The sequence below is a fragment of the Caloenas nicobarica genome, chromosome 18 (genome assembly GCF_036013445.1).
Source record: "Caloenas nicobarica isolate bCalNic1 chromosome 18, bCalNic1.hap1, whole genome shotgun sequence".
NCBI lineage: Eukaryota > Metazoa > Chordata > Aves > Columbiformes > Columbidae > Caloenas > Caloenas nicobarica.
The window spans coordinates 5,082,661-5,510,104 of NC_088262.1; the positions used below are offsets into that span (position 1 = coordinate 5,082,661).

Below are 427,444 nucleotides of genomic sequence, written 5' to 3' on the forward strand. Positions count from 1 at the left end.
CTGACAATGAGTCTTCTCCACAAGGCTCTTCTTGAGTTTTCTCATGGGGAAGTTTAGAGGTTGCAATGAAATCCATGAAAGATCATATATCTGTCTATATATCTGATGATAAATCTGTCTATTCAACAGCATTCTCGTCATGATGTTGTGGGAATGTTCTAATATTTTATAGTGTTTGCAGGAAGTTATGGCCCTTTTAGGTATTAACTTGTTAGCAGAGCTCGCTTTTTGGTGATAGCTTTGTAATAGTTAATTCAAGAAGTGATTATGATGCCTGTGCCTGCTGGATCTGGAAATTCTGTAACTTCGTGGCAAAATGATGGGTCTGTGCGTTTAGCTGATGGACAATGATCTGTTTGACTTGGGTCACAATTTTAACATCTTTGATATTTACATCAATTACATCTAATGGAGATAGAAGAAAAATAATTATTTTTGCAGTTGTTTTAGACTCTGTAGCTGAAGAATGTAATCTGTCATATGCCATTGCTTTAATTCTAGGGAATTCTACTGCTAAGCAGATTATTTCTTATTCTGGTATGTATCTTGTAGACTTCTGTGGTATATTGCAAGGTTGGAATTCCCTCTTGTGAACAAATGTTTTCATATCCAAACCCCCAGAGGCCTGGAAAAAACTTCCTTGAAATAAAGGGTGTGGAGGAAATATATTTCAACACCTTTCAGAGGTTTGCCATTGGAATATGTTCCTCTTTGGCTTGAGAATCTCTGGCTTTGCACCTGGCCAGACTTCTGATAACAGCGTATAAAATTCTTTCAACTTGACGTCATGCCAAGACTTCTCCTAGGAGAAAGTTGTCTTTATCTGGTTTGGCCAAAAAAGATGTTTGGACTTGCTTTAGTTTCTGAAGAAAGGGTGAGGTCTCCTTAAATATGTTTTGGTGGGGTTCTTTTTTCAGCCCAGCTTAAGACTGAAGTACAAAACTCCCTGCTTTGCCTTGCCTGCTATTTTTTCTTTCCTGAGGCAATGTAGGACAAGTGACAGGTACTGAACAGCAGGCTTTTGAAAACAATGTCTTAATTTCCTGAATTAAGTAGAGTGCTTACTTCATCCATCATGAACTTATGTGCAGGATTCACCTAAATTTCTCCATTTCTCACACCTTTTTGCTATTCACCTGACTGTGCTCCTCATATTTCTGAAATAACTCCTCTAACAGTGCTGAATGGTGTTTATGTGAGTTAGTGACTGCAGTCAAAAACCAATGAAATGGCCTTTTCTGAGAGGGCTTTCCTTGATTAAATAAAAATCAAGAAACTGTCTCAAAGAACCTAAGTGACTTAGTTCCTCAAGAACCTCCAACATTTAATTTCTATTAGTGTCGCAAACTGTTAACTGGGCTGGCACGTTCTGATACATGTTTGTGTATGCAGCAATACAGAAATGACTTTGGTTTTAATTTTTTTTTTAACTCTTCTTGCATGGTCTTTCAAATATTGATATTAATAGCTCCCCTTATGACAGAACCTGTTGCTTGTCAGTACAGCTCCTCTTGCTTTGAGAATTTACCTGTTGATTCCTGTTTGCTGGGACCCGAGTGGTTTTGCTGTGACTACGGCTTCACTAAGAAAGCTGCTGCTGGGGCGATGATTCAGAAATGGTCTGAAATACAGGGATATAAATTATTTGGATCAAATTATTTGAAGTTCACTTAGCTGTTTGGCCTGGCTTGATTTATATCGGTGCTCATGTTTATGCTGGTAGCCTAAAGGACCACTAGAAGTCCACGTGTTGGAGGATAAAGGAAAACTGGGCAAAGAGGTCTTGTCACACTAGTTGGGAGGTAAGTTTTTCATGTTTATTAAACAGCTGGGATCCTTCAGGAGCCTGGGCAAATTGTATTATTACCTACAATTTTCAAATAATGTATTCTAAAGTGATTGCCATGCAATTTAGTTAATATTCCTCTCATGGTTTTTAAATGAAAAAGAATGGAGTAAGTCGTAATTGGATACAATACTCTAGCGAGTTCTTGTGGCTAAGACCTTGCCTGTAGCTTGTGCTGGGGCTTCAGTCCCTCAAACAGTTTCAGTTTTAGCTGTGGAAAAAAGAAGGAACCAAAATTGTATCAGGCACTGAAAGTTAGAGGCATTTGTATTCCTGCCCGGGGGTAGATAATGACAGATTGAAAGCACAGCTGGTTTTGGTGGGACCTTTAGTTAACACCTGAAAATCAATGCCTTCGTTTATCTTCACAATGGGGGTAATACCCATTTAATAGCGCTCTTGGGAGATCAATCTTAAGCGGCCTGAGGTGCTGGTTCAAAAGGGGTTCTCAGAGCGCAAAGCTGTTCGGAAATGGAATATGCAAAACTGCCAAGAATGTAAGGAAATACTCCAAGTGGTAACGTGAGAGATTTGTGTACGGGCATATGGAGGTGTTCTCAACAAAAGAAAAATCCCTGAAGTAGTGCAAAGATAATTGCTGCTGCGAGGTAACTACAATATCAAAACAGAGCATCTCTGCAGGTTATAGCCAAGATTATTTTCTCACAATAATATTTCTTTCTAGGACCTTCATTACTTCTGAGTCAGACAATGTAACATAAGTGCTGTTGTTTGTGTGTTGGATCCTGGTTCTATTGTGACCGTTACTGCAACATTAATGAAAAGGTATAACGTGACTGGCTCACAGAAATAATACTTTCTGTGCTTCAGCCAGTTGGAAAGAATTTAATTTCTAAGGAACAGCAATTTTGTTTTCAAAGCTAAAAATGGAAAACTGGATGCTTCCTTGACCATCATCTATTAAATTGAAAGTGAACAATACATTGAAATATTTTTATTAGAGTTTTAGATTGTGGCCACTTCTCAGTAAGCTTGTTATCAGCTGGTGTGGACTGTTGTGGACTAATGAGGCAATCTAAAAGCATTTAAATAACTTGAATTATTCTTAATTACGTTATCACTGTAATCTAATACATTTTATTTTCTGGATTATTGAGGGTTGTTAATTCTGGCTGTTAACCGGTTGCCAAACTGAATGTGTTCGGATAGTGAATAATTTAATCCTCTTAATTGATTTTGCTTTTTTGTACTTAATGTCAGAATGAATTGGTGGTACAGCACTTCTCCGTGGTGGTTAGGGTGTAAGAGAAACGGGAGATGGAAGGCTGGATTTTGAACCCTGTTGGCAGTTTTTGGTTGGCTTTCAAGATGCTTCATGACAGGTTTCCTGGTTTCTTCAATAGCACTGTGGCCTTGCTCTGACATGGAGATGCTGGGAGGACCTCCTGGTTTATGAAGTGGTTTTAGTCCCCTTGGGAAGTTTTCCTCTGTCCCCAAGGAATTTCAGTTCACGTGAGAGGGATGAGGTAGGGCTGGTGGTGCTGTCATGAAGCAGGTGGCTCTCAGCCGAGATTCTGGAAGCAATGAGAGTCAGTAGAAAGGTGACAGAAGTGTACGAGTTGGCAAGGACCTGCAGTGGGAATGGGGACTGTGGGAAGAGTTGTAGATTTTAGCAATTAATCCTGATATGAGGATGACTTTGGAGCACCGGGGAAAGAGTAAGCTTGTGGAACACCAAATAAATAGTAAATTGTTTCTTCTTTGGAAAAGAATATTCTCCAGGGGAACATGAACACAAGGGACACTGTGATTAATTTTGTGCTGGTTTTGGTGGCTTAGATCCCCCCTTTTGGCATGCAGTTGTAGATCTCATTAAAGCACATGCGATGCCCTGCAAGGGCTCTTGAAGAATTGCTTGATTAAGAAAACAGTTTAAGAAAACTTGGACAAGAAAAGTGGAATGAACGAAGCTTGGTGAGGACTCTGTCAGGACTCTGACTTTCCCTTCCAGTGATGCTTGGCTTTTTTTTCCACCAAGGAGCAATGTTTTGGAGTATGCTGATGATGCTGGATGCCCAGAGAAGAACAGCAGCATAAATTGACCACTCTGCTTTTTATGTTGTTCAGAACTACATTTCTGCAGCTTTGAGTCTGGACGTCATGATTCAAACCTTCTTCCCAAATGGGAACTTCCCCTGAAGATGCAGAGAGGCACCAAAGCAACTTTCCCAGCTCTCGCAACACACAGCATCTGCTTGGTAGGACAAACCAGTGAATCTGTAGGATTCCATCTTCCACTGAACTTCCACTGTGCATCCCTTCACATGCCAAAGTCTTTGACAGCAGCAAATCCAGCTGTAACAAGGATTATTTATTAGCTACTGCTTTTTACCTTCAGCTGTGAATGAATTGGGAGAAGAAGAAAAGACAAGACTGAGTCAAAACCTCTTTTTTTGTATGATGTGCTTGGAATAAACAAAGTGCTTTGTGACTGCCATAAATAGCAGAGATCAGCATGAAGAAGAAACCCTTGGTCACGGGAGGATGACCAAGCTGAGGCTTTTCTCAAACCAATGGTATCTCCTTGCCTAACCCTTGCATTTCCCGCAGTCTTGTTCAGACTTCCAGATGCTTTTTGCATTCATTGCCGGATGAATTTCAACAACAGGTGGAATCGTTTGGTGTCTTGAGTTTTTCAAACAGCTGTTGAGAATTGTTGTGGTCAGATGTCATCATCCTGGGAAGGATCGTAAGCCCAGTTTCTGTAGCCGTCTTCATAAACCGCTTCGTCTTGTTATGGGTAAATAATCAACAAAGCGGCTTTTATTTAACGACTGTCTCGCAGTGAGGACTTTCTGAGAGATCGGTGGGGTCCCTTGGAAATACGGAAGATTTAGAATTTAAAAGCTGCGTGTTAAAACTAGCTTTGTCAGAGGGAACGGGTTTTTCTTCATCTTGTCTTTAAAATGGCTCTGTATGTCTCAGGGGTGCGAATTTAAGAGTCAAATCCTGTGGGTTTGAATAAAGAACATTTAGATGACAGAATACTTTTGAAAGCTCCCGCGAGAGCAGACACTTACCTGTATGCAAATAGGTATCATTTGACTTCTTTATGCCCAGGCCTAAGGGATAACAGAATTAAAACAACTGTGTTGTGTTACTTAAAATTTCCTTTTAATCTACCTCTAGAAAGATGCGATGCGACAGAGAATTCCCTGGGGACCTAAATAGTGGTTGGGGCTTATATTTTAACAATTTTTAATAGATCCTAGGTTAGAAAAACTAAAATACTGTGGTCCTGCTCGTGTAGTTTCAGCAGTTCGGCTCTTTCCTGAGCTGTGCTAGTGCTGAGGCTGGTGATAATTCCAACACTTGACCTCATGTTCTATATAAAGTGAAGCAGCACAAACAAAGCTCACATTTTGCAGACCGAAAAGAAATATTTTTCTAGAGAAAAGTGTTCTGGAGGTGTTAAGGGCTGTTATTAGTGCAAACTAGGAGGGATGGATAAAACAGAGGTCTTGTTTTCTCCTTCCCTCTTTTATGCAAGTACTAATTAAAATAACATTTGCAGTGAAAGTCATGGTGATCAGGGAAGCATCGGTGTGTCTGAAACTTGCAGGGAGTTGAGGAAGCTCCCAGTCACCAAATCAAAGGTGGATTTGACAGGTCGACAGCCAACATTTAGAAATTTAAATTGTGCTGTGTGAGTTTTTTGCTGGCGTTTGGTAAAAGATACACAACACAAGCTTCAGCCTCATCCTTTTAAGACACGGGTGGGCAGCGTCGCTGGGCGTTGTTCTCCACCTACTGTAGATGTTCTGGTCCTTGCATGGAATAATCCACTGCTCCAAAATTGTCTGATACTGCAGGTTATTTTATTGTTCTGCTCCGAGGTGTTTCACGCCGTCCCTGCTGCAGCAGCCCCTGTGTCTCTGCAGGCCATGGGATGTTTCTGTGTCCTCGTTGGAGCCTCTAACATTGCAGTGGCCTTGTGCAAATGCCTCCCATGCCTATTTATTGTTCAACTATGTATTTTGGAGTTGCGCCATGACGCGTTCTGAGGCAACTTCAAGGTGGGTATGGGCCGGGCCACCCCCCATCATGGCGATAAGTGTGAGGGAGCTGGGCCTCAGGGATGGCCAAGTGGGGTGCCTGGGCTTGGTGGTTTGATGGTACTTGAGGTGATGTCCATAGAGGTGTTATGGGGGGCACATGAATGCCACCAAGGGGTGTTTGTCGAGGTAGGGCCTCCCGCCTCGCCCGGATTCCCCTCACAGTGGGTCCTGCCACCCCGGGGGGTGTCTCAACCCCTCACAAGGGAAACGGCACCGAGACTTTTGTCTCGCCTCATGTGTGACTAAGCCAATCACAGCTCATCGGATATGAGCGACAGGCCTCCCGCCAATCACCAACAAAGGGCGCCGCCACCTCGGTACAGCAAATCACCGCAGAGCAGACGTATTGCTCCACCAATGAGCTTTTACGGCGCCTCAGAATAGGCGGTGAGGCGGGCCAAAGGGCAGAGTGGCAGGGCGCTGTCGAATAGAAGCTCGGGATTGGTTTTGAACCATCCAATTAAAAGGCCGCTAGGGGGCGGGCCTTAAGTTGGGTATAAAAGGGGCGACCGGTGCGGGCGGTGGCTGCAGTTGTCACCGGCAGCAGCAGGGAGAGGCAGGGAGGGAGAGGGAGCTCCGATCGCGGGACCGTCACTCCCCGTTGGCCTCTCAACGGAGCCCTTTCACCTTCGTCCACCTCCTCCTTCCCTGCCGCCATGACCACCACAACCACCTTTTCGGGCATGGACCCCAGTGGCAGGAACAGCTCCAGGTCCGGTGGGGAGCGGCGGCTCGGGGGCCGTTGGGACCATCAGGGTGGTGGCGCTGAGGGCGTTCGCGGTGGGGCTGTCGCTCCCATTCGCCTCAGGGCCCGAGGACCCGGCCGGGGCTCCCCGGAGCGGCTCTGAAGGTGGGGTGGCGGGACGCGAGGCGCGGCGCCAGGGTGAAGCCGCGGGCGCCGGCCGGTTGTGTGGTTGCTTTTCGCCGTTTCCCGGGTGGGTCGGCAGGAGGCGGCGGTGGCGGCCGCACCCACCCGGGGGCAGCGGGCTGGCTGTCGGCTCGTCAGCTGCGCTGCCGGCGGGGAGTGGTGGTGAGGGGGCGGCCGGGGGGGCCAGGCCGTGGCCGTGCCGTGCCGCAGCTGCCCAGGGGAGGGGGGCGTGGGAGCTGCAGGGGTGGGAGCTGGCGAGACCCACCCCGGGCTGCTCGGGTGTGCGTGTGCGTCCCTGCCTCCTCCGAACAAAGAAGGGAGGCGACTCGCTACGCGGCCACGCAGCCACATCGCGGGTGGGGAGGGGGCGACACCGCACCCCTGCTGCCCTCCTCTCCCCGCGGCTGCTCACACCGCCTTTGCCCCTTGGCCCGGCGGAGCAGCGCGGGGGGCTGCCGCGTTCTGGGTGGGGCTGAGCGAGCTCTATTGTCTGCTCTCCCCGGCCTCCCCACCTGCCCGCTCGGGCCGTTCCCCGCTGGCTGGTCGGGCCCCGCACGCCGCTGCGCTCGGCGGCCGCCGGCCCCTCGCCCTGCCCGGGGCGGCCGGTTCGGTGACCAGCGGCTGGCGGGGAGCGCGCTGGCGGGGCGGGGGCGGCCCTTCCCCCGGCTCCGACCCTGCGGCGGGGCCTCGGCCGGGCTCCCGGGGGGCGAACGGGGCTGGGAAGGGTGGAGTGGGGGAGGAAGACGCAGCCTGTCTCGAAACAAAGAAAACTTGGCAGGTACGTCTGGGAGAGATGCACCACGGCACTTCGTTGGGCAGCCACGTTTCTGCAGGAGTAACAACTGGCGTGGAGAGAATCGTGTCGTTTTTCTTTTTTTCAAGCTGTCGTGTCCTTTTTCTGTAAGGTTTGGGCCTGACAAAGCAGATGCTTCCTGCTTGATTTTGGCTTTTCGAGGTGCGTTTTCAAACAAAGCAAAAAAAACCCACCCAAAACCCGTACCATTTATAAGAGTGCTTCCTGGATGGAGCCGTGCCTGAATTTTCAGTATGCATCACTGGGTATTGGATGCAATTTTTAAGAGAGTTCATTGCTTGAAATGTTAAATGTGGCTTTGATAACCATGTTGCAACATCTTGGGGCTGTGAGAGGCATCTAATAAAATCTGTCAACCTCGAGCTAAGGTTGACAAGAGGGAATTTTAACAGTGGCTTTTTTCCTTCAGTTATCTCTTCTGTTAATTTCATTAAGACTGTCAGTGGAAACTGGAGTACTGGTTTCAGTGCTCTGGTGAAATAAAGGTGATCTAAGATGTGGGAGCAAGTGTTCCTTTGAACAGAGTGTTCTTCAGATTAGTAAGTGCAACAGATGTAACTAAGAAAATAAACCTCCTATTCCAGGATGTTTCCTCTGGAAAAAAAAGATAATGAAATTATCGAAGACCATTGTACCATATCTCTTAATTCAGAAAGGAGTCAAAGCAAGTCATAAAAATGTCCTTGGATTCTTAAAACATACAATCTACTGGGATCCTCCCATTAGCAGCTGCACATTAGTAATTAGAACTTCGGAGAAGAATTTTGTAAGGAAAAGTAGTATGCTAGTGAAGTAACACTAAATATCCATACCAAACACCTTTACGAATTTTTCTTGCTGTTGCTTGAGCTCTGTACACTGGAGTTCTGTATTGCATCTGGAATGTAACAGGCACGAAGTCTCCAAAGATCTCAATGCTATTGCCGATGGTGAGGACATTATAAAATCAGACGTGTTCTTTGTGTTGAATCCCTAGGTTTGGTGTGTTTAACAAACTGTGCACTGTTTTCTGTTGTGAAACTCTAATTTATTAAATCTTTTGAAAAGCAGATAAAGTGTGCATCTTTCCTAGCTTTTTCTGGTCTTCAGAGTGCTGGATGTCTTGAAAACCCAGTTCTCTGGTGGTACTTGCATCTCTCTGGGTGTTGTTGCAGTTCTCATATGACCATTTTTACTCTTCTAGCTTTTGTTGGGTTCCTCCAGCTAACACATCAGCCTTGAAAAGATCTCACGCTTAAGAAAATAAGATCTGGAGGAATTTGCATTTCGAGATTTATTTTGCTGCTGTTAATTTTGGTTGATTTCTGCAAGCTGGAAAGCAGATTATAGTGTAGCTCATGAAGTACCAGGCAGGCATCTTTTGTGTCTGTCTAATACAAGGTGGTTAGATTCAAGTTATACATCTGGAGCTTTGTACGTGTGTGTCTCCTAATAACAGTCTAACTTAAAACCATTTCATTGCATCTTTTAAGCCCAGTTCAGTACCATGCTGCAGGCTTGAGCATTTTTTCACTGAAGCAAATCTAGATAAAAGCTGCAGCCCCCAGTCATCAGTGACGCAACTGGTACTTTGGCTTATATGCCAAACTTTAGTCTTCGTTGTGCTCCTAGTTTGAAGATTAATGTTTGCCTTCACAAGGTTCTCTTAAAAAAGCTGAAATTTGACATGTCCACATCACTTTAGTTTGTGACTCAGACTGAAGACTGGTAGCAGCAGCTCTTGCTGACACAGAGTGAAGCCAGGGCACAAGTAGAGAGCAGGAGCATTTTATTTTTGTAAGTGTCGCTGAAGAGGAGATATGGTGCCTGGACTGAGTGCTGGCAGGCAGCTTACGTGTCTAGTTCAAATTATGTGCTGAAGACATGACAGTCTGTGCTGTTTGTTAAAAGCCTATGTATAATACAGTCATCTTGCATAGTTTCTGTTTGGACAGAGTTTAGGTTGTGTGACTGCCCATTGCAAGAGCCAACAATGATCTCTGCACTTATTAGTCTTGTTTTGTATGTTGGAGCACAGCTTAGTAATAGTACATGCAAGGTTGTAAAACTGACTCTCTTTCCTTCCAGAGTGCTGCGTCCTCCTGGTGGCGGGTCCAACTTTTCCTTGGGCTTTGACGAACCAAAAGAACAACCTGTGCGAAGGAACAAAATGGCATCCAGCATCTTTGGAACTCCTGAAGAAAACCCACCTTCCTGGGCTAAATCATCGGGTAAGAATGTAGTGCTCTGTTTCCAGATCTGCTGACATGCGTTAATGCATTTTTTCTATAATATCAGCCTGCAGCTGCTGGTCTTGGATGTGTTGCAACCAGATAGCTAAGAGAATTCCATTTTGGATGCTATTTCTCCAAGTTAATCGAGCCAGAGTAAGGCAAACTTGTGTCTTAGTATTTGTAGCAGCATTGATTGGTCTGGATAATTCCAAGGAAGTTTAGCTTTGTGTTGTACTCGCAGCTGGAATTAAGCTTCCATTTCTGTGAAGGAGTGCCAGTGTGGATGGCCTTGGGACCCTTGTTTCCATCTGTTTAAATGACACCCTCAGCTGCATGAGAAGCTGTTATAAGACAGTAACTTGTGAGTTTTTATCTAAAAGACCAGGACTTCTTAGAATGGTAAAGCTTTAATTAAAAACAAACCGACCAACCAACCGAACAAATAAACAAAAAGACGCCACCACACACAGCCCCAAAAAAACCCAAACCAAAATACCCAAACTCCCCCAAATCCCTGACTACTTATGATCTGTTTTCCCAGTAAGTTTGTCTTGCAACCTGATTAGAATCAACCTGTGCTTGTAGGGACTAAGAAGCCTGGTGAAATCAGAGACGGCTGCGAGACGTCTGGACCACAAAGAAGAAACTCAGCTGATGCAAACTGTGGAGACTTTGTAGATCCCAAGGTCAGTACATTAACTATTATGAAGAGGCAGATAATGGGACAATTCACGCTTTGCCTGTGGCTGCTTTATATCACTCATATTTCCACAGTTGGAAGCATTGTAGGTTTTGAAACCTCATTCTCAAATCTGTTCCTTCCTGAAGTTCCTTTTTCCGTGTGATAGTCTTACAGCATGTTGATGAAGGGCTGGAGTTTTCTAAAAGCACCACTTTCTAGAGCTCTTAACTCTTCTTATTGACGAGATAGTAATGAAGTGGTGTGAAATCTGCATACAATTGCACACATGGCTGAATGTTTTAAGAGATTTTACAAAATAGTTACCTACAACAAACTGTGTGGATCTCACAAAGGACTTGGTTTCACATCCCAACAAGTTACTTACCCCAGTAGCACAAATGTTTGTTTTATTTCTGTTACTGTTTTTAATAATGCCACCAGGTGTGTTACTTTCTATATAAACTATCTACTTGGAAGCAATATGGAGCGTGATTTGTAGCGTTAGTGGGATTTGCTAGATGTATGATTACATTTAAAAACAGGATGAAGGGCAGTAATTCCTCTGAACTTTGAAAAAGAGGAACCTGGGGTAGACTTCACTTTCATAAATAAATTCTAGAGGGGAAAAAAGAAACCTTGTTCTTTAAAGCTCTCCAGCTTTAGGTTTTCTGAAAAGAACTGGGTAGGTAAATTGTTGATCTTCTGCCTCGTGGGTTATAAACAGCAAGTTTTATTTTTGTAATTGTCATCAAACATCACAACCCATTTTTGTTATTTATAGGCGTTTCAAGCCACAAAACTGTTCTTTGCAGAAAATATCTTGTTCCGATTTAGCAAATATAAGCGAGATTAAATTTATAGCTGCTACTACAGAAAACTGCTTACTCTAATTCTATTTTCTACTTAATTGTATTAAATACTGTGGTTCCTAACTTTGCAAACAGATTCTTCCAATGGGGAATACTTAAATTTTACGCAGTAGTTAGAACTGCAAACAGCAGGAGGAGGAGCTAGTGTACTGTAGCCCAGGCTGAGATTCTAGGTGATATATTTGTGTGAGTTTCTGTGCATTTATATCCTGATGACTGCAGTTTCACTATATAATCAACAATGTTAAATCTATGAAAGCTGATAAAACCTCATGCCATTGAGGAGCCTTGGCTGCTGCTGGAAGACTTTCTATGTCTTTGTGTCAAGTTGCAGCCTGTGAATAGATTCAGTATGAAAAGAATGTTTAGCCGTTTATGTAGTGAAGGAAATTTTATCAGTAACATTGAAAAAAACCTGATCTGTGTTTCACAAGTGCAGTTAAATATCTTGGATAGAACAAATGCACTTGGCCTTTCTAACAGATAAATATTTTGTGTCAGAAAGAGTGGCTTAGTAGAAAGGAGGGGACACTGAACTATTGCTAATTGTTTACAGTACAGCTTTCTTGTCACTACTGCTCGGCACTGACAATGTTCTGGTTACTGTCAGTGCTGCCTGGTGTAGGATGCTGTATGTGATAAAGTGGTCTTGCCCACCCACCTCCTTCACAGTGCGGGAATAACAAATATGCCGCATGTTACATGTCATCAGGATTCCTTCGGTAATATCTGTCTGTTTAAACTTTTAGAAGTATGTTAGGTAAATAAACAGTTGATGAAATTGTATTAGTCACTCTGTAAGAATTTGTGCTTACAAACCCACAATATTAATCTGCAGAAATATGTCTGAGAACCCATCACGGCACTCTGAAATCTGCCCTAAGAGCCTGTTGCTGGTCTGAAAGTGCTTTGTTGGGTTTGCCACTCAGAAAGTGTTGCTAGATGGAGCGTTGTGCCCAACTGCCATGGTCATATGTGGGGCGTTGGGTACCCTCTCGATGGAGGGGGAAAATACATTGGGAAGTGTGAGACATAATGTGTTTCTCTCTCTTCTAGGGAGGAGATGGTGGTGGTGAAACCTCTGGTGAGTAACTCCTTCAGACTCTTCTAGTAAAAGCCTTTTGCAGTTGGGTTCTTGAAATGGGAGAAGATGTAGGATCTGTAAATGGCCGTGTATTAGAAGAGAGCTTGGGATTGTCCCTTGAATCCATCAAATCAATAATGTGACCTGACTTCTTCAGTGGAAGTGTGGATATGGCATGAAATGGCGGAGTGCCTTTTAGTCATCAGGTTAAAAATGAGAACAGTCCTTCTCATTTATTTTGCCAGCAGCAGTTGGTGTCAAGATTTGTTTAAGTACTTGAAGGCGAGGTGGATACAGCGATCGAAAGACTATACTGCTGTTATAGTAGCTTATAATTAAATAGTACAGTCAACTTGATTTTAGTTTAGCTATTTACTTCTTTCCTATTGTCTTCTCATACAGCAAACACAGAAAAATCAAAACCAGCTACTGCATCAGCAGGTGTCTGCATTAACTCGCTTTTAAGTTCCTGTTGCTTTTTAAATGCTGATTTTTTGCCAAGGAAGTTCATCTGCATACTGCAAATTTGATGTAAACAGAGGCATTTCCTCCAGCAGCATGCATGCTAACCTTGAAGTGTTTTTTCTAGCTCTGAGGCTGGAAATCTCTCCTTTGTGAGATTCCCCTTAAGAATAGCTTCCTTCCTGATGAGAGGAATGTGTATGTTGACTGGGTGCTTTCTAAGTGCTGCTTTCAACACCTGAGAGTTGTGGGAGATCACTGAAGCCATTAGCAGTTCCATGGCCTGAAAAGACCTCTGCTGGGAGGGTGAGAGTTTTTCCAGAATGTTTTTAACTACCTCTAACTGGTATCTGTTCAGAAAATAAGTCTCGCTTCTTTAGCAGGTTGCTTCTAATCAAACTATACAGGCTTCTTCAGTATTTCTTTCCCATGCCTGTCTGATCTTAATTAGCGCTGTAGGCATTTAGAGTTTATGCCTTGAGTAGGAGGATGTGGTTTGATAACACAAGTAAACGGATCTGAGGGCTCTGCTGCTTCTCCTGGTACTTGTTTAAACCAGCTCAGCATGGGCTCAGCTGAGAGCCGGCAACAAGAGATGGGATGAGAGGAAGCAGAAACAGGGCCGCCTGAAAAGTACAAAATGATATTCCTGACTTAGAACAAGTTCCCGTTTTCACAGATGTCAGATTTGTTGGCTTTTGGTTTGTTTCTGGTAGGTGACAGTGAAGGAAGTTCTTATCAAGTACCAAGTAAATGTGTGCTGGGAGTTGGTTTAAAAAACCAAAGTGTTACTGGAAGGTAACTGGGGTTGTTTACTGTTGCAGCCATGACTCAATTAAATTTTTTGAGATAGTCAAGCTGAAATAGAAATGACAGGCAAATATTTGAACGTTAAGTTTCCACTGATGGTGCTCAGGGAGTAGAAAGTTAATGCTTCTTGGAAATGGTGTCTGTGAGAGATACCTGAGAATCTTGATGGATTGTTAAATTACTTTCTACTGTTGATAGCTTTGGGGTATCATAGCTTAATGGAGCACGGAGTCGTGTTGAGCTGGCCGTGTCCCTGCTGCACTAGATATTCCTGCTGTGTGAGGTGGCAGACATGAGCTGGTGAACACCCCACATGTGCTTTTGTACTTGATGTTGTGGGGCTTGAAAGGGACTGAATGAATACACCTCCAAGTGAAAACGGTCTGCTTATGAGTGCACAGCATAACTCGATTCTTAAATGTTTATTCTTTTTAATTTGGAAATTATTTTCTGTATGTAACTGATTATAAAAACCCAAGTCAGTGTCAGTTGGGGTATGCATGTTTATTTAATCATGCCTGTCTAGGGGAAGAAAACTTGTTCCTTTTGCAGCAGTGTTCTCCTGTCCTGTTTGGAAGCTGTAGTTCCTTTCTGTGCATCCAAGTCTCCAATGGTTTGCAGTGTACTCAGTTGAAAATGGTTTCAGAGACTATACCCTTTCTGATAAAAGGAAGACTAACGTTTGATCTGATCCTGTTGCATTTACCACTTTAGGTTAGCAAATTTATCTATACCTTGATTATGTGGGAATTCCTAATGTGTGTATCAGCTGCCTACATGAGCATCTAAATGCTGTAGAAACTTCCCCAAAGGAAGGTGGAGTCTGGTGTTTGGTGGATAGATCGTGGCCCTGAGCACCGCGCAGCGCTGGGGCTCAGACAATGGAGCATTCAGCGTGGTCCGAACAGCAGGCACGGCTGCGGTTTTCGGCGTGCTGAGTAAGCAGGCGCTGGTACAACGAGCTACAGAAACTTCAAGCTTCAAACTTTGTAGTAACTTTTGTTTGGATGTGCCTGGGGGTTGATGGATCTATTATGGATTATTTCTGATTGCATGGAGAATGTACAAAGCTACTGGAGTTCTTTGAGATTATTACAAGCATGGATAACAGGGGGTTCGGTGGACACGGTCGGGTTTTCAGTGTTTCTGATAAAATTCTGCATCAAAGGTTATTTAAAAAAATAAACGAGTTGCCACAGGACTGGAGCAAAGCTGCTCCTGTGGATAGGAAGCTAGCTGAAGAATAGGAGGCAAAAGGGTAGGGGTTAGTGATTGCTTTTCAGGTTGGAAAAATGAGCCATGGTAAGTGATGCTGTGACTACTTCTATTCAATACCCTCATCCGTGACCTGGAAAAAGTAATGAATGGTGGAGTTTTCAATTTTGTTGGTGATATTAGCTCTTTCAAGTAGCCAAATGTGCTGATGCTGAGAAAATCTGTCAGAAGGACTCAAACAAGATAGGCAGGTAAAAAGATGGCGGAATAATCTTTATGTAAGTATAACATAATGCATCCGGGGAAAAAAAAAACCCCACCACCTAACCCATGCCAGTCTCGTTCAGCTCTGCACAGCAAATAATTTCCAAAATCTGCCTTGAGTCTTACTACTGAAAGTTGTCTGAAATGTTGGGAGGTGCCAGCAAAATGTTAAATATCATCAGGGAGAGAATGGGAAACAAGACCTTTTTTTTTTCTTTTTTTTTCCCCCTCTCTGTAAACAATTATACACCCTCATCTTGAATCGTGTATACGGTCCTTGAAATGGAAAGAGCAGAAGGTTGTAGTGGAGGTAGACATACATTAATTATTTGCTGCAGTATCTAAAGTGCTTCCTGTGAAGAACTCCTTGTGTGTCCTGTCTTCACTTCAGAAGTATTTAAAATAGATTAAACTGTCCTGTGCTTTCCAGGGAATGTACAATCGGAGCCTACCCATGCATGGCTGTTCCCTAAGTCTTCTCTGTGAAGCCTCAGAAGTGTCTGTCAGATCCTTTTCCCTCTAGTTAAGAAATTGGAAATGTAGTTTAAATCTGAGTTCTTGCTTACAAGCGCTGGTGCTTCTGTGATTTGGTTTCCAGCACCTGCTCCGACTTGAGCTTAAATTGTCATAGTCATACGCTGACTAATAATGTGTACCAGACTTAAGCTGCTTGTCATTAACACAAAAAAAAAATTGCTGGGGTCCACTAATAGCAGCTGAGTGAATGTGGCTCCGGAGTGCCTGGAACTGAGCTGCACAAGGCATCAGAGTTCATCTGAAAAACACTTCTGAGGGCTGCAGTCTGTCCTGCCTGGGGAAAATGGACAGGAGCTGAGCTGCTGTCTGAGCCAGCGAAACATCTGGCTTTCATCATCCACTTCAAACACTTTAAAAGCTTCTTTTTTTCTAGAAAACACTGAGGCTGATGTAGAAGCTGCCCCAGGTCAGAATGAAGAAAAATCCCTGCCTGCTGCACCTGTTCCCAGCCCAGTAGCACCAGCACCTGCACCATCCAGGAGAAATCCACCCGGTGGCAAGTCCAGCCTAGTCCTCGGTTAAACCTTTCCCTTCCTGACTGTTCCGAACTCGTGTCTGTTTCTTTCCCCCATGCTTGTGAACTGCACAACTTGAGCCTGACTGTACATCTCGAATTTCTTTCATTAAAGAAGCACTTTATGTACTCCATCTTTTTTTGAAATCAAGGGTTTTCTTCCACTTCTGTCCTGTGTTTCCCCCAGATCTACTGGAAGTGACATGAGTGTTTTCTAGTGATAGACTTGAGGGAAAGCTTTATGAAGTATAGTAATGTAATTCAAAGAAGAGTAGATTGGTTCTAAGTGTGCTTAGAGGGTTTTTGTACTGAGACTCTTTTTTTTTTTTTTTTTTTTTTTTTTTTTTTTTTTAGAACCCCTTAGCTTTACAAGGGTCTAGAATCCTGGTTAAACTGGCCAGCAAACAATCAGCAAGAGCAGTCCCTTCCTCCACATGTGGGATTTGGGGATCTAAAAGGCTTCATTGACTGCATGTGGTAAATGCCTTGAGCCCTGCTGTGCCATATAAATCATAAAGTGGTTAGTGTACACCATGCTGCCTTTAAAACAAAAAAAATAAATCCTGATACTGGACTACTATGAAGCAGGGTATGTGCCAAATAGAGGGCTGATGACCAGAGCCGCCTGGCCTAATGCTAGGAGGGGATTTATTGAGACTTTATTCTGTAAAGGTGGAGTGGATCATATAAATAAATAACAATTACAGGGCATTTTTTTACAACTGACTCAATGCTGTGCATGATCATGCTGGTGCTTGACCATGAGGTGAAAATCTCATCCTTTAAAGTGTGTGTTGTAATTTCACAAAGCTGGACTGTTGCTTAAAAGTAAATAATATAGAAATTTTGAAGCAGTGTTTCCTGTGTGGGTTTCATTTCATGGGTTTGGGTTTGCATTGTTCGCAGTTGTCTTTGTCTCAGCCAACCTGCCCTGTTCTCACAGAGGTGGAATGCAGCGGAGCAGGAGAGTTTATACCTGACTTGAGGTCACAATCATGTGCCATCTTCTTCTGAAGAAAGTGACTTAGCTCTTCATTTTTATCTTCTAGATCAGAGAAGTTTAGAATATGTTTTGATATATATAATCTGTTCTATCCAAAGTATGTTGTTCTCTCAAGAAAATTGAGTAAATCAAAGTTTATTCTCAAAAAAAAAAAAAAAAATCTAGACCCTAACAAGGGAGGGAGTGGGAGACCAAACTGTAAAGTTTTCCTGTCCTGGAGAAGATCTGCTGCATGGTTTGTGCAGAACTGGTGTGTCTGCTGGAGAGCGTGTGCCTTTCCACCCTCCTCCTGGAAGAACCGGTGGCTAAAAATACCCTCGTTTTCCAGATAAGTTTTGGGGAAGCCCTGGCCTTAGGTTCTTAACCTATAAAACCAGATCTGCTCTAACATGTTCCTCCTCTCCTACATCTGGCAATGGTGTTCCTTAGAGCTGATAGGAATTGCCGTAAGGCTACCTGCTGCGTGGAAATCACGCCTGCCTCTCTGCTGGCCTGTGAGGAGGAAAATAATAAAATTATATTTCCTTTGCAAGCCCCAGAACCTGTGGAACTTGGTAATTTATGGTTGCTGAGACTTTGGCTGCATGAAGCTGCCTTCCCATCCGCCCTTCTCTTTGCCTTGGAGCGCGGCAGCCGCAGCCACCGTTCACTCTGGAGGCGCCCAGAAGCGTGAAGAGGCTCTAGCTTGTCTTCCCACCCTTTCCCAGTAAGCCCAGCTGCTGGTGGTGTGTCGGGCGACAGGATCTCCACCGAGCAGTGGAGCGCCACCCACACTCACGCATATCGGTGCCGCGCAGGTCCGCCCCGCTCTCGTGTGTGTGATGGAGCTGTCGGGCGCAGGCAGCGGTGCAGGCAGGGCGGGCAGCCCGCTGCGGGTGCTGGTGGACATGGACGGCGTTCTGGCCGACTTCGAGGCCGCGGTGCTGCGGGGCTTCCGCTCCCGCTTCCCCGGGGAGCCGCGGGTGGAGCTGGCGGCGCGCAGCGGCTTCTCGGTGCGGGAGCAGTACGGCCGCCTGCGGGAGGACCTGGGGGTGAGCAGGGGGCGAACAGGGGGGTTTGCAGCCGGCGGGGAGCGCTGCAGAGGGGCTGGAAAATGGAGAGGTTGTGACTTGTTGACAAAACTTCCTCCCTCCCTCTTTATACACTGCTGGGAGCGATGGAAACCTCATCAACCGACTTGCAAAGCACAGGGGGGCTTAGTGGTTTTGTTGTTTTATTTATTTACTTTTTTTTTTTCAATTTTTATTTTTTAAGGGGGTTCTACAAAGTTTTATTTCATGCAACCAGCATTAATTTGTGTATTGATATAATAATTAGTGACCTTCTTGGGACTGCTGGCCCTTTACGCAGAGGTGTGCGTGCAGGAATTGGCATTGAGTGATTCTATCATAAAAATAGCTGGAAAAAATTTGTTGGCTCAACCATCTTCAGCTTGTTCTTTACCTACTCCTGAACTTGGCGTGCAGCAGTGGTGATAACGTAACCCTAAAACTCTCTGCAGGTGTTAATGTACCTCTGTAGCGCGATAAGAAATATAAATGTTATATATGGGGTTTGTGCAGCTAATAAAATGCTGTATCTGTATAATTCCCTCTGCATGCTCTGACAAGCAAAGTGCATGGTAGGTAAGCTGGTGGTACATCCTACATCTGTGCAAATTGTTGCTATTTTTAATGTTTGCTAATGACTGAATATCAGAGACTTTTGCAAGGCAAAATTAAAAATACAGTGAATCCAGACTTCACGCTTCCTTCTGGTTGCCACAGGACAGTCAAGGACTCTGTCAGAAAACGGAGTGGATGCTGATCCAGGCTGTGCCGTGCGCTTCCCCTGAGAAGTTCATTGCTAATTTCAAGATTAATGAGAACTCACATTCAGTTCCCTCCTGTTCCATAACGAGGTACAGGTGTCTGCAGCAGCCTGACAGATGGGAGAGCTGCGTCCGGGCAGCATTTCCACAGGCTCCAAACTGACCGACCTCTATGACTATTGATGCTCAAAACTTCCCACAGCTCGTAACTTATAGGCAATATGCATTATTTGGTTATGGTTTTATATAAATGACCGTGATTTATTGCTTAAGTGAGTATCCTTTAAATGAATTTCATTTAGGTATACTGGGACAAAAAAAATTGCGGGTAATTTAAGGCGTTGTAGCTTTTATTTGTTCTTATTTAGCAGGTCTGATCTGTCCTGAAAGTTGTGTTCTGTTCTATTTCTGGCATTCCCATTCCCTAATTTGGTTCATGCTCATCCTGTTCCTTAGGTGTGTCAGTGAAAGAACCAGATAACTGCTTTGAATCCCACCCAGATCAGCAGCGGCAGAAACCTCTTACCTTACTGTTCGTTATTAGCCTGGCTTCCTAAGGAAATTAGGTTTATGTTGTCATGTTGTGTGTCTGTCTCCTTCAGTAGCCTCTGGATCTCTGGGTTGTTTTAGGTGCATTTGGCAGAACAATAAAGTTTTAAAAATTTGAAGCTCCTTCAGGTTTTATGTAAATACCACAGCTGGTTAAGAATAAGAGACCTTGTTAGTTCTGCCACGGGTGGTACAGGGTGTCTGGGATGCAGAATTCCCGCAGGAGAAGGTTTTTCCTTGTCCCCAGCTGCAGGAAAAGCTTCTTCAGGAACTGGCAGCCCAGACACTGATAATTTCTGCATTGGCCTCTTACTAAGTGTTGATGTTTGTTAGTGCTCAGCAGGTGCCTCTTGAAACTCGAACCATTACTTTGCTTTTTCTTTCTTTTTTTGATTGTAAGTTGATAATTAATTCACATTGTAAAACCATTTCATTTACAAAGTATTTTGCCCAAGACTTTCTTTACTGTACTTGTCTATCTGGTCCTCAGCAATTTTGCTGATGGGGATTTATCTCCCAAGAGTTTAGGATGTGTTACCTGGCCCCAGACAGTTTCAAAGAAGGATTCAACATCTCCAGTGGCGGCAAGAATTTCTAGAATTATTTTAAGGATTGCAAATAGGAAAGCTTAGGGATAGATGTAATTATTCCAGTTTCGAATCTAAGTTGTTACCTTGCTAGTGGAAGTTAGAAATGTTCAGCAACGATGGGATGAGAGTGAGGAAAGAAAATTGGTTTACTTTCTTTTTCTAGCAACTTTTTTTTTTTTTTTTTTTGGACAAATGGCTTTTGCTTTAGAGAGTCATCAAATTTCTTTTCCCAGCAAAGCCAGACTATTTTGTGACGTGGTGGAAACCTGCCAGTTTCTGGTGTCTTGCTGTCGGCTAAAAGGGCTTTCAGACACAAACCCTGGTTCTGTAATTCAGTCTCCTTGGGAAGAGCTCCAGGGAATTGTTGGTGGGATCAGTGAGGCTTTGCATGGAAACAGAGATCCGGGCAGATCTGATCTGGACTCCTTAACCTCTTCTGATTTGTATGTGAAATCAGGCAGCGCTTCCAAATTTCTGGCTGCTGATTTATGAGCATTTGTCAGTTATGATAGCTGAGCGAGCGCCGTGATCCGGGAGACTTGTTTAATGCCGACTCCTCCTCATTGCTGCTTAATTGAAATGGTTTTTACGTTGATGTTCCGCTGGTGATATAGAGCAAGGAGACTATCAGCCGGACTTTAAAGCAATCTTGTACAGTTTCTAAGCAAAGGCTGCCAGCTTGCCTTTGAAGAATACTGACCAAGAGCCAAGTTTTCCAAATTGTTCAGTGGCATGGTAACGTACAGCTTTATTGCTTGTGGAGAAATGCCAGCTCGGCACCTCTGAACTTCACTGTGTGACCCCGAGGAAGGTAAGATTTGTATGTCTTAGGGTAGAAGAGATATTGGAAGCTTAACTTCTCTGCCTGAGAAGGAAATTTAAGCTGTTTCAGCTCCGTTCTGATTGAGTTTCATTCGAGAGTTCCGTTAGTTCAGTCCTTTGCGGTTTTGCCTTTTTGCAGTTGGCCTCTGGGCCTTTCTGTCTTTTTTTCGTCTTTTTTTGCTCTCTGCCTGGGATCGCCTGTTTGGAACCAGAGTGCTCTCCTGTCTGGGACTGGCTGGTCAGCGCGGATGGAGTTTGTGAGGAATTGCATTGAGTATCACTTACTTTATATTTTATAGATTTAGTATTCTTATATCATTATTATTACTAATATTTATTTATTACTATTCTGATATTTTATTAAACTTTTTCTCTCAATCCACAAGTTTCTCCCTTACCTTTTGATTCTCTCCCCTGCTTTGGGAGGTGGAGGGGTTTGCTACCTGGGGTTAAACCACAGAGCTCTCTGAACCCTTTGCCGGCGCCTACCCGCGGGGTAACAGGACAACTTGTCGTGCACGGAGCTGGGATAAAAGCCCGGGCGTTGCTAACATTCCTCCTGTCTCTTGCAGGATAAGGTCGCCAGTGTCTATGAATCGCCTGGCTTCTTTCTAGGGTTGGATCCCATTCCAGGAGCCCTGGAAGCCATGCAGGAGATGATCCACATGCAGGAGTAAGGACACTTTGCACTCAACAGCCCTTTTCCATTGTCTTATGTGCTTTCCCAGCTGCTAATGAAAGCTGTTTCATTCCAGCACCGAAGTCTTTATTTGCACAAGTCCTCTCCGGAAATATGAGCACTGCATCGTGGAAAAGGTGGGTGAGAATTTATTTTACTGGTTTTAATGCTGTTTTTGCAAGGTATTTCTTACCACCCACGTCAGAGTCATTAATTTATAAAGATTCTGTCTAAATCCAGAGCCTGAGATGTTCTGAACGAGGCCAATGCTGAGTTACGAGGAGGCTGTAGCCTTGGAATTAGCCCCATTTGCCACTGACACAAGAACAGAGGGGAACTTTAATCACTGGAATGACTTAGATGAGCACAGTCCAAGTGTTTTGGGCGAGCAGCCAGCGCCGCTCGCAAACTGACAGCAATGAAGCACGGTGAACGCGGCACTGACTGACGGCCGTGGCAAGTACAGGTTAAATCAGCCTCCTGGGCCATAGCCAGTCTCTGCAGTGGGGATTTGTAGACACAGATGGAGATTTATGGGAGAAAAATTGCTGTACTGACTTGAGCAATGTGCACACTGAGCACAGCAGAATTTTCTCTTCTTTCTTGCCTTTGCAGTATAAGTGGGTAGAGAAACATTTGGGACCCGAGTTTGTGGAGCGGATTATACTAACCCGGGATAAAACCATCGTATCTGCTGACTTGCTGTTTGACGACAAGGATACCATTAGAGGTTTGAAAAGCCTTTGCATCGCTCGCTGTTAGCTGGGGAGGAAAGCCTCTGGCTGACCCCGGCTTTCCTCCCTTCCCTCCCCAGGCGCGGAGCAGAACCCGAGCTGGGAACACGTCCTGTTCACCTGCTGCCACAACCGGCACCTCCAGCTGCAGGCGCCGCGCCGGCGGCTGCTCTCCTGGGCGGACGACTGGAAGGGCATCCTGGAAAGCAAACGCAGGCAGTAATGCAAAAAAGAAGAGGGGAGGCTGTGCTGTTCCCACTGCTGTGGGAACAAGCAGCTCATCTTGGCAGGGAAACCCCTTCCCAGGGCTCCCTCACCCAGGCAGGGGCACCACAGGGGTCGGTTATAATAAGAAACGAGCTGCCTGTGACATGCTGCAGAGCTGACTCCTCTGCAGCTTTCTGGAAGTTTGCTCCACATTCAGTCAGTTAATCTCTGTACAGAGTCGTTTGGGATGTTTGCCGTTGGTGAAATGATAAAATACAAGCAGTTGTGGGTTGGTTTTGTGTGTTTCTAACCTCACTCCTGTTTGTTTTGGGCTGACTGGGGTTGATGGGGAGAAAAAAAAAACAAAGAGGAAGAAGTAAAGCTCTGAAACTTGAGCAGACACAGCGCGTGGGTGTCTGTCAGGAAGCACTGTGCTCAACGGCCAAACCCATTTACATTTTATGTATTTAGCCACCCTGGCTTTGGGGTTGCCTTTTGCATCGTTGGCTGATAATGAAAGGAGACCAGGCTGGCTTCAATTTCTGCCCCCTGTGCATGAGTAAGAGTGAGCGAAGGCTGCACTGCAAGTTCTGTAGAGAAATATTTATGAGCTTACACAAAACTGTTTACACAGCATTTAAGTTAATGTTTTATTAAGGGAAGGTTTTACAAGACAGCCGTTCTCGTGAACCAGAGTGCCACGAGCCCTTTTTTTAAATTTTCACCTTCCTCACCAGTGGTAATGAAAGAAAAACAACTTTGCACTTTCCGATTTATAGGACAGCTACAACCTGCCCTGTGTAGTGATTTACTAGCTGGGTGCCTATGCCATGATGATAGGATGACATATTTAGTACCAAAGGGAATGCAGCAAGATTGCAAACTGCCAGGGCAGGGTAACACCTTCGTTCTTCTGCAAGAGCAATAAAGTTTATGTGACATTTCAAAATAGGGAAGATGAGAACTGCAGCAAAACCAGCCAGGAGCTGGAGGGGGATATAAGCTGCCCAATAACCCAAGTAGAAAAAAAGTAGAAAAAAGACCCCTAATTGCTGCGAAAGGTTATTTGTGCAAACTGGGTGCTGTGCTGCACTTGGCAACCTGCTCTCAACAGCCATGACCTCTTTTATTTTAAATATTTGCCTGCAGTTTCAGCTGCATGGTTGATGTGGTAGTGCTGTACCATCCTCTATTACCTAAAATCCAGTGCTGGAATGACCAATTTCCCTCTTTAATGTTGTTCTTGACGCACTCTTGACCTGCTGAGCAGAACATGGAGGCTTGGGAAAAGAGGGGCATCTCCCTCCCGACAGCTCTGCGCTGCTCTGACAACTTCAGTCCTTGGGGAGAGGAATCCCCACTGCTGTGTGTTTGCTCAGGTTCCTGGCCTCTTCCACTTGCCGCGGCATGCAGTAATCCTCCAGGAAGACGGTTGCCAGGTTGCTGAGCCTTCTGCTCGCGGAGAGGGAGAAGCGCAGCATGCACTCCACCACGGGCAGAGCCGTGGTCTGCTGGCGCGACTGCGGCGTCGTCAGGTACATCAGTGTCGTGACCGCTGACATGACCGTCTCCTCGTTGGAGCTGGAGAGGCAGTTGATTATGGGCTCCACCCCATTTGCTTCCAAGATGTAGTCTTTGTTAGCTTTGTCCAGGCACAGGTTACAAAGACCGCCTGAAAAGGCAAAAGAAAATGTCTGACGTGTGCAAGACAAACTTCTCTTCACACCCTCATCTTTTTCATGCTAAGATTCAGTTCACTCCTGATCCCTTTTTTTTCCTAATACAGAAATAAGCATCCAGATTGTCTGTGACATTTGGATGGAAAATTCTTAATGGCTTCTGGGGCAATGTTTTCTTGATTCTGTCCAGAGGTTTTTCCACCAGAACATTCCTCCTCCCGTATGTCATTAGAGGGCACTGTCCTGCTGGACATAACAATGAAGAATTCCAGAATCACTTAACCCTAACAGAGGCTACAAGCCGGCAGTTTATTGCAGGTGTTTTAGAAGAACAGAGATAACAGTACTAGTCAAGATGCACAGAATGTTTGTACTTGAAGCCTTTAAGATGCAGCCATACCCTGCTGTAGCTCAGCCACAAAGCTTAAAAATGTATTTATTATAATCTCATGGAATCAGTCACAATTAGGATCTGACCCCTTAGCTTATGTTCAGACTGTGGGGAATCACCATAAGGCAGTTCCTCAGAGGACTATCTGAAAAATTTCAAGTATTAAAAAGACTGGTTGTCAATACTAGAATGATAACGTTGGACCTGTCCGTTATACAGGGCAACAATTAATGTATTAATGAGTGCTCCTCTATAGGAGAGGTTTTGTTAAAGTCATTCATCTAGTGTTTATTTACAGTCTTTAAAAATAAATCCTTTCCAGAAAGCATCATTTTTAAGCACAGCAGCTCTACTGGGATGAAGGGGAGACACCTGCCTCTCACCCCATTTCCCCTATTTTCCACAAAATGAGGCCTCATCAGCATCGCCTGGATCTGTTCTTGCGGCACAACCTACCTGCCTCTCAGGGGGGAAGATTAACCACCAAATAAATACAAACCCCGTCCGAGGGTGCTGAGGTGCGGCCCTTACCCATGGCAAACTCCACGAGGGGCTCGCTCTCCTCAGCGAGCATGTCGAGGAACAGATCCAGCACCTGCAGCTGCCGCAGGTACTCGTAGTTTTTGGGGTCGTAGGCGAAGTTGGCCAGGTTGGCCAGTACCTGCTCCTTGGCCTCTGCAATAGAGAAACATCAGGAAATGTGGAAACACGCTCGGCATGAGGAGAATTAGCCAGCAGTGGTGCCTGAGCATTACCTGAGCTGTCTGTCGCCTGGAACTCGGTGACGAGCGCCTGCAGGTACTCCAGCCTCCCCAGCTCCATCCCGATGCCCCCAGCTCAGCCACTAAGCGGCCGGTTCCCTGTGAAACCCCCCGCAACCTCCTCCGCCTTCCTCACAAACAGCTCCGCCGCCGCCATCTTGTGGGCGTGACGCGGCGGGAAGGGGCGGTGGCCGCCATCTTGTGGGAGTGGCGGCGGGAAGGGGCGGTGGCCGCCATCTTGTGGGAGTGGCGGCGGGAAGGGGCGGTGGCCGCCATCTTGTGGGCGTGGGGCGGCGGCGCCGCGGTCCCGTCAGCGGGGATGGCGGGACGGGCCCGGTGCTGCCCGGGGGTTACGGGTCCCTGGTGGGATGCGGGGCGGCCTTGCCGGGGTGTTTCCTTCCCTGTGGACCGTGTAACCTGTTACCAGTTAAATAAATGATAAATAAATAAATTATGTGCTCCGGTCTGTGTTTTGGTGTGTGGCGAAGCTTTGGCATTTAAACGCGTAGCTCCTTGCCTTTTACTCACAGAATTTTCGTGTAAGTGGTTTTTTTCCCCGCTCAATTTGGGGCGGTAGGGAGAGACACTGGAGAAAATGAAGGTTTAGTTAGTGTTAATACAGGGTTGCAACTCATAGGCTAAAGAAGGACAACAGAGAAAGATTTTTTTGCCTTCTGAAAAAGGCAAAAGGTTTAGAAGCTGAGGGAAAAGGTAAAGCAAGGGGACAATACATGTAAGATAAATTACCTGAAGGTGGGGGGGGAAGAGAAGCCAAGGAGGACGGAATTAACAAAGTGGTAATTCCACCCAGATTGTACAATGGCCTAAAAACAAAGCGGAGCAATTACAGATTCCGGATGAGAGCGGTTCCCGTGAAACCATTGTGGCTAAAAGTGCTGCAAGTGGCTTCAAATGCAGTTCATGTCAGGTAAATGTATAAGGTAAATGTCCATAAACCTCATAAACTGGGGGTGAACTCCGCAGAAATTTGCGTTGCTTTTATTGAAGCAATTGAATGCCCGCAAGTTCTATAGACTGGGGAACAGGTTGTGAACAGGTGTTGCCATTTATATTATCACAAATGCAGCTGATTTTCATATAAAGCAAGTTAAACATGGACCGATCTGCCCAGTACATCGGTGACAAGTGTGGGGCTGATAATCCTGTTTCCCTGAAAATAAGCCCTACCGCAAAAATAAGCCTTAGCATGATTTTTCAGACTGCTTGAAGTATAAGCCTGACTCCAAAAATAAGCCCTAGTTGCAGTTCCTTTAAAAAGTCAATTTAAATAGTGTCCAGGCAGCTATACATGTAAAAAAGTAATACATTTTGGAGCAAAAATTAATGTAAGACCCTGTCTTTTTTGGGGGGAGATAGGGTCTCTCCTACCACACAGCCGAGTGTAGTGAAATACCTGCCTGTGACCACATTAAACAGCAGGATGAGCAAAGAAGCTGCACCGAATATCGTAATGCTAGATCTTTTAATGTTGCGGTGGTGTGGGAAGATGGACTGTGGAAGTGGAGGTATTTATTTATTTCTACCTCGTATAAAAGTGTAAGCCAGGCCTGTGGTAGCAACTTCATCTCGTATCATAATTATCAGCTGGAGTCGGTGTGTACATGTGTGTATGAAAATGATCAACAAAGGTGCTACAGGCCTCTTCTGTAGTAGAATGTTTATTATTAGAATGTGTGTTAACAAATCTCTTTTAATGTATGCCTTTGTGAGTGGTAAGTGTTGACACACTAAAGCCACATCTGTCATTACACAGAAAGTCAATGACAAATGTGAGAAAGCAGAGGAGAAAGCAAACAGAGCTAGTCAATGCAGAGAGAGGCAATTAAGGATGTTGGGATTGACTAAATAGAGGTGAAAAACAGTATTTAAAGAAGAAAACTGTGATTACTTCTGCTTGTAAGCACTAGGTCTGTGGTCAGTCGGTGTAATTTTGCAGGCACAGAAAGACCTTTGTCCCCCGGAGCGGTGCTTGGGAAGGCCGGTGTCTGCTGGCCGAGTTTCGGGTCACGCGTCTGCAGGTCGCACCATCCAGCGTGTCACCAGGAGGAGAAACGCCTGGACGTGTCCTCCTGGCCCTGCCAGCCGTGCCCCTTCCCGCGCTTGTCTTGCCTCAAGTTTAACCGCGGCTGGTTGAGAGATGTGCAAAATATTTTACACTGGATTTGCTGTGTTGGAGCTGCCTGCTGGAGCAGTTTGCTCACAAACGCCCTCTGGTTCTGCGCTCCTCAGAGGTTTTCTAGAGTTGCAGGCCGTGCCAGCACTGCCTACGCGACCTGTTTTGTAACCAGCTCTGTGCTTGTTGTCTTCAAGCTGGCTTAATGTGGTGAGTTTGTCCCGATCGTCCAGATCCCTTGGCAGGAGGCAGAGTTGCCTGGGGTATGTAACCCTCTTACTCAGGCTGTTTGCTCACCCAGTATTTGCTGTATTGTTTAATTGTCTGAATGCTCCAAGCACTTGCTGGTTGCCAGAACAGTTAGCACAGAACGGGCCGGTCCAGCTGGGGTATTCGCAGCTCCAGGGGCCGGGATAGTGGCATTGATATCATGCCAAAGTTAGAATTCTGTGAATTTTCCTCTCTCGTAGTTACCTTTCTTTTCTTGTAGACCTTGCCAGGCCTGCAAACAGAATGCCAAGCTCTTATTTTAAGTGATTTTGCACTTCTGAGGTGTTTTGGATTGTATAGGTTTATTGTGACCTTTCTTCAGGTTTTTATTAAACTCTTCCAAGAATTACATTGGCAGAGTATCTAAGGCTTTTTTTTTTTTTTAAAGGATCACAATCTTGCAATATTTCAGCATGAACTTCCTGGTGAATGTTTCACTGCAGTAAGGAAAGGTGCTTGTTGCAAAAATGCTTATCTTGCGAGGTTAATGATACTTTGAATGATAAAGGGAGCATGAAGGGGCAAGTGGGGACAAGAGGAGTGATGAACATTTATTTCTGGCATTTTTTGCTTGCTCTGCTCCTTCTCAGAGATTTGTAACCTGGCTGAGGTGTTGGTGTTTGTCCATGGTTAAAGCCAGGGTTAATTTACTGCCCATAGGTGTTAAAAAAACCTGCACCACCGAGAGGGTGGTGGTAATTAAGCTGTGGTTGCCTTGTATAATGGGATGACCTTAAGCTAATGAAAATAACTTTTATTCCTTTATTTTTCTTCTGGGCCTCAAGATTCTTAAGGACTGCTCTGTACAGTAGCTCGGGGAGGATATTATACTGTAGAAGGCTTGGTACGCACAGTCCCTTCAGCTGGGTTTTATAAAGCTCCTGCTCAAGGCAACTTGGAGTTCGGGTTGAAAGAGAGGTAGGAGGGCTGTGGAACAGGAAGGAGGGAGGTAGTTTTTGCTATTATGGGGGCTCTGACATCTTAATTACCTGTGGAAACACAGCCTAAAATGTTACCTCTCCTCTCTGACATTTCTTTCCAGCCTCGTGGATCACTTCTAAAGGGTCTGTGGAAAGGAACCAGGGGAGATAACGCTGTTTTCAGGCAGTTTAGATTCTGTAAGGCTGCTAGGAAGTTTTTAGTCAACAGGTTGAGAAACATTGAAAACAATGGATTTGTGAATTCATTGTTTTTCTTCCCACAAACCTCCCTCTGCCTCTGCTCATGAGTCCCAGTGCCCTGGCGTTGAGTCTGGGAGTATCAAAGAGCAGTTCTACAAAGCTCTCTCCTAACTTCCTGTCAATTACCTTGCACTGCTGTGCCCAGATAAGAAATGGTAAAAATGGAGATTTCTTTTCCATGGCGTAGGAGGAGCCGATCTCTGTGTCAGCTGCAGTCAGTGAGAACCTTATTTACCCCCCTGTATCTTGCAAGTGAACGTTAGCCTGTACATTTGGTTGCTTATGAGCCAGCTGGAGCTAAATCACGGCAGATAGAGCAGTTTGCTCCACATAGGAGATGAATTATTCTATTGCTCCTTCAGTTAACCTTTGTTTTCCTGTGATAAATTCTGATGGGTTGTGGCTTACACCATATCTTGCCTGTTTTGTCCAGGGTGTTTGTATCAGTGGGAGGATTTGGGACAACATGACCCTGTATTTCTGGAAGAAAACAGAAAAGGAATGTAGAAAGGTGAACAAAATTTAAAATTTTAGAATTACACACAGAAAAAAAATGGCAATTTGTTCAGCTGCTTAGCTGGTTTATTTGCAATACCTAGAAGAGGTTTGGGGCTTGTTCCCTTGTCCTTGTTGGTTTTTTTTTTTGGCAGGGGGAAAGCCTCATCTTTTTCCTAGGAGCATATAGCAGTCATTGTTTCGGTAAGCTGAGAAGGACCAGTCCCTGTTTACTTCATAGTTAGGGACTATGTAAGCATTGCACAGGTTAATAAACACCTGTGATGAGAGATTAGATATGTATGCCTCCCCGTAGTCATCTTATTTAACTATATGTTTGATGAGGAAATGCAAACCCGACTGGTTCTGTAATCTTGGAGCAGCACTGAAATACAGGGATGCGGATCCTGCCGAGTGGCGGGAGCAGGAGCCCTCTGATGGGCTGCTCCACGTCAAACCCGCTGCAAAGTCATCATTGTGTCTGAAGACCTGAAGTTTTCTGGTAGTTTCATCAAGTTTGGGTTTTCTTGGTTGGTTTTGTGCAGGGAGCCCACAACTCTAACGAAAACTGTGGTTTCGTAGCCAGGAATTTGACGCAACGGTTCTCAAGATAAGCGCTGCGGCTCAGTTGGATAATGTTGCTGCTTCCATTTCGCTCCCGTTTTTTGCTTCTGGCTCTCTGACAGCTGAGTAATCTTCACCTCCAGTGCTTTGTGAGTCTCTGTTTCTGTCAGATCAGGAGCGATACAGAATATAAGCGATTTGCAGCTAGAGCTGATGCTGCGGGAGGCTGGAGGTTGCTGCAGCTCTCAGTACCTACGAGCGCGACTCCCAGGAGTGCAGCAAGAAAAGCCACTTACAGTCATGGCTCTACAGATACAAGAGTCAATAACATTGACTCTTCTCTGTGTATTTTTTTCCCCACATATTTATTTGTAAGTCATGCTTGTGCAAACTTCTCCATAATGAGAATGCTGGTGTAAGTAAGTCTGAGAATCTAAGACTAAAGAGCTAAATTCATTTACACAAGGGGGAACTTTGAATTTAACCCTGTATAGGGCTGCATACAGTTATTCTCAGGTCTAGTAGCACCTTCCCTGCCCCCACCCCCCCCCCAAAAAAAATCCTATTGAAGGAAAAGGTGTATACAGGAAGCTGTGTCTACATCCTGAGCATCTGGGTGCCATTACAAGAAACCACTACAAGGACAAATAACAGAGGACTCAGGGGCAATTGTTGCTGTACTGGGGACCAACTGGTAATGTATTTGTTTTCCTTACCAGGATGGCTAGCCAGCCTCCTCCAATATTTGTTAATAACTGTAATTGTTGTAATTTGCACTATTCTATTTATCAGTAGGTTGATTTGTAATGATAATGATAAGATGACACACAAGGTATGGTGATCCACAGTGGGCATTAAAACTCACCAACAGAGTGCCCCCTTTTGACTTTGGAGGCAAGAGGTGACTGCACCACCACTCCAGAGTGGTCTGTCAGATCATGACTGTGGTCACCGGGTGGATTGTGTAGCCGTTGCACATCCCCCCTGAGAACTGGGGCCTTCAATGGGGCAGTTAATGGCTCTTTGTGGGGACCCAGAGTCGGCTGACCAGGGTTGTTAGCAGAGGGGCCCAGAGAAGCTGAGAAGCTTCTGGACCATGTTGTAATGCCCACAGCCAGATCTGATCAGACTATAAACGGGGCTCCCGCCGAAGACTCCCTTTGTGTGGTCTCCTCGGAGCTGCGGGTCTGCAGAGCCCTCTGGAGCCCTCCCCTTAGACAGAGACGCCGTCTAAGGAAACTTCCCGGGATTGGGAGTGCCTCACCTCCTCGTTTGGGTGAGTGATAAATTACTGAGTATATCCTTGAATAAATCCTTGCCACAACAGGCGAGTGTAAAGTCCTTGCTGAAACAGGCGAGTGTAAAGTCCTTGCCACAACAGGCGAGTGTTTATCTCTTGTGGGCAAAATGGGGCAGAGGGTTCTGGTTTTGTTTCTTGTGAGTGCGTGTATGCGCGCTGTGGATCCTCATTATTCTTATTTTACTTCACCCCAATAATCTCCTCAACTTGATATCCGAACCTGTATCGTATGTTATCGGAGTGCTAATTAATTGTATAAACCCTGTTTCTAGTCGGTTTATTGGCTGTACTTTTCTGGCCAGAATAAAGTTTGTTTTGGACCTTGTTGTCCGCCTAAACCGATTTTGGGGTGCCTCTGCAACAAGAACTCATATATATATATATATATATATATATGCATATACCTTTTAGGAGAAAATATTTGATCTTACTAGAGACTTGGCTGAGTTCTGCATGCAGCAGCCTCCAAATAATATTTAGAGATGTAGAAAATAATAACACATTTCCTGTGGAAAGTGTTTTTCTTGCAACCCCCAACATGGGAAGCGGCCAGGAGACTTCATACAAATCTGCACCAAAATCGCATGTTCAGACAAGGCAATAACAATTTTTTTTGTGGAAGAATTACCATTGTGCATGGCCATTAATATGTCCAGTGCTACCGACCAAAATGTGCATGTGAAATTCCAGTGACTTCTTAAAGGCGCTGAGTTAACCCGATGGAACCGACACAGGTTTTGTCTCTCGGCGCTGGTTCCTTGGCCGTTATCCCGTGGTTTGCTTTGGGAAAGCGCAGTTGGTTCTCTTAGTCCTTCGGCTCTTTGGCTGGTGTTGGGCTCTGGGCTCAGCCTAAGGTCCAGATCACTCCCGTGGAGTCTGACACTGCCCCACGGAGTGGAGATGCAGGGCTGACACCAGTTTTAGAAAGCAGATGCTTGTTTTCTCTTCTGCCATCAGCGCTGACCCTTGTGCAGCTTTGTACAGGTCATGTAATTGTTCATGTTCCTCTTTTTTTTTGCTGCTTTTCTTTCTTTTCATATGCTCGTGACGACTGCTGGAGGGGATTGACTCTCAGACCGTGGTTCCGTTGGTATTTCGTTGTATTGGTATTTGGAGGGATTATCCAAAGGTACTTTGGAAGCGTCTTTCGATTTGTTTTTTTTTTCCAGAGTGCAGAAGCTGAGCCCCATGAATAATGCGGCTGATATCAGGAAGAAACTGGAGGCGTAGAAGACATAGAGGAAATTGCTAGTGATGTCCACCAGGAGACCTGAAGTAGAAGCCACAGCTTAGTCAAAGAGAACATGCACGCTAGCAGCAAATGGATGATATTTACATAAATGTTAAACCTAAATCATTCAGCAAACTGCCATATACAAAAGATAAGCATTCACAGATGAGGTAAGTTCTCTTCTCTAGATACTAGGGTTTGTTTTTTCTGTAGTCACTGCTCAGGTGATGTTTCTGCTTCTGTATGAAGTATTTCTCAATAAACAGAAAAATCAGGAAAGAAAGGAAATTGTAACTTTTTCCCAACATGCTGATTCATTTTGTTTACTTGGCAGAACCCCCCCTGTGCTACTGCCAGTCACTGGATTTTGAAATGAGTGACCTGGTTACACCCCAGGCTAGAAAATAGAACAAATAAATAGAGAAATCTCTCAAAAAGCAGCATGTTTGGCTCTCTAAACTGAAAACTTGCCTCTAATAGCATGTAATCAGGGCAAGGAAAATACACAGCGCAGCAAGCGTTATGACTAACATTAAGTTGCCTCAGTATAAAACATTAAGAAATACAGCATATCAAACGAGTAATTTAACACTAATGTTAGAAACGGAAAGGCAATACTCAGGTCAAATATGTGATGCCTTCTCTATAGACTGCTTATTTGTGTGGTAATACTGGGATAATGTTTGTTTGCTTGTATTCTTCAGTAAAGATCAGTGATGTTTCTTTTCATAGTGCACTATTCTTAAGCAGATTTTAGGACTACAAATAGAAATCGAGCTGCTTGTACTGAATGTTGTTTCACCCATCTGCTACTCCTATCAGATGGGCAAGGAAAGACTTTTTTTTGCACTTTGAGAAAAGTGACTCACACACTAATGCCAGGGAATACCATGAAATACAGTGCGTGTTATCATCCCATTCTTAGAACAGACATTCTGTTGTTAGTCTTTTGAATCTGCTGCTGTGCTGCAGGAGCAGGTGCGTCTCAGACAGGTCACTTAGTGGCATTTGCAGTGAGCTGTGAAATCTGTGAATAATTTATTTCATTGGGGGCCGTAACTAGCTCCTTTCTTGACTCCGGAGAAAAATGAATATGCTCTAGAACTCAGAAAGAGGAATGAACAGAAGCTTTTACTATAAGGCTTTTGAATAATGTAGAGCTGTTAATAATCCTGATTACAGTTAATTTGTCTAATGGGATGTTTGCAATTCCTTGAGACTCCATAGAGAAAACAATGCAAACTAGCAAAGCAGTGAAATGGTTCATAGACAGCAAGATCCTACCACAGTAATTCCTCTCTGTGTCTTTGCCACTTGCTGCAAAAAAGCTCTCCTCACTCCCACGCCTACCAGAGCTGCCTGCCAAGTGGGTCACTTTGTCACCCGCTGCTGCGGTGACACTTGGGCAGCTGCAGAAATGACCCTCCTTCAGCTGTGGCAAGGGGCTGATCATTCCTTTCCAACTTTCCCTTTTTTATTGCTCCCTTTGCATAACTCACCTGTCTGCATGGGTTTGGAAACTCCCTCATTTCTCTTCTTTATGCTCCCAAATCCTTGTCACCAGTGGCTACATGACTGATTTTTTTTTTTTTCCCCAGCCTGCTTTAATAGCTTCTGTTACCTGTGAGAGGGGGTCCGATGAGGAGAGTGATGCTCTCCAGGATGGTGAAGAGCCCTAGAGCACTTGAGAACCTGTCCATCTCCACCACGTCCATCAGCACCTGGAAGAACAGCGCCCCAATGCCGCTTGCGGCGATGCTGAAGATGATGCAGTAGACGATGAGGACGCTGAACTCGGCCGAAATGACGCAAATGAAGTTGCTCAGCCCGCAGAGGAGCGCGGCCAGGCTGAACAGGTAGATGCGTCTCCCGGTGAAGATGCTGTGTCCTGAAAGCAGCCCTGTCAAAGGGCGCATGAAGATGTTGATGAACCCGGTGATGGAGACGAGGAGGGCCGCCCTACGTTCCTCCACCCCGTTCTGGATGGCGTAAGGCACAAGGTAGACGTGGGGTAACACAAACCCCATCATCATCCAGGTCACTCCAACAGCGTAAATCTGGTAACCTTTGTTTTGGCAGAAGATGTCAAAAGCCAGGTACTTTTGCAGCGTCTGGAAGCATGTGGTCCTTCTGCTCTGCTGCCGGAGCTCAGGGTGGGGAGAAGATGCTCCGTTAGACAGTTGTGCCCCTTCTGCTCTTCTCCCCGGCTCCTCTGCAGGAGGTGACTGTCGTGGTGACCCTGACACAAGCTGGACCGGTCTCATGATGGCTCCACAAACACAACCGTTCAACAGGATTCCTCCGAAGATCAGGAAAGTGTTCCTCCAGCCCATCTCATCCAGCAAGTACTGAGAAAGCAGCGGCCACAGCGTGAACCCCAGAGCGACGCCCGTGGATGCGATGGCGTTGGCCAGTGTTCGCCACCGCACAAAGTAGTAGCCCAGCACGGTCACTCCTGCCTGGAAGCTGAAACACGAGCCCAGACCTAAAGGTGAGAAAAAAGAGAAAATGACAGCGCATGATCCCTTTGCGTTGTCTTAAAGGGTGAAAAGAGCCCAAATCCAGGGTGTACCCACAGGTGACTTCACTTACAACTGTGGCATCTCCTCACCTGCCAGGCTACACAACCCCAAGTAATTAATAATCGGAAACCCCACACAAGGGATGAGGAAAGATGATGTGCATAAATTAAACGACTTGTTTTCTTTGCTATACTAAATGTACTTATCTAAGCTGAGAGTTGTCTGGCACTCGCTGCCATTCCTACAATTGTTATGGAATTGTTCATTAGAAACTCGTTTTTTATTATATACCGTATGCAACAAGCTGTGCTGTTTTCCTGACACTTTCACCAAGGCTCAGGGAGTTACTTATTGTTTTTCTCTCTATGCAGTGGACACAGCTTCAGCTTGCAAGATCCAACAGGACTGGTCCCAAAGTAAGCTGGCTGAAGAAATTAATTTATCTGTGCTAGAAAAGAGCACGAGTTGAACAACAGTCACACAGGATAAATATTTAGAAAGGAAAAGTTCCCATTTGTTACTTCTGTTCAAAACTAGCAAGTTCTTTTGTTAGAAAAAGATATCTCCACATTCGCCCAGATTGGGAGTGGTGAAATACAAGCCCAGGGAATTTGAGAAGGACGTTGTGCCAACACATTACGTTCCAAGATTGGAAAAAAAAAAACACCCTCCCTTATTAGGAGACAAAAGGCCAAGAAGCTACTAAAAAGACCAGGCATCCTTGCTCTCCATTTCGCCCTCTGGAGACTTGTGACTTTTTCCAGAGAGAAGCACTTTCCAGTGAGCTCAGTGGGATGAGGTATGTGTTAAAGGGCTGCGAAGGGCAAGTCCAGCTGCTGCAGGATTCCTGCTGTGCTCCGGGGCTTTTAATTTATCCCGTTTCACAGACGAATGGAAAAACGTGAGCACTTAGTCGGGGCTGTCGCCATTTCCCGTCTCTCAAGTCCAGCACAGCAGCTGTTTTTCCTGCTGTTTTTCAGTACGTACCGGTGATGAAGCCGGCTGTGAGGTAGAGCTGGCCGATGGACCTGCAGAAGGAGCTGGACACCATCCCCACGCTGCTGAGCAGCCCCCCCAGCATCACCACGAACCGGCAGCCAAAGCGCTTCACCAAGATGCTGCAGAGGGGCCCTGCAGGCAAAGAAGCCAAAGGGAAGCGGTTAGGGAGGAAAAAGATATTTTATACCTGCTGGACTGCTGCAGTTATCAGGTGATTTAGTCTAGAGACCCTGAGGATTGTCCCAGCAGCTCGATGTAGGAGGGGAGCCAGGAATAGAAAATACATTCCGAGATCCCCCCAAGTGCACAGTCAGCTTGTTGGCTGAGGCTCGTGTGATCTGCCTGGATCTTGGCCACCAAGTAGGATTCCTAAGCTTCCCTGTGATGGATTTTAGTCAAAACTCTTGGAAATTAAATGGAAGTAAGACCTTCAAGTCTAGTTCTGTTCTCACGTGATATAAATTCTGGGAATGATTTTAAAAAGCAGAGGACTTGTATTTCTATGCCTCTGAAGAGGAGATGCTAAGCGGGGTGACATTCCTGTTTGCGTATTTCCACTCTTATTTTACTGTGTTTTTCAAATATTCTGCTGCAAAATCTCCTAAACTGCCCTTGCTTTCCTGCTACCTAGGTGAAGCACCTTGCAGGAGAAGTCAGATTGACTCTGAAATATATCAAGAACAAGAGAAAAATAGATGTCGCTAGGGAGGATTATTTGAAAATGGCTGCAGAGGTACTTTCATGTCTGCATGGGAAGCAGTCTCAGCTGCAGGCAGCAGCATCCAAGCTGCAGTTTGTGGAGTCCTGCTGCTGTCCTGCAAGTCGTATTCCCTGGAAAATAATATGACGTTCTTGTCAGCACAGCTCTCTGCACATGCCTGTCCTGGCAGGACCGGGTGAGTTTATCTGTGTCCGCTTCCAATGGGACCCAGGGACAGACCGAGCGTGTCCCAGTTCCCACCCGCACAGCTCCAGGACAAACGGGAGCAAGACCCAGGTGCTTCTGATGGACAAAAACCTGGATTGTATTGTGTACATAACCTGGGTTTATTGTGTACATACATTGCTGGCACGGCTTTACTGGGAAAGAGTTATGTTATTTCATCAGAAAATGCAATGAATAGGCACGGAGGAGTGTATTTAAGGTCAGTTAATTCTTTGATTTTCATAGACTTTTGGTGTATTTGATGAGATTGAGTTAAATTACCAGTTTTTAATGCAATTTAGCATCCTTCTTCTTGGGGTAGGAAAAGATTAGTTCAGACCTGCAAACCATCGGTGGGAAATGTGCTTCTCTCTGCACACCCTGGCAAAGAGGATGGAAAGGTGCAGTTTCTTTTCTCATTCCTTTGAGGTTCCTCAACATTTTCCAGGGTTTTTTATTTGTTATCCTCTCTGAACACTTAAGGTGATACAAGCAAATGCAAAATAACTGTAAGGTTCAGGACTGGGAGTCAGTCAGTGTAGGGAAAAAATAACCTGTGGCATATTTGTGACCTAAATCAACATCTGGTTTGAAATAAAATCCAGATAGTCAAGTGAACAGTGGAACATTATTAAAATTAAGACTTCAGCTGTCTGTATTTTGATCTGCTTGGGAGATTTTCACCTCAGACTCCAACTGGCCTTTGAAAAAGTGTTCAGCAAGCTGGTGACTGGTTTATTTTTCCTCCTGCTGAAGACATTAAGGATGGTACTTCTGTTTAACCAACTCAAGTAGCCAGAAGTCATAAATCAAACACTCCAAAATAATGAGATTAGCTCTAAAACTTGTAAGGGTTTTTAATTATTTGTTCCTGTTAACTTGCTTTCTAGGTTTCAAATATTATTTCTTGCTTGCCTTTGCAAAAAAAAAAAAATTCCAACAAAGTGTGACTATCTGGAAGCAGGAACCTGTCAGAGCCTGAACTCTTGCATTTCCTATTTCGGAAACAGCCACTGGATATCGAGAACTCTTGAGTGATTCTTATAATGAAATAATCGTTAATTGCTTTTACCTGGGAGCACAGCATGGGTAATGAGATGTGTTTGGCTTAACGAGTTATGAGCTGTTGTTTGCGCTGTGCCCTTCCCTTTCCCCTGTGGAGCTGCCGTCACCTCTCCTGCCCGGCACCGCTCTGAGCATGGGCTGCTCTCCCCATCCCCTGTCCTGGTTAGCAATTTTTGCGATAAATATATATATATATATTTTTTTTTTTTTCCCCCCTTCAGCTCCTCTGAATTAGAAAGAGAGAAAAAAGAGAGCAGCACCTTTAAGAGACACTGGTGATACAGCAGAACGCAGTTTTGGGAAGGGTTTAAGTGTGGAGGTGATGGATGTAACTGGAGAACCCGAATCAAAGAGCCTGGCCCATGGCAAAGGAGATCAGAAGTTGCGGCAAAAGCCATACATGCTTGGCCTGAGAGGAAGGTGGGTTTTTTGTTTCTTTTTTTTTTTCTTTTTTTTTTCTTCTTTTTTTTTTTTTCTTTTTCTAGTTTCTATCTGTGTTACAAGCACTCCTCCACTGCAGCAGCCTGCAATAGGAGGTCTAACTGGCAGGCAAAGTAACAACTCTTGTTAATTCACTGGTTATGCCCTAATGTATTTTGTTAGTGAATATAATTAACATGAGGCTATTCTTTCCTTGTCTAATTTATAACTTTTTGATCTATTTATTGGCTGTCTTTATATTACCTTTTACTGTGGTTCTCAGCCTCCTACGAAACAATTACTGCATTCAAGATAGGATAATAGGTATTTTTTTGTGGGTACTGCCAGGCTTGTCCTTCCTGGACGTGTCAGGACTAAGCTGCTCCTGAGACCATGTCCCGGAGCCAGCAGGTCCCGCCTGGCTCTTCCCGCTAACCACAGCAGCCGCAGGGGATGGAAGGCGCCGCAGGGAATGCCCAGCAGCTTCCAAATTCCAAGCCCCGAGGACACTGCCCCATTTCTACTGAGCTGCAGTGATAATTCCTCCCCTCCTAACTTCCCCCGAGGTCTGTCTCTCCATCCACACCTTGCAATTCTGGACCAAACTGCTTCTGCTAAGGTGCAAACTCTTCTGTCCCATGTCTGCTGGCTGTCAGCCGGGTCCTGCGCAGAAGGGATGGAACCTGCCACAGCCTTCACATCAGCATGACTCAGGCCTCTGCTTTATTTATTTTTTTTTTCCTTTATACTATAGTGTGAACTTTCACCAGTATTGGAAGGGGCAGGTATGAACTTGGGGAGCAGCCCAAACACACGAGTGTCACTGGATACTTTGCTTCTTTTGCCTGGTGGGTTCTGGGTTGTCTGTTTATCAAATAAACGGAGGAGTTGGATGTGGAGGGGTCAGCAGTGACACGGGGGCCGCTTATTGGGAAGCCCTTGAGCTGCTGTGGAAATATCCATCTGGGGACCCTGTCCTGTGCAGCTCCTACTTTTTCTTTGGGGGGTAAACCAGTGATTCTCTCCGCTATCTGTAAAGCGCAACCCTCCTTCTATCTCCCTTCTCCTGGAGGTGCTGCCTGACCCACGTTCTGCATTAATCCAGCTGTGCTCATGTCCACCCCAATGCCTGCTTGGGTGTGTGCTCTGTGCCACCACCAAGGACTTGCTTTTAATGCTCTGCTCCAGCTTGCAACCTGAAGGAGTTTGGCTTTTACCATCTTTTCAGCCATGAAGAACGCAGTCGTCATGTGGCACATGGAACAAGGTGCGCTCTCATGGACAGAAGATGAATCAAGAAAGCACCTGAGCTCCAGTGCTACCTGCCAGCTTATTGAAAGAGATGCTCTGATTTAAGTTTTTGCTGTTCTGGAGAAGTTGGGCAGAGAAAGAGATTCACCTCCTTTGACCAGGGCTCTTGGTTGTCTCTTGGTTGTGGCAAAAGGGAGCTTGATGTCTGTGGACATTCAGCTTTGGACTGTGTGACCCAAGTGGCTGGGAGATGCTGGAACACCAGGGCAGTGCTGGAGTCACCATCCCTGGAGGGGTTTAAAAGACATGTAGATGAGATTCTTAAGGACATGGTTTAGTGCTAGAGTTAGGTTATGGTTGGACTCGATCTTAAGGTTCTCTTCCAACCAAAATGATTCTATGATTCTATGGTTCTATGCTCTGCACTGCTGACCAGCCGGTCTGCTCAGACCTCCCAGTCGCTTCCACCATGTGCCTTAACGAAATGCCAGAAGTGCCCTCGTTACGGCCCCTCATCAGTGACACAACCACAGGAGGTGGTGGGGGACGATACCTGCGGCTGTCACTTACCACCTCCATGCAGCACAGCCACCATGATGGATGGGAACCACGACGTCTCGCTGTTGCTGGCCTGGAACTCGCGCTGGAGGTCAGTGAAGAAGACCCCGATGCAGGAGGGGTAGCCCAGCGTCAGCCCCTGCAGCAGCACGGTGGCCAGCAGAACCATCCAAGCCCATCCCTGGTCCTGGGGCTTGGCAGCTCCACATCCTGCTATTCCTCCTGGGGACATGGTGGCGTCTTTCTCCTCCTGAGCCTGCAGAGGAAGGGAGCGCAGCTACCATGCGACCCTCAACCCAGCCAGGGGACCTCCAGAGAAGAGCTGACGGTGTTCCCGAGGCTCAGATGCACCTTTTGCAGCTGACACTCCAGACTTCTTGCTCTGCATTTCTTCTAGCACCTCCCTTCCTTCTTGCCGCGGGATCCTTGGCAGTAGATTGCTTGAGAAACAACGGCCTTTCCCCTTTTTATATTTCACAACGGCTGTGACTGTGGCCAGGTACGGAACAGGACCACACCTCCTCGGAGGTATGACTTGGCTTTACCGAGTTCCCGCCTGTATTTTCCCTTTCACCTGCTTTCATCAGATGGAGTCCCCTTGCTGGCAATTGCTAAGGTCACTCAGCCCCCGTGCTGAAAAGAAAAAACGCTGCTAATGCCAAGAAAAATAGAAACACATAAAGCTTGCACATTGCAGCAGAGCTCAGCGTGAACCTTTTAGGAAAACTGCACCTACCTACAAAGTGCTGGTGCTGAAAAGCACTGTTAAAGCTGTTAATTAATTAGGATCTGGTGATCGCAGAGAGGCTTTTGCTTTACCTCTGTTTAGATCCAGAGCTTCTTCTGAGAGATCCCAGTTTTGGTTTCTTTGAGACCGGCAGCATGAAACATACAGCAATAGCATTTCCCGTCCTCTTCATGTGAATAAACATGCATTTGAAAAAATTTTTTTTGGCAGCTGGATGAGCTCAAAAAAGTTCCCGTGAGGTCGCTGCGCAATTCAGTATTTATTTAACACTCAAATAGCGGGTTTTTTTTTCCTAAAGCAGTAGCTACAACGGAGTTTCGTATGCAGCTTTAAAAATGAATAATAGATCTTGCTCATTATTTCGAATTCGCCATGGCGGCACATTCAGAAAGTGAGTTCCATACCTCAGACTGAGACCAGAATTGGTCGAACAAAGGGCAGCAAGTCCAGGGCTGCGGCAGCTCATCCCCGGTGTGCGCAGCCCAGCCCCCGGTGAGATACTTCTGCTTCAGCAGCGACTAAAAGCTTTGATGAAGTCTTTTGCAATATTAACCTCAGCATCACTCCTGTAAACAGGGCTCTCATGCCGGCTGGCTCACCACCAAAACACACACACACACAAAAAAAAAAAAAAAAAAAGAGAGGGAAAAAAAAAAAGGCCGGGAGCAGAGGAGGCCCGTGGGAAGGGGCTCTGAGATGCAAATTGTGGCGGTGATGCTCAGCACGCTTTGGTCCTTTGTCCACTTCAGCTGGGCACAGATAATGCAACTAATTCAAGTGCTTGTCTCTCTGGTGTGAATTAGCTGGGTGACAGCCTAAAAACCTCTCCCCGGCAACAGCAAACCTGCAAAAAAAGGCAGGAGCACAGCTCCTCGCTGTTCCCAGCCACCCTGGCCAATGCTTGGGTTTGTCCAGCGGCAGATTTCTGGCTCCTCTCACATCTCACATCTCTCTTCTCGGTGACAACCAATGACAGGACAAGGGGCAATGGGTATAAACTGGGACACAGGAGGTTCCACTTAAATAGGAGAAGAAACTTCTTCATGGTAAGGGTGCCAGAGCCTGGACCAGGCTGCCCAGGGAGGTTGTGGAGTCTCCTTCTCTGCAGACATTCCAACCCGCCTGGACACCTTCCTGTGTAACCTCATCTGGGTGTTCCTGCTCCGGCGGGGGGATTGCACTGGATGAGCTTTCGAGGTCCCTTCTGATCCCTGACATTCTGTGATTCTGTGATGTCCCTGTGTCCCTGCTCTCCGGGGAGGACCGTCCGGTGGGGCTGCAGAGCCCGCCGCTCTCGTCCACCCTCTGGCTGCAGGACACCTTGTACCCCGCGCACTGTCGCTGCGAGGACCTGGAGATGTTCTGCCAAGCAGCACGTGGTTCCTCGCTGCCTCCTGCCCATGTGAAGGTAACAGAACGTGTTTGTTCCAGCACTGGCTGCACCAAATAGCAAGAGCGGAGCAAAAACCTTGGTAAAAAAAAAAACAACCTTCCCAGGGTAACCAGACGGGATGGATGGTGCCAAGGCTTTTGTGCTCAGTGTTCTCAGGTGATCTGCTCCTGGTGTCGAGCAGCAAACACGAGCAACTGGGGACATGGGTGGAATGCAGGCAGATTTTTGCACGCACGCGTTGGTCTCATGCTGACGGTGTTGGGAACAGGACTGAAGTTCACTGCAACAGCCACACCTGCAAACAGCTGCTTTTGTCGGGAGCAGGTGAACCTGTGCAAAGGTGCTTCCTGCTGCCAGCCCGGGCGACGCCGGCGGGGGACAGGTGTCCTGGGTGGGACAAGGGGGAACAAGCTGCTGGTTTCAGGGTTTCTTTCCAGCTGCTCTCTGCTGGTCACTGTCTGCCTCAGTGAGCTAATTCTCATTTGTTCAGGTCTGAATATTGTGTCTTCTTGTTCCAGCAGCCCCCAAGACACCAGCATTCCAGCCTTCTTGGATTCCCTAGCTGTGACAGAGCAGCCCTGGTCGTTGTTTATAGCAGCAGACCAGGAGTGCTCGCACGCTGATTCTCTCGGCTTTTTCCGTGCCTCAGTTTCCCTCAGCTGCGATGTGGGACAAGCAGCTGCTGGGACAAGGCTGCTCCCTGCAAGGGCAGGCAGCCCTTTATGCCAAGATACACAGAGCGTTTCTGTAGCTCACCTCCTAGGAAGAGCTTGGTATTTAGCCTGCAGAGCCGCTGCCCCCAGCAATGGGGCTTGGAGGGATATTGACAGCCTGTGGCCTGGGAGCAGGAGTGGAAATGAAGAAGGAAGTTTCTTGTTTGTGGGACATCAGGTCTCTGCATCCTGCTGCAGCATCCTCCCTCCTGCCGCCCCAGCCCAGCACTGGTGTGTGCTGGACACGCATTTTATGGGTGTGTAAAACAGGCTGCGTGGACAGAAGGGAGGTGTTTACTGCAAACCAAGTGGGGTGGTAAGCTGTTTTTCTTTTGAGTCATTCTGTGTCTGTTGGGGGTAGGAAAGCCAAGCACTTCTCTTGGTAAATACCTTTATAAGTGACTTTTTAAATACCTTTTCATCCCAAGATCTTGGCTGGCTTTGCTGTCCTCTCCCAGGTAGGTTGTGTTATACCCCAGCTGACTTTTGCAAGGTCACCCGGTAAGCTGACAGCAGAGAATCCAGATCTAGTTCCGACTAAGTTGTTGGCCCAAGTGGTGCAGCCTGGGTCAACGCTATGGACTCGTGTCTGCGGGATGTCACTTGCCAGCAGCCGCTTGCAGCCCTTAAGGGACAGGAGGGCGCCTGGGGCACAGCAGAGGTGGCTGCGAGTCCCCCAGTTGTCTATGTCCTCAGTGGGGACACTTAGGGCTCTGTAATCTCGACCCCAGCTCAGGAGCCTCAGCAGCAGATTTGGGGCAGATCATGCACCTGGAAACAAGGATTTTCATGGTGATGTACAGAGCAGCTGAGCTCTCAGATCACCGAGGAGCTGTGTGAGACCCATGAAGCTTGAGGACTCCTCACACTTCAGACTGATGGTGGTTTTGCTTCAGACTCCCAACTGTTGGAGTCTGGGGAAACCCTGGTAGGGATGGAGGCCTCTAATAGGGAATATTGCCCGAGGGTTAAATATCCATGCCTTTGCTCATCTGTTACACCACAATCTGAAGGCAATTGCTAGGGGATTGCTGCTCCTTCCTTACTCTGGTTTGGAGAAACCAACATCTTTCTCCAGCCCTGGAACACAGAGGGCAGGTGGGGACAATTTGCCCATATAAAAGTTGGGTTAAACCTTTAGTGACTGCCCCAAAACCAGATCTAGGTGGAAGGACATGGCGAAGTTCCTTGTTTCCCAAACAAGTTAGTAAGCTGGGGTGAAAATATCTGCAGGCTTTCTGTCTGCAAATAGATCTGGCTTGATTACTTCGTTCTGGGTGAGGGTGAGTGGGTTAGTGACAAACTGACCTTCGTCTTTACATGACTGCCTGAGGCAGAGCAGAGGAGTGTAGGTGTTGTGCAAGATATACTTACGGTTGTGGCCAGACCTCTGGGTTTTACCCTCCCAGATGTGTGCGGAGACAAGAAATGCAGCAGCAGTTTCCACCGCTTTGTGCTGGAGCCTCAGGCCAAGCAGTCAGATGCTGAGAGGTGCCTCGATGCTGCTGAAGCCCTTTCCTGTCTTTAAAGTCAATTTGGGTTTCCTCTTTGTGCACAGACATGAGCGGGCAAGCCAGAAAAACAAATGATTTATGCGTCAGGTAAAACTGTCAGGGAAAAGCCGAGCTGCCGGCTGGGTGACTAGTGGGAGGTTTGTGGCGAGGTGACCCAGCCCTGGGGAGCTGGGTGGCCCCCAGACATGGTGTGGTGGCCACGCAGGCTCAGCCCTGGCAGGAGCCTGAGCCTTTCCTTTCAGAGCAGGGATGTGGGACTATTCCTGTTATGCCGTTTGCAATGCAAAAAAAAAGGCTAATAAAGGGGTTTTAAAGTCCCTCTGCCGCAGGTTGGGTGCGCGTGCTGCTTATTGACTTTGTGACTATCAGAAAATCTCAGTGATGTTCTGTTACTCATCTTCTCAAGCACCTGGCAAAGCCACCTGGGGAATTTATTTTCCCCAGTTGGCTTTGGGGGTAGGAAGGTCCAAACGCTGCCCTGGGCAGGTAGTGAGTTCCTCGGGTGTTTTTGTGCTGCCTTGGTGGTGGCACAGCCCCGGGGACAGAGCCCTTCACCCGCGGCAGCTGCTTGTCCCTGGGGAGGTGCCTCCAGCGGGTACCCACATCTTCTTGGGGTGGCCTGGGGAGCTGTGACAAACCCAGCCAAGAGCCAGGGCCTGAACCCTCTGCTGAGGCCAGTTCTGCTGCAAACCGTCCCACTTTTTCCCTTCTCCTGCAACAGGTCTAGGGCAGCCTGGGTTTTGGCAAGAGGGAGGGCTGAGCTTTGGGCTGGCCCCCAGTGACAGCAGGACCTTCTTGGAAAGAGACGGTGTATAGGGTTCATTTGTAAAATTCTGGTTGTGCCCATCCAGCACAAACTCTCGCTCAGTAACGCTGAGGCATTGCCTGTGTTTGCTGCAGCAAGAAGTAGAGAGAGATTATTTCTCAGAGGAGTTAAGCAGGTGGCACAGCCTTGTATGGGAGAGTGAGGGATGGTACAAGGGCCTGGCATCTCCAGGTTGTGGTTTCTGCAGAAACCGCTGAATGATGCTTGTGTCTTCTGCAGGGTGATGTGTGTGAGAGGAACTGCCTGCCTGACAGACCCAGAGCTGCTGAAAGGTCCTGCACAAAGGCTTTTCCAGCCTACGTGGCATTTTAGGACAGTCCTAAAGTGGGAGAGCAGGGAGGTTATGGCCGCAGGTCTGAAATGCTGGCTGGAATTTGAATTTCTGCTGACAAGTTCTGCCTTGTGAACGTGATTGAATATGCATTTGGTGTTGGCAGTGCCAGCCCTGCGGTTTCCATCTCTGCCCAAGATGTTGCCAGCACTTGAGCCTGGCTTTGATTTGGGCAAGTTCACCGCCAGCCCAGGCCTGCAGTCAGGTCTGGCACAGGGATGCGTCAAGGAGGTTTTAAAAGTACCATCTTAAATCAACCCACGCTAGGTGGTGACCTGGCTCAGCTGTGGTTCCTGCCGCTCCCATGCTCAGGAGCTTCCCCTGTGTGACCCCATGGAGGAGAGAAAAATCTCATTGTGTTGGTGTTGACCCAGTTTGGGGATGTGCCAACTCCCTCCCTGCTTGGGGGCTTCGAGACTCCTGTCACAGCGCGGATGAAGGGCAGGCAGATATAGCGGTCACCAGCCACTTGTAGTCCAAAGTAAGACTAAATTAATCCAATTTTTTCCACTGTTCACTTATGTCTTTGCTTTTCCCCCTTCCCCTGAGTTGTCGATACTGTCTACCTTTCAGCACCACCAAAGCCTGAATATCTGGTTTGCCTCTTTGCCTCCCTGCTGCTCCTCCATCTGCTGGTACCTCTGCGTTTCCAGCTGAGTTGCAATGCTCTGTAAACAGGAAAGAACCTAAACCTCGGCTAAGCCGCCAGTCTCGCTGAAGACACCAACACAAGGAAGGCTGGCAGCTTTTGGAGAGGACGTAACAGAGCGACTATTTAAAAACTCCCTCCAGGGTTTCTGGGCCCACAGCTGCCTGGCAGCTGCAGGCTCAGAACACAGGGGGAAGGCAGCTGTAAGAAACTCCAATTATTTTTCTCATGTTCATTCCATTTGTCTTGGTGACAGCAAGAACCTTGCACCTTTGGTCTCGTGTGGAAAGCTGTTTGCAAGCTCCTGCCGACGTTCAGCGTGGCCTTTTGTGGCAGAGGAAGGGGCAAAGCTGCCCCGAACAGTCAGAGCTCTCTACCGTGTGCTGGCCCAGAGGCAAGTGGGGTTTAAGAGATGTAAGTTGACAAAAATCCCTTCCTTTCTTAGCAATTCATGTTTAATATCTGTATTAACTTTCTACTTGTTTGTGTCTGTGGAAACCGTAAAGCTAAATGTAGAAGTTTGGATTCTTTTGTATAACAGAAAATTGGAAACAGGCCTCACTTTGCCTTTTTCTCTGTTACTAACCTAGAAGGACTTCAAAATCTAATTATATATTCTCCTCTTGGCAAATCATTGTTATAAATTAACTGCAGCCAGGAGCAGGTGCCCAGTTTTCACCTTTCTTTCCCCGTAATGCAGTGTTTGTGTGGTAAGGTGGCAAATGGATGCAGAGAAAGCAGCAGGCTGCAGGCTTTGTTCAAACTTTTCAAACCCATTTCACAATCTTTATTGAAAAAAAAAAAAAAATCACAGCATCTCAACTGTTATTCAAACACATTTAATAAACAAAGAGAAACAGTAGCAAAGGGCACTGAGATGTGACAAACTGTACAAAACCTGTGGGTTTGCAGGCAAACCCGAGGGGAGGAGCCCCCGGCCCAGCGGCAGGACTGGGGGGCTGCTCCGTCCCACCGCCCGCAGCGAGCTGTGTCCCCCTCGCCTCAGCCCACTCAGTCACCCCTGAGAAAAATCCACTGTTTTTTTTTTAAAAATGTGCAGAAACAAAGACACTTTACGAAGTTATTTCCAGTCTTGCCATAATGGGACAATTTAGGCCACTGGGAAAGTTTAAAAAAACCCCGAACCTAAAGTGTCCTACTCTCCATCTCCAGGATTAACGCTTTAAAGTGAACCTTCCCAAGAGGCACAAGCACCCTTGGGTATCCAGTAATCTACCCCTGCTCACCATAGCACAATACCTTTTTTTACAGTGAATGGGACAAATTTCATCCTAATTCAGTGCTACTTTTGATATAGTTGTGACTGAGTGAAAGGCAATGGAAGGAAAAGCCCTGTCTTGAGCACAGAAGGGACACGACTGGTGCATAATGCTGACCAGTCCTTGGTCTCAGGGTAAAGTCAGGAAAGGAGAAATCCTCCCCAGGAATGTACCTGCTCCAGATGGGCTGCATGCCTGGTCCTAAACATCGTCCAAGAATCCAGTGTCCAGTACCAGTGACTGGTTTTCCACCACGAGCTTGTTCTGTTGAAGATCTTGCAATCAAACCCAAAGTTTTCAATCTCCTGGCACGTCCTTGTTGCAACGTGAAGGGGAAAACCAAGATGCAACTCTGAGAAGTCTTTCTTGCATGTGTGAGTTAAATAGCTGCTCTGCTCAACCAGCGATGGTAATTTTTAGGCTCTCTGTGGGTTGGGGAGGAGTGATGGCATCGCTCTTGCATCAGGCAATTCTCCAGTGGGCTGCACCACATATGGCATTTTTTGGTGATTCAGAAAAGCAACGAAGTATCTATCATCTTTATCTACTTGAGCTGTACTGACAGAAAATTTCCCTTTGCACCTGGTGTTGCTGTGAGCTCCACAGCCTGAACAGCGAAGTGCTCGCTGCCGTCCATGTGACAACAGCAGCTCGACCAGTTCCTGTTGCCTTTAGTTTGATATTTCTTGACCAGTTCCGAGAAACTCCCTCCTCTGAGGAAGGGAAAGACGACAGATGAGAGCATTAAGGGGCTTCTCATGCTGCTAACTTGTGTACATGCGCTTCTGGATTTCTTAGCTGTGAGCACAGATGGACAACAACCGAGGCTACAAGATAGTGACAGAGGAGAGAGATCTACACGCATCACAGTGTTATTTAGGCCCAGCCAAGGAGTATGGTCTGATCACACCGAAACCATCTCACCACATTGTAACAGGGAAGATGGAAGGAAGAGAAGAGCTGGGTTCTTCAGCAGGACGGCGAGCCAGCTGCATTTCTGTATTTCAACAGCCTGAACTGACACAACATGAATCCAAAGACATTTGGCACGGTCCGTTGCTACCAGGATTAAACTAGCGCAGATAATTAACCAGTCTCTCTTGAGAATGAGGCGAAGCCTCCACCGGAGGAGGTACGTTGGCAAAGCAGGGTGGGAGAGGACCAGCGACAGTCCGTACAGCAGCGAACGGAGGCAGAGTGCAGCGGCGTCCTGTTGCTCAGCGTCTTGTTTGCTGAGCCGGTTGTTGGACCGTGGGTAACGTTCTGCTATTGCAAGGCCCTGTCAGCAACAAGGGATAAGATGGGAAACCTGCCTAATTCTGTCTCAAGACTTCAGGGAGACTCCAGGTAGCTGAAGTCGTCCAGAAAGGAGCCCAAATCCTCAGTCCAGGTGAGGAATTTTCTGATCCCTTATTGAGAAATATCTGCTCTGAGCTCGTTAATGTCTGTGAATTCCAGCATCTCTGAAGCTTTGTGTTTAACGTCAGGTTTGGGACTTGACTCAAAAAAAGACCCAGGTGCCTGGACACATGGGCTACAAAGAACAAAGCCAGGATGAAAGGGGGAAAAAACATGCAGCAAATTCCTAAGAAATTCCATTTACCAGACTAGGAGGGACATGCCCGTGGTTAGGGATGGCACAGATGAACAGAGGGGAACCAGCCACTGCGGTTTGGCTAAGATTAGAATCCAAGAGAGGCACAAACAAACATTTTGCACATCCATCCAAGGCATTCCAAAAAAAAAAAAAAGTCACAAAAATTGACACATCACTTTGGACAAGAAACACTACACCAGTTTGGCAACTTTTCACCAAACCCCCCCACCCCAACTCTGTGATGTCCCTCTGTCATTTGAGGTGATCATGGGACATGCGGGGGGTGCAGATAAATCACTGCATGTAAATCAGGGATCTCCTCCGCAAAGGATCTCGGGGGTTCAAACAAACCTACCTGCTTGCTACAGTACAAAAGAAGTTCTGCCTGAAGTCTCCCCTTGGTGAGAAGGGAGGAGACAGAGCCCGCGCTGCTGGAGACAAACAAGGCAAAGCTGAACTTGGCAGCAACGAGTCCCCAACCTTGAGACTTTGCACCAGGCTCAGGTACGGCCATGGCAGGGATCTGGAGGGGGAGATGTCACCACTCTTCAGGAGGGAAGTGTCAGGGACAGAACGATCGCTCTGTTACTATTCTGGGTGAGCACAGGTCTCTCTGTTGATGCGTGTGGAGTAACAGGCTTTGGAAAACGCCAGGAGCCCGTATGTAACGGTGTTAACAGCAAGACCTGTGTTAGATGTACACACAACTCCTCTCCCTTTAGTATCTAAGCTCAGCTCTTAGGAATTGAACAAGGAACAAAGACAAAGCAAAAATGGAAAAGGTTTGTGGTTTGCTTTTTTTTTTTTTTTTTTTTACGAGTGGTTGTTTTGTTCCTCCTTTTAAAGCCCTGTTCTGATTTGGGGGGGCACCACAAGGTCCCTGCACTTCTTCTGGTGGCAGATGTGGGTGCAAGAAATGGGACAGCTCAAATCCCAAGATTCACACCTATGGAAAGTGGGACTGATTCCTGTGGACCTGAGCGACCTTTGCAAAGGCTCTGACTGGGAATCTGGCCCAGCCATAGCTGGAAAAATGCAATACAGTGCCGGCCAAAAAACCAAAACAAATACTTGCAGAAAGGACTATACAACTGGAAGAGCCTTTTCTTTCCTTGGTTTCCAGGGTCAGAGGGAAGCCTTTGCTTGTGACCAGAATTACTCGCCGTTGGCAGGACAGGCTCGGCTTTGCTTTGCGTTAGCTTGGTTACTGTACAAGGGCACGGCTGCACTGCGGAGAGGTGCTCTGCCCAGCCCGACTGTCCTTTGACATCTGGGAGTTTTAATGGAGTGGACACTTGGATTACATCCGGGATCCTCGCTCTTGAAGAATCTGAAAAAGGAAAGAGCTTCTATAAATACCTTGGACAAGTTGAGCTGCAAAAGTTTGTGTTCAGAGTCCTTGTTTTTTTACAGAAAAAGGAAAGATGGACTCAAGTCAGAGTAGCTTCTGGCTTTTATGCTACCACAACAAATGACAGGCTGGTTAAAGCTGACTGAGCCCCTTCTCTAGAAATCCTGCTTAGCTGCTTGCCAGGAGTTAAGAACATTGCCTTTTGTTGCTATCCTGGGGAAAAAAACAGAGTTGGAAGAAGAAAAAAAAGCTTGTCTCTTCAAGCACAAAATGTGACCAACTTCCAAGGTCCTTGCTATGCTGTCCTCCTTTTCCAAGTCTATCTCTTTCCTCCAATTTTTTTTGTCTTCATTTGAAACAGACAAAGAGCCTCAGCTCCTGTCCTGCAGTAACATGAGATCTTCCAAGAGGGGAAGATGATGTGTACAGGAGGTAATAGGAAAGCCAGTACGCGGAACTGCTACTGCAATGATGGATCCGCTGGTGTAAGAAGGACATTTTCTTTGCGTAGGGGAATTCAAGCCGATACACCTGAGCAGACACCTTACCTTTGCCTTCTCGCTGGGCTCCTTGACGATGCCATTGGTAGAATTGTTGAGCTCCCTGGACACAACGCAGAGGAATTCTGCCTGGTCTTCGTTTCCGTAGTTATAGGAAGATCCAATGCTGATCAGCTGTGTCACAGGAGACAGCCAAGGGAACTATCAGTTAGTCTGGAGTTTTTCTTTATTCCTACAGTTGCTGTGTGAGGTATAACTGTGCTGGGAGACCCATTCTGGAGCCAAAGTGTCTCCCCGCAGCCTCCTGTGTCACAGGCTTTCCTCTGTGTGTGTGTGTGTGAGGCAGGGACACAGGGACTCCGGAGCTCTCTACTGGCACCTGGAGCCCCAGGGAAAAATTCCAGCCTGAAGCTGTAATGCTGAACACAACAGAACGTTTTCCAGTTACCGAGGGCAGAAAACACGTCAGATTTTGCAATATCCAGCTAATTCGGATACAGGGCAGGCAACACAGTCTGCCTCGGCCAGACTACACTGAGCTGAGCTCTCAACTTGCCTTGTGACTTTGATGTGTAAAAGCTGGAAAGGCAATTCTTTACCACAGACAGATGTTAAATTAACTGGGGGACATGTGGCAAACTGGCACCATTCTTTATGCAGATGCTGTCAAGATGGAGTTGGATATCTGTATAAATGGGATTATATTCTGCTGCTGTTGTGATGAGGGTCTGGACTTGATCCAAGAAATACCATCTGTCTCATTTATCATTATTACATTAAAAGGACATCCTGGAGTGCAGAGCCAATTTGTCATTTACAACTCAGTTCTGCTTTCCAGATAATAAATCTAAGTAACCTGAAGAAAGCAATGTGAATCTTATAATCTGTGTATATCTAGGAAACTTTAATATGCAGCGTGCACCCTGACTTCTATGTGTTAAAGGACTTTAGAAGAGAGATCTCCGTATTTATGTATGAGACAGATGCAGTCAACAGCCCTCCTAGACGGACAATTATCTGTACGGTTAGAGTGCAGCTGCAGGAAGATGTGGGGGGGTGTTGCACTGACTCACCTCCCATACTGTTTTAAATAGGTTTTGATGTTTGTGCTGAGGCTGGCGGGGATCTCGGTGGTTTGTGCAAAGGTTGTGGATGGCGGAGGGAGGGAACAGGCAGGGAACACGCCAGCACCTGCTCGTAACCAGTATCTTGACCCTATTGTTATAGATTTGAAAAGCAGGACTAGGAAAGAGGCGAGGGTGCAGGTTCCTGTACAGGGCACTGCCTACAGCCTTTTGGTTTTGGGGCTGTTTATGTGCACGTGTGAAAGGCGACGTCTGTTAAGTAAATTTTTGGACAGCAACACCTGGGTGTTTGAGAACTGTGTTTCCATAAAGCTGCTACTGGCTCTTGGTCACAAGATTTTGCTGCCAGCTCACAGGGGCAAGAGCTTTTGCTGCCTCTCCACTATGCCATAGGAGTTTTCAGGCATTACAGAACAGATGTTATGAAGAAGTGATGCCAAGTGCTGCTGCTAATCCAGTGCCTCATTTCGTGTCAGCACATCTCCCACAACATCCCCTTGCACTGGAGGTGGACTAACTGGGAGGATGGCAGAGCTGTAATCCCGAGCCTACTCCGCACTTTCTTAATATAGCATTAACATGCAGGGCAGCTGGTTTCCAGGTCTCCGTCCTCCTAAATAAGAGGACTGCGTTTGGTTCCAGAAACCAAATCTGGAACTGATGCCACACGCAGCTTCAGTGACACAGAGTCCCGAAACTGGCTGCGTTACAAAGGCATCTGCAGGAAGTGGCTTTCTCATGTCACTCAGCACCTCTTTAGCAAATGCAGGAGTTGTGGCTTTGAGCTTGCAGAAAAATTGTGCTGTGGGTTTTTTTCATGGCTCTGAAAATTTTCCTGGATAAAACTGTTGTAGTGGAGCCTGGTATATTTGATGAAATGCAGAAGGGAAGAATTGTTCTGGGATTTGACAAGAGTACAAGAAGTCCTGAGAGAAAATTAAATCTCTCTTGGCAGTTTGAGTGAATTTTGCCTTTCCATGTCAGTTATTCTATATCAGTTGACTGCTGCTCAGCTCAGAGTGGTTATTCAGAAGAGCAGCATGAAGTGCAATTAAACAGCAAACTGCTGATTGCATGTGCAGCTTTCAAACAGACTCTGATGTTTTTTGATAATGGTACCTGTTCGAATTTCCACCCGTCAGACATTGTGGACACCATCTGTGTGAGCTCCTCCTCTTGGCACTGCAGGACCCTGTACACGTGCTTCACAGGTCCCTAATACGTGGAGAAGAAAAATACGTGCGAGTTTAGTAATTGTTATACTAGTATCAAGCTAGGAAATCAATTAATAAGCCTCTCCTGCTCGGTCATTTTGTTATTTGAGGAAGTCTGGGCCCCACAGGCTTTTTGAGGTTTCATCCTTCTGACCACCCAACCGATTCTAAACCAGGTACACACGACTGGCACGTGTCTCTCCACAGCATTCCAGGTGTCTGAGGGCCAGTGAAAGCAAAACTACTTTGGCTTTCAAAGCTGTTTAATGCTTTTTGAAAACATTTTTCTTCTGAAATTGAATCTGCTGAGTGTGTTAATATCAGCTGAGCAGCAATGGGAAAAAATGCCACAGAGACAGATCTAAAGGGAAGAAAATGGTTTAGAGTTTGAACTATTCTTTACACACCAAAGCAGTATGTTTTGCTTTATAACTACCCAGTTTTCTCCTGGCCCCTCTTGTTTAACTGTTCATTGTTTCCCTGCAGTGCTAACAAGATGACTCAGTGGTTTGTGCTTACAGAACCACAACGGATACTGTTTCCTAGCAGTGCCTTGGATCTACCTAAAAGCACAAATTGCACCTGTTAAAGACCACTAAACAAAAAAAATTGCTACTTGAAGCATTTACAGCCACGTGTCCTTCTGCTACACTACAGAAAACAACTGACTTCATAAAGGAAAAGTTCCTGGGCATTACCTGGGAGGTTCTGTTCTCGTTATCCCGTATCCGCTCCTTCACTAGCCGCACAAGAGATGCAATATTGTAAAACTCGGCTTCTTCAAGTACTCCTAGGAAAGGAACCAAAGCAGAGAGAAATTCTGTCACTTTGTACAGGGTAGAACGAAGATGATTTTGCTACAGGGATGCAACAGCTACTCCCGACTCCAAATCTAGCCCAGATGTGAGAAAATCCATGAATTCTGAATAGGCTGTGCCACTGATCTCATCTTCTCAGGCTGGAAGAAAATGACCAACGAGCTGTCCTCTCCTTCTGGGACTCAGAGGTTCTCTAAGGAACATTATTCCATTTTCCCTGAGATGAATCAGAAACCTTGTGGTACAATCTCTATTTTACTTGCACATCTCTACTAGGGGAAAGTCACCAAAGGTGCCTGCTTGTAGAGAACTGCTGCCTGTGGAGATGTGCTAATAGATCTTTTCCTCTGCCAGAAACCTTTGAGCTGATCAGATCAGTGTTGGGTTGTGTGTGAGCCTCAGGCCGCTGCTTCCTGGAAGATACAGAATCTAATGATTTAATCCCTGTTAATAAGCAGCCTTCTGAGAAACTAATGGTACTAACAACTCTGCTGGGAAACGCAGCTTGCTCACCTCCTTACACATTGCAATGTCAGGAGGTGCTGTGTGCTCAGGCAGGTTTTTGGCCACCAGCACCCTGGCTTGTACCAGCACTGCTGTGGCCAGCAGGACAGAGAAGTGATTGAGGCCAAACCTCAAATCCTCGGGTCAGTTGTGGGCTCCTCAAGATAAGAAAGCCCTTGAAGTGCTGGAGAGAGTTCAGAGAAGGGAATGGAGCTGGGGAAGGGGCTGGAGCACAAGTGTGATGGGAGCGGCTGAGGGACCTGGGGGGTTCAGCCTGGAGAACAGGAGCTGAGGGGAGACCTTCTGATCTCTGACCTGCCTGAAAGGAGCTTGGAGCCAGGGGGGGTCGGGCTCTGCTCCCCAGGAACAAGCGCCGGGATGAGAGGAAACGGCCTCAAGTTGCGCCAGGGAAGGTTTAGATTGGATATTGGGAACAATTTCTTCCCGGAAAGGGCTTTTGGGCATTGGAACAGGCTGCCCAGGGCAGTGGTGGAGGCACCATCCCTGGAGGGGTTGAACAGATGTGGAGATGAGGTTCTCAGGGACATGGGGTAGTGCTGGTGTTGGGTTAATGGTTGGACTCAGTGATCTTGAGGGTCTCTTCCAACCAAAATGATTCTGTGATTCTCTCGGATACAGCTCTCTAACAGCATTTGCAGCTCCTCCCCTGTGACTTTCTCTTACCTTCTTCTGCCAGCTCCTTGTTTATGATGAGCTTCCCATGTCGGAGGTAGTTCAGTATTGGACCAAAATACGTGGGGTCTCTATCGATGAGATACGCCCCGGTCTCATCCTGATGAGCGTGCATGGGAACGAAGCAGTGATGGTTAAGTGGTACCAGGAAAAAAATCATTTCAGTTGAAAACAATAAACTAAACAGTTTCTCTTTGAGAACCTGGATTAATTTGGCTGTGAAAGGTATAAAGACTCCACATCTAAACCAACAGCTTTTTTTTTTTTTTTTTTCAATATCTGAACTCAGCTACAAATGCTGCCGATGCTTCCAGTTAAACCCTTCTAGGAACAGAGTTTGTATACCCAGAGAGGAAAGCAGGGATTAGCGGTTTTTCCTCACTGCAATAATAAAAACCAAAAGCAGGCAGTTGTGTTCTGTCTAAATTTGTTTTCCACCCTAGTTTAACTGGGAGACACTGGAGGCAAATTGGGTCTCCAGTTCTAGCTGACAGCACATAATAACTAAAGTAGCTCTTTTTTCTTCCTACTGCTGAAAATGCACATTGCAGTGCACCAGCCGTCACTCTAGCAATCAAATAACTATTGTCATTAAATAACCAACGATTCACAACCAAAGCATCTCTTGAGGCAGCTTTGAAGTGCTGATGAATCCTGTGCTTTAGTCTGTCGTATCACTCCCTTAAATTAAAGCAACACTTGTCCTGTCGATCAATCTGCTCTAAAGCAATAAAAACTGTGATAAAAGCACTTTGAAACATCATCTCCTCTACCTGCTGATGCTGGTGCATGCTGTTTTGATCACAACCAGGATTTATATTTTGATTAAACTCAGAACAAAGCGGCAAGAGACCTGAATAATCTGAGTCTGACCTACCCACAAAATATTTACAACACTGTGCAGTGGCACCTACAGAAAACCCATGTTTACAAGAATAACTGTTTGCAAAATCCTTAAGATACACTGTAATGACTGCAAAACTATCCACCCATGTATGGAATGTGCTCTATGGTCTTTTATGAGAGTAAGGTGAGATTTTATATATAGAGAGAGATATAGATATATATATATACACACATGCTCAGAGTGAGAAATCATTAAAATTCCCATTTCTCAGAAAGTTTCCTTTCCGTTCCCTCCCTGCTGCACGAATGGGCTGGGGAAGGGGCTCCCTGAGGAGCTGCATCACGGCAGGAGGTGGAGAGGACCGAGGGGTTACAGACTCTCAGCCCCATTCCCAGGGATGTAATGGGAGCTGCGTGACACGAGGGACACAGAGCTGGTGTGGGTCAGAGCCACGTGTGTCCCTGGGGACTGTGGGAGTGGGGCTGCCATGGAGCTCAGCCCATCCACACCACGGGGGCAGGGGCTGCTGGCCCTGGGGACATCGGGAGCTGGGGTGTCACCCAGCCCATGCAGAGGGGCTGCTGGCCCTGGGGACATCAGGAGCTGAGGTGTCACCCAGCCCATACAGAGGGGCTGCTGGCTCTGGGGACACCGGGAGCTGGGGTGTCACCCTGCCCGTACAGAGGGGCTGCTGGCTCTGGGGACACCGGGAGCTGGGGTGTCACCCAGCCCATGCAGAGGGGCTGCTGGCCCTGGGGACATCAGGAGCTGAGGTGTCACCCTGCCCGTACAGAGGGGCTGCTGGCTCTGGGGACACCGGGAGCTGGGGTGTCACCCCGCCGTTGCAGCAAGTCGGGGCGCTGCCCCCGGTGACAGCGGCCGCCGCGGGGGCTCAGGCGGCCCGAGGAGGGGCGGTCGCCGCCCGGGTCCCGCCGGTCCCGGTCCCCGCGGGCCTCACCTTGTCGGAGCCGAGCTCGGGCCCGTCCTGGCAGCAGAGCCGGCACAGGAAGGACTTGGGCTCCCGGCACAGCGTCTGCCGGGTGCTCACGAAGTACGTGCCGCCCACGTTCAGCCGAACCCACTTGGAGGCCGCGGGCGGCCGGGCCGCGCCGGGCGGGGACTGAGCCCCACCGGGTCCCGCCGCCGCTCCGGCCGCGCGGGGGCTGGGCGGCCCCGGCGCTCCCCCGGGGCCCGGGCTGGGCGTGCGACCCCGCGGCGGCCCCTCCGTTGCCGCCAGCTCGGCCATGGCGGAACCGCTCAGCGCCCCCGCGCCGCCATCGTCCCCCGCGCCGCCGCCGCTTCCGGTGCGGAAAGCACTTCCGGGACAGCGGCGGAGGTCACCGGGAAGGCGGAGAGCGACACCTTCCGGCGGGGCTGCGCTCTGATTGGGCGGTGGGGCCGGGGGCGGGACTTCCGGCGCTGTGGCGGTGTCGGTCAGTGAAGGTGAGAGCGGGGCCGGGGCGGCCGGAGACCCGGGGAGGGGGACCCGGGGCTGTCGGGGCTGAGGGAGGGGACGGGCCGGGGCGTGAGCCGCGGCGGGGCTGGGCCCTGTGTCCTGTCAGGCCCCGCTCGGTGCCGGCGGTCCCGGTGTCTCCAGCCCCGAACCGCCCCCCCCTCCGGCCCCGAGCCTCCCCAGCCCCGCCGTCCCGGGCCCTGCCCGCCCCCCCAGCCTCACGCCGCGGTCTCTCTCTCTCTCTCCCAGGCAGGCGGGCAGCATGGCGGGCCGCAGAGCTGCCATCAAGGCCATCGACTGGGCGGCCTTCGCCGAGAGGGTGCCCCCCAACCAGAGGGCCATGTTCAACGCCCTGAAGACCCGCAGCGACGCGCTGTCCGCCCGGTGAGTGTCCGGCCAACCAGCAGCTGAACCGTTCGGCCTTTGCGGTGCTGCCCTGGGTGGGTGTCGGTAGCGCTGGTCTCGCAGGAGTGTCCTGGCGGGCATTGAGGCAGGTCACCCTTGAGACAGCTGGTGGCTTCTCCTTGGCAAATCTTCTTTACTTAATTCTCCCCAGAGTAAAACAATAGCTGCAATGTAAAAAAGCAGCTCTGTGAAAGCAGTTTGCTTTGGTGTGCGGCCTGAGAAGGGGCGGTCATCACCTCGGGTCCCGCAGGTCCCGGTTCCTGCCGGCCTCACCTCATCAGAGCCGAGCTCGGGCCCGTCCTGGCAGCAGAGCCGGCACAGGAAGGACTTAAATGCCGCACAAGCTCATGAGTCTTCTCAAATCCTTCAGCACCCACTGCTTGATACAAACATCGTTGGCTGTTGCAGTCACAGACTCACAGAATGTCAGGGATTGGAAGTGACCTCGAAAGCTCATCCAGTGCAATCCCCCCACCGGAGCAGGAACACCCAGATGAGGTTACACAGGAAGGTGTCCAGGCGGGTTGGAATGTCTGCAGAGAAGGAGACTCCACAACCTCCCTGGGCAGCCTGGTCCAGGCTCTGGCACCCTCACTGAGAAGAAGTTTCTTCTCCTATTTAAGTGGAACCTCCTGTGTTCCAGTTTGCAGTTAGTATTGCTGATTGCCGCTAGCCCAGCGTTGTGCAAACTGCCCGACCCTTCCTGACAGGGCTGCTCTGCAGCTGTTTGACGTGGAACAGGGCTGTGGGCAGAGCTCTGCTTGTCCATATAGACAAGTCTGTTCCAAGGGCAGAGAGGTTTGCAAAAATGATTAATTGCTGCTTGTTAATGACAGACCTGAAGATATTTAAACTAAATTTACCTGGCTCTGTTGACACTCTGGAAAGTAACCGTGGCAGAGAGCAAGTGACAGCTTAGGGTCACTCCTGGTGCTGGTTGTTACTGGTGTCCTCTGCCTCTCCAGGTTGGCTGCTCTGCCAGAGAAACCCCCGACCATCGACTGGGCTCACTACAAGGCCGCTGTTGCTAAATCCGGCATGGTGGATGAGTTTCAGAAGAAGGTCAGTGTCTGTGTCAGCTCTCTGGAGGTTTAAAAGGGGAATGTCTCTGGTGTTGGGAGGAACACACCAGAACTGGCAGAGGAGGCTGGTTTTGCCTGGCAGGTGCCCCAGCTTTACACCCTCTGGTGTCACCAACCTTGAGGTCACTTCAGCACCATCTTGCAGGAGGAAACATGTGGCACTGTACGGTGAGAAAGCTGGTGAAAGAAAACTTAGTAAATTGTTTTGGCTGTGGGAGTGTATTTGGGTAGTGCCTCTCCTGAAGCAAACATTCAAAGTGTTTCTCTGACTCACAGAAGGGGGTGGTGCGTGGCTCTGTGCCCTGTGAAATGTGTCCAGCTCACACATCCCTGCAGGGGTTGTTGTCCTCTTTGCAAGCAGGAGCTGACAAGCACAAGCGAGGCTTTTGCTGCAGGACATGTGTCACTGGCAGCAGGAAAATTGGCCTCCCAGGGCTGGGAGGAGCTGCTGATCTCAGATGGATCTGGGAGCATTGCCTTGGGGGAAATAAGTCTGTGATATGTTAAATCTTTGGGATTAGATGTCATTGCTTCCTCACAGCACTGTGCTTTGCTCTCTGCAGCGCTGTGATGAACGTGTGTAGTGTTATGTGTCCTGGGTGTTAAGCAGTGCAGAACAGGCTGCTTTCAGCTTGCAGGTGAGCAGTGCTGCTTGTGAAGGACACAGTCAAGCTGCAGTGACTGGTTTTAGAAAGCTCGTTAACTTACATGGTTATGAGCGTATCCCAGGAGGGAAGGAGGGAACGTGCTCCCGCTGCTGGGGAGAGTGACCTCGGTGTGAAGGAATATTTCAGCCAAGCAAACCATGTAAACATTTTCTCTTCTGATTTACAGTTCAGTGCACTAAAGGTTCCTGAGCCAGTGGATACACAAACTGCCAAAATCGATGCCCAAGAGCAGGAAGCTGTAAGTGTTTAAACTGTTCCCTCACGCCGAGGTTGTCTCTGACTTGTGCGAGGATGGGATGGGGTGAGAGGGAAGGGATGTTCTGCGCAGGCAGGGCAGAGCTGGAGGCTGTGGCCTTCGTACGTGCCTCTGTCTTTTGACTAAGCGAGAGGATCTCTGCACATGGAAGGGTTTGACTGTCTGGGATTTGAGCAAGATTCTGTCCACTTATCTACTGTAATGACAATGAATTTTAGTGCCAACTTAAAGCATGGGGTTACAGGTTCACTCTATGTCATTGTCGTAAAAATCTTCACCACGTCCTCTGCTTTCCCATAGGCGAAGAGCACTGCTGAGTACGTGCAGGCTTCCAAGGCTCGAATTGCCCAGTACGAGCAACAGGTAAGTCCAGACTTAGCCTGGTGAATATTCTCTTTAACCCAGCCTGGCACGTGTCAGGAAGCACCAGCTCCTTCTTGCTGACAAGTGCCATGTAACATGTTTGTCTCTGCTCCCACTTCCAGCTCCAGAAGCTCAAAAGCATGATTCCCTTTGAACAGATGACATTTGAAGACTTGAACGAAGCCTTCCCCGAAACCAAACTGGACAAGGAGAAATACCCGTACTGGCCCCACAAACCCATCGCTGATCTGTAAACTTGTCTGGAGGCAGTTTGTCTAACAACTGTCAGACTCAATGATCTTTTAAATAAAGTGCTTTCCCTCCTGTCTGTGGCTTAGATCTTAGACATGAGGTTGCACGGTTTTGAGACATGTGGAACAATACAGTAATGTGCAAACAGTTTTCCTGGTTTTTGTCTTTTCTACCTTGCTTTTCTAGCAAGGACCAAGGTCCCAGCTGGGCTTGTTGATCAAACCAGGTACTGTTGTGTCTTCTGTAATTCAAACAATTTGTCTGTTCATCTTTGTAACCCCCTCATGCAGGAAATGTGGTTCTTCTGCCACTGCAGGCAAATAGTTACTCGGAAGTTGAACGTGTTAAAGCCTTTGGAGATGCTGGAGTGTTTAGTTGTGATCTGTGGTGCCATGGGAGACAAGTCTCAGTGGTTCTACGGACAGAGATCTGGGGCTGGTTTCTAGGCTGGTTGTGATGGTTTAGGTGCAGCCAATTGCAAAAAGATTTGGACTGTGGATGTGTTGAGATACATAATTAAAAAAATATATATATTATTTTAAACATCACAAGTATCACCCTGTTAATCCTGGTGATCTTGTTATTCTTTCTGTCCTGGGTTTCTGAATGATACGGATCTCACTCAAACTCACAGAAACAATAGTACAAACACTTCAGACTTGCATTGTTTAATTATCTGAGCTGGACTTCTTACACCACCTTTCCTCATAATGGAAACATCTCCGTAAGAGAAAGACATTAACTGCCTTTTCTGTTGGCCATGTTTGTGGTAAGAATTAGAGACAGAATGAAGGCATCATCCCCAGATTTCACAATTATTTTATTAAAATACCTCGCTAACCCACAGAATACTTTAAGAACATACGTAGTTCTACTGAACTAGAGTACAAAGCACTAAGCATGTAGATCTCATGCCCTGTGGGTTCGTTTTTTAAATTTTATTTTATTTAGGCAACTTAACTGCACCTCTGTGTATCAAGCAGGAGAAAAATGACAGTGGAGGGGTGAGAAGCAGCACAATGGAGAACAACTGAACGAGCAGAGCTGGTCTCTAGCTGCTCCATTTTATAGAAATAATAGCAAAAAACACCAGGGACAGAAAGAAGTGAGTGTAGAGAAGCACCTTCTCCAGAACTAGCAGGAATGAGTCCTGCTCCGGCAGGTGCCTCTGGGGGTTGCCTGGTCTCCCTTTTTCCTGGTCCTTCTTGGGAAGGTTCAGCCGTTGGGTGCCTTCCTTGGCGGGACGTTCCGTGGGCAGCTTGTTGATGGTTCTTGTCACCAGCACCTCTGCAAAAACACGTCACTGTGGGGTTGGTGTGTGACCTGAGCAAACCCACCCTCCCTTGAAGGAACCTGCAGTAAAATGCACCAAACCTCCTTGTTCCAGAGGTTGTGGGTGGCTTTACCTTGCTGGAAGCTCCTGAGAGTCTTGTTGAAGCGCAGGGATTTGTGCTGCTGGTGCAAGAGGAAGAAGGTGTCCAACACGGCCATGATCATGAGCAGGAAGGTGCCTAAGAAGAACACAACTGTGGAGCAAGAAAACAAAGAAAACTCTTGATAATTTGCATTACTTTCTTGAAGGTAATCCCATCAGTGTTCAGCTGTCTGGTGGGGAAGGGGGGATATTTCTGACTCCAGCAAGCTGATAAATCTTATCTGTTCATTACATCAGTGCTCATAAATGTGTCCATAAACACCCAAAGACCTTCCTTAGGTTGGTACCTGTGTAAAAAAATCAATTTTTATTCAATAAAATGGGTACCTATTATGGGTGGTTTGTTGGAGGAGGTTGGGAGGATGTTGTTGAGGATCACGGCTAACATGGAGCTGCCGAGGATGATGGTAATCTGGAAACCGATTTTCTCCTCGAGAGAGCTGGGGCCAAACAGCACAGCCATGTCCAGCAGGTACAGGGCGCACGTTGGGAGGATCAGGTTCAAAACATACAGAATGGAGCGTCTGTCCATGGAGATCTGGTGAAGAAGACGAACAAAATTTAGGTCAGCAGGAAGGGACTTACTGTACTGGGAAAATACTTGTTCCCTAATGTAGGAAATTATCTTTTTGTGTGTATGTGGCAAATCAGTGCAATATAACATGAAAGTGCTGCCGTACCACGTAGGTGACCACAGAAAATTCTCCGTCATCCAGCGCGTCTATGTGTTCAATGATGCTCACGTTGGTGAACTTCCATTCTCCATCAGTTAGGAAGAAACTCTGGCTGTCTTTCATGATTTCCTCTGCTGTCCGTCTTGTCTTCATGACAAGGTCTGTTACTGCTTGGACAGGAGGAGGAGAGAAATTGCAGAATTCAGGTATTTATTAGAGGTCAGTTATTTCCTCTCCTGTTCCCTGCCTGCCAAGGGTGTGTGCAGATGGGGAGAGGCGACATTTCTGTCACTGCTGGGGTTTCTTAGCCCATCTGGGATAATTTAAAAAGGACTTTGGTGAAGAGACTTGGCTGGACCTATGGAAACGTGAATCAGAAGGGAAACCTCTGGTGAATCGGGGCAGTTGTCCTTTGCAGGTGGGAGCTGGAGGGTTTCGTGTCACCTCTGCTTGTTTTTCCACCCTTCCTGTTGGGATGAACTCTGACTGCACTTTGGATCCCTGAAACTGTCTTTAATTCCCTTGCATTTCCGTGGCTTTCAGGTACATTTAAAAAGCAGTCCTGCAAAATTGTATGCAGACAGGTAGCCTTGTTGCAGGAAGCCTCCCAGTCTTTTGGTGCATAGACACCAGTCCCGGGTGCCACAGAACATCCAGAGATGTTGCTGGGAAACAAGCCAAACCAGAACGACAGTGTTTGAGCTCGTTTTCCCTGGTGTTACATGACCCCAACCCAGTGTGAGCATGTGGTGCTGCCAAGGAACCCAGGAGTCAGCCAGGGCCTGTCTGATCTATTCCTCCTTTTGCAAATCGTGGTAATCTTGCCGTACCTGGGTGGAGATACGAAGCTATGCTCACGTTGCACATCTGCGTGTCAAAGGGAAACTTGAGGATCATCAAGCTGCAGGTTAAGGTGACCTGGAAGGTCTGGGTGGAGTTGAATCTGCCGTTGTGCATGACGGTCACGTAATCCAAATTGGAGTTTTGTCCGTTCACTCTGGAGGAAACAGAAGGGGAGAGTGACCGAGCGCCAGGATGCTCCTCAGTCCCCCAAAAGCCGGGGCTGTCAGCATCCTTTTGGGGGGGTTGTGCCGTCACCCAGCCCCGGGATGTGGCAGCGAGGAGGGGAAACCTTGCACAAGAACTGCTGGACTGAGGCTGGAGTAGCTCTGCACCCCCTAAAGTAACTCCGTCCTCTCTCCCGCGGGGCAGGGGCTCGTCTGGCTCTGCCGAGCTGCCTTTCCCCCCGCCCGCAGTGCCCGTCCCTCTGCCAGACCCGCCGTCCTGTGTCCCACAACAAACTGCTCAGGGTCATTTCATTCCACACCGTTGCTGGTCTCTGCTGCCTCCTTATCTCTAACTACAGCCCAGATGGGACGTTTCTGGAGATGTTACAGCATTACAGAGTTTTTTGTACAAACTGCGGTTGCTGTTAGGCTAAATTACAAGGTTCTTTGTTGCAGAGAGCTCATGGGAACAACTTTTAACCATACGAGTTGATCCCATTTCCTACAATAATACCAACAATTGGCATCCATTATATTTCTCTTCAGCCAGTGGATAAAAACGAACAGGGAACCTACCGCTCTAAAATGAAGATGGGAGGAGACCAATACATATCCATGGGCAGAACGACTTTGGAAATGTTGCAGAAATCCTGCGGGTCCCAGGTTGCAAAAGGGTTTTTCCACCTCTGGGGAAAGAAGGTGCAGAGAGAAATGAGCGCTGGGCTCGGCACCAGCCGTCATGCTGGGCATGACGGGAGAGAAATGCTCTCGAGGGACCTACCAGGTCCAACACGAAGTAAAAACTGACCGTCTGGAGCTTTTCGACCTGGAGAGACAAAATGGAAGATATTTAGCTGATTTTTTAAAGGTATATTCGATGCAGAGCCCAGCTTTCCCCTGTTGCTCTTGCCATGGACAGCACGGACGGCAGAAGCTCAGCTCAGGAGGAGAGCTCGAGGATCTCGGTCCTGCGGCTGAAAGGTGGGAGCGTATGGTCCCAGCGATGTGAAAAAACAATAGATTATTGTTGACATTTGCATGCCAGTGCCCTGCAAATGCATAGCTGAGTTCAGGTACCCCACAGGGTTGTTTTTAGAGCCTGCGATAAAGCGGTTGTTTGTCTGAACCTGCCTCGGAGCTTTTTCCTGGAAGTAGGTGGGAGAAAAGGCTCCATATCGTCCCCAAATACTTTAAAACGGCAGAAAGCTGAAGAAGCAGATTCTCATCCCCATGGCCTTGCTGGCCCAGCCGTGCCTGGCAGAAGACTCAGACCCTGACGTAGCAATCACCCGGTTTTCTGTATAAAGGAGGTTTGGGTCCTTACCACAGAGAGAATAGCCACCAGGAGAAAATCCATTGTCACTTCCATGGGCTCCTTCAGGTTTGTCTTGGGCAGGATGTGTGTGTGCAGCTTGCTGTGAGAGGAGATGTTCAGGTGCTCAACCACATCATAGTAGGTGCAGACGTACCTTGGAGCAGCCCCTGCTAGCGAAACCAACAACAACAAAAATCCACTTGAATCAGGAGAGGATCAGGTAAGATCTCAACCTGTGAGACAGAGTTGTACCAAAAGAGAAAGGGTATGGAGCTGTGGTTATGAAAAATGTCATTAACACAGGCAAATCCCTTCTCACACACATGAGAACAGAATTCCTCATGGTTTTTCTATCCCTCTTCAGCTTACCTGTCCCAAGAGAAAAGGTGAGGATGGCTATAAAAGCTCCCTGCATCGTCTCCTGCTTCCAAATAAGGAGGCAAATGGTCCTGTGTGTCTTATGAACAGTTCCAGGACACGTCATTTGTTATGTAGCAGTCGATTTGATATTAATGAGGGATGGATATTTTGTAAACAGAAGCTAGACTTTTTATGTCTTTATTTGCCTTGGAAGGAAGAACTTGCTAATGGTTTGATGCACTCAGCTGGCTCTTGGGAACAGTCTTTAGTTGTGGTAAGGGAAAAATAAGATAATTGAAAAAAAAAAAATCCAACAATTTGAGGGAGAGGAAAAGAAAGGCCCCATCTCCATAAAGAAAAGGTGAGGAGCCAGAGCCACTCAGAAGCAAATCCTGTCTCATTTACAGGCCCGAGAGTCTGCGGCAGCCCCACTGAAATGGAGTGGGAATTAGTGCTCGCGTGATGTGGGGGGAGGCGGAGGAGAAGCCGCTCTCCTGCCAGCCCGTCCTGCTCCACAGCGGCCAGGCTGCGGGCACTGGGGTACGTCCTCATTTCCCAAAGCACCGAGCCCTTCACACCCCCACTGATCTTCTCTTTCTCCCCCTTGCTGATCTCCCATGCTCTCGAGGTTCTTCTCCAAGACCTCATGGTTAAGATGGAACGCTTAGAGGCTTTTTTTTTCTTTTACATCTCTGTCTGTCTTTCCTGCAGCCATTTTCCTCTCACCTCCTCACTCTCTACAACTACTTGAAAGGAGGTTGTTCCATGGAGGGGGTGGTCTCTGCTCCCACGTAACAAGTGACAGGACGAGAGGAAACGGCCTCAAGTTGCACCAGGGGCGGTTGAGGTTGGATGTTGGGAACAATTTCTTCCCGTAAAGGGCTGTGGGGCATTGGAACAGGCTGCCCAGGGCAGTGCTGGAGTCACCATCCCTGCAGGGGTTGAGCAGATGCAGAGATGAGGTTCTTGGGGACATGGGTTAGAGGCGAACGTGGCAGCGTTGGGTTAATGGTTGGACTCCATGGTCTTGAGGGTCTCTTCCAGCCACAACGATCCCATGATGGGATGACTCGGATGTTCAGCAAGCGCCCACGCTGCGCAGCACCTGCCGCTGCCTCCCCCCAGCAAGACCCCGGCTGCAGGACAGTCCCCCCGCCCCAGCGCAGCGGTGGCAGCCGGCACGTCCCACGGCCGAGCCCCCGCGGAGCAGCCGTTCCAGCCCCGGCCGTGCTCCCGCGGCCCCGCCGTGCCCCACACCCGGGCTGTCCCGGCGCAGCCGCCGCCGGGGGCTCCGGTGGGACCGGGGGGGACCGGGGGTGATGCTGGGGGTTGGCAGCATCGCTGCGGGGCTGGCAGCACGGGTGACCGCGTGGCCTAATGGATAAGGCGTCTGACTTCGGATCAGAAGATTGAGGGTTCGAGTCCCTTCGTGGTCGTGCCTTTTTTCCCCACCCCTATTTTTAAGCCCGCTCCAGCCGTTCCCGCGTCGCGCCTCTTCCCCTTACGGGCGGGTGGAGGGAGAAAGAAACCGACCCGCGGGCCGGCCCCGCTCCCGCCGCTGCCGGTACCGCCTCCCCCGCCGCCCCTTCCCCGGCAGCCCCAGGGGGTCCCCCGGGGTCACGCGCGGGGTCACGTTCGCGCCCCCGCTGCACGAGGTCGCGCGGCGCGGGCCGTTCTCGCGGGCCGGGGCGCGCGTTTTTCGCAGCCCCAGTGGCCTAATGGATAAGGCACTGGCCTCCTAAGCCAGGGATTGTGGGTTCGAGTCCCATCTGGGGTGGGCGCCCTTTTACCAGCGCCTACCCCGTTTCTGTGCTCTTTCTCCCCGTTTTAGTGCCAGCAGCCCCGCGCGCCGCTGCCGGACCTCCTGCTGCTGCCCGGCGGGCGCTGGCTTTGGCTGCTTGCTGGGAAGACATTCCCCATCTCCTGTGGCAAATGTAAATTGAAGAGGTTAATGAACTGGGAGAACCCAAAGAGCAAATAAACCGGCTCTGCTGAACTTGTGTCTGAGCGCAACCGCTGGAGACAGAGCTTGCAGAGGAGAGACCGCAGAGGGAAGCTGGGGTGATCCACGACGTGGGGCACTGAGACCCCCACGGCGGCTCCAGCCTTGCTGGCTGTGCCACCGGCTGCTGTACACGGGCTGTGCATGGTCTGTACACGATGCTGTTGGGATGATGTGGTTCTCTGCTCCTGGCCAGCAGTCCCAATTTAGACCTGATGAAAAAAGGAAGAAACAGGGAGCAGCTACAAACCACCCCAGGCTTCGGTGCAAAGGCAGATGCTTTATCCAGCTGCTTGCATGGTCCTGTGTGCTGAGTGCTCAGGTGAGGCTGGCACTGAGGGAGTAGCAGCCAGCTTTTGCCTTGCGACCTGTTAATGAAAGGATGATTTTTGGAGGGGTGTTAACAAAAGGATGGTTTTTGGAGGGGAGCGCGCACACACCACAGGGTCTGCTCCATCCGCCTGGAGCATGGGGACCTTTCAAAGTGTCCCAGAAGGTGCAAAAGTAGAGCAGTTAAAACTGGTTTTTTAGCCTTCTCCAGGCAGAGATGGGTCTGTATTGGGTCAGGGCTGAACAGGGAATTTCAGCTGTGTTTTCAGCCCCTCCGGCTGCTCCCTGTATCATCAGCTTCATCTGACCCCCAACGAAAAGCCAACTGGTGCTGGGGGGGTGATGACCCTGCAGGTGTCATGCAAACCTCTTCCCGGAGCAGGACAAGCTCTAATGGGAAGAAAGCTTTACTCCTCTGCCAGAAACCACATCTCACCTGGTGGCTGGCGGTTACGCAGTTTGGCTGTGCTGCCCTGGGACCAGAGTCTTCCACGTAAATGAATTTGGTGTAGTGCCCTGTCAGGTTTGTTGCATTAACAAGCTGCTTGGAGGGTCTTTTTCTACGGAATTAATGGATTTTAAAAGGCAGCTGTGGTCAGAGTGATATCACACTGGTAAAACCTAAAGTGAAGTTTCTTTCTAAGTACTTTTTCTCTGTTAGGTGTGGGAAGAAATGACTCTGCTGCCTGGAAAGGAGCAAACCCGTCGACGCCTTGGTCGCTGGGCTGCTGGCAGCCCCAGGCAGCCGAGCTGCAGGTCCCTGCGCTGCTCAGCAAACCCTGTGCGATGTGGGGGCCAGGGAAGGAGCTAAAGGGGTTGTGTCACCTGGCGTCACCTGGGACCAGTTGACTTCCACCTTTTTGGGTCACCAGCTTCAGCGCTGTGGTTGAAAGCATGGCCAGAGCACTTTTGCATCCTTCTTACAACTCTGGATGGCATCAGGTGGGTTTTTTTGGGGGGTGGCGAGGGGGTTGATCACTTGGCGTCTTTTGGGCAACGTTTTCTTTGCATCTCCTGGAGATGCTGTACGTGGACTCCCACTTGGGATGTCCTGGTTGCAGCATCGCGAGGGGCCTGTGCCGGTTCATTGCTTGGTCTCAGGGACGTCCACCAGCAATGGCCTCGCTTGCGCAGCACCAGGTTTTGCTCCTGCTGTTTCTCTCCTCTCCTGCCCTCTGCAGCACTAAGTCTCAGCCAGCAGAAGGCAGAACCCTTTTTTTAGGGTTAGATGAGAAATGCACATTTTGGGGAGAAGCCGAGCTGCACCGGGAGGAGAACACAGGGGATATTATTGATAATGGACAGGAGCTTAATGAGGCCTGTGTTGTTTCTCCTTGTGTCACACTGTTATGCTATAGTGGTGCTATGTCACAGCGGGTGCTTGTCACTGGTGGCTCATTGGCACTGTGACCATCACACCGAATGCTGTCACGGGACAGGACGAGGTGTCTCCAGGGCCCTGGCTGTCCCTGTTCTTCTTCCCCTCATCCCTGGCCTTGAGAGATGGGAGTGTGGGTGATGCACAGGGGGTGTCAGGGCCACCCATGGGACTCTCCCCGGTGTGTGTCACTGTCCCCAAAACAAAGTTATGGGGGACCACGTGGCCTAATGGATAAGGCGTCTGACTTCGGATCAGAAGATTGAGGGTTCGAGTCCCTTCGTGGTTGTTTTAGAGCCATGGGAGATACTCGACTTGTTTAATTTCCATCGCCACTGGCTTGGGGGGACGGCAATTGATATGCCATGGGGTGAGAGCATCCCCGGGGGCTTAGGCCCCTCATGGATGTGGGGGGCAAAGCTTGAGGGAACGTGGCAGCTTCAGGGTGGGATCTGCCCTGAAAATCCCCAGGGATCTCGTGGGAGGATTTATGTCCCTGGGGCTCTTCCCCATGGTGGGGCAACAGTCCAGGGAGCCCTGTCCTGGGGTAGAGGCCAAATGAAGCTTGAAGCTCAGCTCTGGAGCCGGGGCTGAGCCCCAGCTGGGGCTGGTTACCGGGGGGAGGTAAAAGGGCAGGAGCAGCCCAGGCTGGGGAATTTTGCTGCTGCAGAGAGCACCTGGTGAGCTACCGCGGGGCTGGGGCGAGGCACAGGGTTTGTGTGTGTGTGTGCGGGGGGTGGTCCCCGCGTCACCCCTCCCTGCAGGGCACTGCTGCAAAGAGCCAGGGTGGGGAAAAAGCGGCTGCTACCCCAGGTGGGACTCGAACCCACAATCCCCGGCTTAGGAGGCCAGTGCCTTGTCCATTAGGCCACTGGGGCGGCGCAAAATCCGCCACCCCCCACCTCTGCCCCGCGCCCCCCCGCCGCGCCGCGGGGTCCGGAGCGAACGGCCCCGCTGCTCGGGGCGGCGGCTGATCGCACCGAGAGCCGGCGGCGGGCAGCGGCACCTCCCGCCCCGCCGCGGCGGGACAGCGGGGTGGGGGGTCCTCAGCCGCTCGCATTTGTTTGCCTGCCCCCGCCGGCGTTTCAGGGCTGCGCACAGAACCGGGGCTGCGCTGGGCGGTGGCGGGGCCGGTGCCGCATTTTCTGGGGACGGTCAGTTCCCATGAGCTGTGCAGGACGCCCCATCCCCACGTATTGGCGGCCACGCTCCCCTCTGGCCATCAGAGAGTTAAGTGACGGCACTAAAAATTTGCTCTCATGGAGCCCCAGTGGCCTAATGGATAAGGCACTGGCCTCCTAAGCCAGGGATTGTGGGTTCGAGTCCCATCTGGGGTGACTCTTTTCCACACCCCCAATACCAGGTCCTGGGGTTCCCTGGCTTGTGGGGGCTCGATTCACCCCTTTGTGGGGCACGCTCAGCGCACCCCCGTCCCCTGCTTGGGCATCCTGAGGTGCACAAGGTTGGCATAGCATTTTGGAACGTGTGTTTAATCTCTGAAATGTGCTGCTCCCTCAAATCCTGGTGTCCAGCTCTGGCTCCGAAGATTTAAGTAAAACGTTGCAAATTTTACTGTAAAATCTGAGGGAGGCCTGAGCAGCAGGTGATAATGTGGCAGGGGGTCTCCTGGTCAGAGGTCTCAGCTGAGGCTGTCACTGCCCCAGCTGATGTTCATGTGATGATTTCGAGGGTCAGAAATAACATCTGAAGCAGTGCCAACACCCTACTTGTGAGTCCTTCCCAAGTGCTGTGAGTGCCCCACACCCCTCGCTGTGCCCCAGATAAACCCCAGGGACCAGCCGAGAGCGCTTTCCACTCCATGTCGAGTTTCTGCCTAAAACAGAACCAACTCTCCTCACCCCAGGTGGGACTCGAACCCACAATCCCTGACTTAGAAGGCCAGTGCCTTATCCATTAGGCCACTGGGGCTGTATGAAAAGATGAAAAAAAGCGTAATTTTTGTATTTTTGAGACCCCTGAATGAACCAAACTGGCATTGATGATATCGACATTACACCTGTTTGAATAGGGTCCTCTGATCGGTGACTCCTGAAGCCCCAAAGACTCAGCCTGAGGATTTTTGGCGTTCCTCCCGTACTCACAGAGCAGTTTCTGCACAGGGAGCAACCGCCTCCTGACAAATTCCTGCCGTGGCTTTAGGTTAATTTAACAAAATGACATGCGCTTTCTTTGGTTAGAAAAAAACCCACCCAACTAAAATTTGAGAAAATAATTTAATTGAAGTAGTAAACACTCTATTTACTACTTAGCTATGCAGTTAGACTGCCTTTTCCTGCAATTTCCCCCCAAATCTGCTGTTGTTTGTGTTCAGCACCAGAGGGTGCTCTCACAGAGCAGATGACCCGATGAAGAGGACAAAGAATTTAAAAAAAAGTAGCTGACAAATCTGAATTTTTAGTTTCAAACATGAACAGTAATTTTTCTGCACAATGATTGACAGGCTGTCACAGTGTATCACGAGGTTCAAAAGGAGATGATAAATATTTTTATTTACACTTTTAGACCATTTTTTATTCAATATAGTTTGAGTTGAGCATTATCTCCAGCTGCCGACACCATTCCTTTAGAGAGATGGTATGCCACGGACTTTGATCTCTGCCGTTCAGTCAAAGTCTGCCTTCCTGCTCTGTTTTATATTTGAGTGTATCTTTTTCTGTCGTAGTCGTTCACGGTTCATTTTTTCCACCCTAAAACAAAATGAAAAGATGCTTTAGTGTACCAAGAAAACATTTAAATATTCAACTTTGAGTACAGTAATAATGTAGATTCAATGAGCTGACAAATGTCTGCAGACAGAAAAAAAGAGTCCTTGTTCTTGGGATGCTACCCAGGAGAGCAGTTACGGTCTAACGGACCAGTGAGATATATATATATATATACATATATTTTAAAAGAAAATCCAAATGAGTATGGAATCCAAATGAGTATGGAGAAGATTGTTTAAAGAGGCTGAAAACTAAATCACGGAACATGATAATCTGAATCCATCTCAATGAAAGGCTTTTTCAATGCAGATACCTCTCTATGAGTTTCTGTGTAGTCTCCTTAGACACCACCTTGGGTTTCTCAGTAGCCTCCGTGACCATGGTTCGTATTTTTTCTAGACAAATTGCCAGATTCCTCATTTGGTAGCGACTCTCTTCAGAGTTCACGATCAGCTCACCAGCTCGGTTTATCTTATTCCTGTGCTAAAGAGGGGAAACCATGATGTGGTCATCGAAATCTTGTTACACGTGTCACGTTCTGTCTGAAAATGTGAAATTCAAGCCATGGCTGGAAGGGGGAGGGCAGTTACCATCAATGCCATTTTTTCTCTTGCAGCCTCTGGAATCCAGTCTGCTGACGCCAGGTGGAACCGAACTTCTGCCTTGGTGTTCACTGGGAGGGAAAAAAAGGTCTTTTTTTCAATGTAAGTTTTAGGAGATAATTCAGTCTGTTCACTGATGGCTTTGAATACAGGATGATTTTAGAATTCATTTCCTGAAAGATCACTTTTTTTTTCCTTGCTGTATCTTCCCATATCACTCTACAAGACAAATTATACATTTTAATGGAGACTCAATCATAGCATTTGCCTTTCTAGACACTACAAGATTTATTGCTATTACCAGTCACTAACTACCTTATTTTTAATGGCAGTGGCAGGACAGGAAGTATTTTAATTTCTCTGAATTAAGCTGAGAACTTATTGCACTGTGAAGTTTCAGAATCCAGTTGGCTTGTTGTGTGTTTGATTACTGAGAACAGATTAGACACGAGTGGCGTTTTGTGCGATGTGTAGCCACAATGATCCCAGGAAGGGGTTTCTAGGAGAACCCAATACGGTACCACTGGTCTTAAGTGCTGTGAAGACTTAGTTGTATTAAAACACATGGTAATGATAATGAAAAATTAGCACTGGGCTGCACAGAGATGCTCTTTAACTTCAGTCTCCCAGTATTTCAGAAAGATGGACCCAATTTGAAATCGCTGTAACTCTGACATTGGGCCCACCTTTTTGAAACACCCTGTATAAAGAAACAACTTAGAGGTCAGGATTTTTTTCTTCCAAGTCTCTTCCTCACCTTTATTGACGTGCTGGCCCCCGGGGCCGCTGCTGTGGCTGTAGGACACGCTCAGACGAGCTGCAAGAGAAGACTCCGGGTTTAGCTCTGTGCATTAAGCGCAGGCTCCCTAGTGCCGGGTCTAACCAGGGTCTGCTTTGTGGGGAGACTCACCCAGGGGGATGTCGAGGGCGTTCGGCTGCGTCTCCTCCTGGAACACATGGTGGGATGACGGTGTCAGGGGCCGGCGGGGCCGCCCCACCGGCACGATCGCTCCGGCGGGGACGGACCCGGTCCGCGGCCCCGCCCCTCCGCGGCCCCGCCCCTCCGCGGCCCCGCCCCTCCGCGGCCCCGCCCCTCCGCGGCCCCGCCCCTCCGCGGCCCCGCCCCTCCGCGGCCCCGCCCCTCAGCAACGTCATCCTTTTAAGTCCCGCCCACCGACGACGGGACCAATTATGCCAAGCCCCGCCCACCCACGATGGCCCCGCCCTCTATCAGCCCCGCCCTCTATCAGCCCCGCCCTCTATCAGCCCCGCCCTCTATCAGCCCCGCCCTCTATCAGCCCCGCCCTCTATCAGCCCCGCCCTCTATCAGCCCCGCCCTCTATCAGCCCCGCCCTCTATCAGCCCCGCCCACCCGCACGGACGGCCCCTTGTGTTAAGCCCCGCCCAGTGGCTCCGCCCTTTGCTATAAACCCCGCCCACCAGCTGTCACTCAGGGGCTGAGCCACGCCCCTCCCTGGTGTTCTTCCCCCCGCCCCACTCACCGCAGCGCTGGCGGCGCCGTCCTGCCGCGGCGGGTACAGCTTGTCCAGGCTGTAGGCGCTCCGGTACTCGGTCCCGGCGGCGGCCCGCTGCGAGAACCGGGCGGCGAGAAGTCCCGGCCGCCAGCGGCACAGGCCCCGCAGCGTGTGCGCCGCCATCTTGGCTGCCGCCGTGCGCCTGCGCCGCGGGGTCCCCACGGAAACGGCGGCCGAGCGGAGCGTTCCGGGGCGGGGCGGCTGTGGGGCCGGGGAGTGGTGATGTGGGGGTATACGGGCTGTGTGGGGATGCATGGGATCTATGGGGTGCGTGGTGTCCGTGAGGTCTGGGGGGGTGTCTGTGTGTGCGGTATAGGGGGGCTGGGGGTTGTATGGGGATATAGGGGGTCTGGGGGGGTGTATGGGGGTTGTATGGGGATATAGGGGGTCTGGGGGTGTGTATGGGGGTTGTATGGGCATATAGGGGGTCTTGGGGGGTGTATGGGGGTTGTATGGGGATATAGGGGGTCTGGGGGGGTGTATGGGGATTGTATGGGGATATAGGGGGTCTGGGGAGGTGTATGGGGGTTGTATGGGGATATAGGGGGTCTGGGGGGTATTTGGTGGTTATATGGGGATATAGGGGGTCTGGGGGGTATTTGGGGGTTATATGGGGATATAGGGGGTCTTGGGGGGTATATGGGGATATAGGGGGTCTGGGGGTTGTATGGGGATATAGGGGGTCTGGGGGGTATATGGGGATATAGGGGGTCTGGGGGGTTATATGGGGATATAGGGGGTCTCGGGGGTATATGGGGATATAGGGGGTCTGGGGGGTTATATGGGGATATAGGGGGTCTGGGGGGTATATGGGCTCCTTGGGGGAGCTCTGGGGGGTGGGTTGATGGGTCGTTTCCAGCTGTTTGCAGTGCAGGCAGCGGTGCGGGGCAGCGCGCTCACACCTGCACCTTTGGAGCTGAGCGGCAAAAGTGAAAATAAATCCAGCGTTTTTAATGCACTGTCTAGTTTTTGTGCCTGGCATGCTTCAGCTTTCAGATTTTAATCTGCTCAAGAGTGCTAAAAAGTTATATATACATATAATTTTTATTTTTAATGCTGATGCAGCAGCACATACGTGTTTGCAGGTCTGTAGGAGAGATGCTGAGGTGGATGGAGGATGCAGGGGAGTAAAGCACTTGTAGAAATCCTCCGGCTCTTACTCCTGTTGGAGCTGTCAGGTCAGCTTGACAAGAGGGTGCGTGTTCGAGAGGGGCAGGGATTGCTATTTCTGGCAGCAGGAAAATGCACAGGCAGGGATGGGGCTGTCATTTGCTCTGGTGTTTTGACAGGAGCTGACGATCTTTTGTTTAAAACTGTGGGTGAAGTGAAAATGAGCATTTCAAAGCCGATATAAAAGACACTGTGTGACTGAGGATCTGAGCTGGGTCCCTTCTAGATAATCAGTGCAAAATCAGGAAATTCACTCCTTGGGAAAGGAGCGGGTCCTGAACATTGATGGTTGGTCTGCCCTGACTGTGGCTGAGCAGTGCTTGGGGGCCAAGGAGGGCTCCACGCTTTGTTTTAAAGAAACATCTGTGTCCTGGGGTTCTTCTGCTCTGCTTCCCCCGTCCAAACGCCGCTGAAATCGGAATGCTTTAAGGAAAAAACCCAGAACCGTCAGAGTCAACCCGTGCCATCTGGTGACCTTAATTTCTAATAGGGAACAGGTAAACGTTGGTGATTTGTGGCCAGAGGGATGGGTAAAATATCCAAAGCAGGATGACTCATTTTACCAACTGTTTTCAAACGTGTCCACATTGTTCGTGTGCTGGTAACACACGCCAAGGTCAGTGTCGTTGAACAGGGCACAGAAGGGCTGGGAACAGAGCCTGAAGGTCACACCGTTGAAGCCAGACCCATCTAAATGGACTTTTCTCTGGTTTTTGCTTCATTCTCACACTGCGTCGGTAGGTGCAGGTGTTCAAAGAGCAGAATGATCTCTGCTTGGATGGTTGGAAACAGCTCTCCCTGGCAGGCAGGGCTTAAAATGACAAGGCCTGACTTTGGCGTGACCCAAGGAGAGCTGAGCTTTTGACATTTAAGCTGGAGACATGAACAGCCTCGGTCCTAGTGCTGGCTTAGAAACCAAGCTGAGCCTGGTTAGTGATGGTGGTCAGTGGTGAGCAGGAGCTGTCAGGAGCCATCCCTGAAATATGATGGAAAAGCTGACGTGGCCAAGGAGATGGTCACTCCTGGTGACGCTGAGGGCACGAGCCACTGAGGCAGGAACGAGTCGGGACTTTGCGGGACCTTCCAGAAGGTCTCAGCTCCCATAGGGGAGGGAAGATGGCTGAACTAGGAAATCTCCTTCCCGGTGAGAGTCCGAGCTCTGTAAACCCCTTGAATTTGTGTTTCAAGCGGTCCATCCCTATTTGTGATGATGGGGCCTCTTCTGAGGGGTTATTTGAACTGGTGGTAAAGTAAGAGGCCAGACTAGATCTGATGGAAATGCATTTGTCTAACTGTCATCTTTCAAATTCAGCATAAAATGGAATTCTTGACAAGCCGTGCCCTTATCAATCTTAATAGTGTGAGCTGAACAGGGTCCCTCGTTTTGCCAAATTCTGAAATCATTATTTCCTATTATATCATACCTTTTCTCATCCATTCTAATTGCATGCAGTAGTTTTCTTTCTGTCCTGAACCACGGGGTGTGCTATCAAATAGCTGCTGCTCCCTATCAGACCGGTTTCTGTGGTGAGCAGTGTGGTTGCTTAATACTCCCTTCTTACCCCTTAATGGAGTTGTGGAGTTTTCCTTGGTCTTTTCAAAGCAATTTGAAAAGTTGAGATAGAAGGTGGGATAAAAGGCCAGAAGATGCTTACTTTTTCCTCCTTTGATCACTTAAAGCCTCACTTAAGAAAAAATCAAGTGACTCTGACTCACACAGTCATCAGGATGTATATATATATATATATGGCCACTAATATTTTTGGATGCCGAAAAAATGCCCTCGGCACTTTGCTGAACAAACTGCTGATGTACAGCAGCTGTTCCTTTGTTCAGCCAAATACTAATATCGTGTTACTTAACATCAATCATTTTTGGATGTGTGGTTTTCAAGAGAGACCAAAACAAAATTAGCATTTGAATTGCAAACTTAGAAACTGTGCGTCTTTACAGACTTCAGAGCTGACAAAAGAAGGGTTTTTATCGTGTGGCAAATGTTAGTAGTCCAAGTGCATAAAATGTATGTTATATAAATAATGCAGCAATATAGTTCAGCAAATTCTCTCTAAGTTCTGCAGAGGAGCCTGAAGCATTTCCTTGACCCAAATCATACATGAAAATCAAAGAAATAACTATTCTGCTGTTCTTAAAAGTAAAAAGAGCTGTAAAGAAAGTCTCGGCTTTGAGAATACCGGTGTTTCTTTTTATTCGAGAAGAGAATAAAGCATTTGAAAATACATTTAATCTGCTGTACACTTAACCGTGATGCTGTTTCACACAGGGAAGGTGAAGGTGATCCCTTCCCACACCTCTGCAGGAACCAGATGAGTAAATATCATCCGAGTTAAACTCACATTGCTCCAGCTATCCCCTGCTACAGATGTGGGAATAACAGAGTGGTGAACGCTCCAAGAAAACCGAGCACGATGCTTCTGTTGCTGTTTTTGTTCCTTTTTATTTATTTTATTTTATTAGACAACTGCTTTCCGTTATAAATAAATAAGGCATGAAGGTTCTCTATAGTGTTACAGAGCTGGTAGCCACAGTCGTGCGGATGGCTCCTCCTCGCGTTTCGTGAGTTTGGGGCCGTGGGGCACCTGGAGATGCGGAGCATGGGAGGGCGGCGCGGCCGGTGGTGGGTGGTTTGAGGGGAAGACCCCTGGAGCGGGGATGGTTTGGGCATTGCACTCCTGCCGACTTACCTGCGTGGTGCTCAGCTTAACGAAAGAGGGTATTTTGGAGGGTATTTTTGCATTAATTCCATGGTAAGTGAAAGAAAGGTAGCTCCTTGTAGTGTCCAGGCTTGGAGGATAATTACATTTCAAGTCTTCCCCCTCCAAAGCCAGATTCTCATTTATTTATCTCGATGTGGCAAAAATCCCAACCATTTCCTCAAGATTTTGGGATGTAAGCTGGTGAAATTAGAATCCAAATCTGGCCTGAAGTTGGTCTCCGGGCAGGTACAGAATAGGTAGCTTACACTGAACTGCTTGTTTCTTGTGGCTCAATGCTCAGGGTGTTGCCTAAGCTGTAATGAAATGCTGCTTCTCTGCCTAAAACACGTGTCTGACCGTATACAGTCAACATCTAGTTCATGAAAAATGGAAACTGGTGATTCCTGAGACTGCAGTGGCCTTTTGGCTGGGTGTTTGCATGTCTGTGGAAGCAAAAGCGAGGAGATTTCAGTGCTGGGGAGTGAACTGAGAGGAGACGACCTTTGGAGACGGTTTCTCAGCCAAGAAAGATGGTTTTCAGCAGAAGACTGAAATCTGTCCTCTCAGCTGGGGAGATGTTCAGAGCAAAAAGTGGAGGGCAACGCGTGATGAGTGCTACTGTACGAGTGCGATGCTTTATCCTTCTGCTTGTGCGCAAGTCCTTGGTACTCAGTTCTGCAAGCCCGGACAAGCTGTATTTGAGGAGTTTGTTACAATGGGGCGATGAGAAGCTCTTGAAGAGCACAGCACAGAGGGCTGGTACCCAGACCATGAGATGAAAACTCTGTCTCTGATACTGTAATAGCACTTCTCGTCTGGCTTATGGGAAAGCCCTGGTGACCGAGTTCCTGCCAGGCACAGCGCTTCACCTGGGCTGAAATGCTGGGGCAGATTTAAAGCGAGGAAATCCCGTATGCCTACAAAGTCTGGAGAAGATGGACCGAAATACTAAGCGACGCTGATGAAGATGGAACAATCAGTTTTACGTTTCTCTTCAAGTTTTTCCAGTTGCAATGAGTTTGCATTGTAAATAGCTGAAAAACCTGACTGGTAAGAGAATGGTTTAAATAGCAAGAACATACTGCCCTGTGGGGAAGGGGAAGGTGTCTTTTAGGTGCAAGCGTAGGTTCTTAGCCATAAAACCAAAGTGGAAGTTTGGGCTGGTGTACTGGAGCAGCTGCTGCGGTTCTGATGGCTTTTTGTTTTACTTTGAAACACCAAGCTCCAGCTGTGGTGGGATGCCGGAGGACATCCAGGCTTTTGCTTGCAGATAATCAGGCTGTAAGACAAGCTGAAAAGGGTGGAGGAGGTGTTCAGTTTTCTTTTTCCGTGGTGTGGTTTACGTCGCTGTTGTGATGTCTGGCAGCGGCAGCAACTCATGCGGAGATCTGTCAGACAGTTTGTGAAATCTTCTAACTACAATGTACAATTGTCCCAACGAGTTGTCCGGAGCCCAAGCTTAAAAAAGTGGGTTGAGTCTCCATGACATTTTCTTGCTTGTAGACCTCTTGAACCTTCAAAGCAGTGGGGCCACGTGGCGTTTCCTGGGGCTGAGGAGAAGACTTGGCGGTTGCGATTGCACGTGGGAGTTTGCAGAGAGGCAAGGCTCATTTGCTGCTCTTGTTTTTCACCTTTGTGGCGTTGATGTCTGCTTTTGTTTTCTGGATGCGGGAAAAGATCTCCTTAAAAAGAGCCTTGTACTCAGGCTGGCTCTGCTCCAGCCGCTTGTCCACCGCCTCCACGTGTTTGCTGATGGTCTTCTCCATGGTTTTCCGCTCTTCCAGCTCATGTCCCTCTCCTCGGAAGTCTCTGAAGGAGCTGTCGCGAGAGATGGGCCGGGACGTTTGGACCCCCGTGTGACGCACGCTGTCCTTGTGCTGCCGGCATTTGCTCAGGAGCTCCTCGTACTTCTCCAGCAAGGCGTGATACTGCTCGTCCACCTCCCTCAGGATGGACATGCCCCGTTTGCGCACGTTGTTCGCGTGCAGCGTGTAATTGCCCTCGTGCCGGCTCACAGCATCCTTGGTCACGATGGCGTTGAGGGCCGTGTCACTGCAGCTTTTCCGGACAGGGTGGTTTGGGGAAGGTGTCATTGATGGCCCGTGACTTTTTCCTCCCTCTTCCTCAGAGAGGTCGATGTAGTCGGCTTCTGGGGCGTTATTCAACGGCTCAAGAAGGGCCTCGGACAAGTTGTCTTCTCTGCTGAGCAAATACTTCTTGACTTGCTTCATCTGTTGCAGCTCCAGGAGCTCGGCTTCCAGCTCCTTGATGCGCAGTTTGCAATTCTCCATCTCGCACACCCGCTGCTCAAGGTCCGAGTACTCCTGGATGACGGAGGTGTACTCTCGCTCAACCCGCTCCTTCCGCTGCTTCTCCTGGTTGACTTGGGACCGCAAGGAGTTCACCATGGCTTGGAGACGCTCATTCTCCCTCTCCAGTGGCTTCTGGTTGAACTCTGTGGAAGAGCTGTGGACCTGGAACGCATCCTCATACCTGAAAGGGAAGGAAGACTCTTGAGAGAGTCTGACCGAGTGACAGGCCATGCAGCACGCAGATCGTGTCTTATTGGCATGTAACTAATTCCAGTGATGCCCAGAAAGGAGGTACCCTGAGCTCATGGAGCGAGATGTGCCTCCTCCCATGTGTCAGGAGACCAGAACATGTGGCTGCGGCTCTTCTGGACACAGAGGCTGGTTTCTGTCCTAGAGAACCTGCAGTGTCATTTGATAGCAGTGATGAAAGACAGGAGGGAAATTAAACCCTAAAAGGTAAAAGGCTCACCTGGTCAATGGACAAGCCACCAATGTTGTCATGAGGCAAGGATGAATGTTCAAGGGCTGCCAGCCTGAGCTGACAGTAGGCGGCTTTGGAGTTCACCAGCTCCTCACTGCATCTGCCAACAACCCCAAACCCCACCCAGCCAAAAACCAGCAGTAGAGGCTCTGCCATCCCGTGTCCCTGTGGCTGGGAGGTGCTCCTGAGAGAGTGGGAGAAGATTTCTGCAGCAAGGGAGGCAGACAGAGAGTTTTAACAGCATTGCCCCTTCTTCACTGCCTAGGAAGCCATAACGAGCACTTCCCCCTTCCCTCACGCTGCTGTTGTGAAATCAGTCTGAAGTGCCCGTGGCATCCTATCTGGTTAGAGCAGATTGGAAAAGAGCAACCACCGTGGCCTCCCCTGGGAGGCATGGCTGGGGCAGGGGGTATTGAACAGATTTCCCAGTTGCAGAAGGACAGCCTGACCTTCAGAGCCAACTGCAGAGCTGCAAACCCGACCGAGGACCCGAGGCACTGGGGGGGAGCGGGACTGGGGGGCTGGGGGGAAAAGCCACCGAGATGTTAAATGGATTTTGCTGGGGGTTGGGTTATGCCCTCGTAACATCCCCCTTGCTGCTGCAGTAAAAGTGTATTTTGTTCATATCCTCTGGCAGGGTATGCTTTCAGTAAAAAAGTTTATCGATTGCTTATCTATTTAAAGAAGCCTCTATTATGGACAAAGCTGAGGAAGAAATGTCCTCCTGAGGTCAGTGAATTAACACAGTGGCTGGGTTTTGAGGAGGATCAAGTGTGCAATAGTGCTGGAGGTGTTTGTACAGCACTTGACAGCATGTGGAGTAACTTGGTGTGTGACTGGTGCTCTGGGGGGGCACAGGGAAAAATGCCCCATCTCAGCTAGTTTCAGTGGGCCAGAGATGCTGGTCTTGTGCTGGGAGACGAGATCCAGGCTGGACATGAGGAAGGAATTTTTTACAGTGAGGGTGGTGAAACTCTGGCCAGAGAGGTGGTGGATGCCCCATCCCTGGAGACATCCCAGGCCAGGCTGGACGGGGCTCTGAGCAACCTGAGCTGGTGCAGATGTCCCTGCCCATGGCAGGGGTGGCACTGGATGAGCTTGGAAGGTCCCTTCAACCTAAACTATTTGATGATTCTAAGTCCTCCCTTCACCACCGGCACTGAGTTGCAGGCTCCGAGGCAGAGCCTAGATCTCTATAGAGGTGTATGTGGGGTTTTGTGCACCCCCAGAGGGGCTGACCCCCGGGCAGAGGAGGTGGGAAGAAGCCTGGAGGGGTTGCTAAGGGCAAAGCTCGGTACCTGGGGCTGGAGCACAGCTCCTTAAGGCAGGGGAAGGTGTGGATGGTTCGGCGTCGCTCCCTCTTCTCCCGCCGAATGCGGAGCTGCTCCAAGCTCCGCATTTCCTCCACCTGCTTCTGCAGCTCCTCCACTTGGTTCTGCAGCCCCTCGATTGTTTCCGTCAAGCTGCGGAGAGAGGAGGGGGCACGGCTGAGGGGTCAGGCACCACCGGTCCTAGAAAAGTGTTTTTTCCCTATAAAGAAAGCCAGTCTATGGAAGGTGCTTCCAGTTTCTAGCGTGTGCCCTGGGAGTGTGACAGCACTTGCTTTTCATGGCAATGGTTGGACTTTCTCCACATGCTCACTCTCAAAATGTAGAAGCGGGTGGGGGATTTGAGCTGTGGCAAGGGATTGTACTAATTTGAGACCCTCTGTCCTCAAATCAGTTGGCTAAAACGGTCACCTCTGGGACATATGCACTATCCCGGAGTATCTCTGCACTGAAAACAAGAAGGTGAGCTATTTATTCTCTTCCTCTTGTTTTACTTGTAGAGATAAACACAGGGAGACTGGGCAGAGATTTAGTTTTGTTCTGGCTGTGAATACAGTTTGTAGAACTCTCTGCTCCACAGCTCCTTCTCTGCACAGTTGTTTGCAAAAGATGCTGCATTGCAAGGACGTGGCTGAGCCTGTTCTTGCCAGGGACGACCTTGATCGTGAGCCTGTTTTAGGAGAGAAATAGTTATTGACAAATTGGTGTTTCAGCATGGACTAGCCAGGGTTTTGCTAAATGCTGGATCTGCGTCTGATGTTTCTGCTGTGCGCTGGGGACCTTCCTGATCTGATTATGTGCCTTTTTTTCAAAGAAACGCATCTGAGGAGGAGGAGAAGAGGCTGCCGTGCCTCTCGTGGCAGCTCCAGACCCTCCTTTATCCAGCCCTGGTCCCAGGGGTGTCTGTGCTGTGGCTGACCTCTGCTAACCAGCTTGTGTTGTAAATAGCTGCAAAACCTCGAGTGATAAGAGAATGGCTTAAATAGCAAAGACAGGCTGCACTTTGGGGCAGGGGAGAGGTGAAATGAAGGTCTGCTGGGTCCAGCATGGCTGCGGTGGGAGGAGGGGAGGCCGTACCACTGTATTTTCTGTTGGGATGTCTTGCTTTCCAGCACCAGCTTTTGGTTCGCGAGCTCCAGGTCCCGTGCTGTTAGGTCCAGCTGCTCATAGACTTTCGCATGCTGTTCGTTCATCTGCCGCAACATCTCTAGTTGCTTGGTCAGGTACTGCAAAAAAAAAAAGACAAAACACAAATACTCCACATCAGGTTGTTTCACAGGCAGGAATTCCTACAGCCTTTGCTTCCTCTGATATTGTGTTTTGTGGGTGATTTATCCTTGACCTGATTGAAGCCTCTTCCAACAGCTGAAATATCCATGGCCCTGCCCACTGTAAATACTTTTGCATTTAAAATATGATTGAACTTCCCATGCCCTCTGTGAAGGGCACAAACCTCAATCTCTCTCTATTCAGCTGCTTTTTTATTCCCAGTACCCAGCAAAAGCTGATATCCCTGGGACCGTGACCCTCCACCAAAGCTGACTGAAATTGGCCAGCCGGTTACTGGATCGTCTGACAGATCGATTGCAGAAGCTGTTTTTCCTTGGGAATTCAGGCTAAAACTCTGAGCCTGTGAAATGTGAGGAGACTCATGGTTTCTGAATGTTTGCAGACCCCTTTCTGTGAATCTGTCATTGCGGGATTTTATCATGCAAAGACTGTGAGAGGGGCATCTGCTCAGGTGCTCACTCTGACCTGGGACCAGATCCCAAATCCACGATAGACGTGCTCCTGAAGGACAGATAAATCCATCCACCAGCATCCTTGGACATCAGCTGTCAGATCCCTGCTGCTCTTGTGAACTCGCAACCCTGCTCTGCCCCGCGTCCTTTTAAATCAAGCTGTTTCCAATATTTTTTTTTTTTAAATTCACAGATCCCTAGAAGTTTTCCAGTGGATAAAAACCCTCCTGGCACAGCAGGTTTATGGCCTCTAAGCTCAGTTCTGTGAGCTCTTAGAAATACTGCCCTGACCCCAAAGGATGCTTGAAACAGTGGTTTAGATTGCAGCTCATGGAGAAAGAGCTATTTTATGCCTCTAACAAAGGGGGCTGTGTTATGGGGGTGCCGAGGGGCCAGCTGGGAACAAATGCGATTATGAACAACTGGAATCGAGGGAAAGCAGCAGCAGAGCAGAGAGAAGCGAGTGTGAAGGCTGGTGGATGGGCAGGGAAAGGCCAAACGTGCTCCAGATGCAAGCCGGTGCCAAAATCTGGTGTGCACATCTGGGCAGGGAGTGGGGATGCGAGAAGGGGGAAAATCCCAGTTAGTGGGGAAAGAGGATCCTCTCCAGGGCTGGGGTGGGTTTTAACTCCCATCCCCAAGGCGCATCCCTTCCTTTCTCCTGGATCTGAGCTGTTGGCATTGGTGGAACCGTCCCTTCCTCACCATCACCCTTAGGTGACAGCGGTGGCCGAGCAGCTGCCGTCCCCACTGTGTCCCTACCTCGATTTCCTGCACTTGCTCCTCGTTGGTGGCGTACATCTGCTGCAGGGAGTCCTCCAGCTCTTTGTTGCGCTCCAGCAGCGTCTTCCCCAGCTCCGCAGCCAAGTGCAAGTCTGAAAAGCAGATGGGACAAAGCTGCTGCAGTTCGCGCCGCTCCGCGGGTGGGTGCGGCGGGGTCCCCGAATGCCACCGCACCAAACGCGGTGGAACACTTTGCACGGCGCTGGTTTTATTGGCAGGTTTGGGGATGGATGTGTGCTTATGGGACGTACAGGATTTGGCCTCTTTTGTCCTGCTGGGCTGCAGGAGCAAGGGGAGGCCGTGCCTGGGACATCTGCAACTCTTCCGTGCAAGGATTCGGTGCCCGGCTGGCGTGTAACCCTCCTGCACTGCACTCACACACTGCATAGGCAGGATCAGACCCCAGGTGTGGCTGTGGCAGGCGCTCAGCACCTCCATCCCCATCACCGAGACCCACAGGGCTGAGAGGGGCTCAGCATCCCTCAGAATGAGAGTGAGGGTTGGCAAAGCCCTGCGGGGCTCTGTAAATTATATTATTATCTCTAACGAAGGGAGTGCCTTGCCTTCCCTGTCAGCCTCCATCCATCACCCGCTAACAGACTGACAGCAGTAATAAACCCACGTGTGGCCCGAGGGGGCTGGAAACATCTCCCGAATTCAACCCGCTGCCTCAGCCGGCTCTGCAGCGCTTTCCTTGGGGCAGCTCCGGGGTGAGGATGAACCGCTTTGTGTTCACTCTTTGCCACCTCTAAACGCCTTTAGGAAGCTACCAAAATAGTTGGACTTCAGGAGGAGTGAACTATAGGTGCTGACAGTGTGGTTGGCTTAAAACGCTGGGTTTGCTGCTCCTGGGTAAAGAAAAAGCCCCAGGACCCTGGGAATCCTATATTGGCCAAAGCTTGAGCACCTCAGGTGATGCTGTTTGTGGGCCTGGGTGGGGGGCACAGCTGGCTCTGATAACATCCCTTTGCTTTTGCAGAAATTGCTTGTCTTCTTAAAGCCTGGCCTCTTGTGAGCATGTGGGTTTCTATTTTTCCTGGTGGTTTTAGAGGTGAGTTTCTTAGGGTGGCAGACTGAAAATCTGACCTTAAACCTTTTAAGAGGTAAGGAAAGAGATCCTGATGTGTGTTATTGCTCTTTCTCTCTCTGGTATGGTTATCAGGCAGTTTGAGGTAATTAAGGACTGACGATCCTGCAGCATGCGAGGGGACCTGGGTCTCCTGCCCTGGCATTTTCTCAGCCCATCATAATGCTCCTCTCTAGTCTGCAGCTAATGATGCATTTTGCAAAGGCTCTGCCAGGGCTGGGAGCAGCTGTAATTTCTTCCAGTGGTTTATTTGGCCATGCCGTTGATTGGGAAAAAGAGATACTCGGTCACTAGGACAAGAAGAAGGGGAGTCAGGACACCTAGGATGTATTCTGAGCCTGGAAAAACCACTGATCTCTCACACTTCAAACAGCACATCACAAAACGAGCTCACGCTGACCCCTGGGACACGAGTGCTCGCGGGGACAAGTGCTGTTAGTGCGCGGGATGGGGCTTTGCTGATGGAAAACACCACGCTGTGTGAAGTGCTGATGTGTTATTAGTTTGGGCGATGGCCGTGTTTCTTTCCGTGCAGCTCCAGTGGTGCTGCTTCCCCAGATGTGGTCCAGCCAACAGCTGCTCGGTGTGTCCCTAAATCTCCCTTTTGCTGTGGGAATGTGCCCTCCAGCTGTGGTTTGTGTTGCAGGGTGTTATTCTAGGCTGTGACCTTTTTAACTATAATCCTAATCGTTGCACAGTGACCTGGTCTGAGGGCTGCAATCCCAGCTATCAGTGCAATCAAGATATTGGCACATTTCCCCATGGACAAACCTCCCCCACTTTTTTTTTTGTTTGTTTTTTGTTTTTTTTAATTTAAAGCACCAAATTTCTCCAATTTCCAGAGTCCCCTTGGGAGACTGAGTGTTTGCTGCACCAGCTGGGGACGGGGGGACAGCCAGATGCCAGCAGAGATGGAGGACAATTTGTGCCTTTAAGCTGCTTGGGGCTGTATTTAATGGCACCGTCACCTTGCCAAAGCTGATGCCGTTGCTGGAGATCGGCATCCCTTGCAGCAAGCGGGGTCTCAGCCCAGAGACGAGTAGCAAGAGGGCTCCGTGCTGCGCTCCAGGTAATGAGTCAAGTGTGTCCCCGTCCCTGCGGATTACGCCAGTGCTCCCCCACCATATGGCATCCAATTTAATCAGCTGGGGTTGAGTTAAGTGGATTAGGCAGCGCAAGATCCTGCATTGTAATTTAAAGGGCTCTGTCAGCAATAATTTAATGGGGGAAATGGGCGGCGTTTGGGGACGAGTGGGAAAAGGAAAGAACGGGGCTGAGCTCTAAGGAGGAAATTGATTCTTCAGTTCCATTTTGAGAGTAAGGGCCTGGGAGACTCTGGGCTTGAAGGACATGAGGGAGCTGGTTCTTTTAGTGTCCTTTAACAGCCTCAGTCGTTGTCACACGCACACACTCACTCTCTGCCTGCCAGCCAAAGCACCCTCGTTAATCCTGTCTCATCCCTCCTTGTCCCCACCTGTTGGTTGTCCCCAGGCTGTGGGACTGTGGGGAGGGAGGGGATGCTACGTGCTTTAACGTGGTCTTTAGACCAGATTCTCTTGATTTTTTTGCGCTAATTGTGGCTCTGCATGGGCTGGGGGAGTACACAGCTCCTCTCCTTTGAGACCTTGCAAACCTGAGGCTGAATGTGAAATTTCAGCAAGTCGGGGGCAAAAAAGAACTGTTTAGGAATTTGGCGATTCTTTCTGCATAGCACTGGTTTCCCCACAATTTTTTTATATTCCTCTTTGCTTCTCACTGTCAGATCAGCCAGCCAGTGCTGTATGACTTGCCCTAATTTAGCAGATATGCTGATGCCTCCCTTGCCCCTCCTCTCTTGACGCAGAAGAATTGAAGTGGTGGGGAGAGGCTGTGCTGCGTGTCGGCTCAATGTGCCCCATCCCTCCAGTGCCTGTGCTGAAGGCACCGCCGTGAAACGGCCACCATTCAACCTCACAAATGGGGGACTTGGTGTTGCCCAAGCCCTGTGTGGGAGAGGACTGTGGATGCAAATTGTCCTGGGCAGCACCAGCTCCGTGCCCCTCGGCTCTCAGCATCGTTAAGTGTTGGCGTGACCCTCCTAATTAACACAAACCATGGAGACACCCCACGTCCCCAAACAAAGAGCTGTGCCTGCGGAGTGAAGCGGAGGGAGGGACGGAGGCTGTGTCTCCCTGCAAGCTTCTGTGGGAAAGGTACCTGAGCAAGGAGGGAGGGGAAGGAGAAAAAGACCATTTGGTAGGAAGGGAGCAGGAGTTGAATAGGAGCAACGCTCAGTACTGGGGAGCACGGCAGGGCAGCACACTCAGGAGGCAGCTGTGCTGGAGCTGCAAAGATCAGCAGCAGCAGCCCAGCGATAATTCTGCTAGCTCTGTGTCACTGAGGATGCTTTGGAAAAAAGCCCAAAAATCCTGATCCAGAAGCTGTAGCAGATTGTCTTTAACTAAAAGAGGCTGAAGACCGAACCACAGGGTGGTCCCCCGCTGCAGCAGCCCGTGGCAAAGCCGGCACAGGCAGATGTGCACTGCACGGGGCTGCTGTGGAGCCGAGGGCTTCCCCAACCTTCGCAGCAGCATAAAGAGAGTTTGGAGCCGTTTCTGCCTTCCCAGTGCTGGCCTGCAGCTGTTTGTGTCTTTGCCGCAGCCCGTTCCCTGAAGGGTTTTCTCCCCCAGCATCTCTCAGTTTTGGCTTTAGGGGAGCATAAGCCTGGTGAGATGGGGAGGTTTCGGCTGCTCCCAGCGATCCCGTAGCTATTCAGACGGTCCATGAAAATACGGCTTTCTGGAGGAAGCCACCGTCTGGAGCAGCTGCTTTGGGCAGCTCTTGCATAGAGGGATTCACGTGTCTGGGCTGTGAGAGAACGTGCCCGCTGCTCTGAGCGCAGGTGGGAGATGCTTTGCTGTGCTCCTCACCTTTAAATAACCCAACCCTGTCCCCACCCCACAAGGCAGGCAGGCTTGGAGGGGGATGTTAGAAGTCTTTTGGCTCATAGAACTAAAAAGCAGGGCTGCAGGTTTTTGCAGGTTCTTTTCAGCTAAGCACCTATTAAGGAATTACTTGGCCTTTCCTAAATGTCTGGGGCTGCAGAAAGGGCTGCTCTGGTCCCCTCCTACTGCTGCAAACGCTGAATTCACCTGCTGAAGAGCAGGAGCAGCCAGCAGAGCTCTGGTGTGGGGGCTCCAGAGGAAGTTCGGGGTGCTTGTTAGCTGATGGATTGGGTAGGTTGAGAGTTAAGAACTGATGTTTAATGCTGTTGACGTTTAATTTAATTGCATTTGCTGTCTGCTCCATTACACACGGGTACTTAGAGTCAAGGGTAGGTGCAAATATTCCTTTCAGAATCTAAATAAATGATGCTGTGCTGGTTTACCCCAGGGTAGGGTGTACTTGCTGCTCATTTATTTTTTTTCTTTGTTGCAAGAGATTGTGCTGTCTGGGTGTATTACAATGAAGATCAGCTTTTGTGTATCACTTACTGCTGCTCCATGACAGGTGATTGAGGCAATTGGTGTCCTTAGCCCTTATAAGCCTTTGCAATGGAATGTGCTGGGGTGCAGAGAAGCAAGTGCCATCTCACAGCATCTCCCGAACAACCTGTAAAAGCCTTTTCGATGCGCCCATTCCACAGGTGACTCTTGTCCAGTCAGAGCTTTCAGAGAGCCGCCAGTGCTACTGCTGAGGGCTGGATTCTCCATCCCTTTTATGCTGGCATAACTCAGACTTCCCTACCCAATTCAGCTTTGCGCCTGCTGTTTTGTTGGTTTTGGTGTAATTTGGTGTAACATGAAGGCAGCGCAGCAGCATCCACCTTCTTCCCCTCCTCACTTCAAACTGTGGCTTTAGCCAGGCTGAGCTGATGTTGGGCACATGGGCATTTCTGTTAGCCTAATGAGATTTGCTGGATTTCCTGCTTTTTTTTTTTTTTTTTTCCTTTTCTTTCTCTTGCGTAATCTGTTACGTACCCCTGGGCTGCCTTTGGCTTCACAAGCTTCCCTGGTAGGGGAGAGCTTGGCTGGTGGCAGAGATGCGGTTTGCAGAGGGGAGAGGCAAGCACAGCACAATGAGAGCAGCTCCCTCCCTCCTGTCTCTAGTCCCCTGAGCAAAAGTGGCAGCACCAATGAGTGGAAAACCCCAAGAGGGAATTAGGGCAGGGACCTGTCCTGCTCCCTCTGGGTGGATCCCCCCACCCCAGGCAGGACGAGGGGCTCAGGGATGCGCTGTCTCTACCAGGCTGTGCTGCTGGGACCTCCTCCAGCCCCTGCTGCTCCCTTCCTCGCTTTCTGCATTTTTCAGTCCTATTTGGCATTTCCTTTCTATCAGCAATTCTTTTTTTATTCTTCTCAGATGCTCATCAGGCTTATTTATTTATTTATTTTATTGATGCTCATCTTTTTCTTTCTGCCCTCTATCATTCTGTGCCCCAAAGCCTCCTCTTTATATTAACACTTGAAACCAATGATGGTTACCTCTGCTTATAAGCTGTGTCTATACGAACACATACAGAGCAGTCCCATTGCCGTGCCCACAGCAATTGATGTGCATTTTGCCAAGTTGTTAGAGCATGATAACACAGAGTATGTTATTAGACCATGGCTGGGCCCCATCTGCATCTTTCCCTGCTGTTCTCTTATCTAAAGAGCCTCGGTGCCCGTGTTTGCCTTGTAGGCTAAAATGGTTTCAAAGAGCCTGGTGATTGGTGGCTCAGAGGCTCTGATAGTGCACCTGGATCAGAAAGTGTCCTAAATAAATACTGAAAAGTGGAGTTGTTGGGGAGAAGTGAAGGAAGAGGAGGGAGAAAGGCAGCCAGTGTTTTCCTGCATGCACCCCTCCTCTGGGCAGCAAAGCTTCAACTAATTAATTATGTTGAGACGCAGAGAACCATGAACAGAGGCTTTAACTCCTTTAAAGCTAAAGACACAGATGCATGGATTGATGCCATGTGGCAATCTCATGTCCCTGGCGTGTTTTGGGGGCAGGAGGCTGTGACTGACCCAGGACAGGCAAGGATGATGAGCACCCTCTCCAGCAACACCAAAGACCTGCTCTCCTCTTCTCTAGCAACCCTTCTCCTGGCTTCGGAGTGCGTCACCTTGTGCGCTGCTGCCCCAATACGGCTCCCTGCCCGTCCCCTGCTGGGAAATGCTCTCAGGTCCTGGTCCTCTGGGTGCTGAGCTCACATGCAGCCCTGCCGGCTTGTGCCTGGCTGTTGGTGCTGCCCGTGCCAGAAGAAGTCCTGATCTCGGATGAGTGACCGGTGCCATTTGTGGAGCCAGGCAGGAGGAACACGGTGCTGTAGCCTTCCAGCCTGAGTTTGCGAGGAAAGGGGGTTATGAAATAGCTTGATGTGCTCTCAAGATGGGGTTATTTATTTCCATCACTAATCCTGAGCAGGATGTGGGGCAATGCCTCTTTCAGGAGCTCAGCACCAAAACCAGTGTCCCTGAAGCATCTCTGCTGCAAGGACTGATGCTCGGGGGATGATATGCTGTGCTTGCTTTGCCTTCTCCCGCAGGGACCAGTGCTCAGCCACCACCTCCCAGTCCAGTGCACATTCCCAGGGCTCAACACCTTCTTGCAGGCCAAGAAAACTTGGAAGGCAGCACGATAATGTCCTGCCATGGCTGCAGCTGCATAACTGGAAGAGGTCAGTATGGACCTGGACACTGCCAACTCGAAGGACTGAGATATGCAGGGAAAAGAGAAGGTAACTGAGCGGTGCCAGGGCAGCTGCGCATGGGATAAACCAGAGTGACTTCCCAGAAGGCTGCAGAGGAACAGGCTGTTTAAACCATTAAAAGAACTGTAAGGGTTTGGAGGGAAGGTTTACAACTGTTTGTTACATATGCATGGAAAGAAACCAAAGAACAAACTCTAACACAAAATCACTTTAAAATTCCCAGCTGTGCAAAGTCTGTCAGTTGTGTAACATCTGGTCTCATTCCTCTGGGGAATTTTGTATCTGAGATATTTTCCTAAATTCTTGGCCCACGTATGTGTTTTTGAGCAGGTTAAGTAGAAGCTTTGGAAGCCATAATGATGCAATATACCACTGTGCTGCTCTGGGAAAGGCCTTTTAGCAGAGATGTGCGTGTGTGGGAGCGAGTGAGCCGTGCGTTAGCGCTGGCACTGCTGTTAGCAGGAGCAGGATGGGACCTGGGTGCTGTCACAGCTCCAAGTGGCTCCTGACTGTCACACTGAGTCAGTGCATCCACCCTGTCACCCGCCAGAGCTGGCTGGTACAGGAGGAAAGAACGAGGATTGGAAAACGGTGGGGGACAACCGCTGCGTATGGGGTGTTTGTGGCCGCTGGCTCGGCTGCCAGTCCCTGGGCTGTTGTGGGAGGAACGTCCTTCAGGGCTCGGACCGTAAATCCTTCACACGTGGCCTTGCCAAGGAGAAATGCCACTGTTAGCTGGTTGTTTCAGGAGGGGAGATATGGAAATCTCTGATTTCTTTCTTTTTTTTTTTTTTTTTTTTTCCCCCTCCCCTTTGCCTCTTCTTTCCTTTCCAGCAGTTCCTCTAATTCTGGTCCCTCACACAGCTGGAAGGATGTGCCTGGGGTTCAGATATAGGAAGGAATTCCCATGAGAGAACAGGAGGGAGATCCTGGAAGTTGCTGTGCGGGGGTCTTTCATGCTCCATTTTCTTCGTGCCTTCACGTAACAGGGGAATTTTTATTCTAGGAAAATACATCTATATATATTCTCTTTTTTTCCCCTCCCCAGATTTGAAGGCTCTCATCCCTTCCTCAGACTAACCTGTCATCTCATTTCCTTGTCTCTTGTGACTTTTCTAGTCCCCCTTGTCATTCCCAAGCAGCTCAGCAATTAGTCACTGAAAACTTTCCACTTCCACAAGCTACCTGCTGTACCGCATCGCTAAATAAGTAACTGGCTCAGCTACTGCAGGCAAAACCCCGTCCGTCCTTCTGGCTTGCCGCTGGGAAGGAAGGACGCCAAATTAACTGCCGTGCTCCTGGAGGACAGGCAAGCTGCCTGGCTTGTCCCCCAAGCTGGACCGCTGGGATAACGGCATCACAAGGGACAGAATTTGGGGTGCCATCTGCTCCCCACTACAGTGAATCCTTTGGGCAAGCTGAGGGTGAACTGCAGCGCTATGGACCACCCCACGCAGGCTGGGTGATGCAGAAAACGGGCAGGTGTGGGTGCTGGCACTGATACCCTGGGTTCATCCCAATGTCAGGAGCCGATCGCCAGAGCGCTGGTGACCCCGTTTCTGTACGCAGATGAGTTGGGAGTGGTGCAGGCTCAGCACCTTGTGTCATTTTCCTTCTTAGCATGCAAGCAATCAGATGCTTGGCAGGAGGAAGAGGAATTAAAATAAGATCCTTAAATCTGGAGACCTTTAGAGGTTATAGCCGTCAAGTCCTAAGCCTGCATTGCAGGTGGTTTGGCCCAAAAGTTGCTGTGGTTGCCCAGGAGGAGAGGGCTATCAGTCTCGCTGTGGCAATGAATTGATGTATTGGGTTTTGCATTATTTCTGGTCCTGCTGGCTAACTTGGAGCAGTGTGAAGCCGTTTTATTTACACGAGAGGAATCGCCCCAGCGCTTCGGCTGTATTGAGGCTCCAGGGACTGCAAAGGTGGCTTTGGGAGCCCTCCTTTTGGGCTGAGCTCTGCTCTTTGGCTTAGACCTGAGTGCTGGCGGGGCGACAGGGAGGCCGGGGAGATCAGGGAACGCAGCGGGGTGACTGCGAGGGGGCCTCAGGAGCTTGCTGCTGGGGAGATGAAGGCTGGAAGTGGCTGGCAGAGGGAGCTGCTGGGTCCGGTCTCCCCTCTGTTGGGATCCAGATGCGACTGAGTTGGCACACAGCCGTCCTGAACACAAATGCTTCTGATGAACAGAAGAGGTGTCCCTACTTATCCCCAGCTCAGAATCTCTAATTTTAGCTCATTCATTCTCTCGGGATCTGGCTGCACGTACACCCTGTGCGCTGGGTATGATGCAACTCTAGCCACATCATCAGTTCCCAATGGCTGGAGGAATGGCTGGATGGTTCACCGTCACCATATTCTAGTTTTAACGCTCAGAGGCACAGATTCCCCAGCCCATGGAAGGCTGTGGCTGAACAAAGCAGTGCTGACAGCTATTCATGCTTAGAAATCCTGGCAATAAGCAAAGCCACGCTACCAAGTAATCGAAGCTCCATTTTTATCACTTTCTTCAAATCGGAAAGCCTTCCCAGAGGAAACATCATAAGAATGAAAACACCTCAGAGGATGCCACTACTGTTTCCTTGCCATTAAGTCTCCTGGCTGGGGTTTGAGTCTCTGCTGCAATGTGTTAAGGCATTTTAGTACAACGCCTTGAACCACGCAGGCTTACGGCACGCCAGGGAGCAGGGAAAGGAATCTGAAAGGCACCAGCTTCATTTGCACGAGGCTGGAGGGGCCTCGAGGCCGGGGACCAGATCTTGCTGCCTCCAAGGCAGGTGGTCAATGAAGTGGGCACTTCAGGAGGAAAAAGAGCAATTGGGGTTTATTTTCTTGAAAAATGAGTTACTTCAGTAAGGCAAAGCTCTGTGAAGGATGGGGAGGAAAGTAACAGGTGCTCAGAGGTATGATTTGCGCTGTGGTGCTAAAATGGTTAATTAACATAATCATCACAGAGCTCCCAGTTAAGCCATCCGTTGCTTAGCAAACAGTTTTGGATGTAAATGTAATAAATATTTGATGCTGTGAAATGACAATAAAGGCCCAGGAAGCCACTGGTTCACAGAAAAACCTTCTCCACTCTCCTAGCTTAGGATGCTTCTCCTTTCTCCCACCCCTTGCTCCTCAGGAACAGGCTTTAAGCCCGTGCTTTTGTCCTCTGCCTTCCTGGTGCTGCTGCCAGGCGTGGGTTTCTGCGGACCCTGGGCTGTTGGCATGCCAATCCTCTTAGTAATGCTGGCCCACGACCGCCTCGTAGTCGTGCTATGCTGGACATCTTTCATCCCCCCATTTCCAAACCAACAGCTTCACGGCTGTTCCATCTCCAAAGACCTTTAGATGCTGCTCTGGCTGTAATGCACAGGCACAGCGTATGTGGACCATGTCTCGCACTGTCATTCGTGATGCTTTGTGCACCATCCAAATTAATTACGGTTGTAATTACCCCGTAGGACCTTTCCAGTTGGGTGATTTTAGTTAAAGCCTTCCCCATCTCTCCTTCTGAGTTTGTGCAAGCCTGTGCAGCCCCGGTTCGTACAGGAGGCTGCAAACCCCACAGCTGGGCTTTGTTTTGGGTCTGTGTTTCCCTCCAGTCCTGTATGTGCTCAAAGGTGGAGTCTATCCCCGGCATCAATCCATCATCTCGAGGCAGTTATTCTGCTTTTACACAGCTGGGACAGAGCTGGGAACCTGGCCTGCAGTGAGAAGGTGGTTTTATTGTTGTGAGCCAGTTGTACGGTGCCAGTGCTGACTCATGAACCTGACAACAGGGACAGCGATGGGCTAAAAATCAATTGATCCCGCGTTGTTCGACGCTCCCTATATTCGTCTGTAGTTCTGCTGTTCCTCAGCCTGCATCCTGCCCCTGGAGCAGTGCCCAAGCGCCTTGTGAGCCATGGGAAGACGTCACCCAGAAATGTGAATTTCTGAGCAGTCAAAGGCTGCACTGTTTATTCAGCCGATAGCTCCATCTCCATACTCTGCTCTGGCTTAATTTGAGCGTTGTTCCAAAGAACAGTGCCTACTATCCTGCTGTTGATACTTCCTATTAACTGAGAAATTTGGGTTAAAAACCAGCTGCAACAATCCCTGGGGAGCTGGTTGTCATTCCTTGCTGGGCCTCTGCCCTGCAGCTGAAGTTGTGTAAACTTTAAATCATGACATAATGTACTGGAGCTTCGGTGGGCAGAGGCATTGCAGCTGGACCGCACGTCCCTGCTGACAGTCAGCTGGCGAAAGCAAATATATAACTACCGTACCTATAGTGCAACATGTCGGACGGGTACTGTATTTAGTTAGGAATGATTTTTTTCGCTGTGCATTGACAAATCAGTTCAGTTCATTCCTGAGCCACTGGCCTGAATCAGGACTTCTCCCAGTTATTTACTTACTGTGTGTGAATTCAAAATATTAAGATAAGTAAAATAAATTAAAAAAAAAAAAAAAGAAGCCCCAAATACCCACAGCTATCAATCGTCCAGCCTTAGGATAGACATTACATAGAACTACTGCAAATGTAGGTTCAGTTACTTCAAAACAAACTACACAAGTGAATGTTTATCTTCTAGTAAGGCTACTTTTGCTGTTTGAAACTTGGCCTTGATTTTTTTTTTCCTCCTTCTCAATTCCTCCTGCTTTTATGGCTGATTGGAAAAATCTCAAGAAGTAACTAGGTGATTTAGAAGCTGAAAGTCCCTTTGGATTTGGGCTTGGACAGCAAAAGCTTTTGAGAGACACTTTCAACATCCTCAGCTTAGCCACATATTATTTCCAATGTATTAATTCCCAACTAGTGTGCCTGCTAACTCTGCCTGCAACTGCTTCGAGATGAAAGCAATGTCATAACTACCCATCTTTGGTTCTGCCCACAGCAAGTGTCTTGGGGAACCGGCTTCCTTGTGGATGTAACACTGGAAGTGTTTTACCCCCTGGTGCTCAGGACAGATCTGGGCTCCCTGCCTCCATCCATCGGGTTTAAACTTTCACGGCCAGGACGGTGGCTTGGAGCAGCGGAGCCGAGATTTCCAGAGATGCCACTGCAGGACGAGGCACCGGCTTTGCCAAGCAAATGTGAATCTTCGGAGAAGGTATCCTGCTCTCCTGTACCCGGGATTTGCGCCTCTTCTGCCCCCGCATCCCCCTGGCCCGCCATCCCCGGGGTGTCCCCATCCTTACCCTGCTCCAGGTCCTGCTGGTCGTACCAGGGCTCCTCTTCCTCGCTCTGAAACTCCTCCATCCTGTCGGCGTTCAGCATTTAGCACCAGCGGCCCGGGGAGACGCGCAGCATCCGCCAAAGGGGACCCGAAAACGCGGAGCGGGGATGGATGCGGGGATGCGGGCGGGGATGCGGCCTCGGTGCCCCGGGAATGGGGCGGGGAGGGTGGCACGACGTGGCACCCAGCGCTTCGCCGCTGCCCTGGCTCTGCCAACCCGGGGGGGCGGCTTTCTCCTGCCTTCAGGCCAGGGGGAGGCTCCGGGAAGCGGGGGATGAAGCGGAGACGTGGCGGCCGGGGCGGGGGGACACGGCTGCAGCCGGGCTGGGGGATGCACAAAGGAAGGAAGAAGGGCCCGGCGCAGGCACAGCCTCGCTCCGCAGCTCGGTGGAGACCTCTAGCATGGAAATGCTGCAAGGAAACCCGGCGAGAGGGAAGGGCGAGGCGAGACCGGCCTCCTCCTCCTCCTCCTTCATCTCCTCCTCCTCTCCGCCCAGCTGCGGGGAGCGGGGTGTGGGGTCGGCAAGGCGGCGGGTGCTGCCCCGCAGTCCCCACAACTGGGTCCCTGCACCCCCGGGGAGGTCAGCCAGAAACAGCGCTCCCTCCAGCGCTGCTTAGGATGAGGAGGGTGTCCTGGCCTTGCCAGGGGGTTCTCAGTGACTTTGGGCAAGTCTCGGGACCCTTTGGTGGGGATGTTGGTGCCCTCTTTGCCTGGGTGGGTTAGGATAGGTTGCTCTTCAAGGCAGGGGTGTTTCCAAGCTCCCTAGCTGGGGCTGTGAAAGGGGACACCCATACAGACACCCCCAGAGACACCCACCTTAGCGTTGTGTCTTCCCTAGTTCTTCCTCTACGTCAGGGGTGTCAAATTCATTTTCACCGGGAGCCACATCAGCCTCGCGGTTGCCTTCAAAGGGCCGAATGCAATTTTAGGACTGTATAAGTGTAGCTACTTCTACAACCGCGAGGCTGATGTGGCTGCCGGTGAAAATGAGTTTGACACCCATGCTTGATGTTCTTCCTATTTTGCACCCCAATGAGAAAACAGTGCTTCTGATGCACATTTCTCTCTTATTTTTAAGGACAAACTCTTGCATCTTTCTGAAGGATGAAAGGAGCTCAAAATTGAGGGAAATGAGAATCTGTAGAGCTCTGAGGAGGAGATGTGTCTGTTACATACAAGTAAGTTGAGAAAAGACTTGGGATTTTGGTACTTGCTTTTCAGTTTAAGGGAGTAAGGGCCAGAGAAGGTGGTCTTTCTCCTACTTGCTAGTGTGGAGTTTGTTCCAAGGGGGTTTATTTGTCCTTGTCAGCCCTGGAATCCATCAGAGACTCTAAGATCCAAATTAACTCATGCGACAGTTCGTTTAGATGATTATTTTTTTTTGCCTTCTGTGTGATGGAACTCCCTGGGTTTGTACTTTATTGCATTACCTTGCACTGACACCTACAGAAAAGGCAATATGAGATGTTTACGCAAGAGCAGCAGACTGTGCATCCAGAAAAGATGGGATCTGTGTCAGAAAACTCTGTCCAGTCCAGCAGCGACAGGCAGCTGAGAGCCCGCGGATGGTTAAAGTGATGGTGATGTACTCAGCTCTCCGCACAGCAGCAGAGGAGGGAGATAAAGCAGAAAATAAGAGAGAAATTGTAGACGATTCCTCTCCCCTTCTCTCCTCACAGTCCTCTCTATACACAGCTACATAATCCCAAAATTCAGTAACTGCCTGGAAAGTCTTCTGCCTTAATGCAGTTGTAGATGAGGATCGAGGAGTCTCTTTTAACCTGGCATTTGTAACTCGGCAGAGATAATCAAGCACTTTTGGTGTGCCCGGGAGAAAGTGATCTCTGAATGGCTCCTAGATCATTTTTCTAAGCAATTTTCCTATAAAAAAATGGGAGAATCTTAATTTTCTCATGCCTGTCAGTGTTGAAGAGGCATTTGGACAATACCTGTAATAAAATGCTTTAACTTTTGGTCAGCCCTAAAGTCATCAGACAGTTGGACTAGATGGTTATTGTACGTTCCTTGCAACTGAACTATTCTACTAATTGTGAAAAGTATTCTGTTCCTAACAGTAAATTATTATCATTTATCTGTATAGCGTAGTGATTCTGAGTGCTTGGATGCAAAGCTCTAGGCTGCTTGGCAGCAAAAGCCAGGTGACACGATTTTGTGAACATATTTTTTTTTCCTGTAGATTTTTACAAGAATGTGTCAGATCTGACCTGTCACTTGATATAATCAAACATCGGCGATTTCTGTATAGGTTATACACCAACAAATGAGAATTCCCACAGTCTGCCCCAGCTGGGGAGTCAGCACATCGCTTTCTTTTGCTAAAACGACTAGAATTACCTCATTTCCTCTGAAGAAAGGAGGTTTGTAGAGCTGAGCCTGTGAAATGTAACTCAGCGACACCAAAAAGACCTGCTTGCAGTTCATAGAGCTGCTCAGTGCAGAAAAGAGAGACGATCGCTTCAAAGGCAGCGCTGAATCGCTTCAAACAGCTGCTCTGAGGTGTTCGGTGAGGGACAAATCCTGAATCCCCAGTCCCTGGGGTTGTAAAATATCTTCTCCTTGCAGGTGGATATAATTTCATTAGGGTTAATGGGCCACCACATGCAACGAGCTTGTTATAAGGTGCTTGCACAGGGTATTTGTTACAAGCCTGCTTACTCCCAGCTCATTTTGACCCAGGACTGTGGAGGGGCTGGAGTTGCCTGGACCCCCTTGCACATCCCACCATGTGGGCTCGGGTGTCCAGTGGTGGCTACATGGAGCTGTTGTGGGGCTTGTGCCTGAGAGCAGCCGAGCAAAGGGGCTTTGGGGGAGAAGGGGGTGAGAAAGTTGGGGGGGGTGAGAAAGTTGGGGGAGGTGAGAAAGATGGGGGGGGTGAGAAAGATGGGGGAAGAAGGGGATGAGAAGGGGGCAAGACGGGGGCAGAGGAAGCGGGAGGAGAAGGCAGAGGTCCGGGAAGAAGAGAAGAAGGGAGCTGTTAGGGAAGGCAGAGAAGGCGAAGGGAGCCTGGGCCAGAGGGGGAGTGAAGAAGGGCTGGAGGAGGAGGGTGGGACGGGGCTCTGCCGTGGGCCCCCGCGGGGAAGGGAGGCGAGGGAGGGTGCAGGGGCCGTGGGGAGCGAAGCGTGGGAGGGAGGGGGTGAGGTGGGGAAGGGATGGCTGTCGGAGATGGGAAAGGAAAGGCGGGGACGTTGAGGCAGAAGGATGAGGAGAAAGCTGCCTGCGGGGAAGGTGGGCGGTGGGGCCGGAGGAGGAGCAGCCGCCGCCGTGGGCGGAGGAAGGGCTGCGGGAGGAGGGGAGAGAGGGCCGGGACCTGCGCGGCCGGGTTTGACAGCGGGGAGGGAGGCAGGGGGAGCTGCCGGCGTGGGGAAGGGGGATGGCGGCAGCCGCGGCCCGAGGAGGAGCGGCGGGATCGGCGGCGTGACGGACGGGCCGGCCCTGCCCTGGCAGCCGCGCCGAGCCGGACCGCACCATGGGCAGCGCCGACTCGAAGCTCAACTTCAGGAAGGCGGTGATCCAGCTCACCACCAAGACCCAGGTGAGGGCCGCCATGTCGGGCGGTGGGTGAGGTGCGGGGGGGGCGCCATGGCGGGAGCCGCCCGCCCGCCCTGAGGCGCGGCCTCCCCCGGCCGTCAGGTGGCCGGGGATGCTCGGGGGTTGCCGGGGAGGGCTGACAGGCCCTTCTCCCTCCCCGAGACACCCCCGGTGCTGAGGGACGGGGGCGGCCGGGCTCGGGGTGCGGGTGACAGCTCGGCCGGGGGCTGTGGCTCCGCTCCAGGCTCCCGCGGTGCGGCCTTGCCCCGAGGCGGGGGAGCCGGAGGGGGACGCGGTCCCCCCTGCCGTGTCGCTGGTCTCCAGAGGCCCGACGCGTTCCGGAGGGGAAGGCGGCGGGGCCGAGCTCAGCCTCGGGGCTCCGGCTGCTTCCCGGGGCAGTTCCCCGGTCTGTGTCACGGCCTCGGTGTCCGCCGCCTCTGACATCTTGAGCTTCGCTGAACAGCGTTGCCAGACCGAGCTGTTGCTGTCGTAAGGGATGTCCACAGCTCCTCGCGCGTTCAGCTGCAGGTTTACATCACCACAAGGTTTGGCAATGCCCCCTTTTCTGTATATGTATATATCTATATATATATATTTTTTTTTTCTTCCCCAAAATAACCAGTGGAGACTGAAAGGGCTTTTGGCCAACCATGCTGTTGGGGTGAGCTTGTTGCAGAAGAAGCAGCTTCCATCTGTGAAACACCGCTTTATTTCTGCAGGCTGAAGAGGAGAAGGAGTGAAGTGTATAGGGAGGGTGGTTGCTGGAGGTCTGACAGATGTTGCTCATGTCCTGGGAGCTGGTTTAGTTCTTGTCTTAAATTTGGAGCCCATCAGGAAATTAGGAGACTGTCCTTCTGTCTAAGGAGCAGAGGGATTTTGCTCTATTGAGAAATTGCGTCTCGGGTTCTTCCGAGCTGCGATGGAGAACTGCTGTTCCGAGCCGCCTTCAGTGGTGAGGTAATAACAGCTGCTAAGAAAACCTGGGGATGGTGGCAGAAAGATATTTAATGATGGGGAATGTATTCAGGAGAAAAGGGCATGGATGCAAAGGGCTAAAAAGTAATAGGAGAAAATCTGTGAAGACTCAAGAGATGAAGATTAGGAGTGGGAAATGAATCATAGAAAGTCAAGCTGGAAGAGCCTTTGAGAAATCCTGTTTATACCTTCAGTATCAGTTCTATCTGCATTGTTCAGGAATGGCCTTTGTGAACATGCTCTTAAAAACCTCTGGGTATGGATGTTCCACAACATCCCTGGGCAAAACCAGAAGTGGATGAATTAACGTTTGAAGGGATTCTTCCAAAGTCTTTTCTGGATGCCAAATAGTTCAGAGCGTCTTCACATTTCGACAGTCCTTCCTCTACTGGGAAGCGTGCTTATAAAGTGAGATTGGGGAAAAAATAAAATTAAACCCAGTTACTCAGTGCCTTTGTTAGCTATAGGGATCTTCTCAGTCTGCTGTTCACAAAGAAAATCCTGTATGAGGCAATCCTTCGTATCCCCAGCCAAGAAGAGAGCACTCCCCTCCCCTGGTTTATTGACGTGTGCAGTGAAAGAAGGTTCGCTGGGGCCCTGAATAAACGAAAAAGCTTCATTCTTGGCTGGATTCATTTCACATCTACGTGGTGTAGGTGAGACTAACTGCCATGTGGAAAAAGGGCGGGGTGTTGGCGCTCCCATATTTACATACCACAGAAGGGCACCCGTGTTTGCTTGTGCAGGGTGCATGACTGGGATCTCCTGGCACCTCGGACCAGCAGCGACCTCCCTGCAGCCTCCTGCTCCATGAGACCCTGCATTCAAAACCTGCCTGCAATAATGGAGTCAAATCCCCACTTTAAAGCTATTAGCTTAAAATACGCTTCGCTTTCTCAGCACCGTATTCCCTTTTTTACAGGCGTCCCCTTTGACATTAGGTAGCTGGACAAATGGATTTTTCGTCAAATCACCGGTAACATGAAACCGTGGGGTTAATAATGCACCGTGCCGTGTTTCCCAAGGCTCTGATGGAAGGAAGTGGTTGAGCAGAAAGTGCTGTTCGCTTACTGGTGGAGGCTCAGAGTTGCCACTGAAGTTATAAGGACTAATTTTTAAGAAAAATCTAATCTCCAGGCTTTCATTAATTGAAAAATGAGTGTGAACATTGAAAAAAAAAAGCAATTGTAAGGAACATAACACTCGAGTGCTTGTGCATTTGTGCACACATGGAACCCAGAACTTGAAAGTCAAACCAAGACTTGGACACAAATGAAATTGATTTAATTGATTTTTGAATTGCCAAAGAGAAACTCTTAGGATGTAAGAACATTAAAAAAGAAGAATTGCTTCTGAGTGATTCAAAAAGGGCAGTAGTACCAGAAAGAAGGAATTAGCTTATGCTACAGATGTATATTTATAAGCACACATGGAGAAATGGGCTTTAGGATTTTTATATGGTACATGTGTATTACATTACACTGCATGCCTCTAAATTGATAGGGCCAACCATTTTAATAATAAACCAGGTGTGCTTTATCATAGAAAATGTGTGAGCCCTCCCAAATTGCCCATAAAAATGCTGCCTACTGAACAGGTGAAGGGAAACATAGATTGTGAGTGTGACAACTGGTCTGTGGCAGAATAGGGAACTGAGGCTGGGAGTCGTCACTGCTGGAGAAACAGACATTTCTTTCTCAGCCAGTTGGCGATTAAATGGCTCCTGCAAGCAAGAAACTGGAAGATAAGAAATTTTGATCTTGCGAACCAGCTTGTTAGATTTTGGTGCTAGCTATGCCTCTGCTTTTAAAGGGATGGGAAGGATAAAACACTAGAGACAAACTCCAGTCCTTTCTCTATCCCGGATGTGGAAATGCAGTAGTATGACAGGCTGTTAATATGAGGCTCTTAAAAGTGCATCTTGTGCTTAAAGAATGATTAGTTTCTGGTAGCCTGTTTGAGATGGTATCCAAGTATTGAGCTCTCTCAGGTTGATCAAAAGCAAAGTTGTCTTAAAAGGGAAGCTGTAACTAACAGTTCACCAAGCTGACTTTTGTCCTAGGCTCTCCCTGCCAAACTTCCACAAATTCCATTTTCTAGTTTCCTTTGCTGTGGGAACAGAGAACTAGTGGTGGAGCCTTTCCTTGATTCTGTACTGCTGACCACATAGATCCTATAGAAAAATTCACTTCTGCTCTGAAATCTGTGTGGAGCTGCTGTCCAGAGATGAAATCTTGCTAGTTATTAATGTCTTGAAAAATCTGTCTTCAGGTTTTCCTTTTGCACAAGGGCTCACAGACAGGTGGTACAAAGGTGCCCGAATTGCCTCCAACTAATCTGCTGGCCCTGCGGGGTTGCCTGGTCTCCTGGAGCTCAGTCAAGTGCTGCATGAATGGCCGTGTGGTCATTACACCGCACAGTTTTGCATTGTTTGGGGTGGGAAGGAGCACGCTGCTGTTGCGTGTTACCTGAGCTTGTGTAGCACTGCCTAGAAACCCTGACCAGGGATGGGGGACCTGCTCTGCTGTTGAGTCACAGAAAAAGGAGAGTCCCTGCCCTAAATGCCTCGCTGCCTTGGCTGGAGGGATTCTTGTTGGCAAAGAACAAAAGGAGAATGCGGCAGGACTGGTGGCTGCTTGCTCCCTTGATTCTCTGCTGGCGATTTGCAGCGATCTCAGGATTGGTTTAAGGACAGTCCTCTGGTAGGGACCTGTTGAAGGAATTGCTGGGAATGGGCATTCGAAGCGAAGGTGTCGGTCAGAGAGCTCCTGGCTGGGAGGAGGGTGCAAACACTCACCCTACTCGAGTTTGTGGAGGGTCATATCCAAAAGAGAAGTGAAGGTGGTTCTAGTGTCAGGCTGAGGACAGTAGCGGCTCGGGGAGGCTGTGCCTTGGGACCTTTTCCTGTTTATAGGACATGGTCACCTCCGCTCTGTGTTCCTGTTTCCTGTGACGTGTCCCATTTGCCTGGGAACTGCCTGGTCAGGGCTGTGATTCTCTGTTCAGTAACTGGCAAGGTGCTTGCAAACCAAGTGTCTTCCTTTTCTGTGTGTGGGGTGCTTTAAGGAACCTGAAATCCAACATTTATAACTGTTGGGAAATAAAGACTAGAGATGTCCAGTACAACTGGTTCTGCCTTTGTGTGACCAGTGTGCAGGTGGGAGGCCTTCACACCTTGCCCAGGTGAACTGAAGGTAAAAGTCTTCTCCTTGCCCTCTCTCAGATGTCACATCACCTCATCTCTGCCCGCTGTGTTCTCAGCAACCACTCTGCACTACAGCCATCTCTTCCCTCTCATGTGGAGAGCTTGGTTCAGGCAGCAGCATCTCTGTCACTTCAGCAGCCTTTGTGGTGGAGTATGGGGGGAGTCAGAAGCTTCCTTTGCTCTCCAGATGTGCTGGTTGTGTCTCCAGAGTAGACTTGAGCTGCCAATGCCTTGATTCTTGCAGCAACGATGAAGATCTCCTTCTCGTTGTACCCCAGTGCAGAGTTGGTTGTCTGCACTGTGTTGGAGGAACATCAGGCTCTTCTTGCCTGTGTGCTGCAGCTCCCTTGCCAAGAGAGGACACGTCTCTGCTGATCTGGAGGATCCAAAGTGGCCCCAGCTCCTGATGAGGATTCAGCTCCTTGTGAGCCCTCCTGGTTAAAGCCCTATCAAGGCTCGCTGCAATGCTGGGGGATTTGTTGCTGCACATTGTGCATTGCCAGCACATGTAACTAAATTTTGATGTTTCCAAATGAAGATATCCATGGCTGGTGAACAAGACTGTTCTAGGTCTCTATATTTCCCTTCTCTGTGTGTTAGATACAGGCTGTTGGGTGAGCTCAGCGTGAGGAGATGGATATTGAGATCCCCAGAGATGCTGCGTGCAGAGTACAATCAGCTTAAAAACATCCAGTAATATTCTTTCAAGGAGTTGAATATTCTGTGGATTGAGTGGCTTTGTGATGCCAGACTGTTAATTAAAAGAGGGGTTGCTGCGGGGATGTGAGTGACTCGGTAGAGAATCCGTGTCCCAGGGTTGTACATGGGATACCATCTGTTGGATGAGGAGCTGACTGGCTGCAGCTATTAAAAATGAAAAGAAATGCTGTTTTAGCGTAATCTGCTTGCCAAGATGGCAGCCGTGACATTTGTGTGGCTGCAGCATCCAACGTTGCAGCATGGGTAATTGCTGCTGTGCTTCTTGCCGCCATGTAATTTTAGTCAGAGACCATGTTCTTCAATCCGTCTTGGCTGTTGTGTTACCATCTGTAAAATAGTGGCTGTGTTCTGCCTCTGAGGAGGCCTTGGGCTAGTGGGAGGTGAAGGGATCTATGTCTACTGGTGGGAAATGGTTTTCTGCTCCTTCTAGATGAGAGTGAAGCCCATTATTTATGCATGATCTCCAATTAGCAGCAATTGCTGCTCCCTGTTGTTGGGGGGAGCGGCTGTGGCAGGCAGCCAGGAGGTACGTGTGGCAATTATACATGTGGCTGTGGTACTTGGTTTGAAAGGGGGTGTAGGAAGTGTAGGATGGTTCATGCATTACATAGATCTGATTTCCAAATACTTGGCTCTTTTTGAGAAGTGTAATTACAGATCGGATTTGCAAAACAGCTTTGCTTCCATTTAAGCGTTACAAAGAGCCCAGCTCCTTTGCACACTCAGAAAGCTGGAAGTCAGGCTGTGAACACTTGGCTGTTCCTACGGATCCCCTCTGAGGAGCTGTGGTCTTGAACCGTTTGGAAAATGTTGCTCTTTCCTTGGAAGGGGGTTTGATGGGAACTTCCTTTGGTGTCCAGGTGATAAAACGAAGAATCTTTCAGCACTAGAGCAGAGTTTAAGAAGGTGCCTTAACACGTGTCGGTTTTGTTTTTAAAGACTGGAGAGTCACTTGGGCTGATTCGTTGCGTGGCTGGAAGGACCAGGACAAACATGAGGCAGCCTCGGTGGCACGGGAGCGATAAGGAAGAGAGCCGCAGGGTAGGAACCTGCTGTACCAGTTTGGGGACTCTCACTTTTCTGCCTTTGGGTGGTGGTGACACATCACCTGCCCGCAGACTGTGGCTGTTAGTTCTGGAGATGACAGCGAAGGGGAAATGCAGCACTTCTTGGTATCAGACCTGTGAATGAGCTGTTCTTCCCTGGGTCGTGTCTTGGCTGCGTTTAGAAATGGCACAGAGCTGGGCAAGTTTCTGCCTCCTACAGCAGAGCTGGGAGTGGGTGGGAATTGTTTAATTTAAACACACATTTATATTTGTACCCCTTTCCCGTCTGACATGGCAGACCCACCCACGGTGCTGGTTATCGCGGTGAGTGGGAGCTGCTGTTTGCTGTGGAGCCGCTGCAGGTTGCAGGCAGCAGGTTCCTCTCACCCTGAGCAGACGGCTCTTCTGACCCGCTGAGTGTGTTACTGTGCCTTGGCATGGCTGGGGAAACTCCTGAAAAACACTTCCCTTTTCCTGTTCTGACTGAAATCCTGGATCCATCTCTTTCACGCTGCTTGGCATAAACAGGCATGTATTTATGTAGCTGGATTCTTGGGCTGCATGAGCGCTCCTTGCTGTGTTTGGGCGATGCCTATATCTTGGCGAGTGTTAGTATTTAGATGGGAAGAGCTGTGTTCAGTTTTAGACTGACTGAAAAGTTAAGTCTTTCCTGATTATTCAGAGCTCCCAGGCTGTGAATACCTGAGATGTTGTGTAATGGAGATGTCTTCTTGTTCGGCAAACAGTGCTGGCATTTTCACCTTTCGGGGAGCAGCAGGTCATGGTTGTGCTTCCGCAGGGATGGAGGCACCACTGGCCTTGTGTGTCTGAGTGTCTGCTTCACCTTGAACGGCCAGTGCTCCTCTTAGGCTTTACAAAGCGATAAAGGGCAAAGCAAGGTCCAGTCTGCTTTGTTCAGCTGCATATAACCTGACACCCAGGTTGTCATCGTTGTTTTGATTTCTAACTAGATGCCCTGCTGTCAGGAAGAAGCTGGGGGAGATAACACTGGGACTCTGCAGCTGTCCAGAGCTGTCTGTCCAGCTGCAGCCGGGCAAACAGACTCTGTCCGTGGGCAGTGTTCCTGGCAGTGGGATTTCTGGGTGGGCTTGAGAATACTTGCTCTCTCGTTGTGAAAAGGGAACAACAGTTCTGGCAATAGGGGAGGTTGTCTGCACCTGCAGACCCAGAAAGTGTAATGGGGAGAGGTGAGTTCCCAGGCTATGGAAGCAGGCTTCTTGGAATACAGGTCTGAAATGGATTGCTTTTTTTGGTATATCAGTCTCCTCCTTCCATCTTCCTCTGTGAACTGCACACTTAGTGCTTTTTAAGAACAAAGCCTTGGCAGCGACCAGCTGCACTGAGTCCAGTTCCCTATAAATATTTGATTTAGAAAAATCAATTCTGTTGCATCCGTAAGTGCTTTGAAGTGAGTCTGTCGGTTCTGTGGGTCTGTTAGTGCCCTAATGTGAGATGCCCATCATTGCTTCCTCGAGACTTTGGTTGCAATAGAAGCAATTCCAGTGCACGCTCAGGGCATCCTTGGCTTGCACTGGAGCTGACAGTGCGTGAGAGCAGCCCGGCCCATATGCGTTGGTGAAGATCTTGTAATATAGGCCCTGGGTTGCAGACAAGCAGGAGGCCTCATGTTACGTTGTGACTCCACGAAGGACTTGAGGAGTCCCAGCCTGATGCCGTTGGTCACTTAAGTGTCTTGCTGCCCATGCTCTTGCTGAGGGAATGCTCTGTTTGGGACATCAAATCGGCCAAAGCCCTAGCGACAAAGAGGAGAAGGAGGTACAAAACCAGTGCCACTGTGTTTTGTTGAACCTCTTCTTTGTCTGGTCTCATCCCCAAGCCAGGCATAATCGCTGATGTTTGGACCTCATGGAACGGTGGTTCTGCATCTGTAACCGTGTTTGTCTCTCTGCAGCCTGTGGAGGCAACAGATGATGCTTTTTGGGACCAGTTCTGGGCAGACACAGCCACCTCAGTGCAGGATGTCTTTGCCCTTGTACCAGCTGCAGAGATCCGAGCAGTGAGAGAAGAATCGCCTTCAAACTTGGCAACTTTGTGTTATAAGGTAAGGTTGGTGCTGTCTTACTCCTTGGTTCTGTGCTAGTAGCAGGGGTGTCTCTGGATCAATACTGCTGTGGCTCCCAACAGGAGACATGTACCATGTTATTTCTTTGTACCACACGATGTTTGTGCTTGTCCCTGTCTCCTCCTGATGATAACTTGCAGCCTTTCCTCTCTTGGTTTTAGCATTTGCTCACTTTGGAGCCTTTTTCCTCTTGTCCCTCTCAGCCCTTTTGGGTCTTACCTGCTGTATAAAGTGCTTCCCGCTTAGGAGACTTTGTACCAAGGCTGCATGTTTGTGGCAAGGCTGAAGCATCCAATTCTGTCTGCACCTAATTGCTCCTCACTGTGCATCAATCTGGCTTCAAGCTCATAGATCCTAGAGGGTTGTGGAGTTTGTCACTGTAAAAGTGGTTGGACCAAGTTTGAGAGAGATCTTAAGACTGTTCTTCCTTCTGCTGTGACATCAGGACCTCCCTGATGCTGCTTTTGGTGTTGCCATGTCTTTGTGTGGAGCACAAGGGACATTGACATGTATTTCCTACCCTGCCAGGTTTGGCAAATTGTCAAACTGCTGAGCAACAGCCTGAAATTTATTCTGCCTGGGAAAGTGCAGGTGTTAATAATGCTCCTGATTGGTGCCATGCAAAGAGTAGCCTTGAATTTGCAGTATTGGAAACATTTGGAATGGCATTTTTCCCGGTTTTAAATGGTTGTTGCCATCCTGCTTTTCTTTCCTGCTGTACAAAATATGAATGAGACCTACTGAATCATACTGAAGGTACCTCTGACTGGGAATTGTGCCTCACACAGATGCCTGTAGTGGATACTTTAGAAAGAATACAAAAATGAGGAAGAATGGTGGAAAGGTTCTTGCCTGGTGCTGTCTCCTGGTTTGTGGCAATCAGCAGCTTGGAAAACCTGTACTGACCATGTAACCTCTTTGATTCTGTGTCCTCATTACCCCTAAACCAAGACTGAAATATGGGCTGTTCTCTCTACTGGAAACAAGATATGTTGGGAGACCTGGCAACTGCAGGGCTGTTTATCCAGAGGCTCTAAATCTTGGAATATCAGGGTCAGAGGAGCCTGCAGACTCCTGCAGTGCTTTCCCCAGGCTGATGGCCCTGACCTGCGCCAGGTGCCACGTGCCACTGGGCTTAGTAATGCTGCGTGTTCATGGAGAGCACGACAGCATGACTGAAATGTCATTTGCAGTCATGACTGGAGACTCAGACTCTACAGGGTCATAAATGTGCCTGAAAAAGTATTGAAGCTCAGTTGTAGTGTGTGGACAGACTGAGACTACACAAACATCATTTAAATACCCATTAAGGCAATGACGCAGGCTAGCAGAGTCAGCGACCCAGTCTGCTGTGAAAATAAGCAGGGACACATGACCTCATGAATTAAAAAGCAGCAAGAGCAAGGTGAATCCTTGGTAAATGCTTTGCCTTTCATTCCCCCTCTGTTTCCCCTTGGGATCAGGGAGTAAGAGCAAGTGGGTGCAGCTGCTGGGGGAAGGAGCTGCCTTTTTCTGTCTGTGGGTAAAACCTCCTGCCGCTGCCTCCTGGGGCTGTGGTTGCTGCCTGGCAAGACCCACATCCTATTCTGAAAAATCCAGTGTCTGTCTCCATTGGCAGTTTCAGCAGTGATCGGATAGGCTGCAGAGGTTCAGCCCAGAAGCTCTTTCACAAGCAGTAGCCCTGTTCACATGGTGAGTGGGGGAAACCTGGGCTACCACCCTCCTCTGCAGCAGGACCTCGACAGACTCTGCCAGAGGCCGAATCCAGACACTTCACAGTCACAGGCAGCAGCTCAGCTCCCACCTCCTGAGTCAGGAGCGGTCCCTGCTGTAATGGCAACAGCACATACAGACCTGTCAGACTTTGTTTCTGTGCAGTCTTCCCCTGCCAGCGCCTCGCACTGTGCAGCACAGTGCTGCTGCCGTGGTTCTGCCTGCGTCTCGCGTGCTTGATGTGGCTGATTAATCTGATCCGCTCTTTGCAGCGTGTGGCGTGATGTGGCAGCACTGGAAGGAGCCTGCTGGTGCTGTGGCTGGCTGTCTCATGTGGCACGACATGTGTGCTGCGTGGATTAGCCTCTGGCATGTGAGGTCTCTTGTAGTGGGACAGTAGAAATTCAAGGAGGTCTGTTTGGGATTGTTAACCCTATTTCTGCAGCGTTTCAAACAGCAACAGTGCAGGTACCATTGACCTCAGAGAAAATGGTCTCCCAGAGCTGCTTGTAACTGTATGTGTGGGTGTCACTAGCAGGACAGACCTGCCCAACTCTTGCAAATTTGTGTCCAGGCTAATGCTACCTGCCTTGGTTTTGTTTCCTTCAGGCTGTGGAGAAGCTGGTGCAGGGAGCAGAGAGCGGCTGCCACACAGAGAAGGAGAGGCAAATCGTCTTGAACTGCTGTCGGCTCCTCACCCGTATCCTGCCTTACATCTTCGAGGACCCAGACTGGAGAGGTTTCTTCTGGTCAACTGTCCCTGGGGCCGGCCGAGGAGGGGTCTGTCTCTTGGCATTTATTCTTCTTTCTAGAAGGTGCAGGGGACGTTAGGGAAGCTGGAGCCATGTCTAATTGGGGGGCAACAGCTTTGCTGTCTGAAGGCTGATTTATCCCTGGGAATGGAAGGGGAAGGTGATGGTATTCCTAGGCCATTAGTAAATGTCTGAGCGATTATCTTTAGCCTGCTTCATGATGCAGTGATGGATGACAGAGCTCATGGAGCATTGGTGCCTTCCTCCCATAAAGGAGTCTCAGTTGTGTAGAGGTCTGTTGGTTTGTGTGTCACCTGCTTTGGATGTGGTGGTACCCAGAGCCTGCAGGGACTTTCTCTGGCAGTTGAGGTGATGCTAGCAAAGATCATTCTTGGAAAAAAAATCTCCTTGTACCCTAATGCTCATCACTTCATCTCTGGCTGTGAGCTCAAATAAATGCATCTTTGCTGTGCTTGCTTCGTCCATCCTCTCAGGGTCTTTCCTTGCATCCAGGATCTGTTTGGTAGCGTTTCTGCTGTCACCGAGACAGGCGTCAGCCACACAGGCCATTATCTCTGTTAGCTGCCTGCTGCGACTGAAGAGCTGTGTGTTGTGCACAGGCTGACAGAGGCCTGGCTGAGGTAGATAAGCTGCTGCCATTCCTGCTCCCTGCCTTTCCCTCCAGCAGCAGCGTGTGGTGGGAAACAATCCCCATCCCCATCCGGGATGCTCTTTGACAGGCAGGATCTGCCAGGGTTTCCCGTGGCAACGGCTGCAGAGGAGTAGCCATGCGTGATTCAGGTGATTGCTTTGAATGCTGAAGACTGCAAAATCCGCTCTGCTGTCATGCTTACTCTGCTGCGTGCAGCTGGTTCTGTCACCTCCAGTTCTGGGCAGCCCGTGCAGGACTTTGAGAGGTTTTATACCTTGTCTCTGCTGGCTGGCTTCTTCCTATTGCTCTCTCTGTGTGCCATCCAAATCACCCTCCTTCATGACTGTAAACCCTTCATTGCTGTCGATGGTTTCCTTTCCTTTTGTCTTCAGTAAGTCAAACATCTCCATGTGGCAGGGTCCAGTGCTACTCTTCATTTCCCCAACAGCTCTAGGCCTTTGTCTGCTCCATTTGGTGTTATTAGAGAGCTTGTTCCTGTTTAGTCATCACCTTCCAGGGGGGAATTTCTTTCCTGGCTGAGTTTTGTGTGTTTCTCCCTCTTGTTCCTTGGTAACTTCTTACCTCCCTGTGTGTTCTTGGCGAGTGTATCTTCTCGTGCTGTGTTATACTAGTGTTACTGTATGCTCTTTGCTAACTCTGGGCTGACAATACTCTTTCATGTTTCTTGCTTTTAGGGAGATGAAGATGATGAAAATGCCCGGCCACTGGCTGAGTCGTTGCTCCTGGCAGTCGCTGATCTGCTCTTCTGTCCCGATTTCACTGTGCAGAGCCACCGGAGGAGCACGGTGGTAAGTTGAATAATGAGATTATCTGCATAGAGGTAGATCAGCTGCATGGTGGGGGATACCCTGGAAAACCTCAGCAGCTCCCTGCAAACCTGCAGGCGGGAAAATATGGAGTCACTGAGCTTGAACCCACAGTGACTAATATTTGTTGACATTTTGGGTTCACTGTGTGGTGTGTGTGCCTTCTAAAATAGATGTTTTGAGGCAGCTGGGTGAGTATTGGCTGGAGTGGCTGGCACTTAGCCCTGCACTACAGCTCGTCCCTCAGGAAAAAGTGGTTGTGCTGGCAAACATCTGCTCTTCTGTTGTTGCCAGTGGAGCAGAGACCTTTAGCACCTTGTTCTTTCACTGGAAATTTGGTGCAGTCTGGGGCAGGAAGCAGCTGTTTGCCTAATGGCAGGTGCTCTGGTCTGAATGAGTAAATGGCATCTGTTGTCTTTCCACCTCCTCTACCTCTTTGTATCATTGCGGCAAAGACAAATGTGTTCTGATCCTTATGGTGACTGCCTTTACTTCAGAGGAGTTCCCTGAAGCGGGGATCTCCTTACCATGTGTGCTAAGGACAAATTCTGGTGCATCTCCCTCCCTCTCTTTCTCTCACCCCACCAATGACTCTGTTGTGTTTCTTGCAGGTCCAGTCTATAAACAAAAGTGGGCAGCCTTTCTTTTTGGTATAGCTGTGAAATAAATTTAAAATGAACATGCCAAACCACTGTGTATGTGATAGCTGCAAAATTCCCTGATAAATCTGAGTACTAAATTGCTTGCTCGGAGTTTCTGAGTAGTAGAAAACAGGGCTAAAATCTGTCACTTGGGGATGGAGGGGTGAGGCCGGATCAGAGTCCTGTGGGTATGTGCCAAGACTAAGTGGCAGTGTGGCTGAAAGAGATGGACTTGTGCTGTCACTTGGGGTGGATTGCAGCAGGTGAGCTCCAGCCTATCTGTAGGAAGTGAGTAGCAAGGTGGGAGAAGCCCAGACTGTGGAGGAAGCTGCAGTTGCTTCTGTGTCAGCAGGAGCTGCTGCCAACGTGCTGGTTTTGTGGGAGTTGTGGTTGGGGTGGTAAGTACATCTTGGTTGCCCTCAAGCCCTGCTGTCCTGAGATCAGTACCTTTGTAGGAGAGAGGTTATGCAAGGGGAACGCAGAGCAATTAGAAATAGTCCTCTGATCTGCTTTCCCCAAATGCAGAGAGGGAAAGAAAGCATGTGGTAGAATTCGCTTAATTAAACTCCAGAAAAGAGACAGCCAAATGTGCCAAGTGCACTTGATGCAAACGTATTCATCTGGGCCCTTGCTCCTGGTCATAAATTTTTTTGGTCTTGCTGAAGAGGGTGGCTGAACTGCCTTGGATACCAACTAGTGCTGTCAAGTCTTGCTCTTGCCCTTTGTGGTTCAACCTCTTATTTCTCCCCACAGGACACAGCAGAAGATATCCACTCCATTGACAGCTGTGAGTACATCTGGGAGGCAGGAGTGGGCTTTGCTCACTCTCCACAGCCAAACTACATCCATGACTTGAATAGGTAAGAGGCTCTGCAAAGGCAGAATGGAAAGAAACTGGGCTCAGCAGAGGGAGATTTGGAGGAGATGGGATCTCTTTGCCACATTGGGTATCTGTAATTCCCAAGGGGCTTTCTACCTGCTCCTTTCTGAGCTAACAGGACTGGCGACACAGAAAAAACAGCTGACCCCTTGAATAGCTTTTTGTAGTATGATATGGGAGTCAGAGTGCCTGCAACAGGAACTGGCAAAACATTACTGCTTTGAAAGTGCCACAGAGCTCTGTACTGTATTTATTTTTCATAAGGCAGCAATTCTGCTGAGTTCCGTGACAGCAGAATTGTTTATAAAATGAAGTGGGCTTAGCTCTCTGTGGGGAGGACTTCTAGATGGGACTGAGCCTTTCTTATGTGTTGTTGTGGTAAGTGATTGTGCTTCCTCTGCTCCTGAGTAGCTCCAGGCCTTGGCTGCTTCTCTTCTTTCAGGACAGAGCTGCTTAAGCTGCTGCTGACCTGTTTTTCTGAGGCCATGTATCTGCCTCCCTCCTCGGACAGCAGCAACGCCAACCCCTGGGTGCAGTTCTTCTGCTCTACGGAGAACAGGTGAGGGTGAAGGACTGGGTGCCACGGGGAGAAACACCTTCAGATCTCTTCCATGGAGTGGGTTGGTAATGGGCGACCACAGGACTTCATACCTCCAACATCTAAGGGCTGTTGTCCTTTTTCTTTGTCCTTGTCTTACGTATGCCCTATTAGCACCTCTTCTTAGTGACAATTGTTCTTCAGCAGCTAAAGGAGGGACTGAGCGTGGTGCTCCCTGGAGTTTGATACGGGACTGATCCCTGTCCTGTGGGAAATGGCAGATCCTGTTCCCCCGTGGGGATGGTGATGTGGCGCTGCAGTGGGCAGTTTGTGGTGGCAGGTGAATGCTGCCCTCTAGTGACATTGTCCCCTCTGGGACTTGCAACCCTCTAGTGACATTGTCCCCTCTGGGACTTGCAGCTCCCCAGGTGACAGTTGCTCACCTGGGGGAGCACAGTCCAGGCTGAAGGCAGGTGGTTGCGTCTTTTCATAGTCTATAGAGCTTTGAGGTTTCATCCTCTTTTGACATTGCAGCACAGAATTCCTCTGGGAGGCCACGTGGCTTTTGTTACCTCCCCTTCCCTCTCAGCTGTAGTCCAGGAGACCAGCTGGGAGCTGGAGTGTCAGCTCTTGTCCTGAGTTGCTCCGCTATGGGCCACTGTCATAGCTTAGAGGAGATGACTGTGTTTTGTCATCAGCACAAACTCTTGGGGAGCGCAATGCCTGTCCCTCCCCAAAGCAGCACTTTTTCCTTCCTGCTTATGTGTTCTAAGAATGTTTTTTCCTCCCCAGACATGCACTCCCACTCTTCACCTCACTCCTGAACGTTGTCTGTGCCTACGACCCAGTGGGTTATGGGATTCCTTACAACCACCTGCTTTTCTCCGATTACCGTGAGCCCTTGGTGGAGGAGGCCGCCCAGGTGCTGATTGTCACTTTGGACTATGACAGCTCCACCAGTTCAAGTCCCTCTGTGGATGGCACAACCACTGGCACGGCCATGGATGATGTGGATGTGAGTGACCCTAGGATCTCTGTTTGCTGCTCTCCTGAACTCTGCAGTCCTCTTACACCAGCTTGCATTGGATGTTGACCTGTAGGGCCCAGCACCACCCCTCTCCTTGCAGTCTAGGGTCTCTGGCCCAGTCCTGTTTCTCTCCCGTAGGTCCCTAAACAGCTGTAGATGACCAAACCACCAGGTTTTGATCACTGACTTGAATCAGGAGCATATAAGTGAAAAGCCCTGACTTTACTGTTCCCTGAGGTGCCCTGTCTCCTAGAATTTAGAGCTGTGTCATTCAGGGAGGAAACCTGAAATGAGAGACACCAGCCCCTGGAGCCAGTGGTTACACTTTGACTTCCTGAGTAAACCTTGCTGCCAGTAAATGTTTCACTCCTTGTCTTCGATGCAGCCTCCTGGACCAGACAATCTGTTTGTGAATTACCTGTCAAGAATACACCGAGAGGAGGTAATGTGCTCCTATCCTGAGTTATTTCCTGTCTGATTTCATGCTGATTGCATTATCCTTGGGCCCACCACAGTCTCTTTCCTGGTCTGTTGGCAGGACTTCCAGTTCATCCTGAAAGGAGTGGCCCGCTTGTTATCCAACCCGCTGGTCCAGACCTACCTGCCAAACTCTGCCAAGAAGATCCAATTCCATCAGGAACTCCTCGTCCTCTTCTGGAAACTCTGTGACTTCAACAAGGTGTGGGTCTGCTTCTTGTTGAGCTTTGCCACACCTTGCTTGTTGCCCAGAGCCTGTTGTGGCTCTGGCTGGACCAAGCCCCAGTGAAGAGCTGTGTACAGGTGGTTGACAGTGACCCTGCGGTGCTCTGGTCACCAGCACTACTCCCTGCTGGGTGGGTTTGCGGGGGGGCTGGCTCCAGAGAGAGCTTGTGAGAGAGGCTGCAGCTCCTGAAGGTCATCACATGAGGTAAATGCCAGAGCATATCTACAAATATCACTGGAGTTAAAGAACTAGTGCATACGCCAGCCTTTCTAATGTTCTTGAGAGACTAATTAGTTTGAGGCTACCTGGCTTGAGGCCTGTGGATGATGCAGAAAACCAAACATGCTTTTGATTGTCTGAAATCCTCCCCTTTCTTCCAGAAATTCCTCTTCTTTGTGCTGAAGAGCAGTGATGTTCTGGACATCCTTGTCCCAATCTTGTATTTTCTCAATGATGCCAGAGCAGACCAGTGTAAGTCGATTATTTTCAATATTTGGGATCATCTATGCTTGACAGTTGAGCTAGAATGTTTTTAAGTGCTTCCTTCCTACCACTGATATGATTTAGCATCTCAAGTGCTTGTTCCTAATCTTCTGCAGGCATGGAGTAGAGTGGTTCAGCTGGCTGGGTGTTCATGGTAGTAACAGACTAGAAACAGGACATGGTCTATACCACAACATAGGAGAGGGAAATCCTTACCATGTGTTGACTTGTTTTGAGTCCTTTTGTCAAAAACTATGTCCCTGGTCCTATGAAGAAGGAGAAATGAGCAATCTGCTCTTGCTTTGGGTGTAAATCAGGCGTAAGTCCATCACTGGGTAGCAGAAAGAGGAAATCAGGCCTTTCCTACTATGGTGATGGGTTTACATGAAGAACATAATGAAGAAGATAATGATCTATCCAAGACTTAATGTTGTACTGAGCTCACAGATGGGCTCAGGAAGGATGGTGGTACTGGTAACGGAGGGAGCTCTGTGTTGGATGTCCCTTATCAGGGTAGTCTGGTCTGGGCAGTTTTTCATTCAGTTGCACAGTGTTTTTCCTCTCTCCTCGCTGCCCTTCTCTCTTCAGGAGTCCACTGGCCTCACTGTGATGTGGGGTTTTTTTTGGTGTGTTTTTTTTCTGCAGCGCGAGTGGGCTTGATGCACATTGGGGTTTTTATCCTCCTGCTTCTCAGTGGGGAGCGTAACTTTGGGGTTCGACTGAACAAGCCGTATTCTGTACGAGTGCCTATGGACATTCCTGTGTTCACAGGGACACATGCAGATCTGCTCATCATAGTGAGTACAGCTCCAGCAGTTCTTTTCTGTCCCTCCTAACTCCTGTTTCATACCTCCACAAATAACTGTCTTTCCTCTTTCAATGTACTCGTCCTTCCTAGATTTCCAGCCGTGTACTGGTTGTGAGGCAGTTGCATCTTTCCATGTCTGAGGGTATAGTTAAGAAAACTAGGACAAACAGCTGAGTTAGAAGTTTGCACTAAGATCAAATATGAAATGATTAGTTCTGTGGCATTTCAAGCAGCTCTTGTTAGGGTTCAGAGTCAAAATCCACTGGAGGTGAAGATGTTTCTTACTTCCTGGTGCTTTATTTTTGTCTCAGCCTGCTGGTGCGTTTTGGAACAGCTGACAGTCAGTTTCTGTTTGCAGTGTTCTAGAGTTCTAATCATGTCCCCAGAGGATTCCTTGTAAATGAAAGCTTGTAGTCCTGGAGCACAAGTCTGCAGCGAGAGCAGCCTTCCACACCTGTGTAATTGTGGAGTGTGCAGGGCCCTGCCTAGGAAGGAATGGTGTCAGAAAGCGATTAGTGTGGGGGTGGCGTTGGTTTTGGTTGAGAAGGTGCTTTCAGTACGGTACTACCTTGCTCAAGAACTCCTTCCCTACCATAGGTCTTTCACAAGATCATAACCAGCGGGCATCAGCGGCTGCAGCCTCTCTTTGACTGCCTACTCACCATTGTTGTGAACGGTAAGCACTGTCTGGTGTGAAACCACAGCCCGCAGAGGGGACAGCTCTGGCTGCACTATCCCCTCTTCCTGTGCCCCTTAACACTGACCAGTGTCACCAGCTGCTGCTGGAAACTGGGACCTGTTCTGGTCCGTGCTGGAGGTGGCAGCTGCAGATCAGACCTACCTGCAGGGTCATTGCCTGGGCTTCATGGGATGGGGCAGAGGGTGGGATGGCAGCGTCCCTGGAGCCCCTCTGGGGCGGCCAAAGGGCATTTGCCAGGAGGTGTGGAGAGCGTGGTGGCAGTGCTGTCCCTCCCCAGCAGGGAGTGCCACCTCCTCACAGTGGCGGTGGCTTCCCTTGGGTTTAGTGAGTGTCCAGGTGGCTCCAGTCGGGTTTTTCAAGAGGCATGCTAGAGATGGTGTTACTAGTATGAAACTACACCAGACCCTCTAGAAGCAGAAATGCCTACTTTTACTGGGCAATAGCTCTGTTTAACTTATTTTATACTTGGAAATGTTCTGTGGAACCCTGTTGGGCTCAGCTCTTCCCTGAGGCTTTCCCTGAGTGCAGGGTGGGAAGGTGGTAAGAGCCACATTTTTAACAGTGTATTTATGTGAATAAATACACCTTGGTTCTTTCTCCAGTTTTCACTTGCTTGCCTTCCACAGTGTCTCCGTACCTGAAGTCTCTCTCCATGGTGGCTGCTAACAAGTTACTGCATCTCCTGGAGGCTTTTTCCACCACCTGGTTCCTGTTCTCTGCTGTCCAGAACCACCATCTCGTTTTCTTCTTGCTGGAAGTTTTCAACAACATCATTCAGTACCAGTTTGATGGTAAGAGACTGACTGCTGGGTTTGCACTAGTTTAGTGTGAGAGAATGTGAGATGGAAGCTCAGAGAAAGTCCAGACAGATGAGAGAAGGGGAGAAGTGTAGAAACCAGCTACATGGAGACTGGGCTAAAATTGAGGAGTTGGGTTAGTTGGTAATCAGAGTTGGGTTCTGGCCCAGACAGATTGGGTTAGAGCAAAATGAGATGGCAATTAATTATCAGCATAACCTCAGCATCCTGCAGACCAGAAGATGAGATGGGTAGAGAAGAAGAAGAAGGGAGAGTGAGTGTAAGTTGTGAGTGGCTGGATGCTGCTGTGAAACTGCTCGTGTTGCTCAGCAATGTAGGTGAGGGGTTAAAACAACTTCCATCCCCTTAAACATTCAAAAGTGCCTCTCAGTTCTGCTCTGGCAGGTCACTGGAGCCAAAGACCAAACAGCCCCATCTGAACAAAGTTCTGGCACTTGCTGCCTTTCCAGGAATTGCCTTATGCTTTCCCTCTTAAAAGCATGACAGTCTTTTACCTTAAGGAAATAATAGAGTGAGATCCCTTAACCTGCTCAAAATCTAATGTTTTGCTTTAAAACTGCAAATGAAGAGTGGCTGTTCTGCTTCCCGAATGGAAATCTTGCAAGTGGTGGCTGCCAGATCCTAAAACAGCCTTTTGTGGCTGTGATTTGTGTTTTATTTTAGGGGATGGTTTCATTCTGTTCTCTGCCATCTTGCAGACAGGAAGAGTTCTGGCCTTTTGGCTTTGCTATTTCAAGCCTGTTTCTTCTCAAATGGAATGTCTCTGATCTGTTTTGTGAGTTCTTTTGAAGATGGAGAAATTTTGAATATTGGCTAACAACCTTTTCTTCGAAAATAGGTGTTAATATGTGATTTAAACTACCCTTTTTCTTCTCAGTTGTTTGAATGTCAGTCTCTAAGCCATTTCTTGTCAGCCTTCCAGCCAAGGAAGGATTTAACTGGATTTTCTGTACTGTTTTGTAATGGATAAGAGGATCTCTAGCTCTGCTCTTTCTTCCTTGTGCCGTTGCCTTTGTGGGTTGAAGGATGGTTCTCTGAGTTTGCAGGGTCTCCACAATCACGCTTCATGTAGGCAATGAACTGGGCTGTATTGACAGAGCTCTTTGAGTCTTACTTCTCTGCTCATTTCATTGCTGTGATTCCCAGGGAACTCCAATTTGGTCTATGCTGTTATCCGCAAGCGGAATGTGTTTCACCAGCTGGCCAACTTACCCACGGACTCGCAGTCCATCCAGAAGGGTCTGCAGCGCAAGAAGAAAACTCCTGAGCCTATTTCTCGCACCAACTCCCAGGACGGGGTCTCCATGGAAGGGTCACGTCCTGCTGCCCCTGCTGAACCAGGGACGCTGAAGACAAGTTTGGTGGCTACTCCAGGTGAGCTTTAGTTTACCTTTGTAACAGGAGAGAAGTTTGTTTTCTCTGTGAGATATGGTGTGGACTCACCCTTTCACTGGGTGTGGGAAAGATTAAGAGTTTACATCTGTGAATGACTTGCTGCCTTTCAGCCTGAGTTTCACATCAGTTTGCCGAGGCTGATCACAAACAAGTCAAAGTAAACTGCTGTGAGTTTCTTTCCTCTCAGACTTAGTGTCCACGTGGCCAGTTTGTCCTAATCTTGACCTTTTGCTTCAGTTTAACTATATCAGTGTGAACCTGTGTTCCTCATACATCAGGGAGCATTTTCCTAGTAACAAACGAACTCCTTTGGGGTGGTGAAATTAAGGTTGGATCTTGCTTCTGTTGAAAGGAGAGCTTTTCAGATGTCAGCAGACGTGTAGAGTGTCTGTCCATGGCAGGACAGAGAAGAACCCCCCGCTTGTAAGCGTATTTAATTCACTTGTGTTTCTGAGCTTTTTCTCCTTTGAACACAGGCATTGACAAACTCACAGAGAAGTCACAGGTGTCGGAGGATGGGACCATGCGTTCGCTGGAGCCCGAGTCTTCACAGCCTTCACTAGAGGGTAACCCCCCCTCGGCTGTGAGCGACGGGGAGCCCTGGAGCAGGGTAAGACCAGACACTGCTGTGTGGGGAAGGTCTAGGGCTTGGTTTGAAATGAACTAAAATTGGAGATTTTAGTTGGCCCTCTGAAAGGCATCATAGTAGAGGCAATATGCACACACGCTGTGCTGGAAAACATCGTGGTTTAGGAAGACTGTTGCGTCATTTTGGGTGTTTCATGTTTGCGGTAGTGACACAAGAGCTGGGACACCAGAGGAGTGAGCTTTCTCCACCTTGAAAGCCACTGATAGACCAGTAAGTGCGTAACTGCAAAGGAATGTATTCCTGATTCAGAGGCTTTTGACTCAGGTGCTGACAGCTGCTTTTTCTTCTCCTTTCTGGGATGGAGAGCTCTACCAGAACGTTCTGGCTGGCTGGTGTTGTGAACGATGTGTTCTTGTGAGGGCTTGGCTGAGGTGCTGCCCCCAAAGTGGTGGCTGTTGGTCATGGAGACAAGACAGAGGCTTTGCCATCTGTGAATCAAGGCTGTGCTGGCCTCCCAGGTCCTGGTGGCAATGTCAGCATTCTGGCCGTTGCTAGTTGTCCCCATCAAGAGCTATGACAGGCAATCTTCCAATTTCAGTGGAGCAGCAGTCTTTTAGTGGTCTCTGTTAACTCCTCAGTCTGTCTCCTTGCCTGTCCAGCATCAAAAACCTCTAGGCTGTCTTACAGGAAATGTACAGCATGTTTCACAAAGATGGACCCACTTTCAAAGCAGTATATTTCAGGATCACAACATGCTACAATTACACAAAAATTTGCAAACAGTTTACCATAAAAGGTAAGGAGTTACCTGCCCTTTCAAGTGGTAAGAGTTTCACTCATAGGTGGTTTGCAGTTGCAGAGAGAGAGCCATTTCAAATTGGGTCCCTCTTTTTGAAACACCCTGTATTACGAGGGCTGTCCTGCGCATCTTCTTCTCCTTCAGCAAGGCCACATTTATACACCAAGTGCTGCCTCTCGCCCTGCATGAGCATTCGCTGTCCACTGAGCCCTTTCACTGCAGTGAGAACGTCGCATCCGGTTGCACAGGGAGGCATGGCTGCCCTGTGGTGAAACACGTAACTTTCCCAGCTTTTCCTCTCTTAGTTTTCTCTGGAATGGCCAAACTGACAGACCAGCTCTCACCAGGTGTGCAGCAAACTGGGCAGGAGGTGTATCATGGGTTGCTGTGGGCTGTGGTGGTGCTACAAGAATTTTTCAGCTTGGTTTGCTCTCGACATGCTTTTAGCTGAGACAGGGCTGCAGAATTGGAGTCCAAGTGGGGGACGTTTGCAAAAGCATCACAATCTAGCAGAGCAGGCTGAAGACTCCTATCTTTTACCCTTATGTCCTGATCCTCTCTGCTTGTCTGTGTGCACATGTGGGCCTTTGGTCTCAGAGAGTTGCTCATTACCTGCCCTACCTGGCTCCAGCGCGTCTGAATGTTTGTGGGGCGGGGGCCAGACAGCAGATGGGAGGTGACGGGCAGTAAAGCAGTGGATGTGGGATGTGCTACAGGAGAATCGTCACTGCCAGCGCAGTCTGGGGCCCACACTGTCCGGTCTCCAGGGATTGTGGGCTCTCAGACTATTGGAACATTCTTTTTTCTGTGCTCCAACCTGGTTCCAGCCTACTGAGTTAACATAAATTACTAAGAGATACTGCATAGAGTTTAGGATACCCACCCTTATGACTGATTTAATTTCCTTCCTTTATCTGTTGTAATGTTTTCCCCTTATCGGTCATGACCATTTCAAAAGTGTCTCATGAAATGTTCAACAGCCTTCGTATTTCGGTGTAATTCCATCTTACCTCTCCTAAACCTGTCAGCTGGCTGCCAGCATTTGGGTGGCAGCTGCGAGGGAGTGAGGGCTGTGGGAGAGTGTGGAGGAAAGAGGAAGAGGGTGGGGCCATGTGAAGGAAATTGGACATTTTTATGTTTTTATTAATTTTATTTTTAGAAGCTTGATGAGGACATGGCACTGAAGCTGAACAGGCTAAACAATAAGATTGTAGCTGTGAACATTGCAAAATAATATTGCTGTTTAGGCTTCGAATAAACTGGAATGAACAGAATTCTGGTATATCCCAGCTCCAGTTTTACCCTTCCTGGCCTTCCCTGGTACTGGATGAAGGCCCATGGTCTGCAAGATGTCTGAAGCACACATTAATGTTGTCATTAAGTGAGATCTTAGCTGAGAACTTGGAGAAGAAAGTTTTTCTTCTTCCAGCAGCCCACGAAACATAATCATGGGTCATTACCTCTCTGTGTCCACCAGCTGACTTGAGTTGCGCTTAAATGTGATTTTTGTTTTTTTGTTTTAAAATAATATTTATTGATAGGAGGCATCACATCCCCGTCGGGATCGAAGGCGTCTCTCTAGTGCATCCTCCAGTGGACAGTGGACCCCAACTCCTGACTGGGTGAGAGAATATGGACAGAGGAAATAAATAATGAGGAAAAAAAAGTTACAGCAGAAATGCCACATACGCACACCCCACGCCCCGCTTGCCATGCCAGCAGTGACTCCCTCAGAGGAGCATTTCTTCACAGGGAATGTCTTTGACTTGTGGTCAAAGCTCCAGAAGTTTACTGCCATCTGTGAAATATTTTATTTTACCTATTTTAAACCAGTGTCCTGCTAGTTTCACTGAGTGGCTCATAATTCTAGTGCTCCAGGGTTTATTGTATTTCTGTTGTGCACTCAGTTCATCCATGTTCTTTGTGATTTTTGTAAACCTCATTTGTTGTAGAGATAGTGGACATAATTGCAGAATAACTACCAATGCGGTGCACTGATTTCTGTGTGGGCTTTCCTCCTTACAGGTGATGTCTTGGAAGTCAAAGCTTCCCCTGCAGACAATCATGCGACTCTTACAGGTGCTGGTTCCTCAGGTGGAGAAGATCTGCATTGACAAGTAAGTACATTTTTTGAGAGAAAGGGCTGTGCAGTGTGTACCAAGCCCTGTGAGGTTGGCAATTTGAGTTTGGAGGGTCTCTAGGGGAAACCTTGTAAAGTGTAATTGAATGCTTCATGGTCTCAGCAGACCAGACATTATTTTGATTGTCGAGCTTCTTGGTTTGTCTGGTCCCTTCTCAAGTCTCCTTGTCAGTGGAGAAAAGTGTGTGCTCTTGGTGGCCACAGTTGCCAGCTCTGTGTTTGTTTAGATTGATAATTGGTGCTGCAGCAGTTTTGGGGGTGTCTGTGGGACATGCTAAGGGTGTTACTGATCTGTTTCTTTGCAGGGGTCTCACTGATGAATCGGAGATCCTCAAGTTCTTGCAGCACGGCACACTGGTGGGGCTGCTCCCTGTCCCTCACCCCATCCTCATCCGCAAGTACCAGGCGAACTCGGGCACTGCCATGTGGTTCCGGACCTACATGTGGGGAGTTATTTATTTGAGGTAAACCAGCTGGGTGAGGTCTAACTTGGTCTTTTCCAAACTTCTGGGGAACCCATAGAGAGAATTGCATGTACTTGGCCAGCTCTGGATTGTGTCATATTTACAGGATAGAAAGATGTTGTTGCCTTGGGAGAGACTAGAGTGAGTCAGTTGCTCCAAACTTTGTTTGAGCAGGGGAGGTGAAGAAAGTTGTCCTGGGAGTACTGCTTGTTTGGGAACTGGCAGCAGCAGGGAATAGAAGAGCTGCCTAGAGGGGGATGGTGCAGAGATTTCATGCAAAGCTTTGGCTTTGTGCGTTGTTGTAGATACTGTCATCCCTTCAAGGTGCATTGTCTCTCAACCAGTGATTTCTTCTTTTGCAAAGTTGAAAGCATTGCGTGCAGCCAGCTCCTGTAATCTGGGCTGTGACATTTGGATTCCACATACCTGGCCAGAGTTAAGTGGCTCTTGTCTTTCTCTCTCAGGAATGTGGATCCCCCGATCTGGTATGACACAGACGTGAAGCTGTTTGAAATTCAACGGGTCTAAGAGAGCACTTGCCTCTACTATGAGAAATACACTGGATCCAAGGACTGCTGTGTGCTGCTTCATCACAGCTATTCCTGCATTTCACATCCAGCTGGGAGACCAAAAGGACAATCACTTCATTTACCTCCCTGTCATTTAAAGCTTTAATTGGGACCTGCTTGGACATCCCGCCCCCCAGCTCACTTCTCTTCCCTCACCATGAACCTTGAGTGAAAGATATCTAAGGGATTGTCCATTGTTGTGGTTGCACTAGAAATCAGACCTTTCTTAGCTCTTCTGTTACTCTTTTGCTCCTGGATGTGGTTTGGAAACCAATATGACCCTGTCCTTGCTCTGATCAGAGTCAGTATTTAATTGAAAAAAGACTATAGCTATAAATTGGGTGCAAGGGAAAAGCTGCTATTCCTGCAGGAGATGGGCTTTGGAAACTGCTGTGGCTTCCAGGTCCAGCAGCCTTTGTGCTGGGCTGTTGCAATGGGGTGTGTGTCACTTTGGAAAGCCCTGCTTAGTCTGTGTGAGCACGCAGGGAGGAAGGGACTGGCTCAGCGAGGGTGAGGACAAGAGACATGATTGTTAAATGCTTTTAGTCTTCTTCCATTGACTGAAAGGACAATGTCACCTGGGTTTGAGGGGAACCACATCCTTCCATCTTTGCCTGGCAAGCTTATGCAATGCAGGGAGTGGAAGGGTCTTTTGCACACTACTGTCTGAGGCAGGGGTTTGAGGGAGGTACTCAGGGAAGTTGTAGGAGGAATTTGGAAGCTGTAGGAGGAAAAGCATCTCCCTGTCACTAGGGAGTGGAGAGCGCTGAGACAAAGTTCACTTCTTCAGGGCATTTTGCTAGTGATCAAGTGAACAGATCTTGAATGTATCGGGTCCCAAGTGTGCGGAGTCTGGGAAGCCAGAACCAGAATTGGCGGGAGACCCACTGCTGCCGGCTTGGTTCAGCAGCGTGGGCTTGCACAAGGGTAGGTGGAGACATCCTGGGGTTTGAGTCAAATGTGTTTTTTTTTTTCTACTGGGAGGGGTGGCTTAGACTTGTGTGGTCTTTAGACAGTGAAATGTGAGGGGTCCTGAAGTTTTGAAGCTGGAACGATGGCAACAGGACCATCCTCTCCTAGCAAGAGCACTGCTCGAGGGTACTGCTGGCTTGTAGTCGGGGTTGTCCTCCTTTGGACACTGAAATTGGGCTGGAGTCCCAGGCCAGTAGAAAGCAGAAATAAAACCTGAATGGTTTTCTGAAGGATAAGAAATATATGAAGTAGAGAGAGGTTAGTCCCCCACCTGCTGCAACCATCCTGCCCAGCCTCCCTCCCCATCTCCAACCCACTTTGCCATCTGGCACGACTCCCATCCTGACCCTGTCTCTGTTCAGATGTGAACAGGGTGAGGTCTCTGTTCTGCCTGGAATCTCTCTTGTCTATAAGAATGTGATTTGGTGGGGCCAGCCTCTGATTGTATGGCACTTGCACCTCAGCTGGAGTGGGGCATCCTATGTCCCATGCACTTGCCTCTTCCCTCCCACAGATCTGCTGGTTCTCATGATCTCTTTCATCCTCTCTTTTCTGCTTTGTTTCTTTGTGAGTTCCTCTGGAAACCTTTTTGTTTGTTTCTTGGTGTTTGGAGTCTGATCCTTGTTCTGTGGAAATCAACTTGCACTGTAAACTATTTGCTTACGTACAGAGAGAAAGATAAAGATTATCTGAAACATGCAGTTTGTTGCTTATTTTTTTCCCCCAAGAGGTTTATAATCTTGTTTGTATTATGCTGGGTTGATTTGTGCTACTAGGAGACTGAGTGCTGGCTTCCTCTGCCGTGTGTGGATATTTTTTGTAATCAGAAATGAAGATTGGACTCTGGAAAATGAGCTTGAATTGTGTGGTTTTGACCATTTCTGTGCTTAGGACATGAGACATCATCAAAGGTAGCTGCCTCCATCCTGCTCACCAGCAAGAAGTCACAACCTGACTTCTTTTTCAGTCCATACATGTGCAGTATGTACAGGACTTAGTATTTATAGCTCAATGGGAGGCTTTGAAAGTCACCCGCTCAGTGGCGGCTCAGTAACTTAAACAGTGTTTTATCTATTACACCACAGATAAAATCCAGGTCATGGGTTCACCCATGAAGTGCATCATTGCTTCTCCCCAGGCTGGCAATAGCTAGGAAGAAGGTTTGAGATCCTATTCATCATTTGAAGGGGCTGGACCTTGGCATGGATCTCCTGTAGATCACTTGGTACAAACTGTGAAATGAGAATAATAATTAACTTTATTGGAGCCTAATTTATCCAGCTGTTATATCTCATGACATATTTTTGTTGACACAGGCCTAAGTAAAAACACTGGGCAAAGTTCATGCTCGTGCAATCATTCTCACTTTTAGTTTCACATAAAGGTGCTGTCATTGCCTGAAAGCTGAATCGTGAAGGCAGTGGGATGTGTGTGGTCAGGAGTTTCTGCCTCTCGTCACTGTTACTGTCCTGGGGGAGTTTGATGGGGTTTTTTTTGTTTGGTTGGTTTTTTTAGGGGATCAGAGGGAAACACCGTAAATAGGCTCTGATCCTAAGCCCACACTGTTTCTGGGATTGGATTAATAGAGGAACAGAAGCAATAATTAGATGCCTTTTGTACCATGCTACTTTGGCCTCGGTTAAGAGTTATGAAAGATTTTGATAACAAAAAACTGATTGATTATAAAACAAGTCCTGCCCTTAAATCTCATAACCTCTGAACACAAGAGTGGTGTAAGTCAATGTCAGTTGACTTTGAGTGCAGAGCAAGCCCAGAGATTTCACAAGAAAACACATGAAAATTAAATCTCTTTATTTCCATTCATCAGGCTCCGTATTTGGGACCCACAGTCACAAGCCCCCTTGCTCTCCCGTGTGCTCGCAAAGCAAGTGTCTCCTACGGAACAGGTACTGAGGGGTCTTTGGGCAGGCACCATGCTCTGCACCCCTGTTCCCTGACGCTTGGTGCACCTTGCAAAATGTTTGTGCGTGTACAGAGCAGCGGTGAGGATCCCAGTGCTGGGGTGGGGAGAGATTCACAGCAGATTTGGCAGTAGCTCTTTTTTTGAACCAGCTCTGTCTGCGATGTTGGGACCTTTGCTGGTACACGCTGGTGAGAACATCCCGCGTGAGTCACGTCAAGTAAAGATCAGCCTGAGTACTTCTTAAGTACTGCTCACTTGAGGCTCTGTGAGGAGAAATAGTGTTTATTCTCAGCAAGGCAAAGTAATGTTATAGCTTCTATTTTCGATAATGGGAAAAGATGCACCGAACCGGTGCAGGGCTAAAGGCCTGTCCTGCTCCTCAGTCCTGAGAGCTGCAGGAGCCTGGTGCTCTGGGGTTCTACAGCACTCACACAAGTTCACGTGCCGGATGTCAGCACCAGGAACAAACAGAAATGGTCCTTGTTCTGGCCATTAGAGTAACTACCAATATATTACTGAAAATTACACTTTAAAAGTCTACATTTTTTTTTTTTTCTGAATGGCCGTGGGTGCTTCTGGAGTGGCTGGTACTGATCAGCCTCTTCTGTGCTGCAGGATGGTGGGATGGTGAGCAGTGGTGGGGCTGGTGGTCCTTGACTGTGGATGTTTAAAGTTCTGTGGAGTGTAGGTCTTTTTTTTTTTTTTTTATTGCTTTTGTTGAAGGCTGCTCTTGCATTCTTTTATCTGGAAGATTTCCACAGGAGATAGTGAAGTCCCACTGGCTACCACACAGCATCCACTGGTAGATTGCTGGTAGAGAAGTACCTGTGTGCGCATTTCCTTGGAGCAGTGAGCCTGTTAAAGGACTTTGAGTCTACTCTCTGTGGAGAAAAAATGATAATATAAAGCAACCTCCTTTTCTTCTGAAACTCACAGAGATGTTGTGCAAGGAGAAGTCAAAGCGGAAGCCGGAGGGAAAAAAGCTTAAAAGCTTCTATGTGCATGTCCACTGCTTACTGTGTCTTTGTTCAGCATTATTGTTTCACCCCAGGCTATGGGGTGGGGAGTCGGTTTGGTTCAGGCTGTGACGTAGATCTCCACGAGTCCCCCGACGGAGTGCATTCGGTAGAACACGCTCAGCGGGAGGCCAAAGTTCACAATGGCAAACCAGGTGGAGTAGCCGTAAAACGACTTTTCCAGTCCGTTCTCGAAGACGGGGTGACCCCCAAAGGTGGGCATGACCCAGAGCTGAGGAGGTATAAGGAAAAAAAGAGCAATGTCAGAAGGTGACAAACTTGTCTCCTACCTGCTCTCTCATCTCTGCACTGGCTCAAGTGGTTGTAGGAATATTGCAAGAGTATGACAGGAGTCTCTCTGCCAGGGAAGAGAAGGAAAATCCCCTGTTTAGGCTGCTGACTCCTTGCTGTAAGTCAAACGCCATGAAATTCCTGGAAACCTAATGATGGCCTCATTGTGCCCCAGCCAGCTTCATCTTTCTACAGAATTTCACTGGTTCCTCGGCCAATTTGTCTTCACCGGATTAAGGCTACGCTGAAGATCCATGTTGATTCAAGATCCCAGAGCACAGTGTACTTTATTGGGTGAGTTTCAATCCTGGAGACTCATGTTTACAAAGACTCACTGCTGGTGCCTCGTGCTTCTCCACCTATCTTATGAAACACCCTTAATGAGTTTGATAACTTTTTCAGAGGCTAAAATTTTGGTGTATGAGGATTTATTAGCTGTCTCCTTCCTGCGCTCAGAAAACGTAGCTGTATTTGACTCTTAGGTTAAAAGGATGACCTTATAATTATGCGATTTTGGGATATTAGCAGAAGAAAGAGTCTTGACTTGCCTCACCGGTAGGTTGAACCTTGGTGGGCAAAGTTTTCCTGTCTAGCGTAGTGACCCAAGAGAAAGAAAAAAGAACGTGTGTATCACAGGTCATAATGACTCAGCCAAGCTGTGATGTGGCAGAGAGAACAATACTTACTATGATGTTGCACAAAACCAAGAAGAATGAGATCTCTCTTAATACTCTTCTCTTCCAACTCAGGTGAGAGTAGTTATGGATATAGGACAGCGAAACTTTCCGGATCTCCTGTCCCAGCTCCAGCACACTCACGCGTCTCTGGCTGTGGCCTTCATGAGGCCGCTCTTCTTTAACTTCCTCCACTTTGTCGGGAGAGGTCTGTGTCTGTTCCCGTCTGCTGCTTGTTGTGGTTTCTGCTTCTTCAGGTAGCTCTGAAGTCGATCCACGCTGCCCAGTGCATCCTGTGCTTCTGGCCTCGGCTGCTGCTATGACAGGCTGCCGGTGAAGCCCGTCAATGATGAACACGTTTTGGGTGATGTTCTGAAAGATGAGGAGGACAGAATAGGACAGGATGAGACTGTTCAACAGGTCCCTGGCATTAGTGGCCACAATGGCAACGATGGAGAAGTAGCACATGCCGATTTGGCCGAGGGCTGCTCCCATCAACAGGACCACATCCAGGCTGCGGGTTGGGTTCTTCAGTGTGTCCAGCTCCTTTTTTTCCAAGGCGTGGATGACCGTCCCAATCACTGCACCCATGCTCATCACAGGCAGGAGCACAATATAGTAGGAATAATACATCACAAAGGCCTGGACGTTGGGGACTGAGCCGGTGGCCTGGATCTGGTAGATCATGAAGACGCAGATCCCGATGATGACAGAAGCGGCGCCCAGCAGTGGCCCAAAGACCACCCCCTGGAGCCTGAAATTGGGCTTGACGTGAGGGATGTGGGGGTGGCTGAGGCGTCTCCCCACGTTCTTCCATATGACGTAGAGCATGGAGCAGCAGACGAGGCAGAACTCGGTGTTGAAGGGGTAGAGCAGGATGTAGCCCTTCTGGAAGACTTTGCAGATGGTTTTGTTTGGGCATGTGCATGAACTAGTCTGGTTCCCTGGAGCATGAGAAGAAGAAAGCAATGATTAAGAAGGAGATGGCCTGGATTTCGTGGCTATCTTTGGGAGTTTCTTGTGTGCAGGCACAACATCTGTCTGTGTATTGCAGAAACTATAATCAGTAGGAAGTGATTACCACCTCAAGGATTCTGAGCAATAGGGTTTAGCAAATGTTTTTTCCGAAATACTTAGTAGTCTCGGTCAACACCATAGGTGCTGGATGAGGGACACCCCTTCCTTCACAGTGAAGCCTCCTCTATCTCTACCCTTGGAATATCAGTTCCCCTGTATTTTATTTTTCTGTATCCTCAGAAAGTAATGCACAGCAACTCTGAGTCTCTTCTAGTCTGACAATCTTTTACTTGCAGTTGACAGGTAAATGTGAGCAAGAACACTAATTTATGGTGGGCTTTTCCTTTTCTAGCCCTCAGTTCCAAGGTTTCATATCAAGTCCTCCCCCTCCATGTGAAGGTGTCTTCCCCTTGCAGCCCATCTCCTCAAGACAACCTCCAATAATATGGAAATCACAGTATTTGGGAGAACTGGTTGTGATATCTGAATCATGGACATCAAGAATTGTTTTCTCCCCAGAGATCATCTATGTCAGCCTCACCCAAAGAGATGTGAAACAGGAGGCTTGCCTGTGAATCGCTGCTCCACCTCGCGCAGCTGAGACTCGATCTCCATGTGGATGGTGTCGTTGGTGACGGCTGAGAGCCAGAGCAGGAGGTTGGTGGCTATGGTGAGCATCAGCCCACACCTGGGAGAAGAGAAGGACACTTCTCCAGTACGTTGACTGTGGAGATCGTTTACGACCTGTGTGTCCACCTGTCCTTTGCTTTTTGCTGACCCATACATGGGTGTGTGCAAACACAGCGCGTATGTGTGCAGGGGCATCAGTGTGTGACTTTGCACACACAAATATGACTGAACACGTTCCCATTTGGCCGTTTGCAAAGGAGCAGGGCAGGCTTATTGGTCACAGAATCATAGAATATCTCAAGTTGGAAGGGACCCATAAGCATCATCAAGTCCAACTCCTTGCTCCTTGCAAGACCATGTAAAAACTAAATCCTATGACGAAGAGGTCAGACTGGGCAAGGTCTGCATGCAGTTGAGGGAGAGAAGGCAGAGACATCTCACGGTGATAGAAACAGAGAGGTAACCCCACCTCATCCTCCAGGCAAAGAATTGTTCCTCGAGCCGTGCCGGGGGAAGGTATTTGGGTTAGGAGGGAGCAACGAGCTTTGTGGTGGTCCAAGGCACAAGTGAAAAGAGGAAGGAGCTGGTGAGGCCAGGGAAGAGGATGGGTCTGGTCAAGTCATAGCTTGGTTCTTGTGTGATGCACAACATAGAGTCTGTGTGAGATCAGGTGAAGACAGCTCTAGCGGGAATAAGGGAGATCACAAGCAGACAGCAAGAAAGAGTTTCTTTACAGGAGCAGAGGGCAGCTTTTTCCCCCCTCTTCCTACCTGGTCAAGTTGTGCTGGACTTGAATGCAGTCCTTTGAGTGATGCCACAGAAAAAAAGCCTGCAAATGGATAACGATAACGAGGTGAGCCCGGTGATGCCGGCAGCCTGTTGCCCACACCGTGCGAAGGGACAGGCGGATGAGCAGCACGTGTGTGAGTGGGAGCAAAGCTGCCGGCATGCAGGGGCGTGTGTGCGCCTGCATCTTGGGCCGAGGCGTGTGCCGGCATCCCCGCGAGGCTGCAGCATGTGTGCGCCTGTGCCTAACGCCACAGGAGCTCTACATCTGCTTTTCTCTGCCATATATATATATTTATAGGGGTATTTGCTGCAGCAAGGGGGGGCTATTTGCATTTTGAATGTGGTTCTGGGTCTGGAGAGGAGAGGGTTGGTATCAGAGTAACAAGTTGGAAATGGTGTGAAATACTCTTGTGGGCGAAGGATTTTGTTGGGGAGATGCATTAGCAAATAGCGATGCTGGGACTCAGACTGGTGCACAAGCGCCTCTCTGGTAAAATCTGAAATTTCCTCTCCTCTCTCCCTACTCCGGTGCTTCAAAACAAACTCTTCTGGATCCTACAGTATGTCAGCTATTGCTAGAATGATTTCTTTCTAAATCTTACTACTTTGTTTCTCAATCTGGCACATGAGGAGTGTGGGTGGTATTTGAAATGACGTGTGATGCTTTAATGCCATTAATGCTCATGAGAATACCTCACGTGCACCCACTTTCCCAAGTCTCCCCAGTTCCCACCCCGCCACCCTTGAGGTCCCAGGAATGGGACAGAGAGAATGAGCGAATTTCTAGAGGGATAAAATATAGTACCTGGGCACAAATAAAAATGATTTCAATACTGGGAAACACAATATCCACTCCAGATTTGCACTCGATGAGAATCGTGCTGTAGCTGATCTGAAACACATTCAGGAGGATGCTCAAACTGCCGAACAGCAGCACTGACCCTGGGCAAACAGCAAAAGCACCAGTAAATAAACAAAGACACGTCTGTGGAGTATCTGGGTCTGGCTGGGGACTGCAGACCTGGTGCTGCTTGGATTTGAGTTGGAAGCCTTTCCATTTGGAAGTGTCACAATTTTGAGAGAAGGGGACAAAGGGGAGCCTGATTCCTCAACCTGGGTGCTTTGGCTGGTTTAAGGTATTGACACAATGCAAGGTGCTTTCTTGTGGGAAGAGGGTTTTTGGCATTTTCTGTGCAATCTGGAGTGACAGAGGTAAGCTAATGGCACGTGATGGTTTCTGCCTTGTGGAGAAAGCCAGAGCTGAACGCAGCTCTGCTGAGGCTTTTGGCAGCACCAGCCTGCAGCAGTTGGGACCCTTGAATTGTTTTTTCATTTCACCTTTGACACCTCCCTGCAGCTCTAGGCACTCAGCCATCTTGCAGCTTTCTTCCCTTTAATTCTTTGTGCTCAGTTAACAAGACCATGTGCTAATTAGGAACTCCATAACAGACCAGCGGCAGGGCTGCTTGGGGAAGCGTCATTTCACCAAGTGGGGCAACTACGGATGGGAAATCTCCCAGGAAAACTTTCGTGTCACTGGGATGTGACTCACTGGCCAGGTATCTTCCCCTGGAAACAGGACAGTTGTGACGTTAGACAGGGATGAGGGTGGCCTGGGGCCACTGACGCCCTTGGAGGGTAAACACGGTCGCTGTCGTCTCCCTTTTCAAAGTGGCCATGCCTAGAACCTTCCCGATGTCTCTCCAACCATGCTGGGAGATGCCTGGGTTGTGCTTTGTGAAGGGACCACAGAAGGAAGTTGCACTGGAGGCTGAAGGGAAGCCAAGTCCAAGATTTTCCTGCTTGCTGTGATTCTCCTTTGTGGCCTCCACTGTGCCTCTGATTTCCCTCAGCCTCACCCTGCAAACTAGGAGGGTACTGGCGATCTCCTATCCATCTAACTACGATCTAACTGCAATCTACACATCTCCTATAGCCTAACTACAGTTTACCTACATCTGTGGCTTCCAGCTCTTCTACTATTGAGGAAAGAATTTTATCTTCTCTATCAAGCACTGGGAAGAAGGGGAAAAGCACGAGATGATAAATAAAAGCAGAACTTACCCCGAATCCAGATGGGCCCAGCATGGGAATCCCGGTACACCACGGCGTGCAGCTGCCGGCGGGTGCCCAGCAGGTAGTAGATGATCCAGCACACGCATAAGACCTTGAGGATGGAGAGCAGGATCCAGACGTCCGCCAGTGTGATGGCCTCGTGGTTGAAGATCATGCTGCTGATGAAGGCACTGCCCAGAAACACCACGTTCATGGCCAGCAGCCCGGACAAGAGCTGCCCGGCTTTCTGAGCCTGCCTGTCCCCCTGCTGCACTGAGGAGCAGTGACGGTAGAGCCAGGACTTCTCGTAGTGGATCATGGAGATGCCTGGTGGGGCCGACGCCGACCTGCGCTTGCAGTGGTGGCAGGGCTTCTGTCTTGGGGCTTTGTCGCCCGACATGGCTTGTCAACCCAGGGGTCACCTGGTGCATTGAACAAAAGGGAGGTTAAAAGTAAAAAGGTCTTTGGGAATGTGCTGAGATGTTCTCTGCTGTAAAAGCCACTTGTGGGGTGGCCTCCCGTGCTTGCTTTGCAGCTTCCCCTTCCCTCTCTGACAGCTGGATGAGGAGGAAAAGAGATTAGTGTTTAGCCCAGATTAGGCATTAAAAAAATTCCCGTTGGGCAGAGTCATTGCAGGGCACTGGGAAAAGGCCCTTCTGCCAAAACCTGTCCAGCGACACCTGCGTTCAAATGGGCATCTGAAATGTCTGCCCGACCCCACCAGAACTTGGAGCTGTTGGGTCCAAACTGTTCCCATCCTCACCTTTCACACGTCCTCTGCGCACAGCCCTGGATTTGGGCTCCCTCCTGTCCCTTTGCTGCAAGGGTTAGGTGGAAATACAGAGCAAGCTCAGACCTGCTCTGAAATTCAAAGCTGTTTGATTTTTGGTTGATGGGTCCAACCTCTTCTGTGTGTTTTGGAGCTGCGGGAGTTGCACCACGTTCCTTGTATGGTCGTGCAAATGGTAGCAGAGCTGGAGAGAATTAAAAGAAGGTCTGTAAGTTTTGATCCAAGCTGCTGAGAAAAGATCCAGCCTCCCACCCAGGCAGGCTGAGATTGGGACTAAGTTAAAACCCGTTTTTCTATCTTTTTCTACTTGTAGCAAAGAGGAAAAAGCACAGAGCCAGGAGCATAGTGATGTGGAGGAGTTTGAGTGACTGACTCAATAGACAGACAGAGCCTGGGAGCTTTTCTATCCAGCTTTTGGAAAAATCTTGGTAGAACCATGTTGCCCATGAGAGAGAAATCTCCTTGCTCGTGTACAGTAATCGGGAGAGATCAGCCTCTCTGTAGATTCAGTACCTGGAAAAGTGTTTTCACTCCAGAGAGTGACTCTGGCTGCAGTGGGGGGCGGCTGGAGTGAAAGCAGAGCCCTGAGATGTCTTTGAGGGTGGGGGAGTTATATGTAGTTATTTTGGGGGAGAAATTGTCTGAGAAAGGGTTGAAATTTTGGTGCTTCCCTCTTCCTTTACACGTGCACTGAGGTGCTCAGTCTCCCTTTGGTCTCTGGCGATTCAGTGCACTTCTCTTGATAGAGATTGATCCTAAGATCTTCCCTGTTTGGCTCCAAAACTCTCCTAACTTAGTAGTGCAGGAGCAAATACCCTCCCATCTCCCAGATCCATAACTCCTCCACTTTGGGCTCGGGGCAGGGAGGGGAGAGGCCGTAAAAGCAGAAGGATCAGATGTAAACACGTCCAGGCTGCATCAGGGGTACCCGAGTGCCCAGCCCAGGCTGCTCACACCCCTGGACCCCAAACCCCGGACCCCGAGCCCCGGCTCTTACCTCCCCAGTCTCCTGCTGCCCGGCGCGTGGGAGCAGCTGCCGACACAGCTCTGGTCACAGCCGATGTTCAAACCCCTTGCCGGAGCGTCACCAGGATGCATGTGAGTCTTCCCAACGGCACGAGCCGTCAGGACTGCTCCCTGCTGAATGTGGCCTCTGCTCTCAGTCCATTGATTTTTTTTTTTTTTTTAATTATTTATTTTTTTTTTCCTTCCCTTCCACCTTGTTTACTTTGGGTCTATTATTGTCATTGCATTAATTACTCAGTGAGAAGCTCTCGGCTCTGCCAAGGGCAGCCAATGGGGATCAGCTCCTTTATACACCCGCTGGGTTGCCCCATGTCACCGGCCTCGGCACAGGATGTGCCAACTGGTAAAACCACAAGCTGCGGTGACTAATTTGTGCCGTGGCCCAGGTGAGTCTAGAGCTAATCTCCTGGCACAGGCTTGCGCTGGGAGTGCTTAGCCACACTGTTTTGGCTAAAATCCACTTGAGTTCCCCACTCCCTTGTTTTTAGGTAGACACTAAGATTTTTATTTTCCTTTAGTGGGCCATTACTTTGTGCTTTTATCCAGAGTGCAGATACCCAAACTGACCCGAAAGGCAAAAGTCACAGTTCAGCCTAAGTGCAGGGATGATGCTAATTTGATGCACTTCTGGCAGAAAGGTTGTTTCTATTGGGGGTGAGAGCTGTGACCTTTTAATTCTGATTTTAGAGCCAGACACCTCGTGTGCAAACCCCACAGACGCAGCTGTGCAGGGTCAGGGATGCTCTCGCTCCAAGCTGCACTGTCCCCGTTCCCTTTCCCGTTTCAGGGCAAACTGCTGCCTGTCTTGGGACTCTCTGCTGAGCTGATCTCCCTGGTTTTGTGGCTGGCAATGGGGATTTGGCATTCTTGGCTGAGCTGGTGAGCCCAGAGGGTCCATGAAGAGGGGCTGGACCTCTCCATGGAAGGAGAGGAGGTGTCTGTGTGTCCCAGCATGAACCCCCAAACCCTGGGCTTCTTGCTGCTGGCAAACAGGTGAGCTGGGAGCTCGGACCTATGAAACACTTCCCAAGAAACTGATATGGGGTAGGAGTGGGTGGGGGAGCACAGGTTATCATGCGTGGGGATGTGACAAAAAGAACGGAAAACAAGAGTGAAAGGGGCCCATTGCTCCCAGGCGAGAACGCCCAGTGTGTGTCAGTGCAGCCACTGAACTTACTGTCTGCCAGCAAAACGGTTGTGTTTAATGTCTGACCAAACCCTTGCGCTGCTGTCGGGGAGCCCGGATGCTTTGATCCGGGCAGGTTTTCACCAGTGCCCATGGCTAGATTTGTTCTGCCTCCTCTCAAAGCATCAATGTCTCCATCCTGCTTGGAGGATCGTGTCTCTGCACCTCACCGTGGTGCTCTGGGATCCCCTGGGTGCAATCAGGATCTCCTTGGGGTGCCTGGCTCTTCTCTGGACCCCGTTCTAGAGTTTAGGGGGCAAGAGGCATCTCCCAAAGCTATTTGGCAGCGTCTTCATTGAACAAAGCCAGCGGTTTACATGTGAGATGTTAACAAACCTGGCTGTTTTTTGGTGCATGTGGTTCCAAACTGGATGACTGCAGAACTGGGAAATGGAAGCCTGCAGTCTGAATATATCTTGAGGTAAATAATTTTGAGTGAAACTGGAGGTTTTTCCTTTAAAGACGGGTCTGAAATAAAATGCTGAGGCCTGCTGTGCCCCAGTGGTTTTGCCGATGGGACCGTGCATCTGAGCTGCAAAGATGAGGCATCCTTCCTGGCCTGACTTGCCCTCTCCTGGCTTTGGAGCTGGGATTGAGCCCAGAGGAGTTGTAAAGCCCTGGGAGACTGGTTAATCCCCCTAATTTTGCCTTAATGCTGAAGAAGAGCAGCTGTTTAACTTGGTTAGACTTATGTCAATAGATTGAAATCATTAAGTAAGCAAACATGCAGGAGAAGGGGCAGAGAGGGAGAGGATGAATTGAACTAATTGGATCGATCACACAAATCACTGTCCTGCTCTGCCCTGAGGAGTTGCCTTTGCTTAGGACCTGAGCAAAAGCTGCTGAACGTTGGGAGCGCTGTTTGCCCCTCTGCTATCAGCAGCATGCGTATTGATGGTGTTATCTGTGCACTTAGCAGTAATAACACGCAGGCTGGGCCAAGCGGATCTGTAAACAGGACCCGGGGAGGAAGGAGGTTTGTGCCCAGCTGCCGTATTTGCGCAAAGGCTGCCGGAGGAATGCCCTGCGCCTGCGACTCCTCAGCTGGCCCACACCCTTCCTTCTTCGCCACCGATAACTGCATCGGTGACGTCTCCCGCGGGCTGGTGACTGAGCAGATTTTTGGGGTGACTTCAGGGAGCAGCCTCGTCCAACGTGGGCAAGGGTCAGCTGTGCCCCGGCACCCCGATCCCTCCCCTTACTGCGGGGAGTGGGTGGGCTCCGTGGGTATGTGTTGGCTCCACTCGTGAAGCATTGTTATAACTTTCCATGCTGGCCCTTGGCACAGGTTCCTCTCACCTCATGCCAGCGTTGAGTTGCTCCATAGAATCACAGAAGGGTTTGGGTTGGAAGGGACCTTCAAAGCTCATCCAGTGCCACCCCTGCCATGAGCAGGGACATCTGCACCGGCTCAGGTTGCTCAGAGCCCCGTCCAGCCTGGCCTGGGATGTCTCCAGGGATGGGACCACTGCCTGGGAAGTGCCTCCTCCACCACCAGCTCCTGCCCTGGCCCCAGCAGAGCCTGGAGCTGGTCCCGCTTACAGGCTGTGCCTTGTGCTGCAAACCCATCCCTCATCTCCAGCCTTGTGACCTCCTCAATGCATCCACTTTCCAGCTGCTGCAGTGACAGGTAATAATTAACTTGGATTCTTTCCCTGTCTCTGACACACCTCAGAGCAAATCACGCAGATAAAAGGTGCTGCTTTTTTTTTTTTTTCTCTAATAAAACAAAACTCGCCCTCAAATAACAGATGATTAAGAAGCAGAGGAAAGGATGCGGAACCCTGGTAGCGGTGCGATGGTGACTTGGTTCTGGCCTTGGCCGTGGACTTCACTGTTTTTTTTTTCTGAGCAATGATATCTGATCTGCTCTTTGACTTTTGCCCTTCCCGCTGCTCTCCCTCGCTGGCTCTGGCACCACGTGCCTCGGGCCGGGGTCTGGATCGGGACCTTTTCGGCACTCGTGCAGTGGCTCGAGTCCTGATCTGCAGGGCTGGTGCTCCCTGAGCTCGCCCGGAGCTGGGCTCTTTGCCCCGGCATCCACCGATGAGTGGTTTTTATCGGTGGGTTTCAGTGCTCCCACCAAACCCCTGCAGAGTCCTCAGCACCCTGGCAGGCCAAGGCGGCTCTTAGACCAAAGCCAGCAAAACTGGAAGCCCCTGGCAAGACATGAGAGCCTCAGGGCAGCCCTTTGCTTTCCTGTAGCTGTTCATTTGCAACAGCTGCCATTTAAACAGTCACCCTGAGGCACATTTTTCTCCCCGTTTCCTATCCCCTGATGCAGATCTGATCTCTGCTCCATAATTGATGCAATGGCAGGATCACTCAGCGGGACTCTGCCCGTGGCCTCGGGGCTCAGCCTCATTCTCTGCTTTGATACAGGCTTTCTGTTCACACAGCCCCCGTGCCTCAGTTTCCTGCCTTCCCAGCGTGGAAGATGGAGGTAGCAGCAGTGATTTTTCTGCAGGAACTGGCATGCAGACATGTGTACAAAGGACCAAGCAACTCTTGACTAGCAGGACCCCTTCATGTTCCTCAGGTACTCTGTATTTGGGGCGTTCTCTGCTCCCATAAAACTCTCCATCGGGGAGAGATGTTCCCCAGTTTATCTGGGCTATGGGGTGTGTGGCAGGTACCACCGATTCGCAAGGGGCCCTCGTGCTGTCCCCAGAGTGTTTTGGTGCTGACGTGATGGCTCATGGTTGGATGTTGTGGTTTTTGCTGACCCACCACCCTGGAGAGATTGATTTGGGATTATTGCCTGCATTGGTGCTGCTGATGCTGTCGTGGGGTTCTTCTTGAACCCCTGATGAGTTTATTTAGCCCCAGAAATGGTCTCTGTCTAGAACAGAAGAGCCGTTTGAGCTCTGCCCTGCCTGGCTGGGTGCAGCCGGTCCTGGGGACCTGGGACCAGGCACCAGCAAGAGCACGTGGGAGGAAAACCCAGTGTGCCCCCCAGGAACAGACCAGGTGATTAAAATCACTTTCTGCCCCTGTCCAAGCTCAGCAGCTTGGGCTGAAACAATGTCTAGAAGTGTACGTAAGGCTGACGTCTGTGCACCATTTACGTCTCTTTTTCTGACTTAATCTGTGGTTCCTGCAGTTCAAATTAATAAAGCTTTTGTTTTGTGAAAGGTAAGGTTTCTAGGGAGAGATTGCATCTTTACCAGATCAATGGGGATAACCGAGGCAGGCCTTGGCTGGGTCAGTGGGGCTGGGAGAGGCTCCTGGGAAGGATTGATCCATCTTGGAGGGACCAGATCAGCGTGATCCTCGGGGACAGGGGAAATGGGGGTTTACCCCATTTTCTACTTGCCCCAGAGAAAGGCACTGGCAAACGGGCTGGTGTCAGACCAGCCAGAAGCACTGGTCCCTTCTGGTTTTTGGGGGAGAAAGATGGTCCAACATGCATGAGCCTGGGCTCTTTCCTGTGCATTCTGTGCTGCTGAACCTGCTCTGGCAGGTGCATTGGAGGGGATGATCTCCAGAGGTCCCTTCAACCCCAGCCAGCCTGTGATTCTGGGCTGGCAGTCTGGGCCATTGGCTGGAAAATTGCATCACTCCATTTCGAGTATTGTGATTTTCATTTTTTATTTTTTTTTTAATTGATGGAAGTCTGTAGGAAAAGGCTTGAGTTCTGCTACCTCTGCAGTGTTTTTTATTGGAATGATAAACCCCGATGAAACAATAAACCCTTTATTGGAACAGTTGTTTGTCTCAGGGTACAGACAAAGCTCAGCTGTGCAATTTTGGCATGCACACCCCCCCGGATGGGGTGGGATTTCTGAGGCTCCCCTTGGACTCTGGATGCAGCAGAACGGCCCATTTCTACCTTCTGCAGCCCAGGAGTCCTACTCTGAAAGCTCCCTCAACCATACTGTGGTTCATGGAGAGCTTCAGGCACCCAGGAGCCTGGTTTGGGACCCCCGTGTGTGGGGGTGCTGGGTGCCGGGGCTGTGCTCACAGCCTCAGAGCCCACGCTGGCTGCAGGACGCAGCACGAGCATCCCTTCAGGGCGTGGGACGTCAAATGGGCCGTGGCATTGGGTTGATTTCTGTGTCGCAGGGCACAGAAAGTCCCTTTAGGAGTTCAGTGTTAGAGAAATCAATAAATAATTTTGCATACAAAAATTTTCATATTTTTTTAAAAAAATCATTCTTAAAAAAAGATTAAAAATAAATCTCTTCATCGTTCCCCAGACTGCATTGCCCGTACAATCTTTACGGCTCTTGAGCCCTGATTCAGAAAAACTGTGGAAAAGAAGTGTGCTTGGAGGAATCCCGCGCTAGGGCCAGCCCAGGACCATGTGCACAGCTCTCCATGGGGACAACCTGTTCCTCTGGAGGAGGAGGCTGCAGTGACACTTCCCTGGCGAGCAAGGGAAGCAGCAGGGTCTGGTGCAGGCCAGGGTCAGTGTGGCCAATATAAATGAGCAATACAGAGAGGAAAGACTAAAACGTTTCTCAAAGCCTTCGGTGGTCACTTGTTTTGTTTTTCACATCTCTGCAGGGAAGTGATTTCCGACTGGCCGTACCAGAAGATGAAGTGGTTTCCCTTTCATTGCCTTCCACGCCTGCGTTAGCCCCTCGCACCCACCACATCTCTGCACACTGATGGGCACGGACCGTCCAAGGGTGCTGAGCACCCACTGAAGAGGACATCATGGCACGGGGTGAACAGGCTTTCAGGAAAGAAGGTGAGTCTCTGCCTGAATCAAGGGTAATTACCATGATCCTACTCTGGACACCTTCCTTTTTTTTTTTTTAATCTTCTTTCTTTTAAGCTTTAAGAACTTCAGACACACACATGCACATCCACACACAAGTAGCAAAAATAAAATCTGGAATATGTTTGGATGATCATCACTGGCAGTTCATAAATACCCCAGCATTGCAAGGGGACATGATCCAGGCAGTGCCTGGGACCCCTCGGGACATCTGGGCAGTCTCTCAGCCCTGGGGTAGGAAGAAGATGGATGGGTTGAGGAGGATCTCATCTTCCTTTTGAGAGAGTTCTTTAGGACATGATGTAGACCTCCAGCAAACTGGCCACTGCGTGCATTCGGTAGAAGATCCCAAAGGGCAGGCAGATGTCCACGATAGCTGGCCACATGGAATCGCCATAGAAGTTCAGTTCCGTGTCATTGTCAAACTGGGGCCGGGCACCAAACGCTGGCATGATCCAGAGCTGTTTGAGGAAAAGGGAGAGTAACACTACAGTGAGAAAGGTGTGGGTACAGCCAGCAAATTGGTTTGAGGACATGATGTGACTGACTAGCTGGGGATTTGGAGGGTCACTAGAGACATAATGTGCTTGGCTTCTTTGGAGGTGCAGATGTAATCCTATGTTTCTTATCATAGAATCATTTAGATCGGAAAAGACCTTTAAGATCATCAAGTCCAACTGTTAACCCAACACTGCCAAATTTTTCTTGCTTCCCTCTCCCCCACCCTTGCAAACTCTTCTCTTTGCATGTACTCACTATGATATTGCTCAGCAGGAGGAACATGGAGATCTCCCGTAAGAACTTCCTCCTCCAGTTCATCTTGGGGGCAGTGAGGGACCTTATGAAGTCAGAAGTATGGATGCCTTCAGCTCCAGAGGCAGTGGTGGAGGCCAAGGTGCTGCCACTGTCGGGCACACGGAGGGACACTGCGTTGATGTTGGCAAAGGTGAGTCCGTAGAGATCCTTCTGGTGAGAATCGCACCTGTGGTCTTCCTTGGGGGGTTGCCGATGGAGGCCTTCGATGATGAAGATGTTCTGGAAGGTGTGCTGGGCAATCATTAGGAGGGCATAGGTGAGGTTGAGCGCACTGACAGCGTCCCTTGGTGTGCTGGCTACAATGGCCACAATGGAGTAGTAAGAAATAGCGTATTGCCCCAAGGCTGAACCCATCAGCAGGGCTACATCCAAGGTCCTAGTTGGGTTCTTGTGCCGATCCATGTCTCTCTTGTCAAACCGGTAGATGACAGAGCCACCGATGCAGACAAGAGACATCAGGCCCAGGCAAACAATGTTGAAGATGTAGTACATGGAGAGTGCTTGGCTCTTCTTGCTGGATTCAGTGCTGGAATTTATCTGCACCTCATAAAGAACAAGGACTCCCAAACCACTCACCAGAATGATGAGGCCCAACACGATGCCTACAAAGAAGGTCCTTTGAAAGAGCCTGAACTTCAGGCGGTGAATGTGGTGGGAATGGTGGTCTATGAAGCGTCCGACGTTCTTCCACATGACATAGACCATGGCAGAGGCAAAGAGACTGTACTCAATATTAAAGGGATACAGCCAAAAGTAGCCATTATTGAAGATCTGGCAGATTTGGCTGTTGCAGTTGCACTCTTCGGCTGAGCTGCTTCTCATTCCCACTAAAACAAGACAGAAACATGTAAATGCAGTGGCATCAAAACAAAGAGCCAGTAATTCTTAGCAGCCCTGAAGAACTGGGTACTTAAGGTCAGTGAAAAACAAGACCAAGGACAGAAGAATATGTGACCGCTTTGAAAATAAGGACACTTCAACCTCAGCTTTCTGGTGCTCGTGTTCTTTCTGAAGAAGTTGACAGGTTAAATCTCTTTTTTCCTTTCCTTCTTCATTCCCATCCCATTTGTACAGGCCCTTTCACCTTTCTGACTCCTCTGTGATACAGGTTACAAAATGAACGTTAAAACCTAGCTTTTACAATACCAGCTCTGTTAAAGGAACCTTCAGCTCTAGGTAGCCCTTCTGAAAAGGGTTAAAACCTGACTTGCAGAATAATTTCTACCTCTCGGGCTCCCCCCCTAGACCAGATGGCTTCACAAACAGGCAGATTACCTTTCAGGAGCCATCTGAAAAGTTCTTCTGTCACGTTTTTCCTGAACTTTGAATGCGCTTTGTGAACCGACTCATCTGTCACTGCCGACATCCACACCGCCAAGTTCGTAGTCAGCGTTAGCATCAGGCCACACCTGCAGAAGGAGGAGAAGGTTCATGAGATTAAAGCAATGGCTCTGGGCTGTGTTGCTCTGATCCATGTTAGAGATGCGCGTGTGCTCAGAGGGACTGTGGGAGCTGCCTGAAGTGGTGCAAGGACTCTGGGGGTTGAGCCTAGAAATCCTGACCCTTGCTTTGCTGCCTTCGCTATTATACTGGTTTTTGTCCATGCTCGTGAGAATTAGTAAGGCCTGATTCCTCTTGTGGTTTTGGAAGAGCTGCTCAATAGTGAATAGATGAATAGGCCTGGGTTTGTCTCCCATAGATCCAGCCTTGCAAAAGTGGATGAGATGTTATTTTAGCCTGAGGCTTGTCCCTTGCATCATTGTCTTCCCCAGGGAAGCCAAAGTCAGCTATGAATAATTTTATTTAATGCTAATTATTTGTTTATCACTAATCAGCTTTGAGTAATGTTTGTATTCTTGAATTGAATCCCAAACCTGCTAGATCGTAAACCTCAACGGCTTGAGCTGGGATCTAAAGCTGGCTGGAGGCTCAACAGGTTCAGTTTGGGCCAGCACTAAGGGAGATAAGGTTATCCCCTTGCTGCACCCTAGCCATGTGAGGGAACGCAGCAGTTTTGCAGTGGTCCAGGTCTTCTGGACCAGTGAGACTGGAAGAGCAGCAGCGCTCACCTGGTGACGTTCAGGTGGACATGGACGCAGTCTTTGGCAGAGATCCACAGGAAGTATGTCTGGCAGGGGCAAGAGGAGAAATTGTTATTTCCAAGAAAGCAAATCACATAATTCTGAAGTAGGGATCTCCCTGCTCAGCAGATAGCAAGCTGGAGCATTTTTCACTTGGGTCTATCTGGGCCCAGCCTACTAGCCCATAATCCTGGCCATTTGCTGGATGTGGTTCTGTTGGTTCTTTGCTCCTCCTGCCCTGTCCCACTGCAATTCCTCTGTGCCCAGCCCCTGTTCCCACCCAAGTTCTCCCTTTTTAGCCTTTTGCCTCTTTGGTATTGTCCCAGAGCAAGTGGTCCTCTGTGTAGGGACTTCAAACTGCAAGTCAGTCCCTTTCTGTTCTCTATGGGAAAGGAGACCTGGCTGGGTGAGAGCTGCTTAGAATTTGTAACAAGCCATCCTAGCATAAGCCAAAATGTCACAGGACGGGAACAAGTTTAAATCGATGCCTTAAAGTGAGTTGCTACAGCTGGAAGTTGTGGTTGCAGGGAGAAGAAATTTGTGGGGCTGGGTGGGGGCAAGTTAACCCTGTTGCTGAGTTGAACTGTGTCCATGAGATCAGAGCTCCTTCACCTGGTGGCTCTGTCTCTCTACCCCTCCCCAAGACAGGGTACAACCATCTCACCTGGACGACCACAAATATTGCTTGCACAATGGGGTAGATTATTTTGATTGCCGACAGGCAGCTGTAGAAGCTCGAGTAATATCCTATTTTGAACACGTCCATGACGAGGCTGAAAATGGCAAACAGGATCAGGCCTCCTGTTGAGGAACCAAAATACCTGTGGTTGGACAGGTGTGTGCACATAGTGCAGATAGATGAGAGGAAGAAGAGGAGCTATTGCTGTGGAAAGGCTTTGCTTCTACATCCATTTTTCCTCTCCCAAAATCCCAAATTATCTTGGTACCGACAGAATTGTACAATAGATTAGACACAAGGAAGAAATTTTTTACACCAAGGGTGGTAAGATACTGGCCCAGCCTGCCCAGAGAGGTGGTGGATGCCCCATCCCTGGAGACATCCCAGGCCAGGCTGGACGGGGCTCTGAGCAACCTGATCTGGGTGAAAATGTCCCTGCTCATGGCAGGGGTGGCACTTGGATGAGCTTTGCAGGTCCCTTCCAACCCCAAACTATTCTGTGATTCTATGAATAACTTTGTCAGGAAGGGATTTTCAATCAAACCTTCTCAAGCAGGGCAGGGTGCTGTGCCCAGCATAGGAGGAGACTCTGCCCCAGGTGGTTGCTGTTTCCCTTCTTGCACTAACTGGTGCCCACACGAACTGTCTACCCCGCATCTCGCCTCCAGCCCTAAGCCCCCGATTGCTCCTACCTCTCAGCCAGATGGGCCCAGCATGGGAGTCTCTGCAGGGGATGGCGTCTGGGCAGCGGGACGTGCTGGCGAGGTAGAAGATGATCCACGCGATGACTATCAGCATCATGACGGTCAGCAGGAAGAAGACATCGTAATCGTGCACGGCGATCTTCTCGAAAGCCCCGCTGCTCACCAGCGTGCAGGCCAGCAGGGCTAAGTGCACGGCCAGCAGGATGGAGAACATGCGGCCACCTTTCTTCCACACCTCCTTGGAGGCAGGAGTGGAGGGGGGGCGATGAGGCTGGTGGCTGAAAGGCGCGATCTGACTGGAGGCCAGGCTGGCTTTGTCATCCTTGAGTCCACAGCCCATGCTGGAGCTGAGGCGTCTGATCTCGCTGTCCTTCCGCACAGGCTCGTCGGTCATGGTTCAGCTAATGCCTTAGCCGAGGGTTGATGCTGCTGGGAGAAGAGCCTCATGAATGAGAGGGCAGTGCTTCATTTGGAAGAGTCCAGGGCTGGACCAAAGCAGGACATGTGATGGGGAGGAGAGGACGGATCAGAGGAACGGGGAAGTCTGAGACAAGGAGCGCAGAAAGAGGGATGAGCTCACTCTCAACCCTTTTCTTCCCGGTTCCCTGAAGGCTGTGTTCTTGCTTAAGATGCTTTTGCTTGGGGAGATCCCACGTCAGTTTAACAAAGCGTGCCTAATTTGCCACACAACGTTTAGGTGTTTATTGATGAAAGATATGGGAAAAGCACCAGCAAAACACTCACAGGATCAAATATCCCGGGGCAAACGGCCAATGTGGTTTGCTTTCTAAATGTCAGCCGCTAAACATCCTGAGAAAACGTCATGCGTCCTGGCTAAGGAACAGGCCACTGAAAGGTAAGAAAGCCCTGGGAGACTCTGGAACATCATCACATCATGACTTACATGAGTCTTGGCAAGAAGGACGTGAGCTGTTTCCACTGTCATTCCTTCTAAAGCCCCTGACCTGTGCCAAGCTTGGGACTGCATTGATTCTCAATGAAAAGCCTGAAACAGAGTAAAGTAACTGCTCAAACAAAGCTATTCCACCAACCTGTTTACTGCCTGGGATCCAAATATCCGCTCTCGCCAGGCTGTTGGAGAAATTTCTCCGTTGCTGCAGCTTATCAGCCGAAGAATTTATACCCGTTGGGATGCCTCTGTGATTTACACCATGCCTGGGACTGACAGCAGCGCTTCACGGACTTCAGAGAAACTCATGTGATCCATTTTGTGCAATAGCTGATTTTGGGGAAGCAGGAGAGAGATGAGGAGATAAGGGTTATTTACCCGGGGAGGGCATGCGTTGACAACACTGCTAAGCATGGCACGAACTGCTCGGTCATAGGGTCACGGTCACCACAGAGCAAAGTCACCCCATCAAACCCATCTCCCTATACACATGAGATCTCTTCCCTCGAGAGAAGATGATTTAGGTGATGAACTTATCTTTGCTGATGATTTTGGGCTTGGCTTTCTGCTTAACTGAACACAATAAATATTGTGCCTCACCCTTTACCAGTAGGCTGGAATGTTTTCGAAGAAAAGGAAGAAATTTGCACTTGTATCTATTCAGTGCCCCGGGCAGCTCAATCTTTTCCCAGCAATGGTGGCAACAATGAGGAAGGTTTTGCACTAGGGCAGGGCAGGATTTGGGGACTGAAATCCATGTTCCCCTTTGCTGATGCACTGCCTTTAATTTTTCGGGGTGGGATCACCTTTCTCTGGCCCTCAGGAGCTTAACTTCTCTCCTTCCAAAGAGAAGGAAGCCGTGTTACAAACCGTGGTGGGATTTAAGCATTTGCCAAGGCAAGGAGAGAGCTTTTGCTCAAGATCCATTTTACCCCAGCTGTTCTACTTTGGTGGGAGGATGTAGGGGGATCCAGGGCAGTTCTGAGTGGATGGGGACCAGTTCTACTCCTTCACGAGGATGCCTGTTTTGGAGATGTCCCTGCTGCCTGCCTTCTCCAGGGCAAGCACAGCGCTGGGGCAGTTTGCTGCGTGTTTCTCTCTCCCGTTCCTGCCTGCTCACACCTGTGCTCCTTCTTGCAGCACTGTCCCACAGGGACAGCATCAGCCCGACGTATGTGGGATGACGATGCAGAGCTCAGGATGGCCTCTGCAGCCCAGAGAGACCTTCGTGTGTCTGTCCCCTGCTGCCACCAGCTGGCTGCCACCAGCAGTGCTGGCTCTGCTGAGCCGTGGGGATCCTCTTCGGGCTGAGGCGTTGATCTCTGCTCAGTCTGTAACCTTTCCCAGGGGAGGCCCAGACCCCCCTGAGCTGGTAATTGTGGTGTTTGGCAGAGGCCAGAGGTTCAGGATCCCCCTGGGCTAAACACACGGATTTATCCTCCCTCTTTTGTCCTTAACAGCCGGCAACAGAGGAAAAAGCATTTACTGCCTTGGGCAATGCTCCTGGGAGCCACCATACAGCATACCAAGCTTAATTAGTAATAATACAAGAATCATTAAATAACCTCGGTAATGTATTGCAGATGTTATGATGCTGCTTTTCACCTTGAAGGATCCGAGTGTCAAATACCTTGATGTTTAGTATTATACATCCTGTCAAGACTTGCCCAGGGGGCCTGAGCAGGTGAGTATGAATCTGCCGATGTCAGCAAACTGGAGGGGAGAGCAGAGGGACTGGACCCTCCCTCTGGGGCACTTACAGGTGCCCCGGGCAGCTGGGATGGTGACTCAGTGTCGGTCACCCAGGGGTTAATCACCGCAGCTTGCGTGGGTGCACCTGGCAGAGCTCTGGGGCCATCCTGCTGCCTTAGGACATTTTTTTGCTTACAAAAATAAGCGACAGCCATGAGCTTTGGCTCATGTCCAGGCTCGGCTCCATCCCTCCTGACAGCAGAGGGTGCCCGGGGCCCAGGAATCCTGTGCTGGAGGCATCGCCGGGGGCCATCCAGCTCCCCAAGGGCTCACACAGCCAGAAATTCCGTGTCAGTAGAAAAGATGCTGGAGGCCAGACACTGTTCTTCGTGCACATCATAGAACAGAATATCTCAAGTCAGAAGGGACTCATAAGGATTGTCAAGTCCAACTCCCCGCTCTTCACAGAACTGTTTAAACCATACGAGTGTCGTCTAGATCCCCTTGAACTCTGACAGGTGTTTCCAATGCTTGTTGGAAAACAGAAACTTTTCCAATAACTTTTTGAAACCTTTAAAAAATTTGACAACCTTAATACCTTTAGGCAAGGAGTTCTGAAGATTAAATGCTAATTATGTGTACGATCACCTCTTTTGGGGCTGTTTTGAAGATGTTAGTGGCCGATTTCCTTTGATTCTTCCCTCCCAATTCTTGCACAGTAAAGCACGTGAAGATCGATACAGCAGTATGTTACCTGTAACTGCCTCAAACCGCATCATATCTTATTTATATCGTAGCAGAAGTACTGAGCCACAGACAGGAATGGGTTTAGTTTGGGGTTTTTTTTGGTCTCCAAAGAGGTAGAAGGGGTGAGGAAGGTAATTTTTCTAGCCTGTGTGATTTACTTTGGGTTATCACAGATGCCTGTTGCACAGTTTGTTGTGTGTTTCCCTAGAAAGCAGAATCCTGGGGGCAGAAGCAGGGTAGTGGGGGGACAGGAATGGTGACTGGGTCTGCTGTTGTCTTCCTGGTGACACTAGGGAGATATATAGATACCTATGTATATATAGATATCTATATTTAACTAGGAAAAGCTGAGTTGTGAACGCCTCTGTGCTTGCTTTGAAAGGGCAGCCTTCTTGTCTCCACTTAGGGGACACGTAGACCCAGCGAGCTGTCACTGCGTGACCCTGTGCCCGCAGCACTTGGCTGAGCCCGACGCAGCGATGCTGCTTAATTGGAGCTTTTAATGTGCTGCGGAGCTGATGCGCGAAGGGTTTGTTGCGAGGACGCTTAGGACCCAGGGGAAGCGCTGAAGAGCCTGGCTGGGCTCGCAGGAGCTCCTGCCTCCCCGGCCAGGACTTCTCAGGTGTCCTGGTACGGCGGCGCCGTGCAAGGGTCCTCCTGGCAGCTCCCCCTTCCCCATGTCGGTCCTCTGAGCACCCCTGGGCACCCATGCGCTCGCCCAGGGACTGCTCCGCACCATGAACGACCAGTACCACCGAGCAGCCCGGGATGGGTACCTGGACCTCCTGAAGGAAGCCACCAAGAAGGACCTGAACTCGCCGGACGAGGATGGCATGACCCCCACGCTATGGGCTGCCTACCACGGCAACCTGGACGCCCTGCGCCTCATTGTCAGCAGAGGGTGAGTGTTGGGGAATGCACGGTGCTGGGCTGGGGGGAGCGGCTGGGACCCCCTCTTTCCCCCTTCTCTGCTCGCAGGTCAGTGTGGGTGCAGGTGCCCCACAAAATGATGGCTTCTGTGTGGAACGCCACCCCCCCCATGTCCTCCCTGCTGGTATTTTTCTCTCCCTGTGGTGCTCTGAGTCTGATTCAATGCTCCTGATCGCAGCTCTGTGTATTCCCAGCTCCTCTGAGCCTGCAACTCCTCCTGCCCCAAATCCTGCCTGCAGCCCCCCATGTGGGGCTGGGACCCCCTGGAAGAGCTTTGTAGTTCTGAATCAGGTCCTGGAAAGACAGGCAGAGCTGAGAAGCTGCCACATCAGGTCGCTGCCACGAAAAATAGCCCCTTTAAAAGAGAGAATAACTGCTCCTTCTGTCCCAAGGACTGCTCACGCAGGGGTGTGTGCAGTGCCAGCTGGCAGCAGGTGACACTTACATGTTTTACGCAAAGCGAGGTTTGAATATGTGACCCCTGGGCAGCCTGTTGTGTACCTGGAGCCCAGGAAATTCAGCTGCAGGTTCTCCAAGAACAGATTTCTTTAAGCTCAGTCTCCCCAGCGGGGGCTGCTGGATGCTGATGTGTCTCTCCTGGTGCCTCACCCTGGGATGCCAAATAGGAGGGTCTCTGGCTCTGTAAGTGGGGATGTGGTAGAGAGAGGACCGTGGGATCGAAGGGGCTGGTCAGGCTGGAGTGATCTACATCGTGGTGTTGGGGGAACCGCACAAGAATGTCTGTGCTAAGGCAAATCTGCTCCTGTTCTTACCAGCCTCCTAAGGGAGCACATCCCGGTGCTTCCGTCCAGCTCTGGTTGCTTCTCTGAGCACCTCATCCAAGGTGGGGTGGCCTCTGCCTTGTGCTGAGAGATGGGTGGTGCCGCTGATTTTGATTTATTTCTAATACTGAGGAATAGTGCTGGGATTGGCAGCCTGGATGTACATCGTGCCTCCTTGGAAGGGCTTTGCTGCTGCACGTTGGGTCAGGGCTCGGTGGGGCCACCAGCTCCAAAAAAGATATTTTCTGCATCTACCCTGGGCTGCATTTGCAGCTCTCACAGCCTGTTCCTGGGCTCTCAGCTTTTTTGGATACTCAAGTTTGCTTGTACAAAACCTTCAGTCAGCTTCCCTGGCCCTGGTTTGTAGGCAGAGCTCCCCCACACGTTGCTGCCCTTCCCTTGTAAAGCATTTTCTTTTCAGATCCTGGGCTCAGAAACGCTGTGGACAGAGTCACTTGAAATCCTGATGCAATAGGAGTGTGCTCAGGAAAAGAAGATTTCAGAGTCTGGAGGGGAGAGAGCAAGAAACCGCTCTGAGCAGTGCACCTTAAGATGCATGAGTTAGAAATGGTTCCAAAGACCCTTTAAGAGCCAAAAATTCAGTCTGAAAGGCCCTTGCCCTGGAGGAACAGGGCAAAGCCTTTCCAGAGGGGTGTTTGTCCATGGCATGGGCCTTTCCGACTGACTTTATATCTCTTTCTATCATTATATCTCCCTATATTGCCCGCCTACATCACAGGACACCCACGCCAGCAGTTTCTGCCTCTCCATGAAGCCCAAGGGCTGCTTTTCCGGAGTGGCCCCTTTTATAAATTCAGATTGGATTAAAAGGTTCTTGTGGGCTCAATCATGCCCAAGCGCAGCTTGGCCCCTGTTTAATTAACAGCCTGGTACACATTTATTCCTGCTGGGGAAAATAGCCTGGTTAAAAGCCCAGTGCCCTTTACGTGATGGATGGTGGAGCAAAGTGTGTGTCTGCGGGGCTGGAGGATGCATTTACATCCCTGCATTCATCTCCATGTGTCAGATCCTTGCTCAGGACCATGTAGAGATGAGTGAAGCCTCTTTGCCCCACAGCTCGGTGCAGGGGCAAACACACCTCTGCTCCCTGGGATGGCATTGGGTCTGCAAGAGGCAGGAAAGCTCCGGCCTGGGGACACGGGTGGCAGAGGGGAGACATCCTGCAGGAGAGCTTGTGGGTAGACTGTCATTTTCTGCGAGCGCTTAGGACGATGTGCAACGCTATTTAAGTCTTGGTCAGATATGAAACTTAATTCTGTGTTGGATTTGTTACTATTGCACCTGCACTATAACAATGGGGAGGCAAGAGGGGAGGACTCCTGAGTGTCCCAAAATATCAGGGCATTTCTCTCTGGTCTGTGCTGTCAAAAAAAATTCCTCCTTTGGCACAGAGAGCCCTAGACCCTGGGGGATGCGAAGGCTTTAGGGCTGGGCTGGTTCTTTGCAGGGATGGGGTGGGAGCAAGATTTGGGGTCTGAGGGGGCTGGTCAGCCTCTGATGGGGCTGCAGGGGGTGCCGAGGCACAGGGGTGATGGGGGAGCAAGAAACACCGAATCCTCCTCACCAGCGCTGAGCAGCGGTACTCGTGCCCAGACAAGCCGGGAGGTTGAGTGCTGGGGCCAGGCTGCTGGGAAATAAATGTCCCAGTGATGCTAGAGGGACCCTGAGAGAGCAGGGCTGTGGGAGGGGGCTGCTGGGGGCAAAAATCACAGCTCTGATTGTCATGCCCTCCTGCAGGCCGTGCTGATGGATATTTAGGGTTATCTGGGCTCTGTTGTTGCTGAAGGAGCCTCATTCACATGCCAGCGTGTTCAGCAGATGGTAGTGTAAGGCTGAAATGTAGAGAGGAAAAGAAAGCATAATAAATCCATTGGTGGATCCTTGAGGAAAGTTCGTTGTCTCACCCCACACTGAAGGGGTAACGAAGCAGGTTTATGGCTCTGTCCATGTGTCTATGGCTCCATGCACATTTGCATGGAGATGGAGAGAGGGTTTGGGATGGAGGGATGAGTGGTGGCTCATCCGTCTTCTTTGCAACACAAAAAGCCTCTTTCTTCCTCCTGGCTGGGCTCCAGTGGGGGAAGCAAACTCAATTAATGTGATGGCTGGGAAAAGGCAGGCTAACTGGCATTTAGTGTTGCAGCTTTTCAGAGGCAGTAATTCTTCAGCGTGGTTTTTTATTAACTGTGGCGGGCAGCAGTCCAGCTCCAGTCAACCGTGGGTCTGTGGGCCTTGGCTGGGAACAGCCAGGACTGTCTTGCCTTGGAATGGACCCCAGGAGAGGTGAGGATGTGTCCTTCTGCTAGGCAGGTCCATGGTCAACTTTGTCACACCATGTTTTTTTTGCAGAGGTGTGCCTCAGTTTCCCTTCTTACAAAAATGGGGCTCAGGGATGCTTTGGATGTTGATGGCAGAGGCGTGCGAGTGGCTGAGCAGTGGGCTGGAGGGGACGAGGTGGCTCCTGACATCAGCCAGGCTGCTCGAGGGAGTCCCATCGCCCTGGCTGCGGCAGGGCTGCAGTGAAGGTCACAGCAAAGCACGTGAAGGTGATGCGCGTCCTCTGCACACCATGGGGCTGGTGGCCCCGTGGGTGCCAGGAGTGGTGAGGACCTTCTGCTGGGTGGTGACCTGCCGGGAAGGCGAAGGAGCAGGGTGGAGCTGGTGTCACAGCTTCAGGCACCTGAGCCGGCTGCCGGGAGTCAACGTGAGGTCTGGGCATGGTGGAGTGTGGAGCCGCAGTAACGGTCACCAGTAACGATAACTGGTGTCCCAGCTTTCTGCTGTACAAGAGACAGAGCGCCCTAAGATGAACCTCACTGACAACACCTGGGCTGGATTTTGGGGGATCTGATCTTGTTGGAGAAAAGCTGAATCCTTGACCTACCACCGCCTGGACAAACTTGGGAGACAGGAGCCACGGCTCTGCTCTGGCTCCAAAACCTCATCTTTTCTGCTTATTTCTAGGCTTTGCTTAAGTCATCATCATAGAATAGTTTGGGTTGGAAGGGACCTTCAAAGGTCTAGTCCAACCCCTCTGCAATGAGCAGGGATGTTGCCCTGACTGGCTCTGCTGAAGCTGATGGGTTTCTTCCTCAAGCCATAAATTATTTTTCCCTTCTTTCTGTATCCAAAACCATTTTATGGGAGCCAGAGATACTCTGCACCCAGCTGGCTCCTGGTCCGAGGGCCCGACCCTTCCTGCACACCCATGAGCCGGGACTGAGCCAGCCCGTTGCCATCAGAGGAACTTCCCACGTGCAGCCAGGAAAGGACGTACGTAAGTGCCGCCGGATTCCCGGGCTAATTGGGATCCCATGGGAGAAGTGGAGGGGGAAAAACCAGCAGGAAGGGAGTGAGTGTGCACATCACGGCGCAAATGCGATGACTCAGGAGATGCACATGTCCACCTAAGGGGCTCAATTAGCAGCATTTCTAATAATGATTATTACAGGAGTTGACTCAGCACTCGAAAATGCTTTGAAGGTGAGAAGTGCTGCACTTCACACCTGTTATTAAAATACGTTCCCACTTAGTGGACCCTGCAGTCAGCATCTCCTGGTGTGCAGCGCCCTGGAGGTGAAGTTTTGCTGGGACAGACACCGGCCAGAGGCAGGGCCTCATGTTTATTATCTGTGCTGGATCAAACACCTCTGCTTTGCAAGTTGCCCTTCTTTTCTTCTGGTGCATTTTTAGCACCTGTGGCAGACATTTATAGGGCAAAGAGACCTAGAGGTTTAATTTTGCCCTAATACTCTTGTTTTTAGACTGTGGAAATGTCCAGGGAAAGCTGGTTTTGATGCTCTTTCCCCTTACTCTCTGAGGAAAGTAGACCTTCTCAAGGTCTTCTCAAGACCTCCGTGGCTTTGCCCTTCACCACCTGAACGAGACAGAGACAAGAATGGGCTCTGGGATGGACTTTATGGATCGAGTGTCCATATACTTTGCTTGCAGAGCAAGATTCTTTCTAGCGAGTCAACTGCTACATCACTGTCCACATTGTGATCCCATGTGCATGGGGGGACTCTCGTGGTCCCCAGGCTCATCTGCACAGGTCGGACACACATGTGTCCGTTCAGAGCACACGTAAACAAACCAACAACCCTTCACGCGCTGGAGTCCCACCGCCAGCCCCAGCAGTTCCAGTTTCACTGGCTCTTTAATCCAGCTCCATCAATAATTTACTCCTCTCTTGCAATTCATCAAATATTTATCCTCCCCGTGAATTTCCCTGCCTGGACATGTCACTACGAGGGTAGAGGCGAGGGCTGGGGAGTTACCACTCCTGGAAATGCAGCATTGCCAAAGAACCGGGTGCTCCCCCTGTCCTTCTGCTGGCTTCATGGTTCCTCAGCCCTGTCATCTCCTGCCCTTCTCCTCCCAGCACTCATCTCTGAACCCTTTCTCTGCTTCTACGGGAGATGTCAAGAGCTCTGGATACAGGAGTCCTGCAGGGGTTGTGGGTCTTTTTGCCGTAGTGCCCTTACACAGTTTTGAGTGTCTTGACTCACTCTTGCTGATTTTGCCAGCAGGCTGAAAGTTGTAGTTACCAAGTTCCTGCAAGTTTTGTGAAAATAAGTGCATGGTGGAGGACAACTGCTGGTGCTCCCACATGGGGAAAGCTGAGCGCAGCTCATAGCAGCTCTTGGGGAATACAGCCAGGATGCTCAGGCTCTGGACACTGTCTTTACCGCTTCCGCCTCTTGCAGAATAATTTCCCTTCAGTATTACATAGCTGAGATATCGGCAAAGCCTGAGGATTGCAAACTAGTCGTCATAGCGGGCAGGTGGCTCTGCTGGCGGTATGGGAGGGTGGATGTGCTGGCTGGGGCTGTAACTGGGTCTTGTGCACGGGCAGGAGCGATGGAGGTGGGATGCTGGCAGGGGAAAGAAGTCCCTCAGCACCTGTGATCTCCAAAGTCTTTCTCTGAAGAAGTTTTCAGACTCTTTCAAGCGAGGCAAGCACAAAGCACGTAGGGTTTGGGAGACAGTTCTGGGTTCTGCTGCTCCCAGCTCTTGTCAGCACAGGCCCTAGAGCAGCGAGGAGTAAAGAACTGAAGGTCTCCAGTGTGCACTTGCTCTCCAGACTCCTGGTATCACCAAGGCTTGTCCTCTTGTAGGCCTAGAGGAATCAACCCAACACTTGTGTTTGCTGAGCCCCCTTCCCAACGCATCCCTAGACACCTGGGCTTGGAGCTGGGGTCCCCATGGCAGGGGGACAGTGCTGGGTTCCTCTGGTGCTCATTGACAGGGTGATGTGGAAAAGGGCAGGAGCTTTGCTGAGCCAGAACCCTGCTGCCCACGGGGAGCTGCTCTGGAGGGTGGTGGAGCTGCCCAGCCTTAATAAAAGGCTTTGACTTATGTGTATGCAGCGAGAGGCATTGCTGACAGATATTGCTGCTGGCTGCATATCATTAGCACCGGCGCTCGGGCGAAGGCTGCTGCCAGCTGGGGTGTGAACTATCTCTTGTTTCAGCAGATCAGAAATACAGAGGAATATCAAGATAAGATTCCCTTCAGTCCCAGGTTAGTGTCCCTCCTGTCACAGGAAGCAGGAGATGTGGGGACACGCTTGTGTCCCATCAGCAGCTTGCTGGGGCAGGGTCTGGCATAGTATGAGAAGAGATGCTGGTGGCATTAGTCGAGTGTCCAGCTCTTGAGGAGCGCAGAAACCTAATCTCCACTTTCTCTGAAACTGGATTCTCAGGATGTGCTAATACCAACGCGCTTCAAGCCATGCAATCGAAACCAAGTGCGGTACAGCAAAAAACCCCCACAAAACCCCAATCCTGGGGCCAGTGCCAGCAACTTTGCTCTTACTCTCTACTGACAACGTGCCCTCTTGTGCCCTGAATTTCCCCAGGCACCAGTAAGGGTGGGAAGGTTTCGGAACGGCGTGGAGGTTTCGGTGGGTGGTGGGTTTCAGAACCAGTGCTGAGGATGGTCATTTGATGGGTACCATCATGGTGGGACCTCATGGTGTCCCACACAGGATGTGGTGTATAGAGAGATATTTTGGGATACCTCTCCACAGAATCTGGATGAAGGCAAGATTGGAAGGTAGAATCTGACTAGAATTTCTTTGGATGTTTTAGATTTGAAATTTTATAACAAGCTAAAGTTCTGAGCTGGAATCAGCCCCATATCTCACTCCTGGGCTATTCAGAATCTGGCTTACTCCTCTCCAAAAACTCTCCTCAGAGCTAAATTAAAGTCACGGAAATTACCGCAGACTTGCATGTCAGGCACTTGACTGTGTCAGTGGCAGACCCCTCCAGAAGACCCTCTTAAAATTAAGCTGTGGGGGCCAGAGGTGTGTAGCTTCATATTTTGAGGAGGCAACAGTTCATGGTGCTGATTTGCACCACGCACAGCTGGGAGTATCTCAGTAGTATGTTAGCCATACCTGCATGCTAACCGCTTTTCTTGCTGTTTAGGGGCGATCCGGACAAATGTGACATCTGGGGGAACACCCCGCTCCACCTGGCAGCAGCCAACGGCCACCTGAACTGCCTTTCCTTCCTCATCTCTTTTGGGGCCAACATCTGGTGCCTGGACAACGACTACCACACGCCGCTGGACATGGCAGCCATGAAGGGACACATGGAGTGTGTGCGTTACCTGGACTCCATCGCTGCCAAGCAGAGCAGCCTCAACCCCAAGCTGGTGAGCAAACTGAAGGACAAGGCCTTTCGGGATGCGGAGCGGAGAATTAAGGACTGTGTGAAGCTGCAGAAGAAACACCATGAAAGGATGGAGAAACGGTACAGAAAGGAGATGTCGGATAATTCAGACACCATGAGCTTCTCTAGCTATTCAAGCAGCACCTTAAGCAAGAAGTTCCAACACATGTCTATGGTGACTTCCCTGCCATACTCACAAGCCACTATCCATGGCACAGCCAAGGGAAAGACGAAAATACAGAAGAAGCTAGAGAAGAAGAAGCAGGTGGATGGGACGTTCAAGATCTACGAGGATGGGAGGAAAAGCGTGCGGTCCCTATCTGGTCTGCAGCTGGGGAACGACGTCATGTTTGTGAAGCAGGGCACATACGCCAGCCCCAAGGAGTGGACTCGGCGTAACATCAGAGACATGTTCCTCACAGATGAAGACACTGTCTCCCGTGCCATAAGCGACCCAGGCTTGCACATGGACTCAGCCCACTCAGAAGTCAGCACCGACTCTGGCCACGACTCCTTGTTCAACCGCCCTGGGCTGGGCACTATGGTGTTCCGCCGCAACTACGTCAGCAGTGGGCTTTTTGGGATCGGCCAGGAGGACGCTGGCACGCTGGGTGAAGACAACACGGATGGGGTAGGTGTCAAACTGCGGAGCCGCCTGCAGCGCTCGCCAAGTCTCAACGACAGCATTGGCAGTGCCAACAGCCTGCAGGAGAGGAACGCGGAGGAGCTGCCCTGGGACGAGGTGGAGCTGGGCTTAGATGATGATGATGAACCAGACACCAGCCCCTTGGAGACTTTTCTGGCTTCACTGCACATGTTTGAGTTCATCTCCGTCTTGAAGAAGGAAAAGATTGACTTGGAGGCCCTCATGCTGTGTTCAGATAACGACCTGAAGAGCATCAATATCCCCTTGGGCCCCAGGAAGAAGATTGTGGATGCCATCCAGAGGCGACGGCAAACACTGGAGAAGCCAGATGTCATTGTAGACACTGAACTGTAAGTAAGAGATGTGGCCTCTGAGCAACTAAACCCTTCAGCAGGTGGAGATGTGGATAACGTAAGGTCTTGCTTTCAACCCACTTGGAAGAGTAGGAGTCCAGGTAACTTTGGTGCTTCTGTGTGAGCAAATTCCTGCTCGTGTGGAAACAATGAGAATTTGGAGAGGTGGCAATAGCATTAGTTCATTACTCAGCAGCCCCAATGTGGCTGGGCAGGATGTGGAGCCTTTGCTTTGTTTCATAACCTGTATGGATGCAGACTGTGCTGTGGTCTGGTTCTTCTGAGTCCCTGTAGCGGGGATTCTCAACCACACTTGGGCTTGTCTTGACTCTTCACCTTTTGAAGGTGTTAGGAAATGAACTGCAGTTTCCAGCAGGAGCAGGCTGAGGGCAGTGCCTGGTGGGATTGGGAATCCTTCCCCAAGTGCTTGAGATCTTCCTCAGACCTTTGGAGACTGCGTATCTGGGTTGGAGTTGTTGCTGTTTCATGGTGTTTCCAGGGCTGGGTTGGTTTGAAAGACCACGTGTCTGCCATGGAGGTGAAGGGAAGGCCCCACTGTGGGTCTCCCCGCAGTCACATCCGCTGACACCCTGATTCAATGTATTGTTCGGGCTTCTCAGCCCTCAGATATATCCGTGTTCTTGCTGGTTTTACAGGCTTTCGGTACAGCTCAGTCTTTCTTGCGTTCTCAGGGTGCTGACAGATTTTTCTCTTTCCCTTTGCAGATAGCAGCAGCAGCATTTTACTTTTTTTTTTTTAAATTATTGAGGAAAAAAAAAAACAACAAACAGTTCTAAGTTGCCAGAAAACACAAGCCAGAGACTCTCTTCCTGGGGCAGCTGAAAGCTCCAGCCATCCCCCCGGTCCCTTTGACTCTCCTCCTGCCCCCTTGCTCCGCTCCCTCTCGGTGCGATGCTCCGGGTGGTACCTCGTGCAGAGGGACGGCTGCTGAGATCAGACCGGGCAGCTCCGACACGCCAGCCTTGAAGGGACAACAGCCACCTGCTCGCTGGAGGAACAAGTGTGCTGCCCAGCGGGATAGGATGCTGTGCTGTCACGGGCTGAGGGACCACACGAAGCCGTGAACAGAAGGATACTTGTGATGGTATTTTCAAAGGGACTCAAAATAAATAATTACACCCATTCTTTCTTGAGCCAAGTGGTTGATTTGGGATTTGGGCTGGAGGAGCAGGGGGATGGGGAGTCCTGGCCTCTCTCCTGGTTCTCGGCTGCTTTGGTGCAGTGTTTGGTGCTGTGTTTTTGGAAGAGCGTTTTGATTACTGTGGTTTGGGGCTGTTCAGTTTGAGATGCGCCAGCCCTGGCTTTTGCCAGCAGGTTCCAGGCACGTCTGTGAGTCCAGCCTTCACTGTCTTGAGCGTGATGATGCAAAACGAAGCCATTTGTGTGAAGCGCCTGGATCTTCATCTCCAGGAGCTTCCCAGGACCGAGCACAGCACCAGGCTGCAGCACAAAGTCTGCTCTGAGCAGCCCTGATACATCAAACACAGCCCAGCTCCGGACTGGAGCATTAGTTGTTTTCCACAGACTCATCACATCTCTCACTGACCATCTCACACGCATTCTGAGCCCTCAGCTCCACTGCAATATTTCACATACACGATCTACGGGCAGCTCCTCGGTGTTTCTGGAGTATTTCTGGGACTTGCACCATCTGCTGATCTCTCAATGATGTACCCTGACAGGAGAGAGCCACCAGCCCCTTGCCCTGGGGTGCTGGCAACGTGCCCGTCCAGGCTGTGATGCAAACCGCCAGATCAGAGAAATGCCGTGTGGTGTTACTGGTACTGCTTACCCAGCCTTATCTCAGGGATGCAAATGATAAGGAATGACCTGAGCACGGTGAGTCCTGACAGTCTGCATATGCTCTGGCTGGGGTCTGGAGCACACTTGTCCCTTTGGGGCTGTGTTTTTTCTCTTTGGAGGATGAGGATTTGTTTGGTGTGAAGCTGTGCTCCTTCCTGCCTGTTTGTGCCCTTTTTGTGTGTATATGTAGGGGAGGATAAAAACTCTCTGCAAGCAAGAATTAGTCTTTGCAAGGTGGCTCTGTCCTGCTGCTGCAGCCAAGGGGCTGAAGCCTCAGCAGGAGTGGTTTGGGGTCTCCATTCCCTTCACACAGATGCTCCAGCATCAGCTGAGCAGCCCCGCTGCACCACAGGGCCAAGATCTCTCTGCATGGATGCAGAGTGAGAAGGACTTTTTAAAGTGTGTGTGTGGTGTTGGGTTTTTTCTTTTTTCTTTTTTTTTTCCCTAGCTAAAAATGCTTTTATATTTGAATGTACAAGTTCTGCATAACTCTTGGCTTGATTTCCAGGAAAAAGGGTGAGCAATAAGATGTGCTGAATCAGCAAGCTCTCTGCGAAGGCTGCGTGATGCTGGGGCCCCAGGACTGTTGTCTTTGGTCCCTCTCCAACACCCGGGCTGCTGTCCCAGCAGGGACAGTGGTGGCTGGGCTTGCTAATGTCACAGCTCCCTCTGCTGGGACCGGGCCTGGGAGAGAAGGATGGGACCTGCTGCCCATGGGGCTGCAAGGACGCAGGGATGCAGGGATGCAGGAATGGACACCAAGTCCTGGCTGTGAGCAGGACCCATAGCTCAAGGCCAGTTTTCAGGTGAGGTTACAGTGGCTAAATTCATCCCCTTCCCTGTGCACACGTGTGATTTCACCCAAGCCCTCTGCCCTTCCTCTGGATAACTGGCAGAGCACCAGCTGCCCACTGTGAACCAGCACTTTGCTTTTTTGTTTAGGAGCACCTGAGCAGTTGCTGATGTTGGGCTGATGCTGACACAGAACCCTTCTCCCAACTTGTCTTTCCTCTAAAAAGATGGTGAAAAGTTTTGGTGATGTGACGGTACCCAAACACCATGAGACATGGCCCCACACACATAAGACCAAGCCCAGAAATGCCTCTCAGGATTGCCAAGCCCTAAGACCAACATGGTCACTTCCATGGCCACAGCAAGAGACCAAAACTGAGCTGTAGCACCAATGCAGCATTGCAGAGCCCAGGAGATGGACTCAGGCCCACGGCTGCCCCACGTGGGGTGAGGAGCAGAGTCTGTGGGCACAGAGGTGTCTGTCAGAGATGCCAGCACCCTCTTTGGCTCCTGTGTTGCTTGGCTTTGAGTTTGGTCCTTGGTTCCAACCAGGTTATCTCCCACAAAGTGCGGGGATGCAGCCCTCGCAGGACAGGGTGTTCAAACCCCTCGGCCTGTGAGATGTCCCCTGGTTTCCAGCTCCCCCTGGCTGTCTGGGCTGCTGCATCCCACCAGGCTCATGGTGGAGCCAGACTCTGCTTGCCCTGGGCATGGGGAGGGGATGTGGCTGTGCCTGGGTCCTCAGCCTCCGTGGGGGAACTTTGCTGGTGCTAATTGCATCTGCTCAGTGGCTGAGAACAACAAGCTCCTTTCGGAGAAGCGCTTGTGAAAGCAGGGTGGAGGCTGGGGCTGGCACACCCTGGAGAACACCTTTAAGTACCCTCCCAAACAGAAACCCAGCCAGGCAGCAGGTTTCCCTGACCCGGTGCTGCCAGCAAGAAAACACCGACCTTCACCCCTGCCGGCGGTCGGACTCGGTGTGGGTCCCACCAGCACCGTGCCGGCGCATGGAGCATCACCCTGGCAGGAAACCTGTGACACTGGGGACAGCTGTCCCTTAGTGCCCCACACCATCAACACCAAACCGCCCTCTGCCTGTGTTAAACTGGGCTTCTCAGCAAAACTGGTCCCCTGGATTCACCTTGCACATGTATTTCGCCATCCCCAGGGGTGCAGGAGGTGACATGTAGGGAGTGGAGTGAGACCAAGGGGCCATGCCAGTGGTCTGGTGACAGCATGGACACCCCATCCTCAAGTTGGACAACCCTGGCTCCTCAAGTGGAGGAGCATCGCTTGTGAAAGTGATGCCAATTCACAGGCTCTGCCCTTATCCTTGTGTGGCAGCTGCAAGGAGGATGTGTTGGCGCTCACTGTCACTCAGATGCTTTCATCTCCCTGTCCTTAGGAGGTGGCTCGGCCCCCAGACCGTGCTCTGGAGGAGGGAGAAGGCAGGGGAGGTTTTTGGGGGTGAACGAGTATGTGCAGCAGTGGTGTTGGAGATGTGGGTTTGCAGATATTGAGTGAGTGTTGCAGCATCCCTGCTTGGCTGCTGGGGACCTTGGCCAGCCCAGGGGACACGGCTGCTTCCCCCAGGCTGCTGCAGCACCGGAGTTATCAGCTATTCCCCTTGCATGGGACATGGGGCTGGCATGGGAACTGAGAAAGGACATGGCTCAGGACACCAGGTAGGTCCTACGGGCAGAGGGGACCACAGGGAGGCATATTCCATGGGCTGGAGCACCTCGTCCTCAGTTCAGCTTGATGCTCCTCCAGCCTCACCCAGAGCTGCTGACAGTCATGGTGCCCACACTGGAGGGTGATGCTGGGGTCTGGGACCTGCCAGGCCAGCACGGGCCATTGCACGTCACTTGCCTAACTATTTCCTGCCCATCCTGCTGGGGATTCACTTCCTGGCAGAGCGGCTGAGTAACACGTGGCTGCAGGAAGGTGGAGGCCAGGATGGAGGCGAGGGGAAGGACTTCCATGCAGAATACCCACGGCACACCCTGGCTTTGCCCCCGGCAGCCAAGCGCAGAGCTGGATGTAGTGCTGATACAGCTGGGGTTGGGTGCTGCACCTTGCAGGGGCTTTGCAACAGCTTTTGGGACCCTCCGCGGCAGTTCCCATAATCAAAGTGCCCCGAAAGGCAGCAACGTGGACACAGCTCAGAGTGTCCTCCCTGAGCAAGAGTGGGCTGGGGAAGTGTGAGAAGTGGAGTGTTGTTTTCTTTTAATGCTGGCTCCAGGTATTATCAGGGTGGATTATTTTCTAAGTCTGCTCTATGCAATTCATAAATGTTAGCAAAATATCGTGCAACGCTGGGGATGCTGCCACCAAGTGTCTGCGGTCAGAGTGAGCTCCCCAGTACCCATCATCCTGGTACCCATCACCCTGGCTTGCTCTCAGCCAGAGTGGCCAGAGGAGCACGGGGATGCACTCACAGACAGCACTGAGCATCCCTAGTGGGGAGCAAGGTCTGGGGCATCACTGGTGCCCTAGACCTGTCTGCCTTTGGCCTGGAGCAGGCAGGCTCTTCGCTCTAGGTGCGGCGTAGGGAGATGCTCCCTCCTGGGTGTTGAGCTAAACTCCCTGACTGTCGCTGAACGAGGGTCAGGAGCAGGGCAGCACCTCCCATGGGGCTCCGTGCAGGGTCAGAGTGCAGGTTTACTCTGTAATTGTGGGGTTGTGGCTACAATAACCTTTTCCAGCCTCTGCAGGGGTATGGAGCTGTTTCTGCAGAAGCATGTAAGGAAATGCTCCCACTATGAGAAACTTTAGGGTCCCTCAGAACTCAGACTCGGTGAGCTGGGGGCTAATGGGGGAGCTATGGGGTCACCCGGAGCTGGAAAAGCCAAATGTCTTCTCCCAAGCTCCTGTACCAACAGCATAGAGAGAGGGCTAATAGCGGGGGACTTCAGGCTGGGGGGACCTTTAGGTTGGGGTAAAGATGTGGCCGTGGTCAGGTTCAAGGTGTTGGTCTGGATTCATCCCACTGAGCACTGGCAGTGCTGCTGGGGATAATTGCGCTTCAAGCACAGGCTCTGCCTGATCTTTGTCTCCAGCTGCCAAACACCCCTGTTCATTGTGACACCAGGCTCCTGGCTCACCCTGGCATGACCCTGAGGCCAGCAGTGAGGACAGGATCATGCCCGACACTGCTGCTGGGGATGCCGAAGCTACCGGGCACTGTGTTTTAGGAGACCTTGACTTCGACGCCAGCGATGGAGCTGGCCCTGTGCCGGGGTGAGGGCACCGAGCGGCCCTGCGCAGCCCCAGCAACAGGGCATCTCCTGCCTGACCAAGGGACCGCCTCGATGGGGGGCACACAGGTCCCAGAGGTGACTGCGGGTGGGACGCTGCACATAGCTGGGACAAATTGGCACCGGCACCTCGGAGCGCTGCTCGCTGAGACCATTCTGTCAGCTGGACAAACACCAGCGCTGCAGGACAGGTGCCCTGGACAGCCCAAACCTCCTCTCCCATGGCACTGGGGACTCCTGCACCTGGCACAGCCCCACGCTGCCAGCCTGGACCCCAGGACAGCTCTGAGAGCAGGCGGTGATCCTGGATTTCTTCACTATCTTCCAGTCTCCTGCTTTTTCAGAGGAACAGGGACAACCTTCCTGCTGCTCCTGTCCAATGATCTTTTTCTGAGCTTTAACTTTTGAGGACACACTTTGACAACAACTCTCTTTTCCTGCTGCAGGACACTGAGCTCCAACTCAACAGTGCTCCCCAAAGCCAGCAGAGCCACCCAGCCCCAAAGGTCCCAGTGGGACCAGGAGCATCTGTCACTGGAGGAGACACCCAGGCAAAGGCTGGACCACCCAACCCACCACAAGACCACATTGGGAGCAGCAAGTACAGGGCTGCAAGGGGTGATCCGCACAGAAACCATGTAAAACCAGGTAGTAAGTCCTACACAAGCGTTTAAGCCCTGGTGGGGATGGATTTCTCTGGGGAGGTGCCGGGTACAGATCTGGCTGTCACAACATCACTCTGTTCCTGACCCATTATCCCACCCTTGGGAAGCGGCAGAGCTTGGCTTGGCATGGCCGTGTCACGGCAAAATGCAGCACTGGCAGTGGGGATGCTTGCCCATGCTCACCCCCCGGGATGTTGCCCCCAGGTTCTCTGGCTGCGTTTTGGGAACGCACCCATGGACGGGATGGGTGGCCGCCCTCCACATTTCCCCATCCCTGCTGTGTGGTGCCATCAGCCACGGGCAGTGCAAGAAGCACATGGGAGCCGCAATGAGATGGTGAAAGGCCCAAACAGGGCAGAGGAAAGATCCTGGCACCTGGCCTGGATGCTGCCTCTTCCCTCAGCTGTGACAACCCCCCAGCTTGGCCCTTCTCCACAGCTACAAACAACCCTTGAGCTTTGATCGACTGCTTGGCTATCGGGCCAGCACCCTGAGCTGCTGCCCCCAAACACCTCTGGCTCACCAGCACAGCAGAGTTCCCATGCAAACACTCATTATTTCAGCTGCCCCAGCCCCCCTGGCATTTTGGAGCTCACCTGCTGGGGCAGGGGGGCTCCTGTGGGGCCAGGGAAGACTGAGCTGAGCAGCGGGGCCGTCTGCCCAGGGAGGGATGGGGAGATGCACAGGGTGACCATGGCCCCATCCCAGCCGCTACCTCTGGAGCGGAGACTCCAGCCCTCAGCCCCGCTCATTAACCGAGCTAACGAGAGCCGCTGTCAACAAGTCTGAGCTCCCCAGCCTGCCTGCTCCAGGGACCAAGGAGGAGAAACCAGTTTCACTGACCTTGCTCCATCACCGCCGTCCTGGCTGCGCCGCGGGCAAGTTCGGGGCTGCGGAGGCAGACGAGCGGCTTGGCCCCCGCTCAGGGGCACGGCGAGGAGGAGGAGGAGTGGGGCTGGGGCTGCATCACCGGTGGGTCGGGGTGCTGGGGGACGCGTCGTGTGGGACAGCGGGACCCCACTGGGTCAATGCTGTGGCTCCTCGCCTGTCTGTGGAGCTTTGCTCCACCCCTCATCAGCTAATAAAGCCTCCGCAGAGCCGGTCCCTCCTTTGCCACTGACTCACGGCTGCCCCAGCCCAATCCCTTGACTGCCCCGCACCTCCATTTTCTGACCTATAAAGCTGGACTCATCCCCAGCCTCTCTCCCGCTTCCTTACATAAGAGCACCCAGCACCAAAGCCAGCCCTGCGGCACTTTGCAACCCACGGGTGACGCCCGAGGGGCCACAGTGTGTGCTCGGCAGCAGTGCGTGGGCTCGGCCACCCGTGCCCAGGGCTGTGCAGACCCCGGCTGTGGGTTTCGCAGGTGCTGCGCAGCCCTCGAGGGCACTGACAGGCAACCACGAGCTGGCCGCTGGTTTTACCCACAGACAACATCTCCCCAGGGGTTTTCCTCATGTTTTGGGGGCTGAGAAGGGGAGACGAGCGGCGCGTGCTGTTCTTGGCACAGTGTCCTGCCCAGGAATGCCTTCACCCTGCTGCCCTGGTGCTTTGGCACCCCTCCAGCACCCCAAAACCTGGCCGGCTGGGTTTGGAAAGCAGGCCAGGGGCAGCTGGGGATGTGGAGGCTTTTGGGCACCCGTCGGGCTGTGCTGGGCTTGTCCCTGCTGCCAGCCGGGTGCAGCCCTGGCTCTATTTAGCCTCTTCTTCCCTTGAAGAAGCATAAAGCCATCTTTTTTTTATCTTTGTTGCTTTCACAGACAACAGCAAAGGCTGCTCTGTGTGAAGCAGGACTGCGTCCCAAAGGGTCCCGAGGTGGAGGACGAGCATCCTTGGGTCACAGCGGGGACCAGGTGACAGCACCTGCCGGTATCCCCATGGGAAAGTTGCTGGGCAGAGGGGCCCATGGGGCACCCAGTGGGTATGGGGATCCCTGGGGAGTGGGACCCTATAGCTTGGGGACCCAGGACCGGCTGTGGAGCTGGGCCAGCATAGGCAGGGAGAGAAGCAGGAGCCGGCTTGGCCTCAGCCCAGTGCTGCCTGATGTAAGAGGTTATACAATCCCGCACGGGCAGGGTGCCGTCTCTGTGACCGGAGCCATGCTCTGGGATAACGCCTGCAGGAATGAGGATGGCCCAGTCCCCCGCCCCATGATGGATGTCCCTCATGAAAGCCCCAGGTGGCAGTGGCACTCTGGAGCGGTACCCAGAGGGATGCTTGGGCTTCCTGAAGGAGCACGGCAGGGCTGGGCAGCACCCACAGAGGAGTAAAAGCCAACCTGGAGAAGGGGTGAAGATGGTCTGGTGGTGCCCAAGAGCCGTGGTTGGGGTGGAGGGCAGCAGGTTCCCTGGCTGGTGGCGCAGGGGCCATGGCAAGAGGAGGACAGGGGGACGACTTGCATGGAGTGGGTAGGAGAGGGCACAGAAGAGCAAAGGGAGGCGGGATGGTGCTGGGACATGATGCTGAGCTGGGTCAGCCCCGTTCGCAGGAGCAGGGAGAAGCTCCCTGACCTTCCCTGGGAGGCATTTTGGAGGTGCTGAGCAGGCCCCCTGTGTGCCAGCGGAGTAGCACGCCTCCTCGCCCGCCGGCACCGGGCGATGGATCAAGCCCCGGCATTCGAGGCGGCCGTGCGGAGGCGTTACTCACCAGCCCGGGGCTGTGCTCGGCTCCGCGGGCAGCAGCGCCACGTGCTCCAGCTGCCTTTCCCCGGGAAGCACCAGCCCCGTGGCCAGGGACACTGTCCCTGAGCTGGGGCTGGTTTGACCCTGCACGAGGTGGTGGTTTTCCATGGCGGTGGGGATGAGCAGGTCCTCGGGCATCCTGCAGACACGAGGGTGACATGGGATGGGCGCATTCCTCTCTGAAGGGAACCATAAGCTCCCTTTTTCACCATCCAAGAGCTGTCCCAGCCCTGACAGCAGGATAAGGCCGTGTTGGGACTGAAAGCTAAACAAAAGCAGCTTTTTCCACTGTTTTTCCCCCCAGATTATCTGGCAAGTAAAAGAGCAGGATCTGGCAGCACTTGCCATCTCTCCTCAGATGTCCTCCCCACCAGCTGAGAACAATGTGCCCAGTGCTTCAGTGGGGTAGGGGCTGGGCATGGGAACCAACTCATGATATCGCTGTGGACTTGTCTTCTGGAGGAGTAATTTTGTTGGCCACAGAACTTTTCCCTATGGGAAAGGAAGACCTGCAGTATGGGGAAAATGGAGGTTATGGAGATGTTTCTTGACACAGCTGATATGGTTTTGACCAGGTTTTCTCCCTGTCTGGAGCAGGTGGAGTGAAATCCTGAGTGACAAGTGGTCCGTAGGCTGGGCAAAGCCATTGGTCCATGTACAGTCTGAATCATGGGTGCTCCAAGGAGACTTCCTATCAGCTCCAAGGAGGTTGGTTTCACCCCTTTTTCCAACAAAACACGACTCTTAGTCACCCCCCTCTCCCAGAAAATCGCCCGGTTTTCCGGGGGCATCACCTGTGCCATGCGCCGGAAGGCGACATCCTGCTGGGTAAACAGGCTCGTACCGGGCAGCGGGGCTATTCCCAGAACCGCCTCTGGCCTCGCTCCGTAAATCCCGCTATCAGCTCCCTGCCGTAACCGTGTATGGCACCGGCTGGCTGTGTCCCAGCCAGGGACGTGGCCGTGGGACGGCTCCTGCTTTTGCCAGAGATCTGGCCACCCATGGGCTCCCTGGGTTGGCAGGTGCTGGGGTGGTGCCGGTGGCACCTCATGAACCCTCTGCGCATTTTGGGATAACTCTCCGGGCTGTGCCAAGTACCCAGTGACGCTCGTCCTGCCTCCGCAAGAGATCAGTCTTATCTCACCTTGCGCCAAGCTTGGCTCATTGTTGATTGTTCTTTTCCCATTCAGGAAGAAAGAAAAAAAACCTATACTTTTTCTGCAGAACAGCTGAGTCTCTGTTCCTGCTGAGTCTCTGCCCGGCTGCCCCCGATGCGGCTCTCCTGGGGCAGCAACGACCCTCCGGAGGAGCAGTCCCAAACACTGGCCATGTGATGGACCAAAAGAGCCCTTGCAGGATGAAGGGATGTTTTTAGGGCTGAGCTCTTGTTCATTTTGCACCGAGGCTCATTCCTGCGGCCCCTCCCGCCCTGCTCTCTCTAGCCCAGTAATTCCCAAAATTGTAGGACTGGCAATCCTGCAGACTTGGTGAGGATGCTGAGGATGGCTCAGAGACCCTCACGTCCCCCGGGCTGGCAGTAGCAGCCCACTCTGCTTGCTGCAACAGATCCTACCTCCCACAGTTTTTCCCTAATGTGGTTTCTATTCTAAACCTTACTTTTTTTCATGGACCTCTTCCCTCTTGGTTTGCCCCACTTTGTCCTCCCACCGGCAAGCTCTGGCTGCCGCTGATCCCGAACCCAGTGGGGCCTTGCTGAAATCAGTAATAAAGCGCACTGGTGGGGTTTCATGGGTCAGGGTGGCTCCTGCTTCCCTGGGCTGGGATTAAGGAGCAGCACCTTGGATTTGCCTGCAACGGCTCATGGTGGGAGGGAGAAAGCTGGAGGAATGGGGCTGGGGAGATTTTGCTTTTGTGGCAAAACTGGTTGCAGGATTATTAGTTTTCCCATTGTTTGTGTTTTCCTAGGAGGTTGCAACATGCCGGTTTTTGGCCACTGGGAATGGAGGACAGCTCCTTCATCTGGTGCTATTGGCAGGACTGGGGATGCAGTCGTGTGCCAGCCGGAGCTGACCCGCAACCTCCTCCGGACTCCTGCAGATATTCCCTTGGTGGACTGAGATCCAGAGCTCCAAAGGTATCATTAGAAGAGTCCCTGTTTTTCCAAGCTAACTGGTTTTATGGGTCCGGCTGCGCTGATGAAATCGCTGCCAGGCAGTGTGTGAGTTATCCCTCTGGCTGGCAGGGAGCATCTGGGCTCTCGCCTTGAAGAAGAAACAAAAACTGCCCTTGGTGTGGCGACAGGTTCGGTAGGGCTCCGGGGGGCTGCCCGTGCCCACCGGGAAGGGTGGGCATTTCCCTGGGGTGGTGGACTCGGGGCAGTTCAACCTCCAAAACTCAGTCACCCTTGCCCAGGCCTGGGGGCACAGGGACAGGGGGAACACGTGGGGTATTGGCTGGATGTGTCCCCAGGCCTGGCAGGGAGATGGAGCCCATCTTTGTCAGTTGGAGCTGGGACGGCAAACCCCCTCCCCAGCCCCTCGGCTTGGCCATTGCATCCCCGCCGCAGCTGAAAACAGGGAATAGGTTACAGGTGTGCGAGACCTGGCGAGGTGGGGGTGAATTCTTGGAGTCCGGCTGGAATCGGGCAGCCCTTTGGCTCCAGACCAAATTTCCAGCCCAAAGGAGTGACACAGCACTTTGGCTTCCCAGCCCGGCCAGGCAGCTCACTCCTGTCCAGGCGCTGCCTCCCGGGCACGGCAGGTGCGTCACGGCCCCGGCTGCCCTCGCTTTGCCCCTGGCTGGAGTGGTGCGCGATCAGGCACCTGCCCAGGACTGCAGCACCCGTTCCTGTTTGCACCCAGGGTGGCACCGACCCACCGTGCCAGGTCCTGTGCGTGGTGGAGGGCAGTGCCCATCCCATGTGTAGGGGTAGCATCGTGCAGCCCCCTCCTATTGCTAATTAAAGCTGTGCATGGGCTTCTTAATGAGCAGAGAGCTTTCTGTCTTGCAGGAATCCCTGGTTTCTGTGAATACAACATCGCCTGATCCCACAAAGAGCACCAGTGGAGCCAAGACGCAGTTACTGGTCTGCACCCAGCTTAGCTCTGGTTTCTTACGCTGGGCAAAAGCAGTGACCCCACCAGAGCGTGTCCAAATACTCCTGGGGAAGAAGCCAAGAGGGTCTTGGCCCCAAGACTTACCTTCCTTCCCAACGCCTTTCCCTTCTGGCCCACAAAGGTGTGGGAGGGAACTGGCAGGGACACCTGGCCCCAAAAAGCAGCTGTGGCCAGCGGTGCTGAGCTGCCCCAGCAAATGGTCGTTCTTCAGCAAGTGCTGGGTAACGACATCCCCGGCACAACCTCGCTGGGGTCCTTGTCCTCTCTCCATGTGCTGGGGAGGCTGGAAATGTCCCTCTTTACTAGAGAGGGCAGAGGATGAAGCCTGGAGTTACCCAGCTTGTGCTGAGCGGTAAAAGTTTCGTGTGGGCGGCTGCCAGGAGCTGCCGGGCTGGGTGCCTGCCTGTGGGGACACGTGTGTGGCTGGTGCCGGTGGCTTGGGGACTGGAAGGGCACCAGACAGCAGGAGGGGGATCTGGGGTTGGTCAGTGCTGTGGTTACAAGGAAAATTGTATTTATTTTTTGAGAAGTGGAGGTGCAGTGTTGTACCCGGGAGCACCTTTCTGATTGCTGTCTGACGACCAGCGCTGGACCAACACCGGTTTCCTCTTAGGGCCCATTGTCACCAGGCTGGGACCCCGCAGGCCTCCAAGGTCACAAAAGAGCTCCCAGGCCAGTGGGCGAGAGGGCTCGGCCATCATTTCGTGTCACCGCCAGTGGCAGGCTTGGCATTTTAGAAGCAAAGCGAAACAGAGCCCGCAGCATCCCTGCCGTGTGCCCGCATTAGGTAACACCTGGCCAGGCGGTGACGCCAGGGACCGAGGGGTGGGGGCAAGCAGTTTCGGTCGGGGCAAGAGCCGATGCACCCAAACCAGTGATTACCTTCTCGGAGCTGCTAAGTGGAGGAAGTCTGTGATTAGTTGACACCTCCTGCCAGGCTTTGGAAATTAAGCTGGGCTGGAGCAGAGGGAAGATGACAACTGTTTTATTCACTGCTGATATATAAAACTGAAAACGCAGGCTGGGTAGGTATCAGGATTTTCTGGTGGTGGTGGCCAAAAGGGCTGGTGGTGGTTACTCAGTGAGTCCCTGGGGGGATTTGGGGTGCTTGTGGGCAGGGATGGGTTTTGGTGCTGTTATTTCAAGCCCTGGGAAGGGATGTCTGAGGGCTCGGGGATGAGTTTTGTGCTATGTTTGATTTTCACATGCAATAGTCTTTGAGTAAACCTCCTGCACCCACTGCTGTGGGTCTCACCTGGCCCTGCAGCCTGGACTTACACCCTGGGCTTGTCCCTGAGATTTGGGGTTCTCATGTTTGCAGATGGCTGCTGAGGAGAAGGAAGGCAGTTGCGTTCCCCTCCACAGCACAGCCGATACAAGGCACGTGTCTGATCCCGTGCGAGGAAGATCCTGCCATTCTGCACAGGCAGTCCCATGGCGTGGATGCTGTGCCACGGTCCGGCCCTGCTCTGCAAACGAGGATGCTCATGGTCGTGTCCCTGTAGTGCACCAGCCTGTAAAGGACTTGCAGGACCACTGTCCCAACCCGGGAGCTGGGAGGGCTCAGGTCCTGCTGTGACATGTGGCCACTAAACCTTACAGCACCGAGGAGCTCAGGTGACATCTCCATACCCAGCTGCTGCCGGCAGGTAAATCCCAGCTCTTCTCACCCCGGGTTGAACATCGTTGAGGTTTTGCAGAGCAATTCCCCACGTGTGACCTCCCCAGAGCCCATCTGTGGGTCGAACAGGGACAAAGAAGATATGGCAGCAATGCAAAGGTGGTGTGAATGACATTGGGGCATGGGGCTTGCACCCCCTTTCTGGCTGGGCAATGCCCTTCGTGGGGCAATGCCATTCGGCTGCTTTCCTCCTGAGGTGCCCGGGCAGCATCAGACCAACACAGAGCCCGGATGAGACCACTGGTTTCCATCTGTGGTGCCTCCCCAGTAGCCCGTGCATGACCCAGGACAGGGCAGCACGGCTTTGCCTGCCCCATCTCACCGCCGTCCGATGTGTACCACACCAGCTGGTGCAAACAGATCGGCCAGATTAGCCGGCACTGGGATCCAGTTTCTTCCCGGAGCTGCTGAATATGTGCGGGAAGTTTTCCATCACCTGAAGTGGCCGTTTGTGCCCTGCAAACAGCGAGGCGTCCCGGAGTGGTATTTATTCAAGGTCAAAAGCATGGCCTTGCCACGTCCTGGCAGGGCTGGGAGCCTGTGGACTACCAAACAGCCCCAGACGGAACCGGCATCTTGCCGTCCCTGCCAGCGCCCTCCCAGCCTGGCACCGCTGTGACGGGGACCCTGAGGAGGTGCTGTGGCTGTGTCCAGGGTCTGGGTCCCTGGGAAGGAACTTTGCACCCTGTGGGATGGGGTTCAGTGGCTGTGCCACCCACAGCACCCACCAAGAACTCTTTGCCCTGGTGCACCGATCAACCCGGGTCTTACCTTTTGGGAGCCCACCAGCCCCCAAGGGCTGAGCACCCTCGAGCTTTTGGCAAAATGACAGTGAGAGCAGCCGTGGCACAGAGCTGCAACTCCCTCTGGTGCCAGCCCCGAGGCTCCCAAGCTCGTCCTGCGCTCTGTCCTCACTCACAGCCCCAGGGATGGAAGGTTTGGGGTGCACTATGGGGCACCCCCGGGGTGGGTGGGTGTGGGTGCTGAGCTCCTCCTTGGCAGCAGCTGTAGGAGCCGCTTGGCTGCAGAGCCCGAGATGTGCCAAACCCCCTTGTGCCAGGGCCTGAATGAGGGGGGACGGAGCTGCTTTGGGGGTGACAGCGACAGGGCTTTGCCTGCAGATGGAGCTCCTTGCTCAGCCCTCGACCTCAGAGAGAGGGCTGGGGTATCAAACGCCACAAATAATAATTTTCTCCTTCTTGAGAGCCCTGTGGCTCTGCCAGACCCCAAGAGGAAAATAGGATGGAGCTTAAGCTTTCTCTGCTGAGAAGGGGATGGCAGTAATTAGTCCCTCATTAAGTTAATTACCCAAATGTGCTTGGTGTGGAAGAGAGGAGAGGAAACCCCACCCAAACACAAGTATTAAAAAAGCAAATCTCTGCAGCCCTATTGATGCTGGGGGAAGAGTTGTTTGGGGGTATCTGGCTGCAGCAGCTGGGGGTGCTGATAGTGCCTCATTGCCAGCCCCTGCAGCCTGCTCCTTCCTCCCCAGAGGAGGAGGAGGGTCTGCAGGGTGGCCATAGGGATGGAGGGGCTGCCAAGGGGGCTCTACCCACCACCACAGCCCTGGGGCACAAATACCGCAACTTTTGCAAACAGCTCCTGGATTTGGGGCTGGAAACGGCCCCTTTGGGGGCTGCAGTGGGTGCATGATCCTGGGGCCTGGCGGAGGCAGCGGGGTCCGTCTGCCGGACCCTGGCACTGCTCTGGGGTTGGCAGCTGTCAGCAAGAGCTCCCTGTTGCGGGGATTACACTGATCCCCTCCAGCTGTCCCGCTGTGCCGAAGGATTTCTGAGTCTTTAATGTGTTTTTCCTGCTAAATTGGAGGTGTTTGCGTCCACGGTGCAAGGGCCAAGTCAGCATTTGCTTTCATCCCTAAAATCTCTGTGGGGTCAGTAGGATTGCATGGCTTGGCCTGGTGCAAAATCAGATGTAAACTGGGGTTTAAAAGTTTATTTTTAAAATGAAATTCTCCAAGGCAGCAAGGAAGAAGATCTAGGGCTACAACCCTGAATTTTCTGGCCCTCCTTACAGCTTTGCAGACTCTCCTCACAGCCACTCCTCATTCGTGGGCATTGTGAATCCCAGCTTGAAGCAAGAGGCTCTTTTGGGTTTGACACTTTCCCCAGAAGCCAAAACTCAGCCTCTCCCATGTGGTTTTCTTCCCGCTATTTCTTCTCTTCTCCCAGGTGGTCCCTGGTCCCAGCAGTGGCATGGGACCAAATGATGCCACACACCGGCTGCAGTGGGATCCTGATGGCTTGTGTTGGTCCTGGGCATGGGACTGATCCCCACCTTCTCCGCTGCCACGTAACCAGTTCTGCCCCGTTCTGCTCTTGTGCAATGGCAAATCCACCACCGCTCACCTTTGGACCCACCAATCGGCATCCTCCGAGCAGGGCTTTGTCACTGTCCCTCGCGGTGACATCCCGGGTGTGATAAAGGTGAGGAAGACATCATCCAGGAGCAGACCCAGCAGCCCCACCCCGTGCACCCTTTGGGTCTGACGCCCACCTCCCCCTGGCCCAGCAGCACCCATGGGTGCTCTCCTGGCCACAGGCTTCTCTTGCTAACGAGAGGGTGACGAAATCTGTGCTGCATATCAGGCTGAATCACTGACCTGCCAGCCCTGCAGCTCACTGGGCTTCAGATGCTGCTTTAATTCCTCAGTGTCCCTGGCTCTGGAAATGATCTTTTGTAATACCAGCTCTTACAGCACGACTGAAACCTCAGCAGGTCTCTCACGCACCCTCGGCTCTGCCCCTTTTGCAGTAGGTGTGATTTGTTTATTTTTATTCTTTTTAATATCTTTATTTTTTATTTCATTATTTATTCTATTATTCCTTTTTTTTTTTTTTTTTTTTCCCTCCTGGGACTTAGTGCAACTTGGGTGCAAGGTTTGCTTCCCTGCAGGTCACTGCAGGGATGTGCTGTTGCTGGAGGCACTGAGCCTGTCCCAGTTTGGGGCCCGGGTAACCCTGAGATGGGCATAGCAAACCTGCCTTGTCCATGGGTTTGCTAAATGTCAGCGTCCATCAAGGCTTTGGTGGATCAGTACCTTTTAGTCGAGCTGATTCAGGGTTTTTTTAAGGAGAAATAACAAAACCGGAAGAAATCCAGCACCTTGGTGAGAAGTGACATGTTTTTAGCTGCCTTCCATAAAGAAATGGATCTCGGTCTGTGCACAGGCATCCCCAAAGCTTTTGGGGGTGCCTGTACTGTGGGTGATTAGTCAGAAAGCAGCAATTGAAGAGGGAGGATGGTGTTACAAAACTCTTGAAAACAGCCCAGAAGAGAAGAGGGATGCTGTATGCGTCAGGGCCGGGTGCCACGGCTGCTGAGCACATCTTTGGGGTGACCTGGTTCTGACCTGGTTCCCGGCGGGTGTCCCCCCGCCAGCACAGGAGGGTGCTGAGCAGCAGCAGTGTATTCAGGCTCAGGCCGCTGCGTGGCCATGTGCTGCCCCCTCCTTCCCGCAGCCCCACTCCTTGCTGTGAAAAACGCCGTTTTCCTCCCCAAAACCGCTTCCCCGGGAGAGCGGGCAGTGTTTGCTCCCGCTCCCCAGCTCAAGCGAAACCTTATCCCCGTCCTCAATGCTCCGCTTGGGTTTCTCGGGGCTATTTCTGGCGCTCTTTCCCCTCCAGCCTTTCCACCGCCTCTCTCCATCTTTTTTCTGCTCCTTCCCTCCTTCGCTGCCCCCGAGCGTCCTCCCCACCGCCCCGCCATGGGTTGCAGAGGCGGATTACTGCCATCGCTTAATCTGCATTCGCCCTCCCCCCCGTCCTCCCTTGCTCCTCCCTTCTCCAAATCCCGGCTGCTCGGCCCCGGTGTGCGGTGCTGCACGGTCTGCCCGGCCGCCCCGACGCGGCCGCCGCCGGGAGAGCCACCGCAGCGGCGTGAGCAGGGGGCTGCGGTGGCCGGGGTGACCCCAGCGGGGGAGGTTGGGTGGCTTTGCTGGTGTCCCCGCTGGCTGCGTCGTTCTCGGGTTGTTTATTGATTTTTTTTTTTTTTTTTTTCTTCCATCGCTGCCCTTCCCGTGTCCTTCGCCTGGGGTCGGGGATGCTGCGGGTGCTCCTCTACGCTGGGGGTGTCATCTGCGTGGCCTTTGCTCTGCAGGGAGATGCCACTGGAGGACGGGGACCCCGTGAGGTGGAGAGGACAGCGGGTCGATGGCAAGGTCAGCGGTACCCCGCAGCCTGAGGGGACAGGGGACCCCCCAGCGCCTGATGGCAGCAGGATGGAGGTGACAGCAGAGGGCTGGGAGCCGGGGCCAGCGCTGGGTGACGGGGACGTGGCGCCCGGGGGAGCCCCGCCGCGGCAGGAGGAAGCCCTGATGGCCGAGCTCTCGGAGCTGGTGCAGAAGGTGGTGAGGAGCAGCAGCTGGTGGGAGCGGCACGGCGTGGACATCAGCATCCTCACCGGCAGCTTCCTCCTGCTCCCGGCAGGTAACTCGGCTCAGCCCCTCCAACAAGCTGTGGCCAAGGGTGTCTTGGGGGGGTCCCACTGTCTCCTCGTGGCTTTTGCAGTGCTGGAACTTTGTGCTGGAAGCCTATTAGCGGCTTATTAAGCCCGTAACAAAGCTGCAATAACCCCTTCATCCCATGCCGTGGGGCACCCTGACCCCTTTGGAAGCCTGTAGCGGGTGACAGTGACACCCAGGGTACAACCTGGGGTGAGGCGATGATGGCATCTGAGGTGATGGGACAGTGCCTGGGCAGATGGGCACAGGGCAGGACAGGGAGTGATGTGCCCCATCCATGTCCTGCCACGGGGCAGGGAAATCCTGGCGGTTTTGGTGACAATGGCCCCGGCCGTGGCAGGTGCAGAGGGACACGGTTGAGCACGAGGCTCTGGCAGCGTGTTTGGAAAGCTGCGGCTGGTACCTCCTCTTGCTTTTGAACTCCTGGGGATGCTGAAATCCTGGCAGGGTCGTGTTTGTCCACAGTGGGATCCCAGCTGGAGCTGTGGGAGGGGACCTGGCACCAGCAGTGCCTGGTGCCATCGCAACTGGATATGACCAAACCTTCAGCTTGATGGGGACCGTGGCTTGTCCAGCTGTGCAGGAGGGAAGCGCTCTGGCTCAGACAGTTTAAATACCTTCAACTATGTCTGAAAAAACAGGTTTAGGGCAGCGGCTGGCATGTTTGGGTGTAGCAACACCTCAAGCCTGGCTCAGAGGGCTGCAGCACGTGTGGGTGGAGGAGCTCCTGCCCATCTGGTTTCTCCACAGGGTTCCTGTGCTTGCGGTCAGCCCAGGCCATCCCTTTCCTGGCGGGTGTCCTCACCCTTGGTGTGGTGCATCACACCCTGACTGTGAAGGGCAGCCACCTGGCCAGCCACAATGCCTTGACCGAGTCCAAGTCCTGGGGCAAAGTGTGGGCTGTCTTCTTCATTGAGGTGAGCGGGGCAGTGGGGTTTGGGTCACGGCTCCCCCAAAAGCCCCATCAGTACCTTGCCAGCACCCCAAGCCCTTGAGGAAGCAATTATTTACAATGAGGGTGGTGAGAGCCTGGCCCAGGTTGCCCAGAGCAGTGGTGGATGCCCCATCCCTGGAGACATCCCGGGCCAGGCTGGACGGGGCTCTGAGCAACCTGAGCTGGTGCAGATGTCCCTGCTCATGGCAGGGGTGGCACTGGGTGAGCTATGAAGGTCCCTTCTAACCCAAACCATTCTATGATTCAGAAATAACCACCTGAGAACAAGACAGATCCAACATCTCCCCTGGGTGCTTCTTTCTGGGTGCAGAACACCCTCTCCTGTGAGTTCAAGCCAGGCAGTGCCCGACTCTGGTGCTGCTGCTTATGCCATTGCCTCCTCTTTCTCTTCCCTCCCAGCTCTGCTCAGCTTTCACGGCTGAGCAAGCCACTTACAACCACGTGAAGATCCACCACGGCTACACCAATGTCATCGGCCTGGGGGACTCCAGCAGCTGGAAGCTTCCTTTCCTGAACCGCTACGTCTACATGTTCATCGCGCCTCTCGCAGTGCCCATCCTAACCCCCCTGGTTGCACTGGGTAGGTGTGGTGCTGGGTATGGTGAGCTGGTTCCTGTCCAGGTCTCACCCCACCAAAGGGTCCCGCTTTGTTTGGAGGCATCATATCAACTATACCAGAGCTGCACCAAAGGCAGGCGGTGATGTATGTGCTCTGGGAGGGCATCTGCTGCATCTCTCCTTCCTGCTGGTGCTTGGAAAACACTTCACATTTTTCACATTTTCCTGTGTCGGGTGCTGAAAGCTCTGGCAAAAGCCATCATGAGCCTGGAGTGCCCCAAATTTGCTCTCCTTTATTTCAGACCCTTGGCTGTAGCAGGGTTCAGCATCACATGTAGGTCTCTGACTGGTCAGGGCATCACACAGGGTGCATTTGATGACTGTGTATGGGGTGGGGGTGTGGGGATTGGGACACAATGAGCTCGGGCCGGCAAAGTGGTGGCTCAGGGGAAATAATGGTGCCAGGAAAAGATCAGGGACAAGAGCCGAGAAAATGGTAAGAGGCTGAGGAAGCCCAGCCTGAATGACAGCTCTGGGCAACGCCAAAGGTGCAGACAGTGCCTTGGTGAGTTGTAAGAAATGAAGATGCAGCCAAGTCCCCGTGTGACAATGCTAAGCTGGACCTGCTGATGGGACTGCAGCCCACAGGGTGCTGCCCTGGGGGGGGCTCCGGGCCCCAAAGCCAAAAACCGGCAGGTCAGCAGGGCTGGGGGGCTTGGGCCAACCTGGAAGATGGAGAAAGGGAGATGAAGAATGGGATGGGATCAGATGGGGTGGGCTGTAGGAGCAGCAGTGGTGGGGAAGCACCAGCACCTCTCCCAAGTGCTGTCTCTTCTTCCTCGCCTAGATTTGTTGAGGAACGTGGAGTGGAAAGCAGCTCTCCGGACCCTCTGCTGCATGTTTCTGGGTCTTTACTGCCATTACTGGCTGCTGCTCCACGTCTCGGGCTTCCAGTCGCTGTGGTCCGCCCTGCTCTGCATGCTGCTCACCCGCTCCCTCCTGGCCCATCCTTTCATCCACGTCAACATATTCCAGGTAGAGACCTGAAGCTCTGAGATGTCCCGGTGGTGCTGGGGACAGGCCAGCCACCACGCGGTGCTGGTGACACAGCCCTGAGGCTGCTGGTTGGAGCTGGTGTCAGCTCAAGGCGAGCGGCCGCGGTTGTCATCTCCCTTGTGCCAGTGTCACGGGGAGGGTCGTGCTGGAGTGGACAGTGGTGGCCCTGGGAGAATGTCAGGGCAGATGGGTACAAAGGGCTGGAGGTGTGATGTCCTCTGTGGTGGCTTGCAGGACTGGGCATTTGCAGCTCCTGAGACGGTGACGGGCTGGTGGCACGAAATGTGGGTGGGTTGGTGGAACAGAGCCTGAGTGCTGCTCAGTGGCTCCATGGACAGACAAGCCCAGGATGGAGAGACTTCAGGGATCGTAGACTCATAGAACAGTTTGGGTTGGAAGGGACCTTCAAAGCTCCTCTAGTCCAACACCCTGCCATGAGCAGGGACATCTTCAGCTACATCAGGTTGGCAGCCAGACCCCCAAATGTGGCTCAGCCTGGCTGTCACCTTCATGCCCTTGCATGGCCAGAGCCGTGGTTTGCTCTGCTGGGAAGGACCCGGGGAGGGGTGGCAGGTGCCGCAGGGTCCCCACCTGCCTCTCCTGCAGCACATTGGCCTCCCCATGTTCGCGGCCGATCGAAAACCCAAGCGGATCCTCCTGATGAGCCTGGGTGTCCTCAACCTGCCCCGCAACGCCCTGCTCGACTGGTCCTTTGGCCACTCGCTCATCAGCTGCCATGTGGAGCATCACCTCTTCCCCAGCCTCTCTGACAACATGTGCCTCAAGGTGAGATGGCCCCGCAGGGCAGACAAGCATGTCGGAAGGTGACACGGGGACAAGACCATCCATCATCCCACTGCAAGCCCCTTTCTGGGGCTGAGCCTCTCTGTGCTGTTTCCCCTATGCTAGGGACCTCTGGCTGCTTTGCAGCCCACCTCCCTCCACGCTCATTCCTCTTTTTCCTCCATTTTCACTCCCTGCTCCTTTCCTGGCCCCAATCCCAGCCCGTAGCAGCCACCTGGCAGTCTGGGATCCTCCCGACGCTTTCCTTAGGAAAGCATCTCCAGCGCCGCCCAGTCTGGTATAAATTTCAGCCGGCGTCCAGGCAAACCTCCTGTAATTTTGGTCATGCCTATACTTGTTGCTCTGAGATGTGGGGTGTGTTCCAGACGTGGGTTCTGAGCACTGCTGCGGCTCAAGGGGATCCCAGAGCAGGTCCATATGCTGCCCTTCAGTGATGGATCTCTACTCCTTTAATGCTGTACACTTATTTTCAGTCTCAAGTCAGGGGAAAAATCGAGAAATAGCCAAAGGGGAGCGGGAGCACCAGTGGGTTTCAAGTCGTGCCCTTTGCCTGAGCTCATGGGGCCAGTAGGACTGGCAACCGCAAAGGTGTGTTGCAGGGAATGAAGGGGGTAATTAAGCTGGTGGCAGTGTTCCAGCCCTGTCACCGAGCCGGCTGTGGGGACACGTGGGGATAACTATGGGTGCAAGTGATGAACAGGCATGGCTGGCCCTCGTTAAACCTCGTTAGGGCATCTCTCCTAATCCACAGTCCTACTAGGGTGAACGCTGTGTTGCTGCATTTGGAAACCACCGTCCTTTAATTTTCATGGTAAAGATGCTACAGCTGGTGCTGCTGCTTCCAGCCCCATTTTGAGCATGTGGGATGGGTTTTCTGAGCACCTCACTGTGATCTCTGTGATGCCTCAGGCTGGAAACCTTGTACAAATGCCTGGACATCTCGCAGGGAGGTGACTCTGCTGTTGCCTTTGCAGATCAAACCTGTCGTCTCCCAGTACCTGAAGCAGAAGAAGCTGCTGTACAATGAGGACACCTATACCTCCCGGCTCCGGCTCTTCCTCCGCAGATACGAGGAGCTGATGGTCCATGCTCCCCCCATCACGGAGCTGGTGGGCATCCAGTGAGAAGGGGGCCCCAGGACTCGCAGGATGGCTTTAGCAGGATGGGGACTTCACAGACACACACCTCCATAAAGCCACCACGTAGGAAACATCTCTCCCTGATGTCTTGCTTTTGGGTGGATAATGATGCACAGAGCCACTGTGGGAGGAGAGCTGGGTGGTGCAATACTGGGGACAGAAAAAAAGGGGGATCCTCCCCTGTTATTTGCAGCCAGGGCTTAGTTTTATCCACTCTGCTTTCACACCTGGGGAGAGGAATTCCCCTGTCTGGTGCAGCAGGACTGGGAGGATGCAGCTGGGGATGTGGCACCGTGTCTGGGGCATCCTGAGCCATTTCCCAGCCGAGAGCCGCCGGGATGGGTGGGATGGGGCTGTAAATGTGTGGTCAGGGGCTCAAGGAAGGGGTGGATGGTGGGGAAGGGGCTATGTCACTGCTGCCTGCGCTTTGCCTGACTTTGGGATAAATCGGTCCCTTCTAGGAACAATACTTTGGCAAATTCAGCCTTAAAATGTTGAAATGCGTTGTCTTTATTGCTGGGTTTTGTTGCTGGTATCCCGTGGTGCCTGAGGTGGGGCTGAGGGAAAAACCTTCTTCCACCCAGGGCTTGGGGGTGACAGACCCTCCCCAGAGCTGCCCTCTCACCCCCATAATTAGTTTCTTAATTGAGCATCAGAGCTAAATTATGTTAGATGTGCCAAATTAATGGTGCTCCTGGCTCCAGTGAGCAAGGGGTGAGCATGCAATAATGGTGCTTTCGGTTCAGAGTAATCTCAGCTTCACGTGTCCCCGCTCAGAGGGAGCAGGGTAAGCACAAAATGCTCTTTCTCCTCCTCTGTTGCAAAGAGATCAGTCCCAAAATGTTTCTGAGTGATGGTGGGAGCATCACCCCTTTCCGCAGCTGGAATTCATGGATGTTGTTTAACGCAGCGCCATCTAAAGGCAAGTGTTCGTAGGTCCATCAGCCAGCACGACACAACTTGTGATTTGGGAAATCTGTGGATTATTCCCTGTCAGATACATGTTAATGGGGAAGAGGGAGATTTCTGTTGCCCTGTGCTCAGTACCCCCCAGATTGCTGCCTTGAATGATGCCCCAGATTTGAAATCAGCTCTTTTTTGGGGGGGATATCAACGCTGATTTTTGGAACTGCACCTCCAGCCTTGTCTCTGTGGGCAATGGGATGGCAATGGCTGTGTTGTGCTGAGGCTGGGGACTCAGAGCACAAGTGCAGGATTTAAAGCCATTGGAAATCCTGGTCCTTGCCACAAACAGCCTGGAGGAGCGGGTGCAGACGGAGGCACAGGGCCAGCTGCTGTTCTCAGCATGCCTTCGCAGAAAGCCATGAACCAATTTTCAAGGCTGTGTGAGAAAGCATGTGGGTTTTATGACCCTGATTAAAATCAGCTTCTAGCTGTAAACTCCTTTTGGTCTTAATTGCTTTTAAAAAGGCCCTTTAGCTCTTGCCTGCATGCTTTGGCATTTGTATAACCCTTAAACATCTCCTGGGCCCACTGAGATGATTTCCCTGCCTGGTGCATCACATGGAGGCTGAAGAAAGACAGGGTGCTCCTGCGTGGGAGATGTGAGTAGTTGCATTTGAAATGAGTCGAATGATTAAGGGGAAAATAAAGCAGGGAAAGGGTTGGGTGCCCGGCAGTAGCATTTATCTGGTTCATCCTTTACTGAGGGGATGCTGTGGTTTTCTGCTGGTGGTGGGTTGACGGCTGTGCAAGGAGTTGGTTAAAATCAGTCTGAGCTTCGGCTTCCACCGAGAGACCCCCGCAGTTAATCAGTCTTGGCAATAAAGGGGCGCACGCAATTAGCAGCCTCAGGGATGGAGCCGATGGGGAGGCAGGTAGGGTACCGCGGAGGCCTCGCCATAGAGAGCGGCGGCGCGGGCGGCCGTGAGACAGTCTTGCCTTTCCTAGCGCTCTATGGTATCGCTCGTTTCCGGACATGTGTAGGAGCAACGGCATGCTGCCATTGGTTGCCGGCGCGGAGGCGGGGCGACGCTTCGCTGTGTGGGCGGGGTTATGCTAAACGTGACGCTCTCCTGCCTCGCCATTGGTCGGCGGGGAGAAGGGGCGGGGCAGCGGTGGCGGCGGCGGCGACCGGGATGGGACCGGGCGGCACGTGCTGGAGGGGCGGTGTCGTCACGGGCGGTGAGGGGCGGGGCCTGGAGGCGTCACGGGCCGTGAGGGGCGGGGCCTGGAGGCGTCACGGGGTCAACCGGCGCCGGGGGGGCGGAACACGTGTCCCGGGTCCGGGAGAACCGGGGCTGCGGGAGGAGCCGGGGCGGGAAGAACCGGGGTCGTGCGTCCGGGCGGCTACGGGAACCGTGCCCAGCAGGTTCGTGCTCCAGCTCCGGAGCCGTCCCCGGTGCTCTGGGGCGGGGTGCGGTGTCTCCGCAACCCCCGGTGTCTCCGCAACCCCCGGTGTCTCCCGTCCGGTGCTTTCCGGTGCCGTCAGCCCTCCCCCCGGCACCACCGGCCCAGCCGCAAGCTCAAGGCCGCGGGCTCGGCGTTTCCGCCCCGAACCGCCCCGGGGGCCGCGCCGCCGGTGGGTACATAACCCCGGCCGTGCCCGCCGGCCGCCGTGCGCCATGGCCGGTGCGGGGGGACGCGCCCCGCTCGGTGGGTGCTGGCGGGCGGGACGGGCCTTGGCCGGGCGTGGGGTCAACGACCCGTGTGGCATCGCGTCCCCCGTGTCCTTGTCCCCCGCAGGTCTCCGGCGCTGGCTGTCCTCGGCCGCCCCGCTGCCCCGGCTCTGCGTGGTGGGCAGCGGCCCCGCCGGCTTCTATACGGCTCAGCACATCCTCAAGGTACCGGGAGGGGGGATCTGGGCGCGGGTGAGGGCAGGGACCCCGCCGGGCTGGCTCTGGCTGGGGTGGGATGCGGTTTTGGGGGCTCCCGGCCCCACTCCAGCCAGGTCTGTGGTGTCAGGGGCTGCTTGGGGCAGCACAGAGTCCTCCTGGCCCCTTCTCCTGGGGTGGGAACAGCTGCTCCTGTCCCTGCCCTCCCCGGGGCCACCCAGGTTGCTGCAAGTTTGGCCCAAGTGATTTTTCTAGAATTAAGCGGCGGAATCTGCCTTACTTGGAGCTGGTGTCACCCTACAGGGGTGACATTAACTGTGCATTAAAGGGAACGTGCAGCACCTGGTCCTCTGCTCCCTCCTCCCCAAGGGGAGTTAAAGGTGCTGATCTCTTCTCTGACTGATGATGGGACCCGAGGGAATGGCAGGAAGATGTGCCAGGGAGGTTTAGGTTGGACATGAGGAAAAGGTTCTTCACCCAGAGGGTGCTGGACACTGGAACAGGCTCCCCAGGGAGGTGTCACGGCCCCAACCTGACAGTGTTCAAGAAGAGACTGGACAACGTCCTCAGACACACGGTGTGAATTTTGGGGTTGTCCTATGCAGGGAGGGGGCTGGATTTGATGATCCTTGTGGGTCCCTTCCAACTCAGGACTTTCTGTGATTCTAAAGCACACAGGTGGCCCTTTGCCCAGTGTCTGTGAACGTTAATGCTTTGGGTGGTCACACCTCTGTTAGAATGTGAGCCCCAGGCGCAGAACCAGGCTGCTGACACCCACCAGCGATGCAGCGGCTTAACCTCATCATTAAATCATGCTGTGTTGTCTCCGATACGTGTCGGAAAATAGCTGTTACTAAGCCTCAGGGACAAATTTTAGGGCTGCTTAATCTCTGGGAAGAGGCTGACTCAAAATACATGATAACAGAAGCCTTATAGCAAAACATCTGGCTAAAGCTGCGACCCTGAGGTGACTCAGCTCGGGGGGATCTCAGGGCATGGACATCTCTGCTGGGGGCTGGTAGACGGCCTGGTGGGTCCAGCAGCACCCAGGGTGGGGGCTCTTTTGTCAACCCCCCGCGTACCCAAGAGCCACTGGGTTAGTGTGGAAGAGGGGCTGTGGGTGGGCAGGAGGATGGAGCCCCCCACGAGATGTACTTGGTGGTGGTTGGGGTCGCATTCTCTGCTCCACCTCATGATCTGAGCTGACAGTAGCAGGTCCAGCATCACCTTGAACATGGAAGAGTCTGGAACAGGATGTTTCTGACTTCAGGATCTTATAGAATCACAGGATAATTTTGGTTGGAAGAGACCCTCAAGATCAAGTCCAACCAGTAACCCACCCCTGGCCCTACCCCATGTCCCTGAGAACCTCATCTCCGCGTCCGTCCAACCCCTCCAGGGATGGTGACTCCACCACTGCCCTGGGCAGCCTGTTCCAGTGCCCGACAGCCCTTTCTGGGAAGAAATTGTTCCCAAGGTCCAACCTAAACCTCTGGTGGTGCAACTTGAGGCTGTTTCCTCTTGTCCTCTCTCGGTGCAGCCCCTTCCCGCCCCGTCCTTCCCCAGCAGCCCACGAGCTTGCGTGTCCCTCCAGAGCTGCTGGGCTCATATGCCCTCTCTGTCCTCGTCCCCTACATGTGACATCCTTCTCTTGCAGCACCATGGTGGAGCCCGCATCGACATCTATGAGAAGCTGCCTGTTCCCTTCGGGCTCGTCCGGTTTGGGGTGGCCCCAGACCACCCCGAAGTGAAGGTCAGTGCTGGCTCAGCTCCGTGGGTGAACATGATGGTGGTGGGTGCAGGGCAGGGAGTCGATGTCCTTCGTGGTGCCTCAAGGCTCGCTGAGGAGCGAGGCTATGATACTGGAGAGGTCCAAATCTCCTCCTTGTCCCTGCTGAGACCCAGCTGGGCCATGGCCGGGTGATATGGGACATCTGGTGGTTTGGTGGGGCTCCCTGTCCAGCCTCACCTTTGGGAAGTTTTCTTCTACAAGGAGGTTTACTCAGAGGGGCTGAAGGTGTTGAGAGGGTCCCGTTGTCAGTGGGTGGGTGCAAAAGGCGGATCTCCCTTTCCGCAAAGGGTGGTGGAAAGAGTGCCAAGTGGCAGCTGCGCTTATCTCTTGGTGAATTATTTGTGCCTGTTAGATAAGAGTCTCAGAATAACCGACCCGGAGAGGGGGAGAAGCATTCCAAGGCCAGGGGGGGACAGGGACAGAGACCTCCTGCCAGCAGCAGCCTTGTCCCTGGCTGGGGCTGGGATGTAACTCCCCGGTGTGTCTTTGATCTCGGCAGAACGTGATCAACTCCTTCACGCAGACGGCGCGCTCGGAGCGCTGTGCCTACTACGGGAACGTCACCGTGGGGAGGGACGTGACGGTGGCCGAGCTGCGGCAGGCTTACCACGCCGTGGTGCTGGTGGGTACCGCACCTCGGGGCTGCCCCGGCCCCCCAGAAATCACAGGGGAAGTCTTCGGGGTTATTCCCCTCTGGGATTTCAGGATGAGGGTTTGGGTTTGGTGTTTCTGGGTGCTTTATTGCAGTGGTAAACTCTCCCCAGTCTCGGGACAGCTCAGACGCTACGAGGCTTGTCCAAAGCCTTGCAGGGAGCATGTGCTTCAAATTCAGGTCTCCGAAACCCCGCTGGAAGGGGCGATGGCTGAAAAGTCTCTTCCTTGTGACGGCAAATCCCAGTTTCAGCCTGACAGGGATGTGTCCCTCCTGTTCAGCCCTCAGCTACTGCTCTGCCTTGGCCCAAATTGTTCCAGTTTGGCTCTGGAGCCCAGGCGAGTGGGCTGCGTGAAGTCCCAGTGCTCAGGCTGTGTTTAACCCCTCTGTTGGGTATCCCGGCCCTTGGGAAGGGTTGGCAGCCATGCAGGGTCCCTGGCAGCAGCTGGAAAGGAGATTTGTGCTTTGGTATCACACCCTGCACACAGTGACATCTCTGACTGTGTCTGCTCCCTCCTCAGAGTTACGGCGCTGAAGATAACCGGGTTCTGGGGATCCCAGGGGAGAACCTCTCTGGCGTTTATTCAGCCCGAGCCTTCGTGGGCTGGTACAACGGGCTGCCCGAGAACCGGGACGTGAGTACAGCGATGCTTTCCCTGCCCTTCCTCCCCATCCTACATCCCAACACAGGTATTCAGCTCCAGATTAAGTCCTGAAAGGCCCAGCGATTGGAAAAGATTAGCAGGCACCACGTTAAATCCTTCTTAAATGGTAGAAATGTGAACAATTTGCACATCGGTGAGAGCGGATTAGCTGGCTTCGTAGGTTGGCAGCACGTTTTGGCCAGGCCAGATGGGAACTTGCGGCGGGATGATGCTCTGCTTTGGCCTGAGGAGGTTTCTTGGCTGAAATAGCCCCTGGTCCCAGAGGTGCCATCGTGGGAAGAGGGTGAGAGGGATCAGCTGCGGTGCCCAGAGTGACTGTGCCGCTGTGTCTTGCTGGCGTGGAGTTTTCCTGTCTGCGCCACCTCTTTTTGAGAAAAAGAGGGTTAGAAGGGAATTTGGGTGGTGGGAGCGGGTCTAAGGGGGTGGACATCGTGGAGACCGGGTGGATTTGCTCATGGATGGGTCATTCCCCGCAGCTGAAGCCCGACCTGAGCTGCGAGACAGCGCTGATCCTGGGTCACGGCAACGTGGCGCTGGACGTTGCCCGCATCCTCCTGTCCCCGCTGCATCTCCTCAGGGTGAGGCACAACGATATTCCACACCGCAAAGGGGCCCAAACCCCCTCCCTGCTGGGTGGGTGCTGGTTTCCACCCATCTCAGCAAAACTTCAGGTTCTCCTGTCATTGGGATCTTTCCCCAGGGGAGGCTGTTGCCTCTTGGGTGTACCCTGTGAATTCACAGCCCGTAGGAGGGGTCTAAAAGTTGCTCTGTCTCTGCAATTGGATCCATCTTTTTGAAACACCCTGTTCACTCAGTGCTGAGGGACCAGCTGTGCAAATGGCTCTGTGCAAAGGGAGGTGAGGTGTTCTCCATCCTCACCCAGGTTCTCCATGTGCCCAGCCTGCTTTTCTGTGGATTTGTCACCTTCAGAGGCTGTGCCTTCCCCCCGGTTCCCCCAAATGTGCCCTCGGCCCACTGTCCCCTCTCTGTCTTGCAGCAAACAGATATCACTGAGGGTTCCCTGGCAGCTCTTGCCTGCAGCAAGGTGAAGCGCGTCTGGCTGGTGGGCAGGAGGGGACCTCTCCAAGTTGCTTTCACCATCAAGGTAAGGCTGGGGGTGCTGGGGTGCATCTGTGTTTCCCAGTGCTGAGCCCCAGGTGGTTTGAGAGCGGGTGGGGAACCCAGTTGTCCCCCATCCTGCACCCATGTGCTGGTTTCTAGCCTGGGCTGCTGGGTGCGGGGACCTGGGGCTGTTGGTGACCTCTCTGTGCTGGAGGTAACATCTTCCTGCCTGCAATTCCCAGGAGCTGCGGGAGATGATAAACCTGCCCGGTACCAGACCTGTCCTGAACCCTGTGGACTTCACAGGCCTGGAAAATGCTGTGAGAGGTGATGGGAGTGTGCCAAGCATGGGGGGTGGGTTGGTCTCTTCTCCCAAGTACAAGTGAAAGGATAAGAGGAAACAGCCTCAAATTGTACCGGGGAGGTTCAGATTGGATATTAGGAGAAATTTCTTCTCGGAAAGGGGTGTCGGGCATTGGAACAGGCTGCCCAGGGCAGTGGTGGAGTCACCATCCCTGGAGGGGTTGAACAGACACAGAGATGAGGTTCTCAGGGACATGGGGTAGTGCCGGTGTTGGATTAACATTTGGACTCAATGATTTTGAGGGTCTCTTCCAAACAAAATGATTCTGTGCCCCTCTGGACAGGGACTCACCTTGACAGACAAGTGTCCAAGAATGATCTGGAGATGCTCAGAATGTACATCAGAGAAAAACTCTTGTCCTGTGCTTAATGCACGGCGTTTGAAACCTGGGTGACCATGATGTAGCTCATCCTAGGAGGCCACCAAGGCAAGGGAACAGCCAGTTTCTCTGTTTGTGCAACCACTTTGCTGCTAGGGAGTGATACTTACGCACGGAGTGATGAATGCGAGAGGTTTGGGAGGGCTGGGAGAACCTTGCAGGAGAGATCCCAAGACTGTTGATTTAAGAGCTTCCTGCAGAGCTAAAAAGAAAACACAGAGTTTGATAGTGTCCAGAGACTTGCTCTTCTCCACAGGCTGCTGCCTCCGAGCACCAGCAAGACAGCAAAACCACAGGCTTTGATTTGTGTGTCCCACTGGCCTCAAGCCTCAAGAGCTTTCCTGGTCACTTTGACTTGCAGTTTGTCATCTCAAAGGCTTTGGAGTCCAGTCTGCATGACAGACTCCAAACAGATGCTCATGTACTACTGAAACCGCCTTGACGTGGCCTCAGCTCGGTGTCCCGAGGGGCTTTTGTTGCAGTTCCTGTCCTGAAGCTCTCGCTTTCTTCCTAGATGCCCCCAGGCCCAGGAAGCGACTGACTGAGTTGATGATCAAAACAGCCCTGGAGAAGCCTGGGGAGAAGGCGGTGAAGGTGCAGGCAGGAGCCCCCCGGGAGTGGGGGCTGAAGTTCCAGCGCAGCCCTCAGGCAGTGCTGCCCACCGCTGATGGGAGGCGGGCGAGGGGCGTCCGCCTGGCCCTGACCCGCCTGGAGGTACGGACGGGCTCCTGGGGGGCTGGGATGGAGCAGGATGTCCCGCAGCCCTTGGGGATCTCTCCAAAGACAGCTGGCTGTTCCACAGCTGGCTGGGGTGGCCGCTGGCAGGCTCTTGGAGAAGCCGGTCCCACCGACAAGAGCATTTCCCCATCTAAAGGGAGCGATTTCCACACTGCTGCTGCTGCAGAAAGGTGTTCAGCAAATACCCAGGGGTCAAGGATGCCAAAGGGGACAGAAGGAGGCTGCTGCTCTGCATCTCATCGCAGTCTATGGCTTCCTCACAAGGGAAGAAGGGGCAGGTGCTGAACTCTTTTATCTGGCAACCAGTGATTGCACCTGAGGGAATGGCAGGAAGATGTGCTGTGGAGGTTTAGGTTGAACATTCAGAAAAGGTTCTTCACCCAGAGGGTGCTGGACACTGGAACAGGCTCCCCAGGGAGGTATCATGGCCCCAAGCCTGACAGTGTTCAAGAAGAGACTGGACAACGTCCTCAGACACACAGTGTGAACTGTGGGGTTGTCCTGTGCAGGGACAGGAGTTTGGCTCGGTGATCCTTGTGGGTCCCTTCCAGCTCAGGACATTCTATGATTCTATGATCTAGTGACGGTCTGGAGGTCACCAGCCTCTTCCTCCCTCTCCCAGGGCTCAGGTGACTCTGCCAAAGCCGTCCCCACAGGAGACGTGGAGGAGCTGGAGTGTGGGCTGGTGCTCAGCAGCATTGGCTACCAGAGCCTGCCCCTGGACCCGGCCGTGCCCTTCGACACCCAGCGCGGCGTTATCCCCAACAGCTCGGGCAGAGTGGAGGGTGTCCCAGGTCTGTGTCCGCAGGGAAACACATGGTGGGCTGGGGGTTTTGGGGTGGGAAACTCTGTTCATCAAGGGCATGGGTACAAGCTGGTGAAGGATCTGGAGCACAAGTGTGGTGGGAGCGGCTGAGGGACCTGGGGGGTTCAGCTGGAGAACAGGAGCTGAGGGGAGACCTTCTGATCTCTGACCTGCCTGAAAGGAGCTTGGAGCCAGGGGGGTCGGGCTCTGCTCCCCAGGAACAAGTGACAGGACCAGAGGAAACGGCCTCAAGTTGCACCAGGGGAGGCTGAGGTTGGATCTGGGGAACAATTTCTTCCCCAAAGGGCTGTGGGGCATTGGAACAGGCTGCCCAGGGCAGCGGTGGAGTCACCATCCCTGGAGGGGCTGAACAGACGCGGAAACGAGGTTCCTGGGGACATGGGTTAGTGCCAGGGTTGGGGTAACGGTTGGACTCTGATCTTGAGGGTCTCTTCCAACCAAAATGATTCTATGATTCTAAGGTGGTCGTACACCTCAGAGAGTGGAAACTGAGGAAAGAAGCTGCCTCTGCCGGGTGTTAAGACCTGGCCTGTCCCCAGCTTGCACCAGGGGTGTCTGGTTTTGCACAGGCTGGTTTTACTGGGCCTTGGAGTCTGTTCCTGAAGCAACACGGCCCATATGGCTGCTTGGTGCCGGGCTGCAGGTACCCAAACTCCTGTGACAGCACCATTGAAGGGCCACGCTCTGTCCCCACCACAGGGGTGGATTCTTCCACCGCCTGCAGCTTGATCATAGAATCATTTCAGTTGGAAGAGACCCTCAGGATGATGGAGTCCAACCATTGATGTGACACCTGGGGACAGGGTGAGGACGGGCAGCCGGGAGGGTCTGTGTCCACATGCCGGATCGAGCCTGGCTGCTCTGCGCAGGTCTGTACTGCAGCGGGTGGGTGAAGAGGGGACCCACCGGCGTCATCATCACCACCATGAACGACAGCTTCGACACTGCCCAGTCCGTGTTAGAGGATCTCCAGACGGGCGTGCTGGACGTGGCCACCTCCAGAGAAGGGTTTGGGGCTGTGGAGAGCATCTTGCACAGCCGAGGTCAGTGCGGGGGGCTGAGCAGCCGGCATCAGGGTGTGATGGAGCCAAACTCCTCCTGGATTGGGGTGTCCTGGGGCAGCGAGTCCTGTCAGCTACTTTTGGGAGCAGAGGCTGAGCCACAGAAATGTGTTGTGCTGCTGTTTTGTTGCTCCAAAGTCCAGGGAGAGCAAGACTTTACTTCCCTTGAACTTCTGCCATTGCTGAGGTTGATGACCCCTTGCTGGGAAGAGCTGTGAAAAGCAGCACAGACCTTGGGTAAAATGTCACTGTCAGCTGCCTAGACAGCCAGTTATTGCTCTGGAGTGCTTTTCCCAGCAATCCTTCCAGGCAAGTTGGGGGAAAGATTAAAACGCCCAAGAGAGTAATTTGCCGTTGCTGTGTTTAAAGGCATTCAATTAAAGTGTGTGTGTTTTGCCTCGTTAACTGTCTGAGGTTTAAGAGAGAACTGGAAGCGTTTTGTCCCCCAAGGTGAGACCGTGCTCACCATTGTTACGGCTTGCAAAGGTCTGACTGATCCGAGCCGACTGCAACCTGCCATCCCTCTCCTCGTGGTGCTAAAAATTATTGTTATTCCTTTGCCAGGGTGAAGTCTCATGCCATGTGAGGAAAGGGCAGGCTTTGCTCGCACGGCACGTCCCTGCTAACGGGGGGGTGAGGCTGAACTCCTTTTTCCTTGGTTAACTTCTCCCTCCTGTCTCTCGCTGTCACCTCAGGGGTCCGTCCCGTGTCCTTCTCCGACTGGGAGAAAATCGACGCTGCCGAAGTGGCGAGAGGCAAAGCTGCTGGCAAACCCCGGGAGAAGATCGTGGATCCTCAGGAGATGCTGCGGCTGATCAGTCACTAAAGCAGCAGCGATGGGAACGTGGCGCTGTTTCGGCTGGTCACACCAGTGGGTTACAGATGGCCTGGGAGCACAAGGCTTGTGCCTGGGGCTGGTGGCCACTCCGGGAGGCGTGTGGCACTTGTAAGCATGAACTTTGTGTTCCTGAAGTGAGTGTTTCAAAATACCTGAGGCTGCCGGCTGGTCCTGTGTCTCTGCAGCTGGCTGCTGCCCCTGGGGCGGTTCTGTCATTCGGGTCCTTTGAGCATTAACGAATTGGCCGAGCATTTAACGAGTTGGTGGCACAGATGAGGGGCGATGTGTCCCTGGCAGGAGCCCTGGCTGGGCACCTTCCCTGTGGCAAGTCACGGAGAGAAGCTTCCTCGTGTCTTGCTGCCTCCCCTTTAAACCTCAAGCCAAATGGCTTCGTTGCCTTGTCATCACGCCTGAGCAGGCTTTTTTTTTTTTTTTTTTTTTTTTTTTTTTTTTTTTAAATAAATCCTTACAGGAAAGCCAAATTGGACCTGGATTCTTTGTCTGTGTCTGCCTTAACCTGGGACCCCCCATGGCTCCTGCGCCGTGTCCCATGGCAGGGCAGCTCCTCGGGAGGGACCGTTCGCTCTCCGTTCCTTGTGAGCTCTAAACAAACAGTCAAGGGCATTATTTTGTTTTTCCGCCTCCCACAGTTCAGCCCCGGCAGAGCCTGGGCCCTGGCTCACGGGATGGATTGGGATAACGAGTGTGTAATTGCCTTGTTCCGGATCAGGAGAGATCCTGTGTTGGTTGGTACCTGCCAGTGCTGGCTGATGCAAGCGATGCCTCGAGCCCTTTCTCTTCATTCACTGTTGGGCTGTTTGTTGGTTTGGGGTTTTTTTTTTGGCCTGTGTGTTTTGAAGCTTATTAAATGTTTCTCTTAGCCCAAATTGACTACGGTGACAGGTTTTAAGCCAGATTACAAGCTGTGAGCCGTAATCTCCTCTTTATCCGTGGCGCAAGGGCCACGTCAGCGCGGTGCCCTCCCCTGGCCGTCCTGCCACCCACGCTGTCCCCAACCTGCTGTGCTCCCCGCAGGGTCACAACTGCCCCTCTCTGACCTGTGGAAGTGGTGACAGTGGCAGTTGCTGGTGACCGTGTGTCAGAAACAGATCGGGCACCGTGATGGAAGCAGAGGATAGAACCAGCCAGGGCTTATTTTAGGTCCACGCTCAAGTGCTGAGTCCTCTCCCATTGCAGAGGACGTGCCCACCGTGCACTCTGCTCCCACCCCATCGCTGGTCCAACCTCAGGCAAGGGAGATCTGTGGCTTCTCTTTTTTTTTTTCCTTTTTTTTCCCTTTTTTTTTTTTTTCCTCTTTTCTATTTAAATCTCATTTGCAAGCTCATTAAGAAACTCAGGAAATGCGATACTGGGAGCTCGTACGCAAACGAGCAATAAAGCTTTTGTCGAACAGCTGCTCGTGTGATGGGGCTCTCGTTACGTCTGGCGGCTGATGCGGTTTTAATGCTGAACTCTTGAGCAGGAGATTACAGCAGCTCCGGGTTCAGAGGCGAATAAAGTGCTTTGGAAAGGGGGATGTGGAGGCGAGGGGGTTGCGCTGAGTGTGGGGAGCAGCCGCGTTGGTAGATCGCCCAGCCAGAGAAGGGGTTGTTGTGGTTGCATCAAATCTGCAAGTATTGGGAAGAGATGAGCTGGCTTGTCCCCAGGGTTTTGTTCCACGTCGCCATGAATGTTGATGTTGGGGAGCTTTTGTAGCTGCGATAAGGCCACGGTGCTTGCGCCGAGCACAGCAAATGGCTGTTCCTGAACTGGTGATGCTTCAGGGTAGTTTTTGGGCTGCAATAACACATTAAGGGGAACGTCTTGCTTTGCTGAGCCGTGTCCTTGCCCAACCCTGACCTTGGCCAAGGCCCTGGGGTTAGTTCTGGGCTACGGGAGAGCCGTGGGATGATCAAGGTTAGCGAAGGGCAGGGATGGAGAACGGAGCCTCATGAACAGAGGAAGGATCGTTACGATTCTGTAAATCCTTATTCGACACCTCCAGCTCCCCTTCGCCACCTGCATCCCCAAGCCCCAGCAGGAGTCCTGCTGCCTCCCTGTCCCTGTTCTCCATCCTTCTCTCCGGGGACCAAGATGCATCCAGCTTCCCCGGGAAGGTCCTTGTCCCCGGTCGCTGTGTCGTTAGGTGGCGCTGGGAGGCCGGTAACGGGGAGCAAAGGGGCCGAGTGGGCTGGGGGGGTGACCCAGCACCCCTGGGGCTGGGGGGGTGGCCCAGCCGCCCGCCTGGCTCTGAGCAGGTTGGGTGGCCCATGCAGGCTCCCTGTTTACATTCAGGTGCTGCTTTTAGGCACCATTAGCGTTGTGGATGTTTGCTCCCGGTGTGTTCCCGTCCTGGTGGGATGAGGGGGGCAGCATCTCTGGGCAGCGCCCCCCTTGCCCTCCGCTCTCCAAAGCCATCTTCTGCAGCTGGTGAGGAGCCAGGTGGGCGATGCTGTGAATGACACCCGTCTGCTGGCCTGAAAAGCTGAAAGTCGGGGCTGCCGGGTCTTAACGTGGACTTCCCAGCTCCGATGAGTTCTGGCTCAGCTCAGCGCTAACGAGGCTGCACAAAGCTGGTGGAGACCAGCAGCTGGTGAGGTTTCACCTCAGGACTGGCTGCGCGGATCTTCCTGCACCCCACGTTCCTTGATGTTTTGGGTGCTGCTCTCCAAGGCAGCCAGGCTGGGTATGGAGCAGAGAGCGAGCTCATCAGGGTGTGGGGTAAAAGCTCTTCAGCTGTGCCTTCGCAACCTCCCACTGCTGCTTTGTGCTGCTGTGCCTCAGTTTCCCTGCTCTGCAGAGCTTTTGCAGGCTTAGCTCTTCTCTGCCCTAGGGCTACTGCCTTGCGTGGGCAGCTTGGAGTGATACAGGGAAGAAGCAGGTCTGAGACACCCCAAAAGTGTCTGTTGATGCTGCATTTTGCAATTACACCCAGGAGACAAGTGTGGAGGTTCTTGCTGGCTTGCTAACAGGCTGCTTGCTGAACTGGGCCTTTTCAAACCAGCACTTAGAGCCCGTGAAGCAGGAGGTTACCTGTGCTCTGGAATAAGGGAAGAACCAGCTTGAGAGTCAGGTCTCCGGCCCAGCACTGAGGAGCTGCGCTGCCGTTTAACTGCCGATTCACACGACCAGAAAAAAAAAAGAACAACAATGGTTGAAAAAGCATTTCAGCAGCATGGCTAAGATACAATTTTCCAGCCTCATCCCTGGTGTTCGCGTGGCCGCAGAGGCGGTGTCCGGCGTTACACCATCCCCAGCCTCTCGCCACGTGAATCACTGAATTGCGGCACTGGGAGCCGGGGTGAGTTGTGCTGCGCCGGGGGGAACAGATGGCTCTGGAAAGTGCTGACCTCAGCGCTTTGGCTGAGCACAAGCACCGGTCCCTGTGTGTACCCCCGCCTCGCCGCTTGCTCTCCTGTGCGTGTCTTCTCCTACCTCATGTATTCTTCTCTCCAGCCCCAGGTAGGGATGGTGACCAGGTCGGGGTACCAAGCTGAGGGGTCACTGGAGTGGGTTTCCAGCCCCGCTGCACCCAGGAAACCGCTTCCCTCCTGGTACAACATCACCCCTTCTCTGAAAGGAGCCCAAGCGCATCCTTGGCTCCAGACCCACCAGAGGCTCATGGTTTCCACTCCCAGCATTAAGACACCCAGCCTTCCCAGGGCTCTGCATCCCCCAAAGCTTTGCCTGTGGTTGGGTTGGTGTTGGGGTCCTGCAGCAGCTATGCGGGGCCAGAGGTTTTCCCTCTGTTTGGGGTGAGTTCCTTTGGAAATCAGGGCTGCACGAGCCCATTTCTCAAAGCTGAGAGGGGAGCAGAGGTGAAGGAGATGTATAAACTCCCAGCAGCTGCTTGGAGGAGTTATTTAGGGACACAAGAGTGGCAAATGAAGTTGTTGGAAGGCGAGGGCTGGTTACGCCCCAGAAAGAAGTGATTTTCTCCCTTCCTGAGAAATTTCCATTTCCAACCTGCTGACTTTGGCTGCCTCATCCCCAACTTCTGGGGCAGCCCCGCAGGCACACGCCACCTGGGGAGGAGGAATAATCCCTGCAGGGACGAAACAGTCCCTGTTTATTTTAGCTCCTTTCATTACTGTGAGGGTAGGACACGGTGGCAGGGGAGCAAAGCTGTGCTGGATCCATGTCATGCCGGGCACGGCACCGTCCCCATGGCCTCTCTCCCACCTTTCTCCTTGCTCTGCTTTCTGCCTCAATTGCTTTTGGGGCTGCTGGAATCCAAGACAGTGGCCAGCTCTGTGTGGTTATTTAAGCACTGAAGCCCTGATGCCTTTTGGGAGCGAGCAGACAGGGTATGTGGGGACAGTGTGTTTTGGGGGTGGCCCTGGGAGCCAAATCTTCTTAAATAAGACCCAGATGAATGGGGTGAGGTGGGTGCCCAGGAGCAGGAGCATCTGTGCTCAGACCTTAATTTTTGGCCAAACTTCTGGGCTGGCAGGTGACAACAGGACTGGGATGGGTGCAGGACCAGTGCTAAACCTCTGGTCTGTGTCACAAGTACCACCTGCAAGACCTGTGGGCACAGTGCTGTGTTTGTCTGACATCAGGTGCCATTAGCAGGATGCAGGTGGCTGTGGGGACAGCCCAAGCAGGCTGTGTCACCCAGCTGCCACCCTGCCCATCCAGGGGCAGCTCTGGCTGTGTGCTGGCAGCACATAGACCTGGGTCCTGTCCTTCCTAAACTCCTGGGTTAGGATGCACTTGGGTTAAAAACCTTTGGCCGAGTATCTCCTACAAATAGGAGGCTGATGGTGGGGCTTACCCTGCAGAACTAGAAATATTAAAGATGCTGCTGGGGCTGTGACGGTGTGGGTAGGGGCTTGGGTGTGGGTTTATACTGGGAGTTGATGGGCTCCCATTGAGTCTGCAGGACTGGGCAGGGACAGAACAGAGAGGGGCTGAGTTGGATGTGCTGTGAGGGGTTTTACCCCAGGTTGGGGTGCAGGATGCTGGTGGGTTTGTGATGGGGCGCAAGGAGCCTGCATGGAGACCAAGGCACTTCTTTGACACCCTGGATGGATTGGTGTGAAGCTGGACAAACATTGGGCTCCCACCATGGTCCCCCTGTGTCACCCTCGCTTGCCTGACACGGCCACTGGTGGGATTGTCCCTGCGGGAGGTGGCAGCACACCAGGAGCTGTCGGAGCGTGGCACCTCGCCTTTATCAACCTGCTTTTGGAGCCTCCTGCAAAAAAAGATGCTGAGGAAAGGTGATGGGGCAATGGCCCCTCTTATTGGGGTGATGGACCCACTTGGACACTGAGGGCCCCACACCAGAGTACCACTTCAGCTGCACCTTCCAGGGTTGTGGTCTTTGTCCTGGGGCTTTTGTTCCCACCAGAACATTTACAGCCATTAGGGCACTTTTTTGGAATGTTAAAAGGACTTCTATTATTTAAATGCAGAAATAAGGTATTTTGAGGATTGCAGAACAGCTCCGATAAACTGCTTTTAGTTGCATGGTGGCCCTGGTTTAGGGGAATCTTTGCATTTTCCCCCAGGAAAACGTTGTGGGTTTGTTTTTAAACACACTGAAGGACTTTGTGCTAGGAAAGCTGAGAACCTGGGGGTGAGCTCTCAGCGCAGCCGCTTGCTCTGCAGCATGAACTGTGAGCTGTCGGCCCAGCTCTTCTTGTCTCACAGGGGTGGTTTGGCTCTGCATTTAGCGGGGTTTGACTCCCGAGGGAGAGGACACACGGCTTGGGGGGGCAGTGTGTGTGTCACCACCGATCCTCACCCTTGTCCCCACTGCAGACACCCTCCAGTTGTGCCCAGCTGTGCGCCAGACTCGGGTCTGTCTATCTGTCCCACGTGTGGGTTTGGGCTGTGATGTGGGTTAAATGTCCCATGGGATGGAGATGCTGGAGGGTCACAGGTGAGTTTGGAGTGCTGGATATTGCCCCGGATGGGGGGGTTGCTGCTACCCCTGTCATCCCACCTGGGCTAGGCAGCTCTTCTGGGAAACATTTTCCCTGTGAAGCATCACCAGGGCTGAAATAAGTGTGAGCTGAGACCCTCTGAGGGATCCAGCCTGGTGAGCAGCTGGTCCCAGGGTGGGTAAATGAGGCCCTTGACCTGCTGGGGTGGGGGGCACAAAGGGCTGGGGAGCAGCTCAGGGGTTCTGTGCCAGCTTTGAGGGACCAGGTCCCCAGAAAGCTGGTCCCCCAGACCCATCACACCCCACCATGATGGCAACAGAAAGGGTTAAACGCAGCTGCTGCTGCTTGCAATGTTAAGCCCCAAAGCCACCAGTTTGTTGTCCTGGGGAAGGGTTTTAAGGCATCCAGGACCTGTTGCTAACCCTTAAATGTCTCCTTGGGCAAAAGAGAGGCAGCACTGCCAGAATCCGGCAGGAGGGGCTGCCTGAGGCTGAGGGAGCAGGATGCGGCCAGTGGGTAAGTGAGAGAGGGGCGCGAGGTCTCGCGTCTCCCATCACCCCGAGCCCCAGCGCTGCAGCAGCCTCGGAGATTTGGCCAAACTCTCCTGCAGAGAGAATGAGTGCTGCTTTTACAGGGATTAAAATGAAGCCCAAAATGCATTTTCCCTTTCATTTTTGTCATCTCTTGCAACCCCAAGGTACTCCAAGGGCATCCACAGCTGGTGGCCAGGCTGACATGGGGACAGGGACATTGTGGGGAGGTCGTGTACCAGGCAGCTCATGGTTAACCGTGGGCAGCAGGGTTTGGGGCAGGTTGAAACCTCTCTGGAACCCTTTCCAGGCCCTGGCAGCCACAGGGAAGTGGCGTTGATGCCATTGCAGGTGCCTGCGGTGCCAGGTTGAGTGGCAGCCACTCACCAGCCCAAAATTACTTGCTTTTGGGTGGTCGTGTCCCTGAGTCAGGCATCCGTACCTGGGGAAGGCAGGAGGGCAGTGCCTGGGCACGGGTGCTGCTGGCACCCCGCACCGGCAGAGACAGGCAGATGCTCTCAGGGGTGATGCTGGTGTTTCGGTGGCTCTGAGCCAAAGCCCAGGGACGTTTTGGAGCAGCTGCCCCCCATGGCAGAGCCTGAATTGGGCTCCAGGCTCTGCTGGGAGCCATGGTCCCGCAGCCCGGCTGCTGCAGAACACAGGCTGGTTTTGGGGCAGACTGGGCACCCAGTTGGGGACAAGGGGACCCTGGCAGAGTCCTTCACCATCTCCCCACTTCCTCTGCTGGATTCCCCTCCTTCCCCTGCCCCCCCGGCTTGCTCTAAACCAGTGCTGCGGGATCAGCTGATGTTTTAATACTGGTCCTGATGACAGCTGGAGGATGCTGCTGCCTGCGGGGGCTTTGCACTCTGTGTCACCCCCCCCGCTCCCCGTGATTTATGGGGACCCTGGCACTGCCCTGTACCAGAGGGGGGGCACCAGGGGTGGGCTGCTGGCCAGTCCCCATCAGTTCAGTTAGCAAAGGGGTGGAAGATATTTGGAAATGGGGAGGCAAGGGGAGGCACGATGAGTCCAACCGCAGCCCTTTGCACCCCTCCAGCTTTTCCGGGGGCTGTGGGGTGGGGAGAGCCCGGGGGGTTATGGGGGTCTGTGCCGTTTTGCGGTGAGTTTTCCCACCTGGGAAAGGAGGAGGGAGGGAGGGGGGTCTTGCCCCCCGCTTTCCCCAGCGCTGGGGCCGGCCTCGGGTGCAAGGGGAGGCGGGCAGGTTTCGGCGGGGGAGGGCTGCCCGCCTCCAACCCCCCTTCCCTGGGGCTGGCGGCCAGCCCCGAAGTTGCGGCGAGGCGGGAGGACACACGTCCTGTCCTTCCACCGCTCCCGTCGCCCCCGCCCCGGGCATCCATCCCCGCAGCCCCTCCACACCGCCGGCTCCTCCCGGCCGTCCCGCCCGGGCAGCCCCTCCGGTCCCGGTACCGGGGGGGAGTTGGAGATGGCTGCTGGGGCCCGGCGGCCACCGAGACACCTGCTGCCACCGGGCCCCCCCCCGTGCACAACCGCTCCGCTCCCTCCTTCCTCCGCTCCCGTCCCTGCCTCCAGCCGCCGCTGCAGAGGAGCCGCCGCCTCCTCCAAGGACGAGCCGGGACCGACAGCGGCCGCTGGACCCCCCCGCCAGCCGCGGCGGCGGCAGGGGCCGATCCTGCCCCCCCCGGGGGCTGCCCCGGAGGAGGAGGAGCGGGCTGGAAAGAGCCGAGCCTCCGGTGGGACGCGAAGCCCCGCCGGGCATGTAGGCACCGAGCAGCGGCGGTCCCGTAAGTACCGGGCGGGCTGGGGTCAACCGGGACCCCGACGGGCTCTGCCGCCGCGCCGGCACCGGCGCCAGGAACTTTTAGGGATGGGGTGTGGGGGGGGTTGGGGTGGCGGGGTTGCCCTGGCCGTTCCCCTCTGCCCCAGCATCCCCATCCCCGAGAGCTCCCGCTCCCTGTCCCAGGCAGGTGATGGAAATTCGGGGCGCTTTGCTGGGGGGTTTTCTGAGGGGGTGGGAGGCAGGAAAAAAAGAGAGGAGACCTCCCTGGGTGCCACCAGCCCTGTGTCCAACCCCCACCTTGCGTAACCCAGCTGCAGGCAGGACACTTGGCGTTTATTTTTGGTTAATCCACATTCGACCTTTTTAAGCTGCGTTTTGGTGCGTGTGTGCGCGGGGCCCTCACCACAGACCCAGTCCGCAACCCCCAGCCAGCAACTGTTGCTGTCGGAGGCATGGGCAAGGAAGAGGAGGGTGATGCTAGGTGGTGGCAGATGAAGGTTGAAAGGAGACGGTGCTTGCCAGGGACTGCCAGCACTTCTCTCTCCCGAGTCATCCCCCTTGCATGGGGACAGGGATGGTAACGAGTTAGCTTTGGGGAGGTTTTGCTGCGTTCTCTCCTTTTTAGGAGGGGGTCTGTCTCCTTGCTCCATAGGGGTGTCCCACATCCTCGTAATGACAAGCTCTGGCACGACCTGGTGCCCTCCCCGGTGCCCCCCGTCCTCCCTGCACGGCTCCCGCCAGGTTCGGGTTTCTCTGTCCTTTCCGTCCGTTGGCTGTGGTTCCCCCTCCCCTGGCACAGGTTGTGCCTTCCCTGTGGTTTCAGGCTCAGAGGCTTTTTTGGGGGGATAAGGTTTCTCTTTCTCAAGAGATATTTTGCATTTTGGGATTTTATTTCTCCCTTTCCCGAGGTCAAAATATCTGCATGAGCTCTCCTCCTCTTGGAGCGGAGGAGGGAGGACAAAAATGAGGTTTAAAATTAGGAGAAAACTTTCCCTGTTGCATTAAAATCTTATTTCAGGAGATGGAGGGAGTTAAAGGCTCGATTGGTGCCTTTAGCAGGAGGGTTCTGCAAGTGTTTGGTTTATCAGGTGAAGCTGCGCCTAGGAAAAGGGTTAACTGGCTCAGAACTGCCCCGAAGCAACAGAAAACAAGTGCCAAAACCACTGAGCCAGCTCCGTGGGTGTCCTCTGGTCCCCGGGGAGGCTGCTGGGAGGTGGCACTGCCCTGCCAGGACTCCTGGCCAGGGCCACCTTCTCCTCCAGCGCGGCCACCAGCCCTTTACCCAATGGGAAAACCTCCCTTTTGGGAAGGCCTTTTCCCAAAGGAACGATTCCGCAGTGCTTGCTACAAGAGGCCGAAAAACGTGGATGTTTTTTTTTCAAAGTCCATGGGAGCTTTGCTGCACTGTGCTGAGCACCAGAACAGCCCCAGCTCTGGCAGTAGCGCAGGGATGGGCTTGATTCTCCTCTGCCTCCACCAGTTTGCTGCAATTTGCCTTCCTCCCAAAAAATCCCACGTTTTCCCTCAGCCCTCTAGCTCACCCCTAGGAAAAAACAGGCTGGAAGCGCATGGAGTCGGCGGGGCTGGGGGAGCTGGATGCTCTTGGCATCCCGAATCTGGCCATTTGGGAGCAGTCCTGGCTCCCACCCATGCCTGAAGTCCCTGCCAGCCGCGAGCTCGCTGGCCCTGATTCCTCCATCCTCCTCTGCGGCCACCAAGGGCTCCAGCCAGTGTCACCTCATTCCCAGGAAGGATGGAAATTCCCTCCCCTGGTTGTTTCAGCCATGACGTGCCCATGGCCACCTCCTCGCTCTGCCATCGCCATCGCGCTCTGACAGGGATGCTTTTTACCTGCGGCTCGGTCCAGTGAGAAACCAGTTTGCCCAAACCTGCTCCCAGTTGCAGCTGAGAGCAGAGCAGCCCCTTTGGACGCAGCACGTGGTGTTTCTGAAGGGTTTTGCTGGTCCATTCTTGGGTTGCTCAGTGCTAGAAGAGGCTCCTGAGCACAGGGAAGGACTGGGTTGAGGAAGAGGAAGATGAGGGCCTGGTATGGGTGAGGTGCCAGGGCTGGTGTGAACAAATCCGATCAGCCACCACGAGGGCCTGGAGTATATTTAAACGTCCTTGAGGAGGGCTCAGACGGGCAGAGCTGCTGGGAGAAGTGTCTCTGTTTGTTTTGGGTGGCGCGTTGTTCCCCTTCCTCTCTGCTCGGGTAGCTGATGCCGGATTCCCAATGAATTATTTATCACGGGACTAAAAATACTCGGGAATTCGCAGCGAGGAGCGGGTGGCGCGGGCCGCCCCGTCGCTGGGCTGGCCGTGCCGGAGGGTGGGACGGTGCCAGCGCGGTGTGACTCACCCGCCGCCCTCTCCAGCCAAGGCTGTGGCCATCGGCGTGGCGTTGTGGCTCCTGCAGCCCGGCCGGCTGCGATGCGGGATAGCGGGGGGGATGCAGCCGGGCAGGGTAAAACCCCATGGGTGATGGTGGGTGGTGGGGGTGGATGATCCCCTGCCGAAACCCATTTGGCCAAGCGAGATGCTGCCCGGTGAGTGTCGGTGCCTGCCCAAGCCGTCCGGGCAGCCGTGGGGTGCGGGAGGGGGATGTGTGGCTCATGTCCCCCACCTCTCTGGAGAGGACGGCCCAAATCTGCACACTGCAGCTCTTGCAGGGTGCCTGGCCAGGCAGTCGCTGGGTTTATTTCCTGCATTTTCAGTCCACACGGTACTTCCGCAGCGTGCCGGGGGGTTCTCCATCACTGCGGCATAGAGGGTGTTGGGGTCCCCAGGGCAGCCCAGACCCCAAAACCACGTGGGCCTCAGCAAGAGGCTCCTCCGGCCGTGCCGAGGATGCGTTAAGCACCAGCAGCTTTTAATTGCAAGTGACGTTTCCAAGCACCAGCTGGCATCTTGCTGCATGGAGTGACACCGGCGTGTGGCCGGTGCCACCGCGGAGGGCGGCTTGTCTCCCTCCCCGCTGCCTGGCATGGCACCGGGGCAATGGCCCTGGGGACAATGGGGTGCAGAGGGGCTCGTATGCCCCTGGCCACAGGTCTTGCCGTGGGGTGGTTTTTCTGGGGCGATTTGAGGAGGGGTTGATCTCCAGCACGGGGTTGCATCACGATGGACAAGGACATGTGTCCCCCCCGGGGACTGTCACCTGCCTGCTGTGGGCTGGGGACCCACAGTCAGTGGGGAACTGGAGACCTGGCAGCGGGGAGGTGCCCAAACACCCTCCTGCTAGAGCCTGGTTTTGGGGTGCAGCTGGCAGAGATGCAGCATGGTGGGTGTCCCAGCCAGGTGGGTGATACCAGTGGGGGGACATCCAATGAGGGGGGTAAAGAAGCAGGAAAGCTTAAGGGTGGTGTCAGGGGGAGAAATATGGGAGTAAGGGGCCAGGTAGGCACTTTGGTTGGGATATGGGAAGCAGCAGTGAGGGGTCTGGGGCAGGGACATAGGCAGGGGGCTGGCTGCTCCGGTGACGGTGTGGCTTGCAGAATCCCAACATGGGGGTTGCAGAGCTGAACCCCCTCAAGGCAAAGCCTCTAAATGTTGCTGGTGACTGTCAGCTATGGAAAGAGGCAGCCGGCAGCTGCCACCTCCTCCTGTCACCTCTCACTGCTGTTCCCATCCCTGTTTGAAGGGGTGATGTGGAGCATCAGCGTAGTGATGGCTTTTGGGGGAGAGGGACAGTGGAACTGGGATGAGGCTGGTGGTACTGGGATGGGTGATGGTGGGAAGGAGGCACTGGCTGGAAAATGTTAGTGGTTGGTGGGAGTGGGGACAAAGGACTCGGCACTGGGGTGTATGGTGGGTGGTGACCCCTCCACCACATCCAACCTCCAAAGGACGAGGGTCCCCCTCTCTCCCTGGGGTCAACCCCCGGGGCAGTGGGGAGGGCTGGGGCGAGCGGGGCCGGTGGTCCTGGCAGGTGGCTGGATGCGAGGGGCTGTGTCCCGTCTGGCAGGGACGCGGCGGTGGACATGGGCAGAGCGCTGGCACACGCTCTGCTACTGTCGATGGTGCTGGGCTGCTCGGCTGCCTTCACGGACCTCCTGCTGCCGGGCCCCGAGGAGCCGGTGGTCAACGTGGCCGTGGTGTTTGGGGGCACGTCCTACCCCCTGCACATCCGCACCCGCCTGAGCCCCCAAAGCTTCCTGGACATGCCCCTGGAGATCCACCCCATCACCGTCATCGTCAACAACACCAACCCCAGCACCCTCCTCACCCAGATCTGCGGCATCCTCGCCAGCCACAAGATCCACGGCATTGTCTTCGAGGATAACGTCGGCACGGAGGCCGTGGCCCAGATTCTGGACTTCATCTCCTCCCAGACCCAGGTCCCCGTCATCAGCATCAGCGGGGGGTCTGCCGTGGTCCTGACCCCCAAGGTGAGACATTTGCTGGGGTTTTTTTCTTGAGGGGGATGAGGGGAACGTGGGATTGCCAGAGAGGGGTAGATATGGGATGAGAAATGCTGGAGGGCAGAGGAGCTACTGGGAACAGGCAGTGGCTGTGGCGGCATGGCTGACCAGGGCAGTGGGACGTGAGACTTTGAGGAGGGGACGCTGTTGATGGGACATGGGAGAGGACTTCAGAGCTCTGTGGAGGGACCTTCCCTGGTGTCCTGCTTCCTGTCCCCTCCTGGCTGTGCCCACCATGGGCTGCCAGGGCAGCGTCAGGGCTGGCACATCCCCATCCTCCTCCCTGCCTGGCGCCCAGGGTCCAATCCAGCCCTGAAATGGCCGGGCAGGCAACACCGAGAAGCCTCGCTCGGCTGCGGCAGCCGTCTCATGTGCAACATGGGCCGAAACAGGGTTTTTGGCTTCTCTGCTCCTCGCTGGTGTCAGATGCTGTCGCTGTCACCTGCTTGCTGGGAAGCACTGGCAGCGGTGGGAGGTGGAGCTGGGCTGCGGTGAAGGTCCCGTATTCCCTGGGGAGGAGATGTGGGGTATCCCCTGGCTGCTCTCACACTGCCCAGCCTGGACACTGGGGGGATCCTGGCACTGGCTACTTCCCAGGGCAGCAGCCCCCAGGGTGGAGACCCTGATGCTCCTTGGGCACTGGCTTCATGCTCTGTTTGCCCAGAGGTTTTGGGGTCTATACCCCCTGGCTGGCACCTCGGCAGCTCTGCCTGCACCCACCAGTGCTCCTGGACCACCCTGAGCTGCTGCTCGCTGTGGGTGGGAGGTGTGGAGTGCAGCAGGATCAGGTGAGACCTGTCTGAATGCTCAACCTCCTCCTCCTCCCATGGGTCTGAGGTCCCCAGCAGCTCCCGCTCCCTGGCCAGGACTCCTGGGGCTCAGCTCCCCATCCGGACCATCGACCTTGTTGAAGAAAAGCCACTTCTCTGGGGGTGGAGGGGGCGTGGGTGGTAAAAAACCCTGCTGCCTGCACACGACCTTCTGCAAATGCCATTCGTTGAATCATTTAAGACAGAATCAGATCAATTAAGGTTTGTTAATGAGAGGCCAGATGGCCGGGGAGGTGGGGCGGGAGGGAAGGAGCCGCACACGCTCTGGCAGCAGGTAGTGAGTTGGAGCTGGGATGGGATTTACCCTCCTGGCAGAGCCCTTGTCCCCTCCTTCTCCTGTTCTTTTTAAGGAGAACTTGTGGGTCTCCTTTAGAGAACAGATGAATTCTTGGTCAACAAGCTGAGAAACGGAGGAGAGGCCACAGGGCTTGACCCTTTGCATGGAAGGAGGTTTCTTGGAGACCACCAGTGGATCGGTCCCATTTTGGGTGTCGCCAGCCCATGGACCTCACCAGTTCATGGCTCCTTCCAACCCTTCACGAAGGCAAATTCAAGGTGGCTCGCACAGATGCCAGAGCAGCCCCTGACCTTTTCTCCTCCCGCAGGAGCCTGGCTCGGCTTTCCTGCAGCTGGGCGTCTCCATTGAGCAGCAAATCCAGGTGATCTTCAAGGTGTTGGAGGAATACGACTGGGGCTCCTTCGCTGTCATCACCAGCCTCTACCCGGGCTACAACATCTTCCTGGACGTCATCCGGTCCTTCACGGACGCCAGCTACTTTGGCTGGGAGCTGCAGGAGGTGCTCACCTTCGAGATGAGCCAGGAGCGGAGCAGCTCCAGGATGCAGCGGCTCCTGCGGCAGATCGATGCCCAGGTCCTCATCGTCTACTGCTCACGAGAGGAGGCCGAGTACCTCTTCGCCATGGCGGAGCAAGCTGGGCTCGTGGGGCCAGGCTACGTCTGGATCGTGCCCAGCCTGGCGGTGGGCAACATGGAGGTACCACCCGCCTCCTTCCCCGTCGGCCTCATCAGCGTGGTGACAGAGAGCTGGAAGCTGAGCCTGCGGCAGAAGGTGCGGGATGGGGTGGCCATCATTGCCATGGGGGCGGCCAGCTTCTTCCGGGCCCATGGCTACCTCCCGGAGGTGGGACGGGACTGCTGGACCCCTGCTGGGACCACTACCACCAACACCAGCTTCTACCGGTGAGGCTTAGGGACCCACTGGGGTGGGTGTGAAATGGGGGGAATGGGGAAGGGAAGGGGTAGGGAAGGAGGAAGGTGGAGCTGGTAGGTAGGGAGGATGATGTGGGCTGCAGCTGGTGGTCCATGGAGGAGACATCCTAGGCCAAGCTGGATGAGGCTCTGAGCAACCTGATCTGGGTTGGACCGGATGAGTTGGGAAGGTCCCTTCCAACCCTAACCCTTCTATGACTTTATTCTATGATTCTATGCCTCTTGGCTGGGTTTCTCCTGGAACATCTCCCCAGAGCAGCCCTTGCCTTTTCCTGGGCTTCTCTGCAACCCAGGGCCCACAGGGGTGTTGGGGGGGTTCACAGCTCTGCTTTGTGGTGCAGATGTGACACCTCGGGGCTGCTGGAGCAGAACATGCACCCTCAGCCTTGCAGCGCTCCTTGCTGGCAGGGCTTTCTCCAGCTCCCGCTGCCCCTTGCGTAGGGGCTAAACCGGGTCCCCAGCTCTCAGCCCCACGTCTTTCCATGGGACCTGTGGCAGCCCGGCTGGAGCTGGAATAGGAAGATGAGGGCTGTAGAGGACTGGGCTGCACATGAGGGCTGTAGAGGACTGGGCTGCACAGCCAGGGTCTCACAGACACTGTGTCCCACCAGGCACCTCCTCAACGTGACGTGGGAGCACAGGGACTTCTCCTTCAATGAAGGTGGCTACCTGGTCAGGCCCACCATGGTGGTGATCTCGCTCAACCAGCACCGGCTCTGGGAGATGGTAGGACCTCCAGACCCCCTGGGATGGGCATGCTCAGGGGGTGGCTGGGAAGGGTGGGCCTGGGGTCATGCACAGGCTGGGGTCCCACCCTGGGGCAGCTTGTCCCATGCAAAACCCATGACTGGTACCAAAAGTAACCATGGTGCCATGGTGGGGCTTTGCAGCAATGTTGGGCACCAAAGCTCTGCAGGAACTTTTTTTTTTTTTTTCCCCCTGCAATTTGGCTGAAAAGTTCCAAAAGAGGCAAAAACATAGCTACCCACCTCTGGAGAACAGCAGCCAAACACCCAGACCTGAAACAAGCTGCATGGAGGGTTTTTGTCTACTTTTAAAGTATTTTGGGTGAAGTTTGGCCATGTTTGTGCTCACCCAAGCCCAGTGCTTGGTGCCAGGAGGAAACACCTCACCCACAGTCAGTGGGTGTGTGGGGAAAGGGATGCAGAGATGGGTCTCGCCATGGCTGAGCTCCATGATGCTCTGGGAGAAATGAGCCCCAAAGGTGTGGGGAGGATGGACACGGCGCCCCGTGTGACCCACAGAGCCCCTTGCCGGGGTGACAACTCACTTTCCCTCGGGGACAGGTGGGCAAGTGGGAGAAAGGCATCATCCACATGAAGTACCCGGTATGGCCCCGCTACGGCTCCTTCCTGCAGCCTGTGGCCGATAACCGCCACCTGACGGTGGCCACGCTGGAGGAGAGACCCTTCGTCATCGTGGAGAACACGGACCCCAGCACCGGGGTCTGCGTGCGCAACACCGTGCCCTGCCGCAAGCAAACCAACTCCTCGCAGAGGTGAGGATGGAGCTCGGCAATTTCGGCCACCAGTCCCTGGGCACGTGGTGTCCCAGAGGCGCTGGGGTAGCTCAGAGCATCTTTGGTTGGTCCAACCCATTTTTTCATGGTGTGGTTTCAGTAGCGATGGCCTCGTGGATCCCTACACCAAGCTGTGCTGCAAGGGCTTCTGCATCGACATCCTGAAGAAGTTGGCCAAGACGGTGAAGTTCTCCTATGACCTTTACCTGGTGACCAACGGCAAACACGGCAAGATCGTCCGCGGGGTCTGGAACGGCATGATTGGTGAGGTAGGGGTGGGCACGGCACGGCCTGGGGCTTCCCTGACGAGACGGGATCAGGGGTGTCTGCGGTGGGACTTGTTCCCAGGCAGGGGACAGCTCTGCATGAGGAGAAGTGTAACTGTACATCATGGTGCTTGGTGGAGGAGAAATGAGTGGGGGAGTCACCTGAACATTGATGACACTGCAGCTGGTTGTGTTTGTGTCACTGATCATTTAAGAAGCTAATATTTTTTTAAAAAAGACAAAAGTTAAGGTTGGAGGGGAGATTCAGGCTAGATATAAGGAAGGAATTGTTGCCCCTGAGGGTGGTGAGAACCTGGCCCAGGTTGACCGGAGAGGTGGTGGATGAACCATCCCTGGAGACATCCCAGGCCAGGCTGGACGGGGCTCTGAGCAACCTGAGCTGGTGCAGATGTCCCTGCTCATGGCAGGGGGGGCACTGGGGGAGCTTTGAAGGTCCCTTCAACCCAAACCATTCTGCGATTCTATGATTCTATGAATTGCTGGAGATGAGGAAACGCCTGGGGAAGGTGGTGTCTGGGTCCCTCTGCCCATCCAGGACCATCTGCCCCTTCCCCAGGTGTACTACAAGCGTGCAGACATGGCCATCGGCTCCCTAACCATCAACGAGGAGCGCTCTGAGATCGTGGACTTCTCCGTGCCCTTCGTGGAGACGGGCATCAGCGTCATGGTGGCCAGGAGCAACGGCACCGTCTCCCCCTCCGCCTTCCTGGGTGAGCTGTCTGTCCCTCTGTCTGTCTGTCTGCAGGCTTGTCCCACGCTTCTGGCAAATGCAAATTAGAAATATCGTATGGTTTTAATAACTTTTAAGGAAAAAAAAGCCTAAGTCATAAGAGAAGGAGATTAAGCTGCCGGCTTTGGGGCTTCCTCCTTCTTGCCTGAATAATCCTTTTATTATAGAGCCAGAGATGGGGATCCATGGTTTCCTCCTCTTCATTCCTCGTGGGGAGGAGGGAGGACGGGGGTGGCGGGGGGGGACAAGGTGAGGGTTTGCCAGCTCTGAGCTCTGCTCTGGGGACCCCTTCTCTCTGCGGCCGTCACCAACACCTGTGGTTAAGGCGGGTGTAGGAAACGGCTGGTGCTAAAAGTTTTAAAGAGCTTTTTAAAAAGCTGAAGCCTGGGAAGAGGAGGAGATTGGCCAAGGTCGTTAGGAAATGCAGGCAGGGCTGGAGGCTCTCGGCAAGGACACAGTGACGTCCCACTCAGGGAGGGTGAGGGTGGGGGGTGCCAGGGATTCCGTGGGGTGCAGGACATCACCAGCCTGGGCGTGTGTCCCCGCTCCTGTCCCCCCACACCCTGGGGCTCGATCGCCCCTGAAGCCAGGGTCACCTTGACCAGTGCTGGGGACACACAGAGCATCTCGCCCCGCTTGGGCAGGGCCGGGGTCTGTGGCCCCCCTGCCGCAGCCTCCTGTGCTAATGAGCCGCATCCTCGTCAGGGGAGGCCTCCCCTCCCTGACAGAGGAGGACATGCTGACAAATGGATCTGACAAATGGATCTCGGTGGCCGTGTGGTGAGGCTGCGTCCCCACTGCTCCCAGCGCTCCCAGCGCCCTGCCCCAGCGCATCCCGGGCAGGTGGGGGCTCGCACGCACCCCCAGCTCCCGGGGGCTCTCCAGGGGCGGGGGGACTGGTCCTGTGCCCCGTGCAGGCATGATGCCCTGGACAGAGCCATCATGGGGGACAAGCCGTGACCCCATGGGAAATCCTTCTGCTTATGGGCAGCACATAATTAACATCTCCCCGCTGATGAAAACCTGATTTTGTTGAGGCGGGGAAGCGCGGCTGTGTCCCTCTGTCCCGCAGCATCCCCCTTCCCTCCCAATTCCCTGTGGATCTGCTGCCAGCCCCTGTCTCCTCTCCAGGAGGAGGATGAGCCCTGTCCATTGGGGAGGGGACCTGGGGGTCCCCGGGGGGGCTGTGGGGTGTCCTGGGGTGCTGATGGGGTCCCTCTCACTTCGCAGAGCCCTACAGCCCAGCCGTGTGGGTCATGATGTTCGTGATGTGCCTCACCGTGGTGGCCGTCACTGTCTTCGTGTTCGAGTATTTCAGCCCCGTCGGCTACAACCAGAACCTCACCAGCGGCAAGAGTGAGTGGGGGAGGCAGGAGCTGGGGGGGAGACACACGTCCCCAGCCAGGCTGACAACTGTCCCCTCTGTCCCCTGTGTCCCCGCAGGGCCGGGAGGCCCCACCTTTACCATCGGCAAGTCGGTGTGGCTGCTGTGGGCTCTGGTCTTCAACAACTCGGTGCCCATCGAGAACCCCAAGGGCACCACCAGCAAGATCATGGTGCTCATCTGGGCCTTCTTCGCCGTCATCTTCCTCGCCAGCTACACCGCCAACCTGGCCGCCTTCATGATCCAGGAGCAGTACATCGACACCGTGTCGGGGCTGAGCGACAGGAAGGTGGGGCTGGCGATTGGGCTGGGATCCCTGAAAAATAATAAGGATTTTTGGGTGGGGAGAAGTCCCCAGGTGTCACTGCCAGCTGGGTGGGCATGGGTGGGTGGATGGAGGACTGGCTGTGGGCAGGGGGGACATGGCAGGGACATGGATGTGGAGTGACGCTGCTCCCCGGGGATCCCCATCGCAGTTTCAGAAGCCGCAGGAGCAGTACCCCCCGTTCCGCTTCGGCACCGTCCCCAACGGCAGCACCGAGAGGAACATCCGCAGCAACTACCCCGACATGCACACCCACATGGTGAAGTACAACCAGCGCTCCGTGGAGGATGCTCTCACCAGCCTCAAAATGGGGTATGGCTCCCCCAAATGGGGCACAGTTCCCCCAAAATGAGCTATGTCTCCCTCAATGGGGTATGGCTTCCAGATCTGGGGTACAGCTTCTCCAAATGGGATAGAGGGCCCCCAAACAAGCTGTGGCTCCCGAGGGTGGGTATGATGCCTCCCAGGTGGGGCAGGGCTTCCTCAAGCGGGGTACAGCCCCCCTCAAATGAGATGTGGGCTCCTCAGGCTGGGTACGGCTCTCCCAGATGGGATATGGCTCTGTGTGGCTTCCCCACCTGGGGTACGGGTCCCCCCAAACAGAGTGCAACCCCCTGCAGATTGGGTACCGCTTCATATATCTCCCTCCAAAGGGAATACAGCCCCCTCCATTGGGTACTTCCCTTCCAAATGGGGTTATGGCTCTCCAAGATGGGGCAGAGACCCCCAAAGAGGACACAATCCCCTCTAGATGAGCTACGGTAATCTGAAAAGGGTCCAGCTCACCAAAAGGGAGTACAGCCCCCCCAAAAAGGGTAACCCCCCCCAAAAATGGGCTGCCAGCCCGCTCATTACCCTTCTTCCCATCGGTGGGGCAGGAAACTGGACGCCTTCATCTACGACGCCGCTGTGCTCAACTACATGGCAGGCAAGGACGAGGGCTGCAAGCTGGTGACCATCGGCAGCGGGAAGGTGTTTGCCACCACGGGCTATGGCATCGCCCTGCAGAAGGACTCGCGTTGGAAACGGGCCATTGACCTGGCCCTGCTCCAGTTCCTGGGGGACGGTGGGTGCCTGGGCGAGCTTCTCGTCAGCCCTGTCCCCATCTCCTGAAAATTAACCCAGGGAGCAGGGCTCTGGTCCCCAGAGCCTGTGCTGCCTCCATGGCTCCTTGCAGGATGTCACCAAGGGGCTTCCTCACCAGCTCCTTTCAGGGGATATTAAATCCAGCAGCATCTGGTGTTGAGGGGCTCATTCCTTCTGGGGTTCCTCCTCTTCCTGCAGGCTGTAAAATCCTGGAGATGGCCGTGCACAAAGTCTGAGGGTCAGGAGGAGAAGCCTGGGGAGGGGACAGTGAGCATGGCTGGCTGGCATATGGGTGGGGGACAGAGCCAGGAGAGGTCCCTGGAGAAGGACAAGTGACAGGTGGGACACTCAGCTAAGGGCAGAAGCAAGGACTGGATGATAACAGCCCCAGGGACTTGGGGGTGTTTTTCTCCTTCTCCAGCCATGGTGGTGCGGGGACCGTGCTTGGTGACATGAAGCCTGGAGGGGACATTTTCACCCCCATTCACCACTGTGCATGTCTGACCCCAGGTGAGACCCAGAAGCTGGAGACGGTTTGGCTGTCAGGGATCTGCCAGAACGAGAAGAACGAGGTGATGAGCAGCAAGCTGGACATTGACAACATGGCCGGGGTTTTCTACATGCTGCTGGTGGCCATGGGGCTGAGCCTGCTGGTCTTCGCCTGGGAGCACCTCGTCTACTGGAAGCTGCGTCACTCTGTGCCCAAGTCCCACAAGCTTGACTTTCTCCTGGCCATCAGCAGGGTGAGTGATGCTGCTGGGGGCTCTCGAGGGACCCAAATGTCTTCCCACGGTGTCATGGGGATGGGCACAGCTTGGTGGGCCACCATCCCTTTGACATGCATGAGAAGGACAGGAGATGTTCCTGCTGATGTGGCTGGGGAGAAAAGGCAGGTTTTGGGGAAAGGGCTCAGCCCCGGGAATGAGCACCCCTGGGGAAAGGGGTGATGTAGGATGGTGTCACCCACCCTGGCAGGGCTGGGGATGCTGGGCAGGGGATCGGTGCTGTCAAGACATCTCAGCAGCAACACCTTGGCTCGGCAGGGCAGGTTCATGGGTGCAGGGCCCCAGTGCACTTGCTGATGGTGGGGGGCCCCCCCTTCTCTCTGCAGGGCATCTACAGCTGCTTCAGTGGGGTGCAGACCCTGGCCAGCCCCAGGCGAGCGCCCACTCCCGACGTCACCGCCAGCTCAGCCCAAGCCAACGTGCTGAAGATGCTGCAGACGGCCAAGGAGATGGTGACGACAGCCAGCGTGGGGGGGTCGCTGGAGCAGGCCACCCGCACCATCGAGGACTGGAGCAGCCGCAGCGAGCGCCTCCAGACCACCTTCTCCCTCAGGACACCCCAGCTGGTGATACAGAACAGTACCGGTGCCCACCGGGCCCCCTCCTCCAACCGGGACCCCCCCGAGAGGCAGGGGAGAGCCAAGAGTTCCCTGGGGCTGCCGCTGCCCCAGCCCATCCCCGTGGACTCCCGGCTGCCTGGGGAGAAGTGGAGAGGGGCGAACCAGCACGTCCCCCGCCTCCCGCACCCCCTGAAGTTTCGGGGTGGCTGTGGGGGGGATGAAGCCGTCCCAGGTTTCCCCCACCTCCTGGTGAAGACCTCCCCGGGAGGGGATTTTGAGGAGCAGGTACTGATGGGGAACCATATTGGGGCTCCCCTCCCGCCCCCCACATCCCCCAGGGACCTCCCGCCGCCGGACATCTACAGGGAGCACAAGTGGCCAACGGGGCGGGGGGACCAGCTGCAAAACCCTCCCCTCCTCCAGGGGGACGGGGGACACGGTGGCTCGGGGACGCTGCCCCGGCTGCTCTCGGCAGCAGAGAAGAGGCGGGAGGTGGGCAGCCTCTTCTTGCCACCATCCTGCCCACGTGGCGCCTTCCCCAAAGCCACCAGGACTTGCAGAGCCGGGGATGAGCTGGCCCGGCCGGAGGCTGCGGTGATGGAGCAGGAGAAGCCGAACTGGCGGGCAAGGGCACTGGGGGAGCAGGGTGACAAGCAGCGTCCCGGGTGGCTGCGACGCTGCCGTGCTGCCCACCCCTCAGCCCGTGCCGACGTGCCAGACCTCTTCCCCGAAGCCGAGGCCGGTCACAGCTGCGGTCCCCGCTGTCCCCAGGCCGCTGGCCGGCTGGCACCGCGCTCGCCCGTGGCCAGGCTACCGTCATACCGGGAGGCTTGTCGGCAAAACCCCCGTGGCACCGGCACCGTGCCGCCGTACGCCTGCGTGGACTCGTACCCCAACCCGCCCCTCTACCTGGGGCACCTCTCCTGGGGGTCCCCGCCGCCACGGCTGCACCCCGGGGTGCCGGCGGGCTGTCACCGGGTGACCGGGCGCTGGGACAGTGGCTGCAGAGACTGCGGGAGGCGGGGGGAACCGGCCTTGCTGCGGGCAGCGGGGACGGAGAGGAGGGACCTGCTGGTGGCCCGCGAGGTGACGAGTCCCTGCGCCGGCGGGTCCTGGCGGCGGGTGTCCAGCCTGGAGTCGGAGGTGTGATGGGGGTACGGAGGGGGTCTCTGCACCCCTCTGCCTGCCAGCGGCTCCCGGCCCGGCTCCAGCCTCCCGGGGTCCCGTCCCGCCGGCAGCGGGATGCTCCAAGCAGCTCGGCGGGTCCCGTGCGCTTTGGGCGGGCTGGAGGAGCACGGCGGGGCCGGGGCGTGCTGGCTTGGGCTGTCCCCGCAGGCAGGGCTGGCTGGGGACTCGAGGACGCCCAACTCATTGCTGCTGTGTTGCCGTTGCATTTTGGCTTCATTTGAGGGACTTGAAATGCCATGTCCAGGTCATTAAAGAGACATTTTCAACTGGCTATGGGGGATTCGTCTTCCATCCACTGGAGATGGCTTTGCCCCCTATCACAGGGATGCTCGTGGTCCTGTCACCCCCTCCCTGCTCGTGTCCTTTCACTGCTTATCCCTGGCACGGGCTTGTCCCACCAGCAGCAGCTGGGGAGAGGAAAATGGTGACTCATTAAGCTGCGCTGAGGGATAATTAGTTGAGAGCCATCAGCCTGTGCTGAGGCTGGAGCTGAGCACTGAAGCTGGACTTACTGCACCCGTGTTTGGGTTTTGGGGTGCTGGGCACAGGTGGCCATGAGCTTGGGTCAGAGAGTTATGCTCCTGTGGCTGTGCAGCAGCGGGAAGGTGAGCAGCGGGGAGTGACATGGGGAAAAAATTCCTCCTGCCTTCCCAGGGCTGATGGAGCCATAAATCAGGTGCGACAGATGAGCTGGGTTCAATTCTTCTCTCGACATACAGGTCTAACACAGCCCTCCCTGTCAGGCAGGCAGGGGTGTGGGTCACAGGCAGCATTGGGTGGGGGAGAGGGAATCTGGGGAGCAGGAGCTGAGGGCAGGGGGCCCCAGGGCAGCAGCCACGGCTTTGCCGGGTAGTTCAGCATCACCCACCTGGATGAATGTCCCCCCAGGAAACAGCTCTAAAGCTCCATTTTTTTTCCCTATTTAAAAGCAGCCGCTGGGGTTGCTGGCAGCCACCGAGCGGTTGGGGCTGGTAACAGTGAAGGGACAATGGGAGCAGCTGCTCTGGGACACCCAGCCCTGCCCCAGGGATGGCTGCAAAGCCCCAGGCAAGTCAGAAACGGCCTGGACATGCGTGGCCCAGGGTCAAAAGCATTGACAGTGTCTGTCTGTCCGTCAATCCATCCACCCGTCTGTGTGGGGTTAAATCTAGCCAGTCCCACTCCATTCCCCAGCTGGTCCACCATCACACAGGGTACCAGCGCTTTAATTCCCTTTACTTACTTGTCATCACAATTGTCTCTTAATTGCTTTGGCAGCCCCTTCGCAGCCTCCTGGCGAGGGAGGGAGATGCTGGTATATAAATAAAGGCCATAAATAAATAAGCCTGGTTAAAGGCAAGCGGGTCCTTGCCGAGCTGCCCCAGGTGGTGGCACCCATTTGCCCAGCCAGCTGTCCCCGATGCTGCCAGGGTGACAGGCTGGTCCCCAGGTGGCTCCAAAGTGCCCTGAGGAGCTTTGCCCCAAATTGCAGTTTTCTGGCCCAAGGCAGCCAGAACACACAGGTGCCACCTTTGGAGTTGGGGCTGAGCCTGAGCCGGGATTGGGGCTGGGAACACAGAAGGGAGCAGAAAAGGGGAAAAAAAAAAAAACAAAACCCAAGCCACATTTTAAATTAATTAGTGATGTCCCCGGTGACTCAGCAGAGACTGACCGGATTTGCTTCATGTTTTATTGAAGGACTTTGCTGTGGGAGGCTGAGGGCAGCGAGGGACAGGGGACACAGTGTGGGAGGCAGCCCCGGGGATGGGCGTCAGCCGGGGCACCCAGGTCCCTGCCATGGTGATGGCATTTCCATATCATCTTTATATGCTAACTGGGATGGAAGAGCACCAGTTTTCTCCTGGGGCCGGGCGCTAACCTGGGCAGTGGTGGGACAGAAGCCAAAACAGGGCACGGGGGAAGGAGCAGCCCAGAGCAGGTGGGAGATGCGTGACCCCGGGACCAAGGGCTGAGCTGCTCCTGCAGCATCCCCTCACCCCGGGGTGCACCCGGGACAAATCTGCGGGGAAACAGCAGCCTGAAAGCACCCTCTGACTGGGCTTTGCAAAGCCGGGGTTGGGTAGTTTAGTGCTTAACAGCCGCTAAGAGATTTTATTTCTTTTTGGTGAAATAGTCTAATCAATCACTTTTTAATTCAGCTGGCTCTGGCACCCGTGCCGCCCTGGGACACTGCGGGCTGCCGTTTATGTGCAAAGAGAAATACGGCTGGCTCAGGGCTGGCCACCCACCTCCTGGGCTCAGCCCTGCCGGGGGGGACAAGCAGGGCCCCCCCAGACAATGGCATCCCCAGCACCCACCCCCCAACCCCAGCATCACCACGGCACACGTTATTTCACTGCCCTGATCTCTTGGCATCGTGACCAAGATGCTGACAGCTCCACAGGGTCAGGGCCCAGCTGCCCAAACAGCTGAACCCTGCCTAAGTGACACACCGCTCCTTGGTGATGCCCAAGCCTTGCCAAAACCCGCCTCTCAGGCTCAGAGTTTTGGTTTTTCCTTCCCTAGCCGTGGCTCTTCGAAGTGCTGCGAAAGAGTGAACTCATCCCCAACAGCAGTTTGGTCTCAGATTTACAGCCCAAGCCCCGAAATCCTCCGCTGCTTGTGAGGTCCGTCGAGAGAATCACAGCAGAAAGTGTTTATTTCCATCATAAAGATCTGTTTTAATATTTTAACATAAATCAAGCTGCGCTTTATGGTGATAATAAATTTGCTGGCAGAAACTGCCTTCGCAGCCCGAGGCGGTTGGAGCGATTCAATTTGTTTGGGTTTAAGTGTAAGGAGCCATAATTGAGAAGGGGAAAGTACAGATGGTTTAATTGAGTTTGCAGCTACCACCGAGTTGCAGGAGGCGAGGAGAGGAGAGGTGAGGGTCTCCATTAGCCTCTCCGCTTGCCATTTCTCCTTGGCCCACAGCCCCATCACTCATCCCATCCCCTCCAGGAATAGCTGCTCGGGGCAGGCACAAGAGGAGGAAGGGGATGGAAAAAGCAGCCAGACTAAAGCAGATGTATAATGTGCATTTTATTGTTGTTGTTTTTTTTTTTAATCCCATTTTTTGAAAACTAATTACAGTCAGGACAAGCATCACGTGAGAATCTGTAATAATGAATTGTTAGTGTTGATAACAGCCGAATAAAAATAGACTCATTTGTGATGGGTGAGCAGAGAGAGCTCCTGCCCCGCATCAGGGTCACCCAGTGTCCCCCAGCTCCGCCGAGCCGTACCCTCCCCGCCTTCTCCAGTAATTTTTAAGGCATTGCTATTCATGTTTTATATGAAAAATGATCTCTCTGCTGTCGAGCTTCTTTCCGTTAATCACCCCGATTCCTCGGATTGATTTGTTTGGCTGCTGTGCAAGGACAGCGGGTGTCTGGGAATTTGTGGTTATTTATTTAAGAAAGCACTTGCGGCTCCTTGGGGACCAGAGCTCTTCTCCATAAGGTACCGCGGCAAAGGCTGCAGCCAGGATATGAGCCACCAACGCGTCACCGCATCCAAAAACCTGCACCCAAAACCTGCATCCACGCAGCTCTTCCAGGCAAGGCCCATGCTGAGGAGGAGAGCCGGTCGCCCGGGGCAGGGAGGAGAAGGCACATCTTGAAATGTCAGAGACGGCAGGAGAGGGGGTGCCAGGCTGGCTCCCACCCCAGGCAAGGCAGGTATGAAACAGGGGCAGGAGGGGAGGGAGACCAGGCCCCGAGAGGGGAAGGGAGGATGAGAGATGAAATAAGAGGGAACAGCCCCGTTTCTCTGGCTGGCAATGAAATGTGAAGGCGAGAGGTTGAAATGGGCACTTGAAGGGACGGAGGCTGCAGGGCAGGCAGCACGGTCCGAAAGGCCTTGGGCCCCTCCATAAAGCCCCCTGTTCACCTGTGCAGTGAGCAGCCCCCACAGCCTCTCCAACTTTCCCACAGCTCATTTCATCAGCATTAAATTCCTCCCTTTGGCTCTGCCCGGCTCCCCACTGCCTCGCAAAACCTCCCAGCTCAGCTGCCCCATCAACTTGCCCTCCAACCTGCCTCTTCCTAAACAAGACACCAGCACCAGCCACCTGTAAAATACCTTGGTAATTTGGCAATGAAGATGCCACCTCAGCTTCCCCGGAGCATTTGGGGATGTTTAAACTCAGGGCTGCCAACACCTGCTTAGGATCAAGCTGCAAATGAGACAAACAGCCACCCCCGGATCCTCTCAAGCAGCTCGGCAAGGACACAGCGGCGTTCAGGCTCGAGAGGTGCAGGGTTTTGCTTTAAAAGCCGTGAAGTGTTTTTATACAGCTCCAGGTACTTGCATATTCCCCCAGGAGCAGCACTTCAGGTCATATGGAAACCAGAAAGTCCTACTTGAAAACAGAGCTTGATTAAAGAGAGCTGCAGTTCAAAGCCTGCGTTAGCGAGCGGTGACACTTAATCCTGCAGCAAGTGCAGAGGGCAAGAGGATCTAACACAAGTGACATGCACCTGCCTTTGAACCTACTTTAATAAGGGGTTTTAAATAGTTCAGGTGAAAACTTTTAAAAGTTCTTCCTTTTGTTAGGAAAACCCGTCTGGTCTTTGCCCAAAGGCGTCAGAGCTCAGGACCCAGAACGGTTTGTCACCGTGTGGGATTACAGTGACTACCGGGAGCCTCAAAAGCAGAGACCCACCTTGAGCACAGGCTGCCTCAGGTAATGGGCAGCCCAATTCTCAGATAAGCTGGGCAGGGTCAGTCCAAAGCCCACCTCAACCCTGTGCAGAAAGAGGAGAGGGGGGTATCCAAGCCTGGTTCCAGTTTTTCCTCCCCTGGGGTTTCAGTTTTTGCTCTCCCGCTGGCAGGGCTGAGCCCAGGTGTTGTCGCTGCCTCCTGGCACCAGCCCAGTGCCCGGCGTTAACACCCACCTCGTTTCAAGGCTAATTACCCAGCGCAGGAGGCTGGAAATGCATCAGTGCGCACGGCCAGAGCTCCTGCGGGCCTCACGAGTGGCAGGACCAGGTAATTAGCACCTCAAATCCTGGTGCCAGGGTCTGGTGGATTGTCCCAGCCCCGTGCAAAGGGGAGAAGGGAGAAGGGCTCTGCCAGCTGCAGGCAGGAGAAAAGGGACGCAAAGGCTGTGTTTTCCCTTCCAGAGGCGAAAAACTGCATCCCTGCATTGCTCTGTCCGTCTGGGCTGACACAGTGCAGGAGAACAGGGTGAGAAGTGTGAATGTAAACTGCTGGGCTGGAGAAATCCAACTCTAAGCAAAAGATCCCAGATCCCAGGCAATCCACGGTGCACAAACAGCTTAATGCCTCTAGAAAAATAAAATGTAACAGAGCACAGAATTATTTCCTTCTGAATTAGATCTACTGCCACCCTAATTTCTTCCCTCAGCTGGCACAGGAGGTTGGTTTGAAGGGGTCTCAGTAGAAAGAAGAGACTCAGTTCTCCCAAACTCCTGCCAGATTCTGCACAGCACATCTCAGCCTTTGGGAAAAGGGACATTTAGCAGATGAGCGCAGTGAGCGGCCAAGGCTGTCTGCTCTCCTGTGTGCCGAGACCTGCAGCACACAGAGAGCCGGGCAGGGACGGAGGGAGTGATGCTCCAACAGAGCTGAAGGCAGAAATGGCTGGACACTGATGAACCGTGCAGGCTGCCACGGGCTCAGCCCCATGGCTTCATGTAGCGGGTCTGAGAGATTGTAACAAGGCTGAATCCACTCCATCCACACCCAAAATGGAGTGAAGAAAGTCTGTGTCCAGGTCTGACCTGTGACACCAAGCCGATGGCCTGGAACCTTCCCTTCACCTGCCTCTCCCCCTCCCCAGTTGCAGGGCGGGGGCTGAAATGCTGGAGTCTCTGGAGCCCCGGGGGTAACGTGCTGCCACCCCCACATCAGAGTTTCGACTCGCTCAGGACAATGTTCGCAGTCACAAACACAAAGCAAGAAAAGCCCCATATGAGCACGAACACAATCCAGAAGGTGTGTCGGAACGGGGAGAGGTGCTTGTTGACCGTCCCGCTGCCAAAGACCAGCTGGGTGTCCTTGCGACTGCAGTATGCCAGGAACGCCGGAATGAGATACTGGATCCCATTCCCAGCGTAAGCACCCGTGATCCCCACCAAGGACTCCAGATCGTGGGTGCAGAAAGCCACCAGCACTGGGGGAACCAGCGTGATGGCAGGGAAGACAATCCTGTCCACCACCCATGGGTAGGTGCCCCCTTCCCTGTGGAAAAGGGTCTTCCAGTTGTTGCGCAGGGTCACTGCGATGATGGGGAAGTTGGTGCTGATGGTGAAGACGGGGAAGAGGCCCAGGAAATAACGAATGAAGGCAACATTGATGATCTCGCAGTTGGTGAAGTTGAGCGTGTACATGTCCATGAGGGTGTCGTTGCGGAAGCAGTAAATGGCGGTGAAGGACAGGAGGCTGTAGAAGGCCAAGATCAGGATGTAATCGAGCAGCACAAGCTTGTTGACGTGCTTCTTCTTGGAGATGGGTGTGATGAGGGACGGTAGGGAGTGCTGGCACATGAAGGAGTAGACGCACACCCCGAAGAGATTACGGATGCCAGACAGCTGGGCCATGGACGGGTGACCTTCAGCTTGGCCTCGGCTGATGCGGATGAGGGCCAGAATAATCATGAGGATGAAAGCTGGAGAGAGAGATAGAAGGTTTCAGGTCAAGCCCAGGTCTGCGCTCCCCTTGACCCTCCTCCCATCAGCACCAGCTCTCTCCTGCCCCACAGCAGCATCTCCTTATCTCCAGAGAAAGCGGTACATCAAAGGCAAGGTGCAGAGGAATTAATCATGACTTGCGTTCAGTTAGCAGATAAGGGAATGGGCTCAGATGTCTCCCTCCAGCCTCCTTCCTGCTGCTCTGGGCCCTTCATCCCTCAGTCCAGGGATGCTTCTGCTACACATCTGGGCTAAATATCATTTTAAAATGGCTTAGAGATGTTTGAGCTTTGACCTCTACAGGAATAAAAGATTAAACCTGGCTGCAGACTCAACTCCGGGAATATTCCTATACATTTTGCAACTGGACTAATATCTCCAAGACCTCACCTACATGCACAGGCAGATGCAGGGGAGCAGCAGCCAGTGCCGAGCTTTCCTGTCGCTGTGATCTGTCAAGCACGATGGAGCAAGAACCAGCCAGCCATTTCCCAGGCAGGAGGAACAGGCTGTCTGCAGCTAATCCCAGGGTGGAGAAGCCAGTCTGGAAAGGACTAAGGCAGCACTGAAAGATTGCTATTAAAATTCATCACTTCTAGGCACAAAGTCGGCTCGTCTACCCTTCACTTATGTCAGGGAAAAGCCTAACACCATTTTACAAAGCTTATCACGAAAAGCAATGTGCTACGGACAAAAATGAATCGAGGAGATTGGGCTAATGCCCATATTTACTCTGCTGGTGGAAATCCAAGCCAGAAGCAGTTACTGCTAGACTGTTATTCCTAGCATGGCACATAAAACCGGCAGAAAACTAATTCTGGTGTCACAGAAATCACATCAACCTGGGAAAGACGATCATCAGCTGCTGTAGTTAACAAGGAGCAGGGGAAAAAAACCTGCCTGGCAGGGCAGCAAGCAGCAAGATTTACAGTCTGGTGCTGGCAATGGATGAGCCGCTGTGGCTCGCACAGAGCTGTCTCCTGCACCGGTGTGAGGCATTGGAGCAGAGCTGTGAATTATCAGGCAATGAAAAAAAGGAACAAAATGCTGAGGCTACTACTACGGACAACTTTGAATGCCATAAATATATATACAGAGGAATTAGAGAGAGCAGCGCGCAGTCCTGCGGCCAAGCCACCGGCGCTGTGAGCTGGGCAGCTGGCGGTGGGGTGACAAGGACAGGCTCGCGGTGGGGTGACAAGGACACTGGCTGCTCCGTGCCTAGTGCTGGCACAGCCGGCTGGAGATGGGAAACCCTGCCAGAGACTGGGAAAGACAGTTACAGACCAGTTAGGAACAGTGCCTCTACTGTCCCCAGCGAGACCAGATTAACCTGAACTGCCCCTTGCGCACCCCCAGCACGCTCCGAAACCTCGAGTTAATGGTTGGACTCAATGATCCTGAGGGTCTCTTCCAAGCAAAATGGTTCTGTGATTCTATGAAACGCAGTTTCTCCTCTCACAGCAATCCTCCTCTTCTTCCTGCGGCAACACCAGCTCCGTGCTGAGCCCTGACGGAGCCTCACGCCGCGTTTCATCTCACGCTGCCGCAGGAAACATCTTGCTTCCCAGTGCTTCCCAGTGCTTCCCAGTGACAGGGCGGGTCTAACAGCTCTCCACCAGCACCGCACTGGTGACAGCAGATCCGTTCCTCCACAGCATGAGGGCCAGGCCACTTTTGTGTTTACTTCCCCGAGAGCAATCACAGAGGGCTATGGAAAGCAACAGCTTATTGCTCTGGGGGTGGGCAATTCCCCTCGCCGTCACTCAAGCCAGCAAGCAAGGGGCTCTGTGAACATGGGAATGGTTGTTGTGCCCCCCCGTTGCTCCCTGGAGAGGAGATATTTTCCAGCAGTATGTGCTGGAGCAAGATGTCCCAAGAGAGCCGTGTTCCAGGTGATGTGACATCGGCTGCACAGGCTACAAGGAAGATAAGGTGCCCAAAGCAACAAGCCAAACCAGGTGAGGCAGTGCTAGAAACACAATGAAATCAGTCTTTTCCCTTTTGCTCAGGAGAGGTGAGCTGACTCTGAAGCCAAACCCTGAGCTGGTCCTGGATGAGGTGTAGCTGCAGAAGTCTCACACCTCTTCCCCGGCACATGAGAGTAAATCTCCACCTGCTCTGCTCAGATTGAACTATTTCCATCCCCCAACCCACTCTCACCATTGGCTCAAAACTCTGCTGTCTGGACCAGTGCTAACAGGTGCTGCTGTTCAGGGGAACCCCCAGGCTGGCACCCCAACCTCGGAGCATCTCTCCAGTTAGAGACACGAGCTCTGCCCTGGCATATGCTTTTCTGGTGGGGAGCACTGAAGGAACAGAATTCCTGTGGATTCCCTAAATGATGGATCTAGAACTCTTTGGCTTAAGCAGCTAGAACTCATAACCTTTCTTTTTCCTTCAATAATAATTCCAGAAATTAAATGTATTAAAGCGACAAGGAGTGATGATCTAACAGCAAGACCTGAACTGGTTCTGTTCCCACCAAGGCAAGCTATGTTCCTCCTGCCCCAGCACTGGAGCTCTGCAGATGGATGATCCTTGGGAGAGGAGGTGCTGGGTAAACTGGAAACCTCCCCAGCACAATCCCAGTCCCAGAGAAGCCAACAGCAGCCCTGCCCCTAGGGTTGTGTTTTCTCTCACTCCTGGAAGCAGAGCGCTAAAACCTTTGCAAGCCAGATTGATCTGCCTGTCCCTGGGAGGAGGCAAGCCCCAAAATGAAACTCTGAAACCTAGTTACGCTGGGTGATAAATCGAGATAAGAAGGAGCTGACAGCCTGTGAGTGACAGGCAGACAAGAGGCAGCACAGGATCCCCCGGCACACACAGAGCTCCTGTTCGCACCCTCCTCTACCTCGGGAGGCTGAAGTCACAGTCCCACCGCACCACTGCAAGTCACCTACAGCTGCTGCATGAACCGTCCAGCAACATTCCTTCATCACAAGGACCTCCATGAAGTCAGACACGGGTCCATAAAAAAAAGCCTTAATCTTTTCCTCTATATGCAGGACGCAGGATATAAGCAACATGCTCCTGGGATGAAACACCTTCACACACTATCACCAACAGCTCCCGGAGCCACAACATGACGTGGACAGCATGTGACCATGGATTGTTAGTAGGTGATGTGAAAACTTTGTTTTAAACCTTTGTTTCATACAAGTGCCTAAAAAGTAACCGAGGGTTTTGCTTGTCCTGAACTTTCAACAGTGTCAGACCCTCTCCAAACACACCACAGACGCTTCGCAGCCAGCAAGGCAAAGAGGACACTTCTCATCTTCTATCCTCTGGAGGTCTGAGCACCCTTTTTACTGAAGGATGTAAGTGAAGCTGTGGGTGGGGGAAAAAAAGGGGTATGCTGTAAAGCAAAACCTGAGATGAACCCCATCACTGCTGCCCAATTGCCTCCCCTCCAGAACCCTCCTGCTCAACTCAGGAGATGTTGGTTCAGAGACAGGGCAGCTCTGCCATGGCTCTTGCAGGAGGAAGGATGAATATGGATGAGCACACATCCAAATAAGAGCACTCTGGGAAAATATGGGAGTCTGGGGATATTAAAAAATATATTTTTGTGAGCTTTGATAGAAGCATAACAGAGCTGCAGAGAAGATAATTTAGCCATTCTAAGTTTAAGGATTGTTTTGCAGAGTCAGAGTAAACACCTTTGTAAATGAAAAATGCTGTTTTGTACAGGGGCTTCATCTCTCTGCAGAAAAGCTACTGCAGAAAAAAAAAGAAGTGCAAGACTGAAATATGTCCTCCTCCCATCATGGTAGGCTCCTGGAAGAAGAACTGATGCTCAGAATGAGTTTCTGGTTTAACCCTCCCTTGCACTCTCCCCAGACACTCTGGTTTTAGTGTGTTCTACCTGGTGCCCCACATCTGTCTCTCTATTAACATGTGGATAATAATGGAGAACCTGAACTGAGCCATGCCGGGAGACAGGTTGTTGCCCTTCAAAGCATTGGTCCCAGTTAAAACAAGGATGGTTTTACTGGCTCTAGAAAGTATGGTGGCAGACAGCCACAAACCAGGGATGAGCAAAAAAATTATTGGGGAAAAAAACCCAAACAACACAACACAGAACAAAGTTACATGACAACCACCTGCATGCGAAGAGTCAGAAAGGTAAAATCAGAGGAAGAACGATCTCGCACACCTGTTCACCACAGCTCGAGTCACATCTTTTCCACCTCTGCTCTACTCCCATTCTCCTCCCTCCAGGAAAGCCCGGTGAGATGACCACCATACCTGTCTGCTCTTCCTCCCAGGGATCCTGGAGGACAGTGACACCCCGCTGTCCCTCGAGCAGCCCATGCCTGGCTGCCCCCCTACCCTATTCATTTGTCGAAGCAGCGTTGTGCTGCTGTCACATTTGCGGCAGGGCCATCCGTCACCGCCGGCTGACAGCGTGACAGAGCTTTCTTGTCGAAGCGGAGAATCAATATGCCAGGAAATAATGATAATGAATCACCCTTTCACAAGGCAATGCCACTTGCTTCCCATTTCATACATTAGGTGGCATGATGGATTCCAAGGAGGACGTTTTCATGAGCGTCCTGAGCCCACTCTCTTTGGAAGGAGGAAGATCTCTCCCCACCTTAACTTTGATCCTGATCCTCCATCACGCCGACACACAGCAGACAACTCCTGAACAGAAGAACATTGAACAGAACTCCTGAACAGAAGAACAGAAGAACAACTCTTTCAGGAGAGGGGGGATAAAAACGAGAGCATCTGCTCTGTACACCCTGAGCAGAACAGCATCATCTCAGGACAGTCCTACTTTCTGCATCCCTTCTCACCACTCATGTTGGCTACTTCACTACTCATGTCTTTCTAGGATGCTGGTGCCCCTGCCCAGAGCCAAGTGTCTTCTGTCCATGTTTTGGGCAAGTTTGAGAGTCCACTGCAACTCTGGAACTGCCAGGCGTTACGGATGCTGTGGTGTTTGAAGTATTAAAGCACGGCTGGAGTTCACCGTTGCTGGCAGAACAAAGTATCTGAAATTAAGATATTGATTCTTAAATTTAAAACTCATTTACTCAGTTTCTCCTGCAGAAGCTTTAATCTTGTCACTTGTTCAAGACCTCCAGCTCTCTGTAAATTCCAGAGCAGCAACTGAATAAATTTCTCCAGCCTTTGGAGGAGGTTTCTATATGAAATGACTGTAAAGAGGTAACATGAAAACCAAATTTGCTCCATCAGATGTGGGAGCTGGGGTAGTTAAGGATCAGACAAGGCAATGACAGAGCCTAAAACATTGTCTATAGGAAGATGAAGGATTTATGAGTGCAGAGACTGTGACGAAGCAAGACGGATATGTTTGTAGAAGACAGCAATTCTCTGGCGAGAGATGTCAGGAGGAGGAGGGAAATTACTTCCCAGAAGAAAGGCATGAGCTAAAGTTGTGGGACATCAGTGTGACTCCTCTAATGGAAAGCAGGGACAGCGTTACATCCCTGTCCCAAAGCCTAAGGCCAGGTCTACATGGCAGGAGACTGTTGCTCATACAGCTGGGGAATTGTGGCCACATGTCGGGCACATTAAGATCACGTAAGTGTGATACAGCTTATCAGGAAGGCAAGAAAAAGCCTCTTGGCCACCCCCTCTCCCAGGTTTGGCAAGCTCCTGCTGCCCCGGGCCGGGCAGAGACTGTTCCGTTCACAAAAGGAAACTTTATTAAAAAGTACCACCGGGACTTTTTTGGCTGCTAAAAGCAGTTCAGCACAGCTTCTCTGCTGTTAAGGCATCACTGCCCTGCATCTCTTCATTGCCTGGGGCAGGGTTTGCTGTGTGATAACCAAGATTTACAAGTAGCGCCCCCTGCAGTGGTAGCCCCATCTCATCCCCATCAGCTGGGCTCCAGGCATCTGCACACCAGTAACAGTTCACAGGGAGACAAATGGCTCTGTGCTCTGGTGTTTATCACGGAGGCTTTATCTCGACATATGGGAAGGAAAGAGCAGCCAGCGAGGCTTGTTTGCTTGTGGTGGAAAATTACCCACGCAGTTTATTGTCCTCTCCTCCAGCCACCTTTGGCAGGAGCACCATGAAGCCTCTGCAGCCGGAGCTCAGCTCTGAGCTCCGCTGTTTACTTGGTCTTGGCTTTGACAGTCACTTCTCTCTCCATATAAGAATTTACTCTTCTGTGAGAAGGGAATAACTCACACTTTGGTGTCTCTGTGAGCCTGTGCATGCTTTGGAAAGCACTGGGTGCACAGCACCTGTGTCCCATGAAATCCAGGTGCTCTACAGCCTCAGCTACACCTTCCCCATCCTGCTTTGAGCAGTTTTTATTATCTTCCTCCAACAATGCACACTCTGAACAGACAGCAGCTTTCCACGCCTCACACTCGCTCTAAAAACCTGTGTGGGCACCATCACTCAGACCATTTTGCAGGGCTGAACGTGTCCTTACACTTTCATCTTCCTTTCTCCAGCACTCAGACCCATCAGTTCGTCTCCTGCTGCCTGGATGAAGTGTTCTTTTCAGGAACGTCAGCTCCTCAGGCAGGATCTCAGTGGTCTCGTCCAGCGCCGCACGTCACTTTCCATCTGCGTCTGAAGCTAACAAGGCTCCTTCACTCACACAGGCACCGCTTCACCCCACTGCCCCCCACAAACTCTACCGAAATGAGCTCTTCAGCCGACAGCTCAGAAAGCAGGCATGACAGAACCACAGCCTTTTAACTAACTCTTCATAAATATATTCACTTCTCATAGTGAATTATTTACCCTGGGCTCTGGCAGCAGTTTTCTCTGCTCCAAAAGGGATGCAAGAATATGAAGTAACCTTGGCAAAGAAGCTTGTCAGAATGAACATGCAACAGTGTCCTGATTTACAGCCCAGTCCCTATTCCTTGTCACTCCCGTACGCTGTGAAAGGAAAGGGGCAGAGATTGAACTGGTGCCTCCTTAAGCTGTTTGCAGAAAGCTCCATTTTTCATACAGAAAAGAGGCCACCTTGAGGACTGTGGACACTGGCGGACAAACCTCTCTGCAGGAGACTGGAAACACAGGATGTGCTGGTTCTGCTGAAAACAAGTTAATTTTTCTTCATAGTAGTTCAACTTTTCTTTTTAGTAGCTAGCAAGGTCTTTTATTTTGGATTTAGAGTGAGTATAATCTGATAACACTGCTTTTTCCCTGGGATAGAGTTAATGTTTTCTTTCCAGTAGCTGGACTGTGTTTTCGAGTTGATCTGAAAAGAACGCAAGAACTTTACTGATATTTTGGCTGTTGCCAAGGAGACCAAGGACTTTTTCAACTTTCCAGCTGCAGGTGCAAGCAGCAGCTGGGAGGGAACAGAGCAGGACAGCACCTAAACTGCCATCCAGGCTGGACAATGAAATACTCCCTACAATTAGTGTCACACACCAAATATAGCTGGAGTTGGCTTTTCTGGCTAGTCAGTTTGGCCTTTTTGCTGTTCTGCTGCTTGCAGTTAGCTCGCCTTTGGCCTTTTTTGCCTTTTTGCTCTCTTGCTGAGATCGGCTGTTTGGGACTGGTGTGCTCTCTTTACTGGGACTCGCTGTTCGCTGTGAGATGGGCTGGTTATCGGTCACTGGTTGGTAAGAGCAATTGAATTGAGTATCACTTTTTATACATATATGTGTGTGTGTATATATATATATATACACACAATTATTACTAGTAGTGAGATGGTCTGAGACCAGTTCTCTGCAGGGAAGTGCTGAGGGGTCCTGTAAAGAGCAGGATTCTGGTAGAGGGAGCAGAAGTATCAGAGAAATGAAGAGCTAAGGGAAGTCAGCCCCAGCAGCGTGCTCTGGAGAGCCCTTTCCTAGAAGCCTTCTACCATGTACCCTGGAAGGGGATGGGACAGGAGAAAGAGGGAGAGAAAAAAAAGGAGCTCAACGCACACTTCTTGGCTATTCTTGCCATTTTTTCCCTCCTCCTTACTGGCCAGGGGAAAGAGCCAGGGGAGAGATTTTATTTCTGGGTATATAATTGTGAGATGGCAGTTCGGCCAGGGCTGGGAGTGATCCATCTCGAGGGCTGCAGTAACTTGAATCGACGTGGTATGATCTGCCTGTGCTACAGGGAGAGAGAACTGAGCCTGCAGCAACCAAACAGAGAAGTTTATACCTCTATAAAATGTCTCTTTATTAAAATACAATACTTTCTAATAACTACGATACAGCATCAGGAGCAGCACATAGAGCAAATGTCCCATGTGGGAGCTGTATGGGAGCATTTGCCAGAGACTATTCAATAAGAGCAGTGATAATCATGCTACCCATGTCTTTAAAGCCAACAGTCTTCACCTATAGACCCGGGCATCTTGGGCTGCAACAGGCTGCAGTTAATCGGGTTAGCTGCTTAATACACAATAGCCCAATGTTTGCAGCTGAGCTGCACCAAGCCCTGTCCTTTTGTTATCTTTCCTAATCCATATCCTTTCCCATGATGCTGCTAGACAGTTATTATCCAATATTATCCAGTAATAAAGAGGTAGGGCTGTGCCCAAGTGAGCTGTGTCCCCTCTGCTTTGAGAAGTGCACCAGACTTGCCCGGCTCAGTCCCTTTTGCTGTGCCGAGCCCTCCAGCAGCTCACCCCCAACGCCACTCACTTGATCAGGATTGGAGAAAAGACAGAAAAACAAACAAACAAACAGCTATATATTCAAGTTTCTTTAGGGAGCAATCCATCACCACCACAGATTTAAACCCTCCAGGAAAAAAAGAGCCTGAAGTCCAAACAGCAGAATTGAAAATACCAACAGCTCTAATTTCTTGATTACTTAGTTGGAGATGCACTGTTCCAAAAACCTTGTAAGAGACCTGGAAGCAAGCTCCAAAACCGGTAAAGGACTTGGGCTAACAACAGCTCCACACTTGCGAGGCTGAGGTGGAAGGTAGGAAGGAGTTCCACTTTGGGGAAGGCACCCTCCCCATCCCGAGGGCATGATTCACCCTCCTGAGGTCCTTACCTGGGCACCCCATCTGGGCCCTGTCTCTGCTCTCAGTATCCTCACTCAAGAGCTGGGTGAGCCAACAAGGTTTTAGCCCTAACTCAAATCAAGGCTTCACCTTAAGCACCATTACCAGGATTTCAAATAAGTGATTTTCCCTTTCCCTGGAGAAAGGGCACAGACAACAGGCACCCCATAGCACCCATCAGGGCGCCTGCGCTTCGTCTCCCAAGGCAGTTTGGACACATGAAGGAGAGGGCTGACAAAGCAGGTTGAGGAGCTCTTACAGTTGGGAAAGGGGTGAGAGCTTGTGTGGCCAAACCCTTACACACCCGCCAGAGAGCCGAGATCTCTAAGCACAGATAACTCGGCAGACCAAGCGCCAACTGTTGCACTGAATTTAACTGCTGGCACTCGCCCACGTGAGGCGGCAAGCAGCTCTGCAGCCAAGGGTGTATGCTGTGACTCTGCAGAAGGCTTGGTGGCTCTGGAAGCCCTCTCTGTGCCACCCACTGCCCCTGGAGACGCAGATCCACCCTCTCTGCTCCTACGCCTCACCATGCCAGCCGTGTTTCCAGATGAGCTCTCCGCACTCCGCAGGCCCAGACAAGCGGAGCCCATCTGTCTGGGCTCTCCAGCCATGCAGTACTTGGGCTTGCAAGCTCCTTCTTCAACTTGCTCATTTTAGAGACTTCAGAGGTGCCAGTCCTGGCACCTTTACCCTGGGAAGTAAAAACCAACCACATGAAGGGCTGATCCCTGCTGCATCTCCGCGTTCTTCGAATTTGACCATTTTTAATTTCTAGTTCACATCCCAGAGTTTAAGGCTGAATTTTTCAGAGACAGAATGAAATTTTTCTTGTCCATGAGGTGTGGAAAGAGACTGCTGTAGGCTTTGTTAGCTGATGTGCTGCTTGTGATGAGCGCGAGGCTCTAGAAGGAGGCAAGTGACATTTGATTATCACTTAGATCAGGAGAAAGAGGGAAAGCAACTTTCAAAGGCAAGCCTGACACTGTTAAAAACACCGGCAGAAATGACCTTCACACACAGCGAGCTCTCCCCGCTGCCAAGAACCATCCTCTCAGCCACTGTCATCTGAATTGCCAGTACACCTGGGGCAGTGCAGCTTTACATCAGCTCCAAAATCCGGGGGCTTTTCACCCAGCTGGGGAAAAGGCTGTACGGTGAGTCCTGCAGTAGGCATGTTGCAAAGCCTGTACTGACCTCCCCGATCACCAAGTAGGCTCGTTTTTTTCAAATTGTGATGCAAAGGATGGGTCAGCTTCCCACCCATAGCAGGCACAGGTAAGCTGAATAATCCACGGTCCATGTGGGAGGTTTTTACCCAGCACAAACAGGCTGGCAGCTCCAGTGTTCAGCTCTGAGTGCTCAGCAGAAGGAGAACCACCTTGACACAGCTAAAAACAACTCAAGGAAGATGAAGAAAAGGCACAGATTATAGCAGGACAGAGAGCCCACATCTGGCCATTGGCATTCAGGCAGGATAAGTTCAGGAGACCACAAAACACTAGCCAAGACCATTCTGCAGGATCTAAGCTCTCTAAGCACCAACAAAAGATCAATCCGTGTTTAACTTGCAGCCCTGCTTTTGGAGGAGGGGACAGTGGTGATGTGAGGACATGGGAGAAGCCAGCTTGATAAATCTCAGCAGTACGGGATCCATCCTCATCCTGGAATCTGCAGCAAGAGCTTTTCTCTGCTCCCTGCATCACATGCCTAAGTGATAAATCGTCTTTCCTAACAAATCTATCCCTCATTGTACACATACGGAATCCGTTGCTCTGAGTAGCCACTGAGGTGCTGTCAGGGTCATTAAATATCATTATCTGGGGCGGCTGTTCCCTGGCGTGCTGACGCAGGAATCAATCAGGCTAAAGCATGAATTTCCTCTACACTTCTCCAAACACTGCCTTTGTCCCTCTCCATCAAGCGATGAAAAAGAGAAACAGTTTTGCCTTTACGCCAAGGTTTAGCAATCCTCAAACTGGAAGGAGCCGGCTATAGGGAAACCAACGGCAGATCAAGCAGGCGTCAGGTTGTCACAGAGATAAGATGAGATCTGACTGATGTCTTTACCAGGAAAGAGGAGGCAGGGTGATTGGAAACAGGCCAGTAAGCTGAGCAGAGATTACTCTTTAAAAGAAAAAAAAACCCACACCAAAACTTTCTTTAATATCCCTTAATGAGATAGCCTCTTTCTCTGAAGAACATGGGGGCTTTCAAACCTTTTATGTGCTCAGACAACAAAAGGGAAAAACAGACACTTGGGATTTTCACACCATCCAAGGTCAGAATTTGTTAACTCCAGCTGTTCAGCATCTGAGACTGGAGGGTTTAAAATCCAACCTCATTTTGCTGGGTGACAACTGCCTAACCCCATCTCAGATGTTCTCCAGAAGAGAGGATCTCTGTTCCTCTGCAGTGGCTGCCAGCCACTTCCCAACAGGATCACAGGCCTTCGAACTCACACAACAGGGATGATATCCAACCAAACTCAGGTCAAGTGTGTGTGTCGTGGGAAATAGTTTGAGAATCAGCTTTTCTTCCTGTTCCAGGTCAGTGATAGATACAAACAGAGCTAATTCTGTGCTTGAATGGTCTAGACCCATGAACCAGGAGACTGTTAACCTGCGGAAATGCTGCTGGTGCTGTAACACCCTCTCTGTTAGCCCTGAATATCCCTTACTCTGTCCAGGTCATGCAAAACGAGATAAACCTCAACATAAGCCTCTGTAACACACACAATGCTCTCAGCCCTTAAGGGCATGTACACATGCAAGTCAGATGTGAGGCAGCTAAATCTTTGGATGAGAAAGGCACTGCAAAAAAAAAAAAAAAAGAGTCGCAATGTCTTATTTCCCTTAAGGGAATTATCTGTCTTCCCAGAAGTGCTTGGCAGTAAGATTTTGGAGAGCACTCATGAGAGCGGAGCTTCCCAACACCAGCACACATTGGTTTGGGGGTTTCCAGTGCAGCACATCCTACGCTAAAGCAAGACCCGGAGGAAAAAAAATGCAAACAGATGATAAAACTAAGGGTGGAAAGTCTGACAGAAGTGTCTTTTGTTCTCAGATCAAAACAAAGATTGTTCAATGTCTGTTGAACGCATGCGGAGAGAATGAGAAACTTACTGCTGAACAGCGACTGGTGGGTATCACGCTTACCCCCCACACAGGAGACTCTTCCAAATTACTTCTGCCTCGCACACAAACCAGATTAAAAATTCATCTACCAGCTCATGTCTGATCGAGAATAATTTGTTTTGTTTTAATCAGAAGTTTCAGCCTAGAACAAAAATCTTTTTCCTCGAATATTTATCAGGCTTAGACAATCTTCCTCAAAGAGGTTGTTTTGACAAGCGCTTGCTTCCAAACAGGAATAACTTGCCAAAAAATGCATTGGTAGCGCGACTCAGATTCCATCTGTGGTAAAGAGGTGGCCAAGACTCACCTATCCACCTCATGAGGGACGTCATGATTTGAAGATACTTGGTCTTCTGCACATTGAAGAAGGTGAAAGGACCCAGGAGGAGAGTGAATGCTGCCTGGAAGGACAACGAAAACACGCATTAAGTTAAAACCCAGAAATTCCGCTAGTAAGACAAATTCATCAGTAAAGCAAAGCTTGCTTTGAAAGTTCACCTCCAGACACGTCTGTTTGTCATGGAGCTTTCTCTGTTGCTTAATTTTACATCTAGGTTGGCTGAGACACAGAGGGTCAAGCAAGCTGCTCGGTATCTGAGAACATGCCTCGGGCAGCAGGAGAGCACAGGATCCTCCTGGCTCCCAGCCGCTCGCTATCACCAGTACAGCATGCCTTTCCCGACACATTTCAGTAAAAGCTCTCAGTGCAGCCTTATGGAACATTAAATATTAAACTGTGGCCTCTTTGTCCAGGTACACGCTCAGGTTAGGTCTGGATAGCAATAGCCATGACCAGTCTGTTTGCATTAGCATTGACAGAGCAGCTTGGGGTGTCCCAGGCTGCATGGTGATAAAGCCAGGTCTGCCCGGAACAGTTTTTGCAATGATTTAAGTTGCTTGTTTTACAGCAGGGAGCTTATAGCGTAACTGTTGCCTTGGAAGCTGAAAAACTGTGCAAAGTGAGGAAAATCTCAAAGATACTCACAAGAACAAACTTATTTCAGTGTGGAAATTAAAGACACTGTAAGTGAGAAGAGATCTTTCTTCACTGCCCTCTTAGATGTGTACTGAGACCAGGGTTTCTTAGCGAACTAAACTGGGGTATGCTGCAGTACCAGTCTGTTGCGTCTTTTTCAGCTGGGTTGCAAAACGTAACAAACAAAGCTGGAAATTAGAACTACACAGCTTTCCATACCAGTTTATTCTAGCACTCTCCTACAGCACACAGGGCAACCGTGCTGCCAGCCCGTGCCCAGAGGAGCCATGTCCTGGGCAGCACCATCTCCTCTGAGATCTACTTGGTCCAGACAGAAAAGGCTTCACTGCAGGAAGACAACAGACCTTGACTGAGATCTGAATATGAACTGAGAGAAGCTACTTGCAACAGGAAGACAAAAATGGGTGTTCCAGGAGAGAGCCCTGCCTGTGATCCATGGGGTGGCACAGGCTAGCGATGTACTAGCAGATCCAAAAGCTGTAAGGAAGTAGAATCTAGAGAGCCACGGCACACACTGTGCAGATTTGTTGAGTAACCCAAAGGGATTTTAAAGACAAATACTCAACATTAATATTTACACATTGCTCTTTTCCTTGACTTCTTAAAGCAGTTCCGAAGAAAGGTGTCACCAGAAGGGAAGAACTGGGACACAAAAGGGCAGGCTGTGGAGCCTCAAGGTCCCTGTCGACCCCAACAGAGTCAGTGACAGAACAGAACCCAAGCTATTTTAAGACTAGTACAACCCCAAGAAACCCTTTTTGAGACAGCTTCAGAATATCTGCAAGGCAAATTGGAAATGCCTTGCATCACAAGTATTCTCAAACGACCAAAGTAAACCCAGAAGGGGACTGGAGGAGAGAACCCTTGGTTTCACACGTCGCTCGGTCAAGACATATTCTGACCTACAGCCATCATTTACACCGAGTCTTGTTTTTCTGCTTGGGAAAAAAAAAAAAAAAAAAAGAAAGAGGGGACAGAAAGCGTGCACAGAATTCAGATGTGTGAAGCAATTGAGGATACTTGGAGGAAACACTGAAACCACACAGAATACAACAACACAGGCATAACCAGCAAGATTAAGAACTAAAACAGCCTTAATAGTTGAGACACTTTCGGTTTTAGCACAGAAGCAAACCAGCCAGTTACAAGTATTTTTTTACTCTTCTCCCTCTTGTTCCTTTCTTCTAATCAAGAGCTTAACTCTACTCTCCTGCCCTCTGCAGATTGCCACTCCATCCTAAGACAGTGCACAAAGCCCAAAGGACTAAATAAACTTTAGTCTAAAGAGAGATGTAGGTTAAGGACCCACAGCGAATCAAGTAGACACCAAGTCTCTTACAGGAAATTATTGTCAAGTTTGTGACTAATATCTTTCATCCTCCCCTCCCAACACAAACACTGCTCAACACAACCTCCCTTCAAATCGTGTTAATAGCTCATGCGTCAGAAAGAGTGGAAACAAAGAGAGACGGACAAAGGATGGTGGTAATTAAGGAACAGGTGTCTTCTGCAAATTAGAATGCACCGGAACCAATTGGCAAAATGGCACCTCAAACCATGGCAAGGACTGACACAAGATTGCTGAGCACCGAAGCAGCTGGGTCCAAAACCTGGATTTGTCTTAAGCACTGATGAAAGGACCATGTTAAGGTGGATTTGGGGCTCTGTTGCTGAAAAGCATCAAAAGCGTCATTAGGTGCTGGGTGTCTTGGTGTCCCACATGCTCCCGAACTTCTGGAATTCTGCTGGATGTTACACTCCACTGTCTGCAGCTGTTCTCCAGCACTCAGAGCATTTTGAACAACCCATTGAGCAACTCCTTCAACTCTGCCCTCTGTGAGCCTGACTACTCATGGGCAAGAGACACAAGTTGTGGTGTCTGAATGGTCGGATTCCCCTCCCGTCCTTTAAAACGATCAGTGTCTTCTGTTCTTAACAAGATCCTGGAGCTGGTCCAAAGGAATAAAGTGAGAGATGAATTCAAATGCAATAGAAATGTATTACCTTTTCCACTTGATGCCTATTAGCAAACCACGATGGATGTCCACAGATCGATACAAACGATGCTAAGGCCTAGAATGAGATGAGGCTGCCCTGCTCTGCAGAGATTTGTGCCAACCACTTTTAGGAGAGGAAGCCACAGCACACACCGGACTGCTTGAGAGGAGAAAGGTAGGGCAGAAAAGGACATTAAACAGCCAGATTAACATCACTTCAAAGTGAAATTGTGTACAGCTCTGTGGGATAGAGCACAGGCCAGGAATAATCAGGACACAAGGGGCAAGTCCCCGGATTAGAGCTAATCTCATCATCAATCCTCAGAAGAGTCTCAAGACCAGGAAGCCTATTTAAAAAGACATCCTCAAAAGGATGGGAAGAGGCCATGATGCTTAGAAGGAGGATCTCTCTCTACCTCACTGTGCCAGACACCTAAATGCTCTTCCGACCCATTAAGTTAATTAGTTTCATAACTTCTCCCTAAGGAAAAAGTAAGCCCAAATAAGCACCTCAGACATATACCCAAACTTTCCACCTGATGTTCTGCAAGCTCAAGTCTCCCCCAGAGGGATATAATTTACAAAGTGCTTCATTACACATGCTATTCAAACAACCCAAAACCTACACTGAGAACTGCACAAGTCAGCCCTGCCAGAAATCAAATATGCAGAGCTCCGGCACATCAAAAAGCTCTCCCAGGTTTTCCAGTTCACCTCTTGAGCTAGCTGAGATGACTTCGAGGAGTTTATCATTCTCTTCCTAAGCTTCAGCAAATTAACTCAAGGCAGAATGAGCATAGTCTACTTTGATTAAAGATTTTTCTACTAATGAAGTGGCTTCCCATTAGAAACAAGCAGGTGTACTTTATTATATTATACTATATTATTATATTATACTATATTATTATATTATACTATATCATTATAGCGTGATTTATTGTTAAACTTAAGCAAGGTAAAGAAATCCTCCCTTTGGCTAAGAAGGAGCATCAGATCTATCAAATGCTGTTTATATTCACAGGATGGCAGAGAGAAACCTTTACTGTGTTTTTGCACACAATGGCTGCTAAGAGTGGTTCTCTAATTTCTCTCCGAGCTCCTCCATTAAACGGGAAAGGCCAGAGAAGTCACCAGGCTTGCTGCAGAGCCCCCACGCAACAAACAAATGCAAGAAACGCAAAATTCTTTACTTTTCCTTCCTTTCTCATGCTGAAAACCAGCACGAAGATCCATCGTGTGAATGACCCAATAAAACCAGAATTTTTCTTGCTTTTACTGATGTTTCTAGCCAGAAAATTTGAAGCCAGTGAGTGCAGAGGAAAGAACAGCAGCTTGTCACCCCGAATCCCACCCTGCCCGGCAGCCTAGGAGGGGTTTCCAGCAGCACACCAGTTTGCTCTGCCCCAGGAGGGTCTTCAGACCTATCCCTCCCACCCAGCCAAGCCACAACAGCACAAGCACTAAGGTCTGGGAGCTCTCCTTAGCCGGCTACTCAGCAAACGCCACTTCCCCAGCCTCGGCACCTGTCAGCTTTTAGTATTTCAAAGTGAAAAGTAGGCTGGTCAACTCGAGTCTTCTTGCCACAGGGGAAACTAGCTGGGGCTTACCGTTGCCTGCAATATATTTCTATATGTATTTATATATTTCTAAAAGTATATTTTATTAAAGCTCTTATGTTAAAACTCAGTTACATAACCTTGTTTATTGGCTTATCTGACAAAAGAAAAAGTACGATCAAGCGTTAATAGGACATCTGGCTGGTTTTATCAGCTTAGTTTCAGCCAAGAGGACCCCCAAGAGAGCTCTCACCCGCTCAGCAGTGGCCAGCTGATGCCAAGAGTCTCTCAGACCGTCTAAAGATGCTTTAAGCCAGCTTGAGGACCCTATTGACTAAACAGGTTCTTTACTGACCTGAAGGGTCCATATATCACTCTGAACCAGTACAGTTCAATAGCTTTCATCTGCTTCCCAGCATGCGGTGTTCACTGAAAAAGCCAATACAGCTCAGGAAGCGCAATTAGCATCCCAAACGCAGCTGATTCATGTATTAGATGCAGTAGTTACAGCATTATGGCTAGTGCCTGCATACATTTGCAAGAGGACCATCCGAAAACCAGCTTCATCCCTAACTGTCATCACAACTTGCTTGTTTTCATGCTCCGCAAACTCATTGTAAGAATTGCATCTGTCTTCGGTGCTTGCTGAGTAGTGAGTTAAAAACAGTAGCTATTGTTTCTTGCTGATTCAGAGCCTGGAAACTTTCAGACAGGTTGAGCAGAAGCAGGGTATTTACCTGATCAAAGTGAGGATTAACCTTGTCAAATGCAGCAAATACACCAGGACCACAGCAAAAAGAGTTGGAGAGTTTTTGGATAAATGCATTTGTGTGGCACAGGGCTATCATACCAATGCAAAGTCAGTAAATCTCAGATATGAGGCAAAGCATCCCTCAGTTTTAATATGAAGATGGTAAAGAGATGTTGTAGTGCTCTTTCCTTAAATATCTCCCTTTGGGCTTAGACCCCAACCATCCTTCCCTTTCCTTTTCTCCTCCTCCCAGCTTTACTCACCCTCATTCAGAACCAGAACTCAGCCCAAACCAAATCCTTCCTCGGTGGCTCTTGCTTCCCCTTGGTAGAAATGCCAACATCCCACACAAAGTTCATTTCAGGACAGTATCAACTCCACCTCTGCAGATATTGATGATCATTTGATTTCACAACTGTTGAGCAACAGTACCTCTCCCCCGCAAGACAGTACAGCAAATAATCCTGCTCTGATGGGGAATAAGCTCAACATTTAAAAAGAAAGTTACTAGTTTAACAAGGATCGCTCTCCTTGGCAGGCTTTGCCACCTTGGCTGGAAAGCCGAGAGTTGAGTGTTTTATACAGGGGTATGGAGCATTCCCACAGCAAAGCACGATACCGGCAGGACAACACAAGCTCTGCTGAAGGAGCACCTCCCAGAGGAAGCTTTGCTTGATTCAGTGCTCAGTCACAAGGAAAGTCTCCTTGAGCACGGCAGGAAAAAGCAGACATTTCATCCACGCTGTCAGGAGTGGCAATTCTGACACCCGCTCTGCTTCTGCAAGATGTCCCTGAGCTCAGAGCTATTTCACAACCCAGATGAGCGCTAGAAGGGACAGACAAAACAATACAACAAAACCAGACTGTGCAAGTACAGCGAACAAACAAGATGTTAAGCAAGGCAGGGACTGGCTGACCTGTTCCCACCTCAGGTACTCTCCTCTAGAGTATGTCTAAAGAGACATCTAGGGGATAAAACTGCAAACCAGAACTTGATTTACCAGCACTGACATGGGTCAGAGGTTTTATCCCTGGCTGGAAGCTTGAACCAGACCTATCGTCTTCAGAAGAGCAGTGTCTTATGAACTGGTGCTCCTATTCACATCCTCAGAGAATTTTTAGGGCTGACTTAGAAGAGAAATATTAAATGCAAGCTGCTTCCCCCACTCCTGTTTGGGACTCCTAGGTAAAGCAAGCAGAGCTTTATAACATTTCAGAGCTACTTGCAGCTTCACCAACACCCACCTGCAGCCTCTGGTAGCTCCTCTGCAACCACTTCAAGTCATGGCAACTGCTACACGATCCTGCAATGGGCTCCAGTTGCTCATGCCAGGGCCTCAGTGTTTTTCAGCTAAAATCCATCAAGGGGACGGGGTCTTCAGTGCAACACGGTGTCCCCTCTGCCACCTCTCCTCCCCTTCACTAGGGTGATGAGGCCACATTTCTCTCCGGCATGAGCTCATATCTCAAGCTAGAGAGAGCCAGATGGCACATCAGTGAGGGCGGCAATCCAAGCATTCGTCGGCAAAGCTTTACCCCTTGCAGCGGACAGTACAAATATAAATACATGAAAGGAGTCTGATTGTTCAGGAAGGAGCTTCTTTAGAGAGCTGAAAAAAAAAAAATAAAGCTGAAGATCCACAGCTTCTTAAGGCTGGAGGCAGGGCTGCAGCAGGGGCCATGCTGATAGGCAGCAAGTTATCAGGAGACAAGAGATAATGAAGCTCTTAAAGTTGGTTGAAAAGAGATAAACCAACAACAGAACAAGAATTGCTCAAAGAAGTTGCGAGGCAAGAGGGATTTTAACCTCCAGATCCCCTGTAGAGTCAGGAAGTCACAACGGACGGAGGATGCAACTGCCAGACATCCCACAAGGAATATTTATAGATAAAGAAACAAGGGCAGTTACGCTTGGAGCACAGAGGCATCTGCTGCCACAGCAGCTCTGGTGATTAACGTGCCGCTCTCGGGACACCTGGCAGAGGGTTAGAGTCATAACTCACATGCAGCACGTCGCTGGCACAACGGAGCCCTCACCCACCTCTCTCCCAGTACCCCGAGCCAGGGAGGAGGCATCTCCCCAGAACCTGGAACTCAGCTGCTGCCAGGATGGTTTTCACCAGCAAAGCGAGTGGCATTTCACCCACCCTCACCCACGGAGCTGCTGCCACTCACAGCTCCTGTGCCATAGCGCTCCCAGCGCTTCTTCCAAATGGAAAACCTTCTGCAGGAGATGGAAAGAAATGCCCGCACCCCCAAATCTACTTCGTTGAATGAATCTGAGTATGACTTTCAAAGGTTCTAGTCCATCACTAGCTTATGGCAGCTTGCTTTTGACTGCCCACCCAGCAAACAAGTGTACTTGTCCCAGCTGATGTCCTTGCAAGCTTTGATCTTGCTGGGCACCCACCGCACCAAGGACCAGCCACCAACTGAGCAGCCACCATGTGCTAGGAAGCCAACGTAGAAGCAGCACACGGATGTCAAGGCAGCACTGGGGGGTGCTGCTGTCCTTTCCTCACCCTGACTTGGGGCCACAGTCTGTTTCTGGAGCTGGCCCACCTCTGAGCACCAGGAACTTTCCACTTTGAAAAGAACACCTTGGAAAACCAGTTCTTCCTCCTCTTAAAGTGAAGAAATCCGTGTACAAAATGTTTTCAGAAAGTCATTTGGCGCAAGGATTGCAGTCCCTGGCACGCCTGGGGTGTGCAGGACTGCAGCCAGCGGCAAGCTTGCACTCTCCGGGGTAAATACATTTCCATTATCATTTTTCACAACAAGAGAAAGATGGAGGCCAGCAATAACCCTGAGGTGACTGGCATCTAATTTTTCATCATTGGAGTATTTATGGCACAGCCATTTGCAGCATCTTGTAATCACTTTACTGCCTCCTTGACCCTTGGCTCCCCCTTATTCTGCATCTCCTAATTGCATCCGAACAAGCAGGAGGGAAGCAGCAAAGTGGATGGATGCAGGAGAGCTGAACGGTTGGTTTGAGAGATTTGGAAGGACAGCAGAGCCAGGTCTGGCTGTACCCCCCCTACCAGCTTGTTCTGACCTCCGTCCTGACGCTGGATAACCTTGAGGAGTCGTCCCACATCTCCCTAATTTATTAGCATGGTACGAGAGATTAATGAGTTCCTTCCAAGAAAGTGTGAAGGCATAATTGTTATACACAGACACTGCCCCAAATTCCTGCATATTCATAGCCTCTCCTGGCAGGATATTGGAAACTCAACAATATTTCTATTGACTAGAAAAGCCCTGGGGTGAGACGGCATAAAGCGAGGGAGACATGGATGCACCGAGGGCCCTGCAAACATGTCAAGCTGCAAACTGCCAGGGTCAGGAGGTACTTGGGTCCAGCAAGGATGAGTGTTCCTGGCGGCCACTAACCCCTTGTCTGCCACTACCACCAAGCCTCTATTTTTCCTTTTTTCCCCTACAAACTTCTCAGTTGAGTTTCACACGATTTTTCAGCTGCCTAGAGGATGCCATTTCAGCATCATTCCCTCCACTGTGTCAGGCAGGAGTTGCCCAGAAGGAAAGGAAATGTCCCGCACTTTGTAATGACTTTGCAGGTTCACAAAAGTAAGCAATAAAGCCCTGTTGCCTGGGGCTAGCAGGGAATCTGCTTGTTCCCAGCCTCCTCCTGGATACCAAACTGGTGCAACAGGGAGATCAGCTCTGCCTGAGAGCATTATACCGACTCCAACTTACAAGATAAATCCCAGCTGCGTTATTTGTATTTATAGTCCTGCTTACAGAAGCATGAGCCACGTGTGGGATTTGCTGATGTAGTCCAAAAAAATCCACATTTTTGGACAAGAGCATGAGTGACCTCACCCAGACATAAAGTGCAATTTAGGAGGGTGTTAAGAAGTTGCAGACTTATTAAGGAGTATAAAGAGATACCAGTACGTCCATACCTCTTCCTTCCACAGCCTCAGGTAGTGTTCAGTGTGGCATAACTGCACAGTTCTGCAGCCCTGGTGCTTTCTACCTGTATATTAAGGAATTAATGATAATTTCAGGGGAGGAGAGATCAAGGCTGCTGTCTTACTCAATGAAAACGCTGATGCGAATCAGGCAGGCAGCAAGGTCAGACCTCTGTTTAAAAACAAAACTGGTGTTAAAGCACCGGACAAATTACTGGAAAATATGCTGTTGAGAAATAGGTTGGTATTGCATCTCCCAGGGGAGTGCTTAGCTGACTTAACAAGTCTTCTCCAATTCTGGTTTCTGGGATGCTGTCACAAAATAACACTGCACAGGGGAAATGCATTTATTACTTTTTTTCCTACAAAAGTGTTCCAAAAATGAAAGATCTGTGAGTCTTCTGGAACAGCCTAGTCCAAGAAAGAGATTTTAAAAGGCCCTTTTTAAACCTTTGCAACTTGTATAGTGTGTGGGTGATCACAGACAGATGTCGGTTCTGACACCTGACCTGTTCAGCAGAGATCGGTCCCCAATATCGAGAGAGAACGGAGTCAGCTTCGGTGCCTGGCTGCCCAGGTGAGAGTACTCCAAAGAACAGTTTTATTTAGGAAAAGGAGCAGCCTCTCAGCCTTGCTGGGGTGGCTCCACTGGGCAGCAGGGGCTGTAGCTTGAGACAAATAAACAGTGTTGGTGCGTTCATAATCGCAGGAAGTGCACAAAAGCAAACAGATATCTATCTAGAACAACTCCTGTGCCCGATTTGTTGAGCTGGCTTGCTTTCGAGGTTCATGCCCACCATCCATCATCACATAAGCCAAACCAAGCTCTAAAATGTGCAGGACACTCTTCTATGGGGAAGCCAAGTGCATCTGAGCTCATCAATGGCCTCTGCCCATCACACCAGCCTCCTTTTGCTTCTCTTAAGGGCTGCTAGCAGCTGGAACACACCTGGCCAGATGTACAACCAGCAGAACAGCAGCTTTCCCTTCCACACAGCCCCTGCCAGCCTGTTGGAGGTGGCAGGGGGGAAGGACTGGCCCTTCGGAAAAGCTTAGTGTCCAAGTGACAGCACAAGCCAAGCTCCTCTTAAGGAAAAAAAAACACTTCTCATTGTGAAGTGAACAGACAGATCTGTGCAGAAAACACATTCCAGTCCCCTGCACTATTGATTTTCCTGTGAAAAGAGACAAGCTAATCCTTTAAACTTAGTTGCTGCAATCTGTGGTCTTGCAGTTGCTTCACTGTTGCACCAAAAGCTCACTCTCCCACCCAGCCCTAGCTGCAGGGAGCCTTGTCTTCTGGCTGATGTTTCTTTTATTCAAAATACAACCGGCTACAAGGAAAGCAAGGAAAAAAAAAAAAAAAAAAATCACACACCAGAAGGTGAACTCCAGCTCTCAGGTCACCACTACAACAAGTTTATATTCCACTTTCACAACACCATGCTACTTCTGCCTCTCCTCCTGCCAGGTCAGGAAAAACCTCTTATTCCCAAGGCCCATTATTATCTGAAGTTCCCTTTGCATTAGGAAACACGAGGGGTGTGGAAAACTCCAAAAGAGCCAGTTTATCTGTCACAGGCTTATGACGAGTGAGCAATTGAAAGAATTTATTGACAAGCCCACAGAAGATGAATGGACCAGGATGAAGGAGGCAGGATTTATGACATATTAACAAGGCCTTGTGCCAATTTCAACCTTATTATTTTCACAATAGCAAAGCTGAGAATTGCCTTCCCATCCCACATGCAGGCACCATTTATTTTAAACGAACTTGGCTCCTGTCCTTCTTCAACTACTTCAGAGCAAAGCGGCAACTTAACTGACCTTACTTTTTGGAAGCTGACACAAGGCATGAGAAGACTCCAATCAGCCCCTGAGACTGGGCTTTTAGCCAAGCAAAGCTGTATTTCAGAGGCACCTGTAACAAACAGTTAAGGCTACTGATATTTATGCTTCATGCAGCGCTAATTCCTCTCCTGCCATAACAATAGCTCAAACCCTCAGGTTTCTGTACATATAGAAATGGCGCAATACTCTGGATCCTCAAGAGGCTTCTCCCTGTTTTGAAGACTTTCAGAACTGGATCTATACACAGCAGTAGCAGCTGTGGTTTTTGTACATTTGTTTCTACTTCCTTACCAATATCATCATAAAATGCATCAGAGCATTTGTGGTAGGGAATATAACGCAATACCTTTGGCAAGAAGGTCTTATCATGAATAACGATACACAAGGTACATGCTAATAGTGCCCCAGTCCTGCTGCATCTTTAGTGTAAGCTGGGGTAACCTGCAACACAACAACACTGCACTTCAAGCAATTTATTTAAATAAGATGATGGCTTCACACCAGCAGGGTAAACTTCCATCAGCTTTCCCTCCTCTCCCTGGCTCACCCTGGGAGCCCAGAGCAAGCACTCCAAACCTTCTTGATTGATGCGCTGGGAAATCAGCCCTCCCTGCTCCAGACACCTGCCACTGGAGCAGCCACCTTCCCCACCGCTGGCTCTCTAGGTCTCTAGACACTGAGACCTGTAAGAATAAATATCCAGTGGACAGCAGCTGTGACCCATTTATTATCAGAGGCTGCTTCACAGCAGAGGAAAAGCAAACCCAGGTGCCCTTGGAAGATGCACTCTGCTTGCAGCACCACTCCAGCTCTGTTTCTCCAGCACCCATTTGGCAAGAGACAGCTTTGATTGAGCACGGATGGATGTTCAAGTACCACCGTGAGGGCTCCCCTCATATCACTGCTGGGAGGTAAAGAATAAAACAAAAAAAAAAAACCCACAAAGAAAGCCCATAGAGGCCAGAAGGTAACCCTGAGCTGGAGCCACGGACAGAGAGGCCACAAGAGCCTCATGCGCTGAACAAGCTGATAAAACTGCCCCAGTGCAGGGAAACATATCTGGAAAGATCCTTTGACAACAAAAATCAGAGGTACCTTTACCCCGAGCAGGCTGGGAAGGAGGAATGCCGCGGAGGGAAGCAGAACACATACTACCAGCGGCACAAACTCAGCGCTACAGCCCGGAGCCGAGGAGGGCCGGGAAGGCAGCACCGCACCGAGGCAGACGGGATCTACATCAACGCTTATCAGTTCAGCCTTCGCATTTTGCCGATTAAGTTCTGCTGGCACCGAGCAATGGTACGTGTCCTTATACCACCCGCTCATCCCCCTGCACAGCCTCCCGTGGCCACAGCCCTTCCAGTCGCTGGATATTCTGATCAGAGCATCAGGCTGGGGTGACATTGTCCCCTCCTGAAGAGGGACGGTAAGCGCCTGCAAGCCCGCTCATTTTATTCACTGCACAAGCACGTTTCCAACTGGGATAATCTCCATTAAACCATCTGCACTCCCCTCTTCGCCCGGCCCACACCCGCTGGGCCGCCTGCGATACTGCAGCATCTGTGAACCGGCACAAGCGGATGCCGTGTCCCTTTCCCAATCAGCTAAAAAACCAACAGAGACACAGACAGAACAGATGCACCTGGTAGCTTTGACGCGCTACCGAGCCAGGCTACCAGGAGTACCTGTGCCAGTGCCTCTTCTGAAAGGTGTTCGGCTCCTCCTGAGAATTTAAGCCATTTCCTCTCCACCATGGGAACACACTGTGCCCCAAATTGCCAGAAGAGGAGGACTGGGAAGAGACGAGAGGTTTTAGCTACAACGGCTGCCCTGGTGCAGAAGACGAGTGCTGTTTGCCAGGTCATGAATGCATTTTGGATCAGACACTCCGCATGGCTGCTGATCCCCAGGATTTAATCTCTTATTTACCTCAGTATCTGCTTTCTAGAAACGGGACTATCATGTCCCATTCCTACATCACTGGAACAGGAAGACAAGAAAGTGTTATGAAAGATCTGAAACTTAAATCCACTGCCTCTTGCCCGCAGCCTGCACAGCAGACGTCCAGCTGACCTTAGAGAAAACATGATAAAATAACTGCATTGACGTGTGAATTCAGCACAGAGAGGACTCGACCCTGTCCTTAGCCTTGCCATTGAGACAGCCCAGGGACTTGGGAGTCACTTCATGACAGCCTGACGATGGATCTGAAGCGAAGATAGAAAGCCATCGATCTGCTTTAACTGTAATCAGTGCTTGCCTTCAACAAGGTCGCTGGGCCATCTGACGCTTGCCTTTCCTCCAGCCAATGTGTCCTGCGTGGTCTTGCCCTCGCAGCAATGAACAGCAAAGCTCGTCTTTTAAACCTCCCCGGACTCCTACGGTCCCAAAGAGGAGGCAAATATCAGCAGCAAGTGACGGGACAGGAGCAGAAGTCTATTTCAGTATTTCCTGCACTTGCCTTCACTCATTTGTTTTGCAAGTCTGTATTTTCCAAGGCTATTTACAAACAAGAAGTGAGATAACCATTTGTTCAGACAAAGGTTAATGGGGGCCTAGTGGTCTCTGAAGACTCTGCAGTCACACTTAGGTGTGAAATTCTGGAGTAGCAATAAAGATGCTGCACAGACAAGCAAGTCTCAAGAGAAGAATTTAATCTGTCTAAATATTCTCATTATGTACTTAGTTTTCAGCTTCCATTCACAGTGATCAAAGCAGAGACAGCTTCCAGAGGCCTTTTTGGACAATAAACCGTGAAACAGGATTTTTACATCAGTCATTATTCCCTTCTCCACCTCCAGCTCAAAAAGTCAATGCTTGAGATGTTTTTTGTTGAAAAGAAGACATAGCATTGGGAGAGAAAAGAGTCGACAGGAGGAAAGCAGCACAGATCTTTGGCAGACTGGTTGTACTTGGCACAAGAGAGCTCCCATTGGCACCATCTTCCCAGAAAATCTCAAACAGATTATTTCTCCTGGTAGTCCAAAAAAAGGCTTTCTGTGGGGTCATGCACAGAGTAAGAAATGCAACACTACATCCAAAGACCTGCTTCACTGGAACAGGCAAGAGGTTCTAGTGAAAATCACCCATCTTGCTCCTAAAAGTCACTTAAACCTAAATACAGTACTAAGATGAGGTGAGAAAACTAGAGGCAGGCATCTAGGACAAAAGGGCTGATCCAAAAACTCAGCTGCTTTCTTCTGGGATCGCGGTGTCCATCTGTCCCCTTGCCACAGGGGAACTTAGTCTGCGAAAAGAGACCTTGTTTGTCCACTGAAACGTGGAACCTGAATTATTCCAACAAGCAAGAATCCAAAAGAAGAGTAAGTCACGAAAACAAAGCACGTTCTCTATAGGTATGATCCCCCGGGACCAAGAGAACAGCTATGCTCTGGATGCATCTCATCCCCCCTCACTTTCATGTTGCCTTTTTCCCTTCAGACAGGCAGGTTTCAGCTTTTCTTGCACGTTCAAGACTCAAGAAGCTTGGAACAAATTTGTAGAGATAATTACAGTGTTTTGCTATTAAATTCTTTTGCTTGAAGTCAAGGAACTTAATACCCTGGCCCTCTCATCTGCATCTTTTGCTCAGAAAGTTCAAGAGTTCTAACTACTGGTCACTAGTTGTCCACAAAAACTATTAACCAACACAGACACTTCAGAGATAGCCCAAACTTGACGACAGATTCAGTACTGTGGTCTGAATGTTTCATAAATTATTACATTTCTTATTCTTCTCTAGGGAAGTCATCATCATCTTTGTTTTCTGGAGAATAAAACCACACGGGGCAAGCAGGGAGTGGGACCAGCAGAGCTGGAGGTAGAACCAGTCCCAGTTTACTCCCGTGCTCATCTAGAAAGAAACATTAGAGAGACCTCAACAGAAGTCTACAACTTGGACACACAGCAGCCTCCTGAAATTAGTGATTGTGGGAACCGTCCCTCTCCAGTAACCCACTACAGACTGGTACATTCTCCCACAAACAATCCCTTTCTACTTCTAAGGAGGAGCAGAGAAAAGCTCTGAAACCACCATCTCAATTACTGAGCGGGGAAGGATTAACCACCACCAAAGACTTTGCAGATATTTATTCTCCAAATCCGCAAGAGGAGAGAAGCAGAAGGAAAAGCTCCTCTGAGAGTTATGTACACAGACAGCAAGTCTAATGCTTACACAGTCTTAATTTTTTTAATTTTTCAAGTCCTAACTACAATTATCTTCATGAATTATAGACATAATATCTGAGAGATGCAGGCAGTAATTAATGCATGTCTGCCTTTCTGACTAGCTCCTTCTGCTGGGTCAGGGAGAGTTATTGAAATTCAGGAAGGAAATCTTCAATCTTGTGGAAGTTTTAAAGAAACATACCAAAACACAATTTAATAAAGCAATAATATTTCTCTTAAATAATTAACTAGGCTTTGACATTCACTAATATTGTTGAGGCTCAGCTCTTTACTTTTGCAATAATGCTGGAACAAGCGCACTCAGGGATGGGACCCACTGCAGGTCCAAAATGTACTACGGCAAAATTGCTTCGAACAGTCTTTACCCCGGATTTCTTTGCACACACATGGCCACCTTCACTCTTTTTTCTTAAAATTCTCACTGAGACCCTTAACAGAAGCCATACCATGCAGCACTTGCATGACCCTTCTCATTTTGTCCTACTGACATGTGTCTCCAGGTACAAGCGCTCAACTCTCCCCAAGCTCAAGAGAAGCAGCGTTTATCATCCTTTGGGAAAAACCTTGGTTTCAGAGCAGAACCACAGCACAGTAATAGATGCAATAGACAATCCTAAACCAGACAGAAAGCTATTACTGAAGCAGCATACAGCACTGGATGTTGTTTAAGTGGGCTGTTTCCATCATCTCTCAAAAAGCAGATTCTCCTGCAGCATAAATAGTTTTATTCATATGAAGAATGCACTCACGAGAGCTTAATATACTCTGGTATATTGACAACAATTACCTTAAAGCAAGAATTACTTAGCCAGCCACTGAAAAAAAAAAAACACACCCTTTGGCACAGACATATCACCTGCTTAAGCAATAAAAAACCTGAACAACAAGACAGACAGAACTTTACTTAAAATCATAAGGATCTTTCTGATGGCAATCAAATTAAAACACAGCCACATCACTGAGAATAGAGAGGCGGTATTTGGCCAAAAATGTCAGACTGAACCAGAAGCTTCACACCTCTGTTGTTCACTTGAACCACATTATCTCTACAGGAAAAAATCCCTATCCACTAGAAGCAAAGTCTGAACGGAAATAATGGTCATCCCAGTCTCAGAAACTCACCAGGTACAGTCTGTAAGCATCAATACGTCGAATTGGCCCCCAGCATTTGTCCGTATCGTTGTACTTTGTGCCATCTCCAACATTGCACGAATGGTTGCCAATGGCACTGCTGGGAAAGGAGAGAGAAACAAAAGATAGTAATTAACTCCTAGCAGATGTCTCCCTCTCTCCTGCATTGAAGAAAGAAGAATGATCAGAGACCCGAAGTCTCTATTCCTCCTCTTCCTCCCTGAAAACCCTTCCTCCTTATATTTTCTGGACTGTGTAACAGAGCAAGTCACTGAGCATCATACATTTAAAGGCAAATTCTTGAATTGCCTGCAGTAATTTACAAGTTAGCAAGTTTAGGCCATATAGGTTTTCCATTTCCAAGACATGAGTCCAAATCCAGCCCAGACCAGATCTGATCAAACCAATCTCTCTCATTATCTGTTTCTTTGAGAAAGGAACTGGTCTCAGTCCAGAGCTAAGTCCATGTAAGGTCACCACTCACTGGTCACAGGCTGGGTAAGCGTCACCCCTCTCAGCTCTTAGCCAAAGAGACAGAAAAGCTAAAATATTGTACAGAATATTGCAATCAAACTATTGAGCAACAAGTCCCAGGTGTGCAAGTGCTGAAGCTGGAAGTACTTGACACTTGAGGACCCATCTGAAATCAGGTCAGCTGCTTTTCAGGCAGGCACTCAGGTGGTGAATACAAAACAACTTCACCTTTCCACCCACAAGCGATGAGCTGTCCTTGAGTCATTTCTCAGCTCTGTTCTTCACAAAGTAGAGCTGATCCCAGTCAGTCTTATCACCCCATCAAACCCCCAAGCCTGCTCTCTCCTCTGTTAGCACGCAACCCCACAGCGGGACACACACTCACCAGGTTACTTGCATGAGAGAGACAGGTACAGCTGCAGCGTAGATAGCCAGGTCTCCATAGAGGTAGATTATTATGCAGAAATAGAAGAGGTTGACACCCACTGCAGGAAAAGGAAATATTGTACAGGGACAACAGAGTACACAGGGACTGTTTAACTCTGCACTTCACACACACAAAGCTTTTTCAAAGTCTTAAAAAATAAATCATCATTTGCCTCCATGCCTTCTTTCTGCAGCAAACTCCACCTAAGGGTCACAGCAGCAGCCACAGGCAAACAGGTCCCTTATGCCAACAGACCTGCTGTGAGCACAGCTTGACGAAGAGTGAAACAAAGAGAAAAGATGCTTTTAGTCCTCTGCCAATCGCAAACCCTCTGCTTGCAAACCTGCAGGACCTTCATGTGTGGGATCTGTCCCTGCAGAGCTCAGGGTCCACAGAGCTGACCAGAGCTGCTTTGGGAGATTCCTCACCATTAGCAACCTGAGCCAAAGTTCCAACCTGCAAAGCTTTAAAACTGTTTCCACAGCCCTCTTAATACCTCACTGCCATAGTCTGTGCTGTTGCTGCCCCATACTGTTTTCTTGGGTGGGTTTTCTTCTTTTTTTTTTTTTTTTTTAAGCTTCCCCTGCCTTCAGCCATGAGATTAAAAAAAACCCCAAAACCAAAAAACAATGAAAGCTTGACACAATTTAATTGGGTGCACAGAACAGCTTTACTGGGGTACAATAAGACACTGCTGTGGAGGGCTAAAATCAGCAGGGTTAAAGAAATCTTGATGAGACCCCAGGATTCTTTTCTTCCAGATAAGTCAGTATAAATCTCACCAAGCAAAAACAAACTGGAATATATTTTAGGTCAGAGACAAGTGAGCTACGAACAAAAAAAAGCCTCAGATTTGTTTCATTTAGGAAGTTGATACTGAAGGAAAACAGCACAAGGAACCTGCCCACACTTCCAAGTTGTGATGCCACCTGATGCTTAACCCTAATGCAGTTTGGGCAAATCAATTAACCTCTCCCAGCCTCGTGTGTGACAACTATCAAACAAGAACAGCATTACTGCAGGAATGAGGACTAATATTTCTACGGTGTTTGCATACCCCAAAGTTTTACCATCATACTGCCCCTAGATCTCTGGATGTCAGGAAACATTAATAGGCATTTGCCTTTGTTTAAATAAACTACTGAATATGCTGAGCCTACTTAGCATAAAACATTCCTAAAAAAAGAGCTGTATTGGGAAAGCAGCAAGAAAACTTCCCTGCTTCTGTGAAGTGGCACACTGAGCTTGTACAGTAGAGTTGTTCCTGCTCTGTCTAAACAGATAAATGGGTGATCTTACAGAAACTGTCAGATCATTTCGTATAGTTCCCCCCCTTGTTTTCTTCCTCTGCCAAAGATTTAAGATGGCTTCACAGTTAATGAGTCTCTGCATTGTTCTGAAGATGGCAACAAGCTATCTACCAGCTTTCTCCAATTCCCCATTAAAAAGCTTTGAGGACTGCAACAAACATCTGACAGAGGACAGAAATTGCAAGGCACACTAAGCACAGGACTAGACAGATTCAGACATAGATTCTGTTTTGGTGATCTCAGGCCCCAGCTGCCCCCTGCACACAAAATAAGGCTCACACAAGCAGCTGAGCCCCAGCAGCACCACCAGGTACCCACCAGCACACGCTATAGCCCAGTTCCAGTCCTGACTTCTCCATCTGTGGGCAGTCCAGGTGTCACTCCTCTCCCAAACTCATCCTCACCTTTAGCATCAACTGATGCTAAAGGAAGACTTCAGCATCAGTTCTTTTATAAACTGCTGCTGACCCTCCCTGATCAATACTTTCATTACTGGACTCAAAACGGGAAAAAAAAAAAAAAATCAATGACTTCCTATGGGGAAACAGCATGATAGATGTGCCTAGAATCCATTATTGCAATAAATGACTGCTTGGCCCCAGAAGAAAGCACCCAACATTGCAAATTAAAAAAAAGGGAAAAAAGCAGTTCTTCAGAGCCAGCTCTTTTGAAAGAGCACACAGGCCCTTCACAGCCTAAACCTAAGTCAGCTCCCTTTAAGAGAGGAGGCAGTCTGAAATTGAGATTTATCCCCAGCTTACCTCCCAGGACTGCAGATTCAACTCCTGTCAGATTGTTGAAAATAAAAATCAGTCAAGAGAAAGGAGTGGAGAACTCGCTAGAAATCAGAGGCTTTGAGCTCTCTTGCAAAGCTTTCACCAGCCTTCCCTCTGGAGGCTGTAGAGCCCTCAGACACTTTGGGTTTGGATCTGGGCTTTGTACATTGTGAGCAAAAACCCACCCAGACATTTCGCAGCTGTGACACTGCGGAGTTTGGTGCTTGGAGCCCAGACTTCCCAAGCGTGGCCCAGTTTCTGGGCACCAGGCAATACCAACTGGTCACTGCCCTTACGAAAGGCCTTGAGAAGGAAACACCTCAGCCAGGACCTGCAGAGGGAGGTACTTATCTCTTCTCCCCAACTGCTCAGCAGACCAGAGGGTGTCTCTGAGCCAGGACTAAACAACAGCACAGGGATGGAGCCTCACTGCTGCGCACAGAGGAAGGGAAAGCAGCAAATGGGTTCCAGCTGCCCCTTCGCTGTCCATACCTCACCTCATTTGGAAGTCACAAGTTGTTTCAAGCTATGGTCTGCAGCTTTTCCAGCAGAGATTCAGCCCTTTGCATTGGGCTGAGTAGGTCCCAGGGGGGATCCCTAACACAGAAATCAGATAACACTGGCTAAAGCAACATTAAGAAGAGGGATTAAGATTTAGAACGTTAAGCAGTTTATATCGCTTCGCCTCGAAGTGTCCATCAGTGCCTGACAGGAGGGAGGACGTGCATTTCCAGCACCCTCTACTGCCCGAGCAGCAGCCCGCAGCAAGGCAGAGAGGTCTGGAAGGCAACTGCCCAGCAGCTGGCTGGCTCCCCTATGAAGCACATGCAAATAATGGGCCTCCTGGAGTTGGTTTGTGGGAGCACTCTGCCTCCTGTGATCCCCCTCCACAGCCAAATCCTCAGCAAAACTGCTAAGCCCTGCTAGATGGTGCTTGCTCTCAAAGCACTCCCCAAATATTACTCTCCAGAGGATGATTGAGACAGGGAAGTGTCCAGTGTTTCTCTACAAGCAAGAAAACTTGCCCAGAGTCAGAGCAACCCACTGCTAGGAACAAGATGTCTATGGGTCTCCAACCCACGCTCTTCTTCTCCGTCTAGAAAAGTGGCAGTCTGATCCAAGGTGGGTTGTTCTGATAATCCTAAGTGATTTAAATCTACAAAGGCCCAGAAGAGGCACGCAGGGAAATTAAAAAGTTTTTTTCAATTGGACTTTAAAATCAGCAATAATATAGTTCAAAGAATTTTCACTCCTTAAGCCCAGCTGTCCTTCAGAAGCAACAGTCTTACACCGACATAAAGCTGATGTAATGTAGTGGAAAAAAACAGCCCATTGCGTCTTTGTAAGGTGGCCAGCGAACAAGAGAAAATGTCACTTTACACAAGAAATGGGGCCTGACAGGCTCAAAACTGCACAGCCATGGTATCTGATGATTTTCTGGCTCTGCACAGCATTTCAAATGTATTGTTTTACAAGTTCCAGAATACCTAACATAGTAGTTTGCACTTCTATTGCATGCGGCAATGGATATGGCTTTATTGTAGTGTGGTTACAAGTTTGTTTCCTGGCATACAAGCAACATCTAAAAGCAAAAAGACATCTGTCTATCATATGCACACCAGTTCAGCAGTTCATGTCCCAGCAGCTCTCTTGGTTATTCCCCAGACACGCACAATTTTCAAAAGCTCTCCCCAGAAGTCTGTCTCCTTCAGACTCATACTTACGGGGTTCAGAGAAGCCCAAACATCTTATTCTCAAATGCTACAACCAAGATGGAACTAGCAAACACTACAGCTGGGCCCTGCTGCTTCACACAGGATAGATGCAGTTTAGAGCTAGGTAAAAGGCAGTCAGAAAAGGCACTAACTTATACTTCCCTGTCTCAAGAAACTGGGCCCATAAATACTCTACTTTGGGGGGAATCACAAACTCAGGATGCAAACCTACATTGAGAAGCATGCAAACTTAAGGAAAAGCCATACACACAACACACAGGACGACCTGAAGGGTCTTTTGAAAATGTGACTCACCTTTATTGAAGAACATGGAAGCCATCTGGCCCATTTCCATCCTCTCAGTGATTTCAAAGATATTGGGTGAGCCACGTCTCTCTGCAAGTTGAGAACAAGAAGCGTTACAACCAGTCATTCCAGTAAACCCAGAGGCCAGACTATCTGAAAACACTCAAGAAGCTCTATTGACAGTTTGAAGGACACTATGTACGACTTCACAGCTGCAGAGTCACTGGTCCAATTACTTGGCTGAATTAAGTTTAAAAGTGTTTTCAAAGTAAGATGTTCTCATCTTAGTGACCTAGAAGGAAAAGATCTTTATCAAACTGCTGGTGGTGAATTGAATTCTCAATGAGTCTTATCTCACAAGTGCTGCGGACCTTGGGATGTGAGCATGTGGAATTAAGGGTAAAATGGACAGATGAGTCCTGCTCCACTTGTAGGAGCCCACTGGGACACTGCACAGAAGAGGTCTTGGATACAGCAAAAGCATGAACTGGGCACTTACGAACTGACAGGATGGGTCGTGTCTCTGCTCGCTCGTAGCCATCTTGGAGGAGAACGTCGCTGTCAGACACTCCAGAGGAAGAATCCTCATCCTCATCATCCTCCTGGAAGAACAGACCAGAGCACTGCTGAGATGTCTGCTACAGGCTGTAGCACCACTAGTGTCATCGTCTCACGTTCTCAAAGGAAGGTCCCAAACAGGGATGGGCAGGATGTGCAAGCAGAGGCATTTTCAGGGAACTCGTGGGCCAGGACTGGGATTCTGTGGAGAGCAGAAAAGGGCACGACCAGAACAGGCTGAACCGAGCAACAGGCTCTGCTGTCCTAGCAAGTCACACACACAAAGCTACACTGTCCAATTTGTGTAGTGATATGTGGCACAAGGAGGTTAGAAACTTCCAGCAGATCTGCAGGGTTGCAGAACTGGTAGAAAAAAAAAAAAATCCAAACATACATAGTCTTAGCTAGTCAGAGCAGACAGGTTTAGCTCCCAGCTCCAACTCACTTACAGGTAGGGATCTAAATCAGTGCAAACAATTATGCCTCGCACTGATCCAGAAAAGCCACTAAAGCCAGGATCCAAAAAGCCACAAGTAAATTTTACAGCAAGGACATACTTCAGAGCTGTCCACTCCCTGGGATACAGCCTGAGTGGCAGCAAGGACATTCCAGCCTGTTCCAGTTAAATGACCTGAGATCAGCAAGGATTTATAGACCTCAGCACACTCCAAACAGCACCAGTATATTGGCTGCCACCTCTTCGCATTCACTGAGCAGTGCTTCTGGGCAAGGAGAGCGCAATCAGTAAGAAATGTGAACAGCACAAGAGATTTTTCAAAGCAGGAGCAGAAAATCCTGTCTTTAATGAGCAACCCTGCAGGGAACTAACAGCCATATTTTATATGGCAAAGGTAAGTACAGTAGGAATTTATTCCTTTAGAGTTACTAACAAGGCAAGGCAACGATGCAGAGGAATCTCAGGCAAGTCCTACGAGATAAAACAGAAAATAGAAAATTAAACCACACACAAACCTTGCGTTTTTCCATCCTCTTCCATCGCAGCTGGGCATTTGCAGCAGCCATGGCTTCCACCACAAAGGTCGTAGTCATATAGCTAGAGACAAATTCAATTGATATCAATAACAGTCAAGAACTGTCACTGGACAGACATGGAAAGTTGTTCCCATCTGTTTGTAAGAGCAAACAAACCAAAACAACCCTCTCACCAGCTCCCCACACACGCTGCCTTTTTGGTTGTGTTTCATGTCAGCTTGCTGCTCCCTTTTGTCCTCGAGACTAAGGTGTTCAAGCAGACCACACAACACAGTAAAACATAACATGCCTTCAGATATAAGAAGAAACTTTAGGTATCTGGAAGGCAGCTTCCTAGTGCCTGCTGAAGAAGGGAAGACAATTTTGTTACAAAGCTTCCTTCCTCTTTTTAGGGCCTAGGACTAACACAGATCTATTGTGAAGTTTATCTATTAGGGGCTGTGGCAAAGGTACTGTGGTCCCTCAAAAAAAAAAATAATCTTACAAATGGCATTAGAAGCAAAGCAGCGATACAAGACCCAGGAGCAGATCACACGTGCATGCAAATACACTCAGCTGGAGGCCAGGGAAAAGCCGTCCAAGAAGACAGCAAGAGCCACTGATGGAAGGAATAGCATTATCTCAGCTACAAACAGGACTATAATAAAAAATAATTAAAAACCCCCGCCACCTCAAATCAATCTTATTTAAGTCTTTAAAGTGGTTTCTCACTGCTTCAGGAACTGGACTCACTTATCAAGCTCAAAAGTTTTGCAAGAACAAAACGAAGCAGCCCTGTCCTGAGGCCCATGTGCCAATTTCCACCTGGACCCTTCTTGCACCGCAGGGTCCCCAGCAGGCATGAGGATAAGCATTGGAACAAAAGCAACAGGGACATGCAGCTCCCAAGGCACACAGACCTCTGAGCTGCCTTTTCTCAGTTTAATCTGGTGCAGTTTTGGTATGCAGGTTTGGAGGCCTGTGCTCTACTGCTGACCTTGAAGGATTGTCTACTGGTGTTGAGTTTCATACACTGAATTTACACTTTTAAACTAACGGATCTAAAAGGAATTGCTTCCAAAGCTCACAGTTACTACAGCTCCCACAGTTTATATTTTATAAAGCCTTTGCAGTACACAGCTTCGAGGTAGGGAACTCACAAGCATTACTACAGCCAGTACTGACTGTACAGTACCTCTATAGAGCAGCCCGTAACACATCCAAAAAGCACCGACTCCAAATCCCAGACAGAGCTGGTTACCAACAAGACAGGAACTTCTAAATTCCATTCTTACTAATGGCAGAAGGGGATTTTGGTTTATTTTCTTTTAAAACCAAGCGAGAAGCAAGCAGGCATTCGCAGCCTGTCAGAAGACAGTAAATCTATTAATAACTCCTGAGACATCAGTGCTGTATCAACAGCCTTCAGCTCCACCTGCTGCTCCAGCAGGCAGACGGCTGAGCAGCAGCTCATGGTGAGCCAGCAGGAAAATCATGCGACCAGCTCCAAGGTCTCGAGCAGCAAAGGTGTGTGGGGGAATTAGATGGGCCCAGGCATACAGTAATTTGTTTTCCTGACACTCTAGAAGCTGCCCAGAGTGTTGCCAGAAGCCAAGAGAAAACTAACACAACAGGTCAGCATCAGATCTGCAGATCAGAGTGCAGAGAAATGACCCTGTGTCACCCAGGGCCTGGTTTGTGTTTGGGAAATGGATCAATGGCAGAGGCAAGTGTGAGATGCATCCACGGGGAGGACGGTGTCAAAAAAGGAAGCTGGGAGAAAGGCCCCAGGAGACTGTGGACTGGAGAAAAAAGTCTTCCCCATCAGTCAGATGGGATGTAGGACTGTATTGCTGCCGGTCAGAAAATGCATCCCTCCAAACGATGTCCACGGGCAATACAGCTGCAGAGACCAACGCTTGAGCAGCAGAGGGACAGGATCACACAGAAAAGCAGCAAAAGCATTCGCACTGTCCTTCCAGCTCCCCCCAACTGAACCCCCCGTTTCCCTCAGACTCATTCTCACATCCTACCTCATAAACCCCAGGAACATGAGGAGGACGAGGCTGACGAGCCACCCGGCTGTTGCAAAGGCCTTTGGCATGGTGAGGGCTCCTGTCCCCACGATGAGGTTGAACATGTAAACCAGACCAACCTGCAATCGGACACAAAATCCAGCGTGAGAGTTTGCAGCTGGGCCAGAGATCACCCAAGACACCTCACACATACGCTGATTTAAGTGGAGAGTGCAACCTTTGCACAAGTAGGGTAGGAGCAAGCCCATGCTAGAAATTAATATAGGAGGGGACTGATAACCAAAGAGAAAAAAGTGAGTGTCAGCACATTTCTGGAGAAACTGATATTCTCCTCCCTTTTTCTAACGTGTTTTTTTTTTGTCTTTCTAACTTCTAGAAGCATGTGAGCTTTTTGTTTGTTTGTTTGCAAATCCACTGTCTTCCACCAGAAGGGTCTACACTGTGGGCTGGGGTCTCTCCTCATTTTCTGACCTGAACCTAAGGAGTTATGACTACGTACATAACTTCAGAATCCCTTGTTCTTCTTTATTCTTAGTCAAGCTGGAAATACTCAAAGAGAATTCTAATTCAAAGCCTCCTTGCCATTTTACCAGCAAGCAGCTAAGCACATTCTGAAGAAGGGTTTTTACTCCTAGAATGGAAAGGATTTTTATTCGCTCTCCAATGAGTATTCTTCTGCCCAAAAAGGTAACTGTGCACCTGGACAGGACCCCTCCAGACTATAAATTTAGCTGAACTCAAGATCAAAAATTGCCCCAAAGTTTTTTTTTTTAATATATATGTCAGAGTCTCTCCAGAGGACAGCCAGTGAAGAACTGTGCCTGAGTACACTTTTCTGAGTGTGGAGCAACCGATATCAGGAGAACTATTCCCAAGAGGCCCTGCAAACACTCCTGCCCTACATTCACTGACATGGGTGCAGCAAATTCATCTTTTGATGGGTCTCCCAGAAGGATGGAAAGATAAAAAAAAAAAAAAATTAGCCATTGCAGTTTGCAGGAAAGTTCTCTTCATGCAGAGCTGTCATTCCCCAAGCACAGCTCAAGTGCCCAGGGCTGTGATTCACTCTCAGTGAAGGACTCTTAAAAAACACCTCAGGTGGTTTTCTTTGACTTTGGTCAAGTAGAGCGAGATGAGAACAGTGCGGCTGTATTCTGTCTGGCTAGACATCTTCAGGGAACGAGGAGAGAGCTCTAGCCTTCGAGACTAGACTCTAGGAAACCCATGCAACACTCGCATAACAACATAAGGGCAGGTGACAATAGTTCTTTAGGGTCCAGACATCCTAGTTACTGCCTTGTTCTCTATTTTCTAGTTGTGACCTATTTCTGCAGCCTAAGATCCAGTTCTTCTAAATTCAACCATTAACACAGGCATGAAAGTTTTAAAGCACTTGAAAGCCAACACCAGATTTCAAGACCGGTTCTATATTTACTGGTGAGCTCACTTCAGACAAAAATGTGTATGCAAAGCGCTGTTTATAAAAGCTGATGCCAAATGAACACTTGTAGCTATGAAAACCAGTATTTCCAGTAACATGGTAAAACCATAATTGGCTCTGCAGTTTCACAGGACACCACATTACAAGGAAGAAACACCTTGATTACCGGTTGTAAGTGAAGTGGTTTAAAACAAATTAGCACAACAATTACAAATAAGTAAACTTTAAGAAATTCAGAGAAAAACATTACATAAAGGGGAAAAAAGAGAAGCAAAGCAGGATGGTTTCCATGTCACGCCGCTCCATTTATGCTAGCTTCACATGACAATTTGGGTTGATGAAAACATTAATAAAATATAAGGAAAGTGGGCAGAGGATGCAAGAGCTGGCATGGGGCATGGAACTATTTTAACACTTTTAGAACTACACCTTAAGCAAACATCGTCCCTGCACAGTGCATAAAGGGATCTGTGATGTAAAAAAAAAAAAACAACCTACAAGTACTAAACATTTTTAAGTTTTCTTTGACCTCCATCACATCTTGAAACACTGAAGTTATGTCTGCGGGGAAGCAGGAAATGAAAACACAATGTTGAGAGAAGATGATTTTGAAAAGACTTCTGATCAAACCCACAAACAGCGGTACTTACGTAGGGAGAGTAGAGCTCTCCGGTATCTGTAATGCCACCAGCCATGCTGACGATGGCGGGGAGGCTCGGAACAAAGCAAGGAGGGTGTTTTTGGGAGGGTGTTTTCAAATTCTGTTGCCTTTAACCTAGTGAAACATCATAAAGTTGTGTTAGCTTTGTCAGAAAGAGGAGGAACTCACGAGTCAGCTTCTACACATCAGTCTTCTGACATCCGAACAAAAGAGGATTTCAGCAGGATCTTGCCCTTTGGACAGATTTACCCCACTCAGCAGCAACACTTGGTCCAATACTCGCACAAAAAAGTTCTTGCATCCATTAAACTAGTTTAAAAGTAAACAAAAGGCCTGGTCCTTTCACAGCACAAGAAGACCAACCTTCACCTTCCCCAAACAGCTGGAGGGGCCATTTTGGAGACTAAAACCTCAAGATGAAGAAACGCTGCCTTAAGGGTGATCTCACACACGCAGCCACTACTCTTAGACAGCACGTGCCTCCTGCAAACTGAAGCAGGAATAAACCATCCTGCAGTTTCCCCTCAAAATCTCAAAGAAATAAGCAGACAAATGAAAATACGGGACCTATGAAGAGGTTTTGTTACACATACCAAGGTTTCCTAAGCAGAAGTAACTGGGGAAGTTCACATTGTCTTAGGAAACTACAGGGGAGAGGGAGACTGAACTTTTTCTGAGAGATTTCAGAGTCAATAAATAATTGGGTGTAGCTGAATTGTTTAAGAGCTTTAACAAACCCCTCATAGCCCAACAGATGCTCCTCCTGAGCCACATCAACCAGAACAAACCATCAGCACAAACCTCACTACTAAAAACCCAAAGGGTTTGTAAGCTCCGACACACACCGGGTGACACAAACCAGTCGGGCAGCACCACTCGCTGTGCTCACAACCAGAGCGGCCGCAGAAGAATCACACAATCACAGAATGTCAGGGACTGGAAGGGACCTCAAAAGCTCATCCAGTGCAATCCCCCCGCCGGAGCAGGAACACCCAGATGAGGTTACACAGGAAGGTGTCCAGGCGGGTTGGAATGTCTGCAGAGAAGGAGACTCCACAACCTGTCACAGGGCAGCCTGTTTGAAGAAATTTCTTCTCAAATTTAAGTGGAACCTCTTGTGTTCCAGTTTGTACCCATTGCCCCTTGTCTTACTGTTGGTTGTCACCCAGAAGAGCCTGGCTCCATCCTCCTGACACCCACCCTTTCCATATTGATCACCATTAATGAGGTCACCCCTCAGTCTCCTCTTCTCCAAACTAAAGAGACCCAGCTCCCTCAGCCTTTCAAGAAGAGGCCAAACATCGTATTTTATAACAGACTTCACCTCAGGAACCAAGCTCACCAGACCAAGGGGAGGCAGCGACACCGACAGAGCGCGGGACGCGGCCCGGAGCCCCCCGAGGCCTCCAGAGCCCCCGGCCCTGCCACGTCCCGGCTCCCCCCGTCCCACAGAAACCGCCGAGAGCCGCCCGCGGCCTCTCCCCCCGCTCCAGCTCCCCGCCGCCCCGCACCGGGACCGCACCGGGACCCCCCAGGCCTCACCCGCCCCCCGGTCGGGCCCCCCAGGCCTCCCGGACCCGCCCCCCCGCACCCGCTCCCTCACCGCCGCCTCGCGCCGCGGCCCCGCCCTCTCCCCCAGCGCGGGGCCGCTCACGGCGCATGCGCCGCCCCCCGAGGGTGGGAGGGAGCGCTCTCTTCCGCGCACGTGACCGGCTCCCCTAAGAGGGCGGGGCGAGGGTGGGGGTGAAGGCGCCGAGCGGGATTGGGTGCCGGAGGTGTAAGGGGCGGGGCGACGGGCGGGGCGGGGATGTGGGTGTGGCTTTGCGCATGCGCGGAGGGCGACGCGGCGGGTAGGTGGGTCCTTCCGCTGCCGGGTCTCCCCGCAGGCCGCGGGGCTCCCCCGGGCCCCTTCCCTTAGGTCTTGGGGCTCCCCGGGCCCCGATCTCCGGTCAGTACCCGGATCACCCCAAGGACCGCGGTGCGTCGGCGCAGGGCGGCTCCACCGCCACGTGGGTCGTGAAGTGGCTCCTGTGAGGGCTGAGCCCCGGGGCTCTGGGGGCACCGATGCAGCCCTGCCATGGGTTGGGGGGGCGCAGGGGGGATGCGAGAAGGTGCTGTGTGGGGGATTGGTGTGAGCTGGGGCCTGTCCTCACAGTGAGAGTGACCATCACTGGCTCCCGAAGGGCTCCAGGAGCTGCCAGCCCATCCCTCGGCCTCGCTGGAGACACAGAGTTGGGTGTTGGGTCTCTCTGAGCACAGAGGCCATGAAGATTAATCAGAACACGGTGCTGCAAGGACAGAGGGTGACCCTGGTGCCGTACACATCTGCACATGTCCCCCGGTATGTGGCTTCTGTCCTTTGAAACTCCTGGGCGGTCAGATTTCACTTTTCAAAGGGAGTGTGGTACTGAGAAATGGCGCTGGCCTGAGAGCTGCAGGGCTCTCTTCCCCCGGGAGCCGCACAGCAGAAAGACCGCGTGCAGAAACGCCACTGGTTTTGCCCTTTCTTTGCCTGGCTCTTGGCCAGGTCTGGTGGCAGAGAGAACATCTGTGTACCCAGGGAAAGGGAAACACCCGGCTGTGAGTGACCCACCAGCAGTGCTCTTGTTCACTGATGTCTTTCCCTAATGACAGTGGAATAGCAAAACTTCAAGGTGTAAAGCCAGACGGATGTTTGATAAATTAGAAGCAGGCGTGCAGGCAGTTTGTAAAGTGCTGGCCTGGGTGTCTGTAGCCTCAGCACAAAGATACCAGTATTAGTCTTCTTGTCGGCGTCCAGGAGATGCTGTATCTGTCTCAGCTGGGATGAAATGCACTGGAACTCAATGCTCAGTAGTTTTAAAAACATCAAGTTTGCATCAGGCGCTCTTCAGACGAAGCCACAGGATGGACAAACTTGCTAAATTTCCATGAAGAACACGAATTCCTGTGTTAGATAAGGGAAAGAAACTTGCGGGTACTCTTTAAGTTGTTATGAATTCCAGGCTAGTGTTTCCCGGACTGTTTTCTGACAGCCCGATACCTGGAGCGCTTGCAGAAATCAGCCCGCGATGCTGCGGCTCAGGCAGTGACCTGGTTGTGGGTCCCGTTGTCAGGTATCACGAGTGGATGCGGTCGGAGGAACTGCAGCGCCTGACGGCCTCGGAACCACTCAGCCTGGAGCAGGAGTACGAGATGCAGCGCAGCTGGCGGGACGACGCAGACAGTGAGGAGGATCATAAACATTTTCTAAGGGTCGGTGGGAGGGGTGAACAGGTCCCTTCTGTCCTGTAAAGGACCCACAGTGGGCTGAGAGTGCCCGGTTAGTGGTTCTTGCTGAAACAGAGGAGATGTGAGAGCTCCTGCACCGGGAGCTTCAAACTGGCTTTCTCTTTATAGCTGCAATATGCTCAGGGAAGCAGAGAATGTCCAGGGCTGTTGGTGCCCCTTTTGTGCCGTTTATCAAAGATCACAATGATTTACTTCCTGCAGTGTTACCTGCTGAGCTGTTGCAGCACAGTCAACACTCCCCAGGCCTGATCGTCCTAAAAAGGTGGAAGGGGGTTGTATTTTTCCTTGAGAAGTCAAATGACTTTATAATTACCTAGATGAGGTGTGTCGACTGAATTGGTTCCCTGGCTCTCCTACAGGTCATGAATCACTGCCCATAAAAGCCTGGTAGGAATATACTGAGCTGCAAAATACTGAGACTGGCAAAGACCTCAGCCTGGAACATTTGTCATAGCTGGCATTAAAAGCCTTACTAAAAACAAAAATAATGTGGACTATGTGAATCACTAGGTCTCAGTCTCTTTTGCACCAAACAATTCTTTGCCCAAACTTGCTGAAGGGTGAGACAAGGCAGGGAGACCTCAGTCATGGAGTAGAAGTTTTCCTGCTCCTTAAATGGGCTGTTCGTAGTCTGGGTGTCTATGTCACCCTCACAATGTTTTTTTTCCAGAGTATTTCTTATTTCTAGGGCTGGGAGCAGGAACGCTTGGTGCGGAAGGCCAAATTATTAGCTCTTCCTCACTGTTAACATGTGGAAACTCTTGTTCCTCTGTCCACTGCATGGTTTTGATTTCATCCTTCTGTAATTTGTGAATAATTCTCCATGTGCCCTGAAAATGCTGCTACAGTTTTGTTTTCCCCAGAGTGCACCTTCATCGTGCTGGACACGGCGCGGTGGGCTGGGCAGGAGCGTGCGGATGAGGACTGCATGGTGGGAGACGTCAACCTCTTCCTCACCGATGTTGAGGATCCCACCTTGGGCGAGATCGAAATTATGATTGCAGGTCACGTTCTAAATTATGATTGCAGGTCACGTTCTGCTTCCGAGCTTGGGCATCCGTCAGCGTGGCTAAAACCAGCTGCAGACAGATGTTACGTATGGCAGCTTTTTATTCTCCTTGCTTTACCATGGCTGTTCAGTCCTGATTGGCATTGCTCGCAGATCTGGGTCACTGTCTTTTCTGAAAAGTACCCAGTGTGGCTGATTTGTCACTCAGAACTGGATGCAGACTTGTGCGTCTCTCTCTTTCAGAGCCCAGCTACCGCGGCAGAGGGTTTGGCAAGGAGGCAACGCTGATGATGATGGCCTACGGTAAGGGTGGCTCTGTGCAAGGGGGATGTGATCTCAAAGCAAATATTCCCAGTGATGACACAAAGGTAGTAAGGGATCCATCTGCCCCAGAAACTGGAGTCCTGTGTTTTCATAGATGTGGCAGCCAAGCAGGTTTAGAAACGTTTATCTTTCTGGTTTCTTTTGCAGGAGTCAGAAACCTGGGGATCACCAAATTTGAAGCTAAGATCAGTCAGGAAAATGAAACCAGTATCTGCATGTTCAAAAAGCTTCATTTTAAGGAGGTACGATAACAGACCTCAGAGAACATGAGCAGTGTTTACCCTGTGACCAGGACTGAGCTGTTTTTCCTCTGTACAATATAGGTTGCTGTGAACAGCGTTTTCCAAGAGGTGACGCTGAGGCTGGATATCGGTGACCAGGAGAGACGGTGGCTCCTGGAGCAGACAAACCACGTGGAGGAGAAGAGCTGTGTGAAACCGAAGCTGCCAGCTGGGACGCTGGAGACCTGACAGCGCAGCCAGACACAGGCCTGGCTTCCAGGGAGGAGCTGGACACCAACACAAGGTCTGGGTGTGGGGGACACCAGTGAGCCAAGACTACACTTGACTGTTTTGGTCCTTCTCCTTCCGTTACTTTGCCATCTCGTCAACTCTGCACCTTGTTGCACCAGCCAGGAATTACTGCCTGAAATTTGGACCTGGAGAAGAGCCACAAATTCACAGGCTTGACGAGAAATGACTAGAACCTTCACGTGCTGTTCCAGCAGAGCCTGAAGTTGCCAGCAGTTAATTGATTCCTGGTGCCACCAGTTTCTGGACAGGCAGCACCACTGTTGTTTCTTCCACTGCCCATCGAGCAGGATTCATCTGTTCGACAGAGACAGTCTCAATGCAGCAGTAGCTCAGTCTGTTTTCTCTTGAATAAAAAAAGAAAATGACAAAAATCGGAGGTTCCCCTAGAGCCGTCTGGGAGCAGCGGGGCTTGGCTGCTTGTTTTGGCTGCTGAAAGGGTGGGTGGAAGTTGTGAAGGACAGCAGAGACTTTTCCAACCCTATTTTTTGGGGTGTGGTGGGTTGCAGGGGGGCACCGCTGGTTCCTGAAAGTGAGAGTCCCAGAGGTGTGCAAGCACAACCAAAGGGCAAATTAACAGGAGGAAAATTACTGATATCAGCTGACTGAGGCTAGAGCAGAGTCTTGTCACCTTGATGGCGTAAAGGGGAGCACTGGTAGCTGCCAAGACAAAACCTTGCTGAGTTTTGGGGAAAGCTTTGGACCTGGAAACCTCAGGCCTTCGGTGGAGGGATATTGCACTTCGTTTTCCCAGGATGAGAGCCAGGAGGAGGAGAACACAACCGAGAGGAAGCACAATAGCCATCTCCTTCTTCAGGGAGCTCAGGACTTGCTCTGCCGAGCCTGGTGGCTCCGTTCACTGCTCTCCAGTAAGATAAATGTGGGGAAAAAACTCTCTTACTGGGGGCAGATATATTTAGGGCAGGAGTTGGCCAGCCGGCCTCTGCTGTGATGTATTTGAGATCTGATGCTGGAGAAGAGGCACTTGCCTGACTCCCGGTGGACAGACCTCTCAGTGCAGTTATTGAGCAGAACCTTTCCTGCTCTGCACAGCAGGGAAGCTTGCTGAGAGGACAGAAGGTAAAGAGGATAACTGACGCTCGTGTGTGTTTTGCCACTGCAATAGCAGCCATAGTGGCTAATTCTAGACCAGAAATTATTTGTTCCAATTACAAAGGATCAGGTAATAGCTTTTAGACTTGCCCAGGGATGTTTTTGTTGGAGACTGTGGAATTTTTAGCGTTGCTGTGCCTGTATTTTTAGGGCCTGGGGGTTTTAGTTTTCCAATTTTAGTTAATTTAATTACATCGTTCCTGAGGCTAATATTAAAACCAAGCGTGGGAAGAGTGTATCGTGGTATTTTAAACCACCATTTAGTGTGGAAATAGTTGTAGCAAGAGCTTTGTGCAGTAATAAAGTGAAGAGTGGCTCTGCTTCCAGCTGGGATTACCCTGACAAGGGCTACTAATCCTCATGCTCCTTGTCACCTGCTGCAGGCAGGAACAGATTCTGTCCCCCAAAATAGGATTTGCGGAACCTGGGGGTGAACTGCTGGCTCTGCGCTCCTGCTGCGGAGTGTTTCATCCCTCTGCCAGCAGGACAGATGTCGCTGGGGTGGGATTTGCGCCCACAAAAAGTGACCAAGGTGGGAAAAATCTTTTCCTTCAGCCTTTGCTGCCAGGGCTGGGAGTGGGGGGCGCAGTGAAACCCTGCTGCTGCAGCTCCCCGTGCCTGGGCGGTTGCTGCGGAGCCAACGAGCACCCCGCTTGGCATCCCTGCTCCCCCGGCAACGCCAGCGCGTTCCCCCGCCTCCTCAGGCGGCTGGGAAAAGCCTTTGCCCTGGCAACCCAAAACAAAGTTGGGTCTGTCCTGGAGCTACAGGCCTCCCCAGGCTGGGGGGGTCCTGGCAGGGGAGCCAGTCTCCGGGCTGCTTGTCCAGGCAAAGAGGCAAAAAATGCTGCTGGAACCTGCTGGGTGCCCCCACTCCTGCCCCATGTGGGCAGCCCCAGCCTGGGCATCGCTTTCCGTCGCTCCCCATCCCAGGCAGGGACATCCTGCTTGTCCCAAGGGGGCAAGGGTGGGACAGGAGGGGACAGGGGCTCACGTCCGCTCAGCAGCACCGCCGCAGAGGACACAACTCAGGAGGATGAGGCAGGTTGAAATGGGCTCCCCCAGCTTGCAGCAGGGAGTGACTGCCTGGACATCCCCTGCAGATCTGGTGGCATTTTGTCACTTGGGCATCATTTGGGCATCGTTTGAGCTGCAGCCACTCGTCTGCTCAGGTAGAGAAGCTTGTCTGGAGGCTTGAAGTGCAAAACACAGGTGTGCAGCAGGAGAGGAAGCAAAGATGCCAGAGAGCACAGGCCTGCCTTGTCCCCAGGAAGCCACCATCCCACTGTCCCCACTGCAGTGTGGTGCCACCAGCCCAGCCCCACTGAGCGCCCCTGGCACAGCGTGCCCCACACTCACCGCTGCAGGAGTGGGGCTGAGCTTGGCCACATACAAACTGCCCCACATGGACTTCAAAATAGCCCTGGGCAAGGTGACAGAGACCTGGGGACATCCCGGCCCCCACTGCTGTGGCCCCAGCCCCTTCCAGCACAGCACCATCCCCAACCCCACACTGAAACCCCTCTCTGCTCTGCTTTGCTCCCCAGACAGGGCTGAGACCCACCATTTTAGAGGCACTAACCCTTGCTCCATCACCCTCCCCGCCTTCCCCCAGCCCAGGATGCAACCCTAGGGCTCAGGCTCACCCCAAACCCTCCAGAGGGCCTGGGGGCAGATTTGGGCTCCCGTAGCAGAACTACCACCCCCCCACCCTGCCCCCCGCCCAGACCAGCAGACACAGATTAGAGCTTCACATCAGCCCTTGCGCTCCCCAGGGGATTAGAGCCCTTTAATCACCCCAAGGCATTAACCTGCACTGGGACCAGCCAGCCCCTCCCCGACCCCCCCAGCCCAGCCCCACTGGGTGCTGAGGGGCACCCAAAGCAGCCCCACTGTCCCTTGTCACTGGGAACATTACGTACCTCTTCCCCCAGCTCTGACAGCACAATGAGCCCCCAACAAGCCCCCACGCATCCTTGGGATTTGGAAGGATTTAGCCTTAAACCGGAGATGTGAAGTCAGGAAGCTTTATTCCAGTAAACAGAATTTCTCTTGAGCTGGACAGTACGACAACACCCGATCGCAAAACACAGAAACAAAACATCCACAGGAAGAATTTCCACGAAATACATTTAAAAAAAAAAATAAACAGTGTGATTGGAAAACTCTTATTTTGGAAAAAAAAAAAACCAGAGTCTATTGAGAAGCATTTAAATTAAACAGTGTTGGATTCAAACCCTGATCAGCTGTCTCCAGGAGCAGGCGCAAAGGAGATAATTATTGCTTGCTGCGCTGGCTCTGGACACCCTCTCCTCTCCCAAAATAGCCCTGGGGACAGGGTGCTGGGGGCTCCCCGCCATGCTGGGCACCCATGTCCCCCCTCCTTGGACCCAGGGTGAGGGGACAGGGCCATTGTGGACGGAGCTTGTGGGGGCCAAACACCCCGGGGAGGAATTTCGGTGGGCGGGTAGGTGGGGTTTGCTAAAAGTCACTAAAAGCCTCAGGTTTTGCTGTTAAAGGACAATTCGGGGCGGGGGGGAGGCTCAAATGGAGATGGAGTTTGGGGTGGAGGAATAATCAGGGAACAGGAGGGATCAGAAGTGTTGGGCATCAGACCCCCCGAATCCCTGATCCCCCCAAAACCCCTGCTTGTGCCTACAGGGGCGGGCAGGAAGAGAGGAGCATCCCAGGGATGGGCCCATGGGAGGGGGCATCCCCCCCAGCACCACCCCCCACTCTCTCTAACCTAAAACCAGTGCCCAAGACCCCGCTGTGGGGATGCTCGCTGCCCACCAAGCCCCATCCCTTGGGTCAGGGTTCGGGGGAGCAGCCCCCCATCCCCATCGGGAGCCCGTGGCAGGGAGGAGGAGGATGCGAGAGAGGTGGGTGTGAAGTTGGGGGGCCCAGCAGACCCTCGCCCCCACCCTGGGCCCTTCACAGGTTGCTGAACAGTTCGTTTTTCTTGCTCCAGTCCATCTGGGGTGCCCGCTTGCTGGTGCGCTTCTGGTGCGCCCGCTCCTTGGCCACCGCCAGCGGGATGTCCAGGTCCAGGAGGGAGCCGGGTGCCGAATGACGTTTGTCACTCTCCTGTGCGTCAGGCTGGGGGGCGAGAGGCTGCGTCAGCCCCACTGTGCCACCCCCAGGACAGCCCCACAGTGGGGTCTCAGCCCCAGACCCCGCTTCCCAGCCACCGCCTCCCCGGTAACCCCAGCCCTACCTCGCTGTGGATTTCACTGGAGTTGGGGGACACGGACAGTGGCCCGGGGCTGGACGGGCTCTCGGACACCGAGTTGGACCGCGGCTCTCCACCGTTTTCCTGGGGTAACAGGGAGCGGGTGTGAGCAGGGCAGCTCCAGCCCTGGGGTTTGGGAACAGCCCCCGGAGCTGCGAGCCCCACCCGGGGGGGCTGCGAAATCCGCCCTCCCCACACATAATCCCCTGTGGGCTCCAGGCTTATAAATACCTCAGTGTGGCAGGATTAAACCCCGGCCTGACGGCCCTGGCTTTAGCGGGAGGAGGAGGGTGGCTGCAGGGCTGGATGCTGCCTCCCGGCAGCACAAAGACTCCCGCCCTGCAGCGTCATGAGGATGGAGGAAGAGGAGGAGGAATGGGGGCAGCGTAGCCACCTCCATGACCCTCAGCCCCACAGGCAACCCCCGTCCTGGGAGGCATCGTCTCCTGGTCCCCATCCCAGTGGCACCTGCTCTTTTGTGGCAGTCTGGGAGCATCGGGGTCATTGATGACATCAGTCACCCATAGGCAGAGGGGACACTTAAATGGGCAGGGTCCCTCCCCAGAGACTGGCATAGTTGGGATTAAAAGCAAGATGAGGCTTCTCTTACCTTCCCTATGTCACCATTGGCAACTGGTTCTGGCAAGGGACCTGCAGGACAAGGACACGGGTGCTGAGTGAGGATGTGTTTGCTCTGTCCCCTCACTGTGGGAGACAGCAGTGCCCAGCAAGGGCTGCATGTGGCCAGTGCTCACCCAGCACTGCCCAGGTCCCCAATTTTGTAACCCATCCCTTACAGCCAGCCCTGCAGCATGGGGGGATGCTGCCGGGCACCACGCGCCAAAGCCAGGTGACTCCGCTCGTCCCTGGGGTGACAAGACCTCCATCTCCTCTCAAGGCTCAGGGACTCCCCAGCACCCCCAGGTTTGGGGACAAAGTGACATGGAGCCAGCAGAAGTGACATAAAGACCCCTCTCCACAGCACGGCCCCCAGCCCACCTGCCAGGTGCTCCTCCGAGGGCACCACCTTGCACTTCTTGAAGAACTCATCCGTGAGGACGTCCACCACCAGCAGCCTGGTCTCATCACCGCCCGCCTTGATGGCGGCCACCACGTCAGCGTGCTGCTTGCCCTCCATGCACACGCCGTTCACCTGCAGGCATGGCACCGTGTCACTGCTGGGGCCAGGGGACACCCACACCTCGGGAGCTCCACAGAGGGACCGGCTACCAGCCTTGGTACCAGCCACAGCCCCAGCACGGCCACCCCACAGCCCCCCACAGGTATCCGGAGCCTCGCAGGGATTAGTGGTGAAGCCAGCAAAACCTCATTAAAAGCAGATTTTCCTCTGAGTGATTAGCACAGGATTGTACGGGCAAAGCTGCCAGGGAGCACCCGGCAGGGCATGGACTTGGGGCTGGTGCAGGAGGTGGGCAGGACGGGCAAGGCACAGAGCCCTCATGCCACGGCACAGTCCCCGGAGACTCAAAAGTTTCGCCCCAAAAGAGGCAGCAGCCCCACACCCTGGGGAGCAGCGGGGTTGGTGTTCAGCCGGTCCTTGCCCTCATGGGTCACCACCCCACCTGGCACAAACTCTGTCCCCACCCCGGTCACGGCCAGCAACAGGGCTTGGGGCCATGGTGCACCTTGTCCTCAGCCTGCCCCACCCTGGGGACACTCCTGCTCCGGGCAGGGGACAGCACTGACACTTAATCCACAGCGCTCGGCCCCAGCCCTGTGGGTGCTGCTCCCCATCGCCCGCTCGCACCCCTGGGTGGGGACCGCCAGGGGTCAGGCAGCTGCACCCTGAGTCACGGCTGGCACTGGGGACACCGCGCAAACGGCACCTCCCTCCCGGGCACCGGGATGCAAGGGAGCACCGAGCTTTTCCGAGAAACCCCACCCTGCCCCTGCATACCTCGATGATGCGGTCCTGGGGGGCCAGCCCTGCTGCCTCGGCCGGTGAGTCGGGGTCAACGGCGCGCACGTACTGCCCCGGGCGGTTCTTGTCACTGTGCAGGTTGAAGCCGTAGCCATTGGGACCCTTCTTCATGCGGCACAGCCGGGGCCGCAGCTCCTCCTGCAATGGGGACAGCCATGGGAAAGCTGCTCCCAGACCCCGCCACCACCCAGGGACAGCACCAGGACCACCAGACGCCTGCGCGGGTGGCAGGGACACGATCCTCGGGTGGCCACTTGCGCCCACAGACACCTCAAGCTGAGATACAAAACGGCCAATGAACCCATGCTCTGGGTAATTAATAAGGTGCAGGGCATGCTAATTGCAGCAAAACGTGTTATTATGTATGTCCCCAGACCATGCTCTTCCTTTTGGGATCACGATTGCAACTGCCATGTGAAAGCTGAGGAGGACACAGAGCCCAGGCTGCTGGGAAGCCCCCCCAGCCCATCCCAGCCAGGAAGCCTTTGCTACTGGAGAAGTCTCAGCTGCCAGTGCAGATCCCCCCATCGCCCCCTTGCAAGCTGCACCTCCCCTCCATGGCAAACCCAGACACGGAACCTTCACCCCAAAGCACCCACACCAGTTGCCGGCACAGTGCCTGTCCCCAGCAGCAATCCCTAGCAAGGGTGGGGACAGGGAAGACCCACGACAAGCCCAGAAAGCAGGCTCTGGTGGAGCCAGGAGGAAGGCAGCACCTCCCTGGGTCCCTGCCCTGTGCTCCCGCTGCCCTTGGCAGCACCGCGGGGTTGCTCCACACCGATAGCTCAGGACAAAGCCGCAGGGAGCACCCGGCTGGCAGTGCTGGCAGTGCTCCCGGGTGAGGAGGAGGAGGAGGGAGGACTTTGCTCCCACCCATACCAACACAGCCCCAGCAGCTCGGGCTCCCGGAGACACTGGGGCTATGAATTTGGGTGGGGGGAAAGGGGATAGCCTTGCAGGACAAGCAGACACATCAGCACAGGGGGATAGGTCATGGCACCAAGCCCTCAAAGGCAGCTGGAAGGCAGGAGCACACGGTGCCAGGGCAGCCCAGCCGAACCGTGACCTGGCCCCCCCATCATCCCCCCACCAGCGGCTGGCAGCTCCCCCACCCAGCGTGCCAGCCCGCCTTCACCCTCCCCAAACCCCTCCTGCCAGTGGGCAGCCACTGTTCTGCATCCCCGAGGGAAAAAAAATCTAAACGCACCCGATCCCCCAGCAACCGTATCCTGCCCGTCTCTGGGGTGAGCACCCCATAGCAGAGCATCCCGCCAGCCCCAAAGTCTCCCTGGCCAGATGGACCCAAGGTGAAAGGCTTTGGAGTCAACACCTGGGATGTGGAGAAGCCCCATGCTGCGGGGCTGGGACCTGGGTAGCAGGAGAACGGAAATGCCCCTAATTTCTATAAGCTTTTGCATCCTCTCCTCCAATACCAGCAGCCTTGCTGCCACGCTGGGGCACGGATTAGCTGGCAGAGCCTCCTAACGAGCAATTACAACCTCCGGCGGGGAGGGCGGTGGGGGAAGCTGGACTCAGCCCCCAGCATGGGCATCCCTCTCCATTGCACCCAGGGGTGCTGGCAGAGATGCCCACTTGGGATGGGGAGCTCAGCAGCATCATGTCCCTGTTCCTGCTCTGGAAGAGAGCTTGGGGCATCTCCAGACCCTTCTCCTTCCAAGAACATCCTGGACCACCCCACCCCAGCGCCTTCAGCCACCCAGCAGGACCAGCAGCCCCGGGATATGGGGACCCCAAATGCACAGTGTGCCAGAACCTGCTCCCCTGCTCCCAGCCCTACAACAGCAAATTCAGGGCAGCTTTTGAAGGCCCAAGTACCAGGAAACTCCCTGCAGCCCTACAAGCAGCAACAAGCCCATCGGCGTCAGCATGCCTGCTTACTCAAAGAGAAACACAACAGCTTCAGGGACGCCCAGGCCAGCAAATTCACACGGGTCCCGAAATCTGGCGCACACATTTGGGCTTCATACAAAGGGGATGCAAAGCAGCCTACTCGCAGCATCCCTGTCACGTCCCGTTTGACTGGAGCTGCTTTTCATGCAGCTGCCTTGAGAGGAAATTTAATTCATTTTCTAATTAGACACCAGCTACCCCCACTGCAGTGCTCCCAAATGGGGGAAATCTACTGTCTGTTACACCCCAAAACCCAGCCCTGGGAGGCTCACCCAGGTTTTACAAGGAGGAATGAGCATTACTGCCAGGGAGGGCTCTTATTTAGCACTAAACTTGCAAGAGGGAAGCCTGGGGCTGGTAGCAAAAGCCTTGTCCTGGTGAAAGCAGCCCCAGTCCATGCCAGGGCGCTGGGCTGGCAGCTGCTGGTGCTGCCTTGCGGTTTGCACTGAACTTTCTCAAGACACTCCCCAGCAGCTGAAACCTCCGGAAACTCAGGCGGGGGGAGGACGAGCTGTCACGTTGTCACACTGGGGACAGTGCCTGCGGCACAGGGCCCCCGGAAACGGGGCTGGCCTCAGGAGTGTGAAACTGTCACCTTGCTGGCTCAGCACTGCAGAAGAGGGGTGCACAGATCAGCTCCCCAGGTGCCTCCAGGGAGGCTCAAAACCTCTGCCCCAGCATCAGAGGGGTTTGTACTCCCAGAGTTTTACAGGAATGAGAAGGGAGCCCATGATGACCCCTCCAAAAACCTGCTCAGCCCATGCCCAGCACTGGGAGCCATGGGGGTGTCCAAGCCCACTGGCACAGGGGGGTCCCAACCATGCAGGACCCAGCAGGGTTTGCAGAGAGGTTGGATCCTGCCTGAAAGGTGGGAGACATCAAGCCCTTGCTCAGCCCCAAAAAGGGTGTGGGTGCTGCCAGCCAACTCTCCCAGCAGCGTCTCCAGGCTCGTTAAGCAAATAAAGGCAAGTCCAGCCCAATAAAGCAAACAGAACTCTGACACATGCAAACCTGCCACTCTCCACTGCAGTGATCCCAGGGGAATCCCACCAACCCTGGGGCTGGGACGGGGTTGCCAGGGACTGTGTGGGGACAGGGTTGCAGGCACCGGCTGCCTGCCAGTGGCCAGAGAACAGGCACGCCAGTGTGTTCTCAGTTCACCAGAGAGAAATCCTGGTCTGCCTGCTCCGGCTTGGCTCGGCATCCCGCCCGGCATCTTCCCACCCTGGGCAGTAGGTGCCCGGCCAGAGCGATGTCTCCAAACCCGCTCACCTGTGCTCTCCTGCCCTGAGCACCAGGCCCTGCCCCAGCCACAAGATTTCCTGCTACCCGTTGAGAAACCATCCGTGGCAATGTCACCCCATGTCACCCACGGCGTCACCCGCTTCCTGCTCCCGCACAGAGAGAAACCGCCTGCGGTAGCTCTGCACGGGCTGCGCCCTGAGCCTGAGCCCCAAGACTGTGGGGCATCTCCAGCTTGGGCTGCCCCCCAAAACCCGTGGGACGTGTTCAGCTTCCCAGGCCCTCTGCATCGTGGCCAACACAGCTCCTGTGAGCAGGCAGCCATCCCGCAGTATGTCAGGGCCCCGGTTCCACCGGGATCTGCATGTCCTCAGCCCCCCAAACTTGGCAGGGGACTCACCCAAGCTACATTAGCCATGTCCCTTTTATTTTTCCCAGCTCATGAAGAGATCTTGGAGGGCAAAGCACAGCACAGACGGTCTTGCTGGCCCTGACGGACCGCTGTCACTGTGACATACGGGAGGGCAGACACACCCCCCTGCACAGGGCAGCATCGATTGCAGCCTGGCACAGGACCAGACCCAAAGGACCAGGGATGCCATGGGGGATGGACAGTGACGGGAGCAGAGCCTGGTTGTTCCCACGTGAACAAGCCCATCCAGGAGGTGCTTTAGCCAGGCAGGGATGAGACCTGTGCCCTGCAGTGGATCAGCCCAACCAAGGGCAACGGGCAGCCAGCACCGGGGTAAAGTCCAACAGGAGACACAACTAATAAAAAACACCTGATCCACAGCAAAACCCTGCGTGACAACAGCTCGGTGAGGCAAAGTCTGCCTGTGGCTCAGCACCCGCACTGGGAAAGCCCCGTAGCACCAACCTGGCACAGCTGGTCTTTGGGAGCTGGTCACAAGAGCTCCCCAGAAGGTCCCCCACCTCGGGGACACCAAGAACCTGCTTCCCAGGAAGACCATCCACATCTCTGTGGTCACAACAAACATATGTTTTTGCTGAGTAAATAAAAAGCAGTGTTATCTCCAGCAGCCCAGAGCGTCTCTTAGGAACAGCTCCAGGCAGGAAAGGTCAACTATTTCTCAATTCCTCACCTTTCTACATCACTTTGTTTGTGCAACCACTAACTCCCACATACCGCGTAAGGCCGACATTCCTGAATTAGTAAGTGTCTGTGCACGGGGACCCACTGATGGGATCAGTCCCCCCCAGCCTGGGAAGGGCTCCACCATCTCTGCTCCACAGCAGGGACCAGACACACTCAGGGCACGAGTGACTGCCAGCAACGCCTGCAGTCACAGCCCCCCAAAAATACCCTCTGTCACGGCTTTTTTGGTGTATTTTGGAGCAGGTATTTCGGGCAGGGGCTCACCACCTGTCTTAGCTCACCACCGTCCTCACTCCCTGTTGATTTTCTCACCCCGTTTTACCGGTCTCACAGCACAAGGAGGGGCCAAAGGGCTCCGGGACACGACGGGCTGCTCGGTTACGGGTCCAAACAGCCCCATCCACCCACCTGCCTCCGCTCGCCACCCAACACGACTGCTAGAAAAAAGCGTTAGGCAAAAAAACAACATTAAAATAAAAAAAGTAGGTGGGGCCCGGTGCTACTGCGAAGACAGGATTTTAAAAAAAAAAAAAAAAAAAAAAAAAAAAGAACCGAGAGCGAAACCACACAGGGCGCCCCGGGCAGACCGGGGCAGACGCGGCGGCGGCTGTTCCCGCCCGCTCGGCTGGAAGGTGATGACCGGGGCCAGCGCCGGGAGGTCCCGACCCCCTCCTCCCCGGACACCATCCCTTCTCCCAAAAAACTTTTCATCGCCCGAAACCCCTCCTCGGCACCACCACCCCCCGGCCGCCCATTTACCCGCTGTCCGCCGCCGCCGGGCTCCCGCGGCTCCGCCGGCTCCGGGGCCGCCTGTCCACCGCCCCCGGGGGGCTCGGTACCCGGCCCGCCCCGCTTCTGCAGCTGCTCGTCGGCCACCGGGTCCACGACGAGGAGGCTGACGGCCCCGGCGGCGGCGCGGATGCGCTCCACCACCTGCTGATGGCTCTCCCGCTCCACGTTCTCGCCATCCACCTCCAGCAGCCGGTCCCCGGCCCGCAGCCCCGAGCGCTCGGCCGGTGAGCCCGCTTCCACCAGCCGGATGAACTGGCCCGGTTTGCCCTTCTCGCCGTGCAGGTGGAAGCCGTAGCCGTCCGGCCCCCGCTCCAGGCGGCACAGCCGCGCCGCGGGGCCCGCGCTGCTGCTCATGGCGGGAGGGGCGGGACCGGCTCCGCCGCCCGCACCCGCCGTGCGCGCCGACCTCCTCTGAGCCACCGCCCGCCCGCCCGGATTTTATAATCAGAGGCGGGGCGTGGGACGGGCGGCCGCCAATCGGAGAGCGGGGCGGGGCGAAACCGTCCACATAAGGAGCTCGATGGGGTGGTAACATGAAAAAAAGGAGGTGTGGTTATGCAAATATGAAGGGGCGGGACGAGGCAGGCCTAATAAGGCGTTAGATGGGGCGGGGATATGCAAATATAGGAGGCGTGGTTATGCAACTATTTCCTCGCCCCGGCCTTGGCACAGTGCGCCGGGTCTTGGTGCCGGCAGCGGGTCCCTGCGCGCCCCGGGGGACCGGATCGCTCCTTCGCGGGGCTGCATCGCTCCCCCAGGGCCACCTTCGCCTCTCCCCGCCGGCCCCGCTCCCCGCTGAGCCCCCGCTCGAGGATCGGCTCTGCCCGTCCCTGGAGTCACCGCACGCTGCCCCGGCGGTGGCTGGGGACCAGCGAGGCGCTCCCCCCTGCCCGGGGCACGTCCGCGGTTGGCACCCATCGGCCCCTCGGGGGCCGTCTTCCCTGTCCCCTCACCGCTCTCTCTGCCGGCCCCGGCGCTGGAGGGATGCTCGGAGTTTCAAAAGAAAAATAAAAACCTTAAACTGAAGCTGTGTGGGAAAGCAGCACATGAGGCCACGCTCCGTGGTAACCTGCTGTGCGACGGGAAATGACGGAGCAGCCCCGCTCCTCTGAACATCCCCCCGCCCCTGCTCAGCACCCTGGGGCCTGAGGAGCTGAGAGTGGGGAGATGGGGGAAACCCCGCGGGGATTTGCTCTGGGCCGGTCCCAGCTTGGGTCCCGGCTTGCTCTGCTCACCGCCTGGGAAGCAAAAGTGGCTGCAGGGGGTAAAGAGAGTGTGAGATCCTGGGGTTTTGGGTCAGCCAGGGCAAAGAAAGGCAGCAGCAAGCCTGGGCTGCTCCAGCACCTTGGCAGACGTGCTGGTGCTGGGCAGAGCTGGCCCCTTGGATTGTCCTAGGGAGGGTGTCATGGAAGTACCATACGTGTTTCTCACTGCCAGGCTTCAGGGCTGAAGTTCAGGCCGACCAAAGGTCCCGGGACAGCCAAGATCACGTTTAAGTGTGCCGCCGCAGCCAGGAGAGCAAGGTCACAGCAGCAGGACACTGCAGGACACATCCCTCCAGGGCACCAGATCCCTGCTGCAGGGACATCGGTGGCTGAGAAACCCCCATGTGCTGGGGGGTGGACACACTCCAGCTCTGCGGGGCTGAGCTGGGAGCAGAGGGTGGGCTCATTTGTTTCCTCCACTTGGCTGAGCATTCGCCCACGGCCGCTCAGCCCTGAGAAAGGCATCAGAGAAGAATCCCACGGCGGCCAGCAGCAAATGCCTGCAGAGAAGAAAACCAGGGCAAGTGTGTTGTTGTATGGCCCCAGGACTGGGGGAGTCCATCGCCTGCAGCATCAACACGGCACAGCCCTCCCCTTGGCAAGGGGGTTGTGAGCCGCACAGCTCCGCAAGCCTGCATGTTTCAGGGGGGGGACACTTTTTGAGAATGCTGCCCTAACTTAGGAAACAAAACCCAGCTCCAAGAGGGCTGGTTTGAGCATGGGACCGTGATAAGGAAGAAAAGCAGCAACAAAGGAAACAGCCAGAGCTGGTTTTGGGTCTGGCAGACCCTGGCAGCACCCATGGGATGGCAGGGTGCAGGCAGCACCGTTGCAGGCAGCACCGTCACACTCCAGCTGCCTCCTCCTGCCTGGGCCCTTTGCAGCTTGATGTGACGTTAAAGGAGCTCAGGCTGGAGGGGGGAAAGTAGAAAAGAGCCAACGTCTGTTTGTGTTGAAGCCATCCAGCATTTTTTGCAGACATCAGCCAAGCGGCAGCAGCAATGCCATTGGTGGGAAGACAGAGTTATTTGGGGAATGCTGGACTCCGCACCATGAGAACAGCAGGGGAGGAGGTTGGCTTTAATTTAACAGGCCATGTTTACTCTTCCCCTCTCACCTTTGGACTGTCTGAAATGTGCAATGAAAGCTCTGGTGGAGAGCAAAGGACCGTGGGTGCTTCCCCCTCCCCACAGCTGCTCCAGAGCCCCCCAGCCCCCCTGCTCTGCAGCGCCTGGGTGCAGCAGCCTCCCACGTCGCAGACCCAGGGCAGAGATTTCTCACACAATAAAAAAAACCAAAACAGGCAGATGCAAAGCCTCGAAAATATCCAGCTTTAATCTGTAAACTTGCAAAGAGAGACCCGGGAGCAGAGCAGAGGCGAAGGAGGCACCAGGGCTGGTGAGAGATGAGCAGCTCGAGCACGGGCCAGGGAAGGTGCTGGCAGGGATGGATGTGCTGGCCAGTCCCACGGCCTCTGCAGCTGCCCTTTGCATCAGCTCTTCAGCTACATAACCAAATATTCACCATCTCACCATCCTAGGTAGCGCTCACTGGGGATGCACAGCAACATGGGACCTGAGCCTTGCACCCTGTGCCCTGCTGGGCCAACGAAACAGCGTTTGCTGGCTGAAGCATCTCAGGCATCTCTGCTCTCCAGAGAGTGGGTTTTGGTTGCTATTTGCCAGCAGCAGGAACAAGCCGTTGCATTACGTGTGCAGCGATGGGAGAGAACCCCAGCCCGCCCTGGGAACCAGTAGGCACAGCAAGCTGGGCCACTGTGGGCACCTCCACCCCACCAGCTCCAGCCTATGTGGGGCTGGAGACAATTTTGCCTGGAGGGATTGAAAACAAAAAGGCTTTTCTTGTTATTAAAAAAAAATAAAATAAAATAAGGTCTCTCATTCCTGCCGCTACAAGAGGGGGAAAATAAAGATTTTTCCATATTGCCACATGTACTAGAAGTGTCCCAAGTGTCACTTGGGTGCTCTCAGGGGAGCTTTATTTCTCGCACCAGCTGCAAGGGCAGGGAGCAGGCTTGGGCGGACGCTTCACTATCTCAGCCCTTCCCTCCAGCAGAACCGGGACAAACACAATGGGGACATCACTGCCCTCATGCTGGCAGGAGGACAAAAGCTGACAGCAGCAGTGAGCTCCAGACATGGTCGCGCTGGGCAGCAGGATCCAGCCCCTGGATCCCGGCACTGGCGCGATGTCTCTCCTCGTGCACGCTCCACTCTGCCGTATTGTCCCCTCCACGCTTGGCTTGTCACAGTCTGGTTCCCTCAGGCACTGGAGGGCAGGATTTGGCCCCTGCTCCGCCACCCAGCTCCTCCCAGCCGCTCTCAGGCGAAGGCACAGCAGCTGGATTTCTTCTTCTGTGACTCGATGTAGTCGTGGATCTGGAAGCGGGGCTCGTCCAGCGGCTGCACCGCACGCTGCTTCAGCTCCCTGGGGTGGTGGGGCCATGTTACTGCCAACCGCCCACTCCAGTCCTGATGCAGGGGGCAGTGGGGCTGCAGGGGCCACCTCCCTCACCTGGTCCTTGTCCCCCAGGTACTCACTTGGCAACGGCCAGGAAGGCGAGCTCCACATTCATACCCGTCTTGGCGCTCGTCTCCATGAAAGGCACCCCGTACTCCTGCAAGGACAAAGATCCCATCAGCAGCCAGCCCCAAAATACCCTCCTGCCCCTCCAAACTGTCCCTGTCCCTTGGCCAAGGCTTGGGGACAAGGTGCCATCCCCTCCCTGCCTTGCCCCAAGTTTTGTGTGCAAGTGGCTGCCGTGCTGCCTGTGGTAGAGCCGGTGGTTCTGGGTACCCACCAGAGGGGTGGCATGGCTACATGGGGACCCTGAGCAATGTGCAATTGTCTGGGGGGGCTGCCTGGGTCAGACCCTGGCATAGCTCACCCTGGCCAGTGATGCTCCATCCTCTGTCCTCACAGCCCTCTCGCTGCTCACGTCGGCCTGCCAAGGGAAGGAAAGTGTCACCACATACCAGGGCCAGCTGGCACCTTGGGGATATCTGGCAAGCAGACATCCAGGACCCAGGGGGGCTTCTGGTACACTGCTGGGCAGCGAGTACCCAGCATCATCCAGGATTCAGGGGGAAGCCAATCCCCTGCACTCAGCAGCATCTGGAACCCCCAGAAAGAATCTGGGATGTTGGGCATCTGGGATCTAGAGCTACCTGGCATCTGGGGATATATCCAGGGCATGGGTGTGTATCTCATACCCAACAGCATCCCTTACTGGGATCATCCCATACCGGGAGCCTCAGCCTCATGCTGCCCTCCACTGGCTGCCCGCAACACTGGCTGCCCCGGCCCCCCATGAACTCCCAAACCTCTGGGGTCACCTCTGGTCCTGGCTGAGCCCAGAAAGCAGCAGAGACCGGTGGAGGGTGCAGGCAGGGTGCACCCAGCCAGCAGGCAGAGCACCCACCAAGCCCCATCCCTCCACAGAACCAGGGATGGCGAGGGCAGGGCTGGCATGTCACGGCACAGCACGGGGTGAAGCAGGACCCTGCACACACCTTATTGCCCAGCAGCATGATGACCACGTCCTTCTGGGCATACTCGTGGATCTCCGTCAGCCAGGCCTGTGGGGCAGTGGAGCTGCATCGGGGTGAGCCATACCCCCACCCCTCCCCTCTCAGCCCTCACTGCCATCCCACAAAGGTGCAGAAAATGACTTTTTTTGTGGCATGGGAACCATTCCAGCAACACTGCTGAACAGTCCTGAAAACGCCTCGTCTCCTAGATATGGCCTAAGCCTCCAAGTAGTTCGTCTCCATCCCAAGCCACGTTTTCTCCCTCCAGTCATTTTCCATGTTTCTAAAGAAAACTCACCCAGCCATGCAGCACCCAGCTAGGCACTCCAGGGATAAGCTCCGAGCTGGCTGGGTCTGGCCCAAGACAGCTGGTGCCTACATGTTAAAACAGGCTTCAAACTGCCCCAAACATCCAGCAAGTCATGCAGTGCACCCAGAACCCCAAACCCTGGGAAGAAACGCGCTCCCAACCCATGGAGGGGACTCACGCGGATGTTGTCAAAGGACATCTTGCTGGTGATGTCGTAGAGCAGGAGCAGGGCTGGAAGGGAAGAGGCAGAGGCATTGCCCCGCTGCAGGGATGCACTCTGGCCAGTCACCCCGGTCCCCACCAAACCCCAAACCCACCTTGGGCATCCCTGTAGTAGGCGTGGGTGACGCTGCGGAAACGCTCCTGTCCTGCTGTGTCCCAGATCTGCCGAGAAGACATCCCGGTGAGAGCAAGGAGGGGAAACCTCCCGGCTGGGGATGCCCCTGCAGCTCTCAGCCCGCCTACACTCAGTCTGGGTTTTTTTTTTCCAGCAGCACAGCTGGGAATTGCTCACCCCCTCCCAAAGCTCACCTGCAACTTCACCTTCACACCATCCACAGCCACCACTTTGTTCTGCAGAAGAGAAAGAGAGCACGTTCATCAGCCCAAAGCGCACCTTGACATGGTTGCTCTGGCCCCTAGGCTGCAACCCCCGGGCTGAGGAGGTGCAACCAGGCTGACGAGATGCAACCAGACTGCTCATGGGGCTGGACATTGAAGCCTCATTTTTACAAACCCTGGTGCTGCTGGGGGGCTGCGATGCTGCGTGGTGGCTACCGGGACATCCCAGAGCAGCATCACCTTGTGCTGTGGTGGAAACGAGCAGAATCAGGCCCTGACAGAGGCAGGACAGCAATATCCCAAACTGCTTTGAACCTGCTGCCTTGTTCATCTCCCACATTCAGTGCCCCTGTCCCGAGTCCCCTAATGACTTGGCTAATGATGGCTGGGGACGATGACCTGCTCCAGCTCCTGCCAGGCAGCCCCGGGCTGGCAGCATGCATTTATGCATTTATTAATAACATCTTAGTGCACTTTTATAAAGTTTGCTCACCATAAAGCCCTGACCCTTCTACCAGGACTGCTCTGCTCCACGTGCCAAAGGAATAACCTTTGCACTAAAAATTTGGGCTAACTGCAGCAATTTAAGGCCTTTGGCTGCTACAAGCTGCCTGTGGACACTCAGCGGGTGATTCAGGGTGTCCAGTTTAGGTTTGCTGGAGAGAGCTTTGCTTGGCCCTTAAATGTGGCTGCAAACACTGAGCTGGGGGTTGCAGGTAGCACATGACTTTATCTAGCATAGCAGGAGGAAATGTCGCAGCTCAGGGTGGTTTGTAGCCAAGGGAAGCAGCATTTGCAACTGAGCGGGAAGGCGGTTATTGGGGAGGGCTTAAGCAACTGCTTTACCCAACTCAGAAGCACAGGGACTTCTCTTCAGAGGCCCAAGAAGAGAAAAGCATGAGTTACCAAAGGGCTATATTAAGACTCTTAAGAAATGTACTTGGAGGGATGATTCTAGAAAGACAAGACTTCTATAAATAATTTGGTTGCCTGGAATTGTCTGAAATGCAAATTCAACCCATGTGGAATTGACAAAGTTTGAGAAAATGGGCTGAATAAAATAAAAATGTGCCCTAGGAGACTCTGGAATTACCTAGCAAGCTGTGAGCTGCTGGAGGGGACACTTCATGCAGAATGGTGACACTTGACCAGGCAGAGTGACAACACCCCTGGGGCTACCGGTGCTGAGCCCAGCACTGGAATGCGGCAGATTTTCCTTCTTTTGTGACTTTATTGGAGGGACAGGCCACAAGATGACTCCAAAGCAACCCCCCAGCCTTGTCACCCAACCCCAGCTCACCAGCCCCCCAGCTCCCCCCTGCAAGCCAAGAGCAGCCCGGGCAGTAAACGCGGCAGAAAACCCGAGCGGCTGCAGAGGCAGAGGAAGCACCAACCGCACTCGACACATGTCCCTGCCCGGGGACACCCCCGTGACTTCCAGGCTGCTGAAACGCTGCTCTGCCCTGTGCTGCAAACATCTCTGCCTGCCTGTGCATCCCCAGAGACACCCTGCAGCTGAAATTTGGTGGACAGAGAGCAGCGGGAAGGTTTAAATGAGAACCAATGAACTTAACAACTCCTCAGCAGCTGATTTCAGCCCTTTCAAGGCACAAAATTACAGGAACCAGAGCATGTCCCTGCCAGCTGGAGCATGCCAGCCACCCACCGCACAACCCCAGCCAGGATGGGCTAAACCGAGGCTTTTTGCTAATTTAAAGGCAAGAGGTGACATTCCCAGCAGACTCTTCCATCTCTAACCGCTCCCCCAGGGAGAGGTGGGAAGTTTCAGCAAGCGCTTGCAGCCAGTTGGGAGATTATTTGGGGTGCAGAGGCTGGAAACCCCCCGCTCCTCCTTCCCAGCACCCCGTCCTGGCCGAGGTGTGGGTTGGGGGAGGCGAGGGGCTGGCAGCCATGGCGGTCTCACCCGGAAATCTATGCCCACGGTGGCTATGAACGTCCCGGAGAGAAAGGCCCCGTCTTTGAACTGGAGCAGGAAGCAGGTTTTCCCCACGCCCGAGTCTCCAAGTAACATCACCTGCAAGATGGGCGCACGGAGAGGAATCAGCGGGACGGAGGCGAGGCGGCAGCATCCCTGAGTGGTGCTGAGTGCCCGCCCTGGTCCCTTGTGTCCCTCCATTTCTTTTCCCAGGGCTGGTCCAGCTGGGTTTGGGAGCCCTGTGAGAGCTGGGGGTGGGATAAGACCCCCCAAGGGTGCAGCCAAACGGTGTCCCAGCAGAGCAGCCCCCAGCCACTGGAGAAGGGGAAAGCAGAAGAGGAGAGCTGGTGGGAAGGCAGGTACTGCAGCAAGAAGAGAAGTCTCCTGACTGTCTCCCAGCCCAGGAGGCTCCTGGAGCACCAGCTACAGGTCCCAGACACATGGAGCCGCCTCCACCCACTCTTTGCCCCCAGCCCAGGTGTGCCCAGCCCAAGGGCTGATGCATGGCTTGGGCAAACGCTGCCGTGTCCGGGACTCTCGTTTGTCAGTGCCCAGGGCCCTGCCTGCCACAGACACCAAAGCAAACACGGTGCCTTTTCCCCTCCTGCTAAGCAAACAGGCTCAGCCTGGGCTCCTTGGCTGCTCCGGCACCACCGGACCTGGGCGGGCAGCAGCCAGGTCCGATGCTGGTGTCTGTAGGCACAGCCAGGACCGACGCTGGTCTCCATAGGCACAGCCTTACCCGACACCCTGACACTGTGCTCTCGTCCCTGCTCGCCATCAGCAGACCTTTCCTGCCAGGCAATAATTAACCTGATGCTGATTGCATCTATCCCCTGCCGAAAATCAGCAGCAAGCAGAACTCCAGCAGGAAGGTTCATGCCCGCAAACCTACCCTGTGGGTCACTGGAGCCAGCAAAGCAAACCCATGTGGTCTCACTGCCCCAGGGCCAGGCAAACACAGTGAGCCATGGCCATCCTCGATGGCCACCCTCCACAGCGATGGCACAGCAAACACCTCCAGGCCAGGACAGCCAGAGCTGGGGGCTGACAACGTTCTGCCTCCTGCCAATCTGCTTTGCTGGTCAAATCCTTTCCTGGGACATCCCTGCCCAGCCCAGGCTGGGAACATCACCCGGTTCTGCCTCCATCTCACTCCAGATCAAGCTGGCAACTGATTTCCTCCCTCTAACATAAAAATCACTCTCTAGTATCTGCTCTTGAAAGAAGTCAGAGCACAAGGGATAAAGGCATAGGAATAAAAGCAGTTTAGGGAAGGTGGCAGCATGCAGGACTGCTTTGGCAGCCAGCTCAGCGAGGCAGCAGGAGGTCTCAGGGCTGGCACCGGCAGTGCTGGGCTCAGCCTGGGGCTGCAGATTAAAGTTTTTGGGTAAAAGCTTCACCCATCCCATGGCTCCCCTGTGCCACCGCGAAGAGAAAGGTGTTTCTCCGGGGTGACTCTGGGCTGAGCTGGGCTGGGGAAGAGGGGGACACCTGGGGAGCAGGGTTTCCACCTGATGCCTGGCAGGGGTGTGGGGGCATTTGCGGAGGGGTGGGCTCCTTCACCTCCTCCCCTTCCACGGCCAGCAGCCGCTTCCTGGGCGCAATGGCGGAGGAAGCGGGTGGCCCTCGGGACTCCCCCGGAGCCCTCCCGCTCTCCCCGGGGCTGGGGGCGAGCCCGAACCTCCACCCGTGGCGGGGCTGGGGGGTTCCACCCCTGTTCCCCCCGTCCTCCCCGGCACCGTCTCCCACCTTGCCGGCCAGCTCGTAGTCCCTGGGCAGCGCAGGGGTGTCCCCGCTCCCTGCCGGAGTGTCCCCGCTCCCCGCCGCGGGGGACCCGCTCGCCGCTGCCCCGCCGGGGCCGCTCATGGTGCGTCCGAGCGGAGCCGCCGAGTCCCGGTGCCGCGGGGGCAGGGGCAGCCACGGCCCCACCCGCCTTCCTCCTCCTCTTCCTCCTCCTCCTCCCTGGCCAATGCCACCCCCAAGGCTCTGCCCCGACCGCCTCCCTGCCCGGTCTGGCTGCGGGATGAGGAAGAGGAGGCTCAAGGCTGGAAACCTGCCCCCCCTGCACCCCAACTCGGGACCCCGGGGGTTGGCCGGGGGCTCGGCAGCAGCGGACGATGGGCAGAGCCGTGGCGTGTCCCTCCAGGCACATGGATGGGGAGAGAAGGAACCGGTCACCCCACAAATGAACAGCCCCCTGTCCCCCACGGGGCGTGGGGACAGAGACCTCAGTGCTGCCAAACGACCCCCCGCCACACCGGCTCAGTGGGGATGGCAGGGACAGCAGCCACTCCTGCCACCAAAGCCCAGCCAAGGGTGGGGGGAGTTGCCCTGTCCCCTACAGCCCTGACAGCTGCTGAGCTGGGTCCTGGGTCAGAACACGGTGCAATGAAGCCAGGAGGAAACCCGAAGCAGGGGCTGTTAGTCAGAAACCCCGCGCTGTGGGGAGCTAGTTCAGCGGTCCCTGCATCTCCCCCGGGACAGCTGATGGGGTTCCTGCTCCCCCAGCTGCTCAAAGCCCCCAGCGTCCTATGCTGAGTTTTGGGACCCAACTCACAGCACACTTCATTTGGGAAAAACCCAAGTATGGGAATGCAGGAGAAGTCAGGGATGTTGTGAAGAAGTCGGAAGAGCCAGGGATGTTGTGTTATCCAAAAACTCATCCCAAGAAACACCACCCAGGTCCATGCACTATGGCTGCCTGGCGTCTTCAAGCTCACAAGCATCACTGTGTGGACAGGAGCTTTCAGCTCCCTCTGATTTATTTTCCCCAGGATACCCAGCCCATGGCTCCAGCTAGTCCTATCCCCCATGCCAGGGCTAATCTCAGTGCAACCCCCTCGGCCCTGCTCATGCCGCCGGGATTCAGGCGGGTGGGATTCCAGCCCAGCACTGTGCTGGTCCGTGTCCCTCACTGCTCACCAGGTGAGGCCACGCGTGGCCGCGGGAGGCCCAATGGCAGACATGCCCCCTGCAACGGCGCCCAACTCCCTGCCTCCCCTGGCTGCCGGCTCCTGCTCCAGCCAAGCCTTCTTCTGCCCCTCAGGAAAGGGAACCTGTATTTCCAGTCCCGTAACTGCACTTAGACCCCACCAGGGGATTTATAGTTTATAGATGCTCCTTGGCCAGGAAAGTGCCCAGGACTGAAGGCTGGAGGCACAGAGCTCCTGGAAGCAGCTGAGCTCCCCTGCAGCTTGCTGGGGAGCGGGGATGGAAGGATATGGCAAACCACACTGTTGCTCACAGAGCTCCCTGGGCAGGACGAACGCCTGGCTGAGCATCACCTCTACACACTGGTATCACTGCAGGGGAAACGAGGCAGCTGGGAGCTGGCAAAAGTCAGGAGCACAGCTGAGACTCTGCCTGCCCAGGGCTCGGCATTCCCGCAGTGTCGTCTCTGGGCTGCTTGGTCCCAGACTCCTCATGCCAGAACCATGTGTTTCCCTGCTTCCCTGGCCTGGGCTAGAGAGAAAATCCCTGTGGTAATAGCCTCTTGCTGAGCCCCAGCCTTGCCACGGCTGCTGGAGGGATGCCAATCTCGCTGTGCGATGAGGTCCCAAGCGCTGCCTCTGTCCTGGGCTCCCCCAGGGAGAGGGGACATGGGCACTGGAGCCACTTGCCAGCCCCGTGGCAGCTCTGCAAATAGCACTGGACAGCAGCCGAGTGCTTTTCCCAGGCGCTGCCACCATCTGCCAGACTTTGCAAGGGCCCTGGGCTTCGCAGGCAGGACACAGGCTGGCTTCTCCCAAGGAGAGCAGGGCCACTCCAAAGGCAGCTTCCATGTGCGATGCAAAGGGCTTTGCTCAGGCACGGCCCCACCATGGGTTCTGTGGCATGAAGCCTCATCCATCCTCCATCCCCGCCCAGCAGCCTGAAGCGCGGCTGCCCCCAGCTTGACAGTAATAACGCAGAAAACCTGTCCCCTTCATCCAGCAGCACCAAAATAAACCCTCCCAATTCATTGTGCTTAGCATCACTTAGAATGATAGAATCATAGAACATGATTACCCAAATAAAACTGCTCCCGCGAGGGTGAGTGAGGCTGCACAGCCCAGGCACACGGGACTGGGCTCTTACCGTAAACCCAATGCCCACGGTGGCAGAGAAGGAGCCAGGAATGAACTTGCCCTGGTCAAACTGGACCAGCAGAGACGTCTTCCCCACGCCACTGTCTCCAACCAGGATTGTCTGCAAGGACCAGTAAAGAGATGTCAGCATGTCGGAGCCGGTGATGTCGAGCTGGCAGGCATGGCGTGCAGCTGGCGGGCAGGCATTTGGGGAGGGGGTGCTGGGGGATGTGGCAGTGAACAGAGCGGTATCAGGAGGGACCAGCCTGGCCCCAGCCCATGGCAGAGCCATGAGCCCCATGGCAGCTCCGTGAGCCCCATGGCACAATTCCTCTGCACAGCCCTGCTTGGCAGCAGATTGTCCCCACGGGCTGCTGGGTGCAAGTGCTGCAGCCAGATGGCTGGTCCCTCTGTGTCCTGTCCTTCACTGTCACTTTCAGTCTTGCCCCCTGCTTGGGGAGGAATTTCTACTCCTCTGACCATGTCTGTAGTAAATGAAACACATCCCAGGCTCAGTTCTGCACCAGAGCCCTGCTGTGCCTATCTGAGAGCAGAGAGGTGGAAGAGAAAGCAAAGCGCAGCTCATCGCTGAGAGCAAGCAGGAAAGATGCTCCTGCCCCAGCTCAGGAAGCTGCCAGGCAGAGGTAGCTGTAGCTCACACAGCCTTGGCAGAAAACCTCTTTGGGAGGACTCTGGCAGCACTGGATTAGGTTCAAAACTGTTTAACAAAGAGTCCATCTCCCCCAGCTGCTCACAACCACTGCTACAACCACACAGCATCTCCAAGGCACTGGGCTGTCTTTAACAGTGTGGATCCACAGCTCTGTCCCCCGGTAGGGCATTAGGTTTGAAGTCACAGAGCCCCTCTGCCTCTCCAGCCCTTCGTGGGAAGCCCCAGAGCTCTCCCGAGGGAGCAAAGCTTGCTTGTCCTGAAGCAGAAGGGGTGAGGGAGCTGTGCAGCTGTCAGAGCTGGGGCACTGCCACCACGTCCCCATGGTCCTCATACCCACACCTCATCCCCAGGGAGCCCGTCCTCCCTTCTGCTCCTGCCTGTGTTTCTCTAAATCCCAGGACAATGGTGCAAATGCAAACCCCTCCCTCCTCTCTCTGCCGGTATCTCAGTTTTGTTGGCAGAGCCGTCGGTGCAAACATTCCCATCCTTTCAGGAAACCGGGGCACTTTGAACCCTTTTGCAGGGACACAAGTTAAAATAAACACTCTCCTAACCAGCTTCTTGCTCAGAAGTGGGTTTGGCTCTGTCTTTCAGGACACGGGTGTTCCTGTAGCTGCAGCCCTGGCAAGCGCTGAGCTGGTCCCTGGGCTGTGTCCCCCACTTTGTCATCGGTCCCCTGCCACCCCCAAGGCTGCACGGCTGAGCCAGCAAGGTGCTGGGACTGAATATCCCCATTCTCTGCCTCCACCTGTGCCACATTTTGCTGCATCTGTTGTTTCCCTCCTTGATCTGTGTTTAGTTCCCAGCCTGTCACCACTTCAGGCACCACATGTACCTCCCAGTGAAGCACAGGGCAAGTGAGCATGGAGTAATGTGTTTAATCAAGTTTTTTTAACATTCCCGGCAGATTAAGACCTTACTTTGTGCCCTGGGAGGCCATGAGGAACCCAGCCACGTGCCACAGCACCCATAACCACATTTCTGCCACCCCACAGACCACAAAGGAGTGGCTGAAACCAAAACCCAAGGAGCCTGAGGATCACAAACAAAGCAGGAACATGGACTGGCAGGAAACCAGCAGCCTGCCTTGCATAAATCACCACACCACAACCTGCCTGGAGCCCATCAACGTCGACACGCTTCCGTGAAAGACTCGCTCCGGTGAATCAGCGCTTTCCCTTGGAAAAAAATATCCCAAACCCCAAACATCTCCTTGGAAAAGCTTGACCTGCCAAGCAGAGGTAGGAGCCCTTATGGGCTGGAAGCCTGCATGGGAGCTGGGAGTATGTTGGGAGGCAGAAATCTCTGGATGATGCTCTTGCATATGGACCAGACAAGTCAGGTCATCCTTTTCCCTGGGGGGAATTTCCCTGCCCAAGGCCCCCTGGGCTTTACCATGGGGCTCCTGCACCCGAGCACAGCATTTTTTGGTGCTACACACTATTCTCAGGTAAAATACTGGTGCTGGGAGATGCATCAAGATGAGCTGCACCCTGCAGTACTGTCTTTGAGAGCAGTTAATGCAGAGAATGGCATTAATTATGGAGGGAGGAGAGATGGAATGAGAACCAGAAACTCACCAGAGCCCAAGATTCACAGAGAACATGTATAAAAGGCAGACTCTCCTATCAATAATTTAATTGAGATTTATACTAGAGACAACCCATGAATTGCTTCATGACTTAATAATCATTATAGTAAAAGTTGACCTGAATCAGCCAAGAGACTTTCCTAATGAATTTAGGAAAAGCTCATGGGCTCTGTGGATGTACAGCACAATGGAAACCACCGTGGTCTTCCTGGCTACCAAATAAACATGAAAGAAAAATAAAAACCCCACTGTGGAGTGGATCTGAGCAAAGGAGATATTTTTGGTCTGACATGCCCGGCAAAGAGATGTTTTGCACAGCTGTCAAAGCAGCGTAGGGAAATGCATTTCCAGTGCCAGCCAAGCAGGAGGAGATCTGGGAGAGTGGATGTGGGTTGAGGTTCTCTTCCCAGCTCATTTTGGAGCTTTAGCATGTGGTGGCCAGACCTGAGCTACATGTAGCTAGCAGGAGCCTGACAGGGTAAAACCCGCATCCTGGGGGATGCAGGGTGGGGAGAGGTGCCCTCCACAGGCTCTGCTGCTGCTCTCAGAGAGCTGCTGAAGCCCCAAACCCAAAGCTTTTCTCCCAGGTCAGCAGGATTTGTCTCAACAAATTGTGTCAGTTGTGTACGTGCACCCCAGCACAGCTGCCTGCGGAGCTCAGCCAGGATGTGGCACCAGGAGAGGTCTGAAAACGAAGCGGCAGTGGCTTTCGGCCCCTCACCACCCGAATCTCACAGTCTCTCTGGGATGCATCGCTGAGACTTATTTCTATCTGCTCTATATACAACACTGTGCTGCCTCTCGCTTGCTCCAGGCAGCGCTCCAGGGCAACTTGGATGCTGCTGCATGCTGCCTCGAGCTGTCCTGTGCCACAGAGACACCTCAGGGCTGTCCCCACCCTGACAGGCACTGTTTCACCATGGCCAAGCCCTTTAGGCTGGCTCAAGCCAAAGCTCATGGCCCTCTGCCAGCCCTGCTGGGCCCTTGCCCTGGCAGAAGCTGTATTTCAGCCCTGTAGACATGAGCTCTAGGGCTGCACATCAAAAAAAACCAAAACAAAACAAAAACTGGCTCAGATCACACAGGGTTTCCCTGTTCGTAAATCCCCTGCTAGCACTTTGGATCAGCCACAGCCCAGGGGCATGTTCCCCTCCTCCTGGGGCTTGTTCCAGCTAAATGGATCCAAGCACCCAACGGGAGGAAGAATGATTTGGCAATGGGTCAAATCACCTGAGAGCAGAATCTCTCATTTTGTGCCAAGTGAAACTTTTCTGGAACAGCCCAGAACAAACCTCTGCTGCTCCCACCTTGATTTGCTCCCAGCTCATTTCCTCCTCAGGCCTGGGTTTAGCCACCAACCAGAAATCACTTAACCTTTACTTCCAGAGGGCAAGGCTCTCTTGGAGTTTCTCAGCACATCTGAAATGTGATTCCTTGCTCAGAAACAAGATCTAGCGAGGTATTTGCTGCCTCATGTCCTTGGAGAAAAAGCAGGTTTGATTCTGCATGACAAGTAACCCAGCCAGGAGTGGCAGCAAGATACCAAGGGAAATGGGACTGGGATTATTATTTGCTTGGGCAGCTCTTCTGCCCAGAGACTCATTTCCACCAATGTTATTCCTTAACTGCAGCAGCTCATTCCTGGAGAAGAGAGAGTTAAAGCTTTGCAAAGAATCAAAGTTTCTTGAGTCATCCCTGGAGGCATGTCCTATGTTCTCAGTGTACAACAGAACTGAGAGTTGCTAGTAATTGATATTTTCCTGCTAATCAAGGGCTGGGCACATTGCCCTGAGTAGAGCAGGATGTAAAATATACTGCTATGTGTGAAGAGGGATCCACACAACCGAGACCTTTTCCTCTGCCCTGCCCCTGCTCCTCAGGGGTGTTGGTCCCTGCACCGTCACTGGGGACTGCAGTAAAGCAGCATGAGGACAGTGAGAAGGAGTGATGGGTGAACCTGGCAGAGATCAGTGTCTCCTCCATGTCTCCTGGAGTTGCAGGGCAGTGTCTGACTGCAGAGAGCAAAAGCCCTGCTCCAGCAGAGCCTGCAGCAGAGCCTGAGCCACCCAGGTCTTGCAGGGACAGCAGAATCCCTGGCCACCATTGGTGCAACGTGGAGTTACAAAACACAGTCCCAGGGACTCCGTAGAGAGAAGGATTTTAAAGCAAGGAGGGCAGGGATGGACGTCTCTTGAGACATGGCTATTTCATGGCAGGAAAGTCCTGGCTCTTTGGGCTGGGTCTGGCAAACAGAGCCCTGGGGTGCAACTTCCCCACCCCCCCGGAGCATGTACAGGACAGCGGGAGCAGCTGGATGCCAGCTGTGGGCTGTGCCACAGGGCTGGCCCCTTTCCAGCACTTCCTGTCTGCTTTGCTTTGCAAACAAACCCTATCCTGCCACCCCTATCCCCACCATCACCCAGGACGTGGCGAGGACCGGGACTGAGCCCCGCAGGTTGCCCAGCCTCGACCGCCGCAGGGGGGAGGAAGATCTGCAGCTGCATCCCCCCACCACCCTGCTGAGATGGGGGGTGGCGAATGGACCCCACCAGGGGAAGAAAAGCAAGGAGGGGAGAGGGACAGAGTTTGCCAGGGAAGTTCAAGTAGATGCCCGACCCAGGCAACTGTTCTTACGCCGCTCCAGCACCCGCCTACACACCACTCCGTGTACTTTGCAGCCCCCTCCCCGGCTCCTCCTCTCCCCAGCCCTACCTTGTGCAGCAGCGCCTCGTTGTAGCCGCCCTCCTCCGAGCCGGCGGCGGGGCCCTCCATGGCCGGGGTGCATGGGCCGGGCCGCTGCGGCAGCACCGCGGACAGCGCCCGCCTTCAGCACCGCGGACAGCGCCCGGCCCCGCCCGGTTCGGCCCCGTTAGGCCCGGTCCGGTCCCGTTAGGCCCGGTCCGGCGCGGCCCGATCCGGCTGCGCAGGGGCCGGCGTTCGGCTCGGTCCGGTTCAGAACACGGCGGCTGGGTTCGGCCCGGTTGGGCTCTGCTCAACACAGTCCGGTTCAGCACAGCCCGGCCCGGTTCGGTACAGCCCGGCCCGGTTCGGTACAGCCCGGCCCGGTTCGGTGCGGGCCCCCGCAGGACAGCAGAACGGTGCTGGCTCCCCGCCGCCGTGCCCGCCCCGCTCTCAGGGTTCTCCCGCCCGGAGGAGCGAAGAGGGGGGGGCGGGAGGCCGGTCCCGCCCCGGGGCGGGGAGGCCGTGGGATCTCCCCTCCATGCAGGCAGGGCCCGCGGCTGCTTCCACACAACTGCTGGTCCCTCTCTAGCCGCCCCCCCACCCCCAACTCCATCTACTGTGATAGAGACCCCCCCTCCCCCGGGTCTGGAGGAGCCCGGGGCTCCCTGCCCTCCCTACCGGGAAACTCTGCTCTTTCTCCCTCCACTGCAGGAGGCATCCATGGCGCACGGTGAGGCAGGGCTGGACGGCAGCCCTGGGCAGAGACGGTTCTCACTGCCGGCTCCAATCAGTCTCCAAGCTGAGAGCATGAAGCCATATCCACTGCCATGCCTCACGCTCGGCTCGTGTACACTCATGTTAGGGAACCCCACGGCTGCACCCCTCCTGCCATCAGCCTGTGCAGTTGTTGGTCATCCACAGGCAGTGGCAGTGATCACCACGGTTAGCAGTGTGTCACCTTGGGGAGGGGCAGAACCTTGTGCTAGCCAGGCCATTTCAGCTTCTTTACAAACTGGTGTTAACCTGAGCCTGGCTACCCCAGCAGCTCCCCTTTGGAAACCTACAGCATTTACAGAGCCCAGTTAGGAGCCTGCTTGGAGTGAAAAACAAATTGTATTTAGAAACAGAGGAATCTGTGCCTAAACCTGGAGGTGACAGTCGATATATCGAGACGCTTTTGTTTACAACTCCCTTTAGAGCAATCCGGTGTTGTTGATTAGAATGGAGAGAAATTAATTTTTACTGAGAAGTTTATTTAAGAGAGACTCAGTTCAATCTCCAGTTCCCTCCTTCCAGATCAGCAGACGGCCCCGAGCCAGAGGAACAGACCAAGAGCCATCTGCACCTGTCCAATTGCTGTTTGACTGCCTGGGCCTGACGTCACTAATTATATCTGCCTATTATTTCCTCTGATAGCAGAGACAGTTCTGCCAAGTCAGATGACCAGCAACAACAGCCAGAAAAGATGGAAAACAACCCAGAGGGGCAAGCAGTTTTCAGGCTTGCCCAAGGCCAAGAAGCTAAACCCAGGCCTGACACAGACCATCCTGCAACCAGACCACTCATTGGTCTCAAGCACTGCAAGACAACAACTGAAATGAAGAAATAAACTTAACAGCAGAGTCAATTATATTGTTAAGTGGCATTCTTAATTTTATCAGTGCTGGGGAACACTGGGGATCATCCTCCATAAGTGCTGATGGGTACGTCTTTTATAACTTAATCACAGTATACATGAATTTGGCAGCTTCTCTTTACAACAGCACAAAAATAGGCACTATCATGAGCTACAGTGCCTGGATCAGATAATTTATCAGTGGCGAAGCCAGCACCATGGTTCAACATAGTGCACACACCCCACACCAGGTAGGACCAGGAAGACAAGAGCATCAAACTCAGGGGAACTTCAATGAAGCCAGGGCAAGTCTATCCTCTTAAATGCACGAAGAACTTGCCAAAAAGCCTTTCTGTGGGTGTCCCAGTGCCACATCAGCCCCCTGAGAATGGAGACCTCATGCAAACATGCCCAGCCTTCTCCTGCCCCAGCATCCACACAGAGCGGGGGTACAGCCCCAACCCGAACTGCCTGTGGGGTCACAAAGACCCCAGAGACCTAGATCTGCCACAGGCACCTGCGGCTCCACCCAAGCTGTGCTGGTGCTCAGGTGAACCTCTGCCCAGGGGGTGGGATGAACTTAACTCCAGTGAAGAGGAGGGGAAGCCCACAATGAACCACCAGGTCCAAGACTCCATCCCTGCTTACCTCTGGAGGGGGATTGCTGGCACGTCCCTGCTGCAGGAGGGGATCTGAGGGCATCCTCTGACCCATCGCAGCTCCAGCAGCTTTTTTCTCCCTTTTCTGAGTCGCAAAGGGGAGCAGCGAGGAGTTGCTGTGGAGCGAGGGAGGAAGGAGAGCCTTATGAAGCCAAATTCTCCGAATTCTGCGTTCCTACTGCAGGCACTGGCATCACACCCGAGACACATTTGCCCCCGCAGATTTAACAGCACTCAGGAGGAAGACAGTTTCCCTACCTATCATGATATTGACAAGTGTAATGCAGCCTAATGAGCCAACACAGATTGCTGGCAAAAGGCAGGCACCAGCCCAGCCTGGCACGGCTCCAAGGGCTTTGTATCGCTTTATGGCTCGGGGGGCCCGACCCATCACAGATAAGTGGTATCAGCAGCTTTATCGGAGCCCAGCAGCCTGACACCTGCCTCCCCCTCCTCCCCTCACGCACCAGGGAATGTCTTTCCCCAACATCCAAAGCAAAGCACTTGATCTCCCAGACGCCAGCAGTTTCCTGGGAGCCAGCGAGCAGTTTATAGCCCCGAGCAAACACTGACGGGCTGAAATCAGTGCAGAGCAATGAAATCAGAGGAAATGACCTGCAAACAGCAGGAGTGATTTCAAAGGAACCTGCAATTTAGCTCCATTGTTTGGTCTCCTTTGCTCTGATAGCTTAATTACTTGTATATTTGCCTTGGGAAGTACAACAGTGGAGGATTTATAGCCAGCTCAGGAGCTTCTACTTCTGTCCCCCTTGCCCAGTCCTACTCATTCTCAGCCCAATCCCATTAACCTACTGTAATATCTCCCCGATCTGTCCTTACAACAATTTTTGGGGGAGATCTGAGCCCCACGAAACTCATTCCTTCCTCGTGAAACAGGGAGCAGCCAGAATTTCATCCTCTGAATATGCTGAATTTTGTTTTCTTAATTTCACTGTAATAACTATCCCCACCTTATCCGTTTCTGGCTGAGTCGTCCAGCCTAAGGCAAAGCCTGGAGTAAACTCTCCACCACCACAAAGTTTGCAAAGATTTAACAGCACAAGCTTTTCTAAATCAGGAGATCTCGGAATGGTCTGGGTTTATCTTGGTTATCTGAGATGGCAGCGGAAGGAAGAGATCAGGCAGCGCAGTGCTCAGTCAGCCAGCACTAAAGGAGCTGCATTAGGAATTATTCTATTCAGACTTAACTCCTAAAGGCAAATTTCACTAAAGTTGCCAAATCTGCCCAGTCTGAAACACGCAGATTATTCTTCAAAGGCCCTAGATTAAATAAAAGAGAGACGGATCAGTTCAAAATATTCACCAATGGGGCTTAAAAGCCCAGTATCCCCGGGTCCAGGCTGTGGGGGAAAATGGGATGCACCACCTTGGCAGCCCCTTCTCATCCTGTGTGATTCTCGTGCTCAGCAATAAGGAGCACATGGGGAGGAAGGGGAGGTCGGTGGCTGGTCAGAGATGTGATCTGTGTCCCCTCCCCAGCCCCAGTGACTCTGAGGTGCCACAGGAAGGGGCTGGTGGGGTGGCCGGTGCAGTCACTCCTGTTCCCACGCAGCCCTCAGGCTGCTGCTTCCGTATTTTTACCTTGTTCCCCTCCCTCTGGGTCTTTGCACAGAGTGAAGGGGCTGAAAGGCAGGGAGGGATGAAGGGCGGGTCCTAGGGGATCCTGGCTGCAGGCGCTCCCATCCTGCTCCCCCCAGCCCAGCCTTCCATGAAGACATCAGAATTCCAGCGACATACCCCAGGCGGGGGAGTGCAGAAGGAAATATCCCTGTTCGGGTAGGTCTTGTCATCTACCCAAATATAATCACCCTGCTGCGAAATGGAAATCTATGCAACATTCTAAGAAAAAGGAAGAAAAACCACAAGGATGAAAAAATAAGTGGGGAGATGCTGCACGAAGAGCATGGGGACAGCCCTGTGGTGGCAGCCTGGGCAGTGGGTGGCCAAGCTGGAGCTCAACCCAGGGCGAAGCTCCACTCTATCCCCGCCATGGGCCAGGGGAGCTCCTCAGGGCTCCCGAGGGCAACACAAGCTTCATCATCTGCAGGAAGCTCTGGTGCTGAATGGGGAATGGGAGCATTGGGGAGCCGCTGCCTGGACCAGTTCCAGCGATGCAGCCATGCTTATAATTCTCCCCTGAGCCCCAGCATGGTCATACCTGGGATAAAAAAAGCCAGAGGAGGAAGCCTCAGCCTCCGGCAAGGCTGAGGGTATGTGATTTCTGTTCATTCTAAGGGGCATCGAGGAAGAAAGTCATTGGCAAGGCAGCTGCCAGGGAAGTAGCTTTGTTTTTTGTGTTTTGGTTTCCAAAACTTTCAGTGGAAACATTTAATTCTGGGAGAAAAACAGCCTTGTCACTCAAAAACCCATGGCTGTGCCAAAAAAGGCTTTTTTTTTAGGGGAAATGAGACACTTCTGCTTGAGAAAACAAACAAAGGCAACCCAGCTCACACTGGCAGCCTGCTCAGGAGCTGGGGAGCAGCAGTGCAGAGGGGATGGCTGTCCATCCTCCCAGTCCATCATCCCAGTCCATCACAATGGGGAGAGCATCCTGGTGGTCCCAACTGATCCATCTGCCTGGGCTGACCTACATTCACTCTATTCTGTTCCCTGGACCCCCTCTCTAGCCCAGTCCTCCTGCAAAGCCCCCCTGAAACCCTTTGGGCTCTTCACATGGGAAGGGGCTGGATTCCCTACTGGGCTGGGCATCGTGGTGGAGGAATCCAATGTATTTTGTTGTTTCACTGGCAACCAGCAGCTGTGTGGGAGCAAAAGCAGAGGGTGTCTCTCATGAGACGCCCCCAGAGTGAGTCATGGTCCCCGGGCAAAGCGGAAGAAGCAATGGCCTTTAAAAAAGACAAGCAGGATCTGTGACTGAACACCGCCCAAGGAAGTGACTGGAGAAGGAGGCTTGGGAAACTCCTGGGACACTCAGCTGTGTTTGAGCCTGGCTCTATCCCGCAGGGTGCTTCGTGAATAACCACGGGGAAAAATCTGCTTCAGGAACCAGAAGTTGGAAAATGAGGATATTCCTGGTTTGGACCCTTTTCCCAGGTGAGCCTGGGAGCACAGGTCAGGCGGTTCCCACCCCACGGGCTCTGGCAGAGCAGCGGGGAGGCTGGGACTGGTCGGCCCAGGAGCCCAGCTGACACCGTCCTTTTCCTGTGGCCAGCGGGTGGCTATGAGGGGTGATCTGTGAGATGCATTTGTGTTGCTGTCACATGAACCTGGTAACAAGGCGTTTTGGTTGTTGAATAACATGCACACTTGATGGGGGTTTTATTAATGCCTGGGGACATCTCATCTCAGCACCACCCCCCAGCACAGCGGGTCCAGGGACACAGCCCCACTGGGGACAGGGTGTCCCCCAGCATCTCAGGCTGGGATCCCTCCTGGTTGCCCGAGGAGATGCCGGTACATGCTTGCAGCACCTCTCTCTGTCCCCCGCAGGTGGCTGGGCAGTGACGGGCCCCACGCAGGTGACAGCCAAGCAGGGTAGCTTGCTGACTGTGTCCTGTAGCTACGAGTCCGGCTATGAACTCTACCCCAAGTACTGGTGCCGCCCGAGCTTCCTCTGGATCTGTTCCACCTACATCACCCAAACCAATGGCTCGGAGGTGACAGTGACACAGGGCAGGGTGTCCATTGAGGACAAGCACACAGAATGCTCGTTCACAGTGACACTGGGCAATGTCTCGCTGGGGGACGCAGGCTGGTACTCCTGCGGGGTGAGGAGGAGGCTGTGGTTCAACCTCTGGCACAGCACCGAGGTGACGGTCTCTGCAGGTAAAGACAGGCTGGGAGCAAAGCAGGGGCGTGTGATGGAGCTTGTCATTTGGGTGACAGTGCTGGGGACAGGATGTCCCCAGCCAGGGGACATGGGGGTTGTCAAAGTGAGAACAAGCTCCTTGCAGGCACTGAGACTCAGTGGAGGCTGCCCCAGTGCAGATTTGGATGAGGGATGGAGGGGGCTGTACAGAGCTTTGTGCAGAGCAGAGCAGCTCCCTTGCTCTCATTTGGGATCTCTGCCACTGTGAGCCCATTCCTTGGGGTTCCCAGTTTCTCCCAGTTAAATGCCCCTTTTCCTTCCTACTTCTCCCCAGTGCATTGCTTGGGGACCCCCATCTCCACCTCCTGCACCTCCACAGCTGAAGCTGTGGGGCAGAGACCCCCTGTGCAGGGGACAGGATGGGGCACAGGCGGGTCTCCATTTTGCTCTGACCCTGTCTTCTCTTCACAGATCTTTCAACCACAACCAAGGGTGGCAACATGAGCCCCTTGAGCACCAACCGCCTGTGCCCCAAGGGCTGTGAGGAGCCTCCAGCACTGTGAGTCTGGGCGTGGGGTCTAGACAAGTCCCCAACAGCATCCCCCAGCCTAAAACACCTTTTCCCCTGCATGCATCCCCCAACCCTGGGTCCCCCTGGTTCCAGCAGCCCCAAGGAGCATCCCAGGGACAAGCGGAGTGACTGGCAGATGCACAAGGGGCCCAGTCCTCATCCTCATTGCCCAGACCCTACTCAAGCTCTGACATCACCTACTTTCTCCTGCCCAGGTCCCAGCTCAGCATCACCCCGCTGCTGCTCTTCCTCAGCGTGAAGGCGGCTGTGGCGCTGGCCCTGGTGTGCCGGGTCGTGTGGGTGAGGAGCTGGTGCAGGAGCCACGACAAGGAAAATGTGGAGGCAGGCAGTAACACTGGGGCACCGAGCTGTCCCTCCATCCCGGAGCCACAGAGACACCCTCTTGCACCCTTGCCCCCCATCCTGCCAGGGCTGCGACACCTGCCACAGCTGCCTCACCCTGGGAGATGCTCAGCACTGGGTGCTTCTCCCCCTGTGAAGCCTCAGCTCCTCCTGGCAGCCCCCATGCTGGAAAGGGGAGGTGTTGGGGCACAGAGAGCCTGCGTCTGCTGAGCTGGAGTTGCCACCTGAAGACAATTTTGCAATAAAGCTCAGGTATCCTGCAGGCGCCTGTCTGTCTGTCTGTCTACCTGCTCCTGCCAGCTGGGTGCTGGGAGCCCACTGGCAACCCAAGGTCCAGGGCTGTGATTCCACCTGCTGGGGTTCCAGCTCATTTATTATCTGGTGGGTTTGAAGGGCCTTGTGTTCTTGGGCCTGGCCAGTGCCACTCACAGAGAGGCTGTGCTGAGGGCAGCCCGGGGAGACTTGGTGGCCAAGGGAGTGGGGACGGGTGCTCACATCCCGCTGCACAGGGACAAGAGGTTGGGGGTCCCCCTCTGCATTTCCCATGATGGGGACAGTGTGCCCACGCAGGAGCACTGCCCCAGACTGGGGCCATGTTTGGGGCTCAGGGGGTCTCTGTGCAGGGCTGAGCCACCCCTCAAGAGGCAGATCCCGCTCCGGGTGCCCTGGCTGGCTAGAGAGGCTGGGCAGTGTGGCAGAGAGGCAGGGAGAGGCAGGACTGCACCCCGCTGTGGGGGCCGTGGTGGGGGCAGGAGCAGAAGCCAGGGAACAGGGCTCAGGAGCAGTGCAGAGCAGTGACATGAGTGACAGGGGAGGCGGGAAATCACCAAATGAAACAAGAAACCAAATGCTCTTGCTAAATCTCCAGCAGCAGTAGATTTGGTACCCTGGGTGGAAGAGGAAGCAAAGCTCCAGAGACAACGAAGGAGTGTGAGCGGCAGGAGCACTGCCCTGACATGTTGCCCGGGCCAGCCCGCCCATGCAGCTCCTGCTGCTCACCTGGATGCTGCTGTCAGGTAGGGCTGAGGGGACCCCTGGGGCTCAAGCCCCACACTGGACCAGCCCAATGAGGCAGGATGTATTGCTGCAGCAGAAGCACTTCTGCAGCTCCATGTGTCTCTGCAGGCTGCTGGGCAGCGAGGGGGCCTGGCACTGTGCAAGGATTCCTGGGGAAGTCCCTCTCGGTGACCTGTGTGTATGAGCCTGGCGAGGAGATGCAGCCAAAATTCTGGTGCAAACCGGCAACAGTTTACACCTGTGCTTATCACATCATTATCACCTCGAAGGAGCAGCCCATGGTGCAGGAGGGCTGATTCTCCATCTGGGACAATAACACACAGTGACCGTGGAGGGCATGGCTGAGGGAGACGTGGGCACCTACCGCTGTGGGGTGCAAAGGGACAAAATCCAGCGTGATAAGAGTGCTGATGTGGAGGTGATCCTGTCCCCAGGTCAGTCTCCGCACATGTTCCCCTCCCCGCACAGCACCAGTGGCCACTACGTTGTGGGTCCAGGACCGGGCTGCAGGAGGAGATGGTACCTGGGTGTTGGGGGTCGGAGGGGAACAAGGCTGGGACAATGCCCGGGAGGCACCTGCTGCATCTGTCCCCTCTTCCCATTTGCAGGCCCGATGCTCAGCCCGGTCCCCGCGGCAGGGACAAACGCTCCGCGGGAGAGCCCGGGACCCTTCCGCCACTTCCCGGTGCTGGCCGGGCTGCAGGTGCTGGCGCTGCTGGCCATGACTGGAGCCGTGCTCTGGGTCAGCCTGCGGGGCGGCTGAGCCCCTGGCGGGACCTCCCGGCCGCAGCCGGAGACGCTCCGCTCCGGGATGCCCGGGCCCCGACGGCGCGGGCCGGGGCAGGCAGCACCGGGGCCCCGCCGAGCCCTTCACGCCGCCGCTGGCGGATACAATAAAGCTTCTCCGGCACCGCTCCGCGCCTCCGTCTCTTCTCTCCGGCGGCCCCCGCGGTCAGGCAGTCCCGGGGGTCCCGACGCTCCGCCCCGACGGGGCGGGCGGTACTCCAGGGGCGGCCCCGGGGGCGGGCCAGGCCCCACTATCCCGCGGAGAGAAACCGGGCGCGGCAGAACGCCGAGCCCCGCCGTCCCGGAGGGGCCATGCAGCTCCTGCCGCTGCTTGTCTGGGCGCTGCTGCCGGGTAAGGCCGGGCCAGGGCCCCCCGAGACCCGGAGCGGCCCCAGGGGGCGGCCCCGACGGGCGGGGCGGGCGCGCCAGCGGCGGCAGCAGCATCAATCCCGCGGCTCCGTGTGTCTCCGCAGGCTGCTGGGCGGTGAGGGGACCCGGCACCGTGACAGGCGTCCTGGGGGGGTCCCTCTCGGTGACCTGCGAGTATGATCGCGGCGAGGAGATGCAGCCGAAATTCTGGTGCTCTTGGGTATTCTTGACATTTTACACCTGTGATTATGACATCGTCATCACCTCGGAGGAGCAGCCCGTGGTGCGACAGGGCCGATTCTCCATCCGGGATAATCGCGCACAGCGAGTGTTCACAGTGACCATGGAGGGCCTGAAGAAGTGGGATGAGGGCATCTACCGCTGCGGGGTGCGAACAGGCATAATCAAACGTGATAGGAGTGCTGATGTGGAGGTGATCGTGTCCCCAGGTCAGTACTTGTGGGTCTCCCCAGTCCAGCATTGGTGGGTCTCCCTCCAAGTGCTGGGTGTGGGGTCTGCGGGGACAGGCAGACTGGAGGAGGTGGATGCCCAGGCCCCATGGGGCAGCCCCGGGGTTTGTCACCAGGGCTCGGCAGGCAGTGCCTGTGGGTACCAGGCCCTGGGCTTTGGGAATGTCCATCACCGTCCCATCATCAGGGACCAGCCCCCATGGTGGGACACTTACATGGGGCTGTTGTGTCACTACCGGGCTGGGCATGGGGTGTCAAGATCCTCTTCCTGCTGAGTGAACTGCGCTGCTTGTTTTAGGGGGGAAACGGGACCACAAAAAGCCTCTTGGGCAGGGGATTACAGCCCTCCCACCTCGAGGAGCATGCTCTGGACATGGCAGAGGGGACACAGTTCCTCCTGGTGTGAAGGTGACTTCTGACATGCTCCAAAAGTCGCAGCATTTTCCCCTTTTGCTCTTTTTGTTATAGCTCCTTCTTCCTCCTCCACAACATCGCCCTGCATCCCGGCCACCGAGCACCCCGATCTCACTAGCTCTGTCTCAGTCCCCACACAGACAACTCCCCAGGGGGAAGCTGTGCCACCAGGACCAAATCCCTCCCACCATGGGGGCTCCAGCGCTCCAGAGTGAGTACCAGCTCCTGCCGCAGCAGCTGCCTCTCTCCGTAAAGTCCCTCTGGTGCAGCTGGAGCCCTGTGGCCCTCCAGGCTCTTCACACCTCCCTTAAAGATTCAGACCTCCTTTTCTGTCTTTAGAGACCAGCGTTTCATCCTCTCAGCCAGACAAACTTCATGGAAAATAATCCCAGTGCCCCTGGTCGCTTCTCACTGGCAAAGCCCTGCTTGTCCCCAGCCTGGTATGCAGCTTAAGCAAGGTGCAGGTTATCACCGTGTGAGAAACGGTTTCTGGCTCCAGTACTGACCTCATTTCCTTCCCCAAAACTCAGAGGAACCCTTCGCTTGTGGGAAATCAAGTGCTGAGCTGGGTCCAGTTCTGCTTTGTAGTCACATGCAGCCTGGCAGAGATAGTTGTCGAAGCACGAGACCAGAGTCGCTTCCTTCTCTCCTGCCTCTTAGAGGTGATACAGCAAGAGGGCAAAGCTTCCATCTCTTGAGGGTCTTTTCCAACCAAAATGGTCTATGATTTTATGATCAGCACACTCAAGGGGTAGCTGGATCGCCAACCTTTCCTCATTGCACATTACAACATCAACAAACAGTGGAGTGAAACCAGAGCAAAATTAGGTGCAGGGACTGACCTTTAAAATAATGGAGTCACAGCAGCTCTCAGATACAAGTGTCCATTTGCTTCTCCAGCATTCAGTTCGCTTTGCTCTGTGCCCAGCTTGCATCCTGACTGCCCCTACGCCTGCACCCCTCCCTCCCCAGGCAAATCCCGTCACCCACATCCACTCCCTGCACTGCTGCTCCATGCTGAGTCCTCCGAGTCTGCTTCCCAGGAGAAGTGTGAGAACAGAAACTCTTCTTTTTCTTGCAGCTTGGACGTGGTTGAGCACATCCTCATTCCCGGCATTGTAGTGGTGGTTCTTTTGCTTGCAGTGGCTGCTGGTGTTTTGGTAATGTTGTCCAGGAAGGGGAAGAAGGGTAAGCGAAGCTGTCACTGCCACACACATGCTGTTTCTGCACCAGCACCTGTCTTCTGCTGTATCTGTTTTTCCATCTACACTTCTTTTTTCTCCCCCATTCCCACCCTGCTCCATCCAGTTCCTGGGTCCATCACTTAGACCCCCACCAAGGAGTTTCCTTCCCCTGAGGGAGTGATGGGACCATCCCACAGCTCTCAGGATGGGTGCTGCCCGGCATGGCAGCTGCTTGAGCTTATCTGGGCACCACCAGACGTGCTCAGTTGCATAGGCCAGGCTTGCACTAGGCTCGATGCTAAGTTTAAGGCCATTGTGAAGGACAAGGACAGATGGGAGGAGACATCACCAGCTAGCAGCTGGGATCTGATGTTATTTGAAGAACTACTGCAGTTTAGATGGTTGGTGGGGCAATAGATTCCCTTCCTGCTTTACAGCAAGATTCACAACCACACCACAGATTTTCAATAAATTTCCTTTTTCTCTTCTGGTTTCACTCCTGTCTTACCACATCCTTATTTCATCCAGCCTTCTCCGGAGCAGCTGTAGAGATGGACAGGACTCGCAGCACGTCGTGTACAGTAAGCGAAACCGCAGGAGGTGTTGGGATGGCGTGCTCAGAGCTCGCCTGGGGAGGGGAAACGTTACACCCTGAGCTGAGCTTTCATGGCCCTTTCAGTTGGGAGGGATCCTTCGAGCTCCGTTCACCAACAGAAAGACCCGACCAGGGGTTTTGTGTGACTATCACAGAGTATTCCTGGGAAGGGAATTTAGGAGTGATGTTTCTCCTCAAGCCCCTCCAAGCAGAGGTGGTTGCAGGCTAATTTTCCCCCAGTGTTCCTGCAGCCATCTCAGCTCTCATCAGGAACCACAGCAGGATGGGAGATGTTCCCACCCCTGCGGGCTGCAGACAGGGGTTGCAGGCAGGGCTTGCAGGCTGGGCTGCAGGCAGGCAAGCAGCAGTATATTACGAGCTCATCCCTCTCCTTCACATGTCAGGAAGCGGATGCCTTGAACTATGCGGACCTCGATCACGTCACGGGCACAGCCGAGACCCAATTGTACAGCAATGCCAAAGCGTTCCGCAGTTTGGCAAACACCACGACTGAATACATGGAGGTCAAGCAGAGCGACAAGGTAGGAGAATGCAAAACAAAGGTTCCAGCAGACGGTGTTGCCCTGGGGCAGCCCTGCAAATAATGTTTTTTCTTTATCCCTTGCCTTTCCCAGCATTTGGAAGAGGAAAAAGAAGCTACATGTGCCAGTGTGCAGAAGTCCCCGCTGGAGCAGCAGCAGATCTACGCCAATGTGTCATCAGCCCCACAGCCCAGAAAAGAGCCGTAGAGCTTGGTGCGGATGGTGCGAGCCAGTACCCGGCCCCATGGGCTGCTCCTGCAACTCTCCATGCAGGCAGGAGCTGGATCTTTGTGCAGGCAGGAGCTGGCTTGACAGCAAAGCTGCTGCTTTCATAGGCTTGGACATTTCCCTGGAGCAACCTCGAAGAGGATGAGGTTGAGCAGGAGACGCAGAGCGAGATGAGGATGAAATTATCTCTCTGCATTTGGAAAGCTCACCTGCACAGCAGTAGTGCTGGGAATAAAAAACTGTCCCTTGCATTGGGGTAGCTCCAGCCAGAGATCGGCCAGGCAGGGGCTGGAAGAATTCAGTGGTAGGAGGCAAGGGTGGGTTGGGGGTTGTGGGTGGGCTGCTCTCTGCTCCTGCCTGTCTGGGGAGGAGTGCAGGATTTGGGGAGCACATCCATATTTACGCGGAGCATTTCCCTCCACTCCATTAGAAAAAGTGTGCTCCAGTCTCTCTGCTCCCCCATCCCCATGGACAAGTGCTAGGGCACTACCCCAGCTAAGAGGCTCTTGCACCCCCAGGGCTGTGCAATGCTTCCCAAACTGCTCTTGCTACCTGGGAAGCTGCAAAGCGACAGGTTGCAGGAGTGACTGTCTTGGTTTTGATAAACAGCCTCTAAACACCATTAAACTGTGATTTGTCTTTGTGCCTTGTAAAGTGAGGAGCTTGAACCGGGGAATAACACAGGGAATAGCAAACTTCTTCCAGCAGAGGAGGGAAGATGAGGTTTTTGCCCTTTTTTTTGAGAAGCCATGTATTTTCTGGCTAGACCATCACTTATGCATTGTAGACTGCCCAGGTCTGGGGCACAAAACGCTGTCCCCAAAGCAGCCTGGCCATTTGTCACCTGCACAGAGGTCCCACCCTCGCGTGTGGCGAGCCTTTTCCTGCCGCTCTGGAGATGCTAAGGGAAGTCCTGCAGCTCTTTACAGGCATGGACCAAATTGCTCATGTACAAGGGCAAGCCCTTCTGCAGGCTGCATGACCCCCCCACTGCAGCCTGGGGAGCCCCTCTTAGCTAAACCTTGCCCCTTTAAAACCCTTCCAAGTAGTTGAGGCTGCAGCGGTCTCTCCGCTGTATTTGCAGAATCTGCCCAGGAAGCTCACAGGGCTCCCCAGAGCTGTTATCAGCGCCCAGACACTGGTTCCTATTTCCCCTGACAAAATACTTCCCCCTCCCCAGCAAGTTTTACATGGAGAAGGCAGGAGGTTGGCCAGCGAAGCTGTGCCTCCTTGGCAAGGGTCTGCCCTGGAGCTTGGGTTTCCATCCCAGAGCACTTCTGCTGCCTGCAGCCACCCCGGGAGCTCACCCGGAGCTCTTCCTGCTGGGTGGGCATCCTGAAAGAGGTTTTGAATCTTTTCAGGTTTTATTGCAAGAGGAACAGGAATAGGGTGCGTTTTTCTTTCATAAAGCAAGGTCGGCAGCAGGACAGTTTTGTGCAGAAGCCCCCACTATGCCCATGCCTTCCTGCAGCTGTTTCCTGCCATTGGGACTGTTCTGGCTGTGACAACCTGGTGGCTTTAGGGCAGCAGCAGACCTGGCATCCACCCCTGAGCACCCAGAAAGGCTCCTCTGACAGTGGGGGCTCCCTGCTGAGAGCCCCCTGAGCAGCACTGGGGGGCTTGGGGGACTCCCCGAGGCTCAGCAAGGCCTTTGCACACTGCCTGTGGAGAGGTGCAGAGATCTGAGCACCCAGTGAGGGCACTGGGACATGTACCCAGCCCTGTAACCACCTGCAAGGGAACTGGGGAACCCAGCGCCCATGGCTAGCACAGAGTAGGGTCCTCTATGGGATGCACCCAGCACCTTCACGCACATGGATGTGTCCCCATGCACACATGTATGTGCTTCTGCACACTCCCCTGTGCTCACAGGCATGTGCCCGTACACCAACGTGCACCCACCAGTTCATGCACAGCCCTACACCCCAGTGCACACACAAAGATGCTCATATAGAGGCCCCTGTGCACACACATGCATGTACGTAAGTGTGCACAATACACACATGCAGGTGTACACACACATGCTGAGGCACAACTGCACACCCCAGCACACGTGAATGTGTACGTGCACATCCTGGCACATGTATCTGCACACGTGCACACCTGTGTGCATACACATGCGGACACCCAGTGGCCACCGAACACACTGCAGTGCACGCGTGCCCACGTGTACCCCAGCATGCACGAGCACACACACCCCAGTGCGCACAGGCTGACCCTGGTGCGCACACGCAGAAGCACTTGCACACTGTGCTGCTCACAAGCACACAGACACCCAAGGGCACATATAGACACAAGTACATGCATGAACACTTGCACACTCCAGTGCACAGTGCACACGTAACCATATGCACACCACACTCACTGACATGCATGCACACACAGGCACATGACTGGGCACATGCACACCCCCAGCCACACCTGAACACAAACACACGCACACCCCCAGTGCACAGATGCACGCACACACGTGTGTACATATGCACACCCCCAGAGCACACATGCAGACATGCATAAACTCATGATGCATACATGCATGTACACAGACGGGTACACGCACAGCCTTGTCCACACATGCATAGGCATGCACACGTGACACACATACATGAACACACACATATCCCGGTGCACACCTGCACAGGCAGGCACACAGGCACACATACACATGCATACACACACATGCATGTGCATGTGCATACCCCAGTGCATGTATGCACACACGGTTCACACATGCATATACTCATGGTGCACACGTGCATGCACATTGATGGGCACATGCACACCCCTGGCCACACATGCATAAGCATGCACACGTGACACACACATGCTTGAACATATATACACCCCATTGCACACGTGCACAGGCACGCACATACATGCACACATACACACACATGCATGTACACATGCATAACCCAGTGCAACGCATACACAGGCATGCACACAAGGTGCACACATGCATATACTCGTGGTGCACACATGCACGTACATGGATGGGTACATGCACACCCCTGTCCACACATGCATGGGCACGCACACATCACACACGTATGTGAACACATGTACATCCCAGTGCGCACACACACACACACACACACAGAGCAGTGCACACAGCCTGGTGCACACACACACCCCGATGCACACACACGCACATCCCGGTGCGCACGCACGTACACCCCGGTGCACACACAGGCACACCCCGGTGCACACACACGCACATTCTGGTGCACACACAGGCACACCCCGGTGCACACACACGCACATCCCGGTGCACACACATGCACATCCCGGTGCACGCCCCCCCCATCCTGGTGCACACACACACACACACACGCACATCCCGGTTCACACACTCCCCACATCCCGGTGCACACACACATACCCCCCCCCAGTGCACACACACACACATGCACATCCCGGCGCACACACACGCACATCCCAGTGCACACACACACACATGCACATCCCGGTGCACACACAGGCACATCCCGGCGCACACACACACACATGCACATCCTGGTGCACACACAGGCACATCCCGGCGCACACACAGGCACACCCCGGTGCACACACAGTCACATCCCGGTGCACACACAGGCACACCCCGGTGCACACACAGGCACATCCCGGCGCACACACAGGCACACCCCGGTGCACACACAGGCACATCCCGGTGCACACACAGGCACACCCCGGTGCACACACAGGCACATCCCGGTGCACACACAGGCACATCCCGGCGCACACACAGGCACATCCCGGTGCACACACAGGCACACCCCGGCGCACACACAGGCACACCCCGGCGCACACACAGGCACACCCCGGTGCACACACATGCACACCCCGGCGCACACACAGGCACATCCCGGCGCACACACAGGCACATCCCGGTGCACACACAGGCACATCCCGGCGCACACACGGGCACACCCCGGTGCACACACAGGCACACCCCGGTGCACACACAGGCACATCCCGGTGCACACACAGGCACACCCCGGTGCACACACAGGCACATCCCGGTGCACACACGGGCACATCCCGGTGCACACACAGGCACATCCCGGTGCACACACGGGCACATCCCGGCGCACACACAGGCACACCCCGGCGCACCCGCGCGCCCCCTGGCCCCGCCCCCTCGGCCCCGCCGGCGCGTGCGCGCGGGAGGCGCGCGGCGGAGCGGCCGTGGCGATGGCGGCCCCCGGGCGGGCGCGGAAGCTGGTCCGGCGCTACCGGCTGGCGGTGGCCACGGCCCTCGCCATCCTCCTGCTGCAGGGGCTCGTCCTCTGGACCTCCGCCGGCCTCGACGAGGAGGGACCGGCCGAGGTGCGCCGCGGGGAGGCCGGAGCGGCGGGCCCGGGGCCTGCCGGTGGGGGCTGAGGGGGCGGTGGGGGCGCTGAGGGGCTTGGGTTGGGCGGGGGCCCTGGAGGGGTCGCAGGAAGGCGGTGCGTGCTGGGAGGGGGCTCCCGAGCCGGGGGAAAGGCCCTTGGGGTGGGGTCCCTGGGAACGGAGCGCGGGCAGGACCTTGCTCAGCGTCTCTCCAGCGCTTTTGGTCCCAGAGAGCGCAGCTGTGACCCCGGCTCCCAGGTGGGTGTGCTGGGCTTGGGCTCACAGCCTGATCACGGCAGGGCAGAGCTGGTCCCTTTGCCTCCCAGTAAAACACCCACCGCCAGCCGGAGCAGCTCTGGGCTCATCCCCTGTGCTGGGATCCCCCTGTGCTCATCCCTGTGCTGGGATCCCCCTGTGCTTATCCCTGTGCTGGGATCCTCCTGTGCTCATCCCTGTGCTGGGATCCCCCTGTGCTCATCCCTGTGCTGGGATCCTCCTGTGCTCATCCCTGTGCTGGGATCCCCCTGTGCTCATCCCTGTGCTGGGATCCCCCTGTGCTCATCCCTGTGCTGGGATCCCCCTGTGCTCATCCCTGTGCTGGGATCCCCCTGTGCTCATCCCTGTGCTGGGATCCCCCTGTGCTCATCCCTGTGCTGGGATCCTCCTGTGCTCATCCCCTGTGCTGGGATCCCCCTGTGCTCATCCCCTGGGCTGGGATCCCCCTGTGCTCATCCCCTGGGCTGGGATCCCCCTGTGCGCATCCCTGTGCTGGGATCCCCCTGTGCTCATCCTCTGGACGGGGATCCCCCTGCCCATGCAGCACCCGGGGGGTGGCTGGTACACACACCACCGACCTTAGCCATTTAGTCTTGCAGCAAGCCCAGCAGCAGAGAGCAAGTCCCTCTCTGTGCAGCTAGGGTGCTGTGATGGCAGGGTCTGCAAAGTCGAGGTGTCTCTTGCTGGCATACAGGGGACTGTCCCCATGAGTGGGATACAGGACTGTGCAGAGAGGCACTGTGGATCTTAGCCAGGGGTTTTAGGTGGCGGAGGGACAGTGTGGTGTCCTTTGCTGCACAGCGGCTGCTCAGAGAGCACCTGCTGTGTTGCAGCACTGAGCTCTGTGGGGACTGGGAGTATTGAGCTCTGGGAAGAGGGAGGCTCCGGGGAGTATTTTGGCAGAGCAGGCCCGAGTTAATGCTGTCTGTCCTCTCTTCTGCATCCCCCTGGAACTGCAACAGGAGCGGCAGAAAAAAGCCAAGTTGCCCGAGAGCAGTGATGGCTCCAAGGACTCTGACAGCTCTGCCGGGCGCCGGGGCAGCGCCAGCCGGAAGCACGGGCGATGGCGGGGACGGCCGGACAGCCCCGGGGCACTGGTGTCCAAGGTGGTGAGAGCCGTCACGGCGAGGCACAAACCGGGACGGAGGCTGCCGGCTGCACCGGACTCCTCCAGCCAGAGGAACCTGACGGAGCTGCGCGGGGAGGCCCAGCTGGGTGTCTTCCAGCAGGGTGACACGGGCAGCGTGGAGGGGGCTCCCCAGCCCACCGAGAATAGCTTCACCCCCAAGTGTGAAATCACGGGCAAAGATGCCCTTTCGGCGCTGGCCCGGGCCAGCAGCAAGCAGTGCCAACAGGAGATCGCCAACGTGGTGTGTCTGCACCGGGCTGGCAGCCTCATGCCCCAGTCTGTGCCTCGCCACTGCCAGCTCTCAGGTGAGTCCTGCTGGGGGGCTCCCGGTCGCCCTGGGCATCAGGAATATCCCAGCCAGGCATGTGGGCCACCTTATGTCACCAAACTGTCCCACCTGGCAAAAAGCAGCCTCAATCTGTCACTAATTCCCAGATTACTGCTACCTCTGTAATCCAATCAAAACTGTGCCGGCCTCCTTAAGATGGGCTCTTCATCCCAATCTGCAGTGCTTGCAGAGGCCAAAACCAGGCCCAGCTGCGTCTTCTGTTTTGAGGGGCCAGAGGACACCCCCACCATTCCCAACCTGGCCCTGTCAATTTATCACAAGGAACTGTGTGTGCCACCATGCACTGACACTGCAGCCAATTTGGGCTGCATTGATGGGGTTTGCCCAAGGCTGAGCTCTTCCCTGCTGTCCCCTGCCTTGCTCAGGTCTCGGTTTATCGGGAGCTCGGGGTGGTGGGTGCCAAGGCGGGAGGCGGCTGACAGCCCTCTCTCCCCTGCGCAGGCAAGGTCAGCCCTGTCATCCAGTGGGACGAGAGCCGGCTGCAGCAGCCGCCCCCCAGCAAGCCCGTGCGCATCGCCTACATGCTGGTTGTGCACGGTAGGGCCATTCGCCAGCTGAAGCGGCTTATCAAGGCTGTGTACCACCAGCAGCACTTCTTCTACATCCACGTGGACAAGGTACGGACAAGGGTGCCAACAGTGCCCGGGTCGGTCACTGGCACAGGGCACAGAGCTGGGGTGTGGGTGGGTGGTGAGCAGAGGAAGTAGCTGGGTGGGCTTTGTCCTCACTGCTGGTGGAGCCGTGACCCTCCCCCCCCTATTTCTGTAACCCCAGGGAAGCAGGATCTATCCCTCCTGCCAAGAGCAGCCTTGTCTTGCTGCTCCCCTCCCTGTGGAAGCTGCTGTAAGGGTTGACCCCCAGAAGACAAGCTCCCTGCTGAGTGTGTGTGTTCCCTGACAGCGCTCCAACTACCTCCATCGCGAGGTGATGGAGCTGGCCCGGCACTACCCCAACATCCGCGTGACGCCGTGGCGCATGGTGACCATCTGGGGAGGTGCCAGCCTGCTGAAGATGTACCTGCGTAGCATGAAGGACCTGCTGGAACTGGCAGAGTGGCCCTGGGACTTCTTCATCAACCTGAGCGCCACTGACTACCCCACGAGGCGAGGACCTTGCTGGGGCAGGGGAGGATGATGGAGGTGTTTGGGCTCTGTGATGCTGCAGCAGGCAGAAACAGGGAGCTGGGGCAGGATGGAGTTGAAGGTTGCACCCACGTGCTGGTGATGATGCTCCAGGGCCAGGCTGGTCCCATCTCTGCAGAGGAGCCCAGCCAGTACCTCAGAGGCTGTTTTTTCCCGTGGTCTGGGTGTTGCAGGGAAATACGCATGTGAGGCACCAGACAGCAGAGAGGCCACGTCTGTGTCTCCCCAGCGATGGGGAGGGAGTTTGAGTCAGCACCCACCAGGCAGCTTTAGGCTCCTTGCGGCTGATGGCTCTTGCAGAATGAATGTTTACCAGGCTGCTTTACCCCAGGGGCCATTGATGCTTTCTAATTTGCACCTCAGGACCAATGAAGAGCTGGTGATGTTCCTGTCCAAATACCGAGATAAGAATTTCCTGAAGTCTCACGGCCGAGACAACGCCAGGTAATCCCAGCTAGGGGCAGAGCTGAGCTGGAGGAATAGAAAAAGGAGGGATTTCAGAAAAAAACTGAAACAGTTGGGGCATGGGGGGATGTTCTGGATGTAGCTGCACCCAGCAAAGTGGGTGACACTCCTAACCCCTCATTCTCATCCCCATGCCCAGGTTTATCAAGAAGCAGGGCCTGGACCGCCTGTTCCATGAGTGCGACTCCCACATGTGGCGGCTGGGCGAGCGCCACATCCCTGAAGGCATCGTGGTGGATGGAGGCTCCGACTGGTTCTCACTGACACGCCGCTTCGTGGAGTACGTGGTCTATGCCGAGGACCAGCTGGTGTCCCAGCTGCGCCAGTTCTACACCTACACGCTCCTGCCAGCCGAGGTGGGTGCTGGCTGCAGGGCACGGCCCGGATTTTCGTCCCACTGACTTTGACATCTCTCTCCCACTTCATCCCCACCCTGGGCAGCTGCAAAGGGCGTTGCTGGTTCTGCTCAGGCAGCTTTGTGCCTCCCCTTTGTCCAGAGCCAGGTATGAAAGAGAGGAGAGAGAAGCAGACAGGCCAGGGGTCATGTTTATATCCAGCTTTAGGTCCAGATGCCCCCTAGGCCAGATAAGGACTGATGTGGGTGCACAGCCTGCTCCTTACATGTTGCCCTGTTTTGGAAACAGGGATAGTTTTCTGTTCAGATGTCGAGGTCTGTCCTGTTCCTCTGCAAGTGAGGGGTGGGGGATCTCCGTTAACCACCCATCCTCCATCCCCACTGGGTGTCCTGTCCCTTCTCTGCCGTGCACAGTCCTTCTTCCACACAGTCCTGGAGAACAGTCACGCCTGCGAGACGCTGGTCGATAACAACCTCCGAGTGACCAACTGGAACCGCAAGCTGGGCTGTAAGTGCCAATATAAACACATAGTCGACTGGTGCGGGTGCTCCCCAAATGACTTCAAACCCCAGGACTTCCTCCGGCTACAGGTGAAAAAGATCCTCCTTTCTCCTCACTTTCTCTCCCCTCCTCCCTGTCTCTTCCCTCCCCTCCGAGCTCCCTTGCGGGCATGTGCCTGGGTGCAACGTCAGCTGCTGTGCATGTCCCCACCAGCCTCACCTCAGCCCTGCAAGCGGGGGGAGCAGGATTGGCACCCCAGCTGCCCTGGAGCTTGGCACAGATGTGTCTGTAAACACTTGGGCAGCAGGATTACAGTGACTTTCCTACCCAGCAGCCAGGCTTTTGCTTGCAATGCTGCTCCTCTTCCTAGATTTTCTCTCCCGTTTTCCTGCTCTTTTTCCTGCAGACTTACCACTTGGAGCAAATTCTTTTTCAGGAAAACCTGTCCTCTTTGGCAGGACAAAATGCCTTGTGACAAACAGTCTCCTGTGCTCTCAGTGTGTAGGGATGTAGACTGAACAAGGGAGGTTTGGGGGAGAGATACCCCAGCCCTGAAGAGAGAAGTTAGCAGGATTTTCAAGCAGTCCTGGGCTTATATAGTCCAGGGCCCTGATCCTGCAGGCTGTGCCATGTGGCCAGGCTTTGTGCAGGTCTCTGCAGGGTAGGGACCCATCTGAATGTAGAGATCACAGCGAAGGAGCTAGTTGACACATGGCTGCTTCTGAGCACAGAAAGGGGGAGGCAGTGGGAGAGATGGGAACCCATCTGTGTTACCAGTAAGCGTACTGTGTGCTCCCACCGATCCTGCCACAGAGGAGTCCACATAGAGCCTGGCTGTGCTTTGCTGCTCCTTAGCCTATCCCTCAAAGTGGACAGGATGGGTTCCAGCATGTTTTTTCCCAGTTTGTCTCCCTCCTGGCTGCCTCGCTCAGGTGGGAGGGCAAAGGGGCTGCAGCCAATGCTCTTAGAAATGCTTAGAAACGCCTGTGCTCTTCCAGCAACTCTCCAGACCCACCTTCTTTGCCCGCAAGTTTGAGTCAACGGTGAATCAGGAGGTGCTGGAGATCCTGGACACGCACCTCTATGGCAGCTACCCCCCCAACACACCAGCCCTGAAAGCTTACTGGGAGAATGTCTACGACCGCGTCGACGGGCTCAGCGGCCTTAGCGATGTCACCCTCACCTTCTACACAGCCTTCTCCAGGCTGGGGCTCCACAAAGCTGCATCCATGCCAGCAGTGAAGGCTGACAAGCTCTGCAGGTGGGTTATTTGCTGCGGGCTTGAGGTGGGCTCCCAGTGGTGGCCTGTCCCTCGCACTGGGAGGGTGCTGATGCTCAGATGTGGAACCTCTTTGTCTGTCTGTCTCTCTCCAGATTTGAGACCCGGGGCTTTCCATCCAGTGTGCACTTATATTTCTATGACGACCGTTTCCAGGGTTACCTGGTGATGCAGGAAGTGCAGAATTTGGCAACTGGGCAGGCAGAGTCCCTGGAGGTGTGGATGATGCCCCAAGGAGCTCTGAAGCTGGCGGGTCATGGAGGGCAGGCAAACCGCTTACAGAACCTGGAGGTAAATGGGCAAGTTTCACTTACAACGGCCACTTTCCTCCTCGGCTTTCACACACCACACTGCCTTTCCACTTCTCACAAACCTACACGCTGTGGGGACATGGTGCCACTCGTGCCTGAGAACAAACCTTTGTCCAGGAGTTTGGCTTCTGTGTGGGGTGTGGAGCTGATTGGTGGGGAAAAGGCCTGAAGGGGATCTTCTGGTGGGGATCTGAGGCAGTGGTGCCCAGCTCCTGCAGCTGCAGGAGGCATCACGTGGCTGCGTTATTGCTGGCACAGTGCAGGCAGGCAGGAGAGCCAGGGAGGGTGGGGTGTGCGTTGCTTTGGGCTCCAAAGTTTATGCCTTCACTGGTTTGGGGATGTGAAATGCACCCCCCTGCCTAGCGTCCCACTACTTGTGCCTCCTGTCCGTCCAGGTGGGCACGGAGTGGGACCCCAAGGAAAGGCTCTTCCGCAATTTTGGAGGCTTGATGGGGCCTTTTGATGAGCCGGTGGCCATGCAGAAGTGGTCGCGGGGACCCAACCTGACAGCCACAGTGGTGTGGATCGATCCCACCTACGTTATCGCCACCTCCTACGACATCACGGTGGATGCCGAGGCAGAGTTCACACAGTACAAGCCCCCCCTCAATCATCCCTTGCGCCCCGGTGTCTGGACCATCCGCCTCCTCCAGTTCTGGGAGCTCCTGGGGGAGAACCAATTCCTGGTGGTGCCCCAGACCTTCAACCGCAAGCAGCCTCTCAGGAAAGGTGAGGAGGGTGCTCTGGAGTTTGGGGCTGGGGGCGTCTCCATGTGGGTAGTCCAAGGCACTTTCTCGTGGTGTTGGCCTCTCTGGGTTATAGCTGATGACAAGACAGGAGCCATCCTGGTGTCCCCAAGTCTTGCAGCAGCACCATTCTCCTCAGGCTGGGGTTGCATACGGAGGGGATGCTGAGCCCTGGCAGGAGGGTGACGGTACAAGGGGCAGGGTGCTGGGATGTTGTTGCGCTGCTGATCCCTCTTTTCTGTCCCTGCCCAGATGACAGCAACTGGCTGCATGGCGGGCCCCCCCGCAACGAGTACATGGAGCAGAGCTTCCAGGGGCTGGGGGGGATCCTCAACCTGCCACGTTCCGAGGAGGCAGAGGAGGACGCAGTGCGGAAGGCACAGCTGACGGGCAAGGCGCTGGAGGACTGGGCGGACGGTGCCATCAGCGCTTTCTGGTCCGTGGCGGATGTCTGCGTTGGCGGCCCCTCCGCCTGCACCTCCCTGGAGACCTGCAGCAAAACCTCCTGGAGCTCCCTCTCCCCGGACCCGAAATCGGAACTGGGGCCTGTCAAACCTGACGGGCGGCTGAGGTAGCAGGAGCAGCCGGGGGGGCGGCTTGGCAGCGAGGAGCATCCTCCGTCACTGGTGTGGGGAGGTCTCTGGACTACATCACCCTGTGCCATTTGCACCGTAGTCACTCAAGGAAGAGAGAATGGGAACCTCTGGGTGGGCAAAAGCCTCCTGAGGGGTACTTTGGATGGAACAGGAGGTATGAGGTCAGTCTTGCCCACCTCCCCCAGGAACGGGCCAGGGAGAGCATGCCAGAGTGGCTGTCACTGCGGGGGCATGGACAGTGCTGGCAGGAGCTCTGTGTTTGTTACTGCAGGTCTTGGAGCCTCGGGAAGGGGTGACAGGGAGGGAGGGAGGGCAGGCGGTTGGGCAGGTTCTGGACCAGCTCAGCACCCTGCCCAGCCCTGGGCTGGATCTCTGCAGGACCAGGCCCTGTGCTGCTGGCTGCCCCCCAAGGAGGGCTGGCAAGGGACTTTGGGGACAGGCAGAAGCAGAGTGCGTCAAAGCCAGTCATGTGCACGGAGCTGCTGCTGGCCCAGGGCTTGCATCTCATCCCCTCCACCCCAGCCCTTTAGTTTGTATTTTTATAAATATATATATAGAAATATATATGATATGAAGTGCAATAGAGACGAGACCCCGCGTTGGCCGGGAAGTCCTTGTGTCTCCATCTCCTCTCAGACTGTAACATACCTTGTTCTCCTGGGTGTCCTGGTGCCACAGGACAGGGTGCTGGGTCGTTTACATATTTTTTTATTATTAGTTTTATTATTATTGTTTTGCTGTTTCCCCACTGCTGGGGACCCCTGTGCCCCTTGGGCAGGGCTGGTTGTGGGTGCTGCCTGCCCTCTGAGGCAGCCACCCGACTGTGCCAAATGTTTGGAGCTGCTGGTGTGTGTTGTGTGATGGTGAGCGGGGGGAGCGCTCAGTTCAGCAGTCAAGTCCAACAAGTTTCTGTAGACCATGCCGCCTCCCTCTCTGCTTCAGCAAAGGGACACCCCGGTCCCCTACCAAAATGCCATCCTCGGGGCTGGTGTCCTGCTGCAATGTGATGGCAGCGTGCCATACCTGGAGGGTCCCCTGTGCCACGGACCCTTGGCCTAGCCTTTTCTTTTCTCCCACTTGGCAGAAGCTCTGGGGAACTGCAGTGCTTCCCTGGCCAAAATGCAAAGAGGTGAGATGAGGTCCGGCCGGCTCCATCCGCTTTCTGCTGTTTCTGCTTCCCCCTCCTCTGGAGGGAAGAGTCACCACCTCCTCTTGGGAAGGGGGTGCAGGGGAGTGTCCCCCTTCCCTCCCATCCTCCCGGGCTCCGGGACTGCCTGCGATGTTCCTTTCCAGGGCTTTCACCCCTGGTCTCCTTGGTTTATGGATGCTGGCACTGCAAGAGGTTGTAAAAAGGAGGGGACGGAGACCTTGGTGTGTGTGGGCAGGTCCCTGCTGCCCCCCAGCCAGCCCCCAGTTCTCTCGGGGGTGCTCTGGGGCCTGGCCCCGCTGCAGGGGAAGATGCCAAAACTCTGTGTCGGAAGCGTTATGTAAAGTTGTCTTAAATATGCAACATCACCACAAATATATCTATATCTCTACAGTGCAGCGTGTCGGGTTTTTGCAGCGGGTGCTGGAAGGGGCGAGGAGGTGGGGGGGGAAGCTGCTGAGTTCCCAAAAGGCTTCGGAGGGGCTTTGCCTCCATCTGCCACCCTGGTGAGGATGTAAATCTGTCCAGGAGCAGGGCAGGCCGTGCTGGGGTGCGGGGCAGGAGTGGGCTGGCTCGCTGGGGCGATGTGCAGCTCACAGCCGCGCTGGTGGGTTTTCGGAGCCCAAGTCCGGAGCTGGAGCCCGGTTGTGACCCGGGTTGTGACCTGCGGGAGCTGCGGGCTGGTTCTCCGTGCAGAGGCCGGCCCTGGCAGCAGCCGCCCTGCATGGACCGCCTGCTCGGATTACTTGGCGTTTACATTAACTAATTAACGTTTTGACGTTAAGTGCAATTAGCACCTCCTGGTGCCTGCAGGGCTCGGGCAGAGCCTGCTGTAGCCCAGCCCAGCTTTCCCTCCCCAGGAACGGGGCAGCGCAGGGGTCGTTCCCTTCCCGCTGACCCGAGTCCGAGCAGCGCCATGTGGGACCGGAGAGCGACACCCGGCCTGGCCGCAGCTCCCGGCTGCTGCTCGGCCGGGACAGCGCTGCTCCGGTAACCCCGGTGCGGGGCCGCCTGGGGCACCCGCGGACGTGCTGGGCTGGCCCCGGCGTGTCGCCGGAGGGGAGAGGACGGGAGCCCGTCCGGGAGGGCGCTGGGCTGGATCGGGGCCGCCCGCCCCGATTCCCGCCCTGATTCCCGCCCTGATTCCCGCCCCGCCGCGTCGCCACGGCAACCGCCGGTACCGCGTTCCGTCCGGTCAATGTAGCCGGTCCCGCCTGCAGCCAATGGGAGCCGGCGGGGGGCGGCGCGGCGGCCAATGGGAAGCCGGCGGGGCGGGGCCACTCGCTGTGCGGCTGCGGCCCCGCCCCTCCCTGCCCCGCCCCTCCCGGCCCCGCCCCGCCGCTGCCGGCCCCGCCCCGCCGCTGCCGGCCCCGCCCCGCCGCTGCCGGCCCCGCCCCGCGGGCAGCGCTGCCGGTGCCGGTGGCGGGATGGCGCATCCCAGCGAGGCCTCGGCGCACACGGCGGCCGCCGGCGCGGCCATGGACAGCAACGTGCTGGCCATCGTCATCGCCGCGAGTGAGTGGCGGGCGGGCGCTCCGGTGGGGCCGGGCGGGGGCGGCCGCCGTGCGGGATCAGCCTCTGCCGTTGCCTCCCGGGGCGGTCTCAGGCTGTGTCGGCGAAACGATTCTCCCACCCACGGTTGCTGGAGCATCGCGGTCCTTGTCCGGGGCTCCGCTGGCTCCCGGGGCTGTGGCCCCGAGCGGAGCGGCGGGGAGAATTTGGCGGTACCGGCTGGGCTCCGCGGAGCGGAGCGGGGGCTGAGCGGGAGCCGCGGGTTCCCGAAGGCTGGAGCGCCGGCGAACCGGCAGGTGCCGGGGTGCTGAGCCTGAGCCGGGACCCCCGGCCCCGGGCCGGAGGGCAGCAGGGTGCCGGGAGCCAGCTCCCCGCGGGTCCGGTCCCTGCTGCAGCGGTCCGGGATGGGGCTGAGCCCCTCTGGCTCCGCAGCTTGCTCCTGTTCTCGTAGGGACAGAGAGATGTTGGGCATAATGAGGCTTTTGGCGTTCCCAGGACAGGTGAAATCGGTTTCTCTGGGGCTTTTCCAAGCCGCTCTTTGCCGAGGCACCTAGAGGGTGCAGGCAGGAGGCAGCAGGGAGGCCCGTGGACCCACTGGGCTATCTGTTCATTTACCACTTTTCTCTTCCCCTGCCAGCGGTGTCCACCTCCGTCTTCATCGTGGCGATCCTCATCCTGCTGCTGCTCCTGTACCACCGGGACCCCATGTGCTGCCAGTTCCTCTGCTCCTGCCGCTTCTTCCAGACCCCCAGCCAGTATGTGAGTGTCCTCCTGCTCGCGAGCCCCCCACCTGCGCCCCAAGATCTTTTTCCCTTGTGCCGGGGTCTCCGAGGCTGCATTGCTGGGCTGGCTGATGGATGTGGGACCTCTGAACAGAGCTGGGCTCTGCCCCCTCCTTGTTCCCAATCTGTCCCAGAAATGCATCCACCCAACCCTGCGGGGCTGTGCTGCTGGTGTAATATCTCCAAAGCTGAGACTAGCAGGTTCCCCAGCTCCCCACGCAGCTCAGGAGGGGTGTTCTCCTCCCCTGGCACAGTGTGTGGGGGCCGGGCTCTGTTTTGCAGGGAAATAACCCAGCGGGGAAGCGGGCTGGAAGCTCAGGGCGAAGGCAGACAAAGCCGCTTGCTAGCGCTCGCATCCCCGGCAACTGGCTTTCTTCTGCTCAGCTCCTGCGTGCGGAGCAGCGAGAGACAAAGCCCTTTTGCTTGCATCTGTAATTTCCTGGGGCTGGCTTTCAAGTGGGGAAGCTGGTGATGGAAAAAGAGCAGCGTGTTCAGCCAGTGCTGCCTTTGTGGTGGTGGCTGCCTGGGGAATGCTGGGAGAAGAGAGGACATCCAGCCTTGGCTAGCAGGGGACGGAAAGACTTGCATCATGAAAGGCAAATCTAATAGGCCGGCACAGGTTGGGAAGTCCCCAGCAGACACTGGAGTGGGAATGGGCTGCGCTGCTGGTGTCCCCTGCCTGCCTCGCTGCCTCTGTTCCTTTCCTCCTCTTCCTTCCCGCTGCCTGTCCGTGACACATGTTGGGGAGAAGGCTCAGACGCTGCTCCCTGAGGCAGCGCAGGATGTGCCGTGAGCTGCAGAGCCTTTGCCGTGCCTGGGTCTGGCTCTTGGGTGGGTGGTTAAAGGAAAAGGCATCTTGCCTTTAGCAAAGGGCTGTGTGGACAGATGGATGTGGATGCGAAGAACTACATGTGGGAAGGGAACATATATAGGATGTATTTCCATCAGAAAAAGCGAAGCAGTAGTCGTGGTGTGAGGCAGCTTTCGAGCAGGTGTAGTTGCGCTGGTTTTCTTGGTTGGTTGTTAAAACAAACAGTTGCAGCTCCAGCCAGCCCAGTTTCCCTGCAGCTTCTGTAATTGCACTGTAGTGCCAAGACAAATGCGTCCTCGGCTGTTAAGAACAGAAGTAAACCTGTCATTCGTAGTTACCCCTGTGGATCCCCTGTTGTTCTGGGAGTCTCTGGACTGTTTTCTGCTGGCAGAGATGGGGCTTTTCTGAGAGCAACGAACAGTCCATGGCTTGAGCTCTGGCTCAAGGGGCTGCTCTGCATAAGAGGCATCTCTGCTGTTGCTCAACACCTTGACAGGGAATCGAGTTTAACTGGAGCAAGACTGCTCAGGAACAGAACAGCTATCGCTCTGCAGATTTGCTCGCTACGTTATCCTGAAATGACTCTCTTGGTAGATAAGCATTTACAAATTGTGTGACCTTGAGCATGTGACAGAGCTCTTATCTACACTAGCGGAATAGTTGAGTTGGGGTTTTTTTGTCCTCCAAAGATAGTTCTGCTGAGTCTGAATGAAACCCTGCCCTGGGCCCGGGCTGCCGTCCCTCAGGCTGTGCTGCGTAGCGGTGCCAGCTGGCTCAGGCGCTTGAGGCAGGCTCTGTGCTGCCACTGAGGATGTGCCCAACCTGTCAGTGCTGGTAAACAGGCAGGCAGAGGTTCACTGCCAGCGGCGAGAGCCATGTGAGCCAAATGGGCAGAGGTAGCAGCTCTCCCCGCCTGCCCAAAGTCCCAATTCCCAGGCTGTCCTGTGGGAGCTGGCTGAGCCCTGCTCGCAGCCAGGTGGGGTGTGAGGGATTTTGGCTCTGCTCATGTCCTCCTCCCTGACCCCTCGTTACAGGACTGTCCCCCACCCTACTTCAGCAGCAGCCAGCGGCTGGTGGGTCCCCAGCATGGAGCGTCACGGCTGGAGAGCGCTGCCGAGAGCCCAGGCATGCAGGTGAGGGCTGCATCCCAGATGGGAAAATGATAGCAAAGATCCTGGTGATTCTGGGAAGAGATTCTGGTTATGGGGACCTGGGGAGCTCCTGGAGCATAGGGAGAAGGTGCTGAACAGCAGGAGCAACTTTGGGAAGTGCTGTCTGTGTGTAAAACCCTGCAGGAGAGCATCAGGGATGCTGCAGGGGACACCCTGCTGGCCTGAGGTGCATGGGCATGAAATGCCAGGCAGATCCCTCGGGGCTTGGGATATTACAAACCAGGTCGTGGTGTAGTGATCTCCTGGGAGGGGAGATTTCCTATCTCAGGGCTCAAGGAAAGGTACCCACAACTTTGAACCCTGAAGTAACTCGAGATGACACCAAGCTGTGAACTTCCCTTGAACCACCTTGATTCCCACCACCACGCTGACCTCTCTCTTCTGGGCTGGGCATTTCTAGGGAGACGAGCTGTTCTGTGTCGGACCCCCCAGCACCTACCAGCTCCCTTCCTGGGAGCAACCCCGCTTGCCGAGCTATGAGAGCGTGCGGAAGAAAGATCGCCAGCGGGAAATCCATCAGATGATTGCTGAGAGGTTTGGGCTGTGGGCAGAGCCCTCCCAGGAGGTGAGCTCTCCCTCCTCCGCACCGGGGTGCTGTTCCCCCTCCCTGGTCTGTATCTGGGTCTTGCTTCAGCAATTAGTTCTCTGTGATTGCCTTTCTCCAATAGCCTTTATCTCCGGGAAGGGCACAAAGTGTTCCAGGAGGTTCCTTTTGGGTACATCTGTGCTGGTTAATCATCGATCTCTCCGGGTGCGTTTGCAGAAATGCCTGTGCCAGGAGGCAGGGCAGAGCTGCTGATGAAAGGGCAGACCCTTCGGATCATCCGCTCCGTACAAGCCCGAGCTGGGAATGTTTGTTTTAGATCTGTGAAGCTTCCACGGTTTCTTGCTCCCTTGTGCCTGCAGGACACCTCTTGGAGACCCCTCACTATTATATTAGATTGTTTATGGCTTATTTATGAGCAGGAGGCTTTGTCTGTTACAACATTTAAGATTCGCACTCCCACAGTAGGATAGAGAAAAGCAAGTGCATCTGCCAAGTAGGTCCTGCAGCAGTGGCCTGAGAGGCTCCTGTTGAACAGAGACCTCATTGACTAAAACAGAACAGAAACATTTGAAACCCTGAACAGAGCACTAAAGGTTCACCAATTTACCTGGATTTGGGGCTATTAAATCTGTACCATTAAGTTTGGCACAGCCAGCACTTGCTGCTTGGTGTCTGGAGCTGTAACTAATGATACCAGAGCACTGAGGGCACAGAAGAGTAAAGCCCCCAAGGATAACTGGGGGAGGAACCACAACAGGAGCTTTTCCACAACATCCCTGTGCCACTCCTGTCACTGGTTATGGGGACAAGGCTAGCCCAGCTCTGCCAAAATAAATGTAACAAGAGCTCAGAGGTTCCCTGCTGCTGCTGCACTTGCTAAGAAAACCTGGGTAGAAAGCCTGGTTTGAAGGTGCTCGTGTAAAACCTGATAACTGATCCTTGGGCAAAAGAATGAGAACAGTCTAATTTTAACAAAAGTCTGGTCTTTTCTGGCCTTGTAACAAGTCCTTGAAGAGAGACAGGGAAGAGCAGGAACCTGGTGCAGAATATGAGGGGGGAGTGGGTAGAATGTGCCCCACCAGCTGGGTTTCTGTCCAGCAAACCAGTGCTAAGCACATTTCCCAGGTGTCCATCTGGCCAGCGGGTCACAGCTCTGAGGGCCGCAGGAATTTAACGTCAGGCTGGTGGTGGCTGTGAGCCTTGTCACCCGCTCTGTAAGAAGAGGTGGGATAATCTGGTTATTTCTGATCTGCTGTAATGCTCTTCCTCTCTCCTCGACAGATGCCACCTCCCTACGAGCACGCTCTGCAGCACCCGCCGGCTCTCTCAGGAACACTCATCAGCTCAGGGACCCTGGACAGACGTGGTGTGCCAGAGCCATTCCAGGCACCTCTCAGCTACCCAGCTCAGCGAAACACAGACGTGTAAGGCCTCAGCCTCGTGTTACAGCTCCTTCCCGTGGTGGCAGCGACAGAAGTGCCTGTGACACCGTTCTTGTCTGCAGGGAGCGGCCGAACCTCAGACCTCCACCCAGATTCACCATCAGCCGAGACACAGGCCAGTCAGACCCGATCGGGGACACGTCCCTCCTGCCGCACCAGGACAACCATGGAGCCACCGCCGGGTATTGCATCCTGAGTGATACTGGAGCGATATTGCTCGCTTTTCTCTGGCAAACATGCTGTTACCAACAGCGAGGGCCCAGCTGCTTCTGTGCAGTGGGCAAGGCCAAGGTGAAGCTCAGCTCCTCCAGCAGCTGGCACATTGTACCTCTGCGAGGTGAGCACCGCTCGGCACACCAAGGATTGGCCTCAGACAGTGGTTGTGTTGTCCTACTTCACTTATATCTTGGGTTATAAAGTGTTTTACTTCGTCAGTGTATCAGATATCAGGTGGGAATCCCCACTTGCGAGCGGCACAACATGCTCGATGCACTGGAGCATCACTCCGGGCTCTTGCACATGGTTCTCTGTGACAGAGTGATGTTGTGTGGATTTGGATAAAGCTCTAGAGAGGCTCCAGGGGCCTTGTCACCTGTGGTGTGCAAGTACCGACCACTGAGATGAACCGTTCGACTGCCCACGTGAGCCAGGAAAGTACCGAAGTGTGGACAAAATATCTGGTGGGCTCCACGAAGAACAGAAAGCAAAGGTGGACACGCATAGCTGCACCAGTTTACCTGGTCGTCTTCTGCAGAGCAGACTATCTAATAACATCAAGACTGGTGTCCTTACACCACCGATTTTGATAACCTGTTTTCTATGGCAGAGCCAATGTTTCAAATTGTTTACAAACCTGTAGATAAAATGAGATCAATTTGGCCACACGGCATTTTGCCTCCTTTCTTTTGAGCAATGTAAGCTCCAAAATGTCATGGAATGACTTTGGGAAAAGGAAAGGAGAATTCTCCTGGATTATAGCTTTATGATACACCTGCAGCCGCTGAGCTTCAAACACCACTAGGCTTGTGCATCTTACCAGGCACCCTAAAATCGGTCATGAGTTTGCTTTACGAATGTGAACTTGCCTCGTGTGTAAATGGAAAACTTTCAGATATCTGAGTTAATCATTGAGGTGAGTTAGATAGATGGAAAAATCTACCTTCCTGGAATGCAGTTAATGCAGGTGGAAAAGGATTTGTTCTCTTCTGCAGTATTTTGAATTAAGATACAAATATAACAGTAATGTCTAAAAATGAGTGAAAATAGAGGGAATTATTAATGAGACAAGTACAGACATAAGAGTGATTGTAGGGAGAAATCATCCAGCGGCACAAAAGGACAAGTTCTCCAGAGGAAGGCAGCTCGATACTGAATGAACAGAAGTCACATGTTCTATGAACAGTCAAGACCTTCAACAGCCTCATAGTATTTATTAAACACAAGTGCCAGCCGGTGATCCCAGTGCCTGGACACTGCCCAAGTGTGCTTTAGGACCAAGAAAACAAAGTCCTAAACTGGTATCTTCAGAGCGAGAACGTTCCTGTCCTCACTGCCAGTCCTGCTGGAGCAGTGTGTCCCAGCCCCTCCGTCCCATCCATCCCCACATGACGCAGGAGGCTCAGAGCATGGTGACCAGTTTAAAACTTCCTACTTCTGCAGTAGGGATAACGTTGATAAAGGTTTTATAAAGTATTGCTCCTTTGGGTAAGCGGCAGATCACCTCCCGGCTCTCGCTGCTGCGGGGTGGGGGTATGTAAACCTCTTTGGTGTATCTGACGATCCCGTCTTCCAGGGCGTAGAGCGTCTTGTTACGGCCCATCCCCACCTGGAAGAGGATGAGGAGGGTTAGAAAGGGAAGGCTGGAAGTTCACCACTGAAGCAGATCTGATCGTTGGTCTGCCTCATTTGATGGCCTGGTGTCAACAGCATCTGTTGCTTTGTATTTTAAAATAAAAGAAACCCACACTGTTTCCAGCAATCGGTACACAAGGGTGCTCAGGACAAGGGAGGAGAGACCGATTCCACCCAGAAGCACAAGAACGCAGTTAGGTCACAGATGTGTTTGGGGACATCCATAACTTCCAGTCCTTTCCTCATCACGGTGTGACTCTGAGCAGGCTCCATGGCTAAGAAATACCAGGTAATGAAACCCAGTTTCAGCATTATACAGAATAGAATGAAGAATGTTAAAAACTAGCTTGAGGGACAGAAGGTGCTGAGTACAGGACTCTGCTGGGGGCTGCTGTTCTCTGAGAAACAAGGAAGAGATGGAAAAACAACTTACGTGAGCCCCTGGATGCCAGCGTATCAACCGCTGTGTAGCCAAAATGTTGCCAGCGTGCACAAATGCGCCTGTAACAGAGGGACAGAGTCAGAATGCAGAGAAACAGAGCTCCCCGGAGCCCTGGCAGAACGCAAATGGTTCCAGGACTTACAAACCCCAGGTTTCTGTGGGAATTTTCTAAGGAAAAGTTACTTCAAATGCTAAAAGCATCTCAACAAAAATGCTGTTAGCAGGAAATAAAGGGCAATTGAGATACAATGGCAAAAAGCAATTCCAGTCTTTGAAAAGATTACTTCTAGCATACAACACATTTTCTGGTTGCTTTATTACCTTTCACATCAATACATTTTCATCGGCAAAGCTAATAATTATGAAGCACTCAGCTGCAAGAGTCTGTACTTTGCCTTCTGCTAAGCCTCATAATTCTCCCCTTTGTAAACATGGAAAATGCCCGGCTTTTCAGCACAGCGTGGGGGAAAGTGCACGGACGTGATGCGGTGTCCTGCAGCGTATCCTCCCCCCGGCGCTCCGGAGAGGCTGAGGCAGAACCAAAGTACGTGTTTTGTGGGCAGTTTTGGCTGGCGGCTTGCGGGCCCATCTGGGGGAGGCTGACTCACCCTGCCCCTGCCGCCAGCGACCCTTGATCACAAGATTTTGCTGAATCTCCCTTTTTCTTTCTCTCGGAGGAGCGCTCTGGCCACCTCCTACTGAAACACTCAATTACTGACACCCAGACCAGGGAAGAAACTGTGAAAACCCAAGAAAACACCAACAAGACTCAGCAGATACTCAGACCTACCTTCGACTTTTTTGTACCCGTAGCGCTTCCCAGGGCTGCGGCCACCTAAATTTTTTGAGCTGCCCCCACTTTTCTTAGAGGCACATCTGACAGCAACCACGCTCGTCTGAGGAGGGGTTAGAACTGGGGTGAGAGCAAGAACAACAACAAAAATGTCAGCTGAAACAAACCCAATACGTACGCTTTTATTTTTTTTCAGATTAAAAGGCTGTCAGTTAATACAGGCCTTAAAATTAAAGACAAAAGAAAGTTCTGGGGATGAAACCCGGCTTCCAAAATAAATCATAATTTGTCCCCTGAAAAGAGGCCACATCTCAAGTGCTGCTGCTGCTGCCCAGTGAGGAATAAAACCTTCGGCAATGACATTAAAGGACATGCCCAACTTCCTGTTCCTGCAAGGCCTTGGAAAATGAGGTAGAGATGCTGTGGATGGGCCTGATATTGCTTTGAGAACAGACAAGTTGTGATCTCTGTTTCAGTTTCCCTTTTGATTGAATAGCATTTATTTACACAGTAATATTTTGAAATAATCTTAAAAATGAGAAGACTCTAATTCAGACAATGTATAAGCATATAAAGAGTTGCTATCCTGAACACACTAATCGAAGCATTTTGTGCAAATCCTGGCATTACGACCAGGACAAGTCAAGGAAAAAAACAAAGTCAGTTGTTACAGACACTGATTGTCTCTGGAACACAAAATATTATTCGCACCACAAACTTTTTTTCCTTAAACAGACACTGACAGAAAAAACACTGGTTTTCTTATCAAGAAAGCCAACCTCTTATGAGCTTCTCTTACTAAAAATGATTGAGAAATAATTAGTTCTTTAAAAAAAATCTCTTCAGTGTGTCATTTCATGCAGTTAGCAGCAAAACCAATTTTTCTGACTCCCTCGGTTCAACCTCTCAAGCAGCAGGTTAGTAGACAAGACTGGTTATCGTAACGTTCTTCCTTCCTTATCCTGAGTAAACCCACTGGATTAATTTAATCTTAATTAAATTATAATAGATACTCAGTGAGCTAGAAAAATGGTGGAGAAAAGGGCAATTGCTCTACAAAGAACCATTAATTTCAGGAGCTTACCAGTTAATTAAAGGAAAGGCTCTAAGACTTGAGAAAATACAGAGAAGCAGGCAAAGGTGAACTTGAGTTAGTTTCATATATGTAAATAATAGAAAGTTACACTCCAATTAGCTTTTATTAAAAAAACCAAACCAAACAAAACCAGCAACACAAACTCACTCCAACCAAACAACCCCCCCCAAAAAACCAACAAAAAACAAAAACCAAACCAAAGCAAACAAACCCCACAACTCCAAGAGGCTGATTCCAGGGTTACATTTTGTGCTGCATGAAAGGAGCTTTGCTAAGCAAAAAAAAACAAACAAACAAAAAAAAAAAAAACAAAACCCCAAAAAAACCCTTCAGAGCATTAGACGTGCGGAAAAGCAGTTCTTTAGAGAAGACTGAGGCAGTTTGTAACTTAAAGTCACATTGGATACCAGTGGAAAAACAATTCTGATGTCTCACCAAAGAAACCACGAGGATATTTCTGCCTGTAACACTTGTCAATTTAAAAAAAGGGGATTTTTAAAGCCTCCTGACTATTGCACTGCACAAGCTGCACCCCTCGCTGTTTGGTCTCACATATATACTGTTTTTCCAACGATGAAACCCTGCGGTTTTTCGAGGCCAGAAGGGACAAAGCCCTCAGCTCCTCGACCCCCACCTCAGACCACACCCCGCCTCGCTATAAACCACCTGAGGGCCCCTTCCCGCATGAGCGACCCCGCGATAGGGCCTGAAACCCGCCCATTTCCCCACAGGTAAAGGCGAAGGCCTCGCCCCCGGGGACACTCACACAACCGCCGCAGCGCCGCCATTTTCCTCAGCGCCACTTCCTCTTCCGGCGGGACGGGGAGGGGGGGCGCACGGGCGGCGGCGATTGGTCCGAACGCGCGCGCACGCGCGCGTTCGGACCAATCGCCGCCGCCCGTGCGCCCCTTTGGGCCAATCCGCAGCGAGCGCGGGCTTCGCCTCAGGGCGGGCGCCGATCGTGTCGTTCCCTCAGGGATTCACCTCCGGGGATGGCGGGTGGGGAGTCGGGGTCTGAGGGGAGCGATGAGGAGGAGTTGCCCACTTTAGCCTCTATTCTGCAGCCGCCGACACCCGGCGGGTTGGGCCGCCAGCGGCCCTCGTCCCCTCCTCCCGAGCCGGGGGTGATTGTGGTGGAGAGCAGCGAAGAGGAGGATGAGGTGGTGGAGGTCCCTCTGTCTGAGAGGGTCAAGAGGAGGGTGGAGGCGGCTTTTAAACCCCCCCAGCTGGACGCTGGGGATGCGGCAGGCAGAGCTGGCTTTTCTGCTAGCCGTGACTTGGTGCCAGGCAGCCGAGCCCTGGCGTTGTCTGGAGATGTGTCTTGTGGCGACCAAAATGGTATGCGTGGCTCTGAGAGGCCTTCCTTGTGCCCACCTGACGCTGCGGACCAGCCAAGCAGGCCCCTGGTAAGCGAAGCGAGCCCAGAAATATCCCCCTCTCCCAAGAAGCCAAAATATAGTCAGAAGGAGAAGGAGGCAATCTGCCAGGCTGCGTGGCAAAGGAGGAAGGAGCGAGAAGAACGACGGAGGCAGCAGGAGCAGGAGAAGGAGAGGAAGAAGGCCCTTGCCAAGATGCTGAAAGCTCAGCGACCGGGGGAGTGCCAGAAATACATAACAGCAGTGCTAGATCCAGGTACTCGTCTGCATAGCCTGCATCTGCTTTATGTTGACTCTCAGCTCTTGCTGTGGAGGCCTGACCCTTGCACTGATTTCAGCTCTCTTACAGGTGGAAGGTGGTGGGCAGATCCTTAGTGCTTTGCAGGCTGCAAATTATTCCTGTGTTGTTGAGAGTCAAGCTGTTCCCTGCAGCGTTTCCTGGAGGAGAAAGACTCTGTCATCTCAGGTGTGCGAGCAAAATCTCCATGTTTGTGTCCTTTCCTTCCTCTGTTATTTGCACTCATTAGTAATTGTACTTAACAACCCAAGTAAACACTCTCTAATCTTCTCCCTGCCTCAGAGGTCTGAGTGGGAGCACCAGCTTGAGTGAGTTATAAACAGGCTGTTGGTCTGGCTGTTTATTTTCATACCTGGACAGATGGAAGATGGAGATGAATGGACAGAAGAGCCAAATGTTCTGGTTCTGCTTCGCCTGGAGGAGTTTTTGTCCATGGTTCGCAACTACAAACAAGTGAGAGTGCTTATGACTTCTGTGCTCTTGACAGTGCCTTGCTGTATGGGTGGTGTTTGTCATCCCTCTTCATGGCGGGAAGGTTTTGCTGTGGGATGGAGCCATGATTCCAGTAAACAAGAAATCTGTTTTTAGAAGCCATTAATGGATCAAAACCACTAGGGCTGTATAATGCGAAGTTCTGACAAGCTTTTCTTCCTAGTCACAATTTTTCACAGATTTTTGAAGAGGTAACATTGCCAGATCAAGTGGGATTTATTTTTTTAATTTATTCATGCTATAACTTTATATCTGATCAAGTATTGCCTGCTTGCCCCTGAAGAGCTTTGTGAACAGACTTTTTCAGCTGCAGATCCACAGCCATAGGTTGCTCTGCTTGCATTTGTACCTCAGAATGGTTTAGCTCCTTGTTTCTGTTGGTCTTTGCAGGAGGCCCAGGGCTGGACAGAAGGGCAGAAGGACACCCTGCAGAGCTATGTAGCTCGTGTGATGGAGAAAATGCCTGGGAAAATTCTGGCACTGCAAGTGGTTGGAGTAGAAAATTATTTCAGGTTAAACATTTTTCCCTCCAAATGTTTCTGTGTTGTCTCTGGCCTTGCAAAATACCATAGGGGTTTACATTAATTACTTCTAGGAAAGACTGGAGCATGAGAGGTGTTCTGCTTCAACATTTGTTATGTAGAAACAGAAGCAAAAGTTCCCCCAGCCTGTCACCACAGTAACCGATGGGAAATACCCAGGGAAGGGCATGAACTTCTTCTTATTTTACTCTTCTTGGGTCTCTCAGAGTTCAGTCAAAAAAGAGGCCACAACAGGCAGCAGCGGGTGGAAACCAAGAAGAAGAACAGGGAAAACGGAGAAAAAAGAAAGTTAAGGATTCTGGCCTGGAGATAACCAGACTGGATGTGGAAGAAGTGAGTACCTTCCGAGCAGGCATGCAGCCGTCATCTCTTGTCTGCCATTGCCTGAACATTTGACCCAATCATCACATACTTGGATGGGGAGGTTCAGACTGTCAGCCTGTGTGTCTGTGGACAGAGCTCTGTGGGGTCAGTTCCCCACTGCTGGAATGTACTTGCTCTCCTGCGGACTGACGTGTCTTGTTCACTGATCCTGGACAGTGAAATATTGATCCTGGACAGCACCTCTTGCCCTTTGTGTCCTGCTGGCGAAGCACGTCAGTGCTGCTCCGGTCTGGGCATGCGGTGTATAATGAAAACCCAGCACCGAGGAGCTGCGGCAGCTGAGATGGTGCTAAACTGGTATTAACTGGCAGGAGTCAGGCTACCCCTAAGTACTTCAGTGCCTTAAACTGTTCCCAAAATGGGTAGAGAGTGGATGTTCTTGTCCTATAGCAAGATGTTGTGGCCCCTTTTTCGTTTCAGACAAGAGTGGGGTTTGATGGGAGAAGATCAATCATTCCATTTTTTGTTTCTAATGATTACAGGCCTTGGTGGATCTGCAGCTGTCCAAAATCCAAGTCAACATTTTTGAGAGCTGCGAGGAGCTTGGAGAATTTGCCACTATGTTGACAAAAGCTGTAGCTGAAGCACCGTTCAGGTGAGTAAGGTTTGGTCACATCCTCTTTGGAGAGGCTGCACTTCCACGGTTACTGGGAGGGAACAGCAGGTACGCAGCTGCGCTTTGGTGTGACCCAGTATAATGATTTTTAAAGGACCTGGGAACACAGAGCAGCTCCTGATGCAGCTCCTTCAGTGCAGGGTTAGTTCTCAGAAACTGGTGTCCTGCCAGAGGAGGGGCGAGCACAGGCCCTTATTTCACATTGAAATCTTGATGCCAAGCGAAGCTCTTGTTCTCAGTCTGATTTTAGGAGGGGGAAGGGAGCACAAGTAGGGTTGGGCTCCTACAGCCCGAGCTTTTCTTTTCCAGTAGGTAACCAAGAGAGATGTTATTGAGGATGAGCTGTTTAGTTGCCTTCATTGATAAGGAAGGAGCACAGTGTGTTGCACAGTGATAGCTGAGAAAGCCATCTTGTGCAGTCTCACACAATCCGAGCGTTCCTGTCACAGCAGCTGCTGTATTTTACATCTCAGCCATGAGAAGAGATAAGATGCCATTAAAAATGACATGTAAAAGTGGTTTATTGTGGTTGACAGTCGGAAAGTGGATTCTTGTTTACCACTATGTACGTGTGTTGGCTTGTGTTAGGATTGCTGCCAAGTACAAGGTTGTTTATTTTCCTTTTTCAGTAGGAAATCTGAGTCTTAAACAAGGAAATTGTTAAAGAAAATAGGGTAAAATTTTTAGCTTTTACTTTGATGCCAGTGGTGTCTCTAAGAGCATGGAGTGAGAAATGGCGCTCTAGCTACGTGACAACAGATGCAGGAATAGGGTTTTTGTCATAGCCTCGTTGTCTCATTTGCTTTCCCATTCTTTCTTTTCCCTAGGCGAGAGCGAGAGAAGACGGGCTTCTCTTTCTACTTAGATAAGCGGTGGTGCGGAGGAGTGAGAGTGGATCATTCTGGAAAGGGTCTCTTTGAAGTTTGGAAGAGGCAGATACAGCAATTTAACCGAGTCAGCCTCGAGATGGCTGATGCCGTTGTCTCTGCCTACCCTTCTCCTCAGCTGCTGGTCCAGGTGAGGACACCTCAGGAATACCGAGCACTGTGTGCGGACAGTCAACTAGTGTAAGGAGTGACAGAAATCATTTAATTGGTAGTTAATTTGACGCAATGATTCTGTATGAGCTATTCAGTAAAGTAGTGAAGGAACCGATTCCTTGGCACCCGTTGCTTTGGCTTTGCAGAGCAGACTGCTGAGGGAGCAGCACTGGTTCTGCATCAGCCTCTGAGCTCACAGATGAGGTCTGGGGAGAGACCCGGTGAAAAATGAGCATGTATTGTGTGAGGGTAGAGCAGTCATGGGTGCATAGCTTTGATTATTTTGGGTTTTTTTGAGCAATGGATGCAAATGGCTGATACCGTTGTTCCTTTGCGTTGCTTTTAGGCCTATAGCAGATGCTCCTCGGAGCACGAGCGAGAAAACATGCTGGCTAATATCCCCGTGTGTCGCGGAGAGGGTGTGACAGCCACCTCCCGGCGGATCGGACCAGAGCTCTCCCGACGAATCTATCTGCAGATGACTTCCAACGACCCTGATCTCTATTTGGATTTCATGGGGTAGCCCCAAGGAATGAGGATTTTCCTGCTTCCTTGGTTTAAGTACTCAGCTTCCTCCTGAGAAGAAGTGCTTAGATAACAAATAATCATTGATCCTAGCTTAAAGACTTAAAACATATTTAGACTTTAGCAGAAGAAAGTTGGATAAAATTGCTTAGTGGCTGGAGTTTACACAAGATGGTGAACATCTTCCATTAGAGCATGACTTGGACATGGCTTACAGTACTGATATTTCCTTTTATTTGTCTTCCTAGAAATAAATACTTTTGAATAATAATAATGATCTTTGCTTTTTAATGTGCCATCTTGAGTATAGACAGGTCTGTCACCTGTTGAAAGGAATACTTGTTACTGCTCTCCTAAATTGCAAGTAGTTCTCTCTCCAGTGTGAAAAATCTGAATGTTAAAGCAACATGGTGCTGCCCCCCCAGCACCTGCTCTGGTGAGGTGGAAGAACTTTACCTCACAAAACAGTCTCAGTTTTCTGCTGCGGCAGATGGGAGTGAGTAAGACTAATTTTCAGATATAAATTTAGACTGCCCTGATTCAGTCTCCAGACATCTTAATCTATAGAGGGTCTTGAAATCTGATTATATGCGCTGGAATTATGAGGTCTAAACAGTTGGCAGAAAATGCTTTATTTTAATTAGATTGGAGAACATACTTGCCTGTCCATGAAGCCATTAATTAGCACTTATGTGCACACAAGAATGGTTGAGATCTCATGTGACAGTAGCACTTACTGAGATGAGTGCTGAGAGTGAATTGAACTGTGCCTGGTGTGTGGACGTTCCCGTTTGGAACTGTGCCGCCTCGAGTGAAGAATTGCCCGCCCGCCACACTACCTCCAGGGATTCTGCAGGAGCCCCGGCCTGGCCAGCAGCACTTCTCACCTCAAGTGATCAAACTTGTTAGCCTGGCGTTTGCAAACTTCAGCAGCGCTCACCTTGACAGCAAAGCAGTGGAGTCCTGCCAGGCACCAGCAGGGATGTCTGCAGGGAGGAAATGTCGCTTTGAGTGGCGCTTGTGTTTCCGAACATGTCTGGATAGTAAGCAAGGACCTCTTAAGAAATGTGATGAGTTAGATACCAAAAGTGAAGCCTAAAGCTGTTTCAAGGAAGCTTAGAAAACATATGTACTGCTAAGCCCGAGACAGGCTGCCTTTCCTGCCTTTTCCATGATATTCATGCTGTTGCTTTTTTCTGCGTGGTACTCGGGCAACCACAGTCCTAGTGGTGAAAGTGAAGGCTTGCTGCTCCAATGCTGACCTTGGTGTGAAATGCTATAGATTATTTCCTCATGGCACTGCTATCACCAGCAATAATTCCAGGTATTAGAAGGGAGGGAGCTGTTCCGGTGACTAATGTAGGCAAGTCTCAGCGGAGCCTGTAGCATGGGTATTCTCTGAAACCTGCACTTACCACTGTGTTTGCACTTCATTTTAGTGCTCTCAAAGCCCTTAAGGCTACAACAAACTTCTGTTTGGTTTTCTCTGCAAGAAAATTATACATAATTCATAGGCTTTTGCAGAGGTGAGTTTTCTCATCTAGTTGCAAACCACCAAACCTCCCAGGCTTCCTGACACCCCAAGGCGAAGCCTTTCCCCGCCTGCCTCAGCCTGCAGTGCCACCCAGTGCCACCACTGCAGCCTGCAACAGGCAGTCAACTCGCCGCTTTGTTGGCACTAGCTGGTTAAAATATATGTACTCAGAAATCATTACCGTATATACTCAGAAATAATTTTTAGCTGTTTCTTAAAAGACCTAATTCAAACTAAAACTGGATTAACAACATAAATGACTAGTTCAGACAAACTGCTGCGAAAACCGTTGTATTGAAAATTTTCAGCTCCTTTCAATAGTACATCAGCTCCTTCACCCCAACCCGCAGCTGCGCAGCCATCCTACACACCTGTCGTTGGTCCTGGAATAGGCCTTAGTGTATTATTCCCATACAGCCATATCATCAATTTTAGCACAAGTAGAAGTGAAAGCAAGGAATGGATATGTATTAAAAACCTCCTACCTCCAGGATAGAGCTATAGCTACCCAGATAATGCACAGGTTGGTTTTGGTTTTGGTTTTTTGTCTCACTCTTATAGATCGGCGGTTTGCTGTATCTCCCAATTTAAACATCTCTTGGAGGCAAGAGGGGTTAACTAGTTTAGGTTACCATGGGCAAATAATGGGAGTTACAGGCCGACTGCGAAACATGCACAGCAAAGATGATCTGAACAATAACTGCTCTGGGGGGAGTGGACCAGCAACCCACTGCTGACAGATTAAAAGCAGTTTCATCAGAACACAATTCCATAGGAATTCTGGCTGCGTAGATGGTGGAGGGAGATGCTGACGAAGCAAATGCCCGTCTGGGACAATCACTGCTGCGAGTTCTGCTGTAGCAGATTTTGCAGGGTTTTGTGGTTTTGCAGAGCGGCTAACATGTCCTCGTAGAGAGTGTTCACGCTGATGCACAGGGGTTGGCGTCGCAGCTCCGTCAGCTTGCAAGCAGCCAATGTGCAGAGGACGCAGAGCAGCGCGAAGAGCAGGACCCGCAGCACCGACCGTGACCAGGAGTGGTTGTGCCGGGGTGGTGGAGGCGGACGAGAGCTGGAGGCGGGCTCTGGAACACATTTACAAGACAGAGAATGTGAAGAATGAATCAAGTATCTTTAAATCTACATTCCAAAACAAGCTGTTCAGGTAAGATACCTTAGCCTGTGCTGCAGTTGTCTTTTGTCACAAATTTTCATCGCTTAACTGGTTAATAAATAGATGCACAGGATCTACCCATTTAGGATGAAAAGCTTCAGATTTAGTTTCCTGGGCAGCAGTGAACGGGGTGTAAAGCACCACTGTGCTGCACAAGATCTGGTTTTTGTACATATAGTTCAGTACATTTAAAAAGAAAAGAGTGGAGGGAAGCCCTCTGTAGGAGCAGCTGAAGAACTTTCTGAATCTTGTAGGTCAGCAGCTCATTGAGAACACAGATAACGGGGCAAAGGGAAAGCAGTTGAGCTTCTTAGAAGTCCTACAGGTTCCCCCCCCAACTCCAACCCTCTCCCAGTACCTGGGCTGCATAAAAGTAAACCTGGCAGCATCAAAATGTGATGAAGATGAAATCTGAGGCAATCCCACCCACAATGGATACTACTTACTTCGGGTCTGCACATTTTCTTTTTTAGTTTTCTTTTCCATCTCCTGTTTTGCAGCTTTCTGAGCATCATACTCCCGTCTTCTGCGTTCCTTTTCTTCTGCCTTCTCTCGCTTCCTCAGTTCCCTCTCTTGAGCCTCCTTTGCTCGCTGTTCTGCTTCACGCTTCTTCTCCATTTCTGGGAATTAATAGGAAGTTTATTTCCTTTTATGTAAAGGGTTGTCATTGCCGCATTCCTTATTACCTGCTTATCTGTTCCCTGTTATTAACAAATAATAATACTTTTTTTTTTTTCTATATTACATATGTTGCATTTTGCTCCCTCAGAATTAGGTTTCCCTTAAAACAAATCCTGTGCTCTTCCTTCATATTTTTATAGGTAACATATAGCACATTCCATCTAGAAATCTAACTGTCATTCAGGCAAGAAATCACACAGCTACCCCCGGCCACCTTTCTCCCTCTGGCCCTTCTACCTTGCTACTCCCAGAGTCCTCAGGATTTTGATAGTTACAAGTATTTTTTAGATTGCAATTCGTTAGATGGCAATCAGTACATTTGGGCGTGTAAGAGAGGTCAGGATCACTCCTCAGCAGACAGCACGTGAGGATTTTTTGTGCTTACCTCGCTCTGCCTGCAGCTTCCGTTGCCGTTGTCGGTCCTGCTCAGACTGGATGGCTTTCATGTGCTGCAGAACCTGCAAGGCCCAAGAACACAACCTGAGGTCTCTGCAGGGGGCTGGTTCCAAGCTCATTTCAAATCGGAACAGCCGGAGCAGAGCAGGGGACAGTCAGCTGGCTGTACCCAACTCCAACTCACTCTGACAGGTATGGCTCTGAAGAGAGCCCGCACCTTCCCACATGGATCTTTGCAGTTAAGAAACAGATCTTTCCATTAAAAAACAAGCGTGCCAAACTAGTTAGCTGATACAGAAAATCACAGAACGCTTTGATTTATGTAAGCCTATCATTTGTCAGAGCTTCTCCAGAGATTTTTACACTATCAGCCTAGACGTGGATTGTTTTGTCTCATTATGCCTCCTCTTCCTTGGCGACCAACTCCCCTAATGGAAGAGGATCCTACTCAGCCTCATGTTTGCTCTCTACAGGCACAGAAGCGGTGAGGTCAGCGCAGTGAATCTGCACCTCACTGGCTGAAGAAAGTTCAAACTGCTGCAGCAGCTGCCCAGCTTGCAAAGCACAAAGACGAAGAACCACCACCGATAAAGCGAAGTAAGGAAAAAAAAAGAAAAAGAGAATACGGGCAGACTCCTTACCTTGACGGCAGCCTGTTTACACTGCTTCTCATCCAGACAGTCTCCTGCTACTTTAGCTAGGACAGGATCCAGGGGATTGTCTTTCAGATCCAGCCACTTCAGATTCTGCAGAAAGGAACAATAAAGGGAAAGCTGTAAGAGCACAGCAGCACTGTGATTTTTTTTTAAGAGATCCAAAGCAGAAGAAAAGAATTACTTAGTTTTCACATGAATGAAACAGGTAAGAAAGACAAGCAGAGAGCCTGAGCAGAGGCATTTTCAGTAGCTGTGAGATAATTTCCACTGGGCTGCAGTGCAGAGCCAGCTGGATTTTGGAATGGGTAGTCAGCAGGATGGATGCTTTACCAGAGAAATCAACTTGAGATGGATCACAAGACCCTGGGCTGCATCCCAAAGCTTTACGTAACTGCCCAGCAATCAGTTTTACCTTGAGCTGTGCAAAGCTGACTGGCAGGGTGACTAAACGGTTGTTCAGAAGGTCCAGGTGCTGCAGATTGACCAGGCGGCCAAAGTCCAAGGGCAGCTGTTGAAGCCGATTTTTACTCAAATCCAGTTTCACCAGGTGCATCAAACTGCAGAAGTCTGACTAAAAACCAAACCCAAAGATCAGAAAAAGCTTGTCAGCACCTGTATGGAGGAACCTCAGTGAGGAGTACATGGAGATAGCCTGTGCCTTACATAAGCCAGAAATCCTTAACTTACTACAGACCTGTGATGGAGGGAAATCAGACAGACTGACAAGGTGGCGTATGGCAGTAACACAGATACAACCCCCAGACTCCGCTGCTGATGAAACTGGTGTGTATTCACGTGGGGATCCTCTGGCAGGAGGATGCTGCATCCTTCACGCACTGCAACCCTTTTCTCTCGTGCCTCAGCCAAAACCACCCACCAGCACCCGTCAGTGCCAGCGGAGTCATCCAACCACCCCAGGATGGGGAAGGTGCCAGTTCCAAACCTCCTGGTGAACCTCTCCTGAACCCCTCGTTATCTTTTCTAAACATTTCCCAGCAGTTCGTCCACCTCTCTAGCACCTTACCGGCAAGGAAATTAGGTTGTTACAGGATAAATCCAATATAGTCGCTTTTGGAAGAGCAGCCTGAAAGAGAGAAACAAAGCACTAAATCACCACCGAGGCACACCCCTACCCTCTGACACCTGCCAGTTCTGCTTCACCCTCTGCGGTTTCTCCCACATCAGTCTGTCCGTCCCCCCCACCGGCTGCCTCCGAGGTCACCACGTCAGACCTGGATCGATTTCTGGGGCTCGGGGCAGCTCCTTATCGCGGAATAGCTGTGAGCAGCGGCAGCTGCTCGGCCGACAGGACACGCAGCCCCACTCGCTGCTGTTTTAAATACGTGCGGGCGGGCTCACCCACACCTCCGGCACATCTGTCCCCCCTCCCCGCGCACATCTGGCTCCCCTGCCCACATCTGCACCCCGCTGCGCGGCCCCTTCCCAGGGACCGAGCCGGCAGAGCCGCTCCCCGGGGCTGCGGTCCCGTCCCCGCCGGGCGGGCCGGACACTCACCAGCTCCCGGACCGGCACCTCGTTCAGGTCGCAGAGGCTCAGGTCCAGCTCGTTACCGTCCAGCTTGTCCTTCAGGCTCGGCCCCTTCCCGCCACCCCGAGACATGGCGGCGGGCACCGGCGGGGTCCGGGAGCCGAGCAGCAGCGGAGCCGGTGCGGGCGGGGGCGGCTCGGCCACGGCTCCGCCACCCACTTCCGCGTCCACGTCCGCACCGGGCCGAGCGCTCCCCCTGCCGGCCCGGAGCGGAGCACAGCCCGGGGACACCGGGACACCGGGTCCCCGGGACACCGGTAACCGCGCCGGGGCAGCCCCGAGCGCAGCCCCGGCCCCTCCGCCAGGCCGGCAGAAGTTCGGCCTCCGGTCAGTGGCCCTCACCGTGAGACCGTCCCGCGGGGGGAAGGACATCTGTCACCCCATCATCACCCCATCATCACCCCATCATCACCCCATCATTGGTTTCACGGGCCACGCAGCACCCCGCGATAAAACAACCGTTTAATGACTAATAATCCCAATACGAGCACAGAAACCGAGCAGTCCGTACGTCGTTTTACAACGGCAGTCGCTGCCGCTTCAGCCTCCTCGCAGGCTCCGCAGTGAGAGTGGTGAATCCGCTCTTGGCTGTGTTTCTCTTCACGACGTGCAATCGATGTCCCTGCTTTGAGCCAAAGCTCCAGCGCTGCACAAGCAGAACGTTCTCTTGTCTCAACAGACCTGCTGAGGAGAAAGTCAGTGAAAGAGAAAAGGAGCCTGGGGCAGAGCAAAATTAGTGTTACCCAGTAATGGGACTACAGAGAGTACTAACCTGGAAAGCAAATTGCGATGTACAGGACCTCACAAAGGTGTCTTAACTTACTCCAGCACATCTCTCCCGTGGGTGCTTTGGTCAGATTTTAAGCTGCCAGTAGGTCTCTCCCAACGCCACAAGATCTGTGTTAGCTCAGCACAGAGGTAACCGAGAGCACTGGAGTCTCTGAGCAAAGGCAGCCCAAAACAGCAAACAAGGATTTGCCTTGTAGAAACTATAACAAAATCAGTCTGAGGTTTGTGTGCTCTCATCCAGGAGATTGTAGAAGTTTCTCGGAGCGGGTTATTGTTTCTCCAAAGCTGAGCTGAGATTACAAACCTGTCAGTTGAGAAAAGAGAGGTCTAGTTGTGCAAGAACCTCTCCTGTCCCTCAGCTTTTCACAACAAGGTTTGGAGGGTGAGGAAGGGCCAGACGACAACCAATTCCCAAGTGAGGAACCCTCACGTTGCCAGATCTCCCAGCACAGACGCCAAGGGAGGCAACCTTGGCCTAAGCCCTGTGTTACCCCGCGGCAGCGAGGGGCTCTCGGGAGGTGCCACGCAGCACACAGCCCCAGCTCCCTTCCCCAGCTGCCAGGCACCATGTACAGTCCTGCTCCTGAGGGCAAAACCCGGAGGGGCTTCTGGGAATCTGAGCAAGACCCTCTGCATGGCTGGAAAAGGCCTTTGTCTGCATAGTGCTGCAGAGACTGAAATCTGCACTTATGGGCTGAGGGTTTACACAAGTCCAAGGGGCTTTGACTCTTAGTAGAAGGAAACGAGTGTGGACTAGTTACAAACTTACCTACTTATTTGCGATTAACTTGAAGGCAGATTTTTAAATCTTCATTTGAAATAAATATCTTAATGGTGCATGAAGTGTTACTGGTTCGGGCTGTCTTTGCTTTGACAATTTCGAACAAATATACCCGAATGTCAAGGTCACATTGACTTCTGCATAATTCTTGGTTTCATACCTAACTGGGATTAATCCTGTAGGCTATTGATTGGAACGTGGGAAGATCAAACCGAAAGTCAGCTTTATTTTTGTTTATTTAAGTTGAGAGGGTTTTGGATCACAGACTTTTTTTGTGATTTTACAACTCTGAGCACACTGATGCTCCTGCAGTACAAACCCTCTTCCACCCGTAGCAGGGTACGGGCAGCCAGGGAGTGCTTAAAGCTTTAATGAGTTGCTAACTGTGGTAACTCATTAAGTGGATAGGGCTGGAAATCAATCAGTGACTCAAAAGGCTCAGGCACTAAGCAACGGAAAGAAATGGAGGCACATGGTGTTGGCTGCGTTGTAACAAAAATCATGGCAGCCAGGGTGTGGGGCTTGTTTGGGGTGCACGGCAAGGCCAGGGTTGGGGTGCAGTGGTGGTTGGTGTTCGGCAGAAAGAGGTTGATGGAGCAGTTTGAAAAAAGCGATAGCGGAGCGGGGAGACACGCGGACGGAGGTGCAGGGCGGGGACAGGGAAGCGGCTGGGGCGGGGTTCTGCCGGGGCTGTGCGGTGGGAGCCGAGTGTCCCAGCTCGCCCCCGCCGCCTGCGCACGGCGGGCGCTCCCTCCTGTGCCCCGTCCCAGCGGACCGAACCGCACCGCGCACCGCCCCCGCGCACCGAGCGGCGGACCGGCCCGAGACCCCGGCTCCCGCCGCCGCCGCAGGGATGGCCATGGCACGGCTGGCCGCGCTGTCCCGCCGCGGGCTGCCCCTGTTGCACTGGGCGGGCGGGCGGCGGGGAGACCCGCCGGGCAGGTAGGGACGGGGAGAGGGGGACTGGAGGGGACGGGGCTGCGGCAACGGAGGGTGAGAGCTGGAGGGGAGGGGAGGGGAGGGGAGGGAGAGAGAGGAGACAGCGGGAGTGGGCTATAGGGAATGGAAGGTTGGACTATGTGAGCTATAGGGGACAGAGGGCTATGGGGAGAGGGAATGAGGGCTATAGGGGTAGAGGGCTGTGGGGACTGAGGATGGGGGGCTGTAGAGGACGAGAGGCTGTGGGTGAGAGGGGATGGGGGGACTCTAGGTGTTGAGCTGCTGTAGGGGATGGTGGGCTCAGGGTCAGAGGGGATGGAAGGCATGGGGGGCTATAGGGCATAGGGGACCATGGGTGAGAAGGGATGGGGGGGCTATAGGGGTTGGAGGGATGAGGGGGCTGTAGGGATGGGGCTGGGGGCTCTAGGGGGTGAAGACCATGTGTGACAGGGACTGCTGCAGAGCCATGGGGGTATATGCATGCAGAGAGGGCAGATTCAGCTGAAGGTTTCATTCTCAGTGTATGTTGCTGTTGCTTGGCTTCCCTAAAACCCTTCCAAAGTGGCTGCCTCCCCTGGGTCTGACCGCCCGGACTGGGAGGGAACCAGGGCCAGGGACGAGTCCTGTGTAGCATGCAGAGAGATGTAAACCTGTCCCCAGGGCTGAACTTTCTTTGTGCAGCAGCTCCATCCCAATTGCAGTAACTGGCATTGGGAAAGGCTTTGAAGGTTTATCAGAGATCCAGAGCCTAATACTCACTGGGAGGCATGACTACCAGGGAGCGACTCCCCAAGAACTGTGGGGAGCAGCCCTTGTTTTTCTACGTATGGGGTCCGAGTGTTTCTTTTTCAGCTGCGTTGGGATTAGGAATGAGATGGCTGAAGTGACAATTTCAGTCTGGGAATCTCTTTTTAGGAAATGGGTTCAGAAGGGAAACAGGACAGAGAGTTCACTGCAGTTTGGCCTCCAGCCCAGAAATGAAACTGAGGGGTAGGAACGCAAAGTGCTTGGAGAAAAAGGCAGCGTGTTTAGAGGAGTAAACCATTCCTAGTAATGTTATTTAAAAGTTTATTAAATTCTGCTCCTAGAATTAAGCAGTATTTATTCATTTGGCAGGAAGAGTGCAGAGTGGAAAATGTAACCAAAAAGTCTGCTGTAGTAGGAGTCTGAAAGCTTTGGGGACTTGATCCTTCCTCAAACCAAAACAAACAAAAAAAGTAATCGGAACCTAGTTAACTCTTTAGTCAGCGGGGCTGTTTTAAAAACAGAAGAAGAGGTAAGGACAGAGCAGAGCAGGGTTAACTTCTGCCACCCTTTTATTGCGATTATGTCATGTAGAAGACCCAAAAGCTCATGCTTTGTGGGCAGAAGCTCCTGGTAGACATCCATGAACAAAGGAACCGGCTGTGGAGTCTGGGAACCTTTCCAAATATGTGTCCTGTGGTCAGGAAGGGTCCCAAGCCCTGGGAGGGCAGAGCCTTTCACCCACATGCAGAAGGGACGGCACCGCAGGTTGGGTCAATGTCCATCACTGCTGGAGCGTGTTCATACGCAGGGGACGGGAGGTTATGCCAATGTCTCTGCCATGCATTCATCACTTTTGATAATTGCTATAGAGATTGTCAAAAGAGCTATAGGTGAAAAACAAAGCTGGTTATCTTATATCAACAACTACAAAATGTTAGTTGGGGCTATTCAGAGATAAATATAAATTGCTCTTAGGATTAGTCGAGAGTGTGTGCTTCAGTCCGACGGTTTCTGCTGGCTGCTGTGGAGCCGGAGAGCTTTTGGCTCTGCCAGCATTCAGCTGCTTGCCTGCCTTTTGCATGAAGTGGGAGAGGGTGATTTTTGCTTTTCTGGGCCTCTGACGTTTCTCCATTCGGTTGCGCTGCTGAGCTCTGGGGTCACAGAGTTTTGCAGGAGGGCTGGGCTGGCTGGTTTGCGGCACCACAGGCATCTTGTTCCTGGAATGTGTTGCCCACAGAAGGTATGTGCTCTCTAGGAGTCATCTGTTCAACAGTTTACACTGAGACCCAAGAGCAAGCGGGGTTTTATTTGCTCTCATCTGTCTGAGGCAGGGAAATGGGAGCTGCTGCAATATCAGACTGTTGGTCTTGTTTTATCTCCAGCAGTGCCAGATGCTTCATAGGGAGAGGTGGAGGGTGAATTACTTGTTTTCTGTAACAAAGCTGAACAAAAATAATATCTGTAAATCCTTTGGACCCTTTCTTTGTAGCAGTTTCTCAATACATTCAGATCAGATGTGTACACTTGCTGTTGGCTATAGGCTATAAACTGACCCTACATTCTTTCCAGCATGATGCTCCTGATAATGGATGTATCATTTATCTCTGTTATTCCTTCCATTCTCGACCCCCAGTGCTTCCAGCAGCCTGCTGGGTTTTATCCCACACCTTTCCCTCTTGCCGTGGCCTGGAGATAAGTGATACAGAAATGCTGAAGCACACAGGAGCATCAGACCAGAATTCAGGGAGCTCACATAGGTGACAGCTGTGAATTTTGCTTTCCATAATGTATTTGAGGAAACCATGTGAGCAGACACTTTGAGAGGAGTTAGTGACTCTGGATTATGAACATGAGATATCTTGGGCCTGAATTTCAAATCTGCTGATGCTTTCATTTGGCAGTGTGAATGCTTGGGACCTTTGAGAGCAAGCTGGGCGTGTTTTCATGCAGTGAGGGGCAACAGCAGTATTTTCAGAGTGTTTTGGAGGGCAGTGCTTTATAAAGATATTTCACTGCTCTTTGATGTTCTTTCATCCCCATGTTTGGGGGAAGGGAAGAAGCCATAGCTGTGAAGGCAGGAGGTGGAACTGTCATTTGCTTGGCTTTGCAACTTCTTGCATTTAGTGTGAAAATTCCTGTGAGATCAGTGAAACCCTTTGGCTCTTCAGGCCCTGGAAAAAAAAAAAAAAAAAAAAAGAGAGAGAAAGACCAGAAATTCTGGTCTGCCTAGGGCTTTGCCAAGACATGACAATAGAAAATACCATCCTCTTAGCAATGCAGGGTTGTGCAAGTACTTCCTGAAGGTTGGCTGATGAGCGGAACACTGTGTCTGTTGGACATTTTGGGTTGTGATTCAATTTTGTCGCAACCTGAATATTCTGATAATCTTTCCTCCCTTCTCCAGTCTCCTTTTATGGTGAGGTTTTGCTTTTTGTCTTTCAATCACATGGTAGAATAATGTGTCGAACCTCGTTTTTTACCAATTACTTCTCTGGGTGCTGTCCCCAGGGGAACTGCGCTACATGAAATGCTTCTGTTCACTTGTTCCTGCCCAGTGCCGAGCCTGCTGCACGCCCAGTGACCCCAACATGCTGCTTGGGGAAAGTTCTCTTGTGCAACCAGGTCAGCAGCTGCTTTCTGGCCACTCCAGCCCTTCCAGGCTGTGGGAGGTGACTTGACTGTAGAGAGATGCGAGCACAATTGTCTCGACTTAATGCTTTTTGCAAATGGTCTGTGGTTTCCTTGTCTGCCCACGTGAGCGGCTGGAGCTGTTCGTCTGAGGCCACTTCTCTGGTCATAGTTTCAAACAGTGGGTGGCTGTGACGGTGGCTGCAGTGGCTTTTACTGCTTTCCCAGGGTGTTTGTCCTTCCCTTGGGTTAGAGCTTTTGCAACCTTTCCTTTATATCACCTATCTTTATAAAGTCTTTTTTTTTTTCTGCAGAGCTTCCTTTCATCTCCCACTTTATCTATATGCCTTGCCCAGGAGCTTTCAAACACTAAAAGAAAGTTCTGTTTAGCACTTGTCCTCCCTCCTGAGGCAGCCCTTACAGCTTTGATATGAGTTGCTCAACAGCTCTTCTAGGAGGGACGGCAGAACAGGGGCCGTGGGAGTTGCACAACTCTCCACCTGCTGAAAAGCTATGCGGAAAGAGGGTCAGGCCATCCACTCAGCTCTCAGAGCAAAACTCCTTCTGGAATATAAACTCTTGCTTTGTGCTTATCTCGAGGCTGAACTCCACCCCGTAGAGAAAGTAGCTTCATGCTAGGTTTTCTTTCTCATGGGCAGGAAAACAAATTTTTTACAGTAAATAGGAGCAAGTCTTTGCAGTATATTGATTCTGCAATGAATGGGGAAAGTGGGAGTCGAGGCTGATCTGCTTTTCCTCTCTAGGGCAGGGAAGCCCCCTGTTATGCAGCGAATCTTGGGGCTTCGCCTTTGAGCTGTGCACCCCACAAGTGTCACCTCACCCCGTCCTCTCTGGTCACCTCCTGAGGAGGGACGGAGCAGCTGGGACACAGGGATGCAGGGAAGCGGTGAGGAGGGACAGGGGAAGCGGGGCTGCCCGAGGTGGGGTCTGGCTGCCGAGGCAGAGAGGGGCTCCGAGCAGGAGGAGCTGGAGAGAGAAACCGAGGCAAGAGCTGCGCCGCTGGGATGGTTGGGAGCTGCGGTTTGAGGGGAGGTCGCTGCTTTTCTGCTGGTGATCGGAACTCAGTGAAAGCCTTGATAATTCCAAAATGCTTTTTCCTACTGCTCTACCCACATCTTCTGTTTTGCAGTGCCCTGCACACAGGGACGCTGTCTGCCTCCCACAGGCTGGCCAACAGCTATGTCCAGGGGACCTCAGACATCCCCCTTCTCACCAAAACCGTGGGCCAGTGCCTCGATAAGACTGTGGAGCGGTTTCCTGACCGCGAAGCCTTGGTCTTCTACCGAGATGGGGTTCGGAAGACGTTTGCTCATTTTAAAGAGGAGGTGAGTGCCTGGTTTGCCCCTTGGAGAGCCCCGGCGGGAGGATAATTGCAGCAGCAGGCACGATGGAGAAATGAAAATGGTTTCATGGCTCAGCTCAGGAGTGAGATGTGTTGATGTGGATCTTCACCCTGTCCCTGAGCAGCGGGCAATGACACCTCCCCAGCAAACACCCGATGGGTGTGTGCTGCCTTTGTCCTCCTTCCAGTCTCAAGATCAAAGGGAGGAAGCAACCTACCTAAAATGCGTGCTAGGTTTCCCAGGATGAACTTTCATACTTTAAAATTATCACCCTTATCTGATGTGTTATAGGCTGATTCAGGGTGTTTTTCTCCACGGGAGTAGGCGCCAGCTCTTGCATTAGTCACTCTGTCAGAGGTCCTGAGCGTGTGGAGGTTCCTGGTCCAAGCACAAAGGCAATGGAGCAAAGTCAAAAGCTTGGCATCAATATCATATGCAAACATGTGTGTGGGTGTATCTGTGCCTGTGTATGTATGTGTGCATATTACATAAAAATACATGTCTATATGTGTTCTGAATGGAGGCCAATATTTCAAGGCTAACTACCTGGAAAATTTCTATTAAATGTGTGATATGATCTTCGATAGGAAATATTGTTTGGGTTTTTTTTATTTTAGATTTACTAGAGTTTTGGTCACACCCATTCAGATAAGTAAGATTAGATGTGCTTACCCTAATTTTAAAGAGTAGGCTGTAATTCAGAGAACAGCTTTTCCTCAATATTTTTCTCCTGCAAGGTAGATTTCATAAATTCATTTGAGAACATAACAAAACTATACAAACTTCGTGAATACCTCAGAATGTTTATACATATGTCTGCACACCTGGAACACACTTACATGCTGTGCAGCAGGAGCACATGCTGTTCAATTTCAGTTGCAAAGATGGTGCTTTTTCCCCAGAAAGCGGTTCCTGGAGACAAATATCCCCACTGCATCCCCTGTGTGATCCTCAGGTTGTTTTGTGTTTTCCAGGTGGACCAGGCAGCAGCTGGGCTGCTGGCTCTTGGCCTGAAGAAGGGAGACCGGCTGGGGATGTGGAGTCCTAATAGATACGAGTGGGTTCTCATGCAGTTTGCAACTGCCCAGGCAGGAATCATCCTGGTGAGGAGTTTGTGTCTGAGTTTTTAGCAGCCTGTTGGGAAAAGACATGGAGGCAAAGAAGCAATAGGAGATGCTGGGGAGTAAAGTTTGTTGTCCCTTTTTTCCACGCTTTTCTGTAGTATATTGGTTATAACTGAATCCAGTGTTCAAACAATATCTGGACAGCCCTCTGCTTTATCCGCTGTGTAGGAAAGCAGACTGCAGAGCAAGGAGCAGCAAGAAATGGGTTGCTGTGAACTATTGCAGTAGCCGATGATAGATGGAGACATGCTTTTGCCTGTAGGACCTATTTTATGTAATATGCTGCTGTCCTAAAGTTACCAGTTATTTAGATCCCTCCTCAACAGGACCTGTATTGCTTCATGGTGCAAATACTTACTTAAAAAAGTAGCCCAAGTTGCATATCCCCCCAAGCCAATTTTCATTTGGTAGTATGACCTGGTACATTGACCAAAATGCATTTTATTTAGACAGTGCACTGCGGTGAGAACTACACTGTACCTTCTGGTGCATTTTCTTCATCGTGGTTCGTCTCGGTGTCTGCTAAGACACAGTAAGAGGGTGGATGAGCTCAGTATGAACCTCATGTGAACTCTAGTGACCAGTACTGCTGCTGTGGAGAGCTGGACAGTAGAAAGCTGGTATTTTTGTGGTTGTCTGTTAAGAAACCTGACTCGCTCTTGAGCTCTGAGTCTTCAGTTCATTGGACGGAACGTCTGCTTGGGAGACAGGAGGTCTGGTTTTGGTGACTACCTCACATAAATCTCTTCTCTGATTGTTTTCTTTTGTGCAAACACGGAATTCAGCTACTTTTTCTGGTGAATGTGAAATCCCTGTAGTGGGGACCTCTTATTTTCATGTGTTGGAGAGGAGGGGCGGCTTTGAGTGCACCCTGTCCCTGGGAGAACTTTTCTATTGGAACGTGCGTTGGGAAGAGGCTTTTCAAGGCAAGGGTAACTCTGATCAACCTTCTTGTTTCTCCCTCTTCAGGCATCTGTGAATCCAGCCTACCAGGCCCTTGAACTGGAGTTTGTCATCAGGAAGGTTTGTATGGCACTTACTGGTAACGTTAATTGATTTGTTATGAGAACGCGCACAAGCAGCCATCTGTTCAAGGGGATAGTGGGGACATGGGACGGATGAGCTGCTGGTTCAGAACTTGGGTGTATCAGGGAGAGCTGGGCTGGTTCTGGCCGTTTGCAAAGCTGGTTCAACCAGGATAGTCCTTTGAAAGAACTAACAGTAAAAAGTTACAAAGGCCAAGAACATCCCAGCACAGACTCCATTCCTTGAGTTCTGAGCAGATTGTTCCAAAATGTAGAGCACATGTTTGTCTTCCCTTCTGACAAACCCCAGAGGGTACTTAGGAATAATTTATTGGCATAGTCTTGGTCTCCTTATTTCACAGACCTTGGGAAACCAGTGAAAACTGCTGAGTAAATAATTTATGTAAATAGTTTATTTGACAAGAATGTGTTTTTTGGAAGATGAAAGTAGTTTGTAAATCTGGGTCAAATTCAGCAAATCTCTGCTGAAAAAGAAATAGAAATTCTTGGAGTAAAGTGCTTTGTTTCAGGGTTATGTAAATGTAAAGGCTGAATGAAAAAATCTTCTTGTTTTCAAAATAGCTCATGCCTTAAAAAGAGGTGGAAAAGTCCCTGTGTGGTGTTCATGGCCACGTGGGGTCACAGGGCTGTGTGTGTTTCTGTGACAGCGGTGACCACTCTTTATTGTGTCCTGAACGTCAACCCAACGTGGCTTCTCATGAGTTTGTCTCCCTTCGCAGGTTGGCTGTAAGGCACTGGTGTTTCCCACTGAATTTAAAACACAGAAATACTATGATCTTCTCAAGCAGTCATGTCCTGAGCTAGAAAAATCCAGTCCGGGGGGAATAAAGAGCAAAAGGTGGGTTAAGAACATTCGGTGTCTCTGCACTGAACTCACAGCTGTGTCCTGCCTTGTGTCCTCTCCTTTGCACAGCACAAGCTCCAGCAGAAGGACCTGCACAGGGTCTCATCTGAATGGTTTAGGTTGTCCTGGAGGTTTGCCCTGACCTACGCAGGCAGTTTTCTCCTTGCTCTGTTATCATTGATGGTACTTTTCTTTCTACCAGGCTTCCTGACCTATCCATTGTCATCACGCTGGACTCCAAGCTGCCTGGCACCTTCCACATGGACGAGGTGATGCAGGCTGGGGACAGCAGCCACATGAAGCAGCTGCGAGCCACGGAGCAGAGCCTCTCCTGCAATGAGCCCATCAACATCCAGTTTACTTCAGTAGGTGCTTCTGCCTGCTCCATGCCTTGTGGTTGGGTTCCTCGCTGGGCTCACGGGGAGCTGAACATCCCTTTGTCTTCTGCCCTCTGAGACTAAGCCCTGGTTCCACTTTCTTCTGTAGGACAGAGGAAATGTTCTGGCATCTCCCCTTGCTCCTGCAGTTCTTGCTACTCAACATTTTCTCAAGGGCTGATGGAGATGGGAGGGTTCCATGTGAATTCTGTCCAAATGAACTTGGGCCACTTTTTTTTGTGTGGTTCAGGGTTAAGATGCTGTTAAAAAAGAAAATAAAGCCTCCCAGGCCTCAGTGGAGAATGAAGCGCAAGATCAACCCAGGGAAATCTCTCTGGAGAGCACAGGGAGCTCATCCTTGGAAAAGGTGTCATCATTCCATGATGCCCTGTGTCTTGCAGGGGACGACGGGAAGCCCCAAAGGAGCCACCCTCTCGCACAGCAACATTGTGAATAACGCCAACCTGATTGGGATGAGGCTGGGCTTCACCGAGCAGGTGGGTGGGGGGAACAGAGCCTGGGGGGGATCTCCACTGCCCCAGAGAGACCACTGGTGTTTCATTTTAGCTTCGTGTGAAGGTGTTTTTTTTTGGTTGTTTTTTGTTTGGTGGTGGTGTTTTGTGGGTGTTTGGTGGTGGTGTTTTGTGTTTGGTTGGGTTTTGTGTTTGGTTGGGTTTTGAAGGGGGAAGCTACATTTTTGTGGAGGAAAATTGTGAAATTTTCACTTTGGTGGATAGCAATTTCAAATGATTACAAGGCTCTGGATGTTGGCTTTGAATTCTGCTGAATGAGGTTTAAATTTATTTTACATGACTTTGTTTCATGTCGTGTATACAGTCTCGCTACTCTTATCAGAATCTGACCTTTTTATTCGTACATGCTTTTAAAAGCTGTTAAAGGCAAATATTTTTATTTGGAGTTCTGAAGTATTTATTTCTAACACCACAGCTTTGATCTGGGAAAAAGATGGGCTGCTTCAGTCAGCCTTCAGAACCTTTGGTGTTTTAAAAAGCCAAACAAAATTAATAGCATGTGCCAAGTCCTGCACATTTCATGCCTGTCACAGCACCTCCTCTCTTCTGCTGTATCAAAAAATAATATGTAAGCATTACCAGACCAATAAGTTTAGCAGACACTGCGAAATTACAGGATGAAATTTTGACATCAAAAACTTCCCAAGCTGATTTTTATTGAAGGCAGGAAGCATCAGCATCGTGCTTCCACCCAATGGGAACACAGAGGAGTGCAGATATCCAGAAAATTTTCAGTGAATCGGGGGAAAGCTCCTCTGTTGGGATCTTTGCCCTTCAGCAGTGAGACGGGCTGCCTGGGGGGCTGGAAGATCTCTTCTGCTCACTCTGGTCTTTGTCTTCGCGCCAGGACTATCGCGTTGGGATCCCCGCACCGCTCTACCACTGCCTGGCCTCGGTGGGCGGCTGCATGGTGATGGCTCTGCACGGCTCCTCCTGCGTCTTCTCGTCGCCCACTTTTGAGGGGAAGGCTGCTCTGGAGTCCGCGTCTCGAGAGAAGTGAGAGTTTGTGTCTTTCTACAGAGGAGGTCGATGCCTCAGGGCGATGCTTTTGTCCCTTGTTTCTCCTGCCAGGCCATCGCTCGTGCTCTTCCTTCCTACCACGGCAGAGGCAGGTTTGCTGGCGCACACATTTGCACAGGAGCCTAAATCCTGCCTTTTCAGCTGCGCTTGGGAGTTTGTCGCGCTTCTCTTTACCCAAAGATAAGGGATTCTTCAGGTCACTGTAGGGCTTTGGCTGGAAAACGTTGTGCTGCCTCTGTTTGCTGCTGCTGGTGTGTTTTTACACTGACCCACCTGCCCTCCAAGTCCAGCTTTGCTGCTGAGAAAGTTGCATTTCCAGCTTGTTCTTTGTGTGTAGCTTGTAAAACAAACAAGCTATTGTTGTGTGTGTATAATACGCACAGATATGGATATTTATGTATATGTCCACGGATGAAGAGCACAGCTGTAGTGCCTGCCCCTGCGCTGCTGCTGTGATGGCACGGGGTGCTGAGCTGGGATGGGACAGGATGGGGTGCTGAGATGGGACGGGGTGCTGAGCTGGGCCTGCCGCTGGTTCCAGGTCTGCAGCTTCACCTTTTCTCTCATTCTCCTCCTGAAGATGCTCCTTTATATACGGCACACCAACCATGTTCATAGACATGCTCTCCCAGCCGGACTTCGAGTCGTACGACCTGTCGTCTCTCCGAGGAGGTAAGCCTGACAGCTCAAATGGAAAAACCCCAAGAACCTGGATATTACTGGTTCCTTGCTGGGAGGCTGGATTAAGCTTTGTGAGCAAATCACTCTTCTGGAGGGAAGAGCTTCGTTGCACGAGCTTTGTGTTTCACTGTTAATTTGATGCTACATTTCCTTTCCTTGGGGTTTCCTTCCAGAAATATGCACTTTTAAGATTTCTTCCGTCTTCAGGCAGATTGGGGAAGAATATTTCTGTTCTATCAGCTGCAGCAGGGAGCTGGGAGCCTGATTTTGCTCAACTCTCAGCAGCCACCACCGTGTGGCAGCAGATGCTTTGTGTGCTTTAGGCTGGCGCAGTCCCTGCAGCAGGGCTGTGCTGGGACTTCTCTGACCTGGAGTTTCCTGCCTGGTTTTGAAGTCATTCATCCGAGTACTGGAGAGGGTGTGAAAACGTGTGCGGGAACTTCCCCTCTTGTCGCAAAAATAGCTGAGCCAAAATGGGGAGACCACCAGCTCTTTAGAGAAGAGAAGATGGTGCTGGAGCATAAAGAAATGCTTAAGCAGATTACCTCATTATCTCTGTGAAAAATAATCCCGTTTCATCTTGTTTCCCAGCAAAATCTATATATCTCCCCACTCTTTTGCTCTGTTATCCTAGGATGGAACAGGTGAAAATGTGATATGCACTCTTCCAAAAGGGCTGGTCTGTGCAAGGCAGGAGGAAAGGGTTTTTTTGGTTCTGTGGGAGTGTTTGTCCTGCTAAAAATCTGTGCCTTTTCCTGCTCTCAATCTTTCCTTTTCAGGAACCGCAGCTTGGACTGGGTTTCTGCTATAGAGTTTATTTTCCTAATGAGTGAACTCTTGCAGTCCTTGACTCATTCAGGCAAACTGGCCTTGCCGCAGCCTTTGCTTCTGGAATAACCAGGACCTGTATCCATAAAAATATAAAGCATTTTGACAGGAACCGGTGTATCCCAAAGGTCTTGCCAGTGTTTAAATCTAGGAGTGCAGAACCTTCTGAGGGACCACTCCTGGGAGCAAATAGATGTTTTCCAAGATATTCATATTTCTCTTTTTCTTCCAGGCGTCATCGGAGGTTCTTCTGTTCCCCCTGAGGTCATAAAGATGGTTATCACCAAAATGCACATGCGGGAGGCCGTGGTGAGTTGTAGCTGCTGTGACTGGAGCTGCAAGTGCTGTTTGTCACAGTGAGACCCCGAGTTTGGGCATCTCTGCAGCACAGCGGTACCCAGCGGTGCCGGAGCTGCTGGACCAGGGGCGATGGGGCTGTGGGGCTGAGCTGAGGAGTGAAGGAGCCAAGTCCTGGAAGGAAGAAGGGGGATCCTGCCTGGTTGCTGGTGGGGTGTCTGGGAAGGAAGCTTTGTAAGAAGATATTCGATTCGGTGTCATAAACTGAGTTTCTGCTGGTACACTCGAAGGCTTATAAACCCTTTTGTTGTACATGCTGCAAGGATGACAGATTCTGGAAGAGGCGTTGCTGGTTTGTATCAGCGTGGGTGGCTGCATGTGTTCATTTTGCTGCACAGCTGTCAGTTCTTTCCCTGGCCTGCTCTGCAGGCAGATCGAAAAGCCTGTTGCACGCGATGTGTTTGAGTCTGAACGTGGGATCGGCACCATCCACATGTGCAGCATCAGGCATTGAATTCCTGGAAGGGCAGCACGTGTTGGAGTGCGCATCCTGCTGCTCCAGCGCATGTCCCTGCACCCCCCAGCATGTCCTGCATGTGGATGGAGACAGGCCACCAGCGAGCTGGTCACTGGCACTCTGGGTGACGCGTTTCACAGGCAGGACCCACCATCTGCACGTGCGTGCCTGTGAGTGAATGGCTGAGCCAAAAAAGAGCACTTTTTTTGTTTTATTTTAAAGGAAATAACTTTGCTGCTTGCAAATGCTGAGGAAGCAGACTGGTGTGATGGACGAACACGTGGGCTGGGAGTCAGATTAGGCGCATTATTCTTGGCAGACCTGGACCGCACCAGGGTTTTGCAGGGGTGACTGTGTTCTGCTGCAGACCAGGGCAGTCCAGGACATCTGTCCTGGAGCCGTCTCAGAGGCAGCCAGGGGTTTTTCCTGTATGTGATGCTCTTAATGCTGAAAACACCAGGGACAGCTCTGGTGCTGTTGCCTGGACTCTGTCAGGTGACAACTACCTATTTTTATAGTAGGCTTGAGCTGGGCATCACAAAATATTTTCAGACATTACTGCAAGTGCCCAGGACTCATTAGGTGTCACGTGATGCTGCTTTGTAGAAAGAGAAATAATAAACACCTCCCAGACAGTTGCTCTGCCCATAGGATAAAGAGGATTAAGTCTATATTTGTACCACTGGTTTCGTGCTACCTCTGATCCCCCAGCCCTCTGACAGACACAGGGAGACTTGTTGAATTCATCTTTGCAGCAAGAGCTTTATACAGAAGATGTACATAAGAAAATATACAATTTGATTTCTATATAGGAGACAGAGGAGCTTTCGTCCTCCTAAAGGTCATTTACACTCAGTTACAGAGGAATAAATATACATATATTTATAGAACTCTTTAGGATTAAAAAAAAAAAAAACAACAAAAAAAACAAAACGAAAATGTAGTTAAGTTGCAACTGTGGTATCGTAATAGCCGTGATAAACCACAGTCATCCTGGTGTCCTGCCAGACCCTCTGGAGCATGGGCAGAGAGAAGAGGGGTGCCCAGGCCGGGCTGCATGGTCACACCGTCTCCTCTTGGACGTACATGCGTCTTGGTAGACCCCACAGAGTGGGAAGGAATCCAGTCTCCAGACGGCTCCAGTTTGGGGGTTCCCAAGTACTGCCTCACTTGAAGGATATTTTTTTTTGGCCAACATAGAGAGATTGCTGCCTTTTGACGTGAAAGGGCAGCTTGGTCTTGGGGCCACCGGTTCTTGGTCATTGCTTCACCTGTTCCCCCTCAGCCCTGGCCTGCAGGGATCCCCTCGTGGGAAGGCAGAGGAGTCTCTTTGTGTGGGTTGAGACCAATTTTCCTGATCAAGCAGCTGGGGGAGGGATGCTCTGACCTTCCCACTTGCTTCCACTCCACTGGAAGGGGAGAGACAGCGACCAACTGGTTGATCAGGGACGTGGGTTGTGTTGTCTCTGGGGAAGATGACTGTTTTTTACTGGCAAGATCTAGATTAGCTTGTCTTAGTACGGTCATGCATAGTTTAGTTTTAAAAAGTTGCCTGTTTTAAAATATATAGATGTCGGAAAAGATTGGAAAGGCGGATTCCATCCTGTGATCAGCAGAGAAGCGGAGATTTGGAGGAGGCTGGAGGTGTTGGGATATATCAGAAATGTTTCCTGACAGGTAGGAGAAGCTTAAGGAAGGACTCGAAGTCAGTAGTTTTCTGATGGCTGATGTGACCGGTCACCAGGACAGGCCATACCGGGGTCTGCTAGGGGAAAAAAAAGACAGAGAAGTCCACATGTTTAAGGAGATTTTTCAGGCAGATCAGTAAACTTCTAGCATTTGCCTGTTGGTTTTTACACTCGGTGAGTGAATGAAGCCCATGTTGAAAGGGAAGAGTTAGGAGTCAAGGAGTTATTACGAGATCCCACACTAGAGGAGACGGGTTGGTCCCGTCCTGGACCTCTCTGCCAACTCTGTGTGACTCTTTAGTATCTTACCCAAAGTGGTGATGGTCAGGAAGCACTTCCTTCATAAGAGAAGAAACCCAAGAGCAACATTTTCAAGAGTAGGGAATTATTTTGGTGCCCTGGTTCTGAAAATCCGGGGCAGATAGATTTTTAGAAACTGCCAAGCAGACTTTCATCTGAAATGTGGTCGCCCCTGAAATACAGACCCTCACAGCTGACACCTGGAAAGCTGCCTTGCTCTCAAAGGGTGCACAGTGAAGTCAGAAGTACTTCATATTCCTTAAAATCATGGTCACCACACTGGAGTGGGTTTATGTGCTGCATTTTGGCACTCACACCTGCAGGTACTGAACTTTGTCTTCTGCGAGACTGGAATAAATAGTTTTCTATTTCATTAATACTTGTAAACTTGTATGAGAGAGCTGGATGGAAGGTGCTATAGAGAAACCAGGTGTTTAGTGTCTTGGTTTTCTTACTCTCATCACAGAGGAGTGAACTGGAATTGAGTTCAGGCAGGGAGAGAAGAAGGCTAAAAAGGGCCAGACCTGTAAATAAGATTAAAGTATCGTGGTTTAGAAAACTGAAGTTTTTCCATCCTTAAAGCGGAACTTTACCCGCCCTACATGGAACGACTGGTATTTCCATCTCCAATCCATGAAACCTCTCTGGCACTGCAGGAGAAATAACTTTAGGAAGACACAGAACTGGCATCACCCCTGACATTTTTGTCGTAAATTTACTTTCTCCATCCTGTTATGCACATCCTTAGGGAACTGGGGACCAAATGACCATAACTGGGTTTCAGGCTTCTGCCTTGTCCTTTCTGTTATGACAAGGCACTGGGACAACCCTTGTTCGTACGGTTGTTTACTTAAAAAATGGAGCAAAGGTCCCTTTCCCAGGAGCTTAGAAACTTGCAGACTCATCCAAAGTCCTTTGGAATCCAGACAAGCTCTAGAGCTATTCCTGGGGTGGGGAAAAGCAAAATGCTTGGTATGATGTGATGGTAATTGTGGCTTTCTTGCTCCTCTGTGTGCTGAATTTAATACTCTTGGTAGTTTCCAGTTGTGGAAGGTGTTTATGTGGCAGGTTTTCACAGTTGGTGTTTGGGTTGGTAGATGTCAGGAAGCTCATTGCTCAAAGAAAAACCAGCCCTGTCTCTGAATCACCTTCTGGCCCAGAACAGTTTATTCAAAGAATATTTGCTGTCTCAAACCTCCCTCTTCTGGAACACTCATTTGAAGGCATCAGCCCTTGTTTTTAAATACCTGAGTGTCTTGGATGGGAACTGTAGTTGCCGAAAGACAGGTGCTGGACTGAGAACTGCTCCTTATGAAATACATTGATTTTCATATGGGCTGGGCAACTTGGGGTCAGACTTCCCAGCAATGTCGTGTCCTGGATTTTAAACCAGACCCAGAGAGGACCTTCACTACGGCAAAAGGCTGGGCATCTCCAATCGGTTAGAAAAGTGAAGCGTGTGTGATCCAAGCTCAGGTTAAGAGTGGGCTAAATCCACCCTTGTTTTGACACTTAGTCACACATTTCACCCCTACTTGCTGCCCCAGGCCTCTCTTTAGCCCTGTGTGTGTTTTACAGGGTTGACTCTGTCCCTGATGCTCCAGGCATGTTCTCTGCTCTGGGAGCCTGTGGAGCCCAGAATTGCCAGGAGATGGAGCAGCTCTGAGCGCAGGTGTCGGTGGGTGAATGGATGAGCTGTTCTGAGCCAAACCCTGGTGCCATTGAGGTCAGAGACAGAAGTCCTCATACCTTTGGTGACAACAGGGTTTCACAGAACCACAGAATGTCCTCAGTGGAAGGGACCCACAAGGCTCGAGTCCATCTCCTCTCCCTGCGCAGGGCAACCCCAAAATTCACACCGCGTTTGCTGTAGGTCTGACTAAAAGTGATGCATCTTACGTGTTCAATGGCGGCTTCCCTTCCTGGACCTCTTGGTGGGGAGCTTGCAGGTGCGGAGCGCCGGGGTGTCCCTGATGGACTGTCCCCGGTACTGCGCTGGTGTGGAGCAGGTCTCGTCGGTGCGGGTGCGATTGCCCTTGAGCCACCTGGGACACGGGGGAGAAGACCAGGAGTTTACAGGAGGTACAAACCGTCAGATGATGCTTCAGCATCCTCCTTGTGCCTGGCACAGCTCGGGGGGACCTCCCTTGAGGGGCCCCCAAGGAGACCTCAGGGAAGGGGTGAGGGAAGGGTGCGCGGTGCCGTACTTGCGCAGATGTGCCAGCTGGCAATTGCAGTGCCAGGCGTTCCTGGAGAGCGTCAGCGTCTCCATTTTGTCGAAGGGGAAGTTGCGGGGCAGCTGGGTGAGCCGGTTGTTCTCCAGGTGAGCAGTCTTCAGCGCGGTCACGCCGGCGAACGCGTTGTCTGCAAACTAGAGCACAAAGGTTTTCTGGTGAAGAGCGCTGAGTTAGGGACAGGGACTTCAGACCTGTGTGCCTCCGTTCAAGACTTTTAGTGGTATAAGCATGGAAAGAGCATGAGAAAGAGCGGTGGGTTGGGTCCTGGCTTACTGGAAGCTCTGGACACCTAAGAGAGGCATCAGGCTGGTGGGCTCATGGGTGATGGAGTCTCCTGCCTGAAAAGAGATGCATCCCAAACCCATGCAGGATTGTCTTTGCAGACACATCCCTAAATAGAGTGAAGTCTGGCACCCTCCTTTATTTTTGAGCCATGCTTCTCTGTTCTAAATGAAGATATTTTCTGTGTGTGTTCCTTTCCAAGGCTGGAAATCCTCCCAGCGCCTGTTACCTAGCCTGTCCTGGAACGGCTGAAGGAGGGAGTGTTTGTGGCGTCTGAAGGGGCTGTAGACTTTGGCAGTGCCGGGGGCTCCGAGTGGAAAGTTACACTTGGCATCCAAGCAGTGTAGAAATAGAGGCGGGTTTCCAGCACCTCAACCTCCTCCGTGTGTTGGTGGTGGTTTTTTTTTTTTTTTCATTTCCAGTGGGTTGTTTGCAAGGAATGCTGCAAGATTTGTCTTTTCTCCATCAATGAGCAGGCTTTAAGGGCAAGCTTCCCTTAAGAAAGCTGCCAAAAAGAGGAGAGAGGCTGTAGACCCAGCTCTGCAGCCCCTTCCTCTCCTCCCTGTGGTCTCACCTCTGGCTTTTCTCAACCCACGGTTACTCAGGTTGGAAAGTTTCTTCTTGAAAGCAAACTTCAACACAAACTTCAAACCTCAACACATACTTCATTGTGGTGATGAACCGGAGAAGGGGACACTGACGAAGCACAAAGCTCCTCTTGGTTATGACAAACCGTTTCTCCCTCTTCTCAAAGCAGGGGAAAGCTTTCTTTAAAGGGTGGAGAGGAGACTCGCTAGGTCTACCAGAACCCCCTCCAGTCAAAGACCTGTGCCCCATTTCTGGCCAGAAGCTTGCACTTCAGACGGGACCATCAGGCTCTCTGCAAGCTCTCAAAGCTGGAAAGACTGACAGAGGAAATGCAGTATTTTAAGCTGGGAACTTTTGTCATCATCCAAATTAAGCAACGTTGGACGGGATTAGAGCTTAGCTAAGAGATTCCCAGAGTACCATAGCTGTTGGTCAGCCGGCTGTGCTGACCTCTGTGCTCCAGAAGTGATAGCGGAGCTGCTCGGAGTGATGCTGGCACGCCGTGCGGCGGGGCGGCAGCTCCGCTTTGGACAGTGCTGTACTGTCCCAGCTGCTCATTCCTTTCCCAGCGCCAGGAGAAGAGTTCGCATCTGCTGGGAGCAGCTGCCGTGCTGTCTGCCAGAGCATGCGCTTGTGAAGAAATGGGTGATTTTTTTTTTTTTTTTTTTTTTTCCCCTTATTTAGGTGGAGGATTTCTGCTGTAATTTATTTTGCAATAAATATATAGATAGGGGTGTATGCAAAGCTCCCAGGATCTGCATTGCCTGGTTTCTGCTTGTTCTGCTCAACTGCAATACAGGCTAGGACAGCTTTGTGGGGAAGGGTTTGCTCTTGATCAGCTCTAAAATCCTGCAGCCGTCCAGGGAACAACGAATGACAGTATTTTTGTGAAGCAGAATGAGCTGCAGTAAAGATGCCAGCAGCATTTAAAGTATTTGGTAATGATTTCCCAGGTCATGAGGCCTCTGTGATTAGATGTCTCCCAACAGTGCAAAGTTCACGTGTGGGCCATTTGGATATGAGACCTTTGAGGATTTAGAGAGGAAACCCTGAGCTGGGATGAGAGGTTTGTTTTCCTGAAAAAGAATGCAAGCTCTACAGCTGCAGAAGCCCCCCCATTAGTGCTGATCCTTTAAACTGGTGCCTTACTGGGCTAGTGTGGTGGAAAGGAGGCATCTGGCTGCAGAAGATTCTTTAAAGGTCTCGTCCACAGGTGGTCACTAAACAGAAGAAAGTCTTTTTTGCTGGGTGGAATTGTTAACTGAAGCACCTCAGCATTGTGAGTTAGTCTAATTTCTGCAACATATAACCTGGGATTGTCTCTACAGCTGGTACAACAGTTTAGATGTAATTTTTGACTTGTGTATGGTGAAAGTGCCTTAAAACTGAGTCTACAGAAGTGCTGCAACAGCATGTCTAGGGTCTTGCCTAGAGAGGTCAGTAGATTGTTTTGAAGTGCCGAGTTTGCTTTACTCCCATCCTGTAGAGGTTAGTGCTGAGAGTGGGAAAGGGCTTAAATACTGACTGGGTCCTACTGAGCTGGTTTAGGTAGTGGTGTTCTCCACCTGGGCAAACTGTAACTTTTGGGTTTGAGCGTTTTGGGATGCTATACCCCCTTGAAAACTGCTGTGATCTATTCCTGGTAGTTTTCAGGTGATCAGCTCATCCCTGTGGGTACTTTAAGTTGCTTTGTTGCTCAGAAATTCCCTTTTCCTTCACATCTCCCTGCACGTGGAGGCTGTTGCTTTGCTGTGGAGTGCTAACCTACTGTACCTGGGTACCCTTTGTCTTTGGGCTTCCTGGCAAAGCCTCATCCTGGGGAGAACTTTCCGCTCCACCTGCCTGGGACATCAGGCTGCAACAAGGTGCTGCTGCTCTTGCCTTGTGCTCCCTTCTGTTCTCGCCTGGCATTGCAGAGGTCCTAACACGAATGATTCCCCAAGTGGGATGCTCCCGCCTATGGATCATGCTTTCTCCCAGAAGAAGGGAGTTGTTTTGCCATTCCAGTTACCTGAATGCCCCTCCTCTCCAGCGGGAACAGAGCTCCTTTGTAAGATGCTGCGAGAGTTCCTTTCGAGAGAGCGTCAATAAACAAACCTTTCTTTATAATGTGTAAAGTTGGGAGGCACGGGGGGAGGTGAAGGTGAAGGTCCGTGTGCCGACCTGTCTGCAGGGTGAGGGTACGAAACTGGTATTCATCACCCCCCCGAGAAGCATCCCCCTCACGACCTACAGCAGGTACCCAGGCTGAGGGAGGGGGCAGAGCAAGGTGGCAGCACCCTCCAGTCCCTCGAGGATGAGGCAGATGTTCGCCTCTCACCTCACGCCCTGTATCTGGGATGACAGAAGGAAGGTTGCTAATTGTCCTGGAGCACCCCAAATGCCTTTCCTAATGACTGGTGTCACCTCCAGCTTGGAAGGAAATGGGCTGCCTTTCCAGGGAGTTTGATCAGCTCTAGATAATTTGGTTTTGCATAAAATAACAGAAGGGCGAGTGTTCTGTCTCATCCTTTGTTTGGACCATGTCAGGGGTGTTATCAGCTGGCCAGTGCCTCACCGTCTGCAGAGCCTGCAGGTCTACATCTCCCCTCTGTGAGAGAGGGACAGCAAACTGAGGGCTTTGGAAAAGAAAAGAAAAATAAGCCCTGTGTTTCTTATGCGGAGCAAACGCAAAAAGAAAGGACTCACCTTCTTCAGTTTCATGTTGTCCAGGTGGAGTGTCTGCAGGTATCGCCCGAAGGACTGGAAGGCGTTGTCGGGGATGACCTCAATTGGGTTATGAGAAAGCTTGAGTTCCTCCAGCACCCTCAGCTTACTCATTGCATTCACGGGATAGCTGCTCAGCTGGTTCTTGTCCAGGTGGAGGACAGCAAGGTTTTCTACATCCTCCAGGGCCCCGGGCAGGAGGTTGTTGAGGGAGTTGTCGGAGAGGAAGAGCCAACGCAGGTCTTTAGCCCCGTTGAAGGCTCCTGGTTTCAGCTCCCGGATTTTATTGCTGCCCAAGTGCAGGATGAAGAGGTTGACAAGAGGGGAGAGGAGCCCTTTGGGTAGGTCTGGGATCTTGTTCTTGTCCAGGTACAGGTAGGTGAGATCAGACAGGTCATCGAATGCTCCTGCCTTTATAACACTGATCTGGTTGTCAGTGAGATAGAGGTAGACCAGGCTCTTGAGCCCCCGGAAGGCTCCGGTCGAGATCTCCTTGATCCGTGAGCTCTGGAGGTGCAGGGACACCAGCTTTTTCATGTCACGGAAGCCGTTGGTTGGCAAGACAGGGAAGTTGTTCTTCTGCAGGTTGAGAAGCCGCGTTTGCTCAGGCACCTTGGGGATCTTCTTCAACCCCGCGTTGTCGCAGATGACGTGCTGCAGGTCTCCGCCGTGACAGTGGCAGCTCGGGGGACATGCCTGCACGATGGAGGTGAAACACACCAGTAGGCTGAGGACATTTAAGAAGAAGCCTGACCGATTCATGGTCAGATCTGGAATTAGTGTGGTGGGAAGAGAAGCAGGAGGAAGAGGAGGGAGGTGGGTGGGGGAGAGAGAAAGTAACTGGGTTTGCAGCATGCTGAACACAGCCCTATTTATAATGTTATTAAAAAGCAAAATCCCTTCCCACAAACCGCAGGCAGCAGCCAGTTGGAAGCAACTGGATTTGGGAACTTAGCGTGAGCTTAACCCCTTGGCACCAGGCAGAGAGCGTCCGGTCCTGCCTGGCCCCGCTGCTGAAGCAGAGGCAATTTTTCCTCTCTGCAACAGGGAGGCAAATGGTCAGGATGACAAACGCAGAACCTGCTCTCTGGGGAACCTCTCTGGTCCCTGCTGAGCCCAGCAGGGCCCAGATTCATCCCTGGAGGGGGAAAACAACTTGTTTTGGTTGAACGGCATAGCAGGGAGCACTGCTGTGCTCCACACCACCTCGTGCTGAAGTTCTCAGCACCCTCCTGGGCTGTGTTTAGCATCAGCTAGTTTGGGGAGAAGCACCTTGTCCTGTTATCACAGAGGAAGGTTTTTAGGAGGTCTTGTCCTGTTGATTTCAAAGGAGTTTGCTGAGCAGGGATGGGAGAAGATGGGAGTGCTATGGGGTCATGCCAATGGCCAACAGTGCTTGAGTTGCTCTTGCAATGCAAAACTTGGGTTGAAGACTTCCGGATCTAGACTGTGCCTGGGAGTTGGCCAAGAAAGGGAGAGCAAAGATAGCCTTAATTTCTGCTGTGTTTTTCCTATGAGCAAACAGAGTGTGACACGTCCAGAGCTGGACGTGGTCAGGAGACCCATGTGAGGGGGTTCTTCTCGGCACGTGGCACCGTGGAGTGGTGGCTGGTGCCTTCCAACAAGGGATGGGGTAGTGGCAGAGCCCACGGGGAAGCGGTGGGATGTGGGTGGCGGGTATGAAATGCTGGACAGTGGTGACCTGCTGCGTGCCCAGCTCAGGTGAGGTGGATGACAATGTCTGTGGCTCTTAAGATGAAACTATGGACAGGGAAAAACGTGGGATGGTGAGGCAGCAGAGCAAGGAAATAGCTGCTGGAGCTGGGATTAGGGTCTGCCTTGGCTTCTGTCCTGGGGTGGCAGTTGCAGAGGTGAGTGACAAACACAGGGGACGTCCCTTGCTCTCCCAATATAGAATGTAAAGCAGTTAAAAGCCCAATGCCTGCTTCTGTGAGTGTGAAGAGAGAGATCCAGGGGTTGTGGGGTGGGGTTTGGAAGTGGAACATTTTGAACTGATTTCCAGCCAGTTCCTGGCTGCAGCAAACAGCTGAGAGCCCAGCACATAACTGGGAGCTTGTTGAGTTTTCTGCTCCTGGGGCTGGCTGCAGAGCCCCAGCGGAGCTTTTGCAGAGGCGAGACGGGCTCGAGAAAGGGAGGAAATCCAAGGGCTGACTTAGGACACAGACTGGCTTATTCACTGAGATTTCTGGGTTTTTCCATTGTTGCGATGAGGAATTAGCCAGCACCGAGCATGCTCCGGATGGTGTTATGCAAACTGCAGCTGTCCATCAGTGTTTTCATTGTGTGACTAATTTGAGGAAGAAAAGGGGCTTCTGGGGTGTGAATGTAGGTTCAGGGGCAGATGGGGTTTGCTGAACGATGATGTAATGTGGGACCTGGGTGCAAACCGGGCCATGTCAGGTTGCCAAGGGCTGGCAGCCCCGAGGTGCAACGCCCTGCACTGAGCAGCTGGGACCGCACCTCGGCACCTAGGGCTGCTCCTGCCTCATCTCCGCAGAGATGCTCCAGCTGTAGGAGCTCCAGGCTTCTGCCGGAGGGGACCTTCTGCAGGACCTTCTGCAGGACTGCTACTGTAGTTACTGTAGGTTTTAAAACTCTTTGGTCAAAACAATAGTATTTTTGCTTATGCCTGATTCAGTAGGTACCACAGTGGTCACACATGTGCTTTGATCTCTGGAGTAGCCCTTCGAGTGTCTTGGTCAGGACCTTTGAGACAGCAAAAGAGGAGGTGGACAGAAGAACCCTGTGTTTTCCTCCTTTGCCTCTCCAGGTTGACCGGGACTGAGAGTGTCCAAGTGTGTGCTGCTCATAAAGCTCAGACAGGGAGCCAGGCGAATGATCAGAAAAGAAAAAAAATCACCTCTAAAGCATCATCTATTCACTGATTATTTTTTTTTCTCTGAGCATGTTCAACCACTTTAATCTTACTTGTAATCATTTGATGAACAATTCCTGCGGTTCTGTACCAGCTATACATTGCAAGAGCAACTGATGGGTGAGATTAAAAGTCCAGCCTGTTTCTGCAGGACAGTGAAGCAGCTATCTGCTCCTTCCCCAAGTGCAGCTGATGGCTGATACTTGGCTTTCCCATCACCTTGCAAAAAATACCAGCTACCAACTTACTGCTTCTGCAGAGATTTCTGCTCGTGTGGGTCAGATTGGAGCAAGATGCTGGTGAGGGCCTTGCAAACCCTATCCATAAATACATCCCGCCCAAATGTATTTCTGGAACAAGACCCTTTTCAGAGGTTAAACTGCCTAAACCTCAAACCATCTTCTCATCTTTCTTCCTCTGAAGATAAATTTCCCTTTCTTCCACTCTCTATCTCTTTGCTGGCCAAGGCTGCGGGTTTTGGGGGACAGGGATGCCCTCCCCGCAGGGATGTGTGTGTGTTGTGGCTGGAGTGGGTGGGCTGTGGATGTGGGTAAGACCTGTAGCTTCCTTACGAAGATGCTGTGTTGGAGCTGCCACGATGCTGGAGCAAGGAGGGACAGTGTCCTTGCCCTGAGGGCTCCCACCAGTGCCCGTGGCAGAGGTTTGCTGGACACTGGGTCATTTTTGGTCCCGTGGTGGGGTGGCAGCAGGATGGTGCTCCCGTCTCCTTCTCAGCTCCGTTTCTCCAGGCACATATGTGGAATAAAAGGAAGTTCTTTCCCTTCATGTTTTTTGATTTCTGTGCCTCGGTGAGCACATTCCTGTGGCGGGAGCTGGTTGGCATCTACCACGGCTGGCATCTTGCCCTCGGGCTCCCGGCTGTTTGTGTTTTGAGCTGCTTGCTGACGGGGTCTGCTCTTCCCACACCGGGTTCTGTCCAAAAAACATCCAGCCATCCTCAAAAGCTCGCCTGGGTCCCGCTGGCGGGCGGCTGGCAGCCTGGGAGTGACAATGGCAGCAGTGTCGGTGTTCCCTCTGCCGCGGGGGGACACCGCAGCAAGCTGGGTCCCCTCCAGCCCCCGCTACCTTGCAGGTCCCCTGGGACTGGCGCTGCGAGGACATGGCAGAAGAGGCAGGATTATCCTGCCGTCCTCTCTTTCTTAATTGATAAACAGTTCTGCAAACATTCCCAGTGCCTGGTAACTTGCAGATGCTGGACTCCTCTCCTTCTTGGAGGTCTTGTGGGTTAAGCAAATAAATACAGTTTTCGAAACAGTATAAATATAGATTTGGGGTGTTTCTTTGGTGCTGTGGGTCAGAGCTGTTTTGATACAACATTTGGGATGGTCTTTTCCATGTTTAATCTTTATTTCTGTTACTATTGACAATTCTGGCCTATCAAGACAGCTCCATGTTAAACTATTCCATTGCTCGCTTCAGCCTGATTCTGTAGCTTTTAAGGGGCTCCAGGTCTGCTTTTGCACATCGGTGCACGCTAGCACCAGTGTAGCTGGCCTGGAGTTGCAGGCTTTTGATTTTTTGGCTGGAGGTGAAGGCTCAGGCAGCTTGGGGGGTGTCCTGGGGTGCACGTGCTGTCCCCATTTACAGCCTTGCAGAGCTGAGCCCCTGCCTGTGCCTGGCACTGGGAGCAGGGTGGGAGAAGGTGCAAGCTCTTTAGTGTCCCTGGGGGGTGTCCCAAGCGTGGGGCACCCAGCAGGTAGCATTTGAGGAGCCCTGGTGGGTGGGAAACAGGGAGCCCAGAGGGTCTCCAAGGTCTCCCCTCTTCCAGGTGGTACCTGCGTTTTCATGATGTGTGAGTGTCTAGTCGGTGACAGTGGCATCTGGGGCTCTGAGTTCAGACCCCAATTATTGTTTCTATTTTATTTTTTCTATGCTTGGAGTGTCCCCTTTGCTGCGGAGTGGAGCTGGAGGAGGTGCGGGGGGTGCATCTCCATCCTTCTGCTGGTTTTCTTCCACTTTAGCGTGGTCTCCACCCAGTGCTACGTTGCCAGCTTGGCTTCCCGTTGATGTCCACCCACCCTCCCCTGCTGTCCCATCCCAGCAGCTGCTGCGTGATGCTCTTGGCCTCTCCTGTGAAGCTCCTCCAGCCCTGGCTGCCCCTCCCCAGCCCTGCTGTGTCCCCCCGTGAGGCACCGAACATCCCCCCAGCTCCTTGCTCTGCCCAGGGCCCCTGTCCTCTCTGAAGAACCTTGGGGATTTCTTTCCTTTGCAGAACACCACCCGCCCCTGCTTGACTTCTGACTTTCCCAAATGCTCCCCAGCCAGGAGTTGTCCCTGTTCCCAAAGCGGAAAATCAGCTCCACTTGGTGCCAACTTCCCTGCTTGGCCAAAGTGAGACCTCCCCATCCCATCCCACCTCATTTCTGGGGAGGACCTGATGAGTAGCTGGTTTCAGTAGCTGCAGGAGCTGTGGTAATGTGCTGTGAGAATATTTAAAATGCAGCATGGAAGGAAGCAACGAGATTCTGGACTCCCAGCCACATCTTCAGCGAGGGCTGAGCTCCCCAAAGCCACGGAGATGTTACTTGTGCCGAGTTTCCTTCTCCAGTAGCTTTGAGCACTCAGGTACCCCCAAAACAGTGGTTTTCCACCCTTGCAAGACTCTATGTTTCTAAACGTTTCTTCTCACTTTTTTCCTTTTCATTCCACTTTTTCTAAATGCATTGGCACTCAGCAGCAGGGAGGATGGGTTTAATTATGTAGCAAAGACCTTTTATCAAGCTGTGGATACACCAGCAAGCCACTGCACATGCCTCTGCTGGTTGCCACTGGGCTGGTTAGCAAAACCGGTGAAATATTTGCAAGCCTCAAGACTTCTGCTCAGCTTGGAAAGAAGAGAAACAGCTTTAACTCCAGACCATGAGGAGCAGTTTTTCCTGACAGTACAATAACAGGAGGTTAATTTTCAGCGGCAGGCTTGGCCCAGGCAAGCTGGGTTGCCGCTTTTGCAGCAGGTCTCCTCCTGAAGTGAAACCATTGCGTGCTACAGCACAAAGACGGTGCTTTGGGCACCTGATATTTTTGGGAACTTTTTAAAGCCCCATCCAAACTGGGGCTGTCTGGCAGCTCTCCGGCTGGGGAGAAATGCCAGCAGGATGGCCACCCTTGGAGGTTTGTCCTACAAGACCTGCTTGTTTGTGTCCTGACGTTTTGGACACAAAGATGGTTCTGTTGCTGGGGAAGGAAATGAAATCTCAATGTGACATAGGCTGGATGTGATCAGAAGTTGCTGGCTGGTGGTTTGTTGGTTTTTTGTTTTTTGTTTGTTTTCTTTTTTTCAGCAAAGTTGACCTGAAGGTTCAGGAATATTCCAATACAATTTGGGATAGTGGAACACCCCCGAAGCAAGGAGACATGTGCCCCCAGAGGACAGAAGAACTCAGGGTGATCTTGGTAGAGAGTGGCTGAATGAGGGAAGATTGGCTGGGGTTGGCTTCAGTGGAGATGTCTGAGGCAGACAACTCTCAGCATGGGGTTTGGGGATAATTGGATCCATCCGGTGTGTTACACTGAGAGGGATTCAAAGGGCCTCTTAGAGGTCCCTTAGCACATCTCCTGGGTTGCCAGTCTGCTTTCTGTTGTTCATTATGCCTTCTTTGAAGTCTCAAAATCCCTATTATTTCATGCTCAATTTGCTGCTTTTTTCTGAGGCCAAGGTCGTCTTCAGCAAAGCTCAATTTCTGTCCGTTTTAGTTTGGCGGTTCACGTCCTGCCATCACCCTCCAGCGTGGCATAACCAGAGAGTGGTGACGAGGGGCACGAAGATCCTCCCTGAGCATTCTTCAGATCCAGGACCTTGTGCCTGACCTGCTCCAGTCCCACCCAGTATAACCCCACTTGGGGTACTGGTGGCATCGAAACCAGCCTTTTCATCACAGCCTTTCAGCAGCAGTTGAATATAGAGGGAAGTGGGTGTTTTTATTGCTGTTGAACACTGGGGAAAACCAAGGAGCAGAGAGCTCATGTGACTCGTTCCAAGTTATGCAGTAAATAAGCAGCATGGTTGGGAAAAACCCAGGGTCTTCAGAGTCCCCACTCTCCCCACCAGATCAGTCTGCCTCCCAAATGTTTACTAAAGAGACTGGAGTCTGATTGTTTTTACTTTATTTTTAATTTTTAGACGCTTCTGTCTTCAGGCTGTTTTGCCTGTTCCACAGTGGCCAGTGTTTAAACAGCACTAGCAGGAAATGTTTTTGAAATGTGCTTTAAAAAACACAGTTCTGCTAAGATGTTCTTTTTATTCCTGGTTTAGACAGAGGCTTAGGATTCACAAAGAACGAATCTCTTGTCGGTAGGAGTAAGGCAGCAGTTTGTTTTGGAGCTGTCCTTGTCATTGCTGAAGGCAGGACTGATCCGTGTGCTGGACATTTGGGGTCACTTGTGGTCCTCACAGTCAAAAAAGGATTTACAGTCAATTATATTCTATGTTCTCATAGCTCCTCTCAAAGCCAAAGGTCCAAGCTGGATTCCTGGCCTCTGAAAAGCTTTGCTTTGACACTAGATTATAGCTCCAAGTGGAAATTATGGAGCTGATGCAGAAATTATTGGGTGAGGTTTTCTGGACTGAATCATACCAGATGACAAGGCTAGATGATGCTAAGTGTTCCTTTGGGCCTTGAAAGCTATGAATCTTTGTGGGTATCTCCAAGCTTAAATTGGTATGTGAGGTTTTGTGGAAGTGTCATTTCATCTCGTGCTGACAACGGAGCCGTTGGAGGATGCTCCACGTGTCAGATGAGGGTTGGGAAGGAGAACAGTGCTGGCACGGGGGCTTGCTCCAGCCACTGCCTCTGTCTGCAAGTGCAGAAAAAACTATCCCAAGAGAGAAATACTGTCTTGGAAATGTCAGGATCAAGATCTTGGTGTCTGGCTGCAGAGCATGTTGCTGGGAAGGGCAGCGATGGGGCAGGAGGCTGAAGGCTGGAGGTTCAGACCCAGAGTTGGTTGCCCAAAGAGGTGGTGGATGCCCCATCCCTGGAGACATCCCAGGCCAGGCTGGACGGGGCTCTGAGCAACCTGAGCTGGTGCAGATGTCCCTGCTCATGGCAGGGGGGGCACTGGGTGAGCTTGGGAGATCCCTTCCAATCCAAACCATTCTGTGATTCCATGACCTGTGTTGCTCCCTGGGCTGAGTTGGGAAGCCCGTCACCGAGGGTGTGAGGGTGTTTATGGGCACAAGCCACCAGCCAAGGCATGGCCAGCGGTGCTTGGTGTCCAGGGCATGCTGCCAGGCATCTGGAGCAGCCTGGGGAGCCGCAGCACTCGCAGCATCGTCCTGCCAGGGAGCTGCCTGCTGCTGGGTCCAATTAAGCTGCCTGAGCGACCCGGAGAGGCAGAAAGGGTTGAGTCAGGGCTTGGCTGGGATCCTGGGACCAATCTTGCCATTCATCCAGCAGAGTCAAACAAAAAAACAAAGGCGCTAGGATTTTTAATAAGCATTTAAGATCTTGGATTTGTGTCTCGTCAGTCATTTGATCCAGCCACAGGACTCGTATTAGTGGGTGGGAGAGAAAAATCCTGTTTGAGCATTAAACACTGCAGGTTCCCACCCTGGCTGGGATGCAATCGTTGCATCTGGTCGGAGAAGCCCATTTCCAGTCAGTGCCTGCAGAGCAGTTTGCACCAGATGGTCCCTTCAGCATCCTGGAGATGATCCCCTCCAGATTCCTGGCTCAGAGAAGGCTCCTGCAAATCTCCAGCTTGGATTCACGCTGACCCCGGTGTAGTCAAACAAGAGCATCAGCCGTGACGACAAATTCTGCCCAACATGAGATCCTTCAGCAGCCCCGAGCAGCAGCAAGCGCCAAGTGCTCCCGCCAGGATTATGTGTAGCTTGTTCAGGATATATACATGTTTTTTTCAGGATGCTTTGTCATAGTCCTTTGCAAAGTCCCTCATGAATTTTGGGCGCAGTGCCTGCAGTTTGGTGAGCACCGTGCAGAAGCCCTGACAGTGCAGACGTGCCCTGGCAGCCAGCAATGGAAGCCGGGTGTTTGCTCTAAAAACATCACCCAGATCTGGGTGCCAAGGCTGTAGGAAGATGGTTGGGCCCTGTTGCAATTCAGCGGGTCAGAGCTGCTCACGTGTTAGCCTGAAGATGGGGAGGAGAAAGGAGCAAACACTTCCTGCATCAGCCCTTTCCCAGCCTGTGCTCTACCAGCAAAGCAGCCACCAGTGACATTAGTGGGTGGGAGAGAAACCCTGTGTCTGGTGACACACGACAGGCTGGATGGGTTAGAGAGACCCAAGCAATGCTCCAGCACGTCCCACCGCTGGAACGCAGCTCCCAAAGCTGGAGGTGAAGCAGCAATTCCAGCACTGGTGCTGCCCAGAGCATCTCCTGCCCAGCTCCTGCTGCCTCGGCATAAAGAGCTGGAATTTTCCTCCCAGCAGAAGTGACCTTCAGCTGAGGTGACTCAGAGCTCGCTGTTGGGATTAGCGGTGAGGGAGGTTTAGCAGCGAGAAGCTGTTGTCCTGCTGTGAGGCTTTTGGTTTGTAAACGCCGAGTGCTGTGCAGCCTCGTGATGCCTTCAGGAAGGTTACGGGAGCTGATGGCTGCACAAAAGGGTCTGGAGCAAGCGGCTGTGCTGTGGGACACGTGGGCTGCCGCAGGAGCCTGCTGCTGGCTCCAGGGTTTTTCCAAAGCGATGTCCGATGCGCTCTGAGCTGTAGGAGGTGAACTCAGCACCTTGAGTGCTGCAAGGGCACCGAGGTGAGAGCGGCGTCTGGCGGAGATGGTAGGGAGTCAACAGGGCAGGGTTTGGGGAGATGTAGCTTAAAAAAGACGAGGGTGAATGCTGGGGTCCTCCCAGAAAAGTAGTTGGCGTGTCAAAAGTACATGATGGCCAGAGTGTTGTGGGGGTCTGGAGCATGGTGATGGAGGTGAGGAAGGCCATGGCAGGCAGATGCAGCGATGCTTTAGCTCCTGTCTCTCCAGGACTCTCTGGCAGGAGTGTCTGGAGAGCAGAATACTTGCCTGTGGCCTGAGTGACCTGTGACAACATCCTCTTCCCACCCTGGTCTCCCCTGTGCTAATCACTAACTTCATCTTGCCCATGCCCAGAGTTCTCCAGTCCCCTTTTTCCTTGAGGCACATTTCTCTTCTCATGTTTGCAGATTGCCTACGGGACCACAGAAAACAGCCCTGTCACCTTCATGGGATTTCCTGGTGACAGCATCGCCAGGAGAACTGAGACGGTGGGATGCGTCTTGCCCAACACAGAGGTGACCGTGACCCTCCAAAGCAGATCCTGACCCATCCTCCCTGTCTGCTGCTGGAGTTGGGGCATGCCATCACCTTTGGCTCAGGCATGCCTTCCCAAGCCCTTCTTCTCTCGAATTCCAGGCAAAAATTGAGGATCCAGAAACAGGAAAGCTTGCTCCTCTGAACACTCCTGGGGAGCTTCAGGTCCGTGGCTACTGCGTCATGCTGGGCTACTGGGATGACCCCAGCAAGACAAGCGAAGTGATCACTCCTGAGAGGTGGTACAAGACGGGGTGAGTCTGGAAACAGCCCTGCTCCTCCCGCTCTGATCTGTCTGTGAAACCAGAGCAGCTTTTAGCACAGAGCCCTTGGTGCCAAGTGCCCCTGGAGATGGGGACAGTCTGGTGCGATGGCTGCGGGGGGACATGGCAGTGGCAGGAATCACCTCCCCTGAGCCCTGGTGTTTGTGTGGATGCTGTAGCAGGGGCTCTTTGATCTCTTTGATGTGATGGCATCTCAGTCACTGCCCTCTGGTTACTCTGACCCAGCTGTTGGGGAGCATCAGCCGTTCTTCCACCCAGCAGGGATGGGACAGGAGTGCGGTGTCTTGCAGGGACATCGCCAGCCTGGATGAACATGGCTACTGCAGAATTATAGGCCGTTGCAAGGACATGATTATCCGGGGAGGAGAGAACGTCTACCCAGTAGAAATCGAGCAGTTTCTCCACACCCATCCCAAGGTGGAGGAGGTCCAGGTGAGTGGGAGGGAGGTGGGGCTGGTGAACAGCGATGGAAGCATGTACACAAAGCTGCTGGGACTGCTGCTTGGGACCTGGGTGTCTTCCTCTGTTTTCCGTGTCTCTTTTCGTGTAATATTGGTTGGTGAGCAGGAGAGAGAGGCTCACGGCATGGACGGGGCAGGCAGAGCTCCTGGCAGGGGGTACTTCAGTTCAACAAACCCCTCATGCACCAGCTTCACATCTGTACTGACTGTCTTTCTTCATGTTTTAAACTGCCTGTCCACTTTCATAGCTCCCTCTGAAATTCCTACTTGGAAAGCAGTCTGGAAGGACAGTTTTTACTGATAATTAATTACTAAACTCCTAATTCCAAAAAGACTCCTTCAACGAGTCCCTGGAGATGAGGAGTGAGATTTAGTTTCACCCCTTCACAAGACAGCGATGATTTTCAGCATTGAGCAGCTGTTTCCAATCTGCTGGGATTGTTCCCCTCCAGGTTTTGCGCTAGACAAGTCTCCCCATAAATAAACCAGTTATTTAGTCAGTGCTGTGCCTGCGCCAGGCGAGCATCTCTTCTTGGAACGGTCCTGGTGCAGATGGGTTGCAAACCAGCCCTGTTTATGTAGTTTCTAGGGCTTTATGTGACTGCTCTGGACTCAAAAGGATTGACGTGTCTCTAGGATTTTGAGATACCAGTTCAAGGCGGGGAATGACAGTAGGACTCTTTTGAAATAGTGTGAGCAAACTTTAGAGAGAGATCAGGCTTGGGAAGCCCATCTCCTGGTGTCACAGGCAGTGGTCTGCTGGGAGCTGCCGTTAGAAGGGTTTCAAATAATCCTTTAATTCGACTTCATCCCTCTCCTGCTGTTTCATCTGGAGATGTCAAAGCACTTGCAGCAGCCTCCTAAGCCTCTCTGTTGGTTGTGAAATGTGTTGCCCCATTTTTTGGGGAAGCAGAGGGACAACAAGTCCAAATTATAACACACCCTTGGCGACCTGCTGCCTGGCTGGTCTGACTCAGCCCTCGTTCCAGTGACTTTGCAGAACTGAGGGAAAGTGCAGGTGTCCATATGTGCAGCCTGTTCTACCACCTTTCCTCCAGGAAGTGGTTGGGAAATCCTTCCATGGGGGCTTCATATCGTTTAGAAAGCACTGGTGGGATGGTTGCGCAGCTCAAGCTGCCTTTACACAGCCCCATGCCATGACTCCAGCATCCCATGATATGGGTCAGGGCTCGCACTGTTTTTCCAGGACAAATACTCTGTGGGAGGAGAGGGATGTCCCCAAGGGTCACACCGTCCTTCTGTCCCAACCAGGTGGTTGGTGTGAAGGATTCGCGGATGGGAGAAGAGATCTGCGCCTGCATCCGAGTGTTCTCTGGACAGGACTGCACCGAGGAGGAGATTAAAGCTTTCTGCAAAGGGAAGGTGGGTCTCACAGTCCTCAGTTCCCCACTGGACTAGTCCACCCAGCAGCTGCTGGGGATGTGCAGAGGAAAATGCAGGATTTAGAGCAACTGGGGATCCAGCCCTGGCTCGGGTACCACCAGCTGGGCAGGACACATGTTCCCAGCAGGTTGGGCAGCAGTTGTTTTTCTCTTCCCAGATCTCCCACTTCAAGATCCCGCGGTATGTCGTGTTTGTGGCTCAGTACCCACTCACTGTCTCGGGCAAGGTAAGAGGGGCTGGGGTAGGGCAGGAGCCTCCTGTCCCATCTCTTGTCTGAGTCTCTCTCCCTTCTCTCTGCGCTTTATTCCAGATTCAGAAATACAAGTTGAGGGAGCAGATGGAGAAGCACCTTCAGCTCTGAGCTTGGGAAGGTGGAGTGAAAAAGAGGATAAATCAGTCCCGCTTCAGGCAGCTTTGAGTCTCCTTTTCACTTGTGCCTCGGGCTATGCAGTGGAGACCTTCTCTCCCGGACAGCAGGCTGATGGCACTTTTCGTTAATAAAACAGAGTGCCTTTTTTTCCCAGTTGGGTTTGTTTCTTTGCCAATAGAAATACTGCGGTGGGAGGAAGGGATGCTTATTTCTGGAGTCCTCTCCTGTTACTAAAAGGCCTTATAAAGGTTTTAAAAACTTGCATCCCTGAGCAATTTGGCTGCAGCCATTTCAGAGGACTTCACAGGCCTGAACAGATGCTGGTAGATATTTTACTGGTATTTTAAGTCACAACAGCCTGGCCTGGCTTCCCAAGGTAAGTGAATCCTTCTCTGCTTGGGTGTTGCTGAGACTTCTAGGTCATATAACACAGTTGATGAACTTGAAATGAAGAGCAGGGGCTTTAGAGAATGAGATTTTGCATGGGAAGGGGCTCCCTAAAGCTAGCTGGAAAAGTTTGCCCTGTTCCCGCACCTCCCCTGAACCTTCTGACCCCCAAAGAAACTTCTCCAAGGTAGACATGGTGGAGTTTATTTTGTAGTTTTGGACAAGACAGACAGTAAGGATTTTGCATAAATACCAAAGTTCCTGTCCCAGCAGCAGTGTGAAGCAGAGCATACCCAGGACAGCATTTTACGGGAGTTATTTGGTACCTCCCAACCATGAAACGCTACACCGAGAAGGGGAAGAGCAGAGCTCCTCTTCCTCGCCGGCAGAAGTGTCCCACTCCAGCTGGGAAGCAGATGACGTTGCTCCCAATTCTTGCCAAGCTCCCAGCTCTCTCCTTCCTTCTTCCTTCCCCAGCAGGGCTAGTGGCTGGGCCACCACCTCTGCGCTGGGGCTGCCTGCGGCGGGTTGGGGAAAATGGTGAAATGGGGAGAGAGGTGAAATGTCAGCAAGGACTCGGTCCCGGATCTCCCAGCTGGACGGTGGGCTCTACCCATGGAAGCAGACCCCGTGGACAACATGCCCATGGTTCGTACCTGCTTTCTGAAAGAAAATCAGACAGGATGGGTTATGTCAGACCCTTTTCCCTACGGTGTCTCTCCAGTAAGTTGCTCCACTGTTCCCAAACTGTTTGTGGGGCTGGTGTTCCACCAGCTTCACCTCTGCCCACCCCAGAGTAAGCGGGATGTGTGCAAGCAAAACTCAGGTCTCCTGCCTGGTTTTAGAGTTCTTATAAACCCTCCCTCCCAAGGAGGAACCATCACCTGCATTACCCAGTGACCTTGGGGACACAGCAGACCTCTTGGTCTGATGTCTATGGAAGGACTTTTTACCTTTCTTGGTTTCCCACTAATCTAGGTGTGGGACAGGTTTGCAGTGAGAGAAGCTTCTCTGGTTCCTGTTTGATAATTCCACCTTCTGCACAGCCCCTGTACTGCACAGAAGGGCCCCATGTACTCACCATCATGGGGGGTTTGCTGATAATTAACGAAGGTGAAGTCAGCTCTGGCTTCCAGGGGTAGAGTTGCTCCTGAGAAACACAGCAAGCACCGGTCACAGCCAAAATATGGGAGTACAGGCCCCCCTCACCCCATCCCTGCTCCCTGGAGCTCTGCTTGTGTCTGAGGAAGCTTTTTCTGCCCCAGAGCTTTCCCTGCCATCCCCATCTCGTTCCCTGGGGCACATCGAGCCCTCACTGGCCTGGACACCTCCTGAGATGTCCCATGGCCATCCCAGCCCCCGGGACAGTGCAGTCTGGTCTGCAAATACTCACGGGAAGGGAGGAAGGGTTGTCCCTCGTGGCTGGCAGCACGGCCTTGGTGTGTGGGGGGCCGTGGGCAGGCTCCAGGGTATCTGCCCTTCCCTGTACCCTCATCCTGCTCTTATAGCGCTGGGTGTCAGCTCGGAAAATCCCGGCAGCCGGGGGCTCTTCCCAAGGTGGGAGGGATACGTCAGGGGTGGGTTCCTCCAGACTACCCGGTCCTCGCCTAGAAAGAGGAATCTGTGCCCACGGCCTTTGTCATAGGCATTTCTCACTTCTCCAAGTTATTAATAGTACAAATTATGAAAAAAATAATGTCTGGGAGTGTCGGCACCGGGTTTGCACAACTCTGTGGGTAGACATGCCACGGGTCCGCTCCCACAAGCGCTGAGCAGCCCCTGAGCTGGAAAACCCTCCTCCAGCCCCGGAGGGGCAGCGGGGGATGCGGGGGCAGGTCCCGGGGGTGCCCGAGCCAGATCGGGACCGTGTGCCCGGGGCGGCACCGGGGGTGACATCGGCCCCGACATCCCGGGCTGGCACCCCGCTCTGCAGCCCTCCCCACCTCCCCTTCGCCGCCCCGGCACCGCCGTACCACCGCGGGGGGGCGGCCGGGGCTCGGTGCCGCCCCGGGGCGGTGCCGCGGCCCGCGGGGCCCGATGGCGATACGGGGGTGGCGGCCGGTGGCGGCGGCGGCGGTCGCTGCGGCGCGGCCCGGCGGGGGCGGCCCGGGACGGGGTCCGGGAGCGGGTCCTGCCTGGGGAGCGGCCCCGGAGCCGGTCCCGGAACCGGCCGCCCCCGCCACAGCCGCGCTCTACGTGCACGTGAGCGGGGGACACCGGGCTTGCACACGGGGGGTGCACGGGGATCCTGGGCTTGCACACGGGGCGGGGGCTGCATGGAGACCCCGGGCTTGCACGTATAGGGGAGGGACCCTGGGGATTTCACACATGGGACCCCAGGGTTTGCACACACCGTGGGGTGAATGTGGGATCTTGGGGCTTGTACACGTGTGGGGGCAGCCCAGCCTTGCACAAATCACGGGGCACACATGGGGTCCCCCTGCCATGCATGTGTGGGGGGTGCTGAAGGGGTCCCCAAGCTGTGCACGTGAAAGACGGCATCTACAGGGTGTGCACCTCGTGCCCCTGGGGCAGGTGGGGAGCGCTGGGGCCTCTACACGCGGTTGGGGCAGTTCCCCCCCTCCCAAAGTGGGGTGCGTGGGGGTGCAGCTGTCCCCCACGGCACCCTGTGCCCGCAGTGGCCCTACTGCCGCAAGCGCTGCTCCTACTGCAACTTCAACAAGTACGTGGTGCCAGCGGTGGACGAGTCGGCTGTGGGCGCCTGCCTGGTGCAAGAGGCACGTACCCTGCTCCGCCTCAGCCAGGTGCAGAGGTGGGTGTGCGGGGGGATGCAGGAGGAGTGCAGGGCCCTTCGGCACCCAACCGCATCCTCCCGACTATCTGCCCTACAGCATCACCTCCGTCTTCTTTGGCGGTGGCACCCCCAGCCTGGCCAGCCCCCGCACCATCGCAGCGGTGCTGGAGGCCGTGGCGGGGGCTGCCCACCTCCCTGCGAGTGCCGAGGTGACGCTGGAGGCCAACCCCAGCTCCGCTAGCCCTGCACGCCTCGCTGGTTTCAGGGCAGCGGGCATCAACCGCCTCTCCATCGGCGTCCAGGTAAGAATGGCTCTCCCTGGTCCCATCCCAGCCCTTGTGGCCCCCTGTGCCCCCCACTGCCATCCTGCTCCCTCCGCAGTCGCTGGACGACGCTGAGCTGCGGCTGCTGGGCCGGGAGCACACGGCGGCAGAGGCACGGGGTGCCGTGGAGGCGGCGCGGCGGCTCTTCCCTGGCCGAACCTCCATCGACCTCCTCTTCGGGCTGCCGGGGCAGAGCCAGGACGCCTGGGCACAGGGACTGGCGGCGGCGCTGGGGCTCTGCGATGACCACATCTCCCTGTACCAGCTGACGCTGGAGCGGGGCACGGCGCTGGCAGCGCAGGTCTGGGGGGGGACCCTGCCTGCTCCTCCCCAGGACCTGCTGGCCGACATGTACCAAACTGCCTGCGCCATGCTGGTGGCTGCCGGCTTCAGGCACTACGAGGTCTCCAATTTTGCAAGGAAGGTGGGGTGCTCCCCATGCTGTGTCCCCCGTGCCATGTCACCGCCCTGGCAGGCTCAGCCCCCCTCACCCCACGCGATGCTTTCCCGCAGGGCGCCCTCAGCACCCACAACCTCTCATACTGGCGGGCTGAGCAGTACATCGGCGTGGGGCCAGGTAAGCTGGGGTGACGGGGGGGAATTGTGCATGGCTGTGCCCCCTGCACCCCATCACCCCCCACCCCACCATTGCAGGGGCACACGGGCGGTTCGTGCCGTGGGGTGAGGGCGGCCGTAGCCGGGAGGCTCGTGTCCAGACGCTGGAGCCTGATGCCTGGATGCAGGAGGTGCAGAGCCGGGGCCATGGCACCCGGAGGCGAGTGGTGCTGAGCCCCCTGGAGCAGTGAGTACGGGGGGTCCCCCAACCCTGCACCCCCTCCCCTGCCCTGCTGTCCCACCGCTTGCCATGTGTCTGCAGGCTGGAGGAGCTGCTCGCCCTGGGACTGCGCACGGACGAGGGCGTCACACATGAGGTGAGGAGCCACCCAAGGGGCTTTCATCTCCCTTATGAGGAAAGGGTGAGGGAGCTGGGTCTCTTGAGCTTGGAGGAGACTGAGGGGTGACCTCATTAATGGTTATAAATATGTAAAGGGTGAGTGTCAGGAGGATGGAGCCAGGCTCTTCTCGGTGACAACCAATGATATGACAAGGGGTAATGGGTTCAAGCTGGAACACAAGAGGTTCCACTTGAATATGAGAAGAAACTTCTTCTCAGTGAGGGTGCCAGAGCCTGGCCCAGGCTGCCCAGGGAGGTTGTGGAGTCTCCTCTGCAGACATTCCAACCCGCCTGGACACCTTCCTGTGTAACCTCATCTGGGTGTTCCTGCTCCGGTGGGGGGATTGCATTGGATGAGCTTTCGAGGTCCCTTCCGACCCCTGACATTCTGGGATTGTGTACTAACGACCCTTTCTGTGCCTTGGGCGCAGCGCTGGGGGCAGTTCTCCCCCCAGCTCAGCCTGGAGGCCGTGTTCGGTGAACCGGGGGAGGCGCAGGATCTCCAGCAGCAGGGCTGGCTGCTCCTGGACGGCGGGTGAGCCCCGGGGGGATCGTGGTGGCCGGGGCTCCCCCGCAGAGCCGGGGCTCAACCGCCACATGTTCCCCAGCGGCCTGCGGTGCTCGGTGCGGGGCCTGGCCCTGCTGGACTCCCTCCTGCCCGACCTGCTCTGCCAGCTGCAGCGCCGCTGGGCCCCGCCGGCCGCCCCGGGCTGGGGAGCCGGGGCCGCGCGGAGGAGCCCGACGGGGGACAGGGCCGGTGGGGAGGCCGCGGGAGTTGTAAGCGGTGGCTGTGGGGAATAAAAAGCGAGAGCTATGTGCTGGCTGAACGAGGTGTTGGGGGACAGCGACACCCGAACGTGGGAGCGACTCCCCGGGGGCGGCAGGCGGCTGCCGGGCGGGCGGTACAGGCCCCAGTGCGCGGCTCCGCGGGCCGCACTAGGCCGCAGCCGCCTTGTGCATGCGCAGGGGGCGGGGCTGCCAGCCGCGCATGCGTGCAGCGGGCGGGGTTGCCATGGCGACGGGCGCGCAGCGGCCTAACGGGATGCAGCGGCGCGGCGGGGGCCCGGGCCCGGCCCGGCGGGACCCCCGACCCGCCACCCCGCCCGGTACGGCCCGACGTGGGGTGCGGGCGGGGCAGCGGCGGCCGGGCCTCACTTGTGCCCTCGGAGCGGCCTGGGGATCCCCGGTGGGCCCGAGTCCTGCGCTGAACCCACCATGAACAGCCCCTTCCACATGCAGTGGCCTCTCCATTTGTTATTATCTTACATTCTCCACGTGTGTCAGGGAACCAGTCCCGACTGGAGGGACCTGCAGGTTATGGATAAAGTGAGAAGCAAATCCCCAGTGGGGCTGTTCTGGCTGCTAGTTTTGCAGGGGTTTTGCTATTTAAAAGCTTATTTTATTATTTAGGAGCTTCTGAAAACCCTGTGGCTCGCTGTCTGTAGCTGAGTTGTGCCTGGTGAGCTCAGGGTGGCTGTGTGGGGAGGCTTGTGCTTGCAGCTGGAGCAGGAAAGTTTCCAGGAATTTCTTCTTCTACCTGTGGGAAGCACAGGCTGTGTTTATCTCGTCCGTTGTCTCTCATCTAGAATAAAGCATGAGACAGTTGAATCCTAGTGATTTACTTTGGTCCTTGTAGCTTCTCAGAGTTTGATTTTTTCCAATTACAAGAGATACTGAATTTAATTGTTCTGTGCAACCTTAAGCAGAAGAAACAAAACGTAGTTTAGCTGGAAATTAATAACCAGGCTGATAAGAGGAAGGCGGTGTTTCCTTGGCAGACTCAAGAGAAGGTCTCTGTGTCTTTTTTCAGACAAGAAGGAAAAGGTATGTAAGCTGCCCTCAACAATCGCAGAAGAGCCTGAGCTTGTTCCGTGTGTTCTGCAAGGAGATGACATCCAGGCACCTGCAATTAAGGTGGAGGACCTGGAGAAAGTATGTATTTTTATTGATAGAAATGGCTACCTTAAGTGACACTGTTCTTTTATGTGTTTAACAGAGGGTGCTGCCCATTTACTTAAACCAAAACCCACTGTGGAAGTTCAGTTCTCCTTCCATTTTGTCTGTCCTGCTTTTTATGACTTGTCAGATCATCAGATTCAGTTGCTAAAATAAAGGATTATCGATCCTTACGCAATCTTTTCAAATGGAAGGATAAGTTGTCTGCCTCTTCAAAATTACATTTCCAATTTACTGGTGTGAGAAGAGGTGTAAGGCGTTTAGTAACTATCACGGCATTTCTTCCAAAACTTGGGTTAAACTGTGTGAGTGGAAGCATTGGACACAAAGTGACACAGCAGAAAACTACTGGGAAAGTGATTTAAAACTCTTTTTTTCTCTGCCTTGGTGATAAAGCAAAGTCCAGAAGAGTAAGACAGTCACTTAGCTGGTGTCTGCTCAGTTGTGTAATGTGCCTCTTAGGAAAGGAGCTGCCTGTACTGATACGACTTCTCTGCTTATCCTAGAAGGATAAGGTGAGTCGCTATGTACCTAATTGCACTGTGACTTTATTTCCTGAAGCTCCATGCTCCACACCTTCCCCATGATGCTGGGAGAATTCCAGTTAGGAAGATAGACCCCATTCAAAAATATCCACCCAAAGAGACAAAGAAGGCGGCACGTGTCCTCGTAGCACGTCCTGCGTTCCCAAAGGAACCCAGGGAACCACTGACTTTTTCTGGTAGGGTTAAACTTCATGTCTTATCTTTGGGTGTTGGCTTTGCTAAGCCTGGCTTTAGTGACCAGGCTCTGGGATTGATTTTTGTGTGTGTGTTGTAGAACCAGGACTGTTTGGTGATGACCGTGAAGAGATTCTCCCTCATCACATTCTGGGAAGTCTCCAGGAGTTCAAGATGGAAGCCTTGGCCAGAGGAAACACTCAGGTTGGTTTGTAAAATTACGAAAACGCTGCTGTGCAGCACCTTTCTAGAGGTGGCACGTGGTGCCTACGGTACCTGTCGATGCTTTTCAGCACCTATCAGGAACAGGTCGGGCCTGACGTGTGGTTTTCCCAGCCTGGCTCTGGGTTTGCCTTCAGAAAAACTGCACCAGCAGGTTTTGGAGTCCTGTGCGCAGGATGAGGTCACGGAGGGAGGAATTACAGAGGCTTCCTCTTCCATATGTGCTGCTGCTGACGTCAGGCTTGCCAGAGAAGAGCTGGTGTTGCAGCAACATCATGGCTCGACTCTAATTACTCAGATAAATCCTTCCATTATTTCTAAGTGCGTTCCTTGTGCCCTGTTTTTATTCCTCTCAGAGTGATAAGGCAAAAGTATCATCAATCTGAAGAATTCTTTTATCCTTCCCTCTTCCATTCTCATTGTGGTGGCTCTGTGTGCATGAAGGGATTAAGTTAATGTTTCCTTTCTCTTCAGATAGCAGATTTGATTGAGGTTTCTCGTCCAGATGTTACTGCAGCAGCTTTAAGAGAGGAACATGGAGGGGAGAAGAAGCAAAAGGTTCATCAGACCTCACGAACAGAGCACAAAGCTCTCCAGAACTGGCATCATAATATGGCAATCAGGAAAAAGCAGGAGAAATATCTAGGAGGTGAGAAAAGCTGAGACCTCATCCTGTGAAATTCTCTTTGCAGATGGGGGAGTTTGTTGGCACCACAACAAACTGTCATGGTCAGGGCCAGCCGGGGTTAATCCTGTCGCCGTTGCGGTCTAATTCCGTGTTCTCAGAGCTCCTTGTGCCACTGATGCCAGTGGCTGTGGGTGTTGGGATGTTGTGGGGCGGTGAGCTGGTGGTTCTGGCTCGGAAAAGGATTTGGTGGGGGACAGTGTAAGGGAGTTACAGGTGAACAATAGTGGTGGTAAAGGGTGTGCCCAAAAGAAGGGCAGCACCAAAAATTTGTTGTTTCTTCTTCATAGAAATTCTCCAGAGGTCAGAGAATGAATTGCTGATGAGCACCTCAGATAATTACAGGCAAATCCAGGAGGAACGTGACCTCATTGACCGGAGTCTCCCTGCCCTGTTTCCCGGAAAGGTGAGAGCCCCACTTCATCTGCGTCCTGGTTGAAAGAGCCAAGACACTGGTGTTATGAGTGACATCTCTGAAGACCTGCCATTAGATATTTATCAAAGCCGTTCTAAGTCCTTCAGCCTTGTGTACAAGCAGAGCTTTCTGTGACTTTAAAAATAAAAATATTAACTGTGCTGTCCATACTAGTCAGAAGAAGGTAGAGGTGTGCTGTCACCAAAGACTGTCACACACTGGGAAGTGGTGTGGGGACGTGGCACAATTGCTGTTCCAGGGACAGAAAGATCTGAGAGCTTCAGGCTCGAATTTTAGTCATTGTCTTGGAGGAAGGGGTATGGGTGAGTCAGCAGGATTATGGCAGTATCCTTTGTTAAAATAATTTTTTTACATTTATAGCACTATCAAGCATTTGCATTTATATGAGATATTATTATCATTCAACCTTCATGTAGCGCTAGCTAGAAGAAAGTCTTCTATTGTCTTTGACTGCAGCCTGGTAGAAATTTTGCCTTGCTCTGCAGAGAGTGATAATTTATGGACTTTAAACTATCCATATAAGCAGAGTTAGAGCCCTTCTTTTTAGCTTCTAATCTCAGCGAAAATAGCAGGTGGCTGTATGCCTCTGAAAGTGTCAGCAGGAGCCTTGTTTTCTGCCCTAGGGCTACCGAAGAGGAAGCGAGTTCTGGAACCAGCCTCAGCGTATTGGAGATGAGCTCACTGGCCTGACGACAACGCTGACTCAGAGAGAACGTGGCTACCCAGAGCCCATCACTCACGTGGGGAAACCCTGCACTGTCCAGATGGAAACCAGTAAGGAAGTGTCACAGAGGAGTGATTCCACAGAAATGGGGTGCAATTGTTTGGGGCGCAGCAGAAAGAAATAGAGATTCCTGTGAGTACCGAGGCTCATGTTATAGTTGTCCCTTCCGACAGCGGCAGCACAAGCTACACTTCCCAGTCATTTGTTGGACCTTCTCTTTAAAAAAACCAATGAGACCAAAGTTTGGCAGAGGGTGAAATTAATAGTCTTGTGTGTATGTAGACACTGAGTTCCCGTATGGGTATTTCCACAGATCTGAAGCCTCCAAAGAGGATCGCTTTCCATCTAACCTGGGATAAGAGTCCTTTCCTGAAGCATCGACAGGAGGAGCTAAAATCTGTCCTAGAGGAGCTAGATTTTTACAAGCCGGTAGGTCAAGAGGAGCGAGGATGTTCTTTGCTTCTCATCTCTTGTCAGATGCTACGGAATAACATAAAATTGCCAAGAACTGGATCTGACAAAGCATTAGGGATCTAAAACTTAGCCCCACAGTACTCATCTTGGAAATTACCACATTTCCAAAGGGCTGCACCCATGCAGGAGTTGTGTGGCCTCCCTAAGTGTTGCATGGAGCGGTCGAGGAGCCTCAGAATAGGACCCCACACCAGCAGCATGCAGCTACCAAGACACTCACCTGAAATAATCTCCTGAAGGCCAGTAACCCCTCCTTTTAAAAACTGAACAAACCTCAGGTTTTTGTTTCTGAAACCTGGCTCTGGGGATGAGAAACAGGTGTGAAGGAGACTTTTCCCAACCCTGTGTCATTTGTCGTGGGAAATGTCATCATCAGGGATTCTTGGGAGACCCAGAAATGGTTCCTTCCTGTGTCTCTTGAACATTTATTGGATACCACCAAAAACCATTGTAGGAGCAAGATATTTCAACTTCACTGTACTTGACTCAGTTGGCACATTTAACTGGTATTTTAACTTCCTTTCTGTATAAAAAGAGAAATTGTGAATTTGTCATTTTTCTGTAAGTCCAGGATCTGGATGGACTGGAGGTGGTCGGTAAAGGGCAGCCTTTTACATCTGTCTCAACAGAGCCTCTTCCACGTTCCACCGCTTCTGAAGAGTCTGAGACCCTGTAAGTTTTACTTCATGCAGAAATGAAGAATTTTGAGCACGCACCACCAGTCTGTAAGGGTATCCTTAGCTGTTCTTATCCAGAATGGAAAGGAGTCTCCACTAGGGCACAAGAAAATGCATATTCTAGTATTATAAGCACCAGATTTAGGAATCAAACAGTTCCTTTGTGCCTTGGGGCCTTCTGCCTAAGGAGCAAGAATCAGAGAAAAGTGGGTTTTTTTAAGCCCTTCCTCCAGTCTTCCCTCTGGCTCCAGAGTTCACCTTAGGCAGGGTTGGAGTTCTGCTCTAAATTACTTCCATCTGGTTGTCTTTTTCCAGCCCTCCACTTCCATAATGTTTGCCTTTTTTCACTGTCCTGTCCATCTGTAATGAGCACAACCCGAGGGCTTCTCCTTACTTGGTCACGTACCCTCAGCCTTCCTTAGGCAGCTATAATTCTTTAACATTCTGGCTGTCCTGTCCTCCTTGATGATGACAAGTAGGTAGCTGGAGTTTGCCACACCTGCAGGGCTCTGTCCCTAAAGAGAAGACTGTGCAAAAGCATTAGTTGGGATTATTTCTTGTAGGGTCTTGTGAATCAGCTCTGGTTCTCCCTTCTCTGAACGTGAATTTCACTCAGCGAAAACTCTGGCTCTTGTTTTCTGTAGCAGTGACTCCCTGAAGGAGCATCCCGATGTGGTTCCAGAAGCTGTACTGGGTCCATCTTTAGTTTTCTGTGGCCAGCCTGCTCGTTGGATTGATGGCACTGCTTCTCACAAGGTAATTGTGCACTTTTTATTGTTTAGTCAAGCTAAGTCTGCTTGAGTTCCCAAGTCACAGCTGTACAAGTGTCACTCCCAGGCCAGAGAATGAGGGATTTATTCTGAGTGTGATAGATGATCCCTGTGTTTGCTCTGGAGAGATCTAGAAACAGAAGGGGTTGCTCTGTCTGTGGTGTGAAGCTCAGATTCCCAGGCTCTCTCTCAAGGTCCCTTCCAACCTAAACTATTCCATGATTGTATGATAATGGCCACTTCATTGGACCTGCCTTACAAGTTCTCCTACCAAGGCTCAACCCCTTTTGTCGTATGACTTCAGGCAAGATTAAATCCTGCCAGATAGCGTAGAAATTGTTATCTTTGTCTTTTTCCTCGTGTAGGATGATGTTGGCATCGCTGCTAGGCTCACCTTTGAGGCTTTGGCTGGTGAGAAAGCCGAAAGCTCCCTGATGGTGAGCAATGATGGCACAACTGCCATCTGGTACGACTGGCTGAGGCTGCCCCAGAAAATTCCCTCCAGAGAAACCAAATGGAGGAGGATACCGTGGTTTTACTTTGATACCAGATCAGGTACGAGAGCTGCTGATGTCTGATACCTTTGTACAGGGACCAGAGCGCAGATATTCAGGAGTTATATGAGATGTGGAATCTGACTAATGGCAGAGCAAACCTGTTGGGTGATTGTCCTTAGGAAGCCACCCTGGGCATCAAAGCTGACTCACACCAAAAGAGGTGTGCGAGGCAGATCCCTTTCCTAGGACTTAAAGGAAAGGAGGTTGTTCCTACTCTGCATGTAAATGAGTGGAATATTGAGAAGTGAATCATTTTCTGATGGCAAACGGGGCATAATCTGCCAGAGAGAGTACTGAGCTTGCTGTAAAAGCAGCATGCAGTGGAAATAACACCAGTTTGATAACATCGTGACTGGGAGTAAATCTGGAAGGAGAAAAATAGCTGAAGTGTGATAACCAGCTAAGCTACGGGGAAAGAGTCTCATACAGAAATAAGGACACTTGGGGTGGGGTTGGAAAAGAGTCAAGTTAACCAGATGGCTTCTTGCAGACCAGTGCATTTTCTCTCTTATTTCAGGTGTAATTTTGCCTGGAGAAACTAGGCAGTTCGTCTTTATTTTCAAGTCAGAGAGGGCAGGCATTTTCAGTGAGTCCTGGGAATTCAGGACACATCCTCTGTTATTAGGAGGAGCTCTGCTGCAGGTGACCCTTTGGGGAATTGCTGTGTATGAGGATAAACTGGCTAACCTCAGAGAGAAACTGGAGGTAACCAAGCATGTAACTGGGTAACTGTGAGCTTTGAACTTAATAGGCAAATTCAGGATAAGGGTGGGAGTGGATGACATGGTATTTTTATTGCTATGCAATTAAGGCTGGGAGTGAGATGATTATTTATTTACAGCACATCTGTGCATACTTGAGCAGGTTTGCTAACTAAAATGGAAGAACTCTGCAGTCTATTGTAATGTTGTTAATAAAGACATGATTGTGTCTCCTAAACTGTTCACACTGGTCCTCTAAAGAATGAATTTTCTGTTGGTAATTAATTCATTAATTACTTAGTGGGGGTGGGTTATGTTGTACATTATGATATCATTTAAGGTATAAATTGAAAATTACAGTAAGCTTTGAAAAGGGTAGTTTGGGGGAGGATTTGTAGGGTTTATTTGAAAAGCTTCTGCAAGTTTAGCTCTGCTCAGTGGGGTTTGCAGTTGTTCTTGTAACGCTATATAATGTATACATTGTGATTTACTAGCATGGGCATGAATTTGTTTGTGTCCCCCTATTTGGACCAGAGACTCACATATGTTTTTCTTGTTGTGGTGCCTCAGAGTGACCTGGCTGCCCGAGTAGGTGCTGCTATAGTAAAAGAGAGTCTGAAGGAATTTCTTGTCCGAATTCGCACCCCAGAGCGCACCCCGTCTCCTGTGGATGCCTATGTCACGGAGGAAGAGTTGTTCCAGCGGAAGAATCCCAAGGTGATGTTTGCTCTTTGAAGGGGTACACAACTGAAAGCAGGGAGGGAAGATCCATGGGGCTGATGCATCCCTGGGTTTCCGGAGGCTGGCACAGTCTGCCCTGCTGGCTTTAACAATTAGGTTTTCAGAGGACAGGCACAGCTCATTTCGCTATTTGCCTTTTCCTCGTTATCACAGTTGCATTATCATCATAGAGTGGTACAGCAGCTGCATGAACTGTGGAGAAAGCACATGACCGTTCCTTCAGCCTTTTGGGAGAAAGCATCCTTGGGCCAGATGAGCAGTGTGGAGGACCTGTGGTACCAGGAGAGTTCTTCAGGTGTTCTCTCTGCTCAGAGCAGCATCACAGAGGCCTCAGGTTGGAAGAGCATGCTAGTGGAGTCTCCAAGTCAAATGATGAACATGGAACAGGAAGAACCAGGCCCTTCAGGATGGAACCTTTCCATCGAGGACTTTAAGCAGGTAGTCACCCTGTTCCCTTTAGTGCTGTGACAAGCTGATGGTGTTTTCATTTCCCTACAAATAGCCTGGCCTACCCCAGTGTGAGACCACCCAAAGATCTGCTTCCGGTGCGCTGTTAGAGATGATTCATGATGTGTGTCCCAGAAAAGTGCTTCAGCTCTGCTCACCACACCCTCAGCGCTCTTGTAAAGAGATTCCCAAGAGAGACTTGGAGGGCTGTTGTGTGAAGAAGAAAAGACAACCATACAATGTCATAGATATTTTAAACTTTTTCCCCATTAGCTTTCTGTCATCCCAGGACTGAATGCGGGGGGGGCAGACTAATCCTATGGCCTCCTGCGGCTTCCCCAGGGGCTCCTCTCCTTGGAGAGTCCTTCATATTTGTCAGAGCACTAAGGGGCACTCCTGACAGGCTGTGGATAAAGTACAGACCTCCTTAGATTAAAGCAAGAGCAGTTTGGATTCTGTTAGCACAGTTTTTCTGTAGTGCTTTCTTGGAAATCTCTCTGGTGCTTTTATAACTAATCTTTGGGGCCTTCTGGCTCACTAGAATCCCTGTTCTCTAGCACACCTGTGAAGTTGCAAAGGGGCTCACTGTCAGTCTAACTGGGGGGCCTGGGATTGCTCCCCAGATCTTGGGTTGTGTGTGCACCCTGGCCAAATCCCAGCTGTACAATAAGCCACATCTGGGTGCGTAAGTACCCAGTACAGCCTGGTTTCAGACCGTTTTGCAGGAAGAGAGCCGTGTTTGTGTTTTGTTGAGCTCGGAGTCCACGGACTGTGAAAGAAGACTGAGAAGCAGCGCTCTGTAGACCCTGTATTTTCTCTCTCATCAGGCTATAAAGTCAATCCCCAAGGATAAGCAGCGAGAAGCAGCGCTGGCCCAGCTCAACCAGGCAGTGCTGGAGCTGTGTGTTCCACGGAGGCCAATTCAGTCAGACCTTACTCAGTCAGACCTTTTCTATCCCATCTGGTGCGTTACCTTTGCAAGATAAAGCTTGTAAATGCATCGTGTTATCACCAGCCTTAGCAATCTCTGTTGCAAGTGTGGTGATTCAGAGTGCAGATAATTATATGAGATCTAGAAGTTGTCTTTACACTGTTTTTTATAGTTTCATTGTAGCAGCTGTCTACGATCCAAATGCCTTTTTTTTTTTTTTTTCCTGGAGATAAGTTTAGAATATTAAATCAATGTAATTTTGGGGAGTAACAATATTATTTCTGGCAAGATTATTCCAGTCTGTATTTATGAAACCTTTGAGTAATTTTCTGTACCCTTTTACTCACTGTATCCTCCCTCATACAGCCTCTCTGTTTTTTGCTCACGCTTTCAGACTTTAAACATATCAACAGCTTCTAGTTGCTTATAAATTAGAAGGATGCAGGTTTCTCTTGGGAAAGACATGGCAGGTTGATGGTGATTTACCAACGTGTCAGGTTGAAGAGCAGGAGATCTAGTTTCACTGTAATATTTATGTGTCCATATGAGCCCCTTGATTTGCAAACCGTTGAGACCTCAGAGCGCTCAAACGTGAAAAAGGTAGTTCAGCATCCCTCTGCACAGATTTTTAGATGGTGGGTGCTATTTTACTGGCTTAGTTGGACAGAGCAGGCCTCAGCTGTGAGGTGCTTTCACTCCGGGGCACAGAATAAAACGAGATGGCAATTGCTGGACTGTCACCTTTCTGATTCTGATACTTTTCTCAGTCTCCAGCTGTGGCGTGAAACCATTGACGGTCTGGTGAGTCAGTCTATGAGGCTGAGATCCCTGCTTGGCTTGCCTGAGAATAACACCTATGCAGATACTGTTCCAGAGGAAACAGGTAAATGGCAGATTTAGCACAGCAGCTGGTTTCTGTGGACTGTCGGGCATCCACAAAATGTGCCGAATTTCAACTGAAATGGCAATTTCAGCAGTCCCCTCTCAAAGCTTTTACAAGAAAATGCATCAGAAAGAATGGCAGATTGTGTGATACTAATTGTGATCTGTCATTTGGTGTCATTAAAAAAACACCACACAAGTAAGCCTTTTAATTTAGCTAGATGTAGCCATGGTAGTCACACAGACTAACCCAGAAAACCCTAATTCACTGTTAGCTGTTTCACGGGTTTGTTCTGAGACGCGTTTGAGACCCATTCATTCCAAAGTACTCTTCAAGGTATTGTTTTTCAGTGCAGTACAGTTCATATTAATAAAAAGAGGAAAATACATTGCAAAAGTAATATATTTCCACTGTGTGAGTAGAGTGGGCTTGTCTTTCTGAATGTGAAAATGTTGCTTTTGGGTAACTGAGATTCTCTCTTTTGTAGTGGAACCAAGGCTATCTATAAAAGAAGGAAAGGAAGACAAAATAATGACTAAGAAAGTGTCAGTTGGTGGTAAGGATAAAGAAGCTAAAAAAAGAACAACAAAGGCAGCAGGGAAGGAGAAAGAGGTATGTGTTGGGATGCCCGTTGAAACGCAAGTACTGGGGAAAGTGTGATCCATTCTGAGGTTCCGTATCCTGAGTTTGAGCTGATTTTCCAACCCCATGAAACAGACGCTACATTTGTGAGGTGCATCTTGCAACAACCTGAAGGGTGTTCTGACCTATGTCACTTTTCTTTTTGTCTGTCCCTGAATAGGAACGGCCAAACAGCAGAAAGTTAAAAGTAAAAGACGAGAAAAGGCAGAAGTCTTCCATTTCGTCACAGGATGGGAGAGTAGAAGCACAGTCTGTGGAAGGTGTGACTACAGAGAGAGAACCTTCTCAGGTGCAGATTGACCCTGTTTTGTTTGGGACATACCAGGAAAAACTTTATGTTCACGTGAGTCTGACCAGAGCTGCTATCTTTGTTTCTTGGTTTTATCCTTTGCTTGTAAGTTGATATTGAAGCATTGTGTTAAACTCAGAAAACAGACAAACAGATGTCCATAATTCTGTAGGAAGGTGAGAAAGACAAGGTGAGATGTCTTTTATTCCAGCCTGGAATCTGTTAACGTCAGTCCAGTCATCACATAGCCACATGCGGGATTTCTATCTGGGATGTCTTTAGCATGCTTGCAGACTCTTGAGGGCTCAGCAGAATTAATTGTATCTTGGATAATGTTAAACACACTTCATAGCTCTAGTAATAACTTCTCTGGTTAAGCGCTGTTAACAGGCAGCCACTTTTATACGGCTGTGTGTGTGCCCGTACGTTAATGTGTGTGAGAAACCATCTCTCTGTCTGTCAGTGTCATCATCAGGATTTCTTCGTCTTTTCGCTGCAACTAACTTCTGTTCTGCTGCAGGTTTACGGGCTGCTGCAGTCAATGGTGATCAAAATGATTTCTTTATTTGAGGATCTAGAGACAAAAAAGGTGCCCTAAAGTGGGAGTGCGAAGCCTTTTGTAATGAAAATAGACTTACTTTAAAAAAATAAATAACTGTATTTACACAGATCGAGTGGAGATTCTTCTTTCTGAAGCAATGCTCTGATTACAAATACTGGGCTGCCTCTTTTCTGACATGCTGTGATGTGAGACTATTGCTAGATCATCTGTTACTGCTACAGATGATCGCTTGCCAAGAAGAGTCAAGGCAAGAAATATCACAGCCTCAGAAACCGTTAAGACTAGAAAATACTGGCATTTCTGCTGAGGAAGAAGAATTTAAAAGTGCCAGTCAACATGAGATGTGTCTTATTCTTTGTTTCTCAGTTTTGCTTGGCTAGCAGTTCAGTGAGCAGAGTGCCCCTTGTAGTCATGAACCCAAGTACCAGGACAGTAACTTTAAAAAATCCATCCCATTTTTAATCCACTTCTTGGCTGCTTCTCCTGGTTTCTTGGAGGGGTTTCTGTGAAAACACATTATCCCAAGGGATGTGCCACCCTGCCTAGTTTTGCACCAGGAGTTTACTTCGTGTGCTGATCTTGCCATCTTTTTCCATCCAGCTCAAGGTACCCGTGCCCTGTTCTGAGCCAACTCTTACTTGCTTCCTTCCAATGCTAATCACTCTTGAATTAAAATGAGTGAAATTCACACTGTAAATATTGTGAGCAGGGTAAGGCCTTGTGTTGGAGCCACCCTGTCAGTGTGTGCGTGTGTGTCTGGACTTATCGCTCTGTTCTGTCTGGATTTCCTTGTGTACCACAGCTGGAATGGAGCTTTATGTAGGAGCATCCCAGGTCCAAGTGTCTCATGCTCTGCAGCTGGCCTGAGGTCGGAGCAGATTTCAGAGCTGGATCTCTTGACCCGGCCTGTGTCAGCAAAGTGCCGTCTGGACGGCATTCCACGGGGGAGGCTTTGGTCCTGTAGAGAAATTACACCAGTGTGGATTGTTAATTGAGGTTTGTGATACTTTTGGGGTTCTTGGGCAGCAGATGGATCTCCGCGCTGAGCATGGCTGTTACAAATTCTGTACGTGGCACATGTGCCTCGGGCATGTGCTCTTTTACATTGGCAGCCACGCTGACACGCGTCTTGGAGATGCACGTAGTGTGAAATAACTGTTCCTTCTGCAGAATTGTTTTCTTTTGCTTTCTCATTTTAACTCATATGCTGTCTCTGGGGAGAGGATATATTCTTCCCCTCGGCTCCTGGTGGTACCACGGCAAAGCACAGCTTATTTTATTTGCTGGCCAGGTGAGGTCCCTCATGTTTCAAGATGCTTTCTCTTAGCGGGGTGCGGGGAAGCACTTTGGCTTCTGTGGAAGCCAGGAGCCTCTTCTGGCTTAGTGGGCACAAGCCCACAGCGGGAATGTCTCTGCTCAGCATTCCTGTACTGAGAATTTCAGCAACATTTTGAGAATTAGAAGGAAAAAGGCCTGAAGTTGGGGTGTGTCTCACAGGCTCTGACAATAACTCCTGCCTCCCTGGAGATGATTATCAGATTGTGAATATGCCCAACTCAAACAGCTCGAGCCATCTGTTTCTAGGCAAGAAGGAGTCTGCACATTATAGAGGCAACGTGATTGTCTCAAAGGCAGGAATACTTTTATGTGGTAGCTTTACTTTCCAAGATGGCAAAGCCTGTTCACAAGATCCATGCTCCAGTACAGCCTATAGAAGCCAGGCTCCATGTACACCTCTACTCACAGGAGAACTTGTTAATACAAAACCAGGTAGGTGGGAGTTTCACGTTGGTCACGTACCACAGCAGAATGTCCTACGCTGACATCTCCTTCCCTTCCAAGGGAGGAACCTGATGGCCTGGGGGGGCAGGTGGCATAAGAACTTCTGCAAAGCAGAACGAACCTGAATGCCGTGAATAATTTTTGTTACAAATATTGTCAGTGCCTTTTGCAGCCTTGGACAAGAGTGTCCTAAAGGGAGAAGTTACAAGCAGCACACAGGAGGGGATGTGTAATACTCTGCTGCCTGCCTGCTGCACCTTCTCTGAGCCAGCTGCTTTTTTTTTTTTCCTCCTTTTGCATTGATTTGTGAAAGTTCCATGGCTGGAACTGCAGTGAAATTAGAGCTGGCTTCCACAGAACACCTCACATGCAGGCCTGGTGTGAGATGTGGGTTCTGTCCCTAGAGCAGAGACCCTCGAGGCTGGTCAGCCCTGTGCTCTGAAGGACATGGGGATGCTCCAGTCCCTGTAATGCCAAATCCTAGCAGCCAGGCAACAAGAGTATTCCTTCTCCTCTCCCAAACGTGAGCGTTATTTGTATTAGCGTTAATAATTTGTCTTGTGTTTGCTAAATAACAGAGGTGAGTGACCTTCCTGGCCTTGGGAGTTACATACCAAACCCATCATGTGAATCGGGGCCTGAAGACACCATAACTATTAGGCCGGGAAGGGGGATTCTAGGAAAATGCTGCAAGCGGAAGGTGACAGCACATTTCCAGAGGCCTCTCCACAGCAGAGGGGATCTGAGTGAGCAGCCAGCTTGGGCTGGCTGAGGGTCCTATTTCCTGGGCTGTGGGCCACCTTGCAAAGCAAATCCCATGTTTGTACAGCTCTGCTGTGGCTTGTAGGGTGCTGTCTCCATGGAGAGGTTCACTTTGCTTATAAAAAAATCAGTGCCTGAAGAAGGGCAAGCTGATGCATGTGAACTGGGAGCATTGGGAACAGAGGAAGAGGAAGGCCTGGATCTTCAGCAGCCACAAGGAATGCCCCTGCAGCCTGAGCTGGGCGTTCTCCAGCCTGACCTGCAGCATGGTTTGGATGCTGGAGGTTCTCGAGGGTGCAGCTGGGAGTGGGACTAGATGCACATTCAGCTTGCACACGCAGAGCCTGTTGGGAAAGTCAAGCTGGCGAGATCTGCAAAGCCCTGGGAGATGTGTGGCTTCTCCCTGTGTCCCACAGCAGGACCTTCTGCACTGGGGCCTGGGGCAAGATGCATCTCGGTGCTTTGTGGGGCAGGAGCACCAGCAGGCAGGCACGATCCCCCCTATAGAATGTCTCAGCACGCAGGAGATGCTTTCCATTATGGAAAATGTCAGTGATATTAAGAAGTTTTTATATATCCATAATACTTGAAGGCCTGTCAGTGATTAAAATGGAAGGCAGAGGCCGGGAGGGAGGGGGTGGCATTGAAATGATCGAGAGACATGACTTATTTTGTCATGTCATCTGATGCCTCCCTCTCTCCCCCAGCCAGGCTCCGGGAGCTGTTCAGAGCAGAGGAAGAATCTGCTCCAAATTTAGATCCCAGGAAAAAAAAAAAAAAAAATGAACCCAAATTGCAACCATGGCCTTGGGTATCAGCGAAGGAGCTGCATTCCCGGGGAGGGTCGGCATCCCTCGGAGGAGCTCCCGAGCCCGGGGACGCTGATCTCTGTCTAAAAATAATGAGGGGAGGGGGAGAGGGAAGAAAAGGAGAAAAAAAAAAAGCAAAGCGAGCGGCAGCAAGGCGCGCCTGGCTGGCTGCCAGCGAGGGGCAGTGACTGAGCATTTACAGCATCCCCGCCTCCCGCATGCGGCGGGGCAGGGGTTCGGCGCCGCATCCCCCGCGGCCGGTACCGCACCGCGCTGCACCGGGGCGGAGCGGGGGGGGACGGGTTGAGCCACCTCTGCCGGTGCCCGGGATAGAGCCGGGCCGGGGCTCGGGCGGCCCCGAAGGGGTTAAGCCGGGACCTGCCGCCGAGACCTGCCCAGCCAGCCCGGCAACTCGGCGGTGAGCGGCGGGCGGGCTGCGGCCGCCTCCAGCCCGCTCCCACCGGCACCGGGCACCGGCACCGGCCGCGCTCCGCGCAGGTAAGCGGGGCTGCGCGCCCCTCGGCGGGGTGGGGAGGAGGAAGAGGAAGGGGGGAGAGAGGAGGAGGAGGAGGAAGGTTCTGGGCGCCGGAGCATCGCGGTTCCCGGCGGGCAGCTCGGTGGCGCGGCGCTCCCCGGGCCGGGCTCGGGGCACCGGGGCCCCGCGGCGGGTGCGGCCCCCGGGGGCGCTGCGGGAACCGGCGGCGCGGCCGAGGGCTCTGCCCGGAGCCTTTCCCCGCCGCTCCTTCCATGGCGGGCGCTGCTCCTGCCGGCCCTGCATCTGATTAGGGAAGGAGCGAGGCTTTAATTCCCCCCCACCTCCCTCCTCCTCTCGTCTGGCCCCTCTGCCCGCTCCTCCTTCTTCCATCCCCTCCTGCTCCCCGTCCATGTTATTCCTCCTCGCTTCGCCTCCGCAGTCCCCTGCGCCGGGCCGCGGGGCGATGGGGACCTGTCCCCGCGCCCGTGTGTCCTTCTCCCACCTGGCAGCCTTTTGCTCAAGGTCACTGCAGTAATTCCATATGTGCTGCTGCCTTATCTCCCGCACAGCTTCTGTTTCACTCCCTTTATATTCTGGGTTGGCAGGGGATATTGTGTTTGATAAACCCCTTTGCTTTTGACACCGCTGGCAGGGCTTCGGCCAGGGCCACGCTCCTCTCACCCCCGTTCCAGCCCCTGCTCCCCATCTCTTCCTATACAGACTTCCCGGGCCATCTCGTGGCGACCAAAGTCCAGCTGGGACCACGTCTCTGGCTGGGACGCGTGGTGCTGGAGCCTGGCATGCTGGACCTGGGGTTTGTCCTGCCAGGAGACCTGCTGGAGGCAGGAGGGACCATCCTGCCTTGGAAGAGGAGTGCTGGTGCTTGTTGGTGTTTGCTGGGCTGGTGGCACCCTTGGGAAACCTGACTTTATCTCCTGCCTGGGTGTTGGTGGAAAGCAGAGCACAGAGCCAAGTCCCGGAGGACTTTGCTGCGTCGCTGCCCTTGTCCCGGAGGCGTTTCCGCGCCAGGTGGGCAGCAGCGTGGCTGTCCGCACTGCAGGCTCTGCCGGCAGGATCCAAAGGCCACGCATTGCGAAAGGGGATCAATACAGGGAAGTGTCTCGAGAGAAACCTCGGCCGCCCATCAGCGTGGCGGTGCCAGGCTCCTCTCTGACTCACGGGGACGTCGCCGGCAGAGCCGTGGGGCACCTGGTCGCCGGCCCGCGGGAGCAGGAGGTGCCTGACCGGTCGCACGGGTTGTGCGGGAGCGTGGCGGGTGCCGTGTGTGGTTCGTGGGCACGTCGGCACGGCACTGGCCCAGCTCTGGTGGGAGGGAGCGGTGTCCCCAGTCCAGGGAGGGCTGGACACAGCATAGCAGCGGCGGTACAGGGAGGTACCGGCACCCAGGGTGGGTGGTGGGACAGACACTGGTAATCACTGTCCGCAGGCACTGCTGTGTGCGGGAGATATTCCTCTGCCTGCAAGTGTTATCTCGGATGGGGGAAAAACTGCCAGTGAGTTTTACTGCAGCTGCAGTGGGAGCTCTGGGAGCAGACCGGCTCCTCAACCCTGCGGAGGGCAAGGCAGCTGCAGGCAGCCTCTGCCGCCGAGCTTTGCTTGGCCCTTTGACAAAACGAGGGTAAATGGTGTCTTCCTAACATGCAGGGAGAATGTGAGGGTTATGACTAGCACAGAGTAAGGGACAGAGCTGTGATGGGCTCATGTGATGACAAGTCCAGACTGACCTGTGTCGTTTTGCATCCGCATCAGGTGCAGCACATCCCAAGAATGGGCACTGCCCTCTGGGGAGGTACCCGGGCAGCTCCCAGCCGTGCCAACCCCTGCCACCCTGGCTCTGGATGCAGAGACGGCTCGGGCAGCTCGGGGATTTTGGGAGAGGGGGTTGTGTTATCCATCCTGCTCAATGGTCTATCGCTGGAGGTTAGCACCCCGAATTCACCATCCTGCAGCAATGCACGCTTCTGTACCTGCAGTCTCTCGTGGCAGCAAAATTATCGAGTTTGCTGGGAAAACCCACTGGAGCGGCTGCCAGTGCTGGCAAGTCATGGCAGGCTCTGACTCAGGGCAGCGTTTTGGTTTTGCACGACACATCCTCAGCAGCACCAAGAGCTTTGCCACAGATAGCGCATCTGGGGGTACAGGGGAGCCCCTGGCTGGCGCCAGGGCTGGGGGGCCTGAAATGAGCTTTGCCAGGATGGTGGGGCTGAGGCAGCCGGGATCTGGAGGAGGGAGCTGCCATTTTCAGGTTGTTACTTTTAGAAGCAGAAGTGCAGGGTAAAAATCTCCTCCAAATGTTGCTGAGTCTGGAGCCAAATCTCTTGGCGGCTCTGCGGCGCTGGGTATCGGTTTGCCATGAGATATTTTTCCCCTTGAGCATCCTGCGTGCCTTTGGGTTAGCGAGCAGTGGCAGCCCGGCAGGGTGCACCTGATGTCCTGACAATGGGCACTGCCACCTTGAAAAGTGTCCCAGGTGTCAGCCAAGGGCTCTGGTGATGAGTCTTGGTGGCTGGGATGATGCTGAGGTCTCTGTGTCCCCGTTGCCCACTGCAGGTACCGGTGAGGCTGTGGCTGTGAGTGTTCATCCCTTCTCCGCCATCCCTGCCCGCCGCCGGCGGGTCTCCGGCGCCACACAGCCATGACGACCTCAGCGCTGCGCCGGCAGGTGAAGAACATCGTGCACAACTACTCGGAGGCGGAGATCAAGGTGCGAGAGGCCACCTCCAACGATCCCTGGGGACCCCCCAGCTCCCTGATGTCAGAGATCGCCGACCTCACCTTCAACACGGTGGCTTTTGCCGAGGTCATGGGCATGATCTGGCGGCGACTGAACGACAGCGGCAAGAACTGGCGTCACGTCTACAAAGCCCTCACCCTCCTGGACTACCTCATCAAAACCGGCTCCGAGAAGGTGACCCACCAATGCCGGGAGAACCTCTACACCATCCAGACGCTGAAGGACTTCCAGTATGTGGACCGTGATGGCAAGGACCAGGGCATCAACATCCGCGAGAAGGTGAAGCAGGTGATGGCGCTGCTGAAGGACGAGGAGCGGCTGAAGCAGGAGCGGGCACACGCGCTGCAGACCAAGGAGCGCATGGCCCTTGAGGGCATGGGCAGCGGCAGCCACCCAGGCACCTACGGCCGCCGTGCGTCACCCTACGGCGAAGACTACGGCCGGGCACGGGGCTCCCCCTCCTCCTTTAACTGTGAGTGGTGCTGGCAGCTCGCTGGGGCTCACTGGGGGCAGGTGTTGCATTTGCTTTGCACCCGCCTAGTGCCCATTGCTCCCCTCCACCTTTTGGGGTGCTGGTGGTGGCGCCCATCTCCATCCTGTGCCACAGGCAGAGGTTTGGCTGGGCCAGTGGTGAACACAGCGGTGGTGGCAGCTTGTTCATGGTGGGGGCCTCTAACATGGGGCTGTTTCTTCTGGGGAAGACATCCTGGATGGGTGATGGAGGAGGCTGCTGATGTGCTCCCCCAAATACCCCAGTCCTGATGCCTCCCCTTCCCCTTTCCCTCTTTTACGTTGCAGCATCATCCTCGTCCCCACGGTTTGCCTCCGACCTGGAGCAAGCGAGGCCCCAGACGACGGGCGAGGAGGAGCTGCAGCTGCAGCTGGCGCTGGCCATGAGTCGGGAGGAGGCGGAGAAGGTAAGATGGCTCTGCCGACGTCTCCCTGCCCCTCACCTTGTCTGAGGGCATGGTGGGTCGTTCCCTGGGAGGAGGGAGGATTTTGGGGGCTGCCTGAGGCCAGTGCATGCACCTGCAACTGCAGCAGGCTGCTTGCTCTGTGTCTGGCATCAAAATCACCGTCCCTGCTCCCCATCTTTGTATCTGTGGGAACAGCACCAGGCTGGGACACATCCAGCCTCCCAGACTCCAGGGGGACCTTGGAGGGGTCTTCTGGATTTATCGCAGCACCCCCAAACCTGGCTGCCCTCTTCCACTGAGGGCTTCTGGTCTGACCTCCCTCATTTCTCTTGCCTTCCTGCAGAGGTTTTAGGAGGCAATGCCTTGCCCGACACTGTGGTTTTCATGGTGGGTGGGGGCCCAGCAGCACCCCTGGGACAGTGCACTGGGCTTGGGGCTCGGTGGGGCCAAGTTCTCCCTCCCACTTGCTGGTCCTTTCAAACTGGGCTAGAAGGAGCTCTGGAAAACAGCTCCAGGAGGGCCAAGATGCAGGCAGCAAGTGAACTGCTGTCCCCAACCGTGAAACCTGCCCCAGGGCTGTCCCCTCTCCTATCTGCTGGCCACAGCCCCTTTGCCACCAGGGACAGCTTATTTGCGCGCCGGCTGAGATTGCCGCCGGCTGGCACGGCCCGTGCAGAGCACACGGGTACGGCCGGGCACACAAAGTCAGAGGGACGTGGTGACCGAGGGGCCGCGTGCCTGGGTGTCCCCTCGGGACTGGCACCGAGCACCGTGAGCTCAGTCCTGCCGGGGCAGGGGACAAGCTTCAGAGACGGCGCTTGCTGCTGCCCGTCTTCCCCGCCCGATGGAGGCTCTTTTGGAGACGGAGCAGAGCATATATCCCTATTTTTGTCCTGGAACCAGAGTATTTATAGCTTCCACATGCTGCTGCAATGAGCGCTGTAGGAACAGGCTCTTGAAAGTGTTGCTGTTGGAGTCCATCTGGGCTGCGCACACGTGTGTATGCTCGCACACCCTTGTGCACACACACACCCCCCAGTGAGGTCCCCGTGTCCAGCCCCAGCTGGTCCCACGCTGCTGGACAAGCGTCACGGAGTGGTGACCAGGGCTGCCGTGGCTGTATGGGGACAGCGTCTCCCTGAAATCTGCCTCAGGCCTGGCCGCTTTTCCTCCAGCAGAGCAGGGCTGGGCAGGATCCCCGAACCGAGGCCAGTTAGCATTGCAAACCCTGCTCCCCAGCAGGCTGCCGGGGAGAGGGGACACAAAATCGATCCCCTCTCCTTCTGCTGACTGCATCGGAGTCCCCAAAAACCTCCTGGGGGAGATGCTGGCTGCCTAATTTAGGGTTGTCTCAGCCTATATGCAGAGGCAGGTGATGGGGTCGGGGAAGGAGCTGGGGATGGTTCAAAGGGGCACTGGGCTGGGGATTCACAGCCAAAGCTGTGGCTGGGCACAGAGGTGCTGTGCAGGCAGGCGAGGGGCCGCAGGAGCAACAAGGACAGTGACCTCCGAGCTGTCCCGTGAGCTGAGGGCAAGCTGAAATGTCACCCCATTTCCTCTGTTGGCAGAAGCCACTTCCTCCAATTTCCAGTACAGACGAAGAAAGGCAATTGCAGCTAGCGCTCGCGCTGAGCAAAGAGGAGCACGAGAAGGTACCTGAGCCCCGCAGCCCCGGGTGCTCCTCTCCTTGCACTTGGGCTTCTCTTTGGGGTGCCGGAGCCCCAAATGCTGCCTCACTCTGGTGTGTGCTTTGCTTTCACTGCTCTGGGCTGTCTGCTGAGCTCTCTCCCAATGGGCCTGGTCCCAGAAGGGCCGTCTACTCGGATGCTGGGACTTTTTGGGGATGCGGTGGCAGCTCCTGCGCTGGGTCTGTCTCCTGGAGAAGGTGCTGGCTGGCGGCTTGCTGGGCTTATGGGTCCTGTCCCTTGTCCCCGCAGGAGGTGAGGACATGGCAAGGGGAGAACTCCCTGATGCAGAGAGCCATGGAGGAGACTGCCCCGGGCAGGGAGGAAGAGGAAGAAGAAGATAAGATGAAGAAAAGCCAGGTACAGCATGGGGGGACTGGATGGCCACACAGCCAGCGTTGGACTCCAGGGCGAGCCCTGCAAGTCTGCCCTGGGCTTCCCTCACCTTTTTATTCCCTTTCTGTTTGCAGTCCTCCATCCTTGAGCTGGCAGATATATTCGGGCCAGCGCCAGCCCCCTCCAGCCACACGTCTGCTGACCCGTGGGATATGCCAGGTGGGGGCAACTCACGGGCCGCCAAACCTTGGGACAGAGGCAGAAACCTCTCCCTTGCCTCTGTCCCTCCCCAGTTCCCAGCTCAACTTTAAGGACCTCTCGCTTCTTTTCCCTCCGCTGCCCGGTCCATTGCACGCCCGGGCGGTGCGGCTGGAAGCCGAGGTCCCCCAGGCACATCCCTGCTATTCAGCATCCCTCTGTGTCCCACAGCATTCCCTTCTCCAACTTCCCTTCTTCTTTCAGATATGAAGCCCAAAGCGGAGCCGGCAGCCTCTGCGTGGGCTGGTGCGGCTGACCCCTGGGTGCCGGTCCCAGCCGCTGGTGGGGAGCCCGTCTCCCAGGCGAGCGCCTCGTCCCAGCAAACCTCTGCTGGGCCCTGGGATTTCCCCCCCGGCACCGCCACTGCTGCTGCCTCCGACCCCTGGGGGAAGGTGCCCTTGTCTTCTGGCTTCCCTCCTGTGGACCCCTGGGCCACAGCGTCCCCCCCTGCCCAGGGCTCTGGTTCTACACCAGCTACTGACCCTTGGGCCGCTGTGGCTGAACAACCTCCTAACGCTGGTAAGAGGCTTGGTTGGCATTTTGGCTTTGCTGGGGACTGCGGGCAGCACTGGCCATCGCTGCCCTCTGGTGAGCAAGCACCCCGGGGTGTCCCCCGCCTCCTCCCGCAGCCAGCTCTGCAAACACCCCCTCCCCGCTCTCCACTCACCCCTCAGCACTCTGAAGACTTCAAGGAACTTTTAGGCTTTATCTCTGCACAGAATAAGCTGATTTAATTAACATGGCGCTGTTAATGAGCCCTCCCCTGGGAGCAGATAGCAGTCACAGCACTGCTCCAGCAGCGGGGTGACAGTGTGTCCCCCCTAAACAGAGCTACCTGTTTGTTTGCTCCCCCCAAACCAGCCCTACATGCCCGGACAGGACGGGACGGTTGCTGCTTTCAGGTGTTGCGTTGCAGATGGGGCAGCGGTTGCAGGAGCAGCCCGTGTTTCAGAGCTCAGTGTCACTCTTGGTTCCTCCTTGGTGCTTCCTCCGGCCCCGTGGAGGTCTCGTGTGTGGTCCCCTCAGTTTTGGTCCCTGGGAAGGAGAGCAGGATCCAGCTTGGGGGCCAGTGATGGTTGTTGAAGCATTCCAGACCTGTCCCTTCCGCTTGTCCCCACTGGAGCTGGGAAGGGACCTGCCTGCTGCAGGGGGGTGGCTGCAGGCAGTGTGGGGGCTGCCTGGGTGGGTGTCACCCCCCTGATGGTGCGGCTGATCTCAGCCCCTGGGCCAGCACACGGTCCCAAACCCCAGCCCCGCACCCCCTCGCCGCATGCCCTCCTTTCTGTCTCCCTGCAGGCAGCTGCCCCTGCCTCTCTCCTGCCCGTACATCTCCTGCCTCTCACCTCCCTGCTTGCTCCCCTCCTTGAGCCTCATCTCTTCCCCCCAGCTCCAGGGGGGAACGCTTTCGACCCGTTTGCAAAGCCGCCCGAGCCAGCTGAGCCGCCAGAGCAGGAGCCCTCGCAGCCGCCCTCCTCTGCGAAATCTAACAGCCCCGTTGGTAAGAGCTGGGGGAGTGGGCACGGGCTGATTTGGGCAGGTGGGCACAGTGATGTGTCTCTGCCTGCTGCAAGGAGGCAACTCCAGGGCTGGCCGGGCTGTGTGTGGCTGCTCGCTGGTGCAACCTGCAGCTGTGTGTGTTGTGGGCTCGGGCTGACCCGTAGCCAAGGGAGCAGCTCCGGTCCCTGCGTGCATCCATGTGCCCAACCCTGCCACCTCCCTCGGTGACTTGGGGGAGCTCAGGCACACCATTCTGCAGCCTCAGCCCCACCACATCCTGCTGCGACCTGGGGTGAGATGTGCTGTAAGCTGTCCCGCGCGGTGACAGGGGGATGCCGTCACCCTCGGTGTCTCCCAGCTGGCTCATGTGGCTCATGTCCCCTCCACCCCAGAGCTGGACCCTTTTGGCGACCTGTTCCCTAGCACCAGGCAGGATGGGGCGAAGAGCTTCGACCTCACCAACCTGGCCGACTCCCTGCCCGAATCCAGCAAGGAGCGGAAGGACTGTAAAACCCCCGAGGCCTTCCTCGGCCCCGCCGCCTCCTCCCTGGTCAACCTGGACTCCCTGGTCGCTCCTGCACCAGCCTCCAAGACCCGCAACCCTTTTCTCTCAGGTAGGTGCTGTAGTGTGGGCTGGGCACCGAGGTGTTTGGGGGAGGAAGAGGAGGGCTGGGGGTGCAACGGCTGCCCTGATGCATCCCATCCTTTCTCCTTGCTAGGTCTGAGCACGCCGTCCCCCACCAACCCCTTCAGCCTCGCCGAGCAGCCCAAACCGACGCTCAACCAGATGCGGACCAGCTCGCCGGTGCCCAGCCTGCCCGCCGGCCTCCCCGCCAACTCCATGACCTACAGCGCGTCCCTGCCGATGCCCCTCAGCAGCGTCCCCCCCGCCGCCACCACCCTCCCCGCCTCGGCCAGTGCCTTCCCCCAGGCCGGCACCTTCCCCGAACTCCCCAGCAACTTGCCGAAGCCTTTACTGCCGCTGAGCGGCCGCCCGGCCCCGCCGACCGCTCCGGGGGGGCTCAACCCCTTCCTCTGAAGTTTCTGGACATGTAGACTCTTTCCCCTTCCCCGGCTGTTACAAATCCCCCTCCGGCCTTTCCTCCCGCCAAGACTTTTGGGGGGGACCAGCGGTTTGCTAGCTGCAAGGAAGGGTGCCCCCCATGCCAGCCCCCTCCCTGGGGGGCAGCCAGCATGAGCCCCCACGCTTGATGGACTAGAGGGGACCCCCCCCCCCCTTTTCCCTGCGATGGCCAGGGGGTGGTGGAGGGGCCACTCCTAAGGGCTGTGTTTTGGGGGCTCCGGTGCAGCGCATGGACTCCTGCTGCTGGACGGTTCCCCCCAGGGTAGGGGGCTTTGCCCCGGCGCTTGCGGGGAGCTGGGGCAGCGCTGGGGCCGGGGGATCCCCCCACACCGTGTCCCCTCCCGGGAAGGCGCTGTCCGCGTTGGGGTCCCCGGCTGGATCGCGCTCCCCCGGCCGCTGCTCCCCGTCCTCCTCTGCCTGTCCCCGCCGCGCTCGCTGCCCCGCTCCGCCCCGCGGCCCCTGCGGAGGGGGCGGCGGGCAGGGACCCGCGGGGGCGGCCCCGCTCGGGGCGCGGGGGGACGGCGGGGGCGCCGGTGGCTCGGCGCTGCTGGAGAGCGGCGGCTCCGGGCTGCCTGTGAGACAATAAACGGCTCTGACGGACCCGGTGTGCGGCTCCCGGGGCAGGGGAGGGCCCGGGGAGGGGGGGCCGGGCCGCGGCTGTGCCGCCCCGGACGCTCCGGGCCGGTCACGGGGAGCGGCGGCTCCGCCCCGCCGCCATGTTCGCGGTGCCGCTGCGCAGCGCCCGCAGGTACCGGGGGGACCGGGAGGGGCGGGTCCGGCCCCCGGGACGGGCAGCGGCTGCGGGTCGGGCTGCGCCCCTGCAGGGCGGTGGGCGGCGATCGCTGCGGCAGCCGGCAGCCCTTCTGCATCGGCGCTGCCGCACGCCCCTAAACCTCCCCCGCACCCCTCCAAATCCTCCCTGCACCCCTCCTGTATCCCCTAGCACCTCTCTGTACCCCTTCTGCCTCTCCCTGAAATCCTCCCTGCACCCCCTTGAATCTCTCGTAAATCCTCTCTGCACCCTTAAACCCCTCCTGCATTCTCTGAAATCCTCCCCCATCTTTCCTAAATCCTCCCAGCATCTCTGCACCCCTCCTGCATTCCCCTAAATCCCCCCTGCACCCCTCAGCAGCCTTCCTAAATCCTCCCAGCACCCCTCCTGCATTCCCCTAAATCCTCCCTGCACCCCTCCTGCATTCCCCTAAATCCTTCCTGCACCCCTCAGCAGCCTTCCTAAATCCTCCCTGCGTGCCTGTACCTCCTGCAGCATGACTTTGCACCCCCTTCCTGCACCCCTCTCCCACCCCTTCCCACATCCCTGTGCCCCAGCCCTGCATCCCGCCCAGCGGCAGGAGCATCTCTCTGGTCCCCTCCTGTCCCTTGCTCCCCTTGCCATGAAGAGCCTGTGCCACCCTCCCCACACCCTGACCCCGCACCTACCGCTGCACCCACGGGAGGGGATTTTCCAGTCTGAGGACACACAGGTCAAATCCCGCAGATGCTGCTCCCTTACCCACGACTGTTGGATGATTGTTCCTCCTAAAAGATGCTGCCGGGCTGGAGGGAAGGGACCCCTGGAGGTCCCCTGTGCCAAGCAGGAGGGGACCATCCTTGCTTGAGCCTCTAGCAAGCAGGGAGGACTACGTAGTGTCCGGGGGGGCGAGGCACAGAGCAGGACAGAGCCCCCACAGAGCCACCCAGCCCTGGAGCTGAGAGTGGTTCACTGGCATGGGGAGCGGGGAGCAGCCCCCCGTCCTTGGGGCGTGTGGGCACCCGCAGGAGCCAGGGTGAAGGTGATGCTGGTCGGGGGTGTCAGATCTCTGCAGGCGCTGCGCTTTGCTGTGGCCAGCGAGGAAATGATGAGCCTGTTTGGTGTCGCAGGTGCCTGTTTCTAACGGGAAGCGTGACCATGGCCACGGGGGGGACAACCAGCCCCCCTAGCATCCCTCGTCACACCAACCGCCTGATTAACGAGAAGTCCCCGTACCTCCTGCAGCATGCTCACAACCCCGTGGATTGGTAAGAGCCGCTGGTGCCTTTCTCCCTCGTCCTCTCCGTGTGTCCGTGGGACCGGGGTGGTCGTGGCTGTGACAGTGATGGCAGGTGAAGCAGCGTGGCCTCCATGGGGTGTGATGGGGGCCTCCTGTGCAGCTCCCCATGGGCTTGGGGACCACAATCCTGAGCCAGCTATGTCCCTAGCTATCCTGACCACTCTCCACCAGGCAGTGGCTTCTCAGGCAGCTTTAGAGGAGCCAGTGAATCCTGGCAGCGGTGACCCCTGAAGCTCCTTTCTTGTCTTCCCTCCACAGGTACCCTTGGGGTCAGGAAGCCTTTGATAAAGCCAAGAAAGAAAACAAGCTGATATTCCTGTCAGGTAACCAGAAACAAGACATATTTCATGTTCCCATGTGTTGCTCAGCAGGTGACCAGATAAGCCGGGCTGTGTCCTGAGCTGGTGTGTGAGTAGCTGCAGAGGTGAGGATGGACTAAGTGTCTGTGGCAAGAGAGGGCTTTAATGGCTCTTGCTGAAGACGGGCTGCAGCCAGGGGCCTTCCTGGCTACCAGAGTCCTTGGCCAGATTTTAGAAGCAAGAGCTGGAGAGCCCAGGAGGCCCGACAAGCCTCCATGCTCGCAGGAGGCCTTTCTCGTCCACCTCTTCTCCAGGGGGGCAGCAGCTGTTCCCCATAGCGGGGTGTCCCACCTCTGAGCCATCTCCCCGTAACGTGTGTCCTGCTCACTGCAAAGGGCCTTTCTTCGCTTACTGGAGCTTGTTTGCAGTTGGCTACTCCACCTGCCACTGGTGCCATGTGATGGAGGAGGAGTCCTTCAAGAATAAGGAAATCGGGGAGATTATGAGCAAGAACTTTGTGTGCATCAAAGTGGATCGTGAGGAGCGGCCAGATGTTGACAAAGTCTACATGACTTTTGTGCAGGTAAGAGAGGGACAGGCTTGGGAGGCTTTGACTGTCTCAAGGTGAGGTTCATGGTCATGTTCCTCAAGCAAGAAGGACCAGTATGTGGAGTGGTCTGAATGGGGCCATGCGTGATCACAAGGATGGAGAGAAGCACATGTCTGTCCTCAAGCGAGGCATGTACGTGTGCCACAGGGGTGCTGAGCAGAGGGTGCCTCTCGCGTGACCTTGGTGCACCCATGATTTGTCTTTCAGGCGACGAGCGGTGGAGGTGGCTGGCCCATGAGCGTCTGGCTGACTCCAGACCTGAAGCCCTTTGCAGGGGGGACATACTTCCCTCCTGAAGATGGAGTTCATCGTGTTGGCTTCCGGACTGTGCTGCTCCGAATCGCGGAGCAGGTACGGAGCAGGAATGGCGTAGCAGGGAGTACTCAACCAAAGGGGCCAAAGGGAAATTGGTGTGGGCTTGATGGGTGACTGAGTTAAGAGATAAAGTTGTGAGAAACAGTGGCCCAGAGAACCTGTCAGAGCTTTGGCTGGGTTAGAGCTGGATTGGAACTGATCTGGGGAGGGGACTGAGAACTGCTGTTGCAGTTTGGACTGGTGCAATGCAGGAAGCAGAAAGAGAGACAAAAAAATGGAAGAACTGACTTTCTGCATCTTAGTGGAAGGAGAACAAAGATTCCCTGTTGGAGAGCAGCCGTAAGATCCTGGAAGCGTTGCAACACGTGTCCGAGATCCGCGTGCGGGGCCAGGAGTCACCCCCACCATCCAAAGAGGTGATGACCACCTGCTTCCAGCAGCTCTCCAACTCCTATGATGAGGACTACGGTGGCTTTTCCAAATCCCCAAAGTTCCCCACCCCAGGTCAGTCTGGCCTCACTGGTGAGCCTCTCCATGGGGCAGGCAGCACCGGGGGAGCAGAGCCCACCCCACAGCTTTTTCCCTGTGTTTCAGTGAATTTGAATTTCCTCTTCACATACTGGGCCCTGCACCGAACAACTCCAGAAGGTGCCCAGGCACTGCAGATGGCTCTGCACACCCTCAAGATGATGGCCCATGGGGGCATCCATGACCACATCAGCCAGGTGTGAGGAAAGCCTTGGGCATAAACCCCTGGCATGCCTAGGAGGTGTGGGGTAGAGATGGGGGGTGGAAATGTGTCCACTTGTTCTTTGCAGGGGTTTCACCGCTACTCCACCGACCAGCACTGGCATGTCCCTCACTTTGAGAAAATGCTGTATGACCAGGGGCAGCTGGCAGCTATGTACAGCAGAGCATTTCAGGTATGGCTGTGGCATCCCTTTGCGGTTCAAATGTGTTTCCCTGCCCTTTGCCAGCTCTTTAAATCAGAATCACTTTTTATGTCTCCCTGTCTATTGGCTCCCCTCTGCCCCTTGTGACACTGACAGCCACCCCATTGCCTCTTGCAGATCTCTGGTGATCAATTCTTTGCCGATGTCGCCCAAGACATTCTGCTCTATGTCTCGCGGGACCTGAGTGACCAGGTAGGTTGTTCCCTGAGCTGGGCCAGAGGAACCACTTACCCTGCCCTGGGATGTGGCTCGGGTCTGCCTTTCCCTCCCTTTCTCCCTTCCCAGTCTGGGGCACGGCTGCATCTTGCTGGCTGGAGCGTCTCCCAGTAGCTGGAGGGTCTCTCTGTTGCTCCTTTCCCAGGCTGGAGGTTTCTACAGTGCAGAAGATGCCGATTCCTACCCAACCACTGCATCCGAAGAGAAGCAAGAAGGAGCTTTCTGTGTGTGGGCGGCCGAGGAAATCCGGGCTCTCCTTCCTGACCCTGTCGAGGGGGCCACAGAGGGGACAACCCTGGGAGATGTCTTCATGCACCACTATGGAGTGAAGGAGACCGGCAACGTGAGCCCCATGCAGGTGGGGGAGAGCAAAGACCTGCCTGGTACTGGGAGCATCGGGGGGGGACCCACACCCCTGGGCATGGGGGGATGTCCAACCCCTCCTCAGCCTGGTGTGGTGGTAGAACGGGGCTCTGCTTTCAGGACCCCCATCAGGAGCTGAAGGGCAAGAACGTCCTTATTGTCCGGTGCTCCCCGGAGGTGACAGCAGCCCAGTTTGGACTGGAGCCGGGGCGGCTGGGTGCCCTGCTGCAGGAGGGACGCCAGAGGCTGTCCGCAGCCCGGGCACAGCGGCCACGGCCACATTTGGACACCAAGATGCTGGCGGCGTGGAATGGTGAGTGGGGGCTCTGCTCCAGGGGTGTGTGCTGAACCCCTCTGCAGCTGCCTGGGGTCAGTGCATTTTGGGGGGCTTATAGGAACGAGTCCTGCTGGGACTGGTCAGCCCCCCAGGAAGACAGAGGGTGGGCTGGGATCCCCTGGGCTCTGGGAGCAGCTGTGGGGCTGCTGAGCATTGGGATATTTCAGGCCAGACATGAGAAAGAAATATTTTACACTGAGGGTGGTGAGAGCCTGGCCTGGGTTGGCCAGAGAGGTGGTGGATGAACCATCCCTGGAGACATCCCAGGCCAGGCTGGACGGGGCTCCGAGCAACCTGAGCTGGGTGAAGATGTCCCTGCTCGTGGCAGGGGGGGCACTGGATGAGCTTTGAAAGTCACTTCAACCCAAACCATTCTGTGATTCTATGATATTGCTTGGGGTTTATTTTCCTCCCCTGTTGCCAGCAGAGAGCAGCAAAACTCTTCCCCTGGCTCAGCCCAGCTCCCCTGGTTGGGCTCGTGGGACAGACACTGAGTTGGGGACCCAGGTGGGGTGCAGAGCCCATTGCCACTGCTGTGTTAGGGGGGCCACAGCTCTGTGTCTGTCTGTCCGGGTGTCCTGCAGCAGGTAACAGCTGCAGTACCCCAGGCACCGTTCCCAGCAGTAAATTCCTGGGTAGCTGGGTCTAGAGCTGGAGTTATACCATGTCTTAAGCCCTGTTTCTGAGCACAAGCAAAGGCTTTGCTCTTGCTGGCCTTGGCAGTGCTCTGCCCATCTCTTTGGTGACAGTCAGTGACTTTCTTAGTGGTTCGAACCAAGCACAAGAGCTGATGACTGAGCCCTGACCTGCCTTGAACGTCAGGCAGGATGAGCTTCACGCTGAGCATCCTTTAAAGGAAAGACAGTGACACCCCTGCTGATTCTTTGTGCCTCCTCCTGAGCCTGTCCCCGTGTCTGTGCCTACGCAGGGCTGATGATCTCGGGCTTTGCCCAGGCTGGCATGGCCCTGGCCAAGCAGGAATACGTCAGCCGGGCTGCACAGGCAGCTGCCTTCCTGCGGAGACACCTTTTCGACCCCACCAGCGGGAGGTTGCTGCGGAGCTGCTACCGGGGCAGAGACAACACGGTGGAGCAGAGGTGAGCAGAGGTACAGAGAGGGTCTGCAGACCGACCAGCCACCCCCAGGTGCTGCCCAGGCTCTCGGCTTCCCCGTCCTCCTCTCCTCCAGGCAGGGCTGGACTCACAGGGAGGCTGATTGCCTTGCGCAGAGCGGCCTCTAGTGCGGTTTGGGATGGATTAGTGCCCCCCACCCAGCTGAGGAGGAATTAAGGTCAAATCCTTTCCCGTTCCTCATCTTTCAAGCTGGCAGGAGTCTTCTCCTGCTGTAGAGAAACCCGAGGCTGAGCTGCGTGATGACTTGGCACAGTAACTGCTTATCTCAGGCCGGACATGAGGAAGAAATTTTTGACACTGAGGGTGGCGAGAGCCTGGCCCAGGTTGCCCAGAGAGATGGTGGATGAACCATCCCTGGAGACATCCCAGGCCAGGCTGGACGGGGCTCTGAGCAACCTGAGCTGGTGAAGATGTCCCTGCTCATGGCAGGGGTGGCACTGGATGAACTTTGAAGGTCCCTTCCAACCCAAACTATTCAATGATTCTGTGACCTTGGACTGAGCTCTGAGCTGTTATCTCACCAGTAGGTCGGTCTTTGCTGGGCTAGAGAACATTTCCCACCTGGCCAGTGTAGAGACCCTGATGCTCCTTCCCCGTCTGCCCCTGCAGCGCTGTGCCCATCCAGGGCTTCCTGGAAGATTATGTCTTCGTCATCCAGGCTCTCTTTGACCTGTACGAAGCCTCGCTGGAGCAGGACTGGCTGGAGTGGGCCCTGCAGCTCCAGCACATGCAAGACAAGCTCTTCTGGGACTTCAAAGGCTTTGCGTATTTCTCCAGTGAGGCTGGTGATCCCTCTCTGCTCCTGCGTCTGAAGGGTGGTGAGCTCGGGGATGTGGCCATGGATTCTGGTGTGGGGCAGCTCGGGGAGGGCAGGGCTGGAGGACCAAGCTGTGGGGTGGTGAGGCCTTGGGCTGATGGAGAAGCTGTTGTTCCCTGCAGACCAAGATGGAGCAGAACCCACCGCCAACTCCATCACTGTCACAAACCTGCTCCGAGCAGCTTGTTACTCTGGCCACATGGAGTGGGTGGAAAAAGCTGGGCAGATCTTGGCCGCCTTCTCAGAGAGGCTGCAGAAGATCCCGATAACCCTGCCTGAGATGGCCCGGGCGACCGCCGTCTTCCATCACACCCTCAAACAGGTACAGGCTGGGGTTTGTGTGTCCCTGAGGGACCAGCCGCAGGGAGCGGGCCCGGTGGCAGTGTGGGTGCAGTCACAGCTCTCTGCTCTCTCCCTCCTGCCCCCCACGCTCCCCCCGGACAGGTCATTATCTGTGGGGACCCCCAAGGAGAAGACACAAAAGAGATGCTGCGCTGTGTCCACTCCGTCTTCAGCCCGAACAAGGTAGAGGTGCCAGCCCTGCTGTCCCCGCCATCCCTACTGTCGCCGCCATCCCTGCTGTCCCTGCTGTCCCTGCCAACCCTCCCCTGTCCCCCTGCGCAGCCGCCCCTGCCAGCTGCCATCACTCTCCCTGCTGCCGCCCACATTGCTGGTGCCTTCATCCTTCTTCCCAGTGTGGCTGTAGCATCCATCCTCCTCTGTCCTGCCTCCCTTCTGGTGAGCATCTTACCCTGTTTTTATTCGTAAGCACAGCTGGCGGAGCCGCGGCTGAGCCCCTGCAGCCCTCTCCCTGGTGCAGAGCGCGGGCAGCCGAGCCCGGGGAGCAGCTGCAGCAGTGGCTGCTGTCACTACTGGCTGTTTACCCTGCTCCCAGCCTCAGCCCGGCATCCCTAGTGCTGCTCTCCCGAGGGAAAACCTTTCGTTCTGGTGCGGATGTGTCGTGCCCGCTGTGGGTATGTCATGGCCAGTGCAGATCAGCCAGTGTCTGGGTCACCTGCCTGGAGCCACCCGGGCATCCTTGGGACGCGGCTGTGGGTCCCCCCAGCTGGGAGGGGCTGGCTTTTCCCAAAAGCTTTGCCCCCCGCTGTGCTGTTGCTGTGTGCTGGGGTCACCATATCACTCTGCTTGCCTGCATCCCTGCTCAGAGATGCGCTTGGTGCATGCCATGGAGGGACCGTGCTGCCGCGGGGATGGAGCGTTTGCTGTCAGGGGAGGGCAGCGGGCAGCTGGTTCTGTCACGTTTGACGTCCCCTGCCCTGGGGACAGATGCCTCTCGCCTTGGCAAAGCTGTTAAGCCACGGGAAGTGGGGCTGCGCTGTGGGCGAGGGGGCTCAGCGTTTCAGCCTCTGGAGCAGATTCTTCCCTGCTGGTCGGGGTCCTGGTGCCAGGGACTGGCACGTTGAGCCAGAGCACGTGGGGAGCTGGTGCTGAGGCCAAAAGCACCAGTTTCCATCTGTGACCCCAGCTGGGGTGAGCTGGGAAGGGCTGAGCTGTCAGCAGGGGATCCCCTGCTTTGTCCTCACTTTAGCTCAGCCCACAGAGGCGCTATCCCTGACTCTCTGCCTGTGTGCCCAGTGGTGTTTAACACTAGTGTTGGGGGACAGTCACAACTTCTGCCCGGGAGCGTGGGTGGGGGACACAGCTCTGCATCCTTCCTCCGCCACGTCCCATCCAGCAGCACCCTTGGCCACACCGGTCCCTGTGCGAGGCCTCTGCTCCCGCGCTCGTCCTCTCTCCCTGTGAAGGATTACGGCGGGTGACCCAGTTTGCAGGGACGGGCAGCGCCATGGTGGCAGCTCCCTCTCCTGCTGGTGCAGCCATCATCCCCCCGCGGGCTCCCGTGGGGGATGCAGCCAGCAGCTTTGGGGTCTGGAGCAGAGCAAATAGCACAGCTGTTTCCTCTCCTGAGGGTCATGCTGCCTTTGGAAGCAGCCTGCTGCCTCCTGATAGCCGTCCCTCTTTCCATTTTGCATTGCACAGAGAAGGGAGATGCGGGTGCTCCTTTTCCCACCCGCCTTCAGCCCCCCAGCTGCTCCCCAGCTCCCCTTCGCCACCCCAAGAAGCCACCTGAGGCAGAGCAGCCCCGGGTCACCCGCTCCGGGATGCGGCAGCTTTGGGAATGGGCTTTGCCGAGGAGTTAGGGAAACGTCACCGCCATGTCCCCTGCCACCCCTGCTCCCTCAGTGCTGACAGGGTGCTGGGGGCTAGGCTCGTCTGCTGAAACACAATTAATTAGGTCACTCCAGTAATTAATTCCTTACAAACTTCAGACTGGAATCCTTGCTGTAACGAGATGCCGATGATAAAATGGCATTTAGGTTGTGCATTTAAAAGACCCTGTGCCTGGAGGAGCCCTTTGCCACCGGCAGCAGCCGCTGCCTGGGGGATGCGGGTGCTCCGGGGGCGATGCCGGCGGCTGCTCCCCTGGTGCACCCGGTGCTGGGAGCGGAGAGGGCTGGATCCCTGCTCTGGGGCTGGATCCCAGCTCCTGGTATGGATCCCTGCCCTGTTAATGGTCTTTAGGGTAATTATGAAGGATCCCATTATCTCCTCAGCTGCAGAGCTCTAGCCTGCCACTTGCCTTCATCCCGGCCCTGCAGGAAGACCTTGGGGAGCTTGTGAGAAAAATGAATAATGAATTTCAGATTGGACATGAATTGGTAATTAATCACTCCTGGAATTAATTCCAGACAAAGGCGAGGAGGGAGCAGGAGGCAGGCTGGAAGACGGGCTGAGCCGGAGCTGGGTCAAGGCAGGGGCCAAGAGGCAGATGTGGGGTGACAGGGGACAGGACAGCAGCAGCTGTTATCCAGGGCAAAGGCTTGGGGACACGGTGACCCCCTGGGGACACAGGGTGTCTCCTGCCAGCCATGGGGGAGGCTGCCCAGGTGTCCTTGCTGTGGTGGGTGCTGGGTTTGCTCCTGGCCCCGGGGCCGGTGGCAGAGGATGCTGTGTGCAGGGCAGTGCCATGGTGTTGGCATCCCTTGGTGGCACTAATGGCCTGAACGTGAGCGTGTCACTGCTTGGCAGGTGCCACGGCGGGCACATGTGCAGGGCTGGGGCTGGGGACAGCTGCGTGCTCCGGTGCTGGGACACTGCTGCCATGCCTTGGGCTCGGGAAGGGGCTGCGCTTTGCTCACCCTTTGCATCTGTGCCGTACCAGGCTCCCCGCCAGTCCTGGCTTCTCCCCTGATTAGCCCACCAGCCCTGAGGCTTTAGCAAACATTTTTCCTTTCAGAAAAGCTAATTATCACGGCAGACCGGTCATCACCCCTGGCTGGTGCTGCCGTGTCAGCCAGTAGAGCCCCCAACACACTGCTCGATGGTTTTTGAGCTTTTGGGAAGTGTCTGGAGGGCAGGAGGAGCTGGGCTGTGGGGTGGACGGGGGGATGCTGCAATTGAGGCTGTCCCTCGGCTGAGTGGGTGTCCCCCGGGCAGCCCCCTCCGGACTGGTGTTTGCTGGTCCCCGGGCTTCATCCCCGACTGCTGGGTGTCTGGAGGGGAAAGGGAGGCAAAGCTCCTGGGGATGCTGTGGACCCCAGGCTCCCTGTGGTGCGGGTGTGATGGGGAGGTGGCCACCCTGGGACCCTGGTGGAGGGGCTGGCATGGGTCCCCTTGGCTCCTTGTCCCCTCCTGTCTCTGGGTGAGTGTGTGGGGGACACTGCCAGTGCTTGGCGTGTCTGTGGGCAGGGGAGGAGCAGCTGCCTGGCGCTGGCTGCGATCTCACAGCTCCTTCTCCGCAGGTGCTGCTGCTGGCAGACGGAGACAGCGCTGGGTTCCTCTACCGCCAGTTGCCTTTCCTTGCATCCCTGGAGAGAAAGGATGGCAAAGCCACCGCTTATGTCTGCAGCAATTTTGCCTGCTCCCTGCCCGTCACCTCACCCCAGGAGCTGCGTGGGATGCTCTGCCCATGAGCCCCTTGTCCCCTCTGCCCACAGGGAGGCGAGGGAGCGACAGACTGTCACACCAGCCCGCGAACGCTGGAGAGACCCATAATAAAGGCACTCTGGGCATCAACCGCCTCCTGGCCGGTTCCTGCCAGCAGCGCAGGGCTGTGCCCTTCCCTGCCTGCAGCAGCCCCTGCCTGCACCGCTGCCCGTGCAGCATCTCAGCAGAACCATCGCTGGTCCCTGGTGCTGGTTTTGGCATGTCCAGGAGACACCCACCGAGGAGCATCTCTTGCCTCTGCACACACCCTCACTCCTCGCCTCTTCTTGACAAGGAAAACAAATTAAAAATAAATCCCAGCGTTAATGGAGAAGTCAGATGGGAAAACTATTAGGGTTCCTATAGCAACCTGGGATAACATTGTCAAAAGCACCTGGATGACTTGGGAGTCAAGTGCTTTTGAAAGTGTTATGGGTTATGACAGCCGTGGTATTTTTCCATTACAGGGTAGGTTGTAACATACATTAAGTTAAAATATAGCGCATGCAGAAAACCTGCTGATTACCACAAGTGATGAAAACGTGCTGCAAGACCCAGCTTAAGCTTCCAAACAGTCCTGGTGTTGCCAAAGGTGCAGAAAGCTGGTACAGCTTGAGAAACCACTTCTCAGAACCTCATTTTCTTTGTAAAAGACTAGGCAGCCCGTGCCTGCATCCCTGCGAGGATGGGGCTTGTGAAAAGTTTTTTGCAGAAAATTTCAATAACAGCACAAGAAGTAACCCCTAAAAATGCCTTTTTCCCAGCATTTGAAGGTGTTTGCTCTGAACTTTACTGGCAAAGCCTGGGCTGGACCAAGGCTCTTGCCCATCCTCACTGGGGGCTCAGCCGCATTCTGCTGACACCGACCATGGGGACGGTGGTGCAGGGATTTGGCGTCTCAGCACGCTGAGCGGCGGGAGATAACCCACGCCAGCAGAAGCGGGATGCTGTCACCAACCACACAAGCTCCCTTTGCTGCAGCGTAAACTTTATTCTCCCTTTCCTCCTGCCTGTCCCTCCTCCTCCTCCTCCTCCTGGCTTCCAAAAGGGCGAACACCACATTTCCAGCATCCTTTTGGCACCCTGGGGCTCCCCCGGCACGGCATCCCGTGCCCCGGCCGGTGGGATCCCGTCATCTGGCAGCGAAGCAGCGCCGAACCACGCTGCCCGCCGGCTTTCCAGTGGGTTGTGCCAGGATTTGGGGGTAACCAGCCAGGAGAAATGCCTTTGAAGTCAAAGAGGAATTTTGCACCTCATCTCGTGAATGCTTTCTATGCTTGTGGAAGAGGAGGGGTTTTATGTTCTCTCCTCTCTTGGTTTTCAAAGCTGAAGTGTTTCTGGAAATCCAGCTGAAAATTGCTGGTTTGGCAGATGGCTGGCTGCTTTCCTCTGCTTTGCTTTTTTAATTTATTTTATTTTTTTTAACTTGGCATCTCCGCTGCAGGGATGGGTTCGACACCCATCCTCGTGAGCACTCAGAGCAGGTCGATGGCTGTGCCCATGCCAGGAGAGCATCCTCAGTGAGCGGGGCCAGCGCTGAGCACCCCTCGGGGAAGCCCAGACGTCTCGGGCCCCAGGACCAGCCAGGTCCATGTGCGTCAGCTGTCCCCAAGCTGGCACGGTGCTGGGGACAACGTGCTGAGCTCATTTCGGTGCCCACCAGCCCCCCGTGGCACAGGCACAAGGTGCCTTTCTCCTGCATCGTCTTGCTCGTCGGCGCGTCTCTGTAAGCAGCCGCCGGGCAAAAATGTGCTGTGAACCTCTGTCAGGATGAATTGGACTCACCTCTTGAAATACAAAAAAAAGAAAAAAAAAAAGAAGAGAAGTTCTTTGTAATAAATAACTGATGCTGTGGCAGCTCAGTCCTGCCAGTGCATCCCAGAGCCGATGTTTCCGTCCCGCGCAGCCCTGGGGGTCCCACTCCCTGCCCCATCCCCACAGCCACCCGGCTCCTTCAGCCCTTCGGATTTATGACCTTGGCAAGGGGTGGTTTTGCTTGAGTTCATTTGCAGCACCCACCTCACTGGTCCCCTCAGTGTCCCCTGGCTGGGCTGGGTGCCTGGGCACCCATGGGTGCTGCTGCTCAGCAGCAGGCAGGAGCTGGCAGGGCCATGGTGGTTAAAGCCTGCTGGCGATGCTCCTTTCCTCATTGCTTTCCTCTTGGTAACCCACCAATTTTACTGCAAATGCTGTTCATTTGCTGCAAGTGTTTTCCGGGATGATTATTGGGCTGGCAGGGTGCTGCCCGGCTGGCCTGGGCTCTCGGGGGGGTGATGGAGTGGGGTCTCAGTGCTCAAGGGTCCTGTGCCACTTCATAATATCCATTTTTCTGAACCCTTCCCCGTTTTCCTTTGGCAGGGTATGCAGGGGCTGCAGGGGACTCATCCCAGGGGAACACGACCCCCCTTTCCCCACTGGTGGGGAAGCTCAGGGTGACAGAAGGAGGCATCTCGTGCTCCCCTGTGCTTCTCTCCAGCTGCAGAGCTGTCAAAAAAAAAAAAAAGGCAAAAAAGCAAACCACGAAAATGCATTAAATAACCCATGTGCTGATTTTTGCTCATGAACACTTGGGTTTGCCATCAGGCTGCTCCGGAGGGTGCAGGGGGGGTTTGTCACCCTGCCCAGGCTCTGGGCTTGCCTGGAAACCCCAGCAGCTGCAGATGGGAGAAAACAGTTTTTCCCCCTTTTTTAATAAAAAGAAAAAACCTTTCAATATTTTAATTTTTAACTCTCACATGGCGGGGTCTGCTGTGCACCCCATCGCTCAGCCCACTGAGGCAGCTGGTTGGGCTGACGCCCCGTGTGGCCTTTTGGGGGGCCCAGGGCACACAGGGTGGGAGGGAGGCAGTGCTGGCGGCCACCCTTGCTGCTCTAATGAGGCTTTCCCTCTAATTAATATTCCCCAGCAAAGCGGCGCTGGTTCTGGGTCTCTTGGCTTTTATCTCTGTTGGCATTGATGTCACATCAATGGGAGACGGGGCTTTGAAATCTGTTTGTTGTTTGTGATGTTGCATCTGCGGGAGAGCAAGGATGGAGAGGGGTGTCCCCGAGCCCGGGTCCAACCCTGCTTCAGTGCTTATCCCCCCCCGCCCCGAGACACACGTGGGGGTGCAACTTGGGTATCCTGCTTTCCAGCCCCTCTGAGAAGGTGTGTTGGGCAAAATAATGAGGTTTTTGCACCCTGTTGTTTCCCACATGGGTTCCTGGACACGGGTGCCCAATTCACACCCAAGCATGCACCTAATTCACACCTGAGCACCCCATTGCACTGTGCTTGGGTGGCCAATTAGTCAACACCTGAGCACCCAATTAGTCAACACCTGAGCACTCAATTTGCTCATGCCTGAGTGGCTGATTAGCTCCTGCCTGAGGGTTTTTTTGGGCATAAATGGGCAGGTTTTAGTAGCTGGGGGTGTAGTGGTGCTGATGAGGGAGGAGGTTAGGAAAGGGTAGGTTTGTGGCCGTTCTGAAAGTGATGGAAAAGCCCCATTGCACCCCAAACCTGGGAGGGGGGAAAGGAACCTGCAGCATCCCAGTGCAGGCAGACCTGGGGAAGGACAGGGGCAGGTGATGTGGGGCTGGAGTCCCACTGGTGTGATGGGTCCCTCTGTGCCTGTTCTGTGCTGTCGTGCTCAGTGACTCCAGTATTCACCCAAAGCAAATTTGCAGCCAGCGAGCTGATGTGGTGTCTTCCAAGTCGCAGCGTCCTCCCTGGGGCATTTCGAGGAGCTCACTGGGGTCCCTTTGCACTGGGAGGTGGGTGGTGGACATGTGTTGTGTCCCGGCTGTCCCCATGGCAGGGGCTGGCTACATCCCACCGGAGCATCCACAGGCAGCCAGCTCCGCTCCCCCTTTTTGCTGTGCACAGATGTTCGCGTCATCCAGCTCCAGCAATTCCAATGTTCCTGACAAGTGAATTTGCAGCTGAAGCCGGCCAACACTTGCTCAAAATGTGCTTGTTGGTTTTTTTTTTTTTTTTTCCTTTTTAAACCGACTTTCCGTGTAGGTCGGTGCCAGGGACTTCAGGGCAGCGCCAGACCAGGGTATGGGGGCTCTGGGAGGGAGGCTCGGCTTGGGTGCTGCCTCAGTTTCCCCTCCCATGAAAGCATGTCCTGGCCATTCCTATCCAAATCACCCGCCATCCATGCATAGCCCTGGAGTGTGTGCCCTGCTCAGCCTCTCCCAGAGCCACGGTCTGCTCCAGCTCCTCTTTTGCCAGGGTAAGCTAGGGATCCTGAAGGCTGCTTTTCAGGGCTGTGCCCCTCTAAGTGGGGAGTGCGGGGACCTCAGAGAGAAGCTAATGGCTCTGCCCTCGCAAGTGGGTTGGTGTTGGGATGCTGCAGGGTGTGGCAAGCGCTCGGCGCAATGGGGAGGTGGAATGGGGATGCTGCCTGCCACCCCCTCAGAGGGAGAAAACCCAGGCAGAATGCAACCCAACTGTTCAACACCTATTTTTTCCTGAGCAGAGAAGGGCAGAGATACTCCAGGGGCCACGCAGGGGAATTTACAGCTATTCCCAGGCTGATGGCCACGAGCATGTGGCTGAGGTGTTTTGGGGACCACTATCTCCCCACGATGCTCAGCTGCTCCTACCAGGTGCTGCAGCTGTGGGCTGGTGCCTTTAACCAGCTTGAATACTTGGAGATCTCCCCTTCCAACCTGGCAGTGCCACAGCAATCTCATCCATTTCCCATGGGACTGTCGCCCTCAGCCAGCACTGGGGTGACCGGGAAGGGCTGGCTGGAGGCTCTGCAGCACCCACGGCGTGGCGGGAGGGTGGCAGGAGGCCATCAGTGCTTATTAAGGGTTATGCAACAGACACTTTGCCATTACATGGCTATTAATCCTCCTTTAATATGGTTTTGGTATTTACTGACCATGGTAACTATCGCATTAAATTGAAATTAAATATGTATTTTGGAGGCTTTACAGAAGGGCAGAGAAGGATGTCTGGGGAGGTGGGTGCAGGTTTGTGGATGCCTGGGTGAGAAGGGAGTGCTGGGGGTGCACAGAGGGACTGGGAACCCAGTGGGTCCCAAGTGACCTTGTCACCAGCGTGAGGATGTCCCCCTGGTGTGTGCCAGGCTGTCACTCCAGGTGAGGTGCTGGTGGCATCTCCGGTGCCTTTGGCGCTTTGTGAGCTGCTAAATTAGAGGCGAGAGATGCTGAGGGAGCCTCAGCTCCTAATCAAAGGGGAGCAGGCTTTGCTTTTCATCTGGGGTTTTAGACGCAGCTCCAGCAGGACTGAGGCTGATCTCGCCAGTCCGGGAGGATTTGGGGTTAACCCCTTGTGTGCTGCACCCTGGCAGGAGTATGTAGTGATGCCTCATGGTATCGGCCAAGGCTGAAACCCACATCAGGAACCTCAGAGCTGGGGAAAGCACGAACCGAGTGGTCATGCTTGGGCTTTGGGGCCCAATCTCCTGCTGGTATAGCTGTGTGAGCTGGCTTTTGGCTGCAACATGGCTCTCCTGACACCCCAGTGCTTTAGGCCTGATGCCTGCTGGGTTTTTGTGGGGGCTTTACCCACAGATAAAGAACCCGAATGTCCCTGCCTGATCCAGGACTCTCCTCCCTGTCCCAAACACCCACAAATCTGGGACAGGCAGAGCTGGGCTCACCGCAATTATCCACGGATTAAAGGCAGCTAATTTAGTTTGAGTTATGGAGACTAAATTGGATCAATACGTCGGGGTGAAGCACATAAAAGAGGAATCGATAGGTGTTCAGAAATGCAGCACATGGGTTGTGTAGCTCTATGGGGTGATGCTTTTGGGGCCGGCGTAGTGGCGATGCCCCAGTGGTGCGGGGACGTGGGAGCGGGTGGCAGGCGATCCCTCGGGCGATGCACGCCAGCAAAGCAGAACTGCAACTCAGCACAAGGCTTTCATCGGGTTTTTTGCAGCTCAGCAGACTGGAGGCTGCCGTGACAGGCGTGAGCTCCAGCTCGGCAGGATCCGAGGCACGAGTTTGACAGCCGGCCCCCGCCCGTGCCGGTGCGCTCGCCCCCACGCTTGCCGGAGACGTCGTGGCTGTGAGGAAGCTGGTTTGAGGTTCAACCAGAATTCGGGCAGAAGCTGGCTTGGGCTGTCTACAAGGTGTGCACCAACCAGGCACCCTACAAAGGGATGCTTGCTGGTGTAAACTGGGGATGCCCCTGTGGCCCCCAGGGTTTCTGAGCCCCCGTGGCCGCCAACAAGGGCTTGGTTTGTTTCCCTTGTGCCGGCTCTGGCAGGGCAGCGCGGTGGGAGGCAGGCTCCTTTTTCATGGCTGACAGCCCATGAATATTTATAGCAGCATATTAAATATGTCCACCGCATCCCAAATTAGTCATGGGGCCCTGGATAGAACCAGAGTGCTGGGGACGGTGACACTGATGTCACCCTCAGCTCCAGGGTCCGATGGTGGTTGTGTGGCCCTGTGGCCGGGGTGTGATGGAGCAGGGGGGTCCTCAGGAGCAGCTCTTGGGTCCTGCCTTTGGACCAGACCCTGCTCCTATATCTGACCCCCTCATCCCTCCTGGGTGCCTTCTTGGGGTGCCGTCAGTATCAGGCTCTCTACCCCTCTCAACACCTCTTCCCCACCATCATATGCTTTAAAACTCAGGTTTCTGTGGCTGTGACTGATGTCTCCATCAGTTGCCAAGGTGTGTGGGAGCTGCTCCCCCCACCGCATGCCAGGGATGCCGGTTGCCTCCGGGATGTGCAAAGTGTGGCCAGCACAGATGCATTTATCTCCCAGAAAAGCAGGCAAGAAAGGGAATCGGTGTTTTGGTGAATGACTGGAAATTAAAGGGGAAGAAGGGGACAAAGCTATTTCCCAGCTGTTAAGGGTTGGCCGTGATAACAGAGAAAAGAGCAAAATGTAATTCAGAAAGAATATACGGGCAAAAATGCTGGAGGGGGTGCTGGTCATGGTGTGGAGCCTCAGCCCGGGTGTCAATGGAGGATCGTGCTGCAGGGCCATGGGGGCTGGATGTGTCCTGGTGGCTCAGCCTGAGGTGGGGGCAGAGCGGGTCTCCCTGTGGTGTTTGGGGATCCTCCAGTCCGTGGGGAGGCTGGGCCAGGGGCTGAGCTCCGGTAGGGAAAGGTCTCCAGCTTTGCAAAGCTGGGAAACGTGGGCAAAAACCCCTCTGGGAAGTTGTTGTTCTCTCTCCATGTCACCTCCCGTCTGTCTGCCCTTTAGCTCTGGTCTCCCTCATCACACACTAATGACAGTCCTCATTACTGCCGCTAATGAAGGGCCATGGCTTTAATTGCCAGGACAGATCTTGTGCTCATCTCTGGCCAAGTTCCTTGAGGCATTAATGGAGCCTTAAAATCACTTTTATATCCGGGGGCCGCCAAGAGGAAGGGCTCCGGTCGGGTGGGGGTCCCGTAGTCCCTGCCCAGAGGGGTACAGCACCCAGGCTCCTCCTGAGCTGCATCTCCATGGTAACGCCGAGGGATGCTCCTGCGGGATGCTCCTGCAGGATGCTCCTGCAAGGCCACCGAGGGGAATCCCAGCAGCCTGGGGGCTTTGGCATCGCACAGAAATGCCTGTCTGGGCTGGAAGCACGGCTGGCTGTCTGTCCGTCCACAGCAATATCCCTGTGGATATTGTGCATAGGCGCTGCTTGATCTTGACCCTGGCAGCTGACACTTAAAACCCACGTCCATGTGGCTTCCCCCGCTCCCCAGCCTCGCCAGCAATGACGAGCATCTCAGAGCAAATAATTACAGAATTAACCCCACAATCCTTTCAGCCCCTAATTTTCCATCCGTGACTGTGTCCTTAGCTTGGCTTCAGTGAGCAGAGGGATAAAAATCTCCAGGCATTTCCATAGCACAGCACCAGGGCACCATTTGGCCCCAAATATCTATTTCTCTGTAACATCTGTCTTTCCTTTTCCCAGTGTTTTTTCATTACTAGACACATTTGTAGTAAAGTAAACACAGCCCAGGAGCAGGGGGCTCAGGTGTCCCTCTGACACATCGGGATGTCTGGGGCTGCTTTGCATGAAGGCACGGGAGGGGTTGCAGGATCCATCCTGCTTCCCCCAGGGTCTGCTCTGGGATGTCTTAGGGCAAAAATCAGCCCTGCAGGGAGAAGGCAGAGCTGTGCCTGTGCTTGCTGGCTGGTTGCTGTGGGATGGCGGTGCCTTTGGTGGGGCTGACCTCTCCTCCCAAAGCTGTCCCCCTTGTCCCCCCCAGGCTGTGCATGGGGAGCTCAGACTGCTCCCCTTCATTTGTTGCTGTTTATCTATAATTTAGTATGGGCTTTAGTTATATTCTAATTGAGTTTCATGTGTCACAGCATGTCTCAAACAGAAAATATAAATATTTAACAACCTCCACTGGTAATAAAGATTCACATTTGCCTCGTTCTGGTTCCCAGTACATGAATATTCTGCACCACACTCTGTGGGTATTAACTTCATTCAGATTTCTCCCCGGTTATGCAATATAACAGTAATGACAGATAGAAGCCAGATCTTAAAAAAAATTATAATCAAAACCAACACCAATAAACCAGTTTGATGCCATTAACTCCCCTCCATTGGTTAGGGGAGCACTAATATGTTCCTTTTCATTGACGGTTCCTCTGTGTAAGTGCTGTGTGGCTGCTCCAGCAGCGCTGCCGGCGGGAGCTGCCCCAGTCACACCAGTAAGGGTGAGAACTGTGGTGTGGGAAGGGCAGGGGCAGCTCGGGGGGGCAGGAGGTGTCTGAGGCTTGGGTGCTGCATGGCAAGGGCTGAACAGAGCCTGGTTTGGGCTGAAATGAAGCAGGATGCTGCTGCTCAAGTGGGGATGTGTGTGACATGAACTGGACATCACTGGTCCCTGCCTGGGCTGGACCCAAGCTGTCACAGCCTGGGGATCAGGGGGTGAAATGGGCTGGGGACGTGGTGAAAGCCCCCTGTGATTTTTGGGTGGTGGCTGCTAGCTGCAAGGACAAGCTGGAATCTCCCCGCTCCAGCCCTGCACGCTGGGCTCCCCACACACCATGGGGATGCTGGATCCCACCGGCTCTGCCCTTCTCCCACGTTGGCAGCCCCGACATGCCAGATCCAGCATCTCCTGCACCCACAAATCTTGTATTTGCCCTGCGCAGCTCTGACCGCATGCATTCACAAGGGTCAGGCAGCCCCAAATCCCTACTTTTTCTCCCCATTCAAGTGGTGATCCTCACAGCCCACAGTGCCACCCACCGGGTTCAAATCCCAGCAACCAACTGCTCGTGTTCCCTGGGCATGTGTTGAAGTAATTATGATCCATGCCAGAGAAAGGCCACGGCAGGGCTGTGTGATTCAGCTAAATGGTGTTGCTCTGGTTAAAAGCACCTTGGGCACCACCGGCACAGCGAGGAGTGACTGGAGCCGGCACAGAGGAGGGGACCACACTGAGTGGCTGGCACGTGGCTTGTGCCTGGGGTTTGCTGGGGTTGCCATGCTGCTCCGTCACCTCCAGCATCACTCCCCTCGCTGGGATTTCACACATACATACACACACCTTGCTCCTTTGATCGCTGGATGCTGTTTCTTGATGGGGTTGGGCTCGGCAGCGAGCTGTTGCCTGGGCTCCCGTATCTCATGAAGCTGTTGCAAGCTGCTGAAAATTCAAAGTGCTGTTTTAATTATGTGCTATGAGGAAAGCAGCCTAAATCTTGGAAGGAGGCTGACAATGGGACTGCCAGGATATTTTTCCATGGCAGAAGCCCAGAATACACCCCAATGTATCTCTAAAAGGGAAAATTGTCAGGTTTGTCTATGAAATAATAACTAATAACCTATAAACAATGACATCACTGTCCACCTCGCTGCTGGGGAAGTGATTTAGAGATGCCTTGCCTAAGTGAAACGAGAACATCTGCTCTCTGCTGGAAAGAGGAGGAAGATCACCTCATCAGCATTAAATTTAAATGAGTCAGCTCTCATCTGCACGCTTTTGTGGCGCTCCGGCTCCTGCAAGAGGGTGACTGGGGAGCAAAGGACTGAGGACAAAGCGTGACCCAGTGTCCCCAGGGGTGTGATGGAGAAATCTGGTGCTCTTGGTGGTTTAAAAATTGCTTTAGGGCTAAATGGGGCTGCGATGAGCCCAACCCAGCATCTCGCAGTGAGTACCTGTGCGCCCCAGCGCCAGCACTCCCATGCTCGGCTGCCCTGCTCCTCCTCAGCCACCTGCATCTCAAGCTGCCAGCAGACTTCAGCGTGCTCCACATTACTTTTAATTATATTTTACTTTAAAGGGCCACTAATTACAAAGATTTCCCAGCAGAGGCTGTAATAAAAAAAAAAAATGAAAGGGGTAAAAAAGAAGCCTTTTCCACATCAAGGATTGTTGGGGATGGGCTGGAATATGAATAATGAGCGGGTTTTAAGCAGGGAAAGAACAAAGTTTGGGGTGCAGGAGCCCAAGTGGCACTCAGGGGTGGCCCCAGCTCCTGGCTAAACTCACCCACGGATGCAGAGCCTCCTTCCCAGAGGAAGGGCAGTCATCCCATCCCATCCCATCCCATGCCATTCTCTTGCTTTTGACCCAGCATCCTGCTGGCTTGGCAGCGTGTCCCCCATCAGCAGCCCTAGGCCAGCCCCACTGTCCCCCATCCTGCCTCTCTC

At 52.6% G+C, this 427,444-nt stretch overlaps 33 protein-coding genes and 6 non-coding genes across 52 annotated transcripts; 23 read left to right on the plus strand and 16 right to left on the minus strand.

Annotated features, from left to right (window-relative positions):
• Positions 1-6,453: 6,453 nt before the first annotated feature.
• Positions 6,454-17,114, plus strand: JPT1 (Jupiter microtubule associated homolog 1). Its single transcript, XM_065648075.1, has 5 exons — positions 6,454-6,637; positions 9,675-9,817; positions 10,406-10,506; positions 12,428-12,455; positions 16,117-17,114. The coding sequence occupies exons 1-5, from the start codon at positions 6,582-6,584 to the stop codon at positions 16,263-16,265; spliced, it is 477 nt and encodes a 158-aa protein (XP_065504147.1). The 5' UTR covers positions 6,454-6,581; the 3' UTR covers positions 16,266-17,114.
• A 976-nt stretch (positions 17,115-18,090) lies between these two features.
• NT5C (5', 3'-nucleotidase, cytosolic) lies at positions 18,091-22,935 on the plus strand. The gene is made up of 5 exons (XM_065647879.1): positions 18,091-18,291; positions 21,604-21,704; positions 21,787-21,847; positions 22,326-22,440; positions 22,525-22,935. The coding sequence occupies exons 1-5, from the start codon at positions 18,148-18,150 to the stop codon at positions 22,665-22,667; spliced, it is 564 nt and encodes a 187-aa protein (XP_065503951.1). The 5' UTR covers positions 18,091-18,147; the 3' UTR covers positions 22,668-22,935.
• Positions 22,936-23,287: 352 nt separating this feature from the next.
• On the minus strand, positions 23,288-25,646 carry ARMC7 (armadillo repeat containing 7). Its single transcript, XM_065647961.1, has 3 exons — positions 25,477-25,646; positions 25,253-25,396; positions 23,288-24,323 (listed from the first exon to the last, which is right to left on the minus strand). The coding sequence occupies exons 1-3, from the start codon at positions 25,541-25,543 to the stop codon at positions 23,986-23,988; spliced, it is 549 nt and encodes a 182-aa protein (XP_065504033.1). The 5' UTR covers positions 25,544-25,646; the 3' UTR covers positions 23,288-23,985.
• Positions 25,647-32,058: 6,412 nt separating this feature from the next.
• Positions 32,059-41,022, minus strand: SLC16A5 (solute carrier family 16 member 5). Its single transcript, XM_065647973.1, has 4 exons — positions 40,410-41,022; positions 36,167-36,310; positions 34,279-35,142; positions 32,059-32,696 (listed from the first exon to the last, which is right to left on the minus strand). The coding sequence occupies exons 1-4, from the start codon at positions 40,627-40,629 to the stop codon at positions 32,461-32,463; spliced, it is 1,464 nt and encodes a 487-aa protein (XP_065504045.1). The 5' UTR covers positions 40,630-41,022; the 3' UTR covers positions 32,059-32,460.
• A 6,327-nt stretch (positions 41,023-47,349) lies between these two features.
• On the minus strand, positions 47,350-57,741 carry KCTD2 (potassium channel tetramerization domain containing 2). Its single transcript, XM_065648058.1, has 6 exons — positions 57,419-57,741; positions 55,605-55,713; positions 54,297-54,388; positions 53,504-53,599; positions 51,348-51,473; positions 47,350-50,778 (listed from the first exon to the last, which is right to left on the minus strand). The coding sequence occupies exons 1-6, from the start codon at positions 57,704-57,706 to the stop codon at positions 50,749-50,751; spliced, it is 741 nt and encodes a 246-aa protein (XP_065504130.1). The 5' UTR covers positions 57,707-57,741; the 3' UTR covers positions 47,350-50,748.
• Positions 57,742-57,820: 79 nt separating this feature from the next.
• On the plus strand, positions 57,821-61,086 carry ATP5PD (ATP synthase peripheral stalk subunit d). Its single transcript, XM_065647868.1, has 6 exons — positions 57,821-57,903; positions 58,163-58,297; positions 59,284-59,380; positions 60,235-60,306; positions 60,625-60,687; positions 60,810-61,086. Exons 2-6 carry the CDS (start codon positions 58,176-58,178, stop codon positions 60,939-60,941), a joined length of 486 nt encoding a protein of 161 aa, XP_065503940.1. The 5' UTR covers positions 57,821-57,903; positions 58,163-58,175; the 3' UTR covers positions 60,942-61,086.
• Positions 61,087-61,990: 904 nt separating this feature from the next.
• On the minus strand, positions 61,991-65,785 carry LOC135996277 (5-hydroxytryptamine receptor 3A-like). The gene is made up of 9 exons (XM_065648099.1): positions 65,740-65,785; positions 65,380-65,537; positions 64,837-64,881; positions 64,632-64,741; positions 63,879-64,045; positions 63,055-63,215; positions 62,702-62,912; positions 62,346-62,465; positions 61,991-62,226 (listed from the first exon to the last, which is right to left on the minus strand). The coding sequence occupies exons 1-9, from the start codon at positions 65,783-65,785 to the stop codon at positions 61,991-61,993; spliced, it is 1,254 nt and encodes a 417-aa protein (XP_065504171.1).
• Positions 65,786-67,093: 1,308 nt separating this feature from the next.
• TRNAR-UCG (transfer RNA arginine (anticodon UCG)) lies at positions 67,094-67,166 on the plus strand. Its single transcript has one exon. It is a non-coding gene; the product is annotated as a tRNA-Arg (tRNA).
• A 268-nt stretch (positions 67,167-67,434) lies between these two features.
• Positions 67,435-67,507, plus strand: TRNAR-CCU (transfer RNA arginine (anticodon CCU)). The gene has a single exon. It is a non-coding gene; the product is annotated as a tRNA-Arg (tRNA).
• A 2,149-nt stretch (positions 67,508-69,656) lies between these two features.
• On the plus strand, positions 69,657-69,729 carry TRNAR-UCG (transfer RNA arginine (anticodon UCG)). The gene has a single exon. It is a non-coding gene; the product is annotated as a tRNA-Arg (tRNA).
• A 516-nt stretch (positions 69,730-70,245) lies between these two features.
• Positions 70,246-70,318, minus strand: TRNAR-CCU (transfer RNA arginine (anticodon CCU)). Its single transcript has one exon. It is a non-coding gene; the product is annotated as a tRNA-Arg (tRNA).
• A 386-nt stretch (positions 70,319-70,704) lies between these two features.
• TRNAR-CCU (transfer RNA arginine (anticodon CCU)) lies at positions 70,705-70,777 on the plus strand. The gene has a single exon. It is a non-coding gene; the product is annotated as a tRNA-Arg (tRNA).
• A 519-nt stretch (positions 70,778-71,296) lies between these two features.
• TRNAR-UCU (transfer RNA arginine (anticodon UCU)) lies at positions 71,297-71,369 on the minus strand. Its single transcript has one exon. It is a non-coding gene; the product is annotated as a tRNA-Arg (tRNA).
• A 554-nt stretch (positions 71,370-71,923) lies between these two features.
• Positions 71,924-74,442, minus strand: MRPL58 (mitochondrial ribosomal protein L58). Its single transcript, XM_065647963.1, has 6 exons — positions 74,271-74,442; positions 73,679-73,715; positions 73,526-73,585; positions 72,757-72,839; positions 72,480-72,649; positions 71,924-72,148 (listed from the first exon to the last, which is right to left on the minus strand). The coding sequence occupies exons 1-6, from the start codon at positions 74,424-74,426 to the stop codon at positions 72,064-72,066; spliced, it is 591 nt and encodes a 196-aa protein (XP_065504035.1). The 5' UTR covers positions 74,427-74,442; the 3' UTR covers positions 71,924-72,063.
• Positions 74,443-77,738: 3,296 nt separating this feature from the next.
• On the minus strand, positions 77,739-97,186 carry CDR2L (cerebellar degeneration related protein 2 like). The gene is made up of 5 exons (XM_065647855.1): positions 96,764-97,186; positions 84,813-84,925; positions 83,386-83,534; positions 82,279-82,443; positions 77,739-80,680 (listed from the first exon to the last, which is right to left on the minus strand). The coding sequence occupies exons 1-5, from the start codon at positions 96,840-96,842 to the stop codon at positions 79,795-79,797; spliced, it is 1,392 nt and encodes a 463-aa protein (XP_065503927.1). The 5' UTR covers positions 96,843-97,186; the 3' UTR covers positions 77,739-79,794.
• Positions 97,187-100,173: 2,987 nt separating this feature from the next.
• HID1 (HID1 domain containing) lies at positions 100,174-126,512 on the plus strand. 2 transcript variants are annotated; one of them, XM_065647810.1, is made up of 19 exons: positions 100,174-100,355; positions 108,231-108,380; positions 110,724-110,894; positions 112,214-112,327; positions 113,740-113,846; positions 114,309-114,425; positions 115,197-115,419; positions 115,817-115,873; positions 115,970-116,110; positions 116,515-116,605; positions 117,263-117,414; positions 118,023-118,101; positions 118,752-118,916; positions 120,090-120,317; positions 120,815-120,948; positions 123,268-123,348; positions 123,752-123,843; positions 124,172-124,330; positions 124,795-126,512. In XM_065647810.1, exons 1-19 carry the CDS (start codon positions 100,290-100,292, stop codon positions 124,856-124,858), a joined length of 2,391 nt encoding a protein of 796 aa, XP_065503882.1. In that variant the 5' UTR covers positions 100,174-100,289; the 3' UTR covers positions 124,859-126,512. The 2 variants fall into 2 exon arrangements, with proteins under 2 accessions (XP_065503882.1, XP_065503883.1); XM_065647811.1 differs by lacking the exon at positions 108,231-108,380.
• A 2,360-nt stretch (positions 126,513-128,872) lies between these two features.
• OTOP3 (otopetrin 3) lies at positions 128,873-134,667 on the minus strand. Its single transcript, XM_065647989.1, has 6 exons — positions 134,277-134,667; positions 133,018-133,154; positions 132,194-132,252; positions 131,363-131,481; positions 129,789-130,720; positions 128,873-129,043 (listed from the first exon to the last, which is right to left on the minus strand). Exons 1-6 carry the CDS (start codon positions 134,665-134,667, stop codon positions 128,873-128,875), a joined length of 1,809 nt encoding a protein of 602 aa, XP_065504061.1.
• A 7,618-nt stretch (positions 134,668-142,285) lies between these two features.
• OTOP2 (otopetrin 2) lies at positions 142,286-147,358 on the minus strand. The gene is made up of 7 exons (XM_065648017.1): positions 147,328-147,358; positions 146,264-146,701; positions 145,557-145,693; positions 144,881-144,939; positions 144,087-144,220; positions 142,752-143,638; positions 142,286-142,456 (listed from the first exon to the last, which is right to left on the minus strand). The coding sequence occupies exons 2-7, from the start codon at positions 146,667-146,669 to the stop codon at positions 142,286-142,288; spliced, it is 1,794 nt and encodes a 597-aa protein (XP_065504089.1). The 5' UTR covers positions 146,670-146,701; positions 147,328-147,358.
• A 3,003-nt stretch (positions 147,359-150,361) lies between these two features.
• USH1G (USH1 protein network component sans) lies at positions 150,362-159,037 on the plus strand. The gene is made up of 2 exons (XM_065648046.1): positions 150,362-150,525; positions 157,792-159,037. The coding sequence occupies exons 1-2, from the start codon at positions 150,362-150,364 to the stop codon at positions 159,035-159,037; spliced, it is 1,410 nt and encodes a 469-aa protein (XP_065504118.1).
• Positions 159,038-176,829: 17,792 nt separating this feature from the next.
• On the plus strand, positions 176,830-182,232 carry FADS6 (fatty acid desaturase 6). The gene is made up of 7 exons (XM_065647998.1): positions 176,830-176,912; positions 177,133-177,461; positions 178,247-178,413; positions 178,851-179,031; positions 179,857-180,044; positions 180,672-180,851; positions 181,844-182,232. Exons 2-7 carry the CDS (start codon positions 177,137-177,139, stop codon positions 181,991-181,993), a joined length of 1,191 nt encoding a protein of 396 aa, XP_065504070.1. The 5' UTR covers positions 176,830-176,912; positions 177,133-177,136; the 3' UTR covers positions 181,994-182,232.
• Positions 182,233-184,091: 1,859 nt separating this feature from the next.
• On the plus strand, positions 184,092-193,594 carry FDXR (ferredoxin reductase). Its single transcript, XM_065647801.1, has 12 exons — positions 184,092-184,153; positions 184,715-184,812; positions 186,461-186,556; positions 187,095-187,217; positions 187,769-187,882; positions 188,389-188,490; positions 188,910-189,017; positions 189,217-189,301; positions 190,232-190,431; positions 191,078-191,249; positions 192,151-192,324; positions 193,038-193,594. The coding sequence occupies exons 1-12, from the start codon at positions 184,108-184,110 to the stop codon at positions 193,166-193,168; spliced, it is 1,449 nt and encodes a 482-aa protein (XP_065503873.1). The 5' UTR covers positions 184,092-184,107; the 3' UTR covers positions 193,169-193,594.
• A 7,036-nt stretch (positions 193,595-200,630) lies between these two features.
• GRIN2C (glutamate ionotropic receptor NMDA type subunit 2C) lies at positions 200,631-215,694 on the plus strand. The gene is given in 16 exon segments (XM_065647876.1): positions 200,631-200,751; positions 200,754-200,942; positions 200,945-201,036; positions 201,039-201,370; positions 205,331-205,754; positions 207,223-207,818; positions 208,460-208,574; positions 209,156-209,367; positions 209,489-209,657; positions 210,232-210,385; positions 211,636-211,761; positions 211,849-212,078; positions 212,266-212,426; positions 212,993-213,180; positions 213,711-213,943; positions 214,312-215,694. Coding segments are annotated over 16 exon segments (4,725 nt in total).
• A 3,074-nt stretch (positions 215,695-218,768) lies between these two features.
• Positions 218,769-263,230, minus strand: TMEM104 (transmembrane protein 104). Of its 2 annotated transcripts, none has more exons than XM_065647793.1 (10): positions 263,158-263,230; positions 261,544-261,668; positions 259,450-259,571; positions 257,417-257,498; positions 256,386-256,488; positions 255,896-255,976; positions 251,738-251,837; positions 250,870-250,975; positions 234,777-234,870; positions 218,769-222,346 (listed from the first exon to the last, which is right to left on the minus strand). In XM_065647793.1, the coding sequence occupies exons 2-10, from the start codon at positions 261,586-261,588 to the stop codon at positions 221,586-221,588; spliced, it is 1,494 nt and encodes a 497-aa protein (XP_065503865.1). In that variant the 5' UTR covers positions 261,589-261,668; positions 263,158-263,230; the 3' UTR covers positions 218,769-221,585. The 2 variants fall into 2 exon arrangements, with proteins under 2 accessions (XP_065503865.1, XP_065503864.1); XM_065647792.1 differs by having other exon boundaries at positions 250,870-250,978.
• A 158-nt stretch (positions 263,231-263,388) lies between these two features.
• NAT9 (N-acetyltransferase 9 (putative)) lies at positions 263,389-267,936 on the plus strand. 4 transcript variants are annotated; one of them, XM_065647778.1, is made up of 7 exons: positions 263,389-263,404; positions 263,710-263,895; positions 264,650-264,759; positions 265,688-265,828; positions 266,077-266,136; positions 266,305-266,399; positions 266,481-267,936. In XM_065647778.1, the coding sequence occupies exons 2-7, from the start codon at positions 263,819-263,821 to the stop codon at positions 266,625-266,627; spliced, it is 630 nt and encodes a 209-aa protein (XP_065503850.1). In that variant the 5' UTR covers positions 263,389-263,404; positions 263,710-263,818; the 3' UTR covers positions 266,628-267,936. The 4 variants fall into 4 exon arrangements, with proteins under 4 accessions (XP_065503850.1, XP_065503848.1, XP_065503851.1 ...); XM_065647776.1 differs by lacking the exon at positions 263,389-263,404 and adding an exon at positions 263,414-263,502; XM_065647779.1 differs by lacking the exon at positions 263,389-263,404 and adding an exon at positions 263,414-263,502 and having other exon boundaries at positions 263,738-263,895.
• Positions 267,937-269,810: 1,874 nt separating this feature from the next.
• NHERF1 (NHERF family PDZ scaffold protein 1) lies at positions 269,811-278,429 on the minus strand. Its single transcript, XM_065647912.1, has 6 exons — positions 278,001-278,429; positions 272,948-273,109; positions 272,029-272,182; positions 271,640-271,680; positions 271,015-271,113; positions 269,811-270,896 (listed from the first exon to the last, which is right to left on the minus strand). Exons 1-6 carry the CDS (start codon positions 278,385-278,387, stop codon positions 270,732-270,734), a joined length of 1,008 nt encoding a protein of 335 aa, XP_065503984.1. The 5' UTR covers positions 278,388-278,429; the 3' UTR covers positions 269,811-270,731.
• A 2,234-nt stretch (positions 278,430-280,663) lies between these two features.
• RAB37 (RAB37, member RAS oncogene family) lies at positions 280,664-295,017 on the minus strand. 2 transcript variants are annotated; one of them, XM_065647847.1, is made up of 9 exons: positions 294,703-295,017; positions 289,737-289,847; positions 283,691-283,732; positions 283,477-283,543; positions 283,338-283,390; positions 282,832-282,897; positions 282,207-282,263; positions 281,860-281,936; positions 280,664-281,746 (listed from the first exon to the last, which is right to left on the minus strand). In XM_065647847.1, the coding sequence occupies exons 1-9, from the start codon at positions 294,760-294,762 to the stop codon at positions 281,641-281,643; spliced, it is 639 nt and encodes a 212-aa protein (XP_065503919.1). In that variant the 5' UTR covers positions 294,763-295,017; the 3' UTR covers positions 280,664-281,640. The 2 variants fall into 2 exon arrangements, with proteins under 2 accessions (XP_065503919.1, XP_065503918.1); XM_065647846.1 differs by lacking the exons at positions 289,737-289,847; positions 294,703-295,017 and adding exons at positions 285,645-285,755; positions 287,409-287,525.
• A 4,929-nt stretch (positions 295,018-299,946) lies between these two features.
• On the plus strand, positions 299,947-301,806 carry LOC135996278 (CMRF35-like molecule 5). The gene is made up of 5 exons (XM_065648100.1): positions 299,947-300,021; positions 300,418-300,753; positions 301,208-301,295; positions 301,523-301,649; positions 301,738-301,806. Exons 1-5 carry the CDS (start codon positions 299,988-299,990, stop codon positions 301,804-301,806), a joined length of 654 nt encoding a protein of 217 aa, XP_065504172.1. The 5' UTR covers positions 299,947-299,987.
• Positions 301,807-302,649: 843 nt separating this feature from the next.
• On the plus strand, positions 302,650-303,450 carry LOC135996279 (CMRF35-like molecule 6). Its single transcript, XM_065648101.1, is given in 4 exon segments — positions 302,650-302,686; positions 302,778-303,002; positions 303,005-303,121; positions 303,296-303,450. Coding segments are annotated over 4 exon segments (534 nt in total).
• A 322-nt stretch (positions 303,451-303,772) lies between these two features.
• Positions 303,773-307,294, plus strand: LOC135996230 (CMRF35-like molecule 6). Its single transcript, XM_065648035.1, has 7 exons — positions 303,773-303,825; positions 303,947-304,291; positions 304,781-304,937; positions 305,808-305,914; positions 306,439-306,491; positions 306,910-307,047; positions 307,141-307,294. Exons 1-7 carry the CDS (start codon positions 303,786-303,788, stop codon positions 307,252-307,254), a joined length of 954 nt encoding a protein of 317 aa, XP_065504107.1. The 5' UTR covers positions 303,773-303,785; the 3' UTR covers positions 307,255-307,294.
• A 4,170-nt stretch (positions 307,295-311,464) lies between these two features.
• On the plus strand, positions 311,465-319,057 carry XYLT2 (xylosyltransferase 2). The gene is made up of 11 exons (XM_065647768.1): positions 311,465-311,607; positions 312,849-313,320; positions 313,806-313,981; positions 314,265-314,467; positions 314,870-314,950; positions 315,111-315,327; positions 315,741-315,917; positions 316,827-317,089; positions 317,203-317,398; positions 317,814-318,147; positions 318,417-319,057. The coding sequence occupies exons 1-11, from the start codon at positions 311,473-311,475 to the stop codon at positions 318,737-318,739; spliced, it is 2,577 nt and encodes an 858-aa protein (XP_065503840.1). The 5' UTR covers positions 311,465-311,472; the 3' UTR covers positions 318,740-319,057.
• Positions 319,058-327,583: 8,526 nt separating this feature from the next.
• Positions 327,584-331,156, minus strand: MRPL27 (mitochondrial ribosomal protein L27). The gene is made up of 4 exons (XM_065648019.1): positions 331,122-331,156; positions 329,257-329,379; positions 328,458-328,525; positions 327,584-327,998 (listed from the first exon to the last, which is right to left on the minus strand). The coding sequence occupies exons 1-4, from the start codon at positions 331,141-331,143 to the stop codon at positions 327,792-327,794; spliced, it is 420 nt and encodes a 139-aa protein (XP_065504091.1). The 5' UTR covers positions 331,144-331,156; the 3' UTR covers positions 327,584-327,791.
• Positions 331,157-331,347: 191 nt separating this feature from the next.
• EME1 (essential meiotic structure-specific endonuclease 1) lies at positions 331,348-335,626 on the plus strand. The gene is made up of 8 exons (XM_065648050.1): positions 331,348-331,987; positions 332,070-332,197; positions 332,390-332,482; positions 332,912-333,033; positions 333,270-333,396; positions 333,930-334,042; positions 334,891-335,080; positions 335,450-335,626. The coding sequence occupies exons 1-8, from the start codon at positions 331,348-331,350 to the stop codon at positions 335,624-335,626; spliced, it is 1,590 nt and encodes a 529-aa protein (XP_065504122.1).
• A 2,284-nt stretch (positions 335,627-337,910) lies between these two features.
• Positions 337,911-341,779, minus strand: LRRC59 (leucine rich repeat containing 59). Its single transcript, XM_065647870.1, has 7 exons — positions 341,582-341,779; positions 341,091-341,150; positions 340,479-340,637; positions 340,052-340,156; positions 339,400-339,472; positions 338,780-338,953; positions 337,911-338,244 (listed from the first exon to the last, which is right to left on the minus strand). Exons 1-7 carry the CDS (start codon positions 341,684-341,686, stop codon positions 338,000-338,002), a joined length of 921 nt encoding a protein of 306 aa, XP_065503942.1. The 5' UTR covers positions 341,687-341,779; the 3' UTR covers positions 337,911-337,999.
• A 2,110-nt stretch (positions 341,780-343,889) lies between these two features.
• Positions 343,890-376,683, plus strand: ACSF2 (acyl-CoA synthetase family member 2). Of its 2 annotated transcripts, XM_065647718.1 has the most exons (16): positions 343,890-344,126; positions 348,649-348,844; positions 349,837-349,965; positions 350,956-351,009; positions 351,752-351,870; positions 352,079-352,241; positions 352,655-352,750; positions 353,634-353,782; positions 354,387-354,478; positions 355,548-355,624; positions 373,964-374,071; positions 374,193-374,344; positions 374,665-374,806; positions 376,108-376,218; positions 376,397-376,465; positions 376,550-376,683. In XM_065647718.1, exons 1-16 carry the CDS (start codon positions 344,038-344,040, stop codon positions 376,598-376,600), a joined length of 1,797 nt encoding a protein of 598 aa, XP_065503790.1. In that variant the 5' UTR covers positions 343,890-344,037; the 3' UTR covers positions 376,601-376,683. The 2 variants fall into 2 exon arrangements, with proteins under 2 accessions (XP_065503790.1, XP_065503791.1); XM_065647719.1 differs by lacking the exon at positions 349,837-349,965.
• On the minus strand, positions 356,787-364,765 carry CHAD (chondroadherin). Of its 2 annotated transcripts, none has more exons than XM_065647805.1 (4): positions 363,913-364,765; positions 360,325-360,488; positions 360,017-360,162; positions 356,787-357,894 (listed from the first exon to the last, which is right to left on the minus strand). In XM_065647805.1, exons 1-3 carry the CDS (start codon positions 364,690-364,692, stop codon positions 360,021-360,023), a joined length of 1,086 nt encoding a protein of 361 aa, XP_065503877.1. In that variant the 5' UTR covers positions 364,693-364,765; the 3' UTR covers positions 356,787-357,894; positions 360,017-360,020. The 2 variants fall into 2 exon arrangements, with proteins under 2 accessions (XP_065503877.1, XP_065503878.1); XM_065647806.1 differs by having other exon boundaries at positions 356,788-357,891.
• Positions 376,684-379,033: 2,350 nt separating the features above from the next.
• RSAD1 (radical S-adenosyl methionine domain containing 1) lies at positions 379,034-381,832 on the plus strand. Its single transcript, XM_065648102.1, has 9 exons — positions 379,034-379,198; positions 379,636-379,769; positions 379,849-380,053; positions 380,133-380,498; positions 380,588-380,651; positions 380,729-380,876; positions 380,952-381,006; positions 381,461-381,564; positions 381,638-381,832. The coding sequence occupies exons 1-9, from the start codon at positions 379,034-379,036 to the stop codon at positions 381,828-381,830; spliced, it is 1,434 nt and encodes a 477-aa protein (XP_065504174.1). The 3' UTR covers positions 381,831-381,832.
• A 1,789-nt stretch (positions 381,833-383,621) lies between these two features.
• MYCBPAP (MYCBP associated protein) lies at positions 383,622-393,505 on the plus strand. Its single transcript, XM_065647990.1, has 17 exons — positions 383,622-383,706; positions 383,805-383,908; positions 384,401-384,575; positions 384,902-385,017; positions 385,671-385,821; positions 386,085-386,200; positions 386,817-386,917; positions 387,567-387,678; positions 388,058-388,247; positions 388,767-388,954; positions 389,521-389,667; positions 389,845-390,129; positions 390,966-391,102; positions 391,837-391,952; positions 392,440-392,564; positions 392,755-392,937; positions 393,404-393,505. The coding sequence occupies exons 2-17, from the start codon at positions 383,879-383,881 to the stop codon at positions 393,479-393,481; spliced, it is 2,250 nt and encodes a 749-aa protein (XP_065504062.1). The 5' UTR covers positions 383,622-383,706; positions 383,805-383,878; the 3' UTR covers positions 393,482-393,505.
• A 3,377-nt stretch (positions 393,506-396,882) lies between these two features.
• On the plus strand, positions 396,883-406,388 carry EPN3 (epsin 3). Of its 6 annotated transcripts, none has more exons than XM_065647833.1 (10): positions 396,883-397,296; positions 399,845-400,500; positions 400,827-400,945; positions 402,514-402,597; positions 402,883-402,990; positions 403,101-403,185; positions 403,429-403,743; positions 404,612-404,722; positions 405,114-405,335; positions 405,441-406,388. In XM_065647833.1, exons 2-10 carry the CDS (start codon positions 399,930-399,932, stop codon positions 405,758-405,760), a joined length of 1,935 nt encoding a protein of 644 aa, XP_065503905.1. In that variant the 5' UTR covers positions 396,883-397,296; positions 399,845-399,929; the 3' UTR covers positions 405,761-406,388. The 6 variants fall into 6 exon arrangements, with proteins under 6 accessions (XP_065503905.1, XP_065503910.1, XP_065503909.1 ...); XM_065647834.1 differs by lacking the exon at positions 396,883-397,296 and adding an exon at positions 397,977-398,302; XM_065647836.1 differs by lacking the exon at positions 396,883-397,296 and adding an exon at positions 398,381-398,509.
• Positions 406,389-406,498: 110 nt separating this feature from the next.
• SPATA20 (spermatogenesis associated 20) lies at positions 406,499-418,500 on the plus strand. The gene is made up of 16 exons (XM_065647700.1): positions 406,499-406,553; positions 407,687-407,824; positions 408,115-408,179; positions 408,584-408,738; positions 408,973-409,116; positions 409,383-409,584; positions 409,675-409,805; positions 409,899-410,003; positions 410,151-410,225; positions 410,395-410,607; positions 410,733-410,925; positions 411,878-412,046; positions 412,692-412,900; positions 413,022-413,221; positions 413,344-413,424; positions 416,664-418,500. The coding sequence occupies exons 1-16, from the start codon at positions 406,522-406,524 to the stop codon at positions 416,832-416,834; spliced, it is 2,283 nt and encodes a 760-aa protein (XP_065503772.1). The 5' UTR covers positions 406,499-406,521; the 3' UTR covers positions 416,835-418,500.
• Positions 418,501-427,444: the final 8,944 nt, after the last annotated feature.

Excerpts from the sequence above, each read along its gene's own strand:
- LOC135996230 (XM_065648035.1), top strand. The coding sequence starts at position 303,786 with ATGCAGCTCCTGCCGCTGCTTGTCTGGGCGCTGCTGCCGG. Across the intron at positions 304,292-304,780 it reads GGAGGTGATCGTGTCCCCAG|CTCCTTCTTCCTCCTCCACA; the intron begins GTCAGTACTTGT and ends TTTTTGTTATAG. Across the intron at positions 305,915-306,438 it reads GTCCAGGAAGGGGAAGAAGG|CCTTCTCCGGAGCAGCTGTA; the intron begins GTAAGCGAAGCT and ends TATTTCATCCAG.
- USH1G (XM_065648046.1), top strand. The coding sequence starts at position 150,362 with ATGAACGACCAGTACCACCGAGCAGCCCGGGATGGGTACCTGGACCTC. Across the intron at positions 150,526-157,791 it reads CGCCTCATTGTCAGCAGAGG|GGGCGATCCGGACAAATGTG; the intron begins GTGAGTGTTGGG and ends CTTGCTGTTTAG.
- RAB37 (XM_065647846.1), bottom strand. The coding sequence starts at position 287,525 with ATGAGCGGCCCCGGCGGGGCAGCGGCGAGCGGGTCCCCCGCGGCGGGG. Across the intron at positions 282,898-283,337 it reads TGTCCTTTGACAACATCCGC|GCCTGGCTGACGGAGATCCA; the intron begins GTGAGTCCCCTC and ends ACTGCCCCACAG. Across the intron at positions 281,937-282,206 it reads ATGGAGCATCACTGGCCAGG|GAGTACGGGGTGCCTTTCAT; the intron begins GTGAGCTATGCC and ends TTGTCCTTGCAG.
- SPATA20 (XM_065647700.1), top strand. The coding sequence starts at position 406,522 with ATGTTCGCGGTGCCGCTGCGCAGCGCCCGCAG. Across the intron at positions 408,180-408,583 it reads CAAGCTGATATTCCTGTCAG|TTGGCTACTCCACCTGCCAC; the intron begins GTAACCAGAAAC and ends GCTTGTTTGCAG. Across the intron at positions 410,926-411,877 it reads GATGCTGGCGGCGTGGAATG|GGCTGATGATCTCGGGCTTT; the intron begins GTGAGTGGGGGC and ends GTGCCTACGCAG.
- LOC135996278 (XM_065648100.1), top strand. The coding sequence starts at position 299,988 with ATGAGGATATTCCTGGTTTGGACCCTTTTCCCAG. Across the intron at positions 300,754-301,207 it reads CGAGGTGACGGTCTCTGCAG|ATCTTTCAACCACAACCAAG; the intron begins GTAAAGACAGGC and ends TTCTCTTCACAG. Across the intron at positions 301,650-301,737 it reads ACGACAAGGAAAATGTGGAG|GGCTGCGACACCTGCCACAG; the intron begins GCAGGCAGTAAC and ends CCATCCTGCCAG.
- EPN3 (XM_065647833.1), top strand. The coding sequence starts at position 399,930 with ATGACGACCTCAGCGCTGCGCCGGCAGGTGAAGAACATCGTGCACAAC. Across the intron at positions 400,501-400,826 it reads CTCCCCCTCCTCCTTTAACT|CATCATCCTCGTCCCCACGG; the intron begins GTGAGTGGTGCT and ends TTTACGTTGCAG. Across the intron at positions 405,336-405,440 it reads CCGCAACCCTTTTCTCTCAG|GTCTGAGCACGCCGTCCCCC; the intron begins GTAGGTGCTGTA and ends TCTCCTTGCTAG.
- ARMC7 (XM_065647961.1), bottom strand. The coding sequence starts at position 25,543 with ATGGAGCTGGGGAGGCTGGAGTACCTGCAGGCGCTCGTCACCGAGTTC. Across the intron at positions 25,397-25,476 it reads CCAGGCGACAGACAGCTCAG|AGGCCAAGGAGCAGGTACTG; the intron begins GTAATGCTCAGG and ends TCTCTATTGCAG. Across the intron at positions 24,324-25,252 it reads CCTCGTGGAGTTTGCCATGG|GCGGTCTTTGTAACCTGTGC; the intron begins GTAAGGGCCGCA and ends TTGCCTTTTCAG.
- TMEM104 (XM_065647792.1), bottom strand. The coding sequence starts at position 261,588 with ATGGCTGGTGGCATTACAGATACCGGAGAGCTCTACTCTCCCTAC. Across the intron at positions 259,572-261,543 it reads GAGAGCTCTACTCTCCCTAC|GTTGGTCTGGTTTACATGTT; the intron begins GTAAGTACCGCT and ends GTCCGATTGCAG. Across the intron at positions 222,347-234,776 it reads GTCCCTCATGAGGTGGATAG|CTTTCATCCTCATGATTATT; the intron begins GTGAGTCTTGGC and ends CTCTCTCTCCAG.
- NAT9 (XM_065647778.1), top strand. The coding sequence starts at position 263,819 with ATGAAGATTAATCAGAACACGGTGCTGCAAGGACAGAGGGTGACCCTG. Across the intron at positions 263,896-264,649 it reads ACATCTGCACATGTCCCCCG|GTATCACGAGTGGATGCGGT; the intron begins GTATGTGGCTTC and ends TCCCGTTGTCAG. Across the intron at positions 265,829-266,076 it reads GATCGAAATTATGATTGCAG|AGCCCAGCTACCGCGGCAGA; the intron begins GTCACGTTCTAA and ends TCTCTCTTTCAG.
- LRRC59 (XM_065647870.1), bottom strand. The coding sequence starts at position 341,686 with ATGTCTCGGGGTGGCGGGAAGGGGCCGAGCCTGAAGGACAAGCTGGAC. Across the intron at positions 340,638-341,090 it reads ACAACCTAATTTCCTTGCCG|TCAGACTTCTGCAGTTTGAT; the intron begins GTAAGGTGCTAG and ends TTTGGTTTTTAG. Across the intron at positions 339,473-340,051 it reads GTAAACAGGCTGCCGTCAAG|GTTCTGCAGCACATGAAAGC; the intron begins GTAAGGAGTCTG and ends TGGGCCTTGCAG.
- MRPL27 (XM_065648019.1), bottom strand. The coding sequence starts at position 331,143 with ATGGCGGCGCTGCGGCGGTTGT. Across the intron at positions 329,380-331,121 it reads GGCGGCGCTGCGGCGGTTGT|TTCTAACCCCTCCTCAGACG; the intron begins GTGAGTGTCCCC and ends CTCTCACCCCAG. Across the intron at positions 327,999-328,457 it reads GCTGGCATCCAGGGGCTCAC|GTGGGGATGGGCCGTAACAA; the intron begins GTAAGTTGTTTT and ends ATCCTCTTCCAG.
- NT5C (XM_065647879.1), top strand. The coding sequence starts at position 18,148 with ATGGACGGCGTTCTGGCCGACTTCGAGGCCGCGGTGCTGCGGGGCTTC. Across the intron at positions 21,848-22,325 it reads AGCACTGCATCGTGGAAAAG|TATAAGTGGGTAGAGAAACA; the intron begins GTGGGTGAGAAT and ends TTGCCTTTGCAG. Across the intron at positions 22,441-22,524 it reads CGACAAGGATACCATTAGAG|GCGCGGAGCAGAACCCGAGC; the intron begins GTTTGAAAAGCC and ends TTCCCTCCCCAG.
- OTOP2 (XM_065648017.1), bottom strand. The coding sequence starts at position 146,669 with ATGACCGACGAGCCTGTGCGGAAGGACAGCGAGATCAGACGCCTCAGC. Across the intron at positions 143,639-144,086 it reads TTTCAGATGGCTCCTGAAAG|TGGGAATGAGAAGCAGCTCA; the intron begins GTAATCTGCCTG and ends GTCTTGTTTTAG. Across the intron at positions 142,457-142,751 it reads TCCTGCTGAGCAATATCATA|CTCTGGATCATGCCAGCGTT; the intron begins GTGAGTACATGC and ends TTCCTCAAACAG.
- CDR2L (XM_065647855.1), bottom strand. The coding sequence starts at position 96,842 with ATGCTGAACGCCGACAGGATGGAGGAGTTTCAGAGCGAGGAAGAGGAG. Across the intron at positions 83,535-84,812 it reads AGCAAGTGCAGGAAATCGAG|TACCTGACCAAGCAACTAGA; the intron begins GTAGGGACACAG and ends TTTTTTTTGCAG. Across the intron at positions 80,681-82,278 it reads GAGCTGTGCTCCAGCCCCAG|GTATGAGGATGCGTTCCAGG; the intron begins GTACCGAGCTTT and ends CTTCCCTTTCAG.
- RSAD1 (XM_065648102.1), top strand. The coding sequence starts at position 379,034 with ATGGCGATACGGGGGTGGCGGCCGGTGGCGGCGGCGGCGGTCGCTGCG. Across the intron at positions 380,054-380,132 it reads GCCTCTCCATCGGCGTCCAG|TCGCTGGACGACGCTGAGCT; the intron begins GTAAGAATGGCT and ends CTCCCTCCGCAG. Across the intron at positions 380,877-380,951 it reads GTGCTGAGCCCCCTGGAGCA|GCTGGAGGAGCTGCTCGCCC; the intron begins GTGAGTACGGGG and ends ATGTGTCTGCAG.
- LOC135996277 (XM_065648099.1), bottom strand. The coding sequence starts at position 65,785 with ATGCAGGGAGCTTTTATAGCCATCCTCACCTTTTCTCTTGGGACAG. Across the intron at positions 64,882-65,379 it reads TGGTGGCTATTCTCTCTGTG|GTCGAAAAGCTCCAGACGGT; the intron begins GTAAGGACCCAA and ends TTGTCTCTCCAG. Across the intron at positions 62,466-62,701 it reads CAACAAACCACCCATAATAG|TTGTGTTCTTCTTAGGCACC; the intron begins GTACCCATTTTA and ends CTTGCTCCACAG.
- XYLT2 (XM_065647768.1), top strand. The coding sequence starts at position 311,473 with ATGGCGGCCCCCGGGCGGGCGCGGAAGCTGGTCCGGCGCTACCGGCTG. Across the intron at positions 313,321-313,805 it reads TCGCCACTGCCAGCTCTCAG|GCAAGGTCAGCCCTGTCATC; the intron begins GTGAGTCCTGCT and ends TCCCCTGCGCAG. Across the intron at positions 318,148-318,416 it reads CAAGCAGCCTCTCAGGAAAG|ATGACAGCAACTGGCTGCAT; the intron begins GTGAGGAGGGTG and ends GTCCCTGCCCAG.
- CHAD (XM_065647805.1), bottom strand. The coding sequence starts at position 364,692 with ATGAATCGGTCAGGCTTCTTCTTAAATGTCCTCAGCCTACTGGTGTGT. Across the intron at positions 360,489-363,912 it reads ACAACATGAAACTGAAGAAG|TTTGCAGACAACGCGTTCGC; the intron begins GTGAGTCCTTTC and ends TTTGTGCTCTAG. Across the intron at positions 360,163-360,324 it reads CAGCTGGCACATCTGCGCAA|GTGGCTCAAGGGCAATCGCA; the intron begins GTACGGCACCGC and ends CCCGTGTCCCAG.
- FDXR (XM_065647801.1), top strand. The coding sequence starts at position 184,108 with ATGGGACCGGGCGGCACGTGCTGGAGGGGCGGTGTCGTCACGGGCG. Across the intron at positions 184,813-186,460 it reads CGGCTCAGCACATCCTCAAG|CACCATGGTGGAGCCCGCAT; the intron begins GTACCGGGAGGG and ends CTTCTCTTGCAG. Across the intron at positions 188,491-188,909 it reads CCCCGCTGCATCTCCTCAGG|CAAACAGATATCACTGAGGG; the intron begins GTGAGGCACAAC and ends TCTGTCTTGCAG.
- MRPL58 (XM_065647963.1), bottom strand. The coding sequence starts at position 74,426 with ATGGCGGCGCACACGCTGCGGGGCCTGTGCCGCTGGCGGCCGGGACTT. Across the intron at positions 72,840-73,525 it reads GGGCCAGCACGTCAATAAAG|TGAACACCAAGGCAGAAGTT; the intron begins GTGAGGAAGAGA and ends TTTCCCTCCCAG. Across the intron at positions 72,650-72,756 it reads GAGAAAAAATGGCATTGATG|CACAGGAATAAGATAAACCG; the intron begins GTAACTGCCCTC and ends TCCCCTCTTTAG.
- KCTD2 (XM_065648058.1), bottom strand. The coding sequence starts at position 57,706 with ATGGCCGAGCTGGCGGCAACGGAGGGGCCGCCGCGGGGTCGCACGCCC. Across the intron at positions 55,714-57,418 it reads CCGAGCTCGGCTCCGACAAG|GATGAGACCGGGGCGTATCT; the intron begins GTGAGGCCCGCG and ends CACGCTCATCAG. Across the intron at positions 50,779-51,347 it reads AGCCCAGCGAGAAGGCAAAG|ATTCTTCAAGAGCGAGGATC; the intron begins GTAAGGTGTCTG and ends TTCCTTTTTCAG.
- EME1 (XM_065648050.1), top strand. The coding sequence starts at position 331,348 with ATGGCGGGTGGGGAGTCGGGGTCTGAGGGGAGCGATGAGGAGGAGTTG. Across the intron at positions 331,988-332,069 it reads AACAGCAGTGCTAGATCCAG|CTCTCTTACAGGTGGAAGGT; the intron begins GTACTCGTCTGC and ends CACTGATTTCAG. Across the intron at positions 333,397-333,929 it reads CCAGACTGGATGTGGAAGAA|GCCTTGGTGGATCTGCAGCT; the intron begins GTGAGTACCTTC and ends TAATGATTACAG.
- JPT1 (XM_065648075.1), top strand. The coding sequence starts at position 6,582 with ATGACCACCACAACCACCTTTTCGGGCATGGACCCCAGTGGCAGGAAC. Across the intron at positions 9,818-10,405 it reads TTCCTGGGCTAAATCATCGG|GGACTAAGAAGCCTGGTGAA; the intron begins GTAAGAATGTAG and ends CTGTGCTTGTAG. Across the intron at positions 12,456-16,116 it reads TGGTGGTGGTGAAACCTCTG|AAAACACTGAGGCTGATGTA; the intron begins GTGAGTAACTCC and ends CTTTTTTTCTAG.
- ATP5PD (XM_065647868.1), top strand. The coding sequence starts at position 58,176 with ATGGCGGGCCGCAGAGCTGCCATCAAGGCCATCGACTGGGCGGCCTTC. Across the intron at positions 59,381-60,234 it reads TGGATGAGTTTCAGAAGAAG|TTCAGTGCACTAAAGGTTCC; the intron begins GTCAGTGTCTGT and ends TCTGATTTACAG. Across the intron at positions 60,688-60,809 it reads TTGCCCAGTACGAGCAACAG|CTCCAGAAGCTCAAAAGCAT; the intron begins GTAAGTCCAGAC and ends TCCCACTTCCAG.
- NHERF1 (XM_065647912.1), bottom strand. The coding sequence starts at position 278,387 with ATGAGCAGCAGCGCGGGCCCCGCGGCGCGGCTGTGCCGCCTGGAGCGG. Across the intron at positions 272,183-272,947 it reads CCCAGGACCGCATCATCGAG|GTGAACGGCGTGTGCATGGA; the intron begins GTATGCAGGGGC and ends CCATGCCTGCAG. Across the intron at positions 271,114-271,639 it reads CCAATGGTGACATAGGGAAG|GAAAACGGTGGAGAGCCGCG; the intron begins GTAAGAGAAGCC and ends CTGTTACCCCAG.
- FADS6 (XM_065647998.1), top strand. The coding sequence starts at position 177,137 with ATGCCACTGGAGGACGGGGACCCCGTGAGGTGGAGAGGACAGCGGGTC. Across the intron at positions 179,032-179,856 it reads AACCCCCCTGGTTGCACTGG|ATTTGTTGAGGAACGTGGAG; the intron begins GTAGGTGTGGTG and ends TTCCTCGCCTAG. Across the intron at positions 180,045-180,671 it reads TCCACGTCAACATATTCCAG|CACATTGGCCTCCCCATGTT; the intron begins GTAGAGACCTGA and ends CCTCTCCTGCAG.
- SLC16A5 (XM_065647973.1), bottom strand. The coding sequence starts at position 40,629 with ATGTCCCCAGGAGGAATAGCAGGATGTGGAGCTGCCAAGCCCCAGGAC. Across the intron at positions 36,311-40,409 it reads GGCTGTGCTGCATGGAGGTG|GGCCCCTCTGCAGCATCTTG; the intron begins GTAAGTGACAGC and ends CTTTGCCTGCAG. Across the intron at positions 32,697-34,278 it reads CATCGGACCCCCTCTCACAG|GTCTCCTGGTGGACATCACT; the intron begins GTAACAGAAGCT and ends CTTCTACTTCAG.
- MYCBPAP (XM_065647990.1), top strand. The coding sequence starts at position 383,879 with ATGGAAGCCTTGGCCAGAGGAAACACTCAG. Across the intron at positions 383,909-384,400 it reads TGGCCAGAGGAAACACTCAG|ATAGCAGATTTGATTGAGGT; the intron begins GTTGGTTTGTAA and ends CTTTCTCTTCAG. Across the intron at positions 391,103-391,836 it reads GACCTTTTCTATCCCATCTG|TCTCCAGCTGTGGCGTGAAA; the intron begins GTGCGTTACCTT and ends TACTTTTCTCAG.
- ACSF2 (XM_065647718.1), top strand. The coding sequence starts at position 344,038 with ATGGCCATGGCACGGCTGGCCGCGCTGTCCCGCCGCGGGCTGCCCCTG. Across the intron at positions 352,751-353,633 it reads GGCTGGGCTTCACCGAGCAG|GACTATCGCGTTGGGATCCC; the intron begins GTGGGTGGGGGG and ends TCTTCGCGCCAG. Across the intron at positions 355,625-373,963 it reads TGCACATGCGGGAGGCCGTG|ATTGCCTACGGGACCACAGA; the intron begins GTGAGTTGTAGC and ends TCATGTTTGCAG.
- OTOP3 (XM_065647989.1), bottom strand. The coding sequence starts at position 134,667 with ATGTCGGGCGACAAAGCCCCAAGACAGAAGCCCTGCCACCACTGCAAG. Across the intron at positions 133,155-134,276 it reads TGGGCCCATCTGGATTCGGG|GGTCAGTGCTGCTGTTCGGC; the intron begins GTAAGTTCTGCT and ends CTGTTTGCCCAG. Across the intron at positions 132,253-133,017 it reads TCATTTTTATTTGTGCCCAG|GCTTTTTTTCTGTGGCATCA; the intron begins GTACTATATTTT and ends ATCCATTTGCAG.
- HID1 (XM_065647810.1), top strand. The coding sequence starts at position 100,290 with ATGGGCAGCGCCGACTCGAAGCTCAACTTCAGGAAGGCGGTGATCCAG. Across the intron at positions 100,356-108,230 it reads AGCTCACCACCAAGACCCAG|CCTGTGGAGGCAACAGATGA; the intron begins GTGAGGGCCGCC and ends GTCTCTCTGCAG. Across the intron at positions 124,331-124,794 it reads TGGGGAGTTATTTATTTGAG|GAATGTGGATCCCCCGATCT; the intron begins GTAAACCAGCTG and ends TTTCTCTCTCAG.